Below are 576,716 nucleotides of genomic sequence, written 5' to 3' on the forward strand. Positions count from 1 at the left end.
ACTATACAAGTGAGTCCAAGCCAGTAAATGTTTAAAATGTGCGACACGTCCTGTCACAAGTGGTTTGTCACGCATACATTACACTCGTACCCAAGACTTACATAGCAAATGTCTTTAAAAAAATAACGTTAGATTTTGATTGACACTGTCAGAGATATGACCGTTTTTACATTTATTTTTATATACTGTATGTTTGCATTTTTCCCAGAATTTTGACGGCCTTATTTAGTTACAGTGAAGAGGTGAGTTTAAACTGTCAAGATTTGAGTGCAGGCTGGCTTCACTTATCTTTTAAAATGATCTCCGAAACAAAACTTCTCAAAATTAGGGCAGTTTTTGAGAAGTTGAGACTTAACTGTACATCCAAATTGGCAAAAATTCTAGAAACATCTCTCAACCTCTCTCAACCACCTTAAAATCCGACCACCATCCATCCATTTTCTACCGCTTTTCCGGGTCGGGTCGCAAGGAGAAGTAGCTTCAGCAGGGATACCCAGACTTCCTTTTCCCCAGCCACTTCTTCCAGCTCTTCCGGAGGGATCCCAAGTCGTTCCCTAGCCACCTGAGTGACATAGTCTCTCCAGCGTGTCCTGGGTCGTCCTCGGGGGTCTCTTTCCGGTGGGACGTGCCCGGGACACCTCACCAGGGAGGCGTCCGGGAGGCATCCGGATCAGATGCCCCAGCCACCTCATCTGGCTCCTCTCAATGCGGATTGAGGTGCGGCTTGACACTGAGTCCCTCGTGGATGACCGAGCTTCTCACCCTATCCCTGAGGGAGAGTCCAGACACCCTCATTTCGACCACTTGTTTCCGGGATCTTGTCCTTTCGGTCACGACCCACAACTCGTCCCCGTAGGTGAGGGTAGGAACGTAGATCGACTGGTAAATTGAGAGCTTCACCTTTCGACTTAGCTCCCTCTTTACCTCAACGGACCGATACAAAGTCCGCATCACTGCAGACGCCGCGCCGATCCGTCTGTCGATCTCCCGCTCCGTTCTTCCCTCGCCCGTGAACATCCGACCGCATATTACATTAACCTGCTCCCAGGCATTGGTTTTCATTGACATCTAGTTCGTTAGTGTGGGTACTGATCCAGCGTAGAGCTGCGACAGTTATGAAGGGGCCACGCCTGTGTGGGGATTGTTCGTATTGATGGGCATCACGTTTCCACACCCGCGCTGAGAAAAGACGCCAGCAGGTGTGTCTCATCCCTCGGGGGAGATGGCGTAGAGGTTAACGATGGGAAAGGTTTACTCTGTGCGATCAGATGACGAAAAAAGAACAAACTTTATGGATGCACAGTGGAGAAAGCAGAGTCGGAGTCCAGATGTCTCGTTCCGTTTGGAGCGCCGTGACAGCAGGAGAGCTTTTCTCTTCACTGGTGCGGAATATTTCATTTCAGTCCTCCGGAAATATACCGCGCGGCGTGTACGCGACTCAATTGACCGGTATTGAAGGTGCTTTCCTTCCACCGTCAAGTTGATTTCAAGTTGTGGAGCGTGTGGGAGTGTTTGTCCATCTGTTTGTGGGTAAATCAGGAAGGCCGGTTGCTTGTTTTTCTTTGTTTTGTCCGTCGATGTTCTGTTAAATCATCTGTTAAATACACCGATAATAATAACCTTGACAACTTTGAGCATTTTGCGATTAAAATCAGCAGAGGCCCAATTTTCAGATGACGCAGATTATCCCGATTACCCTGCATTGTGTTAAGAATGAATTTTCCTCCGTGAAATACTCGGGAGACGGTCTGGGGACTGACAACCCTAAACGTTATGCCTGTTAATATTCATAATTGCAAATCCTCGTGGATGTCGTCGGCCAAATTCAGCCAAGCGTTAAACCGCGTGACTGTGACGTGAATCAGAACCACAGCCAATTAGTAAGTGACCTGAATGACGCCGCCAGACACAAATGAAGAGGCAACGACAACAATGACCCACCAGACCCGGCAGCAGGAAATGCTTTGTGCGTGCGTGCGTGGAAGTCGACACTCACTCTCAAACTCTTGCGGCGTTCCCTCGCACTGCAAAAGCGCAGGAATAGATTAGAACTGTGACTGCGGAGGCCTCAAAGATTAGATTGACATTAAAATTTGATATCTTACGGCCTTTCTCACAAAGGAGGCTTGAAAGGTTTGCAAGCTTAAATCGGGATTAGCCATCGCTAACAAGGACTCTGCTGGAAGCTAACCTACTTCTTCTTTGTGAGCATATGCGCGTATCACGATAGCTTTGGAAAGTGGGCCAGCAGCATTTGTTTCATGCTGAAGCGCAAGGCAGTATGTGTGTCATGGACTAGCAAGGAGTCCTCCAGTCCTGCTTCCTGTTGTCTCTTCAGCGCCACCGTCTCTAATCCGTACATCCTGGCCGGCCTCACCGCTGTTTTGTAAACTTTGCCCTTCATCCTAGCGGAGACTCTTCTGTCACATAGAACACCAGACACCTTCCGTCTTGGACCCGTTTCTTCACTTCCTTACATCACCCTCCATTGCTCCGTATTGTTGACCTCAAGAATTTGAAGTCGTCCACCCTCGCCATCTCGTCTCCCTGCTGCTTCACTCTTCCTCATTCACGCACATATATTCTGTTTTACTTCGGCTAATCTTCACTCCTCTCCTTTCCTGTGCATGCCTCCATCTTTCTAATTGTTCCTCCGCCTGCTTCCCTGCTTTCACTGCGGAAGCCTCCAGTCACTTTGTTGGGGGGAAATTTGCCGTTGCAAATATTTAAGTGTGTGAAAATTCCTCCGCCGGGGTCTCAAGTGGGATCGGAATCATATTCATCTCAGCCTTTAGAGATGTTGAGCAAAACAAACTTGTGGAAAAGAGTCAGGCATTTCACTACATTTACGGGGGGGGGGGGGGGGGGAAGAATCCCGTGGTGATTTAATGATCTGGCAGTAATACACTTATTTACTTATACATGCACTCCCCATCTGGCGGGCTTTCGCAGCTTGGTAGCGACTTCTGTTGCTTTATTTGTACTCATTATGATTGCATTATTTACTTGTCTGTACATTCTTTCCTAGAAGAGTTGAGGAGTGGAAATTGGTAGTGGGTGTGGCCTGTGAAGCGAAGGTGAATGGTAAGCCACGCCCCTTGCCATTCAGCAACACTGCAGGAATAAAGAAGATGAAAAAAGGAAAACATTCAAAAACATCACCCAATATGAATTTGACCATAGTTGAAAAATCACAGGCAAAAATTGCATCACTGAAAACATGATTCGGTTTTGTTTCTGACATCACAAAAATGTCTTTGTAATTCATATTAGCTGTTCCTAGTTGGGTGGCACGGTGGTTCAGCTGGTAAAGCGTTGGCCTCACAGCTCTGAGGACCAGGTTCAATCCCGGCCCCGCCTGTGTGGAGTTGGATAGGCTCCGGCACTCCCCACGACCCTCGTGAGGCTAAGCGTCAAAGAAAATAGATGGATGGATGTTCCTCGTTGGATATCCCAAATCATTACCAAGCAAAATTCTTCTCAGACTGTCCAAGGGATATAAATGTATCTTAATTGAGGACCGCGGCGCTATAAATTAAAAAAAAAAAAAAAAGTTGAACTAAATGTTTTCAGGTCCTTAATAGGCACACAGAATTATTACAAATACAACGACATGAAGTATTTATTCATGTGAAATGTAAAAAGTTACAAAATGAACAATCGGGGCCGTATCTCGAAAAATAGATTCAACATAACCTTGTAAACCCTGCATAGAAAGTTTTTTCAAAATCAATTTGCTAAAATCAATTAAATCTTGATGTTGCTTTTTTTCTTTTTAAGGATTTTTACCTTTTTATACCTCGTTTATGACTTATACATAACTATACCCTATCTCGATTGAATTTAGGCAAGAGCGACCCCCTCACATTTTTACTGTACATATGGCCAATATTATCCATCCATCCATTTTCTTAGCCACTTATCCTCACAAGGGTCACGGGGAGTGCTGGAGCCTATACACCCTGAATGGTTGCCAGCCAATCGCAGGGCACGCGGAGACAAACAGCCGCACTCACAATCACACCTAGGGGCAATTTAGTGTGTCCAATTAATGTTGCATGTTTTTTGGGATGTGGGAGGAAACCGGATTACCCGGAGGAAACCCACGTAGGCATGGGGACAACATGCAAACTCCACACAGGCGGGTCCGGGATTGAACCCCGGACCGCAGAACTGTGAGGCCGACGCCTTACCGTCTGACCCACCGCGCCGCCTTGGCCAATATTAATGTTCTTTAATTTCCCATTATTCCCAATTTTTGTGTGCGTGTCATCATCCAAGCATGAAGTGAACACATCAATCAGAGTCGTTCAAACAGGGATTGAAACTCAGATCACGGGCTCAGTCCTAACTTTTTTGCGCCGCGCCGTCGCGACCCTTGTAATGTTTCCAAGCGCTCCCGTCAAAGAAATTCCAGATTCACACCCCAATCAGCTCATTTTCGCACCTCTCTAAAAATAAATCAAATTCACACTCGGTTGCTGTAGTGACCGTGTATCCGCAGCACCTTCCTCAACTGTCCTAGATGACTAATATATTCGGCGAATCGCTCTTCTCACATTTTTTTTCCCCGTCTTCACTGTCTCAGCTGTCAATTTGTTTTAATGTCTAATTCATCACAAAGTTCACAGTCCTTCACAACAAATGTATCCCCGCTCAACCGCATTCATTTATATCAGGGGCATCGTTAGCGCTTCCCGCCGTCGGCGCTTACGTAAACGCCCCTTCAAGTCTCGTCTGCGGCCGTTTGTGCTCCGCCGTTGCGCATCGCTTCGCTTTGAGGCTCCTGCGGCGTGAACAGTTGGCCCTGCCTTACCTTCCACCTCGTAATGTGTCTGGCCTTGAAAGTTGAATGCAGAAATTGCCCAGGCGTACGTCTCTGGAGACAAAGATGTCTGTCACGCTTGCACCTGATGCCCTTGTAGAAGTTTGGGGAAAAATAAGACCGGTAGGAGAATAAAGACGAGGACGGGAGGGGTGAAGCCGGAGGATCGGGCGAGGTGTGCCGGTGAAATGTTTACAAATGCGTCTGCTTCGCGAAGAGCTTTGGAAACAACTCATAGCTGAGTCACTTTGACAAGATAAAGCGCTAAAAATGAGTCACTCGTGTCTTGAGTGGGTTATTTCCGCTGTACGGGTTCTCCAAGTCTTAAGGGTATCAGGTAAAAAATACATAAAAATAAAACGAGTAGTGAATCTGCAGGAGATTCTGGCAAATGTTAACCTTTTTGTCGGCACATTTTGAAAAATGTAACATAAGTAACGAACTGCCAGAGCCAGTACTGCACAAGTACTTAAAAAAAATGTTTTGTTTTTGAAAAGCAACGTTACATGTATGGTTTTTTTAAAAAATGTACTGTACACGGAGTCCTCAGGTTAAGACGTTCTCGAGCTAAGACGTTTCCATTTTACAACGCCCGTCCTCCGTCCGCCATTTTGTTTGGCTAATGCTTGTCTGTGTTTGTGTTTGCCGGGAGTATCTTTGCATTTTTCGCCCTCCTTTTTAGACATTATCGCCCCAAAGAAGAAAGCTGTGTCTTTTAGCAATGCTTCTGCAACCAAAAGAAATCCATTACCATGGAAACGAAGCTCAGGATCATAAAAATATTGGAGAGAAGAGAGACACCAACACCACCAAGGCTTCAATTGGTCAACCGTTGTGACAATTATTAAAGACAAAGCCCGTATTTTAGCGCGTGTTAAGGGTTCCGTTCCTATGTCGGATCCAATGAAAAAGGTTCTTTGAGAGGTTCGTGGACCAGGTTCCTTCGCTATCGCTAAGCACAGCCTCCCCTTCTTCTTCTCCATCCACCTCTCAGCAGTCATGCTAAGTACATCATCTTGTTTATTTCAATGTATTTGTTGTTTATACAAAGTATTTTGATGTAAATTCTGGCTTCAATTGTGGAATCTGACTTAAGTCAAAATTCGAGTTTAGTTGCTACGGTAGGAACGGATCTCAGTCGTAGACCGAGGGCTCCCTGTATTGGATTGGAAAAAAAGCTAAACATGCTGTATGCACACCTAAAAGCTTCATTCTAATGATTGATCGTACCAGTTTTAAGTGCGCTAAATTTTATTTACAGTCGTTTATTTAATTATGTCACTTGCCACTAGAGGGAGCCCAAATACCACGAGCACTACTCGTGCATCACTGCGAATCACTGAGCATATAGCTGTTAGCTTTTATTGGTGCTGAATGAACATTTACACACACTACATAATGAGCAGTATATTCTGTTATCAAACATGGTGTAAGGTTTCATTTCAACTTACAATTTGAAAGCTCGAGTGTGCACACACTCCAGTTCAAACGCGTGAAAGGTGCTGCTCGACATCTCTGCTCTTGAAGTTCTCGTGGACATTCAAAAGTTCCCCGCAGGAATGCAATTGCAATCATTTTCGTCCCAGGTCAGCCAATCGGCTGCCAGAAAAAAAAAATATACAAGATCGACGAATGGCTTCACAGTTTTAAAGACTGTCAGTAATTAAGTGATCAATAAGAGCGGTGGTGAATTTGTGCATACACAGCTCCTGCAGACTGACAATGGCATCCATATTCGTTCAGCCAGATAAAACCACTGCGAAAGTTATGTAAGCGCAAACGGCTCTCGAACAAAGGATGAGTCATTAAGCTCTTTGAACTCGCATAGGGTACATGTAACTCATCTGGAATGACGAATATGTGGCATTTACACAATCTCCATTGAAGTTTGGCCTTGTGCACTGATGCACTCCACTTTGTAGTTTTAAGAAGCACATGAAAATGATTATGCAGCACTCAAGTTCAATACATATCGCCCGTGCCGCGTGTTTCGGCAGTATTGCAAAATGGGACGTCTCGTGAATAATATTTGTGGTTTGCGGATGTGAGGGTGCACCGCACCTCTTGCCCAAAGTCAGCGAAGATGGGATCAATTTTGAAGAATATTGATGGTTTGTAGGGCTGCTGAACTTTTTCAGTTTTAGACCCAACATTTGTTTGTCTTAAGGACCCAAACGTACTAACATGCAAAGTTTATACTATAATACTGACTTTACTACAATACTGAGTAGTGTATAAATGGTGGTCTCTTTCCGTAATGGCCTGGACGCCAATCCACAGAGCGGTCTGAAGGCTGATGCTTAAAGTCCAACTGACACCAAAAGCATGATTTTTTTCGTATGTTTATAATAAATAAATAAAAATAAGCAGCTGGAATGGAACCATCTGTTTTTGTCATCACACAACATGATTTTGACGTATATGGCTTCCTGTAACTGCAGCCATGAGAATCCTCTCGAAGGATTTGTTTTGAAGAAGCAGGAAGTGACGTTATTAGCAGGAGCGCACTCAGGCGGTCTCGTGCGTTTATACCACTTTTACCTGCGGCCAGGTAGCTCTTTGTTCCTTCGTGTTAGCCAAAAGGCCGGCTTGTCGTATTGCTGGATATTGTTCGAACACTCGGGAGGATGGATTCACTCTTCACACTTTTCCAAAAGACCCGGTTCGTCGTGAAAAATGGATCGCAAAGGTGCAAAGGAGAGCTTCCAAATGACAGGGACGTGTGTATAGAGCTATTAAAATAATAATAATTTGGGGGGGACGATGCAATCCTTCTGACAACGTTCGCGGCGCCGGGCCGCTTTACGGTATTGTCGTCGCTCGCAGCTGAGTAAGCCACATACTGTCGGGGAGTCTGTTGTTAGTCAGAAGTGATCCGCATATCATCTAAATATGGCTCGAAACCATGAGGTAATATTTCCCCGGTCACTTCACTCTATTGTGAGATGTTCTCTTCTTCGAAATGAGCTTCCGTGTCAGAAGGGGCGTCAGAAAATTCCGAAAATCTGTTGTTCGTCTCCCATAGCAGGTTGCACTACGCGTTTTCAATGGCGAATGTCCCGGTGTGACGTCTGCTGATGACGTTGCAGCCAATATGGCCGCCACTTGGATGTCAACTGAGACTTCCGCAACTTTGCGCACGGATGACGCCCTCTCCGCTCATATTTATTTTTTCGTATAGACATTGAAGTGAATAATGTTATGTATATTTTTCATTACATTATCTATTTTAGAATTTTTATAGGCATGTCAGTTGGACTTTAAGTAGATTTATAATTTCACCTACCTGTGGATAAAATGTGAAGTCTTTGGCACCAGAATAACCTCTCAAAGATTTTTCATTTTTTTAAATTTGTGTATGCCATTCACACCTCGCCTATTCTTCTTCTTTTTGAAGTTTTTTTGTTGTTGTTGCAGGCACCTCCTCCGCCCGGAGGCAATAATTTTTGTAACTGTACCGCTGTGTACTGCGTACCCAAACCGCTGTGCAACGACGTTCATCTGGTGATTATCTGCATGCTTAGCTCGGCGTTTGTATCAACGTCCCCAGGCAAAAGCGCTCACGAAAAGAGAAGAATGTGAACCACGCATTCATTCTGGAACCTTTGGGCTTCTTCGTTTGTTGTCCGCACCCTTGATGTCGTGTCCACTAGTCGAGCTGCAGCAAGCGTATTATTATTGAAGTGCATATTTACACGCTGCGATGCTGGCGTTTTGCACGAATGTTTGCATCTTCAGATGCACTTTCCCTCCGGCTCCAGTCTATTATTAACACCGTGTTACTTTCTCCTGACTGCTGGCCGACGAGCAAAGGTTTATGGCCCTTTTGTGACAAAGAATAAGAGCAGCAGATTTTAAAAATCTTTCATTCCCACTTGAACGGACGTGCTTATGGTGCAACAACGCGTGACTCACTGGAGACAATTTCATGTAATTCAAGAATAAATAGCTTTAGTGATACATTGCCTCTCACAATTTGACAGTGGATAATTAATTTATAGCTGAATTATACTTTTTTTTTTCATTTTTGACTGCAGGCTGATGGAAAAGGAGTCAAACAAAAGCTATTTTGTGTCATACAAAGATATATATTTGTGGGAAATACAGATTTCATTCCAAATTTTTATCCTATACAGTACATCCTTTCATCTCGTTTCTTTTTAATATTTGCTTTTTAAAGGAATATTGCGGATGTAATTGGGAATCGCAGGTCAATTGCTGATGCAGCAAAGTGCCCGAGGATGCATGACAAGCCTATAAGCCCGCGCCGCTTTGACCACAAGGCAGAAGCAAATTTTTTTTTTTTTTTTTTGTAATTATTTTTCAGATTTTTTTTGACTGCAGCACTAAAAAGCTAAAATCAGAGGAGCCCAAGGTCATTATTCAACTGGCCATCTTGAGCTTGATGCCGCATAAAATGGCACATAAAACTGCACTTTGCCTGGCACGAACAACTTAAAGGAGAGAATGGCAAACTACAAGCAAGACACTGCGATATTTATGTGGTATTTTGCCAAAAATATTGACAACATGGAATGAGAGCACATTCATAGAAATTTATATCCGGTAGAGTTAATTTGGCCTTTTAAACTTTTGAATTCTCGTGTCAATCTGTTCAGTGATTCAGGCTTTTTTTTTTTTTTTTTGCTATTTGTTGTCCAGCAAAGAGCTAAAAAACAAAATTCACGTGTGATCTGTGAATAGTTTCTTTCTTCACGTGGCATCAATACTTGTTAAAGCTCTCAGTACATGGGGAAAATGTTCCGTGAAAACAATCAACCCTCTTTTTTCCCCCAACTTGTACCTCTCATTTGATTTTTGATGAATTCATTTGAGTTTTACATGGCTGCAGTTCAATTTTTGCAACTTTGTTCAAACTACCGTATTTTCCGCACTATAAGGCGCACTGCATTATAAGGCGCACCTTCAATGAATGACCTATTTTAAGACTTTTTTCCATGTATAAGGCTCACCAGATTATAAGGCGCACCGCATTATAAGGCACATAGAATACACGCTACAGTAGAGACTGGTGTTGCACTAAAGGCTCAATATCGATCCATATATAAGGCGCACCGGATTATAAGGCGCACCGTCGGCTTTTGAGAAAATTAAAGGCTTTAAGGTGAGCATAATAGTGCGGAAAATATGGTACATGGATATATTGAGACTATAATGTGGAAGAGATTTTTTTGTTGTCAATCCATAACAGAAATACATCACTAGCTTTGCGATCGACAGCAAATTGCCGTTCTCCCTTTATGAAGCTGCGCGTCAAAACAATCACATACAAAAGGAGCCCTTTCTGAAGCGTTGAACGCGTCCCCCACTGCTTTGCACTTCTCAGCTTCCAAAAGACAAGTAGGCGTCCTTGTATAATTTTCCAGTCTTTATCTCCCTTGTCGAAGTGGCTCATTTTCATTGAGCGCTCCCAGCCACCAAGCGAGGCGACACAATGGAGGGATCGCTACAAATCAACACGTCGCATTTTCCAGCAGTTCTTCCCCTTCGTTCAGAGTTGTGAAAAGAAGTTCTAACAAGTGTCAATGTCTTTGCACCCACCGGCTCCATTCACAGACTTGTTCCACATCGACTGCTTTCCGAAATGAGTCAGATCCACGATCCGGCAGACCAGGTGGCCAATTGGAGTATCTCATCATGAGCGATCGCAAGCAAATCTCGCCCAATAGTTTTGAAGGATGTAGCGAAGTCAACAAAATACAGCACAGTCAGTCAACCTTCGGTATCACAAAAGTTGCTCCATTCTCCCGCAGCGGCTTTAGGTTCAGCCTTGTGTTCCGGGTCCTTCCTTTCAAAAACTTTAGCTGCAATGTGCACGAGAGGGGTGAACACATACGTACATATATACGTACACACATACATACATTACAGATACATACATACATACATACATATGTACATACATGCATCTGTACGTACGTACGTACATACATACATAACAGATACATACAAACATATGTATGTACATACATAGATACATACATTACAGATACATACATACATATGTACATACATACATAGATACATACATAACAGATACATACATACATACTTACATACATAACAGATACATACATGGATATGTACATACATTCATAACAGATACATAGATACGTACGTTCATACATACGTACATGCATACATACTGTACATAACAGATACATACATACATAACAGATACATACATACATACATACTTACATACATAACAGATACATACATGGATATGTACATACATTCATAACAGATACATAGATACGTACGTTCATACATACGTACATGCATACATACTGTACACAACAGATACATACATACATACATAAGAGATAAATACATACATACATACATACATAACAGATAGACACATACATATGTCTGTACATGCATACATTCATAACAGATACATACATACATAAAAGATACATACGTATGTATGTACATACATACATACATGGGTACGTACATACATAACAGATACATACATGTGTACGCACATACATACATAACAGATACATACATACATTCATAACAGATTCATACATGTGTACGTACATACATACATAACAGATACATACATACGTACATACATAACAGATACACACATACATATGTCTGTACATACAAACATTCATAACAGATACATACATACATAATAGATACAGATACATACATTACAGATACATACATACATACATAACAGATACATACTTAGATAGATACAGATACATACATACATACTTACATACATAACAGATACAAACGTACATACATAACAGATACAGATACATACATAAGAGATACATACATAAGAGATGTGCTTGTCCTCTTTCTTGAAGAGGGGCAGCAGAAGAGCTCAAACTGTGCTCAGCAGCCCCAAGCAGAACTTTGTTGAATTCCTTTTGTGGCTTTCACATTCCACCATAAAGACATTCTATTGAGAGCAGCCACTTTCAAATTCTGTTTGTGCAATCCTAACAGCCACTTTTTTTTTTTTTTTTTTTTTTGTGGGAACAAATCACTTAGTCTTTGATGATGATGATGATGATGATAAAACATGGTGAAGCCCCTTCCAGTAATCATATCAGGCATGTGCTAGGTGATTGCAAAAGGTTGACGATTCATTATTAAAATAATTTGCTTCATGAGTGTGTAAGTGAATTGTAGCTTAAGAATCATCACAGCAAAAAAAAAAAAAAAAAAAACCCTCATTATTTTAATTCAAAGGCTTTCTAGTTTAGTCGCGAAAATGTCATAATCAAGCCGACGCTGACTCCTTTGACATAATTCCTCTCGCATGTGACATTTGAATCCCGCCCCGGGGTGCTGGCTACGTTTGTGCGCGCCGCAAAAGTCTTCGGGGAAATCGGCAAAAGCTCCCTGATGCTGATGCCAGAGAGCGAGGGCTTTCGTACCGCCGGGAGGAACTTCGGGAGGGTGTACGCGAACCGCAACAGTCACCCGAGAATAGATTTGCGGAAATGAGCAAGCCTTCAGTCACCTGAAGGTTGGCGCTGGATGAGGAAGGTTAAGAAGCTTATGGTCCGGATTCGTTATGGAAATCTTAATCCCTGCAAAGTCATCACAACCGTATTCAAAATGATATCGGATCAAATTTTTTGCAAGTGTTTCTCGACTGTCACTCAATGGACACTTTATTGGGCACACGATGTCGTAAATTCCAACTCGTTTTAACGTTTTAAATTCTACCTTTCCAAAATCTTCAGGCTTGATTGACACTCCCATCCTAAAATTCATTATCATAGTTGTACTTTGCATAAAACGTATGTCATGCACACCCTCCTTAAACTGAGATGTGACTATGTTCATAATTAACCAATCAATTAAATTCAAACCCATGTTAAAGTTCCGCTGTCATGAAATGCATGATTTTTTAGTATGTTATTAATGAAAAAACGGCAGCCGGTATGGACCCATCCGTTTTTTTCACCACAAAACATGATTTTTACATATATGGCTTTTTGGAACTCCCGTCGTGAAAATCCTCTCAAGGGATTTGTTTTCGACAAGAAGCAGGAAGTGACGTACAGGGCAGTAGCGCACTCAAACCCTTTGTTTATACTAGTTTTACCTGCTGGAAGGTACCTCGTTGTTCCTTCCTGTTAGCCGAAATGCCGGCTCGTTGTATTGCTCGGGATGATGGATTCACTCTTCATACATTTCCAAAAGACCCGGTTCGTCGTGAAAATCGGATCGCACGTGTGCAAAGGACAACATCTTCGTGGGTTCCAAATGACAGGTTGGTGTGTATACAGCTACAACAAAAAATAATTGTTTTGGATGGGGGGGGACATCATCCTTTCAGAATGTAACAAAAGACCCGCCCACGTAAGTCAGGAGTGCTAAATACCCATCGGCTTCGGACAAGGGGCACGGCTTCGACCGGGCTGGCTAATACATACTGTCTGGGAGTCTGTTGTTAGTTAGAAGTGATCCACATATCATCTAAATATGGCTCGAAACGATGGGGTAATATTGCCATGGTCACTTCACTCGATTGTGTCCACTGCGGATGGCTTCGGCCGGGCTGGCTCATACACACTGTCTGGGAGTTTGTTGTTAGTTAGAAGTGATCCACATGTCATCTAAATATGGCTCGAAACGATGGGGTAATATTGCCCCGGTCACTTCACCTGACTGTGAGATGTTCTCTTCTTTGAAAAGCGCTTCCGTGTTGCATAGTAGGTGGCACAGCATGTTTTCAATGCTGAATGTCCTGGTGTGATGTAATAAACATACGTTGCAGCCAATATGGCTACCACTTGGATGTCGAATGAGACTACCGCAACTTTGCACATGGATGACGCGCTCTCCGCTTATATTTGATCGGCGGACGCTCGCGGGCGGCGTTGTTTTTATCACCGCCGCGCAGAGGTGGATCAGGCGGGGAGGTGCATTGCCCGCATGCGGTTTAGCCGCGATCCATATATCATCTAAATATGCCTCGAAATGATAGGGTAATATTGCCCTGGTCACTTCATTCAATTGTGCGATGTTCTTTGAAAAGAGCTTCTGTGTCCCATAGTAGGTGGGCGGACGAGCCGCTGCCGAAACCGTGTTTCACGGACGAGCACGGCTTCGGCCGGGCTGGCTCATGCATACTGTCTGGGAGTCTGTTGTTAGTTCCAAGTGATCCACATATCATCTAAATATGGGTCGAAACAATAGGGCAATATTGGCCCGGTAACTTCACTCGGTTGTGAGATGTTCTCTTCTTCCGTGTCTGAAGGGGCGTGTTTGTCTCCCATAGTAGGTGACACAGCATGTTTCCAATGGCGAACGTCCCGGTGTGACATCACGGGCAGAAGATGCAGCCAATATGGCGACCACTTGGATGTCGAATGAGACTTCCGCAACTTTGCGCATGGATGACGCGGTCTCCGCTCGTATTTATTTTTTCGTATCGACATTGAAGTGAACAATGTTATACGTATTTTGTCATTACAATATCTATTTTAGAATGTTTATAGGCGTGACACTTGACCTTTAAATAGGAGTCGGTCCACACCTTCCAGTATTTAAATTGCCTCTGAATCACCTCAAAGTTCAGCTCTTCTCGAGCTTTTTTTTTCCTGGCAGAAGTTTGGAAGTTTTGTGCTAAGACTGACTTTGTAAAGGTCCGTAATTCCCCCCAGAAAGGCCACAGTTCCATACGAAGAAAAAAAAAAAACATGACGCTGCCAATAACATGCTTCATTGTAGATAAGGTGTTCTTTTGCTGTGTTTCGCACCCAAAATACCTTTAGGAATTAAAGCCCGGAAAAAAAAAAATCACCATTTTTTTTTTCAACTTTGGAATATAGCATATTTTTCGACATGTGAGTTATGTTTTTTTTATTTTTTTCCTCTTCTTAAGACAGTCTTGCCACCTGTCACATGTGCTAAACTGCCAGCATTTGCCAGAAAATTCCTGAAGCTTCTTCTATGTTGCTGTTTCTTTCTTTCTTGGCAGCCTCCTTGATCGGTTTTCTTCTCGTCTTTTCGTCAATTTTGGAGCGATTCCAGTTCTTGGGAATGTTACTGTTGGGACACATTCTCCATTTGATGATGGCCGTCGTCACCGTTTTCCATGCTACAGTATATTTAATGCCTTGACAATTATTTTCAACCCTTCTCCCGACTGACACATTTGAAAAACTAGATTTGTATGATCCATTGGCAGCTCCCTGTGACTATGGAGATGTCAGGAAAAGCCTCATAGAACAGCTGAACTTGTGTTTAGGTTAAATAAGAAGTAAATTAAATGGTGGCAGGTGTGCGCTGACTCACATTTAACATGAGAGGGTAAATTCTGAGCCATCCATGTCCAGAATTATAAAACCATCCGGACAACTGTGGAACCACATCCTCTCTGTTGTCTATTTTTTACTTCTCCTATTTTAAATATTTCATTTTATTTCAATTGAGTTGTACTGTACTGGTTATAGTTTACACTAAATGTGGAAAATATATATCTGCTTTATGGGCAGAGGGGAGGGGCCCCGTTAAAAAGATCACATTGGCCCCCCCACACAACCTCAAACCGTCAAATTTTAAATACAAGTAGTGCAGTACGCCCCCAAAGCATGATGGTACCACCCCCCCGTGCTTCACAGTAGGGATGGTGTTCTTGGGATGGAACTCGTCATTCATCTTTCTCCAAACACGGTTAGTGGAATTATAAGTATTTGAACACCTGTCTATCAGCTAGAATTCTGACCCTCAAAGACCAGTTATCAAAACTTCAATTTATGAACTGTCATATGGACACTTTTTTTTTGCTTTGTGTTGAGCTTAGCGTCTGCCGCGATTTGAGTGAAACGATAAAAATCAGTCATTTATTGAATGAGAGAAACAGTCCAATGCACAAATAAAAACATAAAAAACACACATGAGCAAGATTGTAAACGGTCAGGAAGACCAACTCCAGGCTCCTGTCATCACTCGCCAGGCTGCGTTGCTTAAAAATCCACATTAATACATAAAAACTACAGTGTATGCAAGACATTTGGCTTTACTTTGTCATTGTATTTATATTTTACTTTACAGTGCAGTTTTGGTTGGTTAAAAACATTGAATCCAAAAAATGGGGAAGTTTTTTTTTGGAGAGGCTGGAACGGATTCATCGGGTTTCAATTCATTTCAATGGGGAAAACTGATTTGATATTTGATTGAATTGTGTTATGACCTTTTTAATTGTGTTATGACTTTTTTCTCGGCCCCCCTGTCAGTCACGGGCCCCTCCAATCATCATCACTTTTCTCCCCTCTACGATGTGTGTGTTCACCGTCGCGTTACGCAGCACACCTCTCCACTCCGGCACCCTCCGTTTTATTGAAAAATAGCCGTAAAATAACGGTGCTCTAAATGGATTTTCGCCATATGCCGTATTTCTCGAAGGCACGACAACTTCGGCAGTCACACAGTTGGCCGCTGTCTTTTGATTCGAGTTGACAGCTCTGCAATTCATATCAGCACCTGTCAGCTACGAAAGTCTCCGCAGCGTGAAAAGCTGATTTAAATGCCGTGCTCTCCAAAATATTTTTGAAACTCTGTTACATAAAAGGACAAAACAGGATTCCTAGTAGTGCGTTTCCTTCCGCAGTTATTGGAACAAACTACAATATTATGTACGCAAACGCGCACAGTTCGACAAGATTCAACTTTAGAGCTGAACTAAACGCTTTTCGATAAAATAAAGTATATTTGAATACATGCTGAGTGTGCTGGGCCATTCTATACCATTACAACCAAAATATTTTGTTAAATAAATACCTCTCTGACTGTGTCAATCAATCCAGTCGGTGCGGATATGTCTGTATTCCTACTCATACTCGCAAAATAAAAAACGCTCTGATACTCTATACCAGCCTTTCATGCCGTACGATTCTATCCTGCGTGACTCAGCATGCGGGGTACACTTTCTGAAATTGTTCAGTTCTTCAAAAGGAGTCAGCGTCTACTTGCTTCAAACTATTCATTGACCCCGACCACTTGAGGTGCACAGTAAAACTAACACAAAATGGAAAATTACACGTTCTATATTTCAGCAAAAACAAAGCTTCATCTTGCAAACAGTTACTAGCTTAATGCTAGCATGTAATGCAGAATGCAATAGACGGGCTAACGAACGGCATTGATGTCATAGTATAAACCTTTAACTGATGAATGTTTGAACATAAACAGTGCAGCAGCACATCTGGACAGATAATTTATATATATATATATATATATATATATATATATATCCATTCATTTTCTTTGCAACTTATCTTCACGAGAGTGCTGGAGCCTACCCCAGCTGTCAATGGGCACGAGGCATGGTACACCCTGAACTGGTCGCCAGCCAATTGCAGGGCACATCGAGACAAACAGCCGGGCTCACAATCACACCTAGGGGCAATTTAGAGTGTCCAATTAATGTTGCATATTTTTGGGATGTGGGAGGAAACCCGAGTGCCCGGAAGAAACCCACGTAGGCACGGGGAGAACATGCAAACTCCACACAAGCAGGTCCGGGATTGAACCAGGGACCTCAGAACTGTGAGCTTAACGCTTTACCATCTGGTCCACCTTGCCGCCTTAATGCTAACATGTCATCCAAAATGAAATAGACAGGCTAACGAACGGTATTGATGTCATGGTATAAATCTTTTAAGTAATGTATGTTTGAACACAAACAGTGCAGCAGCACATGTGGACAGATTATATATATATCCATCCATCAATTTTCTTTGCCACTTATCCACACGAGGGTCGCAGGGAGTGCTGGAGCCTATCCCAGCTGTCAACAGTTACGAGGCAGGGTACACCCTGAACTGGTCGCCAGCCAATTGCAGGGCACATCGAGGCAAACAGCCGCGCTCACAATCACACCTAGGGGCAATTTAGAGTGTCCAATTAATGTTGCATGTTTTTGGGATGTGGGAGGAAACCGGAGTGCCCGGAGAAAACCCACGTAGGCACGGGGAGAACATGCAAACGCCACACTGGCGGGTCCGGGATTCAATTAGTGTTTCTCGAAACACGTTTAGTGTACTTCAAGCGCCGCATCTCGAGTGTACTTTGTGTGCAGCCACCGTAGCAGCGAAACGTTCGCGAGCGAAAAGCAAGCGCACAGAAGTTTCCGGTTTTGAGTTAATAATTCAGGAGCGTTAACCGAGTGAAAACTTGGAAAAGACACTTAAGCGCCGTTCACGCCGTCGCAGACACGTGACAAGCCGCCAGAAATGCTCCAGTGCACCGCACAGAGTCTTGGCCGGCTTCTGCCTCTCCTTCCCTCCTTCCTTCCTTCCTTGGTTCCATCCCTTCTTTTGCCCTTGAGAAGGTCGCCCATCCATCCACGCATCTCATCCCTCGCGCACCACAACTTCCTCCCAGTCGAGCCAAAGCGGCATCTGCGAGGCTCCCAGCAAACTCTGCAAAGAATCAGAACAATAATAATGATTGAAGCCTCATTTCTCTGGCTGAGCTCAAATTAATGCATTATATATTGCGAATGGTTCTGGTGTTTTTTTCGTTATTATTATGGCACGCGCTGGAAAGCTGGAAAAGCAGTTGTGCGTACCTGAATTTGATAAAACTGTGAGCGGCAGGGCAAAGTTGTTTCATATGAAAACGCACCGGAGTGTAAAATGGCTGCCTTACTTGCAAACACGCAATCTGTATTATGCTAAGCAGGTATTTTATGCAATTTTATTTTTTAATATGTAAAACAGTACCTAGGTGTCTTAATAAAAAGTGAAAATACACAAAGGATAGAGATTTGCGGGGCCATGGAGCTTTTGTTACCATGACGACCAGTGGCGCAGCAAGGCGAACGACTACTTACTTAACTACTTCTCTCAGATCGCCCAGATTATGGAGAGAAAAAGAGAAAAATTTTCACTTGCGGAGGCAGCACTTCACCAAGAAACTATTAACAGGGAGTCACTTGGAAGTGGAAGCGGAGCTTCACCCGGCGTTGGGAATTATGTAATTTTGCCACACTGTTACATTACAAATAGGAAGGATGAAAACTGGCTGCGAATACATATTTTGAAGGTGAAACTATTGCAAACATAACATTATATTAAATCACATTAGCTTTATGGAATCTATCTGTTCACATTTCATGTGTTTTATTGCAGTGCAAATATTTTATTTTTCACCACATACGCCTCTTTTTCCAAAGGGTCTTTGAAAATTTGACATTTTAGATCATTTTTCATTGTTCCAACAACTGGAAATGATTCCCAGTCCAGAAAACAAGCAAGCAACCTTAAAGGCACGTTTAAAAATGTTTGGGATGAACTGGATTAGAAAAACATTGTAAGCCATCTGGATCGACCCGTGACCTCACCAGTGTACATGAATGAACAAACATTTTCACACCGGCTCTACCAAAATCTTGGAAAACGCCATTTCGCTGAACAGCAGAAACTGTAAACGGGTAACGACTCCGCACATTAGTTTCTGTGATTACTTCTGGTGTCCCGATACTTTTTTCACCGAGAGTAGCCTTGAGTCCTTGTACCACTGTATTTCTGTCTAGAGATAAAATACTATGGCGCGACACGTATAAACTGATAATATAACAATAGGCACAGGCATATACAGTGAAGAAAATAAGTATTTGAACACCCTGCTATATTACAGAAATCGTGGAGGGGGTTGAAATTTTCATCGTAGGTGCATGTCCGCTGTGCGAGAGATCATCTACAAAGAAAAATACAGAAATGACAATCTATGATTTTTTTTAATAATTTATTTGTGTGACACAGCTGCAAATAAGTATTTGAAAACCTGAGAAAACCAATGTTAATATTTGGTACAGTAGCCTTTGTTTACAATTACAGAGGTCAAAGGTTTCCTGTAGTTGTTCACCAGGTTTGGACCCACTGCAGGAGGGATTTTGGCCCACTCCTCCACACAGATCTTCTTTAGATCAGACAGGTTTCTGGGCTGTCGAAGAGAAACACGCAGTTTCAGCTCCCTCCAAAGATTTTCTATTGGGTTTAGGTCTGGAGACTGGCTAGGCCACACCAGAATCTTGATATGCTTCTTACGGAGCCACTTCTTGGTTTTCCTGGCTGTGTGATTCGGGTCATTGTCATGTTGAAAGACCCAACCACGACCCATCTTCAATGCTCTGACTGAGGGAAAAAGGTTGTTCCCCAAAATCTCACAATACATGGGCGCGGTCATCCTCTCCTTAATACAGTGCAGTCGTCCTGTCCCGTGTGCAGAAAAACACCCTCAAAGCACGATGCTACCACCCCCATGCTTCACAGTAGGGATGGTGTTCTTGGGATGGAACTCATCATTCGTCTTTCTCCAAACACGGTTCCTGGAATTATAAGTATTTGAACACCAGAAATCATGGAGGGGGTCTGAAATTGTCATCGTAGGTGCATGTCCACTGTGAGAGAAATAATCTAAAAAGAAAAATCCAGAAATCACAATGTATGATTTTTTAACGATTTGTGTGAGGAAGGAATAGGAATCAGCCTGGGACTACACGACAGGACTTGGTCAATGCCTTGAAAAGTGCTGGGACCACCGTTTCCAGGGTGACTGTTGGTATTACACTAATACGTCATGGTTTGAAATCATGCATGGCACGGAAGGTTCCCAGGCTTAAACCGGCGCATGTCAAGGCCCGTCTTAAGTTTGCCAATGACCATTTGGATGATACAGAGGAGTCATGGGAGAAGGTTTTTGGTCATAATTCCAGTAACCGTGTTTGGGAGAAGATGAATGATGAGCTCCATCTCAAGAACACCATCCCTACTGTGAAGCGTGGGGGTGGTAGCATCGTGCTTTGAGGGTGTTTTTCTGCACACGGGACAGGACGACTGCACTGTATTAAGGACAAATCACACAAGTTTTATTGGGATACTAGAATTGAATAATTGACAAATGTGAATTTTGATTCATTTCAGTGGTGAAAGATGATTTGAGGTCGAGTTTTGCCTTACAAGTGTGGTCAGAGAACAAATTCAACTCTTATCTGAAGTCTGCCTGACTGTTCTGGGCTAGCTTAATGAGAGGGCGGAACGGTGGATCAGCTGGTAAACCAGTGGCCTCACAGTTCTGAGGACCCGGGTTCGATCCCGGCCCCGCCTGTGTGGAGTTTGGATGTTCTCCCCCTCCCTGCGTGGGTTTTCTCGGGGCCCTCCGGTTTCCTCCCAGATCCCCAAAACATGCAACATTAATTGAACACTCTAAATTGCCCGTAGGTGTGATTGTGAGTGTGGCCGTTTGTCTCTATGTGCCCTTTGATTGCCTGGCAACCAGTTCAGGGTGTACCCTGCCTCCTGCCCATTGACAGCCGGGATAGCACTCCGCGCGACCCTCGTGAGGATAAGCGTCAAAGAAAATGGATGGATGGATGTAAATAAGTGTGTATCATTGTTTGTTTATGCGTGCCCTGCAATTGACTGGCGGCTTGGGATCGGCTCCAGTTCACCGGCTACACTGATGAGGACAAGCACTGCAGGAAATGGATACGAGGAAAAATGGAGCACGATATAAAATATTGTGAAGTACTGCGGTTGCTCAAATATTTTCATGCGGAATCCGATCGTGACCGCGCACCGCGCGTAAAAAGCACCTTCCATTGACTGAGCTGAAAATCCCACATGAATTGAAGATACGGAAGTCGGCGCTGTCGTAAATGACGGCCGCAGTATTTCAACATATCACACACGCAGGTCGTTCCTCTCCAACTTTTCTCCGTGGAAGCCGTGAGTGGCTTTTTGTATCTCGGTGCATTACACAGATAGTGATTGGATTTCACAGCGGTGTGTGCGTAGGCCGTCATTATCGCGATAAACACCCAGGGCATGAAAAAGCTTTCTGGAGAACTGGCGTCTTTTTAAAGGCACCCTTCTGCTATCTGTTCTCCATCAGTATTGCGCAAAACCCTGGGAGACTTGCAACTGTAACATGATATTATAAATAATTCAGCGGCGATGGCTACCCCCCCCCCCTCCCCCATCCTATTTGCTCTTTGGAATTTCATCCCATCTTTCCGTATGGATTTGGCGTCCTAGTCAATCTCTTGCTGATACAGTACATAGCAAAAATATTACGCCAACCTTGTTTCTTAAATTGCTTTTCACGTTTAGTTACCTGTTCAAAACAGTTACAAACGTGACAGAAAATGCAAATATATATGTTATAACTATTCTATTTAAGTATCCATGCTTATTTTGAGAAACATATACTTTTAAAACTCTGATATCGATACATAAATCTACCTAAGGAGTGATGTGTGGCTTTATATTCAAGTGGAAAATGACAGAACATCAATCTGTAAAAAAAATCTGTCAGAAAACATCCGTGTAAGTGAGAGTGATGAAAATGATATTTCAGTTATGCTCAGCGTGAGTTAAAAGGTCCCCTTCCATCCAAATCAAAATTCAACCACTGTTTTATGAACGCTTGACCACAGAGATATTGAAGCTGTTTTTTCCATATTTCAATTGAGAAGGTCAGCGATCCGATCAGAGCGAAGCTTATGTACGTATGGAATATTAAAATCACAACTCGGAATGGTCGGGGCGCAAAATACGAAGATAGTTGGGGTAGGCTCCAGCGCTCCGGTGACCCTTGTGAGGATAAGCGGCTCAGATCATGGACGGAAGGATAGCGTGGTAGCGTTAATTTTCATATTTTGTGCGCCATTGGCCATTTGTCACATTACCCAGCTCAAAAAGTGTAATTTTCTCTCAGACATTGATGCAAAATATTTATCCAATCTAATTAATTACTGGAGTTGAAATTGATGTATTAATAAAACAGATCAGATGAGACTGAATATAAAGAAATTTGTGTTACCTGTGAAAGGGATATTATATACTCGTTAAATTTAAACTTTTACTACAATACAAAGGTATGAATATTTCTATTTACCTACTTGTAAACATTGCTCATATCCTTTCCTGGTTTTTAATGATTTAATATTCCAAAGGAGAGATGTCACACAAACGTTGACTGGAAGGTCATGAAAAGTGACTCATGACGCATCGAAATCAATTATTCAAAAGTATCGATATTGACATCGCTGACCTGAGCCATTCAAACGCTCAAATCCGGTGTGTCATTGTACAAGTTACACTTTATAGTGCTTTATTTTTCCCGTCTTGTTTACAGCACATGGCTTGTCTTTTATTGTCTTTTTTTTTTTTTTTACAATTTAATTCCATTTTCACTTTCTCACCTTTGTGTTACTACGAAGAACTCTCATTCTTTAAAAAAATATCCATCAGAATATGGCATCTTCTAACTGTTCGTGCATAAAAGAGATGAAGATTTCCCTTTCTGCTCGAACTAACAGCCGAAGAGGACAAAATAAATCAAGACGCGTCACTATTTTCTCCGCATCTGATCGATACCACACGTCTTGCAAAGTCGCACACGCCTACAACGGAGTCCTTCTTAGACGTTTTATTTTAAGAGCTTGCTTGGCTCTCCAATACTTTTGTCTTATAGTGACCTCTAGCGTTCGAATTGCGTATATGAATATTTGTTTCATGGATACAGTATGCGGGCATTTTCACTAGCGGTAAGCGCGGCCAGTTCGCAGTTCTGAGGTTGGTGGTTCCACTCTGCACGTTGGCCTTCCTCCTTCGTCTTCTTTTCCTTTCGGCTTGTCCCGATTAGGGGTCGCCACAGCGTGTCATCTTTTCCCCATCTAACCCTATCTCGTGCATCTTCCTCTCTCACAACATCCATCAAGCTTTTCTTTGGTCTTCCTCTTGCTCTTTTGCCCGGCATGTACATGTCCTGTACTTCCAATGTGGGCTTAATTCCCGCCGAGACCCTTTTGGATAGCGCCCCCAGCCTCTTCCTCTCCAACACACACCCTATTGCAGTAGTTTTATCTCTTGTTTTGAGGTTGCCAAGCCTCTCGTGAAAATTTACACATTTAGGTGTGATTGTGAGTGCGGCTGTTTGTCTATATGTGGCCTGCAATTGGCTGGCAACCAATTCAGGGTGTAACCCCGCCTCCTCCCCACTGACAGCTCGGTTAGGCTCCAGCACTCCCCACGACCCTTGTGAGGATAAGCGGCTGAGAAAATGGATGGATGGATTTTCTCTGCATGACTCTCAATGACTGAAATGATTCTTTATTTTGTTTTTAATCTACTGTGCCACATTGTATCAATCCAGCCATCCATTTTCTTTGCCACTTATCCTCACAAGGGTCCCGGGGTGTTCTGTAGCCTATCCCAGCTGTCAACGGGCAGGAGGCGGGGCACATCCTAAACTGGTCGCCAGCCAATTGCAGAGCAAATTGAGACAAACAACCGTACTCACGATCACACCTAGGTGCAATTTAGTGTGTCCAATTAATGTTGCATGTTTTAGGGATGTGGGAGGAAACCGGACTGCCCGGAGGAAACGCACACAGGCACGGGGAAAACATGCAAACTCCACACAGCTGGATCTGGGATTGAACCCGGGTCCTCACAACTGTGAGGCCAACGCTTTACCAGCTGATCCACCGTGCCGCCCACATGGTATCTATTTAATTTATTTTTTTATTATAATTATTTTAATACAACTACAACATGGATGTTTGATGGATACATATTACTATATTATATCATATAGTTGACATATTTGGCAGGGTTGATAATACCGCTTCTCTGTAGTATATCAAAATGATAAGGCATTTGTTTTTTTTTTGTGTTGTCCATTACCACATATGTAATGCACAATAGCAATTGTCATGATTTTAGCGACACATTTTTAAGTCCAGCGTCACGGCATTAAAAGTGTAAAGAACTAAAAATAATAAAAACTTGAACTTCGGGCCATTTCTCCGCCGGTCCCCAACGTGCACTTCACCGACGAGATCCTCCCGACTAACCTGACACCAGCACCACCTGTGCCGGGTATCAAAGACTATGTGATGGATTGATGTGCGAGTATTCCCGTAAAACCACTCTGACGAGACTCGCGTGTCTTTGCGAGCCTTTGCAACAGCGGGCATAAAGCCCGATTTTGCGGGCGAAACGGCGGCGATGCAACAAAGACGAAGCCGCACCACCGTTTTGCTGATTTATTGCCGGCCGGATCGTAAACCCGCTGCAAAAGCAGTGACGGGTCATCCGAGAGGTATGCCGCAGATGATGTGTTCTGTGTGTTTGTTTAGTTTCTCGGGCAAAGGTGGGATGATTTCATGTCTAAATATACCCCCTTTTCGTCATATGATATCTCCAAGCGCGGTGACCTCATTTGATGAAAAAACTAGCACCGTAGGCATATAAAGTTCAAGGGAATGCATCGATACTTGCAAAAATTCAACACAGAGGCCCACAACAAGAAGTGTGAAACAAGTACATACAAAAACAATAAAAAGACTTTCCGGGACTATTACATGGAATCAAATTTCAAGTGATGTTGTTGCAATTTGATGCAAATAACCATCAGAAAATCAACTGGGGCTCCAAATCTCCTCCATCATAATCCATTGTGTCATTTATGGCCCCGTCACACCATGATGTTCTGGTCAGCGTTCTATAGCGTTTGAGGAAACGTTGGTCGTCGCCCATGGTCGCCGGGACAGCGCCAGAAGAGCGTTGGTTGAACGCTAGTGAACGTCAATGATCGCTGGGAATCGGCGGACGACGTTTTGAACATGCACAAAAGTTCTCACCGAGACCAGCGTTCATCAACGTTTAATTTTAAACGCTGCAGAACGTTCAAGAACGTTCATGGAACGTTTTAATCACGTACGCTGAGCGTTGCGCGCGTTTGGCTATCGTTAGTCAGTCGTTACTCTTGCGTTACTTGGCTGTTACTTAATCGTTTGCTTTGAACGACTCACTGGCCATCTGTCAACGACGACTGAACAATCCCGTAGCGCACACAACGTGTACCTAAAGTCAAACGAACATCCTTTGGCGTCCATTGACCGTCATTCGTGCCTTTCCCGAACGTCCACGCATATGGGTATATAAACCGATGCTTTGCGTTCTTACCTGGAGTGCTAGTTGCTGAAGTCCGCACCCCACCTTTTTTTCGTCTAGGCGGCATGACGCTGACTGTTCAAACTCACGAGAACAACTGAAGCGAGTATGAAATTTCCAACGTTTTCATTCCCGTTCCTCTGTAAAAGTTGCACGCCAGCAAAACGCTATTCTGTCGTTATTCGCCCGTTTCGTCACGCGCTCAACACGCTCGTCTAACATTGAAAAATCGCTCGTTGCGCGCCAGTGACACGTTAGCGCACGCTAATGGTTTTTAGGGGTATCTTATTTGGTCGCTGTTACACGCTTCTCGTGCGTTAGACACACGTTAGTCATGAGTTAGACACACGTTAATCACACGCCAGATGTGTCATCCTCATTTGTGAACCCTGAAAAATAGAATGAAAAATTGAAATGTTCAGAGAGCGTTAACCAGAACGTCATGGTGTGACGGAGCCTTTAGCAATCACATTTGCCGTTTTTTCTTCTTCTATTTTTCCACCTGTCACTTTCTTAAAGACACGGCGGGCGACCCAAGTTAACGATTTGCGCGCAATTCCTCGCGTCCCTCGCCGTCGATTCCTCCTCCACGCCGGCGGCATGCCATTGCCGACGTGGCTCACATCGTGACCGCGTGAGCGAACCGACAAAGCTCGCTCGGCCGGTTGGACGACGCGTTTTAGAACAAAATGCGGTTTACTCGAAACCAAAGGGTCATCCAGACACGGGCCGGATGGAGATCTTCATGTTTGCAATCGTCCATGAAGGTGCAAATGCTGATTGTTAAAAAAAAGCCAACGAGTTTGTCAAAACTGCAGAAACATTTCTCGTGAAACATTTAGAAAAGGTCTTTGGTGGTTATTTAATCAAAATGAAATCAAATCAAAAGCCTTTCATGTCATTATATGTTTTGCATACAACGAAATGATGAGTGCTGCTCCTCAAGGTGCAATACAATAGAATAGAAATCAAAAAACATCGTAGATAAAAAAAAAAAAACAATAGATAAAACATCAAGCCACAATTATTTCTAAAATATATAAATGCATGCACAAAAGTGGTACTGTACAAGGTTTATTTATCATTCTTATGGCACCGTTGTACAATATTTACATGTGTAGAGTCACGTTTTTCAAAGTCTGTTAATCAAGAGTCATTAAAAGCGTACGCATGGAGTCAAAATGTCGCATTCCTGAGAACGGCACATAAACGCATATGGTGGCGCACAGGGTACAAAATAGGGACGCACATGCCCCCACTAACTCCCCGGTTCCACCGACTCTTGGAATAATGTGACCCAATTATTATAATAACAGCAAATCATCAGCATGGTAAAGCTAACAGCCTCACAATGGTCACACATTCCCTAATGGTGGGTCAACAATGACATTTCTGCATATTTTTGTGTTCTCAAATCCTTTTAATCATGTAAGGCACATTGTGTATGAAATGCGCTATATAAATAAACTTGCTTTGCAGTGACACACAGATAAAATCAACGCCGAAGAACGCTATCAATGCCAACGCTACATTGCCACGTGCTAGCTAGCCATACGATAACTTTTATGACATTCCCTGCTGTTGTCACTTCACTGATACTTTTTTTTTTTATTGTATAGAGTAAGTAGCTTTGAGTATTTGAAATAAAAGTCAGAGAGAGAGAGAGAGAGAGAGTTTCTTTCGGCTTGTCCCGTTAGGGGTCACCACGGCATGTTATCTCATGGCCGAGACACAGTCTCTCCAGCATGTCCTGGGTCGTCCCCAGGGTCTCTTTCCTTTTGGGAAATGCCCGGAACACCTCACCAGGGAGGCATCCGGATCAGATGCCCCAACCACCTCATCTGGGTCCTCTCAATGCGGAGGAGCAGCGGCTCGACACTCAGCCCCCCTCCCGGATGACTGAGATTCTCATCCTATCTTTAAGGGAGAGCCCGGCGGCGAGGTAGGTGACTGTTACAGCAGATAAATAGGGTTTAAAAAAAAAAAAAAAATCTCCAGAGACGCGCTTAAAGGTCAGGTGTCACCCCGATAAACATTCTAAAATAGATGTTGTAATGAAAAATACATATAACATTATTCACTTTAGTGTCTATACGAAAAAATAAATATGAGCGGAGATCGCGTCATCTATGCGCAAAGTCACGGAAGTCTCATTTGACATCCAAGCGGTCGCCATATTGGCTGGGTCTTCTGTCCGTGACATTCGCCATTGAAAACAGGCTGTCCCACCTACTATGGGAGACGAACACGCCCCTTCAGACACGGGAGCTCTTTTCGAAAAAGAGAACATCTCACAACCGAGTGAAGTGACCGGGGCAATATTGCCCTATCGTTTCGAGCCATATTTAGATGATATGTGGATCACGGCCAAACTGCATGCGTCCAAACGACCTCCCCGTCCGATTCACCTTCGCGCAGTGGTAATAAAAACAATGCTGCTTGCGAGCGACGACGACGACGCCGCGGCCAAACCGCCTCCGCGGTGGAGATGAGTCACCGCAGCCTGGCTCGCCCCATGAAGATCCACCCCAGCTCGGCGCCGGAATGAGCCACCCGGGCCAAAGCCGTGATCGTGGCGGACAAGGCACAGCTTCGGAGGTGGCTCATCTGAAGTCGAGCTCGGCGCCGATGGGTACATCGAGACATTTAGCACCCCTGACTTAGGTGCGCGGATCTTTTGTTACGTTCTGAGAGGATTACGTCGCCACCCAAACTATTATGTTATTCGTCGCTGTACACACACTTACCTGTCATTTGGAACCCACAAAGTTCTTGTCCCTTGCACCTGTGCAATTCATTTTTCACAACGAACCGGGTCTTTTTGAAAAGTATGAAGAATGAATACATCCTCCCGAGTGTTCAAACAATATCCGGCAATAGAACGAGCCGGCATTTTGGCTAACACGATGCAACAACAAGCTACCTTCCAGCAGGTAAAACTAGTATAAACAGACGAGACCGCTTGAGTGCGCTACTGCCCTGTACATCACTTCCTGCTTCTTCTGGAAAACAAATCCCTCCAGAGGATTTTCATGGCAGGAGTGACAAAAGCCATTTACGTAGAAATCATGTTTTGTGGTGAAAAAACGGATGGGTCCATTCCAGCTGCAATTTTTTTCCATTAATAACATACTAAAAATCATGCATTTCATGACAGTGGCACTTTAAGAATGCTGACACACAAATACGAAGGGATTCATTGAAATGCACGTTATACATTATTATTTCTTACGTCAGAATACTTTCCAAATACGCAGTTGAAGCCAAAACCTTCCTCACTGTTGTGAAGTGAGTTACTAGTGCAGTAGTACAATCTGCCTGTTCCATCTCCTCACTTCACAACCTTTGCGTGCATACAGTGTGCGGGCGTCAACCATCAAATAAATTGCGTTGACTCATAAATTCAAGTGACAGTCATCGCCATTTCACAGAGTCTACGGTTTCACCGAAGTCCCACAGGATGAGACCACAGGCCTCCCGAGGTATTCCGCTAAGTGTGTGATGCGCTAATGAGCGGGGAATTATTTGAAATGTGGGGTGAAACTGGACCGAGAGCAGAAAGCAGGGGACAGTGCCGGGGGTTGGGGGGCAGGTGTCAAAACTTGAGTCGGTTTCCAGCGGCGGTGTCACGAGGATGAATGCCTGTCCCGTGCCCATCGATGCGTTAGCAAAGTGACATCACCATCGACTGCCAAATTGCTCATCGATGACCAGGGGAGGGCTCGGCCGTGCGGATAAAAGGCCACCGGCCCCCTCCCACCAAAAGACTGACCAAGTTTGACTCCTCTGTCGCGTCCTTGTACCTGTCGTCCTGGCACAACGATAAAACAAAATCAAAGTCATCATTTCCTGGATATAAGGACAAAACTGGTAGGATATTGTTTGACGTGACAGTTTTTTTTTCTGTTTTTAAATTGTTTTGCTTAACAAAAATTATTATTCCCCCCCCCACCCCCCATACAGCTTGTTTCAGAATAAACTACCCGATCACGATATCTCATTTAATTTCAGATCATCATCAGCATGGTTTTGTTACACTGCTTGGAAACGAGCATTTTCATTCTCCTCTTTTCAAGTTTGCTTACGGACGCCAAACCGTTGAGGTAAAAGCCGTTCAAATGGGAAATTTGAAAAATTTGACTTCCTCGCAGTGACGGCGATGTTTTTTGTGCGCAGGAAGAGAACCATCAGCGAAGTACAGTTGATGCACGATGTCCAGGAGCACAAACAAGTCGGGGAGAGGCGGGAATGGCTCCAGGAGAAGTTAAAGGACATTATTCTTTCCAGTGCCGATCCTCAACAGGGGCGATTCTCAAATGAGGTCCTGCGTGGCAAAAAAAATTGACTATTGGAGAAGTACACTCTTTTCCATTATTTATTTATTTATGTATTCATGTATTTATTTATTTAAGAGTTTAATTTAATTTATTATATGTAAACAGCCATGCATGGGGCTTTTTCTTTCAGGTAAAAATTGTTTTCTTTTTTTCACTATTCATAATTGTCAATCTGTCATTTACTGGTTATTTTGGTCACTGGTTACAATTACATCATATCATATGTGATAAAATCATATTGTTAACAATAGAACAATTTGAATACCAGTCATTTATATTACAAATTGTAAAGGGCAGTGGTTTTGACAATGTGAATTGTACATTTAAATATAGAATAATGGACCAATTTATCTGCTTGTCTTTGCCATATTTGTATGTTTTAACTATGTGGGGGGGGAGGGTTCAATCAACTGAGAAATGTTACTGTACTCATACTGTTTGGCTTGATTGATCGTTCTTGATTTTAAAAACAAATTTTTAATGCAATTGGAAGTTTGCTAAATGCCATAGTGCACTGTGCAAAATCACTGTAATATTATGTTTAATCTGAAATCTCATCTCTGTGAAAAAACAAAAACACAACACAATGCTATACTATTGTTAAAATTATTGCAAAGGAGTGAGACTTTCTGGTCACTTGTGAATTTTTCACATTTTTAGGCAGTGAATTGTTTTTATCAGCATAATATCACACGCGTTTTCGACGGTTTACACATTATACATATACAAAATACTGTTCAGCAGGAGTCATCAAAATGTGACATGATTTCTGAGGAATGTTTGCAAAGTAATCTTCCGGAAATGTAAATGGGACTTTTTAAATATGACTGGTAGAAATATTTTTCCGTAGTGATAATTGTATTTTATCTACCCCGTTAATTACTTTTAATAATAATACTAATAATACTTTTAATAATAGTATTGATATCCTCAGTGCCTTCGCACTGATGATTAATATTAATATTAATAGTACCATTTCATTTTAGATAATTTGAGCAAAGGTTTCGTTTCAGAAATATTAATCTGTTTCGAGTAAAATGCTGACCGCAAGTGCTTGAAAAATAAAACGTGATGCCACATATCGCGAGACTTAATCAAACGCACTTCCCCATTTGTCTGGTGAGTATCAATGATCGATATGACGAAGAATGTATATTTTGAAATGTAAACGGATTTGTTTAAGGTAAAATGTAAGAAATACTGTATAACTTATCTCTGAAAAACGAATACTGTATTTGAAAAGTGTAAATGTAACGGTAAAACGGTGACATCGTCTGTAAAATTGTTACAATGCAGTTGTCAATTTCACATTTTGAAACTACTTAATTAGGTATTTTTTTACATGCGTTTCGACTGAAATGGATTGAAACTTCTATTTACAGTATGTGGAATATTTGTTAAAAAAAAAAAAAAAAGAATAAAACTGATACTACATATCGCGAGATTGGCAGGAGCAACTTCTCGAGCCTTTAAAGAAGAAATGATAAAAAGAAAAATACCATAGTTATGAGTACTTTCACAATGTATTTACTTTCCAAATAGATTTTTTTTCATGCGATTATTGTTAAAAAAAAAAAAAGAAAAAAAAAGAATAAGGGTTGCTAAATTTCCGATTTGAATACTGTATGTCTGCGTGAGTTTGTCGCGTGACGTCAGCTGCATGACTGTTTTGAATAGGAGGAGGCTGGCTAACTCGCTAGCTGTTGGGATTACACTCCGCCGCAGAGCTACCCGAATTTGGTAACTATCCTCATATTTTATGGCGCTCTCTCAGGCTTTACATCGCTCTAATGTTAGGAGAGTCATCATTCCATGAAATAATATCAAAATGTATTTGTAAATTAAAGCTAAAAACGCTAGACATGTACGGGCACTAACGTGGGGAACTCGCGAAGCTAATGCTAATGCTAATGCTGAATTGCCTTATATAGTGAAATGACCGACAACTGTTGTTTTTTTTTTTAATTTCCATGATTAAATGTCACACTTTAGGCGAGGAATAGCATTTTATTAAAAACCATGCCGTTGGTTAAATGCTCCCTAAACCATTCTTTGAGTGCTAACAGTGGGTTTGATTTTTTTTGTCTGTATTTTTTTTTTTTTTTTAAATAAGCGGATCCGGTTGCCGACAACTTGATGATGAACGCTGACACTTCCGGAGCGGACTTCCCCATGTACGGGTGATGGCAACGCGTCTGCAGTCATATGACAGCAACTCCAGTGACACCGAAAACTGCGAACGGAAAGCAGCAAGCCGACCTCGCAAATTCTGCAAGCATTCGAGGTGAGCCGATCAAAGAGTCGTTATGATTTATTAGCGAAGCAGCAAACGACGACTGTATGAAATCGTCTGTACAACTATGTAATTTGATTGTACCTCATTGAGATCTGTAATTTATTACAATTTGATCCGCTCTCATTTTATACTTCAGCTACATTTAAGAAAAGTGTCAACATTAAAAACACAAATGTACAATGTAATGGATTTTTTATATAAAAATTCATGTGCCGGGATCATATTTTCCAATGTTGTAGAAATAGATGCTAGTCCACTGAAGTTTGGGTGGTATTTCAAATAATTTGCTTGCCTTATGCTGTTCATATATATTTTTAATGGGTGGTCCAACCATATGTAAATTTGTTTGGACAGATAGAATGGTGGCAATGTAATTGCTCATCCATCCATCCATTTTCTTAGCTTCCTATCCTCACAAGGGTCACGGGGCGTGCTGGAGCCTAGGCCAGCTGTCAACCGGCGGGAGGCGGGGTACACCCTGAACTTGTTGCCAGCCAATCACAGGGCACATCGAGGCAAACAGCCACACTCATAATCACACCTCGGGGTAATTTAGAGTGTCCCAATTAATGTTGCATGTTTTTGGGATGTGGGAGGAAACCGGAGTGCCCAGAGAAAACCCACCCAGGCACGGGGAGAACAAGCAAACTCCAGACAGGCGGGGCCGGGATCGAACCCGAGTCCTCAGAACTGTGAGGTCCAATGCTTTACCAGCTGCTCTACCGTGCCACCTGAAATTGCTCATAATAGTTTAATTTAACTGCTGATATTTAGCCATTTATCGTGGTGTTTGCAATAGTAACCAAAATCAATGAGTATATTAATTTCATTTAAAGTTCAAGATTACATTTCTTGGTAAAATATTTCCACATGGTTGACGCAAACGCCATCCGTACACACTGACGTCAGTGTCGTAAAACGACACAACTTTGGTACTGTAGCATACTGCTTCTATGCTGAAAAAGTTCTCAATGTATTATTATATTATTATTATTGGACATAACAACTGGATGAGGAAGATCGAGCTGCACTTCGTGCTACTTCTCTTTATTCCCTGCTGCCAGTGCTGTGCTCGCTTTGCCGCTGGCATAAATATTTTAAACCCAGAGGCGATCTGAAAAGCCCAACCAGTGTATTTTTGTACTCTAGGACCATCGCGGACAACCGGAGACTGTCGGTTTTTGTTTTTTTTTTTCCGGTCAAGACGTTTCGCTGCTCCGTAGCATTATATTTCGCCGATGGCAACAGACGGGTGAGTCAGCAATCTTCTGTAAATTGGCAGATTGGAAGACGAGATACCAAACAGGAGCTTCAAAACGTTGATGAGGAGTAGTAAAGTCAAGTAATCAATTCAACCTGTCGTATGTACTTGATATTTAATAAAATTTCACAATTGTATTGTTTGGCATTAATTGGACACTCCAAATTGCCCCTAGGTGTGGTTGTGAGTGCGGCTGTTTGTCTGTACGTGCCTTGATTGGCTAGCAACTAGTTCAGGGTGCCCGTTGACCGCTGTGATAGGCTCCAGCACTCCCCACGACCCTTGTCAGGATAAGCGGCTAAGAAAATGGATGGATATTGTTTGACGACCAGCCCATTATGTGGTACCTCATGTACAGTATCTCACCCAGTGAGCTGATCACCAACTAGTCCAGTTTGTATTAGTGTTATAAAAAAATGGATGGATGTTCAAATTGCACTTAGCAGACGGATTAATTTCTATTTTGCTTTACGTTATATTTGCGGTTCAAGTTAGTGGACTGATCTTTTGCTTTCACTGACGACTCCTACCCTACTGTGATGTCGTAAAAAAAGCTAAAGTAAAAGCAAAACGGCTTGTCTTTTAAATAGTGAGCCGACGTCTCACATCACGTTTCAAACTTTTTTGTTGTTGGTTTTAAACTACAGGCAAATTTTCCAGAAAGTCTTGGTCAAACACCGAATTGTACAACTTTCGGGGCATTCCACTCAAATGCAGTCGTCCTTCATTTTAGCTGTTCAGGTCTGTAAAGTAGCAGGGATGGCTCGCGCTTTGCTTATTGATCTAAATGTGGCCCGGCCGCATTCTGGATGTATTAATCACACTTGAATTGCACCCGCGCCAAAACACTAACGGTCCAGGGTTTTTTGTTTTTTTTTTTGCATTCTCTTCAATAAACAGTCTTTCACGTGGTGTGCAAACTAGACGAATACAAACAGAGAGCCCTCCTACTGCGGTTGTAGCGGCTCTCCCGCAACGGAATGAAATGCCCTGTAGCCAACGCGTGCGGACGTTGAGTCATCTTTTGTGCCAAAGCGCAGCAGTCAAGCTCGCGCATCTCGAGTGGAGGCCCAACAGAGGAAGATGAGCCTGCACGGTGCCAGCGGGGGCTGCGACCGCTCATGTGACCGCCGCCGCTCCAGCGATCGCTCCAGGGATTCCTCGCACGAGAGAGAGGGGCAGCTCACGCCCTGCATCCGCAACCTCACCTCGCCCACCCGCCAACACAACAGCGGTGAGTAATGGAGGGAAAGAAGAGAAAAGGCCTCCTGTGGTGGGGAAGTTTGGGGGGACACGACAAATGACCGTGTTGATCAATTTCTTGCTCACGTCGGTCTGCCGATTGGATTGGAGCTGCCCGCGGGACACGATCTCGTTTACTCCGGGCCCCCTGCCGTCATGTATACATTATCGGACATAATAATCTGGTGATGAAGCCGCCATGGAAATGATGATGCATGATTTACAGGAGACGGTCTGCACCGTGTTTAGCCACGCCTGCTCGCGCAATATAATCACAAAACACGAGACAGTTACAGAACATAAACTGGCTTTCAGATTCTTATATACAAGACCGCAGCAAGATTGTCGGAGATATGAAGTCTTAATTTGCGGATCCGACCAATCACGTCATCGATAGAGCAGAAAATGCATCAGAGCTAATTGCAGATTTGCAGTGAAAATTGCTGGCCATTCAGATCAGGTTAATTTGTGGTGTAAAGTTTAATCTAGTCATTGTAAATCAGGCTGGTTAAATGGTTTCAGTGTCGTCCAGGTACGAGTACCAACCTACAATATGGGCACAGATACCGGTATCGACTATCTTAAAATTGCACACAAATGTTTATTGTTTTGACATAAACAATGACGACAATGGCGTTCTATTCTATAAGGTCAATTTGATTGGATGCTGTGAAAGTGACATCATTGACACATCACGGATTTTCCATCACTGACCTCGTGTTTGAAGATCTTTTGTAAAAGAAGTCCTTCCACCGAGCTTGTCCAACCTGCGGCTCCCGAGCTGCATGCGGCCCTTTGCTCCGTGTTATTTAGTTCTTATGTTTACTTTGCGCTCTGTTGCCAAGCAACCAAGGAAAAAAAACCAGGAAAGATTACGCGAGCAACCCGAAAACACAAAAAATGTGTTTCACTTAAGTGACTTAACGAATATCCTGCATAACGAACAGAGCGATAAAACGGGTTACGCTTATAAAGGGAGTTACCCGCTGCATGTGCGTCTCACACACTGACGTAAAGTACGTGAGGGGAAGGTATTGCTACAAGTGGCAACATTTCACTATAAACCAGATTTGAAACATTGTTGAGGGTGAGGATTGCCAGAGGTCCGACTAAGCAACATGCATGGTAAGAGAAATCATAATCTTGTCAAACATTTTTGTTTCTGGACATGAAGTGAACACTGAAGTGAGACAGTACACATTGTGAATTGTTAAAAATGATTGCCCCAACTTCCGTAGATGTAATTTCCGGCCTACAGAGTGCACCGGATTATAAGACTCATCCAGTACATTTGGAAAGGAAATTCCATTTGGTACATACATAAGACGCACCTGTGTAAAAGCCACAATTGCCCACATTGAAACACGAGATATTTACGAAAAAATACGTACACAGAAAGAGTTTTCAAAGTTTTAATACCTTAGCTTAGTTTAACAAAGCAACAACAGGGTACCACAAACTGGGATGGGGTATTAAAAAAAAAACAGCTGTGACTTCTACACAGTAACAACACGGTAGCACAGCACTAACAGAGCTGGTTAAAAAAAAAAAAACATACTGGTAAAAATCACAGACGCCGCGGGAACACAGCAGCAACAAACTAGCACAGCGCTAACAGGGCCGTTTAAAAAAAAAAAAAACATACAAGTAAAAATCACTGAGACACGGCAGTAACACAGCAGCAACACGGTAGCACAGTGCTAACAGGGCTGTTAAAAAAAAAAAAAACATACCAGTAAAAATCACTGAGACATGGCAGCAACACCCCAGCACAGCGCTAGCGCAGCGCTCACAGGGCTGGTTAAAAAAATGATACCGGTAAAAGTCGCTGAGATACGGCAGTACACAGCAGCAACACCCTAGCACAGCGCTAACGCTGGTGCAGCGCTAATAGCCGGTTTAAAAAAAAAAAAAATACCAGTAAAAACTGTTCTCACTCTTACCTTTTTTGCTCTAATGCCCCCTTGTGGCCTTTGGAATAAATGCACAAATTAATCACCGCATAAGCCGCAGGGTTCAAAGCGTGTGGAGAAAAGTCGGGGCTTATAGGGCGGAAATTACGGTATTTGATGTGGCTCTTTCCAGTAACACAGTTCAAATTACACCCTTACATCACACAATAATCGTTAATCATTTCCTCCTTAGTCAGCATTTACGTTCATCTGGAATTTAAGGGAATTGCAACTTTTTTTTTTTTGTCTTAAGTTCCTCTTTGTTACTGCGCCACTCCTTTGGCTATTGTGGCATTTAGATTTTGTCATAGTCTATTTAAAAAATACTTTATTGAAATGCTATCAGCTTCAAGAGATCTGCACCTGTTATGATCAATGCAGGTAGCAGAAAATACTGCATTCATTCATTTAAAAAAAAAAAAAAAACATGTTCCTTGTTTGGGTGTATGCGTAGAGCGGGACCGCGACGGCGGGCCGTCGTCCAGGCCCGGCAGCCCTCGGCCACAGAGGGTCTCTCCCAGCGGCTCGAGCAGCAGCGGCGTGGTGAGCAGCCGCAACAGCAGCCTGTCCAGCACCGAGGGAGCCTTCAAAAGTTTGGGAGTGGGAGAAATGGTTTTTGTGTATGAGAATCCCAAGGACGGCGCGGCCGCTGCCACCGTCTGCAACCGAAACGTGCGCACGTCCGAGAGGGTGACGCTGATTGTTGACAACACGCGATTCGTGGTCGACCCCTCCATCTTCACTGCGCAGCCAAATACGATGCTGGGCAGGTACGGAACACGCCCGGCTCATTGCTGACCGGTGATATTTCTCACAAGTCTCGATGTAACCGAAGCTACTTTTTTTTTCCCCCCCAGAATGTTCGGATCGGGACGAGAGCACAATTTTACACGGCCAATGAGAAGGGAGAGTTCGAGGTGGCCGAAGGAATCAGCTCAACGGTTTTCCGAGCAATCCTGGTAAGTAAATTTGTCAGCTTCATAAAGTCCTCGCGGCGCGAAATCATCAGTTGTGCTGTGGGAAATTTGCCAAATCCACTTCATTGAACCATGAATGATGGATTTACTGTAAATACTGTCTTGCTAGAAGACAAGACAGACAAAAAGTATGTTTATCAAGCCTTTAAATCTTACAGTGCTCGTTAAGAAACTGAGAATGAACATGATAATTGCGTGGACAAAAAAATTACCATAAATTTAAATATCACAAACTTTTGTCACAATACCTTTTTTTTTTTTTTTGTTTGTTTGTTTTTTTTTTTTTTTTAAATACAGTGGTGCCTCGGTTCTCAACCGCAATCCGTTGCAGAAGGCCGGTTGAAAAGTGAAATGTTCGAAAACTGAAGTGCGTTTTCCCATTACAATGAATGGAAAATGAAATAATGCGTTCCAAGCCTATTTTTTTTTTAGCTTTTCCTGATAAACTGCATAGTATAAATACATGTATAGTTTAAATGCTTTATATAATTAAATCGTTTAAGATATATATTTATTTTTTGCTTAAAATGTACGCTTTGGGAGTAATCGTCATGGGTCAGCCGGTCGGGGCGTTTGAATACCGATTTTCGTTCGAAAACCAAAGCAAAAACATCTCAAAATTTTCGTTCGAAAACCCGATTTGTACGAAAACGGAGACGTTCGAAAACCGAGGTTCCACTGTGTCTTATTTTGCTCCGATAGCGGTGACACATTTGTACACAAGTTCACAAGGTGGTCTGTCCCCAACCGACACTAACAGAGTAATAAATTGATAGTTACAGTGGATGCTTATAGGAATAACACATCTAGGTTAGAAATGGGAACCAAACCTGTCCACGACCCGCACATGTATCCGGAACCCGCTTTTAGGATTTGGATTTTCAGTCCAGTCGGTTGTTTTGGAGTTTGTGGTTTGTGTGTGGGTCACGATGAGTTGCAAGCCATCCACGAGTAAATATGTCGCGATACGGCTCGGCCACATCAGAACCAGGAAGTGAGTCGCTAATCATTAGTTTTGGTTAATCCGCGGATGTGCATTTGACTACTTGGGTTTAAAGTCGAGCAAGATTCTTGCTTTGTATTTATTCGGGTGAGGCGGTGCAGGGCTTCTAATTTTCATTGTGTTTAATCCTTGTTGTGGATTCAAGCTCAACCGGAAATGACCTGCTGTTGCACTTTACACTGACTTTTTGTGTCTTAAATAACAGGATTACTACAAATCGGGGCTAATCCGTTGTCCTGATGGAATCTCCATCCCAGAATTGCGGGAGGCGTGTGACTATCTATGCATCTCTTTTGATTACAGCACCATCAAATGCAGAGACCTCAGTGAGTTTTTTTTCTTTTCTTTTTCATCCCAAAAAAAAAAAAATAAGACATGCAAGGGACGTACGTTCACAAAAATCAGGATTGCATTTTTTGGCTCAGAAATACATAACTAAAATTTACTCGTTTGTTTCAGTCTACTCCAACTATTTGTACAAACAAATAGTTTATTATTTTTTTTTTTTTAAGGTGCCCTGATGCACGAGCTGTCCAACGACGGCGCCCGGCGACAGTTTGAGTTCTACCTGGAAGAAATGGTTCTACCTCTGATGGTGGCGAGCGCCCAGAGCGGCGAGCGCGAGTGCCACATCGTGGTCCTCACCGACGACGACGTGGTCGACTGGGACGAAGAGTACCCGCCGCAGATGGGGGAGGAGTACTCCCAAAGTAAAGTGTGCCGACCGCCGATGACACCCGAAACTACGTCGGGATTGAAACTAACTGAAGTCTCGTTGCAGTCATCTACAGCACAAAACTGTACCGATTCTTCAAGTATATCGAAAACAGAGATGTCGCCAAATCTGTTTTAAAGGAGAGAGGATTGAAAAAAATAAGACTGGGCATTGAAGGTAAGTGCTTATTTATGTCATTCATGCACATACATATCGTAAAACCTTCTGCTCGGTGAAATGATGTTTATGAGTAGATGTGTGTATCGAAAGCCATAAATTAGTTTTAAATCTTGTGTTTTATAAGTTTACATGCTATTTCAATTTACAGTGCTATTACCGTAATTTCTGGCCTACAGAGCGCACCTGATTATAAGCCTCAGAAGGAAATACCATTTGTACATCCGTACGCAAGCTGCACCTGTGTAAAAGCCGCAAGTGCCCACATTGAAACTCGCATTGAAACACGAGATATTTACAAAGAAAGACTCTACGCAGAGAGTTTTCACAAGTTTTAATACCTTAGCTTAATTTAGCTTAACATAGCAACAAGCACAGTAGCACGAACAGGGCTGGTTTTAAACAAAAAAAAAACATACTGGTAAAATAAATAACTGCCGTAGCAGCATCACGGTACCACAGCACTAACAGAGCAGAGTTAAAAAAAAAAAAAAACATACCTAAATCAGTGAGACGGGGCAAAAACACGCTAGCGCGGCGCTAATACTAGTGCGGTGCTAACAGGGCTGGTTAAAAAAATATATACTTTTGTTACGTTCTGAAAGCATCACGTCCTAGCTCTATACCAGTGGTTCCCAAAGTCAATCTGGGCCCGGACCCCCAACCTCAACTTTGGCCAATAATGTAGTGCTGGACAAAGAAATGCTGAATTTTAGTGTCTCACGTGCTCTTCCTTTTTTATTTTTGCACAAAAAATCAAAACGTGGTTCAACTCCGGAAAGGGCAATTCTCACATCACTATTAGCTTCCAGACGATTTAGTTTTTTCTTCTTGACATCACAGACCCCCTGGAAAGACGTTTTTCACCCCCCCCCCCCCCCCCCACTTTGGGAACCACTGCTCTATACAGACCTACTTGTCATTTGGAACCCACGAAGCTCTCGTCCTTTGCACCCTTGCAATCCATTTTTTGCGACGAACCGGGTCTTTTGGAAACTTATGAAGGGATAAATCCTCCCTCCCGAGTGTTCGAGCAATATCCAGAAATGCAACTAGCCGGCATTTTGGCTAACACGAAGGAACAACAAAGCTGCCTTCCCGCAGGTAAAACGAATAGAAAACAAACGAGGGCGCTCCTGCCCCGTACGTCACCTCCTGCATCTTCTCGAAAACAAATCCCTCGAGAGGATTTTCATGGCGGGAGTTACAAAAAGCCATACACGTCAAAATCATGTTTTGTGGTGGGGAAAAAACAGATGAGTCCACACCAGCTGCAAGACCCGTTGCCAATTATAGAAAAGATTTTGATTCAGTTATTGCAGCGGAGGATCCCCCAACCGGTGATCAGCTTCAGTGGGCCTTCACTTTTTCGACACAGCGGCCGGTAACTGAATTGTTATTATTTTTTCATTTAGTGAATGAAATCACTGTTTAAAAACACCATTTAAGTGCAAGTCGCAGTAAGCAGCAATCAACCGACGTGACCACGTGACGGTACGCCGGTTGCAGGTTACCCCACGTACAAGGAGAAGGTGAAAAAGCGCCCCGGGGGTCGCCCGGAGGTCATCTACAACTACGTCCAGAGGCCCTTCATCCGCATGTCGTGGGAGAAAGAGGAGGGCAAGAGCCGCCACGTGGACTTCCAGTGCGTCAAATCCAAATCCATCACCAACCTGGCGGCGGCGGCGGCGGACATCCCCCAAGACCAGCTGGTGGTCCTGCACCCGGGCCCCCAGGTGGACGAGCTGGACATCCTCCCCAACCAGCCGCCGGGGGGCAACCCCTACAGCAACAACTACAGCAACGAGCCCGACCCCGAGGGACCGCCGCCTGCCATGTGAGGCGGCCCCCCCGCCCCCCTCCCTCCTGTCCCTCTTGTCCGCCTCCCAGCATGCTGCAGCATGGAGCGCACCACAAGGGGGCCCCATAACCATTATTGCCTTGACACCTCCTTCGCAGCCTTAGAGAGCCAAGAACATGGTGGACTGCTTTGAGTTTCTTTTTGATTTTTTTTTTTTGTTTTGTTTTTTACTTGACCAAAGCAATTTATTTTTGTGTTTGCAATATATCCAACAAATATTATAATTATTATTATTATTTTACAATGCTGTACCCTCATTTGTTGGGTTTGGCTGAGCACTCTCGTAGTTATCGACGTCTCCCCCCCCCCCAAATCATTTTTGTTCGGATTTGACTTGTTCCCGGGTGGCCTAATGACTACAGTGTGTGCTTTTTACAGGGGCGACTTGGTCGTAAGTGGGGGGGGGGTTTAATCATCACTCGTCACCCGACCTCCGCGTGTTAACAGTGTAACTGGATGTGTGTGTTCTGTCTTTTGGCTGGATGTGATATGTCCATGTGACGCTCCCACCACCGCAGACTAAACAGAAAAGCAGCGCACACGGGCTGGCACGCTCTCCGTCTTATAGTGCAAAGCTTGAAATTGTAAAAAAAAAAAAATGTTCAAGTGGTTCAATAAAGAAAATTAAAATGCAACATTTTTTGGTTTGTGACTATCGTCTCCGTTTGTCCATATAAGACCCAAATAAGGCAATTGGGAACGGATTCATAGTGCATGTAATCCGACTGTGGAAAGCTGTTGTAACTTATTTCTTATCATTGATATAGTGAAGCAAATTAATACTTCAAATGGTGATATTGTGGGAAATTTACACCTCTGCAAATCCCGCTTAAAAGAAAAAAAGCAAAATTTAAAGATAATGGTCCTTATGTCAAAAATGACGTTTAATTTTTCCATAATAAATGAAAATGCGTTGATTTTTAGGTCATGCAATTGTGCCGACGTCAAATATAAAGTTGGATGTTGTTTTTATAAGTACACTAAAAATTGTTCTTAACACCATTAAGTACTTTTAAATCCCGAGGAGACAAAAAAAAAAAAATTATATGCTGTAACTGATTTTTTACATATATATATATATACATACATTTTCTTATCCGCTTATCCTCACAAGGTTCGCGGGGAGTGCTGGAGCCAATCCCAGCTGTCATCAGGCAGGAGGCGGAGTACACCCTGAACCGGTTGCCAGCCAATCACAGGGCACATGGAGACAAACAGCCGCACTCACAATCACACCTTGGGGCAATTTAGAGTGTCCAATTAATGTTGCGTGTTTTTTGGGATGTGGGAGGAAACCGGTGTCACCGTGCTGGTAAAGCGTTGGCCTCATAGTTCTAAGGTCCCGGGTTGAATCCCAGACCCGCCTGTGTGGAGTCTGCATGTTCTCCCCGTGCCTGTGTGGGTTTTCTCCGGGCACTCTGGTTTCCTCCCACATCCCCAAAGAAATATGCAACATTAATTGGATACTCTAAATCAGGTGTTTTCTCGCGGGCCACATTTTAGTTCCAGCTTCACTCGGAGGGCCGTTGTGAATATGAAACAAAAGTATTTAATCGTATCGTCATATTTCCACCATCAATTTATGGACTAGTTTTGGAATCAGAAAGCAAGGGCAACGTGTTTTTCAACTGGTAACACAAAAAGGCTTGTAATATCTCAACTTTGTTTACGATATTGACCTTTTGAAATTTTGGTACAGATATTGCAAGAATCATGAAAATTGACACTCGATTTGGCTTCGCGGGCCACATAAAATCATGTGGCGGGCCGAATCTGGCCCCCGGGCCTTGAGTTTGACACCCGTGCTCTAAATTGCCCCTAGGTGTGGTTGTCAGTGCGCCTGTTTTTCTCTATGTGCCCCGCGATTGGCTGGCGACCAGTTCAGGGTGCCTCCTGCCCGTTGACAGCTGGGATAGACTCCAGCGCGTCCCGTGACCCTTGTGAGGATAAGCTGCGAAGACAATGTATGTGTGGATGAATAAATTAATTGCCTCTCTGAAACGTTTTCTCAAGGGGAATTCACTTGGCATGGTACGACCACAAGGGGGAGCTTAAGTTCAGCGTGTGGCTCTGATGTTTCTTTCAGCAATTAAATAATGTACCCATCCATCCATTACCCAAGCTGCTTATCCTCACAAGGGCCACGGGAAAGCTGGAGCGTATCCCAGCTTGCTTCGGACTACACCCTGAACTGGTCACAAGTCAGTCACAGGGCACTGATTAAATAATGTAGCTCCTGTGCTTATGTGGTACAATTTTATGTCCCGTACATCAATTTCCTCCACCTTGTGACCTCATTAAGGTTGCGGGGGGGCTGAAGCCTATCCCAGCTGACTCTGGGAATTGTAATGTTTTTTTTAATTATTCATATATGGTTCTTTATAATAACAGGCACCAATAACATACACAAATAGAATCTGAAGAAATTAAAGTGTTGCTCTTTCTGGTGGGCAGATATTGACCACCCGGGGGAAGTGTAATTCAGGCATAAAATTAGCATCAGCATTAGCATGTTATTAACATGTTATAACTGTTTAAGCAACGGATACTTGAACACAAGTGGTGGAGCCAAACATATAATCATACATAAAGAATTATAAAGAATATAATAATACTCGCAGGCATATAGTCTGTATCCTTTGCGAAGAGAGACTAACATTACTACGGCTTCCTGGGGAGGAACTTGTGACGGTCTCTGTGTGTTTCCGTGTTAGCCCGTCTATGGCGTTTTGCGTTTGCTAGCATTAACCTCAATTGACTCGCCTAAAGTGAAGCAATATGGTTGTTGATAATATGCATGTAATCTTTTTTTTTGGGGGGTAGTATTTGTAAATGTAAGTGATGAAGTGAGAGTTACTGATGGCGTCGCGGTACACACGCCTGCCTTTGTCACGGGCAGCGTGGGGTCGATTCCCGCTCAGCGACGGTGTCGATATCTGCCCTGCGACTGACTGGCGACCAGTTCAGGTTGTAGTCCGCCTTTCGCCTGAAGCTAACTGCGATATGCTACAGCTTTCCCGTGACCCCCGTGAGGATAAGCGGCTTGGATAATGACACGACAGTGATTAAGTGGTCATCTCTGACATTTTGAGAGCACACGGCGACTCTCACTCGTCAGGACGTAAAATCAAAACATCTTTTGACTTTTCTTTGTTTACGTCATGAACGTGCGTTTCACGCTGTTTCTCGCAACAGAGACGCAACGCGATCCGTTATCGCGCCGCTGCAACACAATCCACCGGCGCGATACCCGAAGCCGGCCCTCCCGACTAGGAGACAAAAAAAATGTATTTATCACAATGTCTCTGGGATTTTTTTTTTTTTATTTCCTGGAGCTAGCGTTCTATTTTTTTTTTTCTAAGGGAAACAAGATAATAACTCACCAGACAGCCAAAATAAGACGTCAACATGCCCGCCGTGTAAGTGATACACAACAAGCACACCCACGAAAGACGAAAAGGGCTTTGTTTGGGTTTGCGTGAGCTAGAAAAAAGAAAAAATCATATTACAGCCATATTGTATTTATCATTTTTGTATTTATTTTATTTATTCCACTGACTTTGGCTGTCTGCTTTTGACCTTTGACAACTGCATCCAAACTCCAAACGAACGGTGCTTGCACAAAATATTTGAAAATATTATATTATTAATAATAATAATAATATTATATATAAATAAATATAATATACAATATATATAATTATATATATAAATATAATGTAAAATATAGAATAATAATTAATAATAGTAAAATACACAACATTAGAAAAAATTGCACAAATAAAATAGGGACGGCCAAGTTGAATTATGTATAGGTTTCTTGTCCTGTGACTTTCTGAAATCATATTTCCCTATTGAGATGAGTGGAAAAGCCAGGAATCCGTTCCAGCCCTACAAAAAAATACATTTTTCGTCCACTCTGGGGTATTTTACTGTATGACATTGTTCAGTAATTATGTCATCAAATTTTGATGCAAATAATTAAACAAGGCGGCACGGTGGTTCAGCTGGTAAAGCGTTGGTCTCACAGTTCTGAGGTCCCACGTTCGATCCCGGGCCCGCCTGTGTGGAGTTTGCATGTTCATACCTGTCAACTTACCAAAAAAAAAAAAAAAAATCCTGATAGAGAGCAAAAAATTCCTTATAACATACCGAAGCAAATTATATGTCAAAATAATGATTTTTATTGTTGATCTCCATGATGATAATATCTGAAGTTAATATCTAATGATCAAAGTCTATTTAGTGGCATGACAGTGTTCAGAATTGTATTCATGCGTAACTTTCTTCACCAATTCTAAACGCTGACCCTTCGGCACGAAATTACATCCATATTGACTTTGCATTGAAATAATGAAAAAAAATAACAAAAAAATCTGTATGATTTGTGATATACGGCCGTATACGTAAGATTCACCACGAAATCCGTATGAACTACGGCTGAACCGCTGCATGTTCTCCCCGCGCTTGCGTGGGTTTTCTTTGGGTACTCTGCTTTTCCTCCCACATCCCAAAAACATGCGACATTAATTGGACACTCAAAATTGGCCCAAGGTGTGATTGTCAGTGCGTCCGTTTGTCTCGTTGTGCCCTGCGATTGGCTGGTGACCAATTGAGGGTGTACCCCGCCTCCTGCCCGTTGACAGCTGGGATAGGCTCCTGCACTCCCCGCGAGCCTTGTGAGGATAAGCGGCTAAGAAAATGGATGGATGGATGGATAATTTAACAGTTTGAGCATCATGATTTTATGCTTCAATGCCCATTGATAGTGTGCTTCTTCTGGCCACCAGGGGGCAACATAATACAGACACACTGTGGCCAGCGTAAATTTTTCATCATTGTGGGAATATGTCAATTGGTTTCAAACCGCCAAATATTTCTTTACTTAAAAGACATTTTCCCAAATTATTACGCACAACAAAGTTTTCAATCGTTTTATTTGATTGAATTTGCAGCATCAACGATATAAGAGTCCCCTCTCCCCCCCAAAAAAAGAGTTTCAAAACTAAACAAAATTTTCACAAAAGATGAATATGGGCCTTGCGATTGGCTGGGAACCAGTTCAGGGTGTACTCCGCTTCCTGCCCGTTGCCAGCTGGGATAGGCTCCAGCACTCCCCGCGACACTTGTGAGGATATGCGGCTAAGAAAATGGGTGGATGGATGGATGAATATGGGCCTGTGAGTATTATGTTGCTTGTCTGCATGTATTGCTGTACCATTGTGCCCAAATATATTTATTACTTTAAATCACTCATAATTCCGGCGTAGAGTATTGGTAAGATAACATTTTTATTTGGTTGTTGAGAGTAAAATAAAATAAACCGCACACTTGTGCAGTCTGGCGGATGTGCTGTGCCTTGAGAGACGGTCTAGGGGTCAGGGTGCAAAGGTCAGCAAGCAGCCTTAAAGGATTAACACTCCTGCCAAAGGCACAATGGCCTCGCCCTCTAATGAGGACTCAGCGGGCTAAATTCTGCGAGAGCGCCTCGCACTTCAGCGACGTCGGCTCCGGAGTCAGCGCCTTCGCTAGCGACCTGACGGGGGGAGGCAAAGTGGAGCGTTGCTGGGATTGAGGGGGGGGGTGGGGGGTGGGGGTGTCACCATTACAAGCTGTTGTTCTGACGGGTGAGGAATGTGAACGGCAACGGGAAGAGGAACCCATTAATTTGGATGAAAAGACAAACGTGGAGCTTTTGGGATTTCGAGCAGAAAGTGGAGGAGGGAGTTTGACCTGATTTATGAGAGACGCAATTTAAGAGTTTCCGGGAAACGAGATGTCAACTCGGCAGATTTTGCGGGTTTTTTTTTTTTGTATGTGCATGAGTTGTTTCGGGGGTGGAGTGTGTAAGGTTTTTTTTTTTTTTTTTTTACATGTATGAGTTTTTTCATGCTTTACAGGAAATTTTTTCATTTTAGGTGAGAGTTTTTGGTGAGTTTTGAGGACGTGCGAGATATTTTGTGTTAGTGTGATTTTTTTTTTTTTTTGTAGTTCTATTGGGTGTGAGTTACTGTGGAAAAGTATTGCTGCCACACCCAAAAAAAATATCACATTATAAGATGATATGCTCTACGTTATAATGTAAAGCATATCATGTTATAACGTAGAGTATGTCATGTAACGTGATAGCGGCCTATTTGGGTTTTTTTTTTTTTTTTTTTGAGTTGTATTAGCTGTGAGTTACTACAGACGCGTATTGCTGCCACACCAAAAAAAAAAGTCGCTATCACGTTATAACATGATATGCTCTTTATTATAACGTAGAGGCTATCATGTTACAATGTAGAGTATATCATATACGCTTCAGTAGTAAATCACAGCTAATACAACTAAAAATTAATTTGAAAAAAAACCACTAACACAAAACATCTCACACATCCTGAAACCTCACCCAAAAAAATCCCACATATAATAAAAACTGCCCCACGAAGCATGAAAAAACTCATACATGTAAAAAATAAACCTCACACACACCACCGTTATAATGTAGAGCATATCATGTTATAACGTTATAACGTGATAGTGACCTTTTTTTTTTGTGGCAGCAATACACTTACGTAGTAACTCACACCTAATACAAAGAATCACAATAACACGAAACACATCACACATCCTCAAAACTCACCAAATACTCTCACATATATTAAAAAACTGCCCCATAAAGCATGAAAAAAACTCATACATAAAAAAAACCTCACACACACCATCGTTATAATGTAGAGCATATCATGTTATAACAGAGCATATCATGTCATAATGTAGAGTATATCAGTATGTGATAGCGACCTTTTTTTTATTTTTTGGGTGTGGCAGCAATACGCTTCCGTAGTAACTCACACCTAATACGACTAAAAATAAAAAATAAGAAAAGGAAATCACACTAACACAAAACAACTCATACATCCTTAAAACTCACCCAAAACTCTCACATATAACAAAAAACTGCCCCATGGAACATGAAAAAACTCATACATGTAAAAAAATCAAACAAACTCACAAACACCATCATTATAATGTAAAGCATATCATGTTATAACGTAGAGCATGTCATGTCATAATGTGATAGCGACCTTTTTTTATTTTTTGGGTGTGGCAGCAATATGCTTCTGTTAATAACTCACACCTAATACAAAAAAAAAAAAAAATCACACTAACACGAAACATCTCACACATCCTCAAAACTCACCCCCCCAAAAAAATCCCACATATAATAAAAAATGCCTCATTAAGCATTAAAAAACTCATACGTGTGGAAAAAAAAAACTCACACACACCACCGTTATAACGTAGAGCATATCATGTTGTAACGTTGTTTTGGAGTTGTATTAAGTATGAGTTACTACGGAAGCGTATTGCTGCCAGACCAACAAAAAAAAAGTTGCTATCACGTTATAACATGATATGCTCTATGTTATAATGTAGAGCGTGTCACGTTATAATGTAGAGTATATTATGTTATAACGTGATAGCGACCTTTTTGTTTTTCGGGTGTGGCAGCAATACGCGTCCGTGGTAACTCACCTAATACAACCAAAAAAAAAAAACCCAAAAAAATCACATTAACACAAAACATCTTACACATCCTCAAAACTCACCAAAAAAAAAAATCCACATATTAACAAAAAACCGCCCCATAAAGCATGAAGAAACTCATATGTAAAAAAAAAAACAAAATTCACACACACGAGAGCATATCATGTTATAACATGATAGCGACCATTTTTTTATGTGCGTGTGTAGCAGCAATACGCTTCCGTAGTGACTTACTGTAGTTGTGTGAGTTTTGTTGTTTTGAATACACATTTTAACGTCAAATAAAAGAAGATGCCAAAGTGGGACTCTTTTGAGGCACAATGCAACTTCTCCCACTTGGTCTGGGGTGCAGGACGCGAGTCCGACAAGAGCGGCACTCCAGATTCCTGAATGTGCTTCAAGAGGCTTCAAACTCTTCGTGTCATCAGAACTTGATTTTTGTGCGATTCCTTTCAGTCACGTGGGAAACAGCCGGCACACACAAAAGGTCTGCAATGCTCTCATTTTCTCCCTTTTCATTTCCGCCCGGCCTGTGTGGGTTTTCTCCAGCTGCACCGGTTTCCTCCCACATCCCCAAAACATGCAACATTAATTGGAGACTCTAAATTGCCCATAGCTGTGATTGTGAGCGTGGCTGTTTGTCTCGATGCGCCCTGCGATTGGTGGAAACCAGTTCAGGGTGTTCCCTGCCTCCTGCCCGGTGACAGCTGGGATAGGCTCCAGCACTCCCGTGACCCCCGTGAGGATAAGCGGCAAAGAAAATGGAAGGATGGATGCTCTTAACTTAAGAATTGAAGCCACCCTCTGGCATTCAGCATTCGAGATGGGGTCTGTACGCTACACATTTATACTCTATTTGACTAATACATTTATCCATCCATCCATTTTCTTATCTGCTTATCCTCACAAGGGTCGCGGGGAGTGCTGCAGCCTCCCATTCCTCAATGGGCAGGAGGCGGGGTACACCCTGAACTGGTTTCTGGCAAATCGCAGGGCAAATGGAGACAGACAACAGCCGCACTCACAATCACACCTACGGGCAATTTAGTGTCCAATTTAATGCATGTTTTTGGGATGTAGGAGGAAACCAGAGCGCCCGGAGAAAACCCACGCAGGCACGGGGAGAACACGCAAACTCCACACAGGCGGGGCCGGGATTGAACCCGTGACCTCTGAAGTGTGAGGCCAACTCTTTTCCAGCCGATTCACCGTGAAGCCGGTTTTTGACGTGTTTACATTTTTGGGGTTATTTTTGGTTTGTGTGAGTATTTTTGGTGTGTGTGTTTTTCGTATTAATTAATATTTTTGGGCTTTGCAGATTTTTGAGAAGATTTTTGGTGTGCGTAGAAAGTTTTTGGGCACCTGAGAGATTTTCATTAGATTTTTGCTGGTTTGTTTGTAAAATTGTTTGTTTTTAACAGCGAACACAGCAGGAAACACCATAGACAAGCTAACAAATTGCACTAGTGTCACAGTGTTAGAGGGGATATTTGAACACTAATGATGGGGCAACACATGTAGACAGATAATACGCATAGGCATATGTGATTTTTGCTGGTGAGTATAAGTTTTTATGTAAATGAGGTATTTTTTTGGTTTTTGGGACACTTGAGTTATTTTAGTGATTATATTTTTTTTATTTTTGCTGTATTTGTGTTCTTTTTTTGGTGTGTGCGTGAGATTTTGAAAGCATGTTTGAAAATTTTTGGGGTGAACGTCGGTTTGATGTGTGCAAGGACTGTTTGTTTTGCCCCCCCCCCCCACTACTTGTTAAACGTAAGACTTCCGATTGGTCATGGTGGTAGCCAACTATGAGTATTTTTTATTTTGCCGTAATCTATTTCCTTCTCAATCGAAGGACGAATGTGTAAAGATTACGAGTCAAGTAGATTGCAGAGTGCGTGTCTTTGTTTTGTCTACGTCGCCGTCAAAGACGGGGGTCTCGTTCCGACTCGCCGTAATTGTTTTGTCTGAATCGGGCCGACGTATGTAAAAAGGTGGATCGACGCGGAGCTGACAGTACGTCTAAAAAGTCACGTGAGCAGTCGCTCGACCTGAGGGTGCAAAAAGAAGAAAGAATGTACTCCCAAAAATGTATTTCACTATACTAATTAATATCACTGACAAAGCAGTTCTGTCCAACTGTAAATAGTTCAACAATTATAAAATCGTACAGTAATTGGTCCGGTTCTGCGGTTACAACAGGGACATGGAGCAGTTCTAGAGTCAGCGACATGATCCAGACTGGACAGGTCTAGGTCTAGAGTTAGAGTTAGAGACATCATCCAGTTCTAAATTGGAAAATGTGGCCCAGAGTGGTCACATGCTCAAGGCAAAGACATGGTTCAGGTCTAAAGTCAACAACAAAATCCAGAGCCCCCTAGTCCTAGACTCAGAGACATGATCCAAGTGGTGCCAATCTAGAGTCAAAGACATTCAGGTCAGTTCAAGAGTAATAAACTTGATTCATAGTGTTCTAGTTCTACAGTTAGACAAAGCCTCCAGCCTGGTTCACGTCTTGAATCAGTGGCACGGGACAGGCTGAGCCAGTTCTACAGTCAGGAGCATGGTCCAGACTGGTCAAGTTTCTCAGACATGATCCAAATCTAGAATCATGGACATAATCCAGACTGGTTTAGTCCTAGAGTCAGAGACTCGGGACAGTTTGGTTATAAAACATGCTCCAAGTTGGTCTAGGTCCAGAGTTGGACATATTGTCCAAACTAGTTAACTTCTAGAGTCAGAGACAAAGGCCAGTTTTAGCCACTTCTAGAGTCAGACAGAGTTCATGGTACTGATAGGTCTAAATCTGGAGTCCTAGACAATGTCCAAAGTGGCCCAGGTCTAGAGTCATAGACATCTTTCAAACATGTCCAGTTTTAGAATCCCGGAAATGGCCCAGACTCGTGTTGTTCCAAAGTCATGCAAAAGGGTCCGATTGGTCGAGTTCTACAGTAGGAAATGTGATCCAGACTGGTTATCATTCTAAAATTATACAAATGAACCAAGAGTCCCGACCGGTGCGATGGCACAGTCCGAGACACTGTCCAAGGTAGTGCAGGTCTAGAGCCAGAGATATTTTTTTAAATAGATCCAGTTTGAGACTCAGAGATACGGGCCGGACTGCTCTGGTTTTGAAGTCCGAAACAAGGGCCAGACTGGTCCAGTTCTAGAGTAAGCGATGTGGTTTAGACAGGTCCAGTTTTGAGCAAAGAAATGTGGTCCTGACTGGTGTAGCGCCAGTGTCTGAAAGATCGTTGGGATTGGACCAGTTCTAGAATCAGACACATGGGTCAGTTCTGGGGTCAGAGAGATGGTCCAGGTAAAGACATGGTCCCGGCAGGTCCAGTTCTACACCAGAGACTGGCACACAATGATACTGTCAGACTCCTGGCTGTGCAGGGAGCTTAAACCCGTGTCTGAGTCCTCATCGTTGCCTCGGTGCCATTCGGACCAACCCCTGGCTCGCTCCACCCACTGGCTCTTCCTCCCCTCAGCTCCATCCGCCCCACCCCCGTCGTCGGAACCCAAAGAGTTGATTTTCTCCAGCAAATCCCTCATCTCCTCGTGGCGGCTGCTCCAAATCTGCCGGCTCAGCTCCAAATCGCCCCTAATAGCCTCCAAATCCGAGCGGAGGCGCCGGCCCACGTACGACGTGGCGTCCAGAAATCTCCTCAGCCTCTCCTCCAAAAACATCTGCTCTCCTCCCGGGACCGACGACGCCGGGGGCGGCTCCTCTTCCCTCCACCAATTCCGCATCCAGTGCCGGTCCAGCTCCTCCTCCGTCTGCCCGATCAACATGTCCGCTAGCGCCCCCTGCTCCCACAGTTCCTCCTGACACTGGAAAACAAGTCAAGTACTCATCTGTCAAAAAGTTTTCTTAATGAAATGAAAACTTCTATCCATCCATTCGCCTTCTCTTTCACGTAGACGCACTTCTTTGGGTTTTAACTGTCAAGCAATTATTTGTTGTTTGTTTTTGACAGCGAACGCAACGGGAAACACCATAGACAGGCGAACAAGTTGCGCTCGTGTCACAGCGTTATCGTGGATATTTGAACACTAATGATGGGGTAACACATGTAGACAGATAATACGCATAGGCATATGTGGTTTTTCCTCTGCGAAGAATGACTAATAGTGTTGTGGCTGACTTCGGAGTAGCTTGTGAGCGTCTGCATGTGTATTACACTGCCCCCAGGTGGCGAAGGTGCACTCGCCGCGACGAGCAGCACGTTGTCCATTGAAGTGACGTAAAAAAAAAAAAAATGGCACGACGTACATAACTGTCATAACTATTTGTTCATAAAATACATCATCTGTCCAGCCATCTGTTTTCTGAGCTGCTTATCCTCACAAGGGTCGCATACTGGAGCCTATCCCAGCTGTCAACGCAGTACACCCTGAACTGGTTGCCAGCCGATCGCAGGGCACATGGAGACAGACAACGGTCACACTCACGATCACCTACGGGCAATTTAGCGTCCAATTAATGTTGCGTGTTTTGGGGATAGCGGCACGGTGGATCAGCGGGTTCAATCCCAGACCTGCCTGATGCAAACCCCACGGTTTGCATGTTCTCCCCGTGCCTGGGTGGGTTTTCTCCGGGCACTCCGGTTTCCTCCCACATCCCCAAAACACGCAACATTAATTGGACACTCTAAATTGTCCGTAGGTGTGATTGGAAGTGCGGCTGTTTGTCTCTATGTGCCCTGCGATTGGCTCGCAGTCGGTTCGGGGTGTACCCCGTTTCCTGCCAGTTGACAGCTGGGATCAGCTCCAGCACTCCCGTGACCCTTGTGAGGATAAGTGGCAAAGAAAATGGATGGATGTTATGGGGATGTGGGAGGAAACTGGAGTGCACGGGGAGAACATGCAAACTCCACACAGGATTGAACCCGGGACCTCAGAACTGTGAGGCCAACGCTTTCCAGTTGATCCACCGTGCCGCCCAAAATGCAGCATGATGGAACCATTTTTTTTTTTTTTGTTATGAAAAACAAGAAAATATTTAGATTTTAGCGAGGCTGGAAAAAAAAACTTTCGTGACATTTGCGCGCATTTTAATGGGGAAAGTCGATTTGCGATGCGAGGTCAATTCGTACCTTGTAGCACAGCTGTAATGAGTAAGGAATAAAAAAATTTTTTTTTTTTTTTTTTAATGTAGATTTGTGATTAAAAGAAAAAAAATGGGATCAAATCTACAATTTATGCTTGGAATTGTACGTGAAGTGTTATTACCAGGCCGTCACACGGGTGGGGGAAGCCTGCCGGAGAGCACGAATCCCGGCCGCGAGCCCCCGCCGAATAGGCATCCTGCACGTAACCGTCGCCGTGGCTCCGGGTCCGGGTCCGGTCCAGATGCACTTCGGCCTCGCGCCTCTCGATCTCGGCGTCCAGCTGCCGGAGCCTGAGAGCCTGCAGGCGGATGGTGCGCTCCTGGAAGAGGACCAGCTGCGCCAAAGTCTGCGCCTCGTCGGCGCGAGACGAGGACGCGCGTTTCTTGTGCGCCTTGTGCAGCTTCCGGAAGGCTTTCCTGACCGCCCGACGCTGCTTGTCGAGCGGGACCTCCGCCAAGGAAGAACCCGGCGCGGTTCTGACCAGCGGCACCACGCGCGCCTCCCCGCTCCTCGCAGACTCCTCGCTGCCGCCGCGGCCCACCAGCGCGAACCGCACGCGGTCCCGCTCGGCTCCCCACGCCACCCAGAGACGCCAAATCCTGGTCCGGTCGGGCAGAATCCTCCGGAGGCCCCTCCACGTCTCCGCGATGCAGTAGCGCCGATGCTTGGGGTCCTCGAGGTCCTCCAGGAGCGCTTTGACCACGTCGGCGCAGGTCGTGCGTTTGGACAAGCCCAGGACCAGTTTCTCCTCGGCGCGCACCCACACCGAGATCCTCCTCTCCACGGAATCCATAATTAATATGTTGAGGATGAGGATGACGATGATTATGTTTTCTGTAATGTGCCAATTCTTGTGCAGAAGACTTGCTGATGGGACACAAAAGTGGAAGCAACTTGAGCGAGCGCGATCACGTGACTGCCGCCAGACCGTCAGGGAATGTGGGACAGGCTGGATGACGTCACAAGCTCTCCGGATTTGTTTCGCGCCCCTCAAAGTTTACTGAGCACATTAGTTCTTCGTTAAAAAAAAAAAAAAAGATGTGGCGTCTCTAGACTCGTTATAATACTCTCTGGCCCATGAAGAACGGCTATAAAAAGTCTACACACCCCTGTAGAAATTGTCATAATAAGACAAAACTTTCCCCACCATCAATGTGACCTTTAACCTGTTCGACTCAAGTGAATTAAAAATAATAACCTTTGCGAGAGGATGAGTAAAAATAAACAACGGACATGTGGTTGCAGAAGTGCGCACACTCTTCCAACTCGGGATAGGAAAGCATCCAGAATTACCCAATCGTGTTCAAACTTATATTAAATGGGATTCGGTCCACACCTGCCACCATCGAGCAAGCACAAATAAAGTTCAGCTGTTCTTTTGAGGGAGTTTTACCTATATATATATATATATATATATCCATCCATTTCCTTAGCTGCTTATCCTCACGAGGGTCGCAGGAGTGCTGGGGCCTATCCCAGCTGTCAACGAGCAGGCGGCGGCGTTACACCCTGAACTGGTTGCCAGCCAATCCCAGGGCACATGGAGACAAACAGTCGCACTCACAATCACACCTACGGGCAATTTAGAGTGTCAAATTAATGTTGCATGTTTTTTGGGATGTGGGAGGAAACCGGAGTGTCCGAAGAAAACTCATGCAGGCACGGGGAGAACATGCAAACGCCACACAGGCGGGGATGGGATCAAACCCGGGACCTCAGAAATGAATCTCTCTCTCTCTCTCTCTCCATACATATACAGGGATAGGCTCCAACACTCACGCGACCCTTGTGAGGATAAGCGACTAAGAAAATGGATGGATAGTCCCCACAGAACAGCAGAACTAGTGAAGCAAAACTGAGCACTACTTGAAATGCATGTTATTAGTGACATGCTACTAGTACAACTCACGCTCCTATCATTTACTGTCGCTTTGGCGTTCCTGTGACGACGAGCAGTTTTGTTTCCGTGCCAAAAATTATTTTTGGAGTTACAGCCCAAAAAAATTCAACCTTTTGATCATCGAGGGTCATTTTAAATATTAAATATTTCAAGGTTGTTTCCGTGAAATGTTGCGGAGTATGGATGACTTTTTTTTTTGTATGGTGATGTGAATAATTGTCTGCTGGTCAGACTTTTATATTTTTGCTGCATAGTTTCCCTACTTCAATGTTTAAGTTCATCAAACAAAGGAAAATATCACACAAAGTTGATCTAAGTAAATATAAAAGTTCTTAAACTGTGATTTTATTTACTAATGAAAACAAAAGGTAAAAATTACCTGGCCCATTAAAAAAAAAAGTAATGGCCCCACTTGTTAAATGAATTAACTGACTTTTCTGATGCAGAAAACGCATTTTTAGCTCAAATGCATCAATTTTTTTTCATGAGCTGAATCAAGTTAGTGTATCGTTAAATACCGCCATCTAGTGTTCAATCTTATTACTACACCAATTTCAGTGAATGAGGAAACCGGAGCAGTTGTGCAAGCAATGAGCGACATCTACCGTGAGCACTGATCTTAAAAAAAGGAAAAATAAAGACTGGATAGCGCTTACACATCTAGCGGTGCGTCGATTGGTTGAAGCCAGTTGGCTGCCATCTTGGTACTCCCAAAACGTGTGGAGGACATGGTTTACAGACTGGATTATGGTGGGGTTTTTCCTCAAACTTTGGCATGTAGAATTAAAACTGGTCGTGTGAGCTTGACATTTTTTCAGTTCTGGTAACATGAAGGATTTTTAATTCCACTTGGTAAGCCAAAAAAGGAGAAGTGCAAAGGAAAGACATAGAACATCATGACTATCAGAAACCTTGCATATTACCTAGGGCCCGATTTCCGTGACATGTTAACTTTTCCCAAAATACGCTGTGAAGCACTATCATCATAACATGGCAAAAAAAAAAAAAAACTAAGCATTTTCTTCTTGTCATAAAAACATTACATTTTAAGTCAATCAGTTGGATATATTTTTGGAAATAAGGACTCGCGAGGGTTGAAAATACACGCTAAACGCATTGTTCAATTATTGTCTCTGCGATTGTCTATTTCAGACAGAAAGTTGAAACTTGTTTCCTCGCATTTGAAAATCAAATTCAACTCGCAGAGTTCTGTATTATGAAATTCATAAAAAAAATTCACTGAAAACGTGTTTCCATGCTTATCCACTGATGAAGTTTGGGAAAATATTTGCGAAAAACTGTCGGCCTATAAAGGGGAAGCAGAGAGTGAACAGCGAGCAACAACCGTAAACAAAGCTTTGTTCAAGTGAATTAAGATCATCAGAAAATAATAATAATAATAAAAAAACCCTTTACAAACAAAGTTTAACAGTGTCAAAATAAATCTTTCTAACTTACCTGTGGAATGTTTTCTCACAACTCGCTGTAGCTGCACAGGTCGGTATGGTTGTTTTGGGAGTATCAAGATGGCGGATGGCGACTTCAGTTTTGGTGGCCAACGAGCTATCCAGTGTGTGTTTTTTTTTTTTTTTTTTTTAAGATAGGGTTAGGGTTTGCGGAATAAAACTTTCAAATAAAGCAGAGCAACATTTTTTCCTCAGCCACACAAACAGTTTTACTTTTAGAACAGTTTGGTGACAAAATATGAGAAAAATAAAATTGACTGATCATCTGTTCTCTTAGTTTAGAATCAGAATCATGCCACAAAAGATCACAACAAACTCAAAACATGTCGGGCATGAAAAGGTTGTCATGTCATGGTGATCGCACCAATAATTACAAAAGCGAGGATATATTTACTAAATTGAGTAAAATAAGAAATGAACAAATATAATTATTTTATAGTTATAATTACAATAATTGTCCCGAAACAATTCCAACAATTGTACTGTCATTGCGAGATTATTAGCAACCTTTTATTGCTCGGTGACTGTTTTTCTTCAAATCTATTCGGTCAAATGTCGTATTATTGTGGCTCCAACTACCGGAGACAAACTCCTTGTGAGTTTTTGACATATTTGGCAAAATAATAACGACAAGATTGATGGCACAGATTGGTCCAAATGAAGGAACAGATTGAAATGATCGGAACGCGAGTAACACAACAAAATAAAGTGGTTTTAAGTTTTATTTAGCTCCAATGCTGCATACATAAAAATGATCTAGAAAGCTACAAAATATCTAGTTTATCAAGAAGGCATCATAATGTTACGGCAAAGGACAAGACCATCATCATCATCATAATTATGCAAAACATACAAACATAGTAGAGCCTCTTTTTCTTTTGCCTGCTCCCAACACATTAGTCGTAAATAAGAAAGGATATCACACATTGGTACCAGAAACATTAGGATATCTGTTTTTTTCGTTTGTTTGTTTGTTGTTGTTTTTTTTTTGTACAAAGCACCTTTTTACAATGACAAATCCGCACACAAAACAAAAGTGTGAGCTACGTGACGTCAAATCACTTTAAAGCCACAATTTGAAAATGATCAAAAAAGAGAACAGGTCGGTACCAGGACCTTATTCCTTGACAAAAAAAAAAAGAAATTACAAATAACTGCTCGTTACTCTCGCAACCCCAAGTCGAACGCGTTTGCCGTTTATGTTCTCCGAAGTGTTCCGAAAGGTCGGTTTTGCGCGGGAAACGGGGGGGGGCGGGGGGCGGAGCCGACGTTCGCATGCGTCGTAACAGCAGTAAAACGAGAACCGTCTCGATACACACGTCTACGCAACTGTGCACAAACACCAGAAAACATGTACGGATCGATACGCGAAACGGATACACGTGAAGTCGCCTCAAAGAGAGCGGCGCCTTTCTTTCGGACTGCGGTGGAAAAACACTGATTGAGCTTTTACCTGCGTGCGCGTCCACCGCAGATTTTTTTTTTTTTCATAAAGAAACAATTGAGACGAACGTAGCTCTGCGCCACTCTTTAATATTACCTCGAAAGATACTTAAAAAAAAAAAAAAAGATTTTTTTCTGGGAGGGGGGCGCAAACATTTCAGAGATTTTTTTTATTTATTTTTTTAAAAACACTTGAACCTGCAAGTGTGCGTTAGTGTTTTATTGAAGCCTCAAGCGAATCAAACGTGAATCAAAGAGGAAATAAACGTCGACAATTGAGCAGCTTCCCCAGTTAGCGTCACAAATCCTACGAGACACGGCCCGGGGGGAACCATTTTCAAGTTCAAACCCTGCGTAGGGACATCCTTATTTTGTGACCCAAAATCTCTCTCCGGTCTGTGATTTCTTTTATAGACTGTTTTCGACTGACTGACTTCCGGTTTAGAACGCGGTCGCCATTTTGTTTTGGTGAACTCGAGTAAACAAACAGTAACTAAGCGGGAATCATTTCAGAAATGCGTACGAATGGGGGCCGACTGCTATGTTATCGGTTGCTCAAAGGAAAGTTGTAAAGCGTCTTTCTTGCGACTGTCAGCTGGGATCAAGAACCAGTGCGAGGAAACGGAGCAGCTAGCGACCAAACGGCGACAACGGTGGCTGTCTCGTATCAGCAGAGTTGATCTAGCAGCCAAGTCATTCCCTCATGTCCGAGTTTGCTCAGAGCATTATTGGATACCTTTTTTGAATTTCCCACCTACTCGGCAATAACTAAATTCTGTGAAGGAGAAGAATTCTTTAGGGCCGAGGGCTTACATAATACTCATGTGTGAATGCAATGCATGTCTCCAAAATCTGTATTTTCTGTTTTATTGTATAGTGAAGAAAATAAGTATTTGAACACCCTGCTATATTCCAAGTTCTCCCACTTAGAAATCATGGAGGGGGTCTGAAATTGTCATCGTAGGTGCATGTCCACTGTGAGAGAAATAATCTAAAAAGAAAAATCCAGAAATCACAATGTATGATTTTTTAACGATTTGTGTGAGGAAGGAATAGGAATCAGCCTGGGACTACACGACAGGACTTGGTCAATGCCTTGAAAAGTGCTGGGACCACCGTTTCCAAGGTGATTGTTGGTATTACACTAATACGTCATGGTTTGAAATCATGCATGGCACGGAAGGTTCCCAGGCTTAAACCGGCGCATGTCAAGGCCCGTCTTAAGTTTGCCAATGACCATTTGGATGATACAGAGGAGTCAAGGGAGAAGGTTTTGTGGTCAGATGAGACCAAAATGGAACTTTTTGATCATAATTCCAGTAACCGTGTTTGGAGGAAGACGAATGATGAGCGCCATTCCAAGAACACCATCCCTACTGTGAGGCATGGGGGTGGTAGCATCATGCTTTGGGGGTGTCGTTCTACCCATGGGACAGGACGACTGCACTGTTTTTTCAGGAGAGGAGGACCGCGGCCATGTATTGCGAGATTTTGGGAAACAACCTCTTTCCCTCAGTCGGAGCATTGAAGATGGGTCGTGGCTGCTGGGTCCAGCCCAGAAACCCGTCTGATCTAAAGAAGAGTGAGGCAAAATCCCTCCTGCAGTGGGTGCAAACCTGATGAACAACTACAGGAAATATTTGACCTCTGTAATTGTGAACAAAGGACACTGTACCCAATATTCACATTGGTTTTCTCAGGTGTTCAAATACTTATTTGCGGCTGTATCACACAGATAAATCGTTAAAATAAAAATCAGACATTGTGATTTCTGGATTTTTCTTTTAGGGTTAACTATCTCACAGTGGACATGCACCTAGGATGAAAATTTCAAATCTTTTCAGATTTCGAGGTGGGAGAACTTGGAATACAGCAGGGTGTTCAAATACTTCTTTTCTTCACTGTAATAAGTTTGCAAAAACGAGTTACCGCACTGCTAGCTGTTTCATGAGTTGTGTTAAAAATTGTAACCAAGAAAAAGGTGTGGACTTCACTTGGGACTCGTCCCGATCGAACCTCCCTCTCTCTCCCTCTCGGTAACAAAAATGACAATAATATTCTACACCTCTATCGTTGGTATAATCAACATCATTTAAAACAACGCTGACTGTAATCATGAGTTTACATATTGAAATTGCATTGTGCGGTACACTAACTTTAGCAGTGCGGAGACACAGGTTGTTTACAATGGATACCGCCGGATGACGAACCCAAGGTTAGTTGATTGATGAATCATTTATAATTGATGAATTGCTTGTAGGCCTCCAGACCTTTGTAATTCTTAAGGTGGTCTACGGTATAAGCACTTGTCGAGAAGAGGAGATAGTTGACGATGTCCGGATAGGTTACCGACGCCTACATTTTGTGTGCTCCATTTGTGTTTCTCCGAGGCATGTGGGTCGATGTTGTCGATCAAAGCGCACTTCTTGTCGTCACGGTTTCTTGAAACGACATCTAATGAGCACCGATAACTTTCCAAAGTCTTTTTAGCCATCGTGCGTCACTTTTAACAGTCGTACGAACATTTTTGTAACTCCAAAAGCATTAGAGTGAATGGCGCGTCAGTAGCGTACCCATCCAACATGGCCGCCTGCCCCGGATGTAGTCACGTGGTCAAAAACAGTCCATTATACAGTAAAACAGTGATCAAAAACAATGTTTTTGTTCAGTTTTTTTTTTCCCCACAAGCCTAACTCAAAGAGCAAAAACTTCCCATGTGGACAAATGTTGCAAAGCTCTCTGCACAAGACCGGAAACCAGAACATGTTGCATTTCTTGCGTGGCGCATCGACCCAAATACGTCTCGCTTAGCTCTTTGAGACCAGCTCGCGCAAAAACGGGAGTAAAAATAAACGTCTTGCATTTCTAGTGTATACTTTGAGCGTTACGGCGCAAATGCTGTTGGCGGTTTCTCTGAGCTTGTACACGATTTGTTTTTAGATTTACATGCTGGCTGGATGAAATGCTCGGTTTCCCCTCCCTGCTTTAAGAAAAAAAGGCAAAGCGGTACTTGGTTCAATCTCTTTTTCTTTTCTTTTTTTTTTTAATTTTTGGTTTCGCAACATTGTCGTCTTGTGTCAGTTTTGAATTGTAAACCAAAGGCACTTTTTCTACCACGCACAACACAATAGCGGAGTATGTTTTTTTTTTTGTTTTTTTTTGGTCTTTTACTTTTACCACAGGAAATTTCATCAGACGTCACAGAAAAATGCTGATATTTTGGGAATATATGACTGTTTTTTTTTTTTTTTAGAGAAAAAATACAACTTTCATATCATTTGAGGCATTTAGATGCGGTGAATCTGAAAATAGAGGAGTGTACTGGTGGATGATTTTCGCCCGTATCAGCCTGACTTGACATCAGGGTGCAGGATAAAGTTGGACCACATACGCTAAGGCACTGTACTCGGAACACTTTGGCAGACTGCATCGGGAATCCCTCGCACGACTCCATCTCGGGGAGTCCTTGCGAGGGAACGGATCACAGTTTCGGGAGCGTCTCTTGGAGATCGCACAGCTGTAGCGTGTCGAATTAAGGCTGGGAGGGGGGGGGGGCCTCGGCAACAGGAGGCAGCGGAGCTCGGACTCGGATCGTGCCGGGACGCAAACTTGGCTTGCCGTCTAACGTCATTTTTAGTGTTGGGACGAGTTAAGAGCAGAAGAAAGAAAGTGCTTTTGGTTGAGAGCGTTTACATCTTGTAGTGCTTTAAACTGTAAGAGCGCGGGTGTCAAACTCGAGGCCACATCCGCGTCGTTGGCCTGACGTAGGAAATCGCGAGCGCCTGCTTCAAAATTTGGACCCAAAACTTCAAAATGTCATCACTTTTAATAATGTTGTGAGTTTGTTACCGAACCTCTTTAAAAAAAAAAAAAAAAAAAACATTTGAATAAACAGTTTTATTTGACTTCAGAATTTGAAGCTCGCCTTCAATTTGTTATGTAGATGCAATAATTGCAATAATTCAATATGGGGATTATGAACAGTGGACCCCTGCGTATTCGCCGATTCGCAAATTCAACTCCCCGTATTTTTTTTTCAAATATCCTAGATGTTGACTGTACTGGATCTTTAATGATACGGCAATGTTTTAAGGTTTAAAATATTTTGTGGTATATTTCCTGATTAGGTGGCACGGTGGCGCAGCTGGAAACCGTTGGCCTCACAGTTCTGAGGACCCGGGTTCAATCCCGGCCCCACCTGTGTGGCGTTTGCATGTTCTCCCCGTGCCTGCGTGGGTTTCCTCTGGGCATTCCAGTTTCCTCCCACATCCAAAAAACATGCAACATGAATTGGAGACAATAAATTGCCCCAAGGTGTGATTGTGAGTGCGACTGTTGGCCGTCTCTGTGTGCCCTGCGATTGGTCTGGCAACCAGTTCAGGGTGTACCCCGCCTCCTGCCCGTTGACTGCTGGGATAGGGTCCAGGACCCCCCGCGACCCTTGTGAGCATAAGCGGCGAAGAAAATGGATGGATTTACTGGTTAAACTAGTGATTGTGAAAATATGGCACAAGTACCACTCGTGGTACGTGGGCTCCCTCTGGAGGTATGTGAAATGATAAGGTAAGTACATTACAGTTGTATTTAACTTTTGCCACAATACACTTGGTTTTTTTTTATCTGTAATAAGTGTTTTGTATTTAAACATTTGTGTAGTGGTACACACCCCTGCCTTTGGTGGGGGCAGCGTGGGATCGATTCCCGCTCAGTGATGGTGTCGATATCCGCCCCGCGACTGACTGGCGACCAGTTACGGGTGGAGTCCGCCTTTCGCACGAAGCTAGCTGAGATAGGCTCCAGCTTTCCCACAACCCTTGTGAGGATAAGTGGCTTGGATAATTACACTTTTATTAAGGTACAATTTTTATTTAACTGAGGTGTAATACATTTAATTCAAATTATTATTTAAGCACTGTTTCTTTGTAATAAGTCAGTGATGGTGTAGTGGAACACACACATCTGAATTTTGGTGCATGGGATCGATTTCCGCTCAGTGATGGTGTTGATATCTGCCCTGCAACTGACTGGTGACCAGTTCAGGGTGTAGTCTGCCTTTCACTTTAGAATATGTCCACTTTTTGATCATATTATTTGCATTGTATTTTTTTTTATTATTTTGTTTGTCATTTTTCTTGTTTTATCCCATTTTAAATGTTTTATCTCTTTGTTTTCAAATGCCTTTAATCATGTAAAGCACATTGCGTTACCTTGTGTATGAAATGCGCTGTACAAATAAATTTGCTTTGACCCAAATCTGACTGGCCTGTGTGAGGATAAGCAGCTTGGATGGGTGGATGTTTCATTGTGCAATATCCAAGGTGCTGTATAATTAGTGTAAAAAGTTGAAGAACCATTCGTTTACAGTATTAAAACAAGCAATTCTAATCACTTTAGGGGGTTATTAACTATTGGCGGTAATTCACCATTCGCATTAAGACTGTTCCTGTACTCTTTCAATAACAGGGGTCCACTGTATAATCATATCATAACAATAATGCGGCACAAAAAAAACCCATTATAAAAATACATTAAAAAGAGTTTGACAGCCCTGTTTTACAATCATCTGACAGGAACAGGAACCTTAGCGGTTTGTATTGTTTTCTAAACACATTGAGAAAAGGCAGCAAAGTGAGTGTAGTTTCATGTTTTTGAGTGCAATCAAACTGCTGTGACTGTGTTGGCGTGCTTCAACAGGGTCAATATTTCACTGCTCGGTGATTTAACACCACAAAAACAATTCTAAACAGAAAAATCAGTAATATTGTAGCATATTAATGTCATGCTAGTTTCTTTGGAGGTCTATGGGCTGTTGGTCTTGCACATAAAACAAGCATGATCAACACACTCAAACATTGCACAGACCACATCAGGCCACTGGCACAAAAAACAAAGGCCAATAGCATATATACAAACCCCAAAAAAATAAAATAAAATGGACAACACATAGTTCCATTTACAAAAAGAGAGTAAATTTAGTACGTTGACGCCACAGTTATACCCAGTCTACGTGATCCCTCAAGATTTCCAGCAGTGGAACGAAGAATAAAAAAAAAAAAAAAAAAGAAAAGAAAACACGAGTAGCACGACTCACCGATGCAGTCAAACGACACAAAACCAAACACAGTGATAAGAAAAGACTTCAGCTAATGACCGAGAAACGTTGTCGCCGAGACTTTTAGCGAGAGGCACTGCCACTTGTCTGGAGGTCAGAGAGTCTGCAAGAAAATAGAAGGGCCCGTTCATTCTTTTACCAGTCTGTAGATGTGATGCTGGGCGCCGTGTTCGCTGTTGGACACTTCAAATACGCACGCCATACAGAGCAGCGTCTCCTGCGTGTCCCGGTTGGTCACCACCTGCAAAAACACAAACGCGCACACAAAGTTGAAGACTCAAAACTGTCTGGAGGTGCGGATGTGAATGACAATCCAATGTCGAAACATTGACATTGCCATAGAGATTGTTGGTACCTCCTTTTGTGCCATTTTTGGGTTTCAACTGGGAATGATAACCACTATAGAATTTTAAGGAATACATTCAGGCTACAGAACTAAAAAAAGAGGGGAAAAAAAGGAAGTTATGTGCAAATGTGTTGACAAAATGTTTGGTGAAGAAGGCTCGTTGTTCCTTGAAGTTTCAGTGCTTACAGGGATTTTCTGTACTTTCCCGGAATGCATTTCTTAGTATTTTTAATTTCACATGGTCCCCTCTTTATTTGCCTTGTTTGTGACCCAAATAATTGTTTTTTTTTTTTTTTTTTTTTAAGAAACATTTTGACTCATGGTGTGTGGAAACAGAACACACATGGTTGTATACAAACATGCACAAATAGTCACTGGTGTGATTATTAAATTGGTGATTCTCCACCATTGTGGCGGGGAATAACCCAATTTCACTGAAATGGTCTCAAAATTATTTCTTTACTACAAATGTATCTTTGTTTATCGATATATGCCAGCGGCATATTGTGACAAGCAACGTTCCCTCTAATTTTTTACGTGTCTGAGCAAACACACTAAGCCCGTGAGCGCTCCCTTTGACCACTATGAGCAACATCAGGCGGATGCACTGTGGTCAGATCGGTGCTATCCATTATTGCATGCCTCTTTAAAAGATTCAGAATACAGCATTTAAATTACCATCAGAAAATTTTCAAGAAGAATTTTATTTGTGTTTTTGCAAACTTACACTGAAAATGTCAGCAAACAAACAAACAAAAAAAACATTGCTAACCAAACCAAGCCAACTATGAACTGTAAATTTGAAATGTCACCTCCTACTTTGTTTCATTTATTCATTTTTAACCCACAATGATATCCCCGTCTGCTTTTCTTGGTGTAAAACTGAATTATTGCTTGCAGAATATCTTTAGCAATGCATGTTGAAAGCTGACTGACGCTTCCAAACAGCTTTAAGGTTCATGTTATGAGGTCTCCTATTTTTGAAATACAGAATTTGCTTTTTGTGCACTGTATTGTCTGTGCTTTCATCATCGATCAGGCTGTACCAAGGTGGAATTTTAACATTATACACCATCTCATCCTGCACTTTCTTCTTTGGCTTCAGACCAGACTTTTTTTTGGACTCAAAAAAAAAAGAAAATCTCATCCAGTTTCCCCACTTTTCCTTAATTATTATTATTATCATCATCATCAAATACTCTGACATTAATTAAAGCAACAGAATTTCTCTCTTTATTATTATTAATTTTTTTTTTTACTTTTGCCATTATCAAGAGTAAACAGAAGCAGCATGTCGAACTCGTCTTGGCTCGCCGTTGCCCAGACTGTGTTTCCAACTAAAGCACCGGTGGTGGGTGGTTTTTGTAATTATGAGTGTACCTTTGAGAGTGGGAGGTGGCCAGTGTCAAGTAAACAAGGAAGTAGAGTGTGTGGCATAGTGTGGCTGAGCAGCAGCTTGTTAGAGACTGCGTGCTGCCGTTTCATGTGCGCTACAAGTACGCAATTGCGCCGGTGCGGAGCTTAGAAGGAACATTGCTGACAAGTAGAACAATTAAACGCTCTTCTGCTAAATGTCATAAGGTACAATTGCCCACCTCTTGCCACTCATGCAACAGAATAATAGCTTTGTGTTCAACCAATAACGGCAGATTTATTTAGTCAATTAAAAAAATGTAGCCTACTACCGTGATTTGAAAAACTAATTCCGACACACACATACGATAGAGCCAGCAAGGATGGTCTGGAACGTAAAGCCAATGACAAACGAAGGATGACTGTATAGTTATAAAGCTTTGGTAAGATTTTTGTCAGGTGTTTTTTTTTGTCAAATATAAAATACGTTCCTTGGCTCTGTAAAGGTTGGGGGAAAAAAACCTGTCAGACATTCTGAGCTCCTGCAGAAAAAGACGCCCCTCACACCGCGTTTCATCTCTACTGGAATGAGAAGAATGTATGACCAAGCAGAGGAATTCATCAAAATGACATTTTCTTTTTATGTACGTGGCCTGAAGATGAGCGAGAGGAGGAGGAGGTGGGGTCATCTCTTACCAATAAGATAGTAAAGTTCTCCAACACGCTGTTCATCATGTACTTCTCAGGCAGGTGTTTTAGCTTATGAATGAAGTTGATCATGTATTCGCACATTGGAGATCTGCTTATCCGGTAGACGAAGCGGCCGTTCTCGAACCGTGCATATTCCGTCTGAAAGAAAAACAGAAAAAAGAAACTTCAAGTCCACATTTGACACTGTTGAAATTGAACACGGAAGCTTCTTACCTCGACTTTCTCGACCACCTGCTTTCCAAACGAGCACACTTTCGTGGAGCACGTGATGGTCATGTTCTCTGAGCTCTCGTACTGGCTGGTGACGCCGTAGAAAGATCCGTTCTCGTCTTGAATGTTGCAGTTTAGGTCGGCCTGAAAAGCAGAGCATCTGGTGTAATTTGCTGCAATCATTCGGAATTGGAATGACACCAACGCGCACATACAAAGTCGATACAATAAATTCGCAAAGGGGGTCGCACTACATTTCAGGGCGTGCTCACATGTGACAGGTTTTGGGCCAGTATAATGTGGACTGTATCATCCAAATTGATGAGTAGAAGACAACGCGAAGTATCGGTCCTGGGCTAACTGCAAATAAACTGGTGTGTTCAAATGACAGCAGAAAGAAGTCTGTTCATTAGGGTTGTTGAAGAATACTTGGGGAATCGAATTGTGATTTCAACGAGTGTGGAAATGTGACCTTCAAATGAAAACATTCGGATTCAAATCAGAGCAAAATATAAAATATCATACGAATCACTTTAATCTGGCAAAAGGTGAAATAACTGCACTAACTCTTTTTTTTATGGCCGATGCCATTTTGACTCACTCCACCCAATTTATGCACACATGCGCAGTTGACTGCGGATCAGGGATGCGAATAGCCATAACCCATCAAAGAGACGATGATCTCCGTGGAAGGAAGCGTCCAAAAGCAGTGCCTGACGAGCTGCAAGAATTTTCATGCCAAACAGCGACCGTGGTAGATTGCGTGCGAGATAGTTAGAAAGATCCAACGCAGCTAGGCAGATAATTGATGAGAGCTAGCTCGCTGGCTTGCGGTCTAAAGGAGAGAGCAGGCAGTCCTGGACAGTCTGGATTCACTCATTTTGCGGCATCGAGACCAACCCGGGTTCCACTAATGGCCTCCGGTACCTGGAAGCTCGGTTCGTGGCCTGCCACTGCCTGCCTCGTTCGCCCCAGACGCTGAAGCTAAGCTAAAGCTCAGCTAAAGGCCTCCCCGGACGTCGAAGCTCAGCTCGCGGCCCGCCACTGGAGCTCGTGGCCCACCTTCTGTGGCGGTGGAGGCCTTTAGCCTAGCTTCGCCGTCTTGGGCTAACGGCCTCCGCCACCTGGAAGCTAAGCTCGCGGTCGCCGCAGGAGCTCGCTCGACTCCGCATCATTCCCGTCCGAAGAACCATTCGCGGCTGCTGGCCCGGAGCTCCCGGGGGCCTTAGTTTACGTACTCATGTCGCGCGGAGGCCTCCGAGTAGTCAGACTCCCTGTCATTTGGCCCGAACAACCATTCGAATATTCAACATTAATTACAGCCACAGGTTGAAATCTGTATGGAAGTATTCCTCCGTCTTCACAATGAACCGATTCTGCCATTTCGTCATCGGATGAGGGTAAATCAGAGAAATCATCGCTGGGCATAATGGTGTCCTATGAGTGTTTGGAACGGCACGTAACACGTCACATCCGCCCACATGATAGATCATGTGACTCGCGAAAATTCGTAATTGCCGATAAAAATCTTCTCAAAACACTATTAAATGAGAGAGGATTTAACATCACATTGTCAAAATAGGGTACATATTACATGACTTATTGGATACACTGTTCATGCAAAGCACTGGATTATCCCTTTAAGTCAATATCACCACAGGCTACCTTTAACACTTCCCCATTTCACCCAAAAAAGGTCAAGATATGCCCCTCAACTTTATATGCATTGTATTGAGCGGACGCCATGCTAATAAAAATGCATATTGAATATTGGCCAACACTTTTTCCTATTTTCCTGACGACTGAGTGAGTCTGACGAGGACGCCAAAGGCAGCCTGCTGCTGATGTGGACCCACCTCAATGACTTACAAGGGACAAACCGACATGCAATGCAGACGTACAGTAAAAAGGGTCTCTTTTGTAAAACAAGTGTCGACGCTATGAAACACAGCTCCCACGCCGTCAATATTCCGATTCTTTTGACAATATCTACAATTATGTATACAGGGCAGGGCCATGTGTGTCCAAAGTGGAAATACTGAAGGGGATCAAGCAACATTAAAAGAGTGATTTATAAGATTGATCTTCCGTGTTCCCAGAGGGCCGCCTGTCTCTACGCCCCGCACATCCTGTTAATTACGGCCACAAAAAGCGGAGACGTCCGCCGCCAACATTCTCCTCCTTCATTAAGCAGAGCAGTTATACATTCATTATTGTGCAGATCCTGCCTTTCATTTGAAATTTAGATTGGCCGGTCACTTCAAAAGGAATTTGAGGGGACTTGGTCCAAGTACACGGTCTCTACTTTGTTGGCCGCCGCTAGTTAGCATTTCGCATCGGGGAGGCAATACGTGCAATGTCTAAAGAGCCATTATGCGGCGCAACCAGGTCACGCCATTGTTTGGCGATATTAGACTGAATTAGCGAGAGCTTTGATCAAAAGCTCTCCTGCTATGCCCGTCCAAATATAGCCTAACGCATTCTGTAAACAATAAAAGCACAATCTCTTCGGTGTAGACAACTGACGCTCACTGGCTGCAACCTCCAGTAAAATCTAAAATAAAAATAAAGAAAGACACGTTTCCACAGTTTTGCATGGAGCCATCAAAAGTTCATTATTTAACAAATGTGTTTGTTATTGCAGTTGTTTTGTAAGTGTAGAAAGTCCCTGCATCCACTTGGAGCTGTCTGCTGTGCAATTCTCTGTTATAGAGACAAGGCTATGAAACAAAAAAAAGGAAAATTGTCTTTGGAAAGAGAGATTTGATTGTTCTTTCAATGTTCTTTCCTAGCTAATTCCTCCCCACATATTCACTTGCTCAGAAAAAGTGAGAATTCTACTTTCTACTTTATTGTATGTTATTTAAGTGTATTTTCATGAATGGTTACCGTCAACAGCAAGCATGCAAAAACAAAACAAAATAAAAGGTTGTCCGCTCAGTCAAACATTCACAGCGGAATAGAGAAAGTGGAAGTTCCACCATCACACGTGGTAACTCACACCACTCTCAATCCCTGACACACGCATCAAATCACAAACCCAATGGCAGCCGTGTTGTGTTTGTGATTGACAGTCCAGAAGATTGCAGCGTGTCTGCTGTCGCCGCTTGGCTCCTGGCAGTTTCGGCAAACCGGGACTAAACACGGCATCAAAACCGGTCGAATCTGTAAAAACAACTGAGCGCAACCCTGCTATTTTATATTTTCAACTACCAGTTTGTTCTGTCGCTACACATGTCCAGCAGTTTCGGGTCAGAAAACCCTGCGGCGGCAGCCGTTCTGTGCGACTGCTGCGATTTTCCGCCAGCACAGGCCACCCTGGGAGCTTGGGCACCACATAAGGGGAACTCCTGTCCTTTGCTGTACAGTCAAATGTTCAGTTTTACACCGGACTGCACCTAAACCGAAATTTTTCATCTTGGAGTTATGGTTCTAGTTTACATTGTTTATGTGCGAGTTTGCATGTTCTCAACGTGCCTTTGTGGGCTTCCTCCGGGCTCTCCGGTTTCCTCTCACATCACAAAAAACATACAACATTAATTGGACACTAGAAATTGCCCCTAGGTGTGATTGTGAGTGGGGCTGTTTGTCTCCATGTGCCCTGCGATTGGCTGGCAACCGCTTCAGGGTTTTCCTGCCCGTTGACAGCTGCAATAGGCTCCAGTACTCCCGCAGCCCTTGTGAGGATAAGCGGCTAAGAAAAAGGATGGATGGATGGATGATTATGTGCTTTCCCAGCTATGTCTACTGTGCCTGTACTTTATTTTTACAGCAATAGTCAAACATGTTTTTAAGTATTTCACATTTTTATTAAAGAGTTTTGGTATCAAAATTTGTTGTATATATATATGATTCATATTTTAATGAACGTTTATAGTACGTCACTTTTATGGGGCCGCCAAATCACAGAAATTTGCCTTTCGCACGCGGGCTCCGTCGCTATCCTCAGTGGGGTTCTTCTTTATACACAAAAACAATATAATCGCATTGGCGACGTGGAAAGGCATGCATGTGCAACATGGGTAAGAATGCCGGAATTATAGGAATCTCACTCACCCAGAACTTTATAAGGAAGAAGGAATTCTGGGGCCCCTTTCCGTACAGCTCCTTCAGTCCTCCCTTCTTTTCAGGAAATTTGTCATAAATTTGACGAATATCCACGGACTCGAGCAGGGCGTCGCTGTAGGAATGATTTGTCTGTCCGATATGCACAAAGAGGTGCTTGTTGTACTGGAAGGAGAAAAAGAAAAGATGTACTATAGTCACACACTGCAGCGAAAGAAACTGGTTTTCAACGAGGATCCGTTCAATTTATGCCTGATGAGTGAAGATCAGAGTTTGATTGGTACACAGAAGAGGAGTTGACTGAAAACAATGATTATGATCAAGTTAAACTCAGCATATTAAAAAGAAAAATCAGATTGTAAGATAAGTAGAGCTTTTACAAGAGGAGCAAGTACAAACCCAATTCCAATGAAGTTGGGGAAGTTGTGTTAAATAATACATAAAAATAGAATTAAATGAATTGCAAATTAGGCGGTATGGTGGAGCAGCTGGAAACCGTTGACCTCACAGTTCTGAGGACCCGGGTTCGATCCCAGTGCTCCCTCTGTGGAATTTGCATGTTCTCCGCATGCCTGCGTGGGTTTTCTCCGGTTACTCCGGTTTTCTCCCACATCCCCAAAACATGCAACATTAATTGGAAACTCTAAAAATTGCCTCTAGGTGTAATTATGAGTGCAGCTGTTTGTCTCTATGTGACCTGCGATTGGCTGGCAAGCAGTTCAGGGTGTACCCCGCCTCCTGCCATTTGACAGCTGGGATAGGCTCCAGCACTCCCTGGAACTGTCGTGAGGATAAGCGGCAAGGAAAATGGATGGATGGATGGATAGATTTGCAAATTATGTTCAAAATATATTTAATTGACTATACTATAAAGAGAAGAGATTAATTGGAATTGGGTTTGTAAATTAAAGGCAAATAAGACAAATTAAGAATAGGAAAATCAATTACAACAATGGAAGAAAATCTCATTAGGAGTAGGTAAAGAACTCTAGTTGAGCGGCACGTCTTTTGTTTGAAAATAAATGCATAAATAAATAAGGAGCATTAAGTCTTTATGCTTACAAAGAATGTTTACATTTGCAAGAGTAGTTATTCTTCTTGTCTCCAGAGAACACCAGATTGTGTGGTTGTTGTTTCAGGTTTTTTGTGTGTTTTACCTTTCGGGCAAAGGCAACAACTTAATCTTAAAGTAAATGGAGTGTAAGATGAATGACATCGTGACACGTGGTATCAAATGCATAAAAAAAAAAAAAAAAAACAACAACATGCAAACGGTGCAAAAAAGTGAATAAAAAGTTCTGGCAGACAGTTGATTAATCAAAAATAAAGTCATTCAATGTGGCCTTAGCATGCTCTTCTCTTTCTTGTGACCACCTGACTTCCTGGGAAGAAGTCCCAGTGCATTTACAAAAAAACAGACAACATAAGAGGCGGGAACGAACACCATGCGATCGTGAAACCTTCATGTTTTATATTTAACATTCTTCTTACCGAGTCTGGGTCTCTTTGCTGCTCCAGGAAGGCAGAGAACTCCACCAGCCGCAGTTTGGTTGTTCCGATAGAGCGACCCTGCCATGCCGGTGCCGTCGGCGCAGAAGCGGCTGTGGGTTCGTAGCCTACAGTGACAACACAATAATGACATTGAATTGCATTAACTTCATCCATTTCAAATGCCAAAATGTCTTAATGTGTATGTGTGTGTTTTTTTTAAGTATTAATTAGAGGGCTCTTTCTTCCCACCGCCATAATTGACTTACTAAATTAAGTGCCCCTGCCCAAAACAAACAAACAAAAAAATGTCTGTATCCCGCTGGATGAAATATTTTGATGGGTCTTATAAATTACTACTGTGTGGAAAAGTTGATATGCGACAATAATTTCTCTGCCCCTTAAACAATAAATTATAAAAATTCATCCAAATGGAATCTGCAATTTTTAGTTCATTCCCAGCCACCGAATGTCAATTCAACAAATAAAAAATATGAATTAAAACAACTCACGATCGCAGTCCTAATTGTATAATATGGACACCTAGCCTGGTGTAAATGCACAGTAAAAAAAAAAGTCGTCTAGCGTAGTGACCGTAACATTATATTCTAGTGTCCTGTGTGAGTGATCCTCACTTGAAATTGCCGTTGTGACAGCAGGCTGGATGGGATAAGATTGCTGGGTGAAGGGTTTGATGCTGCAAGAAAAACAAAACAAAAGATGAAAACATAAAGATCGATATACCTGTGGAGCAAAAAAATTGTCTTCTGTTAAGAGAAACCCCCAAAATTCTCAGCAATAAAATTTGACTCTAAATTAAAGGTAGATGTTGCAGTTTAAACAAAATATATTATTATTGTTGTAATTATGTTAAAACTGTCTGTATGACCTGATAGAAGAAAATGAAATTGAGCTTTTGAAACACCCCCCCTCGAGAATTTTGTCCATGTTTACCTGTGGATAACCTTGTTTCAACCTAACATCTTGAGCAAAGTAGCACACTTACTCTTGTGAGGATCCTGGCTGGCTCGTTGATATCATCCCTTGCCAAATCTGAAGAATCAGATACAATCGTGAATAAGATATTAATATACAACAAACAACAAAGAGCAGCCCACTGTAAGCCGATTTTGTGGCAAGATGAAAATGGGGTCTGTGTTCTGGGAAAGAAGTTATCTCCACTAGCACTCTTTCTGATCATGCGCTTATCTGATCGGGGCAGTTGAGCAGAGCCTGGTGTGTAATGTGATTTGGCCCCGGCGCGGGCCCCCACGGCTCGCCGGCGTGAAGCCGAGCAGGACTGATCAATGGCGGCGTGTCTGGGTGCGAGGCCCTCACCCCTGCTCCGGGGAACGCTGGATGCGGGATACCGGGCAGGCCCAGCTTGTTGTGAATAGCCGTGGCAGAGACGATCTGAGCTGACGACATGGAGGCCATGCTCTGGAGGGCTTTGTCCTTCACCGCCTGGTCCTTTAATATCAGACACAAAAGGCTAAGTGCTGGCATAGAAAGAAGGGGGCGGGGGCTGATAGTGCTTGTTGCATAGGTAACAACAACAACCAAAACCCAGTAAACACACTGAAAGCACTACTGACCTCTCAAACAACACAGGCAGGTTAAAAAGAGGATGCAACAGTGCGGTTTTTGAAGTGTGAGCTTTTTTTTTTCTCCCTCATTGGAATGCACTAAACAATGAACGCATGAATTCCTATCCACAATAACTAGTGGTGGTATGCACTGAAGCAAAAGTTTGCTTGTTGACCCAAAAAAGAAGAAAAAAAAAACACATCCAATAGCAGCAGTACTTGTATCAAGGCTACAACAATCTGCATGTTAAATACAAAAAAAAAAATAACTTGAAACACTGTAAACAAGGACGCTGATACTTCACAGACTATTCGTCACTCTTTTTATCCCTGGGCTGGATGTAATTAAAATGCCAAACTGTAGATGTGCATATTGAAACATCAAATCACAGCCGCGGCTTGAACTAGTGCTTCTAGACTATATTTGATGGTAAAGTTCATTCAAGAATATGTTGAAATTTAAGATGTAAAATGCAGGATTTTTACTACGGGAGGGTGCACACCAGAGCTGGAGGAATCGTGCGGACACGGCGACGCTACAGGGGGAAGCATGCTGACAACAGATGTCGGTGAGCCCGACGAAAGCGCGACAACGGCAGCGTGGCACGCAGACGGGCCGATACGTTGGAAAGTCCACTCACAAATGCAGAATCACAGGCGCAAAACTAGCAGCGGAGGAGCAAGGCCAAAAAAAAAAAAAAAAAAAAAAAAAAAAAAAAAAAAAAGCACAAATGGAGCCAAATGTAAGTCATTACTTACCATACTTGTAACCTAAACGCAAGCAAACGAGATTACATTGTAAATTTCATACCATAAGCAGTTTTTATTTTCAATAATAAACATAGGTGGTATAAATATGGATAAACAATTATCACTTCCACTCCTGGTTATATGTTTTCTACAAAGGAGCATTAGGGGTCACACTGAAAACTGGCTGTGTTTTTTTTTGGTGACATCAAATTAGAAATTTTCATTTATAATATTGAAACTTTAGTCAAGTATTTCTGGTTCTATACATAATTCTTTTTTTTTTGCCCTAATACTTCTTTGCAGTTTACTATTGTATGGGTTTGTCTGATACATTTTTTTTGCAAAATTAATGTGGAATCATACACATTTGAAAATGCTGATAAAAATGATTCGTAATGGCAAAACTCTGTTATCAGAGATATATACAGTATATGCCATTCTCATCAATTGCACAAGCAATCCCCATGAGGAAAAATAAAGGACCATATTTTTACAGTTTGTTTCCCTTGGATCCAGAAAAAAATCTGTTCACAGTTCATAGCCATTTATGTTTATTTTACCAGTAGCAAACATTAAATATTTAGTCTTAATACTACACTCTAATACTGTAAGTGCTTTTCTGGTCAATGCAAGCTGAGAAGAACCAATAAAAAAAGAAAAAATAAACAAGAAAATAAAGATTTTGTTTTTAGAAAATGAACAGCAGCTTCTATGGCGAACGTCCTGCTCCCGCTTCTCATTGAGCAGGATTAAAAAAAAAAACAAAAACAAAAGTAGCGTAATGACTAATTTCACTCAGATGCCATAGACATGAGTAGAAACAGCAGTTTTTCATTGATGACCCCCCCCCCCGCCCCCTTCCTCTGCCCACAAAAAAGGAAGGGCACACTTGTAGATCTCTTTGCCACTGGAGTCTAATTTGCTTTAAATGAGAAAAGACAGGGATTCATACAAAAGCCGTCTGTTTTTCCTCACAGGGCTGCCTGCGCCTCTGAAAGACCAGGCATTCATGTGGCTGTCTCACTCTCTGGAGCTCTTTACACATAGATACACTACAGATTAATGAGGTGTCATTACTGGGTATGGAATACTGCGAGTGAAACAACAAAAAGTGTGAAAGTCAAAATGTGCGGACCCCAAAGCAGAAAAGCAATGGACGTTTCGTTCTTCATTAACTTCATTTGTTCTTTACTATGAGTTCATTCAATTTCATATGCTTTCCCTATGAGTCAACTTGGGTGATTTTCCAGTGTTCGTACAAATGAAAGAACATCTGATGGGACCACCCAAGGAAAAAAAAAACAAAAAACGGAAGGAAATCAAGTGCGGGCCACAGGGTACTTTTGAGTTATCAACAGGTTGAAGGGAGGACAGAAAGCAGAGAGCCGTCTCGGCCATTCTGCGCTCTGAATTGCGACTGCCGACCCTTTGACAGCAGACCTACAGTTAGGTGATGCCGTCAAACGAGGGTGTGCTGTAATCGTATTGATTCATTTACACACGCACATCCCCTGTTCGGCCAGGCCTATTTAGAGAGCAACTGCCTCTTCACTGGCGCTCTCAGCCAATCACCACACAGCCGATGCCAGCATGCTTCCCCGCGATCAACTTCATAATCGTGAGTAAGCTAAGTATCAACCGTAGCTGTATCAATTTACAAGGTGTCCCAAAAGGTGCTATAATCTCAAGGGGTTGTTTTCACTGACGTTACATTTTTTGCTGAAGTACCCACACACCACTGCGTGCCGCCATTTAACCCCGCTACCTCACGCGTACCAGTATTGTAGCTTGCGGAATGCTCTCCGTTACTGTTTTGTGTTTTTGTGTTTCACGGGCGTCTCGGGACTCAAGTACACAAGACAGGACTTGCTAACCATCAGAGAGCCTTCCTCTGACCTTTTTTTTTTTTTTTTTTTCGACAACTCGCGCCAATTCGCTGAAGCTTTTTCCAGAGTTGCTAGTCGGCGCGCTCTTCAAAGCCTCGCGATCCGGTACACAAGTCCAGCTGCGTAAGCTGGGACATCATCTAACGCTTCCGACTAAAGACTTTGGACGTTCTGCGGCTCTGTGCTTGACGGAGACTTGGCTTTGTGGACGATTGCCCGACGCCACTGTCACGCTCCCCTCGATTGTCGTGTCACCGAGCTAAGCTAACAAGCTTAATCGATACTCAGGCCAACATTACAGTTAAGATCCTTTCTTGTTAGTCACTTGAAAGATTCAAGAATTTTATGAAATACTGGATTGGTTTATTCTTTTGTCTTTCTGCCATTGTCATCAAATGTTAAACAAATACAAATTTCACTTTGCTTGTGGTGAACTAATATACACGTTTTACTTTTTGAAAAAAAAATTGAATAAATGGAGTTTGCCTTGAAATTAAAAAAAAAAAAAAATTCCACCGGTTTTCGTTTTCCGTGTTAGCATACAGGTAAGTGCTCCTCCTTCGAGATTTCTATCACATAGAGTAAAAGATCGAAGGTACAATACTGCGCCTTTGTCCTGAGTCCCATGATGTGTGTATACCACGTAGCCTAATAGTCAGTCTGGGCTTGATGTGCTGTCGGTCGAGTCTTCAATAAATGCAGTTCAAAACATAACATTGCGTATCTATGAGTAACGGAGCTCAGGGATCGAAAATGGCCGCCGTTCGAGGCAGCACACCGGGTGACGTCGCGTGAAAAAAAACAACCCATTGTTCTATTTTGTTTCAGTTAGGGTTTGACAAATTGGGCGCTGTAGTTAGGAAGTAGGCATATCATTGCTTTGACCATAGCGTGCCAATTGACATCGAAGCAGTGATGCAAAATTGCCCTCCAGCGAGAAGTTGCAGCAGAAAGCCTGTGACACCAACCGCTGATGAAAACAGAAAAGTCTTTGAGCAGGCGTTCGCGCAACACTGGGAAAAGTTTGGAGGATGGCAGTGGACTCAAGTGCACCAGGGGACAGAAAATATCTAGCCGGGGGCCCATTGTTCAACACTGCTCCAATTTCATTTGGTAAGCCAGGGGCAAAGGGAAAAGATATGATTACAAAACTGCAACTGCCCTATGGTGTGAAACTCCAGGCCCAGGAGCCAGATCCAGCCCTACACGTGATTTTATGTGGCCCGCAAAAGTATCTATTCTTGCTAAAATGTACAAAAATTTCAAAATGTCAAAAGAAATGAAAAATCTTGAGATATTGCAGGGATGTTTTTTTTTTGTTACCAGATCCTTTTTACGATAATTTGGCAAGTTATACAAACTATTATTCTTGACTTCTGATTTTAAAACAAGGTATGCCTTGAGTTGTTGTGTACCTGGAATAATATGAGGAGGTGAGTAAACATTTATTTATAATTTATCTCTGAGGGAAACTGCAACTACAATATGGCACATGACAAAAATTTGTTTGACACCAGTCTGGATGAGAAGTAAAATGAAATGTGGTGGGAATGAGTATTTAGTGAATTCCAAGACATGCTTGGTTCTGGAACATATCAGAAATAGTTTCCTTTAAAACAGGTTCCAGTTTGGGTTTTGGCATGAGGTTTGGCGAAATTTGCATTCGCATTTGGCAAAACCGTTAATGCTCCCGCAAGAGTAAACTTAATTTATTTCATACATCGTAAATCTGCTCATTATCCTTATTAGTCTCAGATGCAGAGCCATTATTCATTCCAATATAATTAGCCAATGAAAGTTAAATGGCACCTTATCCAAAATATTTTATGTCTCAATTGGTTTTAGCATTGTGAGCATGTTAGTGGTAATTCAATTTGATTTAACACAATAGTTCCAAAATATTTGATTATGTATAAACTATTATATGTTATTATTTTGGGGGGATGGCATTTTATGGCCCATACAACTGTTATCACATGAATAAAGGAATAGATACGAGATTATGAAGGTGTGATGGACTGAAGTGGTGAAAAGGGGGTTAGAGACATGAAGGACCAAGTCAACAGAAGATTTGGGTTGGGGGTTATCAGGAATTAGCCTGTTCCATGGAAAGAGGGCTGTTAGTTCAGAAACACAGCAACAAACAAGCCCAAAAGCAGAAAAGCGCATACCTTTAGCTTGGAATGAAACTCACGAGATTTTCTTCTGGCTAGAACCTGAATGTGACTAGACACCTGCGGGGTAGGGGAGGGGAGGAAAACAAAAGAAGAGCCTGTAACCATGGCAATGAAAAGCCCCCTGTAACTGGGCAAAGCCAGACGTACCTTAATGGCAGCTTGGATTTCTCGAACTTTCTTTCTTGCTAAGACCTGTATGTGACTAGACACCTCCATTCAAAAGAGAAAAGGGGAAAATAAACAAAACGAGAACACACACGTCTTTGTCAGGGAGACAAGGTGCAGGTCAGTGGCATCTCCACACAGCACACCGTGCTAGCATCCAATAAAGCATTATCCTGTGTGTCGTCGTCACTTAAGTGAGCTGATTAAGGAGGATGCAGGCCCCTTTAGAACACATTAAGAGCACACAGATGTGATCCGCTGTGTACTGAATGTCAATTGGTTAGTCTCATATTCTTATGGGAGCTGGAGGAGGCATTTCACTGGCCAAGTTTACTTCCTGTGTGAAATACGGGGTTATTATTAATACAACCAGACCGAGTGCTAATATTCTCGCAGGTGTGAGTCAAATAAGGTTTCTTATCATCACTGGAAATTATTACCTGTTGAGGTTTACACAACAGGAAGTCTGACAGGTCTTATTAACTGTACACAATAGAGGAATCTGACCAATGTTGATATGAAAATCTTTAATTATAGAAGACTGTGGTATTCTGTAATCAGGCTCCCTTTTAAATCCAGAAATTCTAATTTGAAAATATTTTGGTATGGAGGTGATAACAGCAAAATTGCATGATCCTAGCCGTACTCACATCATTGTCATTGTACAGTGGGACCTTGACTTGAGTTTTTTTAGGTCAAGACACAAACTCTTCATTGGCTGATTTTTTTTAAACTTTGAATTACAAGCAAAAATTTGAGCTACAAGTTGACGCTTTCTAAGCAGTCGCGTCTTCGCTGTGTACAGCCCCCCTGGTGGCCAAGGCTTGTACACCAAGAGAATGAATAATTGGAGGAGATATGATTTAAAATATTGAATTTGATGATTTGAAATCTGAGTGTCATAGAATTAGATTTGTAAGTCAAGGTACCATTGCATACATTGGTAAAATTGTCCAAAGCAAATTAAGCAATTAATCAACTTGTTGCTATGGTGCTTATAATAAGTACAAAGCAACACATTTCATATGAAATATTGACTTTCCTTTCAGAATCAACATTTTCTATGCCATGTTATTCCATGACATATTATCATCTGATGTTCCAAAAATAATCACTAACATATATCCATCTATCCATCCATCCATCCATCCATACATTTTCTTTGCAGCTTATCCTCACAAGGGTTGCGGTTGCTGGAGCCTATCCCAGCTGTCAACAGGGAGGTGGTGGGGTACACCCTGAACTGGTTGCCAGCCAATCGCAGGGCACACAAAGACAGACAACAGTCACACTCACAATCACACCTAGGGGCAATTTAGAATGTAGAATTCAATGTTGCAAGTTTTTGGGATGTGGGAGGAAACCGGAGTGCCCGGAGAAAACCCAAGCGGGCACGGGGGAGAACATGCAAACTCCACACAGGCGGGGCCGGGACTGAACCCCCGGGACCTCAGAACTGTGAGGCCAACACTTTCCAGCTGATTCGCCGCGCCGCCCCACGAACATAAACACATATATTTTAAATACATTCACAACAATTGATCCGCAGGTGAGTCTAATCATGACTAAAATGTTCATGTGTTCACCGAGGAATGGCTAAAAGTATTACTTTTCATGTGAGGTGTATTCATTTTTGTTCACTCTATTTCTCTGCCTACAATCATTGCTACCATGTATAATATAGAAAGCAATCTGAGTAAGAAAAAGTTTATTTTTGTTTGACTAGAATGAGAAACAGCATTATTACAGAGAGGCCATGCATTTGGATGAAATATGAAATCTTTGGGAGTAATATGGAAAATAGTCAGAGTCCTCTTATTCTGAGGCCATATCCACACAGACAAGTACTTTACTCAAAGTGTGTATTCAAACTGGACTTGAAAACACACTAATTGGTCAGTTCCAGCAAGGGTTAACATTACTTTCAAGAATGATAATCAGGACTGAATCCACTTCGATGTCAGACTACCTGCATGATTTCGCTTTTCCATTCTGCATTGTTGTTACTGTACCGTGACTGGAAACTCTGGAGATTCTCCAGCCTTCTGAGCGGCCAATAATTGTTTGGTCAGATTACAGCGCCACTTGTTGCTTTATTGCTTTCTCATGTAATAGGTGATATTTTATCTGTGCATGCAAACGGTGGATTTAAAAGGTATTTGAGGATATTGTTTCTGGTTACAATAACTGTAGAAAACAAATGTGTACAATTGATAATTGCAATTTTTTTTTTACGTCACCCAAATAAAGAAGAAAAACAATTGGCATTTGAACAGGAGTGTGAAGACTTTTGTATTCAACGATGTCTGAATCAAGCCTGAGCAGAGTTACAGAGAAATCTTTCCTCATTTCAGCCTGATCAATAATTACACAATGACAGAAAGTCACTTTGGACAGTTTCTTAGTTGTGGAATTTTCCCATTATGATAATTTTAATGAGACCACATCATCTTTACTAACTAATTCAATCTTTAAACAACTGATTTTACATTCTTTATATACCAACATGTAATGCTCTTTCTAGCCATGAATTCTGTCATTTATAGGAATGCACCGATACTGGTCTCAGATTGTAAAAATTCTCTGATACTACATCACCAAGCTGACACACGTAGTCCATTCTGGGTAGGACTCAGAGGACATACTTCACAAATAGGGATGACACCACTTTTAGGCCACTGTAAATCACGCTCTGGAAAATGGATGATGAACGGCCGCTCAAGTGGCGACAGAGGTCAGAACTACATTTCGAGCCCCATCACCCCCTCAGCTCTGCGCTGCTCAAATCCGGCTGAGCCCGCTCTGTTCCAGTCATGAAGCAACATTGGCTGCTCCTTTCTTTATGCGATGTAGCCAATCACATTTTCAGGTTTGTGTTTTGGATTTTACTGTGTAATATTCTCATAGCATCTTCCATTAATTGTCAACACAAATTGTTATCTTTGCCATCTTAAAATGGCATGCAGTCATAAACAGAGTACAACCTCGGTTCTCGATCACAATCCGTTCCAGGTTCGAGAAGTGTTTTGTTCGAAAACCGAATCGATATTTCCCTCGTCTGTGTACAGAGGCTCCGTTATACACAACAACGCGCGTCGTTGATCGGCTGGTCGGGCCGCGCGCCTTATGTTATTTCCGTGTTTTTTCGCGGCGCGTTCGAATTTACAATAACAAAGTGCGTCGTGGGTCAGCTGGTCAGGCCGCGTGGGTTATGTTACTTCGAGGTTTTGTGGCAGGCGTTCGAGTACAGATATTCGTTGGAAAACAGAAGCAAAAAAAAAAAAAAATCTCGAAATTTTCGTTCAAAGACCGATTTGGAGACGTTTGAGAACCGAGTATTCGCTGCACAGTACTTCTTCTGTGTTGAACTAATTTGCAGTTCTTTGTGTTATGTGCAGGTGAAACTGTCTTGCTCGTGCATCAGTTTTGTTGCATTTGGTTTGTTTCTACGTTGTTAATATTAATTTGTTTGGTTGGGTAATTTATGCTGGCTTGCTGTTCAGTGGAGCCACTGTTCATGTTTACATTAAGAATCACGTTATTACTGCATGTGGTACCTTCAGGGATAACTTATGAATAAAACTGAGTGTGTTAATTAATGTAGTAAGACAGAGCTGTGAGGAATTTAAAGTGATATTACATAGAGCAGTGATTTCCAACCTTTATAGAGCCGAATCGTTTACTTACTGTATGTACTTCCTGCCATCTAATGGAAGAGGATTTTTTTGTTCTGTCTGTCATTGTGCCTCACTGGCATAAATAAATGAATAAAGATACATTATTTCTTAAAATATATATATATATATTTTTTTTTTTTAGCAATTACATAAAATTGGATAACATCCCATGGCACACCTGAAGGGCGCTCACGGCACACTAATGTACCCCGGCACACTGTTTGGGAATCACTGACAGAGCACCATAGTGTTCTGACTGAGACACCACATTATTGAAATGCCTTGTTTTGCAGGGGTGCTCAATGAGTCAACCAGTCGATCGCGAGGCAGTTTTGGTCGATCGCGACGGCGTGCCGCGCAAACAAAAAAACAAAAAAAAAAAAAAAAAAGAAAAAAGAAAAAGACAGCCATTTTTTCTAACCTTTAACTCACCGTGCATGTGCAAACAATGACAGTACGGGGAAACACGCTAGTCGTCGGGTTCCCCCTCTTTTAAGCCCTCGCTTAAAATTTTTTTATCAAACATGAGTATGGATACTGGAGTAAAGAAGACAAAAACGTATCACTTTCTTTTGGAATGGGAGGCGGACTTTTTTTTTCACGACATCATTTTCGAAGTGCCTTTGCCTCATCTGCCAGTGTAGTGAAAGGTGGAGCGGCATTTTCAGACTGTTTATGGAAAATACGACACCGGCATTCCACCGAAAAGTAAGCTGAGAATGAGAAAAGTGAACGAACTAAAATCCCAATCAATAATATTAATAAAAAAAACAGAAGGTTGGATGTTAAAATGTCAGTAAGCACTCTAAAAGCTAGTTATATTTGAGTGAAACAAATGCCAAGTTCAAGAAATGTTTGCATTTCTCTCTCTCTCTCTCTCTCTCTCTCTCTTTTTTTTTTTAGCCAATATGAGATTAAAATGGAACATTTTCATTGCAATTGCAAGAGTTAATGATGTCATCCAGTGTCAGAACTCGGTCTCAGCGAGATGTCAAATGTAAGGACTTGTACTTAAATGCAATTTGCAAATACGTAGTAGCATTGGTGCATCCCTATTATTTGCAGATGTGAGCGTAGTCTGTATTTCATTGCTTTTTTTCAGAAATATGAGGTCATCTGTGGTGAGTGTTGTGCGTACAGCCTGCTGAGGACAGGATGCACTCCCAACACAGATGACAGTTAAAACACTTTTTTGGTTTGAGATGGTACCAAATTATTAAGGCACAGACTTTCCCCATTAATAGAGACTTCTACCACAGCCAAGCGCATGAACTCTGTGATTTAGTTTACAAGGACATAGAATATTTTCAGTAACTGTGGTAACCTTATTTTTTTACATGACATCTCATTGATGATCATAAATGCGTCATGTACAACTGATTTATCGTATTAAATTAAAGGCTACATTCTGAGCGAGGGATGGTCACGAGTTCAAAGAATTGTAAAAGGGGAAACAGACTGATGTTTTCATCTTTAAATTCACTACAGCTAAGGCTCTTATGTGCATTTCAAAGCGGAACTAAGAGTGACAATTTAAGAGATGTCGAAATCCAGGGACAGCTGTTCATGCGACATGGCCGTGACAGGGGATTAGTCCGCCACGCAATGGAGACGGGTCCCTCTCTCCTTACCTGCTTGCGAGTCCTCGTTTTCCCCGTCCGGAGCTTGATATATCTGGCAATCAGTTCATTCCGACCTGCAAGAACGTAGAATGGTAAGAGCTGAAATCATGTGAAGCTATGTTTACTGCTGCACATGGTTAAATTTCGAGTTTGGGCAGAAAATGGATTTTTCTAAGCTGACTCGCACAATATTACACGGTACGATTTGAGATGCATGGCTGGCTAAGTGGTCAAATATATATTTGTAGGCACGCAATATGCTGCTTTTAAATGAAAACACCACATTGTATGAGGATTTAGGTTGGGGCGAAAAAAAAAAAATATCACTCCAGGAGCACAGGCTCTCAAATTAATGCGAATCAATCTCATTCTTCTCAAAACCCATCACTATGAAAGACATAGCACTTCACACTATTGCAGAGTAGCAACTGGATGAAACGGGTTTAAAACAGAGCCGATTTTACTAGATTCTAATTAATGCACAGCTTTGTACAGATTTTCAATTAACGATGGCTCTAAACATTCTTGTCCCCACAGGTCTGCTCTAATTGTCATTGCAATGCACATGACCCCTGCTTAGCCCTTTCATATGTTAATAACATGCCGCCAAACAAAACTATTATACAAATTATAGGTTGGGGGGGTTCTAATTATGTGTCCAGCTGTAGCTAAGCAATGCCAGTGTTCCGATCGACTGCTCTATGAAATGTAAAACCCCCCATTCGCGAAACACCACATTTTTTTGCCCTCACTTCATTAACAAATATCTTACTCTGACCAGGACATCTCAAAAAACTATACAAGAGTTAATGTAAAAATTATGATTCATTTTATTCTCACAATAACAACATAGGAGAATCCAAACGAAAACAGTCTTGTTACAGCAAACTGTAATAGTCACACCCAAACAAGTCCCTTATGCTTTATTTTAGTTTGTGGCGCTAAGAAAATGGCAAAAATACAACTAAAATGAAGTGTAATATTCCAATATTCCAATTTCAACGTGCTATTATGTGGTTGAACAAGATGCAAATGTTTGGGCCAAATTTCCACAGATTCCATCCTATACACATTACTGTAGAGCCTATTTATTATAAAACCACATTACTCTTCTAAAGAATAATATACATGGAAAATTACTTATCGGCAGCAAATACAGTGCATATATAACAATGTAAATATGGTGCAAATGACAATGTATTATTAATGTTGGCGTTTGGTCAGCCAGAATGCACGCAGCCATGTGCCATCTCCCGAGAAATAAACATCAGGGGATTTGGAGCTCTAACCTTCCTGTGCAGTGCGCCTGTAAACTTAAGCAGACGGGTAAAGATTTCAATAATTCACAGACTGTGGAAATGTAACATGACAATACAGGCATTCATGCAACCTCCTGATTCTGAGATCAAAGCACACAAATGGCCAGCTGAAAGCTTGCTTGGTATTGAATAATTCATTCTTTTCACTAGACAGGGGAAAGAACCTCGCTGGGTATTGTGTTTGTACAGCAAAATAACCAACTTAAAAAAGAAAAAAAAAAAGTCTCAAACATAATTCTGCCTTTGCAGCCTAAAATCTACGGGGTCCGAGACTGATCCGCAAACAAATCGAAATATTGATCAAATAAAGCAGGGCAGAGATGTTCCCTTAAAATGTGTGAACGCTGCACAACACACGGCGATGAAAGTCTTTGTTGTTTAGGAGGAGAAAATTCCAGAATCCTTTATACAGCAGGAATCACGAAAATATTCTCAGGATACAGTCAAGTCATAAACAGCATCAGTGTACAGTTAGCGGGGTATTACACTGTATGGTGAGTTGTTCCACTAAGCTATTACATGGATCAATAATAATGACTGCCTGACATCCATGGCCAGGAAAGATAAATACCAAATGGGGCTTGTATATTCACATCCCATTGGGGAAAATTGTTTAAAAACACAAAAAACAAAGAAAAGAGAGGGGGCGGGGGGGAGCAACTGCTAAACAATATCTAATGAAAGCCATCTCATTTTCTATGACAAATAGGACTGTAACGATACACTAATGTCAAGTTTTGCTTTTGCATCTCGATTTTTGACCCACTGTTTATTTTGTAACATAATTATTACATTTGTCAGAGTAGCCTGCGCCTCTGTTTTCCTCCACGGCTACTTTAATTTCATGATAGTGTCTTTTAATGGGTATTAACATGTTGTAGGTGACGTATAAATTTTTTTTACGCAGTTATGTGAAATAGTCTGGGTATTGTTGACTACAATTCCTTCTATGTTCTCAACTGGGTAACTGAAATGTATCCATACTACTGATCTAAAGAATTCGGAGGTCCGCAATTTTAGCCTTATTAGTCTAGCTAGCATTAGCATAAGCCACAGTTTAGCTCGTTTTGTTGTCACCAGAAGAAGTAGTCACATGACATACAGTTGGAGAAGAAAAAGAAATGTATCTTTAATCTAAGACTTATCTTATTAATTAAATATATGATTTTATTATGTTTGGTAGCACCACAAACTCTTATGGCTGAATTCAGGAGTGGGAAGGGGCGTGTCGCAGTTTGTTTCCTGTTGTGTCTCAATTTTCTGTTTTGACACTATATCATTACAGCCTGAACAGGAAATGTACATTTGTATGAATGCTTGGGGGTTGTTTATGACCAATACATAATAAGTAAATTGTGAACTACTTTGTCAGTGGTTACGATGAGACGCCCATATTTTAAGAAATACTTGTTTCGATTTACGGTTGCAATGTCAACAACAATGAACACATTGGCCTACTTCCATTGAGGCAACAAGGAGTTTAACTGTTCTTTTTTTTTTATTAGCATTTACAGTATTATATTACTGTAGAGCCATGACCTAGACATTATTTTCATACAAATGTTTACAGTAATTGTGATTTTATTGCTGTATTAAACATATGTACAGTGCATTCTGACTTGAAAAATAAAAACCGGGTTAAGATGTGTCGTAGGATTGGATTTGCAAATCTTTCATACAGATGATATAAATGGGACTTCTGGCACATCTGTGGGCCAAATGAAAACAAGGCAAGGACACCAGATGCTCTGATGGCTTCACTTGCAGTTCTTGAAAAAGCAATATCAGAGAATACAGAGTACAGTATGTGGGTAGATTATTTTACCAAATGAATTCATGCCTGAATATAATAGCTCTTCTGTGTAGACAGTTTTCGAAAATATAAACATGGACAAATAAAATTATAAAAACAGAAAAAAGATTTAATTCCAAGTACTACTTTTGCCTCTTAGTTAGTTTGTTTTTTTTTTTTTTCAGCGTCCTTGAATTCTATAATCTTGCTACCAAATTTGTAAATGCTTACTCCCTTAGTAGCGTTTTTCAAATAAGCTTTGGCCCTGCTTAGTGGGGGTGTTCCCAGGGTTAAGTATAATCCTCCAGTTGCACCAAACCTTGGCGAGGCCTGAGAAAATTAACTCTTTAAAGGGGGTGTTCTTGTCACTCAAAGCAACAGGAAAGGATTAAATATTTATTGTGAGCGCTCCAAGAAGATGTGTGCCGAAGTGAATTTCCCTGCGAATCTCAATGACTCCGGAGGAGCGAGGAAATATGAATGGCACTCCACCAGCATTTCCACAAAAGGACGGTGGCTCAACTTTCACTAGGCCGTCCCCAAGTAGCCCAGTCCTTATTCAGTCAGAAATCCAATTTGGCGACCAGCATCCTTTCTCTAAGGAAGCTGTGACAGACTCCCTCTTTTGTGAATAACAATGAAGAACATTGTCACGTTTTGCTGTGAACCAACCTCAGTGATGCTACAGCCACAAACAACTTCCCCAATGGAAAATCACAGGTGTCTAAATAAGATTAAAAAAAAAAACAAAAAAAAAACATGTCAAGCCTTTTCCCCTAATCCACACAACTTTCCCTGACATAAAGTGGTAGTGCATCTGGAGTAAAGCAATTGTTTGGTCCCTGTACGAACAAAAAAAAAAGCTTGTCTTTGAATTCAGAAACAAAGCCATTTGTAACCTAACCCGGCTATTTTAGGTCAAGGCATACAAATAAATAAATAAATAAATAAATAAATAAAGTCTTGGCTGTGTCCTCAGAGAAGGAAGAACAATGCTTTACAGCTCTGCTCCAGCTTTTTCTTCCCCCTATTTTAAAACGCATCCATTTCCTGTAATAGCACTTTTTTCTTTTTTCCCCTAATGCAGGCACGACCACAGTCACATCTGGGCCAGCACTCTTCCAGCACAAGGCCTGGCTTGGAATCAGCCTGCAGATAGCCTGCAAGTGCTCTGCAAGTGTGGGGCTTCAAGCACTTTGCTTGACAGACAAACAGCAGTCTTCCACATCACAGGGCACGTGAAACAGTGGCTGGCCTGTAGGGACAGACCTATCAACTGCCCTTTTTTTAAATCTTTAAAAAAAAAGGACGCAGTACACTAACTACAAGCAAATGATTGAAACTGTCGTATTACCGCTTGAATGTTATTTAGAGCTCTTCGAGCATGCCAGCACAACAGCTGATGCCTCTTATCACATGCCACTAAATCTGATGCTTTTTGGGCTTTGCAGAGTTGACCACATAAAGCATATGTGTGACAGATTTACTCAAAATTCTTTTTACTATTTTTCTAATCCATACACTGTAATACAATAGGACAAAACATTACTCTTCTATGTGTAAATTCCCGTTTTCAATTTTTAATTGGTAATTATTAGAAAACTGGATGTCAATCTGAATTCTTTGTATGATGGCAGTTCCTCTTCCAAGGTTTAATAATAGCAAAAACCCAAACAGTGATGACAGCATAAAATCCCTGCAATTTATAAACCAAGACAAACTTCCCTTCAAATTTAGCCAGATATTAATACAATTTTCAATGCCTATGCTGGGACAAAGGCTGTAGACAATGTTTGTCCAGAACTAATCTAGCGCGTACAGTAATTAAAATTTGCCCAATCCACTTATCATTTTAGCATTTATCCATCCATCCATCTTCTATAATGTTTCGGATGCGGGTGACCAGCTGGGAATTTTTTTTCCCCAAATAAAAACAATATTTGCAATTTGATCTTTTACAATTCTACTCAAGCAGGTTGAAATGAATAGTGACCATAAATCCAGAAGAAACGAATCAGGAAAAAAAACCTTCCCTCTCTTTAGTTATGAAATTTGACATAATAGCGGTTTATTCATGTGAGATTTCACAAGTCTTGGCAAGGTCTCTATTTTATGAATGCTCTCAAAAATTCAATTACTTCCTGCAAAGTAATAATTATCGTGCATCTTTATAAACATGTAATTAATTGCTGCACAACGGTGTGCGTGTGTTGGGGTGCCAACAAAAGTCGATATGATGACTAAAAAGTCTCAAGTTGTAATTAACATGACATTAAAGCTAATCAACAGTATCAAGGTGTTTTTCCCATATTTGTTAATAGAGAACAGGAGGAGGGAATATTATGAAAGTATTATCAACAAAACGCCACGGTTTTGCCAAGTGAACGTATTGGTAAGGCTGGCAAAGGCAAGAGCATTTAGTCGTACTAACATTTTATTAAAGAATTAAGTTGGAATAGGACAAACTGCTGACCTATATTCTTGTTTTCTGTATTAAGAACAATTTCAAAGAAAAACTAATGTTTTCTCTTATTCAAGGTAAAGTAATAGCAACGAAACTAGATAGGAAAGGTCTGCCAGGTGTTTCCTAGGGGTTGCGGGGGCCGTGGATTTATTATTCCACATAACAGTCACCTTCATTTAGCCCCCAGGCTGCTGCTGGTGGAAGTCAGAGGACAATATCTACTGATCATGACAACGGGCTTCATCTTAGCAGCTTTCAGGTGAAAGTGGATGGAAAAAAAAAAAAAAAAAAGTCAAGGCCACAAACTGCACGATGCAAATATGTTGAAAAGTTATTCTTTCTCACACAGAGACCAAGATACTTGGTTTCTCCATTTATGCAGAGCATACATTGCGCACAATGCTTAATTCCGTCACCATTTAAGTGAATACAATAACAAGGACATATGCGGACCACATGTTAATAACAACATTGCTGAAGTTATTGATGTTGATGCCATGTAAATAAACTTGAATAGAAATGAAATAACTCATTCTTGTCAGTAAAAGCATAGACAAAAACGAAGTCCTAGCACATACAATGTACTGTGTACCTGCAAAGTCAATAGCTAACATTTCTATGCAATGAATGAAACTATTTCAAGAATGATCCTGAATGAGAGTCTGTAAACAAACATTGTGGGTGTAGACCTTTATGGTAATTGACAAATATTTTGTGACTTTCGCCAACCATTTCGAAATTTAGCCGCCGCAAACAAGTTCTCTTCATAATGCTGTGTTCAACTGTAATTAACAGCTCTTTAAAAATCCATTTGTCCCTCCTCTGGACACCAAAAGAAATCGATACTTAACTTCAAACGACCTTATTGAGCTGGCTAAAAGGCTTTATTGCAGGGGCTGGGCCAGGCATGGTTGAGCTAATGTGTTAGTTGAACAGTGGGGGATTAAAGGTGAGGTGTTCTCTCAAAATCTTACAAGACATCACAAAGCAGCAGGTCACTAACCTGAGCCTTCCTGGAGACACTGAGAGGATTACAGCAGCAACCTCTGCTGAACTCGGCCTGAATTGAGACAAGGCTAAGGAGCAAAGACGGCATCTTTGTCACCCAGGCCGGTCCAACCCATTCCGATTCCTCTCTGGGCGCCGTACGCCTCTCGAATGAGGCTAAGAGCTGAAACCTGCAAGGCTCCACTCTGTGCAATATACTCACAGGGGACCAATTTGCCCAGCCAGCCCTTGTCTGAATCACTCTATCAATTAGGAGCTGCTGTGTTTATCATTACATACCTTATTGCAGAGACCGGCCTGGTCATTGTGTTGAGCTGTGTCTCTCAAGAGAGGAGAGAGAGTGATGAGATAAAGGGACCAGGGAGAGACGCTACAGTCGGACAGGCTTCTGGACTAATCTGAAAAGACGGCTATAATTATGAGTCTCCCGAGGAACTGGCTGAGCCGCAAGTCCAACGTGTGAACATGGCAGTAGCAGTCAGGAAGTTGCGCTGCCCCCTTCTCTACAACAAATTAAGACACAGAGTCAAATCAATATTTTCAATCTCTGGGGATCAATGGCACGCCGGACGGAGCACAAAGGAAGAGAGACTGACTGCAACAAACGGATAAATGAAAAGTCAAACTTTGCGGTCATGGGTATGACTATTGCAAGTCGTATTCATGATCGCAGGCAGAGGGATCCATTGGAGATGGTTTTTAATTATGAGTTGCTTTAGTCTCTGAAAAGTGGAGATACTGTACCTCGGCAGTACCTTAAGGCCTGCACTAAATCTACATTGCAATTTAATAATGCGATGGATTGAGTCAGATATGTTGAAACACAAAAGCACCATTGCATATGCTTATTTAGTGTCTGCAGTTCCTTTGTTGACAGGGATTCTGAGTAATGTTGAGAGACACTTGTCTTTTGTCATCAAACAGCAAAAGAACAGATGACAGGCTCTGTTAGCGGCGGTGTGCTGTCGCCGTGCTCGAGCCGAGAGAATAACACAAGCATTCAGATTTCATTCATATGCTGATTACTCAAAATGGTCCCATCAGCGTGAGATGATCTCATCAGAATAAAAGTGTTTCATCAATGGAATATGATGTAATCAGCGTGAGATGTAATTTCTTGAAAAGATCAGGAAAGTGACACTGCGTCTTTAAGAGGAACCGAGTCTCTGTGTTTTAGTCAAACAAAAGCAGCCAACTGGGAACATGCAACCTGAAACCAAGAAGCCTAGCTCCAAAGGCCTAACACAGACCTCACAGCTGGGACACACCCCACGTACTCCAGATTGAGGCAGGCAGCGGCCTGCTATTCACTGCGCAAAGCAAACAACTTGTCCCCTCACAGACATGGACAAAACTAGAAATAAGATTTCTCAAAAATAACAGTCAGTCAAAATGGTTGGATTGGCAACATCATCAAGAGTCAACTAAGAGCCACTAAGAATGATTAAAACCCGATAATGTGTTTTGAGTTTTATCTGCATTTTTGGTCAACGTTTTGTGTTCTCTGAGTTGATACGTCAAAATGACCAAATTACCATGTGTCAAATGGTGTCACTTGCCATAAAAATTCTACTTAAATAATGCAAATCAAAATATCATTGGCCGCAAGTGCAGTGCGAGCAGTAGAACAGGTCATATATTGTACGTGTAGTGTATGAGAGGGTTTTTTTTTTTTTTCCCCCACGAAAGTACAGTTATTTGTTATGGAGGATTTCATTTGAAGTAGTCATTGTAATATTTTTCAGAAAATGCCACAAAGATGGCAGCTACTTGTCACGTTACAACATTAACTGCCTTAATTGAGATGTAATAATGTAAAATCATTTTGTATCTGATTACCCGAGTAATTGATGGGATAATTGTTAGGATACTCATTCTAAAAATATGAATTAGCTGCAGTCCAAGTCAACGTGAATATTTCATCAATATACCACATTTAAAACTCACCAATAAGTGCTGTCTCATTGCGCCTGCTCAAAAACCTTCAAAGCCTAGTCAGTATCAATTGTCAGAGAGCTTTTTTGTGTCATGATCTGTAGCCACGTGGCCCTTCAGACAGAACTGTGGAAGCTCACATGGGCATGCTTGGTCAACACAAAAATTGAGTTCAAAGTAGAGATCTGCCCTCAAAAGAGACTGAATAAAGTAGTGCTAACTTCAGTCACGTTCACAGCCCAGCTGTCTTATAAGATAACATTTATTTAGCTTATGAGTTTAATTATTGCCTATTCCAAGAGGGGCACAACAAGCTTGCCTTCACCAAGCGGTACGAGACAATTCAGTTGGTTAAGGAACTAATTTTAGTGCATTTCTAGTGTAACATGTCCCAAAATTGTCACACTTTTCCCTTGCTGGAGTGATTGTTGTTTTCAGGAAGCTTGTGCTAGGTGGAACTAGACACACTTGTGTCCCTTGATTGATCAACAAAGAATTGTCCACTTGTCTTCCATGATTCAACAGATTTAACCAAATGGAATGGAAATCCAAGTACTGGAACCACTTAATACCTTTCAAAAAGATCTTTGCCGCTTATCCTCACGAGGGTCACGGGGAGTGGTGAAGCCTATCCCAGCTGTTAACGGGCACGAGGCGGGGACCACCCTGAACTGGTTCCCAGCCAATCGCAGGGCACATAGAGACAGACAAAAAGCCACACTCACAATCCCACCTAGGGGCAATTTAGAGTGTCCAATTAATGTTGCTTGTTTTTAGGATGTGGGAGGAAACCGGAGTGCGCAGAGAAAACCCACGCAAGCACGGGAGAACATGCAAACTCCACACAGGCGGTGCCGGCTTCGTACAATCAGAACTGTGACACCAACACTTTACCAATTGATCCACCATGCCACACCTTTCAAAAACAACTTACTCTTATTTGTGTAATTGAATCCCGAATTAGTATTTCATACATTTTTTTTCCCAAGTCAAGCATTAGAAATATTTCATCTGGTGTCACCCTGTCTCACATCATCTAAATCATGCAGCGTTGCTTTTTGAGTGACGCGGAACCATCGTGGAAAAATTGTTTGAGATGTAACCCACCCAAAAAAATGGAAGCAGCGCCTTCTCAGAAAGAAACAGTCTGGAAAAAAGTGAAGTTAATAAAAATGAGCATTGTTAATAAGCCATATAAAGTCGGTTTAAGGTGTGCGACGCCACTGCCACAATGAAGTCCCTCACACTCCATTCTGAGTGAATGCAGGTGAGTCTGAGCTGGTCCCAGAATTCCTAATTATCTGCCCAGCAGGGAGGATCAGGTCTGCACACTCTGTCTCGGAGCATTCTCGGCCTGCTGATACAAGCCCCACAGGAGCACAGAGCTGGGCCATCGGGGCCAAGCCAGGTCTACTCATTATATTGAACTCATTCTTAGCATCTCTGCAAAGCAAGTGCCACTTAGTTCCCACAGGAAGGGTCTGGGTCGGATCCCTGACCAGATGGCAGAACATAACGACTTGTGATACAAAAACTTTGGAAAAAAAAAAAAAAAAAAAAAAATTCGACAAGTGAGTCCAAAAACATTGCCTGATAGTTACCCTGATATCTGACCAATACATACTGAATTGTCTACAAGCCTTTATTTTCCAGAATCATCATCTTTTTCTTTCATCTTGTCCCAGATTACCAGTATATTTTGCAACGTTTGGTTTGTAAATACTGCACGTGATGTATTGACTGCACACATATTATATCATTAAAGCTGTGGTTCACAATGACTCAATGATACACTAACACTAAGAGATACACTAGCCTCATAGTTCTGAGTACTGGGGTTCAAATCCCACCCCCCCCGTGTGGAGTTTTCTCCGGGCAGTCCGGTTTCCACTCACATCCCTAAAAACACGCATTAATTGGTGACTCTAAATTGCCCATAGGTGTAATTGTGAGTGTGACTGTTGTCTGTCTCTGTGTGCACTGCGATTGGATGGCAACCAGTTCAGGGTGGACCCTCCCTCCTGCCCAAAGACATCCGGGGTTAGCTCCAGCAATCCCATGACCCTTGTGAGGATAAGCGACAAAGAAAATGGATGGATGGCAGCTTTCAAGATTAAAAAAAATATACAGTATATGTGCGTGTTTTTATCTGCCAATGGAAGAAACAGGAATCTTGGATTTTTTTTTTTTCACAAAAATGTTATTGAGCTTGCAAGGCAAGTACAAATATATAACTCGATGAATAAACATACAATTTGAGTGAAGCGTGTTGTTTCACTTATCAACTCCATTTCTGGAATAAATGAATGCCGCCTAGCACAGCGGGTGAACTGCGCAAGTGCTTTGGCTCGGGCCAGAGCCCCTTATTTGCCTTCCCTTTTTTAAATATTCTTCTAAATCAGTCTTTCCAAGCCAAGTGCAATTTGAGGTAACTACGCAGATGTCTGCCATCCCAGTTACAATCAGCCTAACATAAGGAGCACACTGCCGGTCAAGACAAATCGCAGAATATGCGAATCATTTCAGGTAAACACCGCAATAATAAGCTAAGAAGCAGAAATTACAAATTGTGTGTACTGCAACACAGTTGCTATAGAGACTGTTTCTAATTAACTGCACTCTACCCCTGGATGACAAAGGGCTTAATGGCACTCAGGATGACTTCTCTTGAGATCAGCTCTGCATTTGGAACACATCGCCATTCTTAGAATCTCAAATATGAAATTCCAGTCTCCGTGCAGCCAACTTTCATCTCAGATGCCACGAGAGCTTGTGCCTCTCTGTAAACTCCAAACCTAGATTAAAGGACCATCATGCTTAGCAAACCCTACGGCATGAAAAGTGTGTGTGTGTGCGTGTGTGTGTGTGTGGGGGGGGGGGGTCAAAACCCTTCAGTGCCACAAATATTTTAGTCAAACAACCTCTCGTGGCATTCTACACTCGTTTTTTCCAACAGTTATTGATCTTAAGCAAACATTTTACATTTAAAATAATGATCTCATCCCAATTTATTGACAGATTTAATTATTTGCGTGAAACCTGGTCCTGTTTCATTAAACAAAAAGGTGATACTCTCCTCGGAAGCCATGTCTTATTTGGTTGTATGAATGGCAATGGGTTAACTGTACCGTATTTTTCCTACTATAAGGCACACGTAGAAGCCTTTAATTTTCTCAAAAGCCGACGGCGCGCCTTATAATCCAGTGGGCCTTATATATGAACCAATATTGAGCCCTTAGTGCAGCTCCATCTAATGGATGAATAACTTAACCCCTGCCTCTACTTTAGTGTCTATTCTATGTGCCTTATTATCTGGTGCACCTTATATATGGATTTTTTTTTTTTTTTTTTTTAAATAGGCCATTCATTGGAAGTGCGCCTTATAGTGCAGAAAATACAGTACTTTCTGCCGAATTCATTTTTATTTATTTGCATCATTTACAGGATTTATTTGTTGTGGCTATCACTTTATGATGCTGCCATAGATTACTGAAAAAAGATGGGCTTTTACTTTTGGACGAATTAAATGAAATTTGATTAGGTTTTCCAGCTGCATCCCTGATGATCTCTCACAGAGAAGGCACCGTGGTTGGAAATCAGAGGTTAAAAAAAAAAAAAAAAAAAAAAAAAGAGCAAGTCAATGTTAACTGAAAAACAACTATTCATGAATTAAGAATGTTTTGACTGGATACTGTATGTATAATACCAGTTAAAGGTTTAGTTGTGGTTTCTCCTTCAATCTCAATTATAACATTGGACCGTTAATATAGAATATGAAAACAAGTTTAAAAGGGGAGTGACAGAAAAAACAAAAAGGGAGAGACAGTGAAACGATAACTATATAATATAGGAAGAGAAAACAATAAAAGACAAAGAAAAAAGAACATAAATCATTCCATACCTAGTACAATGACAAATTACATTCGATGGTGGTACGGGGCAGTAGTGCTACACCATGTGAAGGAAGGACAGGACACTATAGAACATGACTAGACAGGACAAGGACAGGAGGGGAAGCATGTGTGGTAGCGGACCCAGCTTTACAAACGAAGTGTGGTGGGAGTGGGTATATCAATTAAAATTCATCTTTCGAGATAGAGTGTAAGTGAGGGGGAAACCCAGAAGGTTTGCATGGTTATGAGCTTTTTATCGCAATGAGTGAGTGGCCCCTCCACAATTGAATAACTCCCAGAGGTGAGTATTTGCAGATACATGCAAGTGAATTGACGCCTCACATGGACAGTAACCTGAGGTGACCTATAATTTCTACAGCTGCACGGCGGGGCTGAGGACACCGTGCCACCCTGCGGCGACCCAGTGGACGGGACACCGCCCACATTGAGGAACCCAGCGTGATCCAACGACCCCAACGAGGCACCCCAAAATTCTCCACTTGGAGAAGGCAACAGGGGACCCAATACCGCCCCACCCCGATCTCACACACACACACACACACACACACCACACACACACACACACACACACACCACACACACACACACACCACACACACACACACACACACACACACCCTGCCACAGCCCTCCACCCCCAGGAGAGCATGACACCCACCACCAACCCACAGGGCCAACCAATGTAGCCAGTTCCTGCCCAGACAGAGTGCAAGACCACGTCCCCCACTTGCAAAGGAGGCCAGATAGGAACACACACCAGGGGAAAGATAAGGGGAGCACCAAGCAGAGCAGCCGCCGGGCATGATAGGGGTTGCCTCAACCCCGAGCAACCATCTAGCCAGAGGGGGCCAGCCGCAGGAGCACTGCCGTGAGCCTCCCTTTGTAATTTCAAACACTGACAAACTGAAAACGAGTGTGTACCGGCGCCATAATTGTGCCATCAAATTGACAACCGTTTCTGTATCATCGGTAGATCCTGAGCTGGAATGCAAATAACAGTGCAGAAATAACCATATTTATTTGGGGGAAATTTGTACTGTCTACGTTACTAAAGGGATACTTAACACTAAATCTACTGTAGATGACAGATTTTATTGGATTTGACGACCACGGACCAGTGTCATTAGAAGTAATCTCGAAATTAAATTTTCCATTTCCCAAGCCGCTTATCCAAACAAGGGTCGCGGGAGCGCTGGAGCCTATCGCTTGTTCCTAATGAAATGAAAATACTGCAAAATATATTTCAGACACATAAATTAGATTTCCTGCTCTGCTCACAGTCCAACTATTGTTGGAGAAATTAAAAAAATAACACAAAATACATATTAGTTGGACAAATGTGCACATTTGTATGTGTCGCTGGAAAGGAGCAAAAATGGTACATTTCCTATATTAGCTCCTCAATTCCCCCTCCTATGGGCACATTTAAGACAATTGAGATTGTTCATAATATGGCGACTGGAGATCAACTTCCAGGCCACTGAAGCAACATTGAGAAGGGAGGAAGGCAAATAACATGCAACACATCCAATATGCTCACTCGGTCTTTAAGGAAAATAGCTGTATTGGACCTACAACGGCTTGACTGCGATGCTGTTTTCTTCAATTGATTTGTAAGCGCCCCCCCCAGTAAAATTGGTGTAGCCCTGCAAGTGGTGATCAGGTCCGCAGATTTTATGAGGAAGCCTTCGCCGATGTTAGTCGCAATCAAGTAGGGCGACAGAATTGTTAGGAAAGCACCACCGAGAGGATAATTGACTCTGTGCAACGAGTCAGACTTGTCTGTCCCTTTGAAAGGATAGAATTAAAGCTACGTTTAAATTCTTGTACACTCAGCTGTTATTAATCTTAATTCGCAAAACATAGTATTACACTTCATAATTGTATGTCAACATTTTGGGCTCGTGTGTTTTTTGAAGACTTTTCTTACAAGAGTTGCCTGGTACTCGATAACATCACTACAAAGACTTCCTAGATTTTTTTTATTTTCCAAAATTAGCCTCTGACTTGTTTCGTCTCTATCAATTTAGAATACACCAAATTGAAATTATTATCTTGGACTTCAGGGAACATCTTTCACCACAACTGTCACCCATGACCTCCAACTGCCCCCAAAGACCTTCAAGCTCCTGTTAATTACAGTTTCTCAGGACCTGAAGCGAGAGACCAACATCAACTCCATCTAAAAAGGCCCAGTAGAGGATGCCCTTCCTGCGGTTTCTGAGGAAGCAAAGCCTGCCACAAGAGCTGTTCAGACATTTCTCCACAACAGTCATTGAATCACTTCTGTTCATCCATCACAGTCTGGTTTGGTTTTGCTACAAAGAAGGACAAAATCGGACCGTAACGGAGAGTCAAGACTATCGAAGCCCACCTAACCCACTCTGGAGGACTTGTGCACAAAATCCTCCTTGAGCCTCGACATCCTAGTCAACACCTATTCCAGCTCCTTCCATCAGAAGACATTCCAATAGCTTCTTCCCTCTTAAGATTAACTTCTTAAACAGTTAACTGACAATTTCATTGCAGCATGCTGCCAATATTGTAGATCTCTGTCAGGACACTTCTCCATTATTCATACAATTACTGTTGTTGTTGATTACTACAACCTAATCACGAGATGACAAGGCAAGAAGTGTGCCCCAGACCGTTGCGCAAAATCGTCCGAGATAGAGGCATCGATCGGCCGGCCGTCGATGCAGAGGACTACAGGCGCGGCCTCTCGCCGATCCATCGAACCGCCGTAGCCAACGGGATTGCCGGCTACAAACACATCGTGCTGGGCGGCTACCCGCCTCCAGTAGTCCAATCCGAAAGACAACTCCCGCGGCCCGTGAGATCAACGCTATCGCAACTCCGTTCGGGCTGGTGTCACAAGCTCAACGACTATCAGCATCGACTCGACCACAAGGTCGTCGATAAATGCCCATTTGTGTGACGTCGCCCCCCACGATACGCGTCATCTCTTCAACTGTGCTCAAAAGCCGACCACGCTGACGGTGTAACACCTGCGGAGCACCCTGGCTGATGTGGCTCACTTTCTGGACCTTGATACGGAATAACGACCATCGTGCTTGACTACAACATTACTACAGGCCACTCGTGTTTGAGAATTCCCTGCACCATTTGCTATTAGTCACTTTAAAATTCTCTAAATTGGTTGAGAACTGCATCATTCACACAGTTGCGATTATATCACCACATTTCGTGGTGCACTTTCATTGGTCAATCACTCACCACATGTCCTATATGTACAGGTATATTGCATCATAGAAGCTGTTTGTTGGCTCATAGTGGCTCCAACTATTCCTTACTATGGTATACTAACAAACATTAATTGCTTTGTGGTGTGTAATAATTATTTTGTGATCGTTCATTATGCTTTCTGCTTGGAGCGCTAGTTGTTCTGTGAGAACTTCACTATTGTTTTGCTTTTTTTTTTTTTAAATGAAGCTTGATGACAAACAAAATATGTTATGAGAAGCTGGTCTGATTCATGGCAAGACTTTCACAAATGGGCGTTGGGTATTATAGCATTGATTATTTATTGACTCTCAAGCGGTCAAACATTTTCTTGGTAAAGAAAATACAGAAAATACATTGTTTTCTGTATTCTGTCAATTACCGTAATTCCCGGGCTATAGAGCGCAACTGGTTATAAGCCTCATCCAGTATATTTGGAAAGGAAATACCATTTGGTATATAAATAGGCTGCAGCCGTGTAAAAGCCGCAAGTGCCCACATTGAAACAGACATTGAAACACGAGATATTTACAAAGAAAGAAAGTACACCGAGAGTTTAACGCTAGCGCCGCCATACTAACGCTAATGCTAGCACCGCCAGGGTAACAGGGCCGGTTAAAAAAAAAAAACATACTGGCATAAATCACCGAGAGACTGCAGTAACACCGTAGAACAGTACTAACAGGGCCAGGCCAGTAAAAGTTAGTTCCTCGGCACATATATTCCACTGGTCTCACTTTTACCTATTCCACTCGAGTGCCCCCTTGCGGCTGTTGGAAAAAAATGCACAAATTAGCCCTATCACCGCATAAACCGCAAGGTTGAAAGCATGTGAAAAAAGTCGCGGTTTATAGGCCGGAAATTACGGTACTGTTATTTTTTATATGATACAGTAATATTTCACATTTGGGTTTTGACCTGAAAAGGTTTTGGAAGGCCTGCCTTTGAGCAAGGCACTGAACTGCTTCTTAGGGACACACTACCACTTCCCCATTACCCTTCCTTGTCTTCACCCCATGTGTTCCTTCTAGAACAGAGTGCAAAGAAAATACGCCCTTGTGGGATTATTACATTCACATATAATTTAGTTTCCAAAACATTGCTTCAGATCCCGCAAAACAAAAAAATTGGCATTCCCCAACCCAAAGCAATCAGAAAGTACAAGTCTTTATGTGGGGGAGCAGACAGTAGCCGAGGTCCTGTCTGTGGCCATAGTGGCAGCTGAGGGGTTTTGCTGCAACTCCTAAATTTACATTTCGTCTGGCCGGAGAGGTCACATGACAGCTGCAAGTGAATGCGCTGTGGGGTTTTCTGCCGTTATGTGACATTGACAAGCTGTGCGACTTGAAATCCTCAGAAAGAAAATATTCCTTCTTTCCATGACATCACTGGGGCAGTGATGGGGTAGAGGGCAGGAGGAGAGAGTGCACAGCTGGTGGCAGCCACAGTACCATCTGCCACCAACTAATAGTTCATGCTGTTTTACTTGCACTCAAGCATCTGTACGACTGCCACATTGTTAGTTTGAGATTGACCATCATATATTAAGATTGTGGTTTACATACTGGATTCAATTTTCTAATATTCTCAAATGTCAAAAAGGGAGAGATAATAGAAACATTAACAATATAATAAAAACATTGTTAGTGAAATGAACCTACACAGAGCGCACCCACTATGAATAGCAACCTGACAAATGGCTGCAACTTTTGTGGAATTTTCTAAAACACATGGGATAACCACAATCGCCTCTTAAAATCCTCCATAAATTACAAAAAAAATAAAAATCCAAAAGTACATCACCTATTCTACTACTAACAATGCTCTTCTCACAAAAAATGTTCCTTTTGTGCTATTTATTTGAAACATCACAATTTTTTTGCACGTCTACTTGGAGAACTACGAATTTTGCCCCATGCACGCTTATTGGTGGATAGGCATCCATCCGTCCATTTTCTTTGCCGCTTATCCTCACGAGGGTCGCGAGGAGTGCTGTAGCCTATCCCAGCTGTCAACGGGCAGGAGGTGGGGTACACCCTGAACTGGTCGCTAGCCAATCGCGGGGCACATGGAGACAAACAGCCGCACTCACAATCACACCTAGGGACAATTTAGTGTGTCTAATTAATGTTGCGTGTTTTTGGTATGTGGGAGAAAACTGGAGTGCCCGGAAGAAACCCACGGAGGCACGGGGAGAACATGCAAACTCCACACAGGCGGGTCCGGGATTGAACCCGGTACCTCAGAACTGTGAGCCCAACGCTTTACCAGCTGAGCCTATTGGTGGATATTTGTAGCTGAAACTTGCCAGGCTATTGGAGAAGCATCAGAGGAAACAAAATGGTTGAGGATATACAGTGTGTTGACAAATATTAAAGTTTGACTGTTTTGCTCTGATTTGAAAACATTTTCCATAGGCGATCTCACACAAAAACATTGTCCGGAAAAGGCACATTTTTCGACAGAAAACAATTTTACACATTTTTCATAACCATCATCTAATGTTCTAAATTCTTGGTGTCTTGTAAATCGGGTTGATGGAGTCATTTCAAAAAGACCGTCATTTTTGTCACATTGGTAGTATGATGGGTTTTTTTCTTTTTTATCGTAATGGTTTTGGTCTTTTTCACGGCTGATGAAAGAGAGCAGAAGCACATAATGAAATACTGTGGTGCCATTTTACATTTCTTTCTTTTATTTACACACAAACTGGAAAAGGTAGGTTCTCGTTGCCGTGCATGCGCGAGTTAGGTTTGTTGTCCACTCTTCTGTTTTAACACAGATGTAAATGTGACTGCCAAAGCTCGAGTGACGACAGCAAAAGTTGTTTTTACGAGACTGATCAACCAGTCGGCAGTCGTGAAAATAGAGCTTGAATGGCCTTTAATTCCTCGCACTGGCTGACTAGATGAAAGAAACCTTTATTTATGAATTCAATTAGTTACGTTTTAAGTTTGGTTCTTTGTAGCTCATCATACAAACAGAAATGAGAGTGTGGCAGATTTGTACTCACCATACATCTTCCCCTCATCTGACAGGATGATCTTCCGACGTCCGCAAGGAGGGTAAATGGCCAAGGCCTCCTGGAAGCTCTGCTCGATGTCAGGACTCCACACCCCTTCTGCATCATTGTCCACATGCTTATCCGCCGAATCGCTCATCCTCTCCATGTCTTCGGCAGGGCTCTCGCTGCCGCTCCAGCTGCTGGGATCAATTTTGGCGGTTGCGCTCTCCAAGCTGATGCTTGGACCACACAAGGGCGAGACCTGGGGGGAGGAGGGGGGTGGGTGGGGTGGAATTATACAATGGTGTTGACTTCAAAGTTCAATTTCTTTCATGACCGTGCTCATAATTCAAAACACTCATCGCTCAAAACATCTTTCCCAGTTCAAATGAATGGAAATATTGTTATGCTGCTTCAGCTCCACATTGAGATCCTTTAGCTGTGTACAGTGGCCACCAGGGAACAGTATAATACAGACTTTAAGACAAAAATGAAGAAGGGTTCCATAACTACGGTTAGTGACTCAGTCATCTGTATGAATAGTACAGCGGGTATATTTTTTTTTTTCCCCACAGAGGACACACAATACATGCTGCTGAGCATTATTTATACCATAGTTGTGTTATATATGCATGCTGGAACAGTTTGTGTTCAAATATTTGCCGCTTCTCGCGTTATACCACCCCAACACTGATGCTATTTGTTATCTAATCTATCAATTTTGCATTACCTTAATTTAGCAGACAAAGCAAGGTTGTGGTTGCTTTAAATATACAAGTAATTCTCCTTACCTTATGTCTAGTTTGATATATGTCTAATAAAATTCACTATTGAAGATTTTTCACTGTCAAACTATAGCTTGTTGTGAAGTGAATCAGGTTTTCCGCCACTTTCTTGCGTTCATATCTCAAATATTTGCTTCGAGTCAAAGCAAAATAAAAATAATAATAATAGTAATAAACCACAACCAAAACATATCACTGAGAAGATCAAACATCTGTGGATGGAAGTGAATTCTTAATACACGTTTGAACATACAATATAGTAAGTTTCTTTCGGCTTGTCCCTTTCGGAGTCGCCACAGCGTGTCATCATATATGGCACAATTTTTATGCCGGATGCAGAAGTTAAAATAGACTTCTATTGCAAAAAAAAAAAAACACATGATAGCATGTGGTAATAAAAAGCCGAGGTTCACTCTGACTCTCTTGTTCTCTCAAACACGCTGACAACAAATTCTCCCAAAAACAAAATCACCTCATCACCCTATTTTTTTCGAGCTGCCATACTGCCATCACCACCTACCTGCGCATAATGCAACACAACCACACAACCCTTTCATAATGGAGGTGTATGGACACATTCTAGGCATTGTTGCGCATTGTATGCTCCAGTGGATTCTGTCAACAGCTGATCAAAACATACAATATTGATACAAGTGTAAAAAGTCAAGGCCATAAACATAGCCATAAACCAGTATATTATGCTATGTCACTTGGACATTAATAATCAGTACAACAAAATATCATGGGGGGGGTAACGGTTATGCCGTAAAACTTTGGGAAGCGCGATCTATTTTTACTGTTCACTGAGCGGACTGCTCATCAACTCATCTGAGTGCACTAATGTGGAACAGTCCCACAGTGGATACTGATGGCGGATCGGGTGTGTCGCTGCTTTGAAGTGTGAGGAGAGCTGGGCAATCGAGTCTCCATTTAGCCGCCACAGCATACAATTATACCAACCACTAATGTAACGTAAATCATCGAAAAAACACGACACAAACACTAGACATCCTTTTGATAACAAGCAACAGCTATGTGGAAGCTAAACGATCAGCAGCTAGCTAGTTAGCAACTAGGTTAAGAAGCTAGTGAATGGGGTCTACAGTACAACTTCACTCAATTTTACTTTTGGTCAAACAGCACAAACAAAAACAACTCAAATAAATTAATACTTGTCAGCTAAGCAAAACTTGATTAGACTGTATCCCCACGGATTACAAGTGACTCCAACTAGCATGCGACTGGAACATTAGCAGACAAAAGTACTTTGACACAGCTCCAGTTTTTTTATGCTTAGAATGCAGTTCTGCTTACTTCTGTAACTTTTGGTAAATATTCTTCTCAACTTTTCCCGCATTTTTGTTGGCGTTAAAATCCTTAGTTGTTCCACCCCAAATTTTAGGAGCCTTAAATTGTTAAAGTTTGGAAGTTCAACTGTGGTCCCTTATTGTGACTAACATCCAATTTCCACACCGCTTACCCTGACTATGGTCACGGGGGATTTGATTCTGGATCCTACAGTCCCTCTCAAAATGAAACTTGAGTAAATACGATACTGACCCGTTGCATAAACCAATGTCCTGACCCTTTAAAATGTGTTTCTTCTTCCAACTCCATGTCAAGTTTAAACAAGTCAACAGCCCGACTGTTTTTTCGTTTAATACCGTTCTATACAACCAATTGCTCAGCGTGAAAGCCTATTCACATGGCGCATGCTGCCTCTAAGTGGGGATGGTAGCATGTTTCTTTCAGCATGTCAGTTCATGAAGGGGGGAAGGGTGGAACCTGGGGGGGTTGGAGCGGTGGAGGGCAGTCCCAGTGAGCAGAGAGTGCTTTTACTGAATTCCGTTTTTGTGTGCAAACTGCTGACGCTGCAAAACTACCTCACAACAGATTGGGGGGTGCTCAGGGGAGTCCACATTGAAACCTTCTAAAACGAAGTCTTTCTAGATGTGTTGCTCTTATTCGAACGTGATTTAGAACCAGTGAATATATGGATGTAAACTAAAAACAGCTCGGATACTACCAGGCTTCAGGAAATACAGAATCCGTACCTTAGCTTCTTTTAACACAGGAAGCAAACCGTCACTGCTGCTTTGCTTGCTTGAACTGCTTGCATTTTTATATACATACTGCAACAGTCCGATATTTTATGCTAGTTCATTCTGTTTTTGTGCAGTTTGTACAGAAAGTAAAGCACAACAACAGTATAACATTGCTCTTTTTTTTTTTTTTTTTTTTTTTCTCAATGGCTGGGTAAAAGGAGATATTGATTGGGAAAACGAGGACCCAGGTGTTCTTTGTAATCTGTGAGACATTTGATCGTGTCTCGGGCAATCGCACCAACTTAAATCTACCTACAGTATACTTTTTGGTTTCTTTCATTTCTATCTCAATGGGGCTTTAGCTTTCAGGATTTTGAGCTGTGATACCAACCATTGTATAAAAGTCAAATATTGATCTTTAGAAAAGCCAGACCAGAAGGTAACATTACAGCATGGCTAAGTCTAAAACATTTTAGCACATTTTGAAAGTTTCAGTCCAGGGTAATTTTGGAGGAACATGAAGCTAAGTTCAGTAGAGCCTTGACATATGAGTTTAATTCATTCCATAACCATGAGCTCAACTTAAAACACATATATCAAATCATCATTCCCCCTTGCAATGAATTGAAATGCCATTACTCCAAATCATTCCAGCCTCCCCCTGAAAAAGATGCAAAAATAGAATCTAAATGTTTTTTCGAGAGAATAGCGTTCTATAATGTGATACTTTAGAAAACATTAATTCAGCGAATTAAAAATAATGAAACCATTTTGTCACACTTTCTCCAATGCACATTGTGCTGCTCTTTCTGATGTGCACACTTTGGTCACCGGTGGACAGTATTAGACAGACATGGGAATATAATGAATACTCCTCGCACAGCTTCTCAGTACGACAATAATAATAGTCACGCTTCACAGAGGATAAAGAATATTTGCCTATGAGTTTTGTTATATTATCTCCCAACATGAGTTGCTGCACCATTTGAGTTCAGATATCTGTTTCTTAAAATGATAACAAAACCACGTGAATTTTTTGTTTATTTGACAAATGACCTTCCACTGAGAGTGGCAATAAGAAGCACCTTGTTTGAATAATACTTTTATCTGCAAATCTGCTGCTGGTTGTGAAGTGAGTTGAGTCACCTGCCACCATATTTAAGTCAGAAATCAAATCATCATAGGCTGATTGTCAGCTTGTGTCGTGAAAAACTTGGTCAGGTTGAGTCATTTGTATCTGAAGGTACAGTTGTACAGCAAACGTTTTGACAATTTAGTCGTACTCATGCCATGAGGCTTGTCGGTGCTCTAAATAGTGTTTTTTCAAGTTGATAAGAATTAAAAATAAAGTCTCTGATTAAATATTCTCCTAAATATTATTTTCCCTTTTTTTTTTTATTTCATGTTGAAGATAAAATGTCACCTTTTTTTTACCCATTTAATGTGAAAAGTAGCAGAATTACTAAGTGTGTAGTAGCTGTGGGAATGGAATAGCAAGTGGGGTTAGTCAGGTGCGGACACCAGATGGTGAGTGCATACATTTTCTGATTTAGCACCTGCAACAGGGCCAGGAAGTTACTATGTAGATCTTCGCACAGACCTCTGTCAAGGCCAGACTGTTAAGTTAAATAAATACAGGATGAATGACTCCACAGGCACAGCAACATGGATAACGGTTGTTCTTTAGTTCATTCCTTGCTCTTTTTCCCCCCACATCTTACTGTATCTGACATGTAAATCTCTCAAAATGTGCAACGTCTTCTTATTCTCGTTTTGTTGACTTGGGTCTTAGCTCAAATAAATAGCTTTGAATACAAGTTATTTTCACTTTCAATTGATTTGTTTCTTTGCATCGCTAAATTGGATGCTTTCGCTTGAAGCTATTTGTGAGTCGTCAATGAAGGGGTCTCCTAGTACGCTAGAATCTGGAGCCTAATTGTGTTTTTCAGAGCAAGGTATGAATGTCACCCATAGAAACACTTGTAGCTTACCGATAATTGCATATTTTCCTTCTTTCAGCGTCTACACCATAGAAATGGTCCTGCTTGTCAGATGTGGGGAAGAGCGATAGCCAGCATTGCAACAAGTGACAGTGGTAGCTAAGCAAAGTAGTAGCTGTGACACGACATTATGGGAAATTATCCTTACAGCGTGATTACATAAACCACTCACCGAGCTGGAATCCAGCTCCTTAAATTAAGAGAACCCATTTCAGCCATCAGACAGAGCAAGGTAATGAAATAGCAGATGAGAGGTCTCAGATGTAATTTTCCATGTGGAGTTCTTTTGTACTGTTATCTCAGAAGGTGCAATAATGATTCCATGAATGACTTTTGTGGGCTCCATAATAGCCCACGGTAGTTAAGGCTGCAATGTGTAAAACCATAATTACGGTGCGATTTAAAAACTTAACATTTTCCGGATGTTGTAAAGACATAATTATTACGGCAATGTTGAAAGTATTTCATTTCCAGCAATGTGCAAACAACTGAGAGTATTCATAATCATAGCTACAGCTTCGATCATAATGGGAAATTAAAAAGTTGTGGCGAAAATTGCATTAATTCTTTGAAAGGGTATATTCGAGGACCTTGGGATGTATTTATACGGGAGAATGAATGCAGATAAAATATGCAAAAATAAACCCAGCCAAATATTCCTCTAAAAAGCTCCTAGATTCAATTTATTTAGACATCTTTCCCCACACACGCCAAAGTTAACTACAAATTTAAATCAAATCAAGGTTACACGTTGACCCCAAGCTTGCTGAATCTGAAAATGTTTTCCTGTGGCATGAAACCAAAGTCCTGTACTACTATTGAATTCAAGAGACAAAAGCTGAATGGGAAAATCTTAATTAAACCAGTGATGCTAGAGGCGATGCCAGAAATATGTTGGTATTTTATGAAGATTATCAGATCATAGCTACTGATGGTTAAAAATTCCTGAAAAGCTGAAAAAAAATACAATTAAACTACATTCACAGTGTAGGGCATGATGCCCAAATCAAAATTTTGTGCAAGCCCACCTTTTTATGTGGTCGTTACAAAAATAAAGTTAGTGAAGTGACATGCAGCTGCAAAAAAAAAAAAAAAAAAAAAAAAAAAAAAAACACGCGCCAGAACATGAGTCGCCTTGTTTATGTGAAAGTACATATGTAGGTCTCGTCATGACAGATTTGTGGCAATTTCAAACACTTCATGCAACCGGAGCCAACATTTTCCTTTTCTTTAACAATTCCAAAGCATTTTGTTTTCACTACTGACTGTTCTGTTTTCTGAACCTTCGCTGCATCTGTTTTGTCGAACAATTGTAATGCAGAACCTCCGTTTAATTTTGCACTTCCATTGGATAAATGTCCATTTCATATCCAGGTATGAAAGAGGTTTGGTTTAGAGAAAAATAATCATTTGGTCGACCGCGGGGTGGCGCGCCAAAAAAAAAAAAAAAAAAAAAAAAATGCAGTCTCTTCGCAGATATTCTGTGCTGCACGCAAAAAAAAAATTAAATCCATTGCAAATTGAAAGTATAACATACAGGTATTCAATTTGTGGCATTTTGCAATGTGACTCAATGAGTGAGGGATGACTGGTTGTTACAGCCAATGGAACAATTCACATACGTACTGTAAAAAATGAAAATAAGCCACTGTTTTTTTTTTTTAGGCAGCACTCTGAACTTTCTCTCACAACTGCTGCTCCGCCACACAATTTTTCCTAGTTTACCTTAAGCCTGCCCCTGCTCTTAAAGATCTACACTCATAATTACAAATGTTACAGTACTCACGTAGCCCATCAATGTCTTATAATGACAGCGTCCACCACCGCTGCTTTAGTTAGCAACACAATCGAGGCAACGTAGAGCAAAGACGAGCGAGACATGCTGCTTATGTTTACTTTCCATATTAACGGAGAAAGTAAAAAAAAAAAAAAGCTGTTGTTTTAAGAAGCAATGATTGTCGGAGAATGAGAATAATTGAAGAAAGAGTGGTTAAACTGGACGGGATTTTCTCTTTTCCGAGTCGGAAAGGTCTGGTCTGAAGCCAAAGTAGAAAGTGCAGGATGAGACGGTGTGTACTTTTAAAATTCCACCTTGGCACAGCCTGATCCAAGATGAAAGCACAACAATACAATGCACAAATACTAATTCTGTATTCGAAATATAGGAGGCAACATAACATTAACCTTAAAACGGTTTGGGAGCATCATCATCATCACCCCCCACCCCACCTCGTCGTCGGTAGCTCGCGAGAGGCTGGCTGCTTGAAAAGTAGATATTGGGGTAAAAAAAAGTCTAGGCACGCCTGATCTAGGCCTGTCACAATAACTACTGTTTTTAGTTATTGTTCGATAAATAAAATTGAGACGATAGTTTTTCCAGACTGGATAAATTGTGATTGTTGTGGTAAGCAAACGTTTGGCTCGGGCCGACGGAGAGTTGGACGGCTCTGTTATTAACTATTAGTGGACTTGTGGAACGCCAGGTGACTGGTGCTGACTCCGTCTAATACTCCACAGCCTTGTTCCATGTTCCGTACATAGCACACAGGAGAGACCGTTAACTTGTGAGCTAACGAGATCAACAACTCGTTCCACTGCAGTGACGTCATTTAAATTGTCAATGCCTTGCTCCAAGTTGTGTGTGTTAGTCCACAATTAACACAAACACGGGAAAATTAACTGTTTATTTAGCATAACCTCAGCGGCACACACTCAGTGCATAGTTGACAACAGCAAACTGCTTTTGGCGGGCTAGGCACACAGTCCTGCAGCTCGAAGGCGAGCCTTATTTTTCATGATTTCAGAGGCACTAAAAACAACAATATCACGTATTGAAATGGTTTTGGAGGAAAAAGTGGCTATCGTTCTCAAAGATGTCTTAGCGTGACAGCCCTAGAGACTTGTCACATTGGGCGAACAAAATCATACATTTCCTGTCGTGTGAACACAGCCTTAACTACAAATTTAGGATGGTTGACTAAAGAGGTTTGAAGACTTTCTTAGGCTCCCCCTCTTGGCAGTGGCTTTGTGTTCATTTCATGCCTCTTTGAACCGGTAAGCTTAGTTGCTGTGAATCTGTCTCATGTCATCCCACTCAAACCTGAGGCCTGGACCCCACCACCCGGCAACCATCAGGCCACTGTGGGATCAATCTTTGTTTGTCAGAGAATAGCATTGATTTACAGGTTCTATCACAACAGCCCTCGCTCTATCCGCCTCAGAATGAGAACCACGTAGGAAAAACACGACCAACATCAGAAACATCTGCAGTCCCGGAGAGCGACATACTTTTTAGGATGTCCGCCATTGCACGCGGATAAATTTAACAGTGAAATTTAAGATTCAAAGAAAAGTAGTCTCCATTTTGTGATACCAAAACACCTGAATAAAATGTGCCTCTCAAATATTGTACGGTAGCTCGGATATTTGCCTATCAAAAATATGCGGCGCATTCCAAACAGCGAGCATGCAGCGGTTTGGAGTGCAAGCTGAACACATAAAGCTCAGGAAATTAAAGCTGTAAATAAAGGTCCGTCTGATAAAGGATCTTGTGACAGTTATGAGCGCGGAGCCACAGGCTCATTCAGGACGCGTGCGGACAGGCATGAAAAAACAAATCACAGTGATGAGTGTTAGGGCGACCATTTGCATTTCCTTCTCTATAACAACCATTTGTCCCATACAAGTTTCCCTTTATTTTTGTCACTCCATTGCCATTCCTCCTTTATTTTCCTCAGGTGCTGCAAGAGGTAGATTTGGCAAAACGGAGCAGGCTATGACAATTAAAAAAAAAAAGTTTTAAGTCATTTAGATGTGACAGTTTGACACGTTACTTTCATTTCATCTCATTTTTCTAGTTAGGCTTTCATCAGCTTGGTACGGAAAGGTAAAGCATGCAATTTCAATTATACTTAAATATTTTTGCAACATCACAATTGTCACTTTGCCATCAAAAACAGAATACCGGTAGTACTCCATACGTGGTGAGCCTTGCAGCGACCCAGTCCACAACCAAAACCAAATATTTTACCACAATAAATTTCTTTTGTCATTCACTTGGAGGCTTTGGCTTTTTTTTAAATAAAATCCAACTTTTATTCAAGTCACCATACTGTATGCTCTTTTCCTACAAATTATAAATCGCTTCTTGCACAAGTTTCATTTCTCTAGATTGCTTCTGTAATTACAGAAAAAAATCATATAAAGTGTTCTACCATTAACCCTTTAAGGCCCAGTCCCTTTTTACTGCTAGGCTTAGAGTAGACCAACACACACAAACACCGACACTACTCTAAGAATACTAACTCAATGTCAATTGAACAAAAAAAAAGTACAGGACATCAGAAGTTGCAATCGTCGACTGTCACGCAATCGCAAGACTTCTATGATTAGTTAGCTCACAGGTGTCAAACTCAAGGCCCGGGGGCCAGATGCGGCCCACCACATGATTTTATGAGGCCTGCGAAGGCCAATCATGTGTATCAACTTCCATCATTTTTGTTAAAATTTGAAGAAAAATTTCCAACTGTCATATCATAAATGACGACGTTGATATATTGCAAGCATTTGGGTGTTACCAAACATCAACAATAGTTGAAAAAGCCATTACCTTTGATTTCTGATTCCAGAACAAGTTGATAAATTTAGTGTGTGAATATGATGGGTTAATTAAAGATTTTCATGGTTTCAGTCACAATGGCCCTCTGACAGAAACCAGAACTACTACGTGGCCCATGATAAAAATGAGTTTGACGCCCCTGAGTTAGCTATTATAAGTAATTAACCACCTGACAAAGCCAGAACACACCGGTACGCATACGGCCATGGAACTAAGTAGTCGTGAGAAGATTTAACATAAATGACAGTTTGTGGAAATACTGACTTCTTTTGGAACAGCCAATTCAACCTGAGTGCAACGTGAAAAAATTTGGAAAAATTGGGTTTTTGGTGTCAGAAAAAACATTTCCTTTTTGAAGAACTTCTTGGTGTGACATTGCCCATAGAAAATCTGGTCAAACATGCCATTATTTCTCTACATATCTCCTTCACCCTTTCCCAATCTGCTACTCGGGAACCCCTTCTCCGATAAACCGACGAGTTGCAATTAAATATATCGTCCAATAATCTTGTATGGGCCAAAATTCCAAGTCAAAGCATCCAAATTAGCGTGATTTTTCAAACAGCGTCTCATCCCTAAAACCTCAAACTCGAGCACTGAAAATAGCGCACATGGAACATAATTGGTCAGAAGACCAGAGTGCATACATATTCAGTAAATTACAGATAACGCAACTTTCAATATGTCTCAAAGAAACTAAAAAATAATTCAGCATATGGATTTTACACGCCTCCCAGAATCCAGAGCACCTTCTGGCCAGAGACCTCTTGCTTTGCCAGTCCTGGGTACAATACAGCAACTATTGGGGAGGTGTCGTGTGGAAATTTGTAACCAGCTACAGTTGAAAATGGAGCCAAAAAATGTTAACGCTTGCAGCAAATGAAGTGCCCGCATGCTTTTGTTTCGTATTAATCATCAGAGGCTGAGCAACACCTATCGCCTGCGCGGGGAGAGGAAGTTATTGAAGCCCTGATTTCATTGCGGTTAAGAAGTCTAGTTCTTATAATAGTCTGAGAAAGTGAGTCATATGATGATTCAGAGAAAACTATATGAAGCATAGTATGTTGCTTTCATCAGTGTCTTTCGAGTGATACCAAAAAATTAAGAGTAACACACATTTTAAGAATGAGAATAGCATAGGATTAAATTTGATTTCCATCTGGTAAAGTGATAGGACTTGCATGACTACTGCGGGGAAACAAAACAATACAAAACAAACATTGTGTTGCATTAACTAAGAAGGTCTGACAGGACCAAAGTGCTTCCGGTGGCTTGTGGACCATTTATGGCTGCAATTTGAAGCAGATTTTCTTCGATGACGTCAGTGGCTTTGAGCCAGCTTTTCCTTTTTGGTGGCACTCTCGGCTGGCCTCAGCGGGATCTGCTCAAACTGCTGAGCAGCAGCGCGTGCATGCTCTAAAATTCCCTTTCTAGAACAGAGTTTACCTCGGGGCACAAACAGTCTGGGAGCCTGCGGGAGTGTCCTCTTTTTTTTTTTTTTAAATTTGCCTTAACCGTCAAAAGCTAATAAGTGTACATGATGCTTTTACCCTGCTGCATTTACTATTCCATGGCACACAGATTCACAATCAGTTCTTGGCACATGCCCATGCGTAATATGCAGGATCAGTGATCTTACAATTAACTCTACAATTGCAACATCAGTCCAGTAAAGATGGGATTTATTATAATAATAATTGCCGGTTCAATCGCTCATAATTTGCCAAACTCCAGAAAATGTTGTCTACTTTTAACCTGATGACAGTAACAGAATAAATCAATATTATTATCACAGTGGGATTCAATTACTCCATTCAAAAAAGTCCACATGTGAGCTTCAGGTGATTAAAATATATTTGGAAAATATCCTTTGGATTGCAAATAAAATAGGGAAAACTATCTACGGCGATGAATTGAGAGCAACTCCATATAAATGCAATGCAATTCAAATTCAAATATGAATGCTTGAAAGTATTAACAAAGAAGTTCTTTATTGTAACTTGGATTTTTGTCATAATGCATAAAGGTCGTCAATAAAAGGAGAACTCCTTTGCTGTTTTATCATGATTGGACTCAAATATTTACACTGGCACCCTTATCAAATGTGTAGAAAATAGAAGTAGAGACTAAATCAATCTCTGTCAAATTGTAAAATTACATAACCTCAAGTCAAAACCTGTAAAATTACCCCGCCCTGCAGGAAGTCCAATCTTTTTTTTTTTTTCCTTTGTATATTCATGACCATAAACCCCTTAATCAAGCTTTAAGAAATGCATATCGTTCTATGTCAAAGGTAGAGTTTGGAAGGACCTCGTATGTCCTGGTCTTGAACAAATGTTGAGCAGGCTTTGGTCCACCAGGTTGCCTGATGTGCCTGACGAATCAAATGAAAACAAAGCAGCCATTTCTAGCCTGTACATTTTTTCCTGCCAACAAGAAGATTTAAAAAGTGCAACGTTTGGGGTTATGCCGAGTTCAGAATTATTCCTGGAAATAATAACCCTTTTATCCCCATTTGTTGTGTGTTTAATGTCTCGTTGATCCTCTACCGCGGTAAGAATCGGGCAGTGTTCTGAGTGCAGAAGACGTAAAAATTCCATCAATGAAATTTGAATGAAAACACAAATTACCGAGAGTACATTTGATTCCCTCCGGAGCTTGTGCCCCTCTGTTGCACGTGTCCAGTGGCAACAACCTTTCTAAATTAGTTTATTTAACTTTGACCACAGTGTTGATTTTAAATTGGGGAAAAGTGAATTGTTTTAGGAGGAGGGGAAAAGAAAAAAAACACTTTGGTTGACTCAAACCAGCATGTGTGAGGAGCATAAATGGTGACCTCGTGACCTCAGAGCCCTGTTTTGGTTCAAACTACACGAGAGCTGTCAAATCTTGAAACAGCTACTGATATGCAAAAATGTCTTTGATCAAACAAATGTAACTTATACATGCCTCTGTTACTCATCACATGTCCTGATGTTGTTTTCATTCATCAGCATTCATAATGGGCAAATCTCCTTAAAATGTAGAAGTAAAGATATATCAAAAACTTGTTGTCACTTTGTGAGAGAGCGAGCCTAGTTTTAGCTGAGTGGGGAGTTCCTAAAGTAAAGGAAAACCCCTGGAAGAAAAGACACTGTTGGGGGGTGGGAAGCAAAGAAAGACGCAAAGAATGACTTTTTAAGCAAATATTTACTGTCCACTTCCTGCGAGTTAGGTCCAAACATTGCGGAGTAATCTACGTTTCGAACGAGTGACACGTCAATTTAAGCTAATATTCCTCCGACACGGTAACGACAACTAAACATTTAGCCACGGGACACTTTTACGGTTAAGGTTGTGAAATATGGCGAGTTTACGATGTTTTTAAACCCTCAAAGCCTTTGAAAAAAATACATCTACCTTCGTTATTTGGACATTACCGTGAGCGAACGTAAAGTAAGTAGCGCAAAACAATGACGGACTTTTGACTTATCGTGATTCCCTCGCTTGTCTTGTGAAAGCGGGAGAAAAGAAGCTTGGGAAGAAGAAAGGGGGGAGTAAAAATGTCGATATATACTCACACAGAAGTTGGACGGCAATTTGAAAAAGCAACGTCCAAGGCGGCGAAGCAACAAGTCTTCCCGGTGTTTTTCGTCGAGGTGGTCCGAAAAGCCTCCGGTGAAATCCCCCAAGCGCCGAGCGAAGCAACTAGACACAAGAGAAGAGCAACGCGTACAGTCGTCATGTTGACCCCCACCAAAAAAAAAAACAACTGTTTTCCGAGCCGGATAGTTATGATTATTCTTTTTTTTTTTTTTTTTTGTAGTTGAGGCTTAAATCTCCCGTGGGGTATTTCCGGGGCTCTGACACGGAGCACACGGCGTGTGGCGCTTTTAAAAGGGGCGTTAAGAGCAGCCCTTCTCCTCCAAAAATGTGAAAAATGTAAAAGATTTTCGCCGCTCGAGCGTCCAAAGTGCCTGTTGCAACAGCGAGTCGGCCATCTAACCCCCGAGAGCCACCGCTTCCACACGCCGTGGGTTGGAAACAACAAAACATAAAATAGCTCGGCGGTTTTTTTTTTTTTTTTTATAAACTATTCAGTATTTGCGAAGAAATAAACTAAAGCCAGCAAACAGAAGTCTCCGACCACTTTGAATGGCTGCAACTAGCAATGGAACTTACCTCGTCACTGATAGCTCACATTTAAAAAAATGTCCATTTTTGAGCTCGTGTGATTGTATTTACAATATTATTGTCAAGTTATTCTGGCGTTGCCAGGTCGGCAAGGAAGGTGAATCGCTTCGCTCACTGACAGAGATGCGAAGAATGCTCGGAATGAGAAGAGGAATGAAATGAACGCAAAGAGCGAGTTTGCGTCGGGGGGGCGGAGCGAGAGGTGGCGTCATCCCGGAGCCCCGCAGCCTCCCTCGGCCGTGCCTTGACATCCCGGGAACTGTCACCTTCACGGACGCGCAGAAAGTTCGACTTCCCGGCTTCGCGGTGCTCACGAGCACCTACTTTCAATTGTTGTCCTTCCATTTTAGGCCAACGTTGACCGTACGCACGGCCTGTGGCGGTCATAGCTTTAACTGACCCTTTGTGCTTCACCCCACTCTGGGGTCTCCAGTCCCCACCACCACCGGCACACACCAATGAAAACGCTAACGTGAAACCTAAATATTTTTTTAATACATGGATTATCCGTCCATTTTCTTTTGCCGCTTATCCTCACGAGGGTCGTGGGTAGTGCTGGAGCCTATCCCAGCTGTCAACGGGCAGGAGGCGGGGTTCACCCTGAACTGGTTGCCAGTCAATCGCAGGGCACATCAAGACAAACAATTGCACTCACAATCACACCTATGAGCAATTTAGAGTGTCCAATTAATGTTGCATGTTTTGGGGATGTGGGAGGAAACTGGAGTGCCCGGAGAAAAACCCACGCAGGCACGGGGAGAGCATGCAAACTCCACAGAGGCGGGGCTGGATTCGAACTCGGGTCCTCAGAACTGTGAGGCCAACACTTTACCTGCTGCTCCTCCATGTCGCCCTTATATGGATTGTAAATAAGTTTAAAAAAAAAAACAGCAGCAGTTGAGTTGGATTCATAAAACAAGCTTACAATTTAAAAAAAATATTGTGCTGTATCACTTTTATTTTTTATTACTATTTATTTATGATTATAAAGGAAGAAGTGTGTTGCCACAAAGAGATGAAGTAGGTGTAAATAAAAGAACAAGTGTGGATGTTTTGAGAGGCTGCCATTCACTAACTATGCCTGTCCGTTGCTTGCGTGCATTTTAGCAAAATGCTTTATTATTTCATGCACGGTTACATATGAAATTTTAAGTAGTTAAGTATTGTTGTGAAACATATGTACAGTGTGCTTTTACATCAGCGACATTACACAAAAATTTGAATCACCAGGTAACCTTAAAGCAATCATTTGAGTTTTGTTTCCCAGCGTGATTGGTCTTTTTATGTTAAAAATTGAGTTAGCATTAAAAAAAAAAATAAGTCACATTTGTTACAACGTTCAGTATGACCTGTCAGTAGTAGGCCTACACCAGAATTGTATTTATTGGGTAATTACTGTACATCATAAGAAACATAAGGAATTTCTCTCTGGTAGTTCAAGCCACTTTAGGATAACAACAAACAGTCACGATTGAAAAAAATATGCATTTAGGACACTGGAAAAACATGTGTAGAGAGTCATTGACAAATAAGCATCAGTAAAACGATCTGTGGGGAAAAAAATTATCCCACTCTGGCCCCATCTTCTTCTTACTGGAGTTTAAAGTAACCACCACGCCCAATGAAAAAACAACAAATCAGTGACAGAAGGAAGGCCTGATAAGGGTGTCAATCATGTGTCTCCACTGGGGGGGGGGGGGGGGTAAATTCATAGCTGACACACCCACTCTTACCTTGTCCTTCAGGAGGTTTGCTGAATACTCACCTCTGGAAAATAATTTAAAAAAAATGCCCATCCCTTGTTTGCAAACAACAGGGCATAACAATAGCAAACAGAAGCATTCAAACCTAAATAATAATAATAATAAATGAATGAAGAAGTGGACAGATCGCAGTATGAATGTTGGAGTTGCCTTTCAGAGGTGAAGGGACCTCAGACAGTTGAGCGATTCCGAAGCAACAAGGAATTAGCAAAATTTCTGCTTGACAGTTAAAGGGACATTCCGGTGGTTTGGCTTAACAATGTATCCAATAGGTCATGTCATGCGTACTGCACCTTGACAATGTGATGTCAATCCTCTCCAATTTAATGGTGTTTTGAGAAGATTTTTATCAGAAACTACAAATTTTCATGGGTGCCGCCATTTTGGCGAGTCACATGGCCTACGTGCGCGGATGTGACGTAATAGGCGTGGAGCAAAAAAAATCCTCGTCGGTTTGTAGCGTCTTCAGATGCGGAACCACCATGATCAGACATGGTAAAATGCCTCGTTGTAACGCTAAATGTTGGCGTAATTTGGATAAAAAAATCTGCGAAATTTCATTATATACATTATATTATTATATATACAATACTACATTATTTACAGCCACAGGTTCAAATCTGTATGGAAGTATTCCCCCGTCATCCCGATTAAGCGATACTGCTATTTCTTCATCGGACGAGGATAAATCCGTAAAATCGGCGCTGGCCAGAATTGTTTCCCAACATAAACGAGCCTATTACGTCGCCATGTGACTCACAAAAAATGGCGGCGCCCATGAAAATTCGTAATTGCCGATGAAAATCTAAAAAAAAAAAACATTAAATGAGGGAGGATTAACATCGCATTGTCAAAGTACGGTACATATGATATGACCTATTGGATACATTGTTAATCCAAACTACCGGAATTTTCCTTGAAGTTTATGGCTTCTTTTTGATTGCATTCCCTGGTTTTAAAATATATTCAGTAATATATATATATATATATATATATATATATATAATATTGTAGTGAATGCCTCAAATCACTTTTCCCTCTTCTTGCTTCGCTAGCAGCGAAATTGCACCGTAAGATAAAAGCCGATTGCACAGTTTGCCTCAAACCAACATTTCATATTTACAATATCTTCTGCTTGAGTCTATAAATGAACACAAAGCAATCGAGCGGGTTCACGTGAGTGTGCCCACACAGCCGACGTGGTCCTGTCTGAACAAGTCATCCATTAAAGCCGGCCCGTGTTTTGACACAGGTCTCTCAAAAGAAAAACCATCACGCAAGATGAACGGCTGGCGCTCTGAAGACATCAATCGACACCTCTTAACGCCTGTCTGTGCAAGTTTGGCCCAAAGAGTGGAAGGTAGCGTGTTGAACTGCCCATCATTCTTGTCTGTCAATACATTTTTTTGTTTTGTTTTGTTTCATGTTACCCAACCATCACATTTTTTTACGCTATGATTTGTTAAGCATACGTTGTGTGATCATGTTGATTGGCTGGTGTTTTTTTTTTTTTTTTTTTTTGAAGTCATCAAGCAGAGCTAAAGTATCAGGTCCAGATCCGCCATCAAATGAAATCCAGTAAGGAATCTGGAACAAGAATTCGTCCATTCACTTAATTTTCATATACAAATATAGATAATCACTTAAAATATTATCATAGTGGAAATGGTTTGCAGTGGCAGAACGGTGGAGCAGCTGGGAAAGCGTTCCCCTCACAGTTCTGTGGACCCGGGTTCGATCCCGGCCCCGCCTGTGTGGAGTTTGCATGTTCTCCCCGTGCTTGCGTGGGTTGTCTCCAGGCACTGCGGTTTCCTCCCACATCCCCAAAACATGCAACATTAATTGGACACTCTAAATTGCCCCAAGGTGTGAGCGTGAGTGCGGCTGTGTCTCTCTGTGCCCTGCGATTGGCAGGCAACCAGTTCAGGGTGTGCCCCGCCTCCTGCCCGTTGACAGCTGGGTTAGGCTCCAGCACTCCCCGCGACCCCTCGTGAGGATAAGCGGCAAAGAAAATGGATGACTGGATGATTTGCAGTAGCGTACAACCACTTTCAACACGTCATCTAATCTACCACGAGCATTAAACCATTTTTTGCCCACTCTTGTGGAAACTAGCCAATTAAGGGTTAAATTATTATTCTGTTGGATTGAAGTATTTTTGAATTTGGTGACTTTACTTCATTTACAAGAAAGTAAAGAATTATAAGAAGTTGTTTAGAATTCGTTTAAAACAAAAGTCACCAATTGATTATTATTTTTGTGCATCAATTGGGAAAAAAACCCCGATTTGGATCCTTGATCTTATTGGAGATTTTGAGGAAGTACACATATGTGCTACTACTAATTAATTAATTTATTATGATTATTTATATATTATCTATTAATTTTTTTTAATTATTAATGGTGTAGTCATCCCAAATATAAAGTATATATATATAATATTATTATTATATTATATTATATATATTATATTATGCACAAGTCAGATAAATTGGCAGGTTTGTGTGACTTAAAAAATAAATATTGACTTCCAACCAGTACAAAAAAAATATATATATTTTTTAAAATGTTGATGACGGTGATGTTTGCGCAAAACACGCCTTGTCGAATTATTGCCAAAAAGTTCAGCCTTGTTTTGATTACACATTTATTCGTTAAGTGTTTGGGAGATTTTGTGACGGTTGAATAAAACTCGGTTTGCAGACAAGGTCGAGGGAGTTATTCACACCTCAAAATAGTCAGTGAGCACAAAATCTTCAGATTTCAAACTGGAAAGGGGAAAAAAATGTCAGTAAAAGCCCACTAGAAATACTAAGCTGTAGTTGGTGGAAATCAAAGGGGCCCTGAGTGTGTTGGCTCCCATTTAAACATGAATTTGAACGTTATTTTTTATTTAGAACACCGCCGTGTGGGTGTGTACACTTCATCACATCATCGCAGTTAATTTTATGTCCGTTCTTGAAAAGATTAAAAAACAAAATCAATTGAGTTGTATAAGTTAGTTCGAGGTCATACTCATGGTGGAAAACAAAACAAAATGGAAAACGTTATTTATCTTGCGCTAGTTTTGTTGCCACGACATGGTGGAGCAGCTGGAAAGCGTTGGCCTCACAGTTCTGAGGTCCCGAGTTCGATCCCAGATCCGCCTGTGTGGAGTTTGTACCTTCTCCCCGTGCCTGGGTAGGTTTTCTCCGGGCACTCCGGTTTCCTCCCAAAAACATGCAACATTAATTCTTCTTCTTCTTGTTTTCCTTTCGGTTTATCCAGTTAGGGGTCGCCACAGTGTGTCATATTTTTCCATCTTAGCCTATCTCCTGCATCTTCCTCATTAACCCCAACTGCCCTCATGTCTTCCCTCACCACATCCATAAACCTTCTCTTTGGTCTTCCTCTCGCTCTTTTGCCTGATACCTCCATCCTCAGACTCTCTCGCCCCTGGACATGTCCAAACCATCGTAGTCTGCTCTCTCGAATCTTGTCTCCAAAACATCCAACTTTGGCTGTCCCTCTAATGAGCTCATTTCTAATCCTATCCAACCTGCTCACTCCGAGCGAGAACCTCAACATCTTCATTTCTGCCACCTCCAGTTTTGCTTCCTGTTGTTTCTTTAGTGCCACCGTCTCTTATCCGTACATCATGGCCAGCCTCACCACTGTTTTGTAAACTTTACCCTTCATCCTAGCAGAGACTCTTCTGTCACATAAGACACCAGACACCTTCCGCCAGCTGTTCCAACCTGCTCGGACACGTTTCTTCACTTCCTGACCACACTCACCATTGCTCTGGATTGTTGACCCCTAAATATTTGAAGTCTTTCACCCTCACTATCTCTTCTCCCTGTAGCCTCACTCTTCCCCCTCTACTTTTCTCATTCACGCACATATATTCTGTTTTACTTTGGCTAATCTTCATTCCTCTCCTTTCCAGTGCATGTCTCCATCTTTCTAATTGTTCCTCTGCATGCTTCCTGCTTTCACTGCAGATCACAATATCATCTGCGAACATCATGGTCCAAGGGGATTCCAGTCTAACCTCATCTGTCAGCCTATCCATTACCACTGCAAACTGGAAGGGGCTCAGAGCTGATCCCTGATGCAGTCCCACCTCCACCTTAAATTCTTCTGTCACACCTAAGGCACACCTCACCATTGTTCTGCTGCCATCATACATGTCCTGTACTATTTTAACATACTTCTCTGCCACACCAGACTTACGCATGCAGTACCACAGTTCCTCTCTTGGTACTCTGTCATAGGCTTTCTTTAGATCCACAAAGACACAATGTAGCTCCTTCCGACCTTCTCTGTACTTTTCCACTAGCATCCTCAAGACAAATAATGCATCTGTGGTACTCTTTCTAGGCATGAAACCATACTGTTGCTCGCAGATACTTACTTCTGTTCTGAGTCTAGCCTCCACTACTCTTTCCCATAACTTCATTGTGTGACTCATCAACTTTATTCCTCTATAGTTCCCACAGCTCTGAACATCGCCTTTGTTCTTAAAAATGGGAACTAGAACACTTTTCCTCCATTCTTTAGGCATCTTTTCGCCCGCTAATATTCTGTTGAATAAGTTGGTCCACAGCCATCTCTCCAAATAGCTTCCATACCTCCACTGGTATGTCATCAGGACCAACTGCTTTTCCATTTTTCATCCTTTGTAGTGCCTTTCTGAAGGTTTATGGATGTGGTGAGGGAAGACATGAGGGCAGTTGGGGTTAGAGAGGAAGATGCAGGAGATAGGCTAAGATGGCAAAAGATGACACGCTGTGGCGACCCCTAACGGGACAAGCCAAAAGGAAAAGAAGAAGAAGTAGTGCCTTTCTGACTTCCCCCATAGTAATCATTTCCACTTCCTGGTCCTTCACTCTTGCCTCTTCAACTCTTCCTTCTCTCTCATTTTCTTCATTCATCAAAGTATTCTTTCCATCTATTTAGCACACTACTGGCACCAGTCAACACATTTCCATCTCTATCCATAATCACCCTTACCTGCTGCACATCCTTCCCATCTCTATCCCTCTGTCTGGCCAACCTGTAGAGATCCTTTTCTACTTCTTTCGTGTCCAACCTGGTGTACATGTCTTCATATGCCTCTTGTTTAGCCTTTGCCACCTCTACCTTTGCCCTACGTCGCATCTCGATGTACTCCTTTCGCCTCTCCTCAGTCCTCTCAGTATCCCACTTCTTCTTCGCTAATCTCTTTCCTTGTATGACTCCCTGTATTTTGGGGTTCCACCACCAAGTCTCCTTTTCCCCTTTCCTACCAGATGACACACCAAGTACTCTCCTGCCTGTCTCTCTGATCACCTTGGCTGTCGTCGTCCAGTCTTCCGGGAGCTTCGGTTGTCCATCGAGAGCCTGTCTCACCTCTTTCCGGAAGGCCGCACAACATTCTCCCTTTCTCAGCTTCCACCACATGGTTCTCTGCTCTACCTTTGTCTTCTTAATCTTCCTACCCACCACCAGAGTCATCCTACACACAACCATCCTATGCTGTCGAGCTACACTCTCCCCTACCACTACTTTACAGTCAGTAACCTCCTTCAGAATACATCATCTGCACGAAATATAATCCACCTGCGTGCTTCTACCTCCGCTCTTGTAGGTCACTATATGTTCCTCCTTCTTCTGGAAATAAGTGTTCACTACAGCCATCTCCATCCTTTTTGCAAAGTCCACCACCATCTGTCCCTCAAAGTTCCTTTCCTGGATGCAGTACTTACCCATCACTTCTTCATCGCCCCTCTTTCCTTTACCAATATGTCCATTACAATCTGCACCAATCACAACTCTGTCGCTGTCTGGGATGCTCAGAACTACTTCATCTCGTTCCTTCCAGAATTTCTCTTTCAACTCTCGGTCGCATCCTACCTGTGGGGCATAGCCGCTAACCACATTATACAGAACACCCTCAATTTCAAATTTCAGTCTCATCACTAATTGGACACTCTAAATTGCCCCTAGGTGTGATTGTGAGTGCGACTGTTTGTCTCCATGCGCCCTGCGATTGGCTGGCGACCAGTTCAGGGTGTACCCCGCCTTCTGCCCGTTGACAGCTAGGATAGACTCCAGCACTCAACGCGATTTTCGTGAGGCTAAGCGGCAAAGTAAACGGATGGATGGATACTTTTAGTGCAGCAACTGGAAAGCGTTGGCTTCACAGTTCTGAGGTCCCGGGTTCGTTCCCGGATCCACCTGTGTGGAGTTTGCATGATCTCCCCGTGCCTGTGTGGGTTTTCTCCGCACACTCTGGTGTCCTCCCACATCCCAAAAACATGCAACATTAATTGGACACTCTAAATTGCCCATAGGTGTTATTGTGACTGCGGCTGTGGTCTGTCTCTATGTGCCCTGTGATTGGTTTCCGACCAGTTCAGGGTCTACCCCGCGTCCTGCCCATTGACAGCTGGGATAGACTCCAGCACTCCTCGCAACCCTTGTGAGGATAAGCGGCTAAGAAGATGAATGGATGGTTTTGTTGGCATGCCAAAGATGAGAATTAAATAAAAAAAAATACTAGTAGGGTTATATTCCGAAAGGATGAGCCCATACCATAATCATCGCCAGACATACGCTTCGTCACATCTCCGCAGCACGAGAGCTCATTCATAACACAAGATTTGTTCGGCATTACGACGACTTCAACTTTCTCATGGCGGCTGCAGTACAATAGAATTAGGGTAATTCGGTTCATTCCACCCCCCCAGATATACTCTGCTGCTGCTGCAACTGTCTGGTCTGGTTTAGTCCGGTCGCCAACCTTCTCTAATCAGATCGTCGTCTAAGGCCAAGCGCTGGCTCTCTGCTCTTTTGACTGCTCAGCCGGCTGCACTCTTTTGTTGCAGTCGCACACAATAGGAAGAATATATCAAATCAAGGTTGGCTCGCTGATTTTCAATAATATGACCATAGGGTAAGTTCTGCAGGTTAAAGCAAAATTGAAAAAAAAAATAATAATTAAGTCAGGCTCATAAATAAAGCACAAATGAAATATCCTCGTCAAAATAGCTTCTCAAAGGCACACTGCGGCATGGTAATAACAGAAAAGAATACACACAAAAAAAAAAAACAGTTAAAAATATTCTGTACGAAGTCCTTGGGAACGCCTCTTGAAAGCTGCGCTTTTCCACCCATTTGTTTGTCAGCGTGCGCGACGCAGTTTGAAAACTGTTAGCGCACTTGCAGGTTAATCTCTTTATCTCAGCCGCAGCAATGTTGCCTGTGCAACAGAAGATACTACCGAAAGGATACGGACATTAAAGTCAGATTATTGCGTAAGCGATGTTTGAAATGTGATTACGACCAGATGTGCATGCAGATTTTTTTTTTGTGGAGGCGAGGGATTTTGCGATATCACACAGACACATGTTTTGAGAACAACCGGCTTTAACGTGTGCTTATCAAAACGAATCAGACACAAGGAAATTCTGCCACCTGGCATTAAAATTGTTCTGCTAAAAACAATTTGATGCAAAATATCTAGAATGTGTTCTATGAGCTGTTGACCCAGTTTTTCCAACTACTACCGGTGCAGTACTTTGTTTGGAACAATAGCAGCAAGAGCTACTTTAAATTAATGTGGTTTGACAGGAGAATCACATTGAATGATTGTAAGTTCCTGACTCTCTTAACATACGTTGAAGGAAATAAGTATTTGAACACCCTGCTATATTGCAAGGAGTCTGACATGCTCATCACTGTGAGAGAGATAATCTATAAAGAAAAATCCAGAAATCAGAATCTAAGATTTTTTAATGATTTATTTGTGTGACACAGCTGCAAATAAGTATTTGAACACTTGAGAAAAGCAATGTTATTTGGTACAGTAGCCTTTGTTTGCGATTACTGTAGTTGTTCACCAGGTTTGGACCCACTGCAGGAGGAATTTTGGCCCACTCCTCCACACAGATCTTCTCTAGATCAGACAGGTTTCTGGACAGAGTTTCACAGAGTTTCAGATCCCTGCAAAGATTTTATATAGGGTTTAGTTCTGTAGACTGGCTAGACCACACCAGAACCTTGATATGCTTCTTACAGAGCCACTTCTTGGTTTTCCTGGCTGTGTGCTCTGGGTCATGGTCATGTTGAAAGACCCAGCCACGACCCATCTTCAATGCTCCGATTGAGGGAAAGAGGTTGTTCCCCAAAATCTCACAATACATGGCCGCGGTCATCCTCTCCTTAATACAGTGCAGTCGTCCTGTCCCATGTGCAGAAAAACACCCTCAATGCATGACGCTACCAGCCCCATGCTTCACAGTAGGGATGGTGTTCTTTGGATGGAACTCATTATTCATCTTCCTCCAAACACAGTTACTGGAATTATAACCAAAAAGTTCAATTTTGGTTTCATCTGACCACAAAACCTTCTCCCATGACTCCTCTGTATCATCCAGATGGTCATTGGCAAACTTGACATGTGCTGGTTTAAGCAGGGGAACCTTCCATGCCATGCATGATTTCAAACCATGACGTCTTAGTGTCTTACCAACAGTCACCTTGGAAACGCTGGTACCAGCTCTTCTCAGGTCATTGACCAAGTCCTGTTGTGTAGTCCTAGGCTGATTCCTCACCTTTCTCAGGATCATCAAGACCCCACAAGGTGATATCTTGCATGGGGCTCCACTCCGATTGAGATTGACCGTCAAGTTTACCTTCTTCCATTTTTTTATGATTGCTCCAACAGTGGACCTTTTTTCACCAAGCTGTTTGTTAATTTTTCCGTAGTCCTTTCCATCTGTGTGGAGTTGTATAATTTTGTCTCTGGTGTCTTTGGACAGCTCTTTGTTTTGGCCATGTTAAAAGTTTGAGTCTTGTATGGGTTTGACAGGTGTTTTTATGCAGCAAACGACCTCACATCTGATTCAGGATAATACATGGAGTGGAGGGGGACTTTTAAAGGCGGACTAACAGGTCTTTGAGGGTCAGAATTCTAGCTGATAGGTGTTCAAATACTTATTTGCCACTGTATCACACAAATAAATCTTTAAAAAAAATCATACAGTGTGATTTCTGGATTTTTCTTTTTAGATTATGTCTCTTACAGTGGACATGCACCTATGATGAAAATTTCAGAGCCCTCCATGATTTCTAAGAGGGAGAACTTGCAACATAGCAGGGTGTTCAAATACTTGTTTTCTTCACTGTAAACACGCTAATTGTACTACACCGGGCAGAAAAGATGATAGAATAGAATTGCTTATTTGAAACCAAGGTATATGAAGGCAGCAGAGTAATTCCCCATAATGGCTAGAAATGGCATCTGGATGTATGATGTCTGATTACGGGTGATCATGATTTTCTTTTTGGTGAAAAAAAGCACACCCCAGATGCTGAACGTTACGGATGATGGTTGTTCGGAACAACAGGTAATTGAAAAGCATTGTCCCGCTTTCCATCTTAAATGTCAGCGGCGGGGCAAAAAAAAAAAATAAATCCAGGACTCGTTATTTAGTGTCACACTTATCAAAGCAGCGGCTTTAAATTGCAAAAAAAATAAAAATGAAAAAATCTAATGAATTTCTGATTGGTGCAATTGTTAGGAAAAAGTCGGTATTTTCTTTTAATCAATGTAGTGATTATAAATTGTATTGTACCAGTTCAGGGTGTAGAGTGCTTTTCCTTTTCGCCCGTTGGCTGGGATAGGCTTCAGCACAGCTGCTACCCTTGTGAGGATAACCGGCTGAGAAAATGGGTGTGTATAGATATGTACATCCATCCATCCATTTAGCCACTTATCCTCACGAGGGTCGCAGGAGCGCTGGAGCCTATCCCAACTGTCAACGAGCAGGAAGTGGGGTACACCCTGAACTGGTTGCCATTCAATTGCAGGGCACGTTCAGACAAACAGCCGCACTCACAATCATACCTATGGGCAATTTGGTGTCCAATTAATGATGCATGTTTTTGGGATGTGGGAGGAAACCGGGGTGCCCGGAGAAAACCCTCGCAGGCACGGGGAGGACATGCAAACTCCACGCAGGCAGGGCCGGGATTGAACCCAGGTCCTCAGAACTGTGAGGCCAACACTTTACCAGTTGATCCACTGTTCCACATAGTTTTTGAATTGAGTTCATCTAGGAATAATCTCTAATTGCATGTTTGCATCATTTGCTTGTTATAACTAAATTTAATTTAATAACTGATAATAAACATTGGATTACACACAATGTGTATTGCCCATCATCCTTTTTTTTTTTTTTTCATTATTTATAGTACTGAATCTCATCATTTGAGTAGCAGGACTAAACATAACGGGTGACTTTTTAATCATAAAATTAGCAAAATACAAGAAGTCACATAGCATTTATACTAAAAGCATGTTAATACAATCTTCAGTAAAAAAATAAAAATGAAAAAAAAGTTACTTTGAAACCAGTAAATACCAATAAAATGTGAATTTACCATAGGTACCTGTGCCCAGATTTTTATCTTTCCAGTCATTATTGAAATTTGAAATCTACATAAAAATAACAGGCATGACCTTCGTGTTGGTCTTCTCATGGTCTGGCAAGGACCTGAATGATGCAACTTCCTGTGGACCATGTGACATGTAATATTTTAAGATTTTCAGAGGACGTAACGTAGGAAGGAGTCAAAAGCCAGGGACAGAAAAGAAAGTGAAAATGAGCATGATTAAAATTACTTTTCATGGCAAATTAAGTCACGTTTCTGAAAACGGGAACACACAACAAATGCTTCCCCCCAGTGTTCAAGGTGGCTAATTGTAATCTTTGAAATTGTATTGATTAAATATTCAATCAAATCAATGTGGAAGAAACTCTCCTGAAGGAGAGGCGTTTTACAGTTTTATCACACATTTATACATTTTGTGGGAACTACGACTGACCTTTACCTTGTAGCCTCATAAAAATCTTTAAATCTATTTTAATATAGAAAAAAACATTCATTTTGTCAAATTTGTATTCAGTTAAGTAATAATCACATATGCAATCAATTGATCAAATATTTGTTGAATTAAGTCCAACAAGTAGTTCAAATGTACTAGTTCAATTGTAAAGGATGAAAAGTTCTGGCAATGTTCAATAACTGATTTTAATGTCTAATTTGACATGAAACCATAACTGTGAGAAACCTCATTTATATGGTAATGCAAAAAAATTCTTTATAAAATGAGGACGAGCCCACGTCACAGTCAGAAATAAAAAATAAAAGATGATAATGTCAATGAAGAACATACAGAGGCTTAATTTAGGAAGGCTGGTTGGAATTTTCAATGGACTTTAGTGACAAATATTTGAGAAATTCATATTCCACAAAAGGCAGTGAGTGTGTTCTCCTTGGTTGGCCTTTCAGGGTACAAATGGACGACAAATATTTATAATTTGTGTTTGGCGGCGGGTTAGTTTTGCAGATGCATATTGCAATTTCTCCAAGGATCTTCAACAACATTCCTGCATTCCTGCCAGATTATTCCTGCAATGGAATGTATAAATACATTTTTTCCAGCTGTTTTCACATGCAGACGCACAGGAAGAGGTTCATTTATTATTTATTAAGTATTTCAGAACAGTGATGGTTGGTATGACATGAGAATTATTGTTTTTTTGTTTGTTTGTTTGTTGGATATTTATGATGGAAAGGCGTGAAAAAAGATTGTTTTTGGCATGGTAGAAGGACCAGACATAAGTAAAATGCTTTGGAGGCAGTATGCATTCCTGTCACCTGGATTGCTGCGGAATTCAAGAAGTTCCCCGGAGTAAATGCTGGGATGTAGTTAATGACATCGTTGGGCTGCGTTTGCTGGAACTTCCTTGCATTGTTTGGTTTTCGAAGAGCCCGCCTGGTGCGTTTTATGCGGTTTGAAGTTGAAGGGAAACGCCGGCCATTAGTCAAACGAGTGGAGAAACAGCAACAGGAAGCGCCGGGACGGCTTCTGTACATGCAGTCGACGGTCGCCTCATTAAAAAGCAGTCACAACATTTAGGGTCACCACCTTCTAAATTGAGTTCTCGCAAGAATACAAAATAAGTGCGAGGGACAGATCCATTTCTTTAAAAATAATAATTAAAAAAAAGTGGCTTGTCACAGTATTGGTACCCTCAAAGTTTAAAGGTAGTGCTTTTGTAAATGTACAGCGCCTTGTGAAAGTATTCGTCCCCCTTGAACTTTTCAGTCTTTCAACACATTTCAGGCTTCAAACATCCATCCATTTTCTCCGCCGCTTATCCTCACGAGGGGTGCTAGAGCTTATCCCCGCTGTCAACGGGCAGGAGGCGGGGTACACCCTGAACTGGTCGCCAGCCAATCGCAAGGCACATCGAGACAAACGGCCGCACTCACAATTTAATACAATTTAGAGTGTCCAATTATTGTTGCATGTTTTCGGGATGTGGGAGGAAACCGGAGTGCCCGGCGGAAACCCACGCAGGCACGGGGAGAACATGCAAACTCCACACAGGGGGGTCCAGGATTGAACCCGGGACCTCAGAATTGTGAGGCTAACGCTTTACCAGCTGATGCGCCGTGCCGCCCGGCTTCAAACATAAAGATATAAAATTAAATTTTTTTGCGGTCAAGAATCAACAACAAGTGGGACACAATCGTGAAGTGGAATGAAATTTATTGGATATTTTAAACCAATAAAAACCTGAAAAGTGGGGTGTGGAATATTATTTGGCCCCCTTGCATTAATACTTTATAGCGCCACCTTTTGCTGCAATTCCAGCTGCAAGTCGCTTGGGGTACGTCTCCATCAGTTTTGCACATCGAGAGACTGAAATTCTTGCCCATTCTTCCTTGCAAAAGAAGCTTGAGCTCAGTGAGGTTGGATGGAGAGAGTTTGAGAACAGCAGTCTTCAGCTCTTCCCACAGATTCTCAATTTGGATTCAGGTCTGGACTTTGACTCGGCCATTCTAACACCTGGATACGTTTATTTGTAAACCATTCCATTGTAGATTTGGCTTCATGTTTTGGATCATTGTCCTGTTGGAAGATAAATCTCTGGCCCAGTCTCAGGTCTTTTACAGACTCCCAACAGGTTTTCTTCCAGAATGGTCCTGTATTTGACTCCATTCATCTTCCCATCAGTTTTAACCATCTTCCCTGTCCCCGCTGAAGAAAAGCAGGTCCAAACCATGTGGCTGCCACCACCGTGTTTGACAGTGGGGATGGTGTGTTCAGGATGATGAGCTGCGTTGCTTTTACGCCAAACATTGTTTTGCACTGTGGCCAAAAAGTCCAATTATGGTTTCATCTGACCAGAGCACCTTCTTCCACATGTTTGGTGCGCCTCCGAGGTGGCTTGTGGCAAACTTTAAACGAGACTCTTTACGGATATCTTTGAGAAATGTGCTTCTTTTTGCCACTCTTCCATAAAGGCCAGATTTATGCAGTGTAAGACTGATTGTTGTCCTATGGACAGACTCTCCCACCAGCAGTAGATCTCTGCAGTTCATCCAGAGTGATCATTGGCCTCTTGGCTGCATCTCTTATCAGTCTTCTCCTTGTTCGAGGTGAAAGTTCAGAGGGACGGTCGGGTCTTTGTAGACTTGCAGTGGTCTGATACTCCTTCTATTTCAATATGATTGCTTGCACAGTGCTCCTTGAGACAATTAAAGTTTGGGAAATCTTTTTGTATCAAAATCTGGCTTTAAACCTCTCCAAAACAGTATCTCGGACCTGCCTGGTGTGTTCCTTGGTCTTCGCGAGGCTCTCTCCACTTTTAAACAGAACCCTGAGACTATCACAGAGCAAATGCATTGATACGGAGACTTGTTTGCACACAGGTGGATTCTGTTTATCATCATCAGTTAGCATTGGATCATTCATCCTCAGATCCTCACTGAACGTCTTGAGTGAGTTTGCTGCACTGAAAGTAAAGGGGCCGATGAGGTGGCTGGGGCATCTGATCTGGATGCCTCCCGGACGCCTCCATGGTGAGGTGTTCCGGGCATGTCCCACTGGAAAGAGACCCCGGGGACGACCCAGGAGACGCTGGAGAGACGACGTCTCTCGGCTGGCTTGGGAACCCCTCGGGATCCCTCCGGAAGAGCTGGAAGAAGTGGCTGTGGAAAGGGAAGTCTGGGTATCTCTCCTGAAGCTACTTCCCCACCTACCCAACCCAGAGAAGCAGTAGAAGATGGATGGATGGATATCCAATATATTTCATTCCACTTCATGATTGTGTCCCACTTGTTGTTGATTCTTGAGAAAAAATATAAATCTTATATCTTTATGTTTGAAGCTTCTATTGTGACAAAAGGTTGAAAAGTTCAAGGGGGCCAAATACTTTCAGAAGGCATTGCACCTGTACCTTTTCAAAGTCAAGTTACTGGATTATTGGAATTGACAGTCCACTGATTACCCTGATGTGGGGCATTGATGACCGGTGATTAGTCTCACTCGTATCAAGTGTAATATCACTGTCGTTAAAGTGGATTCATTTTTTTTCCAGTCAGTCAATTGAACAGTATTTAACTTTGTAGTATATTTTCATTTCATCTTTACAAACTGTTTGTTTTTTTTTGTTCCATTTAAATGTACTTTTCAAGAATAAAACCTCAGACTTGTTTTTGATGAACACAACCAAGAAAGGGCCTACAGTACAATGGGCGTCTTTATTCGTAGACTGCAAAACTGTGCACCGCAGCACAAATGACGCACGTCTTGATATCCGTGCCAGCGCAAGGCTTACTGCGCATTTGCCTGTTTTTTTTTCACATCTATAACAACAAATTTGTGGCACGGGGATCTAACGGAATACTGGGGAACTGATTGGTGTAAACGGTCATCATGGCGATAAAGGTTGAAAATGTTTCAGAACCACCGGGCTGGACTGTATATTGACAGACAAATGGGCTTTCTGAAAATGGTGCAAGGGTTTGGTCAGGGTTTGATCCGCATTGGCGTCAATAAGTCGGACTCGTTTCCGGTGAGAGTTGGACTCCGCCAAGGCTGCCCTTTGTCACCGATTTTGTTCACAACTTTTATGGACATAATTTCTAGGCGCAGCCGAGGCGAAGAGGGTGTCCGGTTTGGTGGCCTCAGCATCGTATCTCTGCTCTTTGCAAATGATCTGGTTCTGTTGGCTTCATCAAGCCCGTGATCTCCAACACTCACCTTTAGCGGTTCGCAGCAGTGTGTGAAGCGGCTGGGATGAGAATCAGCACTTCCAAATTTGAGACCATTGTTCTCAGTTGGAAAAGGGTGACGTGCCTTCTCCTGGTCTGGGATGAGATCCTGCCCCAAGTGGAGGAGTTCAAGTATCTTGGGGTCTTGTTCACGAGTGAGGGAAGAATGGAGCGGGAGATCGACGGATGGATCGATGCAGCGTCTGCAGTGATGCAAACTTTGTATCAGTTCGTTGTAGTGAAGAGGGAGCTAAGTGGAAAGGCGAAGCTCTCAATTTACCAGTCGATCTACGTTCCCACCCTCACCTACGGGCACGAGGTGTAGGTCGTGACCAAAAGAACAAGATCCTGGATACACGCGGTCGAAATGAGTTTCCTCCGCAGGTTGTCCGGGGTCTGGCTTCGAGATAGGGTGAGAAACTCGGTCATCCGTGAGGGGCTCAGTGTCAAGCCGCTGCTCCTCCGCATTGAGAGGAGCCAGATGAGGCGGCTGGGGCATCTGATCCGGATGCCTCCCAGACGCCTCCCCGGTGAGGTGTTCCGGGCATGTCCAACTGGAAAGAGACTCCGGGAACGACCCAGGACACGCTGGAGAGACTATGTCTCTCGGGTGGCCTGGGAAAGCCTCGGGATCCCTCCAGAAAAGCTGGAAGAAGTGGCTGGAGAAAGGGAAGTCTGGGTATTCCTGCTGAAGCTACTTCCAAGATGACCCGACCCAGAGAAGTGGTAGAAAATGGAAATGGTGCAAGGGTCAACTCAGATGAACAAAATATAAAAATTTAGTGGCATATACTACATACTGCCTCTAAAGGGACTTAGGTGACATCTTGAGGGTACACGATGGCATGGTAAAGAACCCAAATGTAAGGAGAACTTAAATACGTACAACATGCAGCAAAAAAAATCCAAGATTGGTGTCACAGAAGTATTATTTTGAAGATTTATTTGAAAGTAGCTCAGTACCTCAGTCCAGGAAACCCGTATGACTGACAGCAACCAGAAAACAATAAAGCCTCCTGTCCTTTGTTGTTTTATATTGCATGAGCTTTTGGGTTTGAAGAGTATAATTATTTCTCTCCATAGAGAAAATGTAAATAGATGGAAAGGAAGGAAAAAAAAAACCAATTTATTTCTACCCGGACACTAAAAAGACGATTTATGCCAAAGTGCTGACATTATGTTTTAGATTAATCTCCCAGCAAGTGTATGCGTTTTCATCCTCTTTTAGGACATTTGTAATTTTAGTCCAATCTCAGCCTGATTGCCCTGTTGCTCAAATGCTAATCTCCCTCGCTGTGTAAATTGTTTTCCAGTTCAACACTCAAGGAAAGACCACATTTATAGCAATAAGTACGACTGCAAATATCTCACTTAGTGCGTCAGCAAGTAATCTCCTCCGTCAGCTCTTAAATGAACTCAAGGAGTTTTATTCAGCACGTCTCTCACACCTGGATGATTTTCACCGAACTGGAGCAGGGCAAAGAAGTCAAGACAAACAAATGTGGCAGAAAGTATGTGCACTATTTGAATAAAGGCAACGACAGCAATTGAAATTTGCCAACGCTGAAATTCCATTCACGACAGCACAAGGGAACATTCTGAGGCTAAAAACAAGAAGACACACATGTTGAAAAGAAAGAGAAACAATGAAAGAAAAATGTTTTTCAATGTTCAAACCACATTTTTCAACCTTTTTATTTCATTGTTTCATTTCAATCACTTTTCAGACAAAATGAACAACTAGATCTTTTAATAGGCACTCTTGGTGAGATTCAATTTAACATTCGCTAACTGACAATATAATTGAATTATTGTTTTAAACCAGAGGTGTCCAAACTACGGCTCTGGGGCTATTTGCAGCCCGCCATCCATTTTTTTTTAGCAGCCTGCAGTACATACACACACAAAAACAAAAAAACAAAAAAAAACATTTGACACAGTCCTGCAACGGTGCGACGTATCTGACAAACACTACGACACTATTACTCCTCATAATGAGTTCATTTTACGTAGATGTTTTTTCCCTATATGCAAAGAAACTATTTACAATTCAAATAGTAACAAAAAGATTCCACGCCTTGTGACTGCAGACAGTTCAATTTCATAAGCAAAATATGTAATATGTATCATAAGTTTTTGTACTTGTCATGGTCTTATGTGTGAACATATCACTATTAATTAATCCATCCATCCATCCATCCATTTTCTTTGCCGCTTATCCTCACAAGGGTCGCGGGGAGTGCTGGAGTCTATCCCAGCTGTCAAAGGGCAGGAGGCGGGGTACACCCCGAACTGGTTGCCAGCCAATCGCAGGGCACATCGAGACAAACAGCCGCACTCACAATCACACCTAGGGGCAATTTAGAGTGTCCAATTCATGTTGCATGTTTATGGGATGTGGGAGGAAAGCCACACAGGCACGGGGAGAACATGCAAACTCCGCACGGGGGGGTCCAGGTTTGAACCCGGGACCTCAGAACTGTGAGGCCAGAGTTTTACTAGCTGCTCCACCGTGTTGGCCGCAAAGAAACTATTTAAATTAAAAGTTAAAATAGTAACAAAAAAATTCCATGTCTTGTGAATGGAGACGATTCAATTTCATAAAAACTTTTTTCTCCACTTTCTGCTGTGTCACGATCTTATTTGTGAACATATCACGATTGATTAATCATTCTGCCCAAATAATCAATGCTTGTCTGCGGGGGGGTGGGGGGGCACCTCAAAAACATTAAAAATCCAAAATTATTTGGCATATCCTTTTTAACACAAAGCTGTGACATAGTAATATTTCAAATAAAACATTTTTGCCGTGTTTTCATAAAGTTAAAGAATGTCAAATTGGCCTTCGCATCTCTTGATTTTGTCTGTTGTCCTCAAGAGGAAATTTTTGGAGACTCCTGCTTTAAACTGTTCACACGATTCATTATTCTTTCCATTAGTGGCATAGGTATGTACATTAATTATTATGACAAGCGTGTTACCAGGGACAGTAGTTTGGTGGTACTGTTCCAGTGTAGTATCTGTAAAACGGTCAACTTCAAGTGAGCTGTGTTCTGCCTTCAAAAGTCTCATTTTTCATCAATAACTGTTCTATTGTCCCGTATTGATGTAATTAAATGATGGGGAACTTTGGGTACATGTCAATAAAATAACCCACGCGTTACAATGCCATAATTACATCACAGATAAATCCAACATTCAGAAAAATAAAAGATCCTTGGAATACGGCGTGATCTCATTTGTACTGTTGTCTCTGAAGAGAGAAACACAATCAACCATTGAAGAATGTTAATTAAAGAAATATCTTCAAAGTTCAAGATGGCACAGTGAGATGAAAATATTGAGCATTATTTGGTGTTAAATTTATCGGGCTTTCATCAGATTAATCATAAATCTTCACACAAAGGTCAGTAACTTATTCCATTAGCAATAATGTCCATCTATCAAGCAAATAATCTTATATTTTTGCTGTGCACTAAAAACATTTGGCCTTAACATCAAGGGATGGATGGGGGGGGGCTTTTAGAAGTTTCTTTTTTAAAATCCGTAATGGTGCTGCGTGACTGTGCTGTTTCAGATTTGGTTATTATCTTTGAAGTACATTATTACAGTACATTTCTCCTAGTGTGCAGCGTAACCAATATGAAAACCTAATATCTATGGATTAAAAAAAGAACAATTACGTAAGACTATAGAAAACAGTTAAATAGTCTGTGCATTATGTTTAATTCATTGAAACTCCTTCTGGTTAGTGCAACCTTGCCATCGGGGGACAGTGTATCAATCATGCAAATCCAGAAAAATGAAGCATTTGGTAACTAAGATAACTCATTCGAATGCACCAATGTCAAAAAAAAAAAAATCCAATGCAATTTGAAAGTATAACGTACAGCTATTCAGTTTGTGGCATTTTGCAATGTGATTCAATGAGTGAGGGATGACTGGTTGTTACATCCAATTGCACAATTGACATACGCGCTGTAAAAAAAAAATCAAAAGAAGCTGCCACTGGTTTCTTTTAGGCAGCACACGGAACTTTCTCTCACGACCGCTGCTCCGCCACAGAATTTTTCCTAGTTTACCTTAAGCCTTCCCCCGCTCTTAAAGATATACACTCATAATTACAAATGTTACAGTACTTACGCAGCCTGTCAATGTGTTATATAATGACAGCGCTCACCACGGCTGCCTTAGTTAGCAACACAGCCTGGGCAACGTAGAGCAAAGACGAGCTAGACACGCTGCTTATGTTTACTTTCGATATTATTGCAGAAGGTTGAAAAAGAAATGCTGTTGTTTTAAGACGACTGTCGGAGTATGTGAATAATCGAAGAAAAAGTGGTTGAACTGGATGAGATTTTCTCTTTTCCGAGTGGGAAAGGTCTGGTCTGAAGCCAAAGTAGAAAGTGCAGGATGAGATGGTGCATAATTTTAAAATTCCACAAATTCGGCACAGCCTGATCCAGGATGAAAGCACAAACAATACAGGGCACAAAGAACTAATTATGTAATTTAAATATAGGAGGCAACATAACATCACCATCATTATCCCCTCCGTTGTCAGTCGCTCATGAGAGGCTGGCTGCTTGAAAAGTAGATCTTGGAGTTAAAAAAGTCTGGGCACCTCTGATTTATCTTCATGGATGATGAAACACATGATCGTATAAAAATTAGCACCGAAGCCTACAGAATTATTTTGTCCGTCAATTTAAAGAAATTGAAAGAAACAAAACTGATGGTGAGATCCTTCATCTTGTTAGGTCCATCTTTTCCAATACTTTGCTCAACTCAAAAATATGGCATTTCATTTCAAATCATGCCAAACTGTGTATGAAATGCAGTTGTACAGTAAATACCTGAACTCTTATTTATTTTCTGATGTCTAACCCAAATGTTTGCAGTCTACAGCAAAATTAAAGGAACTTTTGGAGGTTAGTGTCATCGTTTTTTTTTTTTTTTTTTTTTTACAATGTCATATTTTGCAACGTGCCTTTGGGAAACGTCACTTGCATAATTAGTTTGAAGCTTTGCTCGGTGGGTTTATGACGTGCACAATCAATTTAAAAAGCGTCGCAACAAAACCGGGCCTCTCAGTGTTTCAGCATGCCTATTTGATTTCGAGGGGATTTAGCAGAACTACTTAGTAAGTTAAGGTCACGTGTTTTTTTTTTTTCCCGACCTTGTCGACATTGCTCTTAAAAGATTCACAAAGCGAAGATCTCTAAGTCATAAAACCTAAACATGGATATTATTGTAGATGCTGCTGCATGCATGATGTCAAGAAGTACGTTTTGAAAACGTTACATTCAGAACAGTCGATTTAAAAAGTCTACACACCCCTATTCAAATATCATCCTAAAAATATGAGTTTCAAAACATTCTTCTCGAACCTGCCAAACTCAAAAGAACTAAAAATAATAATAATTGGGAGGGGCAACAAAAATAATTGAAGTGTGGTTGGCAAATTATGCATACCCTCTTCTAACATGAATGTGGCTGTTCAGGATTAACAAGCCGCGTTCAAACTCCTGTTAAATGGAAGTCAGCACACGCCTGCCGCCATTTAAAATCCCTCCGATTAACCCTAAATAAATGCCAGATGCTGTAGTAAGCTTTACCTGGCACTTTTTCATGCTGCCTAGCAGAATCCTGTGGTTTTCGTGCAAACACTGACTGCATTTTGTTCTTTGTTCATAATTTGTAATATAATTGGTTAATTCTGAATATAGCAACATCCCATTTATTCACAGGCGTGCATACTTCTGCAACTACCTCATTTCTGTTAGTTTGGAAAAGTTTTTCTTTTTTATAAAGCGCTGTACAGGTTAGGCAATATTCATGATGGAAAAAGTTTTGAAAGGATTTGTCTTTTATCTTTTTATAGCAGAAAAAGGTGTCATTTAAATAGAGCTTATGCACCTACGTCATAAAATCACATCAAGCTAAGCATTGCTCAATGCTAAGTCAGTTGGAGACGACACGGAAATGTCTTGCAGCACGGCGCCCAGTCTTTTCCGATACCATTAGAGACACTTGGCATAGAGGACCCGTATTTAATGCCAAAGTCGATGTTTCGCTGGTAAGAAATTGGGCTGTTAATTCGCTTCCGTTTGTCTTGGACAACTGGATCTACACATGGATCTGTTGTCAAGATTTACACGGAAAAGTTTGAAAGCGTATAAAAGTCTGGACAGGTACGAATACTTCGTTGCTGGATCTGTTCTCATCAGGAAGAAATCCCACATAGTGACGGTTTTGACGGCTCGTGAGCGCGGAAGTGTGTTCGGCCACACGTTAACCCTTTGCCGGAATGGGTTGATCTTTCCCGCTAGTATTCAATAAATACCAATATTTAAATAACTCCTGGTTTTACACAAACTCGCATTCATTAACTATGATTGGGGAGGGGGGAGGACGGAGTTGTCTCCATCTAATGTACACGGAAGCGTATTGCGGCCACATGTTAACCTCCGTAAACCTGTTTTTTTTTTTAATACGAATTGTTCTCAAATGAGCCAACTTGACATTATAAATACTTTTTGGTAATTTGAGATTGAGAATAATAATTCCTACCTGAAATGAAACTATCACTACACAGTCGTGTGCATTTTGGTTGGGCACCATCTATCATGTTTAACCCATTCATGGGCAGGGTGGCAATTTTTTGCCTTATTGAGATAAGTCTCCTAACAAGCCACAATCAAGGAAATAACACTTCTTTTTCGTTTATAGTTAAGTTACATGATAACTTTACTAATTTATAATCTTGTCCCAAAAACAGGACGCTGCCCGCGAGAGGGTACTTGGGTTTTCTTAGATCGTCCCTAAAACCAGAATCAGAATCACATTAAAACACTTAAATAGTTTGATATACTGAAAGATATAATGCATGAAACTCAGGATGTCCCAAAAATGGGACGCTGCCAACGAATGGATTTTAATTGCCGAAATCCATCTATATTTTTTGGTCTTTTCAGATGGTATTGCATAGAATGATCTCTTTGGATATCTGTCTTGTCTGTTGTGTCAACCAACACAACAACAGGTCTCGGGTAATGTAAATATTCTCCTCTGGTTCAACGTCCCCCAAAATGTCGAGCAACTCTGTTTGACGGGCAATATGGCGGCGTGAAAATGGTGACGTCACGTGCACGAGCTCTATAGGGGTGTGTAGACTTTATATAGCCACTCTATCCTATGCTTCAGCACAATTTCTCTCATAAAACCTAGTGATGTTTTACTTTTGGCTAATCGTCAACCTGTCTGTGTTTTACTCCAATTATTGATCTAACCCAGGCCTAAATGTTAGTTCTTGTTCTTTATGAAAAAACACAAGGCCGCACGGAAGCATTTCAAGAGTCGTGGCGAGCAATGTGAAAGCCAGGGCCAACTTTAATTAAAACTCACAATCGTCAATGCAGTCACAGCGGATTGACACTCGAGTTATTTGGAAGTTGGCGCGTGCGGGGGGGAAACAAAACACACAAAACTCACGACCGTGCCGTGCGATCACCTTTGAACAAGATTTGTGAGCATTCGGCCGTCTCAGACAGATCACACTAGGAGAAGAGAAATGTCTAAAACACACACACACAAAAAAAAAACATACACACATGAAGGAAAACAACGCAATTAAGCAGAGTCTTGAATACAAGATACAGTACAATTTAGAAAAAAAAAAAAAGACATTTTGTAATTGGTTTCATAATCGCGGAGCCGTTACGCGGACAAACATTTCCGCAACTTGGCTTTTTTTCGTAACGCGGATTATAAAACTGTTTTTCCACATCTGGTGTAATAAACATCACACGTGCAGCTGAGTTTAAAGTTGTTTCAGCCGTGCGGCATCTTAAAAGTCAATAGCTGAGAGCAAATCCAACGCCATATTGCCGTAAACAAAAACGTTAATTCAAAAAAAAATTGCTAAAGTGCCAGATAAGCCACGATAGATGTTATAGAAGAGGTTACAGCAAGAGCGGCGAGCTCGCCAGCCTCCGTTGTCTACAGTAAATAAAAATTAATAATCAAAAATAAAATAAAATACCGAGTCTCTGTCAGTTCTCGCCAGAACTGAAGGTGTGGGCTTCAAGGCCTCGTTATGCGGAGACTCGACAGTAGATGGCAGCGAAGTACAAACTAAATACTAAGAAGCCGGGCCACAGCATGAGATAATACATATTATGATAAAGAAAATTGCACATATGCAAGATCACGCCAGATTTCAGTCCACTTTTCGCCACTGTTAGATCCTGAAGGCAGTTCTGGGATATAAAGTGCTTGAAGGCAGTCAGTCGTCATGACCTGAGCAACGTGCGAGCGTTAACGGCCGCTCTCAGCGTCACTTACGAAAACACCCGGCAACCATTTGACATTTTAGCAGCCGGAAATTTCAAGTGCGCTCGCTCTTGCGCAAAAAAAAAAAAAAAAAGATATCCATTTCGTTTTTTGATGATGTATATTATTCAATCGGAGTGTGCAAATGACTTGTGTGCTCACAAAATTATTTGATTACATTTAAAAACAAAAGAAAATCCATTTTTATTTGGATGAAAAAAAAATCTGTCTCACCCTGTATTATGTCATAAAGTCTTAATATTCAAATTTTCTCCTGAGCTGATTTGATCCAGCATGATTAAACCACAAAGTATGTTTAGATGCTTTTAGATTTATTGTAATTTGAAATACAGACTTTGTTCTGGATCAAAATGTCAAACATTCACTAATTTTAAGAATTTGTATTCTACTTATCATTAGGATAATAGCATAAGCAGTCACTATATCAATTAAAAAAATGTGTCTGTGGGGGAAAAAAAATGTTTTTTTAATATCTGCATAAATTCTCAATCATCAAGCGCATGGTAATCTGTAAAGGTTGAATCCAGATTTGTAATTTGTTGTCATTTCTTGTTTTATGAAAACATTAAATTACTTTGGTAATTATGATATTAGGTTGTTGACATTGTATTTGATGCAACCTTATTCACCGTGGCTTATTTAAAAAAAAAAAAAAAAAAAAAAAAAAATGGACCGAGCCGCACTGAAACCCACAACCACCACGGTTAGATTATCGCCTACACCCGCAGAACCCAAGGGCCCGGCCCACTGGGCGCGGCCTCCGTTTGCATCTGCAGCAGAACGTCGTATAAAACCAGCAGCAGGGGCAAGCTCAGGCTCAGCAGCTCGTATAGGAAGATATAGTCCTGGACGTTGTCCCTGAGGTGGCAAGCGAAGGCCCGCGCTGCCCCGCGTACCCGGCGGCACACCCGCCTGGGGGCGCCAGTCACGGCGCTCGCCACGCTCAGGGGCCTGCTCAGCTGCTTTCTCACCAAAGAGCTGAAGGTACCTGCGGCGGGCTGGCTCTGCAGAGCCGCCGTGCAGCTGGAGGGGGCGCTCTCTTCCGCAGCGCCACATCGCCCCTCAAACCGCCTCGCCAAATGATTCTAGGGCAGAGGAGGATCATCAGTGCTGGGAAGTTATGAACTACAAATACTTTTTCTGCACATAAATAAATTGTTCAGTTACAGCAGTAGCTTGACAATTTTTTTTTTTTTTAAATCATCTTTCCTCATTCCAAAAATACATTTTTTGCTGTTTTCTTAACTAGAAAACTATTACTAAAACTATCATTTTTTACTTTACAAAAACAAACACAGTAATGGCATAATTAAATGGAATATAAAGAAGTGAATATTTTTTTTTGCTTCAATTCAAGACTAACCTACTCTTCTTCTGAAGCATACATTTTAAGCAAAACATTTCTGAAATTATTTCATGATATAAACTATACATGTATTACTATGCAGTTTATTATTACGAAAAGCTAAAAAAATGCTTTCAAAAGCCAATTTTTTAGGCTTGGAACGCATTATTTCTTTTTCCATTAATTGTAATGGGAAATATCGATTTGGTTTTCAAACAAATCACTTCTCGAACCTCCTCGTCTTCAGGAACGGATTGTGGTTAAGAACAGAGGTTCTATTGTACTTTTTAAAAGGTAAAGATACGTCCCTTTGATGTTTAGTACGACAGGAACTTCAACAGAGAGCGACATCAAGCTGCGTGATGCTTCGTTTTGCATAGAATTGTTCACTGTCGAAATGCTGCTTGGTACCAAGTGACTTCACAGCCGCCAGTATCTGTACTTCTACTTAAGTGCGAGTACCTCAGCCACCACTGACACAGTCAAACCACATGAATCCACATTTGGGATGCTTGGTTCTTCTTACCGTGCGTGGAGACAGCAGGCTTTTCCCATTGTTAAGGCGATCAAAGTGAAGCTTGCAGTACAGTTTACCTGTCAGAGGACATCAACTGTTAATTTGAACCCAACCAAAAATATCAGCTACTCCTGCACAATCAATCAAGATCAAATAAAAGATCAGTATTATTACAGTGAAGAAAATAAGTATCTGAACACCGTGCTATATTCCAAGTTCTCCCACTTAGGAATTATCGAGGGGTCTCAAATTTTCATCGTAGGTGCATGTCCACTGTGACAGAGATAATCTAAAAAGAAAAATGCAAAACTCACAAGTTATGATTTTTTTAACGATTTGTGTGTTACAGCTGCAAATAAGTATTTGAACACCTGAGAAAACCATTGTTAATATTTGGTATACTAGCCTTGTTTGGAACTACAGAGGTAAAATGTTTCCTGTAGTCGTTCACCAGGTTTGGACCCACTGCAGGAGGGATTTTGGCCCACTCCTCCACACAGATCTTCTCCAGACCAGACAAGTTTCAGGGCTGTCGCCAAGAAACACGGAGTTTCACCTACCTCCAAAGATTTTCTATTGGGTTTAGGTCTGGAGACTGGCTAGGCCACACCAGAATCTTGATATGCTTCTTACGGAGCCAATCCTTGGTTTTCCTGGCTGCGTGCTTCGGGTCATTGTCATGTCGAAAGACCCAGCCACGACCGATCTCCAATGCTCTGACTGAGGGAAAGCGGTTGCTCCCCAAAATCTCACAATACATGGCCGCAGTCATCTTCTCCCTAACACAGTGCATTTGTCCTGTACCATGTGCAAAAAAACACCCCCAAGCCATGATGTTACCACCCCCATGCTTCACAGTAGGGATGGTGTTCTTGAGATGGAACTCATCATTGGTCTTCCTCCAAACACGTTGAGTGGATTTCTGACCAAAAAGTTCCATTTTGGTCTCATCTGACCACAAAACCTTCTCCCATGACTCGTCTGTATCATCATCCTTTCTGGATTTGTCTTTTTAGATGATCTCTCTCACAGTGGACATGCACCTACGATGACAATTTCAGACCCCCTCCATGATTTCTAAGCGGGAGAACTTGCAACATAGCAGGGTGTTCAAATACTTATTTTCTTCACTGTATATTCTGCCTTTGCAAGGATAACGCTCCACTCCCCCATTTTACAGCTTGGATTCATTGCATATTAGCTGGGAAATAAATGTCAAGTGGCAGTACCGTGTTGCGAGTCAAAGGCGTGCGATCCCTGGCGCAGGGCCGAGCTGCAGGTGGTGCAGCGAAAGCACTCCCTGTGGAAGTAGAAGCCCTCCGCACAAATCCTCTCCACCAGATAAACGCGCCGCTGGCACGAGTGGCACTTTTCGCCGCACTGGGGGAAGCCTCGTTGGAACGAGCTGCCCTGAGGAACACAACACACCAGGGGGGTCGGGATGGATTCGGAAGACTTCGTTTCAAAGACCTCATGAAAGAAACACAAACCAAAAATATGGATTCCTTTTACAAAATACAGCAGTGTCGTTAATCCACCCAAAAGAATAAAATATGGCTGTATTTTAATAAGGAAGTAGCACAAAATATTTACCTTACCCATCCCTCCATCCATTTTCTTTGCCGCTTATCCTCACGAGAGTCACAGGGCGTGCTGGAGCCTATCCCAGCTGTCAACGGGCAGTAGGCGGGGTATGCCCTGAACTGGTCACCAGCCAATCGCAGGGCACATAGAGACAAACAGCCAGACTCAAAATCACACCTTGGGGCAATTTAGAGTGTCCAATTAATGTTGCATGTTTTTGGGATGTGGGAGAAAACCAGAGTGCCCGGAGGAAACCCACGCAGGCGCGGGGAGAACATGCAAACTCCACACATGTGGGTCTGGGATTGAACCCGGGATCTCAGAACTGTGAGTCCAACGCTTTTCCAGCTGATCCACCATCCAGCCCTTTTTACTTTACCATGAAATGGAATTAAAAAGAGTCCAACAGTTTTTGTCACACTGAATAGTCAATGCTGCTCCTTCCGGAGTGCCTGCCTTGGCCACCTGGGGGCAGTCTATAATAGACAGCGATACGGTACTGTTCATTTAGGCATTATTACGATTCCCCCTTCAAGGCAGCCTTTTTGCAGGAGTTTGTCTTATTACAGTAGGGCGTGTCCTGCCTCGAAGTGGGATTAAGAACACTTAACTCCTCTTTGAGCTCATCAATTTGGCATTCATATTGGTCGTTCTACTCAGAGGACAAGGAATATATGACTGTGAGTACTGTTACATAGCTTACATTGTGTTCAGTCGGTTACATAGAGGCTAAAAGCATTGCAAAATAGATGCTAATTAGTGTTAGCATCAAAGCTAGTGGGGGAGTTTAACTTGTTTGGCTGTTTGAAACACACAAGTGTAATTCTGTATGTAGGTTTTCTTTGCGCTTCAATACAAAAGCTAGACCAAAACATCACCTGGAGAAAAAGCCGTTATTTAACTAAATTTGTTATTTTACTGGACGGCACGGTGGGTCAGCTGGTGAAACGTTGGCCTCACAGTTTCTGAGGTCCCGGGTCCAATCCAAGGCCCGCCTGTGTGGAGTTTGCATGTTCTCCCCGTGCTTGTTAGTTGGACACTCTCAATTGCACCTAGGTGTGATTGTGACTGCAGCTGTTTGTCTCTATGTGCCCTGCGATTGGCTGGCGACCAGTTCAGGGTGTACCCCGCCTCCTGCCCATTGACAGCGGGGATAGGCTCCAGGACTCCCCGTGACCCTCGTGAGGATGAGCGGCAAAGATAATGTATGGATGCATGTTATGTTGCTTGCATTTTATATTACAGTATCGCGGCTATTTACACTCCCACGTTTAACCACATGGCAGGACAAAAATGTTGGATATGCCATATCAGAATGTCCAGATGGGCGCTCATTGTACATGCTCAACAATTCTGTGAAAAATGTTTAAATCAAAAGAGTTATGTTGTTGTTGCACACTTTCACTCAACAATTCAACAATTTCAATCATGAATGTGTGGAAAACCATTGGCACACTGTGCATGCTTAGTCCAAACAGAAGGGGGAAACATATGATAATATCAGAAGGTTCACTCAAAATGGGAGCGGGAAATCACACTTTTGTTATACAGCATCGGTATCAATATTAGGTTTTCCAACAAAAGTAGTCGTGCAAAAGTGAAATATGATGATGACATTATGGGATGGGTGGAGCAGAACCCATTAGGAAACCACCAAGCACCCACATCCAAATAAAACCACATTCTCCTCCTCTGCTGCTGATGGTAAGCGCACGTGCGCAAAAAGCACACGTGTGGAAAGGATGAAGGACATTTTTTTAAGGATGCATTCGTCTTAAGTTTCCTCTGCGTCAGATTGCTTGATTTACTGAACATTTGAAAAACTAACATTTGTAAAATAAAGTTGGGTATACAACATTTTTTAGTAGTAGTTTCATCAAACAACTGATCCATTGAAAAATACATTTGTAAAATAACTTACACAATGTTTTGGTTAATTATATCAAACAAGTGGTCAATTTATTTTTAAAAATGTCGAAAATAAACCTCCATATATATGTATGCATACATATATATACAGTACAGCTAACATTTTAGTAATTCATCAATAAATAAAATCAATGACATTATAATAAATTAATATTCTTAAATTATTTACCTTTTTATTTTTTATTCATTCATAAAAATCAATTTATTGCAAATGACAAAATACTTAAAAAGTGGTTGGATTAAGATATGTATTTTATTAATTGGTCAAATTATTGTGTACCATTAAATTATAGTAAAAATACAAATTTTGATTTTTTTCCAGTGCATTAATTAAATTTAGATATAAGGTAAAGGTAGTAGCAAAATAACCTTTAGATATACAGATAATATTCTGCAAATATTTCAATAAATTTGTTAATGAATTTATTGTAAATAAAGCAAAATTAGTTAATTTAATGATTTCACATTTGACATTCTGTATGAATTGATTCATGAATTAATGTATTATCTTTAACATAAAAAAGATAATTATTTTCGATATTTTAAACTTTTTTTTTTTTTAACTTTTAATTTCAGACTATTTGGTCCGTCTGACTTGGTTTAAAAATCAAATGTGGCCCTTCAGTCCTAAAGTATGCCCAACATTACTTACTGTAGCGTATATTTCATCCCCAATACCATGAAGAACAAATCATTAGTGAGCAAATATACCAGCGGTATGACGATCTTAATCTTTGAACTTTGAACATGAAACTGATTCCATGCCAAGCATGCAAAAGGAACACAAGGATCCAAGTGCAAGCGCGTGATAGTCACCTTGCTAACAACGGAGCTGTCTGCTGAAATCAAGCCGCTGAGGTGAACGGCTTTCTCCTTTATGCTCTTTGACTGAAACTCTCGAGTTTGTCGCGACTGAGCCTTTTTCTAAAACGTGAAATGGGAACAAAAAGTCAGTCTGGCGACTTCTGTCTGATGACACAAAAGGAACTGCGCAGGTTCTGCATATGAACATTTTTTGGAAAACAAAAACAATGTTTAAAGTTCCTACAATTCTATTTGTCTCATATTTTTATCAACTAACCTTTCCTTTTGCTTCACTTTCTATGTTAATGCTAGTCTGATTTTCGAGAGATGCTTCATACGACAACAAATGACAAAAATTGGCAAGTACCGTAATTACCGGCCTAGAAGCCGCGACTTTTTTCCACACGCTTTCAACACTGCGACTTATGGGGTGATGCGGTTAATTTGTGCACGGCCGCAAGGGGGCACTCGAGCAGAAAAGGTAAGAGTGACAGTGGTGGAATATATGTGCCAAGGAAGTGACTTTTACCGGTATGTTTTTCTTGTGTTTTTTTTCCTTTAACCGGCCCTGTTAGCGCTGTACCAGCCTCTTGCTGCTGTATTACTGTCGTGTCTCAGTGATTTTTACCAGTATGTTTTATTTTAACTGGCACCGTTAGTGCCGCGCTAGCGTTAACTCGGCGGTAGCCCGTTGCTGCCGCGTCTCAGTGATTTAGGTATGGGTTTTTTTAAAAAACGGATTTGTTAGTGCTGTGTTGCTACTGTGTAGCTGTTGCGTTTGTTTTTTTTTTTTTACCGGTATGGTTTTTTTTTTTTTAACCAGCCCTGTTCGTGCTACCATGTTGTTGTAATGTTAAGCTAAGGTATTAAAACTTTGTGTACCATCTTTCTTAGTAAATATCTCGTGTTTCAATGTGGGCACTTGCGGCTTTTACACATGTGCGGCTTATGTATGTACCAAATGGTATTTCCTTTACAAATGTACTGGGTGAGGCTTATAACCAGGTGCGCTCTGCAGGCCGGAAATTACGGTATACGCTTCACAACGGCAAACGACATCACCAGAGATCTCATGGGTTCGCCACTAATGCTAAATGGATAAAGCTAACAGTAAGAAGAGCAACAGACGGGCCATCTTGTGAAACTCAACCAAAACTCCAGACGTTCATTTTACTCGCTAACCCTTTTGAAGGTCAAGATGTTGAGTTTTGTTTTTTTACTTTCAGCAAAACTGATTCATTTTAAATAGCCAGATGTTAAGACTGCCTGGCCAAAACTGCACTACACACACACACACACACACAAACAGGTTTTCCGGGCCTGCTCCCGGCGTGCTCCAGCTGGACGGATAATTACGGGTCTGACTACGTTACACATTCATCAGGGTTTCGTCACGTTCCATCACGGCACGCGAGGATCGCAATGAAGGGAAAGAAGTGAAAGAGGGCAACGAGGAAAGGAACCGGAGAAGACTTCACCTCACAGATGAGTTCATCCACCTCCTTGAGGCGCTGCAGAACTCTGGACATGAACGCGACCGCCGAGTGGGCGGAGGGCGCGGTCCACCCTTCGCTCTCTGATTCTGGCGAGATCTCCGCCTGCTCGTGTGTCGGAAGCACACGTCTGAGTTTCACGTCAGCGAAGCAGCACGGAGGCAGAGGCGGGATCTCCCGGGCTTTGGGTCGAAGCACCGCGGGGACTGAGTTTTGCGCCGCGTGTCTGATGCGGGCTTGGAACTGAAAAGCGATGATAAAGACAGACAACGCTGTCGTAAATCTTCAACCGGCGGATTATTGACGTAACTCTTCTGGCGGTTTTACATTGTTGTTATGGTTAGGTCACGGGTGTCAAACTAAAGGCCCGTGGGCCACATACGGCCCAGCGTGTAATTACTAAAGCTTTTACGTAAGCATGTGTTTGTGGGCGATTATTGGGGTTTGCACAAAGGAGATTTAAGGTAGTTTGTGCAGTAACTTCCACACACTCGAGCCACGCGAGTTTGGACAGATTAGTTCAATAAAGCTGGTCAACAAATGCATCGTCTAAGACGGTGATTCCCAACCTTTATTGAGCTAAGGCAAAAAGTCTCTAAATCTCAAGGCACACCACCAAACAAAAATGTCGGGGAAAAAGTACATACGCAAGTCAATTATACACTTTCTGACGTCCAATAGAAGAACATTTATCTGTTCTGTCTTTATAGATTGATGAAGAAAGATACATTATTTGTTGCAAATAAATAATATTTGGACCAATTAAGTCAAATTTGATAATTTCCTGTGGCACATCAGAACAACTTTCGCGGCACAATAATGTTCCACGCCATGGTTGGGAATCACTGGTCCAAGACTACTTAGCTGATCTCGGACGATTTTTCTGTGCTATCTCGAAATATCACATTGGTTTGAAAAATGAGGCGGGGGAGCACGGTTACTTGGAAAATGTGCAACTTCGTGAACGAAAATAAATCCAAGTGAAATGTCTTTTTCTCTCTTACAACACGAGATGAAGCAGGACAAGATGGTTGTAAAAGACTGGCACTCATGAAAGCGACGACAGTTGGCGTAATGGTGAGTTGTATTTGAAATCAATCATCAATTTTTCCTTGCTTCTTTGTTGCGGGCACACTTTAATCTTCGGTTATGAGTCCAATGCATATTTAAAAAAAGAAAATAAATCGCCGGTCACGGTGATGTTTACACAGGTTAAGGTGTGGTTGCAACACGCTTCCGTGTACGGGGGCTGAAACCTATCCCAGCGGTTTATTTTCTTTTTTTAAATACGCATTGGACTCATTTGAGAAGAATGCATATTTAAAAAAAATTTTAAAAAGTCTGTCACGGAGAGGTTTACTGAAGTTCAACGTGTGGCCGCAACACGCTTTGTGTACGTAGGAGCCGACTCACTGTCTTTTTTGTTTTTTTTCCCAATCATACTGTGAGTGTGTGTAAAACCCCTGGTTCATTTATGTAAATATTGGGATTTGTATTGAAAAAAATCTGAGCGGCTCCATCACTATGTGGGATTTATTCTTGATTGAAAACAGATCCAGCAACGGAGTATTTGTACGCGTCCAGACTTTTCTACGCTTTCAAACTTTTCCGTGTAAATCTCGACGACTTACTCACGAGATCCATGTGTAGATCCAGTTGTCCAAGACAACCAGAACAGAGTTAATAGTCCAATTTCTTATCGGTGAAAACATCGACTTCGGCATTAAATATAGGTCCTCTATGCCAAGTGTCTCTCTTTTTTCCATGTACCTTCGTTTATTATCACCTTCTAAATGTTTAACGATATTGGACAAAACTATACGTGCTATAAAATGTATTTTTGCGTCGTCTCCAACCGACTGAGCATTGAAGAATGGTTTGTTTGACCGGCACTTCTGGCCAGTGACGTAAGTGCACAAGCTCTGTTAATACATGTTTCAGTCTTTTTCCACATATTGATGATATCCCAACTGGGATGCTGCATGTATACAATTTTTTATTGAGGAAACAAACGAAGTTCCTCCGCAAAATTCTTGACGTGCGCGCCACCGCCGACGGATGCAGGTAGCTGGCGCTCAAAGGTCACATTAGTGCATGTTTTTTTGTCAACCGTCTGCCCCTCTAACATTAACGTTCAATAATAAGGTTTTTAATTATACCGCATAAACAGTAGAATCCAAAAATGACACATCGCGATCGCAATGCAAACGATTTTTGGCAGTTGTTTCGAAGACACGCGAAGGAATTTGATGAATGCAGAGACGTGAGGGGAGTAAGGGCTGCAGAATGCATTAAAAACAAAACAAAACCTCTAAAACTGAATAGCACACTAAGAAAAATTAGCCGTGTGTCAATTTTCATTCCCTCTCTTAGAGATGTATTCAGTTTGGAGGTTAAACTCTCTCGGCATGCACACAAGTGAATGTGCATATCGTCGGCTGTTTGTTTCCCAGCTGCACGCCGGCTTGACGGCGCTCTACCTGTAACTCAGGTGGAGGCTTGGGCGGGACGGGAGGCGATAATTTTAGGGGCACACACTCAGCAGGGTCGAAGGTTGGAGGAGAAGGAGGTGGGGAGGAACTCCCTGACTGGCATTTGGAAGAAAAGTTGGGAACAAGAGTTAATAAAAAGGCTGAAAAGATCGTAGGCGGCGTCTGAGAGAGCAGAAGAGAAAACGTTTAGCGGGAGGGGGGGGGGGGGGAGCAGAGAAACCACAGAAGGGCCAACTCAGGGCATTTGGAGACTGGAAAGAAGGAGTTTGCACAGAAATGAATGACCAAGTACTGCGTCCCTATATGACTACATTGCCGATAAAATGCCCACATATTTCAAATAATGATAATAATTAAAAACAGCCGACTGTACCAGTTTCCTTTGCGTGTAGCTCGTTGTGTTCTCCATTTTGGCCTGTAACTGAGTAGCCATGGAGCGCACTTTGTTCTCTTTGGGTTCCCTTCCATCCCACATTGAGCTCCCTTTCGCGGACAAGACGCTGGCCTGGAAGGGCGAAAGACGTCGTCAGTCCGGATAACGTGTAAAAACTGTATTTGCTGGCAAGTGTTACGTTTATCATCTTTATGACATCACATGACATCGCTGGCATCACAAAGAGATATTTACCGCCACAGATTCACACATTGTCGCAGTCGGGCGCAATGCTTGCATTTCGTTGTGTGTGTGTACGCACGATACATACGTAGATATTTACACATAGTGACCATCAATAGTCAGATAATAAAACATTTTGCAATACCGTAATTTCCGGCCTATAAGCCGCAACCTTTTTCACACGCGCTCAACCCTGCGGCTAATGCGGTGATGTGGCTAATTTGTGCATTTTTTCCCCAACGGCCGCAAGGGGTCACTATAGCGGAAAAAGTAAGAGTGAGACCAATGGAATATATATGCCGAGGAAGTGACTTTTACCGGTATGTTTTTTTTTTTTTTCTGACCATCAATAGTCAGATAATAAAACATTTTGCAATACCGTAATTTCCGGCCTATAAGCCGCAACCTTTTTCACACGCGCTCAACCCTGCGGCTAATGCGGTGTTGTGGCTAATTTGTGCATTTTTTCCCCAACGGCCGCAAGGGGTCACTATAGCGGAAAAAGTAAGAGTGAGACCAATGGAATATATATGCCGAGGAAGTGACTTTTACCGGTATGTTTTTTTTTAAACCGGCCCTGTTAGCGCTGTGCTAGCGTGTTGCTGCTGTGTTACTGCCGTATTGCAGTGATTTTTACAGGTATGTTTTTTTTTTTTTTAGCGGCCCTGTGAGTGCTGCGCTAGCGTGTTGCGGCCGTATCGCAGTGATTTTTACCGGTTTGTTTTGTTTGTTTTTTTTTTTAACCGGCCCTGTTAGCGCTGTTCTAGCGTGTTTCTGCTGCAAATGTTTTTTTTTTTCACCGGTATGTTTTGTTTTGGTTTTTTTTAACCGGCTCTGTTAGTGGTGTGCTAACGTGTTGCTGCTGTGTTACTGTCGCGTCTCAGTGTTTTTACTGGTATGTTTTTTGTTTTTTTAAGCAGCCCTGATAGCACCGCGCTAGCGTGTTTCTGCTATGTTACTGCCACGTCTCAGCGATTTAAATATGTTTTTGTTTTTTTTTTAACCGGCTCCATTAGTGCTGTGCTACAATGTTGCTACTGTGTAGCTGCGGTGACTGTTTTATTTTTACTGTTTTTTTTTTTTTAAAACCAAACCTGTTCGTGCTACCGTGTTGTTGCTATGTTAAGCTAAGCTAAGGTACTAAAACTTGGAAAACTCTGTGTACCGTCTTTCTTTGTAAATATCTTGTGTTTCAATGTGGGCACTTGCGGCTTATACACATGTGCGGCTTATGTATGTACCAAATGGTATTTCCTTTACAAATGTACCAGGTGAGGCTTATAATCAGGTGCGCTCTGTAGGCCGGAAATTACGGTTATTATTTCAACCCACCTCCTCCAAATAAGTGCAAAATTTCCTCCTCCTTTTGTAACTGGAGTCACTATCATCTGTTTTTTTCTCATCCTACAAAACAAAACAAAGTTCAGTGAGTTTCAAATCAATGATAAATTGAAGTAAAACAAGTTTACAAAAACTAAACATTTTTAAAAAACATTATGCAGTGCAATGTTACCTTTGGAACACGTTTCCTTGGCAGAGCAAGATTAAGAACGTTATTACTACTTCGGACTTCCTTAGATGGATAATCTTCACCGTTTTCGTCCACCCGTCTGCAGCCTGCGGTACAACATGTGACTGAATTAAAGCCCTCGGACTTTCCACATTGCGCAGCCACAAACGTCAAATAATATCAGTGCAACGCGGCCGTAGCAGACTCGAAGACTCGGTAAAGTGAAATTATGTTGGCTGACGTCCCGCTGCCGGCAAATATTCTACTTTAAAAGACGCAACTACCATGTCAGAGTGATGTAAAATGGATGGAGCGAGCGGCAGTCCACAGCCGTTCGCAGGGCTGGTACAAATACACATTCCACACGTCGCAGCATTCTTGACTGCTAGGAATTCATAACACACACAGGAAATCAAGTGAAAAGGGGAATAGAGTCTATGTCTGGAGGTGCACTTCTTTTCTACATAACTTTGTGGCGCAATAAAACTATCAAGATGTCGACAAACCGACGCAGTTAGCAACAGTCGAATCCATTAAAGTATATAGTACAGTGCCATGTTCTTTAAAACAGTACAGAACAGTATATTATGCTATGGGTAGGGTAGAGTATGGTACGGTTCCGTGCAAAATGATCCACAGCGGTGCGCGGGACAGCTTTGGTGTAGTATACAATAGCAGAAGTTGAGTACAATAGAATCGTTTCTATAGAGTCAACGACAATGCTGTGAAAATCATCTTTCCCTTTTGAAATTAATGCAAATTCCATTACGCCGTTGCAGGGCCACATTGGGCTCATTTTGGTCCGTACACCTTAACCAGTCAGGAAGTGTTTCATGACTACACTCAGTAAATTGTAGTATCAATATTTTTTTTTTTTTTGCAGAGGATAAAGAATATATGCCTCTAATAGTCATATTGTCTGTCTACATGTGGTGCCACTGTTTCTGTTCGAATATACATTGCTTACAAGGTTCTAAAACCACAGTACCATAATATTTGTTAGCACGTCGATGGTGTTTTGGAATATGAGTTAGCCTTAAACTTCTTCTTTTCCTTTCGGCTTGCCCCGATTAGGGTTCGCCACAGCGTGTCATCTTTTTCCATCGAGGAAGAGTTTCATGAATACACTGAGTTACTCAGTAAACTGTAGTATCAATGCTTTTTTTTGCAGAGGATAAAAAATATATGCCTCTAATAGTCATATTGTCTGTCTACATGTGGTGCCACTGTTTCTGTTCGAATATACATTGCTTACAAGGTTCTAAAACCACAGTACCATAATATTTGTTAGCACGTCGATGGTGTTTTGGAATATGAGTTAGCCTTAAACTTCTTCTTTTCCTTTCGGCTTGCCCCGATTAGGGTTCGCCACAGCGTGTCATCTTTTTCCATCGAGGAAGAGTTTCATGAATACACTGAGTTACTCAGTAAACTGTAGTATCAATGCTTTTTTTTTGCAGAGGATAAAAAATATATGCCTCTAATAGTCATATTGTCTGTCTACATGTGGTGCCACTGTTTCTGTTCGAATATACATTGCTTACAAGGTTCTAAAACCACTGTACCATAATATTTGTTAGCACGTCTATGGTGTTTTGGAATATGAGTTAGCCTTAAACTTCTTCTTTTCTTTTCGGCTTGTCCCGATTAGGGGTCGCCACAGCGTGTCATCTTTTCCCATTAGAAACCTTTCTACGAAGGCTCTGGGATTTTCCCTATTCGCAACAGGACTTGGGTCATTGGAGAACACTGTAGGTACAGTAGATTTTGAGCTCACTAGTCAAGTTGAATGCATAAAGTACACTCCAGTGTAGTCGAGTACAGTATGGTACGATGCAGCGCAGTATAATTCATCCATCCATCCATTTTCTGAGCCACTTATCCTCGCGAGGGTTGCGGGAGTACTGGAGCCTATCCCAGCTATCTTCAGACAGGAGGCGGGGTCCACCCTGAACTGGTCGCCAGCCAATCGCAGGGCACATCGAGGCAAACGGCCGCACTCACAATCACACCTAGGGGCAATTTAGACTATCCAATTAATGTTGCATGTTTTGGGATGTGGGAGGGAAACCGGAGTGCCTGGAGAAAATCCACGCAGGCACGGGGAGAACGTGCAAAATCTATACAAGTGAGGCCAGGAATTGAACCACAGTCCTCAGAACTGTGAGGCCAAAGCTCTAACCAGTTGTGCCACCATGCCGCCCAGTATGGTACAGTATACTATAATAGCTTATGGTCCAATACAATACACTGTAGTAGTATAGAATACATTGCAAAGTACCTGCATCAGGTAAAGGTGTGCCTCGGAAGAGTTCGTAGAATTTGGATAGGTAGTTGATGACTTTGGTCTTCTCCAGCTCCAGGCCGCCGCTCAGCTCTTTCACAGACGCAAACGGTCTGATCCCAAATTCCCGCTCCCCGATGTCAAAAGCCAACTGGAGGTTCTCAGCCTGGTTTTGCTCACTTAATGACTCAAAGTCTCTGAGAAACAAAAAGGTGATAGCGACCTGAGTGGGAGGCCGCTCATGTACACGTCATGCTATCTCCTTGCTACAGCCTCCATTCAAGATAGTCTGTGCATGTGTTTTTCGTCTTTATTAATGGGGGGGGGGGGGGGTCTCAACAATATCATAGTCAGTCTGAATAAGTCTCGACTCTCAAATGCTGTGGCCATCTCTGAGTGCGGTGATACGTCGCCCCATTCAATTATTGAATCTTAATCGAATACGACCACGACAACTTCATTTCGCCTCTCTTATTTCTACTCATACGCAACGATTAGTTTGACCAGTAAAAAAAAAAAACATCAGCTTCATTGTAGTTATGGTTTCCCCTCAGAGGGCCGTTACGACTGTGAAACCATGAAAATCTTTCGCCTCATCATATTTACACGTGAAATTTATGAGCCAGTTTTGGAGTTCGAGCTCAAGGTTAATGTGTTTTTAAAATATTGCTGATGCTTTGGTACACAATAATGTTTGCAATACCTCAACATTATCATTTATGATATGACAATTTGGATATTTTGGTACAGATTTGAACAAAAATCATGGAAGTTCATACTAGTAATTTGCCTTCGCGGGCCACATAAATTCATGCGGCGGGCTGGATCCAGCCCCCGGGCCGTGAGTTTGACACCTGTGGCTGAAAGCCTCTCATCTTGCAACAATGAGGTGCTTCAAAGCGGCCACAGCAGCCTGTCCACCTGCTTGCTAGCTGTCAAGTTGGAACAAGATTTTTACCCCGCTCTTCTGCCTCCCTCTCACAGTGACAAGCATGCTCTAAAGTGGCCACACGAGTACGAATCCCCCGTCTAAAAACTGGCTGTCAACCCCTCAACCCCACCCAGTTTCCCCCCATTTTCTGCACCGGTTGACAACCCTTCGCTCTGAAACGGCCACTTCAGCTTGAAGACGTATTTTTCAGAGTTTTGTCTCAGCGAGTGAGCAAACTACACTTTGCATTTACAATATCGAAAACTATGGAACACATTTTTTGTTGACTTAGGTCTAACAGCTATTTTATAACAAATATCCAAGTAGTGCGTCACAATTACAGCACGTCCGGCACAGTGTAGTTCTCATTCTTTGTTTTCAAACCATTACCTTCAAACATGTCCTGTATTATGTATTCATAATAAATCTCTCTGTTCACTCTATGGCAGGGGTGTCAAACTCATTTTTGTCGCGGGCCACATTGTAGTTACGGTTTCCCTCAGAGGGCCGTTATGAAAACACATTTACACGTGAAATTTATGAGGTAGTTTTGGAATTAGAGATCAAAGTTAATGTGTTTTTAAAATATTGCTGATGCTTGGGTACACAATAATGCTTGCAATACCTCAACATTATCATTTATGATATGACACTTTTATATTTTGGTTCAGTTTCGAACAAAAATCATGGAAGTTCATACTCATATTTTGCCTTTGCGGGCCACATAAAATCATGCGGCGGGCTGGATCTGGCCCCCGGGCCTTGAGTTTGACACCAGTGCTCTATAGGGTCCTGAAGATTAGCACACAGCAATGCCCGAACCCGGAGAAACATTTTTCCTTCCTTTTTAGGAGAAAATGGCACCAAACAACTTGATGAACAGATGACTACATGCAGGTCTTACATCTCAGCCAACGTTGACAACGGGCAGACCCCCCCCCCCTTTTTTTTTTTTTTTAAGTTTCTGCAAACCGACGCACTTTGCAGAATTCCACTGTGCTGACATGCGTAGATTATAGCGGGAGGAGGGAAAAAGGAGGGAGAATGCCAGCGCGTGCCTGAAAACTTGCAGGACCACATGAAATTGCAGTGCCATGAGAGAAGGTACGAAGGCAATAATTTGGGCAGGGGAGGATATAATTTGTTCCGTAAATGGGCGCATCCAAAGCTGTAATACAGAGTTGCAAAAGACTGCCAAAAACGGGGTGTATTCAACACGGCAGTTAAATTGTTAGTTTGTAAGGTCGCAGTGTGGGAAAATAAGTCTTCGGGGCTGCTTTCTGACAGCTTACGTACATCAGATGGGGTTTGAACCTGTGGATCAAGGCGCACAAGGCCAGGCCGCTACTCCAGGAGAACATCAGGTCCGTGATTGTCACGTTCCTGTAACCTTCCGTCTGTTTCTGGCACCACGTGAGAAGCCTGGCAGGTCTGATCTCGGAATCTGCGGAGGAGCACACGAGTTGCTTTTCACTATAAAAACCCAAGCGAGTAAATGTCGGCACTAACGCGCCACTCCCAGGAAACGCTTTCCTCAAAATCCAAATTTAACTCTGGGTGAGTTTTGCTTTAAAACGGGAAGCGAAAGTTACTCTGAACCTGGCGCGTCAGACGTCTTTGCACGCTAACTCCCATTTTATAGCTTCCTCCTCGCAGAGGACTCGTGAGTAAAAACAAACCACAGAATATGACTTCCTCTCTGCAAGTTCTAGCTTTCATTCAAAGCCATTTCAAAGTAAGAGCCAGCTGGCAGAGCTAAATATTACAGTCCAGACTAGTGCGCCGTCGGGATTCTTCTACCTCGTCTGCAGATATTAACAGGTCGACGGATGGAGGCGGCACGCTCCAGGGAGCACGGATTGAGCTCTCCGCTCAAGTACAGGTGGCGCACCTGAAGAAAGGAAACGTGAAAACAAAACTTTACACGGGCGCAAAAGACCTTAAAATCTCTCTTATTTTGTACCTGGTGAGGCCTGACGCATGAGGAGATGAGGTTGGGGTATCGCGTCGCTGGGTCGATGGTGTACTGTTCCAAATTTTTGGCAATGTTTTCCGGTGTTGTTTGTGGCAGCAACCTGTAAATGCTTTCCCTAAAGATAAACAAGACAGAACGATTACCGGAATTCCCGTCCGACAGAGCGCGCCTGGTTATAAGTCTCACCCAGTACAGTTGTAAAGGAAATACCATTTGGTACATACATACAAAGCCGCAAGTGCCCACATTGAAACACGAGACATTTACAAAGAAAGACAGTACACAGAGAGTTTAACACTAATGCTAGCACTGCGCTAATGCTAATGCTAGCGCTTCACTAACAGGGCCGGTTGAAAAAAAAACATACTGGTAAAAAGATCACTTAGACACAATAGTAACACGATAGCACAGGGCTAACAGGGACGGACCGGTAAAAGTCACTTCCTCGGCAAATATATTCCACCAGTCTCACTCTTGCATTTTCCGCTTGAGTGCCCCTTTGCAGCCGTTAGAAAAAAATGCACAAATTAGCTGCATCACCGCATTAACCGCAGGGTAGAAAGTGTGTGAAAAAAACTCACGGCTTACTGGCCAGAAATTGCGGTATTTATTAAAAAGAAAGAAGCTCTGAGCTCCTGCATAATTCTCAGTCCGGGATATGCAAATCCACCAACTTGTTGACTTTGTAGGGGGAACCTACCGTAGCCTCCCTTATTTGCTGACAAATCACCATAACCGTTATTGCCGCTGTCATCATGGGACTATAATTATAAGTACATATAGTAGTTATACTATGCGTACACGTACGCACATAAGTGTCGTTGACGAGGCTGTTGTTGCCCCCATTGTTCTCTCACCCACCTCTATCCTAATTTCTCTCTATAGCGACCCTCTGTTCCATAACCCGGCCTCTCCATCTCAAACTAAGTTCCCTGGGCAGATGGTTGCCCTACATAGTTCTCTTCGAGGTTTCTTCCTTTGAGGGCAGTTCAGGGTTGCGGCTGGGATGCACAGGCTTTTTCCCTAGGTCAGGTTTTTCTAAAGGTGGCATCAAGGCATCTTTCTTTTAACACAAGTACTTCCGAGTCATCTCACTTGAGGACGCTAATTGAAAAGTACAGAGAAAGTCAGAAGGAGCGACGTTGTGTCTTTGCGGATCTAGAGAACGCCTATGACAGAGTACCAAGAGAGGAACTGTGGTACTGCATGCGGAAGTCCGGTGTGGCGCAGAAATATGTTAGAAGAGTACATGACATGTATGAGGGCAGCGGAACAGTGGTGTGGTGTGCCAAAAGAATTTTGAGGTGAAGGTGGGACTGCATCAGGGATCAGCTCTGAGCCCCTTCCTGTTGGTTACTATATGTTCCTGCCTCTTCTGGAAAAAAGTGGTGACTACTCCCATTTCCATCCTTTTTGCAAAGTCCACTGCCATCTGTTCCTCACAGTTCCTTCTTCATCACCCCTGTTTCCTTCGCAATACCAAGGGAGAAGAACGGAATGAAAAATGGGAAGGCAGTGGGTCCTGATGACATACCAGTGGAGGTATGGAAGCAATTTGGAGAGGTGGCCGTGGAGTTTTTAACCAACTTATTCAACAGAATACCAGCGGGCGAGAAGATGCCTGAAGAACGGAGGAAAAGTGTGCTAGTTCCCATTTTTAAGAACAAAGGGGACTTGCAGAGGTGTGGCAACTATAGAGGTGGTGACCCCTAACAGGACAAGCCGAGTCATCTCACTCAGACAGTAAAGTTCCTGAACGAAAACAAGAAGATGAAGCGGCCCGGAGTCTATGCCAGCTGACTTCATGCCAGAGAAGGCGTAGACCCTGGACTGGTTGCCAGCTAATTAGAGAAAACATACAGAGCAACTAAATCAACTATGGCTAGTTTTGAATCTTCAGTCAACCTCACGTGCATGATTTTGGAATGTGTTAGGAAACCCGGCAACCTCTCAACTGTGGGACAGATATGCAAAACCTTAAAAAATGATTATTCTATGACACTGCTTGATACAACGCTTGTACAGCTGTGGATGGTGAGTGTATTTTAAACGGGATTGTGTGCGCATGTGTCGTGTTTTGAATGCGTACCTCTCTGCCAGCACCTCGAGTACTGTTCGACCCTGAGCCCAGCTCTTCACCATCCAGGCCGTGTCAAAGGCGGCCAGGAAGCCTCTGGCGCAGCCGGTCCCCATGGGCCAAAAAGGCTGCAAACGAAACATATCAGACAAGAGTTTGTCACGAGCACAAAGAGCAACGTCCACAAACGCATGCGTGGATGAGTTTGGCGCTAAGGAAAAAAAAATGATCAATTACGATAGACTTGGCCAGCCAGAGTGAACTCACAAATGTCGTTCCGGATGAATGAACAATCACGATGAAAACGCACCGCCTTCTAGAATGGATTGTGGTCGAGAACCGAACCCACACACCTGGCGATTGACCTCAGACGTGTACCAAATTGCTGCTTATTGGCAAAACTACATTTTGAGGCTCCACATTCACTGTACCCCCTCCTGGAAGCCGTCACCTTATCGCGGTGGAGGGGTTTGTGTGCCCCAATGATCCTGGGAGCGAAGTTCTCTGGGGCTTCACGCCCCTGTTAGGGTCACCCATAACAAACAGGTCCTAGGTGAGGGACCACACAAGGCATGACAAAAAGACCCTTATGATGAAAAATAGCAATAAATTTAAGTCGCCAGGGCAACGCTCTGGAGCCAGGACTGGAGGTGGGTCTCAAAGGTGAGTGGCTAGTGGCCAGGTCTCCACCCATGGGGCCAGGACTGGTACAGCCTGAATGGGTAACCTGGGTCCCCCTTCCAATAGGTTCACCATCAGTTGTGCTGGGGGACTTCTTGGCAACGGGACAACTTAGGTCAGAGTTCAGTTTTCGACTTTGTGGTCGTGTCAACGGACCTGTGGCCACATGTCTTGGACACTTGGGTGAAGTGAGCAGCAGAGCTGTCAACTACCTCGCGCTAAGTTGGCTCCAACGGTTGGAGAAGATACCGGTCGGACGTGGCTGCTGGGAACGTCTGCCAGAATCCCCCATCAGACGGCGCTTAAGCTCCCACCTCCGACAAAACTTTGCTCATGTTCCGGGGAGGCGGGGTCATCGAGCCTGAGTGGACCATGTTCCGCACCTCCATTGGGGAGGCTAACTGAGGAGCAAGCTAACGAGAGAAGAACCTCACCAGAATTCGATTCATTCAAATTTGGCCGGTTTGTTAACTAACACGAGTTCACTTTGACCCTGAATGTGGTCAGCTGCATATAAAATGGTTTCATCTTCGTGTCTAAACCGGAGATTTCACATCAGGTCGTCTTACCTCCAACAGGCTGTCGCCCACTAGTGCGACCAGCAGCTGGTGTCCAAACCTCTCCCTGACCAGAGCGGCGTTCTCGGAGGCGTGCATGCTGGTGAAGTCGAACATGGCCACGTCTGGCTGCCCGCAGTGGTTTGTGGCGAAGTCCAGCGTGGGAAGCTGGTAGTTGGTGCCGAAGTCGGCAGCCTCTCGAGCGTAGCACAAGAGGGCTTCCTGGTTGACGTTATCGCTGCTCAGCAGCCTCTGCGTCTCCGTGTAATCCTGTCAAAGAGCAAGAGCAACAATTTTAGCCTTTGCATCAGTTCGTTTAGTTTAGCTTTGCATTTATTGATTTCTTTATTGAATGTTTTGCGATAAGAAGGAAATATATCGGCATCCTTCCTTCCTTCTTACATACTGCATATAAATCCACTGACAACAAGATCCCTTGGAAATAATAATCTTCAGTTTCACTGACACTGTCGAAAAGATATGAACTTAATAGTTAATAATATAAACAAGGAGTGCAAGAATAACAAAAGTTATCTATTTTCAGAATTTGCACACATATTTATAACCCAACGCACAATACAGTGACCCGCGTCAATGTTGCATAGCATCTGGTAACATGACACAGTGCTGTATAGTTCATTATTTTCTGAATACACCACTGCTGTAGTCCATAAGTTTAATATGCTTTTCATATTCATAAGGATAAGCGGCTCAGAAAATGGATGTATGGATTACTTTCAAATAAATGGAAACTCTAATAATATGTTCCAAGCTATTAAAACAACATTTGTAGCATATTTTTAGAAAGAAAAATGGCACTCCAAAGTATTTTTTTTTATAATAATGTGATTCATGATTCAAGATGAAAGTTGTTGAAAGATTGATTCATTCCAGTATGTTTCATTAACCCATCTATGCTTTTTGTTACTGTGTGTTAGCATTAAGCTAGTGGAATTTCAGCAATGTTACATACTTGGGTTTTAGACAAAGAGTAATTCATATTTATGTTTACTTTTACAGTAAATCTCAATTGGGTGTGGCCCCCCCAAAAAAGTTTGAAACACTTTGTGACTTTTTTTGCGACGATTTGTTCACTATTTGGCAACCTGTGGCTCGTTTTCACTTGAAATACTTAAAGCAAGGGTGTCTAACTCATTTCCGGTTTCCCTCGGAGGACCGTTATGACTGTGAAACAATAAAAATACAACCAAATAAAATTTCTTGAGAGAAAAATCTGATATTTTCAGAAACTGATACTCTGGATTTTCAATTATACTAAACTTGTTGCAAATTTGCAACCCCTGCCCGGAAAGGGTTAACCGTCTCATTCACTCTTTACGTCATCAATTCTTTTTCCAACTATTCGTGTTCGGTAATCCAAAAACGCTTGGAATATCTCGACTTTATCATTTATGAAGCGTGACAATTTGACATTTTTGAACACATTTTTACAAGAATAATCGAAATTGACACGCTAGATTTGGCTTCGCGGGCCACATAAAAATCACGTGGCGGGCCAGATTTGGCCCCCGGGCCTTGAGTTTGACACCAGTAAGCCAACGTACCACCAAATCCAGCCTGAGTGTCGGTCGGTGTGTTGCAAAGAGAGACAAACATTTGTTAACTCACATTAATGACAACTCCTTTGTCCAGCAGGCTCTGTTTCTTTGCAGTCATGACAAAGTAGTGCGTGTTGTCCTTGTAGTACACGATGTTCTCCAAGTCGATGCCTGCGAGAAAAACAGGAGCGTCGGATGCTTGTGAATGCATCTTTTTTTTTTTTTTTTTTTTTTTTTAAATAATCTGCTATGCACTTGAAGGCATGGGAAATGTCCTCTCTCCCACCTGTTTCTTCTTTGAGGTCGAGAAAGAACTTCTGGTTAAAGATGAAGGCCACGCCGCTGATTTCCTCCACCTTGGCCTCCGCCGTCGTGTTCCTGTTGACGAAGTTGGCGGTGATGGCGATGGCCAGCTTGCCGCGAAACTCTTTCCTTTTGAAACCTGCCGAAGAGAGAAAATCCAGGGGAGGGGGTAAGAGGGGGTCGCGCAGACCCGAACAAGAGTTGTGTTCAAATCACAACAGAAACATAGTCTGAAAGGCACAGGGTGGTTATTTCAGGATCACATGTGGCTCACACAAGCTTATAGAAACAAGAACAATAAGTGTGAGCTTCACCACTCATTGGAGTGACAAAACAGGTCTGCTGCTTATCCTCACGAGGGTTGGGGGGAGCCTATCCCAGCTGTCAAGGAGCAGGAGGCGGGGTACACCTTGAACTGGTTGCCAGCCAATCGAGACAAACAGCCACACTCACAATCACACCTCGGGACAATTAATGCTGCATGTTTTTGGGATGCGGGAGGAAACCGGGGTGCCCGGAGAAAACCCACGCAGGCAAGGGGGAGAACATACGAACTCCACACAGGCGGGGCCGAGATCGAACCCGGCACCCCAGAACTGTGAGGCCAACGCTATACCAGCTGAGACACCGTGCGGCCCATTTATAGTATTAAAAAAAAATAAATAAATAAATCAAATTTACACAGGCTCACGACAATGTTTTTAGTTGGCCTCACGGTTCTGAGGACCCGGGTTCGATCCTGACCCCGCCTGTGTGGAGTTTGCGTGTTCTCCCCGTGCCTGCGTGGGTTTCCTCCGGGCACCCCGGTTTCCTCCCACATCCCAAAAACATGCAGCATTAATTGTACACTCTAAATTGCCCATAGGTGTGATTGTGAGTGCAGCTGTTTGTCTCGACGTGCCCTGCTATTGGCTGGCGACCAGTTCAGGGTGCACCCCGCCCTCCTGCCCGTTGACAGCTGGGATAGACTCCCCGCGACCCTCATAAGGATAAGCGGCAAAGAAAATAGATGGATGAATTGAATATCACATTCACGACATAAAAATGTTCCAACCGGTCCACTAAAGCATAAAAGTATCTTTCTGGGGGGGTCTAATAAGAGAATAGTCAAGTTATTACCTTTGCAATGGATCCCATTTCAAAGGATTTTGCACATACCGCCCTTTTAGTCATGCACATGAAGGGGTAATGTTTCTCAAAGTTTAAAAAAAAAGAAAAAAACTCATAACATTTGAAAATTCAATTAACACCCTAGTTTTTATTTGGAACAAAATATGTGAAAATTAGATCTGGATGTATTTTGGGAGGCTTTGCCCACATTTAGCCCACTTAAAAAAGAAAAAAAAAAAAACCAAACAAACAAAGTGGACCTGCCGCAGACTGACTCATTTCCCTCGGGCTGCTTCACGACCAAAGAATGAAGCAAACGTCGTGTTTTTGACCTTTTTAGGAATAAGCCTCGGATACGTATTGCTTGTTGTGCGACCGCAGCGAGCGGCGGGTGGAGTCCAAACACCGTGATGCAAAATTCACGTCGACTCCAGCCCTTCATCAGCTGCCTTCGTTCTATTTATGTATCCTTATCCTCTGTGCTTTGGCGACGTGACCGCTACACTCTTACGCAAGAACATTGGTGCACTTGTAGGTCTCAAAAAAGATGACGGCTCGAGTCGATAGAAAAAAAATTAATAATCTAATGTGCAGCATTAGCGTGAAGAGCACTCTATCAGGGGTGTCCAACTAATTTTTGCTATCAGGTTAACTAGTATTGAAATCAGAAACCAGTAAAAAAAAAAAAAAAAGTTAAACTAAGGGCGGCACGTTGGTAAAGCGTTGGCATCGCAGTTCTGAGGACCCGGGTTCGATCCCGGCCCCGCCTGTGTGAAGTTTGCATGTTTTCCCTGTGCCTGCGTGGGTTTATTCCAGGCACTCCGTATTAAATTGTGAGTGCGGCTGTTTGTCTTGATGTGCCCTGCGATTGGCCAGCGACCAGTTTAGGGTGTAACCCCGCCCTCCTGCCCGTTGACAGCTGGGATAGGCTCCGGCACTCCCCGTGACCCTCGTGAGGATAAACGGCAAAGAAAATGGATGGATGGAAGTTAAACTATTATTCAATGCATTTTAAAAGTGAAACTGTCTACGAAGAAATGCAATCCGCAGGTGTGGTTATTTCACCGAGAGACATGAAATCCCCGTCCATTGTCCGCTTTTGCGGTCCATGATGTGGCGGGCCGGATCTGGCCCCCAGGCTATGAGTTTGACACCTGTGCTTTAAATCAATCAGTAAGATGCAGTGATAGTCATTTTTTCAGGGTAGTTTATATTAATCTAATTGCATGTATATGCGATAATGGGCTCCAGCACTCCCATGACCCTTGTGAGGATAAGCAGCAAAGAAAATGGACGGATGGAAGTTAAACTATTATTCAAATGTATTTTAAAAGTGAAATTGGTTACAAAGAAATGCAATCCGCGGGTGTGGTTATTTTACCGAGAGACATGAAATGGCCGTACATTGTTTGCTTTTGCGGTCCACTTAAAATGATGTGGCGGGCCGGATCTGGCCCCCAGGCTATGAGTTTGACAGCTGTGCTTTTAGTCAATCAAGTAAGATGCAGTAATAGTCTTTTTTTTTTTTTTTTTTTCCAAGATAGTGTATATTAAATCTAAATGCCTGTAGAGTAGAGCCTCGGTTCTCGACCACAATCCGTTCTATAAGGTGGCTCGAAAACGATTTATTCAAAAACCGAATCAGTTAAGCAAGTTATTTCCGGGTTTTTTTTTTTTTTCGGGGGTTCGTTCGAATTGACAATAAAGCACGTTGTGGGGAGGTCAGGTGGTCGGGCCGCACGCGCTCTGTTATTTCCGGGTTTCGTTGGGTGCGTTCAAGTGCCGATTTTCGTTTGAAAAATCTCGAAATTTTCGTTTTAAAACCGGTTTGTTCAAGAACGGGGACGTTCGAGAACCGAGGCTGTACTGTAGATACAATAATAGGCTCCGGCACTCCCACGACCCTCCTGAGGATAAGCAGCTCGGAAGATGGATGGATAAATACAATAATATAATAATATTAATAATACTATTTGTAGGAGTAGATTACATTTATGAACACGACACTGTATTGTTTATGAGTTTGTATAGGAGTATGTTCTTCTGTTTTTAGGGAATCATAATAAGATATCAAAAGGACTACAAAAATGTATTCAGTGATCATCTGGAGCAGGGGTGTCAAACTCGTTTTTGTCGCGGGCCACATTGTCGTTCCGGTTTCCCTCGGAGGGCCGTTATGACTGTGAAACCATAAAAATCTTTTATCGCCTCACCATATTGACACGTGATATTTATGAATTACCTTTGAAATCAGAAATCAAGGGTAACGGATTTTTCAACTATTGCTGATGTTTGCTAACGTAAAAATGCCTCACCATTATGATTGATGATATGACAATTTGAAATCGTGGTCCAAATTCAAACAAGAATCACGGAAGTTGAGATGTGTGATTTTGCCTTGGCCGGCCACATAAAATCATCTGGCCCCCGGGCCTGTAGTTTGACACCAGTGATCTAGAGTTTCATCTCGTCTGAAAACATATTTTGCTTGAACAAAGTATGTGATTCCAGTGCTTGGAGGAAAAGATTTTTTTTTTTTTTTTTTCCCCCCTTTGGACCTCATGTGGTAACATTATAAGAGGCATCGTCTCTTTCAAGTCAAAGTTGGCCCCGGAGGCATGGACACCGTCTTTGGCATCTCCTCACCTTCCAGCGTGTTCCTGCGCCCGTCGGCCCCCACCACCACGTTAAACTCAAAGTCAGCCACGGGATGATCAGCGGGTCGGATCGCGGCTCTCCAGCCCGGCCCTGAAAACGAGAGACCGCAGAGACATCGGGAATTGGGAGCCAGGGAAAAGGCATTACGTAAATATTCTCTTTGTGCCGCATTTATTCCTTAGGCGGGGACAGAAATGCCCACATGGCGTGAGAAGTGTCAGCTGATGGGGCTTCGGGGACGCCGCGCACGGAACCGAGCTCGAATTGGATGCCGTTGATGCATTCAAGTCGTGCCTCCTCCCCGTATGATCACAAAGAAAGAGGCAAACGTCGCTTATGTCCTTTTTCTCCGCCGATATTAAGAAACTACTCGAGTGGTCGCATGAGACTCCGACCCGCGCAGATACAACCTGATATTTTGTTGCGCAATATGATATTGAGGGCACGACTAAGCCGCAGCGGAGGGGAAGGGGGGGGGAGAACGTCTAAATTTAGGCGAGGCTCTTGTTGTTATCGGCGTATTGATATAACAGCTGGAAGCGAGCGTTCGAGTCAAACTTGGGTGCGGCCACTCGAGTTGTTCCTCCTGTTACCATCGCACAAAGAAGCTGTGTGCGATGTCGGCCCCACACTGTATTCATTAAAATCAACATTAAAGCCTCCTGCAGCTTCGTTTTGTTACGCAATACTCAGGCTCAAAAAGTGACTTGTTTTGACATTTTACAGCAATTAAAAAAAAATTAAATAAAAATCATTAACCTACCCTAACATACGCATTATTTTAAAATGTTGATGTAAACTTAGGTTGTCAAGTGAGATGTGACCTCTCTCGACTAAAATGGATTTTAGATTTACCAGCGTAAAACGTTAAACAGGGGGGAATGGTGGTCATCTTAAAATATGCCATAAATGTGTATATTGTACGATACGCCAAGTGGGCCCACGTGTAACTTTTGGCGCAGGTGATCCAACGCAATTGTGGTCAATTTAAAGGTCCACTATCATGAAATGCATGATTTTTAGTATGTTATTAATGAAAAAACAGCAGCCGGTATGGACCCATCCGTTTTTTTTCCCCCCACAACAAAACATGATTTTGACGGATGTTGCTTTTTGTAAGTCCCGCCATGAAAATCTTCGAGGGATTTGTTTTCGAGAAGAAGCAGGAAGTGACGTACAGGGCAGTAGCGTGCGTTTCTATTAGTTTTACCTGGGTTGTTCCTTCATGTTAGCCAAAATATCGGCTCGTTGTGTTGCTGGATATTGCTCGAACACTAGTGAGGATGGATTCGCTCGTCGTACTTTTCCAAAAGGCCCGGTTCGTCGTGAAAAATGGATTGCACGGGTGCAAAAGATGAGAGCTTTATGGGTTCCAAATGACAGGTAGGTGTCTATACAGCTACTTTAAAAAAAAAAAAAAAAAATCGTGGGGAGTTGGGGGGTGTAATCCTTAAGTAAGGGGTGCTAAATGTGTCGATGCGCCACCCTGGCTGAAGCCGTGATTGGCGGATGCGGAGCCGCCGGGGTGGCTCATCTCCGCTGCGGAGGTGGGTCAGACAGGGAGGCGGTTTGGCCACGTCGTAGCTAGTTGGAGGCATTGTTCATCACTGCCGTGGAGGCGGTTTGACCGTGGCGTTGTCGTCGCTTGCGGCCGCGGGCGGCGTTGTTTATCGGAAGTGGATCGGGCGGATGGCGGACCGAAGATGCAGCCAATATGGCTACCACTCAAATGTCGAATGAGATTTCCGCAACTATGCGCTGGGATGACGCCCTCTCTGCTCATATTTATTTTTTCATAGAGACATTGAAGTAAATAATGTAATACGCATTTATCATTACAATACCTATTTTTGAATGTTTATAGGCATGACACTTGACCTTTAATACGGGCAGAAGCAGACAGACATTCGAGCTTCTCGGAGAGTGGTTAACGGACTTCGACAGCGGGGATCCAACACTATGACCGCCATCATTGAACGCATCATCGTCATTATATATATATATATTTTTTTTTAAAATCATTCCAAGTAATGGCTGGCACGCAGCTACGTGGGTCGGGGATCCACACGGACGCGAGATCATGAAGGATTAATCATCCGCATCCGTGCAGTACCTTCATGGTCTTGGTGCTCAGGAGGTTCCACCAGCTTGACAAACTCCACGTTGATGTGAAACTCGACTGCGACGATGAGGGCCACCTTCAACAGCATCAGCTGCAGCTGCCTGATACCTGTTGGACCGAACGGGACACCTCAGCGTATGGAAGGAACACCGCCTACTTTGTTCGTGGATTGTACTAGCATGAAATGATCACGTACTCTCACTGACCCACTAATGAAATCCTAATACCAGAGCTGTATCAAAAATTCTGGTTCAGGAATTTAAAATTTATTGGCCGAGCACCCCATATTTGGTCGTTTATATACACTGCGTACAAGAAAGTGAAAATGTGATCTTGCCCCGCTAATCAGTGACAAATGGCAGCAATCAAATCGTTATCAATGGATACACAGAATTAAACCATTTTTAAACACCTACCGTAATTCCCGGCCTACAGAGCGCACCTGGTTATAAGCCTCACCCAGTACATTTGGAAAGGAAATACCATTTGGTACATGCATAGGCCGCAGCCGTGTAAAAGCCGCAACTGCCCACGTTGAAACACAAGATATTTACAGAATATGACGGTACACGGAGATTTTAACGCTAGTGCCGCCACGCTAACATGGCCAGACCTATAAAAGTCACTTCCTCGGCACAAATATTCCACCGGTGTCACCCATACCTTTTCCGCTCGAGTGCCCCCTTGCGGCCATAGAAAAAAACAAACAAAAAAAACAAAAAAAAAAACGCCCAAATTAGCCGCATCACTGCATAAACCGCAGGGTTGAAAGCGTGTGAAAAAAGTCGGGGCTTGTAGGCCGGAAATTACGGTCTATAACTTTTGCCATAATTCCACTTGGCTTTCAAAAGAATGACTAATGTTACTGAGGCTTACAGAGGAGTTTAAATGGGTTACTGAGTTATGTACTACCCACGGGTTGCTGTGGTACATACATCAGCAAGAGCTGCGCAATAACCTCCCTCGCAACATCTTTTGAGCACGTTTCATGATGTCATCTGAGCGGAGCAGCGCAATGTCCAAAAAACTCAAGATAAATGTGCCAAATGTTTAAGTCCGCCACATTACGTGTAAATATGTTATTACCATGTTTCCATAAAGGTTTTATTTCTTTTAAAATACGCCTTTATGACAAACTGGAACGGATTACTGGCATTTCCATTCATTTCAAATGGGAAAGATGATTTGGAATACTAAACCTTTGGATTATGAATGTGCTCAGGAAACAAATTAAACTCGGGCAGTACAGAAATCTACCTCGGAACCCTAACTATAATTTAAACGGGAAAATTTACTGAAATTGTACTAGAATATCAAAGCTGGAGTAACCTCCCTCGCAACATCTTTTGAGCACGTTTCATGATGTCATCTGAGCGGAGCAGCGCAATGTCCAAAAAACTTAAGATAGATGTGCCAAATGTTTAAGTTCACCACATTACATGTAAATATGTTTTATTTCTTTTAAAATACGTCCTTATGAGAAGCTGAAACGGATTACTGGCATTTCCATTCATTTCAATGGGGAAAGATGATTTGGGATACTAAACTTTTGGGTTATGAATGTGCTCAGGAAACTAATGAAACTCAGGCAGCACAAAAATCTACCTCGGAACCCTAACTATAATTTAAACGGGAAAATTTGCTGAAATAATAGAACAACAAATTGCACTAGAATATCAAAACTGGAGTAACTTCCCTCGCAAAATCTTTTGAGCACGTTTCATGACGTCATCTTCGCGGAGCATCGAAACAGTAGAACAGAGCGCAGCCGTAATAACTCACAACTTTGACTACCAAATGACGAAGCGCTTCACTCACTGATGTGATCTATGGCCCCGGCGCAGAATTTGCCGTAAAACATTTTGGCCCCGAGGCCCCGCAGGTCGTGGATGGTGAAGGGCCAGAGGTGCAGCACGTTGTTCCTGGAGAAGGAGTCCCTCTTTTCCATCACCACCACTTTGGCCCCCGTCAAGGCGAGCTCGATGGCCGTGCGCAGGCCGCAGGGACCTCCGCCGACGATGAGGCACTGGGGAGGACAAGTTGTGATGAAGTGGCTGTCACGTTACTCACGCGAGTGTGTGAATTTTCCTGCCGGGGTGACGTTCTGTTTATTTCCTAACGGGCCGCTGAGTGTTAAAACACATGCGAGGATTATCAATTGCTGTGCCGCGCCGCTAAGAGAAAGGGAAAAAAAAAAAAAAAAAAAAATAGACGGGACCGTCTCGAGATGACATCAGCATTAAACGAGAAAAGGCAGATTAGCAGCGGTTGCCAAAACTAACGAACATCTGCCAAAAATCCTGTATCATCTCGAGCCAGGAATCCGGCCCGCCGTTAGCGGACGTGTTGCGGCGCTCGCGCGTCGGCCGCAGAGCGCATGAAGTCACCTCCGTGCGTCTGCCTTTGTCGAAAAACATGACATCAGCTTCTTGGATGACAGATGAAAGAAGTGACGCAAGTGTGCTGCACTCTTTCGGGAAATCTTTTTTCCTTCGTCTTCTTCTTTTCCCTCTAAACGTTTAAACACAACTCTATATGGTTCAACTGTATGCCTCTTCTTTTTTTTTTTTGTTCTTTTGGAATATCATGCAGAGGGGGGAAAAAAAGAATGTTGATGGTTTCTCTGGCTACTTGAAGGGATCCACAGATTTAAGATGAGCAGAATTCTCGAGAAACCCGAGTAAGTCTCTACGTCGCAGTGCAAAAGACAAACGCGTGCAGAATTAGACCAGAAAATCCTGGACAATTTTAACGAGCATGTCTGTCCAATATCATATTTGTTTTGTCTTTGATTCTTTACTTCTGTAAACGCTGGGGTTGACGGAAGAACTACTATTCTCATTCCAGGACAGTCTACTTTGTAAAGCAGGGGTGTCGAATGCACGGTCCACGGGTAAGAACTGGAGGAACCTGAGAACTGAACATTTTTGTAACAATTTATTTGTGTGATACAGCTGCAGATAAGTATTTGAACATCTAAGAAAACCAATGTTAATATTTGGTAGAGTATCCTTTGTTTGCAATTACAGAGGTCAAACATTTCCTGTAGATGTTCACCAGGTTTGCGTCCACTGCAGGAGGGATTTTGGCCCACTCCTCCGCACAGATCTTCTCTAGATCAGACAGGTTTCTGGGCCGTCACTGAGAAACACAGAGTTTCAGCTCCTTCCAAAGATTTTCTATTGGGTTTAGGGCTGGAGACTGGCTAGGCCACGCCAGAACCCTGATATGCTTCTTATGAAGCCACTCTTGGGTTTTTCTGGTCGTGTGCTTTGGGTCATTGTCATGTTCAAAGACCCAGCCAAGACCCATTTTCAATGCTCCGATTGAGGGAAAGAGGTTGTTCCCCAAAATCTCACAATACATGGCCGCAGTCATCTTCTCCCTAACAAAGTGCATTTGTCCTGTCCCATGTGCACCCCCAAAGCATGATGGTACCACCCCCATGCTTCACAGTAGGGATGGTGTTCTTGGGATGGAACTCATCATTCGTCTTCCTCCAAACACAGTTAGTGGAATTATGACCAAAAAGTTCCATTTTGGTCTCACCTGACCAGAAAACTCTCTCGCATGACTCCTTTGTATCATCCAAATGGCAAACTTAAGACGGGCCTTGCTGGTTTAAGCAGGGGAAAACTTCCGTGCCAAGCATGATTTCAAACCATGACATCTTGGTGTATTACCAACAGTCACTTTGGAAACGGTGGTCCAAGATCTTTTCAGGTCATTGACCAAGTCTTGTCATGTAGTCCTGGCCTGATTCCTTTCTAAGGATCCTTGAGACCGCACGAGGTGATATCTTGCAATGGGGCTCCACTCCGATTGAGATTGACCGTCATGTTTAGCTTCTTCCATTTTCTAATGATTGCTCCAACGGTGGACCTTTTTTCACCCACCAAGCTGCTTGGCAATTTCTCCGTCGCCCTTTCCAGCGGTGTGAAGTTCAACAATTTTGTCTCTGGTGTCTTTGGACAACTCTTTTGGTCTTGGCCAAGTTACAAGTTTGAGTCTTGCAGATTGTATGGGGTGGACAGGTGTTTTTATGCAGCTAACGACCTCACACTGGTGCATCCGATTCAGGACAAAAAAATGGAGTGGAGGTGGACTTTTAAAGGGGGACTAACAGGTCTTTGAGGGTCACAATTCGAGCTAATAGACAGGTGTTCAAATACTTATTTGCAGCTATATCACACAGATAAATCGTTAAAAAAAAAAATCATACATTGTGACTTCTGGATTTGTCTTTTTAGATGATCTCTCTCCCAATGGACATGCACCTACGATGAAATTTTCAGACCCTTCCATGATTTCTAAGTGAGAGAACTTGCAATATAGCAAGGTGTTCAAATACTTATTTTCTTCACTGTACTGTTGGTGGGCACATGGGTTTATCTTCTGCTGCTCCTTGCCGAGATTTAAAAAAAAAACAAAACACAGGCAAAACAATCGCCGGGAAACGTTGGCGTCGCTAACAATTATCTTCGCGCCGGCGGTGATGAGTCGCCCTTAGTCACCCGTGTTTTTCCATCTTGTTCTACGGGAGCATAAGGACGACGACGCAACGTTTGACCGTGCCAGACGGTATCAGCATGACGTATCTTCAGGTGTCAAACGACACAGGTGGCAGGCGCACAAAGCGCTGTCGGTAGGCGCCGGCGGCCAGCGTGACAAAGCATCTGACAATCAATGCAAAAGCGATATGAGGGGGGGGAAAGTCGTGAAAATGCCACTTGTGACTGATACACAGAAGAACACATTCCCCCACACACATAAGAGACTTTTTCCTCCGCATGTGCTGAGTCAGACACACTTCCTGTCCCGACTGGAACCTCACTGACACAGAGGAAACGCTGCCCATAAAGTCCACTCCCCCACCGGCAGACGCCCCTCAGAAACCCCTCAAACAGATCACGACGGATCAACGACCCACTACAAACGTCAGCGGCAGTTTCGAAGAACGCGCCGCATGACTACGGAGGTCCTCGCCAGGCGTTTTCAGCCCACCGGCGAGCTACGGCCGTAAAAAGCCGGATGACATCACATCCTCGGCGGCAATGAAGTCGAAGTGAACTCGGAGTGGTATCACGTGTTGCTGTTAAAAGTTGTCATAAAACGAAGTCACAGATAATTTAGCTGTCATGCACAAGTAGATTATTTCTGTGACTCATTACGCTTGCTCATGTTTCTTTTTTTAAACCTTTTTTTTTTTTTTACTTTTAAGTCTTTTAGCAACTGCAGGGACGTTTGTATTTATGCAGATGTTGTGCTATGTTCTCCTTTGTGCAAATGTGCATTAAAAACTTTAGCCAATCATCAGCATTCTTTGCTTTTAGAAAAAAAAAAGACATCAGCCGTATTTTTTCTGACCTTTAGCTCACCACAAACGACGACACCGAGTACAGGAAACCACGCTAGTCGGCGAGCTCCCCCCTATTTTAAGCCCTCGCTTCAAAAATCTTATCAAACATGAGTACGGATGCTGGAGTAAAGAAGAAGATAAAAACATCACTTTCATACAGAACCTGAGGCGGACTTATTTTTTAAATGAGTTTGCCTCATCTGCCAGTGTACTATTGTAATACCGAAGATGGGAAATGTGTAGCGGCATTTTCGAACCGTTTATGGAAAATACGACGGCGAGCTGAGCAATGAGAAAAGTGAACCAACTAAAATCCCAACCGGCCGCACAGCAGTCACTTTTCACATAATATAGTTCAACGGCAAAAGCCGCCACCGAAGCATCGTTTTCAGGTTTGTCACATCATCGTTAATAACAAGAAGTCCTTCCAAGACGGAGCGATATTAGAAGAGGCACAGCTGACTCGTTGTGCCGATCTTTTAAAAATAAGGTGGGAATATTATCTTCAATAAAACCTCTGCAGCTGCAAAGGCGCTGAGAACTCATATAGTTACAAAAAATGTTTATAGTTAATTATGTTGTGTTGTGGCAATGTTGGCTCATGCGGTTATGCAAGGCACGCAAACAAACATGTACACAAAGAATCCTCAATATACTTCAAAATAAATTAGATTTTTTTGTAGTGGGCAGATCTTTGTTCATTCCATTCATTCCATTTCATCATTGGTCATTCTTTAAAAAAAAAAAAAAAGACCCCCCCCTCCCGGATCGATCGCGAGAGGCTAGCGGCTTGAAAAGTAGATCTTGGGGTAAAAAAAAAAAATGTCTGGGCACCCCTGGTCTAGGTGTGCCCATTCGTTCATCTCAATGTATCACTTCATTCGAGGAGGCTTCGGAAAGTCGAAGCAGTTTGAACTTCAACCGTGCTAAACCCACCTCTTCCCCCACCCTCTCAAACCCCCCCAAAAATTAATAAGTATGTCAAGCAATCAAGAGAGGATTTAAAAAAAAAAAAAAAGAGACATTCCAACACTCTATGCCAGGGGTGTCAAACTCCCTCAAAGTTTCCCTCAAAGGGCCGTTATGGCTGTGAAACGCTAAATATTTTTAACCCCCTCATCATATTTACATATGAAATCAAGGGTAATGGGTTTTTTCCAACTATTGTTTGGTAACACAAAAATGCTTTAATATCTTAACGTTATCATTTACACAATTTGAAATTTTGGTACAGATTTGAAATCGTGGAAGTTGATACACATCATTTGCCTCCGCGGGCCTCATAAAATCATGCGGGCGGGCCAGATGCGGCCCCCGGGCCTCGAGTTTGACACCTGTGCTCTATGCTATTAAATGTTCCGAGACGTGTTCAACAGTCTCAAATTTGGAAGCCCGTTTCTCCTTCTCCTTCTCTTTTTTTTTTTTTTTTTTTTTTAAACAGAGCGACTACACACGGGAGCCCAAATTCCTAATTAAAAAAAAAAAAAAAAAAAAAAACCACTGATGTTATGACGTGAACATAAAATCCATTCACGCAGTATTTTTTATTTTTTGTGTGTGGGTTAAGCGTATTCCACAAACGAAAAACTGCCACTAAAAACTTAAAAGTACAGTATATATTGTCAAATTATCGTATAAAATTCTGATAATGTTCACATGGAATAATCATTTTTGCATTTTGTCGTTGCCCCCCTTGTGAAGTGTAATTTCTTTTTAGGCTTACAAGTGGTAAGCGTGCATTTCATTACCAACTGGGAAAATAATCTCTCTCATATGCGCCTGTGTCAATATTTGACATCGATGCGTAGATAAACAGATGCAACTTGCTCCCGCTCTGCAACCTTTGATGGAATAACACTTTCCAGTTGTTTTATATGGCAACATAATTACAATTTAATTAGTCATGCATGGATTAGCATGAGGTCACATGCCTATTTCAGACCTAAGTATGTGTAAAAACTTGAGTTTTTCCAGATGTGCGTACTTTTTTTTTTGTGTGCCATATTGAGCCTTTGCATGAAACATCTACCAGTGCTGTTTAGGAGGGGGGGGGGTGAAAGAAATATCCATCATAATTGCTTATTAAAAAAAAAATGAAATCCCAACTTTAATAGTCGCAACCTAAAAACGGAATAATCCTACCTTGGTGCCCGCACAGGCGTCCCCTTTCTTGTACTCCTTGTGGGACATCCTCTTGTCCAGCTTGCTCCATAGCGCTTTGGCTTTCCAGGTGGTGACCTTGGCCTTCAGACTTTCGTAGAAGGCGGCGTGGTCGGCGGGGTCGAGGTCCAGCTGCCCGCACAGGATGTTGAAGGCCTGCAGAGTCCCCTTACAGGTGGAGGCCTGGACAAAATCCTCGAAGAGCTTCCCGGCGTCGCTTTCCCTCTCGTCCTCGGTCTCCCCCATCTCCCCGGACGCCGGCGGACGTTTCGGTGCGCCGAGGCTCGTGCTTCTCGCAAGCGCTCCGCCAGATGTGGCTACACCCTCTGCTCGGTCCGCGCCGTCATGCCCGGTCTGAGGGGGGGAAAAGACACACAGTCTGATGTCATCCGGTGGCCCGCGATCCAGAGGCGCCTTCGTTACATGGCTGCAGTGGTGACCATATTTGGTTTTTCCCAAAAGAGAACACTTTGCGATGCCGAAGCAGAAAATGGTTCAGTGAAGAAAAGAAGTATTTGGACACCCTGCTATATTGCAAGTTCTCCCACTTAGAAATCATGGAGGGGTCTGAAATTTTCATCGTAGGCGCATGCCCGCTGTGAGAGAGAAAAAAAGATAATGACTGTTGGTAATACACTAAGACGTCGTGGTTTAATATCACGCATGGCACGGAAGGTACCCCTGCTTAAACCAGCACATGTCAAGGCCCGTCTTAAGTTTGCCAATGACCATTTGGATGATACAGAGGAGTCATGGGAGAAAGTTTTGTGGTCAGATGAGACCAAAATGGAACTTTTTGGTCAGAAATCCACTCAACGTGTTTGGAGGAAGACCAATGATGAGTTCCATTCCAAGAACACCATCCCTACTGTGAAGCATGGGGGTGGTAACATCATGGTTTGGGGGTGTTTTTCCCGCACATGGGACATGACGACTGCACTGTATTAGGGAAAGGATGACCACGCCCATCTATTGTATGATTTTGGGGAACAACCGCTTTCCCTCAGTCAGACCATTGAAGATGGTTCGTGGCCGGGTCTTTCAACAAGACAATGATCCGAAGCACAAAGCCAGGAAAACCAAGGAGTGCCTCCGTAAGAAGCATATCAAGGTTCTGGCGTCGCCTAGCCAGTCTCCAGACCTAAACCCAATAGAAAATCTTCAGAGGGAGCTGAAACTCCGTGTTTCTCAGCGACAGCCCGGAAACCTGTCTGATCTAGAGAAGATCTGTGCGGAGGAGTGGGCCAAAGTCCCTCCTGCAGTGTGTGCAAACCTGGTGAACAACTACAGGAAACCTTTGACCTCTGTAATTCCAAACAAAGGCTACTGTACCAAATATTAACAATGGTTTTCTCAGGTTTTCAAATGCCTATTTGCAGCTGTAACACACAAATCGTGAGTTCTAAGTGGGAGAACTTGCAATATAGCAGGGTGTTCAAATACTTATTTTCTTCACTGTATGCCTCAAACCCATTAAAAAAAGGCAAATTTTCTCGTAATGTTTGAACAAAGACATGACTAACAGTTTAGTCTATCCCACCTAACTTTCGGCGAGAGGCGCGATACATCCTCGACCTTTTGCCAGCTAGCTAGCCGCCTAGCACCCATTCACACTCACGTTCACCTCTGAGCGCAATTTACATGAGACCAACATGAAGGTTTTTGGAATGTGGGAGGAGGCCAGAGATCCCGGAAAAAACCCCACGCAGGAATGCTCGAGGTCCGGATTCGAACCCCCCAAACTGCGAGGCAGATTTCCTAACCACTCAACTGCCGTTCCACCCTAAAATTATAGTAACATGTTTCTTTACTTTTGTAACGCCCGCGGGTGTTCTGAAATAGGGCTGTGGCTCCGTTTTAAACAAAAATTTAAAAAAAATAATCAAAGAGTTGTAAAAACTTGAATTTAGTCCTACTATAGAAGATCTCTTGGGCTAAATGAAACATTCCCAGCAGTCAACCGTCAAGCGTTTTGAAATCTCTCCCCCCCAAAAAAAAAAGTGGAACTTCCAAAAAGGTGGAGACCACAACTTCTGTGACGTGTCAAGCCTTTGATCTTCCAACGTCCCGCGGAGCCGGGACATCGACACCCGGCCCCCCTGCTCCCGGAGTAATCCCCCTCTTACCGTCCCCACCCCGCCCCGGGCCCGAGGTGGCGGCCCGATCAAACTTGTTTACGCAGCGTTTTTGTTTTTTTTTTTTTTTTTAAGCCAGACTGACACCGGCGTACGCATCCAGCAAACCCGAGCCGACGCATTCAAAGGACCAAAAAAAAAAAAAAAATTTTAAAAATGCTTTCGTTGGATGATTCCATTGTCGGCCCTGGACCGCCCCCGCTGCCAAACGCGACCTTTCGCCTCTCGGGGCAGACGTTCAAACGCAGCCAGAGCACATTCCTCCACCGCGTGCCTCGACCGGCTCTCTGATCTGCTCCATCAGCAGTAGCGCGACCCCCTCGCCCCACATCAGTCATGCTCTGCCCAAATGTTAAATGCGATCGTGGTTACACACGGGTGGAAATTTTAATTTCAACACTCCAAACTGGACACTTTCACTGAGAATAAAGTGGGAAGGTATCAAATAATTCAAACAAACATGATTTGTCATATCCTGACATCCATGTAAAATCAATATCGCTCCTTCCCCATATGAGAGGGCATTAAAGTAAAGTTCAAGTGTCCGAATCTCCCCTATACATAAATTTTTTTGGTCGCAACACACACAAAAATGTAGTGTGCACACCTTGGTTACCTGGGTCAGTACAAGGAAATGGGGATCTTAAGCTCCGCCCCCTCAGCCATGTCCCACAAGCTTCGAAAATGGCGGTCGAACAGAACATGTTTGAAGCGGATTCTCTATCGCGTATTCCAGATAATATTGGGGTATGTTTTTTTGCCAAATGCGTCAGACTTGTCCAAGAGAGTTCTACAGAGAGGTCTCAACTATTTCACGTGAGGATATGTCCACGGATTTAAGATTTTGGACGGAGCAGGACGCAATGTCAAGAGTTACAGCGAAACAAACTTCATATTGAAATCCAACAGGATAAAATAGTGGAATCGTACTGCGCAAGTGAAGTAGGGTGAGTACTTTTTACTTGGAAAGATCACGAGTTATACCATTGTAGTCTTTAGAAGTGACTTACCTTGGAACATACAGCCTTGTGTTTGTTATTGTCTACATTTAGTTGTACGTGCGCTCTTCCGCGAGCCTTAATCCATCGTAGACACGTCGTCAACTGCGTTTTAGGGCCCCTTGTAACCTAGTCGGATATCTTGCCTCAGAATTGCACGTTCCCCAAACGCATCCGAGGACCTTTTTCTTCCTAACGTTAACTTTTCCAAGCGCACGCTACTGACCACCGGCATTGCTTGTGGGACAATACGGCGAGAGGGGCGTGGCAAGCCAGGGGTTAAGACACTGCGGCTATCTGATTGGCTATTATTGTAGGAGTGATTGACAAGATGGCCGGAAAGGTCCGTTCAAGCAATCGATGACAACTAAGAGGAGCGTGATGCAGCAATATTAGTTGTTCTTTGCAGAAGATAATGAATATATGCGGGTGAGTATTTTACGTGTTCCTTCACTGTTTCGATTTAAATATGTTTTGCTTAAAGGTTATAACACACATTTGTATTCTTAGTACTTATGATTCTGATTTATTTCCATAAATGACAACGTGTATCCCGCCATCTTGCTTGCAGCTTGCCTACAATATAATATTAGGAAAGGTTCTCATTCGACCGCCGGCCTGTTACGTGACCGCTGTCCAGACGTGGACGAGATCCACGATGATTGAAGCAGGTGCTTTTGCGTTTTGAGGAAAAAGTGCATACGGACACGATGCGGACATAACATCCATCACAGAGACGTCAGACGGTGATTAAGAAAATTACGAGCTCTAAAAAAAAGGAACACTTGTAAGCAAATGTGAACTCTCAACGTACCCTACTAATAACGGATTTATTCCTCAATATTACCAAAGCTCATAAATCTCTCGGCTGTTGTTGAATGTTCATAAAATAAATTTGAAAAAAGTCCTGTCCAGTACTCACATTCTGTTTCTGTTATTCAGTTCAAGAACTAGAAAAAAAAAAAAAAAGCGGTACAAATGAGTGGAACCATATGCACGGAATGCTAATGAAACGCTACCAACTCCGGCGTCGCCTCAGCCAAGTCAAAGCTCTCGTTAACCCGAGGTGGTCTCAAGTCGAGTAGCGTGGAAGCGATCGCCGCGCGCTGACAGAATGGAAAAGCCACTTGCGGGCAGACGCGGCGAGGCCGCAGCGCGGCTGTAAAAATACGACTTAATGACAGACGGAGCGGAGAGAATACACGGGCCGACGCGCGGCGTACATCATGGAGCCGGCGCGTGCGATACCGCCCGCCGTCGGACAAAGTCGTTTATGAACCATCTCGTTGGGTGGCGCGTTTCTGATCTCAATCACAGTAAATCTCGCGACGGTGATTTATTTAGCAAAACCGCTTAAAATTACATTCACAATAATAACCATATGAAATTAAAACTTCCCTGCCAGTCATCATCCAGTAGTCATCGTATTCTTGCATCGGATAACCTTGGAATCAGCACGTGCCTAACGACAGGACAGCGTAAAACCTCCAATTTGTATTGTACATGAATAACACAACACATTACAACAGAAATGAACGCACATACAGTACAAGTACGTAATTGCCGCGTCCACACATAAAAGACACGACACGCGCGAGATGACAACAATCAGTGCGTTGGAATGTGAGCAATGTACCTGTTGCACCTGGACTGTTGTGCAGAAGGAGTGCAGACTAAACATGAAACGTCCATAAAATCTCTGTTATTATGCCACTAGCTATTTTAGCTCCCGCAAAACATACCTAAAAAAATAGAAAACTTGAACGTCACAAGCTCACACAAATACAGTACCATAATTCCTGTCCTACAGAGCACACCTTGTTATAATCCACGGTGCATAGCAAGAGTTTAACGCTAGTGGCGCACTAGCTTTAGCGCGACGCTAGCATTAGCATGGTGCTAGCGTTAGCGCGGTGCTAGCGTTAGCGCGATGCTAGCATTAGCGCGGCGCTAGCGTTAAACTCTCTGTGTACTGAGGCTTATAACCAGGTCCGCTAATACTAGTGCTGCGCTAACGCTAGCGCCGCAATACCGCATAAACCGCGGGGTTGAAAACGTGTGAAAAAAAAAAAGTCGCAAATTATAGGCTGGAAGTTACGGTAGTAACTTCTTGCTTTGTTACTGAAAACAAAAAACTCAGATGGAGGTACAGTATATAGGGTAGATATATTCTTTTTTTAGTAGTAGCAGATATATTTTTAAGGGTTTTAATTTCCTCTCAATACATTTAACTGCTACCCAAACACGTAAAGACGTAACCCTCCTCTTCCTTCAGGTTCACTCCATAGCCGTCAGTAGAAAAAGTTTAGACACCCCTGTAATGTAGTTCAAGAGCTCAATAACAGCAAGATGCAGAGATGGGCTATGGTATCATTTAGTATCAATAATAATTTGTTACATGCATTTTTCTTTTAATATACATTCATCCGGGCGGCATGGAAAGCATTGGCCTCACAGTTCTGAGGTCCCGGGTTCGATCCGAACCAAACTGTACGGAGTTTGCATTTTTTTTTCCTTTGCCCGCGTGGGTTTCCTCCAGGCACTCCAGTTTCCTCCCACATCCCAAAAACATGCAACATTCACTGGACACTCTAAATTGCCCCTAGGTGTGATTGTGCGGCTGTTTGTCTGGGCTGGCGACCAGTTCAGTGTGTACCCCGCCTCCTGCCCATTGACAGCTCGGACAGGCTCCAGGACTCCCTGTGACTCTCATGAGGATAAGTGGCAAAGAAAATGGATGGATGGATACATTCCTCCTCCAAGACCCCATTAGATTCATTTGCATCACCCAACCAAAACAAAATATAAAGTAGGGACTGACATTTTTTCTCGAATCACCTCAAGAATTCACTGCGTTCACATCTTCCTTTTATTAATCTTTCGGATTGCGAGCAATCTAGCAGCCCATCGCTCCACGACTTCTCTGATCAAATACCAAAGTCCCAGTTTAATAACAGCAGCTAAAGCAAATATTTGCGTGGATGTACTGTCCTCTTCTTTAACAGGCTTATTGGGGAAACAAAAAGGTCCGCCCCACAGCAGGAAATAAGACATAGCGCACTCCAGCCCTCAAAAACAGGACTCGGTTACGTAATCCTTATAACTTCTTTTTCCTTCCGGAGAACTTTTGGCAGCATTCAAAACGCTGAAGGAAATCTGAACTGGAACGCCGGGGCCAATAGGATAACGGAAAGTACATTTACAGAATCGAGCAGCGGACGGTAGAAAAGAGGTCATCGAAACTGCCCCAACACGGCCTAAATGAAGACCGTCAACACAAACCTCGACTCCTAGAAACCACAGAAGACCGAGCGAGCCGTGACGCATTCGCCACGAGAATACAATAGGAAGCTGACGGCACAAAGGAAAACATTGGGGAGTGCTGGGAAACGCACACAGACACGAGCGTACACACACACGCACGCGCGGCCCAGCCCGCCGGCCGGCCGGCCGTCCGCCGCGCGTAATTGCAGCCCGGGCGGCCCTTAGAAAACCAGGAAGGAACCATCCGTTCGGGCCGATAAGCGACCGCGGTGCCAACGGGCCGCGTCCGTCAACGTGAAGGTCACAGGAGGTGCCGGCGTTTATCTCAGCGCCGCTTATCGGCCGGCGTGTCTGGGAAAAGCGACGGCGGGTGTTCTCGCAAAATGCTTTCTATCGATGGACGAAACGCTCGTGAGCATAAACAGGCGGACGTTGCTTTGAATCGGTCCTGTGCTGTGCCGTTAATCTGTTACAACCCCCTAAAAAATAAAAATAAAAATGTGATAAAATTTTTCTGCAATGTATTTTTTAAAAGATAATAAAAACAGCACTTCGCAGTACATGCTGTACTTGATAAAAACACAGCAAAACTACTAAAAAAAAACAGAAGGCAAGAAAGAAAAATATGATTTTATACTTGAGTGCCCATTGATATTCCGCTGCTGTGGGCACCCTGGCCACCAGGGGCGCACTTCATATCCATTCATTCATCCATTGTCTTCACCGCTTATCCTCAAGAGGGTCGCGGCCCATGCTGGAGCCTATTCCAGCTGTCAACGGGCAGGAGGCGGGGTACACACTGAACTGGTTGCTGGCCAATCGTAGGGCACATAGAAACAAATAGCCGCACCCACAATCACACCTATGGGCAATTTAGAGTGTCCGATTTGTTTGTAAAAGGTTTTTTTTTTTTCCAGATGAGCCTAATTCACTTGAACTAATTTTTTGTTTACAGTTGCTGTTGTTCACTGTTCACTCTCTGCTTCGCCTTTATATGCTGCTGGTTTTTCGCGAAAAAGCGATGTAAATATTTTCCCAAACTTCATCAGCGGATAAGCGAGAAAACACATTTCCTGTGAAATTTTTGATGAATTTCTTAATACAGAACTCTGCCAATTGAATTTGATTTCCAAATGCGAGGAAACGAGTTTTTAAATTTTCTGTCTGAAATAGGACGTCGCAGAGATAACGAATGAACAACGCGTTTAGCACGTATTTTTCCATTGTGACTCTTTATTTACAAAAATATATTGAACTGATTGACTTGAAATGTAATGCTTTTATAGTTTTTTTGCTATGTTATGATGATATTGCTTCACAGCGTATTTTGGGAAAAGTTAACATGTCACGGAAATCGGGCCCTAGGGAATATACAAGGTTTCTTGGTAGTCACGGTGTTCTCTTTCCTTTGCACTTAGCCTTTTTTTTGGCTTACCAAGTCGCATTAAAAATCCTTAATGTCACCAGAACTGAAAAAATGTCAAGCTCACACGACCAGTTTTAATCCTACATGCCAAACTTTGAGAAAACCCCCGCCATAATCCAACCTGTGAACCAGGGGTGTCAAACTCATTTGTGTTGCGGGCCAGATTGTATTTATGGTTTCTCTCAGTGGGCCGCTACGACTGAGAAACCATAAAATTGTTTAATCCCCTCATCGTATCTACACGTGAAACTAGTTTTGGAATCATAACTCGAAGGTCATGGGTTTTTCAACTACTGTTGATGTTTGGAAACACAAAAATGCATGCAATATCTCTATGTTATCATTCGTGATATAAGAATTTAACATTTTGTACAGATTTTTAGCAAGAATCATGGAAGTTGACACACGTGATTTGCCTTCGCGGGCCACATAAAATCTTGCGGCGGGCCGGATCTGGCCCCCGAGCCTTGAGTTTGACACCTGTGCTGTAAACCATGTCCTCCGCATGTTTTGGGAGTACCAAGATGGCTGCCAACGGCTTCAACCAATCGACATATCGCTCAATGTTCCATCTACCGTAACATCAAGTCTAGTTAGCCTGTTTTGAACTGTGTGTTAGCATAAAGCTAGCCTCTTTTTTTGAAGAATTTCTTACGACCTGCAAAAATATTGCTTGTCAGAAAGTTCGAGGCACGCGTGTAGTTTGCGTGTTGGCGTACCAGAACATGATTCTACCCAAGCAGGCCTGCGCAGTTACTGCCTTGCTCAGTTTCATTCTATTTATAGTTTTCCAGACAAATATACACTCTCCCCCCTTCAACGGAGAGAATCCACAAATAATGGATGCCTCCCCTAAAAAGCTTTCCACAGTAATTGCCTACAGATAACCACAAAATTGCAGCAAATCACTACTTTTCAATTTAGACAGGGCTCTGGCCTTACTAAACGGACCTCTTACGCTCACTCCAGCATAGTTCCTTGACATCAAGATGACACAAAATAGCACAGAGGACCAAAATTAAAAAAAAAAAAAAAACAAAGTTAAGGTCTGTTGGGAATCTTTCATGCGGCGTTCTATGGCAGCAAAGGGGTCAACAGTGTTAGCGTTGGCCAAGAATAGACGATTTTGTCCGTCAACAATGAGTTGAGGCCGGCCGGCTCAGAATAGACGCGCATTATTGGGTGGCAGCACATGACCTGTAAAGGATATCATCAACGAGACGACCTGTAAACAAGACACAAACACTGGACAAAGTCCATCTTGTTGGCAGGAAAGTCTTTGACTGGAGTAAACAATTCCAAATGTCATGTATTATATAGTTGTTGGTTTTATATTGTACATCATTTTAAGAGTATAAAGAAAAAATTAAACCTTAAAATTCTCGTTATCAATTATATGATTTCATTTACAAAAACATGTTAACAGAATATTGATTTTTGCTAGCCTAACTCAGTTGGTCTCTGAAGTACTCTTAAGTCCCGCCTTCCTGATCTGACTGGACTGCGATTGGTCAGCTTCAGTACAGCTCAACGCATTCATTGGATGGTTTCACGTCATTACGCTATTGCAAAAAATTAACACGTTGTCACATTTGGAGAACACATTAGTGGACACATGTTGAAAGAAACGAGACTTTTGTTTAAAAAAAAATATATATATATATATATATATATATATATGTGTGTGTGTATATATTTGCGAATGAAATTTCATTTCAATCTGACAATAAAAACAAATTATTATAAAAGCTATTCAAATTTATTTAAGGTGGGCCTTTCATTTAACTGTTGAATCAACTAATTTTATTTCTTTTATGAATGTGATTTAAAAGTCACATAGGCGTAATATTATACGGTGGATATAAAAATTCTACACACCCCTACTGAAATGACAGGCTTTGATATTTAAAAAAAAAAAAAATGACCATGAACAATCTTGAAACTTTTTTCCCAAATTAATATGACCTATATGCAGTAACTTGTACCTGTATGTTTGTTTTTATTTCGGCCCTGTTAGCGCTGCGCTAGTGTTAGCGCTGCGCTAGTGTTAGCGCTGCGCTAGTGTTAGCGCTGCGCTAGTGTTAGCGCTGCGCTAGCATGTTGCTGCCGTGTCTCAGTGATTTTTACCGGTGTGTTTTTCTTAACCGATCCTGTTAGTGCCGCACTAGCGTGTTGCTGCCGCATCTCAGTGATTAGGTATGTTTTTCTTTTACCTGCCCTGTTGCTACAGTGTAGCAGCCGTGGCTATTTTTTTTTTTTTTAAACCAGCTCTGTTCGTACTACCATGTTGTTGCTATGTTAAGCTAAGCTAAAGGTATTAAAACTTTGAAAACTCTTTCCGTGTACCATCTAAAAGGGTATTTCCGCTGTCCTTATAAACCACCAAAAACAAGTACCGTAATTTCCGACCTATCAACCACGACTTTTTTCACAAAATTTCAACCGAGCGGTTTATCGGGTGATGCGGCTAATTTGTGCATTTTTTTTTCCTAACGGCCGCAAGGGGACACTCGAGCGGAAAAGGCAAGGGTGACACCGGTGGAATATATGTGCCGGGGAAGTGACTTTTACCGGTCCGGCCCTGTGAGCACTGCGCTAGCGTGTTACTGCCGTGTCCCATTGATTTTTACCAGTATGTTTTTTTTTAACCTGCGCTAGTTTTAGCATTAGCGTGGTGGCGCTAGCGTTAAATTCTCTGTGTACCGTCTTTCTTTGTAAATATCTCGTGTTTCAATGCGGGCACTTGCAGCTTTTGCATGTACCAAATGGTATTTCCTTTACAAATGTACTTGGGTGAGGTTTATAATCCAGTGCGCTCTGTACTCCGGAAATTACAGTATCGCAGAGCGGAAGGACAACATTTGCGACACCTCCCCGGCAGTAACGAGCACCGGCTCGACGGGACCGCATGAAACAATCAGCGCGACCTCAGCTGTCCACTTCACCCACAGCACCACGGCGGTGTCTTTAATACTTTTACAATTCGTTGACTTGTCAATCCCGCTGCTTGATGCCTTTTGTAGTTTTCGCTCACCCGCTTGCCGTTTCCATTCACGTGCGGATAGAAGAATAAAAACCCGTGAAGCTGGTACAGTCGGGGTAAAACACGCAAGGCTGGCATTACCTGCACCAGTCGCGGTTTGACTTCCACATTCCGTCAGCACTTTGGGGCGGGGGGGAGGTGGGGGGGGGGGCGCACTACTGTAATGTAAATGTCAGCTGAATTGTGTTGCTACAGCAGCTTCTAGTTCTACGAGATCTCCTCCCTGAAAAGATTTTTGCATACATTTGTTTTTGCTCCAGGCGAGTCGTGTACTGAAAAGAGCAAAAGATGTAAATCAGAGAAGAAGAAGAAACATGTGCACAACACAACCGTCATTTGGCAGAAACAAGCGCCGTTTAAATAACAGCGGAGGGCCGTTATCGTAACACTTGACGGACCCGAGCTTTCTTATGAATGACTGGAGGAAATGCCAGAAATATTGCGGTAGCAGCCGAGTGGTTACGGACCGAGGAAGTGATCATCATCTGCGAGAATAAATTATCCAGTGCCGCTGGACGGGGTTCGGATTCCGGCACTTCTGCTGTGGAATGAATTAAAAAAAAGAAAACAAGAGTCCACTGGAAGGCTGAGCGAGACGGACTTGAGAACGCAATCGATTGCTCAAGACATGATTCCTTATCTTGCGCGACGTGTGAATCATTCCAGACGGTAAATGTGGACGACGGGATTTAGTCATACTGCACGTCTAGTACAGAGTTATGTTCAAAGGGGGGGGGGGGGGGGGGGGGGGGGACAAAACAAAAAGTAATCATTTTGTTCCTGGCCTGATCGGAGATTCAAGCGCGGAGCCCAAGTGGAAACTAGCAGGCCGAATTTAAGGCAGTGCCCCACCAGATGGTTTCCGACGTTCACGCACACTGAGCAGAACTTTTTGTGCTGATCGACTGCAAAAAATTAGCACGTATCAATAAAGTTGGCGTGTCGTTTTAAATTATAACGCGCTACGAGAGCAAAGTGAGCATCTATCCATCCATACATTTTCTTTGCCGCTTATCCTCACGAGGACCGCGGGAAGTGCTGGAGCATATCTCATCTGTCAACGGGTACAACCGCAGGGCACATCGAGACAAACAGCCACACTCACAATCACACCTTGGGGCAATTTAAAGTGTCCGATTAATGTTTGACGTTTTTGGGTTGTGGGGGGAAAACGGAGTGCCCGGAGAAAACCCACGCAGGCACGGGGAGGACATGCAAACTCCACACAGGCGGGGCCAGGATCGAACCTGGGACCTCAGAACTGTGAGGCCAACACTCTACCAGCTGTGCCGCCGTGAGAATCTACAGCAGAGTATTTATCTATGCGTTGATTATTTTGTTAATTTCCTATTCATTATGCTATTAATCGCCTGGGTAAGTAAACATTTCATTTATATAATAAATGTTATATTATTATGATTATTATTATTGGTTTGTCAGGATACGCCAGGAAAAGCCCACTAGAACAGCCGCACTTTATTCTGAGTTAATCATAATGAGTTTAAATAGCGGCAAATGTGTCCAGACTTCCATTTAGCATGAGTTTTAATGCCATATAAACATTTCATTTATTAAATTGGTTTATTAATGCCCCGGGACCCTCATGAGGATAAGCGGCAAAGAAAATGGATGGATGGCTTTATTAATAGTGCACTGCTATTGGCTGGCAACCAGGCTAGCACTCCCCGCGAGCCTTGTGAGGATAAGCAGCTAAGAAAATGGATGGATGGATAGATAGATAGTTTATTAATAGCCAGGAAATGTCGGAAAATTAATCATTGTGTCATTTTACAAGACAACATGATCTTTGGTTTCCACAGGGGAGTTTTTTGCGCACGCTAGCTGGATTTTGACCCGCAGTCTAGCTAGAAAACCTTAGCGAGCCGACACGTCACGTATCGGCATTTTCTGGCCACCTCCATTTGGACACTAGCGTGCGGATGCCACGGGGGACCCAAACACAGCTGTTAAGGTCTTCAAACACTCAGCAAAAGTCACTAGTCCAATTATTTGTAAAAGGGATGCACTAGTTGACAACGCCGTAATAATCGCACGACTAGTAAGTTTCTTTCGGCTTGTCCCGTTATGGGGACGCCACGGCGCGACATCTCAGATGAACGCTCATATTTCTTTGGCACAGGTTTTACGCCGGATGCCCTTCCTGACGGAACAAATTCGACTAGTGTACATCTAACGCTGTACTAGTACACTCTGTGCCATCGGTGTCATATTCTGGCCCGCGGGCCAAATTTGGCCCTCTCTGTCGTAAATATTCTTCAATTTCTCTATTAGTCCGTGAAACCAGATGGACCAAAATAAGACATTTTGCAAACATCTTTACTTGGGAGAAAAATTAACGTTTTGGGAGTTGGCTGAGGGAGCAAAGCTAATTTATTTTCATAGCGCATTTCATACACGAGGTAACTCAATGTGCTTCACACCATTAAAGGCATTTGAAAACAAAGAGATAAAACATTTAAAATGGGATAAAAATAATAGAAATGACGAACAAAATATTAAAAAAAAAAGAGTTAAAACCGCATACAGTGCAAGTAATATGATCAAAAAGTGAATATATTCTAAAAAGCATGAGGAAAAAAAATGGATTTAAAAACATTCACACTTCCATTTGTGTTTAGCATAATAGCTAAATGCTGCTTCGCCACGTTTGCTTTAGACTCTGCGCTCCACTATTTGACCCGAGTCGGTCGATCTCACAGCTCTACTGGGTTTTGTATTCCGTAAGCATTTCTTTCATGTATTCAGGACCTAAATCATTTAGTGATGTATAGACCAGTAGCAGAACTTTAAAATCTATTCTAAAGCTGACGGTAAGCCAGCACAAGGATTTTAGGATTGGAGTTATATGCTCTGACCGCGTTGTTTTGACCAGAACGCGAGCTGCAGCTGTTTAATACTCTTTTTTGGGGGGGGGAGTCCACTCAGAAGACCATTACGATAGTCAAGTCTACTTGTGATAAAAGCATGGATGAGCTTTTCCTAGTCTGCTTGACACATACAAGACTTCACTCGAGATGTGTTCTTCAGATGGTAGAAGGCAGTTTTTGCGGTTGATTTGATATGATTGTTGAAAGTCAGGTCGCAATCAATCAGAACACCAAGGTTTCAGACTTGGTCTTTGGTTTTTAAAGATAGAGAGTCCAGGTGTTTACTAACAGCAATTGTCTTTTCTTTATTACCAAAAACAATTGTCTCAGTTTTGTTGCGATTTAGTTGAAGACAATTTTGGCTCATACAGTTATTTATCTGATTTAGACATTGGCACAATACCGCAATTGAAGTGTAGTCATCCGGAGACACTGCTAAATATAACCGCGTGTGATCCGCATAGCTACGGTAGTCAAAACTAAAGTTTTGAAGAATTTGACCCAAGGGTAGCATAAACAGGCTGAACGGGAGAGGTCCAAGAACTGACCCTTGAGGAACCCCATGGGTCATTGCCATTCGCAGAGACCGAGCACCTCCAAACGGTCACAAAGTAGCTCCTTTCCTCCAGGTAGGACTTAAAACCGTTTGAGGACCGTTCCGTTTAGTCGCCAAAGATGTCCTAGTAGTAAGGTCAAAGAACGTACTAGTACATGGACCTCAAAGTCAAAGAACTGAAGCTAAATGTTTGAGAAAGAGGAGGTGATGACCAAGTTTTGAAAACAAAAAAAATGAAATAAAAGTCACTTAAATGTGAGTCATGGTATATAACACAACTCGGCAGATAAAAACAACAACTTTACATGAATGGAGAAGTAGCAGAGTGCGACGGTTCAACGGTCTTACCTCGCAGCGGATGCAAGCGGGGATGTTTTCATTCCAGCAGGAGCCGAACGACCTGCCGCCTCGGATGAGAAAAGTTCGACAACTCAGAGGAGCCGCTGACGTGAAGAGAAGAAGGAGGAGGGAAAGAATATTTAAAAAAAAAAAAAAAAAAAAAAAAAAAAGCAACTTGCCTCGTCAGCCGGTGTGCGACGAGGGCGGTGCTCGGATGTGGACACATCCCACAGCTGCCATCTCTGGCCCGGATAGCTGTCACTCCGAGGGAAGACCCGGATCTCACAAAACAAAAACAAAAAATATATATAAAATAAACCCGCTTTCCGTTAAATTCAATTGGGCTTCCCTTTTTTTTTTTTTTTTTTGTTTGTTTTTTTTAAACAACAACGTAGACACGTGAGTCGTCCGGTCTTTGAACGCATCTGTACAAGAGCAGAGGGGGGGGGGCAGTATACGAATTCATCCCCACCTGACTGGTCTTTGAACGCACCCCCCGGTCTCGTTCAAATCAGGGCAGGTGGCGAGACGATGATGTGACACGACACGTGGCGCCAGCTCGCTTTTATCGACACGTTCGACGATATGTGACACATTCCTAACGTGTCGGCAGAAGAGTGGCGCCGGCGGCGGAAGACAGCGGCTCAATCACGCGTGGACACTCCGCTCCCACTCAACGGAAGAGCGGCCACGTGCGTGGAACGCCGGCATTTGCTATTTGGGGAAACAGCGACACCTGGTGGAAAATACAAGCAGCACACGAACCAGCTCGACTCCAGTAAACGTTGTTTGTTTGTTTGTTTGTTTGTTTGTTTGTTTTTCTGTGTGTTTGCTTGAGAGAGCGAGAACACAAAAATGAGGGCTCCCACATGTGTTTTCACGGCAGCAAATTAAAAATTAAAAAAAAGTAAGAAATCAGTATATTTAACTTTTGATAAAGTGTGCAGTTTGTACGAGGATTCCTGACGGGGTTTATGTTTATACACGATAGTTAAACTGAAAATAAAGGCAATACTCTGTCTTTTAACATTTTTTTTATAGGTATAAATGTTTAGTTAACTTTGAAATGGAACAAACAGCTATGCACTATCACAAGGTAACTAAGAATAATAAAAAATAGATATATTTTTGGGGATATTTTTAGAGCTATTCCACATGAGTACAACTCGTAACAGTTGGTTTAGAAATTTGAAAATTGATATCATTTTTTCTTTTCAGTATACACGCATTGAATTTGATGTGACTGTTGCCCCGAGTAACATGGCCGCTGGCCGCTACGTAGCACGTCACTGAGTTCACCTCGTCGTCATATCTAGTTCTCAATTTCAATTTGATATGGTTATAATTTTACGACAAACAGATAACCCGTTTCCTAAGCTCATACGGTCCTCATCTATATTATTAAGACAATGTTAATTTTTATGTAGCATCATTAAGGAGTAATGAAAATGACTTTTGTTTTTCATCTTGCCTTTTTTTACGGTTGCTAACGCCGGTTATTTTCATAACAATTAGCCGCAGGTGTTTAAGCATCGGCATCAAATCTGTGAGAAAAGCAAAGCTTGACGTCGATTATTAAATTAATACTTCACGATTTTGATCAAACATTTTCCTGAAAAGTGGCCGTGACTATTCTACCCGTCATGGCGAAAATGAATCCTGAAGAAAACAAATGTTGTATGAAAAACCCATTTTAAAAAAAAAATGTTTCTACATTTAACTGCAGATTAAAGCTGTGACTGCGTGTTGCAGTGGCTAAAAATATTAAATATACTCGAAATAAAACGTATGTTTTACTATGCTATTGTATTTTATAACATGATTACAACTTCAAATTCAGTTTCCCGCTTTGATCTCAGGAATAATGTTGAATTACTACATTACTACAAGACCTTCATCAAATCTGGAGATTACCTTTTTTTTTTTTTAAATCAAATTACTGGTCGGTTTATTAGTTATTGAATATTGCCTTCATTGTCCACTAATTGAAAGTGTCATCCACGAAAGCTGGCAGAAACTGAGTGTCAGATAATATCCACCTGAGTAGCTTGTGATTGTTCCTTAATTTATCCGTCCATCCATTTTCTTAGCCGCTTATCCTCACGAGGGTCGCAGGGAGTGCTGGAGCCTATCCCGGCTGTCGACGGGCAGGAGGCGGGGTACACCCTGAAGTGGTTGCCAGCCAATCACAGGGCACATTGAGACAAACAACCGCACTCATAATCACACCTACGGGCAATTTAAAGTGTCCAATTAATGGCAGGGCACATAGAGACAAACAATCGCACTCACAATCACACCTAGGGGCAATCTAGAGTGCCCAATTAATGGCAGGGCATGTAGAGACAAACAGCCGCACTCACAATCACACCTAGGGGCAATTTAGAGTGTCCAATTAATGGCAGGGCACATAGAGACAAACAGCCGCACTCACAATCACACCTACGGGCAATTTAGAGTGCCCAATTAATGGCAGGGCATGTAGAGACAAACAGCCGCACTCACAATCACACCTACGTGCAATTTAGAGCGTCCAATTAATGTTGCATGTTTTTGGGATGTGGGAGGAAACCGGAGTGCCCGGAGAAAACCTACGCAGGAACGGTGAGAACATGCAAACACCACACAGGCGGGTACGGGATCGAACCCAGGACCTCAGAACTGCGAGGCCAACACTTTCCAGCTGACCCGGCTTCCATTTAAATTGTTTAATACATGAATCCCCAAATCCCACCATGCACGCAGTTACTGGATAAATCCTGTCTTTGGGAATTGGGCTTTGTAAATATTACATTTATCCATACATCCATATAAATATCCATATTCCAATTTGACACTCGTGTATTTAGTCGTGATGCTTGTACTTGGAGAGCTAAGTATTGCTTCCACTGGGTGTAAAAGGTTCAGAAACCATCAGAAAGCGAAATTGCGCAGCGTCATGTGACGCAGTGGGGGCTCTGAGCATCAAACGCCCCCCCCCTCCCTCCCTCCCTCCCTCCCCCATCCTCCTCTCCCTCCTCCTCCTCCTCCTCCTCCTCCTCCTCCGAGTTCAGCATCCTCATCCCGCCGAGTGGCAACATGCAAGCCGTGCTGCTCCTTTTACCCCTGCTGGCCCCCTCCGGCGCCATCCTGCCCGAGCCGACGCACCCGGGAATCCGCCTCATCCAGCACAATTCCCTGCAGGAAGAGGAACGCGCGGCGGCGGCGGTGCAAGCGGAGCAGCAAACCCCTGTGCAGCAAGTAAAGAAAACATGACACGGCAATATTGATATGCGTTTGTTAAAGCATGTTGGAATATGTTTTGTGTGCAATAAATTGACAATATGATTTGCACTCCCCACGCACAGGAGTCAAACCTCACGACAACAACTGCGCAGTCCACCCATGTGGACAACAATATTGACGCTGTGAGTACTTCGTGTGTACCTCAACATGGTTCTCAACATAGAGTATAAACACTCAATATGGCGCAGTGCAGTACACAATGTACAACCATATTTTTGTTATTATTGTCATCCTTCAGCACTTGTTCGATTTGACTACGTTTTATTTTCTCTTTGCTTTAACAGGTTAATTTCATTCCTCTGCGGATCATCTGATTATATTTTATACATGGGTGCATTTTGAAATAATACATTGTTGGTCATTATAATTTAATATTAAATATGGTGGGTAAAAAAAGAAAAAGAAAAGTCAGCTCGGGGGCAGAATTTATCCTTCGAAGCTGATGGAAATGTTCCTGTTTGAGGTTTGCGTCACCGCTGAGGATTGTGGGAAGGAGAGGTACTGTCAACACGACAGCCGCGACTCCAGGTGCAAGCCTTGCAAAGGCGTCGACGTGGTGAGTGACAACTTCATCCATCCATCCATCCATAGAGTTTCTTTGCCGCTTATCCTCACCAGGGTCGCGGGGAACGCCGGAGCCCATCCCAGCTGTCAACGGGGAGGAGGCAGGCGGGGTACACCCTGGACTGGTCGCCAGCCAATCGCAGGGCACATCAACACAAACAGCTGCAGTCACAATCACACCTTGGGGCAATTTACTGTGTCCAATTGATGCGTTGCGTGTTTTTGGGATGTGGGAGGAAACTGAGGTACCCGGGGGAAACCCACGCAGGCACGGGGAGAATATGTGAACTCCACACAGGCGGGGGCCGGGTCAAACCCGGGTCCTCAGAACTGCGAGGCCAACGCTTCACCAGCTGAACTACCGTGCCGAATACACGCACTACTGTACCAATAACATTTCCGCAACCAGGCCCAACTAATCGGGATTGTCATGCACTAGTAACCTTGGGACTCCGCTACTAGCACCAAAATGCCCACTTGTAGCTTTTGCTCACTAGTAAGTTTTCCTATTACGTTAGCATGTCAAATTTTAAGTACTTGTATGCGAAAACAGCATCCAGTATTGGAAAACAAATGGGGGGGGGGGGATTTTAGGTCCATATTTATACTGCAGTGAACAATTATTTTAATAATCAATTAGTGTCTCTATAAAATTTTTGTTCGATTAACCATGGACTTGGATAAAAACATTCATTTATTCAAAAACAGAACATTTTAAATTGACACTGCTGAAAATGCATAAGTTGAATATGGTTTGGTCCGCAACATGTCAAAAAATGTTATTTTTCAAAGTAAAAGCAGATTTTTTTTTTTTTTTTGCAAATGTTTTGATTCAACACACAAGACTACCACAAATCTGAAATAATTTACTGCTGAGCTTGAAATTTCACCACACACGATAAATCGATTATCAAAACAGTCTTCAATAAATTTGTATATTGATTAATCGTGACACCATTAGTTACTAGTAGGTAGAACTGTTCTACTAGTACGCACTAGCCGATACACTCATTCATTACATGTTATTTACTCGTGAGTACAAAGCGTACCAGTACATAAACGCCCAAACAGCTTTCCATAATCGAGTGTAAATGTGCAAACAGACCACAAAGTTATGAAATACTATTTGAATGAGAGGACAAGGTCACCCTCACGCATTCAAATATAATATCGCAGCGATCATTTTAATTATTGTTGTGTTGTTGCAGTCCTGCGCCGAGGACGAGGAGTGCTGCGGTCTGACCTTGTGCATTTGGGGTCAGTGCAGTCCAAACGCCACCAAAGGACAAGCCGGCGGCACGTGTCGGCTTCAGGCGCACTGCGGACCGGACCTCTGCTGTGCCTTCCACGCAGGTGACCCCACGCCGTAGGACTGAAAGGCGCTCGGACAAACCGCTTCGACGCTCTCGTGGCGTACACGCGGTTGGAACTCACTCGTAAAAATGACCCATACCTGTCAACTTTTTCCCCCTTTTTCGATGCCGCTTATCCTCACGAGGGTCGCGGGGAGTGCTGGAGCCTATCCCGGCTGTCGACGGGCAGGAGGCGGGCTGCACCCTGAACTGGTTGCCAGCCAATCGCGGGGCACATAGAGACAAACAGCCGCACTCACAATCACACCTACGGGCAATTTAGAGTGTCCAATTAATGGCAGGCGACATCGAGACAAACAGCCGCACTCACAATCACACCTACGGGCAATTTAGAGTGTCCAATTAATGGCAGGGCAGATAGAGACAAACAGCCGCACTCACAATCACACCTAGGGCCAATTTAGAGTGCCCAATTAATGGCAGGGCACATAGAGACAAACGGTCGCACTCACAATCACACCTACGGGCAATTTAGAGTGTCCAATTAATAGCAGGGCAGATAGAGACATACAGCCGCACTCACAATCACACCTAAGGGCAATTTAAAGTGTCCAATCAATGGCAGGGCACATAGAGACAAACAGCCGCACTCACAATCACACCTAGGGGCAATTTAAAGTGTCCAATAAATGGCAGGGCACATAGAGACAAACAGCCGCACTCACAATTACACCTATGGACAATTCAGAGTGTCCAATTAATGGCAGGGCACATAGAGACAAACAGCCGCACTCACAATCACACCTAGGGCCAATTTAGAGTGTCCAATTAATGGTCGGGAACATGGAGACAAACAGCTGCACTTACAATCACACCTACGGGCAATCTAGAGTGTCCACTTAATGGCAGGGCACATGGAGACAAGCAGCTACCATCACAATCACACCTACGGGCAATTTAGAGTGTCTAATTAATGGCTGGAAACATGGATACAAACAGCCACACTCACAATCACACCTACGGGCAATTTAGAGTGTCTAATTAATGGCTGGAAACATGGATACAAACAGCCACACTCACAATCACACCTACGGGCAATTTAGAGTGTCCAATTAATGGCAGGGGACATCGAGACAAACAGCCGTACTCACAGTCACACCTACGGGCAATTTAGTGTCCAATTTAATGCATGTTTTTGTGATGTGGGAGGAACCCAGAGTGCCCGGAGAAAACCCACACAGGAATGGGGAGAACATGCAAACTTCACACAAGCGAGGCCGGGATCGAACCCGGGTCCTCAGAAGCGTGAGGCCAACGCTTTACCAGCTGAAGCACCGTGCCGTCCCATTTGGCTACAATTACATAATTGTGTACTGTGTGAGCCTTTCACTGGTGCTTATATAACAGCATTTCAATTGTGCGCGCGGTGATAGCGAATTCCGTCTGGAGGTCGCCGTGAACGACGCGTTCGTGTGTTGTGTTTTCAGCTTTGCTCTTCCCCGTCTGCTCCGCTAAACCCATCGAACGCGAGCGCTGTTTTCCTGCCTCCAAGCACCTGAACGAGGAGGACACGCCCAGAAAACATTGCCCTTGTGCTGGGGACCTCCATTGCCAGAACCTGGGGTGCGTATCCATCAATCCATCCATCCATCAATCCATCCATCCATCCATCCATTTTGTTTGCCGCTTATCCTCACGAGGGTCGGGGGTAGTGCTGGAGGCGAAGTACACCCTGAACTGGTTGCCAGCCAATCGCAGGGCACATGGAGACAAACACCCGTACTCACAATCACACCTACGGGCAATTTAGAGTGTCCAATTAATGTTGCATGTTTTTGGGAAGTGGGAGGAAACCAATTATTACTTTATTACCGGACTAGCATAAATTAGTGATTGACAACTGCGCGTTCCGACTTTCATACAAATTTGGATTATGTTGTTGCCATAACAAAGGAATTCTGGTGTAAACTCAGGACACCCTGCGCATGGTTTATGTCGGTGTTCCACAAGGCTCCATGTAAGGTACACAGAAATTTACATTTTCATAAATGGAGAGAGAGAACATTCGCACTCACAATCCCACCGAGGGGCAATTTAGAGTGTCCAATTAATGTTGCATGTTTTTGGGATGTGGCAGGAAACCAATTATTACCGGGCTAGCATAAATTAGTGATAGACTACTGCTCGTTCCGACTTTCAAACAAATTTGGATTATGTTGTGGCCATAAAAAAAGGAATTCTGTTGTAAATTCAGGACCCCATGTACATGGGTTATGTCGGTGTTCCACAAGGCTCCGTGTAAGGTACACAGAATTTTACATGAATATTCACAAATGGAGAAAGAGAACAGTTGTACTCACAATCACACAGAGGGGCAATTTAGAGTGTCCAATTCATGTTGCATGTTTTTGGGATGTGGGACGAAACCAATTATTATTCTACTACTGGAGTAGCATAAATTAGTGATAGACTACTGCACGTTCCAACTTTCATACAAATTTGGATTATGTTCAGGACCCCCTGCACATGGTTTATGTCGGTGTTCCACAAGGCTCCATGTAAGGTACACAGAATTTTACATGAATATTCACAAATGGAGAGAACAGTTGTACTCACAATCACACCGAGGGGCAATTTAGAGTGTCCAATTCATGTTGCATATTTTCGGGATGTGCCCAGGGAAAACCCACGCAGGCACGGGGAGAACATGCAAACTCCACACATGCGGGGGGCGGGATCGAACCCGGGACCTCAGAACTGTCCAGCTGACCCAGCGTGCCGCCATGATCAGACAAGCGAAACGAAAATGCATCTTAAATTTCTGGAACATTCCCATCACAGTTCCGTGGGACGTTGCAATGGGGAATTTGGGCAAAAATTGGAAACATCCTGTGGGAATTTATGGGAATTGATCTGTCTCCCCTCTTCCAGGCGAGGATCGATGTGCCTTCGGGCGGTCGACTCCAGCGAAGAGGCCCTGACAGACAGCCTTTACTCGGCCATCGACTACATCCTCTGAAACGCCGCAATATTTTCCTCCTCCAAATCCTCAGGAACGACGCCGCCTTCCCGTCCGCACGCACCGTAAAGCCGCGCAGCGCGGAACGTGAAATTATATTTGCTTACCGGAGGATTCCGAGTCTTATCAAACAGGAGATGGGTGACCGCACGAGTAGCTCACTTCCCTCGAGGATTAAAGTCATCGCAGGGGCGGGTCATCGGGTTCACAGAGGTTTTTGCTGCCTCGCCGCAACTACTATGCACTAAAGCTTCTCACGCTGTATGAATAAAAATGTATTGCACAGTTTGGAAATCCTGACATTTTTTTCCTCCACCGAATTTAATCATCATACAAAATAGCTCTAAACCTGAGAAACTAGCGAACAAATCTACATTTTGGTACCTTTAAGCAACACTTTATGGTTGTTAGTCAAGGTACGACTGCAATCTTGCTAATCTTACAGATTACAGATGCAGAATTGATTTAACAAGTAATAATTCACCCTCCAAAATGAGGTTTGCTTTAACAGAGGTTTAGAAGTTTTCTATGAGATTTTAAAAATGTATTTTTTTTTTGACTAAAAGGGTATTTACACTGTTATAAATCACTTCCAACAAGTACCGTAATTTCCGGCCTATAAACCGCGACTTCTTTCCCCACAAGATTTCAACCCTGCGGTTTATGCGGTGATGCGGCTAATTTGTGCATTTTTTCTAATGGCCGCAAATGGGCACTCGAGCAAAAAAGTTAAGAGTGAGACCCGTGGACTATACGTGCCGAGGAAGTGACTTTTACCGGTCCGGCTGCTAGCGTGTTCCTGCCGTGTCCAAGTGATTTTTAACCGGCCCTGTTAGCGCAGCGCTAGCATTAGCATTTGCGTGGCCACGCTAGAGTTAAACTGTCTGTGTACCGTCTTTCTTTGTAAATATCTCATGTTTCTATCCGGGCACATGCGGCTTTTACACGGTTGCGGCCTATATATGTACCAAATGGTATTTCCTTTACAAATGTACTGGGTGAGTCTTATAAGCAGGTGCGCTCTGTAGGGCGGGAATTACGGTATTCAGAAGCGGAGCTAAAAGTGACCGTTTGACTTTGTTTATTTGGACCACATGACGCGATCTCAGTTTGAGGGTTCAAATTGTCTTGAGTCCACGGTCGGCTGAACTGGACAAGTCCCCCACCGCACATCAGTTTTTTTTTTTTTTTTTTTTCTCATGAAGTTGGGAGAACTAACTGTAGGGTGGGGGAGGGGCTGCCCCCCTCCCCCTTTTTCCTGCGGTTTTTGAGTCAGTCAGTCCAGGCCCACAGGAGTTCAGCTTCTTCACACACAGCACATTTAGATTACTCATACTGCACAAAAGCCACATCCACATCATATTCAGGGTCTGCAGGGGAACTGGCACGTCGGTGCTGCCTTTGCCCCCCACCCTCCTTTAATTGTTCATGCCGGGACCACTAATAAAGATTCTTTTAACCCATTCATGGGCAGCGTCCCATTTTTGGGACATCATGATTTTCACAGATTATATCCTTCAGTATATCAAAATATTTAGGTGTTTTAATCTGAAGCCATATTTTGGTGTCAGGAAAGGATAACTCACCCTCTCGCGGGCAGCGTACCATTTTTCATATAATTTAACCATAAACAAAAAAAGAAGTATTTCCTTGATTGTGGCCTGTTAGACTTTTATCTCAATAAGGCAAAAAATTGCCAACCTGCCCATGAATGGGTTAAAATATCACCTCACTAAACAAACATTCCATTGCACTACTATTCAGTAGTCCTGCTTAGCACATTTCCCACATTACGTTTTGTACGTCCTCACCGGGTAGCCCACCCGTCACCCCCAAATCTCCCCACTATTGTTCTGCTTTTGTTTGCGCTCCTCCTCCCCTTGTCCCCGAAACAGTTTTTTTTTCTGTCAGGCTGCACTTTCAATACCCAGAATTTTTTTTTTTTCTAATGAATAATAGGGAAAGAGCAAAACTGCTCCAGCACAAAAGGCATTCAGTCACTATTCTGCAAGGCCATGCAGCTGAATACAACAGACAGAAGAATAAAAATTATGAAGGCACGACTGTAGTCGCTTCATACAGAAACATTTCAGGTGCGAAAGCTTCTGTGCATTGGTGATATTCTCCTCGCTTTGATTTTTTTCATCCACATTTACATAGGAACTTATAAATTTGTTTATTATATCCTATTTACATACTGCCTCACAGTTACGAGGACCCAGGTTCAAAACTAGCCTCTCCCGTGCATGCGTAAGTTTCCTCCTACATCCCCAAAACACACAGGGTAGTTCTCCAATTTAGAAATCATAGGTGCATATGCACTGCGAGATAATCCAAAAAGAAAAATCCAGAAATCACAATGTAGAATTTTTTTAACGATGTGTGTGATACAGCTGCAAATAAGTATTTGAACACCTGAGAAAACCAATGTTATTTGGTACAGTAGCCTTGAATTGACAGAGGTCAAATGTTTCCTGTAGTTGTTCAGCAGGTTTGCACACACTGGAGGAGGGATTTTGGCCCACTCCTCCACACAAATCTTCTGTACATCAGACAGGTTTCTGGGCGTTCGCTGAGAAACACGGAGTTTCAGCTCCCTCCAAAGATTTTCTATTGGGGTTAGGTCTGGAGACTGGCTAACCCACGCCAGAACCTTGATATGCTTCTTAAGGAGCCACTCCTTGGTTTTCCAGGCTGTGTGCTTCGGGTCATTGTCATGTTGAACGACCTGGCCACGACCCATCTTCAATGTTCTGACTGAGGGAAAGATGTTCCCCAAAATCTCACAATACAGGGACGCGGTCATCCTCTCCTTAATACAGAGCAGTCGTCCTGTCTCAAGTGCAGAAAAACACCCCCAAAGCGTGATGCTGTTATCTCCAGGTTTCACAGTAGGGATGGTGTTCTTGGGATGGAACTCATCATTCGTCTTCCTCCAAACACGGTTAGTGGAATTATGACCAAAATGTTCCATTTTGATTTCATCTGACCACAAAAATTTCTCCCTTGACTCCTCTGTATCATCCAAATAGTCATTGGCAAACTTAAGACGGGTCTTGACATGTGCTGGTTTAAGCAGGGGAACCTTCTGTGCCATGGATGATTTCAAACCATGACGTCTTAAGTGTATTTCCAACAGTCGCCTTGGAAACGGTGGTCCCAGCTCTTTTCAGGCCATTGACCAAGTGCTGTCGTGTAGTCCTGGCCCGATTCTCACCTTTCTAAGGATCATTAAGACTATTCTAGCTGATAGGTGTTCAAATACTTATTCGCAGCTGTATCACACAAATCGTTTAAAAAAAATAAAAAAAATCATACATTGTGATTTCCGGATTTTTCTTTTTAGATTCTCTCTCACAAGGGACATGCACCTACGATCAAAATTTCAAACCCCTCCATGATTTCTAAGTGGGAGAACGTGCAATATAGCAGGGTGTTCAAACACTTATTTTCTTCACTGTAGCTCTTTAAATGGGCCTGCTATATCTGTCACATTGTGGTGTTCATTTTGAAACTTTGAACAACAGGAAAACCAACGGCCAATTTTTGGCCACTTGTTAAAACCGGGCGCCAAAACAAGCACACTGCCGGACAGCTCAGTGTGTGGCAGACCTGACGGAAAGTAAGCCAAAATTCGTCTTATATTTAAAAAGAAAAACTGAGGTTATGAAATAAAACATTTTAATTCATTTCTAAAATCATCTCAAACTATTTTTCACACAGGATTTGAATCTCAAAAGAAAAACACCAACAGAGGAAAAGGAGACTTTCATCAGACATTGGCATTTCTACGGTGAACAGCTGGTGGGGGCATCAAAAGCCCGGCGGGCCGGCGAGAGACAGGAAGTCTGGCCAACTTTCTCCAACCTCTGTTGTCCGTCTATCAAGCAGCAGTGGGTAAAAGTGCCAACTTCAGCTCACGCTCTCGGATGAAGAGGGAAAAAGAAAAAAAAAAAAAGAGGGAACTCCTTTCCCCTCTCATTATGTTGCATCGGATCAGTGACAAACAGATCCATGAAATCGTAATATAGACAACAGGATGACGTGTATGTGAGTAGCTTCAAAAGAATGATTATAATCCGAGGAAAACAATGTACAGAAAAAAAATAAATGTAAGATTCATCTTTACTTTTGATTTTCTAAAGCGAAGAATTGAAGACCGTAACCGGACAAAATCTATTGGAGGTGGTGATGAGCAAAAAGTTCAGACGTTCCGCAGTAGAACAGAATTAAGTCGTGACGCTTCACATCCAAAAGCTTTTGCGGATCAAGTGAGAAGCGGAAGCTTGGATCTCCAGGATTTCCTTTTTTGGTGGCTACTTAAGCTCGCTTTGATAGAATTCAAAGAAAGGTGAGCGAACGGAAGAAGACGAAACGGGCTGTGAGCACTTTAATGGTCGCTGAGAAATCGGTATCATCGAGGTGACCCGGACAAGCGGAGGGAGGCTGACTGGTGAGACGTGATTGTGTCAGAGTCTTGACCATCTCCAGAGTTTGACGACAATTTGTCTTAAAAGTTAAATTTTCTGTCAGGGATAGCTTCTCGAATTCCCTTTACACTTTACAGTACGATAAAAACTAACAGTGCACAACTGGGTTTCCCAGGGTGAGAGCATTTCAACCTCATGAAGCTGCTTGACGTTCAAGTCTTTTTTTTTTTTTTTTTCCCGAACCGCTCACCCATACCGAATCCCAAAAAGGTCGCCAGATGATCCGAATGACGCGGGATTAGGCTGCAGGACTCAATCCTGCCCCGGATCCTTAGCTGGACCCCCGTCTAGGTAAATCTTGAGGGCCTTCTCTTTCCGCGGCGAGTAGCTAACCCGATGTCCGGTCTTGAGCAGGCGGCTGCTCTCCTTCTTCATGAGTTCATTGCGCTCGTCCTCTGAGAGCTCCATTGGCTCCTCTGTGCTGTCCCTGCACACACATCACAGTAATGATGGCCTCAAATGTGGGGCATGACACAATTTTCTGTCTAAGTCATGACATTTCCACTACAGTGATGCCTCGGTTCTCGACCGCAATCCGTTCCAGAAAACGGTTCGAGAAGTGATTTGTTCGAAAACCGAATTGATGTTTCCCATTACAATGAATGGAAAAAGACATAATGCGTTCCTAGTCTACAAAATTGGGCTTTTTAAAGCTTTTTTTTAGTTTTTAGTGATAAACTGCATAGTAGAAATAAATGTATAGTTTAAACACTTTATATACACCAAAACAATTTAAGAAATATATTTACTTTTTGCTTAAAATGTATGCTTTAGTAATAGAGTACGCTAGGCTGGGAGTGCATTGCTGTATCTAAAGCAACTCGGCCCCCAGCCTTGTAAACTTTTTTTTTTTTTAATGAACAAAAGTGCAGAATAACTAAACAAGGAACTTGCCTTCTTTGGAGTCATGATTGGGGGTTAATACGGTTATCCTCGATAAGAAGAAAAACAACAGGACACGTCTGTGTACGGAGGCTGCGTTATACAGAATAACGAAAGTGCGCTGGTTGCGCCGCGTGCGTTATATCATTTCTAGGTTGTTTTTTTTTGGGGGGGGGGCATTAAAATTGAAAATAAAACGCGTCGTGGGTGGGTGAACTGCTTGCGCCACGCGCAATGTTATTTAAGGGGGCATTCGAATAGACAATAACAAAACGCGTCGTGGGTGGGTCAGCTTCTTGCGCCGCAGACAATATGCTATTTCCGGGTTTTGTCGGCAGCATGGGAATTCACAACAAAGCGCATCATGGGTCAGCTGGTCTGGCCGCGCGCATTATGTTACTTCCAGCCTTTGTCGGGGCGTTCGTGTACCGATTTTTGTTCGAAAAGAGAAGCAAAAAAAAATCTCAATTTTCTTTCGAAAACCGATTTGTTCGAAAACAGGGACATTCGAGGACCGAGGCTTTACTGTAATCCACATACAAAATACAGAAACATGCACTTTGTGTAAATTGGAGATGTCCTCAGACAAATTGTAACTATCAATAATACGAGTGATTTCTAAATAGATTTTTAAGTATCCCCTAAAACAGCTTTTGCTAATTTCTCCTTTCATAATGACCAATTCAAAAGATCTACCTGTAAAAGACCACAGCCCCATCATCACAGATGTACAGGGGCCACATGTTTAACGCTGACACCTTGGGGTTCCAGTCCAAATCCTGATGAATCTCCAGCACAGAAATGTCACAGGGAAATGTTCCTCGACCCTGCAAACAGCACATGCAAAAACCGTCAATGAGCAAAAAAAGAAGGTAAATGGTGATAAGGTCCAGGATTCTGGAGGAATTTCACAAACCTTGGCAAACTCCAGCTTTTCAAGCGGGATATCACTCATTTCACTGAGCTGCCATGATGAAGTAAAAAAAAAAAAAACTATCGTCAACATGAAGTAGGACGTTCGCAACGATCTGACAAAAGCACGTTTCAGTGAACCAACCGACTTTAGCAGCAGGACATACCTTCTCCTTGAGTTCCTCAACATTGCTGCTCTCCAGAATCACTTCTTGGAAGGAACTCAGTTTCATTGTGGATGGACTCCACCTACGGGTCAGAACAGCCAGCTGGGACATTGACTTCATCTTCTCGGGTTCTGAAAAAGCGGTCAAAAGGCAATACGTGCGTCAGAGAACGGCCACACAACACTTTAGGTTCAACTTTAAGACTAATCGCATTAACATTAAATCACAAAAATGTTTATTTTAAGAACAAAACCATCCACTCATTTTTGTTAGCATTTAGAATTAAAATAAACAATAGCGGAGATAGACTCCAGGATAACCGGTACAGAAAATATATATTTTTTTCTTTTTGCCGCTGATCCTCACGAAGGTCGGGGGGAGTGCTGGAGCCAATCCCAGCTGTCAACGGGCAGGGGGCGGGGAACACCCTGAACTGATTGCCAGCCAATCGCAGGGCACATGGAGACAAACAGCCACACTCATAATCACACCAAGGGACAATTTAGTGTCCAAATTATGTTGGATGTTTTTGGGAAGTGGGAGGAAACCAGAGTGCCCGGACAAAAACCCACGCAGGCACGGGGAGAACATGCAAACTCCCCTCAGAAATGTGAGGCCAACTTTTTACCAGCCGATCCACCGTGCCCACCATTTATAATACATAGCTCCACAAATATCTGAATGGATTAAAAAAAAAAATTAAAAACAGACAGACATAGCATTTAAATTATTAAAAGTCCTGCAATATTTTTTGTATTAATTTAGCCGGTTAAGAATGAAGCTGACCACAGATTTCAGAGTTATTCATACTTGGCCTATCCCTGTTATATTTACAGTTTTACAATGTCAAAATATCTGAAGTGGAAAAAAAAATACTTAAAAAAAAATACTAGCAGTGGCCTGAGGCCCACAGCACACAGAGCAATGCGACCAGAATTGAGTGAATTGGACCGTCGCCCAAAAAAATGACAGTAGACAACTCTTTGCCGCCTATCAAACAATTGAGAACCAAATATCTATTGTCGCGCTGCAATCCTGTATCAGATTTGGAGGCTCCACATATACTGCTGTATGTAGTTACATTTTGCACCACAAAACATGGCACAATTGTTAAGGAAGAACCAGATTGCTACAAAGAGACGAAACCAGTGTTACAGCAGTGTGGACATTTTGAGAGGCAGTTACCAACGATAGATTGCCCCCATTCACTTGAGTGCACCTGTGCATTTTGGCGACAGAGTTCAAAGGAGGGTGGCGGAACGATAAATACCGTCGAGGATTTCCATAAAAACTTCCCAGTTGGAGGAGATGCTGATGTCTTCCTCATAAACATTGTAGTCTAGGAATACTGTGCCTGGATTCTTCCATGTTTTTTTCCTGAGACGCACACTGAGTACGAAAACAATAGTATTTGATTGGTATGCGTGACCATTTCCTCCTCAATCCGTTTGACTTTGTGGACTGCGTCCATGTGTGGGCTTACCGGACAACGTTGAGGTCAAGTTTGCACTGCTCTTTCAAGAGAGGAAGCAGCTCCTCTTTCGACTGTCGCACAGTCATGCCCTTTGCAAACACAGCATCAACGAGGAACTTGCAGGGCTACGTAACACGCGAAAGACAATAATTAACTCTACAATTACCTCACTTGCAAAATCAGGTCTTTTTTTTGCTCTCCTTCTCACCTCTTGTTCATTTACAAGCAGTTGATACACTTTCACTCGGTATTCGCCCTTTTTCAAGGCTCTCCCAAGCCGAATGGTTATCTACGGGATGGAAAGCAAGCTCAGCGGGTTACGGAGCCAACCGAGCGGAATCGATTTTTAAAATGGATCCTGACCTTGTTGTCGTCAGAGAACGACGACAGGGTTTCGTTTAGCCGTACGCTCTCAAACTCCTGGTTGTTGGCGTACACCCGAAACACTTTGAACTGGGCCGAGGTGACGCCGACGTAGGGCTCCAGGTTGTGTTTGAATGCTGCCAGCGTTATCCTCTTGTCCACGTGAACCACTAAACCTGTGGAACAGCACAGCAAAAGAACTCAAAACCAGCAGATCTATCCCTCCCAAAACACAGGGTCCATACAAGGTGTCCCACACTTCCTTTTTTTCATTTTAGGTTATCACTCATGCACATAGCTGGACATCGTAGCAGTGGCCAAAACACCGCTCCGTGTAGTATATTTTACACGACCCATTGCACATTTCTCACAAGATGATCTATTCTTAAACCACAGAAGGCCTGCTATAACCAAAACTGACGAAAACATTCAACTCTTCGAACTGGCCTTCAAACCAGAGAAAGTCTACTCTGAAAGCTTGCATTGGAACGGAGTATCAACAAAAGCTTGATAGCGACAAAGCTATAGGTTACAGAAGATTGTTCATGTGAACTACTCCTAAAGGGTAAAGGATCGTTGACACATGGAGAAAAAAAAAAGTGTGATTTAGCAACGAGTTGGTCTATCTTTGGTAAGGAAAATGATAACTTGAATTTGGGAAAATCAACCCGGGCAAAAATTCCTGAGCATCAGACAGACTCTCTGAAACTGACACTTCACTGAGGCAGGTTACTGAGCTGATTGGATAATATTTCCTTCTGTGATGCATGATTTTAAACATTTCTCAAATTGGCGAGAGCTGTCGTCACGGACATCAATAAATGGACCTTTCCGACCTGTCAATCACTCGTACAATAATAGCCAATCAGATTGTCGCATTGTCTTAACCCCTGGCTTGACACGCCCCTCTCGCGGCATTGTCCCACAAGCAATGCTAGTTGTCAGTAGCGTGCGCTTGGAAAAGTTGTTACAAAGAAAATGGTCCTCAGATGCGTGCAATTTTGATGAAAGATATCTTGCGAGGTTACAAGGGGCCCGCTTGATTCGTTTTCCAAAGCATAAAACACAGTTGACGATGGATTAAGGCTCGTGGAAGACCGAATGTACAACTAAATGTGGACAATAACAAACACATGGCCGTACGATCGAATATAAGTGAGGGAGAAGTAACTTCTGAGTTTGATTGAATTATTATCGGTGCTTTATACATTGCTGGAGAACAACTTTCACTTTGTTAGCGTATCACTGACCTGATGAACGAAGTGTGTAATGTTTTATGCCGAAGAGTCGGGTTAGTGATACGTAAATGTGCCATGTCATGCAAGAGAAATGTCGATTTGCCTATTTGTATCACACCAGACTTTTAAGACAGAGCACTGGGTTCGATTACGAGGAAGTCAAAGGAATACACCCACTCACTTATCAAGACTACAACGATATTACTCATGATCTTTCCAAGTAAAAAGTACTCATCCTGCTTTACATGCACAGTACGATTCCACTATTTTATCCTGTTGGATTTCAATGTGAAGTTTGTGAGGCGTCAAACCATTTTGCATCGATCGCTTAAGTTTCGCTGTAACTCTGACATTGCTTCCTGCTCCGTCCAGAATCTTAATTCTGTGTATATATCTTTGCGTGAAATAGTTGAGACCTCTCTGCAGAACTCTCTTGGACAAGTCTGACGCATTTGGCAAAAAACACACTCCAATATGATCTGGAATACGCGATAGAGAATCTACTTCAAACATGTTCTGTTCTCTGAAAGCTTGTGGGACATTGCCAAGGGGGTGGAGCTTAAGCTCGCCATCAGAAAGGTCCATTAGTGTCATGCCGTCAATTGACAAGGGGGTGGGAATAATGTGCTTATAAAAACGCATAGCTAGCCTGTGAAATGCTGGTGACCTCACTGAAACCGCAACTGTGCACTCAGTATTGAAAACCGATACAGGACACTTTTGCCCCCCCCCCCCCCCCCCCCCCCACATTTACAAAAAAAAATAACCTACCAACAAGGCACGCACAGGCTGAATAGGTAACTGGGTATAAAACACAATCAAATCAGGACAACGTTCTTTGATGTATTAATTTCGTACTATCTTAGTGCCCATTTAGGAACTATGTTGAAGTAAATGAAAGTGCTTCATTTAGACAAAAAAAATTGCCTTTGTCACCATCTTGTGGCATCTAAAACCAACAATTATTCTTTATACTTTTTTTGGGGAGGAGGGCGGGAATGGCATCAATTAATAGAAAATCTTATTCGTGAAGAGAAGAAATGAGAAAAATAACTACTTGAACATAATAGGTTCTTTTAACTACATCATGAATAGAAAGTTCATACATTTTTGTGAATTGCTGGCAGAGTCATCCTGGAAACAAGGTTCTGTCCTGAAGTAAAAGTAATGGGCTTCTGATTTAACCTTCCCATTGTCGTCATACTCGCTGTCCGTTCCAGAGTCTTCCTCTGCAGTGTCCCGGGTCTCTTTTTTGCCCTCATGGGCCTTGGAGCGACGGCTACTCGTGATGCTGTGCGAGTCCAAGCCGTTGGCCAGCTGAATGGGACCGCTGTCCGCATTGCACAGCGTGTCACTACTGTGACTCGAGCTCAGAATGTCACTGTCCACTGAGCTGGTGCTTCGGTCGTTGTTGACCTCAGAGTCTGAGCGTTCCTCGCAACCAAAGTGATTCTCTGGGTCGGATGAAGCGCTGCCCCTGCACCCGGTAGTGACCCCGATCCGGTTTTCTAGCTCTCGGTTGTCCGCGGCTGCGCAGGGTGAGTTTGAGTCCGCCTCTTGGCTTGGGGATTCAATGTGTTCGAAGTCGCTGGCGTCAGAGCTTTTCCGGCTATCGCTGTTGCTGGAGCTCTGCTGCTGCTGCTGCTGCTGCAGAGACAGGTTCTTTAACTTTTCTGTGCTCTCCTCAAGGATAGCCTCCACTGATTTCCTGTTGCCTTTTGACCCTTCAAAGGGTAGAGCTGAGTCACTGCCAACCTTTTGGCAAAGAGTTCTGCTGGCCAAAGTGCCGGGGGACTGTTCGGGAAGTAAGACCAGTAGTCGGATCGTATTCCCGTGGCGATCTAAAAGCTTCCACAGCAGCGAGTCCGTGAAAGCCACCTGATGATCAGTTGACTCTGAACTCTCCACAAAAATCTATAAGAACACAATAATGTAACAAGACAAAAAAAGAAGGTAGGAATGAATCATCATCTTTTTATGCCAGAATTAAAATGGATATGCAGACCTTGTTACTCCTGAAAAAACCTTCCGCTTTCAGCGTCTTGTTTGGAACATACAGGAGCCGCAGGTCATTGTAGCAACGTTCCAGAACTACACGCATTGTTTCTGGAGAGAGCCCTGTAGCCTGAATGGAAGCATAAATAATGATATAAAACTTGGAGAAATATATTTGTTTAAGGGAAGATATTACAGGTCTCATTGTGATTAGACAAGGGCTGCAGCTATTGAATTTTTTTACACTCAATTATTCGAATGATGGAAGCACAGTGGAGCAACTGGTGAGAGCATTTGCCTCACACTAGTGAGGACTGTATTTCGAATCCTGGCGCCTTTGTGGAGTGTGCATGTTCTCCCAGTGTCTGCGTGGGTTTTATCCAGGTACTACGCTTTTCCTCCCGCATCCGAAAATCATTGTATTACTTGGAGACTCTGAATTGCCCTTAGGTGTACCCCGCCTCCTACCCGAAGATAGCTGCGATAGGTTCCAGCACTCCTGCGACCCTTGTGAGGATAAGCGGGTGGTATGGACAGTGGATATCTCGATGATTATCTTATCAGTTAATCAGATAAAAATTTATTTTGTATTATTGAAAAACAAAATGTGCATGTGAGTTACAGGTACTATTGCTGTCCACTTGGGGCCACCATCCCCAAATTGGGTATGTTTAGCATTTAAGAGGAGCCAGGCACGGTGAGTGACGCGGGAGGCAGCGAATAAGAGTGTATAGTTGACTTGCGTTAGTGCAGGTTAGCAGCTAGGTATGAACTGGCTAACCAATAACAGTGGTGAGTAAATGATGTAGAAAAACTATGTAGAAAAATGATCAATTTGAGGATTCAAACAAATATTTTACTAGCAATTTTGTTTTTGCTATTGAATTATTCAGATTATTCTTTTCAGACCGTTTGGACACGTTGATTAGCAAAAGGACTAAAGCAATAGAGAGGAAGTGTCAACCTGTGCAATAAGTTGCTTGAATTCAGTGATGGTCTGGTTCAAGTAAGCCCGAACACTAATGGGAGGGGCGATGGTTTCAGTTCTCAGATCCACAACGTGAACCTTCACCATCACCTCTGTGGGAAAAAAAACACCACACCGACACATAAAAACACTTGACAAGGAAAATGCAATTTTGATTACGTACTCCACACCTTGGTCTTATCTTCCCTTACCAAAGATTTGAATGACACTACTGTTCTTAAATACAGGGTCACTAATCTCTACTTTTTAAACAAAAGTTTGAACATTAAGTGAAACATTTTAGGCATAACTCCTAAAAGTATAATTCGTGAAAAGACAACATCACATCACAAAAAGAACACTTGTCCTACTGTGAAACATAATGGATGCAGCAACACACATTGTGGCTATCATCTTTCCCTGGTTGAGGTCATCATGAACAATTCAAAATACTGACAAAAAAAAGAAAAAAAACAGCCTACTCGAGGAAGATATTTTTGGCAGTACATGAAAGTCATCGTAAATGGCATCTCAAACATGAATATCAGTGTAGTTATGGTTAGAAAGGTCACTGTAGATATGTTGACGTGTTGAGAACCACCAGCCTAGACATTGTCAATGTAGCAAAAAAAAACATATAATTCCATTGACAAAATGAAATTGTCTAGGTGACCCCAAGATTTGGAACAATCGGGTATGCAAATGTCTCATTCCTACGTAGTTCCTCACCTCCAGGTTTGTAAGGCAGGAACGTTTGCTCGGGCCGGCGGGTCTCCAGCAGCAGATCAAACATGTAAGAAGACTTGACACCTCCAAGCAGAAGGCCCATGGGTGTGTCCTCTTCACCCTCGTAGGAGCGCTCCAGGTACTCGTGGAACTCGTCATACTTTACCAAGCGGCAACAGTCCAAGGGGACCGTTTCCTCCATCTCCATCAGCTAAAATAAAGTACGTGACGAGGTTGAGCTGAGCTCCTCAATTTTATCCTGTGCAAGGACTTCAAACAAACCTTGTAGGCCATTTCAGTTGCTTCCATAAGAGTTTTGTCCTTATGCACTTCCAACTTGCTCTCTACCATCATCTTCGAAGGATGCATGCAGAAAAGCTTGATCTAAAGTAAAGAATATGAACGATCAATAAAAGACTGCACAGTATATAAGCAATTAATCTCTGGGTTTTTACACAGACAGAAAAGCTGATATTAAATCAAATGGGTGAAACCATTTGTTTACCTTGCAAGTGTTTCGCTCAATCTCTCTCTGTCTCTTCTCCTGCTCTTCAGACTCTTTCTCCTTCTGAACCAAACTCTTTATGTGCTCGGGGAAGTCATCCGCAGCTAAACACTCTTCAAAAGGGAGACGCATTATGTACAGTATTGACTCAAACATGAAGACATGAACATGAAGACAGCTGAAATTACCACCACATATGGCTACAAATCAGGCATTTTAGACAAGTGGCTTGGGATACTGCCTAAAGGCTTCGCTCAAGACTTTAGGAACTAAGCCTTGAAGATCAGAAACAAATGCCAGGGGAAACTGCTTCTTTGCTTTAATGTGAAGGGAAATTTTAATTTTGATTATTTACCTGATATTGTGACTGCTATTTGAAATAGGATTTTAACTGTTCATTTTTAACAACATATATTATATATCGTTATGTTAATATGACCATAGCCACATTTTATATGAACTAGGGAGAGCCTATTTTGATTAAGAGTTGCTTGAATTATCTTTTTTAAACATGGAGTAGATCATGGTTATATTTTAAGCAACTGTACTTAACAGATACAGCATATTTCTGAAATGAATTAATTACAAGCATTTGAGATTGTGATACTTAAAAGCCAAGTCTCTTTTCATACTTCACACCTTCCCTTCCCTTAGTGTTCTTGCGAAAGCGTGAATGTAATCACATCAGTTATTTACTGTTTGCTTTTCGTTTCATATGGACTGACTAACGAGAGCTTTGCTCTGTGGACTTTGTGTACTTTCACTTCGGTAGCCTGTGCGCTCCACAATCAGATATTGCTTGAGTGGTGAAACGAGTTTGCATTCCGCCCTTTAACTGACACGCTGTTCGTTCATGTTTGGGCAAAAAGTGAGTTCGCCTGACAAGCTGATGTGGTCAGACACAGTCAAAATGATTCAAAAGTGGCTTGAGGCTAAAGTCGATGTCTTGGAGTGGCCATAAAAAAAAGCCCTGATCTGAATCCCGTCAAAAATTTGAGGAAGCGACTTTTACCAGTATGTTATATATATATATTTTATTAAACCGGCCTTGTTAGCACCATGCTAGTGTGTTGCTGCTGTGTTACTGCCGCCTCTCAGTGATTTAGGTATGTTTTGTTTTTTTATAACCGGCCCTGTTAGCCCTGGGCTAGCGTGTTGCTGTGTTACAGCCACATCTCAGTGATTTACGTGTGGGTATTTTTTAATCAGCCCTGTTAGTGATGTGCTACTATGTTGCTAGTGTTTATTTTCTGCCGCTATGTTTTTTTTTTTAATTCAGGCCTGTTCATGCTACTCTGTTGTTGCTATGTTAAGCTAAGGTATTAAAACTTTGAAAACTTTGTGTACCATCTTTCTTAGTAAATATTTTGTGTTCCAATGTGAGCACTTGCGGCTTTTACACAGGTGCGGCTTATGTATGCACCAAATGGTATTTCCTTTACAAATGTACTGGGTGAGGCTTATAATCAGGTGCGCTCTGTAGGCCGGAAATTACGGTATGTTGAATGTTTATTGAGTTGAAGCCTTGTTACTGAATCACAAACCAAGAATGTCTATAACAACCTTGGAGAGACCCTTACAAATCAATGATAGATTTCTTTTACATGTAGATGATTAATACTAGGTCAGTAAAAAGTTAAGTCATTCATATTGAAACATGACTCACTGTTTGCAAGCTAATAGGATTCTTACTTGCATTCCTTGAAGGATCTTTCAATCTATAAATCAGCATGTAAGCATTTGTAGAGCTGTTGACAGAGAAAATAGTCAGGTTAAAGTTTTTACTGTGCATGTATTGAAAATGTACAGTAGAAAAAAAAAGCAACCTTGCAAAGGCACTGGAATAATATCCTCTGGTACCTGAGGACCCCCCATAAGTCTTTCTGATGTCCTCCTGAGTGATCTATCCAAAAAAAGAAAACAACTAGGAGTAAAGGGGGACGACTGTGTCAATGACTAGAACCAGAAAAAAAAAAAAAAAAAAAAAAAAACACAAAGCTTTGACACTTGTGACAATGAGGCTCTCGTATCAATCTTGAGGAAAAGATACCTCCCAGCGGGTGATACTTACCTTGCTAACATGCTGGTCATTGAAACTGTACCACTGGCCATCAGTGAAGGATTTGATGCAGGCGTAATAGTGGCCGCCTGCAGCACTTCCCGAGTGGACCATGACGGAGAACAGTTCAAAGCTCGGCAAACACTGACAAAATGATGGAAAATGGTTTTGCTCAGACTAATCAAAAAGAAAAACAAACGAAAAAAAACCCAATAGTGTGATTGATTAATTAGTTAATTGCATTAATAAAGTATGACAAAATATAAGAATTGCATTTACTTTTGTGTAAAAAAATAGCCTGTTTGATTACATAATTAATTCAGGGATAAAAATTACTACATTAAATATAAACTATGGATACACCATTACCTGCCGATAGTTTATGTCTGTACTCAAAGAAACAGGAAAAGAGCAAATACTGCTTTACCAGCCTGTTATACAGGATTCTATTCTGTCGTCCTGTCACCATGTATCGGTACTGGATTCAGAAGTTAACTTAAAAACCAACACAAAATTTTTAAAAATTCAATTTTAAATTAAAGCTAGCAAATTGCTGTCTTGTAAAAGTCTGCTAATGCTAAGCGCTAATGATGGTAGACTTGTAGATCTTCCACACTAATGTCAACTACCTAATTTCTGAACTCTTCTGCAAGAATGTAATAATTTCAGGAGAGATCCAATACTTTTTCACACTGCTGTAAAAACAGTTTGAGTCACTGTAATTATTAGCACCTATTTTTCTTACAACAACACAGATTTCTCAGGCAAATACCTTTGCTTTCAAGACCCGCTCTGTGCTGCCAGTGCTGTCCAGACAAATGCCCTCATCCACGCAATCATCAGTGGAGAAATCATTGCTCATCTGGTCACTGTGGCAACTGCCCTCATTCTCTGCTCCACTGTCAGTGCAGCTTTCCGTCTGAGGTGACTTCTACCAATGCCATTTAAACAGACCACTATTGAAATAGTCCAAAACAAGTAATCGACAGGCACAACTATGAAAAAAATTGAGAGCTATATTGAGGTGGACATTTGGGATTTAAACACATTCAGTAGGCTAAAATCTGTAAATCGCCAATATACAGGTTACTCCACTAAAGCTTTCACCTCATCCTCCACGTCAATGAATGGACTCATGTCAAGTTCCTCAGGAAATGTCATGCTGTCATTGAGCTTGATGCGATGCATAGTGGTGTAGTCAAAATCAAATCGCTTCAGCTGCAGTGTCAACAGGTACGGAAAATGCAGAAACCTTAAACCCTGTAGAGAAATGGGTAAATTCGAGGAATAAGTGACTTTTCAGATGGGTTCCGCATTCTGCATAGAGATTGTGCAGTGTCATTTATATTGAGCTCACCTTCCGGGCATCACATTTCTTTTTGCAGCGTTCGCAGAAGTACTGGTTGGGCCCATCTAGAGTTTCTGGCTGGATGAATGCTTGCAAAGCTTCTTCCTGGAATACCAAAATTATACACGGATTTCAATTTTATTTAAATTAGTACTCTTGTGACACCATTATGTACAACGTGGGTAAAGTGAATATAGATGTGGACGTACCACACTGCCATAGGCCTGGCTGGCCCCGAAGGGTCTTATTACAAGAGGAATATCCAGGTACGTGTCAATCCTCCAGCTCTCGTAGCCGCACTCCAGACAACGGACGTAATCCTTGAGTTTCCCCTGGTACAGCTGGTTGATCAAGTCAGCCTGAAGAGAGGAATGCAGACAGGGCTTCACTGAAATGATTCATGGTGAAAATCCAACAAAGAAATTGAAGACAGGAATGGTTTTAAAAAAATAAAAAAAAGCTATTTAAGCTATTTATTTAAGACCACTACGATCGTGAAAATACGGTAAATTAAAAAAAAATACTTGGGAGAGCAAAATCTGTCAATTTGCATGGTCGCCAAAGGCATACTGTATTCAGTAACACAGAACACACTGAAAAACATTTTTAAAGCCTCTGACTGACATTTGGCCTAATGATTTTACAGGAGTGTTTATTTTTCAAGGAGGCTCAAGACTGAGCTGATAAAAATAATTTTACATAGGATACTTAGCACGTCACATTTGAAAAATGTAATCACAAGCCTATTTGTCTCATGAGTAGCCATGTGGTCTACATAGACACAGGCGTAAGTGTTCACAATTCTTCCTGGCCTGTGAGCTATTAAAAAAATAAAAAATTTAAGTGTCAAACCCTCCTGTTGTCCTAGTCACTATTTTTTTTTTCTCCCACAAAAAGTCTTGTTTTGTTTATGAAGTGGGGGGGATTTTTGGTTGTTTTTCTCCCACCTGTTCTGTCTGCTTCCACTTTTGCTCGAGGGCATCAAACATGACCCTGCAAAGTTCTTGCACATCATGTTGTTGCCAAGCTGGGATAAAAATAAAAAAAGAATAATAAAAGCCACGCCATGTGATGTTTCTCCCTCAAACAACAACTCCTGCCGTGGGAGAGTGCAAAATTCTTACCTTCACTGCTATCCCATCCAAAGCTCCGCGTCACATCCGTGGTCTCGATGGCACGTTTTTTACTGGTCTGGAGAAGAACAAAAAGCCTTTGCAGCTGGTAGGGAATGCTCGTGACTGGGTCCTCTTCAGATTCCTCAAACTCCCAGCTGAAGTTGAGTTGAAGTTATTTTAAAAGGTTACTGAAAAACCGTACTTAAAATGGAACTACTCAAAGCACATTTATACACGGACTCTATAATACGAAATATTTTTGTTTTTTTATATTCAAATATATTCACAATATGTTTAAAACTTAACTTTCAATGTGATTAAATCATGAGGGAGCGGGAAAAGTTTGTGATTGTGACTATTGCCCGTCTAAATGTGCCCTGCGATTGGCTGGCAACCAGTTCAGAGTGTACCCTGACTCCTGCCCGATGACAGCTAGGATAGGCTCTGGCACTCCAGCGTCCCTTGTGAGCATAAGTGGTGCGGAAAATGAATGGATGGATTTTACAAAGGGTCTCTCACGCTACAGTCTGGATTTTCACCTATTGTGGGTCGATCTGGAATGCATCACCTGTGCTAAATAGATGTTTGTTTACTGTCCAGCCTTACTTACTTGTACAGTGCATTTCTGAACTCCGGGGTCATGAACAGTGTTTGCAAGAGACTGTTCAAATAGCAGGTCATTGCTTGGTTGACCAAACCCACGTAACCTAAAGTGGGTGAGAGGGTCAAAACTAAGAAGACAGCTAAATGTGTAAAAACATTAATATTATGACACATTTTAAAGATAGCAATGCCTCACCTGTCTCAGATTTGTTGAGGATCGAAGTGTAAGAATAAGAGGGGCTACTGCAGTCGCCACTGCAACCCACGGTGCCGTCTCTGGGCAGGGGGCCAATGAATCGCTCCTGGGAGCTGTCGTCAAGTCCGCTGCTATCGGCTGCTCCCAACTCATCCTGAATGTGTCAAAACACAGAGAAAGAAACTTAAGGTTTGGAAAAACACAACCTAAATTATTCCATCAACATATAGTAGAGTCAAACTTCCATGACTGCTGAACTTGGACTTGATCCACTGCAACAGGCATTGATCAAAACATTAGCCACAAACATGTGTACAGTAAATACTACACATGATGGCTATATTACGTTGTTCTCCTCTCGGCTTACCTGACCCTAGAACAGAGTCATTCAAGACTCATGTGGCATCATGACAAATTTCCAATACCCCTGAGTCCAAACCTTACGCTCACAAGCAACTGTAGCCTTTTTTTCGTTACACCTGAGTTACAAGCAGCTGTCTAAATAAACAGGTGGTCTGTAAAGCCAATAAATTCTGTACTCATAAATGCTGTTAGCATTGTATGTATGGAAATGCGTGAGATTTTACTAGTAAACATTGTAGTGACATTTACGTTTAAAAATGAGTGCCGTAATTTCCGGCCTATAAGCCGCGACTTTTTTCATACGCTTTCGTATACTGCGGCTTACGTGGTGATGAGGTTAATTTGTGCATTTTTTCCTAACGGCCGCAAGGGAGAACTCGATTGAAAGGGGAAACTCGAATGGGAAACGTAAGAGTTAGACTGAATATATGTGCCGAGGAAGTGACTTTTACTGGTCTGGTCGCGTTAGCTCTGTGCTAGCATGTTACTGCCGTGTCTTAGTGATTCTTCCCAGTATGTTTCTGTTAACGCGGCGGCACGAGTGTTAAACACTCTGTATACCATCTTTCTTTGTAAATATCTTGTTTCAATGTGGGTTTCAATGTGGGCACTTGCGGCTTTTACACGGCTGCGGCCTATGTATGTACCAAATGGTATTTCCTTTACAAATACACTGCGTGAGCCTTATAACCAGGTGCGCTCAGTAGGCCAGGAATTATGGTAAATCCCCACTCGTTATCTTTACAGATTCCAGTACTGCCAATATTCCTCAGTGGTTTTCTTTCATTTACAAAAGCCAAATCTTGACCCCGAAATTACTTCAGGATGGTTCATAGATGTGAAGCAAACAACTTGGTTGGTTGTAATTATTCAATGAAAGACCTTTACATTTTTGCTTGGTTAAAGCCAAGCAATGCCTTCCATTTAATAATCTGTGCACCACTCACCAAAGCAACATGGGGTTGTTCTCCATCTTTGTCTGTTAGCTGGAGGAAATTCCTCTTACCACCAGGTTCAAACCCAGAATCCAGAAGTGACACCTCGCCACTGTGCTCCAGGGGTGTCTGGATGCACAAAAGGAGAAAGCGTCAGACATTTTCCCTTTTTACATTAACTAGCATTTTTCTTTCGACTCCAGGAGCGCCCTTTTGTTAAAGTTGGTATATTCCCTAAAATGCATTATTGTATGTCATTGCCACATGCTGAGTTGAATGACTTAATACTACTTTAAGTGTTAGGGACTCTATGTGTGATGACAGTTTGTGCTAGCCTTTTATTTAGGCAGGTTAGCACGTCAGCTAATACTAGTGAGCCTCATCTGAAGGTGGTTTGCTTGCGCAGCATAATTTCATGACTGAATGCCGTCATTTACGTAAAATGAGTTTGTGTACATTCTAGATGCACGGAGGTGATACTTTCAGGTACACTCAGTTTTGACAAAAAAAAATTAAAGCAAGTAAGCACACCCTCAGTTGTGTGATGACTCCGTTAAGCCAACATGCAAAATAATTATCCGTCTATAAGTATCAGCATTCATCTGTATGAAAAAATGCACGATAGCTTGAAGCAAACGTGCACACTCGACGGCACCTGATGGCCATGCTGAGGATGAGCAAGCAAAAGCTGCAGCGGAAACATACAGCAGCTTAATCCACTGACCTACTCAATAAGGTAACAACAGGCACAACACCTAGGCTTTGAACTGGATCAGCAGTGGGATTAGCTTGGCCTCCTCTAAGAAAAAGGGCCAGTATGTACACAAAAGACATACTGTCTTCCTTCTATATTATTCAGCATCAGTAAATACGAGCAATCACATTCGGCAAAAACTTCCGCTCTATATTTATTTTGTGAACATGTGAATAATAGTATGTCCACATCCACTATTTAATGAAACTGCTAGGCCATGTGTGAGTTTTCAACACTGCATCGAGGAAACTAAGGTTCAGCTACAGGACAGCCTCAAGGGAACAAATGTCATGAGACTATGTTAACGCTAAAAAGAATTGGAAAAATTGGACTGGTACCGCAATTGAATTTATTTTCATCGTGTAAAATTTCCCAACCATGTCTTGTGCGTTTCCCCAGGCAAGTTCAAAGGAGCCGTTGACGTATCCTGCTTTATGGGCAACATCTTCGTAGAGTTTAGAGAGAGAGGTGGACGCAGGTAGGTTGAAGGTCAACCGCTCATTGACAGTCTTGGCACAGGTGATGTCCTGGATTATGCACAGCACTCTGGGCTCCTCTGCGGCTTTTTGGATCTGTAATACAAGACGACGGGAAAACTGTCACCATGACTGGACAGCCCCCATTTTCTTCCCCCATCCTGTGTTTAGTCTGTTCAAAGCTGGGGTGAATTTCAACTCCCATTTATTTCACAATGCTTGTTCAACATGAGTCAGAACACACCTCACGCCATGCTGCGTTATGGCCCAAACCTACTTATACAAGTAGAGTGACATTTTTGACAAATGTACAACAGCAGGTTATCCAGCCATATTCAAATGCGTCCTTGGCACGGAGAGGGCAAGTTTACAGATCGGGCTTTTTATTTGTTCACAATATTATTTTTCTGGCCTTATGGCTGACGAACACAACTTCTTGGTTGATGAAACATGACCAAAAATGGACAGAATGTCTCATTTTGAATCTTGTGACAATGAATGAATCAAATTGCCTGCTGTATACAGTTACTGTTTATCCAGCATTTAAATTGAAACAACAATAACCAACGATCACACAAGGGTGTCAAACTATACAAATGGCACTGGTACAAATGTGTCACCATTTGAACACATCACATCCCATAATTTTGCTCACGCTCTTAATCCACAAACTGGACAAGAGGCAGAGACAATCAGACAGGTACAAACAAAACACAACAAATGGGGTTATGTAAAATACACTCATTGAACAGTAAAGACTAGTGCTAAAAAAGTGAGTGAAATGGTTTGGCCACGAGCCCCATAAATTCGAGACCAGCATGTTTGAGTAAGACTGTGGCGAGGAGGCTACAGGAAGTGATGTTATCATGATGCACTGGGTACAACATTTGTCAACATACTGTTGGTTCACGCTTGAGTAGGAGAAGGCTGGCACCCATGCAGGAAACGTAGAGGCCACAATGTCCCGGTAACTGTTGGAAATACCTTTAAATACTGCAACATTACAAACAACGTGTGAGATGTAAAAGCTCATATCTTAATGGCAATTTGATTAACTGCACTCCTGTGACCCTTGTGAGGATAAGCAGCTTGAAAAATGGATGGATGATGTTAACCGAGGGGATTCAAGAGTAGACTCAGGGAAGCAAGTCCTTCATTCAACAGTATCCTCTCTTTTGGAAGAATGCCTCTAGAGGTGCAACAAATGATGGACAACTAACTAATTATCAAATTAATTGAAAACGATTTCGAATGTCGATTTATCGAGTATGTTGAACAGTGGACAACTGGTGAGCACATCCGCCTCACTTTTCTAAGGACCCAGGCTCCAGTCCCCCGTCGCTTTAGTGGAGTTCGCATGTTCTCCCCGTGCCTGCGTGGGTTTTCTCCGTGTACAGCACAGGTGTCAAACTCAAGGCCCAGGGGCCAGATCCGGCCCGCCACATCATTTTATGTGGCCCCCGAAGGCAAATCATGTGCGCTAACCTCCGTGATCCATGCTAAAATCTGTCCCATAATTTCAAATTTTATTTATAAATATGATGACGAGATTAAAGACTTTTTGGGTTTCACAGTCATAACGGCCCTCTAAGGGAAACCATAACTACAATGTGGCCCGTGACAAAAATGAGTTTGACACCACCGGTGTACATTGTTCCCCCGTTATTCGCAGGGGTTACGTTCGTTACACCCCCGCGAATAATGAAAATCCGCAAATAATGGATGCACTTAAAAGTCTTAAATTTTCTCCAAAATGGATAGCCTACCTTATGTGCACAATTGTGTGACTTGTCCAATGAAGTAAACTCAAAAACACTAGTTACACAGTTTGCATGCATGCCAGCATGTGTTTTAGCGTGTATATAAGCTACCATATGATGACACTCACAAGGCAGTGAGGAACAATTGCCTTTCACACCTGTAAGCAGAAGCAGCTTACATTGCCCCACACACTGCCTGTGTTGGCAGGTCATTACTGACGATGTACACACTCACGGTGTCACCGCGAAAATAAAATCACACAGCAAGCAGAATACCATAGCTAGCAAATGATAAAACAAGTACAAGAATGACTCACAAAATAATTGGCAAAACATGCACCTTGAATGCTATTTACATGCTCCCAGCATGCTTTGCAGCACTAAGGACCTCCATAGGCCCACATAGGACAAACATGGTGCCACAAGAATGTGGCACGCACGTCTCAATTAAGGCCAAGTGATAAAAGATATGTATTGCAAAATAACATGTATTTGATAAACATTTGTGACACAGTCAATAGATTTCAACTTATTGCATTTGTCCATGTTTTGACACAATACATATTTAGCCAATATTAATGCAAGTCGGTTTGCACTTAACTGATCATGCAGAGTCAACAAAAGCGTGCTAAGTTAGGTTGACACGTAGCCAATCATCAGCGAGATACAACAGGTGCTAGCTACTGTATGTACTGTAGTATCTTACAGCTGCAGCTGTGAGAAATTGTTTCTAGAGAGCCTTTACAAAAGCAATATAATTCCAGGCTACTAACTTTTTAGGCCTTTCTTCTAAACAAAGTCATCACATACCCGACCCGAATATGCTCCTCATACGGTCACATGCAGCTAGCTACCAACATGCTGATGGTGACAGTTCAACCCTCACTGCGCATGCAAACACGAGGCACAGCTACCTGAGAATTCCTCTTTATCTCATCAAAAAGACTCTGTCTGCAACTCCAAAACATACCCTAATGAGATGGGACACAGACATGGACCACTTATACAAAGCGAGTGAAAGCGGACTGGTACTAAATCCTTCCTTGCTTGTGAAAACAGTGGCTTCTTCAAGCAGCAATGGGACTACTGACATTCTTTTCATGATTTTGCAACATACGGGTTGTCACCGTGGCAAAATGCGAGAGACGTTCTATAAAGGAGCTGCAGCTGACAACACACAAGTGAAATGAGATTAAAGGTTATTTTTACCATGGATATAATCACCGGGTGCCAACATGGCACGCAGAGCGACGCAGAACAAACACCAACTTTGATTTTTTTTTTTTTTTTTAAACGGTTGTCCCTCAATTAATAGGCAGTAAAGATAGCATTAGCATACATGGCAATAAATACCAGTTGATAAAAATACAGTGAAATGCTTAAACATCAGCAAAGATATAAAATTATACAATGAACGCAAATGACAAATTCTAGTTGACATTTGTTCAAGTTAACAGAAATTTGGATGAAAACAATGTGACTCTACACTTGAATATCAAACAATTGCACTGAAATAACCCCTGGAAAGGTTTTGGGGCGTCCAAAACAAAACAAATATAGGGAGTTACATGGAACACATTGCAAAATCTGAAGTTGGCTGGTCAGGTTCCATTAGTGGTAACAACATGCTACAGCTATTTAAACTGCATCAGACTTCTTAGAGAAAGACCCAGGAAACATGTTTCCAAATTTGGCTGCATTAAAAAAATCGTGAGAAGACCATCAATGTTTTCTAAATCAAGTGATTTTGTGCCTAAACTGTCACATTACTCATATCATGGTGTTATTAAACAATCATCAACAATAACGGGGGAGGGGGGTAGATAAGTGAACTAACAAAGTGGAACACAATAAAATTGGAGCAGGGATAGGCAACTGAAGCAGCCCCAGATTAATTTAGGAAAATTATAAAAATGTTTCAAACATATGCTAACAATTTTAGGTTGTAGTAATAATGTTTACTGCTGGATGGCAGACATCACTTTGTATCACTTTTATAGGTACTTTTCAGTTAGAGAAGAATACAGGATAGAGACTTGGTTGATTTTGTGGCATTGGTGAGTCCTTCAAGGAAGCACCAACTCCTTCAAAATGAAGAAAATATCACGTCCCACTCACTGTCATTTGACGGGCGCGTCTGCACCTGCGCGGCATCGCACTCGCAAATCTGCAGTTGAGCACGAAAAATCTTGTGTGTAAAATTTGTTACGAGAACAAATACATAGATATTGAAAGGCGGCGCTTATTTTGTGTAGTCTTGACCAATGTTCCCTCAAGAGCTGCGCCACTGCGCAATTGTCGCTCAATCTCAGCGCACATGAAAACCGATCCAGTGCAGTGAACCACAGCCTGGCGTTTTTTTTCTTTAACACGGAAGCACGAGCTCCTGCTCAGCCTACTTCTACTTCCTAGTTTACCTGACACCGCCCCCTTCCGCTCTTAAAGGGGTACACTCATAATTACAAACAGAACACACACCCGCAACTTTATATCTGCGGGCATGACGGGTGGACCACACCGGTAACTTTATATCTGCAGGCATGACTGACCACACCCGTAAATTTTTTAAATGTTAGTGACATACGTCCTGAATAGGGCGTGGCACAATGGCACAGCCAGGTGAGATGCTCGCTAATGCTAACTAACCTCTGCTTAACAATCGAAGGAACTGAGCGGGATGCAGCGCGCAGAGTTGAAGGTGTCACGTTAAAGTGCAACATAAATTGAACCTGACAATTAAGACACTCAATCATGTTAATAGAGTGGAGCATACATTTAACCTGACAATTAAGACATTATATGAACTAATAGCATAAACGTATGGAAATTATAGTAATTAACCCGAGCTACCAGTTGATCGCAACCAAAGCACACAATCAACAGGGATTGTTTTCTTCTTCTTCACATAAATCATGACTTTAAAGTGGATAAAGAGTTATGTCCTGTGTGTCTTCCAAAAACATGGACGTCTTAAAACACCTGTTGCAAATGTGTTACGGTTGCTTGAACCAGCGGCAGGACAAGGGGACACACTAGGCTCCTTCAACAATGCAGAGTGAACAGTAAGTCGGCCAAATAATTTGGGGATTTTTGAATGACATGCAGCAACGTAGTAGTCACACTTTAAAATCGTTGAGAGAGTTGACTTTGGTGGGAATTTTTTTTCTCTCAAAACTGGGTTCTTGCAGTTAATATCGCTTTGCTTTTGAGCAGTTATGTGGCATCTTTGAATTATTAATTTTTATGCACGAGTCGTTTGCACGTGGTGGGGGGGTGATAAATCGCAATCTGTGGTTACTTTGAGAGTGGATCTTTGATACAAGCATGTGAAATGAATATTGATTAAAGTGTGAAGTACATTGGTTATATTAAAAAAACATTTGCACATGTGTTGTCCATATTTAAAACGACATTTTTGTTATCCAACTCATTAGGATGTACGCACTCTTGTCTGCCCTCCTGGCAGCGTTGACAAAAAAACTGCGCAACCTCAATTTGGAGTTCAACCATCATTGGGGGCAGGAATACATACCTTACAATTTTTTCACATTTGTTGATTATTTTAGCACTGCTAACATTTTATTTTGGCAGGTTTCTACTTCCTGTGTTTTTTCTCATTAATCGTGGCTTCAAAGACATCTCAGCCAGAGCAGGTATTGATCAGCGTTTGCAGACAAAGGACTTGATTTTTATCGTCTGCACTGTGAATTTGAGTCACATCTGTGGGCTGGGTGATAAGAAGGAGCGCCGACCGAGTAAGGACATAAAACTGCTAGATTAGCTTCTTTACAGCTGTATGACAGTAGTGGTTGCTTTCATTATTTTGCCATGTGACAGTTAAAAGAAATGAGGTGTGAGGTTTATCACCCCTTCTTATTCATTGTTGAAGTATTTTATTATTTCTGTGGTATTAAACAAACTAATATATTATTTTGTTTAATAGCAGAAGTAAATGTGATTTAAAATATTGCTGATACATAAAGTTTTATGTTATAAGTGTCAGTTTGGATACTGGAAATTTTTGTAGGTCAACCAACATCCTGGCACAGATGAATTTTTTTTTTTTTTTTTAAATCAAAATAATGGGGAAACATATTTGCTTTACAAGTGCTTAATGTTGAACAACAGCAGCAGTAAGTGACACGGTAAGTTGTAGTAGTAGTAACAGCCGCTTCAAGCAGGAGGGTGTGGTATGGTTATTATATAAGTGAGCGCAAGTGGTATTTGCAGAACAGAACGTGCAGGCTGCGATTTCTCTCAAGGCCCACTGTCACAAACAAAAAAATACTCTTTGTTCTCCATTTATACACTTGTTGTTTGAAGCGATTATATAGATATTATATATAAAAGAGGTTATTTGAAGTCTTAGTAGATCATAGATATTGCGATCACAGCATTCTCACGCTCGTTGCAAGCCACAAGTATAGCTCTATAGTATAAAGATACATGCCTGAGTGCTACCGGTCTGCATGTCTTGATTCGTAGCGATGATATAAATGACCACATCTATGGGGTTTTGCATATCATTTTACAAATCTTTGCTCGCAAGTAGAAAAATAAATTAAAATCGGGTCATGTCGTCATACAAAATTTATAATCCATTACATTGCTTTAAATCCCGTTCATTAGTTTTATTTGTATTTATCTTGATGTATCAGACAAGAGTTGTGCTTCAGGCAGTCACATGACTCTGTTCCGCCAATCCGACGCAACCGCTAACAACGTTTGACTATACTTCACCAATTAAACGGAGCTAGGAAGTCAAATGATCGCACACAAAGTTGCAGTTAGTGATTTACGTAATGCGTGTCAGAAGCAACAGATGACAACAGCGTGGGCAAAGTGTGCCTGGCCTCACATTCAATCTATGTTGACCATGTATTATGAAAAAAGAAAAAAACAGCTGTGCCACAGTGGAAAAAAAAAAAGGCAAAATCCTGTCCTGTTAATTTATCTCATTTTTATTGAAAACATGCAATTTTATGTATTTTAAGACTTTCCATATCATTCAGCGAGACAGACTTGTTTCAAGATACAAGATTTTTATCAAAGCATTACACGGAAGTTCCACTGGCAGGGTTCATTTCCCTACTTATCTTAGGGACAAAAGGTATTTTTTTTTATGTATTTTTGTCCATGTTTAGAATATATATATATATATATATATATATATATATATATATATTTTTTTTTTTTTTTACAGCCCAACCACTTTCATCTGGCTACCTAAAAATGTCCCCATTTCAGCCTACAAGAACACCGCCTTGAACTTTCTCTTTAGGGTTTTGTTTGACTTTATAATACCTTTTTAGTGGCTGGATTCCTCAGTGTTATTATACAAGGATTTAATTCAGTGTGGTTGTAGTTAGTGATTATTGCACAATATACTAAGTTGCACATTTTTATTTTTAGCTGTCCCTCAGCAAATGTTTTTATTTACTTATTTTCCACGGGGTAGTAGGTACTTACTTACTTGGACTGCTGATATTGTTTCCTTTTTTTCTTGGAAGTTGTAGGCTCTTCTTCTTCGTCTTCTTTTGCTCAAGTAATTATACGAAGGGCTATACTTTACTTTCACTTGAGTCATATTATTATAAAAGTCACAGTAGTCTGACTCGAGTACAAATTATTGGCTACTCTGCCCACCTCTGGCTCAGGGACAGATGATGGTTAATTCGATTGAGTCTGTAAGATGGCCAGAGAGGAACACTTTGAACATGCAAAATTGATAAAGAGAACGTTAGAGTATGTATAAGAGTCAGTCGTGTTGTTAAATTTGCCCAGATGAGCCTCTCCGAGTCTATTTGACACACCTTAGGGAGCATGTAGCTGGAAGCGTCATTTCAAAATCAAAGGGGCAAAATGACAATGCACGGTTATAAAAGTGCAGTTGTAATTCGTACACTTCGATTGAAAACGTCTAATGCGAGATTAGCAGAGGAGAGTCGTTGCCAAAGTTTGGACTTAACAAAACAACACGAGCAAGTCGGCGAGCTGTCGGGTGCTACTTGTCAGTTGATTTAAAAAAAAAAAAAAAAAAAAAGAATCGGGAGCAAAGCTTGTCAACTCCAAACGACGTGGCTATTATAAAGCGGAATTCGCTGTTTCGTCGTTGAATTGACACTAAAGCGCCATCTTTTGACAAAAGCTCACTTTCTTTTGTTTTCATTGTGGTGCGGAGTCGTAGTTAGCCGTGTCACGATAGGCCGTCCAAGTCATGTTCCGAGCTAGCAGCTAAGTTAGCCTACAACAAACAAGCGAGCTTCTTTAAGAGCTAAAAGCGTTGACATCACGTTCGTGTATTTTCGCATTCTCGGCGTCACCATATGAGGAGAGTTAAACGCACCGAGAGGTCGACTGTGCGACGGTACTCGCTCGGCTCGACTCACCTCTTTGGAAACGAACTGGTTCTCCTCGCTGGGCACCATTTCCATTTGTGCGACACTTTTTTAGATAAGCCGAGCCCGGACGAGGATGTCAGCGAAATAACTTTGCGCACGTCGGCGGCAGCATGGTTGGCGTCCCGCGTGTGTTGGTGTTTCCCGATCCTGCGGAGCCGAATGACACTTGTCCAAAAACTTGTAGTCGTATCGAAGTGGTGCGCAGCGTTTTTCCACTTGGCGAAGATGCGGCGGTGTGCTGTTGAGGAAAAAAATGGCCGGTGTGTTTCTGCCTGCGCGAGACTTCATTCGGCTGCCGCTGACGTCACGCGAGAGTGCGTGCGTGCGTGCGTGCGTGATGTGTGCCGTCACATGGACGGAAGCGTGTCAACGTTATTTTCCATCACTTTTATTGGAAATATTAAGAGTGTTTATATTTATTACATTCCTATGTAATCAATGTAAAAACAAAAACAAAAAAAATGATTAATTCAATGACGTTGGTCAAAGGCTTAATTCAGATGTAATTTTCACCTTTTGTCGCTAGGTGGCAAAACAACTTTTCCTGTGGTTCCTCCCAGAAGTGTCATCCAGCCATCCATTTACTGAGCCGCTTATCCTCACGTGGGTCGGACAAGAGGCAGGGTACATCCTGGACTGGCTGACAGCCAATCGCAGGGCAAATGGAGACAGACAACAGCCACACTAACAATCACATCTATCCATCCGTTTTCTTTTGCCGCTTATCCTCAAGAAGGTCGCGGGGAGTGCTGGAGCCTATCCCAGCTGTCATCGGGCAGGAGGCAGGGTACACCCTGGACTGACTGACAGCCAATCGCAGGCCACTTAGAGACAAACAGATGCACTCACAATCACACCTAGGGGCAATTTAGGGTGTCCAATTAATGTTGCATGTTTCTGGGATGTGGGAGGAAACCGGAGAACCCGGAGAAAACCCACGCAGGCAAGGAGAACTCCAGGGAGGCAGGGCCAGGATTAGAACCCCGGTCCTAAGAACTGTGAGGCCAACGCTCTACACCCCACCGTAATGTAAGTAATGTCATGTGTACATGAATATTGATATACACGACAGTACTCCATATGAACCATCTCACACGTTATAAACATTTTTTTTAAAAAACACCTCGAGCCACAAACCCCTGAGTGAGGATTTTATTTTTGTATTTTTTACTTTTACGTATAAAAACTACCCATAGTGTGTAGTGCTTAGTAAATCAGTTAACTCCTAAAGAGAATGCAAAATTTTATGTATTTGTCAAAACAAAAAATTGTTCTAAAAGTAAGCCTCACTCAAACATCTTTTTTTTTCAATGTATACTTGAGTTTGCATGCTTATGAAATTAAAGCTACATAAATACCACCTACAGCTAACGAAAAATGCAAACCAAAACTGGCGTCATCATTTTATTGATATTATTATAGAGCAAGCAGTCAGCTGTCTACATTGCTACATTTTATAGGTAAAATTAAACATCCAATCATTCATTTTCTATACTGCGATTATCCTCATTGGAGAGCCAACAATTAAAAGACAATCATGCCAAAAAAAAAAAAAATTATAGAGTTTTCATCTGAACCTAATCTGCACGTGGTGATACAACACAGTGGTAAATATCAAGTCATTGCTTTGTAAGTCTCAAGTCTCAGGTCAAGTCCCATGTCAAGTCCCTAATCCTACACTTGGAATTTTTATTCCATTTGAGTCATTTCACCAACGAAATAAAAATATATGTTGATAACAATCATGTTTTCCAGTTGGAGGTTAAAATATCTTCTCTTTGGAGTGGATTCAACTGAATATAGCTTTTTATTCACATTTTACACATCATCAAAACTTAATTGGAATCGGGGTTTGTAATTACGGGGAAGAACTGGGTAAACTAGAAAACTTATGAAATAATATATTTTAGTCTGGAGGAACCAAGATGATTTCTTGCGCTGATGTAAATACTGTACAGTGGGAAGGAAACAGTGAAAAGACAGCTGATGTGGTACTCACTTTTATTCTCGCCACGCTGCACTTATTGCGTTACATTTGATGATTTTTAATAACAGTATCTGCCAATTCCACATTTCCCACAAATACTGTTATTAGGAAGCCTTTGTAGCATGTTTCGGTCGAAAAATAGTATACCGTATTACAATTTATGTACATTTAAACTGGCATTTAAAACTAAAGAATAGAGACTTTTATGGCTAAATGTAGGGAAATGCAACACAAATATGAATGTGCACATCATTGCAGAGTGATCAGAGTTCAGAATCTACCGGTGCACTCGTCATCAGGTATCACATAAGATATGCAATCAAGTCTCCATACTTTAAATCATCTGAGAGGCTGGACACGCACTTCGGTGGGTGCTGCTGTTTTGGTTAGCGATATAATTGAGAATAGTAACAAGTGTGAATGTAAAAAATCTATAGAGCATCTACTTACCAAGATAATTATACAGCGGTACCTTGATTTATAAGTGACCCGACTTTTTTCGGGAATGGGAAATCAGCTGAGAGCAAAAATTTGTAATACAAGCAACAAGATGACGGTCAACTTTACTCACTTCAACAAAAAGCAGACAGCAAAGAATTCTTTTATCCATCCATCCACTTTCTTTGCGGCTTATCCTCACAAGTGTCACGGGGAGTGCTGGAACCTATCGCAGCTCTCAACGGGTAGGAGGCGGGGTACACCCTGAACTGCTCGCCAGCCAATCGCAGGGCACATGGATACAAACAGTCCCACTCGCAATCACACCTAGGGGCAATTTAGAGTGTCCAATTAATGTTGCATGTTTTTGGGATGTGGGAGGAAATCAGAGTGCCCAGAGAAAACCCACGCAGGCACGGGCAGAACATGCAAACTCCACACAGGCGGGTCCGGGATTGAACCCGGGACCTCAGAACTGTGAGGCCAACGCTTTACCAGCTGATCCACCGTGACGCCCCTTTTCCTATCATTTACTGCTCGACTCACATGAGCACAACACCTAGTAAGCTATAATCTTCAATCTCAAATTTAATATTCTGAAAAAGCTCCAATTTATTAGTATATGTGTTTTTAATAATGCAGACTTGATTCATAAAACCAGAACTATCGAATAAGAGTTAATGATGCGAACACAGAATACAGAAAGCCATAGATGGGCTAACAAAACTAGCAGCGATTGTTGCAGTGTTGCGACCCATGAAGCATTGACTATTTGAACAGAAACACTGTACCAACGCATGTAGACAACAAAAAATAGCAATGCTCAAAGGAAAATATTACTTATCCATTTATGAAAAATGGGTAATGGAATGCATTAAACTGATAATTCAAGGCACCACTGTACATGGTATCCATTTTTATTTCTGCCGTGTTCTATCTCTCATTTTCATCCATCAACCTTCATAGGTGGAGCATCGACATGTGCGGCCTTTTAGGGAATGACATACTCACAAATGTACTTTTTCAAACTGCGACACACCTCGTCGTACCACTTGCCGTGCGCCGCCACCGAAAGAGCCACGCAGCTCTCTCTCTTGCTTCCCGTGGGTTGCTTCTTGGAGCGGTCCCAGTTCAGGTAGGCGACGGGCTGACTGTTGACGTCGACGTACTGGCCTTCTTTCACGATGTCCGCCACGCCGATCCAGAAGTCCTTTGAGCCCGGGGAACTCCTCTTGGCGTAGTCTCGGAGGTCGCTGTTCTCGGTGGCGTCTCGCGGCGTTGCGAGGGTTCCGCCTTGCGCGATGCAGTCCTCGTTCGCTTCATGATAGTGTTTGGGTTCCTCAACGGTGTGATAGCACTTCCTGTGAACTTTGATGCCACGGAGGCACACTGACAACAAACACAATGTGTTTTAATGCTTCTCTGGGTTGACAGAATATTGTGTACTTTATACTGCATACAGTTGGATTAGACCTTTAAAAAATTGTATGTTAATATTTTCAATAAACAGTTTGTTTTCAGCAACTCTATCCGAATGACGAGAGCATTTCTGTCGATCCTCTGTAGAATCTACGTAAATACATCCCGCGCACCTGACTAATTATTAGAATTTAGGACTGAAAAATAATCAGCTAACTCGGATAAGACGATCACAAAAATTGGTTGACGCAAACATTTCTGCCCCGAGGCAATAAAAAATGTTGGAAAAATCATCTTTGCGTCATCCAGTACCATTTGGCCACTGTTCATGTTTACCGACAGATACAACGCGCTGCTGGGCCTGTGAAAAACATTGCCAAAAACTACAAAAGAGTGTATTTAAGTGATTTTTATTGGATATGTGACATATTGATGAGTGAGCTGAATGGTAGTTTTCTTTTTTAACCTAAAATGGTAATGCTGGTCTTCCTTTTCTTTCGGCTTGTCCCGTTATGGGTCACCACAGCGTGTCATCTTTTTCCATCTAAGCATGTCTCGTCCATCTTCCTCTCTAACACCCGCAGTCTTCATGTCCTCCCTCACCACATCCATCAACCTTTTCTTTGGTCTTCCTCTTGCAGCTCCATCCTCAGCACCCTTCCACCAATATAATCACTCTCTCGCCTCTGAACATGTCCAAAACCATCGAAGTCTGCTCTCTCGAACCTTGTCAGCAAAACATCCAACTTTGTCTGTCCCTCTAAGGAGCTGGTTTCTAATCCTGTCCAACCTGTTCACTCCGAGCGAGAACCTCAACATCTTCATTTCTGCCACCTCCAGTTCTGCTTCCTGTTGTCTCTTCAGTGCCACCATCTCTAATCTGTACATTCTGACCGGCCTCACCACTGTTTTGTAAACTTTGCCTTTCATCCTAGCGGAGACTCTTCTGTCACATAGAACACCAGACACCTTCCGCCAGCTGTTCCATCCCACTTGGACCCGTTTCCTTACCACACTCACCATTGCGCTGTATTGTTGACCCCAAGTATTTGAAGCCGTCCACCCTCGCTATCTCTTCTCCCTGGAGCTTCACGCTTCCCCCTCCGCCCCTCTCATTCATGCACATATACTCTGTTTTACTTACTTTACTAAAATGGTAATGCTCGTGCTCGTGCGCAAATCCTTAAAATCAAAGTACTCTCCGCAGCGATATGCAGTGCAGGAACTGATTCACAATTATTTTGGGAGACTGGTACCTGTCTGCAAGGCCTGCATCTCTTTTAGCAAATTCACCTCCTGCCACAACTTCTCAAGCTGGCTCTTCACGTCATCATCTTCTGCAGCGCAGCAGAGAAGCAGAAAACATTAGCAGAGGTCAAGACGTGCACGGAGACCTTTCGTCCGATGAGCGTGCCCGGTTACCGGTTGCTCGAGGCGACACGGCCTTCCTGATGCGAGGCGGGCGTCCGGAGCCGGAGTGTAGCAAGGAAAAGTACAGGACCAGGAAGACGTGGAAGCCCACGCGTGCCATGTTGAAGGCTGAGCACAGTGCTGCACCTTGTGCTGCCGGGGAAGGAGTCAAAAAGTCTGAGGACGGACGGTCCGGTATATACTAGCTCTCTGTGTTGCTCAGGAGGCTGCCACTGCGTTGGCCCACATGATGTTTTTTTCCCCAAGCCATGAGGAGGAGGTAAGGGAGATATTCGGGTGGAGGGGACAAAATAATGTCGTCCTTGTGTTGGGATTTGTGAGAAATATTGACTTGGGACACGGTGCACTGAGCAGCGTGTCCTTTCATTTGACAAACTGGAAACTGTTTGGCACTTCTCTTCGCCGGGATATTTCGATCCGCAACGCCTGCCGCTCAGCAAGTAAGAAAGGTCGCAGTAAACTTGTTAGTCAACATAAAAATTAAAACTCTCTGGGATGTAAGCGAGCCTGTTCGTTTGTGTACCTGGTCTCCCACTGGGTGCTATTCTAGCTAGGACTGCGACTGGACTTAATGCCTGTTTTTATGTGCTGGACAAAATTCAAGTCTAATTCCATATTAAAACATTCATTCTATGTAGAATATTCTTAGTATGTTTCATTCTATACACTTATTTTACATAACCTGCTGTGGGATGCTGTCACACGTGAATTTACCTTCTGGGATTATTAAAAGAGTTTCATGTTGTATGTTATTTAAACTACACTACATGCAGGGGCATAGTTTGGGGGAAAAAACTGTTTACACCAGTTGTAGTTTTGGATACAGTTCTTGTATTGACTTTCATTGTGTATATGGATCTAATACTATGGAAAATGAGTGTATATTGGACACACATACAGTTCTGGATTGACAATAGTGTCCAATTTATATTTATTCAGCTATTCATTCACTTGTTTTAATTAGTGTTGTCAGGTTTAAACCCAACCGCTGGACTAAATATGCAAATGAAGCAAAGCAAATGTATTTGTATAGCGCATTTCATACATGAGGTAACTCAATGTACTTTACATGATTAAAGGCATTTGAAAACATAGAGATAAAACATTTAAAACAGGATAAAAACAATAAAAATGACAAACAAAATATATTAAAAAAAAGAGTTAAAACCGCATACAGTGCAAGTAATATGATCAAAAAGTGGATGTATTCTAAAAAGCATGAGAAAAAGAAGAATTTTCAACCTGAATTTAAATACATTCATACTTGGGTCTGACGTCACCTCTGCTGCTTTTCCATTTGTGTTTAGCATAATAGCTAAATGCTACTTCACCATGTTTGCTTTAGACTCTGCGCTCCACTATTTGACCCGAGTCAGTCGATCTCACAGCTCTACTGGGTTTTGTATTCCGTAAACATTTCTTTCATGTATTCAGGACCTAAATCATTTAGTGATTTATAGACAAGTACCAGATCTTTAAAATCTATTCTCAAGCTGACTGGAAGCCACTGCAAGGACTTTAGGATTGCAGTTCTATGCTCTGACTGCTTTGTTTTGGTCAGAACGCGAGCTGCAGCATTCTGAATGAGTTGCAGCTGTTTAATACTCCTTTTGGGGAGTCCAGTCAGAAGACCATTACAATGGTCAAGTCTACTAAAAGCATGGATGAGCTTTTCTTGGTCTGCTTGACACATACAAGACTTCCCTCTAGATATGTTTTTCAGATGGTAGAAGGCAGTTTTTGTGATTGATTTGATAGGATTGTTGAAAGTCAGGTCGGAATCGATCAGAACACCAAGGTTTCAGACTTGGTCTTTGGTTTTTAAAGATAGAGAGTCCAGGTGTTTAATAACACCAATTCTCTTTTCTTTATAGCCAAAAACAATTGTCTCAGTTTTGCTGTGATTTAGTTGAAGAAAATTTTGGCTCATCCAGTTATTTATCTGATCTAGAAATGGCACAATACCTCAAATTGAAATGACGGGAGAGAAGAGGTCTTCAATTTGGCCAGTACAGAGAGAAACAGGTTTGGCTGACCAGCTGCAACTCCAACACCCGTTCTGAGTCAGCCTTACCGCTGTCCCTCCTTTTTTAGTTTCTAGATTCTCAGGACAAAAGGTTACAAGGTTACAAATTCAAATGGCGGAATAGATGGTAATACAATACGAAGACGAATACTAAAATAAATATTTATAACGATGGTGTTGAGGAGGATCTGCTCTGAAGTCAGCAAGGGGTTGGATCACTCCTCAGGGTGTCGTTGGGTCATACTCCAGCTCGCACAGCCGCTCGGAAGGAGAACAATAAATACCAAAGGAGAATTTGGAAACAAATACACGATAAAACAATGAATCCAACAAGTGTTATCCCAACTGACTTCCGCAGACCTGAGACTGGTCAACAGCCAGTCGCAGGACACACGGAAACAAAAAACATTCATACTCACATTGACTCATATCAATGGACAATTTGGAATTTTCAATTCAATTAACCTAACATGCATGTTTTGGGAATATGGACTATCTCACGAAAATTTACGCTTTATCTCTCGCCCATGAGGCAAAACCCCCAGACTACCTTCCTGCCAATATATTTATTTCTATTCATTCATCCATCCATAGATTTTCGAGCTGCTTATCCTCACAAGGGTCATGCGAGCTCTGGAGCACCCTGGACCGGTCGCCAGCCAATCGCAGGGCACATAGAGACAAACAACCGCACTCTCAATCACACCTTGGGGCAATTTAGAGTCTCCAATTAATGTACTTAACTTATGTTATTACATTAAAAGCTGCAAAATGACGACTTTCACAGTGGGTTACTTTGCGTATCCATTTATTTTCATGTAAACAAAATCCACAATTGAAGAATGCAAAACGGGACAAAATTACTCAACCACAGATAAGAAAGAACCAAAAATAAACCAAGATACTCGTCTTTTCCTTTTTTCCCCCCATTTGGACGTCACATTAACACATACATATGCAAAAATTACCAAAACATGCGCCTTTTCCTTTTCTCTTACAAGCACACATATCATATATATTTTTACTTGATACTCAGATTTATTTCAAAAGTGATGAGCTACTTTACACAAATTTCTTGGTTAAATCTAGAAAGAATTTCGACCATGTTGGGTATTTCCTAAGTTAGTTTTGATTTTAATGAGCTGATGGTGTGTTTAACAGCTTGTTTTCAATTAGTTGGTACTTCCTGTACACTTGTAACATCTGGCATTGTGAAAGTTTGATTCAAGTTTTCTGTTACATGGCACACACACATTAAAAACATTACATAATACATGGGAATAATCAGGGCCTCTAAATAGTAATCCCTGCATTTGATGACATTTTTGAAACGTTGATGGGTTATGTTTATTCTAAAAATAAGCATTTTCTCAGGCCACGTTTGTATTGAGGCACCAGAAAGTCAATACAGTAACTTTGGTCAGACAGGTAATAAAAGGTTTTCCCAAATGGCAGTCTGACTGAAGAAATCCTCCTCATCCTCTAAGACTTTTTTTTTTTAAAACAGAAAGTCTGATTTATTTTCATTTCTCATATTGTTTTCTCATGATATTCTCAAGATGCCGGTCTGACCTGGCAGACTGAAATATATTTTGAGGGGTTGTTGGATGAGATCCGCCCAAAGTTCCGAATGGCTCTGGATGTTGTGAGCAAGTCCTGGTTGACACGTCTCTGCAACGTCGCTTTGACATTGGGGACAGTGCCTCTGCAATAGCAGATTGGGTGTTTCAACTACAGGGGGATTAGGCTCATCAGTCTCCCTGGTTAGGACTATTCAAGGGTGCTGGAGAGGAGGATCCGTTGGTAAGTCAAATCTCAAAATCAGGAGGCACAGTGTGATTTGTGACCTGGCCGTGGAACGGCGAACCTGCTCTACACCAACGTCAGGGTCCTAAAGTGTGAATGGTAGTCTTGCCAAACAAGTCTACATGTGTTTTGTAGACTTGGAGAAGGTGTATGACTGTGTCCCTCAGGAAGATAACTGGGGATGCTTCGGGAGTATGGGATAACGAACCCACTGATATGGGCTCTTTTGTCTCTGGAGAACTAGTGTCAGAATTCGGTTCGCATTGTTGTATTTCTTTCCATTGACAGTCAGACTATGCTAAGGTGATTCTGATTCTGTTCATAACTTTTGTGGACAGAATTTGTAGGCGCAGCCGAGGGATAGAGGGCATCCGTTTTGGTGGCGTCAATATTGCATCTGTGCTTTTTGCAGATGATGTGGTTCTATTGGCTTCATCAAGCCGTGGTCTCTGACTCTCACTAGAGTGATTTACAGCCGAGTGTGAAGTGTTTAAAATGAGAATCAGCACCTTCAAATTTGAGACCATGGTCCTCAGTTGGAAAAGGGTGGCGTGCCCTCTCTGGGTTGGGGATGAGATCCTGCCTCAAGTGCAGGAGTTCAAGTATATTGGGGTCTTGTTCACGAGTGAGGGAAGAATGGAACGGAAGATCGACTGGCAGTTCGGTGCAGCGTCTACAGTGATACTGACCTTGTATCAGTTCAATGTTGTGAAGAAGGAGCTAAGCTTAATGGCTAAGCTCACAATTTACGAGTCGACCGATGTTCCTACACTCACCTATGGTCATGAGCTGTAGGCTGTGACCGAAAGAATAAGATCCCAGATACAAGCGGCCAAAATGAGTTTCCTCCGCATGGTGTCTGGGCTCTCCCTTAGAGATCGTGTGAGAAGCTCAGTCATCCGGGAGGGGTTCAAAGTAGCACCAAGAAGAGGCAGATGAGTTGGCTTAAGCAACTAATTTGGATGCCTCTTGGACACCTCCCTGGTGAGGTGTTCCGGCCACGTCCCACCAGGAGGAGATCCCAGGACGTCCCAGGACACGCTGGAGAGACTACATGTCACGGCTGGGCTGGGAACGCCTTGGGATCCCCCCGCAAGAGCTGGATGAAGTGACTGTGGAAAGGGAAGTCTGGGTTTCCCTATTAAAGATACTGCCCCAAGGACACAATCTCAGATAAGGGGAAAGAAAATGAATGGATGGAAACTTTGTCTTTTCAAATCATGTCCTGATGGTTCCCAGTGTTTTATAAATATCACCATTTATGTAACCAAGTTATAAATAAAACTTGTGCTGGTAAAGGTTTCATGATAAAACTGAAAGTGGCGGGGATGAGAATCAGCACCTCCAAATCCGAGGCTATGGTCCTCGGTCGGAAAAGCGTGGCATGCCCCCTCCGGGTCGAGGATGAGAACCTGCCCCAAGTAGCGGAGTTCAAGTATCTTTGGGTCTTGTTCATGAGTGAGGGAAGAATGGAGCGGGAGATCAACAGAAAGATCGGTGCAGCGACTGCAGTGATGCAGATTTTGTATCGGTCCGTTGTGGTAAAGAGGGAGCTAAGTCGAAAGGCAAAGCTCTCAATTTACCAGTCGATTTAAGTTCCTAAACTTACCTATGGGCATGAGCTGTGGGTCATGACCGAAAGAACAAGTTCCCGGGTACAAGCGGCCGAAATGAGTTTCCTCCGCAGGGTGTCCGCGCTCTCCCTTCGAGATAGGGTGAGAAGCTCGGTCATCCAGGAGGGGCTCAGTGTCGAGCTCCTGCTCCTCCGCATTGAGAGGAGCCAGATGAGGTGGCTGGGGCATCTGATCCGGATGCCTCCCGGATGCCTCCCTGGTGAGGTGGTACGGACACGTCCCACCGGAAAAAGACCCCGAGGGTGACCCAGGACATTCTAGAGGGACCATGTCTCTCGGTTGGCCTGGGAACGACTCGGGATCTCTTCGGAAGACCCGGAAGAAGTGGCTGGGGAAAAGGAAGTCTGAGTATACCTGCTGAAGCTACTTCCCCTGTGACCGGACCTGGAAAAGCTATAGATAATGGATGGATGGATAAAACTGATTTTCATCAATCCAATTGCTGTGTACAAAGGTCTCACTAAACGTCATTCTCAGTGTACAACATGATTATTTTTGGCGGGTCTTAATTCGCTAGTTAAAGACAGTAAATGTGTTCTCTTGGTAGTCTGACATTAGGGAAAACATTTCAATTATCAAACACAAGGCACGTGTGATCCCATGACACAACAAGGTGCGCACCAATTGGGATGCTTAAAAATAACATTCTCTGGATGTATGAATTTCTGCCCTAACTAATATTTCACTTCATTTGCCATCATCAAGTACAGGGATGATTGTTAGCATATGTTTTGTTAAACATAGATTTTCTACTAAATAGAAAACGGACTACAGTACATGTTAAATCCTTAAAGCAGGTCAGCGGGGTTAGCTGCATTTTAATAACTCACATTATGAATTAAAGTGACTCACTAGATCGTTTAAAAAAATACATCGCATAACAATGCAATTCATACTTTACACATGCGTAACAAAAAACATCCTTTCACCAACACTCTTATCTGCAAGTAGCAACAGGTAACAAATGAGATGAATGCTAAAATGAGTACATTACGTGCACAAACACTGCGCAACTCGCTCAGCGCGACCTCACAAGGTAACCCCGCGAGGGACACCTCACGGCATGTTCGGTTAGCTCTAATGGATAAAAGGCATGCGCTCTTTGCAGTCATTGTCCCCCTCCGCCTCCTCTTCTTCCTCCCCCGCTTCGCTTGTCTCAGTACTGTCACTGGCCATCTGATGGGGGGGGTGAAAAAAATGGATTTACTGGTCCGGCAGTCACTCAACATAAAAGCACAATGACATTCGTTTTACTGTATATACACACAGTTTTACTTTTTCGAAAGACATTGCTTCTACATTTTGAAAATAATTAAGGTTTGACCTGTTATGGTTAAAGTTGTATTTTTTTTTTTTGTCATTCACTATTTATTGTTATTCATACAGCGAAGAAAATAAGTATTTGAACACCCTGCTATATTGCAAGTTCTCCCGCTTGGAAATCATGGAGGGGTCGGAAATTTTCATCGTAGGTGCATGTCCACTGTGAGCGAGAGAATCTAAAAAGAAAAATCCAGAAATCACAATGTATGTTTTTTTTTAACGGTTTATTTGTGTGATACAGCTGCAAATAAGTATTTGAAGACCTGAGGTAAACCAATGTTAATATTTGGTACAGTAGCCTTTATTTGCAATTACAGAGGTCAAAGGTTTCCTGTAGTTGTTCACCCGGTTTGCAATCATACATCGTTAAAAAAATCATGCATTATGATTTCTGGATTTTTCTTTTTCGATTATCTCTCTCACAGTGCACATGCACCTTCAATGAATATGTCAGACCCCTCCATGATTTCTAAGTGGGAGAACTTGCGATGTAGCAGGGTGTTCAAATACTTATTTTCTTCACTGGATTGCATATACAGTGGTACCTCAATTTACAAGTGGTCTGACTGACGATTATTTGGAGACACATGCCGTCAAAAATAAATAAAATCGGCCACCTTGTTGAGGTTTACTGTCAAACTAAACATGTAACAAAAAGAATTATCTGTTGCATATTTTGTAGTCACATAAATTAGATGTAAAGCCTCACAGTTCTGAGGTCCCGGGTTCAATCCTGGACCCGCCTGTGTGGAGTTTGCATGTTCTACCCGTTCCTGCATGGGTTTCCTCCGGGCACTCTGGTTTCCCCCCACATCCCAAAAACATGCAACATTAATTGGACACTCTAAATTGCCCATGTTATTGTGAGTGCGACTGTTTCTCTCTATGTGCCCTGTGATTGGCTGGCAACCAGTTCAGGGTGTACCCCGCCTCCTGCCCATTGACAGCTGCGATAGGCTCCAGCACTCCCTGCGACCCTCATGAGGATAAGCGGCAAAGAAAATGGATGGATGGATATTTGGTTGTCACGTAAATTAGATGATCTTAAAAAAATAGCATTGCTTCATGTATAACCCTTTAAGCAATGAATTGAACCAAATCGAAAATAAATAGTGCAGCAACACATGTAGACAAATTATAACAATACTCACGGGCATCTTCTTTATATTCTGTGAAAAACGATTAATATTACTGGAGCTTACTTCATTTATATCCATATGTACTGTAGTTATTACATTATGGATATTGACATTATCTACTAAAGTCAATCATATTAGTCATGTCATGTCATTATCCAAGCCACTTATCCTCACAAGGGTTGCGGGGAAGCCGGAGCCTATCCCAGCTAGCTTCATGCGAAAGGCGGACTACACCCTGAACTGGTCGTCAGTCAGTCCCAGGGCAGATATCGATACCATCACTGACTAGGAATCGAACCCACGCTGCCCGCATCAAAGGCAAGCGTGTGTACCACTACACCATCAGTGACTCCCCAATATGTATGTTTTTAATAAGGACAAAACTGTGGTGAGCCATTTTTCCTGTTAAAATAAACACATCACATAATGTTTTGTTATGTTTTATCGGGAGGCTGGGTCGGATTAGTGACGTTTTCATTCATTTCAATAGGGAAAGATAATTTGAGATATGTATTTTAAATTACAAGCTTACTTGATATAAGACGCAAATGTGTTTTCCACAATGAGATTTTGGAATTTAATGTTTGTCATGAGATAAATTTCTGTTACCAAAGGAGTCGGCGACTTCTCGACATCCAGAATGAGTTTTCCAATGTTGCCTCTGTCGTGAATTCTCTGCATGGCCTCTTTAACCTGGCAAAGAAGTAAATGTCAGTTTTTGAAAAAATAATAAAACGTAAAAGACAAAGAGCTCTTGCTCGGCATCGCCTGTGATGTAATCAATAAACTGCAATAAAGCTACATACTGTAAGTACATTTGTCAATATGTCAAACCATATAAATGTACGGTAAGTGCAAAACACATGAACATTAGCACTGATGGCCGAGCTGACATTAATCCACTAATAGAGACCAGCAAAGTAGGGTCTTGGGTCACCATGAGAACGGCCTCCCAAGTCCACCATTAGACTGATTTTAAAGCTTTTATCATCGGATAAAACTGACATATTGTTGCACGAGAGGTCTGTTTGTTGCCAACATTACCGAAGGGGGAAAAGATCACAGAAAAATACAACTTTTATCTCATTAGAGGGAGACGAGTGAATCTCCCCCTTTGTCCGGAAGCCAAATCATTTGTCGAGGATAACACCGGCCGAGAGTAAAAATGGGTCAAATGTGTGATCTCGTGCTCTGGTGCGGAATGCATTATTTGGTCTAATGCGTTTTATCGTGAACAAACACCAAATCGCTTTCTATTAATGTTTGCATTTCTAATTTTATCACTGCTATAGCTCGTAATTTCTGACGGGAGCTGACGATTTGCAGCATCCGGCCGCACGCAATGACCCACAGATTTTCATTCCAGCAGCAAGAAAAGGTTACCGTAGTCAACACAGAAACAATCAGGCTCTAAATTCTGCTTACAGGGATCTGAACAAATGAGGCCGAATGTGCCCTGACAATGCATCACACGCACCCCCCCCCCCCCCCCCATCCCCGTGTTCAATGAATGGGCCCCAAATTCTGCCAAGGTTTAATGACCACAACAAAATGGATTCCCAGCACGGAAAACACTAACCTGAAGTCAGCAACGGAAGGTTAGAAAAACACACGCACGCCAGATGAAGCTCAACGGTGACATACCGGAGCAGTGCTTGCTGACGGGTTAGAATAAAAATGTAGGGTGCTGGGGAGATTTCGTACACTTTGGAACGTGGGATCGAGCCGCCGTGAATGTGGAGAACTCCCTGGAAAGAGGCTGCATTCCAGACGTAAGAAAATCAATGAATCGTTGCAAAGAAAACATTGCTTTAACGCATGTGCTGGCCAGGAATCACACCGAGGTCAGAACGTTTGGGAGACGAATCTCAGATTCAGATGGAGCAATGTGGTTTTCGTCCTGGACGTGGAACAGGGGACCAGGTCTACACCCTCAGCTGTGTCCATGTGAGAGCATGAGAGTTGGCTCAACTGGTCTACATGTGTTCTGTGGAGTTGGAGAAGGTGTGAATCAAACCGAGGTCAACTGCTCGGAAGACAAATCTCAGATTCAAGATGGAGCAGTGTGGTTTTTGTCCTGGCCGTGGAACAGTGAACCAGGTCTTACCCTCTGCTGTGTCCTTGTGGGTGCATGAGAGTTGGCCCGACTGCTCTACATGTGTTTTGTGGACTTGGAGAAGGTATGAATCAAACCGAGGTCAAGTGCTTGGAAGACGGATCTCAGATTCAGGAGGAGCAATGTGGTTTTCGTCCTGGCCGTGGAACAGCAGACCAGGTCTATACCCTCAGCTGTGTCGTTGTGGGTGCATGAGAGTTGGTCCAACCGGTCTACATGTGTTTCGTGGACTTGGAAAAGGTGTTCGACTGTGTCCCTCGGGGAATCGTGCGAGGGGTGTTTCGGGAGTATAGGGTACCGGATCCTCAGATATGGGCTGTCTAGTTCCTGTACGACTGGTGTCAGAGTTTGGTCCGTATTGCCAGCAGTAAGTTCCGGTTTCCGGTGAGAGTTGGACTCCGTCAAGGCTGGAGTTTGTTTCAGATTCCGTTGAGAACTTTAATGGACAGAATTCCTTGGCACAGCCAAGGCATAGAGGGGGTCCGGTTTGGTGGCGTCACTATTGCATCTCTGAATTTTGCAGATGATGTGGTCCTGTTGACTTCATCAAGCCGGGATCTCCAACTCTCACTGGTGAGGTTCGCAGCATAGTGTGAAGCAGTTGGGATGAAGAACAGCACCTCCAAATCTAAGACCGTGGTCTCCAGTTGGAAAAGGGTGGTGTGCCCTCTTCAGGTCAGGATCGAGATCCTGCCCCGCTCCTCCTCCAGGAGAAGTTAAAGCATCTTGGGGTCTTGCTGACTAGTGAGGGAAGATTGGAACACGAAATCGACAAGCGGATCGGTCCGGCGTCTGCAGTGATCCAGATATGGGCTGTTCAGTTCCTGTACGACCGGTGTCAGAGTTTGGTCCGTATTGCCGGCAGTAAGTCAGACTTGTTTCCGGTGAGAGTTTGACTCCGTCAAGGCTGCCCTTTGTTACAGATTCCGTTCAGAACTTTAATGGACAGAATTCATTGGCACAGCCCTGGTATAGAGGAGGTCCGGTTTGGTGGCCTCACTATTGCATTCCTGCTTTTTGCAGATGATGTTGTTCTGTTGACTTCATCAAGCCGGGATCTCCAACTCTCATTGGTGACAGCAGAGTGTGAAGCGGCTGGGATGAGGAACACCACCACCAAATCTGAGACAATGGTCTCTTGTTGGACAAGGGTGGTGTGCCCTCTTCAGGTCAGGATTGAGAACCAACCCCGCTCCTCCTTCAAATGAACTTCAATCATCTTGGGGTCTTACATACTAGTCAGGGAAAATTTGAACGTGAGATCGACAAGAGGATCAGTCCAACGTCTGCAATGATCCAGACTTTGTACTGGTCCGTTGTGGTAAAGAAGGAGCCAAGACTTAAGGCAAAGAACTCAATTTATTGGTCGATCTATAGTCTGTTCCTACCCTTACCTATGGTCACGAGCTGTGGGTCATGACCGAAAGAACGAGATCCCGGATACAAGCGGTTGAAATGAGTTTCCTCCGCAGGGTGTCGGGACTCTCCCTTAGAGATAGGGTGAGAAGCTCCGTCATCCGGGAGGGGATCAGTCTTGAGCTGCTGCTCCTCCGCATTGAGAGGAGCCAGATGATCCGGCTGGGCATCTGATCCGGATGCCTCTCGGACGCCTCCTTGGTGAGGTGTTCCGGGCATGTCCCACCGGAAAGAGACCCCGAGGACGACCCAGGACACACCGGAGAGACTATGTCTCTCGACTGGCTTTGGAACGCCTCGGGATCCCTCTGGAAGAGCTGGAAGAAGTGGCCGGGGAAAGGGAAGTCTGGGTATCCCTGCTGAAGGTACTTCCCCCCGACCCGTAAAAGCGATTGATAATGGATGGATGTGTTTAACTTGGATGCGTTCAGAATTAATGTTTTTAGTTAATGGCGTATAGTACTTTTGAGCAACTTGCCGAGGCCCGACTCCGCTCCTGGTCAACGCCGTGTCCGCCATCACCCCGTGATTGACAGGTAATAAGTTCACGGTAAACACAGTCCGTCACCCAAAATCACCTGGGATAGGAGGTATGGAAATTAGACGGTCGGATGGTATTTTATTTATTTTATAGTACCACAGCCACAAGTGAGCATAGGTGATCGCTTGCCCACACAAGCTACAGGATGTGCAGCTAAAAATATGTCTGCGTTAAAGCAGGAATAGATCTCTACTTCACATTTTCAGATTTAATTGCGTTGACATTTGTGAATGACTCATCCTGAGTTTCATAACACTTCAGATAAGACTGGCAATACTGTAGTTGCCTAGACTCAGGGGCGTCCACCCAGCTTTTGTTTAATGGCGTTCCACTTCAAAATCAAAAATTGAGACAGATGTAACATTTCAGAAGATTTTATGACAGACACACGAGTATCACGGTTCATCGTAGTTCCTTCCGAGATGTTGTGGGAGTTGCACGTCATTGGAGTTGTGATTTAAATGGTGCACCAGGTTTTGGTCTGAACAGACAGGACACGAAGTGTGTCTGTAACTGTGTGAAGCCGAAGATTTTTCACGCTAGCAACTTACGACTCGCGTTGAAGTGATTGACGTGCGCTTCGTCGGTTTTTGTGTAGGAGTGAAGTAATTGTGCGGCGGGAAGATGCACAACCTACCCACCATCTGTGGGAGAACATCCACAGCTGACAGCACCCCACACAAATCGAGAGTGACACCGGACTATTTGTTGCCCATGGTCTGTACAGTCAGTCGATATAAAAAGTCGACACACCCTTGTTCTAATGTCACGTTTTTGTAATATAAAATGAGTCCAAGATAAATAATTTTAAGACCATTTGCACCATTGGTGTGACTTATACTCACTTTGATTTTTATCCTTTTGAGAGGGGAATTAAAAATGAACTTCAAGAATATGGTTGCAGAAGTGTGCACACCCTCTAGTACCGGTAATTGTTCTGTGTCTGGAGTCCTGACGGTTTTATGCAAACCTTGACCGCTATTATTCTTGTGCCCACATTCTAGATCACATGAGCGTGAACGCTACTTGTTCACTTTGAACACAGCCAAGTTCGATGAGTATGCAACTACAATATGTCAGTTGTTTATATTTACTGTTTGTTTTTTTTTTTTTAGTTGGGCAGGTTAAAAGCCACATAAAAGATGGAAAGAATTTTGAAATCGTTTACCTTTTTAAAATCACAACATCTTGACATTTGAAAATTGGTGAGAAGACTACTTTTAGAAAATCACTTTGCTCCCTTGGCTTATTACAACTTACTTACTACTGGTGATCACTCTATGACACAGATGTCAAAGTCAAGGCCAGGGGGCCAGATCCGGCCCGCCCCGTGATTTTATGTGGCCCGCGAAGCAAATTATGAGTATCAACGCCATGATTTTTGTTCAAATCTGAACTCAAATTTAAAACTGTCATATCATAAATAACAACGTTGGGATATTGCAAGCAACATTGTGGGCCCAAACATCAACAATAGTTCCAAACCTCCATTACCGTTGATTTCTGATTCCAAAACTAGCTCATAAATTTCATGTGTAAATATGATGAGGCGGTTCAAGATTTTATGATTTCACATGCATCACGGCCCTCTGAGGGAAACCAGAACTACAATGCGGCCCGCGGCCAAAATGACTTCGACGCCCCTGCTCTATGACGTCATCTGCCGGTCCTGCCACTGCAGAAACCCCGAACGTGATTATCGGTATCGAGGATTGATGTTTTCTAACAGAGCTCTTCGATTTGATTATGACTCTTACTTCCTCCAGAGCCCAGAGAGAATCCACCAGCGGCTTGATCTTCTCTTGGTTGTAGAGGCACAGCAGTTTGTCCATCACCGATTTCACCAAATCCGATCGTCCTTGCTTGAAGAGGAGGTTGGGCAACGAGAATCCTGCCATGACTTTGTTCTCCTCATACAGTTTAATGGGGTTCACCTTCTCCACCTGCCACCACTTGGAAGAAAACAACTGCATATGTCGGAAAGATACGATTCAGTTGATAATTCACCGTGTCATTCGCGCGGTGGGCTAACTGCTTCGCTTCAAATGACAATGAGAGACGGAATCGCTGACTCACGGATTTTGCAAAGCTGAAGAAACTCTTTGTCTCCCCAGTAACCATGTTCGATGCGCCTGGAAAAACAAAAATAAAAGGATTGCCGTGTCCCGTGCTGATGGGTGAGCGGAGGTGACTGGACAATAACGAGCGAAGCATGAAGGCTGAGGAGGAGGAGGAGGGGGAGAAGGAGGACCGACCGGCACCTTTTGGACCTCGGGATGTGTGCAAGCACACCTTTGCACATGTAACCGGCAATAAATGCTAATTGGCTGGTAATTGTGTTGCTTAAATCTTGAGGTTTGATGGGAATCAAAGTGATTAGCAGAGGCTCAGCTGTGACTGAGAATATACTGTACAATATTTCATCGTCAGGCTATGTTTTATGTATGGCGCATTAGTTATTAAAGCTTAGCCAGGTGATACTTGACCGACTTTGATTGGCAATTACTCCTTTCACCATCAGCGTCAACTACAGTTGTCCACATTTTTTACTTTTTATGTGCAATACGTTTTTAAGTACAGTTCAGTTGTATTTAACTTTTAAAGACATTTACCCTTAATCTTCAATTGTTTTTATTTGTAAACATTATGGAACTTTTTACGGGCAATACATTATCAATTGCATCCTTACTTTTGTACAGTAGTTTTTTTTTTAGTTTTCCTACAATCAATCTTGTCGACTAACTGGAGCAAAATATTCCAACAGCTACAGATGAGAATTATACTTTTTACAGTATAATTTGTAGTTCTTACCGTAGAGGATGTACGTTCCCAGGGGCTTCAAGAGACTGAGGCCTTTTCCTGTGTTTTCCCCACATAGACAGTCCAGCACAATGTCTATTCCCTCTGAAGATATCCTAAAAAAACAGACGCGACGCAACGTTTCACTCATGGGAAAGTAAATAATAAAATTCTATGTGAATGGAAACATCTAACATTTATGCCGTAATGGTTTGAATAAACATTAAATACAAACTGTACCTAAATTAATGTTTAAGAACAAAGTATTGAACTTGCTAAGTTCAATACGATATAACTGAGCAGATTCTACCAGTTCAAATGTTCAATTTCCATCTTTAGAAAAGATTTTAAAGTTCTGCTTCTGGCATATAAATCACAAAATGCTTGAGGTACTGAATATATGAAACAAATGTGAATTTAACATAAACCCAGTAGTACGGAAGCATATTGCTGCCACACCAAAAAAAAAAGAAAAAAAAAAGGCGCTATCACATTATAACGTGATATGTTTCACATTATAACGCAGATGTTTCATGTTATAACATATGTTTCACATTATAATGTGGTTAATTACAAGTTATAACACTGAATAATTTCAGGTTATAACATAATTGATTTCGTACGGTTACGGATGTTACGCTTCCGTAATTTCTGGCTATAACATAATTCATTTCACATTAGTGCCTACTGCTGCCACACCCAAAAAAAAAAAAAAAGATCACTCATGTTATAACGTGATATGACTCTCATTGAGTGTTGAACAAAACATGGATTTGGGTAGCTTTTTACGGAGTCGTGGTGTACCCGAAGATTGCCTCTTATGCTTGGAGCAAGAACATGTGGTAATGGAGTAGAACATGGAGTGGAACTGGAAGTAATTGCCTTTCGGGGGGGGGGGGGGTGAAGAGGGGTGAAATGTATTTATTTATTATTTTCTACATTAAAACGTTAAACAAATCTACATTATAACATGAAACGAACCACATTATTATGTAGAGCATGTCATGTTATAACATGAAAGTTTCACACTATAACATAAAATGAATTACATTATAATGTGAAACTTTTCACGTTATAACATGAAATGGTTGACATTATAACGTGTAATTAATCACATTATAATGTGAAAAATATCATGATAGCGACGGTTTTTTGTTTTTTTGTTTTTGTTTTTTTGGTGTGGCAGCAATGTGGGCTCTGAGGTCTCCAGACAAATAATCGTGCACCGAGTCCAAAGCAAGCGCTTTGCTGCTATTCTGCTAACAAATGGATGTTGCAGTCAGACGTCCAATCAGCACCAAGTGTCAATGGTTTTAAATCCAGGTTAACGATTTTTCTTTTTTTCTCATGTTTATGATTGAGCGTTTTAGAGAATTCCTACTTTTAAATTATCTTTCTTGCACTGTATGTTTCGTACACACATACAATATTTGCATATTTTGTCCTTTTTATATATTTTTTAAAACTTTTTTAAACATTTAATCATGTAAAGAACAACAAATTAAATTATGTCAGGAATGTGCTTGATGAATAAAATTGCTTTGCTTTGTTTTGGTAGGGGTCTACTAGTGGACTGGATCACTGGATTGATTTCTTGTTATAAAATCCGCATTGCATATTGAATTACATATGTCAATTACACCTCAAGTGATCATTATCCCTGAATTCAAATAATTGAAAGCGCGTCTATTAAAAAATGAAAGGCATGCCATTCTCACGGGGGCCTGAATTCTTCACGTTCTGTTTTGAGGTCTGGACACCTAAACTGCTTGGTGGTCTTGTGATTCCTTTTTTTTTTTCTAAAGCACACTTGTTTGATTGTACCCTAGTCTTGATCCTGCGTGGAATGCGTGCGTGGTTCAGCGGCATGAGAGGCAAATTAATCCACTACCACTCTTGATATGCAGACGGCAAACATGAACCATTAGGTTTATTGCTATTTAAAACTGTCGAGTAATAATACATATATTTATTCATGGGGGGGGCATAAAGTATGGTGGAGAGTTGTATTGACGGAACGTGTGCTATTTTTAAAACTGTAAGAAGCGGAACGAGCCGGGAAGTAAAGTAGCCGATTTGATGTTAAGATTTCCGACTCCAGGCTATGATAAATCAGCACCTGATTGGCTCAATTGCGGACGTCCATTGTTCCGCCGGGTTAAATCCTTTGTTGCCATGGGGACCGTGACGGCGATCCACTAAACAGGTGAACCTGGCTCTGCGAAGCGTACGCTATGGCAACAGGCTGCCATTTCGCGATAGCGGCATTCCAGTTCAATCCCAAAATAGAGGCCCTCGCGGCAACCTGTTGTCACTCAAGCTTACTTTTTGACTTCCTGTATGTAGTCGGCGTTCCTGTCAAAGAGATGAGTCACCGAATCTCTGATGGCGGAGTGTTTGGAACTTGAGGCGACCCCGAAGACGGTGACGTTGGGTAGGGTGGAGCACAGTTGAGCCACAGCCTGACCCTGAAGAGAACAACCACATGTGCAACCGTTTACCAGCAGCTGCCAGAGTGCTCATGCACAACTGAGCAGAATGCATAATTGCATATGAAACCATATTTATCCTCATTACACAGACGTGGTGTATTTCTCAAATGCTTGTAATTTGCAGCATCCCTTGGAACGACCGCTGCGACTGGCTTCGTGATTAACGAACAGATGTTTACGCTAGAATAAAATGGAATGATTGTCTAATGTCCGCTGAGTTGAGAAATTGTCTTTGGCTCACCAACGCAGAAGACAAAGAGCACAAAGAATTTAAACCCGGACATATTATATACTGTGTGTGTGTATATATATATATATATAAGATATATTGACAATAGGCATAAAAGTAAATGTCATTAGCTGGGCTGGAGCACTGCCAGGAGGGGCGTGGCCTGGTCACTGTTCTGGGCAGTGCCGCCTCTGGTACTCGTCGCAGCTGTAGCGCATTCGGCACATTCGTTGACCATGTATTTATGTTGGAATTTTCGTCACTGGCATTTGCCAGTTCATTGAGTTTGCACCGGGACACTGCTTCTGAAATAAAACCCACTGAACATTATGCCTTTGCCTCGGAGTCCTGCATTTGGGTCCTCCAACGCACTGATGGCTTGTGACAGTAAAATAAGATCTGGTAAAATCAAGTAAAACACTATGATGGAGCAGTTCTGGTCATTCATGTGGATTGTTCACTCTGTAGAATTGAAATGTGATGGCATTTGGTATACATATATATATATATAGTCATATTTAACTTTAGCCAGGGGAGCTCGGTAGCGGGAGGACGAGAGCCGTCTCCCAGGATTCACCAAGCTTTCTGTCTCATGTTATCAATGCAAATGTGAGCCAGAGGTTTCTGGGATTTTGCCACATTTACACTTACAATGGACCTTTCCGATGGCGATCTTAAGCTCCGCCCCCTTAGCCACGTCCCACAAGCTTCCAAAATGGCGAGTGAACAGAACATGTTTGAAGTGGATTCTCTTTCGCGTATTCCAGATAATATTGGGGTATGTTTTTTCCCCAAATGCGTCAGACTTGTCCAAGTGAGTTCCACAGAGAGGTCTCAACTATTTCACGCAAAGATATGTACATGGAATTAAGATTTTGGACGGAGCAGGACGCAATGTCAGAGTCACAGCGAAATGTTGGCGATCGATGCAAAAAAATTTGACGCCTCACAAACTTCATTGAAATCCAACAGGATAAAATAGTGGAATCGTACTGCGCATGTAAAGCAGGGTGAGTACTTTTTACTTGGCAAGATCACGAGTAATATTGCAGTCTGTCGAAGTGAGTGGGTGTATTCATTTGACTTGGCTCGTAATCGAATCCAGTGCTCTGTCTTAAAAGTCTGATGTGATACAAGCATATCATGTTATAACCTTTCTTACCTTCGAACATACAGCCTTATGTTTGTTGTTATTTTTCACGTACGTGCGCTCTTAATCCATCATAGACACTTTGTCAAGGATGTCTTTCATCAGAATTGCACGTTCCCCAAGCGCATTTGAGGATCATTTTCTACGTAACATTAACTTTTCCAAGCGCACGCTACTGACAACCAGCATTGCTTGTGGGACAACATGGCGGCAGGGGCGTGTCAAGCCAGGGGTTAAGACAATCCGGCTATCTGATTGGCTATTATTGTACGAGTGATTGACAGGTCGGAAAGGTCCATTTTTAAAGTGATCAAACCAAGCCCAGATAGGAAATGTTAAGATTCTTTCAATATGCGCAAAATACATAAACTCTTAAGATCATAATTAACCAAGAAGAATGAATCACTGCGGGCTAATTTGAAATTTTCCATCCATTTTGATTTTCAGGTGGCAGTCCAGACGTCTTGCTTTAAGGGCCTTAGTATAGCTGAGGTACGAGGAATGACCGAAAGTCTCCGATTTTTGTAGCAGGCCGGCTATGTTGTCCGTGTATTTAACCAAATTCAAACTTTCATCATTAAGCGTGAAGACATTTGTAAAAAGTAAAAATAGCAGCAGTGAAAGGACACTAGCGCGCACTTTTTTGACAGCAGCAAGAAAGAAGAGCATCCGGAGTATCGGGCAATTTTGAACAAATGACAACAATAATAATATTAATACATGTGACAGCTCCCTCAAAAAAGATTTTGGAGATATAAAAGGTGCACTGATGTCAACAAACAGAACCCTTGGATATGTTTCAGCAAACAAGAGCTGCTTTAAGTTTGTGTCTTGCAAAGTCACCAGCATCCTCATTTCCTTTTATTTTTGCTTTTTTTTTTTTTTTCGGCGCACTGCAGAGGATTTAGTTCACCGGCAACTGTGGAGGTCAGGAGATCAATTAGAACTCTCTCCATGCGCAATGGAGGTAATGACGATGGGCTGAAAATCTTCAGCTTTCGCCTGACTTTTTGGGTATTAGTCTAATTAAGGAAAGCGTCCAGGATTTGGGCATGTGCAAGCCGAATGTGCATGGGTTTGTATATTTTATTATTGTTTCTTTTTTGCCACAGCATCCTCAGTGATCGCTTCGGGTGCTTCTGCGGGGAGATTTTTGCAGATCTCGTCACGTTCCTGTTTGTCATCTACTGTATAAAATCTGCAAGTGAAATGTCTAGACGGCATTGACTGATGCGTAAAGGACTATCATATTTATTTTGGTTTTGGAAATAGTAGATTAATATGTTTAAACACACCCAGCTCATCACTAAAATATGAACTTCTTTTCATTTAATATAATTAATGCACATTTAAATTAATTTAAGTATTCGTTAACACATAACATTGTGATTGTTAATGCTTAAAAAATCATGCTATATTTCCCTAAATTATTTTGGCTTAATGTAATTACAGTTAAGTGCATAAATAACCTATTAAATGTCAAGATAAATTAATAGATTATTAATTGAGGTAAATAATACAAAATTAATAATAGATACTCAATATCTTTTAATGAACCAATTTTATGGGGAAAAAAAATTCCATGATATTATTGTAACAGGCAGCACGGTGGATCAGCTGGCCTCACAGTTCTGAGGTCCCGGGTTCAATCCCGGCCCCGCCTGAGTGGAGTTTGCAAGTTCTCCCCGTGCCTGCGTGGGATTTCTCCGGGCACTCCGGTTTCCTCTGACGTCACAAAAACGTGCAATATTAATTGGACACTCTGAATTGCCCCTAGGTGTGATTGTAAGAACAGCTGTTTGTCTCTATGGGCCGTGCGATTGGCTGGCAACCACTTCAGGGTGTACCCCGCCTCCTGCCTGTTGACAGCTGGGATAAGCTCCAGCATTCCCTGTGACCCTTGTGAGAATAAGTAGCCAAGAAAATGGATGGATGGATAAATGTAACAATATAACAGTACTCTTGATCATGTAAATGCTCGCTTGGCCGGACAAAAGAATTGAGCGGGCCGCACATGGCCCACACGCCATAGTTTTCCTAGCCTTTGTCTAAATGAGCTGAGCAATGTCACAGTTCTGAAACGACTCATATTAGAGCAAAATACTTCACATTCTGCAGGTGGAGTTAATAATCCGATCTGGGAACTGACACATCAAGAACTGGAGGAAGTTTGGTGGTCCGTACGAACTGTCAGTTTATCGAGATTGACTTACGACAGCACCACCGGCTGAGTGCACCAGCACCGACATTCCCTCCCGGAGGTTGGCCACCTCGAAGAGCATCATGTAGGCGGCGACGAAGTTCAGCGCGAACGCGGCGGCTTCCGCGAAAGTCATTTCGTCCGGCAGTTTGTAGACAAACTCCTCCGGGGTACAGACAACCTCCGCCCAGGCGTTGTAATTGGAAAAAGCCACCACTCGGTCTCCGATCTGGAAGAAACGTGCCACAGACAAACACAAAAGTACTCATTTTGTGTACTTAAAAACACGGTGAAGTGAATTCACAGATTTGTTTCTGAATACTTGATACGTGTGTGAACAAAATTGTCGAAAACATTTTAACACAGCTAATAGAAAAGTGATGGTAGCGTGAAGGTTTTTCCACTATTTAAATTTTGCCCCCTTCCCTTCCCTATTTCGGAACTTGACCGTCTTCCTTCGCATCTAGCGCAATTGCGACATAAAATTCGAGCTAGCCATCCCTAAAACCCGCCAGTACATCTTCCCTTTAGATACTCCACTAGCATAGAGCGCCTCGTTGTCAGCCATGAGTGCATGCACATTATGCAGCGAAAGTTAAGAGTGACGATTGGAGGTACTTATGTCGTGTCATTATCCAAGCCGCTTATCGTCGTAAGGGTTGCGGGAAAGCCGGAGCCTATCCCAGCTAGCTTCGGGCGAAAGGCGGACTACACCCTGAACTGGTCTCTAGTCAGTCACAGGGCGGATATCGACACCATCACCGAGCGGGAATCGATCCCACGCTGCCCGCACTAAAGGCAGGCGTGTGTACAACCACACCATCAGTGACTCTAGGTACTTATATAGGCATGAATAAGATGCTAGACGTAGTACCATCCATTTTTTCAGGTCGTAGTAATAGAATATGATTGACAATTGATACAATATTTGAGCGTGGAGGCGACATCTTGATTTTTCATGATTTTGAAGTCTCATTTTATGGAATGGAATTTTTTTTTTTTTTAATTTGGGAGGGTTGTTTACACTGTTCTTGGTGCTGTGTCAAATTTAGAAGACATTTTGAAGTGACAGACGTTGAAACAATGGTGTCAAACTCAAGGCCTGGGGGCCAGATGCGGCCCGCCACACGCTTTTATGTGGCCCGCGAAGGCAAATCATCACTGTCAAAATCTGGGATCCTTGTGAAAATATGTCCCAACATTTCAAATTGTCATACATCATAAATGATAATGTTGAGCTATTCTAAGGATTTTTGTGTTACCAAACACAAAAAATGGTTGAAAACCCCATTACGCTTGATTTCTGATTCCATAACTAGCTCATAAATTTCATGTGTAAATATGATGAGGCGATTCAGGATTTCTATGGTTTCAGCATAACGGCCCTCTGAGGGAAATCATAATTACAATGTGGCCCGCGACAAAATACAAGTTTGAGACGGTGGAATATCTTGCTTCTCCGAAAATATTAAATCATTTCTGTTTCATGTTTCTCCATGTGGTTGCTGTTCCTTAAAAAAGGTAGCCCCGAAAAATAATGCTTCATAAAAAAAACTACACATGGCGAAAAGACTTACGTGCAATATTTGTACTTTGTTACTTTCCACCACTCCAGACAGACACTGCATGCGTACTGTGTGTGCAGTAATAAGTAGCACCCAGCGCTTCAATTTGACCTACCTCAAATCTTTGCGTGTTTTCACCCACGGACTCCACGATCCCGCAGCATTCGAAGCCAGGAACAAGCGGAGGTTTAGGAGGATTGTCAATAGTTCCTTGACGAACCATCAAATCCAGGAAGTTTAAACCGCTGAAAAAGTCAATACATGGGATCATTGCGCATGGGAATTCATGTGTTGGGAATTTGGTGAAGATCAAATAATTCTCATGCCTGGTAGCTCAGAGAGATACAGTACTATTAGGGATGCAGCGATTCCACTTTTATTTATTTTTGGGTACCATTTTACTGCAAACAACTTCTTTATAGTGCCATTATGTCTTGCATTTGTGATGAAAATGTGTTTTATTTTAATCAAATATTGTTCAAAGACACAAACCTTTGTTGAGCACGGCCTGCTGTCATACTCAAAGGTAACATCTTGTCATAACTGGCATTTTAACTGCATCTATTTGTAACAGTATTTACACATTAAATATAGCCTGTAACGGCACGATGGAGCAGCTGGTAAAACGTTGGCCTCACAGTTCTTAGGACCCAGGTTTGATCCAGGCCCCGCCTGTGTGGAGTTTGCATGTTCTCCCCGTGCCCGCGTGGCTTTTCTCCGGGTACTCCAGTTTCCTCCCACATCGCTAAAACATGCAACATTAATTGGACACTCTAAATTGCCCCTAGGTGTGATTGTGACTGCAGCTGTTTGTCTCGATGTGCCCTGCGATTGGCTGGCAACCAGTTCGGGGTGTACCCCGGCTCCTGCCCGTTGACAGCTGCAATCCCCGTGACCCTCATGAGGATAAGCGTCAAAGAATATGGATGGATGGATGGATGGATGGATATAGCCTGTAACACAAGGTATTTCAGTTATGTGGAGTCTCAATCCGAACACTAGTGGGCATTGTGTAAAAGGAGCACATGCGATAGATCAGAGATGATGGAAATCAAGATGGATCCATCCCTCCATTTTTTCTCAACCACTTATCCTCACAAGGGTCACGGGAGTGCTGGAGCCTCTCCCAGCTATCATCAGGCAGGAGGCGGGATACACCCTGAACCGGTCGCCAGCCAATCGCAGGGGACATCGAGACAAACAGCCGCACTGACAATCACACCTAGGGGCAATTTAGAGTATCCAATTAATGGTGCATGTTTTGGGATGTGGGAGGGAAACCGGAGTACCCGGAGAAAAGCCACGCAGGCACGGGCAGAACATGCAAACTCCACACAGCCGGGGCTGGGATTGAACCCGGGTCCTCAGCACTGTGAGGCCAACACTTTTCAGCTGCTCCACCGTGCCACCGAATAAGAACAATATATGATCAAAATAACAAAGACATGCTACCAAGGCAATTGCAATACCACAATACCACAATAATTTTCCTTCCAGTTATCGTATCGACAGATTCCTGGTGAGTATGGGAGCATTTTATTTTTTTCTCGTAGGAGGACAGAGGTGTAGCATCAGCATCCCCAGCATTTTTTATGGCTTCGTCATTTGGTGGAAAGAAAAATCTCAAATACAGCCTCAGTATGATCCAGTACCCAATATCAAACATGTTGCTACATGTCATGGAGAAATGGACACTCTCAGTTGACCTAATCATGTGACAGATTAGTGCAGACATACTACATTAGTCACTGCTGTACTGTTGGCAACGTACAGTAAGTAGTACTGCATGTTGAACATGATCACGTTTATTAGAAACTATGAGTGAATGCAAGGGCACGTTCATCCGTCAGTGCGTCTCCCTGAATACAAAACATTACAATTGTATTTTCTTGAACTTTGCCACTATTTGGGGGGGGGGGGGGGAGTCAAATGCAGCAGTTCGGCCGAAACAATGAATGGCTGAATGGGAATAAAACGGGCAATGAAATGACAGTATTTTGGTTGGGTAGGGGGCTTTGGGGGGGAAACCTGTGGCTTTTGGTGCGATACTATTACAGCACCGTATTCGACGTTCGTATGCAGTGTGTGCAAAAATGCATTATCATGAAAATAGCTATTTACCATGCTTTGACGCGGATCTTCACTTCGCCACGCTGCGGCTCGGGCATCAGCTTCTTGGTGACTCGGAGTTTGTTGAGCCCCCCGAAGCCCGACAACACCACCGCCCGCATCTCCTTCGCGTTCCCGGCAGACTCCCCGCTCGCCGGCTTCCTCGCCGCGTCTCTGTCTATCATGCACTCGGTTTCCTCCGTCATGTCTGCTCCGTCCTGAGCCATGTCGGAGCCCCGGGCTGTGCGTGCGTCTCTCGGCGCCTCGTCAACGGCTCACTGACGCGCGCTGCAGCCTGTGCGCGGCAGCCCGGCCTCCCTCAGCCCGTGTTCGTCTGACGCCGCAGCCGCTAACTCGCGCGAGCCCCAAAATGCCGACGATCACATTATCGCCATTATCATCCTGCTATCTTTTCCTAAGGTCCGTTAATTACTCATTTGAACGAACTGGGCGTAATTGCTGGTGCACGCTCGCTTGGGTGTGACTGCGCCATCTGTCGGAGAGGGAAAAAAAAAGCGCCATCTGCAGTTTTAATGGAACTAATAAATCACGGTTGCGGCCGGTCATTCAACAAGTGTGACGCCTTCAGGGACGCTTGGAAATCAAACATCCTGACCGCATCCATCAAAAGAGCATTGATTGTATAAGGGGCAGTCATTGACATATTTCAGAACGACACACACTCACACACGCACTAGCACTGAAATCCTTTTACGCATCATACTGAAATATGTTTTGGTCGTGTATGCGCAAAGAATTTTCAGTATTACAGCATTTCATCAGCTTGTCTGAGCATTTCAATTGTGGATGAGTGGGGAAAAGAAATCACATGTATATGAGAGCATTTGGAAAGTGTCGGCCTCACAGTCTGGGGTCCCGGGTTTGATCCCGACCCCGCCTGTGTGGAGTTTGCATGTTCTCCCCGTGCCTGCGTGGGTTTTCTCCGAGCACTCCGGTTTCCCCCCACATCCCAAAAACATGCAACATTAATCAGACACTCTAAATTGCCCCTAGGTGTGATTGTGAGTGCAATTGTTTGTCTTGATGTGCCCTAAGATTGGCTGGCGACCAGTTCAGGGTGTACCCTGCCTCCTGCCCGTTGACAGCTGGGATAGGCTCCAGTATTCCCCGCGACCCTGATGAGGATAAGCGGTTAAGAAAATGGACGGATGTTCATTTCAAGAGAAAGTTGTGGTAATATCCATCCATCCAACCATCCATTATCTTTGTCACTTATCCTCACGAGGGTCCCGGGGAGTGCTGGAGCCAATCCCTGGATAAGCGGCAAAGAAAATGGATGGATGGATGGATAGAATAAACAGTACAACTTTACATGACATTCTCTCTACTTGTCAAAAGACTCACAATAAACTGATACTATGTGCAACCTTGTTTGTAGTTATGTAATTAAAATTACTTTACATATTCTGAATCTTGTAACACAAAACAGCGATGGCCAGTCAAATATAAAAGGCTTTATTGGACAAAATATATTACCTACATGACCAGTACTGGGTGCAAAAGTACAACAAAGCCATGTGCTGTCTGCTGACACTTATGAAATAAATAAACGATACTTGGACTCGAATGCATACACTTGACTTGCAGCATCAGGCAACATGGAAAAATTATATTACTTCCATTAATATATTTACCACCTATGAGAGAAAAGTGAAAGCAGATATTTTGTGCGTATAAAGCATTTATTCTGATATATTTAACGGAAATTTTCCTACTTAAAGGCCCCATGCCTGCAATTCATTTTTTTTTAATAATCTTTGCCCTGTTATTGGTTTAGCAAGATGATTTGGGTTGAAAATGACTATAATGCCATTTTTTAAACTATTCTAATTGGTCTTTGCTACTTGGAAGTTGAAACGGCTTTGTCATTAATATTCAACATGATGGATCTTTTGATATGGGATCTTGCTATCATAATTTACCCATTAAAAGTGAAATTGAGCTGACATGACAGTCGGCGACTCACAACCCCACAGACGGGGGGGCGTGAGCAAAAATCAAGTGGAGAATATTTTGAGAGGATGCTCACGCGCTCACGGTCAATCGCGTCAACGTAACCGTCGCGCGGCGTTCGTCGCACGCTCACATTTAGCCGACAATTAGCACAAGCTTTGCTAATGGATCTTCAGTTAAAACATAGATTATAAATATAGTTAAGTATTGTTGTAAACCACAACACATGAGTGCTTTTGAATACTATATTTGAAAAGCTAGGTAGGGGCTGCCCGGGTGGTTATCCGCTCATGTTTGTTTACAAATTATTGTCCACGAAACGGGCCTGAATGTGACAATTCTGGTTCCGAAATGCTAAGGAATTTCTCCCCAAAAAGTTGAGATTCATCCCTCAACTCCTGTGAGTCGGCTTTGCAAAAGACGCACCCATGTTGTCGCTCAGCCAGCTTTTCCCGAGACGAAAGGGCGCGTAGCAACCACCGAGCGAGCATGTATTTGACTATCTATTGGCAAAACTACGTCTCATCATGAGCGATTTCAAAATCGTGTTTCCTGATTCCTGCTGTTTTGCGAGGGCTTTGGTCTTCAAAGGCGAAAACATTCAGTTAACAAACCACATAAATGTCGAACACAGTCACGGATTCGTTTTGACCTACATTATGCATTAAACTGTGGATTTGGATGTCATGGGATATGTAAGCCATTTTGTATGAATTTCACATTTATACTTGTATTAAGTGATTGACTAGACCCAGTGGTTCTCAAAGTGTGGTACGCTAAAGAGTTACAGTGTCCTCACTTTTCTTAAATCCATATTCCAGAAAAACATTTAATAAGTACCGCGCCATTGTAGTTGACTTTTAAGTAATACACATCTAATTTGAGAACCACTAAGCCAGACAATAACAACTACAATATTGATTCATAGCATGATTTATGAACACTGAAGTTATTTACTTCAGTGGAATTACTGTTTTGGAATATCTGTGAATATTCTTAGTCCATGCATTCCTTGAATCTCCTCCTTCAATGCCTGTGGAGTACCAAAAAAAAAAAAAAAAAAAAAGATTTCAGGCAGATAGGGGCATTTACCATCATTGGAAAACAAAACATATCTATAAAGTCCACTTCATTATACAAACACTGACCACAACATTAGGTATACATTTTTTGATTTTGGTGGTGTAGCTAACAAAATGTCGAGCAAATATAGATCAACAACATGCTGAGCCAATTGTTACCTGATTGACAAGCTGGTGTTGCTGAACAGTCCTCTTCCCGTTGAACTCAGAGGATTCTATGTGAACTTCGTACATGGCCCCACAGCCACCTGGACATGATATGATACACAAATACGTGCCACTCAGTGAGGGTGTATAAAGTAAGTAAATGTCCGACTGTAAAGTGGTATTGGGTCTCGTACCATCAGAGAATTTTCAAAGAGGGTACTGCACAGACACAGGGTTTCGGTACCAATACAGACCCGTGCATCCCTTTAATATTCAATAATTTAACACTAACATTAATATGTTTTTCTTTTCCTGCTTAAGTCACCATTTTATCTGCATTTCCACTCCCAAGTCTGCATCTCTGGTTAGGTCTTACGTTCTGTTATTTCTTCTTCTCAGTTTACATGGTGCCAACTGTTCCATTCCCGCTTGGACCCGTTTCTTCCCTTCCTTACCACACTCTCTATTGCTTTGTATTGTTGACCCCAAGTATTTGAAGTCGTCCACCCTCGCTATCTCTTCTCCCTGGAGCTCAACTCCTCCTCCTCCGCCACTCCCATTCACGTACATATATTCTGTCTTACTTCGGCTAATCTTCATTCCTCTCTTTTCCAGTGCGTGCCTCCGTCTTTCTAATTCTTCCTCCACCTGCTCCCTGCTCCCACTGCAGATCACAATATCATCTGTAAACATCATAGTCCAAGGGGATTCCAATCTAACCTCATCTGTCAGCCTATCCATTACTACCGCAAACAGGAAGAGGCTCAACGTGGATCCATGATGCAGTCCCGCCTCCACCTTAAATTCTTCTGACACAGCTATGGCACATCTCACCGCTGTTCTGCTGCCTTCATACATGTCCTGTACTATTCTAACATATATCTCCGCCACACCAGACTTGCGCATGCAGTACCACAGTTCCTCTCTCGGTACTCTGGGACAAGCCAAAAGGAAAAGAATACGTTTACATCCATCTGTTGTAAAACCACCCCCCCCCCAAAAAAAAAAAAAAAACAAAACTATTTAAAGACAGATTTCTGAAAAACCAACTTTAGGACAGTAACAAAGTATAGGTATTTTTTAGTAATTATTGGCCGTTGGTAAGCATCAAGATACAAGTTCGCAGGTACACATCTAAAGGAACTAATGTTCAGGATTTGGAATTCTTCTTTACCTATTCACCAGGTCGGAGAGGGTGCAAATAAAATACATTTTCGGCCTCAATGTGTACATGATCATTCATGTCAACTGTCAAGCTTAGTTGAAAACCACCGCATGACTTCACCGTGGATTTCTACGTACCAGATATATCTACAACTTTTAGCGATGACGCTTGTGGAAACTTTTCCCGGAGCACTTTGGCGATGCGAAGCTCTCCCTCAGTTTGGCTGGACAGACACCTCCAGGCTTGCCCAAGGACGCCAGCCTATGGACGCAGTGGGTGAACCTTAGCAAACACTGAGCATCAAGTCATATTTTTATGCGGCGTTTAACCTTTTGAGTTTTGACTTTTTGGTTACCTGATTTCTGAAAAGTATCCGGATTGCAGAAAGGACAGCGCCCGAACCCTTACAAGCTAACATCCTTTGCATGTTACGTTTATTTATTCAGGAGACTAATTTATGAAATACGGCTAACATGTCCTTACACAAGAGCGTCGCATTTTAATGACGTCAAACATCCGGGCATTTCTTTCATTTTCCAGAGCGACTGAGGCAACTGTGTGTAAACAACGCGTAAAATTGCCGAATAAAAAACTTCGAGTTGAGTTCTGTTGCGCCATGGGTTATTTAGAAAATATTTGCTTGTTCACTTGGGCATCATTTTATAGAATAATTAATAGCTAATAATCCTAATAGCATTAGCAAAACTACTGTACCTGTCGTTGATGTGCCCTGTTAATGCTAAAAGCCATTTATCAACTAGCTTACATAAATAAAAATACATCATAGAAAACATTTATCACAAAGTTTATTTTATTTTAAAGAAGGAGACATAAAGGCTAAGCATCTTTTGTGTGAATTCATCTTTTGTTATAAGGGTATTATGTGTTCATGCAGTTTATATTATAAATAGTATACAAAGAAATGTACAACAACTGTGTTTTCCATCAGCAGATTGTTTTTTTCATGGTAAATCAGAATGCAAGGTTATTATCTCCTTGCTTCTTTAGATATGAAAAATTGCCTTGAAAATCTGGACAGTTTTATCATCAGGCATGTCAACTCAAATGTTTTCAAACACTGTTGGTCTCTGCAACAAAACAGCCACAAGATAGATGAATGGCGACTGCTTTTAATGGCGAAATCAACATTTTGTAGGCGGTTGAATGACAACCATATCTCTCCCTGCAGGTTGTGAAGCCATTAGCGGCTGTTGACTGTCGGCTTTTGTCTCCTTTCAGGACAGCCCTCATCTTTTGTTTGTGCACAGGAGTTATATGCACAGCACAAAGCCGGACAGCCGTCACGTAAATTATCCGAATGTCAGAATTATCCCAAAGAGCAAGCCTTTGTTCGAGACGCTGACGTCATTGGCCTTTAAAGTCATGTTGTTACCACATTCAACGCAATCAATGTGGCAGGTGCAGAGACAGAGATGGACCGTATCACTTTTGGTGTCCTGACTTTATTTTTTCTCTTTCTCAGCTTGACCCGTTTCGTTGCAGGAGACCCCGATGCTCTTTCCTGCCCTGAATACCAGGAGGGCTTCGATGGCTCCTGCTACGAGTTTGTGGGTCTGCAGCGGCCCTTCCTCGGCGCCCAGAAGTGGTGTGAGAGAGGAGGAGGACACCTGGCCTTCATCCTGAATGACGAGACACAGAACTTCCTTCAGAGGCACCTCGATCCAAAGAAAAACTGGTGGCTCGGGCTGGCGCCTGCTGCACCGAACCTCACTCTGGAAACTGCTGCCGCCGGGGGTGAGAGGCCACGTCTCGTAAATTTATAATCTTTCATTTATTCCACACTGAGCTTCAAAGATCATTGTGAAATTGTGAAAGCAGCAATTTTCTGTAGTCACTGCAGTTCGAAATACAAAATAATAAGGTCTGCTTCAGAATTTGAAAACTGCCCAAGGGATTCACATTCATTTAAATGTCTACGATGTCTTTCAGGGTATATCTAATATCATAACACAATCCAAAACTCTTAAACACTATTACAACAACTCATATTTATTCCTGCCAACTTCAAAACATTGGAAATGACGGCAATAGGCATGGGCACACATAGTCACTGGGTAATGTTCAAACACCTGTCCTTTTTGGCCTAAACCAAGAAAAGTTCCCCCTTTTTGATACAAACCTTTAAAAACAAAACAAAAAATCAAAATGAGGAAAAAATGACCCTCTCATCAATTTTTGTCAAGTGTTTTGGATTTTGAAAGGTACATAATTATTTGAGTCCTTGGGAGGATTGTACATACGCCCCGTAGCCCAACTCCTTCTTTTTCCAGAAACTGTCATTTGAACAGGGGTGTGTTGACTTTTTTTATCCAATGTCCATCCATAAATAAAAAAGATTAGAAATTTTTTTTATTAATTTTGGAAATAATCTTGCCAATGAGTGGCCCTTTTTTGGGCGAGAGTTTCTGCCCCCTGGAATGTTTGTACACATAACTTGATGCCAAGGAAGGTTTTCTGGTAAAAACATCCCTGTGGAAGTTTATAGTCAAAGCCAAGCATAAAACAAATTTAAATAAAAAAAAAAAATAGATGTGTATTTAAAACAACTGCACAATTTCCTGAGGAATACCTGTTTAGCTTAATGCTGGCAAAAAAAAAATGTAAAACATCACTGACAGGCTCGCGAATAGCATCAGTGTGGCGGTGTCAGAACCATTCTAAGTAACAATTATTGGAATGCAAATGTTAGCGTGACAAATGTAGACAGACAATATTGTTATATTCACAGGCATGTTTTATTGATCATTTGCGGTAAATAACTAACACTACTGCAGCTTATTGACTCAATTGGGAAACTCTTCTTCGTGTGTGTCTCTATTTCAGTTTTACTTTGGGTTAGGGTTATTGGCTAATGTGCACACCGGAAGTAGCTCCACAAAGCCCACTGAAATCGAGCAAAAAATGTGTGTTTTTTACATTCTATGTAATTATGTTATTGTACTGTACATTTTTATGAAGTGCATTATAAAGTGCTATTTTTCTCAAGGTACAATATATTAACGACGCTTCCATTCGTTTCAATGTGGAAAGTTTACAGGATTTGAGCTATAGATTTTTTTTTTAGTTATGTGTACTGTTATCCTTTTTTTTAAGTCTTTTATTCATGACAGTAGTTTTGGGGGGTTCAAAATGTTGAATTTTGAAATATTTCAATAAGTGCCCTTTCAAAATTTAACAATGAAAGTAATTTCCTCACAGCAGGATGACTCACTTGGTTCTATTTTTTGAATAAACAGATTCAAAATGACGATCATTCCTAGAATTTACAATAGCCATTATTTCTTTGAAGAGGTTGATAATTAATTTTATCTGTTGACAGCGCCAGAACGTACTGTGCGCCCTTGAAGGAGCCAGAGGTCATATTTCATTTACTTTGCTTTATTATGAGGCTTACTGTCAGGTCCCCTGATTTACAACTTCCTCTTTATTTCCCTGGACAAAATATGAGTCATCGATAATCTGCACTGCTTCGATTTCATTTTTTTGCGTTGTTGTTTTAAGCCGCCAAGCGTTCTTACCTGGAATTCAGAGGAGCATATTTGAAGCGTTATTATGTCGAATAGAATAATAAATGTGATCCCTACCTCCCACCCCTCTTTTTTTCCTCATCACTAGTTTCTTTGGCCTGGCTGGATGGCTCAGATGTCAGATACGATAATTGGGCGAACAAGCCCGATGCGCAAGCGACCTGCGGATATATTCTAAAAAAGTCAGGCTTCCTGTGGGAAGCGTCAGAAAACTGTACCCAGGAACTTAACTTCATCTGCCAGTTTGGTATGTAAACTCATAGTGGCGTTTTTTTTCATTATCTTTTATCCAATTCAATTAGTATTTTTATTCTTTATTTTTTCGGTTTGCTTTCAGATTCTAGGAGCTCTATTGCCTGTGATGGCCAGAACGCCACGTTGCAGTGCGGCTCAGGTCAAGTCATAGAAATAGACGACGGTTTCTACGGTCGAAAAACTGTTCACTACTGCTCGACCAAACTCACCAGCACGCCCGCGCTTCCTCAGGATGAGTGCACCTGGACAGATGTCGCCGCCTCTGTGAAAGGTATTTGTGTGCACACATCTGGAGAATATCCATCCATCCGTCTATCTTCTTAGCTGCTTATCCTCACAAGGCTTGCGGGAATGCTAGAGCCTAACCCAGCTGTCAACAGGCAGGAGGCGGGGTACACCCTGAACTGGTCGCCAGACAATCGCAGGGCACATGGAGACAAACAGCCGCACTCACAATCACACCTTGGGGCAATTTAGAGTGTCCAATTAATGTTGCGTGTTTTTGGGATATGGGAGGAAACCGGAGTGCCCAGAGAAGTGTCAGGCAGGCACGGGGAGAGCATGCAAACTCCACACAGGCAGGGCCGGGATCAAACCCGGGTCCTCAGAAAAGTCACGGATACTACAGTGTAGTACCGTAATTTCCGGCCGACAGAGTGCATCGGATTATAAACCTCACCCAGTACATTTGCAACATTTGGTACACACTTAAGCCGCACCTGTGCAAAAGCCGCAAGTGCCCACATTGAAACACGAGATATTTACAAAGAAAGACGGTACGCAGAAAAAGTTTTCAAAGTTTTAATACCTGATCTTAGCTTAACATAGCAACAACACGGTAGCACGAACAGGGCTGGTTAAAAAAAAACAAAAACATACTGGTATAACAAAAAAAAAATAGCCGCGGCAGCTACACAGTAGGAACACGGTAGCATATTTTCTATTAGTATTACGCGTGAAGCTGTACAATATACTCTGTGTGGTAAACTTGCTTTTGATTATTTTGATTTACAGCCAGACAAAGACATGTTCATAAGCTAAAGCCATGGGCCTTCCCCCTTGCCCAACAAAGCTACACGTTAGTCTTTATGATGCGACGATGCTGGGCTACTGTTCTAGTCGTGTCCTCAAATGCAAGTAAAGAGAACTGAAACTAATGTATCTATACATTCATGTATCTATACATTTGGATACTTGTCCAAGATGGAACGCGATTGACTATTGTGTGAATACGTAAGCCTGCTCACAAAGAACAATTAGTGTTCAAAACGATAGTTCGAAGCCTCATACTTGGGGCAAATAAATGACTTTTGGGAAAGGTGTCTTGAAATAAAATTGTCTAAATAAAAAAAAAAAAAATGTAGAATTAACATGTCCTGGATGGTCCATCAATATGATGATACTCATCTAAGTCAGTGATTCTCAAAAGTGTGGTACTTTGCCTCCCTCTAGTGGTTTGTAAGAATCACTCAATTGAGTAGAGTTCATTTTTAAGGACAGTGCAATTGTATTTAATCGATTAGAACTGGGCGGCACAGTGGATCAGCTGGTAAAGTGTTGGCCTCACAGTTCTGACGACCTGGGTTCGATTCTGGCCCTACCTGTGTGGAGTTTGGATGTTCTCCCCGTGCCTGCGTGGGTTTCCTCCGGGCACTCCGGTTTCCTCCTACATTCCAAAAACATGCAACATCAATTGGACACTCTAAATTGCCCCTAAGTGTGATTGTGAGTGCAGCTGTTTGTCTCGAAGTGCCCTGCGATTGGCTGGCAACCAGTTCAGGGTGTACCCTGCCTCCTGCCCGTTGACGGCTGGGATAGGCTCCAGCATTCCCCGCGACCCTTGTGAGGATAAACGGCTAAGAAGATGGATGGATGGATGGACGGTTAGAACTGTTTTCATCCATTTCTTTACACAGTGTTGATGCCCAGATGTTGCATAGTTATTGTTACAGTGGCTTACAATGATATTAAGTGTATTTTTTCGGGATTGTTTGTGATTAACCTCATTTTGATGATTATGGTGATACTTAGAGAGCCAAGTAAAGTTTTGAGATGGCGCTTAGTGTAAACATATCGATTAACGTGTTTTCTGTGACGCCACCATAGATGGTTGATAATGGCCAAAAGAAATGTTGTGATAATTGTAACGTGTTTGACTTTGGAGGTTCCGCTGTAATGGACAAAAGGTCTGCTCCTTGACTTTTGAAACATCACCGCGTGCTCTTTCGGGCTTTTGTGTCGTTCCAGGCAGTTGCCATGGACTCCAGGCCTGCCAAGCTCCGGCAGACGCCAAGACCTACGGTGAACCTTGTCCCCTGTTAGGAAGTTACTTGTCTGTGGAATACCGCTGTAAAGACGGTCAGATATACTCCTCGAACTTCTCTGCTCCAATAAAAGTTACATTAGTGATGAAATGCTAGAAATCCATTTGTACGTGTATTTAAATTTTGTGATTTGATTTCTTTTCAGGACTCCACTTGCTGATGAACAAGACGGCGGCGGTGTTGGAGAATGTTACGATCAATATCAAGTGGCTCCTGCAACCTTATGAGGGAAACCTTACCTGTGCTCTGAATGCTGGAGATGGCCACACGGTTGATGCCATCACCCCAGAAGAGTGAGCTCTAATTTGTATTATAGTACGTTACATACTAACTTTATGATCAATTCCACAATAAAATGACAGTCGATAACAGGGCCTCGGTTCTCGACCACAATCCGTTCCAGAAAACGATTCGAGAAGTGATTTGTTCGAAAACCAAATCACTATTTTCTATAACAATGAATGGAAAAAGAAATAATCAGTTCCAAACTCTTAAAAAATGGGCTTTTTAAAGCATTTTTTAGCTTTTCCTGACAATAAACTGCATAGTAGAAATACATGTGTCATTTAAATACTTTATATAACAAAGTAATTTCAGAAATACATTTATTTTTTTTTTCCTTAAAATGTATGCTTTAGTAGTAGAGTGCGCGAGACTGGGAGTGCATTGCTGTATCTGTAGCAACTCAGCACCCAGCCTTGTAAACTTTTGACGTCGGTTGCATATGGACCGATCAAGTGACAGAGGAGCTCCTTTTTTTAACAAGCAATAATAATCATTTCTCTCTCTGTGTCCCAAATAATTATGATCACTCCTTAAACATTGTTTTTCTATATTGTTTGATTTTGACATTTTAATTTGCATCACTCTAAAAAGAAATACTTATTTTTCAATTCTCAGTAATTGTTGCGTTTCACCTTTGCACTCTTCTCTTGTGTGCCTATTCTTTTGTTTTATGATGACAATATCCAATGTTCAGGCTTTGTTCGTGTTTACATACATATCGCATTTTAAAAGATAAAAGATATACAGTGATGCCTCGGTTCTCAACCATAATCCGTTCCAGAAAACGGTTCGAGAAGTGATTTCTTCAAAAACCGAATCAATGTTTCCCATTAAAATGAATGGATAAAGAAATAATGCATTCCAAACCTAAAGAATTAGGCTTTTTAAAGCAGATTTTTTTTTTAGCTTTTCCTGATAATAAAGTGCATAGTAGAAATACATGTATAGTTTAAATACTTTATATCATAAAATAATTTAAGAAATGTATTTATTTTTCGCTTAAAATGTATGCTTTAGTGGGAGAGTACGCGAGACTGGGGGTGCGTCGCCGCATCTGTAGCGCCTCGGCCCTCAGCCTCGTAAACTTTTTTTTATTAACAAAAGTGCAGAATAACTTTAAACAAGCAACTTGCCTTCTTTGGAGTCATGATTGGGGGTTAATACGGTAGTCCTCGATAAGAAGAAAAACAACAGTCACTACCGGGACACGTCTGTGTACAGACGCTGTGTTAAACAGAACATCACAAAAGTGCGCTGGCTTCGCTGCACGTGTTATGTCATTTCTGGGTTTTTTTTTTTTTTTTTTTTTGGGGGGGGGGGGTTGTTCGAATTGACAATAACAAAACGCGTCAAGGGTGGGTCAGCTGGTCTGGCCGCGCCCAATATGTTGTTTCCGTTTTTTTTGGGGGGGGCGTTTTTGTACTGATTTTCGTTCGAAAACAGAAGGGGGAAAAAAATCCCGAAATTTTCGTTGGAAAACTGATTTGTTCGAAAACGAGGACATTCGAAAACGGAGGCTTTACTGTACCAGTTTTCAAGAATCCAAAAAAGATGTCATGTATGTTGAACCCTTAACGTTACACTGTCAAAGAGAGCAAGCCATATTCAACACTGTAGGATGTTAATTTGTGGGGACTGATCATCCATCCATCCATTTTCTTTCCCGCTTATCCTTACGAGGGTCGTGGGGAGTGCTGGAGCCTATCCCAGCTCTCAGCGGGCAGGAGGCGGGGTACACCCTGAACTGGTTGGCAGCCGCTCGCAGGGCACGTTGTGACAAAACAATCGCACTCACAATCACACCTCGGGGCAATTTAGAACGTCCAATTAATGTTGCATGTTTTTGGGATGTGGGAGGAAACTGGAGTGCCCGGAGAAAACCCACGCAGGCACGGGGAGAACATGCAAACTCCACACAGGCAGGGCCGGGATGGAACCCGGGTCCTCAGAACTGTGAGGCCAACGCTTTACCAGCTGATCCACCGTGCCGCCTACAACAAAAATAATAATTTTTAAAAAAGTTTGATTGACAGTCAATCAAAATGGAGCATTATAGCATATGTGGAGGCACCCATCTCTTTTTATCTTGTCTAAACGGTCATAAGGTTATGACGTGTCGGTGCACAACTCCGTAAGATCTCAAACGGCCTCGATGAACTCATTTGACCGTATCTGGCAGGACGGAGAGCTCGGTCACGCACAAATTCGAAAGGCCTGGACTTTTCGTGGTCACGGTGGAGTGTTCCACCAGCGATTGGCACGTGACGGCTCAAAAAGCCGTCAGCATTCTGGAGCCGGTGGGCCAGTTTGGAGACATCAAGTGCCATAGCACCAACGCGTCAGAGGGCGGCGCTAACTGCACCCTGCTTTACAATGGCGGGCCTGTTGAAGTTCAGGTCACAGTGGAAACAGGTGAGTCTATCATACCATGTTCTCACGTTTAATAACATTAAGTAAACCAATATTTTCTGTTCAAAACAGGCACAAATGTTACCTACACCCTTCAATACGAGGACCTTTTACTCGCAAACACATCAGCTGATCAAGGGATCACGCCGCACAACGTTACATTGAACTCAAGTGCCGTGGAGCAGCTTGGGCGCGGTTGTCGCAACGTGACTTTAAACGCCTCCAACGAGGTCACGACCCCAGCGGTGTCCGCCCGGTTCGAGCTGTGCCTTCTGGAGCCTCTTGAGGGCCTGCGAGCCTCTGTGATGGCAGAGGATGGCCGGTGTCCCGACTCCGGCGACCTCACCGTCGGCGTTTGGCTGGAGCGCGGCGCCCCCGTGCGGCTCCTCTTTACCCTGAGTGTCAACAACGTTACTCGCCTCGAGACCAGAGACATGGTCAACGGAAGCTTCCAAACGTACACCTTTGGAAGCCCACTTGAAGGTACTCCAACTTGCGTGAATTAAAGCACACAACATTGCTCAGTACAGCATTGTGCATTCATAAAATTCCCCAAATAACTTTTCTTTTTTTTTATTGCAGATTTGTTTGAATTGAATGTGCAAGCCGTGAATGCTTTCTCAACATCTGACGTCAACGTGAGCCTGGAAAACGTATTCCTGGCATGCAGTAACTACTCCGATACTGAAAACATGGTATGTAATGTGTAATAAACAGCATGAGTAGTACTTTGTTAACACCTATTGTCACACACACTAATGCACAGGTGTCAAACTCAAGCATATCCGGCCCACCGCATGGTTTTATGTGGCCCGTGAAGGCAAATTATTTCAGATTATTTCCATGTTTTTTGTTAAAATCTGTACAAAATATCAAATTTTCATATCATAGCCTATGATATTGTGATATTGCAAGCATTATTGTGTACCCAATCATATTTTAAAAACACATTAACCGGGATTTCTAATTCCAAAACTAGTTCATAAATTTCACATGTAAATATGATGAGACGAAAGATTTTCATGGTTTCAGTCATAACGGCCCTCTGAGGGAAAAAGTAACTACAATGTGGCCCGTGACAAAAACGAGTTTGACACCCCTGCACTAACGCATGACTTGTGAATGCTTCTATTTCATTTCTCAAGTGCAATAGTTGTATCAGATGTTGCCTTTAAAAGATGATAATTCTAAGTTTTGCGTGACATTGTCAAAGCAGATTTTAGGTTGTAGTTCAAATGTCAGTTGTTTGTTATATTAAAAAAATAAAAGGAGTTATTTCAACCCCCCCCCCCCCCCACACACACACACACACCAATTATGTGACCAATCACCTGTCCAACTCAACTGGAAAAAAAATGGTGAGGATAAATACAATAAATCACTGAAATAATATGGTTGCAAAAGTGTACACACCCTCTTCTAACCAAGATGTGGCTATGGTCAGAGTGAATCAGTCACATATACAGTGAAGAAAATACTAAGTATTTGGACACCCTGCTATATTGCAAGTTCTCCCACTTTGAAATCATGGAGGGGTCTGAAATTTTCATCGTAGATGCATCTCCACTATGAGGGAGATAATCTAAAAAGAAAAATCCAGAAATCACAATGTACACATTTTTTTTATGATTTATTGGTTCAAGGCCCATATTAAGTTTGCCAATGACCATTTGGAAAATAGAGAGGAGTCATAGGAGAAAGTTTTGGAGTCAGATAAGACCAAAATTGAACTTTTTGGTCATAATTCCTCTAACCGTGTTTGGAGGAAGACGAATGATGAGTTCCATCCCATGAACACCATCCCTACTATGAAGCATGGGGGTGGTAGCATCATGCTTTGGGGATTATTTCTGCACATGGGACAGGACGACTGGACTGTACTAAGAAGAGGATGACTGTGGCCATGTATTGTGAGATTTTGGGGAGCAACCTCTTTCCCTCAGTCAGAGCATTGAAGATGGGTTGTGACTGGGTCTTTCAACATGACAATGACTAGAAGCACACAGCCAGGAAAACCAAGGACTGGCTCCGTAAGAAGTATATCAAGGTTCTGGCGTGGCCTAAACCCAATAGAAAATCTATGGAGGGAGCTGAAACTCCGTGTTTCTCAGCGACAGCCCAGAAACCTGTCTGATCGAGAGAAGATCTGTGTGGAGGAGTGGGCCAAAATCCCTCTTGCAGTGGGTGCAAACCTGGTGAACAACTACAGGAAATGTTTGACTTGTGTAATTGCAAACAAAGGCTACTGTACCAAATATTAACATTGGTTTTCTCAGGTGTCCAAATACTTATTTGTAGCTGTATCACACAAATAAATCGTTAAAAAAAATCTTACATTGTGATTTCTGTATTTTTCTTTTTATATTTTCTCTCTCACAGTGGACATGCGCCTACGATGAAAATTTCAGACCACTCCATGATTTCTAAGTGGGAGAACTTGCAATATAGCAGGGTGTTCCAATACTTATTTTCTTCACTGTACTGTGAACTGTTCATAATTCCCTTCACACTGTTTCAGGGCCCTGTTCCAGATGAAGAAAAACAGCCCAAAGCGTAATGCCGCCGCCACCATGCTTCACTGTACTCTAGCTATGGTGTTGTTTTGGCGACGAGCATTGTTGTATTTGCCCCAAACATACTGGCACTCTTTGAAATATGGCCAAAAACTTGAAACTTGATTTCACCACACCAAATCACATTTTCCCACATGTCGGAAGATTTTGATTTGGTCCAAAGAAAGGTTTATGTCAGTCTCTCTCTCTCTCTCTCTCTCTCTCTCTCTCTCCTCTCTCTCTCTCTCTCTCTCTCTCTCTCTGTCTCTCTCTCTCTCTCTCTCTCTCTCTCTCTCTTTTTTTTTTTTTAAATACAAAAAAACTGGAATTGAACAAGGACATGTAGACATTTTATATCATGTGTGTTTTGAATATAATTAAATTAGAAAGACCACTCCTGCAAACTACAACCATAAAATAAATATATTATGTTAATGCGAATCTGACAGTGACAATATGGATTAAAAATGGCCATTCGCTCGGCATTTTTCAGAGTTCTTATAGTGGAGGTGCTTGATGTCATCGTGTTTTGGTCATTTGCTGTTTATTCACATAACCTGTGGGTATTGTTGCTTTATTTTCATTTTCAGACTCCCGGTGAATCTTACGACTTGAAAGTCATTTCCACTCCCGAATTTGTGATTGACTACACTCGCAATGTCACCCTCAGCATTCATGGAAATGTGTCATTACCCAGCGAACGACTCAAATATCAATGGAAATGTAGTAAGTCCAATTACTTCCTTTTTTTGATGAGTTTTGTAACATACATCCCATCAACTCGGTGTACAGCATTTTTTTACATTCTAAAAACAAGTAAATACTGTAATATTTGTTGCAATAACATAGCTGTCTTTTCCCTAAAATGAATTTTTAAGTGAAATATTTTTTATTTTGTTTTTTTATCCTTGTATCAGGCGGCACGGTGGCTCAGCTGTAAAGCATTGGCCTCACAGTTCTGAGGTCCCTGGTTCAATCCCGGGCCCGCCTGTGTGGAGTTTGCATGTTCTCCCCGTGCCTGCGTGGCTTTTCTCCGGGCACTCCGGTTTCCTCCCACATCCCAAAAACATGCAACATTAATTGCACACTCCAAATTGCCCCTAGGCGTGATTGTGAGTGCGGCTGTTTGTCTCGGTGTGCCCTGCGATTGGCTGGCGACCAGTTCCGGGTATACCCTGCCTTCTGCCCGTTGACAGCTGGGATATGCTCCAGCACTCCCCGCGACCCTCGTGAGGATAAGCAGCTAAGAAAATGGATGGATCGATAATTATGTTTCACATTAAATAGTTTTTTATTGCAATATTGTGAATAAAAAATTGTTAATTGGATCATTTTGAATACACATTTATCATTTGAAAATTACAAATTAGCACAAACTATGATTATTTTTTTTAAATGAACTTTTACATATTTTACAGTTCATTTTTAATTTTCTAGTAATGGGCTTCAATGTCAATGTAACACATGAAAGTTGTTGCCCGAACTTGATATTTCCTGACATTGTCTATGCAGTGATTTACATTTCTCTTCTTCCAAAGGAGGGGACTGCAAATGCAGCAATCAAACAAATGACGAAACACACGTGATTGACAAAGATTGTCTTCCGAATCCATTCGAGATGGCCGTCTACACTGTGAGTGTGAGGAAAACGGCCTGGTTTAGAAAATGGGTACGGCTAGCGTCCGCTTCTAAATGCGTTGCTGTTGTTCTGGAGGAATTGAAAAATGTCACCATCAGGTAAAATCACGTTATATAGACTTACTACAGTACAGTTATTTTCGGCTGAACTATGTATTTGTATATGTGCTACTGTGGTCATTTACATCAGTCGCAAATGAAGCCGTTTGAATTAATATTTTGCTGTTTGATTACTTACATTCACACATACAGTTGCGATAAATGCACTTCCATTAATGTGAGCAACCCTATAAAGCTGAGACTGAACTGCGTGGCCACCTGCCCAGATGTCGACTGGTACACGGAGGATTCAAAACCACTGAGGGCAAGTCTGAATCAGACACCTTTGGCGATGTTGACCATCACTCTGTCGAATGAACACTGTCAAAAGTGATTTTTCTACTCTTCGCAGGATGATCTTGAAAACTGTTACTCACAAGAAGGAAGAAGGCCGCTGATGAAGAAGCAACAGGGCAACTCGGAGTTTCTTGTAAACGCCCGACAGCTGAAACAGTCAAGGGACAATTTGCGGAACATCACCGTGATTGTTCAAGGTGTGCATCTGAACACATCGTTTGAATACACTGTCAAAAGTAGACTCACAATAAGAGTCACTTTTTATCCTTTAATTAAGGCACAATCTGTACTACACAAGGACAATCATTTGACTTTAAAAAGACTGGTTTGTAGTTTTAAAATTAATTAATTAATTAATTAAATAATTATAAGGCGGCATGGTGGAGCAGCTGATAAAGTGTTGGCCTCAGATTTGTGAGGTCCTGGGTTCAATCCCGGACCCGCTTGTGCGGAGTTTGCATGTTCTCCCCGTGCCTGCGTGGGTTTTCTCTGGGCACTCTGGTTTACCTCCCACATGCCAAAAACTTGGATTAATTGAAGACTCTAAATTGCCCCTAGGTGTGATTGTGAGTGTGACTTGTCACTTTTTCACATGACGTCGTGAGTCAGATGACTTTTGTTTACGACGCCATACTGAATGGCAAAACTACAATACAACTCACGTTTTTTTAGTGATCTTTTCGTGAATATTGGCATGCTTATAAGCATATTACGGCCCTTTCATTATGGTATTTCATTGTGTGGCTTATGGTTGTAAGACCAAACAGAAAAAGGGGTCTGACACTTCAGGCATTGTTTACCTTTTGCTGGGCATTTAGCTAATTTACTGTGGTATCCTCCACATTTGTTACATATCTTTACGGTGGTCTTTGGGCTATCGATATGCCTACTAGAACCCGCTTTGAAACTTTGCTTTCCAGGTTTGCGGTGGATAACGTGAACCTTGTGGCTGTCACTAGCCATAGCCTTTAGCTGGTTAGCACTCACTCTGACACCATGTTATGATTATGCTGTCGTGTTATTGAATAATGTAGACGTGAGTCCAACTGTACTTTTTAATGTGGGTGATATTTATTCCGCTTTTTCCCCCGCCAACCACTTTAGCTCACTTCCTTATCGTCCTGTCTCGTCGCGCCCCGCTGATATCAGCACAATCACACCACAAACTCTCGAGTTTCACATGTGGCTTCTTTCTTTATTCCTCACTCCAGCACAAGTGCCTCAATCGCTTCTGAGGACAGGGTTCGTTTGTCAAAGGACTTTCAAGATAAAAGATCAAACGATAACCGTAGCCAAAACATTACAGTGTACACTTATCACTTTGTAGCTATGATATGTAGACACGATCTTGTCGTCCAAAATGGCGTTGTAAACAAAAAACACATGGTCGGCATGACGTCAATGAAAAGTATCTATTGGCTGGCAACCAGTTCAGGGTGCACCCTGCCTCTTGTCCCATGATAGCCGGGATGGGCTCCAACACTCTCGCGACCCTTGTGAGGATAAGCGGCTCAGAAAACGGATGCATATTAATAACAAAGGAGATTGATGAAACCATTAAAACCTACAGAATATCTTTGCGTGACGTCCTTGTACGCGGTATATAAACGGTGTGACTTTGTCAAACCAGGTAAATCGGAGCTCGGCTATGCCAAGTACACACTCCCCATACCGGATCCGGAGCCAACTGAAGCCCCACCAGACGTCGTTCCCCCAACGTGCAGGATCTTTCCGCTGTCGGGCACTGTGCTTGACTCATTTGATATCAGCTGCCAAGCTAGTTCTTTCTGCTCTTCGGGCTGTCAGTATTGCTTCAAGACAGGCACAGGTGAGTAAATGCAACTTAGAGGTGCGTGCTGTGTGCAATTGCAGATTTAAATGAATGACCAAACTTGTCTTGAAGGCAAACATCTACGTTGCACTAATAAAGAATTGGTGAAATCTATTCTATTGCCCGTTGGAGACGAGAAGAACAATTACAATTTGTCTATCGTGGTGACTGTGAAAAATGAATATACAGAAGTTAGTACAACGGTCCACACTCAGGTGGGTTAAAGAAATCGAAAGAACTAATGGACATTTATCTTGAGTTATTGCAATCTCCTCGTGAAAAAAAAATTGCACATTTGATGTCAATTCATTTTTTTATGATGATTATATTTTTTTAAAGGTTCGTAACAACAACTCCAGCGCTTCCGTGGAGACCCTGCAGTCAGTTTTAGACGATACCGTCTCGCAGTTAGAGGAGGACGGTCTTCTCTCTGGAGAGGCCCTCGGCCAAATCGTCACCTCCGTAGCCGACATTCTCAACACCGAGACTGACGAGGATCAGAAGGATGCAAGGAAGAAGGTATCCAGGAGAGCTTTATTTCCTGCAGTAGTTGAGTGCTGTGATATAAATCCACCCATGCTTGTCTTTCAGCTTAGAGAGCAAATGCTGACAAAAATGACTACAGTGCTGCTGGACTCTCCGTCAAACACCAGTCAGGAGGTACAAGTGACAGCCAGAGCTGTGGCTGGACTCACACAGCGCTCAGATGAGCTCAGTCCCGCTGCCCAGGTACATGCAGGTTGTTCGAGAATGCTTATTGTATGATATTAAAGCCAGATACAGTGAAGAAAATAAGTATTTCAGCACCATGCGATATTGCAAGTCCTCCCACTTAGAAATCATGGAGGGGTCTGAAATTTTCATCGTAGGTGCATGTCTACTGTGAGAGAGGTAATCTAAAAGGAAAAATCCAGAAATCACAATGTATGATATTTTTAACAATTTATTTGTGTGATAGAGCTGCAAATAAGTATTTGAACTCCTGAGAAAACTAATGTTAATATTTGGTACAGTAGCCTTTGTTTGCAATTACAGAGGTCAAACGTTTCCTGTAGTTGTTCATCAGGTTTGCACACACTGCAGGAGGGATTTTGGCCCACTCCTCCGCACAGATCTTCTCGAGATCAGACAGGTTTCTGGGCTGTCGAAGAGAAACACAGAGTTTCAGCTCGCTCCAAAGATTTTCTATTGGGTTTAGGTCTGGAGACTGGCTAGGCCACGCCAGAACCTTGATATGCTTCTTACGGAGCCACTCCTTGGTTTTCCTGGCTGTGTGCTTCGGGTCATTGTCATGTTGAAAGACCCAGCCACGACCAATCTTCAATGCTCTGACTGAGGGAAAGAGGTTGTTCCCCAAAATCTCACAATACATGGCCTCGGTCATCCTCTCCTTAATACAGTGCAGGGGTCCTGTCCCATGTGCAGAAAAACACCCTCAAAGCATGATGCCACCACCCTCATGCTTCACAGTAGGGATGGTGTTCTTGGGTTAGAACTCGTCATTCGTCTTTCTCCAAACACGGTTAGTGGAATTATGATCAAAAAGTTCCATTTTGGCCTCATCTGACCACAAAACCTTCTCCCTTGACTCCTCTGTATCATCCAAATGGTCATTGGCAAACTTAAGACGGGCCTTGACATGTGCTGGTTTAAGCAGGGGAAAACTTCAGTGCCATGCATGATTTCAAACCATGACATCTTGGTGTATTACCAACAGTCACATTGGAAACGGTGGTCCCAGCTCTTTTCAGATCATTATTCAAGTCCTGTTGTGTCGTCCTGGACTGATTCCTCACCTTTCTAGGATCATTGAGACCCCACGAAGTGATATCTTGCATGGGGCTCCACTCCGATTGTTTAGCTTCTTCCATTTTTCTAATGATTCATCCAACAGTGGACCCTTTTTCATCAAGCTCCTTGGCAATTTCTCCGTCGCCCTTTCCAGCTGTGTGGAGTTGTACAATTTTGTCTCTGGTGTCTTTGGGCACCTCTTTGGTCTTGGCCATGTTACAAGTTTGAGTCTTACTGATTGTATGGGGTGGACAGGTGTCTTTATGCAGCTAATGACGTCACACAGGTGCAACTGATTCAGGTTAATACATGGAGTGGAGGTGGACTTTTAAAGGCGGACTAACAGGTCTTTGAGGGTCAGAATTCTAGCTGATAGACGGGTGTTCAAATACTTATTTGCAGCTGTATCACACAAACAAATCGTTAAAAAAAACCTTACATTGTGATTTCTGCATTTTTACTATACTTATTTTCTTCACTGTATATTCCAATTTGCCTTGGTGTTTACATTTTAGGAAGAAGCAAGTTCATTGTTGGTTGACCTAAGCTCGTCCCTCAACACTATAAGTGTTCATCAGGATGGTAGTAGTGACAACGGAGAAGTTGTGGACGGAGCTTCACCGATAGTTGAAGCCGCCAGTAATATATTGAACGCTTCGTCAAATGTACGAGTCACACGACCGTTGCTCAGCTTATCTGTTGTTATTTTTTTAAAGTCGTCACTTGAGTAAAATTTTCTCTTCAGGAAAAAGTTTCCAACTCCCTTCTGACCGGAATAAACAATGTACAGAATGCCTTGTTGAATCATAAAAAGTTGAACGGCGATCCCATCATTATTGACTCTGATCAGATCAGCGTGTATGTCAACAGGTAAGATGGGATAGTTTTGGACATATACACACAGGCCACAACATTTGGATCAAATAATGAAATACAGTTTAAAAAAAAAAGCATCATTAGAAAGTTAATAATGCCCAGAGAAAATTTACAAAGATAATAATAAACATTTTGATATGGCTCATTTACGGGTCCTAATAATTCCCTCATGCAAAGCTTTAAATAAACGTGAGTTTTTTACAGACTATCTCCAGAAAACATGCAAATACAGGATATAAACATCGAAAGGACCAGCGCTTCGAGATTTTCTTTTCCAACTCTGCCTTCTGATATTTTCTTACCAGATGAGCCTGTGGATGTCAGAGTAAGTGCATACCATTTATGTAATAGAGATATAATCTTTTTTTTTTTTTAAATCTGCTTTTAAAAACAGAATAATGCTCAAATAGGCGGCAATAATTTAACGGTGTTTATTTTTGTGTTTGTAGTTTACATTGGTGTAGTCCTGCACTGCATCTTGACAGTGATTCCAAGTGTTTGGTCTGCCTTATTTAGCTGCACACGAGAGAATAATAACGCAATATTTCACAGATGATGAGTTTTGAAAAGAACCCATATTCGTGGAAAGGTGGCAACATTTCGGGAGCTGTGGGATCTGTGTCGCTCACAAGAACAAACGGCACTGTCATCCCTGTTAAGAATTTGCCCGAGGAGATTGAGGTAGTGTGGATAAGCAACATTTTAAATACTGCAAACGTGTATTAGTGTCCGTACCAATCTGTTTTTGTGTCACTGGGGTTTTAAGATTATCCTCCCCAGGCTGGATATTGGACAGGAGAACAGTACCGTTCTGGACCTGGCCAATTTTAGCACGTTAATGATTGATGTTCCTTCACCTGACGTTACACTGGTTCTGAAAATGGATCCGTCTGAAAACATTACATTCGTGGTACTCCTGGGTTACAAGAATTATCCAACAATTGAGGATTACGTGGCCAAAACTCAGATGCCTCTTGAGAATGTGAAAGAAGGTATGTTGAAAAAATACTTTGTTCTCTCTCGTTTTTAATAAAATAGTAATTTTTAATTCAAATTAAAAAAAAATATCTTAGATTACTTAAGATTTCAATAAAATGTTTGTAGGCGAGCTAACATTTTTTATTAAACTGACGAAAATAAAATTAATACAATGGCAATATAAAAGGTGGCACGGTGGAGCAGCTGGTAAGGCGTTGGCCTCACAGTTCTAAGGTCCCGGGTTCGATCCCGGCCGCCCCTCTGTGGAGTTTGCATGTTCTCCCCGTGCCTGAGTGGGTTTTCTCCAGGCACTCCGGTTTCCTCCCACATCCCAAAAACATGCAACATTAAATGGAGACACTAAATTGCCCCGAGGTGTGATTGTGATTGTGAGTGTGGGTGTTTGTTTCCATGTGCCCTGCGATTGGCTGGCAACCAGTGCAGGGTGTACCTCGCCTCCTGCCCATTGGGAGCTGGGATAGGCTCCAGCACTCCCCGCGACCCTCGTGAGGATAAGCAGCTCAGAAGATGGATGGATACTCATTGCCATTCAGAGCTTACGGCCATACTAGTTCTTGGAAGCTTAAGCAGGTTTGGCCCTGGTTAGTACTTGGATGGAAGACTGCTTGGGAATACGAGGTGCTTTAAGCTTCTCTCCCTGACTAAAAAATGCAGAGGGGTTGCGTCAGGAAGGGCATCCGGTGTAAAACTGTGCCAAACAAATGTGTGTTCATCTGAGATGACACCCTGTGGCGACCGCTAACGGGACAAGCCGAAAGGAAAGGAAGAAGATTGATGGGAACCTCGACCTCCCTAACATAGCCGCCACATAGACCATGCTTACCTTTTAACCACACTGCTACAGTGCAGTGTTGTATACAGTTCAGCGGCTCCCAACAGTTTTGTATGTGCCACACACCAAGAAAATTTTAAACATGTTCTTCCAACCTTCTGTGTTAATGAAAAAGTTAAACAAATGGAAATAGTTTTATATAATGTATACTACATTGGAAATTTGGAATTTTTCATACCCCAATGTTATCATCCCCAGTCGGGATCCCCTACGTCGCTATCACGTCAAAAGTATAAAGTAGTAGTGGAAATAGTAGAGATTTTATTCATGTGGAAATCTTCGAGATACATGCTTTCAATGGAAGATTTGCATGTATTCTAATTTTGCCATTAATTTAACATTTTCTCCACATTGTCATATTCATTTTTTTGGTACAGTAGGTTGGCTGCCGCTCACTGGATGTGTGTTGTATCTCATGTCGTTATCCACAGACGAAAAATATACCTGGGTCCTCACTCCTAAAGAAAGAGGAGCAGAAGCTGGCGTTCACTTTCTCGTCCTGAAGCCCAAAGTCGAACCAGGTGTCAAATCTGTTAACGCCACAGTCAGTATTGTAACCATTGCGGCCCAGTGCAAGTACTGGGATGAAGAAGATTCGTCTTGGAGTGAACAGGGCTGCAGGGTAAGCGTGAACGCTTTTGTTGCATCTTCGTAAGGTGACTTTTCAAAAACATCACCCGCGGCTGTTTTTTGTATGTTCTTTCAACAGGTGGGCCCACTCACCACCCCTTTGCTCACTCAGTGTCTGTGCAACCACTTAACTTTCTTTGGCAGCTCTTTCTTTGTCATGCCAAACGTCGTGGATGTGACACGCACCGCAGAGCTTTTTGCCACTTTCTTTAATAATCCCGTGGTTGTGTGCTTCGTGGGGGCCATTTTCTGTGCTTATCTTCTGGTGGTTGTATGGGCGCGCAGAAAAGACATCCAGGACTCAGCTAAGGTAAAACCTCACCCTAAACAATAATCATAAAATGCATATTTTTTCAGACATTCCTCATTTAAAACTCACAATTGCCTTTTGCATTTTTTTTTCAAGTATGCACACATTTTAAAATGTTTGCAACATGTTCCAAAAACGATGGGACAGGGATATGTTTACCACTGTGTTACATCGCCTTTCCTTATAACAACCCGGAATAAGCGTTTGCGAAATGAGAACACAAATTGTTGCACTGCTGTAGGTGGAATTTTTTCCCATTCTTGCTTGATGTACAACTTCCGTTGTTCAACTGTCTGGGGTCTCTGTTGTCATATTTTCCGCTTCTTAATGCACCACACATTTTTAATGGCGACAGGTCTGGACTGCTGGTAGGCCATTCTTGTCAACACACTCTTCTACTACAAAGCCAGGTTGTTGTAACACATGCACAATTTGACTTGGCATTGTCTGACTGAAATAACCAGAAACGTCCCTGAAAAAGACATTCATTTCCGTATTTTCCGCGCTATAAGTCACACGTAAGAGCCTTTAATTTTCTCAAAAGCTGACGGTGCGCCTTATAATCAGCTGCGCCTTATATATGGATCGATATTGAGCCTTTAGTGCAGGCCATCTAATGGATGCATAACTTAACTCCAGCCTCTACTTTACCGTCTATTCTATGCGCTTTATAATGTAGTGGGCCTTATATATGAAAAACTTTTTAAAATAGGCCAGTCACTAGAGGTGCGCCTTATAATGCGGTGCGCCTTATAGTGCGGAAAATACGGTACATGGCACCAAATGTTGCTCCAAAACCTGTATGTGACGTTTAGCATTAATGGTGTCTTCATAGACTAACAGTAACACACCCCAAATACCAATTGTTTTCCTCTTGGCCCAAGGACACGACATCCATCATCCCAAAAAATTTTAAATATGTACTCATCAGACCACAGCACACTTTTCCACTTTGCCTCAGTCAGTCTCAGATGAGCTCGGCGCCAGAGAAGCCAGCAGCCTTTCTGGGTGTTGTTCATATACTGCATAACTTTCGCCTTCCGTCTTTGAGTTTTAACTCGTTTCTGATGTGTAAATTTAGTGATGAACTGTCAACTGACAACGGTTTCCCAAAGTGTAGTGCATATAGCAATACGCTTTACACAGTGATGCCAGTTTTTAATGCAGTACCCCCTGAAGGATCAACCATCATGGGCATTCAGTGTTGGTTCTTGGCCTTGCAATTATTTTTCCAGATTCCCAAAATTGTTTGATGAGCTAATGGACTGAAATGATTAAATCCCTTAAATCCTTGCAATTGTATATTGAGAAATATTTTTCTTAAACTTATAAGACTATTTGATCATGACACATTTGTTAAAAAAATGGTGTACCTTAACCTATCCTTGCTTGTCAAAACTGAGTCTCTCGGGATGCTACTTTTATAACCAATCATGACACTTGCCTGTTTTCATTTAACCTGTTGACCTGTGAAGTTTTCCAACCAGGTGTTTTTAAGCATTGCTCAACTTTCCCTTTTGTCTTTTGTTACCCCAGTTGCTTTTTGGATTATGTTAGGGGCATCAACATTAAATACAGTACCTTGTGTTTGTAGCATATTCCATTTGCATATAGGTTAAAAAGAATTTGCAAATTATTGTATTCTGTTTTTGTTTATATTTTACATAGCGTGACAACTTTATTGGAATTGGGCTTTGTACAATACATACCGTAATTCCGGGCCTACAGAGCGCACCTGGTTATAGGCCTCGGTACACAGAAAGCGTTTAATGCTAATTAGTTTAATGCCGCACTAGCTTAAACTCTTTCTGTGTACTGAGGCTTATAACCAGGTGCGCTAATGCTAACGCCGCGCTAACACTAGCGCCGCATCACCACATAAACCGCAGGGTTGAAACTGTGTGAAAAAAGTCACGGCTTGTTGGCCGGAATTTACGGTACATTTTTTGAGTCCATTATACAGTATTAGATATTTTAATATATGTTTATATCTTTCCAGATCTGTACAGTATATGTTTACTACAAAATTTTGAAATGAGTTCTTCCTTCATCATGTAAAATACATTGTAATATTGTACATATTAATTTGAAGGTCAAAATAACCCTGCTTGAAGATAATGACCCACTGGCAGAGTACTGCTACATGCTGACAATCGGCACCGGGCATCGCCATGGTGCATCCACCTCCTCACAGGTTAGTCACATAATCTTGTCCTTGAAAATTGGTGTGTTGCCAGGATTTGTGTCTCCTAAGAAAAATGTCCAATTCTAGGTGACGCTGACGCTGCTGGGGACAGAAGGAGAAAGTGAACCCCACCACCTGAGTGATCGAGAAAAACCTCTGTTTGAAAGGGGCGGGGAAGATATGTTTCTCTTGACCACACACTTTTCCCTTGGAGAGCTGCGGAGCATTAGGCTGTGGCACGACAACTCGGGCACACACCCTGCATGGTACAGGATTCAAATGAAGACGGTAAAGTCAGTAGTGCGGCGTGCATTTGCTACTCTGACCTTCAGCGGGGACTCACCCGACATAGTCACAGCTCCTAAGATCACCGATGGCACGTCTCAGTCGAAGAAACCGTCAGTACTGTACAAAACTGCAACGACTGTTCTATGTACAGTACGTCATCTGTAGCGGTTCGGAATCGATATCAAATGACATTACAGAATATAAAATATTAAAATACATCATATTATATAGTATAATAACTCTTAATGTGGCAAAGGTAGTCATGCCTGCCCTGCTCTGACTAACGAAACGGAGGATGGAAAAGAACTGACATTATTGAAGGCCTGTTAGCTGGTCCGATAAAATTGATTTAAAATCTGATTGGTTACAGGAATCAACCGATTGCTAACATAGTTTTGGTTAAATTGCTCAGCGGTACATATTCTGAAAGCTCAGGTTTGGTCAAATTAATGATACAACATAGAGGCTGAAATCAGACAAAAGTATTATAACTATCGTTCCGGTCGCCATAGTAACCAAATTTCCAGTCTCTGTGGGCAAAATTCGGGACATAACACCGGAGGTTGATCTTTAAATTGCCAAAACATTTGCGACAACAGTCTTGGTGCAGGTGAATGTGAGGGGTGGAGGAGGAGGAGTGAAGCTCCAGGGAGAAGAGATTGCGAGGGTGGATGACTTCAAATACTTGGGGTCAACAATACAGAGCAATGCAGAGTGTGGTAAGGAAGTGAAGAAACGGCTCCAAAAGGGGTGGAACAGTTGGCGGAAGGTGTCTGGTGTTCTATGCGACAGAAGAGTCTCCGCAAGGATGAAGGGCAAAGTTTACAAAACAGTGGTGAGGCTGGCCATGATGTACAGATTAGAGACGGTGGCAATGAAGAAACAACATGAAGCAGAACTGGAGGTAGCAGAAATGAAGATGCTGAGGTTCTCGCTTGGAGTGAGCAGGTTGGATAGGATTAGAAGTGAGCTCATTAGAGGGACAGCCAAAATTGGATGTTTTGGAGACAAGGTTCGAGAGAGCAGACTTCGATGGTTTGGACATGTTCAGAGGCGAGAGAGTGAGTATACTGGTAGAAGGGTGCTGAGGATGGAGATGGCTGGCAAAAGAGCGAGAGGAAGACCAAAGAAAAGGTTGATGGATGATGTGAGGGAGGACATGAGGACTGTGGGTGTTAGAGAAGAAGATGCACGAGATAAGCTTCGATGGAAAAAGATGACACGCTGCGGCGACCCCTAACGGGACAAGCCGAAAGGAAATGAAGAAGAAGACGAAGTCTTGCAGATGAGAAACCTATTCAGTCAGTAAAACGAGGTGAGCAATAGCTCACAGTACATAATAGAGCATAACATTACTTGGAGGTGGTCTGTAGTTTGACGGGAAGCATATTTATTTCCCATCTCACATTCACTGCTGACTACTCTTCTAAAGTCAAGCCAAGCCATTGTTTAACCATGTGTGTGGCAAAACACACTGCCTTTGAGTCTTCGCCCTACAGCCCATCATGGATACATGATACGCTGTGAGAAAACCCAACAGAACATGAATGCATGGAAAAAAATACCCAAAATCCCATGCTGCTCTACGTTTTGGGCAAATGGGGCTGGCATGGTCCCAAGGAACATAGTTGAAACATAGCCTAGTGTCCAGATACACTACTGGAAGCAATGTACCTAATAGAAATGCAATACAATTAAGAGGATACACTGTTGGGGATAAAGTACACGGAATCTCAGAGAACAAACATTAAAATCTCGGGTTGTAAATGTAGGTCAGGGGTTCTGGTCGTGTCTAAGCCAGCGGAGAAAGATTTGCTGGTTCTGATGGCTGATTTGAAAAGTGATGAACTTAAGAATATGAATCCAACATTCAGGTATGTCAATAAAGTAATGGTGCAAGATCTGGAGACTGGTCAGAAGTGGCATTTTCTCTGCAATTCCTGGCTTGCTGTCGACGTGGGGGAGTGCACTCTCGACAAGGTCTTCCCAGTGGCCACTGAAGAGGATCTGAAGAGATTTAGGTAGGACAAACCTAGAGTCTGATCATCCTACATCATCCACAAAGAAACTGGTTCCAAGTTATTTGCATTATGATGTTTTGCCCTTCTAGCAATCTGTTCTTCATGAAGACAGCTAAGGATTTCCGTGACGGACACATCTGGTTCTCGGTCATCAGTCGACCTCCATGCAGCACCTTCACTCGTGTACAGCGAGTGTCCTGCTGCTTTTCCTTGTTGCTCTGCACTATGTTGACCAGCATCATGTTTTGGGGCATCCCTTCGGATCCCTCAGAACAGACCATGGACCTGGGTATGATCTGATTGCACACGTCATTTAGTAGTTGCGAGGATTTTCATGGCTAATGTTTCAACGGGTTTCTTGCTAATACCGCCGTTGTATATGTTTCTAGGTCACATCGAATTCACCTGGCAACAGGTCATGATTGGTATTCAAAGTTCGATCATCATGTTTCCCATCAATCTCCTCATTGTGAGCATCTTCAGAAACACCCGTCCTCGGGAAAAAGCTCAGAAATCTGAAAAGACCAAGCAGGGGAAGACAGTTCGAGTATCTCCCTCGCAAACCTCTTCCCCCCAGAAGGAGCAGAAGGACATCACGCCAGACACAGTGCTGAAGGTGACAAAACATTTCACATCAATCAACAAGAAAAAAGGTTCTTTTTTTTTTACTTTTTAAAGATAATGTGGTGTTTGGAAATGTATGGTATGAACGTGTAAGAATACTTGGAAGGATGTTCCCTCTATCCTCAGTAGTTATGAAATTTAGACACTGCTCGAATAATTGCCTTTTGGGTCGCATCAGCAGGGCACACAGAATTGTTAAATGTTAAAAAGTAAAAAGGTACTCATCTAAACCACAAAACCAAACAATTCATGACGTCTCTGTCTGACTCAGAGGATTGGGAAAAATCACAGGTGATCATGATGTTCTGTCGATGCTACGTTTTTTTTTTTTTGCCTGTAGCTTTATCTGCTGATCTGATGAGTCACTCCACTTCTTGGTACCAATACAAACAAAGTGTAGCAGTGAAAAGTTTAAAGTTAAATTTGGTATTTAGTTAAACGTGCTGCGTGTTTACAGAGATAAAAATCCATACATGCCCCATATGAGAACTGTTTGTCAAGAATGGTTGCTTTCTCACCTTAATGGTTTCTCCATCAGGACATAAAAAGGATAGCCCAGTCACTATCAAAGGCCATGAAGAGTCCCCTCCCTCATTTGGCCATTCGACCTGGTCAACAGACCGATATCAACACTCTTTTGTCTCTGGTGGAAGACATCATAAGGCAGCAAAACCAAACCTCCTCTGACTTCTACACTGATACTGCCAAAAGAGAACGCTCAATCCTCAGTCTAGGGGCAGTCGATCTTCAAGGTAATCTACAATACTTTATGTGATGATCCATTTGCTATCTTCTGAAAATATAGTCATGATGGTAGTACATGATAACACCCTTCATTACAAAATTCCAAATGTGCAGAAAAGAGTGTTTGGGGCAGTCCAGAGAAGACCTCGGATGGGGTTCAGAAGAAGAGCAGCAACAACAGCAGGTATTTGTACAGGCAGCTGCGTCATGTCGAGAAGAAGCTGGGTTTTCTGGGATCGTCTCGATTTTCAAACCCAGACATCTACAACAAAGCCATGCAGCAAGTTCAGGGGATGAAGAACCTGCTCGAGTTTCACCTGCCGTCACACAGCCTAGACGGAGAACAGTCAGAGCGTAGTCCCAGTCCAGAAGACGGCGTCCACAAGGGCCTTGCCAAGAAATGTTGCCAAACTGGGCTGCCATGGTGGTTTGTCTTCGTTGGCTGGATATTGGTGATAGCAACCAGCGGTGTGTCCGGATACTTTACCATGATGTATGGGCTAACCTACGGGAAAGATCGTTCTATAAGCTGGTTGATCTCCATGGTGGTGTCCTTCTTTGAAAGTTTGTTCATCACACAACCGCTTAAGGTGAGGACAGTACAATGCATTCCCACATCTTTTACTGATTTGTACAGATGAAAGCAAGGTCCTTAAATGTTCGTAAAATTAAATACAATCATAAAACGTTATGATAAATACTGTAGAGAGTTCTTGATTCTCCAAGTAACTCAACACACAACGTCTAAACCGCTGTCAACAAAATTGAGTCCACCTCTAAGTCTTAATGTCCAAATAGGGCCCAACAAGTGTCAATGTTTTATGTGTCTTTTACGGTATACTGTACTCACAAAAGTAGCATCGCCCAGTCTTGAAAAATAATGAGATATATTAGATATTGACACTGGCGGCACGGTAGATCAGCTGGAAAGCGTTGGTCTCACAGTTCTGAGATCCCGGGTTCAATCCCGGACCCGCCTGTGTGGAGTTTGCATGTTCTCCCCAGGCCTGCGTAGGTTTCCTCCGGGCACTCCGGTTTCCTTGCAGATCCCAAAAACACGCGACATTTATTGGACACTCTAAATTGCCCCTAGGTGTGATTGTGAGTGCAGCTGTTTGTCTCGATGTGCTCTGTGATTGGCTGGCAACCAGTTCAGGATGTACCCTGCCTCATGCCCGTTGTCAGCTGGGATAGGCTCCAGCACTCCCGTGACCCTCATGAGGATAAGCAGCTAAGAAAATGGATGCATGGATGGATATTGACACTTCGAGCCAAATATGAACATCTTCACTTGGGAGTGTAATCACTTTTTTGCCACTGGGTTGGACTGTAATGGCAATGTGTTGATTTATTTTGAGGGCCCAGTGAATTGACACTTTTACACGTGTTGTACACTAACTAGAGTGCAGCAAAGTGTCATTTCCTCAGCGTTGTGCCATGAAAAGACATCCTTCAGGATTTCCAAAAATGTCACGGGTATGCTCCCTTTTTTGAGGTAACACAAGCAAATATCTGTCATAGGTTCTTGGCTTCGCTGCTTTCTTCGCCCTTGTTCTGAAAAAGGTAGATCAGGAGGAATACGGAGAGCCTCAGATCGACGAGAGCCTCAAGAATTCTGGTACCTTCTCGTTGCATCCGATTTGTGCTGTACCGTTTTGTGCAAATGCAAAAGACACAGAAGCACATGATTTTAATGTGATGCTCAGATGATCCAGACGGGGTGCGAGCAGCACGGAGAGACAGCACGTGCAGTTTCTACCAGCCACCGCCTCCAACAGACATTGAGAAAATGAGAAGCAACATGATTAAAGAGCAGAAAGTTGTTGCTCTCATTCGGGAGATTCTTGGTAGGACTCCTCACGACTTTGCTTTTTTCATTAATATATAAAAACATTGCTATACAAGATGCCAATATAAGATATTTGCTTGTCATGCAGCCTACATGGGGTTTATGTGGATGCTGCTCCTGGTGGCATATGGTCAGAGGGATCCCAATGCCTATTTCCTGACCCAGCATATCCGACAGAGCTTTAGCAAAGGCATCTCCGACACGATGAGTATTCAAGACGTGTTCACCTGGGCAAACACAACCCTGCTGAGCAACTTGTTTGGAGAACATCCAGGTGAAGTTAGTATGTTCTTACCCATGTGACGAAACTGAGAGTAAGACGTCATCCTTTACATCATTTTTACCGTAAAAAAGTAGTTGATTGTTCTCGTTCTTTTCCTTTCGGCTTGTCCCGTTAGGGGTCGCCACAGCGTGTCATCTTTTTCCATCTTAGCCTATCTCGTGCATCTTCTTCTCTAAAACCCAACTCTCCTCATGTCCTCCCTCACAACATCCATCAATCTTTTCTTTGGTCTCCTTCTAGCTCTTTTGCCTGGCAGCTCCATCCTCAGCACCATTCTACCAATATACTCACTCTATCCCCTCTGAACATGTCCAATGGCGGAAAAGTGTGTGAGTCCCCATTTTTAGGAACAAAGGTGATTTTCACAGCTGTGGAAACTACAGAGGAATAAAGATGCTGTGGCACACAATGAAGTTATGGGAAAGAGTAGTGGAGGCTTGACTCAGGGCTGAAGTAAGTATCTGCGGGCAACAGTATGGTTTCATGACTAGAAGGAGTACCACAGATGCATTGTTTGCCTTGAGGAGGTTCGTGGAAAAGTACAGAGAAGGTCAGGAGGAGCTACATTGTGTCTTTGTGGCTCTAGAGAAAGCCTATGACAGAGTACCAAGAGCGGAACTGTGGTACTGCATGCGTAAGTCTGGTGTGGCGTAGAAATATGTTAGAATAGTACAAGACATGTATGAGGGCAGCAGAACAGCAGTGATGTGTGCCGTTGGTGTGTCAGAAGAATTTAAGGTGGAGGTGGGACTGCATCAGGGATCCGCCCTGAGTCCCCTTGAGTTCATGTTTAACTGTCTCTGAGCTTTTTTGCGCAACTTAATGATTTTCCTAACAAAATTCACAAAGATGTATGACTCGACCAGTACATTTCTAAGGATCTAGTGTGTTGCCTTTTTGTGACTCTTCTGGTCTCCCTATATCTCTTTTGCAATCTACTAATGACTTTCCAAGATCAGTGGTCTTTTTCTTTTAAAAACATCATTTTTGAAGCCTCATAATGGCGATATACTGTCTCGTGACACCAATATGTGTGCAGCATTATGAGAAGAACTTTTTCACTATTAATCAGAAAATTTATTGCCTGATTCATGGATCAAACAACTCTTGGGACTGGCCCATTCAGCTGAATTTGGAGAACAGAAGGCTGTGCAAAAAAAGTAAGATGAACACAAGAAACAGTTCAAATGGTTAGCAAAGGTAAATTTATGTTCACTTGTATAAATGTACTTCATTTAGGTTGATTCTAAAATGGACCCTAATAGTTTGTAAATAGTGTATGCCATTCAAGACTACAAAGGGAAAATTTCTGAAAAAAGAAATGGAAAAAAATATTGGTAACACTAACAGCAACTGTGGGTTTGTCCATGTGGCCGCTCACAGGCTTCATCACAGACGGAAACTCAAAGCTGGTGGGGAACGCTCGTCTGCGCCAGCTGAGGGTACAGAAAAACTCGTGTCACGTGGCACGTCGCATGCAACAAGCCCTGCGTGACTGCCATGCGCTGTACTCATGGGACTCAGAGGACATGGGCTCCTACGGTCCAGGCTGGAATCACTCTGAGGCCCATAATACATCGCAGAACCTTCCCGGTCCCTGGAAGTACCAGTCCCAGGGAAAACTGAGGGCATACCCCGTCTGGGGAAGCATGATGCTCTACAGGGGCGGAGGCTTCGTGGTGGATCTTGGACCAAGTTTAGAAAACTCCAGCAGGTTGTTATGAATGTCTATTTTTTTACATGTCTAAAGTCATTACCAATGATTGCATAATAGTTGTAAATCAACTCTGTTCTCCTTGCAGATCGCTCCAGTACCTTTACGAAAACCGTTGGTTTGATGCCTACACCCAAGCAATATTTGTTGAATTCACCGTGTACAACGCCAACGTCAACCTCTTCTGCATTGTCACACTCATGCTGGAGACCACAGCCATAGGTAAAAGTGTCCACCATCCGTTACGAGAAATGAACACTTCAACCACTCACGTTTTTCACGTCTTTAATATCAGGGGCTTTTCAGTTCCGGAGCGAGCTCCAAAATGTTCGTCTGTACCAATCGACTGGGGGCCTGCACATCTTTGTCATGGCCTCTGAAGCAATCTACTTCCTCTTCATTCTTTATTATATGTGTGTTCAAGTATGTATCGTTTCATCCTTTCTCAATAGCTTTGTGTTCATAATGCAATGGTAACTTGACTCGGTAATTGTGCTAGCTTGAATGGCGACACCCTTAGATTCCGCCGCCCGTTTGCTGCTGAAAAATTTGGCCGATTCCAAAGAGCCATTGCACGATCACAAAAAAACAGGGGTGTACATTTGAATGTGAATAAAGGACCATGGAGCTGATGCTAAATCGGATTTATGCAACTATGTGATAAGGCCAATCCAGTGCTGGAGTCAGACCACCTAACGACCCGCCTGCGTGGGTTTCCTCCGGGCACTTCTGTTTCCTCCCACATCCCACAAACGTGCAACATTAATTGGACACTCTAAATTGCCCCTAGGCGTGGTTGTGAGTGCGTCTGTTTGTCTCCATGTGCCCTGCAATTGCCTGGCAACCAGTACTCCGCCCACCTCCTGCCCGTTGACAGCTGGGATAGGCTCTGGCACTCCAGCGACCCTTGTGAGGATAAGCGGCAAAGAAAATGGATGGATGGATATGTCACCCTGTTAAAAATGTAATAGCAAGCTAACTATTTTACGTTCTCAAAGTAATATAACTAGTTACATTTATTTGCTCATTTGGAGCAGGACTTAAAGCCCTTTCAATATTTGTCATTAAAAAAAAAAAAAAAAAATCAAACAGGCCTACAGAATATTAAATTAAGCTAACAGATGCCACAGTTTGTTTTTTGTGTGGTGTGAGGGGCTTGGAATGTCCATCCATCTGTTTTCTTTTCCGCTTATCCTCACAAGGGTGGCGGGGAGTGCTGGTGCCTATCCCAGCTGTAAATCAGCAGGAGGCGGGGTACTCCCTGAACTGGTTGCCAGCCAATCACAGGGGACATAGAGACAAACAGCCACACTCACAATCACACTTAGGGGCAATTTAAAGTGTCCAATTAATGTCGCATGTTTTGGATTGAACCCGGACCTCAGAACTGTGAGGCCAACGCTTTACCAGTTGATCCACTGTGCCGCAGCTTGGAATGTATCCATGTAATTTCAATTAGTTTCAATCATGAAAATGTATTTGATATTGTAAATTGGGTATTAATAATAATTAACAAGAAGAAGTAAATTGAGCTATGTCAACGTTGCGCTGTATTTCCAATGTCCTGGCAGGCGAAGCTCATAAAGCAACAGAGATGGTCTTATTTCAAGAGTAAATTGAATCTGCTCGAGCTGGCAATCATCCTTCTCAGTTGGAGCGCCCTCTCCATCTTTATCAAGAGGACTCTGCTGGGGAAGCGTGACATGGAGTACTACCAGAACCACAAAGACCAGTAGGTTGAAAACATTGCTGCACGCCGGAGACGTACGAAGCAAAAACAGTTCACATTATGTACTCCTCAAGTGTTTGGATTGCTTGTACAAGTAAATTAAAGTTGGTATTTTTTGAATGTTGAAAGAATAGTCAAGCATATCATTTTTACTCAGTAACTTTCATCGAATGGTAAGATAATGCAATGTCTCCAGGTACGCCAGTTTTCATGAGACGGCCAAGGCTGATGCAGTGCTGGGCTATCTGATCGCCTTCCTGGTGCTGTTGGCCACGGTGAAACTGTGGCACCTGCTGAGACTCAACCCCAAGCTGCACATGATCACAGCAACACTCCAGCGGGCCTGGACTGATATCTCGGGCTTCCTGGTGGTCATGACCATCATGTTTCTGGCCTACTCCATCGCCGTGAGCTCTTTCCCACACTGCTCGAGATGATGTTTGTCTTTGGTGGATTGATGTTCTGTCAACAAAGCCTAAAGAATTATGTCATCATGATTCTTAGGTGCTGTGGAAGTACAGGGTAGCGCCCCCACTGAATGAATCAAACGAAATCATAAAGCAAAATTCGTTTTAAGTCAGAGTTATTAATAAATTACCACTAAGTAGAATCACTTATGTGCCACTTACACATTCCCAAATTCAAATTTCTACATTTGAGCACATTTTGACTCAGAGGTCTTTATTATTGTCCATTTCTTGGCATATTTTCCCCTTGAGTTGACACAAATCATCAGCGATAAAAACCTAGGTACGGTATATCCCTCTAACTTTATACCTACATTTGCGCCCCCTGCAGCTAATGTTTTTATTTTGTTTGTCAGTCTAACCTGATGTACGGGTGGAAGCTGTATTCCTACCACACTCTATTTAACGCTGCCCAGACCATGGTCAGCCTGCAGCTGGGAATCTTTAACTACGACGAGGTAAAAGACGGCCTCTATCAACTTCAAAACCCTCAGATTAGGACGTGATCGCTGCGTCTTGATGAACTATATATTTGTCTTCCTCGTTGTGTCTCCAAGATTCTCAATTACAACCCCGTCCTGGGCGCCTTCCTTATCGGCTCCTGCATCGTGTTTATGACGTTTGTGGTGCTCAATCTCTTCATTTCTGTCATCCTTGTGGCCTTCAGTCAAGAGCAGATACATCACAAGGTAATTCGCTCACAACAATCGAATCCCAAATTACAGTACCAATACGGTTCTCGACATTGTCAATGATTGATAAAAGCAAATTTATATGAGAGTGATTGTTAAAAAAATGGCATTTATTGGGATGATGCTGCAGTTTCTTTTCGATTTTAGTTGTTAATTCCAATAAAATGTTGGCAGAGCAGCTAACATTTTTTGTTAAACTGACAAAAATAAAATTAACACAATGGGAATATACAAGGCGGCACGGTGGATCAGCTGGTAAAGCGTTGGCCTCACAATTCTGAGGACCCCCGTTCGATCCTGGCCCCACCTGTGTGGAGTTTGCATGTTCTCCCCGTGCCTGCGTGGGTTTTCTCCAGGCACTCCGGTTTCCTCCCACATCCCAAAAACATGCAACATTAATTGGACACTCTAAATTGCCCCTAGGTGTGATTGTGAGTGCGGCTGTTTGTCTCGATGTGCTCTGTGATTGGTTGGCAACCAGTTCAGGGTGTACCCCGCCTCCTGCCCGTTGACAGCTGGGATAGGCTCCAGCACTACCCCCGACCCTCGTGAGGATAAGCGGGAAAGAAAATGGATGGATGGGAATATACAGTTGAAGTGATGTCAGGCAATGACACTGTGAACCTTTTTTTTTTTAAATAATAACACAACATAAACTAAGGCAAATTTCCAAAATAAATGATCTTTAATTAGTTGGTTTATTTACAAATGTAAAAAAAAAACAGCACAATTTGTTCACAGGCAGAAATTGTTGATTATATAATTCTAGTGAATTTTGACAGGTAGGTTTTCCCACATTTCATAACTTGAAAACAATGTACGACAACTTTAATACTCATCTTTATATGTAGATTGATTTTTCGTCACCGTGCTGCTTTTGAGTGCCTATAGCTCAATTTGCATTCATTTGCTGCAGTTGACCTACTAGTTTTATTATATTTTATTGTTAATCATCCCAGAGCATAACATTTTGCAAACACAGACCAAATAAAGGTAGTTTCTTAACAAGAAAATACTCAAGTAAAATTGGAAAATATTTCTCATTAAAACTACCGACTCGTACAATGTATCCAAAATGTTCCTTGAGCAAATGTAACTATTGGTCACAGGAGTCAAACTCAAGGCCCGGGGGCCAGATCCGGCCCGCTGCATGATTTTATGTGGCCCCCGAAGGCAAATCATGTGTATCAACTTCCATGATTTTTCTGTTGAAATCTGTACCAAGATTTCAAATTGTCCTATCACAAATGATAACGTTGAGAAATTACAAGCCAAACAGCAATAGTTGGAAAAACCCATTACCCTTGAGTTCTGATTCCAAAAGTAGTTCATAAATTTCATGTGTAAATATGATGAGGCGGTTAAAGATTTTTATGGTTTCACAGCCATAACGGCCCTTTGAGGGAAACCGCAAGTACAATGTGGCCCGCGACAAAAATGAGTTTCACACCCCTGCTATAGGTGGTTGCTGTCCACTTCTGACTTTATTAATATGTATACAAAATGATCCGTCAATACTGTTCCTGACACTGAATGGTTTGTGATTGATGACAGCCATCCGAGGAGGAAGAGATAGTGGACCTGATGATGATGAAACTTTGTAGTCTGTTTGGAATGAAATCTAAGAGCAAGCAAGGGGACGACGGCGCGACCGAGAAGAACGGACTTTCGTCTGCTTCCGATAACGGAATCTCTACAATTACGCCGGGTTGTCTTGATAAGGACTCGTATGTTCAACTTTAGTCCAATTTATCATAATATACTACAGCTAATATTGTTGCTACTGTTGTGGCTTTTCCGCATTTGCTTCTGCATGACAGCTCATGTATGTGCTTTATTAATTATGTTCTTTAGGTGTGTCTCTATTGTAAGAGAAGCTGCATCAGTTACTAATTGTAGGAATTAATATGTATTGTACACATTCAAGCACTCAAGATAAGTTGCTGTGCATTTAAAGCCGGTTATGATTCTATTGAGTAGAATAATATTTGCTCAAAGTGGCATTTTGTATTCATAACAGTGTCGATGCTTAGATCCTGAAAATGTTTTTGTTATTCTGGAAACCGCTCACCACGAAAAAAAAATCAAATGTCGTTAACTGTGCATCATAAACATTAGCTGGTGAAAATAGCTGAAAACATATATTTAAGCAATATATAGTGTTTATATTGGCGGTATTATTAGATAACAACAAAAAAAAAACAACAAAAATGCTTGAAGTGTGCTTTCAAATTAATGTACTGCATTATAATCTGGACAGATTTAAACAACAGTACGGGGTTTATTTGTACATTAATGTATTAGATACAATTAAGAAGACAAAGGAATAAAGCCAGTAAGTGTTGAAACGCTTTACGAGAAAATATTATTTCCTAGTTATTAGTTCTGAATATTTCCAAGTTATTAAATTGGGTATGTAAATATGGTATACGGAGTCTACTTTGGCCACAATGAAATGTTTTGTCCGTTTGGGTCTCTTCAGTGGTACTGAAAGAAAATCACTGCCTGGGTGTGGTTCCATTTTATTTAATTTTTAACTTGAGACATTTTTATTTCATCTTAAATAACTGTTGTGTTTTAAGCATTTATATAGGTACAGTTTTGTGACTTATTCAAGTACAGTTTCTTTATTCTCTTCATTTTCTTATATTTCCTGAAGCACTTGGGAAGAAAATTAAAAAATACAATCAAAAATCAACTGGCAATGGCAACTGACACGCTGTACAATTAACCGGTTTATTCATCTGTTTTGCTGGTGGTTTCTGGAATGTGCATTAAATTGAAATTATTGAACTATGTAATCCTTAAAATAAAAGAAAGGAAGAATGCTGGCAAACAAAAGTCCCCGTAAGTATTTTTACCCATTTGTGCGATTTGTTGACTCAGTTCAAATTATGTAATTATGTGTATTTATATTTCAAAGGAAAATACATGGTCTAGTGTGTTTTCATCTGTGTGTGCATCGCAATGTGTTCCATTCAACCTCCGATCGCCACAGGCTCTACTACCTGTTTAGTCTTGAAATTGCCCCCCCCCCCAAAAAAAATAGAATAAAAAATGAATAGTCCTTTCAAATGTTGGTCTCTAACTCGCCCTTCAATTTGGGAACAATCCATTGTTTTCCAACGTTTGTTTACTTTGTTTTCAACAATATATGTTGGGAAAGGAGTACGATCAGGGGTGTCAAACTTATTTTTTTCATTTTCCCCTCAGGGGGCCATCATGACAATGAAAGCAAACCCCCATTATAATCTTTCATACACACAACAAATTGAGGAAAAGCTAATTTTAAAATCAGAAGAATGATAGCTATTTTTCAAGTTACCTTAAACAAGTTTATTGTAGCAAAAAAAAATCTATCTAAATTTTATTGTTCATTACATGTGATAATTTTGAATTTTTGTTCAGATTTTAGGACGAGTCATGGAAGTTGACATGATTTCTTTTTGTGGTCCACATAAGATAAAGGTGGCGGGCCACATCTGGCCCGCGATCCTTGTTTTTGACACCCATGGAGTACATATTGACGTGTTCGATTTTTTTTTTTTAATTATTTATTATTATTTTTTTTTAATATTGAACAATGAACGTGGTGAAGTGTCGAACTTTTATTCGTGGTGGTGTGACGTTTTGCGTCACCTGTGTGGGCGCGGCCCCGGGCGCCTCTGGCACTGGGGGTCGACGGTGGCTGGGAAGGGCGGACTGAGGGGCGGGGACGACTAGCGTGCGAGCCCGAGCGAGAGTCGCCAGACGGACGGACACTCGTCGGACACGTTTTACGAGCCGGACCGAAGTGGACACATGTTTGGACCCCCTTTTTCCCCCCCTTTTTTTCCACTCGCACAAACGGACAGAGTCGCGGTGACGTCACGCATTGGCCAAGCAGCGCCCGGCTTCCGCCCTCTTGAGGGATTGCGATGCCCTCTGACTTTGTCGCACGTTTCAGCGGGGAGCTCGACCTCGAATTGCCCGGAACCTTTTGCTCTAAAGGTAACAGCATCTCTCTCTTTCTCTGACGCTGAATGTTTTTATTTTCATCGTGAATTGTTGTATTTTTCGCTTGCGCTCTGACACCTGACGTGGAACGCCCCCCTTCCTTAAGAAGAGAAGCCCGGGCTGCTACGCTCGCTCCGGTCGGACCAGTTTCGCCGATTGTGACAACAATGTCGCTTGTTCACAAGTTGACCCGTAAACACGAGCGTGTGCTCGGTATATGGTGGGCTAAACAAGCCCCGGGTAGGTTAGTTTGGAGACAGTTAAATGAGAATGCTAGTAGAACGACTGTTTCGCTGGTCCTGTGTTTCGTCAATACTACAAGACAGTCCTATACAGTATTCTCTCAGGACAAGTTTGACACACGAGTAGAACCAAAAGGTGCACTAGTTGTAGTCTTCAAGCTACTTGTACTACTAGTGAAGCACTAGATGGTAAGAAGTTGGAAGTTTCTAATGTCACTAATTACTAGTAGCACACAGTTTTCAGTGTACTGTTTTGCCTTGACAGTAACATGTTGTGCTAATATGCAAACATGGTCCTAAGAATAAGGATTAAGATTCATGTACTAGTACGCTTTTTGTCCTGGTTAGTGAGACTGTTTTACTAAGGTCAGAAGAAGTGACATTGCGTCTTTGTAGAGCTAGAGAAAGCCTATGACAGAGTACCAAGAGAGGAACTGTGGTACTGCATGCGGAAGTCCGGTGTGGTGGAGAAATATGTTAGAATAGTACAGGACATGCATGAGGGTAGCAGAACAGCGGTGAGATGTGCTGTAGGTGTGTGAGAAGGATTTAAGGTGGAGGTGGGACTGCATCAGGGATCCGCTCTGAGCCCCTTCCTGTTTGCGGTAGTAATGGTTAGGCTGACAGATGAGGTTAGACTGGAATCCCCTTGGACCATGATGTTCGCAGATGATATTGTGATCTGCAGTGAAAAGCAGGGAGCAGGTGGAAGAACAATTAGAAAGATGGAGGCACGCACTGGAAAGGACAGGAATGGAGGTTAGCCGAAGTAAAACAGAGTATATGTGCATGAATGAGAGGGGCAGAGGGGGAACAGTGAAGAGATAGTGAGGGTGGACGCCTTCAAACACTTGGGGTCAACAATGCAGAGTGTGGTAAAGGAGTGAAGAAACGGGTCCAAGCGGGGTGGAACAGTTGGCGGAAGGTGTTTGGTGCTCTATGTGACAGAAGAATCTCCACTAGAATGAAGGGCAAAGTCTATAAAACAGTGGTGAGGCCGACCATGATGTACGGATGAGAGATGGTGGCACTGAAGAAACAACAGGAAGCAGAACTTGAGGTAGCAGAAATGAAGATGTTGAGGTTCTCGCTCGGAGTGAGCAGGTTGGATAGAATTAGAAATGAGCTCATTAGAGGGACAGCCAAAGTTGGATGTTTTGGAGACAATGTTAGAGAAAGCAGACTTCGATGGTTTGGACATGTTCAGAGGCGAGAGAGTGAGTATGTTGGTAGAAGGGTGCTGAGGATGGAGCTGCCAGGAAAAAGAGTGAGCGGAAGACCAAAGAAAAGGTTGAGGGATGTTGTAAGGGAGGACATGAAGATTGTGGGTGTCAGAGAGGAAGATGCACGAGATAGGCTTAGTTGGAAAAAGATGACACGTTGTGGCGAAGAAGTGAGACTGTCTTACTAGTAGTCACCCTCCCCCCCACTACTGTATGACATTTCTCCACAGTAGTAGGACAACTACTCACTACTACCAATGAGGCAAAACAGTCTACTAGTTGACATTTGCACACTACTAGTAATGCTAGTGATATTGTAAAATTCTGCTCGTTCATATCTACCACACAGTCGTCTAATATACAGTTTTACCTCTCTAGTATCAAGTAGTTGTCATACTAGTGAGGACAAAGTAGTTAGTAATCCATGGACCTCGGGCTGGTGTCAGTGCCAGTGTTTACATACATCAATGAAGCCTGTGTCCAGTTTTGAACACATTCACATTCATAAAACACGTTTACAAACTAGCAAATATAAAGTGTGAATGCTGAGCTGAAATGTTGCGGAATCAATTGCATTTTGTCAGACCTGAAGTGTGAATCGGCCAAGAGATGTGGAAGAGGGAGTTGGTTATGTGAACTAGTATGTAAAAGGTTTTTTTTTTTTTTTTTTCCCTGGGTCAGAAAATGTGGAACTGTGAAAACTGGAAAAAATGGTTCCAAAGTTGTCCTGGTCTTTTTAAATTTTCAGTTTTGAATAGTTTGAGTCAGTTGTGAAAAGGTGCTGAAAATGATAAAAATAACGTAGAATCTAATGGAAATAGATCCATTCTGAGGACTTGGGCTTTGGACCAGTAGGGTTAGAGATCAATGTCTCGCTGGGGACAAAATGCAAAAATTGCAACAGGTTGTTGGCAAAATGCTTGTCTGCTTCCTGGCTACTGTTGAGGTATGCTTGAGCAAGGCACCGTCAGGTCAGGAAGTGAAGCTCTGTTTGCATGGAAAGCTGTTTGGACATTCATTATCATGTTTTAAGGTGCACTAGAACTTTGTCTTCACTAGCAAGACAATTCAGAGGCCTGGTTAAATGACAATGGTGCACTCGGGTTATGACTGTCTGACTATTAAAAAATGGAATGCTACCAGTGCCACTTTTGGCCGACTGGTATGCAAATAAACCTCACCAGTAAACAACTGTCCTGCACTAGTAACACTACCAGGCCCAACAAGTAGAGCATTTGTCATGGACTAAAGGGTTGTTTTCACTGTCGTCACATTTTTTGGTGAATTGCGCGCCGCCATTTAATCTCCCTACCTAACACGTACCAGTGTTGTCGCCTGCGGAATGCTCTCCGTTACTGTTTGTGTTTTTGTGTTTCACGGGCGTCTCGGGACTCTAGTACACAAGAGAGGACTTGCTAGAGAGCCACCTTCTGACTTTTTTTCGACAACTCTCGCCAATTCGTCGAAGCTTTTTCCAGAGTTGCTCGTCGGCGCGCGCTTAAAAGCCTCGCGACGAAGAGGCTCGCGATCCGGTACACAAGTCCGACTGGAAAAGCGGGGACATCGTCTAACGCTCCCGCCGAAAGACTTTGGACGTTCTGCGGCTCTGTACCGACGCTGCTATCACGCTGCCCGGGCTTCAACCGCCACCTGTCGTGTGTGATCGCGTCACCGAGCTAACAAGCTTAATCGATACTCTTTTTCAAAAGGCCAACATTGTGGTTAAGATCTTTTTTTTTGTTAGTCGCTTGAAAGATTCGAGAATTTTGTGAAATACTCAATTATTTTATTCTTTTGTCTTACTGACATTGTCATCAAATTTTAAACAAATAATAAACATTTCACTTTCCTTGTGGTGAAGTAATATACAAGTTTTACTTTTTGAAAAAAATTCAAATGGAGTTTGCCTCGATATTAAAAAAATAATATTCCACCGCCTTTCGTTTTCCAGGTTAACATATAGTATGCTAACCTGGAAAACGAATGTCGGTGGAATATGCTTTTATATCAACAAGAAATGGTGCACGGATGTTACAGAGCTCAGCACACACTGCAGCAATTCTTGTTAGCGACAACACCCTAACTATAAAAAATAAGACTGAACTAACCATTTACGAAGTGTCTTGAGCAGACAAGTGTCCGATCCCACTGCTCCTCCTTCGTGATTTCTGTCTCATAGAATAAAAGTCCCATAATGTGTGTATGCCAGGTAGCCTTGTAGTCAGTCTGGGCTTGATGTGCTGTCGGTCGGGTCTTCAATTAATGCATTTATAAACATAATGTCGTCCATCTTTCGTATGTATGAGTAACGGAGCTCAGGGATCAAAAATGGCCGCCGTTCGAGGCAGCACAACGGGTGACGTCACGTGAAAACAACCCATAGACTCCTGGACTGTACTAGTAGCTCTCAAATCCCCACCAGGAGTTTAGCCTCACTAGTAACATATAGTTGTCCAACTAAGGCTGCAACTATTAATCAAATAACTGTAATAATTTGACTCTATTAATAGTACCAAAATGCACACTAGTAGTTTTGTCTCTTTAGTAACATGTTGTCATTCAGACATTTATTCCACAGCAATGTGAATTTCCTCTTGAGGGATTACCATCAGCATCGTAACCACAGTTCGAGTGAACTTTGTAACTTCAAGCGATACAAAAGTGTTAAAGAAAAAAAAAAGTCCCACCTTTGCTTTTTTTCCACACTTGTGGCATAAAGCAAAGGTGACACACCCATTTAATTGAGTTCCTTTTCCCCTGAAGCATAGAAAGGAAGTATTTAGTCATGATTAGTGTGCCACCTGCAATATTCTATCAACTTCATGGACATCAAAAATGCCTTGCTCAGTAAACGCTGAAGCATCCGAGCTTTCCATTTGTTCGGTGAAGTTTTTGATTGCAAAAGCAAATCTCTAAATAGTTCTCTCTTCTTGACACCCAACTAGAGGCTGGTCAATCATTAAAGGTCTGGCCGCGCAGTGCGTGTGTAAACCCTGCCTTAAATTGCTGTATTAATATTGACTCTGCTGTGTTAAGCAAACTGACGGGCATGCGCCCCAAAATACTCGATTTCCTAGAAAAGTTGTTGTTATGTTGGGGTGGGGGGGGTGACAAGTTGCGATCAAACAACATATTTGGTATGGTTTGTTGCAATGATTCTGTAGTTCTGATATAAATCTGAAAAGCTGTTACCTGAATGTAGTTTGCTTAACGTTAGTCCCACGTATTACACTGTGGTCTGCTTCGACAAACATGGCTTCCTGTAATATACGCTCGGCAACCGAGCACGTGAAAGCGATACGGATCTACAGTGAGGAAAATAAGTATTTGAACACCCTGCTATATTGGAAGTTCTCCCACTGAGATATCATGGAGGGGTCTGAAAGTTTCATCGTAGGTGCATGTCCACTGTGAGAGAGATGATCTAAAAAGAAAAATCCAGAAATCACAATGTATGATGTTTTAGCGATTTATTTGTGTGATACAGCTGCAAGTATTTCAACACCTATCAGCTGGAATTCTGGAAGAAGCTAAACATGATGGTCAATCTCAATCAGAGTGGAGCCCCATGCAAGATATCACCTTGTGGGGTCTTAATGATCCTTAGAAAGGTGAGGAATCAGACCGGGACTACACGACAGGACTTGGTCAATGACCTCAAAAGATTTTGGACCACCGTTTCCAAAGTGACTGTTGGTAATACACCAAGATGTCATGGTTTGAAATCATGCATGGCACGGAAGGTACCCCTGCTTAAACCAGCACATGTCAAGGCCTGTCTTAAGTTTGCCAATGACCTTTTGGATGAGACAGAGGAGTCATGGGAGAAGGTTTTGTGGTCAGATGAGACCAAAATGGAACTTTTGGATCATAATTCCACTAACCGTGTTTGGAGAATGACGAATGATGAGTTCCATCCCAAGAACACCATCCCTACTGTGAAGCATGGGGGTGATAGCATCATGCTTTGGGGGTGTTTTTCTCCACTTGGGACAGAACAACTGCACTGTGTTAAGGAGAGGATGACCGCGGCCATGTATTGTGAGATTTTGGGGAACAACCTCTTTCCCTCAGTCAGAGAATTGAAGATGGGTCGTGGCTGGGTCTTTCGACATGACAATGACCCAAAGCACCCATCCAGGAAAACCAAGGAGTGCCTCCATAAGAAGCATATCAAGGTTCTAGTGTGGCCTAGCCAGTCTCTCTTGTGATTTCTGGATTTTTCTTCTTAGATTATCTCTCTCACAGTGGACATGCACCTATGATGAAAATTTCAGACGCCTCCATGATTTCTGAGTGGGAGAACTTGGAATATAGCACAGTGTTCAAATACTTATTTTCTTCACTGTAAATTTACTCAATTTTGTGCTACTTTCTCTCGTTGGGGACATATCATCGTCCCAAGATCTTTATCATTTTTATTAAAACAATTCACAACATCCTTTTGGGTTTTCTCAACAAATCTGACATATTTGGCTTTCAGTGACCGGCAGTGTTTCATGTCAAAGTTTTGTGGATTGTTCACCAACACAATCATCTTTTGAATCTCATTGATTTAATCATTGACTTTGAACAAACCCTAGTAAAAAAGACCAGTCTGGATCAGATGAAAATATCACCTGCTCTCGTGTTTACTGCACACTTGTGACTCTGCTTCAACCGCACAATTTAATATGCGAGTGGTTTGACACCTTTAGGCGCACTTGGACATTGTACACAATACCAAAGAAACTTTAACAATCAAATGGAGTCCCTCTGCGGAATTCTAACGGACCTCGGATACTCCTAAAGAACATCTTTACATCATCGACAGCCACACATATAAAAAGTTGAAGTTACCCTCATAAAAGAGTTGTCCACTCATGCACCTCCTTTTTTTTTTAACATTAAACTAAGGGCATCTGAGATTTAGGGGAACTTTTTTCTGGAATTTTTTGTTGGTTTGCAGATTATACAACATTTTTAACCTCAAGGTTCCATTGTAAAAGTGTATCCAATTTTGTAAAATTGTTTTATGGCATAAATTAGGCTCCCAGAGCCCAATTTGAGCTGGTGGTCAGGCTTTGTGCCTTGAGTGTTGGCCATTTTCTCCAGTCCACCAGCTGCATGATGTTTGTGAGAAATGAAGGCGACTGTTGTTGTATTATTTTCCTTTGAACATAATTCATTTTCACGGAAAGTGTTGCTTTGGAGCAAGCTTTGCTTCAGTGGTTAATGTGTTGGGATGTATTTCAACTCCTCCTCAAAGTTCAAGTTGTGTTGAGGAGTGTTTTATGCCATTTGTATCAAGCCCAAATAGGCATTTGAAATGTTTTTAATATAGATATGGCTTTGGATTTGTCAATCAGCTGCGAAAAACCCAGAGCACCTGTGAGATCTAACATCTCATCCTCAGGTTTCCCTCCACAGCGAGATGCATCTGACGTCATTAAATATTAAGTGGGGGCGAGCTTGGCCATCAAGGCAATTTCCATTGGCAGATGCGAGCCTGCAGTTCAGGTGTGAGGAGGCAGTTCGACCTAATGTTCCCATCTTGATATAAACCCTCGCTGAGAGGTGCTGTTGTGCTGTGAAGACTGCGAGAAAGGTTCAACTCATGCTTTCTTGATATGATCAAGAAATCCAGTAAAAACAATGTCAACAAATCTTTCAGAACCTGACAAGTTTTGAGTCACAAACTGTCAAAGAAAACGATAAACATTGATTGAATTTAACAAGACTGTCATGTTAGACAAGTGCTGGGTGATTAATCGATCGAAGTGATTCATTGTTTTTATTTTTTGTTTTCCTTTTTTTTCCAAACAATTTTACCCCTTAGAGCACAGGTGTCAAACTCAAGGCCCAGGGGCCAAATTCAGCCCTCCAAATCATTTTTCGTGGCCCGCAAATGTAAATCATATGCATGAACCGGCATGATTCTTATTGTCATATGGAATAGATATTTGCAGCCATGGTTTTATTACTAAAACACATTTTTGCAGTACAGTAACTTCAAGAACAGTTGCAATCTACAGTTGTACCACTAATTATTAAATTAATTCGTTCTGGAAGTCATTTCGTAATGTGAATTTTTCAAAAGTAGAAGCACTTTTTATATGTAAATGTATATGTAAATTTAAACTGTGCTGACTGAAGACATTATTTTTTTAAATTTACCTTTATTATGAATGACTGTTTATACAGTATGTTGAATAAACCTACCATAATTGGTCATGTATAATGGACATTTTTTTCCCAAAATATTTTTTAAAATTCAATACAGCACATTATATTTAGGTAGAAATTAAAAATAAAACAAAATCACATTATATAGTCATATACAGTTATATAGGGTGATGAAAAAGTTCTACATTTACATTTCAATATGATATTCAAGGGTGGCACAGTGGTGCATCTGATTAGACTTTTGGCCTCGGAGTTCTGAGGTGCAGGGTTCAAATCCTGGGCCGCCTGTGTAGAGTTTGCATGCTCTCCCCGTGCCTACATGGGTTTTCTCCGGGCACTCCGGTTTCCTTCCACATCCCAAAAACACGCATTCATTAGAGACTCTAAATTGCCCTTCAGTGTGACTGTGTATGTGACTGTTGTCTGTCTCTGTGACCTCTTCAAGTGGCTGGCAACCAGCTGCCCGATGACAGCTAGGTTTGGCTCCAGCACTTCCGCGTCCCTTGTGAGGATAAGTGGCCCAGAAAAAGGATGGATGGATGGATATTCAATGTCTGTTACACATTTACATGTACAATATAACAGTAATGTGCGCCGCCAACCTGAGATTCCTGAGCCGCTCGCGTGAGTTTGCCATCTTACGATCATTAGCATATTTGTTGCTATTAAAGAAGAGTCATCACTGCTGCTGAAGAAGTGGGAAACAGCGAAGCCGCGTGGCAGTTCAAATTGGCTGAATCGAATGTGAGATTTGTTGAGGAAGACGAAGGAGAAAATAATCTGTCAAAAAGCACATGGAGGTGGGAGAGTTGCGCAGTTCCAAGGAATGGAGGAAGAGCTGTTACAGATTGTAGCCGAACGAAGGGCAAGAGGCTGCGGTATTAGCACTGTGGAGCTTTGCCTCAAAGCACTGACAATAATGAGGAATAAAGGGAACCAAGACTCTTTGGATTCAAAAAGTGTTGCCTCAAAAACGCCATGAATTGCACAGAGGATGACATGGTGTGTGACGAAGATGGGATTGCTGTTCATGATGCAATGCAGGAGGCACCAGAACTGGACCAAGTCCTTAATGATGAGTTCAACAGTGATGCACCAAAGGTAGCTCGTTTTTTTTTTTAGATTGGAGATGAGTCAGATGCTTCTATTGAAGACTTGGCCAAGGATGTACTATGTAGTGGATAAGATGCACTATGCACAAGTATTTAATACAAAAAATGGGGGTGCACATTATACTTCAGGATGCATTATACACAATAAAATACAGTAAGATTGATTGTAGCAAATATTGTGATAAACAATATACAATCTGCCCCATACAGCAGGTTACCCAAAAGAAGTTAAACACTTAACCGGGGGCTCTGTTTTCTGGTTCAGTCATCAGGTGATAGCACATCACTTTTTACCTGACTACCTCAGGTGGTGGGACTTCACAATAAGAGCATCTGGAAGTTTGCCCATTATTCCCATGGCAGAATAATAAACCGCGGGCTAGAAATACCTCTATATCCCAAAAACTGAGAAGTTTTTCAGTGTAGTGGTGACATTGTGGGAAGGAGTAGGGGGGAGTCTTACTTCATGGTTTTTCACATTTTGCGGGTCGTTCTGGTTTCCATTAACCGTGAAAAACGAGGGATTACTGTACTCAGTTTACGATGTTATTTTTGGGTTATTTCTGTATAGAAACAGCACCTTTTATCCATTTTATGTTCATGATGTTGTTGCATATTAATACCAAAGGGAATATTTTTATTAATATATTGGTTAAATTGTAAAATATTAAAATATTTTATTGAAATGTATTAAAGACTGTGTTTCAAAGCCCATGTATTCCAAGTTTTTAATAGTGTTTTTTTTTTTTTTTTTAATTGATGCCAGGAGGGAAAAAAACGATTAAAATTGTAAATCTGATTTCGGAGGGATATTGTCCAGCCTTAACAAATACTCATTATTAAAACACAGGAAAAATAGATAATTATCTGATGAAATGCTGAGCCAGAGGACAGACAAGTTAATCGTTTTTATTCCCCTCGACTTTATTTCTACGCAAATTTGGGTCATTAAAAGCTTGGAAGAAAACCACTTGCTTTGCAGTAGTTTCTTTAAAAGGAAACCATTTGGAATGAGATAAAAATAATGTTTGTTCGTCTATGAGAGTCCGCTTTTTGTATAACCAGTTGTGTAACCCTGGCTTGGAATAGTCATAGCTTTTCAAAATCTCAATCTTGTGAACAGTGAATATCGGCCCTTGAGCTTATTCTTTTAGTCGAACACCACTTTTACAAATTGATGTTGATTTATGATGCCTCTTGGGAATTTAAGCCCTTATTTCATTGTATGCCAAGTTATGTGGAAAAATTTTGGATACTTGTCAGTTGTATAGATGGTTGCCATATTTCAATCAATACCCTTATTTTTAACTTCCATCAATCAAATTTGAAATTGTAATATAAACTTCCATGCATCATCTGAGCCGCTTATCCTTACGAGGGTCGCGGGAGTGCTGGAGCCGATCCCAGCAGTCATCGGGCAGGAGTCAGTGTACACCCTGAACTGGTTGCTAGCCAATTGCAGGGCACATAGAGACACACAACAGTCACTCTCACAATCTCACTTGCGGACAATTTAGACTCTACAATTAATGCATGTTTTTGGCATGAAGAAAACCTGGAGAAAAGCCATGCAGGCATGGGGAGAACATGCAAACCCCAGACAGGCGAGGCTGGGATTTGAACCCCAGTCCTTGGAACTGTGAGGCAGACACCCTTCAGCCTAGTTTTTTTTCTGTGTTTGTGTATGTGCGTGTGAGTGTGTGTATACTGGCAGCAAGGTGTGATGCAACAAACCTGTGAGCGTAGCAGTAAAAACTGTAGTAATTGAAAGTGGAGCGTTGTTAGGTATTTTTGCTAACTTGTAAGGCGATACCCATCATCAAAATAATTTTGACACTGTCCTGAAATGAGTAAGAGTAGGAGTGGATTTCTGCACTGGCCCACTTTTTACATGCAAAATAGACAAACTGTCTCAGTGAAGTTCTATGGTAGTAATTAGTCATTATTCTGAGATGATCAAGAACATATGCCTACATATTGTTATATTGTCTGTTTTTATGTTATTCCACCATTTGTGTTCGAATATACATTGTAAAACCATAACTATTGACGCTAACCCTCAGCATGTCATTGGCATTTTCTGGAAGGATTATGCTGTTATTAAGGCAATGTAGTTTTAAATTCACCGTGTAATTATCTTTGCGTTCTATTCAGTTTGAGAGTAAACCTAACTGATAGTGGCATTAAATGGCTTGAAACATCTTTTTTGACAAAATCTCAACTATTTGCCAAACTGCTGCTGATTGTACGCCATTCGACTTGAGCGTACTGCGATTATACAGTTCACGTATCTTAAGTTTGTGCTCGCAAGTTGATGGAAAACTGAGCCAAAGTACGGCTCGTATCTCAAAAAATGTGTGTCAGGTCACTTGTATCTCAAGGTTCCACTATATTTTCATAAAACTATACTTAAAATGATATATAGAAAATACATTGCAAATTCTACAATATATTAGATGGAACTAAAATAGTATTCAAGCAAACTAAGAACCGAAGCAGATTAGGATGATATACTGTATTTCAGATATAATCATATGGAGTTCCTGTGCAGGTTCTGATGAGAAACTGGGAGATATGTTCTTATTGAATTTAAATGATTCAGACCACACAAAAGTTGACCTACATTTTTTTTTTTTTTTATGATTTGATGAGTTAATACATCGTCATGGGTCCGTTCCTTCCGTGGCAAGACCAAACTTGGTTGAGATTGACTTAGATTTTCTGTTCTCTCAGTGTCTGCTAATTTCTTATAGATTTTATCACAACATTTCATCAAAGTCTGCGGTGTTTTCAAGCACCCTCTTTGCTTTTCACGAGTCCACGAACTGGCCTTGTGTACTTAGCAGCTGCTAGCCCGAGGGCTCATAGGATATATGTTAATTGGGAGCTCAGACTCGTGATTCATATTTCAGTGCAAATATTTGAATCATTAACCCGGATTATTCGCTCTTGCCAAGATCAAGAGCATGTCACCACAGTGTAGGTCACGTCTCTAAAAGCATTGTAGTTCAATTTATCAAACAAACAAACAAAAAAAAAAAATCCAATGAAAAATACCTTCACCGTGCATGTGGTATAAAAAAAAAAAAAGCAACTTTGCGGGAGGACATGAAAAAGTGCAGAGCAATCTGGGGTGGATCACGCAAGGCGGCTGCGACAGCTTCAGTTACAAAGCAAATTCCAATTGTGCCACCGGGGCGGGGAACCAACAAATAACGCAATGCATTTTCTTCGCTAATTTGCACACTGCACCCTTTTAAACTTTTTGACCAGCAATAATCCTGAAGCCGTTCACGCATGCCAACTTGGAGTTATGGTAATGCCAAAAAATAATGAATAATGCCCATTTGACTTTTGAAGAAAACGATAAGGATACCAAGTACAGAGAGAACATGAGGTTTTTAGACAAAAAGGTCATAGTGGAATTTGAAATGAACTGCCACGAAATAAGAAAAGTGACAGGTGATGCCAGTGGTTTATTTTTATACGGATTGTAGAAATGACTCTTGTTTTGGATCAACAAACTTCAATTGTTGGATATTTTGGCTTGGAGTCAGTGTAAAAACAAAATGGTCACAAGTATTTTATTTATATATATATATCTGCAGGTGAGTATTTCATATACTGGTGTCAATCATTTTCAGGTGGACCACATTAGGACTGTGACAGTTTTCTCATGAGACATAGAGGAGGTGCTGCAGAAGTTTGTTTTTTAATCAGAAAACCATCCTATATTTATTTGAACATGCATGTACTACATATTATTCCAGGTGGGTTTTTTTTAAGTATCTGTGACTTAATGAGTGCCTTAGGATGGAATATGATCGTCCTACTGTGAGTACATTTCCACTTAGTTTACCAGCTATTTTATTGTTTGTTTCGACTTTTTTGTTGTTGTTGTTGTTAACTGATCGAAACAAATTGATTTTTTGAATCTGTTCACATGTTTTAAAGCATTCATTCGCTGTGCCAAGATTTCTTTTTAAATCCGAATGTGTTATTAAAAATAAAATCAATTTGGAAAGAGTACAGCGTGTCAAATTATTGTGTGCACTAATAGCCGTTGGTCAAATATTCTAAGCTTTAGCTTTTTACTGCTACCATCTAAGGAACAAGTTTGACTCAGTTTGACTTCCTGTTTCCTTCCTATAATTTTCATATATACACAGCAAGCTTGATTATTCATTCGTTATGTATGGCTATTTGCTGAAAGCAATTAGCAGTAAGCCATTTAAATGTGAAACAGGTTATTGCTTGCTAGCTGGACAGATCTTTTGCCCAAAATTTCACAACACTGCCTCCTCAATGTTGACTCAATTAAGCAGTTTACATTGTTGGTTGATGATGTCAGACTGGTGGTGAATGTGTGCTTTTTGTTGCTCAAGGCTTTTCCTGTTGCTTCAGCATCACTTTCCTGTGAATCATACAGAAAAAGCTGGTTTGGCACCAGACTCCCCTTTTGATCAGTTCTGTAGGTGCTTCTTTGACATTTTCTGATGGGACTTTCTTCTACTGTGTAGTCATCCCACCTATTCTAGAGGTGTGAGTGAGTGAGTGAGTGAGTGAGTGAGTGAGTGAGTGAGTGAGTGAGTGAGGGAGGGAGGGAGGGAGGGAGGGAGGGAGGGAGGGAGGGAGGGAGGGTTGCCATTGTCTGGTGATCCTGCATGAGAGAGAGTTTGTGTGTGTGTGTGTGTGTGTGTGTGTGTGTGTGTGTGTGTGTGTGTGTGCGTTGTCCTCTTTAAATAGTTTGAATACCCCTCATAATAATTTCAATACCAGACTTCAAGTATAAAAAGCCCAGGTATAGTGTAGCATATACATCCATCATCACATTTCCAAGAGTTTTATTTTAGCAGTCATTTTACAGTTGAATTCATCATGTGTCATGCAACCTTTCCTGAGTAGTGCAGACTGGTGTAGTAATCACAAAACAATGAATCAATAATGAAATGTATGCATTCGTTCATTTTCCAAGCTGCTTGTCCTCATGAGGGTCGCAGGGAGTGCTGGAACCCACCCCAGCTGGAGCGGGGTACACCCTGAACTGGTGGCCAACCAATCACAGGGCACATGGAGGCAGACAACAGTCGCACTCACAATCACACTTAGGGGCAATTTTAGAGTATATGATGTGGGAGGAAACTGGAGTCCCCGGAGAAAAGCCACGCAGGCACGGGGAGAACATGCAAACTTCACACAGGCAGGGCCGGGATTTGAACCCCAGACCGTAGAACTGTGAGGCCAACACTCTACAGCTGCACTGCCACCTTTTTTTTTTTTTGTGTGTGTGTGTGACCCCAATGTTGTCTTATTTAGCAGTTTCACTCTGTTGTGTGCTAATTGACTGTGGTAAACCGTTTATTTTGAAGGTATAAAATTTGACAATGTTTTATGTTGATGATGCCTGACCGTCACAAAGCAGCCCGGGAGGGTTATTTGCCTTTAGTTGTTCATAAAATCTTGCACTGTGAATTAAGCCTTGCCATCAACTGAACCCGTTATCCAGTAATCCGTCATTTTTTTGCGGTTAATTGGTACCAGAACCACCTGTGAAAAGTGGAGAAACTGCGAAGTCGGGGTAAAGTTATTTAATTTTTCTCCTTGTCGTCTTGCTAGGGAATGCCGCATTATATGCTGTCAATGTGGCTTCCCGCTACAGAACTGCTTTTTTTGGGGAAGGCGGGGGTCAGAAATCCGCGATGCACTGAATACGCGATAGGTGATCCGCGAAATACAGAGGGATTACTGTATACTGTACAACTTGGGAAATGCTTCAGATGAACAAGCATGGATTTTAGGCAATGAATGGCTAACTCGCACGTTTGTTGGTATGAAAACTGAGGGCATGTTTGAAAATTCGGACAAAATTTAGACAACCAAATCATATGCAAAGTAGGGCATACAAAGTGACTTTCTGATCTGCACCTTTATCAACTCTTGCCTTGTGGACGTAGAAAAGCAGCTCTAAAGGTTGGTTTTCGAAACAATGCAAGACATTGGACATCCTGGTGTGTAACTCCAAGAGAACTACAAGAATATTCAACTAAAGTACAATAATAATGATTGCGTAACATGGTTATATGGAAACACAGGAAATCCCTGAAATAATACACAAATCGATGAGAAGTGTGTCAGTATTGTGGTTAAAAGAATGTGAGTGGGGATTTTACAAATTTGATTCTTTTTGTTTGTTCACTTGAACTACATATTTCAATTGGGTTTCCTCAGAGGAATGAATTCAACTTGTCTGTTGATCTGTGTTGCTATAGAGCCCCTGGCAGCCATCATGCAGGCTTGGCTGTAAACATTTCAGGGTTGTTGGGTGCTTTGCCGTAGGCCACCACCAGCCCCAATATATTGACACAGTGATCTTAAGTTTGTGTGTCTAATCACTGAACAAAATAGGCAAAATCCCATAGATGAATCTTGCTAAGTTAAAAAAAAAAAATGCCCATATGGTTCAGTCTATCGGTCTCTTTCTGCTTGACAGAATTCTGCATGCGGTTCATACTAACCTGTTGGGCAAGTTTGAGTAAAAGTATGGTGCCATAATCATAGTAAACAAGTCCTGGAAGTGAGCAAAAGGTAGATGGAGTGGGAGGAGGGGTTTTAATCATCCCCCCCAAAAAAACCTACCACGCCCTTGGTGTCGGGGCTAGTAAGTGCAAGCAGCAGGAATGTGAACGTAATGAATGGGATTGTGGGAGTGTGTCCTGCCAGTCACATGGTGAGTGTATTCAAAAAAAAATTTCAGCTTGTCACACTTACCATAACACAGCATGAGACACGGCACGATGATGAAATAATGACGAGCAATATTTGCCTTATGTGTTAAAGCGACAGTCACCGACGTGTAACACAAACTGAGGTAGTGAAGAGAACGCGTAAAGATGATTTTGCCCACCTGAGCAGTATTCTTATGATCTGTTAATTGAGTATAATACTTTATGATGATACCTGCAGACAGACACAAGAAAGTAGCTGTCTTCATTTAGTTGAAAGATTGCATAACATCACTACGACAAAGCTAAAATCCAAACTTGAAGTGGTGTGGTTTGTTGTTGTTTGCACACTGCAGTTGACGTGAAAGGGTGAGTGTTTTGTCACGTGCGGATGAAGAATTGCACTCTTGTCCGCTTACAAGGAAACAAATATTCAGCACTTTTTGCTCTTTCAAAAACATCTAGGGGCTGTGGAAACACTTTGGAACAGTCCAGCCAGTGATGTGAGCGAAGTGAAGTGTACATATTTTCTGCCTTTGCGGTTCGCAATGTGTTTACAGGAAAGGGGCTGCCCACTTGGAGCACATGTTTCTGCATGTGCTGTCTGCGAGTGAGCCCCAAGAAGACTGGAGCTTTATGCGGAAATAGGCTCAGGGAGAATGTTTTTGTATAGGAGGCGGCAGCCTGGCAGGTATGAGAACTTGGGGGAACGGGCATCGCAGCCGATCCCCGAGTATACTGTATGAAGTTCTGGATTAAGCCCCCTTTCTGGGAATCAGCATTCCCTGCTTATCTGGTCTGAGCTGCAAGAGACTAGAGAGCTTTGGGAATGATGGAGCAAAGCCTGTTTTCAGTGCGTCCCGGGTTTTACTTTTGGACTAGGTAAGAGGTAACAATAAGAGGGTTAAGTTTCAAATATTTACTCTCAACCCCAGGGTGCAGCTGCAAGTAATTAAAGCGAGCGGTTGGAAGGGAAGATAATCGGACGACTTTAATGGCTGCTCCAGGTTCATAACATAACATAACATTCGGAAGATGAATCGGAATACGGGTAAATGTGTTGACCCGAGGCATGAAGCGTGCAGAGATATGTGTAAATGAGAAATGTGCAGCCCCGCTGCCTGTTGTAATAAGATCCTGTTTTTGTTCATGGACCTCGGTTGTTTTGACATTTTGATACGAGTTTGATCGCCTCACTGGGCTCAAGTGGACATCCCTATGGACAATATTATCTTAGCTCTATGACTTATTGTTTCAGAAAGGTTGGCTTATGATAACCAGAACTGAAAACACGCACTCGAGCTCAGACTCGCGCCAAGGCCAAACAATAATAATTTGGATCAGCGCTGCAATTCAGTTTTTTCCCCACTTCAATGTGTTAAAACTTCATTTATTGAGGTTGGTCAAAACTTGTGCGATAATACGGTAATATTCAAAACAAAATTCAATTTTCATTTTAAAAAACCAAACTACTACCTGAAATATGTCTTTTTGACAAAATAGTTTAATAAAACAAGCATGAAAGTTGTTTTGAATCCACAAAAGGGAGATAAGAACAATTTTCTGTTTAAATATAAGCACAAAGGACTATAATAAAGGAAATATTAATTGGGGCTTGAAAAAGATCCCATGCCACACTCATTAACATAACATAACAAGCTCATTCATTTATTTGTACATCATTTATGTACATTTTTTTCGGTTTGCAAGATAATTTCTGTTGTAATTCCCCAGGATTCCCTTTTTCCAAGTTAAGTTGGCCTAAAAAATCAAATCAGAACACTGCACAGTGTAGCTCATTATTATTTCATATGTAAATGAGCTTTCCTTCATTTGTATCTGGAAAACAGCTTTGCTCTCTTTGGTACTAGGCTATATTTTGACATCTATATTTTTTGTAGATCCCATTGAATTTGTGTGTGTTTGTGTGCATGCGTATGTATGAGAGGAGAGTGAGAGTACGTGAGTGTGTATCCTGCGTGGTTAATATTGTTAGCTCATAGTAAATTACAACTGAGAGCTGGAAAAATTGAGTATTTGTCTGATCCACCAACTTTCTCACAGACGAGCCTGCCCCTTTTTGGTACGGTCCCAGTATTGCTCGCAGCAGTTATCAAAAAGTTCCGGGTGCTCACATTGGGTTTTGACGGCATGGGACCTTTAACACTGAGTGAGAGAGTGACCAAATAAAGTAGTGCTAAGTGAACCCAAACATGGGATAAATAACAATAATGAGTTGATTACACTTAACGGTATCAAAACACAGTAAAGTCAGCAACATTTAGTCAACATACCACTTCCTGTATTATGCCTGTACTGTGGACGTAGCTTAAATAGCGAGCGATAAGCATAACTTTGAAGAATAAACATCACGTAAAACACTTTTTAATAGCGTATTCCAATGCCACAAGTAATGGCTCATGCTAACAGTGTACTAACTTTCGTTATTGAGCCACACAGACAAACAAAACTGCCACACACACTACTGAAGACAAATAGTCAATCAATTCATCTTACCTACGGATGGGACCATTTATCCTGGAGAATTTATTAAGTTGGAGAACACTGTTGTTGGTTATTGAGTTTTTTGTTTGTTTTTCTGTTAAATCCAATCTTACCCCTTTTGTATCCCCCAGAATTAGTGTATGACCTCCTACCCAGAGACCTGCAGATTTCTTCCACCATCCAGCCGAAGCCATTAAGCATGAGCCAAACCAGCGGCGGAGAGGCCGGGCCACCTTTAACTGCTTTAGCTGCAGGTAGGATCATGATTTTCTCCTATTTGAGAAAGATAGATTGCGCCCATTGCCCCAAAATAAAAGACATGTAACCGCTATCTGAGTGGTATTTTCTTACCTCATGTGTTAATAAAACAACATTTTTGCCTTTCATTTATATTTCAGGCTGTGTTCGGAGCCATTCAATAATTTCCTACTCCCTAACCAAGATACCATACAGGGAATATTATACAGTGGACTACAGCGAAGCCCCACAAATTTATGGCTCGGCATTATATATAGACCATATATACTAAACCAGACTGTGATGGAGGTTCACAGTACTGATTTGATGACCACTGTGTAGAACTCTGACAGGTCCCGTGGCAGGCCGTGCTTCCTCAGAAGCCGCAGGAAGTACATCCTCTGCTGTTTTTTGTTTTTTTTTTGAGGATGGAGTTGATGTTAGTCCCCCATTTCAGGTCCTGAGAGACTGTAGTTTCCAGGAATTTGAAGTTCTCCGCAGTTGACACGAGGTAGCTGGATAGTGTAAGGGATAGCTGTGGCGAAGAATGCCTCCTGAAGTCCACAATCATCTCTACAGTCTTCAATGCGTTCACGTCCAGGTTGTGTCGGTAGCACCATAGCTCCAATCTCGCCACTTCCTGTCAATACGCACACTCGTCAACTTGTCGACCGGGGTGGCTCGTTGTGGCGCCGGGGCGCGGTGGCTCATCTGCATTGCGGAAGTGGATCAGACGGGGAGGCGGTTTGGCCGCGGTGTCGTCATTGCTCGCGGGCGGTGTTGTTTTTATCACCGCCGCTCGGAGGTGGATCGGGCGGGGACGTGGTTTGGCCGTGATCCGCATATCTAAATATGGCTCAAAACAGGGTAATATTGCCCCGGACACTTCATTTGATTGTGAGATGTTCTCTTCTTCGAAATGACCTTCTGTGTCTGAAGGGGTGTGTTCCATAGTAGGGGCCACAGCGTGTTTTCAATGGCAAATGTCTGGGGTGACGTGACGGACAGTCAATGCAGCCAATATGGCGACCACTAGGATGTCGAAAAACACTTCCGCAACTTTGAGCATGGTTGACACGCTCTTCACTCCACTCATATTTATTTTTTCAAATAGACATTGAAGTGAATAATGTTATATGTATTTTTCATTTCAATATCTATTTTAGAATGTTTATAGTGATGACACTTGACCTTTAATTGGGGAAACTGCAAAAATATAAGCGCTTGAGAAGGGGCCCAATACATTTTTTTTTTCTTCACAACACCGTATCCTAATTACACATTGAACAGCACTCCATAAAGGAAAACTCATGATATGGTTGGTAATGATTCTGAACACAGCCTCAAAGAATTTGTCTAAATTGGAAATATTGCATCCCTGCATGATGTTTTGCAAATGTAAAACGTCAACGGCTGCAGAAAACAACAGCGGTTTTGTGTGCTGCTCTGCTCCCCACATTCTTGTCTTTATTCTGGCACTCATGCATACATGGGTTCCACAAAAACATGTCACATGTGGTCAGAAGTAATTATACAACAGGTTAAGGTTTTACCGGAGAGATTATGGAGCATGCTGGTTTAAACTTGCATAACGCATTTTTTTTTCATTTTTCGTTTCTGTGTTTTGAAATGCATATCAACTTTTTGGGCAGTTTGACAGCTGCTAGCAGTCACAATTGTTTGGACTAAAAAAAAAACAGTTACAAAGGCTAAATTTGCTGCATATGAATGATTATTGTTTGCATTATTGATCACAAAAATAATCACAACAAAGCAGGCCATTTTGCACTGCTTTCACTGCAAGTGCAAAACACAGAGATAGCATTTATCACTGTGTGTTCTTGTTTTCAAAGATTAAAGCACTTGACTGGATCTCCAAAATCACTCAAAACAGAAAGGCCATATCGTAAACAAGCGAGTCTTTTGTTTGAGGAAACAGATAACCCTCAACTCACTACTCACTACTTCAAAACACAATAAGGCCCGGTGCCCTTGAAAACACGACTTGGGTTCTGGGTTTTAAAGGCAGAGTTGCCAAGAAAGACTAATAAAAAGGGAAAGAGAACAATAGAAACACATTCCTCTGTAGCCTAGCCTGATCCAGAGAAGCCAAGCATTTGTCATGTTAAAACGTTATTTCTTACTGAATCATTGTATTCAATGTTCAGTAAAATTGTGCTCTTCTTTCGCAAGTCCCAATTGTCTTTACAAAAGATGTAAGCTATTCTTTTTGTGAATACAGTACAGGGATTCCAGATGAAGTGATAACTGCTAATATGTATTTTACTGTGTGCGTCTTTTTTTTTTTTTTTGCTTTGTTCACAGACTAATGAATCCCAATACATTTGGCAATGCCAGCAGCAGTTTTACTACATTCACAGTCCGCAAATTAATCCCATTCTTCCCACTTCTCATAAAGACCATTGTTTAAAATTTACAGTGTGTAGGCATGCTGGAGCAACTTTTTATTTATTTATTTTTTTTAAACATTATTTTACAGCAAAACATATTGTTTTTATTTCTTCAGAAATCTGACAAAACCATTTTACTGTTCACTTTCAGCCCAGATTGTTCATTCGCTGTCTCATTTTTATTCCAGGAAGTTCTCTCTGAAGCAGGGAGGGTCTGCATATAAAATGGTCTGCAGTTCTCTGCTTCCTAGGTCAGAAGCTTGTTTATTTTCTTTGTGGCTACGTTTCGTCCCCACCAGGCAAAACAATTCTTTTTTTTTTAGCTAAATTCAAGCTCCAATAATTGGCATGCCACATTTTGCTCATTTTGAACCACAATCATATTGTGACAGAAAATAAAGCATTCACACTGATAATTTATTTTTTTATTCACACTACTAGATGACACAATCATTTGAACAAATGCTTCATGCCATATTTTGTTTTTAAGCAATGCTAATGCTTTGTGTGTTTTTCAAATATTATCATCGCTGCTTATACTCGCTAGGGCCGATTGTATACATTTTCAAAAAGATGTCTTTTATGATATGGTCACTGGTGACGCAGTAGGAGTTGGAGGGGATGGGATAGTTTTTGCTGACATTGAGTATTGATTAGAATCAGTTGTAGTAAAGAATTTCTTCTTTGGTATTTTAAGTAAGTATTTTTATAATCGTATAATTCGCAATCCTTTTAGGAATTCTCATTGCAGGTATTTTTTGTAACAACATCGTGTTCCAGTTACTATTTTTTATCTGGATTACTAATATGAAACTAATCAGCTTCATAACATTTACATGTAGGTAGAGATGCACCAATACCAGTTTTGCAAGAGTGAGTACAAGTACTTAAATTTCTGATACAGAGTACAGATGCTTTTCATCCCGCAAATGCAATTAAAATATATTTTATTTGAAACAAATACCTTTTAAAAACACTTGAACATGGTGTAATACAAATATAACATTTCAGGCATGAGCATTTCACGGAAACGATCGTTCCGTTACCGTGTCGTTACCCAGCCTGAGAAAACACGGAACCGAAAGTCCGTTTCCCAGATCTCAGGGCTTACTTTTAACAAAATTCGCCCATGTGTGGAATGTAAAACAAGTTCTCAACGAAATACAACAATCTGTATAAAACGAACCAACATGAACCCCTTTATTTTTCATGATTAAAACGCCCATCTTTGTCAGTGTGGTTTACAAACAGCACCGGTTTCCCCTTCTGCGCTACGTATGCGCAAGGTTGAGTTATTCATATCCGGGTCACTCAAATGCTCGTCAAACATGTCGGTTGCTAAGTGCAAAAGACAAAATGCTCATGCCTGCTAAGGCTGTATTCTGAAGTACATGTAAAAACCGGTTCCCATGAGCATTATCAATGGGAACCGAAAAATCGTTTCCCACCGTTTCCCAGGACAAAAATCAACGGAACCAAAAGATCGGTTACCATACTTGCCGAAATCCTCATGCCTGCATTTATTGAGGAACACCTTGTCATTACTGACTATTTTAAAATCCAACTGCATGTTTTTTAAGTCTTGCCACACTATGCAAGAAGAAACATGTAGTCCGTTGAATATACAAATAGCAATACCTATGCCATGTGGTGTTGACTACAAAATAAAGTGAGTAAAAAGAAATGCAGGACTGCAAAATACCACAAATTACGAAATAGAAACCCGATTCCAATGAAGTTGGTGTTCAACAAAAGCAAGTACAATTACAAAAACAATATTATAATGTCACAAATACAAAACTTTGTTTTTAGCAAAGCATTAATTTGGAAAGAGGAAGAGTGAAGCTCCAGGGAGAAGAAATAGTGAGGGTGGCTGACTTCAAATACTTGGGGTCAACAATACAGAGCAATGGAGAGTGTGGTAAGGGAGTGAAGAAACGGGTCCAAGCGGGGTGGAACAGTTGGCGGAAGGTGTCTGGTGTTCTATGTGACAGAAGAGTTTCCGCTAGGATTAAGGGTAAAGTTTATAAAACAGTGGTAAGACCGGCCATGATGTACGGATTAGAGACGGTGGTACTGAAGAAACAACAGGAAGCAGAATTGGAGGTAGCAGAAATGAAGATGCTGAGGTTCTGGAGTGAACAGATTGGATAGGATTAGAAATGAGCTCATTAGAGGGACAGCCAAAGTTAGATGTTTTGGAGACAAGGTTCGAGAAAGCAGACTCCAATGGTTTGGACATGCCCAGAGGCGAGAGAGTGAGTGGATTGGTAGAAGGATGCTGAGGATGGAGCTGCCACTCTAAAGAGTGACAGGAAAACCAAAAAAAAGGTTGATGGATGTTGTGAGGGAGGACATGAGGACAGTGGGTGTTCGAGAGGAAGATGCACGAGATTGGCTTAGATGGAAAAAGATCACACGCTGTGGCTACCCCTAACGGGACAAGACGAAAGGAAAAGAAGAACATTAATTAAAAATTTTATGACTGCAACATGTTACAAAAAGGTGGGACAGGTAGGAAAAAAGCCTGAGAAAGTTAAGGAATCCTCATCAAACACCTGTTTGGAACATCCCAGAGGTGAAAAGGCTAATTGGGAACAGGCGGGTGCCATGACTGGGTATGAAAGGAGCTTCCCTAAATTGCTCAGTCATTTACAAGCAAAGATGGGGGTGAGAAAATAGTCAAACACTTTAATGAACAATTTTCCTCAATTTACAGTAGCAAGGAATTTAGGGATTTCATCAACTACGGTCCATGATATCACCAAAAGTTTCAGAGAATCTGGAAAAATCACTACATGTAAGCGACAACGCCAAAAACCAACATTGAATGTGCATGACCTACAATCCGCATCAAAAACTGACATCAATGTGTAACAGATTTTACTACATGGGCTCAGGAGCACTTCAGAAAACCAATGTCTGTAAATACAGTTCAGCGCTACATTCCTGGGTGCAACAAGTCTACTATGCAAAGCAAAATCCATTTATCAACTGCACCCAGAAATGCCGCCGACTTTTCTGGGCCTGAGCTGATCTAAGGTGGACTGATGCAAACTGGAAAAGTGTTCTGTGGCCTGATGAGTCCACATTTCAAATTATTTGTGGAAATTGTGGATGTTGTGTACTCCAGGCCAAAGAGGAAAAGAATCATCCAGACTGTTGAGAATTTAAAATGCTAAAGCCAACATCTGTGATGGTATGGGGCTCTGTTAGTGCCAGTGGGATTGGGTAGGTTATACATCTGTGAAGGCACCATACAGGTTTTGCAGAAATAAATGCTGCCATCCAAGAAACACCTTTTTCATGGACGCCCTTGCCTTATTTCAGCAAAATAATGCCAAACCACATTCTGCAATTGTTAAAACAGCATGGCTTCACAGTAAAAGAGTGTGGGTAATAGAGTAGCCTACCTGCAGTCCAGACCTGTCTCCCACTGAAAATGTGTGGTGTATTATGAAGCGGTAAATACAACAATGGAGACCCCGGACTGTTGAACCACTGAAGCTGTACTTAAGGCAAGAATGGGAAAGAATTCCACCTACAAGGCTTCAAAAACAATTGGTGTCCTCGTGTCACAAATGTTTATTGAATGTTGTTAAACAAAAAGGTGATGTAACACAGTGGTAAACATAACCCTGTCCCAGCTTTTTTGGAACAGTGTTGTAGCCAGAAAATTCCAAGTTAATCAAGATTTGATTAAAAACAAGTCTCATTAGTTTAAACATCAGTTTGTCTTTGTAGTGTATTCAGTTAAATATAGGTTGTACATGATTTACAAATCATTGCATTCTGTTTTTTTGAACAGCATCCCAGCTTCATTGGAATTGGGTTTGTAAAACGGTGTCAAGATAATAAACTTTATCACACTATCGTTAACTTTTTTTTTTTTTGTTTGTTTGTTTGTTTGTTTTGTTTTTGTTCTTATACAACATGCCACACTGCAATGACTTCCTGATGGGAGCGCGGTTGGCTCAGCCGGAGCCGAGCGGTGCAGAGCTGTCAACTGGTCTGCAGAAACTTCGGTACTTTCTGGACGGCCTGACACAGTGCAGTTCGTCATGCTTTTTGCAGAGTATAATTTACAGTCTGTTAATAAACTCTTGTCAACCGTGTTTATCTTAAAGCCTCTCCATATGGCTGATGTGGCTCCTTCTCAACATGTCAGGCTGGTAAAGTGGTACTGATGTTTAGTATCACAGCGTACAGAATCAGCACTGATAAAGATACCTAAGGTGGTATCGGTGCATCCCTACTTATATGGAGGTGTAGTTAGTGATTTAAGGTACTTCCTGGTGGACTTGCTTCTCTGTCACATTGGCACTGTAGAATGTGGATTAAATTATAAATAAAGTGGTACCTCGGTTTTCGAACGAAAATTTTGAATTTTTTTTGCTTCAGTTTTCAAACAAAAACCACTACTCGAACGCTCGGAACAAAACCCGGAAATAGCAGAACGCGCGCGGCCAGACCAGCTGACCCACGACGAGCTCTGTTGTGAATTTCCACCTGCTAAAAAAAAAAACCTGGAAATAACAGAACCAGCGTGGCCTGACCAGCTGACCCAGCCACGACATGCTTTGTTATTGACAATTCGAACGAACCCCTGAAAAAACCCGGAAATAACACAACTCGTGCGGCGGTTAATTCAGTTTTCGAACAAATTAGTTCTCGAACCACCTTCTGGAACGAACTGTGGTCGAGAACCGAGGCCCAACTGTATATGTTTGCTAAAAAAAAACACAGTTTTAAGTTATTTAAAAGGGTGGATTATCGGAAATTCTTAAAATTAAACACATCAAGTGAGCAAATGGGACAGAAGTTATTACTTTACACGGATAAGGGCCACCTGAAAGGGGAGACCCTGTAATGCATTGAACAAAAGATAGTGTAGTGGTATAAGAACATACAAACTTCAGGAAATTTAAGTTTCTACAACGGGACAGATGGGTAGCACTACTTGAGACGATATTAACGTTCCAATTATTTGCACTGTAGATGGCATGTCCTCCTCTATGACCATGGATGGCCCCTGCAGTGCTTTTTCCACCTCTTCCAGCTCCACCAAACATTGCAGTTCTTCCGCTGTTGACAGTGGCAATGTTGACCCAGAGGACAGCCGGAGTTGCAGAGCTGTGCCGGAGAGCCTTGGTGCCAAAGGTGGGGGTGGGAATGGCAACGGCGGTGGTCGTTGCCTGGTCAGCAACGAGGTTGGAGGAGGGATAAGTGTGACGTCACAGGAGGACCAGCCGCATCAGCACATGATGCCCCCAAAGCGCCGGACTGAACTGAACATCTCTCCACCTCCGCAAGACCTACTCAGTGATAGTCACATGTCCTGTCAAGCGGAAACATCGTTGGACTCGGAGCACAGCAACAGCATCTGGATGGAGGACTCGCTCTCAAACTTCAGTCTGATGAGCACCACCTCTTACAACGACAACACAGAGGTTCCACGAAAGTCACGCAAACGCACCCCACGGCAAAGGCCAGGGCCCAAGTCTTTGCTTACCAATGAAGCAAGCATGGATGTTTTCGACGCGGACAGCGCCAAAGGGCCACACTTTGTCCTTTCCCAACTTGGCACAGACAAGTCTGGAAAAAAAGGAAGGTTTGTATTACTGTAAATATGGTATCTATGACAACAGCCCCTAGACAGAGGCCAAGATGGCTAGGATCAGGTCACCACACTTATCCACACCTTGAGTCCAGTTACTGCACCGAGTGTCTGGAAAAAGCCATGAACAGTAGGAACTGGCTGCTGCTGCCAGTGAATTTACAGCGGCTCTCACAAAGGCCAAGGATAAGCAGTGTTGATTAAATAAACAGATACAATTTACTTACTTGATTAAGGGCGTCAGCATTGCTCAGCGCCCCATGGCAACCGTGAAGCACTTTAACCACCGATTGTTTTAGGTACGCAAGCAGATACTTTATTGATCCCATCGGAAATTCTGGTGAGAAAACAAAGGGCTGTTGTCGGCTTTGGCCATGGTCCAGATCACAATCAGCTAATCTTTTGAGTAAATAAGTTTGGCGGTCTCACATTTGCAAAGAGGAAAAGTTTGTGCATTGTAAATGTGCAAAGTTTAAAAAGTGGAAATAACCACACGCAAAAATATAACAAGACTCAGCTGCAGCTTCACTGTGTTGCGTTTTTTTTAAACTCACTTGAGTTTAAAAGTTCATGAAGTAAAAAGTAGTAAATACAGTCCCGCCGTACATGAACATATTCCATAACCCATGTGATGATGAAATGAGTGAAAAAGCCGCCAACCTTTCTCTTTGTCTGTTAATTTTTCTTCAGTCTGCAAGAAAACGTTCATACGCCTCATCATAAAGGAGTTCTATCGATGCAGTACCCATCAAAGAGTGAACAGAAGGAGCTGAAGATCCTTGTTCAGCCGGAGCCGCAGCATCGGGCTCGCTACCTGACGGAGGGCAGCAGAGGGTCAGTGAAGGACCGGACTCAGCAGGGCTTCCCTACTATAAAGGTAATTGTTAAAAGAAGATGACATGGGTTCCTAAAAATCAATTCATGATATCAGATGCTTGGCGATTCATTCATCAAGTCTGATGATAAATCACCGTCTGGACATTCAAAAAAACCACCTCAAAATGCAGCTCCCATGTTGAGATGTCAGAGATTGAATGCTTTTTGCCAGAGGGAACCGTGGCTATCGGCTTGTGATTACACGCATGGATGAACCTGAGGTACTGACTGCAGTGAAGATGATCATGTGTTATGTCCCTAAAGCTTTGAGCCATACAAGTTAACAATAGTGAAGGTGCAGGTGAAATTGTTGGAAACGGTAAAAAGCATGATGGCGAAGATAATTCCCAGTTAAAGAACACTGAATGGTGCGTGGAAGAGTACGTTCTGATGGCTGTTTGAAGTGATTTAGTCTCTTTCATTTGATATGATTCAACAAATTATTTAAGAAGTGATTGTGATATACTTAGGTGCTAGGGCTTCCGGCGTAAAAACTGTGCCAAACAAGCGTTCATCTGAGATGGCACGCTGTGGTGACCCTTAACGGGACAAGCTGAAAGAAAGCTCATGTACAAACTGTAAACCAGTGCCACTTGTAGTCAAGTGTCTTTGTTTACTATGAAAACACGTCTGCCACTAGTGTCTGTCAACTAGTTTATAATATAAGCAGCTTACATGTGTACATTGTTGGAATGTACCCTAGAAGAGCGAGAGGAAGACCAAAGAAAAGGTTGATGGATGTTGTGAGGGAGGACATGAGGACAGTGGGTGTTAGAGAGGGGGATGCACGAGATGGGCTTAGATGGAAAAAGATGACACGCTGTGGTGACCCCTAACGGGACAAGCCGAAAGGAAAAGAACAAGAAGAATGTATAAAGGATATCACCATATTGGCTCAGGAACACTTCACTATCAGTAAATGCAGTTCATTGCTATACCCATAAGTGCCTCTTAAAACTCTACTGTGCAAAGCAAAAGCCATTTATCAACAACACCCAGAAACGCCGCCGGCTTCTCTGGGCCCGAGCTCATCTGAGGTGGAGTGATGCAAACTGAGAAAGTGTTTTGTGGTCCGACGGGTCCACATTTAAAATTGTTTTTGGAAATTGTGGATGTCGTGTCCTCTGGGCCGAAGAGGAAAAGAACCATCCGGACTGTTGTGGACATGGACTTCAAAAGTCAACATATGTCATGGTATGGGGTTGTGTTAGTGCCAATGGCATGGGTAACTTCCACATCTGTGAACGGACCATTAAAGCTGAAAGGTACATGCAGGTTTTGCAGAAACATATGCTGCCATCCAAGCGACGTCTTTTTCATGAATTGCCCTGCTTATTTCAGCAAAACAACACCAAACTACAATCTGCACATTACAACAATGTGGCTTCTTAGTAAAAGAATGTGGGTAATAGACTGGCTTGCCTGTTCTCAAGGCGTCATGCATCAAAAACTGGAAAGGGGAACATCATTGTTTAGAGTGGCAAATTTGAAAACGAAAAAGGGACAAACATTTGACCAAGTGAATGTCATTCTATTTGTTGACTATAGTAATTGATCGATCAAAATAAATCACATCTTCTGTTCATGACAGCTGTACAATCTCACCTGATCCTTCTCGTCTTCCCATTGTCATTTCCATTATCTCCAGACAGCCTTGTGAAGAAATGCATGGAAATTGGTTCCCTCTCCATTTTTGTATTGTGGTGTTTGTAGTACCAATATAATTCAAAATCAACAATCGTGTGACCAGTCTACGACATTTCCATACACTATATTTACATTTGCACATTACTGTGTGATTGTGTGTTGTGTTTTACAGCTAGAGGGTGTGAATGAACCCGTTATTTTGCAAGTGTTTGTGGGAAATGATGCTGAGCGCGTGAGGCCCCATGGATTTTACCAAGCTTGCCGAGTGACCGGCCGCAACACCACAGCCTGCAAAGAGGTGGACGTCGGGGGAACGACTGTCATTGAAGTCCCCTTGGACCCAAGCACCAACATGACCTTAGCGTACGTACTTTGTTGTTTGGGTGAGCACACGGAACATTTGTGTACACAAAATATGAGTTTCATTTTTAAACAACAAACAAAGAGGTTTCATGTTGTGCAGGTGTTGACTTTACGTGCTCTTTACTATTTCTGTAATTGTACATGAGCCATCCAGTATTTTTTGGGGGCATCTAATTGTGACATTTTTTCATATCATTCTGTCATTTAAAATCAAATTGCCATATTATTTAATTTTGAGTTATTAAGACTGCATATTCTCCAAAGCTGACTTTGAACTTCTGTGCAGCGTGGACTGCGTTGGAATCTTGAAGCTCCGAAACGCCGATGTGGAGGCTCGAATTGGGGTGGCTGGGTCAAAAAAGAAGAGCACGCGGGCGAGGCTAGTATTTCGGGTCAACATCCCACGTCCAGACGGTTCAGTGCTCACGCTCCAAACGCTGTCGTCTTCCATCCTTTGCAGTAAGTGAAGGTCTTTGTTTTTTGTCCTTGTATGCATAGAACATATGTGAATGTCACACACAAATAGCTGAGCACCTAACCTTTTTTTACTTGAAGATGGCCACTGTCTAAAGGTTAATACACCTTAGGTCAAAAGGCTCTGCATTCTTTTCATGTAAGGTTTTGAAGACATTGGGCTCTCTGTTTTGGTGACTAGCGCACATCTGGCGTAACACTACAAAGAAGCTGGCTGGAGCCAGTTTGGGTAATTTCCTGCACTTGTGTACCCCCAGCACCATTAAAAGTGGGACATGTGTGCTGGTCTGGCCATGTTCGCAGCTTAATCCAGTACTTTCCAGTCGAAACGGTTTCCCTAATTCTCTCAAGTAGCGGAATAGTCTTGCATGGAGACCTCTCTATAGTGCTTGTGCACCTACGTTAACGAAATCACGTGACTGGCCATATTGACGGTCTAGCAAAGCATTCTTCAATGCTAAGTCGGTTCGAGACGGCATGAAAATATGTCTTATAGCATGACGCCCAGAGTTTTGTCCGATACCATTAAACATTTATAAGGTGATAATAAAGGTACTTGGAAAAATGAGACACTTGGCATAGAGGACCCATATTTAATGCCGAAGTCGATGTTTTCACCGATAAGAAAGTGGACTGTTCACCCACTTCGCCTTGTATTGGACAACTGGATCTACACATGGATCTGATAAGTAAGTCGCCGAGATTTAGACCGAAAAATTTTAAAGCGTATAAAAGTTTGGACGCGTACAAATACTTTGTTGCTGGATCTGTTCTCAATTCAACATAAATCCCACATAGTGATGGAGCCACTTGGATTTTTTCAATACCAATACCAATATTAAAATAAATGACCCCTCGTTTTACACAAACTGACATTCATCAAGTATGATTGAAAAAAACAAAAAAAGACAGTGAGTCGGCTCCTCCGTACACGAACCGCGTTGCGGCAACTCGTTAAACTTCGGTAAAACTTTTCATGACAGATGATTTTTTTTTAAATATGCATTGTTCTCAAATAAGTCCAATGCGTCTTTAAAAAAAGAAAATAAACCGTTGGGATAGGCTTCAGCCCCCATACACGGAAGCGTGTTGCAGCCACACGTTAACCTACGTAAACATCACTGTGACTGATGGTTTATTTTCTTTTTTTAAATATCCATTGGACTCATTTGAGAACAATGCATAAAAAAAAGTCTCACGAAAAGGTTTATCGAAGTTCAATATATGGCAATATATTTAATATATACCATATATTCAATATATGGTAGGGGAGAGTGTAGCTCGACAGCATAGGATGGTAGTGTGTAGGATGACTCTGGTGGTGGGTAGGAAGATTAAGAAGACAAAGGTAGAGCAGAGAACCATGTGGTGGAAGCTGAGAAAGGAAGAATGTTGTGCGGCCTTCCGGAAAGAGGTGAGACAGGCTCTCGATGGAGAGCAGAAGCTCCCGGAAGACTGGACTACGACAGCCAAGGTAATCAGAGAGACAGGCAGGAGAGTACTTGGTGTGTCTTTTGGTAGGAAAGGGGTGAAGGAGACTTGGTGGTGGAACCCCAAAATACAGGGAGTCATACAAGGAAAGAGATTAGCGAAGAAGAAGTGGGATACTGAGAGGACTGAGGTGAGGCGAAAGGAGTACATTGAGATGCGACGTAGGGCAAAGGTAGAGGTGGCAAAGGCTAAACAAGAGGCATATGAAGACATGTACACCAGGTTGGACACGAAAGAAGTAGAAAAGGATCTCTACAGGTTGGCCAGACAGAGGGATAGAGATGGGAAGGATGTGCAGCAGGTAAGGGTGATTATGGATAGAGATGGAAATGTGTTGACTGGTGCCAGTAGTGTGCTAAATAGATGGAAAGAATACTTTGAGAAGTTGATGAATGAAGAAAATGAGAGAGAAGGAAGAGTTGAAGAGGCAAGTGTGAAGGACCAGGAAGTGGGAATGATTACCAAGGGGGAAGTCAGAAAGGCACTGCAAAGGATGAAAAATGGAAAGGCAGTTGGTCCTGATGACATACCGGTAGAGGTATGGAAGAAATTTGGAGAGATAGCTGTGGAGTTTTTGACCAACTTATTCAACAGAATACTAGCGGGCGAAAAGATACCTGAAGAATGGAGGAAAAGTGTTCTAGTTCCCATTTTTAAGAACAAATGGGATGTTCAGAGCTGTGGGAACTATAGAGGAATAAAGTTGATGAGCCACACAATGAAGTTATGGGAAAGAGTAGTGGAGGCTAGACTCAGGACAGAAGTAAGTATCTGCGAGCAACAGTATGGTTTCATGCCTAGAAAGAGTACCACAGATGCATTATTTGTCTTGAGGATGCTAGTGGAAAAGTACAGAGAAGGTCTGAAGGAGCTACATTCTGTCTTTGTGGATCTAGAGAAAGCCTACGACAGAGTACCAAGAGAGGAACTGTGGTACTGCATGCGTAAGTCTGGTGTGGCAGAGAAGTATGTTAAAATAGTACAGGATGGCAGCAAAACAAAGGGGAGATGTGCCTTAGGTGTGTCGGACGAATTTAAGGTGGAGGTGGGACTGCGTCAGGGATCCGCTCTGAGCCCCTTCCTGTTTGCTGTAGTAATGGATAGTCTGACAGATGAGGTTAGACTGGAATCCCCTTGGACCATGATGTTCGCAGATGATATTGTGATATGCAGTGAAAGCAGGGAGCATGCAGAGGAACAATTAGAAAGATGGAGACATGCACTAGAAATGAGAGGAATGAAGATTAGCTGAAGTAAAACAAAATATATGTGCGTGAATGAGAAAAGTGGAGGGGGAAGAGTGAGGCTACAGGGAGAAGAGATAGCGAGGGTGGACGACTTCAAATATTTAGGGTCAACAATGGTGAGTGTGGCAAGGAAGTGAAGAAACAGGTCCAAGCAGGTTGGAACGGCTGGCGAAAGGTGTCTGGTGTGTTATGTGACAGAAGAGTCTACGCTAGGATGAAGGGCAAAGTTTACAAAACAGTGGTGAGGCCGGCCATGATGTACGGATTAGAGACGGTGGCACTGAAGAAACAACAGGAAGCAGAACTGGAGGTGGCAGAAATGAAGATGTTGAGGTTCTCGCTCGGAGTGAGCAGGTTGGATAGGATTAGAAATGAGCTCATTAGAGGGACAGCCAAAGTTGGATGTTTTGCTGACAAGGTTCGAGAGAGCAGACTTTGATAGTTTGGACATGTTCAGAGGCGAGAGAGTGAGTATATTGGTGGCAGGGTGCTGAGGATGGAGCTGCCAGGCAAAACGGCGAGAGGAAGACCAAAGAAAAGGTTTATGGATGTGGTGAGGGAAGACATGAGGGCAGTTGGGGTTAGAGAGGAAGATGCAGGAGATAGGCTAAGATGGCAAAAGATGACACGCTGTGGCAACCCCTAACGGGACAAGCCGAAAGAAATTATAAGAAGAAGAAGAAGAATATATGGCCGCAACACGCTTCCGTGTACATTGGAGACAACTCCCTGTCTTATTTTTGTTTTTTAACGCATTGTTCTCAAATGAGCCAACTTGGCATTATACATACTTCTTGAGAATTTAAGATTGAGAGGAATAATTCCTACCTGAAATGAAGTGATCGCTACATAGTTGTGTGTGTTTGGTGGGGCACCATCCATCATGTTCAATTGCTGAAATCCTTTGATCTTTTCTCGTCTTTTCAGCTGGTATTCCACAGAATGATCTCTTTGAATATCTGTCTCGTCTGTTGTAACAACCAATAGCACAACAGGTCTCGGGCATTGTGTATATTCTGCATGGCTTCAATGTCCCCCACACTGTCGAGCAGCTCTTTTTGACCGGCAATAGGGCCCCGTGAAAACGGTGACGTCACATGCATGAGCTCTATATGTGGCAGAGGGCATTGGATCATTAGCAGGTACCCTTACTAAATACAGAATGAGTTTGTGAAAACTTCAGGCAAATTCAATATAATCATTCATTTCCACCACCCCCCACCACAGGCATAAAGCGCTCACATCTCCCTGTATGTGCCACTGATCAAATCCCCCAAAATTACATTCGATCACCTGCACCAAAGGTTAGATGTGGTCCCAGTCGGCGTAAGTTTAAAAATACTTTTAGATACCAAAATCTCACTGCACAAAGGACAAAGAGGGCACACCCTCTTTCCACAGATACGCCCAGTTTGCCACAAACGCCACTGCCAAATTGGCAAACACATAGCGAGTCTTGCGCTTATATGGAAATCAAGATGTGCTAGTTTACACTGCTGCTCCATCTATGAGAATAGAGCCCATTGTGTAAAATCCCTTCGTTCTCATTCTAATGTGTGATAATGCAAACAATATGAGGGTGCAGTGGGCTTTATAAACAGGAAAGACTGCTAAGGCGGTAAGAAAGTTAATTCAGTATATAGAACTGACATGGGAGAAATAAAAGGAAGGACGAAACAATAGAAGTGTGGTTCCATTTACAGTGAGCCGACATGCAACCCAGTAGTATCTTTCCACACAGGAGGACTGCATGCATACAGAGATACACATGTGTTTGGGTAGTGTGTTTTAGTCATAAAATAGTTCATGAAATACCTGAGGAGGAAATGGGATTTTTTTTTTTAAATTGTGTAAACATTTTAACATCACCATAGTTTTAGCTATGCTGTAGGTCAACATGAAACCTCGTCTTTTTGCACTCAACAGGTTAACAATAGTACTAGGTAAACCGATGCATCTATTCAGATTAATTTTGTCATGATTAAAACATGCTGCAAAGCATGTTTTAATCATGACAAAATGACAGCATGTTTTAATGAATAAAAAGCAATTGTGCATGAAAACCTTTTGAAAATATGTAATATGAATATTTGAAATATACACGCATATTCTGAAAAGTTTATCTTAGTGTTTTCCCAACTTTCAGAGATTTAGCAGTCAAATTAAAGGATTTACATGCATTGAATTAGTCTGGATTCAATTGTATGGTTTATTCCTATGCATGTAAACTGACTGGTTGGAAAATTTAATCCTTCAGCAACAGGCTGCCTTTAATTTTCTGAAATTCAGTATTGTACATACTTTCTGTGTCAACAGCCCAGCCGGCAGGGGTGCCTGAGATTCTGAAGAAATCGCTGCACAGTTGCTCAGTGAGGGGCGGAGAAGAACTCTTCATCATTGGCAAGAATTTTCTCAAAGACGCTAAAGTCATATTTCAAGAGAATCTCTCTGGTAAGAAATACACATTTTAAATGAAAAAAAAAATGCACGATAATTGCAGAATGACAACATTTCTAATTTAAGAACCATCTTCTTTTTCAGATGAAACTTCTTGGAAGACAGAGGCTGAAATTGACATGGAGTTGTTTCACCAGGTGAGACTTGATTGTTCTCGTTTTATTCGAACCGAATAACTTGTGGCAACCATTCGTAAGCTAAGTTGAAGCCACTTGAGATTTCTATGGTGCTTTGTAATCATATTATATGGCTGCTAGTTCAAAGGTTTGAGTAGTCTCTTTTTTTTATTGTGACCTAAATACACAGTCTGGGAGGTGTATTTCAACACTGACGGTTTTGACCTTTGTGCTTGCAAACAAAGCGGTCAGTTCCAAAGAACAAAATGTATGAATCTTTAGCTATGTAACGCTAAAAAGCTTTGTTTAACAAGGTAATCCCACTGAGATCAACATGGTTTGTCAAGCTAACAAACATTAACACGAATGATGTAAGAGACAAACATTCATTGCCAGACAAAAGCAAGTGTTGGAGGGATGAATGGATGGGTGGATCCATCCATCCATCCATCCATCCAGAACTTGCTTTTCTCTAAAATGTATCCATTGTTATCGAGAAGATCTTGTGGTACATGAATAGATTGATCTGTTTGGGCAGCGCATCTCCTGTCGGTAGTGCAACAGACACGTTGAAGTCCATCAACTACATCCTGTTAAGCAAAACTCAAACCAGCTTAATTAGAAATTGTGACATTTCTCTTGAATTTGGTCTGTGTAGTCACGTCTCTGAGGAAGGTCGTGACAACCTCACCCGTCAGTTACAGTGCCATGAAAAAAGTACTGGCCCCCTTTTCATTGTTTTTGCATAGTTTCCCCACCACCCTTTCGTGGGCAGCGTCCCATTTTTGGGACATCAACGATTTGACGTGTTATATCCTTCAGTATATCAAAATATTTAAGTGTTTTAATCTGAAGCCATAATTCGGTATCAGGAGAGGATAACTCATCGGTCAAACTTAGCACGGAGTTATTTCCCGTTCTTTCCTGACCCAACATGGCTGCCTCACGTTATCATATAACTTAACCATAAACGTAAAAGTGTTATTTCCTTGATTGTGCCCTCTTAGGAGACTTTTATGTCAATAAGGCAAAAAAATTTCCACCCTGCCCATGAATTGGTTAATGTTTAACAATATCAGACAAATTTTAATACCAGAAAAGATAACCCAAGTGAACATTGTGTAATCGTTAAATTGTGACTGTGTAAAATTAAGGGGAAAAACAACCAACTCTTAGCTACCTGGCCCTTTGTGAAAAAGTAATGCCCCCGCCCAAACTACTTAGTTGGATAATCCTCGGCAGCAACAGCTGAAATCAAGCGCGGTCTATAACTGCCAATCTGTCTTTCACATCTTTATGGAGATCTCTTGGCCCTCTTTCTTGCAGAATTGTTTTAATTCAGCAATAATGCATAGTTTTCTAGCATGAAATGATTTTTTTTTTGTAAGGTCATGCCACAGCACTTTAATCGAATTGGTCTCAACTTTGACTAAACCTCCATTTTTTTTTTCTTTTTTTTTTTAGCCATTAAAAAGCTAATTTGCTAGTGTGTTTTGGACTGTTGTCCTGCTGCAGAACCCAAGTGCACTTCATCTTAAGGTCACAAACGGATGGCCGAACATTCTCCCAATAGGATTTTCTGGTTAAAAAAAAAAAAAAAAAAGCGGAATTCATGGTTCCATAAATCACAGGAAGCCATCCACGCCCTGAAGTTGCAAGTAGCTCGAGGCTGTCGCGCTACTATTGCTGTGTTTGACTTGTTCTTTTTCTGAAATGCTGTATGTATTACCTTTACCCCAGCTGCAACGAGACGTACACTTTCCAAAAATGTTCTCTTTCCATATGGAAGGACAAAATTGTCATAAAATTCTTGGGAATCATGTAAGTCTAAGTCCAGGCTTTTTTTTCATCAAATAAATAGTATATGTTTTAGCTGTGGAAATCTGCCATGGATCTCATTTTTGCCCAGTTTTGCACAATGACCTTAATTGAGGAAAGGGAGGCCTGCAGTTCTTGAGATGTCCTGAATTCTTTTGTGATCTCCGTCACTGTGCTCTTGGGGTTATTTTTGTAGACCGTTCTCTCCAGGGAATGTTCCCCACTGTTCAATGTTTTCTTCACTTCTGGATAATGACTCTCACCGTGGTTCGCTGGATTCCTAAAGCTTTAGAAATGGCTTTGTGACTCCTTCCAGACTAATAGACGTCAGTTAATTTCTGTAATTTACTTTTAACATGCAAGTATGTCTCATTAGAGGGAATTATAAAATAAAATTATAAAAATTATATAATTATATGAAATTTTAAATGATATATATTATAAAAACAAAACATTTTACTGAAAAACATGCAACATTTGAAGATGCATAGTAATGGGTAATGAAATTATAGCGCTCTGAATTGTAATCAAAGTGTTTAAGTGGTGTTAGAGTCCCCCCTCCTTGGATCTCAAACTAGGGGTTAACGGTTAACATGAAACCTTATTTCATTGCATTCCCAATTCATTACATCTTGCCAGTCCTTTGCATCATCCTGTCGATGACTTTTTTTTATTGTAACAGAAAGTGGCTGCTTAATGTAAAATTTACCTGAAGACGGGAAGTTGTTTGGGATGTTAGAAGAGAGGCAGCAATTGCAGGAAACCATGAATGAAGTACAATTGTCGGACTGAGGCTTCAGATAAAACGCAGTGATGAGTAAGTGCTCCTGCATCGGCTGATATCAAGTGGCTTGTTTTGTGGTCTGACAAAGGATATCCTCACAATGTATGACTGACTTTAAAATTATTTCCCGGTTGTTAAGTTAAAAAAAAATCTCTTTATTCTCTTACAGGAAACCTACTGTATTTTATCTTGAGGTGTTGTGCAACTTACTCTAGTCTTGCAATTCAAATACACTGCCAACAAGAAGTTCATAAAACACATCAGTACTGTGTTGTCCAAAGTGTACTGTGAAGAAAATAAGTATTTGAACACCAAATTACAAGTTTTCCCACTTAGAAATCATGGAGGGTTCTGAAATTTTCTTCATAGGTGCATGTCCACTGTGAGAGAGAGAGAATCTAAAAAGAAAAATCTAGTCTGATTATTTTTAACGATTTATTTATGTGATGCAGCTGCAAATAAGTATTTGAACACCTGAGAAAACCAATGTTAATATTTGGTACAGTAGCCTTTGTTTGCAATTACAGAGATCAAACGTTTCCTGTAGTTGTTCACCAAGTTTGCACACACTGCAGGAGGGATTTTGGTCCACTCCTCCACAAATATCTTCTCCAGATCAGACAGGTTTCTGGGCTGTCGCTGAGAAACACGGAGTTTCAGCTCCCTCCAAAGATTTTCTATTGAGTTTAGGTCTGGAGACTGACTAGGTCACGCCAGTACCTTGATATGCTTCTTACGGCGCCACTCCTTGGTTTTCCTGGCTGTGTGCTTCGGGTCATGGTCATGTTGAACGACCCGGCCACGACCCATCTTCAATGCTCTGACTGAGGGAAAGAGGTTGTTCCCCAAAATCTCACAAGACATGGCCGCGGTCATCCTCTCCTTAATACAGTGCAGTAGTCCTTTCCCAAGTGCAGAAAAACACCCCCAAAGCATGATGGTATCAGCTCCATGCTTCACAGTAGGGATGGATGGAACACAGTTAGTGGAATTATGACCAAGAAGTTCCATTTTGGTCTCATCTGACCACAAAATCTCCCATGACTCCTCTATATCATCCAAATGGTCATTGGCAAACTTAAGACGGGCTTTGACATGTGCTGGTTTAAGCAGGGGAACCTTCCGTGCCATGCATGATTTCAAACCATGACGTCTTAGTGTATTACCAACAGTCGCCTTGGAAACGGTGGTCCCAGCTCTTTTCAGGTCATTGACCAAGTCCTGTCGCGTAGTCCTGGGCTGGTTCCTCACCTTTCTAAGGATTATTGAGACCCCACGAGGTGATGGGGCTGCACTGCGATTGAGATTGACCGTCATGTTTAGCTTCTTCCATTTTCCAATGATTGCGCCAACAGTGGACCTTTTTTTTTTTTTTTTTTTTTTTATTACCAAGCTGATTGGTAATTTCTCCATAGTCCTTTTCACCCATCTGGAGTTGTACAATTTTGTCTCTGGTGTCTTTGGACAACTCTTTGGTCTTGGCCATGTTACAAGTTTGAGTCTTACTGATTGTATGGGGTGGACAAGTGTCTTTATGCAGCTAACAACCTCACATGTGATTGAGGATATTACTAGGTAGACTTTTAAAGGTGGACTAACAGGTCTCTGGGGGGCAGAATTCCAGCTGATAGGTGTTGAAATACTTGCAGCTGTATCACACAAATAAATCGCTAAAACATCATACATTGTGATTTCTGGATTTTTCTTTTTAGATTCTCTCTGACAGTGGTCATGCACCTACGATGAAAATTTCAGACCCCTCCATGATTTCTAAGTGGGAGAACTTGCAATATAGCAGGGTGTTGAAATACTTATTTTCTTCACTGTATGTGTATAGAAATATTTTCATGAATGCATTCATTTATTTACCCATGTTTATTCTTCTTCTTGGCTCCATGTGACGCCCCAAGAATCATTTGATAGTGAAGGTTCCACCTTACCAGAACCAAAGCATCACCTCTGCTGTGTCTGTGGGTATCTATGTGGTCACCAATGCTGGCAGGTCCCATGACGTTCAACCGTTTACATACAATCCAGATTCAGGTTTGTTTCAGTCTGCTCCTTCCAGACCACAATAAAGTACATCTTTTCACTTGGGGTGAGCCGTAAAGGTCATCCGGGCTCTTTTGAGCTAACAGTACCCTTTTCTAGTCATGAGTAAATGTGTGATTGCCTTCTCCTCTAGCAAACACTGAAGTTTTTGTGAAGAAAGAGACAACATCCCCAGTGAAGACATGTCCCTTTGATGACCAAAGTAAAGGTTATTTCTTTGTACATTTATTTTATAACAGCTCTCTGTGAACAATACATATTATGTTTTAGGTTAGCATTCTTAAGGGCCAAACAAAACTAAATCAGTCAATCAATGTTGAACTACGGTTAATGAGATTAAAAGTCAAACTGCATTTGATCTAATAAAGTTATATAGTCATGAAATAATATTTGGATTTAGTACACTTGAAATAAAATCAAATCAAATCAATGACATCAAATTGAACTTTGATGGTGTGTGTCATACTGACCAAAATTGACTTTGTGATGTTAAGCAAAATGGCGGTTCAAACCTTTGGAGGTGTCCGTGCCCATTGTCCAAGCCGCTTATCCTCACAAGGGTCGCGGGAGTGCCAGAGCCTATCCCAGCTAACGTTGGGTATTGTCTTCAAATGTTAGGTCTAAATTGTAATGCCTTCAGACCGTTTGAATTCCAATTGTTACTTCAACCTGGATGCGTGTCTGTGTTTTGAGAACAACATACGTTAAATATATAACAGTTGGTAGCTAAACTTCCAATACATCTTGTTACAGTTCTGATGCCTATATTGCCTCAAGTGAAGAAAGAAGAAGTCACTCCCATGGAGGTCACCAACAACCTCCAAACCTCTGCAGTGTTCAAGGTGATGAAGTATAACCTTGTTACCTGACATAACACATGTATGATTATAAAATATAACTCATTATTAATTGTAATGGTACTTGTCATCAAATGTTTAAACTTCTGATTGGTTCTACCTGCAGACACTGGACCTTTGTCCAGCACAGCAGAGCCCAGACATGTCTACAGGACATCTAAATAAAAACAGAGAATTTTCGAACACATTGCCACAGTCCTCTACTGAACCTGACAAAAGCCAGGCCCCAGTTTTTACCAACACAGAGGCTTTGGCCACAGTCCAGCCAAGAGTGGGTCTTGGGCAGGAAAGGCAAGTCAACAGCTGTGGGTCTGTCGTGAGGCCTTGTGCGGATCCTCCACCTCCACCGCAGCAGTTGTCCATGTTCCCTTCAGATGAAGTGGCCCAGTTGGAGGAGGCAGTTCAGCAGCTTAAGCCCGAAACGTTCAGTAATCTCCCACTTCAGACGGACAACTCGATAACCAACCAACAGCACCATATGCAGCACCAACAGATCCAAAGCCAACACATTCAGCAGCAGCAGCAACAGCAACAGATTCAACAGCAACACCAACTGCAGCAACAGCAGCAGGCGATAGGGAATCTACAACATCAGATATTCCAATCCCAGCTTCAGATGCAGTGTGTGAATGTGGAGCAACAGGGCTCCTCACAAGGTGCTCTGCCAAACCAGGGGTCACTTTTCCAACAGGCTCACCAGCAGCAGCAGCAGCAGCAACAACAACAAGCAACTCTCTTTCAGCAGACTAGTGAACTCCTCACCATTCAGACCAACTTCCTCCAGCAGACACCCTCACACCCTTCCCCACCAGCGTTCCACAATGCCAGTCCTATAACAGAAGCACATGATCCCCAGACGCGTCTGTTTCATAGCCAGAGCTCCTCTCACACTCCAGAGCAAGTGCTCTTCCAAAACAACATGACGGTTCTGCAGCCTCCAGACCAGCAACCTTCAAACTCCAGTCTATTCCTCCCTCAGACGTCGCTTTCACCCCAGCTGACCACCAGTAGTAGTCAACAGCAGCAACTGGCCTTCCTCAATGCTTTACAATCACCTGCCCCCGAACAACAATCTGTGTTTCAGGCTCAGGCTCAGCTCTCTCCGATTCAGCAAGGTGGACCAATGGAGCAACAGCAGCCTTCGCAGCCTCAAGCCCTCTCTCAAACAAGTCAGCGGCAATCTTTATTTCAGAACATCATCCAGCATCCACCTGCAAGCACACTATCTTCAGGTCAACAACAGTCAGCTGGACTGCTGTTCTGTAACAACACTCTACCCACCACAGAACAGACATCCAACATGCTCTTCAGCAATCAGAGACAGATTCCTCCTTTGACCACCAGCAGTCTGGTTTCCCCAGAAGCCCAGAACCCTTCACTGCTTTTCTCACAGGCCAGCATGGTGGCGGTAAACCAACAAGTCCGCTCTGAGCCCATGTCCTTAGGCAACTCGAATGATGCGCGTCAGCAAGTGCTGTTTCAGGATCAGCAACCAATGCAACTTGGAAGCACCACAAGCAACGGGCAAGAACGGTCGGTGGGCCTTTACATGCCTACACCGAACATGGCTTCTCTGCAGAGTGGATTGTCTCAGGAGCTCGCACAGTCAACCATGTTTGGCTCACCGAACGGTGTGGCCAACCTCCAGACGACCACCTCGTCTCCTGTTCAGCAACCAGGGAGTCTGTTTCAGTCTGCAGTCGGTGGGACCATCAGTCAGCCCAGTCAGCCTCAACAACCTGAACTCTTCCTTTTTGGAATTCAGAATGGTGAGGAGTTTGAGCTGACGTCTTTAAAACCGTTTTTGGGGGAAAAACATTTCTAGCTACTTAATCATTTGAAGCATAATGAATTTAAGATTAAATTAAGTCATAAGTATGGAACAGTTCGTCCCTACATTTTAAAAGGGTTCAACAACTCCCTGAAATTAAAGCTGTTTTTGTCCACCAAGCAGTTAATTCAGTTTGAGACTTACTGTTTTTACTGTTGTCCTCGTATAAAGTATCTGTACTAGTTTTTGTCATTGGTTGCAAACTTCCTAGTAAAAATGGGAAAGTACTGTTAACCCATGTTGCGGTCCATAAGTCTGTTTTTGGGCCACGGTTCAGTACATTTTTTGGTAGCGAGAAATGTTTTTTGCTGTCTCTCAAAATTAACGTTATTTTGCTTGTCAGCAAAAAACATTTTGTAATCTTATTTATTTGGAATTAGCTGTGAAATCAATCTTTTACCTGATAAACTACCACTTATTCAGTGACTAACTATACACTGACCATGTAGTGTAAGACATTTGGATAAAGCGTGGATCGATTGGTCATGTCTGCACCCCAATCTGTTAATGTGTAATCAGTCGACATTTTGGTTGGGGATTTAAAAGCTTTTGAAATGTTTTTGCGGGAACATTACAAACTCTTTGACCATAGAAAAGGGCTGCAAATCTTTAGTGGTCATTGTTCCTATTAGTCCAATAATTTTAATAATAATTAATTCCATTTTCTTTGCCGCTTATCCTCACAAGGGTCGCGGGGAGTGCTGGAGCCTATCCCAGCTGTCAACAGGCAGGAGGCGGGGTACACTGGTTGCCAGCCATTTGCAGGGCACATCGAGACAAACAGCCGCACTCATAATCACACCTACGGGCAATTTCGAGTGTCCAATTAATGTTGCATGTTTTTGGGATGTGGGAGGAAACCGGAGTGCCTGGAGAAAACCCACGCAGGCACGTGAGAACATGCAAACTCCACACAGGCGGGGCCGGGATTGAACCCGGGTTCTCAGAACTGTGAGGCTGGCCCTTTACCAGCTGATTCACCGTACTGCCTTGATAATAATTAATTTTATTGATTTATTTGTTGAAAATCGGAGTCCATTATTGTCCCGTGGAGAGCGCAACGAACAGAGTACCATCCCATCACTAGTCGCAAGCACGGAGACAAAACGCCATGTTTGTTTGTTGGGTTTCTGTGGAGGAAGCTGGTCTTCCTCTTACATGAAAAAGCTTTGTGCCCCGAACGAAGCCCAAATTGCTGGATGGCTTCCACCGTGATAACGTTTCATCCAGTTTTCATGTTCATATCTGCGATTGGGTTGCAGTCTCAGCGGGAAAAATCATCTTGCCACTGGGCACAATCTCTGGGTCAGCAAAGAAGACAGGTCTAATAAGCAAGACAAATGGACTGCTTCTTGAAAAATAACACATCCTGTTTTCATCAAAATAAGCATTACATAAGCATACTTTGCATACCTTTGACTTAAGTTGAGACAATGAATGGTTACTTTGCTCAGCGATTGCGCAACACGGGGACTTCATTTCAAAAGGGTGTATTGATAGCAGAGTGGGAAGAAGTCTGTTTAAAAACAAAAGAAAAATTGATTAACTTTTGTCTTTCTCCACTTCTGCAGAATGTGGTCAGCTGATGAACGCGCCAGGAAACACGCTGTCTGATCAGATTATAGCCATCAGCCAGTCTGGTCAGGAGCAGAGAGAGAGTGAGGCCCGCATGCAGTCGCTGCTCAGCCAGTCACTGTCACAGTCGGTGACTGCGCAGAACGGCTTGAGCGCCTCCCAAAATATGGAAAAAATTAACGACCTGCTCGTCAGCTGCCTGCAGGAGCCGGGGAGCAGCATCAGTCGTTCGTACTAATTATCAGAGAAGTTTCTTTCGTTTTGTCTGTATGATATTATCACATGTATATGAGGGGTCAAAATAGAATTGAAAGTTTGTACAAGTGACTGAGCAAAAGATTTTATTCAATCCCTTTATCTGCTCAATATTTAGAAAAACGGATGATCTCCTTCAAAGTGAACGAGATCCGAGTGATACAGATTTATCTACGTTACCGGGAACACTTGACGTCTCTTTGTAGACGTGTTGATAAAATTTTAATGTTCTCTTTCATTTTTTTTGCCGGAAGGGCGAATAGAAGCGAAAGGAAAGTTCGATCAGAGTGCGGAATGAATGTAATACGGTGGAAGTTTGGTCGAAAATGGCGTAGAAAGTGTATTGAGGGGTTAAAATGGATTATGAGGCAACAAAATGAACAAGATCGGCTGCGATTATCATATGCAGTAATATAGAATGACGTTATTGTGACACATTTGAACTTGAGATCTCAGCAGGGCCATATACTGGAAATCCTTGCTTTTATCCGTTTATGCCTTGGATTTTGTCACAGGGTTGAAAAAGAGTCAAATGGACTAGAATTGGCCTTTTTACATATTGGAAAACATAAAAGTCTAGTGGGGGTGCACGTGTGATCTAAGAAAATAAAAAAATAAAATTGGAATAAATTATGCACTTTAAGATTGTTAAATTGCTTTGCAAAATAAACTTCATAGGATTCCTTCGTCAGCTATACTACTGTCACATCACAAAATGTATTTTTATTAGCAAAAGGTAGCACCGGCGTTGCGCCAATTGAGGAACATTTGGAGCAAAAGTGTTTCAAATGTAGTAGACAGAATATTTGTATTAGACTGTGTCTACCCTGGAGTACAAATGTAAAATAGTTTCATATTGTCATTTGTCCTTAGGAGTCACGTCAGTGGACTCACTCTGCGTCAGGTACCCAGAACCAAGGATTGTAGCGTCGTCGTGGAATGTTTCCTTAGCGGTGTCTGCCTTTAGGGTTTGGAGAATTCCTCGTCTTTATTTTGTCATCCAACTTTCGGTGCAAATTTTCTTCGCTACAACTTGAGTTACAATCTGTTTGGGACACGCGCAATCTACTGGGTGAAATTCAACACTCCAGCCTGTCCTGTTTTGCAAGCTTACCCTGAGAAAGGTTTTAAAAGAAAAAAAAAAAAAAAAGGAGTAGATAAAACTGTCCTTGTCCCAGTCGACTTATTTTCCGACACCGGCTATTCTAATCATCTAATAACGTAATTATTGCTGTCTTAGCCCGCCCCGAAAATTTGTTGCATATAGTGGATGTAAAACAAAAAAGTGGATATATAAATGCCAGGTTTTGTAATATCGAAAAATTCGACCAAGCAAAATCATTTCAAAATATTTCCACCATGAATGTGGTGCTTGGGCTGTACAACTCAGTTGAATCTTTTCAAGCTGGAAGCAAGAATCAACAATGGAGGTATTTTGCTTGCACACGTGTGGAGAACCTATCATAAATGTGATCTGGTTGTGTTCAGAAATAGATTCAGACTTCTATGAAATGGGAATCAGCACGCAGACTGTTTCAAGCTTGCCTGATTTACCACAAATATCACAATATCTACAAAACTTTTGCTGCCGTTTTTTTTTTTTTTTTAATGTGCTTTCGAGTGAAAGCCTGGAGGTTTTGTGCTCACTGCCGTTTTCAACTATTCATAATTTTCTCCACCTTGTCTAAGGTCCCAAGTTATGTTTGGCTGAAATACAGCAACGATCACCACCAAAAGAACACCGTGCCTCCAGTGAAACGCCCCTGGTGGCGGGGTCATGCTTTGGGGCTTATTTTTCTTTAGCGGGACCCGGAGCCGAAGACAAGGTGGAAGAAGTTATGAACCATTTGAAATAGGAACGAATAAGTGTTCGCGCAATATCTTTTGGCTTCTGCTGGAAATAAAATATAAAGAAAACAGCAGAAATGTGTTGATTGCGGGTAATCAGTACAACTTTAATATGATATATATATATATATATATATATATATATATATTATATATATATATATATATATATATATATATATATATATATGAATATTTGAATATGATCTGTAAATTGTTGTTAACGTGGTTTTCACCTTCCACCCCACTGGCAGTTTAATTAAGTTGTGTAGACTTTTTACATCCACTCTAGGATCCCTTGACTTTTCCTGACATGGGTATTTTACCCATGGCCTTCAAACTTTACAAATGTGACAGATTTATTGAATGATGATTATTCATTCTTGGATAATTACCTTGCTCGTGTTGACTGGATGCTGATGACGGGCCAGTTTTATGGTCTGTTCGCTTGCATGCGCCCCCCCCCCCATCTTTCTCATTCAATATTTGTAAAAATCAAATACTGTAGCAACGCATTTAATCACTTTGTTTTATGTCTGACCTTTTTCATTCTGATGTTTTTGGGGCTGGTCTCTGACAAAATATGAAACAAAAAAAATTTTTTTTTTTTTTTTTGGGGGGGGGGGTGATGTATTCCCAATAGTTGTAATTATCCACCTGCAAAAAAAAAAAAAAAGCTATTTGGATGATGTATACCAAGGGTGTCAAACTCATTTTTCTCGCAGGCCACATTATTGTTCCGGTTTCCCTCAGAGGGCCGTTATGACTGTGAAACAAAAATATTTAGTCATCTCATCATATTTACATCAATTTATGAACTAGTTTTGGAATCAGAAATCAAGGGTAATGTGTTTTTCAACTATTCACGTTTGGTAACACAAGAATGGTTGTGATATCGCAACTTCATCATTGATGATATATGAGCATTTGAAATTTTGGTAGAGATTTTTACAAGAATCATGGAAATTGACACTCTAGATTTAGCTTCGCGGGCCACATAAAATCACGCGGCGGGCCAGATATGGCCCCCAAGCTTCGAGTTTGACATCTGTGATGTATACAGTCGGAGTGGTACAGTGTAACCTACACTAATGTGATTTAATGGCGTGACGATATGCTGATTTGAGCAGTTTTCATTCGGACGTTACTCCAGAAGGACGCTCGACGGCTACGTGTCATCGGTTCCCTTTCAACTTGTGAAACTGAAGCTCTCTTAAATGTTTTAATATTTATGCGTTTGTTTTCGTTGATCTCTCCGGTAAGCCTTTTGTTATCGGATTAGTACAGTAGCTTGGCATATGTATTTATTTGTGTCACCCCCAAGCGTGTAGTTGGGTTTAGATCTTTTCGAACTGTGACCGACGGTAATCGTTGTGGTTTGGATCCCACGTCTGCTGATCCTCAACTGGAACCGTTTGCTGTATATAACTACTTTCTGGTGAATTTTTGGGGACCAAAAAAAAAAAAAAACCTAACACTCCATAATGTTTTGACCTTACTTTCAGGGGCAAATGGCGCCAAACTTCACCAATTATCCTTTTGAAATAGGAACAACTTTCAGTATTAGGACAAACACAGACCAAGAAATAGATGTCGGAGTTGCGTGAATACTTGTTGTGATTGTACAGAATGAATGCAAGCATCTCAATTTTAAAATGTATTGAATGCACACTGGGTAGGTACCGGTACATGTTTTTATATACTGTAGAAATCATTGAAGATCTTTGATACACTTTTTTTCCGTCTCTCTCTCAATAGAACAAGCTCCAAGCTGTTTATTTTACCAGGTTCACTACTTACAATTTGCTCCAAATTGTATATGCTCTCTTTCAAAATGGAACTTCAAATCCACTGGTGCCTTGAAATACGAGTGACTACAGATAAAAGCTGTTGTGTGGAAGTAGATTAGTGCCACTAGGATTTGAATTTGAAATGTCAAGTGAAATAGAATTTGAATTGTAAAGTGATCACACTTTCAATAGGTGTATTTCAGTGTATTTTGTATTTCAATGTTAACAATTCAATTGGCTGCATTTCGCTGTCTGAAATTCACCGTCTGTGCCGGCAAAGCAGGGTGACGGGTCAGAACCGAATACCCAGCCAATCCAGGTACGCTTTCTTAGTATATGATGTCATGTGACTAAGAAAGCGTGACTGCGATTGGCTGGGTGTTCTTCCTGGTGGCACAGACGGTGAATTTTAGACAGCGAATTGTAGCAATTATTGAAAATGTGATCACTTGTACTTTAAGCAACTTAAACAACCTTTTAGATGGCTAGCTTAGTGCTACAACTAAATAGCATCTATACTGCAGTGCTGGCAGCACGGTGGAGCAGCTGGTAAAGCGTTGGCCTCACAGTTCAGAGGTCCCAGGTTCAATCCCGGGCCCCGTCTGTGTGGACTTTGCATGTTCTCCCCGTCCCTGCGTGGATTTCCTCCGGGCTCTCCGGTTTCCTCCCACATCCCAAAAACAAGCAACATTAATTGGACACTCTAAATTGTCCCTAGGTGTGATTGTGAGTGCGGCTGCTAGTCTCGATGTGCCCCGCGATTGGCTGGCGACCAGTTCAGGGTGTACCCCGCCTGCTGCCCATTGACACCTGGGATAGGCTCCAGCACTCCCGTGACCCATGTGAGGATACACGGCAGAGAAAATGGATGGATGGGTGGACTGCTGTGCCATAACCCTTTAAGAAAGGGATCGAATATAAATGGTGCAGCATGACACGTAAACAGTATAAAAGCGCTCACAATTTCTAAACCCTCTCTGAAGAACAATTAATATTAGTGCTGTACTGATAACCTAAAGGAGCTAGGACAGCTCAGTGGAGAGTATATACATCTGCACACCAGAAAAAACAGCACAATGGCTATTTTTCTTCTTTAAAATACGTATGACAACCGTTTTTGAGTTTGGGATTGGATTAATGGCATTTCTGTTTATTTTAGTGGGGAAAATATGAATTGCGATGCAAGTTATTTGAGTTGCAAGCATGGTCACGGAATGAATTAAACTGGTATGTCAAGGCACCCCTCCTAGAAAATGCGTCGCAAAATCGGTGAATTTTGCTCGTTCAACAATCCGCCCGCCTCCCGATGTCGCGACGGTGCGTAGCGAGATGCTTTCAACATGCTCATAAGGCTAGGCAGCAGGGATGGGATGGATGAATTATGTTATGAAATGCATCTCACCCATTTGTACTGAAGTATCCAATGCATTTGTGTGGACACGGATGCACATATTTTCTGAAACTGCTATGCAGCGAAACTGTAAATTTAGATCCGTTAACATTTTTTTGAATATACTGTATATTTTTCTATATAGCCGCTCAGTTTTTAACTAATACAAAGGAACCAGAATAGTTTTTTTTCATCCGATTATTTAAGCTTGTTTAACTTTGTTTTTCTTTGATCCTTTGTTCCATTGCTGTAAGTGATTTGTAAAAAAAAAAAACAATAATAATAAAAATCATTTAAAAATTCCAAACACTTTCTGGGCTCTTTGTTAAGCATGGCGCTAGTGCTTTTGATGTCTGATTGTTTGAGGCACCAGGACCAGGAAAAATCAGCACGTCTGTGACCCTTGTGAGGATAAGCGGCTAAGAAAATGGACGGATATATATAAAAACTGAACTCTAGTGTGGGCTTTTATGTGTGGGTTTCTTCATTAGGAATAGATTATGGCATCACCCAAGATGAAAGAATAAAGGAGCAAAGGAAGGATGATGACATATGGTTGCATTATAGTAGTATTAAAGCATTTATTACAGTGTAGTTACTAGTTAGCAGAGGAGTGTGCCAAATTCATGTACGTCCAATGAAAAAAAAATTATGAAAATTACTCATTGTACTTGTATGTGTCCAAATGCTTGGCTAACAATTAGTCATTTGCTTTCAGTTAACTACATGTTCATGAAATGATCATAATTCTGAACCCGTCCCGACGTCCAGTAATCAATATAAATAATTTTGGCTTTGTTTTTGTGGATGCATGGCTCGTGATTGACATGAAGACAGTCCTTTAACGCGCCACAATGGGATCGCGTTTACTTCCTTACGCGCATGCGCAAATCCTTCCGAGCGCAACCCACCAGACCAGCATGGCTGACGTAACAGCGATGGACGGCGATAAACTGAGCAAAAAGTGAGTTTTATCCATCTTTTGTCGATTTCAACGCGTATTATGGTCGGTGACTCTCGTGAAGACCATTTTGTCTGACGTAAAGATAAATAGTAATGGGAGCAGACGCAACAGCGCTCGAGACGAAAGCGAAATCAATTTGGCATAAGGAGAGGCTTGCTCGTAGAATACATTTCCCAGAGTTCCGTCCTTTGATGTCAGTGGGGAAATGTAGTTTTTAAAAGGACGATTTCTCATAAGTGATGTGTTGTGTTGAGGCCGCTTAAAACTACAAGATCCATAATGTATTAAAAGAAAGGTTGTCCACAAGCCTGGGTAAATGTAGGATTTTTCTTTCGTTAAACATTTTATTCTTTGAGTTATGTAATACTTTTAACACGAAGAGCGCTGTGTAGGACCTAAGAGTTACAGTAGCGAAACATTATATTCGTCTTTGACTAACGTTATTTCTGACCTTTCTTTTGTATGCTAGCAGTACTCACGGACACGTGCTAGCTGTCTAAAAAGAGGTTTGTTTTTTGGGTGGGTACAATAGTGAATAACAGGAAGACATTACAAAAAAAATATTATTTACATTTAATTTTCGTTGTTTGTCAACAGATGTTGATGTCTTCTTTTGGATGTTTTGCTCGGTAATTTCTTTCCAAAGTTAAACAGGGATTCAACCTATTAGCAGCCCTATAAAAATGTGTGCGTTTCCTTAGATTAGTTAATAATCAATAGTTGCTGATTTTGTTTTCATTGTTTTTAATATGAGCCGCTATTATCTGGTTGAGATGTCACTTGATAGTTTAAAAAAAAGTCATAATAAACGAAAAAAAAAAACGTAGAAAAGCTATTTATTTGAAAGACATAACACACCTGAAATTTTGAGGAACATTGGGATGACATTTTTTTTGGCTTGTTTTGCTTTTTTTAATGCACGGAAATATTGCTGGAATTATGAACAGTTATGGTAATTATATTGTAAAAAAAAAAAAACACCTACAATTTTGTGAACGCAAACATTTCTTAAAATGTATGACATAAGTGAAACCCATCTGAGCTGTACTTGACAAATGTACTGTACTGGAGTTATTTATGTATTTATTTTTGTTTTCTTGCATACGCCTACTTTGAGACTCACTAGTGTAGAAGGCTTAAAACAGATAATCCTTGCTCTGTTTACTGTCCGCCTTGTTTGTATTTTCCTGTATATATATCTTCTTTTTCCCAGATTGCTCCTCTGACTGGTGGCTCAGCATGCTGTGCCTGGTCAGGGCAGTCAGGCAGCAGCTGTGCCAAGCCTTTGAGGTCAGGGGACACTGGTTTAAACACGCGCTTCCGTGCGCAGCTGCACCGCCTGCCCAAATTTACGGGAACCGTTGGAGAGGTGGCAAAAGGTTGGTGGCTTTTCCTTTCCCTCGAGAGAGAAAAACGACCAACCTTTTGTCACCGGCGTGAATGCGGGTTCCGTTCTATTGTCTGGAGCGGTCACTTGTGTTTTAACGTACGTTATTTTTGGATATTTGTGTTGTGTTATCATACGCATGATGAATGGTAAGTGGAGCTGCTCGAAAAATAACATTGATGGTATCAATCTGTCTTGTGCAGTTTTTTTTCCATTTTTTTTTTTTTTTTTTTTTTTTTACATGCTGCACTTTGGTGGCAGTGGACTCAACTAAACTCAGTGGTTAAAAAGTGAACAACGAACGCCACTTCCTGTTTAGGTTGCCTCTCAACGCTTTACACGCTTTATTTTAACGAAGCCATTCTATTTAATTATATTCAGTTCTATCCTATTTGATTATGTTATTGCTACCATTTTATAAAAGAAAACATTTTCGAGCGGTGTTTTCCTTATGGCTCAGCTGGTAAAGCGATGGCCTCCCAGTTCTGAGGACCCGGGTTCAATCCCAGCCACGTCTGTGTGAGTTTGCATGTTCTCCCCGTGCCTGCGGGGTTTTCCTCCGGGCACTCCGGTTTCCTCCCACATCCCAAAAACATTAATTGGACACTCTAAATTGCCCCTTGGTGTGATTATGGACACTCTAAATTGCCCGTAGGTGTGATTGTGAGTGTGACTGTTTGTCTGTATGTGCCCTGCAATTGAACAAGTTAAGGGTGGAACACGCCTCCTGCCCGTTGACAGCTGGAATAGGCTCCAGCACGCCCCGCAACCCTCGTGAGAATACGCGGCAAAGAAAATGGATGGATGGATGTTTACCTTATTAAAAAAATGACAATATTAGTTATTTTCTGGTGGCTTGAATGACACCCCTGTGCAGTTAATGCATTTGAATGGCGCCAGGTTAATTGTAACTTATGCCTATTAGTGGCATAACAAAATGAACAAAATTGATTATTTGCAGTAAATTCTCCCAGGCAATCATCGGTCCTACGTCAGCTAACCCATAACACAGCTGGTGTTCTTTGTCTTATCAGTGAGCTGAAGAGGAGACTAAAAGCGGAGAAAAAGGCGGTGGAGAAAGAAGCCAAAGTCAAAGAACAACTGCAGCAGAAGAACGAATCCAATAACTGCGCAGCCTCGGACAGCACCTCCTTGGATGAGGAGACGCTCGACCCGAATGTGAGATGCTTGTTCAAACGCTGGAGTTTTCCCTTCTTTGATGAAACCCTGCTAACATTGGTCGCTTTTGAATGCAGCAATACTACAAGATTCGCACCCAGGCTATTCAGGAACTCAAGGGCACCGCCGAGGACCCGTATCCACACAAGTATCACGTGGACTTGTCGCTCACAGAGTTTATCGAGCGGTACAATCATCTACAGCCGGGGGACCACTTAACGGATGTTGTTCTCAATGTGTCAGGTATTGTAATAGTCCAGTCCTTTAGACAATGTTTGATTGAGTAAAGGTGTAGATCAGGGGTGGCAAGACTTTTTTTTTTTTACCCCAAGATCTACTTTTCAAGCAGCCAGCATCTTGCGGGGGTGGTGGTGATGATGCTCCCAAACCGTTTTAACGTTAATGTTATGTTGACTCCTGTACTTAAAATATAGAATTCGCTTTTTGTGCCCTGTATTGTCTGTGCTTTTATCCCGGATCAGGCTGTGGCATGGTGGAATTTTAAAATTACACAAAATCTCATCCTGCAATTTCTACTTTGACTTTAGACCAGACCTTTCCCACTCGGAAAAGAGAAAATCTTGTCCAGTTTAACCACTTTTTCTTCGATTATTCACATGCTCCGACAGTCATTTTAGCCTTTTTAACTTTCTCCATTAATATCAAAAGTCAACATAAGCAGCATGTCTAGCTCGTCTTTTGCTAAACGTCGCCCAGACTGTGTTGGAAACCAAAGCGGCGGTGGTGTACGCTGTCATTATAAAACACATTGATGGGCTGCGTAAGTATGAGTGTACGTCCTTAAGATGCTTGGGGCGGAGCAGCAGTCGTTGTTGGAGAAAGTTCCGTGTGCTGCCTAAAAGAAACCAGTGGCTTCTTCTTTTCATTTTTTACAGAACGTATGTGAATTAACAACCAGTCATCCCTCACTCATTGAATCACATTGCAAAATGCCACAAACTGAATTGCTGTATGTTGTACTTTTCAATTTGCATTGGATTATTTGGGGTTTTTTGCGTGCAACATAGAATATCTGTGAAGAGACTGCATCAGCGGTGCACAATTGTGTGCGCGCGCAGTTTTGAGGGAACATTAGCTGATGTCTTTTTTTTTTTTTTTTGGCACGCCATCCCGCGATCGACGCAATTAGCACCCCTGGTGTAGCTGATGTTAATCGGGAGCTTTTTTTTTCTTGTCTTGCAATTGTCAGGCCGCGTCCATGCCAAAAGGGCATCTGGTGCCAAGCTGCTCTTTTATGACATGCGAGGCGAAGGCACCAAGTTGCAAGTTATGGCAAACTCCAGGTACTCCAAAATTTAGAAAAAAAACCAAACATTTGTATCATTAATCCTTTCTGCCTGATTATGATCTGTATATACTTTCATTGAACTGACCAATGCTGAAATTCAATTCCAGAACAATAAACCAATGAGATGATTACACTTTCAGTTTTTCCCTTGCCCTGTCAGGAACTACAAGTCTGAGGAAGACTTCGTGGCCATCAACAACAAGCTCAGGCGCGGCGACATCATCGGTGTCCGTGGAAACCCCGGGAAGACTAAAAAGGGGGAGCTGTCCATCATTCCCATCGAAATGACGCTGCTTTCGCCTTGTCTCCACATGCTGCCCCACCTCCACTTTGGGCTCAAAGACAAGGTAATAAAGCCAACTGGAAACACGCTGAGCTATTAAGACATTCTATTGTCTCACAAGGAAGTACTACAGTGGTACCTTGACTTACAAATTAAAGGTCCACTGTCATGAAATGTTAAAGAAGAAACAGCAGCCGGTATGGACCCATCTGTTTTTTCACCACAAAACATGATTTTGACGTATATGGCTTTTTGTAACTCCCGCCATGAAAATCCTCTCAAGGGATTTGTTTTCGAGAAGAAGCAGGGAGTGACGTAAAGGGCAGTAGCAAACTCAGGCCGGCTCGTATGATTCTATTAGTTTTACCTGCTGGAAGGTAGCTTTTTCTTCCTCCGTGTTAGCCAAAATGCCGGCTGGTTGTATTGCTGGATATTGCTCGAACACTCGGGAGGATGGATTCGCTCTTCGTACTTTTCCAAAAGACCCGGTTCGTCGTGAAAAATGGATTGCACAGGTGCAAAGGACGAGAGCTTTGTGGGTTCCAAATGACAGGTGGGTGTGTATACACCTACTTTAAAAAAAAAAAAAAACAATAGTTGGGGGGGGCGTAATCCATAAATCAGAATTTAATAAAAATGTGTAAATAAATTATTTGTATCACTATGCATTCGTTAAAACTTGTATGATCAAACTTTGATATTTGAAGCTGGTTTGCAACACGCACTTACAAAAAGAGGAAAAAAATCGACCAAGCTCATAACTCAATACTTTTAAGTTGGGGTTAAGTAAAATCAGTGGTTTCCCAAACTTTTTTGGGGGCCCATTTTGGAGATGAAATTATTTTCAGACACACACACAGTTTTTCTATAAATATGCACAGGCTTAGCTTGTGATAATCAGTAATCACTCCAGTGGTCATTTTTACAGTTGAATAATTACACGGGCGAGTTTATAAAGCCACCAAGAATAAAAACCTTTTTTTCCCCTGCTGAAATTTAACGCAGTCATTTCAGAGGCTGGTGTGGCCTTGTGTGCACGTTATTAAACTATCTCCATCTGCTGGGTTTAACTTAACAATGAAAAGTGTTCTTGGTAGCCCCGCGCACCTCTTGTCATAAGGGTACCCCCCCCCCCCAAAAAAAAAAAAAAAAAAGTTGGAAAAAACACTGACTTAAGTCAAGGCACTAGTGTAAAGTTGTTAAATTGAAATACATTTTGAAATTTATGGTTTTACAACATGCATCTAGAGACCTTGACCTGTTTGGATTAATCAGTAATGATTATAGTTGAGTAAAGGTGTATTGCTGTTAAGGTTTTGATCAAGAGATGACTTAAATTAAACATAACCGACACCCTAAATGCAAGCCCCCAAAAAAAAGTTTGTGAGGGGATTTTTTATTATTTTTAAAATGCTTCATTTATGTCCATCCATCCATTTTCCATACTGCCTGTCGTCATTAGGCAACCTGCTTCAAAATCACAGCTATTGCCGCTCTCCTATTGTTTATATGTGTGTGTGTATATATATATATATATATATATATGTCTGTTATTTTTATTTTTTTTAACAAATTCTCGAAATTTAAATGAGTGAGACAATTATTGTGTCTCTTTAAATACCTACCTCACAATGTAAATGTTAGCCCTACTTTATTCATTTTTTTCCCCTCTGGTTGGAGTGTAATGAGCCACAGTAAAGTTTTTTTTTTTTTTTTTTTTCCCCCCCTCCCTCTTCACTGATTATTCTCATGGTTCTCTCAAAGGAAACACGATTCCGTCAGCGCTACTTGGATCTCATCCTTAACGACTACGTGAGGCAGAAGTTCATCACGCGAGCCAAAATCATCACATACTTGCGCAGCTTCCTGGACCAACTGGGATTTTTAGAAGTAAGAGGTTGCCACACTCATCACGACTTGGAAAATATGCCTTGTTTTTTTAAAAATTCACTCCTCTGCACTTATTTATTATTCCTCTTAAATGAATGAAATTCCATCCCAAGTCACGCTTATTCTCTTTTGAAGATTGAGACCCCGATGATGAACATCATTCCCGGTGGAGCAGTGGCCCGTCCATTTGTAACTTACCACAATGAGCTGGACATGAACCTGTACATGAGGATTGCCCCTGAGCTTTACCACAAGGTAATGGACACTAGTTTGGTGCATGTTCTAGTCACATTTCACTCTCAAGTCTGCACAGTCAAGCACGAAAAATCACGCGCGTAAAATTTGTTACGAGTAGAAAAAAGTAGATATTGATAGACGTTGCTTATTGTGTGTAGTCTTGACATTTATTTACGTGTTTATTTCATAAACGTTAACAAAACAAGCCTGCTCCTAAACAATCAGTATTCACCCGGAAACAGGAAATGCAAGTTAACCGTACTGAGCCTGTCCGGAAGTGATGCCAAAAGCGCATGTTCCGAGCTGCTTCGCGTACTGCGAGCGCATTTACGTCGAAAGTCATCAACATCATGAGCCGTGTCAAAGGAAATTCAGTTACACCAGGGGTGCTCAATGCGTTGATCGAGAGGCAGTTTTGGTTGATCGTGTGACGGCGTGCCCCCCCCCCCCCCCCCCCAAAAAAAAAAAAAAGACGTTCGACTATCATCCACCTTGTCGCTTGATTCAGGTGTGGCCAACACGTCAAGCGCGCGCACATGAAGGTGCGTTCTAGCAAGTCGGCCTCCTATTTACGGCAGTCGCCGTGATGCGCACGTAACCCCACCCCTCTACATGCTTTAGGTAGATATAGATTTCATTAATGGATTGTAGATAGATACCCCCATAAATTCCGCTAAATTATAACAATATATCACGATTGCCGACAGGAATGTTTGTTACGTATTGCTAGCTTGTTCCCACTAACACCGATTGTGTTGAGCTAAACTTTCAGCATTTTCAAAACATTGCGGGTATAGACGTTCGTATTTATTCCTTGACAGGCCGGTGCATTTAACTTTTCTTCGTATTAAGTTTGTCAGATCAAGAATTTTTATTGATGAAAAATTTTAGATACCTTTTTATGTCATGTGCTATTAATACCAGTTGAAATGAAATGATCATTTCTGAGTTTGTTCTATTTTAGTTATGTATTTATTTATTTTATTTTTAATTTCATTTACAGTTATCTTATATTTATCCCGTAAGTTATTTTAAGGTCTTGAGATCCCATCCCTAATCACAACCGCAACTTTATCTGCGAGCACCTGTACATTTTTCAAGTGTGAGTGACTGATGTTCAACTGGATATGACATCAGTTTGCAATCATATTATTAATTTATGTTGTTTGTACGCTCATAGCTTTCAGCGTTTTTTTTTTTTTGTTTGTTTTTTTTTTTTAGATATTCTTCATTATCCACTATGTGTTCTACTTGTAGATGCTTGTTGTCGGTGGGATAGATCGAGTGTATGAGATCGGCCGTCAGTTCAGGAATGAAGGCATCGATCTCACGCACAACCCGGAGTTCACCACCTGCGAATTCTACATGGCGTACGCCGACTACCACGACTTGATGGACGTGACGGAAAAACTCCTGTCGGGTACGTCCAGCCATGATGGGTCTCCAAATTGTACTACTTGGGAGCCCAAAAAGTTGAAATTGTGTCACTTGCATCATGAAGTGGAAATTTTCCCCAAAGAATGTAGGTGTTAATTATGTTATATTATATTAATTAAGAATATTTATTATTATTAATGGTGTTGCCAGTAAGAGCACACTATAAAAGGAGTAAAAATATTAGATCAGCCACAATTATTCTCATTCAATCATTCAATCAAAATCAATAAAAAAAACAATCAAAACTCATTCAATCTCATTTGAATACATATGCATGGTTATATGTATTTCTTGTAAAATGATTTGTATAATACAGTAGTTATAAATCATACAATGCATTTGTCAAACTGTGGCACACGTTGCAGTCAATTGAAATATTGTAATTATCCTTTTTTTTTTTTTTTGAAATAAATAGAATATCTATTTTTTCACATACATACCCACATTCTACCTAAAAAGAAGACAACGCACTTGTAAAATGTCTCTTCCCCCGAGGATTTTAACATGTAGCTCAGTGGTTCCAGCATTGGTTCGGTAAACCAGGGGTTGTGGGTTCGTATCCCACTGGGGCCTCCACTCCCTGAGAAGGGTTGCGTCAGGAAGAGCATCCGGCGTAAAAATTGTGCCAAACAAATATGTGCGTTCATCTGAGATGAGACGCTCTGGCAACCCTCAAAGAGACAAGCCGAAAGAAACGTACTTACTTTAAACTTGTTTGCGGTTTATGAATAAATTGGAGCTCATTCGATAATAAATGCGTGGAAATATTCTCGGGCAGAACACAAGTTGAACGTACAGTATATGCAAAACTTTCTTCATCTTAATGCTATTTTCAAAAATGTGGTATTGTGGGAAATCATGCTAAACACAAAATGACAGCATGTAATAATCATGTTCATATTTTTTGAGGACAGTGGGTGTTTGAGAGGAAGTTGCACGAGATAGATAGATAGATAGATTATTTTACTTGCCATCTCATCTTATTAACCTGTCTTTGACATCGAGATTGGAGCAGGATTCTGAATCTGTGTTGCGTTTTTCTTCCAGGGATGGTGAAGCACATCACAGGAGGGTACAAGCTAACCTACCACCCTGATGGTCCAGAAGGACAAGCCTACGAGATTGACTTCACGCCGCCGTTTAGAAGAGTGAGCATGACTCACGACCTTGAGAAGCTGATGGGAGTCAAATTTCCTCCCAGCGACAGTTATGACAGTGACGGTAAGATTACGAAAAGGGTCCGGGGAACGGCATTTGTGGTTTTGATATTCGTTATGTTATGTTAAGTTATGCCTTCCTTCGCGTTTTCTCTTCAGAGACCCGTAAATTCTTTGATGACCTGTGCGCCCAGAAGGGAGTTGAATGTCCTCCCCCCAGAACAACTGCTCGTCTCCTTGACAAGGTGCTTTATTAACTTTACTGGATTTACATATTCAGTCGCGGGGCACTTGCTTGACCCACTGTATTTCTCAGCTTGTGGGAGATTTCCTGGAGGTCACATGCATCAGCCCAACATTCATCTGTGATCACCCTCAGATCATGAGCCCCTTAGCCAAATGGTGACGAGAACATCCCACGTCTCAAATCTGTCTGTGATCCGTTTGGCCGTGCCTCTCCCTGACGATTGAAACGCTCCTTTCCAACAGGCATCGAACAGAGAAAGGCCTAACGGAGCGCTTCGAGCTCTTTGTGATGAAGAAAGAAATCTGCAACGCCTACACGGAGTTGAATGACCCCATTCGGCAGAGGGAGCTTTTTGAGCAACAAGCCAAGGTGTGTAATGGACTTTATACTTCTAGATCGCAGTTTGGAACGTTCAAATAAGTGTGACGTCATCGCAGCTCACTACTACCGCCAAAAATGTCTGCAAAGATGAGGTGTACACACTGTAAACAAATGCCGCCGCGTTCCAATTTATTACAATATGCTGTAGTCTTTCTTTCTCAACATGCTTTGGTGCTATATAACACGGTCCAAACCTGTTTGGATCAGTTGAAGAGTTCAAACGTGCAAGCAGGTGCCATTTACTGTCAAACTAAACATCAAATAAATATAATCACATCTTGTGTATTTGAAACAACACGTAATTTTGCCTGTCTGAGAGCTTAATGCTAACACACAAAGCCGGCTGACGAATATCATCAACGTCACGCTTTGAGAATAGCAACACAAACGGTGCAGAAACGCATATTGATAGACAATATAACAATCCTCGCGGGCATATTGTTTATCTTTGACAAACGCAGCCGACTAAGCATTTGTGCCTCTCTCTTTGTATGGTCAGCCATCCATTATCTGAGCCGCTTATCATCATAAGGGTTGCAAGCGTACTGAAGCTTATACCGGCTACTTCCGGGCAGGTACACCCTAAACTGGTTGCCAGACAATCACAGGCACGCACTAATCAGTCGGCCACTGTGCAGCCTTTCGTATACCCATATGTCTGTATTATACTGCCCTCTGGTGGGCAAGGCATCCACACAAGAAACAGACGCACAATGGAACTTTCCGACTGGCGATCTTAAGCTCCGCCCCCCTTGGCTACATTTGCCATGTCCCGCAAGCTTCCAAAATGGCGAATGAACAGAACAGGTTTGAAGTGGACTCTCTATCGCGTATTCCAGATAATATTGCGTTTTTTTTTTTTTTTTGTCAAATGCGTAAGACTTGTCCAAGAGAGTTTTACAGAGAGGTCTCACCTATTTCACGCAAGGATATGTACACGGAAATAAGATTTTGGACGGAGCAGGACGCGATGTCAGTGTTGCAGCGAAACGTTGGCGATGGATGCAAAAAAGTTTGACGCCTAACAAACTTCATATTGAAATACAACAGGATAAAATAGTGGAATCATACTGCGCATGTAAAGCAGGGTGAGTACTTTTTACTTGGAAAGATCACAAGTAACAACACTGTAGTCTTTATAAGTGTGTTAGGTTCGATTTTCTACATTTAAACAATGGCGAATAACTCAGTCAATACCGTAGTCACCAGATGAAAAATAATTCAAACTCAGAGAAGATACTTCTCCCTCACTTACCTTCGAGCATACAGCCTTGCGTTTGTTGATATTGTCCACATTGAATTGTACGTGCGCTCTTCCGCGAGCCTTAATCCATCGTAGACACTTCGTCAACTGTGTTTTCGGCTTTGGAAAATGAATCAACCTAGCAGGATATCTTTCATCAGAATTCCACATTCCCCGACCGCATCTGAGGACCATTTTCTTGGTAACAAACTTTTCCAAGCGCACGCTACTGACAACCAGGATTGCTTGTGGGACAATACGCCGAGAGGGGCGTGTCAAGCCAGGGGTTAAGACAATGCGGTTATCTGATTGGCTATTAATCGTACGAGTGATTGACAGTAAACTCCTGGAAAGGAAGCTCCACTCGTGGTCCGTATCTGACAGGAAATGTTGATATTTTTCAGGCCAAGGCCGAGGGTGACGACGAAGCCATGTTCATCGACGAGACCTTCTGCACGGCGCTGGAATACGGTCTGCCACCAACGGCCGGGTGGGGAATGGGCATCGACCGCCTCACCATGTTCCTCACTGACTCCAATAACATCAAGGTAACGTCTTCGAGGAGGAGGAAAGGGAAAAAATGGAGCCTAAAAACCTCTCCGATCCACATCCTAACAGTTTCTGTGTTTTCTGTCTCAGGAGGTTTTGCTCTTCCCAGCCATGAAGCCCGATGACAACAAAACGAGCGTTCCTCCGGAGGGCACCTCTGTGTAAAGGCACTGGCTGACCTTTGACCCTGCCGTCCCAACAGGAGGCTCTTTGGCGTGGGAGCATTTGCGTCACTTCGGTCATGAGTGGAGTCTGCCAGTTTTGATTTTATAGTGGTGTCAAAGGCTCGGGTTGCTCAAGTACTGATCCGGATTTTGTGTATTTTGCGGGGCTCAATCTTAAATCATAGCAAATACTGTTTCATTTTGATATTTTCTACACTTTGTGGGATTTTTGTTTGTCAACAAGTATACGTTTTAATCTGCATTGTCAATCAGGTACAGATTGGATGGTTGATCAGCCACCCACATTATACGATCGCCATTTTGCAGACCAAAATGTCATATTTAAGAATATGTTTCAAGGTTCAATGACGCCGTCACTTGTCCCCCGAGTTGCCCGTTTATCTGCATTTGGTGCACCGTAAAATTCAATTCAGAAACACAGGCAGTGGTACAATTGAGTGTTCACAAAACTGGGGTCTCTTCTATCATGTCTGCTCCTTGCCTTCGAATGACTCCAAACGTCAGTCCTCTCATACATCTGAATAAAGTTCATATGAATCTGGATTTTCTCATTTTACTTTTTGAAAGCAATAGTGGAGATTTCTTGAAAAGTCCCAGAGGTCGTAATTTCTTTGTGCCTTGGAAAAATATTAGAATTTTGTCTCCTTGTTACAGAAACAATGGGCTTCTAAGATTGAATAGTTTTCCTGTCAGTTTATTTGAATGGGGAAAAAATGAGCAAAAAAGGCCAAATTACAGTTTATAAGGTTATATGAGTGGTTTAAGTTGGAACCCACCCTGAATGAAATAACATGCTGCTCGAGAGTGCAAAAGAGACAGATTTAAACCAAAGCAAAAGATTCTGGGAATTTTCATAAATCCCTACATATTTTACTTAGCTGTACTATGGTAAAATGAGGCCTCACAGTTCTGAAGTCCTGGGTTTGATCCTGGACCCGCCTGTGTGGAGTTTGCATGTTCTCCCCAGGCCTGTGTGGGTTTTCTCTGGGCACTGCGGTTTCCTCCCACATCCCAAAAACATGCAACATAAATTGGACCCTCTAAATTGCCCCTAGGTGTGATTGTGAGTGCAGCTGTCTATGTTCCCTGCCATTAATTGGACCCTCTAAATTGCCCAGAGGTGACATTGTGAGTGCGGCTGTTTGTCTCTATGTGGCCCGCGATTGGATGGCAACCATTTCAGGGTGTACCCCGCCTCCTGCCCGCGGACACCTGGGATAGGCTCCAGCACTCCCCGTGACCCTCGTGAGGATAAGTGGCAAAGAAAGTGGATGGATGGATGGATGGATGGATGAACTGTACTAAAATGTTGACAATCGTAGCATTTTTAACCTATGAAAGAATGTTTGCCCTCCACCCCACGTCTCTGGATGTTGAATATCCTGATGGCTCGCAGGCCGTAGGGTTGACACCCTGTCACGTGATCCCATATTCAAAAGCTTTAAAGTCACTTTATTGACGAACGAAAACGGGGTGTGAGTGTAATCTGCATGCAGGCCGCTAGATGTCACCAAACACGAGCGCCCTTCCTCTCCCACCCCACCTCAGTTGATGATGCGCGCTCCCGAGGTCAAGTGCATGAACGCTGGCTTCCCAGCACGCCCGCGGGCGCGCACTCACTCACACACACACACACACACACTCACTCGGGAGCGAAGATGGCGATGAGAGCGGCGTTGCGGTGCCTCACCGCAAACTTGCCTTCCGGGCTTCCTCAGCGCTCACACGCGGGGGCTCTCCCGGCGACGCGGCTCCTGTGGGCGGCGAGGACGTCGAGCACCGCGGCCGACGCCCGCTCCGAAGGTAAAAAAAATTCCGGGGAACAGCGAGTTGGAAAATTCCAAAAACAAAAGTGAACGTCACGGTCGGCCGGTCCGCCGCGCAGAACTTTTAACGCGACCTGAAGATTAGCAGCAGCCCGTTAGCTCCATTCAAGTTCTTCTTCACTGCGACTCTTTGGACGCTTTTTCATGTTAGCGCACACGTGCGTTTAATATTACTGCAAGTATTTGTGTGGCACTCTCATAATTCATTGTCGAAATATTGTCGTGGTAAATCTCTGTTCGACCTGGCCGTGCACCTGCACTTCTCCACCCATGATTTATTCGCAATTCTATGTTTCAACCGGAACCAACCACCGATAACTTCAATAAAAATAATTAACGACATCACGTAAGTGATCCTCAGCGGTACTTCCTCCACAATCACGTCATTTTCTTGATTGGAAATGTTGATGTGTCACAAGTAAAAGTGATACTGGTGCTGTGTATCAATATCTGGAAAAAATGGCATTGAAAATCCCTTCGACTGATTCAAATTTTTCAACATGTTCAGTCCATAAGTGACTTTCATTTCCGTGAGTACCTTCCAGACTCGCCAAATCTGCAATATTGAGAAACTTTTTTAAAAAAAAAAAAAATGTTTTTAACCCCCTCACATGCTTCAAATTCATTATTAAGCTTTTAAACAAAACTATTCCATTGCTGTGCTCAAGAAATCCATCCATCCAGTTTCTTTGCCGCTTATCCTCACTAGGGGGGCGGGGAGTGCTGGAGCCTATCCCAGCTGTCAACTCGCAGGAGGCATGGGTACACCCTGAACTGGTCGCCAGCCAATCGCGGCGCACATGGAGACAAACAGCCGCACTCACAATTACACCGAGGGGCAATTTTAGAGAGTCCAATTAATGTCGAAAGTCGTATTTGTTTTTTTGGGATGTGGGAGGAAACCGGAGTGCTCGGAGGAAACCCACGCTGGCACGGGGAGGACATGCAAACTCCACTCAGGCGGGGGCGGCATCGAACCTGGGTCCTCAGAACTGTGAGGCCAGCGCTTTACCAGCTGTTCAACCGTGCCTCCCCTTTCAAGGAATGACAAACAATAATATCTCGCAACAAAAGTTTGAGGAGATGAAAAGAAGACTCGCTCGCACGGTTCTCCAAATAAGAGTCAATGCGGACTTGCTTCCAAAAACACGTAAACTCCACACAGCAGGCCCAGATCCTAACCTCCAACGTGAAAACGATGAGGTGGATGTCTTCACCGTGAGCTCACTGTGCCAACTGTACGTTGAACAAAAAAGAATTAAGCATTATATATCCAACACTAGAATGTTGAAATGCTAAAATGTTGTCTTTACGAATGGTCGCCAGGTTGTTGCTTATATATAATGTGAAACGCTATAGAAATAAAGTGACACCTCAGTTCTCGAACACAATCCATTCCAGAAAATGGTTTGAGAAGTGATTTGTTCGAAAACCAAATTGATGTTTCCCATTACAATGAATGGAAAAAGAAATAATGCGTTCCAAGCCTTTAAAAAAAATGGGCTTTTTAAAGTTGTGTTTTTTTTTTTAGCGTTTCCTGATGCTAAACTGGATAGTAGAAATACATGTATAGTTTAAATACTTTATATAATAAACTAATTTTAAGAAATGTATTTATTTTTTGCTTAAAATGTATCCTTTACTGGTAGAGTACGCTATGTTGGGAGTGCATCGCCGTATCTGTAGTGACTCGGCCCCCAGCCTTGTAAACTTTTTTTTAAAATTATTATTAATTAGTGCAGAATAACTTTAAACGCGGAACTTTCCTTCTTTGGAGCCATGACTGGGGGTTAATACGGTAGTCCTCGATAAGAAGAAAAACAACAGTCGCTACCGGGACACAATTGTGTACAGAGGCTGCGTTATACAGAATAACAAAATGCGCCGCGCACGTTATGTCATTTCTGGGGTTTTTTCGGGGGCCGTCCGAATTGACAACAACAAAACGCGTCGTGGGTGGGTCACCTGCTTACGCCGCGTGCATTATGTTATTTCTGGGTTTTTTCGGGTAGCGTGGGAATTCACAACAAAGCGCGTCGTGGGTCAGCCGGTCTGGCCGCCCGCAATATGTCATTTCAGGGATTCGTCGGCGGGCGTTCGAGTACCGATTTTCGTTTGAAAACGGAAGCAAAACAAAAAAAATCTCAAAATTTTCATTCGAAAACGGGGATGTTCGAGAACCGAGGCTTTGCTGTATATTAAAACTGCAACTTTAAACACTTGAACAGAGGAGACAACAATATTCCCATGTGTATTTTCTCTATGATATGATGGAATAATGATTATTACTGGAGATTAGTTTTAAGGGAAAAGTTGCCATTTGCTAAGTGATCCGCTCGTTGATCTTTGTTCTCGTTTTGTTCTCCGCGCAGCTTTAAAGTTCACCGATAAGCACGAGTGGGTGCGAGTCGAAGGTGACATCGGCACGGTCGGTATCAGCAATTATGCTCAGGTAAGCCTTTGTCTTTGCTCGCTCGCTAATCATGCGTTTATGATCGGGTTGTGACACGTTTGGCCCGCAGGTTTGAAGATAATTGGCGCGTTCGGGAGCTGCAGAGGGGAGTTCAACATCTGCACTTTGCCCTCACAGCAACATGCATTTTTTTTTTTTATTTATTTTTTTTAATTTTGCTACATTCCCATGCTCTCATGGGAGATACAAATTTACAAATCATCCATTGCCAGAAAAATTGATTTCCAAAGCTGTCAGAAATTAAAGCCATAAATGTGCGGTAAAGTCAGCGCAGTCTTGAGTTGCAGTTTCACTCCAGCCCGTTCGGTGGTGGTAACAATGAACGAGGGGATTAAAACAGACACTGGCAAAGTTTCCACCTCCGTTGGGGGAACATAATAATTATCAGTGATTATTATTATAATTATTTGATAATGTGCTCACTGCTGAAGCACGTAAAAGAAACAATCCCCAGCTTCTACCCCAAACCAGATATTGGTTGTAATGCCAAATTTGACCTATGAGAGGCAGTATTGTGCCACATGACATTCAGACTGCTTCTATTTGTTTTGTTTAGTTTTTAATTACAAATGCAGCAGGGTCCCACCAGAATAGATTCATGGCCTTTCAAATGTTTCGGATTGGGAATAGTCACTTGAAATATGAGCAAATTAGGTTATGAACTTAGGCATGGAACGGATAAAAGTCGTAAGTCAAGTCGCTGTGCAAGAAGCTAGGCCAACGGTTAGCTTGTCTCGTTACCACGGACACTGGGGTTGGAAATGCTTCTCCTATAATTCTGTTCCATGTCAAAATCAGTCTGTGGCTCATCCGAACTTGTGTTGACCAGACACATCGGAATTTCTCAAGTGGAATATTAAACAGATTTCGATTTATGATAACTGCCCATGACTGTTTTCTGGGCAGCAGGTCAAAAAAATCCCTCTTGGCACACCAAGGACAAGCTTTTTGGGTCAGTGCTCTTTAATTGGGCTTGATTATCGGCATGTTTGTAATTGTACGCTGCCTAAAAGCGAGGTGATGGTAGAGTTGAGCAGTTGCTTAAGGGGTCGTGGGCAGTGGTGGCATCGCAAAGTAGTAAAATGACAGATTCAGAATTTGAAATCATTCAAGGTCAACACACCAAGGCCACGTCATGAGGCTACAGCGAGCTCAGCGTGGCGTCGCGTCGTCATGTGAGTCCAGTTCACGTGGTTAATTGGATTTCTCCATTTCCCGTCATGTGTTAACTACTCTGTGAGGTTGAATATCACGTTTTGCCAGATGACAACAAACATTATAAATCACATTTCAGGCTGTTATTGGAAATCTATTTAGGCATGCCATTGTTTTAAAAAAAGAACAAAAAATAGCAACTTTTGTTTATCTCGCCAAGCTTTTACAGATTTTATTGTATCTAAAACACACCGATAATGTATGACACACACAAATTGCAAGCATAAGATGTAGAGATTGTACAGAGAAGAAAATAAGTATTTGAACACCCTGCTATATTGCAAGTTCTCCCACTTAGAAATCATGGAGGGGTCTGAAATTTTCATCAAAGGTGCATGTCCACCTTGAGAGAGATCATCTAAAAAGAAAAATCCAGAAATCACAATGTCGGATTTTTTTCAAAGATTTATTTGTCTGATACAGTTGCAAATAAGTGTTTGAACACCTGAGAAAACCAATGTTAATGTTTGGTACGGTAGCCTTTGTCTGCAATTGCAGAGGTCAAACGTTTCCTGTAGTTGTTCACCAGGTTTGCACACACTGCAGGAGGGATTTTGGCCCACTCCTCCACACAGATCTTCTCTAGATCAGACAGGTTTCCGGGCTGTCGCTGAGAAACACGAAGTTTCAGCTCCCTCCAAAGATTTTCTATTGGGTTTAGGTCTGGAGACGAGCTAGGCCACGCCAGAACCTTGATATGCTTCTTACGGAGCCACTCCTTGGTTTTCCTGGCTGTGTGCTTCGGGTCATTGTCATGTCGAAAGACCCAGCCACGACCCATCTTCAATGCTCTGACTGAGGGAAAGCGGTTGTTCCCCAAAATCTCACAATACATGGCCGCAGTCATCCTCTCCTCAATACAGTGCAGTCGTCATGTCCCATGTGCGGGAAAAACACCCCCAAACCATGATGTTACCACCCCCATGCTTCACAGTAGGGATGGTGTTCTTGGGATGGAACTCATCATTTGTCTTCCTCCAAACACGGTGAGTGGAATTATCACCAAAAAGTTCGATTTTGGTCTCATCTGACCACAAACCTTTTCTCCCGTGACTCCTATGTATCATCCAAATGGCAAACTTAAGACGGGCCTTGACATGTGCTGCTTTAAGCAGGGGAACAAAGAAATCATTTTTAAAAAATCATACATCGTGATTTCTGGATTTTTCTTTTTAGATGATCTCTCTCACAGTGGACATGCACCTACGATCAAAATTCCAGACCCCTCCATGATTTCTAAGTGGGAGAACTTGCAATATAGCAGGGTGTTCAAATACTTATTTTCTTCACGATACAAGGACTGAAGCTAGGCAATATTTTTGGTGTCAATAATTCTTCTGACGATCCCATCAGTTAACTAGCAAACATTGTCTATGCATGGCCACCAATTGCGCCTGTGGCAACTATCCCGTGAATGTGCTTCTTCCGTGTTTATTTTGGTGCCAAATATACTTGACAAATGTCCCGGGCACGACGAACACATTCTAATTAGCGATGCTTTGCGAAGGTAAATTAGCCAACGTCAATACCCCGTGATGCCAATTGTAGACTTGCTGTTGCGTTTCGTTAGTTGTGCTTCTCAAACTGTGAAGTTGTCTAAAACTTCAGACTTTTTTTTGGGCTTTTATGCACCCTTTCCTCCATAATTTTTTTCCTATATTTTTAAATTGCGCTGACATTATGAGCACAAACCACTAACTGATAAGATGTTCTTGGTTAGGGTACCCAAATAATTACCGGGGAAAATTCTTCTTCCCTCCACTGTGCAAGAAATAAGAACATTTCTTACATGAAGACCACAGCTGGCAGTGGCAGGATTTGTTTCTGAGCGGTCGGAAAAGTCACTTTAAACGGTTCTTCTTCCGTGGTTTTGTCGGCAAACCACGTTCACAGCGCGTTATCATCGCCATTGCCGTGACTTGATGGCGGCCGGATGTCGAGAAATTCGCAGACGCCATCCAGGGGCGGGATCTGAAGCAGCATAGGGGGGGGGGGGGGCAAAGCAAAGGCTAGTATCTTAAAGGTCCACTGTCTTGAAATGCACGATTTTTTTTAGAATGTCATTAATGAGAAAACAGCAGCCGGTATGGACTCATCTGTTTTTTCACCACAAAACATGATTTTGACATTTTGACCGCCATGAAAATCCTCTTGAGGGATTTGTTTTCGAGATGAAGCAGGAAGTGACGTACAGGGCAGGACCGCCCTCAAGTGGACTCGTTTGTTTCTATTAGTTTTACCTCCTGGAAGGTAGCTCTTTGTTCCTTCATGTTAGCCAAAATGCCGGCTTGTTGCATTGCTGGATATTGCTCGAACACTCTGGAGGATGGATTCGCTCTTCGTACTTTTCCAAAAGACCCGTGAAAAATGGATTGCACGGGTGCAGAGAGGACAAGAGCGTCATGGGTTCCAAATGACAGGTAGGTGTGTGTACACCTACTAAAAAAAATAAGGTAGTAAAAAAAAAAATAATAATAGTTTATCCGTAACTCAGGGCTGCTAAATGTAGGTGTGTGTCACCCCAACCGAAGCCGTGAACGACGGACGGGGCGCCACCGGGGTGGCTCGTCGCGGCGCCAGGCCGCAATGGCCCATCTCCGCTGCGGAGGTGGATCGCACGGGGAAGTGGTTTGGTCGCATGCGGTTTGGCCGTGATCCTCATATCATCTAAATGTGGCTCGAAACGATAGGGTAATATGGCCCCGGTCACTTCACTCGGTTGTGAGATGTTCTCTTCTTCGAAAAGAGCTTGCGTGTCAGAAGGAGCGTCGGAAAAATCCGAATATCTCGATTGTTCGTCTCCTATTGCAGGTGGCACAGCGTGTTTTCAATGGCGAATGTCGCGGAGTGACGTCACGGACAGAAGATGCAGGCAATATGGCCAACACTTGGACGTCGAATGAGATTTCCGCAACTTTGCACACGGATGACGCGCTCTCCGCTCATGTTTATTTTTTCGTATGGACATTGAAGTGAATAATGTTATATGTATTTGTCATTACAATATCTATTTTCGAATGTTTATAGGCATGACACTTGACGTTTAAACTCACATCATTGAATGCAGAAGAATCTTCTTACATGATTGATCCCATGTAATGTCTTCTTTGTTTTGTTTTAAAGGAAGCTTTAGGTGACGTGGTGTACTGCGGACTCCCCGAAGTCGGCCAACGTCTCGAACAAATGGGTACGGTAGGCTCCACACACTTTCCGTATCTGGGGGGAAAAAAAGCGTGTTGTGAAATGCGTCACGTTGGCGCCAATTTTGCCTCGCAGAGGACTTCGGCGCCTTGGAGAGCGTGAAGGCCGCCAGCGAGCTTTACTCGCCGCTGACGGGTGAAGTGAAGGAAATCAACACCGAGCTGGCCGACAATCCCGGACTGGTGAATAAAGCTTGCTATACAGACGGTGAGTCCCCCCCCCCCCCCCCCCGCTAAGAAGAAACGAGTATGATATTAAAATATGTTACCACCCTCGAGCTTGAATCTCCATTTTCAGGGTGGCTCATCAAGATGACCATCGAAAGGCCGGATGAGCTGCAAGGCCTCATGGATCAAGCTGCTTATGATCGTTTTATCAAATCACTGGAATAGTGAACCATGACAAATCGCCGTGCTGCTTTTTGTACTTCAATAACACCGATCACCCTCTGTGCTATTTATTCTCATTCCGAAACGGTGCCGTGAGAATAATTCTACGCTGTCAAGAGCTTCTGTTTTCGAAAGTTCTGATTCGGCGGTATAAAACTGTATAAGGGCTCCTGGGAATGTTGGATCTAGCGCCTGATGCTCGCGATCTTCAATGTGCACAAATGAGATGCTGATAAGTGCTGTCAATTTCATGAAATAAACTTGACACTTTCTTGGACTTTATTTTCACGAATGATTTTTTTTTTTTTTCGCCACACGGCTTTGAAAGCAAATGCGTTATTTGGAAAAAACGGGTCATGTGCGTTATTTTTGCTGATGAGGGTGTTGGCGTGTACACCTGACCCGGGTGCCTCATGCCACTTATTGAGTCCACGCACTTTGACCTTTGGCCCTAGGTGCAGATAGGAAGAGGGTGCATCGGCCACTGGATCAATTATTAATGAGGCAGCGCTTTTAAAATCGCTGAATGAATGACAGCACTGGACAGATATGTATTAAGTGATTTACTGCACTTTATCTTTTTGCAGTTTTTTTATGACCTTACATTGTGTCTCCACATGAAAGGGACAACAATTCTCATTCATTGTGTTACAGTGCAGGACCTCTGGCCCTTTGCCCGTTTATGTAATATAATAATGCCTCTTTTATTCCTTGCATTGTTGTCACTAGAAAGAGAGGTCACTCCGCGTGGGTAGAAGCAGTTTTTTGTTTTTTTTGCGTGTGCGTGTAGCTTTAGTTTCTGGATTTTGCACTGATATAAAGTGTGAAAAGGCTACATCTAGTGGCCAAATTGGGCATTGCAATCTCCAAACGTTCTTCGATATGGAAGTTATCAAGTGCCATCGGGATTTGAAATTAAAATGAAATTGAAATGTTACGTGGATTTTAATTTGAAATGTTAAATTCAATAAAATTCAACTACATTTCAATTTCACTTGTCTACTTCCATACTAAGACACTCGTTCCAAACACTGAACGTGTCGTTGTATATTGAATCTATAATTCATATTAATGTGGACTGTACAAACTTTATCTACAGCGATTATTCGTTAGTTATTTTTGTATCACATCAGGAAAAATTTCATTCCAAAACCAACGATGTCCATTTCGGTGACATTCCATTAAAAAAAGGTGCACAAAAAAATCTTCACACTACGGATTATATAACAATTTCGCGCACTAAAATTAATATTAAAAATCGAAATTGTACTTTTAAAATAAAGCAAATCTGATAGTTATTTTTATTAACTTCCCCGAATAATAAAAATAATGTACTATCTGGAGGCTATATGTACTCTTTGATAGAATTCTGCTCGTTGATTGGCTGGTTGGAGGATATCCCACAAACCACTGCCGTTCAACTTCCTTTTTCCTTTCGGCCATTTCCCCCCCAAGTAGGTATGTAAAACAAATCCTCCACGGAGTTCAGTTTAATCTCGTTCAATCCATCACATAGACGAAACGTTTCAAAGTCGAAGTTGTTCCATTTAGCAGCACATTTAGTTGCCTTTGAATTTAGGTGAATATTGTCGGTGATTTTCTTGCAAATGTCTCGGAAACCGTCTGTTTTCGTAGCGATGTCCACTACGAGTAACGTGACTTGTTAGCGTTTGTTGCTAGCATTCCAAATGTTAACGATGTTGTTTTTAAATAAAGAAGCGCGTAGAGTTGTTAAAGCATTTTATGTGGAAATTCCGAGCCCTATTTACTTACGTCAGGGGTCAACTTAATCGTCAACCTCTGGTAGAACCTCTGCTAGCTTGCTATCTGTTAGCAACTGCTCAGTGCAGATGCATGGTGGGTCAGCACCGGCGTGGAAGTCTTCTCATGCCTATACGTGTGCCGTGTTTCAGGGAAGTCGGCAGCCATGGCCCCCAGCCGGAATGGAATGATCCTAAACCCCCACTTCCATAAAGACTGGCAGAAAAGAGTCCGCACTTGGTTCAACCAGCCAGCCAGGAAGCTACGCAGGTGAGTGTGTCTTGACTACAGGAACAGATGCTACGCTAACTTGTCATATTTGTGCATCTGAGTTTGGATGCTTCTAGGCTTTTCTAAAGTAATTTTGATTGCGTGGTGCATATATTGTTGCTGGTGTCGGTTGAGGCGTATACACACACACACACAGGAATTTAAAACTTGTTTGGTGGCGTGACTTTCATTTAAGGTTGTTTATGTTAAGTTGTGTGCCTGCCGACTTTATCTGAAATATCCTCACTGTAGTTCAAATCTCACCACTATGAACTTTGACATTGCTAACTGGTGTCTACCCCATATTATAATTAAAAACAAGGACACCCACTTGTTGTTTATGAACCTATCTCATAATGTAGAAAAAATCATCTACTAGTTTATTTTTGGTGGGCTCATGCCAAAGCAAAGTTTAGACAAGTCTTGGTGCCAAGCAACTGCAGCGGTACCTACTTTTTTTTTTTTTTTTTTTTTTTTATAGAATACCATCTGTTGCTTGGATTATTTTCTTACATTGACTTGCAGATAAACATGCTTGGCAATATTGTTTTGACCAGGCTCATTTGATGTAAGGTTCTTGGAGGAAAATAAGAAAATATTTTTCCTGTAGGCATGACAGAGTTTCTCGTCCACGTGAAGAAAACAACTTCACAAACTTTTGGGTTGGCATTAAAACCCTAAAAGCAATAAAACAATGAATTTTTAAAATTTCTATTCGACCTCGTGCTCCCCCAAAAAGTGAAACATGCAAGGGATTCTGCTTTTATGTAACCCATTAAGTTATGTGCAGCTTTTCCTGAGCTCCTGCTGGTTAGTTAAGCCCACTTCAGTCTCTGCTGCTAGAGCCGTACATGTTGGGGGAAAAGTTAGAGGAAAGCTACGAGGCACTCTAGATAGGCCAAGTCATCGAAAGATCACAGCAAATGTGTGTCAGACTTGACTTTTCCGTTCATTTCAATGGGGAAAGTTGATTTGAGATGTGATTTAAATTGTCATCACAGAACAATTAAAACTTGTCAAAGAGCAACTAGGTTGTTGTGAGTTTAAGAGCTTAACCTGGACAAAATTACAGTTGTGGTTTGCTGCCATTTTGTGGAATTTTTGGTGCCAAGAAATAATGTACAAGATTATGGGGGCGCTAATTACTTGGAGATTTGCGCAACTCCTGCTAGGACTCAGTCGCGTACCAACACCAGGATCTGGGAATTTACGTTATATTCATAATAAATGTAAAGGCAACAATCGGTTTCTTCGTAGCGTATCGTGTTTCTGTGAAGTATTACGGTCTGGGAAAGTAAAACAAAAGGTTTCTTTTGTCAGGCGGAAGGCTCGCCAAGCGAAGGCACGTCGCATCGCACCCCGTCCTGCTGCCGGGTTTCTGAGACCACAGGTCAGGTGTCCCACCATCAGATACCACACTAAGGTCCGGGCGGGACGAGGTTTCACCCTGGAGGAACTCAAGGTAATTTTGGGGTTTTGTCTTGAACAACCTTACCTTCAGTTGCCAGTTTCTCATGAGGCTAAAGTATCTAACCACATTGTCCAAAAGGTATTTACATTAATGCCTAACGGATCTGTTTTTTTATTTATTTTATTTTTTGGGGGGCAAAATGTGCCAACATGTCACGTACACCGGTTGGTGACATCCAGCCCACAGAAGCCAGTCGAGTCGTAGCCTTACTTATTCTGTGTAGTGTGCTTTCAGTAAGACAAGATATGCAATTAAATAGTAATATTTCTGCTTGTCCAGTTCAATAACACAAAGTGTAAGTTAAAGGGGAAATCCCCTGGTTTGCATATCCAATAGATCGTGTAATATGTTCTCTATTTTGACAATGTGATGTTAAATCCTCTCTCATTTAATAGTGTTTTGAGAGGATTTTTATTGACAATTAAGAAATTTCATGGGCGCTGCCATTTTTGCGAGTCACGTGACCTTTGTGGGCGGGTGTAACTTATGTGCCGCTCCAAACGGTTGATTACATGGGACACCATTTATGCCCGGCGCTGATTTCTTGGATTTATCCTCATCTGTTGAAGAAATGGCAGTATCGGTTGATCGGGAAGACGGAGGAATACTTCCATACAGATTTGAACCCGTGGCTGTAAATAATGTTGAATATTCCGATGGTTCCTCGGGCGGGAATGATGCGGACTTCTGACGAGCAAGCTCCGGCAGCGGGTTGCGATCCGAAGCCCGGCTAACGGCCTCCCCGGACGCTGAAGCTCGGCGAACGGCCTCCACTGAAGTTCGCTCGTCAGACTCCGTTTCTTTCCCGTCCGAAGAACCACCCGTGGCTACTGGAACTCCGGCGGCCTTTGTTTACACACTTATTCCCTGCGTGTAGGCCTCCGAGTAGTCAGACTCCGCGTCATTCCGCCCGAAGAACCGTCCGAATATTCAACATTACAGCCACAGGTTCAAATCTGTATGGAAGTATTCCTCCGTCTTCCCGAGCAACCAATACTATTTCTTCATCAGATGAGGATAAATCGTAGAAATCAGTGCTGAGGATAATGGTGTCTCATGTAATCCAGCGTTTGGAGCGGCATGGTACACATCACATATTCCCACATAGGTCATGTGACTCGCGAAAATGAAAGCACCCCTAAAAATTTGTAATTGTCGATTTAAAAAAAAAAAAAAAAATCTTAAAACACTATTAAATGAGAGAGGATTTAACATCACATTGTCAAAACAGAGTACATATTACATGACCTATTGGATACATTGTTCATGCAAACCACTGGATTTCCCCTTTAAAAGTAAATTATTTTGAGTAGCCATCTTATTGACCAGTGAGACAATAAAATGTAGTTGGAACTTCCATTTAATTACAACATTTTAAGTCAAAAGTATAGATTTTTCTGTGGAGAAGGGGTTCATTGAGGACCTCCATTCAGGAATGACAGACCATGTATGTATATGTTACAAAGTGGGTTTATCACCTGAAAAAAGGTTTGCATATGAATTTGCTTTTGCAGTTGAACAGTCAGATGATGACAATCTCCGGAATCTCTGTATTGTCTTGATGAATGCATTGAACCCTTTTTATCTGATGACTGTTCCTAAATCAAGAGAACACCCTCTCCCTCGTAAAAAAATGACTGTCCACTCCGCAATTATTATTATTTTTAACCTTTTAATTCGCCTTGTTCCACCCTGTAGGCCGCAGGCTTCCACAAGAAGACGGCCCGCACCATCGGAATCTCTGTGGATCCCCGTCGCCGTAACAGGTCTACAGAATCTCTTCAGGCCAACGTGCAGCGCCTCAAGGAGTACCGCTCCAAGCTCATCATCTTCCCCTATAAGGCTTCTGCTCCTAAGAAGGGAGACAGCACTGTAAGTTCCTGGTTTGATGGCTCGGATTGGGATTTTTATTTATTTTTTTTTCCCCTGGAACGATAAAAGTACCAAACCAGTATAAAACTGCACCAGTAACGTTAAAAAAAGTGCAATTTTGCCCTGTAATAATACATGGGTGTTTATTCCGAAGCAAAATGACCACTCAGAGTAAAAGATCAAAATGCACTTTTATCTCACAAAACTGCAGTTGGCAATAAATTTGAAGTAAGACCACACTAGAGTACGAACAAGAGACGAACATAGTTATGGGAAAGCATTGTTTATGATGCCAACCTATTGTTCTAATGGAAAAATGAGTTTTGTACATAGAAAATGGGTACACTTGGATGGCTCGAGCAGGCTGTCATTCATAATTACATCTGCCTTTTCAAAATGTCGTCGTAAGCTTCCATTTTTTTTTTTTAAGTTTGATTGAAAGTTGTGTATTGGTAGGGATGTAATTGTGCCGAAGTAGTGAACATTCTTGTCTGTTCAGGAGGAGGAGCGGAAGATGGCCACCCAGCTCAGAGGACCAATCATGCCCATCAAAACTGTGAGTTGCACGCCTCCGTTTGCATTATTCAGATTTGATATGAAATTGCCAGAGCTTCATTTACATTGTTGCAGTCAGATGATGACAATTTCTCCGGAATCTCTGTATTTAATTGATGATAATTATGAACCCTTTTTCTGATGACTGCCCTTCAAAAACTTAATTGACCTTGAGAATTTTGTCCAGGTGTTGATTTTTATTTTCATTTTTTTGTCCTCCCAGGTACACAAGAAGGAGAAGGCCCGAGTTATCACCGAAGAGGAGAAGAAGTTCAAGGCTTTCGCTACCCTGCGCATGGCGCGCGCTCACGCTCGTCTCTTCGGTATCCGTGCCAAGAGAGCTAAAGAGGCTGCTGAGCAGGATGTGGAAAAGAAAAAGTAAATGTAATTACTTTCGAACGCTGCAAAATAAAACGTTTAAAAAAGTTAAAACTTGAGACTTTTGTGATTGAGGTCTTTCCTGATGCCTGATTGTGTTTTCCATCTGCCTGAACAATCACGTAATGGAATGCAGTAAAGTACTGCACTGGCTTCTGCTGCACTTGCTTCCACAGCATCAAGAGTTTGTGGACTGCGCTGTGTTGACACAAGTACGCAGAGACTGGACAATATGGACCTTTCCTATGGTGATCTTAAGCTCCGCCCCCTTAGTCATGTCTTGCAAGCTTCCAAAATGGCGATTGAACAGAACATGTTTGAAGTCGATTCTCCATCGCGTATTCCAGATAATATTGGGGTATTTTTTGCCAAATGCATCAGGATTGTCTAAGAGAGTTCTACACAGAGGTCTCAACTATTTCACGCAAGGATATGAACATGGAATTAAGATTTTGGACGGAACTGGACGCAATGTCAGTCACAGCGAAACGTTGGCGATCGATGGAAAAAGTTTGACGCCTCACAAACTTCATATTGAAATACAACAGGATAAAATTGTGGAATCGTACTGCGCATGTCAAGCAGGGTGAGTACTTTTTACTTGAAAGATTACGAGTAATATCATTGTAGTCTTTGTAAATAAGTAGGTGTATTCATTTGACTTGACTCGTAAAGGAGCGCAGTGCTCTGTCTTAAATGTGATACAAATGGGCAAATAGACATTTCTCTTGCGTGACATGGCGTATTTACGTATCACTAACCCGACTCGTCTGCGTAAAACATTACACATTCAGCAGGTCAGTGATATAACAAAAGTTGTTCTCCTGCAATGTATAAAGCATTGATAATAATTCAAACTCAGATAAGATACTTCTCCCTCACTTACCTTCGAACATACAGCCTTGTTTTATTGTGTACATTTAGTCGTACGTGCGCTCTTCCGAGAGCCTTAATCTATCGTAGACACTTCACCTGGGTTTTAGGCTTTGGAAAGTGAATCAACATGGCAGGGTATCTTTCATCAGAATTGCACGTTCCCCAATCGCATTTGAGGGCCATTTTCTTCGTAACATTAACTTTTCCAAGCGCACGCTACTGACAACCTGCATTGCTTGTGGGACAATACGGCGAGAGGGGCGTGGCAAGCCAGGGTTTAAGACAATGCGGCTACAGGTCGATGAGGGAGGGGGGGTAAAAAAAAGACCAAGGTTGAGTTTCAATTCCCAGAAATAATGTGAATTTATTGCTACACTTGATTGTCAGTAGATGGCGCGAGAGTCCCATTCCACAGAAATGTGGGCCGCATGAAAACCTGTTGAAATGAACTGAAAGTGTCAGGATAACGATCAAGAAAAATACTCATGGAAGAAAATTCATCAAGTCTCGAGTTTGTCCAAATGTTTTCAACACTCTAAAAATCCTGAATTACTATCAGAGTCATTTTAGTGTTGTCCAATAGTTTGGATCTGAAGCGCTGCGCTCCTTTGCATGAAGGTGCTTCCTTTTTCAAATGGAGTTTTGACTCGGGACGTCTGGTACCCCGTTTTTTTTTGTTTTTTTTTTTGTTCCAGAACGATACAAGTACATGCACTTGAGTACTCACCGGTATCACTACCAGCAACAAAGACTTTAGGTACAGCAAATTTGAATTGACGGTGACATATAGTCAACAAAGACCTGGTTCACAATTGTTTATCAATGCTTAAAACTGCTGCAGGGTAGGACAAAGTACTGGCATGGGTGACTTTTTTTTTTTTTTTTTAACCAATTATAGATATTTTTTTGCCTTATGTATCTGTGGCTGGTATTGGCTACTTCCACGAGTTCCCGACACCTTGGCGTAAGGCCTGTATTGAACCGATTGCGAATATCACTCTCATCTGTAGTTTATACCAGTGATTTCCAACCTTTATAGAGCCAAGGCACATATTTTAGAAATGAAAAATCCCACGGCACACCAACAAAAGTAAATGTCACCAAAAATGGATCGATTATTTACTGTATGTACTTCCTGCCATCAAATAGAAGAGGATTTTTTTTGTTCTATCTGTCATTGTGCCTCACTGTCATAAATAGATGAATAAAGACACATTATTTCTTTGGAATAAATGTTTTATTTTTTTTTTAGCAATTACATAAAATTGTATAACTTCCCACGGCACATTGTTTGGGAATCACTGGTTTATCCAACATATGACCTTAATGCCCTCTAAAATGTTAAAATAGGACATTTACAATGTGTTAATGTGTTTAGCTTTAAAGTGATTTACTGGGTATGTTACAAGCTATGATTATGACATTTATTCATCATGACATTCTGCTTTTTCTTCACAGGTTCCCACACCGTATCTCCGGAATCTAATCGAAAGCCCGTGTAAGTTGTCTTAAATGATTTCTTGTTCTGCGAAGGACAAATGAGGATTCTCATCTCTCGGCAGAACCTTTGCTCGTGCAAAGCGCGCATAATGTGATGTTTGAGGGTGCAGCATCGGGTGTCATCTGTTCAAACGTGGAGTCGAGCTAACGCATCTGTGTCAACATATTCGCTCGAGCGTGCGTAATTCTTTGCGTAATGTGCGGCCATGGAGGCTGCCTCAAGTGGGGTTACGTTCGGTTCGATCCCGTCTTGGTGAGGAGGACTATATGATGATGATGATGATGGGAAAAAAGAGGGGGATATTTTATTCCTTATGAGTTTATAGTGATGGGTAACCATTAAATACATCTCATTGGCGGTGAAAATTTTCAGATTTTTTTTTTTTTTTTCAGCTGAAAATGTCATTTTTGTGAAACGTGTAAATCTGTTGAGAATTTTTTTTTGGGGGGGGGTACAATTTGACGCGGGGAAGGCCGCCAGCATCTATCGGCAACACTCGGCGTGAAATTAGTCACAGGTGTGATAGCAGAAAACACCATTGCTATCTGTTAGCATTAAACATGGTGTTTATAACGACAACATACGGAAGCGTATTACTGCCACACACAAAAAAAGTTGCGTTTCACATAATTATGTGAAACTTATCACATAATTATGGGAAACGTGCCTTTTTTTGGGAAACTTTTCACATAACTATGTGAAACTTATCACATAATTATGTGAAATGTGACTTATTTATTATTATTTTTTTGGGATGTGGCAGTAATACGCTTCCGTAACAACATTCTGATTTCCGGCAGTATTTTGTCTGTATTTTCACTCTGATGTTAACATTTCATAGCGAAGCATTCTGTTTACTACGGCATAGTTACAGCTACTACTACTACTTATAGACATACGTACGCATATGTTATCGAGCTGTCTACACGTTTGCCAGTACAGCGAAAGTCTTGGAGCGAAAAGATGACAATCGTGCCAGGGAAATTGATAAAAAACCACGGGGTTAAAAAAAAAAAAAACGTTTCAGATGAGCATGGCTTGAAAAAAGTGTAACCGTGCAGATAGGAACGAAAACTGTATCAACACGTCCAACTGAACACACACAAAATGTGGACGTTCCCTGCAAAGTGCTGTGCACTCTGTGCTCCGATATGATCAATTATGGAAGGCGAGGAGCAAAAAAAATATCGAAAAGGTAAGTTGGATGTAAATTTCTCAAATATTATATAAATGACAACTGTTAATACGATTAGGCCTATCTGTAGCAGCTCACACATTTTATCGCTAAGTTTTATGTTTCATGATCTCTCTCTCTCTCTCTCTCTCTCTCCTCTCTCTCTCTCTCTCTCTCTCCTCTCTCTCTCTCTCTCTCTCTCTCTCTCTCTCTCTCTCTCTCTCTCTCTCTCTCTCTCTCTCTCTCTCTCTCTCTCTCTCTCTCTCTCTCTCTCTCTCTCTCTCTCTCTCTCTCTCTCTATATATATATGTATATATATATATGTAAGTGCAGTAGCTGATTTGATATAAATTTCACTGTCTACATTTTTACGTCTGAAGTTTGGCAAAATTTGTTTTGGTTGTTTGGACTCATATTTTAAGTTTTCAAAATGTTGTGATTGCCCTGTATTTACACGGTTAGAAATAACCAGACGTCACTATTTATCAGTGTGCTTTAAAAAAAAAAAAAATCTGCTAAATATGTGATAGATTGGCATCAATCAAGTCTTATAAAACGCTCATGCATGCTTATAAATACCCCCTGGATCCAGAGGCGGCCATTGTGGAGGGGCGGGCGCCGCTCAAACCCGACATTATTTTTCTTTTCGTGTTGCCATAGTGACAACAAGGACGTCGGCCTGCCGGGGGACGTGAGAGGGTGCGCGTGTGCGTGTGTAAGACCAGAGAACAACCCGTGAAGGGGCCTCAGATGGCTCTCGTTTTTGGCGGAGCTCAGGTGCGCGCCTCCGAGCAGACGCGTCGCTCGACGGCGAGGCGAGGACGGAAGCTTGAGTGTCCACTTTCTCGCACTGAATACGCCCTCCAAAAAAAATGAATGAAAAACCCTCGGCTTTCCAGAGCCACCATAATGACCAATATTACAATGTAGTATGATGCAGATGTTTTTTTTTTTTTTTAAACATTTTTAATATTTTTGTAAGACACAGTTTAAATTTGCACCTACTTTACAAAACATAATGTTCTGAAAGATTAAATTCTAATATACTGCACTTGGAAGTTAAATAATACTAAAGTGTGCTGAAGAAATGATACTGATCATTATTATTATTATTATTATTATTAGCAGGGGTTCTCAAGCTTTTTGGTCCAGGGAGATTTTACAGGGGATAATTTTTCATTTTTTTTCCCAAGAACCCCCATAATTCTAACAACAATTGGAACATAACTACAATGTGGACTCCAAATCCCGGTTTAGGATTTACTACGTGAGCCGGGGCTGTCAAACTCATTTTTTGTCGCGGGACATATTGTAGGGCCGTTATGACTGTGAAACCATGAAAATCTTTCGCCTCATCATATTTGCACGGGAAATTTATGAGCTAGTTTTGGAATTCGAAATCAAGCTTAATGTGTTTTTAAAGGATCGCTGATGCTTGGTTACACAGTAATGCTTGCAATATCTCAACATTATCATTTATGATATGACAATTTTATATTTTGGTACAGGAGAGTCACTGATGGTGTAGTAGTACACATGCCTGCCTCTGGTGCAGGCAGCTTGGGATCAATTCCCGCTCAGTGATGGTGTCAATATCTGCCCTGCGACTAACTAGTGACCAGTTTAGGGTGTAGTTTACCTTTTGGCCGAAGCTAGCTGGGATAGGCTGCAGCTTTCCCGCGACCCTTGTGAGGATAAGCGGCTTGGATAATGACATGAAATTTTGGTATAGATTTGAACAAAAATCATGGAATGTTCATACTCATAATTTGCCTTTGCGGGCCACATAAAATCATGCTGCGGGCCGGATCTGTCCCCCGGGCCTTGAGTTTGACACCCGCGATGTGAGCGTTTCAACTGAAATATTCTCGCCCTTTATAGTAAAAAGGAACTTAACCAAATGCTTTCACCAATATCAACTGTGACTAGAAAAGTGTGGTTTAAAAAAAAGTCCAGTTAGTGTTGACAATTTAGCCATTTCTGATTAATTTCTTGACTATATTAAGAAGAAAAATGTCCGTATGACAAGACAATTGACCAGTCAGTCGGGCTTAAAGACATGGTGCCCATTTATATGTTGCACAAGCAGGAATTTGTTGACATGCCGTAAGCATGTGACCTGAGGTATGTGCTCACAAGCTGGAAATAATTTGCAAAGGTCGCTTTGGCTCACCTTGTCCAAAAAAATGGGAGCGCGAAACATCCTCGCACACGTACAGAAATGTTACCCAACAAGTTCGGCATTTTTAGGACAAAAAAGAGCCTAAAACTAAGCTTGGTCCTATTGGTGAAAATGTAAAACCCAGTGATGCGGCAAATTTGTGCGTTTTTTTTTCTAATGGCCGCAAGGGGGTACTTGAGCGGAAAAGGTAAGAGTGAGACCAGTGGAATGTATGTGCCGAGGAAGGGACTTTTACCGGTATGTTTTTTTTTTTTTTTTTTACCGAACCTCTTAGCACTACGCTAGCGTTAGCGCCGTGCTATCATGTTGCTGCTGTGATATTGCCGTGTCGCAGTGATTTTTACTTGTATGGTTTTTTTTTTTTTTTTAACTGGCCCTCTTGGCACCGCGCTAGCGTTAAGGCGTTGCTGCTTATTGTGGCGTATCAATGATTATTTTTTTTTAACCGGTCCTTTTAGTGCTGTTGTACCGTGTTGCTACTGTTTAGCTGCCACTGATGGTTTTTTTTTTTTTTTTAGTATGTTTTTTTTTCCCCCAGCCCTGATCGGCTAGTGTTAGCACTAGCGTTAGCGCCGCACTAGCGTTAAACTCTGTGTACTGTGTACCGTCTTTCTTTGTAAATATCTCGTGTTTCAATGTGGGTTACAATGTGGGCATTTGCAGCTTTTACACAGGTGCGGCGTGTGTGTGTGTGTGTGTGTGTGTGTGTGTGTGTGTGTGTGTGTGTGTGTGTGTGTGTACCAAAAGGTATTTCCTTTACAAATGTACTCGGTGAGGCTTATAATCAGGTGGGCGCTGTAGTCCGGAAATGATGGTATATCGTTTCCCTAATAGCATAATTCCCAGTCAAGCGAGAACAACACCCCCTCACCCAGAGTCCAGTTACCATGATTCATGACCTGGATAACAAAGACTCTATAGAGATCAAGAAAAAAAACATTTTTAGCAAGCACATAAGTATTATGTTAGGTTTGTTATTACCGTGGACCAGCTGGTAAAGCGTTGGCCTCACAGTTCTGAGGTCCCGGGTTCGATCCCGGCCCCGCCTGTGTGAAGTTTGCATGTTCTCCCCGTGCCTGCGTGGGTTTCCTCCGGGCACTCCGGTTTCCTCCCACATCCCAAAAACATGCAACATTAATTGGATACTCTAAATTGCCCCAAGGTGTGATTGTGAGTGCGGCTGTTTGTCTCAATGTGCCCTGCGATTGTCTAGCAACCAGTTCAGGGTGTACCCCGCCTCCTGCCCGTTGACAGCTGGGATAGGCTCCGGCGTTCCCTGCGACCCTTGTGAGGATAAGCGGCTGAGAAAATGGATGGATGTCATTAAGTTTTACTATTGTGACGGTGAATTAACAATGATTGGAGAAGTACTTGTATTCAAAATTGCATGTTCGTGAGCCTGTGGTGATAGGATTGGGTTTAAAAATAAAAATAAAATAATGTCAAGAAATTAAACAGATTTCACTTCAAACCGATTCAAACGGTCCCCCGGGCCAGAATTTGGACGCCTGTTTTAATTGACCCAAAACTACTTCGGCGTAGGGGTAAGTGGTTTACTAGTTACCGTATTTTCCGCACTATAAGCCGCACCTAAAAGCCTTTCATTTTCCCAAAAGCCGACGGTGCGCCTTATATATGGGTCAATATTGAGCCTTTAGTGCAGCTCCATCTAATGGATGCATAACGTAACCCCAGCCTCTACTGTAGCATCTATTTGATGCGCCTTATATACGGAAAAATTTTCAATATAGGCCATCCATTGAAGGTGCGCCTTATAATGCGGTGCGCCTTATAGTATGGGAAAATCCGGTAATTGTATTGGTCCGCTGGTCCCATTATGTTGGTCCCAGGGTACAGCACAACTTGCAACATATTTTGTATGCTCCCGCAGTTATGCTTCACGATAACAAATTTGTAAACCACAAATGTGAGTGTTCTGTAATTTCATAAGAAAGAAAAAGTCAACATTCATTTTGAAAAGCATCTGAAAGCGGCATGTTTTTATTTGACTAATTGCCGGAATCGAGCCGGCGGCGCCGCCCGCAGCACTCAAGACGAACGCATTCGGAGAGGGAAAAACAAACACGTTCTCGGGACAAGGCCGCCGAAAACGGGAATTTGTTTGAAAGTGCTTTCAATTAAGCCTCCGCCTTCCGTTCCACGCTCGACTTACGCGCTCCAAATTGGGGCTTCATCCCATTTCCGAGCCACTTTCGTGTTTATCTGGGCTCACCTGAGGCCCGACCGTGTGACATCTCTAAAAGCCCCCCCCAACCCCCCCCCCCCTTAACCGTTTGATAAAAACATATTGCACAACGCACGGGAGATAGATTCATGAAAAGAATACATTTGTGGGCGTATGGCGGGCGCCCACATCAACGCCGCGTGGAAACAATACATTGCATAACGTATATCGCTATTGAAGAACAGAAGACGGCATCGAGGCTCTCATGCGCACGATGAACAGGATGAGAAAAAAATTAATATGATCAACTTCGCATCGCGTCGTTTCATGTTAGAGGCTTTAATTGAAAAATGAGCGGTAAAAACAAACATTGATCAATCATCCATTTTATAATGTTGGACTGGATATTAATTCATTTTGATAAATACGTCACACAATTATTATCATATCAGATAAAAAATGTGAATTTATGGGCCACAACATTAGGTACACCTGGTATAATGACATACATTACATTGCAAACATTCCGTGGTCATAGTTTTTTGTAACACTGTCAAAGAGGTGGCGGCACGGTGGCCTCGCAGTTCTGAGGTCCCGGGTTCGATCCCGGACCCACCTGTGTGACTTTTCTCCGGGCACTCCGGTTTCCTCCCACATCCCAAAAGCATACAACATTAATTGGACACTAAATTGCCCCCAGGTGGATTGCGAGTACTCTATGTGCCCTGCGATTGGCTGGCATCCAGTTCAGGGTGTACCCCGCCTCCTGCCCGTGGACAGCTGGGATAGGCTCCAGTCCACCTGCAACCCTCGTGAGGATAAGTGGCAAAGAAAATGAATGGATGGATGGAAATTGCTCATTGGTGTGATTGTAAGTGCATCTGTTTGTCTCTATGTGCCCTACGATTGGCTGGCAACCAGTTCAGGGTGTACACCACCTCCTGCCCTTTGACAGGTAGGATAGGCTCCCCGCGAACCTCGTGAGGATAAGCACCAAAGAAAATGGATGGATGGATGGATGGAAATTGCCCCTAGGTGTGATTGTGAGTGCGGCTGTTTGTCTCTATGTGCCCCGCGATTGACTGGCAACCAATTCTGGGTGCACCCCGCCTCCTACGCGATGACAGCTTGGATATGCTTCAGCACTCCCGTGACCCTGGTGAGGATAAGCGGCAGAGAAAATGTATGTATGGATGGAAATTGCCCCTAGGTGTGATTGTGAGTGCATCTGTTTGTCTCTATCTGCCCTGCGATTGGCTGGAAACGAATTCTGGGTGCAGCCCGCCTCTTGCCTAATGACAGCTGGGATAGGCTCCAGCACTCCCTGTGACCCTCGTGAGGATAAGCGGTTAAAGTGGATGGGTGGATAATACAACTCATGTACTGGATCGCAGTGTGTAGATGGGTGTACCTAATGATTTGCTCTCTCGCATTTGCAGCAGGCTTTTGCTATCCTCCCAATACCATCAGTGTGACTTTGTAAACCTCTTTCAGTCATTTCATATTCATGTCAATATTGTTTGCACAACACAATCCCTCCAACGTACATCAGCATATTTATTCATGGCCTCTGATTGACATGTGAGTTTGAAACAATTCATCAAGTATGGATGTGGAGGGCTTCCGATATGATTTTCTGTGCATTTTTTTTCCCCCCCTGTCACAGCATCAATGCCTCATTGTATTTTATTATTTTGTGTAAATTATTATATTTTCCATTGTTTTAACAAGCACGCGTGGTCGCTTTTGGAGCCCCGACTCATCGAGTGGAAGGTAACAAGCCCATCCTCCTCTCTAGTCCTCTCTCTAGAGCTCGAGAGACTCTCTCATCTCTCTCTCTCTCTCTCTCTCTCTCTCTCTCTATCTCTCTCTCTCTCTCTCTCTCTCTCTCTCTCTATCTCTCTCTCTCTCTCTCTCTCTCTCTCTCTCTCACCCCCCACTTTCTCTCCCCCCTCCCCCTTCTCTGTCTCTCTACATGTCCGCACACCGTGGCGACCAATGAGAGAGGCAAATGAAAGCTGCTGCTTTTACGAGAGGGCACCCAAAAGTGGCGCACCACAGAAGAGTAAATAAAGAGTGAGGAGTGACATGATTGCGTCTCATTGAGGGAATGACGAGCTCGGCTCTTTGAGCTCCCGCACAAATAAGTAAGTGAACCCCCTTCGTCAAATATATTTTCAACATGTGTTGGAGGCAGACGTAATACCGTTGAATGGTTTTTTTTTTTTCAAATTTAATTTTTTATTTTTAATGTGAGTCACTAAGTTGTGGTTGAGGGATTTGCTGTTGCTTGCCAGTTTTGCCGAGGTGTGTTAATTGTGCGCAAATATTTGTGCCAAGCTCCTCTGAGAAGTTTTTGGGTCACAATTTGGTTGCGGGCGCTGTCTCCGGTTCTGAAACGATAGCGGCACAAATATGCAGGCGCACTTTGGGTGGCGGATTGGTCCGGACCTGTTGCTATGTTCGACTCAAGTCTTTACCTTTTGTGGCCGGTGTTGTGTTTTTGAGTTTATTTTACTTTTTTTTTTCCATTTTTTTTTTTTTTTTATTAGTTGTATCAGCGGAGATTTTGCTTTAGATGCAAAAGCGAATGTGCCCGGGCAGATCCGGGAGATGGTACTGTGGTTGGAATAATGATAGTTATTAAAAAAAAAAAGCTATGCTGTATTTAAATGACAGTAGTGCGCAACGAATGACTTGTCAGGCAGCACAGTGCGTCCGGACTGTTGCCTCGGGTTCCAGGTTCGAATCCGTGTGGAATTTTGCATGTTCTCCCCGCAGCTGTGTGTGGCTTTTCTTTGCCTTCCTTCAGTTGCCCCCCAAAACTTCTCTCGACTATTTGTGTCGGTCCAGAGTGGGCACCTTCTCCTAACACAGATTGGCCTAATAGATGTTTTTTTTTTTTTTGGTCATAATCCTTACACAGTGGTGCCTTAAAATGTGTTTTAGGAGGTTGTGATACAAGCGGTTGTTCTGCCGATTTTCTGCTTTGAATTGAGAGCAAAAATTTGAGATATGAGTGCTCTGCCGTGGCGGTGAACTCGGCGCACTTCGTAACAAGTAGCTAGCAGTTCGGCGCTCCGGCTTCAAACATTTTAATTGTCAAACTGAAACCGAGAGAATTACATGGGTACTAAAACAAACACAAATCTTAGCCTTTAGCCTAATAAAACATAACGTTAAATGAAATTCCTTTCAGACATTAATATTTGTACACAAACGGTGCAGCAAGACATTTACACATTAAAGTACTCCTAGACGTGTAGTCTTTTTGTGAAGAATCCAAGTGCTTTTCCAGGCCTTGACTGCTGCCTCTTTCAACTCTTGTTTGTTTTTGCGTATTTCTCCTTTTCAGGAGGTAAAATGCATGCTCTATTGGGTTAGGGTCTAGTGATTGGCTTGGCAAGTCTAAGACATTCCACTTTTTTTCCCCCCACTCTGAATTCCTTTGTTGTGCCGGCAAGTGTTTTTTTTTGTTTTTTTTTTTTTTGAGTTCTTGTCGTGTCGCATGAGGAAACTCTCCCGATTAGTTTGGATGCATTTTTCTGTTCATGGCCAGTTGTAGACTTTGGAATTCATCCTTATGCGACTATCACGAGTTACATTAACATGAAAGACTAGTGAGCCCGTTTCAGAAAGAATAATTAAGAGGAAAATATCCTTTTTTTTTTTCAAAAACAGTTTTGCCTTCAAACGGTTTCTGCGTGGCATCTGAAACGTTGGATAACGTCGTACGAAAACTCCTTTTTGCACAATTTGCACAAACCAATGTTTATCGAGGCTTCCGTCAGGAATTTCGAAAAAGAGAGAGAGAGAGAGAGAGAAATTTGGCTCCCATTAGGCTTAAGAACGCTGTTCCGTTCAATTTCTCCATTTTGAGAGCACGTTTGGGTTTTCAGTTATTAGTTTTTTTTAAAAGAAATGAATCACAATAAATTTGTTAAAGTCCCACCCCTGATATGTGCCGTACAGTAACGTATACAGACTGTAGCTCCAGGACTTGATCCGTCTAGGAATGTCTCTAAAAGGCCACTTCAAACCTCAAACCTCATCAGAGGTAAAATAGTATCCTCTGCAAAAGGGCCTCTCGGGACCAAACGTGAGTTTTCTGCTCGCCGGTCTCCCGTCAGCATCCTCTGCCTGAGCACTTCCCGTCCTCATCCCTCACAGTTACAGAGCACATCATCGCCTACTACTCGTTTGCCGCTCGGCTGCTCCCCTCGTCCGCGGTTCCAGGATGAATGACATTCAGGAGGCCACCTCCCCCGCCACCAGCCTCGGCGGTCCGGCCACCTGCGTCTCCAAAGTCGAGCTGCGGGTCTCTTGTAAAGCGCTGCTGGACCGAGACACTCTCAATAAGTCGGACCCCTGTGTGATCCTCATGGTGCAGACCAATGGACAGTGGACAGAGGTATGAGACTTTAAATCTTTTTCTTTTATTATGGAATTTTTTTTCTTTTTTTTTTTTGCTTTTTCACGGTGCAGTGAGCCTTCCCTCAGAGAACAAAGTCTTTGCACTCTCGAAATGTTACAATATTGCTGTTGTGTTTGTTGCATATTGCTTTGGCCACTTGGGCAGAAAACACTAATTAGAGAATTCCATATTTTCACAGACTATAACAGTCATAACCAGGCAACACGGTGAAAGAGTGGTTTGCAAGTTTGTCTCAAAATCTCAATTCTGGCCTTTCTGTGCCACATGACCGTGCACCAGTGCACAAATCAAGGTTCATAAAGACGTAGATCGCAGTGCTGCCTGCGTTATGGGTGACCTGACTCGTGAAGCCGTTATTCGCTTAGACGTGCGAGCAATAATCTGCAATATGAACGCTTTATTGAGGCAGTCAAATCGATTCACTTCTCAACAAGCACCAGCGCGGCAAATACATTTCTTACGATGCGCATTGTTTCGGATAAAGCGACATGTTAATGTGCAGTGTGCTCGAGTTTGTGCTCCAGCTTGAACATTTATTTTCTTGGACTGTTCCCAGGCTAAATCGGAGCGTAGGCTGCAAGTCTGTCAGTCCTTGTTAAGTCTTGAGCAAATTCCAAAAACAATGAAGTTATTCAATAACAATTTCATCATTCTTGTAATGCGGGATTTAAAAAAAAAATACAATTTAAGGGGAATTGGATGTCATATCTATAACATTCCCTCATAGTACGTGATTGTGGAATGTTTTGATACTATTTTTCGCAGTGATGGGGTGGGGGGCGGGGGGGGGGACTTGGCAGGGAGCATTGAAGACAGTTATGGATTTTTTTTATTTTTTCTGGCTGTAATTTGAGACACGGCTGTCAGATGGAATGACTGACCCGAGTTCATTGTGGTGCAAACACACCAGAATATCTACAGTAGATTTAAAAAGTTGACATACCATTGTTCAAATGCCATGTTTTTTGGTATTGCAAAAGTGTGCACACCCTCTCACAACTGGGATGTGGCTGTGATCAGAATGAATCACGTTCAGACTTGTGTTTTTCATATTCTTTTGGGACAGCATAGTGGGGCAGCTGGTAAAGCGTTGGCCTCACAGTTTTGAGGACCCGAGTTCAATCCCGGCCCCGCCTGTGTAGAGTTTGCATCTTTTCCACGTGCCTGCGTGAATTTTCTCTGGGCACTCCGGTTTCCTCCCACATCCCAAAACATGCAACATTAATTGGACACTCTAAATTGTCCCAAGGTGTGATTGTGAGTACAGCTGTTTGTCTCAATGTGCTCTGCGATTAGCTGGTGACCAGATCAGGGTGTACACCGCGTCTTGCCCGTTGACAGCTGGGATAGGCTCGGCACTCCCCGCGACCCTCGTGAGGATAAGCGGGAAAGAAAATGGATTGATGGATATTCTTTTGGAAATGTGAAATATTGGTTTTGGTATCTTGGTCTATTTGTTTTTCAAATGCCATTTAAACAGGGATGAGTAAACTTTTTGTATCCGCTGAATCCATCGCCACCAGCTTGTATTTATTTATTCTCCAACTCCTGAATTTTCCTTTGATTCCTTTCCAGATGAATAATTTGTCGCCAACCTGTCCATGCATGCATGCAAATAATCTTCCTCATGTGGCCGTGCTAACGAATGTGTTCCAAAAACAGATGTTGATGCATGTCAAAGGCTACAAAAGTGCTCGGTGGCCAAACTAGCAAGATAAAACGGATGAAAAACCGCTTAAAAGGAAGTTTAATTTCCCGTGGCCGAGGATGTACTGTATCTGCCGTGGAGGCTTTCCACCTATAACAACCTCCCATTCTCTGGCACAAGCCATCCTCCGTTGCCTAGATTAACTGTCATCAACAAAGAAACTCATCAAACTCATCCCAAATCTGTCCATCCAGATGGCACAAAGTGAGGAGGAGAATGGTGAGGAAGAAAATGATGAAAAGACGCACGGGTTACGGAGGGTTCCTTGGGTTTGTGGACAAAACACGTTGCTTTAAAAAAAAAAAAAGATTCGTTTTTCCGGAACGGATTGAGGGTCGGAATTCGTGATCCTCACCTGTTTGGGAAAAAACTCACCTGTTTGCTGTTTTTGTGCTCAGGCCAAACCGATGTCTAATAAAGAAATTATATACATACATGGCGGAACTGTGGGGCAGCTGGTAAAGCGTTGGCCTCACAGTTCTGAGGTCCCGAGTTCAATCCCGGACCCACCTGTGTGGAGTTTGCATGTTCTCCCCGTGGCTGTGTGGGTTTTCTCCGGGCACTCCGGTTTCCTCCCACATCCCCAAAACATGCAACATTAATTGGACACTCTAAATTGTCCCTAGATGTGATTGTGAGTGTGTCTGTTTGTCTCCATGTGGCCTGCGATTGGCTGGCAACTACTTCAGGGTGTACCCCGCCTCCTGCCCGTTGACAGCTGCGATAGGCTCCGGCATTCCCCGTGACCCTTGTGAGGATAAGCGGCAAAGTAAATGGATGGATGGATGGATTTAAAAAGACCCAAAAGTACGATTACCGGGTTAACAGGAGGAATCTTAAAAAAAAAAAAAAACAAAGTACAAACAAATCATTGCAATGTGGGAAACTAGTCCAAATTTTGTTTGCACTTGATTTTACTAACATTAAAAGGTTTCTAGCTATGCATGCAATAATTGATTGAATTATACAAGTCAGGGACAGTCGCAAGTATTGATCAAAGAACATTCCGTTGCGGGTAGAAGATTGTATCGGGTCGTGAAAGACAGCGGGGGTCCGACTCTGTCATTGGAAAGGTTGAGCAACGGGTCATTTGTGCCACATTTATACAGGATATGATGACGTCACCAGAAGACACACACACACGAAAGCAGAAAAAAAAAAACAGAATAAAAGAAAAATGCAATCAGTTTCTTAACTCAAACCCCAGGGAAATCATATACAATGCTGGAAAATTTAAATAAAAAGGGCCTCGAGGCACACTATAGTGGAAGCTTTTCATGTGTATTTTAATTTATGAGATGGTTTGCCCTAAATACAAACACAGAGCACATACTGGATTTAAAAAAAAAAAAAAAAAAAAACAACAGTTCACACTCGCTCCTATAGGCAATTTATAGTGTTTTATTCACCTAAAAAGCTGGAACAGTCACAAAATCCTTGGACTTGAATGTGGGTCTGTAGATTTTCCGGCGCACTGTTGGACCATGACAGACAAAACGTTCACACTACCTAAGACACGAGTCGCTTGACTGTTTTTCGGGATATGAGCTGTTATTTGGACGATATTTTTTTTTAGTTGACTTGCCCTGCGATTGGCTGACAAACAGTGCATCAGCTGCTGGAATTGGCTCCAACACTCACGTGACCCTCGTGGGGATGAGCCGCTCAGGAATTGGATGGATGGACTCGCGAGTGCAATCTTGATTATCCCGTAATTCTCGGCCTACAGAGCGCACCTGGCTATAAGCCTCACCGAGTGGATTTGTAAAGTTTAACGCTCAAGCTAGAGCTAACGCTAACAGGGCCGGTTAAAATAAAACTTACCAGTCAATATCACTGAGACACACCAGTAATATAGCAGCAACACACTAGCACAATGCTAGCGCAGCGCTAACAGGGCCGGTAAAAGTCACTTCTTGCCTTTAAACCCACATTCAAACATGAGATATTTACAAAAAACGACGGTATACAGAAAGAGTTTAACGCTAGCGCAGCCAAAGCTAGCACTAACACCGCGCTAGCGCTAACAGGTCCAGTTAAAATAAAATTTACCGGTAAATATCACAGAGAAACGCCAGTAACAAAGCAGTAACAGACTAGCCCAGCACTAACGCTAACGTAGCGCTAACAGGGCCACTAAGAGTCCCTTCCTCGGCACATATATTCCACCGGTTAACAGGGCCAGTAAAAGTCACTTCCTCAGCACATATATTCCACCGGTCTCACTCTTACCTATACCTCTCGAGTGCCCCCTTGCGGCCGTTAAAAAAAAATGCACAAATTAGCCGCATCACCGCATAAACCACAGGGTTGAACGCGTGTGGAAAAAATTTGAGGCTCGTAGGCCGGAAATTACGGTACATGCCTTATATGGTGTCATTAAACTCAATTCACTTCGGAATAAGCTGCACTTTGCCAATCAATTCTTTAAAAGAGTCCTCGAGATCTTTATTGGCACTCCGATTTGAAGTTTATTGTCAAATCAGATAATTACACTTTGTGTATTTAACACAAACACAGCGTAGCCTTTCGTCCACTAGCTTAATGCTAATGCTAACACATCATGGAAAATGCATATATTACCTTAAAGCAAGTGATTTTGGAACACAAATGGTGCAGCAGTACATTTAGACATTAACTATAAGAGTACTCTGAGTCATTTTTTTTTTTATCCATTGCAAGGAGGTGAGACAAACTTGTGAGGATGGCTATCAGAAATGTATCCATCTGATACTTCCCCTTTAATTACACTTTGCGTATTTAACACAAACGGCGTAGCCTTTCGTCCACTATTTTAATGCTAATGCTAACACATCATGGAAAATACATATATTACCTTAAAGCAAGTGATTTTGGAACACAAATGGTGCAGCAGTACATTCAGACATTAACTATAAGAGTACCCGGAGTCATTTTTTTTTATCCTTTGCAAGAAGGTGAGACAAACTTGTGAGGATGGCTATCAGAAATGTATCCATCTGATACTGCCCCAGGTGGCCAATGTGACATAAATGGTCTAATTCTTTTTAGAGTATGTTTTTATGAAGTACAATATTACAGCGTATTCATGGCATTTCCGTTCATTCGACCGAACACTTGACTGACCAGTAAATCAGTGAAATGGTTATATTGCATAATCTTGTACCGCATATTAATGACTTATCATATATTTACTTCCTGTTAATATTATTATTATTATTTTTTTTTTTTGTTTAGCGTTTCTTATGGAGTATGATTTGACCTTCAGCACCCCGGACAGTTTGGAAAAATTAATGCGCGGCTCGGAGAGTGGAAAATGTTCCAGGATGAGCAGATGGGGCCTGAGAGAGCTCAGTCAAAGGCAGACCCGGACGTCATCTGTGCGCTCAGATGAAATGTCACAATCTTCCAATCTTTGCTCATATCTTCCTCTTGACAGAGCGCGATAAGAGAACGGCGCTGCCCGATAATAGCACATTTGTTTGATTACATCTCTCGTTTTTCTTGTCAGAACATAATTGCAAAATTGCGAGCCCTTTTGGTCAACCAAAGGCCGACTCCCCACTCTTGAAATCGATTCCGTCGCGACTGTTGAAAATGAAAATGTCAGGAGTGTGCAAAAAGTTAAATTGGGTTTTCAATCCCCCCCCCCCCCCCCCTCAGTTGGACAGGACCGAAGTGATCAAGAGCAACTTGCACCCCGTCTTCGCCAAGGTTTTCTCGCTGGATTACTACTTCGAAGAGGTCCAGAAGCTGCGATTCGAAGTGTACGACATCCACGGCGCTCACAGCATCGGGACGCGTGACGACGACTTCTTGGGCGGGGTGGAGTGCACGCTCGGTCAGGTAAACGCGGGAATTGCGCACAAATCTTCAGCGAGGTCGTTGGCGAATCACGTGCAGTACGTCACCGGTTTGTCTGATGTGCGGGTGAGCCAATCGCGGTGCTTTTTTTTTTTTGTTTGTTTTTTTTTTTCAGATTGTGGCCCAAAAGAAGATGGTGAAGCCTCTCCTACTCAAGTATGGGAAATACGCCGGGAAATCCACCATCACGGTAAATCCTTTCAATTTGTGACTGCATGACTTTGTCAGCAATGACGCGTATTGCGCAGCCACGCTCGCTTTGGGAGTGATGAAACTCGAGCAAAAAGTGATAAATAATTGTTTTAAAATAATATGGTATGCAATTGCGGTATTCGCTTACAACCTCAAATTAGATCAGTATTCATATTTTTTCATCTACACGTTTGGCGATTTTGAAGAATTTGTTTGAATAGCGTAATTCCCGGCCTACATAGCGCATCTGGTTATAAGCCTTGCCCAGTACATCTGTAAAGGAAATACCGTTTGGTACATACATACGCCGCAGCTGTGTAAAAGCCACAAGTGCCCACATTGAAACGCGAGATATTTACAAGGGAAAACGGTACACGGAGAGTTTAATGTTAGCGCTGTTGAGCTAACAGCTAAAAAAACAAAACAAACATACTGGTAAAAATCACTGAGACACGGCACTAACACGCCAGCGCAGCGCTAACAGGGCCGGACCGTTCTCAGCACATTTGCCAATCGATTCTTTAAAAGAGTCCTCAAGATCTTTAATGGCACTCCCATTTGAAGTTTATTGTCAAATTAGATAATTATTTAACACAAACACACAGTGTAGCCTTTCATCCACTAGCTTAATGCTAATGCTAACACATCATGGGAAATGCATATAGTACCTTAAAGCAAGGGATATTGCAACAGAAATGGTGCAGCAGTACATTTAGACATTAACTATAAGAGTACTCAGAGTCATCTATTTGGTAAGCGCTATCAGGGTCGGACCAGTAAAAATCACGTTCTCAGCACATATATTCCGCAGGTTTCACTCTTACCTTTTCCGCTAGAGTGCCCCCTTGTGTGGAAAAGTTCAAGCATCTTCGGGTCTTGTTCAAGAGTGAGGGAAGAATGGAGCGAGAGATCGACAGACGGATCGGTGTAGCGTCCGCTGTGATGGGGACTTTGTATCGGTCTGTTGTGGTAAAGAGGGATTGATCTATGTTCCTACCCTCACCTATGGGCACGAGCTGTGGGTGGTGACCGAAAAAACAAGATCCTGGACAGGCAGCCGAAAGGAGTTTCCGCCGCAGGGTGTCCGGGCTCTCCCTGCGAGATAGGCTGAGAAGCTCGGTCATCAGGGAGGGGCTCAGTGTCGAGCCATTGCTCCTCCGCATTGAGAGGAGCCAGATGAGGTGGCTGGGGCATCTGATCCGGATGCCTCCTTGGTGAGGTGTTCCGGGCATGTCCCACCTGAAAGAAACCCCGGGGACTATCCAGGACAATCTGGAGAGACTGTCTCTCGGCTGGCTTGGGAATGCCTCGGGATCCCTCCAGAAGAAGTGGCTGTGGAAAAGGCAGTCTGCTGAAGCGACTTCCCTCACGACCCGACCCGGAAAAGCCGTAGATAATGGATGGAGGCCCCCTTGCAGGCGTTAGAAAAAATGCACAAATAGCCACATCACTGCATAAACCGCAGGGTTGAAACCATGTGAAAAAACTCGATATTTATAGACCGGAAATTACGGTCATTAAAACTCTTAGTGAGAACATTTGCCAGTTCGTTGCTTTGTGCTACCGTGTGCGGACACTGCTTCATAGTGCAATAAAGCCACGCCTAATATCATGCCCTCGCCCCGGAGTCCTGCATTTGGGTCCAGCCCCGTGCTTGTGACAGTCTCAGCTGTGTTCTGCTCGCTCATGACTGGTTTTAGGCAAACAAGGATTTTTTTTTTTTTTTAATTTTCCGACAAAGCTCCTAAATCCCGAGGTAACAGATCAGTGCAAGGCCACGGGGGTTTGCTGGCTATGAATAAATGATATGAATATAAATGACCGACACCTCGTCTGTCACACATTTTGTCTCCGATTTTTTTTTTTTTTGTAGTACAAGCTGGGACCCGAGAGGGTAGATTATTCCACAGATCATTTTCCTCATGTAATGACTAGTGTCAGGTCATCCTCACAGTTTTGACCAAAAAAAAAAAAAAAGACAAAAAGCTGCTTATCCTCACGAGGGTCGCGGGGAGTGCTGGAGCCTATCCCAGCCTGAACTGGTCGCCGGCCAATCGCAGGGCACATCGAGACAAACAACCGCACTCACAATCACACCGAGGGGCAATTTAGATGAGAGTCTGAAATATTTTTCTTTTACAACAACAAGAGCGTGTGTGGTATTTAGTGTTTGACGATAATAAAATCGTGTCCCCGTTAATGCGGCCGCTATTAGGCAACGGCCCATTAAACGTGTTTTTCCACGCGTGTACCTTCCACATCCCTCGATAAGACAGAAACACGGAGGCCCTTCGGTGCTCTCGTGTCTCGTTTTAAGTGTCCAGGAAACGGGCTTTAATTAAAAACTTCAATTAAGCGCTTCGCTATCTGCGGTCTTCCGCAAAACAGCTTTTATAGTCGATGTTTTTCAAGGAAACTCGCCCAACTATGGAACGTAAATGCACAGCGATTGTTGTGGCCTGGGCGTGACTGGCGACTGGTCCCGGGTGTACAGGTTACCCGGTGCCTAATATCAATAATAAATCAAACAGAAAACATTTTGTATAAATCTGGCGATTTTTAAAGTGGGTTGTATCCGTGACTCCAATGATGGTTTCATTTTACCCATCCGCCATTTTTTTTTTTTTTGCATCACGTTTACTTTACAAGCAAAGAGCACGTGTATTTATTTTTCCCCTCCCGTGAATGCTGAAGGTCACGATTTTGAAATATCCGACAATAACATCTTATCTCCTTCTCAGGTACATGCGGAGGAAATTTCCGGTAACAACGGCTACGTGGAGCTATCCTTCTGCGCCAAGAAACTCGACGATAAGGTGAGAGGCGTGCGTGTTTTTGGATATTTTCAACATACTTATATATTTATATGACCCTATTAGGTGCACGTGTCATTTAACAATTTTGTGCAGTCCTGGAGAAGATTTTTTTTATACAGAAATGTTTGCCTGTAGAAGTGATAATACGGCGATGCCTTGTGATTAAATTTATTCTGTGAGCTCTTCCGTAACTGCAAAAAAAAAAAAAAGTTTCGAGTTATCTTTTCTTATCCAAATGAATGAATGTACCGTTAATGACTATAAAACCCTTGAACGCTTGAAAATTTTGTTCCATCGCAAAGCAAATGTATTCGTATAGCGTATTTCATACGCGAGGTCACTCAATGTGCTTTTCACAATTTAAAACATTAAAATACAAAGAAATAAAAGAAAATTAAAGTATAATTAAAACATGGAAATACTAAATATACTAATAACCTGGATTTAAAAACATTCACACTTGGGGCTATAAACCTATAAAATAATGACATAATTAAAGTGAAAGTAAATAACTGTTTTTGACACTTTTTAAAATTTAAATGAACTTTGTAAAGCGCTTCCTGGTGTGTGCGCGTTTACTAACTCGAGGCAGTATAATACATGATTTCACAACTGCAGTAAAATGTTGTTTTTGCAAAGGATGAAGAAAATATGCCAGTAAGTGTTATATCGCCTGTCCACATATGTTGCTCCACTCTTTGTGTTCGAATCACTGTATCTTTAAGGGTTTTAACACCACGATAAGATGATATTCGTTAGCCCGTCCGTGGTGTTTTGCATTGTTTGTCAGTATTAAGGTAACATACTCTATTAAGATGGCAGAACGGTGGAGCACCTGGTAAAGCGTTGGCCTCACAGTTCTGAGGTCCCGGGTTCAATCCCGGACTCGCCTGTGTGGAGTTTGCATGTTCTCCCCGTGCCTGGGTGGGTTTTCTTCGGGTACTCCGGTTTCCTCCCACATCCCAAAAACATGCCACATTAATCGGACACTCTAAATTGCCTATAGTTGTGATTGTGAGTGCGGCTGTTTGTCTTTGTCTGCCCTGCGATTGGCTGGCGACCAGTTCAGGGTGTACCCCGCCTCCTGCCCGTTGACAGCTGGGATAGGCTCAAGCACTACCCGGGACCCTCGTGAGGATAAGTGGCAAGAAAAATGGATGGATACTCTATTAAGACAAAGCTATGTTTTTTCTAAACACAGAACTTTTAATTCTCTTATTTAAAAAATGTAATTTGAGACCGAACGTCAACAAGGAGCGGCTTCACATAGCTTGAAGCCTCTTTTTTTTTGAAGAATTTTTCACTTACTGTCGAATGGCTTGAGTTGATTTCACTGCCAACAAAAAAAAAAAAAAGAAAAAAATTGGGCCAAATAATTGCTTGTATCTTGGAAAACTTGTAAATCACGTCACTTGTATGTCAAGGCACCACTGTACTGTCAAGACACTGGATTTCGCACGGGGGATGGTTAATGCTGACCTGAGCTATTCTTCATCACATTGTCAGATTCCCCCCCGCCCCCCATGACTGAGGACATATTTCAATCAAAAAAGGCAGCAGGAGCTTACATCCAATTTTACTGCGATGCTGTGAAAGTGCTTCATGTTCTCCGGAGGAGCCTCAGTGCGTTCGGCTCGGAGCGTCTCACTAGCGGTGGTGGTGGGGGAATCCAGCACGGTGTACATTTCATTTTTGTTTTAAATTGCACAACTCTTGAAAGTGGGCTGACACTTGGATGAGTGCAATGATCGAGGACCTTGATTAGAAATCCTCGTGAAGGCCAACCCTCCTCCTGTATGTGATATTTGCTTCATAAAAATGAATCCTATAGTCCAACTTGGGTTCTGGAGGTACTTCAAAGAAATTGCCAACTTAATTTGCCTGACACAAAAAAAAAAACCCCCAAATATATATATATATATATATATATATATATATATATATATATATACTGTAATTCCCAGCCGACAGAGTGCACCTGGTTACAAGCCTCACCGAGTACATTTGTAAAGGAAATACCATTTGGTACATACATACACCGCAGCTGTGTAAAAGAGTTTAACGCTAGCACCACACTAGCGCTAACGCTAGTGCTCACGCTAGCGCCACGCTAATGCCAACAGGGTTAAAGTAAAACTTACCGGTAAATATCACCGAGACACACCAATAACACAACAGCAACATGCTAGCACAGCGCTAACAGGGCCGGTAAAAGTCATTCCTCGGCACATATATTCCGCCAATCTCATTCTTACCTTTTCTGCTAAATTAGCCGCATCACTGCATAAACCGCAGGGTTCAAAGCGTGTGAAAAATGTCGCGACTTGTACGCCGGAAATTACGGGACGTATGGGGTTTTGAAAACTGTGAGCTTGTCGGCATGGAAACAAATCATAACTAGCTTCCCTGAAATTATGATGCTGAATATCGAGCTCAGACTAAATTACCAAAATGATGTTGTTGGGGACAGACATCCAAAAAGTTCTGTTTCATTAAAATGTCCCAAACTATAAAGATAAAACTGTTCAAAATTCAATGTTCTTTTATGTATTCAAAATTTTAGCAATAAATTGAACCTGTTCAAACTCATAATCGCACCGCAAAATGACGCTTTAAGGTCATATTGGGAAAAATGCCAAAATCTGGCACGTGACCAAGGAAAGCCAATCACAAGTGTCGGCTCATGACGGAGGGGAAGCAAAAAAAAAAATCGATCAAGTGACGGCTCCAAACTTGAAAAATTCATAAGTCGGGGCATGTGAGAGTTGAGGTACTGCTGCACTTTGTAAAATGTAAGTAGAGGAACATAATAGTCAATGATTAATTCAAAACAAAATCAACACAAAAGAAAAACACTTTCTTGACAGGATGGGAAATATCCAGTGCCTGGAAATGATTCGTTGCTCTATCAGTCGAACTAATGCCTTCAGCTGCACTGAGCCAGAATCCATGTAGCGCGTCTGGTAGTCCTTTGCATCAATACGACATTATTACAACTAAATCCTCCTCCAGCATCCGTGATTGAATGGATTTTACCGTATGTGCTGTACAGACACACCTTGAGATGCAAGTGACGCAAACTTTCAAACGGGAAAGTTGACAGAGCGGATTATACATCATAAGGCGCCGTTGTAGTTAAATTAACAAACGCAGTATCTTGATATTTTTGTTACAGTTATGAATTTTATTATTTTAAAGTTTTCCTGAATTAATTCCCTGGTGGATTAGGACTAAACTGACATGCTTCATCGTGCGCATTACAACCAAGCAGAATTCTTTGTAAAAGACAAATAAAACCCACAAGACATTTTAGCTACTGTCCAATTACGTGACGAACCTGAATTGACTTTTGTCAAGAATGAACAATAGTATTCATTTTTTTTTTTTGTGTCAACATTGGCTCCAGTTGATGACGACAGATAATTTCTTGGGGTTTTTTTTTTTTTTTTTGGTCACGTTTGTGTGTGTGTGTACATCAGATCACTGCAACCTGTTGCCAAACATACACACAATTACACTGAACTGCACAGAAAAATTAACAATGAAATATCGTCTTTACACATAATGACTCGTGCCGGCCGATCATTCACCCAGCCCGTTGTAATTAGCCCGAGATTACTTTTGCGCTCATCTGATCGGGCCGCGTTGTCGCCGGCGCCGCTGGCTCCCCGTCGCCATGACAACAAAGAAGGGATGCTCGCAGCTCCTCTCGCTCTCGTCCTTCAGGAGATATGTCGGAGTAATGTGGCGGGAAATGCAGCCTTAACTGTCTCATTTGGAGTACAAGACAACGCGCACGTGCACATGCAGAAAACGGAGGGGAAAAAAATGAAAAGAAATCTCGTCTCGCCACCCTGCCGATGTCACTAAAGTGTTAGCAATTTGGGGGCTATTTTAGAAAGTAATGAAATGTAAATTTTTATCAGCGCGCTTTCCACAGTGACCCAAATGCAAAATGCGCGAGCTTGAAGTTGCAATACGTTGAAGTGTTTTGGCTGGAGCGGGAGGTGGAATCTAACGTGCGTAAACGGCGACACTGACGATCATTTAGCGTCGCTCCTCGTAGATGTTTCTGCCGCTTCCCTCTGACCTTTAATCACAGACGCAATTGCATCTGCCGCCGCAATCGGCGACCGTAAATCAACCTCAACAAGGCTCACTCGTGATATTTGCTTGCAAAATGCCGCCGAGACGATTGTCGAACTAACCCGTCGTTGCTAATGCTGTCGCAGCCCGGTGATGAATTTCCGAAAAGAATGTTTTAGTTTGAAGCAAAACGATGAACACGCAATATTAAAAGGAAGATGCTGTTAAATTGCATTTTCTACACTTGAGTGGCAGAGGGCTAGTCGGTTTAGTAGTCTGCTTTCTCTGCTCCTCCAGGACCTTTTCAGCAAGTCCGACCCCTTTTTGGAAATCTATCGTATCAACGACGACGGAACGGAGCAGCTCGTACACAGAACCGAGGTAAAGATATCGTCTTTATGGTTCAGCCGCAGACGATTCCTTTGCTGAATTTGTTCTCTTCCTCCTCAAACAGGTCATAAAGAACAACCTCAATCCTGTTTGGGAGCCTTTCAAAGTGTCTCTTATATCTCTCTGCAGCTGTGATGAGGAGAGGAAGCTTAAGGTAAAAAAAAAAAACAAAAACAGATATCAAATAGTCAAACGGTCAATGGCCACAACATTTTGTTGACCTATAAACTGGAATGTGAATCAATATGAAACCTGTCGAAAAAATTCTGCATTTAAAATGCAGTGTCTCATGCCATTATTTTAATCAACATCTTATCTGTAAGACATTTTGACGGAAGGCACAGAAACACAAAAACAAATCTTTACAAATACAACCGACCATTATGCTAAGTGTACAGTGAACACCCTCCTCTATAGCAAGTTCTACCACTTAGAAATCATGGCAGGGTCTGAAATTGTCATCGTAGGTGCATGTCCACTGTGTGCGAGATAATCTAAAAAGAAAAAATCCAGAAGTGATGATGATACAGAGGAGTCATGGGAGAAAGTTTTGTGGTCAGATGAAACCAAAATTGAACTTTTTAGTCTTAAATCCGCTAAACGTGTTTGGAGGAAGACGAATGATGAGTTGCATCCCAAGAACACCATCCCTACTGTGAAGCATGGAGGTCGTAGCATCATACTTTGGGGGTGTTTTTCTGCACATGGGACAGGACGAGTGCACTGTATTAAGGAGAGGATGACCGCGGCCATGTATTGTGAGATTCTGGGGAACAACCCCTTTCCCTCAGTCAGAGCATTGAAGATGGGTCGTGGCCGGGTCGTTCGACATGACAATGACCCGAAGCACACAGCCCGGAAAACCAAGGAGTGGCTCCTTAAGAAGCATATCAAGGTTCTGGCGTGGGTTAGCCAGTCTCCAGACCTAACCCCAATAGAAAATCTTTGGAGGGAGCTGAAACTCCGTGTTTCTCAGCGACAGCCCAGAAACTTGTCTGGTCTGAAGAAGATCTGTGCGGAGGAGTGGGCCAAAATCCCTCCTGCAGTGTGTGCAAACCTGGTGAACAACTACAGGAAACATTTGACCTCTGTAATTGCAAACAAAGGTTGCTGTTCCAAATATTAACATTGTTTTTCTCAGGTGTTCAAATACTTATTTGCAGCTCTATCACACAAATAAATCGGTAAAAAAAATCATACATTATGATTTCTGGATTTTTCTTTTTTGATTATCTCTCTCACAGTGGACATGCACTTACGATGAAAATTTCAGACCCCTCCAAGATTTCCAAGTGGAAGAACTTGCAATATAGCAGGGTGTTCAAATACTTATTTACTTCACTGTAGTTGTAAATATCGGATGTCACGTGCATTTTTCTAGTCAACAAACCGACTGGTCTCATCTTGCGTTCAGTGTTTGAGTATTTGTAAGATGGGACAATGTTGGAAGGCTGAGGGGGAAAAACAAAATCAACATATCTCCGTTTCAATTTTACTTGTGCTTTTGTTGTGATTCCGGATAGGATTGCTGCAAATCATTTCTTTCCCTAATGCAGAGTAGTTTTATGTCTATTATTGTGGTTCTAATTACCCCCCCCCCACTTCCTCCGAGCCACTCGATTTGGAGTACATGCTCATATCAAGTCGAGATCTTGTACTTTGGCAAGCACTGAGAAGAAAAAAGAACTCATCCAAAATGTCTCAATTGATTCCCCCATGTCATTAGATTTTGCCAGTGTGACAAATGTTGTGCGAAAGAGAAGATGAGATGATTCCCAAATATTGTTGTAATTGTTGTTATTGTCCCACTAACGCGAAGAAAAGGAGCCAACCGTGATTTGCGTGTGTCTACGTTGCACAGTGCCTAGTGTGGGATTACGACTCCAGGGGGAAGCATGACTTCATTGGAGAGTTCTACGCTACTTTCAGAGAAATGCAGAAAATCTCCAGTGGAAATAAGGTCGGTGAAGCAGAGGCGGAGGGGAAACGGTTATGTCACATCTTCAATATGTCTGCATCTCACGGCCGATAACCCCTCGCGGACCAAACGGCTGCCTCGGAAAGTGGTGAAAGCAGAATGCCCCCGTTTTTCTTTTTTCCATATTTCAGGTGACCTGGGATTGTGTGAATCCCAAGTACAAACAGAAGAAAAGGAACTATAAAAACTCAGGTGTCGTCATCCTAAATGATGTCAAGGTACCATTCCAGCGTCACTTTACAGGCACACCCCCCCCTTCAGCTCTCGTTACACCCATTACAAAAGCAACATTGAGCATCCATCTGAGGTATGGCGGTGCCTTGAGATACAAATGACTTTTGCGAGATATGATTTGTCACGTGAACGATTTTTTTTTGCTTTGACTTGCGATTCAAGAGCTGTATCTTGGCTGTGAATTCACTTCACAACAACCAGCACTTTGCCAACTCGTAAATATCTATCAATTTTCTTCACCGCGTATCCTCACAAGGGTCACGGGAGTGCTGAAGGGTATCTCAGCTATCATTGGGTAGGAGGCGGGGTGCAGACTCTAACTGGTTGCCAGGGCACTTAGAGACAAAAGAGTAAATATTTTTATTTTTTTTTAAATAAGGCTTCAAGCTGTTTGACACTCGCAGTTGGAATTTACTGTCAAATTAAACTGAAAAAAAAGAGAATTACACATTATGTATTTAAAACAACCAAACCTTTGCCCTTCAGTCTGCTAGCTTAGTGCAATTGTGATACACACAAATGTTATTAAGGATCACAAATTGCTATCCTGATTTTAACAATAGTATTGAGCTAACAACATAAACTAGCTAATATCCATCCATTTTCTTTGCCGCTTATCCTCACGGGGGTCGCAGGTGGACTGGAGCCTATCCCAGCTGTCCACGCCCTGAACAGGTCGCCAGCCAATCGCAGGGCACATCGGGACAAACAGCCGCACTCACAATCAAACCTATGGGCAATTTAGAGTGTGCAATTAATGTTGCATGTTTTTTGGGATGCGGGAGGAAATCCGAGTGCCTGGAGAAAACCCACACAGGCGGGGCCGGTATTGAACAGGACTGTGAGGCCAACGCTTTACCATCTGATCCACTGTGCCGCCTGTATGTATATATATATATATATATATATATATATATATATATAAAAGGAAAAAAATGTATTTCACTTTCGTTTTCACAAAGTAATAAATTTAGTGGAGGGGGACGAAAATGGAAGTTCACCGGTATCGTTCCGCTCTAATGCCCCGGGTGGGGGTGGGGGGGCTCCTCCCGTTCACGCAGACCGTGGTTCTGAGGAAGAAACGGTGACTGGCTCTCTCCTAACTGTGCAATTGTGTTTCTGAGGGTTCCCAGTGGAGAGGTCAGCTCAAAGAAAGACGAGTTGGGGGGAGAAAAAAAGAATTTCAACTTTCTGGCGCCGGTCTCAGAACTTGAGGCCCGTAACACAATGGTAAATGTCCTCACGTGTTTCAATCAATGTTGCCATGTTCTAATTTATTATATTTAATATAATATTTGAGACGGCACGGTGGATCAGCTGGTAAAGCGTTGGCCTCACAGTTCTGAGGACCCGGGTCCAATCCCGGACCCTTCTGTGTGGACTGTTCTCCCTGTGCCTGCGTGGGTTTTCCGGTTTATTCTCAGATCCCAAAAAACATGCAACATTAATTGAACACTCTAAATTGCCCCTAGGTGTGATTGTGAGTGCGACCGTAGTCTGTCTCTCTGTGCCCTGCAATTGGCTGGCAACCAGTTCAGGGTGTGCCCCACTTCCTGCCCGTTGACAGATGGGATAGGCTCCAGCACTCCCCGTGACCCGCGTGAGGATAACCGGCAAAAGAAAATGGATAATATTTCAAGACACCGAGGCAGCAAGACGTGACAATAGAACAATACTAATAGTCATATATTCTTTATCCTCTGCTTGACTAGATTATGAATCCGACTTCTGGGGAAGCCAGAATTATTTATATAGGGGGGGTCCGAGATAGGCACAGCAGAAAGAGCGGTACAATGCTCATTCAGTTGATGCAGTGTGACAAAAACACAGCATACATCATTAACATTGCATTTTTTTGTGTAGTTGTTTCGGGTGTGCTGGAACACATGTTGGGCATTTCCATTTATTTCAGTCGGGAAAAGAGGATTTGCGATACAAGTGTCGTGTTGCGGACGTGATCACGGAAACAAACTGAACTTGTGTCTGAAGGCACCGCCGCATTTCTCACTGCACTTCCTATTTCACTAAAACAAACTTTTCATTGAATACGTTAACCAGATGGTGATAACGAGAGGGCGAACACCCACTCAAACATGGCCACCTGATGTTTGTGTTGTTGTTGTTTTTTTTTTTTTTTTTTCCCTTCCTTAAAAGAAATCTTCTTTTCCCGTAGCTCCACAGAGTTTACTCCTTCTTGGATTACATCATGGGAGGATGCCAGATTCACTTTACGGTAAGCAAAGCCGCTTTCTCACCTCTCTGCCACTGAGATTTTAATTGGAGTTCACCGCAAGCTTGCATCATGCGCGGTGCGCTTCCTTTCAGCTTTAAAGTCAGAATCGTTCAACTTTTGCGCTCCACAGTTCCAGTTATTGTAGGCAGCGTTAGGGATTCAGTCGAGCCTCCTTCAACCGGCGCCCTTTGGTGGGCCCCCCGTGTGCGCCTTCTCCATCATCCGTTGGACTCCCGAAGCAATGAATATTAATGTTGACCGCCGCCGCGCTCCATAAAGTTTGTCAGAATCCGAACGGAGGGGGATTTGTGCTCAATCCGCGTGGGCGGATAAAGAGCAACAACTCGCATCGCATAATTCATCCCGCATATTTATGGCTCCCCGACACGACCCGGCATGATCGTTTCTCGAGATAAAGAATGGCGTTGTTCGAGCCCGTGTTTTTCATACGGCGCCGTACTCCTCTCCCTCGCCAGGTCGCCATCGACTTCACGGCCTCCAACGGGGATCCCAGGAACAGCTGCTCTTTGCACTACATCAACCCCTACCAGCCCAACGAGTACCTGAAGGCTCTCATAGCGGTGGGCGAGATCTGCCAGGACTACGACAGGTTGGTCACGCTTTTGGGTCTGGAAGCTCATTTCCCTTTTCTCGTCATATGTTTTTTTTTTTTTTTTTTTCTACAAATAATGTATGTTCGTTCACCTATCTATGCCGGTGACATATTGTGATAGAACCTCCGCCATTTGGAAGACGACAGAATGCAACTGCGTATCCACCTGTTACCGATATCATGACTTTTTTGACATTTTCGTTTGGTGGTGAGGAATCTAAAATATGGGTGGGCTCAAAAAATAGTTGGAGGGTCATTTATAATCAGTAATCGATATATCACTATTAATTTTTTCTTGATATTTGTAATGTGAACAGTTTTATTATTTATTTGCCTCCAAAGGGCAGAATATTAATGGTAATACAGTACATTAAAGGACTTCAAGTGATGCCAATAATTTTTTTCAGTGCAGTACCTGGGTGTGGAAGGCCCATGACCGGGTTTGCTTTCGTCCCCCAAATGCTTACTCCATCTTGATTTTCCAGTGGTGTAAAGCAAAATCTTTGTCTGGACCACATGATGTGCTGATTATTCCGTTAGCTACATAAACCCGTCAATGAACACAATTGAAGTATGGAACGGAGGACATGCAGGACTTTCTGTTCTTTCTTCTTTGCATGTTTTTCTTAATACAAGAAGAAAACAAACTTTAAGGAAAAGTGTGTGTCCCCCCCCCCCATTTTTGCATTCCTTCCATTCAATTGTTACACACAAATGTTGCATCTCAGTCGACCAATGGCTTGTCGGGTGTCTCGTGGTCTCCTTTTGGTACCTGGTACTGATAAGTACCACACAAATCCAGCACGGTGCTCTCATCTAGTCACCGACTCCCTTGTAACATGTTCGTCTTCTTGTTTGAGGCTCACAAAATCTGTTTGGTGCACTGCTGGCAAGGTCGTGTGACGCTAATCTGCCAACTTGCGGACTCGCGAAGGTTGTTATAATATTCTGGACACGCTCCTTGTGGTACCTGATCATGTGTTTCCATTTGGATCGGGAACGTTCCATTTTGAGAAAATATATTACAAATTTGTCATCTTGACCTTTTCGAACAGCAACTGACATTTAGGTCCCGTTTTATTAGTACTTTCTTTGAAAGGATTTCCCTGTAATTTTGTGGTTCATGCTAGCATAAGTAGTTCATTATGGAAACAAGTGTATTTCTTTGGTAAAGTTAATTTTTTATCAGATATTTATTGTCCCGAAAAAGGCATTATGTCTACTATCGAGGCCATACGGGGATCAATAACATGTAACATGTCATTGTCAGATAAAATAAGTGCGTATTTCCCGTAGCGAAGTGGGGCTGATCAGTGCAGCTACCGGTAATCGCAAAGTAAGTGCGCTCATTCCGTTAAAAGTCGTCGAAAATGGAAAATTTTAATTCTTGCCATCCGAATGAAATCACTCGTTTTTTAATAAATAAATGCAGCTTTTAATAAACACTGAATTTACAACAGTATGTTATTGTATTCTGTCATAATTGTAAAATACTGTCAAGCATTTAGGTATCAGGCTTCAGGTAAACTCAATCTAGTTTCATAAAGAAATTAAGACAGTTCTCATGAATCCGTATAATACTTTTAATTTTTGACTCAAACTACTGATTTAATAAAAATCTACTGTAATTTCCGGCCTACAAGCCGCGACTTTTTCCCATACGCTTTCAACCCTGCAGTTTATGCAGTGATGCGGCGCTAGCGTTAGTGCGGGGTTAGGGTTAGCGCGGTGCTAGCGTTAGCGCACCTGATTATAAGCCTCAGTACACAGAAAGACTTTAACGGTAGAGTTAAACCCTTTCTGTGTACCCAGGCTTATAACCAGGTACGCTCTGTAGGCTGGGAATTACGGTGATTGAAATGCACATCAATTTGGAGAGAGGTGAAATCCTTTCTCACATCCCCAAAAAGTGTTGTTGGTTTCTAACATTCATGCTGGGGAAACAGAAAAACGCTTTCATTTCAGAGTTGTTTTGACAATATTGTTCAAAAACGGTACAGTATGTTCCCATCGGCACGCTGCGCTATTTACACGGCGCGTTACTGTTTTGCATGTAGCGCGCCGGAGCGGTTCCTTGTGCTTCTTCCTGCGAGGAGGCTTTTTTTTCCCTCATCTGTTGCAGCTCGCGCTCATCGGCTTTGCCTGCGTAGGCTCATTACCCTGAACCACACACACGCACATGCAGTGCAATATTATGAAGTAGCGCAACCACGCCAGGGAGCGGATTCAGTGTACTTTGGGAGGTTTTTTTTTTGTTTTGACACCTTTGAACTCCGTGTTGAATCGGCAGATGGCGGATGCGTATTCGAGTAAGAGCAAACGTGAACGCACAACCCAGAATTTCAACACCATTTTAGCGCGAGACCCCCCTCATCTGTTAAAACTAAGCCCGATAAGGATTAACACTGGCTCCTGATTTATGCAGATCCTCCTTTTGAATATCAGGGGAGGACTGTCTGGCTAATTATAGCATCCCAGAGATGACGCCGGAGACAAGCGAATATTTGTCGTTTAGTTTCATTTGCACGTGTGTTTACGCAGCGACGCCAGAGCATCTTCCGCGCTGACGGGTCTGGGAGCGAAGAGTGTAGGCAGCCGTCCGCCGCAAAATCGATACAGTGAGGTACAAAACGTGGGCAAGCGAACCTTTTAGCCTTTAGTGAATCGAGGTGATGTGGGCTTTTCGAGTCCTTGCAGAGGAGTGCATGATGGAGCTAGCATGACATGCTTTTGTCTGTGTGGGCAGAGGCTCATTTACCTTCCTGAGTGCTATTATGCTCCACATGCTGACAAAGTGGGAATTAAAAAAAAAAAAAAGAAAGACTGCGCACATAGCTGCAAAACCCTATATTTGTGTGTCTCGTATACAGCGCATACAGATTTTGAAGGTTAATGGCGAGCAACGACATCTCCGTGTGGCGGGGATCATAAATCGTATTTGTTTGCAACAATTGTGCTCACATTTGGATGAGCATATGTTGAAGCGAATAGGAACAGGCTGCACTGCTTGAATCACTTGTTTCCCCGCTTTCAACGGATCCGTTGCGGCAAACAAATCAGCATTCTTTCGGTGGTGTCTGGTAAAATCTGCACGTTGTTGTTATCGGCCGCTTTAGAGGTGCTGTTATGAAACGAGCCTCACATTTGAATCGTTTTGTCCTTTTGGGAGTGACATATTACAGGGGAACTGCTGAAGTAGGGCCGCAGTCTGTTCCAAGATAGTCCAAGTTTCAATTGGACCGCTTTCAAAATGAACATTTCCATTGACATTAATTACATTTGTGATAATTAGCCTGTTACAACATTTCTATTCATTACAATCTTAGAATTTGCATGTTCTCCTCGTGATTGCGATGGTTTTCTCCAGGCACTCTGGCCTCCTCCCACGATCCCCGAATATAAAGAACGCATTTTGAGGCACGTATATTCTCTTATGAACATTTCAGGCACTTTGGAACTGAAGGTTAGTTGTGAAGTCAAGTTTACTCTGGGGAAAAAAAAAAAAACAAGTTACACTCAAATGGTTTGCAAGATAGGAAAAACAGACCAACCAAACCAAAAACAGAAGAGAAGAAAAAAAATCCAAGTCACGAGTCAGGTTCAATGTCATTTAAGACTTTTACAAAAGCCTTTCTTTTCAATCTTGTCAAATTCTGCGGTGGGTACGTGACGGTGACAAATGAAACTGTTCTCCTGAGGACATTACGGCGGGTGTGTGTATTTGTGCAATTCCTTTCCTCCTTTGCCGGTTTAGTTTTAACCTGGACACTGTAGATGTATTATCCATCCATCCATCCATTTTCTTAGCCGCTTATCCTCACCAGGGTCGCGGGAGTGCTGCAGCCAATCCCAGCTGTCATCAGGCAGGAGGCGGGGTACACCCTGAACTGGTCGCCAGCCAATCGCAGGGCACATAGAGACAAACAGTCGCATTCACAATCATACTTATGGGCAATTTAGAGTGTCCAATTAATTTTGCATGTTTTTGGGATGTGGGAGGAAACCGGAGTGGCTGGAGAAAACCCACACAGGCACGGGGAGGAACATGCAAACTCGGCACAGGGAGGGCTGGTATTGAACCTGAGTCTTCAGAACTGCGAGGCCAACGCTATATGTTATATTTAACCTGCATCACAAATCACTCCTCGAAAGATTGTATAGTAACAGCTTGGAAACAGGTAATTACTGAAAATAACAATAATAATTACAATTTCTTTCCAAGTCACATTCAACACGTATTATTAGTAGTACAAGTCAGGGAAAAAAATAAACGATCTTTTGCAACAAAAGGAGCCTTAAAAATTGGCAACTAGTATTCAGAAAAGTGCTGCTATGTTTTCTGACTACTAATCGAGGTCCTCTTGAGCAAGGCATTGATCAGGAAGCATATCATTGTTTGCAAATCGTGAAAAAACAAAAGTCGGCATCTTAGACCGTTACAGTAAGCAATTTGCTCTTGCGCATAAACCAAACAATGGAAAAACTGCGGTCCTTATCGGACAATGTTTTGAGATGCTACATAATCTTATTGTATTATTATCATTATTTTATTGTTTTTGAACCACAAACAACATGGCCCCATTGTCAAGGAAGAAGTGGGTTGCCCTGCCCGCCATGGCTCTTCTAATACAATTAGAGGAACGAATGAGAAATAAAAGTGTGGCTCGTTAGGAGGCTCTTGGCTCCATTCATTAAGGGGACTGGTGCATTGTTTTGTGGCAGAGGCTCTCCATGCTTTGCTTTTTAGCCACAAGTTCATGTGAAACTCTAAATATACTTAAGTATTAATGTAAAACACAATAGTGTGTATAGAGCTCGTGCACCTACGTCACGGAAATCACGTGACTGGCCATATTGCTGGTTTAGCAAAGCATTCTTCAATGCTAAGTCGGTTGGGCACGACATGAAAATGCCTTATAGCACGACGTCCAGAGTTTTGTCCTATACCGTTAAACATTTAGAAGGTGACAATAAACGAAGGTATGTGGAAAAATGAGAGACACTTGGCATAGAGGACCCATATTTAACGCCGAAGTTGATGTTTTCGCCGATAAGAAATTGGACTGTTAACCCGCTTCCGCTTGTCTTGGACAACTGGATCTCCACATGGATCTGGTGTGTAAGTCTTCGAGATTTACACAGAAGAGTTTGAAAGCGTATAAAAGTCTGGACGCATACAAATACTTTGTTGTTCTCAATCAAGAATAAATCCCACATGGCGGTGGAGCCACTCAGATTTTTTTCAATCCAAATACCAATATTTCAATAAATGACCCCTGTTTTTGCACAAACTCGCATTCATTAACTATGATTGGGGGGGGGGGTAGACAGCAAGTCGGCTCCTCTTCCACCGAAGCGTGTTGCGGCCACATGTTAAACTTCGGAAAACCTCTCCGTGTCAGACCTTTTTTTTTTTTTTTTTTTTTTTTAAATATGCATTGTTCTCAAATGGGTCCAATGCATATTTAAAAAAAGAAAATAACCCGCTGGGATAGGCTTCAGCCCCCGTACACAGAAGCGTGTTGCGGCCAGATGTTAACCTACGTAAAGCTCTCCGCGACAGACGCTTTATTTTCTTTTTTTAAATACACATTGGACTCATTTGAGAACAATACATATTAAAAAAAAAAAACAAAAAAAAAAACATCTGTCGGGGCGAGGTTTACCAAAGTTTAATGAGTGGCCACAATACGCTTCCGTGTACGTTGGCGACGACTCCCTGTTGTTTTTTTCTTTTTTTTAAACGCATTGTTCTCAAATGAGCCAACTTGGCATTAGAAATACTTCTTGGTATTTTGAGATTGTGAAGAATTAATTCCTACCTGAAATGAAGCGATCGCTACACAGTCGTGTGTATTTGGTCGGGCACCATCCATCAGGATCGTTTAATTGCCAAAATCCATCGATCTTTTCTGGTCTTTTCAGCTGGTATTCCATAGAATGATCTCTTTCAATATCTGTCTTGTCTGTTGTGACAACCAACAGCACAACAAGTCTTGGGCATTGTGTATTTTCTCCTCCGGTTCAATGTTTGTCCCCCAGACTGTCAAGCAGCTCTTTTTGATGGGCAATATGGTGCTGTAAAAATGGTGACGTCACGTGCAGGAGCTCTATACTGTATTGCTAGATATCGTTCTGTCAGGATCTCGCTTCATTCCTGGAAATTTTTTAATGGAGTAATTTAAATTTACCCTCGAGAGATTATTAGTATCATAATACAGTAAATTACAAATGAAAACCTTACTACCTCGCTTTTATGATTTCTAACCATGCCCTGTTAACTTTCCTCATTGATTAATGCGGCCTTTGTGTCAAAGAAGCCTGACTGGTCACATATATGAAAAATATGTATTTGTGAAAGTCCTCCAGAGGTCAGTTCATACTCTGGAAGTCCTGCGATGGCCGCATAAAGCCAATGACGACTTATAACACACGGCACATCCTTTGAGAACGGACCTCGACCCGTCACATCAGTTCACGCGGCGAGACTCAAGTCTTCATCTCGCCATTCATACCCGGCGGCGTGACCATGAGCTCCCAGTGTTGCATTATTATCAAGATCATCTAAAGCGCGCACGCGAGGGAAAGTGGAGAGGATAAAGACTGTGAGCTGGTCTCCGAGCAGACGAGGTGCAGCTGCTGCCTGCGGGGGAACGTGGGAGAAAATTTCAAATTGTAATTCGGGCTCTTAACATTTATGAAATGCAAACAAGCACAAGGGTTTGACCTTGGAGATGTGAACAGATGGATAAACGATGAATATGCTTGTGATTACTGTCAAAAGTTTGCACATATTGCCCGAAACACTATATGTGCCCGATAGATTTTCTCCCTTTTTTTTTTTCATCTTTTTTATTTTCCAGTGACAAAAGATTTTCAGCCTTGGGGTTTGGTGCCAGAATCCCTCCAAATTATGAGGTGAGTCTTTGTCCACCTGCATTCCATTGACCTTCATTTCTGAAGACATTATGGACACTTTATATTCAGGTGCCTTTTCAAATAACCTGGAAATGCGCATGCACGTGATGATTTCCATTTAAAAAAAAAAAAAAAAATATATATATATATATATATTATATATATATATAATTGACAACACAATTCTCATCATGCGGTCCCAATCTCGCATTTAAAACTGATTGTGTTGTTGTTTATATTCATTAAGCCCTTACCTTGGACCATCAACCGGTTCTGAGAAAATAATGCGTCGGGCTCAAATAATAGACCCCTTGGTGGTGATGTTCAATTTACATTCATTACATTCAAGAACTCATAATTGGACTTTGGCGACCGCAGGCTCCCAGTGGTGATGGTTTGCATTTTTGGGGCGGAGCATCAAATGAGAGACACGCATGCACGCACACAAACTGATTTTTGATATTCTAGGGGGTTCCCGGGGCCACCCAAGGTGATTCATAGTTTTTGATTTAAAGAATTAATTACGCTTTTAATTTGAAATCACTTGCTTAAAAATTGAAAAAAAAAATTGTTTCAAATGTTTTTTTTTGTCATCCTCCTTTGTTGAAATTCACCGCAAGACATTTCTTCCCCCCATCACTGAGTGCTAAATAAATCAAATGTATTATTAGTGTTATTATTTACTTGAGGAAATAATTACGATTGAGTTTGCGCTGTTGAATAATTCATTTCTGATTGGGGGGGGAAAAGCTCAAGCGAGGTAATTACATTAACGATACTGCGGCGGATGATCGGATGGTGCCGGCGCACAAAAAATTGTCAGCGTGGAGCACCTGAACAAGTGGCCGTCGCTGACGTCGTTAGTCACGCTCGTGCATTGCCGACGCCATTCGGCACGCCTCTTTATTACTGGCGGTATTAGTCACGCCTATCCAGCGTGCGGCGTGAGACGACCACGGCGGCGAAAGGAAGTCATGCATGATTCATTGCAATAGGAGCCCCCTCCTATATCTATACATGTGAATTTTTCATTCATGCGTTGAGTCATTTAAACACCAAATGTGTAGCCAGCCAGATAGGAGTTACGTGGTTTGGCTGACGACGACGACGACAACAACAAAAATCGTCTTAGATGAGAAGAAGGAGCTATCGGTATTTTTAAAATGCACGTAGATCATGCAGTTAGACTGGTAACAAGAGTTGTCATCTCCGCAGATGAACCTACGACACTTTTGTAATTCAGAATCCAGAACACAGCATGCAAAGTAAATGGAGAAACTTCTTCTTCTTTTCCTTTCGGCTTGTCCCGTTAGGGGTCGCCACAGCGTGTCATCCTTTTCCATCTAAGACTAACTCGTGCATCTTCCTCTCTAACCCCAACTCCCCTCATGTGCTCCCTCACAACATCCATCAACCTTTTCTTCCTCATCCTTTCATCCTCAGCACCCTTCCACCAACATACTCACTCTCTCGCCTCTGAACATGTCCAAACTATCAAAGTCTGCTCTCTCAAATCTTGTCTCCAACACATCCAACTTTGGCTGTCCCTCTAATGAGCTCACTTCTAATCCTATCCAACCTGCTCACTCCGAGCGAGAACCTCAACATCTTCATTTCTGCTACCTCCAGTTCTGCTTCCTGTTGTCTCTTCAGTGCCACCGTCTCTAATCCGTACATCCTGGCTGGCCTCACCACTGTTTTATAAACTTTGCCCTTCATCCTAGCGGAGACTCTTCTGTCACATAGAACACCATCCGCCTTCTGCCAACTTTTCCACTCCGCTTGGATCCGTAAAGTAAATCGCGGAACTTAAATTTAGTAAATTCCCGTTTGATTGTATAATAAGCAGCGTAATATGTAAGATTCCACTTTTTGTCTTCCTGTGCGTTGGCAGTTTTAATTGGCTTCTTTCCGATGAGTGACACGAGGGCTCCATTCTGCGGTGTGCACAAAAAAAGTCGCATCAAGCCTATGAATTTAATCAACTGTAAGGGTGACCATTTTTATTAAGTTCCCAGTACCCAAATCAGGAAGGTCGCAAGACAATGCAGGGCCATGGGATGGGCTAACGTGACAAGCCATGATTGCAATAAATGGATAACATGATAGTCCACGGGTTCGAGCCCGGCCCCACCTGTGTGGAGTTTGCATGTTCTCCCCGTGCCTGCGTGGGTTTCCTCCGGGAACTCATGTTTCCTCCCACATCCCAAAAACATGCAACATAAATAGGACACTCTGAATTGCCCCAAGGTGTGATTCTCAGCGCAATCTTGTCTGTCTCCATGTGCCCCGCGATTGGCTGGCAACCAGTTCAGGTAGTGCCCGGCCTCCTCCATTAACAGCTGTGATAGGCTCACTCCCTGCGACCCTTGTGAGGATAAGCAGCCAAGATAATGGATGGATGGAATCTTGATGTATGTTGGGACTTGAAAGAGAATTGTAATTATTTTTCTTTTTTATTCACTAAATACCCCTTTCCAAACTGAAGCATTGGGCTCACAGTTCTGAGGACCCAGGTTCAATCCCAGCCCTCCGTGCGTGTAGTTTGCATGTTCTCCCCGTGCCTGCGTGGGTTTTCTCCAGCCACTCTGATTTCCTCCGACATCCCAAAAACATGCGGCATTAATTGGACACTCTAAATTGCCCGTAGGTGTGATTGTGAGTGTGACTTGTCTGTCTCTATGTGCCCTGCGATTGGCTGGGGACCAGTGGAGGGTGTACCCCGCCTCCTGCCCGTTGACACCTGGCAGAGTCTCCAGCACTCCCGTGACCCTTTTGAGGATAAGCTGCTAAAAAAATGGATGGATGATAGTCCATTTGAAAACTTAGCAAGACTTGAATACAGGAGGGGGGGCGGGGGTCCAAAATCCCAAGCAACACTTTTTGGGATAGCTGCTAATTGTTCTAGCAAGCTGCCCAGTAGGTGGATTCAAGTCAAACATATGCTTTTAATCGCTGAGCAATTGCTATTAAATGGACAAGATTGTGATATTGTTGATGAAATATGCAATCCATTTCAATTTACTGTATCTCCGTGCAGGTATCTCATGACTTTGCGATCAATTTCAACCCAGAAGATGATGAATGCGAAGGTAAAGTTGAATAGGTTACGGAAATAATGCTCCATCCTTTGCTATCCGTGCATTGATTATACGTGTCCCTTGTCAAGATGAATCAATAGAAAACATTTTCCATGACAACGACATGATAATTAACAGAAGTTATCTGAAAATGCCGCTTATACGTACATATACTACTCAAAAAAAAAAAAAAGAAGTTGGGGATTCACAGCTATTGGGTGAAATTTTAAGATGAACCTGGAGGGCACACAAATTTAGTCCGCTTTCTCTAAACTTTTTTTTTTTTTGCACAACTTGCTGTTCTCACAGTTTCTCGCCATTTGTGCGGCTTCAAACACAAAATTCTCAGAGGGAAGTGGCCACTGAGCTTAGAGTGTCACAGAATGTTATCAGTTGGAAACAACAGAGGTACAGAGAGACCGAAAGAGTCACAGAAAGGCGTTGAAGTGGATGTCATTAAAAAAAAAAAAGTGTTGTATTTTGCCATTCATCTAATAGAAAGCATCCACTTTGCAGTCTTTTGGAAAGTACATCTTTCTTTTTCTATTTCTCCTTTTTGCTGGCTGACGGTTGTGATGTCGCTTTGTTTGATCAGAGATCCAAGGAGTGGTTGAGGCGTACCAGAACTGCCTCCCTAAAATCCAGCTGTACGGCCCCACCAATGTTTCTCCCATCATTAACAGGATAGCCAAGCTGTCGGCCGGCGACGGCAACATTAAAGACGCCTCTGTGAGTGTCTCGCTACGCATGCATATGGATGTAATGCATCCTTTGTTATATTGCCTCCCATCGAGTACCCCGGCACGCAGGCTGCGGTTTAACTCACTCTTTACAGTAATGACGCCAGAAGTGGACAGGAGAAGAAAACCTTTATACACGAACAAGTATTGTTCTCTCATCATGGACTGCACTCACATACTAATGAGATATAGTGAAGAAAATAAGTATTTGAACACCTGTCTATCAGCTACAATTCTGACCTTCAAAGACCTGTTAGTCCGCCTTTAAAAGTTCACCTCCACTCCATGTATTATCCTGAATCAGATGGACCTGTGTGAGGTCGTTACCTGCATGAAGACACTGTCCACCCCATACAATCAGTAAGACTCAAACTTTGGCCAAGACCAAAGAGCTGCCCAAAGACACCAGAGACAAAATTGTACAACTCCACACGGCTGGAAAGGGCTACGGAGAAATTCCCAGGAAGCTTGGTGAAAAAAGGTCCACTGTTGGAGCAATCATTAGAAAATGGAAGAAGCTAAACATGACGGTCAAGATATCACCTCGTGGGGTCTCAATGATCCTTAGAAAGGTGATGAATCACCCCAGGACTACACGACTTGGTCAATGACTGAATGAATGTCTGAAAAGACCTGGGACCGCCGTTTCCAAGGTGACTGCTGGTAATACACTAAGACCTCATGGTTTGAAATCATGTGTGGCACGGAAGGTTCCCCTGCTTACCCCGGCACATATTAAGCCCTGTCTTAAGTTTGCCGGTGACCATTTCGATGATACAGAGGGGTCATGGGAGAAAGTTTTGTGGTCAGATGAGACCAAAATGTAACTTTTTGGTCATAATTCCAATAACCGTGTTTGGAGGAAGATGAATGATGAGTTCCATCTCAAGAACACCATCACTACTGTGAAGCATGGGGGTGGAAGCATCATGCTTTTGGGGGGGGTTTCTGCACACGGGACTGCACTGTATTGAGGAGAGGATGACCGCGACCATGTATTGTGAGATTTTGGGGAACAACCTCTTTCCCTCAGTCAGACCATTGAAGATGGGTCGTGGCCAGGTCGTTCAACGTGACAATGACCCGCAGCACACAGCCAGGAAAACCAAGGAGTGGCTCCGTAAGAAGCATATCAAGGTTCTGGCGTGGCCTAGCTCGTCTCCAGACCTAAACCCAATAGAAAATCTTTGGAGGGAGCTGAAACTTCGTGTTTCTCAGCGACAGCCCGGAAACCTGTCTGATCTAGAGAAGATCTGTGTGGAGGAGTGGGCCAAAATCCCTCCTGCAGTGTGTGCAAACCTGGTGAACAACTACAGGAAACGTTTGACCTTTGCAATTGCAAACAAAGCCTACTGGACCAAACATTAACATTGGTTTTCTCAGGTGTTCAAATACTTATTTGCAGCTCTATCACACAAATAAATCGGTAAAAAAATCATACATTATGATTTCTGGATTTTTCTTTTTTGATTATCTCTCTCACAGTGGACATGCACCTACGATGAAAATTTCAGACCCCTCCATGATTTCTAAGTGGAAGAACTTGCAATATAGCAGGGTGTTCAAATACTTATTTTCTTCACTGCATGTGTCTCACATATAAATAGCATTGACATTTTTTGATGTGCCACAAATAGTCAATCATATTATTCTGTTTGGTAATCTCATTTTGTATAATCCGGGTCACAAATCGTTCTGGAGACAACAAATCGGGAATTGTTGATGATTTTGTTCTCTTTGCTTTTGCTGTTCTTCAAATAATTTTATGATAGCACTTCGTTAAAAGTGCTCTCAACCAACATTAAACACTCTCCATCTCCCACCAGCGATACCACATCCTGCTCATCCTCACCGACGGCGTGGTGACAGATATGGCGGACACGCGCGAAGCCATCGTGCGGGCCTCCTACCAGCCGCTCTCCATCATAATTGTCGGCGTGGGCAATGCAGACTTCACAGACATGCAGATTTTAGACGGCGATGACGGCGTCCTGCGCTCGCCGAAGGGCGAGCCGGTCCTCAGGGACATCGTGCAATTCGTGCCCTTCCGGGATTTCAAGACGGTGAGTTACCGCTGTCAAGGACGACGCGTTTTCGTCAACAGATGTTCATCTGTAAATTTATGTTCGCCTGAAACTTGCTCTAAATCGTTTTTAGACATAATTTGATGCTGGATGGATCAATATTTAATCTCAGTTGTGTATTTAGAAGCAATCACATTGAAAAATTCTAGTTGTGGATAATACTTTACCACCCTTTAGTTTTAGTATTTTTTGATATGTTACGGACCAAAACACTAACTGTGTCACGAACCTCCGGTATGAAGGCGGACCCAAATGCAGGACTTCGATGCAGAGGCATAATGTTCAATGTAGTTTATTCCGGAAACTGGGTCATACATGGTACAGCAGTCCGACAAGGTAGAGGCACAGAAACGCTAGGCTAGGCGGGATCCCAAAGACATGCAGCAAGGTCCGATGACTATGGGGCAAACTAACAACTCAACAGGACAGGATCAAACAAAAGGGCACAGAATCGCTGTGACTTGGGTTACTCTAACTTACGCGTTGAGTGGAGAGTCCCCCAGGCAGTGAATGCAACTCACTAACCCAAGGCACCGAACTGGCAAATGCCACTGACAAAAACTCCAACTTAAATGCCCATCTAATTACAGTCGCAATGTGAAACAGTTGTGAGCATTGACAGGTGTCACCACCCAGAGCAGTGGCCTGGCCACGCCCCTCTCATGACAAACCGAAACGTAATGGTAGTCAGTTTCATTTATTATGACAAAAACAAATCATTATTTCTTACCACAGTATGAATAACTTACTATTGACATGTAGTTGAACCTGAAGCACCTTCAGAAGTATGTATTAAGTATTAAACTAGTAGCCTTTCGCGTTAGTGAGTAGCCAAGAAGTAGCTCTCACTTTCAAAAAGTTTGGTGAGTACGTCACTCCCTTTTGTGTCATACATATTATTGTTTGATCATTAAGCAATACCAAAAAGAACAAGAGAGTTATCTGTTAATAACCAGTAATGAGAAAAAAAAACTTTTTGTAAAAAAAAAAAAAAACGTTAATGCAATATATTTTTTCTGATTACTTGTTCAATGAACAGAATTATCTAAGAATATTTGATAGTGATGCCCCCACTTTAGTTATGACCTAGTATTGGATGAACCGCATTGACTTTACTCTGGAAGCAAATACGTGCCACCGGGATTTGAATTTGAAATGTAAAGCGATCACATTTTCAATAGTTGTATTTCAGTGTAACTTTTCAATGTTAACAATTGAACTGACTACAATTCGCTTTCTGAAATCCGCTGTCTGAAATTCAACTGGCTACAATTCGCTGTCTAAAATTCAGCGTCTGTGCCCCCAGGCAGGGTTACTTCAGGTCAGAACCAAACACCCACCCAATCACAATTCCGCTTTCTTAGTCACGTGACGTCACATACAAAGAAAACGTAACTGGATTGGCTGGCTGTTCGGTTCTGACCTGAAGTAACCCTGCCTGGGGGCACAGACGCTGAATTTTAGACAGCGAATTGTAGCCAGTTGAATTCTTAACATTGAAAAGTTACACTGAAATACAACTATTGAAAATGTGATCACTTTACATTTCAAATTAAAATCCTGTTTTCTGTGGCATTTCAAATTCAAATCCCGGTGGCACATATTTCCTTCCATACTTACCTATTGTAACAGGAATAGCTCGAAGTAGCCAAATCATGTTTGGGACGGTGGCCATTCCATATAGCAAGCGAGCTCTGGCGCTCCACGCGTGTATATTTTGCAATATTTGAGTCACTTTCAAAATAGGTCTTTCATCAAATATGATAAACGCACAAGTACTGTACTGCGCAATCCCATCTCGGAAATGCTCGGCTGCCGAACAGCATAAATCCCCGCATCAGCTGTCTCCTTGGCCAATTCGCCAATTCCTCCTATAGAAAACAAAAGACAGAGAATGCACAATCGCATCTGTTTCCAGGATGAAACGAAGATAAATGGCGGTGGATCCGCGAGCGGGCCAAATAACAACACAAATCACATCCCGCTGGTGTTTCGCTCAACCTTTCTTCCCACAGACACACGGGCCTTTTCCTCCCCCCCAGACACCTTCACTAACCCAAAGGCACTCGGAACTTGCAGAACTCCAGGAAGAATCCACAACTGCGGGCTGGCTGCAGCCATTATTGGAAGACATTTTTAAATTATAGAGTACTCTATATAGAGAGTGGCCACCCTGCAGTTTTGCGACGTCAATTGGTACTACAGTTGCAGTACACGTGTTTTGACTGTCTACAAGGCGGTTTTGAATGTTATTGAAAAGACGTGCGAGCAAGGCGGTCTACAAACGTGGCTCACTTACGCCACTTCTGCCAGGAAGAACGGGTCTAAAGTTCCTGCCAACTATTGTGAGAAGCTTACGGAAGGATATCCTAAAGCTTTGAGGCAAGTCGTACGGTTTAATGGCGATGGTACAAAATATGAATGGATTGTGTGTAAATTTCCCACTCTGAGGAAAGTGGTGGAAGAATATCCCGCTTATTATTCCGGTATTTAACAAAAGGAAAGAATTCATCTGAGTCAATGTGCTTCTCTGGAATATATATCCATGAAAATATCAATGACGTAAACGATTAGTTACTGTCATGAGCACTGCCATGAGGGGCGTGGCCTGGTCGCCGCTCTGGGCGGTGACACCTCCGGCACGCGTCACAGCTGTTGCGCATTCGGCACGTTAATCGACCATTGATTTATGTTGGAGTTTTCGTCACGTTCATTGAGTTAGCACCGGGTCACCGGGTGCGGACACTGCTTCTGAAATAAATAAAACCCACTGGACATTATGCCTTTGCCTCGGAGTCGTGCATTTGGGTCCTCCCCTGCACCGATGGCTCGTGACAGTTACTCTCATCGCATTTACGTCGGTGACAAAAGATGTGAAGTCGTTCACCATCTAATTACCTGCTCGATCCCGGCTCTTTGACTTCAGGACGAGACTCAAGTTTTTAATCCTCGGTGGAGGCCGGCAGTCTCTCACTGGTCTATTCATCTTGTTTTTGTGAGTTTCCATTTTGATAAAATGACAAAAATATACATTGAAAACATTCTCATTTGCATACCAGGCGAGTACCGCGAGGATGTGCACCAACTGCTTTATTCACTCTCCCGCAGCCTTATCAACAAGCACATTTTTAATATTCTATGCAATGTTTATTTGGGTTGTGCGGGGATAATGCGTTGCCAATGGTCACAGGAAATGCGCCATTCACTGGCAAAGTCATTATCTTGAGTGACACACGCAATAAAAGCTGAATGAATGTAACGTACTGGCTTATGGCCTACGTTTTTTCCAAAGAAATGTTTTTCAGTTTCTTACACCAGAAGAGCAACACAACTGTTTTCGGGAACATCCGCTGTGAGACTGCTCTCCAAAGAGTTTACGATATTCTCTAATCTGCGGTTGCTGCATAAAAATGAAGGCCAAGACGCTTTGTTTTTGTTGGTTTTGCCATTTTACGGTTAAAAACAGCCCTGTTTGTAAATTGGCCTTAAGCGGGCATGTAAATGGTAAAATGTATGTATCTAAATCCGCAATATGTGGAATGCCAGGTGACAAATTCCAACTTCTAGCGTATGCTGCGATAATTAGCTTAGCTACCGATTGATCACCTGTTGGCTTGCTAAAACTCACTTTTCTTTACGGGTAGTTTTGTGGAACGAAAGTTGAATAGATGTACAGTAAACCCTCGGTTCTCGAACGTGGCCGTTTTCGAAGAAATCGGTTTTCGAAAGGTAATTTAGAGATTGTTCTGCTTCTGTTTTTGAACGAAAATCTGTACTCGAACGCCCCCGACAAAATACGGAAATAACATATTGCGCGCGGCCAGACCAGCTGACCCACGACGCGTTTTGTTGCAAATTCCCACACCGCCGAAAAAACCCGGAAATAACATAATCCGCACGATGCAAACTGCTGACCCACCCACGTCGTGCTTTATCGTCAATTTTAACGCCCTCCGAAAATACCCGGAAATAACATAATGCGCACTGTGCAAACTGCTGATGCACCCACAACGCATTTTGTCTATTCCAACGCCCGGAAATAACATAACGCGTGCAGCGAAGCCAGCGCACTTTTGTTATGTTCTGTTTAACACAGCCTCTGTACACAGACGTGTCCAGGTAGTGACCGTTGTTTTTCTTCTTATCGAGGACTACCGTATTAACCCCCAATCATGGCTCCAAAGAAGGCAAGATGTTTGTTTAAAGTTAGTCTGCACTTTTATCAGTAAAAAAAAGTTTGCAAGGTTGGGGGCCGAGTCGCCACAGATAAGGCAATGCACTACCAGCCTAACGAACTCGACTACTAAAGCATACATTTTAAGCTAAAAACAAATGTATTTTTAAAATTATTTTACTGTATAAAGTATTAAAGCTATACATGTATTTCAACTATACATGTATTTCTACTATTCAGTTTATTATCAGGAAAAGCTAAAAAAAAACATGCTTTAAAAAGCCTAATCTTTTTGGCTTGGAACGCATTATTTCTTTTTCCATTCATTGTAATGGGAAACATCGATTCGGTTTTTGAACAAATCAGTTCTTGAACCGTTTTCTTGAACAGATTGTGGTTGAGAACCGAGGCATCACTGTGTATCTTTTATCTTTTAAAATACGATGTGTATGTAAACATGAACATTGGACATTGTCATCATAAAACAAAAGAATACGCACACAAGAGTGCAAAGGTTAAACGCAACAATTACTAAGAATTGAAAAACAACTTTTTTTTTTTTTTTTTAGAGTAATGAAAATTAAAATGTAAAATTCAAAGAATATAGAAAAACAATGTTTAAGTAGTGATCATAATTATTCGGGACTCAGAGAGAGAAATTATTATTATTGCTTGGTTAAAAAAAAAAAAAAAAGGAGCTCCTCTGTCAGGTGATCAGTCCATTTGCGGCCGACGACAACTGGAATGCGCTGCAGTTTCCGTGTCCTTGAACAGGATGGAGAGGAAGGAAAACGAACAGATGAATGCAGGGTGGCGGGAGAAGGAAAACAATGAAGAAATGTATATGGCAAAAGTGAAAAGACCTACACGGGAAATGGAGATTGCTTTTTAAATCACTCCATCCATAGCTACACTCACAGCGAGTACTTGTCAGTCTTATCAACGTCGATGCCGTGATTGACGGGCGATGCCTTCGGGGCATAAAAGCGTCAGAGTTGCCAGCTTCGCCAGAGTGGCATAATGAACGCGCTTCCAGTGGTCTCAGGAATGTTCAACGAATGTGTTGCAGGCTTCACCGGCGGCCTTGGCCAAGTGCGTCCTGGCAGAGGTGCCCAAGCAGGTCGTGGAGTACTACAGCCATAAGGCCATCCCGCCCATGTGTCCGGCGAGGGACTTGCCCACGCCCATCCTCACCCCGGTCGCCACCAGCCCCACAGAGTAACCCTCCCTTCCCCGGAACAAACCGAACTGCGAAAACGGCGCCTGTCCCTCAAACTGAGACGGGGGGAGGGGAGGATCCGCCTCCTGGGCTGAGATGAAATGAGAAAAGAAAAAAAATCCTCAACATCTTGTTAGTCATTTATTCCACTCCTACAGTAGATTTTTTTTCCAGACCGCGAGTTACGTTTTTCCGCTCGGTGCGGATTCGACACGTCACCCACCCCCCCGGCTTTGCAACGGAACCATCCGGGCTGAATCGGCATCTAAATGAAGGATTAGATTTCTTTGCCTTGGCTTTGTGCATGCCGGCCAATCTGTCGTCCATTAATCGCAGACGGAGGGCTGCTGTAATACAGCTTCTTGGTTTTTGTCTCATTCCTGCCAGCGTCATCGCGGAACGATCAATTGCAAAGAGTACCACGAGCAATCAAGCTATCGTACATTCATCAGAAAGAAAGTTCTCATCACATGTACTGGAGTGTGTTTAGCTTTATTTGTTGAGTACGACAAATTTCCACTCCTTCACAAAGGTCATGCATACCAGGTCCAGAAATTGACATTTGGTGGATAACTAAACTCTTGATATTTCTGCGTGGATTATTAATCATCGAACAAGGCAAGGTCCTGTTTGTCTCCCGGGAGAATATGCTGAATATGTAACAAAATAAGAAATATGGTAGCTACAGTGAAGAAAACAAGTATTTGAACACCCTGCTATATCGCAAGTTATCCCACTTGGAAATCTTGGAAGGGGTCTGAAATTTTCATCGCAGGTGCATGTCCACTGTGAGAGAGATAATGTAAAGTGAAAATTCCAGAAATCACACTGTATGATTTTTTTTTTTTTTTAACAATTTGTGTGATACAGCTGCAAATAAGTATCTGAACACCTGAGAAAACCAATGTTATTTGGTAAAGTAGCCTTTGTTTGCAATTACAGAGTTCAAACGTTTCTTGTAGTTGTTCACCAGGTGTGCACACACAGCAGGAGGGACTTTGGCCCACTCCTCCACACAGATGTTCTCTAGATCAGACAGATTTTCTATTGGGTTTAGGCCACGCCAGAACCTTGATATACTTCTTACCGAGCCAGTCCTTGGTTTTCCTGGCTGCGTGCTTGGGGTCATTGTCCTGTTGAACGACCCGGCCACGACCCATCTTCAATGCTCTGACCGAGTGAAAGAGGTTGTTCCCCAAAATCTCGCAAGACATGGCCGCGGTCATCCTCTCCTTAATACAGTGCAGTCATCTTGTCCCGTGTGCAGAAAAACACCCCCAAAGCATGATGCTACCACCTCCATGCTTCAGAGTAGGGATGGTGTTCTTGTGATGGAAATCATCATTTAAACACGATTAGTGGAAGTGTTACCAAAAAGTTCCATTTTGGTCTCATATGACCACAAAACTTTCTCCCAGAACTCCTCTGTATCATCCAAATGGTCATTGGCAAACTTAAGACGGGCCTTGACATGCGCTGGTTTAAGCTGGGGAACCTTCCATGCCATGCATGATTTCAAACCATGACGTCTTCGTGTATTACCAACAGTCACCTTGGAAACGGTGGTCCCAGCTCTTTCCATGTCATTGACCAAGTGTTGTCGTGTAGTCCTGGGCTGATTCCTCAGCTTTCTAAGGATCATTAAGACCCCACGAGGTGATATCTTGACCCTCATGTTTAGCTTTTTCCATTTTCTGACGATTGCTCCAACAGTGGACCTTTTTTCACCAAGCTTCTTGGGAATTTCTCCGTAGCCCTTTCCAGCTGTGTGGAGTTGTACAATTTTGTCCATGATTTCTAAGTAGGAGAACTTGGAATAGAGCAAGGTGGTCAAATACTTATTTTCCCAACTGTATTTAAGTCACGATAAATGATTTCCCTCAAACTGATCAATGTCTCGCAAAGATGAAGAAATACAACAGCAACACAAAAACAAATTGATTAACTAATTAATTCATTATGAGGTATATCCAGAAGAACAACACCAGTCATGACCTTTTGTGGTCATCAATATTAATGATCGACTTCCCTGTTCATGAGCCCATCAACCACCACGAACAATATCAGCATAATCACAGATTTGTCACATGTCACGATTCTCTTCATCTGCCCGTGAAACTGCCCTCTTGGCCTGTTGACATAAAGACGTGACATATACCAGCTTTTGTGACGTTGTGGCTGAAATATTATCAGTATTGTTTACACGCTTTCATCCTGTACGGTAAGAGATCTCTTTATGCACTTTTGTCATTTCACTCATCAGATTTCTTGAAAGCACAAAACTGAAATTTGAATATATCATATTTGGTAGTCTGTATATAAGAAGGGCATATGTGTGTTACAGTGGATATAAAAAGTCTACGCCACCCTGTTGAAATGAATAATTTCAAAACCTTTTCCCACCATGAATGTGACCTATAACCCATCCATCCATCCATCCATCCATTTTCTTTGCCGCGTATCCTCACAAGAGTCGCGGGGAGTGCTGGAGCCTATCTCAGCTGTCAACGGGCAGGAGGCGGGGCACACCCTGAACTGGTTGCCCGCCGCTCGCAGGGCACGTTGTGACAAAACAATCGCACTCACAATCACACCTAGGGGCAATTTAGAGTGTCCAATTAACGTTGCATGTTTTTGGGATGTGGGAGGAAACTGGAGTACCCGGAGAAAACACACGCGGGCACGGGGAAAACATGCAAACTCCACACAGGTGGGGCCGGGATGACCTATGACCTGTACAACATTTTTTTTCCCCTATTGTCTTTGCCAGAGTGGAAGTAAAAATAAACAACTGCAATAATGTGATTGCAGAAGTGAGCACAATTTCTCACAACTGGGATGTGACTTTGTTCAGAATTCACAAATCTTATTCAAACTCATGTTAAACTGGAATCAGCACACAACTGCCAAGATTTAAAGTGGCTGTTATTTATTGAATATTTTTCGGCTGGTCTCGTAAGCTTTCTTTTTTTTTTTTCTTTTCTGTCAGGAGACTTTTTGTGAGACGTTTTGTGCTGACACTGACTCAAATTTTAACATTAGTTTAAATGCAATTGGTTAATTCTTCACACAGCCACATCTCAGTTATAAGACTTGTTGAACAACATGATCTCAGTTGTTTATTTTCATATATCCTCTCTCGAAAAGATAAATTGAGTTGTGCAGGTTCCAGAATGCCTTAATGCGCTAAGAGGAATAATTTATCTTGCTCTCATTTTCTTTTCAGGCATTTGAACGGGGGTGTGTTGACTTGTCAAATCCACTGTATATGGGTCATGTTCTTTGATTATCATATTAAATATCATGTAGTGATAGCGCAGGCCACCAAGCGGGGTGCTACACTGCTCGGCAGGATAGCGAACCTGTTCGATATCTGGGATTGAACCGTAAACTCTGATTTACAAAATGACATGTATACCTCCTCAACCGTGGCTTGGAAAAAAAGTCAATCACAAGAAAAAAAAAAAATCAATTTCCCAAAAGGTTCATCATGGGTTTCAAATGTTTTGTCCGATGTGAAATGAACTTATTGAAAATCCCCAGTGTGCATTACAGTTTTAAATCTAATCTCCTTGATATCAGCTAACATTGTTTCCAGTACACATTTTTCCCCCAAAAGGATTTTGTAATATTTAAAAAAAAAAATGATTACTGGAATTAATGGAAACCTGACACAATATTTGTTGTATGGTTGGCTTAACCCATGACACACAAAACCCTTTTCTTTTTGCTCCCATTTTTCATCAGCTGAACTTCGAGATCGAAGACTTTTTACTTTTTCTACTGTACATACACAAAAAAAAAACTACTTCACTCAAATATTCATAAATCTGCTCGGTACTGATAAATACCACTCCTACTTTGTCGAGATAATCCATCAGTTCATATCGAGATGCCGATTAGACAACATGAATATTGGACTTGAAGACACGGCCTGTTTTTTTTTGTGCTAATTTTGCCCATTCCTGATCAAGAATCTCAAATGCCAGACAATATTTTATGAGCGTATCCTTTAAGAGTACCATTGGGGCATGGTGGACTACTGGTTAGCACCTCTGCCTCACAGTTCTGAAGAGCCGGGTTTCCTCCCACATCCCAGAAACATGTTTGAAGACTCTAAAATTGCCCGTAGGTGTGACATTAAATGTAAATGGGTGTTTGTCGCTATGTGCCCGGCGATTGGCTGGCAACCAGTTCAGGGGCGTAACCTGCCTCTGGCGGGGAGTCGGCTGGGATGGGCTCCAGTATATCGGCCAACATCATGAGGATAAGCGGAGTGAAAAATGTATGGATGCATTATCCTTGGGAGTTTGTTTGTCCCAATTTTAGGGTCTGAAACAGATCGGTTCAATATTTCTGAGGCAAAATCTTCCTGTAGGCAGCACGGTGGATCAGATGGGAAGCGTTGGCCTCACAGTTCTCGGGTCCCGGGTTCAATCCCGGCTCCGCCTGTGTGGAGTTTGCATGTTCTCCCCCGTGCCTGCGTGGCTTTTCTCCGGGCACTGCGGTTTCCTCCGACAACCTTAAAACATGCAACAATAATTGGACACTCTAAATTGCCCCTAGGTGTGATTGTGAGTGTGACTTGTCTGTCTCCATGTGCCCTGCGATTGGCTGGCGACCACTTCAGGGTGTACCCCGCCTCCTGCCCGTTGACAGCTGGGATCAGCTCACTCCCCGCGACCCTTGTGAGGATAAGCGGCTAAGATAATGGATGGAATCTTCATGTATGTTGGGAATGCCGACGTTTCCCTGGGTCGTAACGCCGTGAATTGTGACGTGAGGTGGAGTCTTAGATCATACATGATTCTTTTTGTTTTTTAATCAACAACAACATTTTAAACATTGGCACGAATCCAAAAGTCTTTGGTTATGTGGGACCGTGTAAGAGTTCAAAATCTCAGAATCTTTGTGTGCGGTGTTCTGTTTTTACTTTAGAGCAGAACTTCACACACAATAAGCCAAAAGCTGTCAAATACCAGATTTTTTTTTCATTATTAAGTATCATTTAAAAAAAAAAAAAAAAAATTAAAGATTGGGAAATCCCCATGTGTGTGCCAGGCATCAGGCCGCCCACAATAAAAGGCCACTCTAAAATGTGCAGTTTTACAAATATGTTACGTTTACGTTTTTGTTCAGCGCATTTTTTTTGCTTAAATAGTGCATGTTTGCTCAAAAAAGTCAACTTGAAAACAACACTCTCACTGTGTTTACATCTCCTCCTCTCACACATGCACACACCTCGGAGGCACAAATATTACAGCGACTTTGGTTTGTCCTCTGGAGCTCGACCCGGCTCTCCCTTGATGCACTCGATCGACTGTTGCGCACACGATCACGCAGTGTTATCGGACCGCTTTAAAGAAGCCAACCTGTCACATTGGAGCACGCGGGAAAACTATTGATCCAGTGGGCCTCGATATGGACCTATACAAATAAATCATCCGAAAGCAAGCATAGCAACAATAAAAACTGCTTCACGCGATTGCCGTGCAGTAGTGCGGGAAGGGATGGGGGGTGGGGGGGAATAAAGGGACAATGAAAAACAACACCCCTGGAGTAAACCGCAATCACAATTCACGGAACGCGCTCGTCTTGACTTATCTCCGCGCGTCAGCACAATGCTGCCCTTGTGTAAAAAAAAAAAAAAAAAAAAGTTTCATTCTGTGCTTTACAATTTCCACGAGCGAGCGTCACCTCCCAATGTTAATCAGAGAGTTGAAGAATATTGTAAAAAAAAAAAAAAAAATACATTTTATCGCAGTTACCAGCTTGCTGCTCGTTCGTAAACGTCTTGTGTCGAGTCACTGGTGAAAGATTGTAAAGGCGAACAAATGTTCAACGGTTGTTTTTGGGTAAATCAGTGGAAACACAATGGGAGGCTCGGAGATGTATCATTGTCCATAGGTGTGAGTGTCAATTGTTTGTCTGACTGTGCCCTGAAGTTGGCTGGCAGGCAGTGTTGTACAAAAGAAGAAGGAAAACAGGCGTAATGTCATTTGAATTAGTGTCACAGTGAAGAAAATAAGTATTTGAACACCCCGTTCTCCCACTTAGAAATCCTGGAAGCGTCTGAAATTTTTATCATAGGTGCATGTCCACTGTGAGAGAGATGATGTAAAAAGAAAAATGTATGATTTTTTTAACGATTTATTTGTGTGATACAGCTGCATATGAGTATTTGAACACCTGAAAAAAACAATGTTAATATTTGGTACAGTAGCCTTTGTTTGCAATTACAGAGGTCAAACATTTCCTGTAGTTGTTCACCAGGTTTGCACACACTGCAGGAGGGATTTTTGCCCACTCCTCCGCACAGATCTTCTCTCGATCAGACAGGTTTCCGGGCTGTCGAAGAGAAACACGGAGTTTCAGCTCCCTCGAAAGATTTTCTATTGGGTTAAGGCCACGCCAGAACCTTGATAAACTTCTTACGGAGCCAGTCCTTGGTTTTCCTGGCTGGCCGCAGTCATCTTCTCCCTAACACAGTGCATTTGTCCTGTCCCATGTGCAAAAAAACACCCCCAAAGCATGATGCTACCACCCCAGTGCTTCACAGTAGGGATGGTGTTCTTGGGATGGAACTCATCATTCGTCTTCCTCCAAACGTGGTTAGTGGAATTATGACCAAAAAGTTCCATTTTGGTCTAATCTGACCACAAAACCTTCTCCCACGACTCCTCTGTATCATCCAAATGGTCATTTGCAAACTTAAGACGGGCCTTGACATGTGCTGGTTTAAGCGGGGGAACCTTCCGTGCCATGCATGATTTCAAACCATGACGTCTTAGTGCATTACCGACAATCACCTTGGAAACTGTGGTCCCAGCTCTTTTCAGGTCATTGACCAAGTCTTGTGGTGTAATCCTGGACTGAGTCCTCACCTTTATAAGTATCATTGAGACCCCATGAGGTGATATCTTGCTTGGGGCTCCACTCCCATTGAGATTGACCATCATGTTTAGCTTCTTCCATTTTCTAATGATTGCTCCGACGGTGGACCTTTTTTTTCCCCACCAAGCTGCTTGGCAATTTCTCCGTGGCCCTTTTCGAGCCGTGTGGAGTTGTACAATTTTGTCTGTGGTGTTTTTGGACAGCTCTTTGGTTTTGGCCGTTACAAGTTTGAGTCTTACTGATTGTATGGGGTGGACAGGTGTCTTTATGCAGCTAACGAAGTCACATAGGTGCAACTGATTCAGGTTCATACATGGAGTGGAGATGGACTTCAAGGCGGACTAACAGGTCTTTGAGGGTCAGAATTCTAGCCGATAGACAGGTGTTTGAATACTTATTTGCAGCTGTATCACACTAATAAATCATTAGAAAATCATACATTGTAATTTCTGGATTTTTCTTTTTAGATACTCTCTCTCACAGTGCACATGCACCAACAATGACAATTTCAGACCCCTCCATGATGTCTAAGTGGGAGAACTTGCAATATCGCAACGTATTCATATACTTATTTTCTTCACTGTAAGTCACGGCTGATTGCAGACTGGATGAGCGAGTTTGTGGCGGGGCCAGCGCGACCCGCTAAAGTCGCACCGAGTTTGTGGCAGCGATGCAGCAAGCTGAATTGTAATACATGTACATTGAGGGCATACACCCTCAATGTAGTTGAATTCCAAATGACCACAGAATCGCTTGACTTTACGGGTTCTACTGTAACGACACTGATTAAAATCCTCTTTCTCCGTTTATAGCCAGTTCTTTCGCGTTGTTGTTTTGAATACACGTTTGTCGGTCCAAACATCACCAAGGGCTGAAACCGGTGAGCATTTTATGAATTACGAGCTATATTAGATGTTGTAAATGTGTTTCACGAAGCTTTACTGCCGCAGCGCAACGGCCCTTCATTTTGCTTTCTGGATGAGCAGTCGCCTCAAAGATTAGAATATTAAATTGAGTTTCAGTGAGTTCTCTGCAATTTAAAATCCATCCCGAGTATGGAGAGTCGTGTAACTTCTTACCACGGTGGTTCAAAACGGTGCTGGGGGGACACGGCGGAGGCAATAAAAGCAGAAAGTGGATTAAAAGAAGCTGCATGGATTCCACTGAGCTGCTTAGTTGCGCTTATCTAACCTTGCGCACGAGTCCGAGCAAATGAGCGAGTTGGAACATTTCGAGGATGCGGACTTTGCATCTGCTACTGTCCAGAGCAAGGTTCGTAGTTCATAACGCCGATATGCAACATTCCACATGGTTAAGAAACAATCCAGGCCTCATGAGTAAATATTTTTTTTTTTTAAATAAGAAAGGAAATAAAGGGACTTTGTGCATGCTTCCACTTGATTGTGAACCTGTGCTGTTGTCGTTTCTTTTGACTTGATGTGTGTGTGTGATTTGCAAGCCTGCATTTGGACAAATGATGTCCGTTGTAGTCGACGCTCTTTGTCTTGCAGTTCTGTAAATAAACCTGAGTATGAAAAAAGCAAAGTCTCATCATTCAGACAGATCTGTACCTAAGTACGAACGCATACGCATTGTGTATACCGTGAAGAAAAGTATTTGAACCCCCTGGTATATTGCAAGTTCTCCCACTTAGAAATCGTGGAGGGGTCGGAAATGTTCACTATGAGAGAAATAATCGAAAAAGAAAAATCCAGAAATGATGATGGTACAGAGGAGTCATGGAAGAAAGTTTTGTGGTCAAATGACACCAAAATTGAACTTTTTTGTCATAATTCCACTAACCATGTTTGGACGAAGACGAATGATGAGTTCCATCCCAAGAACACCATCCCTACTGTGAAGCATGGGGGTGGTAACATCATGGTTTGGGGGTGTTTTTTTGCACATGGGACAGGACAAATGCACTGTGTTAGGGAGAAGATGACTGCGGCCATGTATTGTGGCTGGGTCTTTCAACATGACAATGACCCAAAGCACACAGCCAGGAAAACCAAGGAGTGGCTTCATAAGAAGCATATCAAGGTTCTGGCGTGGCCTCGCCAGTCTCCAGACCTAAACCCAATAGAAAATCTTTCGAGGGAGCTGAAACTCCGTGTTTCTCAGCGAACGCCCAGAAACCTGTCTGATGTACAGAAGATTTGTGTGGAGGAGTGGGCCAAAGTCCCTCCTGCAGTGTGTCCAAACCTGGTGAACAACGACAGGAAATGTTTAACCGCTGTAATTGCAAACAAAACCTATTGGACCAATCATCAACATTGGTTTTCCTCGGGTGTTCAAATACTTATTTGCAGCTGTATCACACAAATAAATCATAAATTGTGACTTCTGGATTTGTCTTTTTAGATGATCTCTCTCACAGTGGACATGCACCTACGATGAAATTTTCAGACCCCTCCATGATTTCTAAGTGGGAGAACCAGCAATATAGCAGGGTGTTCAAATACTTATTTTCTTCACTGTACTGTATGTTCCTTTTGCTGAGGAGAAATAAGAGCCAATTTGGTGATGCGCTCACAAACGACCGCTCAGGAGTGCCGATGTGCTTGATGACACTTTCTGCCATCAGGTGCACATTGGCGTCATGCGCTCTGGCTGGCGATGACGACGCCAGCTCTTCGTGGACAACATGACGCGCCGAGCCTCGTCTTTAATTCCATCGCAGGTCCTTTCATTTAACAGCTATTGTCGAAGGCGCTGAAAAACGGTTGTTTCCATGGCGACACCTATTTGTGGGGAGGCCTTCATTTTTTTTTTTTTTTTTTTTTTTTTGGTCAGATTGCACCACAGACTGCAGGGAATTTGAAAAAAAGAAGAAGAAGCAGACTGCGTTAATGCGATGGCTGCAGGGGGTCGGCGAGGTCACGGACCTTCCTTCAAACCCGCAGTGACGCAGTTGAAGGCCACGAGCAATTGAGACGACCTCGCCCCTCGGGTCATTCGCCGCTGCGTTGTTTCCTGCCTGCTTGAGCTGATTAATGGACACCATTAATAGCAGCTTCATTACAGGTTAAAAGCAATATAACCGAAAGCAGGCGTCCCCTCCGGCACCAGGGCTTGTTTTGGAAATGCTGCAACAAACACTCATGCCAACGCTTCGGGACTCAAAACAGAATTCAGACAGAATTGCGTTAAAGGATTTTAAACAGGGTGGCTCAGCTGGTAAAGCGTTGGCCTCACGGTTCTGAGGACCCGGGTTCGATCCCTGACCCGCCTGTGTGGAGTTTGCATGTTGTCCCCGTGCCTGCGTGAGTTTCCTCCAGGCACCTCGGTTTCCTCCGACATCCCAAATACATGCAACATTAATTGGACGCTCTCAATTGCCCATAGGTGTGACCGTGAGTGCGGCTGTTTTGTCTCAATCTGCCCTGCAATTGGCTGGCAACCAGTTCAGGGTGTGCCCCGCCTCCTGCCCGTTGATAGCCGGGATAGGCTCCAGCACTCCATGCGACCCTTGTGAGGATAAGCAGCAAAGAAAACGGATGGATGGATTTTAAACATTACCACTAAAAGGAAGCGTTACAGAAATGGTGACGTTTCTTTCCGTTGTCTGGCAGTTGCCAAACTCGTTGCAATTTGGATTACCGCCACCTACTGGAATGGAGAGGAATTTCCTGCAGCTGTTTTCGCGGGAAGAAAAAACACTTTCAACGAAGTTATCGTTAACTTCTTTTATAGGAGTACCTTGAACTACAAGTCGAACAACTTGTGAGTTTTTTTTAATTTTTAACTTATGAGTCAAGGTTTCTTAACGTTGGGAGCCAAAATGTGAGTAGTGAAGTGGGGGTGGGGGAAGAAACAGGCAACCGGCTCAGATGTACTTTCGGCCATCAATTCAATGGTACAGTCAACACACAACAGCAACAACATCCATTCATCCGTTTTCTTTGCCACTTATCCTCATAAGGGTCATGGGGTGCACCGGAGCCTATCCCAGCTGTCAACGGGCAGTAGCCAGAGTACACCCAGAACTAATCGCAGGGCACATGGAGACAAACAGCCGCACTCACACTCACACCTAGGGGCAATTTAGAGTGTCCAATTAATGTTGCATGTTTTTGGGATGTGGGAGGAAACCGGAGTGCCCGGAGAGAAGCCACGCAGGCACGGGGAGAACATGCGAACTCCTCACAGGCGGGGCCAGGTTCAAACCCGGGTCCTCAGAACTGTGAGGCCGACACTTTACCAGCTGATCCACCGTGCCACCCAACAACAACAACAACAACAACAGTTCACACAAAAATGAAAACGGGAACACTTGCTAGGAGCTCAACTACAGGCCAAAACTCACATTGTGACTCTCACACAAAAACTAACCGGCAAGCTTCATCTTTATATATCAAGAGGCCTCACACATACTATTAATTTTAAAAGAACCAATTTCCTTTTTGTTTTTTTCAAACCGTACATTTTTTTTCCCCATGATCTCATCTTTTATTTGACCTTTTCAAAGCAGTTTCCACTGCAATTTCCACCCATTTGAAACCACTTTTACTCATCTTTCAAGGCAACCCGCATAACGACAATTTAAGCATCGAACCCACAAAAACGATAGCCTCGACTCTCTTCTTTGTTTCTGGCTTTTTCCGTTCTTTAAGCAATCCGCGGTAGAACTCGTTTGCGTTCCTGACTGTAACGAGGAGATGACTAATGGGAAGGCGGAGAGTGGAATATCTCGGCGGTAATTAGCAGTCTCCCCCCGCACGAGGGAACTTCGCACACCTTTGAAATGCTTCCGACGAGCGCCGCTGATCTCTCTCACGTGATTCTTTGCGCACACAATAACACGCAAACACTCTGTTATGAGTTGGGCGCATACGCAGGACATCACACAACCTGAAATGTATGAAAATGCTTGACGGGATATATTCATATCAGTAGCGAGAAGACGCACTCGCAGGACCTTTTTTGTCCAAGTCCGCACCTGCCATCGAGCTCTCTCTGCTGATCCGTCAAAGACTCGAATGACTTCCTCCTACACAAAAGCTTGTAAATTTTCCCAAGGTCAAATGTCAACACGGTCCTTGATTCTTTTCATGATGTACCATTCACAATTTATATATACCGTGTCCCACAAGTCGTCTGATTATGATTTTCTTTCTCCCGGAGAAGAACCCTGTTGATATCGATCCTAATGTCTTTCTGCGACCTGTCACGCCGAAGCACTTCGACATGTTCAAAATGCGTTCTTGGCGTTGAAAGCCGAGAAATATTATTAAATATAGTCTATAGTATTAAAACAGGTACTTAGCTGATTTCAGATGAAAAACGATGACCTCGGACAGGGATCGGGAACCTTTTCGACTGAGAGAGCCATAAAGGCCAAATATTTTTTAAATGTAATTTCAAAAGAACCATACAGTATTTTAAAAACCAAGTCCAGGTGTATTTGCGCATTGATGTTAGACCAACACTAAGTCTCAGAATTATTATAATAACATTTTTACGCTCTTGCTCACCAATGATGACAAAAGTACTTCTTACCGTTAATGCGACAGTTAGTGCTGCAGGGTTTTCCCGATGGGTGTACCCCCCCCCCCCCCGCCTCCTGCCCGTTGACAGCTGGGATAGGCTCCCGCACTCCCCGCGACCCTCGTGAGGATAAGCGACTAGGAAAATGGACGGACAGGTTGAAAAGTATTTGTCAATCACTGTTTTTATTTTGCACTTTCCCCAACGCGGCAGCTCCAATGTAATTTGTTTGTTTTCTGTAATCATTTAATGTTGATGATGATTATATCTTGAGCTCTTTTTTTTTTTTTTTTTTTTTTTTTTTTGCTTTATGCAGTCTCTGGTGTATTCTCACTCAAACTGCTGAAAGTAAAATAGAACCGTGTGCATGCATTTTGTGTGTGCATCTGTTTGTGGCTATCGTTGTTGTTGTTGTGCTTGTTTAAAAAGCCGTTTGGGTTAAACTTGCGCTTCTGATGTAAAAATGCTACATAAATAAAATCTAATTATCTGATTTATCAGGTTCAAAATAACCAAGAAAATTCCTCCCGAAGATTAAATCTACCTTTTCAATTCTCTTCTTTTTAGAGACTTTTAAAGTCGGAACAAGAACACTACTGCTGCAACGGCCAATCAGGACTGCGGGAAAAATTGCGGGTGGCCCTCTCCTCACCCCTGAGGACTCCCATGGTGCCAGAACTAAGACAAGAATGTGCAAAATCATCTCGGAGGTTCCAAATCCGGGTTACCACCTCTTCCGGCTCCTTCCCTTGGGTAGGCGCTATCAACCAATGCAAACTAAAACAAAGCAGACGTTCCAATGGCTTCTTTCCTTAGTGACTCTCTGTTTGCAAAAATTATGATTCCAATTCTGATGCAATTTAAGGATGATACGTTTGTAAATCTAAACGTAGTCATTTGGTGAATGTCAAAATGGGGCCGACACGTACGACATTTTTGATGGAGCGAGCCCCCGTTAAAAAGCAGCAGCTTTATAATCGTCACTTTATGAAAGACCTAATGAAACATTGCTATTCGGATTCAGCATGAATTTGCTCACAACGCAACCGTTTTCTTGTCCAATATCGAACAGTCGCTGTGCGGTATGCTAAACGCTGGATTTGTTGAGTCATCTTTTTTTTTTTTCCATAAAAATAAGATGTGGACCCTCTGTGGGATACGCACAAGGCCACTAAAACGCTGGAAATAAAATCAATTATGGGTGAATTCCATTTAGTTTGATGTCCCGATATTGAGTGTGCTGGCTAACTTGGAAAATTGCATTTAGAGGATTTTGTGTCCCAACATTTGGTCATTTGAAGCGTTTTCTTTTTGACTATGATTTAGAAGCTGGAAGGCGCAAGCCACAGCATAAAGGTCTCTTGGTAATCGATCAAAAATTTTAACATACCTGAGACAAGTCTTTCAGCCAATGGACTCCAATGGCTACATTGAAAAGTTACAAGTTTGGACTACGTTTGTCATTCATTTTCTGCACGTGGTTTTAATTGATTTGAAGAAATATGACAAATAATTATTATCATGTTGACTGATTTTAGTTCGGCAAAGGCTTCATCGTCACGATGATTCTCAAAACATTTTTTCTTTTACTTCGCTTTAGCAGTAGCAAGTATTTTTGCACGCTCCCAATTTCGGTACCTAGCTATTTTAAGCTTTAGCGGTGAGCAGTTAGCATGTATTTCTGTGCTTCCCCAACTTCCTTTTCTTGGTGTTTCCGTGAACTCTCGTTGTGATAATGAATCTTTAACACTTATAATGATAATGAAATTATTTGTGGCATACACATACGTGTACAATTAATAGTACAGTAGTTACAAATCGGTTTTCTTCATTTTTCTAGCATTTTATGCATTGGTTGCGCGTAATTTTTTAGTATATTGCACATTGTTTTGCTAATTAAGTGGGTGTAATTAGGGCTTATATAATACCAAATAAAACTTACATTGATATGATTCTATTGTCGACAAAAGGATATTTGATAGGAGTTAACAGGTCATTTTTGAGTATGTACATTCATTCTATTTTCAGGACCAAATTGAACATGATGCATATCCTCCTGAACGTGCGGTCCATGTTATTATGGTGTGGGCAGCACTTTTAAGAAACTTTCGGTTTTCAATCACATTATGATCAGCATTTTGTCATCTTTTGAAACAAGGCTGATAAATATTTACACTTAAGAGTATTCGCCAGAATTTTCAGCATATTATGGTTGCCGTTGGATGTTGTCAAGCTTAACGAGTCCACTTTATCGTAGTGAAATATGAAAAATTGAAAATTGAAATGTATTTGTTAAAGCGTAAACAGTCACATTGCTAAAATTGTCTCAAAATGTCCACCCTGTTTTTGTCTACCCTGTTAGCAAGCTCACCTATTTTGCTGTTTTGCTTGGAGTTCACAGCATAAAATCTACTCGTTACAAAGAACATTTTTTATGATGACGTGGTAAACTCTTGTGATATTGACTCAAACATGTGGGGGGGGACAGCGGATGATGTCATCATCGTAGGCAGCAACGTGAATCAGTGAAAGTATTCAAATCGTACAAGCAGCAGATAAGGATCGTCTCCTCCTCTGACTCCCCACATTTATGTAACCCTCCCTCAACTTGCACTTATTGCTAAATTACACGGCAGTGCGCAACAAAGGCCTTTCGTTCTTACACCTCATAAAGGAAATGACAATTTTGTGTCAAAGCCGTTTACGATTGTTTGTGTTGGTTAGACGGTACCGCGATTGCCATTCTCCATAGGGTGCTGCGTTGTGGTGATACGCGAATGATGTGTTCAGGGGCTCCACCGGCCAATCACGGCAATCTCTTGTGTACGTTGTTTACGGAATGGATCGGAAAGTGTCAACGTTTAGCTTTCATCGGTCGAATGATGGATTATCGCATTTGTCGCTTTGGTGGATGGATTGCTATTGATTTAACTAAATAATTTCTGACTGTTGTTGATTTGAAAAAATACACTATACAGTATACTCTTTTTTTTTTTTTAAACTCCTGTTTTTTATCAATACTGATTTCAGGACTTGGCTGTGTAACCTGATGTCAATGACTCAATTCAATTCTGGCAACTTTGTATAATAGTAACGTAACAGAATTAAAAGTATATTCTTTATTATTTTTATAATCACACAAAATTTGTACTTTAATTTCTGGCCTACAGAGCGCACCTGGTTATAAGCCTCACCCAGTACATTTGAAAGGGAAATACCATTTGGTACATACATACGCCGCAGCTGTGTAAAAGCCGCAAGTGTCTACATTGAAACCCACATTGAAACACGAGCTACTTACAAAGAAAGATGGTACAGTTTGATGCTAGCGCCGTTGTGCTAATGCTAGCGCCGCGTTAACGCTAACGCTAGCCATGCTAATGCTAACGCTAACGATAGCATCGCGCTAACAGAGTCGGTTAAAAAAAACATACTGGTAAAAATCACTGAGACACGGCAGTAATACGGTAGCGCAGCGCCAACAGGGACCGTGACTTTCACTTCCTCGGTACATATATTCCACCGGTCTCACTCTTACCTTTCCCGCTTGAGTGCCCCCCCCCCTTGCGGCCGCTAGAAAAAAATGCACAAATTAGCCGCATCACCGCATAAACCGCAGCGTGTGGAAAAAAAGTCATGGCTTATGAAGGAAATTACGGTAAATAGTCGCCCGACATATTAACCTTGAGTGGAACGCTGCAATCAAGTCCTTGCACCCCCACGTACACTTAGAGGGGACACACCCTCCCATATTAAGTACCGCGATCGTCTTCGCCCCTTCCCTTTTCACCGTTGTACTTTCTGGTAAGCTACATCGTGGTTGAGGAGTATTCGCACTTTGTAGTATGTGTGGAAGATATTTTTTTTTTTCACTTGTCTAGGTCCTAGCTTGATGCTACAAATATTACGTTCGTTAATATGTCGGGTATGCTGATTTTTGCCGATGTGTGTTCTGGTCCTAGCTTGATGCTACAAATGTTAAAAAGTGTTTGTCTCGCCTTTTTCACGGCCCGTATGTTCGTTAATATGTCGGGCATGCTCATTTTTGCCGATGTACGTTGTGGTCCTAGTTTGATGCGACAAATATTACAAAATGTATGTTTTGCCTTGTTCACGGCCGGTATGTTCGTTCATATGTCGAGTATGCCCCTTTTCACCGATGTACGATGTGGTCCGAGCTTGGTGCTACAAATATTACAAAGTGTTTGTCTTGCCTTGTTCACGGCCGATATGTTCGTTAATATGTCGGGTATGCTAATTTTCGCCGATGTACGTTGTGGTCCTTTCTTGGTGCTATAAATATTACAATGTTTGTTTCGCCTTGTCTACGGCAGCTGTGTCAAATAAACGGAGATTGCCTCCGAGAAGAATCCCGGTGGTCTTTAAAACTACACAACACAAAAGTCCACCGGTCAAAGTAGGATAAAATCAAAATAAAGTGTCATTCGTGTTTTGAGTAAAACTGTTAATGCTTTGTCACAGGTCTGCGTTAGCGGCACCGTAGAGCTTAGCTAGTACGTAAAACCGACACACAGTAAGTCAAAGCAAATCAGAAGAAATCAATATCAGCTCCCCAAAAAGATGATGATAATAATAGGCGACAGCTCACAAACACAAGCGCGGTGGAGCTTTTTTTGCACTCCCGCGTATGCGTTACAATGTCAGTCGTGCTGTGTGAGTCAGCGCCACAGTACAGAGGTCAGAACCGTGTGTTTGCCGTCTTATCAGAAAATGACATCTGTTATGGACTAAAATGCGAAATGGGATGTGCCGCCCAAGATAAAGGCCGGCGTGCGTCAACTCTGTTATTTGAAAAATATGTCACACTGCCAGGAGAAAAATATTTTGTCCTTCAGCTAAATTGAAGATACAATTTTTTGGGGGGAACATTTGATGCAAACTGTTGTGTAACATTACAGCTGCAGAATCGGTCATAAGGAGTGTTTATTAAACATTATCTGTTAAACAGAAATGCCATAGCGCCATTCAACCATTTTGAAACCATTATTAACTTTTAGGCAGTGTTTGAAGTGTCATTTTAATATTGTTCGTGTCATATCTAAATATTAAAATCATTGTAAATGTTGCAATCAGAATCAATCATGTGAAGGTGAGTCACGGCTCCGATATGCCTCGCAAGCCGTAGCTCAACATTTTACTTGAAAGATGGCGTTATTTTATTTGCGGGTGTCATGGGCATGGCCTGGCCACTGCCGTGGGCATACCAATGGACCAATTACTTAAGTGGTGAATGTGGCATTTGCCAGTTCGTTGCATATTCTTTACATCATCCTGGGATACTTGGTGACTGTGCAAGTTTAGTATAGCGGATTCCTTTGTCACAGTGAGCCTGTGCCTTTTATTTTGACCACGTCCTGTCCAAGTTCTAAGTTGTAGTCATCGGACCTTGTGCATGTTTTTGGATCTCGCCCATTGCCTAGCGTTTTTATACCTCCACTTGTTTTGCCTTTATCGTGTTTGACCTCCTTCTGGAATAAAACCACTGCTAAAGGGAATGGAAGGACCGCAATCCACATTTTTGCTAATATACAGTTCTTATCCCGAATACGAATCTTAAATCCGTTATGAAGGAAACATTTTTATGTTTCGATTATCTGCAACAAATGATCACACATTGCTGGATCCGCCAAAAATGGACGGAAACTTTGTGGAAAAACCCAATCAGGGGCGTGACGTAGAACGTTGTGATAATACACTGGAAGAATGCCGATAAGTTTTCCAATAATTCGAGCGATGAACATTATTCTGATGGGTCCCACGAAGACGGTGAGGAATACGAGCTTTATGAAGGCGTTAAAGGTTATCAACTTAAGCCGGTATGACAGCACGCACGTTCGAATTCAGACGAAGTCGCTGGCCGCGAGAAACTCGACATAGCAGTCAGACCCATCGTGGAGTAAATGCCTCGTGTTGGAAATATTGACTGGTAAGCGTTTGTGAAGTTCTTGTTGGTTTAGTGACTCATAAAATGCTAAATAGTAAAGACTTTGATATCCTGAATGTATATACAAAGTTTTTGGTCTTCTTTTGAAATTATGCCAACACAGTGTATTTGGTGAATTGGTATGCGACAACTACTTTGCGTGTAAAATGCTCATTATTGCACCAAAACACACAGAAGCTGATAAAGTTGTCTAAGTTGGTATATTTTCACAAATAAGTAACAATATAATATTAATAAATCATTTTTATGGATTGGTTTTAGCTCACAATCACTGAGAAATTCTTGAAACTATTTTTCTTCGGCGTGAATACAAAAGACTCCCAGCTTATCGTCGTTCCAAAACAGCCCATCCCAGAATTTTTGACGTCATAAGTCCACCCACGAAATGAGTTGTTTTGCAGGTAAGAGAAATTAGGTCAAAGTTTGCGGACTTTCATTCATAAACACTTATATTTTGGGGTAAAAACATCGAACTGGATATGCACTTTACGGAACAGTTGAACATATATTTTCGTCTAGATAAGATAATTTGCGATAGAAATTAGACATTCCATACACTTTAAGATCATGCCCTTGCCTCGGCTTCCTGCGTTTGGGTCCGCCCCCGTGCCGCTGGCAATATGACAATGGGTCAATGAAAAAATATGGCACCTCAAAAGGCTATCAATGCAGTTTTTTCAACGGGTTGGTTCATGTCTGCAAGGGTCAGTCGTCTGGAGTGTGCTGTAGGTTGCAAACTGTTATTTTTCTTTTTGTTCACAATTGTTCAGTCGCGTTTGGGTGCAGATTTCTTTCTTTCTTGAAATCGATCAGTTCATCAGCCAAATCCATAACTATCAATAACCAAAAAAGAGAGAAAATGATGGATGCTTGAGTGACTTTAATTCTTGAGACAGATTGAAAACCCTCATGTATCATCACCCATCGTTTTGCTTTGTGGATGTAAATGGAATAAAGAGATGGACTTGTTTACGACCTCCGCTAACTCGCTGCTTCTGTCCAAGATAAATGGGCTTCATTTTCTTTGGCGCTTAGCGTTTAACTGGCCTAAGATGCCCACTAACGCCACACACTGATGCGATGTGTGTGTGTCATCTACAATTAGGAGGATCCCAACCTCACATTATCCAAGTGTTTATACACAATCGCTTTTGTAGTAGTTTAGCATGTAAAGCGAATGAATTATTTATTGATTCACTTCTCGCCGGTTTGCTGACGTTCAGAACACGGACCGAAACACAACAGCAGCTTCGTAATTGTCCCCTTACCGCAAAAGAAAAGAATAAAACCTAAAATTGATCGATGGTTCAAACCAGGGGAGCGCCGACGTGGACCAAGATCGATTGGGCGGTCGTTAAAACCGTTTTAAACAGACAAGTCATCCCCGAATGATTAAAGATGGCCTCAACTGTCGTCGGCGCGAGAGACGCAAGACAAGCGTGCAAACAAAACGACGGCGTTGTAATCCGACCGCGAGCTTGGTGGAAAATCAAAGAAAGCAAAGTTGTCGTTTCAGCGCATGTAAAGCAGTCTGATAAAGAGACGTTTTTATCCTCGTCTTGACATTAAAAACATAATTAAAGATTATGAGCTCCTCTGACCGTTATGTGGTTAAAATGAGAACTCCCGAGTTCTCTCGACATTTTTCCAAATAGGCATGATTATGTTTCTCTTGCATTTCAGGATGCCAAAGGTGCGCTATTGACTTCATTTCACATTCGGCATCAAATATTTCATGTATACATTGTATAAAAGAAAAAAAAAATGGCTCCATATATTTACAATAGAAAAAGTTTTCCACCTCAGCCTGTCAGTTCTGTAACTGCGCCTTTTCTTTCACTTGCTATCCCGTTACGTGTATTGATTCACTACTGAGCTGTTTGCGAGTTTTTGTGCCTTTGTCCGCCCCCCCACCCTCACCCCACCACACACACACCACACACACACACACCACACACACACACACACACACACACACACACACACCTCCCGCACCCCACACCTATACAGGGCTCATTTTTCTAGTTAGAAAATAAAACACGCTTCACTCTACAGAGGATTGCAGTCAGCAATGCAGGAAGCATAAAAGCATAAAAGCATTATATTATGGACATGTGCAATATATCCACGTCAGCCCTTAGGTCGCACAGTAGGAGGAGCAGCACAATGGCCATTGAATTATAAATCTATATATTTATGTATTTGTTTGTTATTTGTGTATTTAAAAAAGTACGATATGGGCGGCACAGTGGGTCGGCTGGTAAAGCGTTGGCCTCACAGTTCTGACGACCCAAGGTTTGAACCCGGCCCCGCCTGTGTGGAGTTTGCATCTTTTCTCCGGGCACTCCGGTTTCCTCCCACATTCCAAAAACACGCAACATTAATTGGACACCCTAAATTGCCCCTAGGTGTGATTGCGAGTGGGACTGTTTGTCTCCATGTGCCCTGCGATTGGCTGGCGACCAGTTCAGGGTGTACCCTGCCTCCTGCCAGTTGCCGGCTGTGATAGGCTCCGGCACTCCCTGCGACCTTTTTGAGGATAAGCGGCTAAGAAGATGGGTGGATATATATTTTTTTATCTATCTATCTATCTGTCTGTCTGTCTGTCTGTCTGTCTGTCTGTCTCACTTTTATAAATTACGATATTATTTAGGGCTATTTTTCCTTTTTTTTTTCAAATCACAAAATACTTGTAGTTATTTAGGGGGTTCCGGAATGGATGAATAGAATTCATATTCGTTTGAATGGGGAAAGATGATTTAAGATGTGTATTAAGTAACAAGCGAGGTCACGGAACGAATACAACGCATATCTCAAGGCACTGCCGTATTTCCTCTCTTCTTCTCTCATTTGTCACCCCATCGATGGCAACAGAACTCGCTTCTCTCTGATTTGCCCGCTTCAACGTCAAGCAATGTCACTGACTGAAACTGAGGAGGCAATATTTCAGCCAACGCGGTGGCGCATAGAGCTTGTTTCATTTCATTTTTGTTTCCCACAAAATAGCAGAATTGCCTCTCCCGTATTCGTTTACCCTGCAGAAAATATACGCGGGCAATAGTACCGGTAAAATAGTGTCCTTTGCAAAGTGAGAACTAAATGAGGACGCTAGCTAATGTGTTTATGCTCCCATTCGTCTCACTTTTGAGGTGAGAATCTCTACTGCTTCATGTTTGATGCCCGTTTAATTAACCTCTTTGAATTGACTTCCATACGGACGGGTCATTTTCTAACTCGAGCCTAAGCCGTCTTTCCCGTGCGCGCACAAATAATGGCTAATCACCTCAAATTACCTGAGGATAAGAAGTGATTAACACAGAAATGCCCATTAGGATTTTCATCATGCGTTTGCTGCCATATAAAATTTTTCCCCACGTGTACCTGATATAAAAATATAATGCGTCCTTTGGGCACGATAGGCTAAACTGATGCTTTGTCCCCTGTTGCATCCCGGATTAGCAGTCAATGCCAGGTTTGTGCTCTTAATTGCTCGACAGCTTTGCAACTGCAAACCAACCCAAAGGTAGAGGCGAGGTCGCGGTCGCCATTTGTACTAAATATTCATCTTGGGGCTTGAGGTAGAATGTAATATGATTTACAACAACAAAAGACTTAGTTAGCCGTGCTGTAGCGTACTCTGCAGACGCTAACGTGCAATTATTGCCTCTTGCTAAACTGCGCAGCATGTTCAATAAACAACATCGAAGGTTTCGTGTTGTTAGCGTAAAGCAGGCCTAGTTTGGAGGGCGAGTTTAATCCCTCCATATCAGTTTTTGAACAGCTGTCGATGGCCGATATTGATGCTCACCATCATCATCACGTACAGTTTATTTGATCTGGTGTTAAGCTCACAATTAAACTAAAGCTTTCAGTCAGTCCACAGCATGGAAAAACCGTGCGAGGTTTCTTTTTTTTTTTGGTGGTGTTCAGTAGGCTAGAATAACGCACAGTTACGCACAGGATATATGGAACGATCCAAACAACTTGGGAAATTGTTGAATCCCACTGAGGTCACTTGTTTTTCTTTTATATCGATTGAACAAAAATGTATCTTCGACATGTACCTCGTCGCTTATCTGACGTGTGTAGAAAGACAGACAGCCGTGCACAGTGGCCCTCACACCACCACTGAGAACGGAGCACACGCCAAGCGAGTCACTTGACATTTCGACGACTTCTCCACGTCTCCGCGGCAGTCAGCTGAGCCGGTTCTGTGTTTATCCTTCACAGCCGTGACAGCCGCTAGGATGAAGGGTAAAGTTTATGAAACAGTGGTGACGCCGGCCATGATGTACGGATTAGTGACGGTGGCGCTGAAGAAACAACATGGAGCAGAACTGGAGGTGGCAGAAATGACAATGTTGAGGTTCTCGCTCGGAGTGAGCAGGTTGGATAAGAAATGAGCTCATTCGAGGGAGAGCCAAAGTTGGATGTTTTGGAGACAAGGTTCGAGAGAGCAGACTTGGATGGTTTGGGCATGTCCTGAGGCGAGAGAGTTAATATATTGGTAAAAGGGTGCAGAGGATGGATCTGCCAGGCAAAAGAGCGAGAGGAAGACCAAAGAAAAGGTTGATGGATGTTGTGAGGGAGGACATGAAGATGTGAGTCTTGGCGAGGTAGATGCACGAGGTAGGCTAACTTAGATGGAAAAAAATGACACGGTGTGGCGACCCCTAATCGGGACAAGCCAAAAGGAAAAGAAGAAGCCTGTTCTGGAGGGACACAATCGGACTGCGGCGAACAGGCTGCGAGAACGAAAAACCCGCAAAAACTGGCAGACGTTTCACCCTCTTCCTTTCACCTCGTCGTGAACTTTTGGACAGTTCATTTCATTGTGACACTTCTACAATTTTCACACACTTGTCACTGCCACATTTGCACTGCTCAGTTCAGTCCTGCACTAGTGCATGCTCATTATTGCTAATGACTCACTGTACATTGGTTTAGAAGTCCTAAATGTGTATTTTTGTTGTTGTTACTGCCGTACTAGCGTGATTCCAACAATTGGACACATATTCCTTGTCTGTGTGTGTGTTTTTTTGAGTACTTGGCTGGTTGACTTCATTTGTGATGGACATTGGATGAGAAACCAGCTCAAGACACCTTGGCCAGTCCTTCTCAGCGATCCCAATTCCATCGTTTTCCTCACCGTGAGCCAGATGGAGAGGTAACTCGTTCTGCCTGATAGCAAACTACTGTATATGCGTTTTGTTGGTTTTATGTAGCGTTTGCAAGATGCTGAAACTCAGGCAGGATTCAGTTTCATCCCCGGTGTGCAGTGTAACGCCATTAGCGGCTACCCTCCCTAAATTAAACAACCAAGTTGAACATCAAGGAACCTGAATTAACATAATATTTCAAACAACCATGGGACAATTACTGCAATGAATTCACTTTTTAATAACTTGAATCAAATGGCGCTCAGTAGAGAGCAAAATGCCACCAAGGCCCAAAAAGTTCTGGGTAGGGTTTATATGGTATTCATTGTTTGGCCATTAAGAGTCATGCAATTTTTACTCACAAACTGGAAAATTGTCCAATAAATCCACCGCGATGAATATTAAAGGGCTAAATCGTGGACCCATGCTAAAATTATTTTTCAACTCACATACGTCCCTTGCTGGCTTGCACTCATCAATTTTCATATGCCATCTCTTCATAATACAAGACTGCATTACTGCAACTTTCCAGGTGGAATTTTATTTATTTATTTATTATCACAATATTTATTGTATCATTATTTATTATTTTTCATTTATTTGTTTTTTTTCTCAAGCGAAACAATTCTATCAATTACACGACATGTCCTCTTTGTGTGGCATACACCAGGCCCCCTCGCCTCATTTTTTTCAGCTGGGGCCGTGATCACACCAGCTCGGCTAATGGTTCCGGAAGATTTTCTTCGGTGATGCACCCTGTAATCCATTTAGGTCGGAGGCCAACATTTGAGCAAATATCATCTACAGAGGTGGTTCTCAAGCTTTTTACATCAACAACTACCTGGAAAAAAATACTAAGCTTTCCAAGTACGTTTTTCATGACCAACATAAAAATACAATGGCACAGAAATTCACCAAAATTTGCATTTCAACTAGGATTTCATTAAAATGTATCGCATAAAAAATGTAAATAAAAATTGTACCTAAACCGAAGTTCTCGACCACAATCCGTTCCAGACGGTGGTTTGGGAAGTGATTTGTTTGAAAACCAAATCTTTTTTTCCCCATTGCAATTAATGGGAAAAGAAAGAATGCGTTCTGAGCCCAAAAAAAATTAAGCTTTTTAAAGCAATTTTTTTTAGCTTTTCCTGAAAATATACTGCATAGTAGAAATACATGTATAGTTTAGATACTTTGTATAGTTAAATAATCTAAGATATATATTTATTTTTTGCTTAAAATGTATGCTTTAGTAGTAGAGTAGGCTAGGCTTTGAGTGCATTGCCGTATCAGTAGCAACTTGGCCTTGTAAACTTTTTTTGTTAACAAAAGTCCATATTTATTTCTGGCTTATATCAGGGGCGTTCGAGTACCAGATTTTCGTTTGAAAACAGAAGCAGAAAAAAAAAAATCTAAAAAATTTCGTTCGAAAACCGATTTGTTCAAGAACAGGGACATTCGAGAACCGAGTATTCATTGCACAACTGAAGTGTACTTGGACAATGATTTTTTTACATACCCCTAGAGGGAGCCCCCTGACTACCTGTGGTCCCCCTTTGTCCACAGTGGCTTATATTGTGCTTGTCGCTTGCTGGATTTCTTGTTCAAATTGAGTCGTTCCACTCAACTTGCGGACCAAGGATGTGACTGCTCCCTCATCATAACCGACCTCATAAAGCTAATTTGGTCATTTAGCTAACAGGTGTTTTGAAATTCAGACACTGGGACATCGTTCACGAGCACCCCTTTTCACGAACAAACCGGTTTACCAATAAGATTTTCAAACAAGTATTGCTTCAGTACCTGAATACGCTTCAGTTTGCTGACAGTCGTCGCATCCGCGCGGAATGTTAAGTTATGTTTTCTCTCACACCGTGTAAACATTGTTCGCTGTCAGGCATTTGTTTTTCTACTCTTAAATTTGACTTTCATATCAGTATCAGTGTGACTCCCAAGAAAGTAGAACGTATAAGTCTTATCTGGAATCTGGATAGTCTTATCTGGAAGCCAAATTGTATTACTATTTAAAAAAAAAAAAAGAGAGAGAAGGAAATAGCTTGTATAAACATGATCGTGTTTCTAATCTTGCTGCACAGTTGGGTGAAATCTGTCATCTCGGCAGGAGGGAGGAACGGCATTCATCCGGTCTGGGAATTCAGTTTTTAACTATCCATCCATCCATCCATCCATCCATCCATTTTCTTAACGACTTATCCTGACAAGTGTCGTGGGGAGTGCTGGAGCCTATCCCATCTGTGGGCCAGGGTACACCCTGAATTGGTTGCCAGCCAATCGCAGGGCACATAGAGAACACACTTAGGGGAAATTTAGTGTGTCCAATGAATGGATGTTTTATGGGATGTGGGAGGAAACCGGAGTGCCTGGAGAAAACCCACGCAGGCATGAGGAGAACATGCAAACTCCACACACAGGCGGGATTGAACCCGGGACCTCAGAACTGTGAGGCCAACGCTTTCCATCTGATCCAGCGTGCCGCCAGTTTTTAACTATTACTTAGAAAAAAGACAACAATTAATTCATTTATTTGACCAAACCCATAAAAAAAACAAGATAAATTGGTTCTGGGGATGGCACAGAATACTTCTGTTTCCGTTCATTTGAATGGGAAACATACGTAGCTTCGGTTGTCAAATATTTTGGTTTGCAGAGTCTCTGAATGAATTAAGTTTGTAAATTGAGTTTCCAAGTGATTGCTATCCACATAATGTGATGTGCGCTAAATGAAAGCCAACTTCTGCATTTTCTTTGTAAGTATCGATGAAAACACACAGCGTACAGGCGCTGATTTAATTAAAAAGATATGCAGGAATAATGACCGCTGTCATACTAATGATGCGCCGTATCTCTTCTTCTATTTGCTATTCAACAGCGCATGTTTCCCCAACCATGGTCTGATGTATTTATTATTTTATTTTTCTGACAAGCAGCTTGTTGGAGGCCACGTAGAAGTGACAAAACAGAAACCAAGATTGGAAGGTGGACGTAAGGTCACAAAGTTCCGCAGCATGAACGCGCAACAACCCGTTCTGAATAATAAAACCGGAAAAGTTTTCCTTGAGAGCTGCAATTTGTATGATTTGCATTGCTTCCGTTAGCATCAGGTTCATTGTTGCGTTTATTTGGAAATACACGAGCCGCAGAGGTTATACGCGATGCGGTGCATCACAATGACTCGCGTTTAGCGGAGAGAGCTGAAGTATACTGAAAGTTTTTCTCAATACATATTTTTATCATCTGTGTTTCAGTACATTCATTTCTCGTTTTCAGTAGACTTTTTTTTTTTTTGCCATCTTTTATCCGTGATATATATATATAAAAAAGGCAGGGTGAGGAATCCAAACTCAAACAAAACGTCGTTGAACTCTCAGTGGTGGGGACAGTTGACATTTGGAGAATTTTGTTTCATGAAATTTCTATAACCTTTTTAACTCCCATCTTTCAGCTTACTCCCAAATCCATTAAAATGTCATCAGTCAATATTTCGATAAGTATTATTGGTGAGCCCTTTTGCCTCAGAGTTCTTAACACCTGAGTTCAAATCTGACCTTGCCTTTCTGGAGTTTGCATGTTCTCCCCACGCCTGCATGGCTTCTGTCTTGGGTAATCAAATTTTCTCCCACATGTCCAAAAACTTACACGGTAGGTTAGGTCAGGAGGAGTCGAGTGGTTTTCGAAGACCAGCTCTAGACCTTCAGCAAATTCCTCGAGGGTGTGTGGCCATTCGCCCAACCAGTCAACTTGTGTTTTGTGCATTTGGAGAAGGCTAATCCCTCAGGTATTCCTGTGGGGGAGCCGGGGGGGTTCTTCGGGATTATGGAGTGCCAAGTCCCCTGATATGGGCTGTTTGGTCCCTGTAAGACCGATGTCAGCTTTCGGTCGGCATTACTGACAGTAAGCCGCACGTTTCTGGTGAGGGTTGGACTGCACCACGGCTGCCATTTCTCAGCGATTCTCTTCATAACTTTAATGGATTGAATTTCTAGGCGCAGCCGAGGTGTAGAACGGTCTGACTTTGGTGGCCCCAGTATTGGATCTTTCCTGGATGATGTGCTTCTTTTGGCTTCATCAGGCCGGGCACTCCAACTCTCCCTGGAATGAGGATTAGCACCTCCACATCTGAGACCATTGTCCTCAGTTGTACAAGGGTGGTATTCCCTCTCCAGGTCGGGGATGGAGGAAATCCATCCATCTGTCCATTTTCTGAGACTCCTATCCTCACAAGGGTCACGGGAGTGCTGGAGCCTATCCCAGCTATCATCAGGCAAGAGCCGGGGTACACCCTGAACTGGTTGCCAGCTAATCGCAGGGCACACCGAGACAAACAATAGTCCCACTCACAATCACACCAAACGGCAATTTAGAGTCTTCAATGAATGCATGTTATGGGATGTGGAAGGAAACCGGAGTGCCCGGAGAAAACCCACACAGGCATGGGGAGAACATATGCAAACCCCGCACCTTTGAACGCTGGTCCTCAGAACTGTGAGGCAGATGCTCTAACCATTCGTCCACCATGCCACCTGGATGGAGGAAGTGCTCAAAATAAATTTGCTTTGCTTTGCTAGGATTGTCCTGGAGATACTTAGTGCCCTTCTAGTGTGATATTTTTTTTTCCTAAAGAACTAAATAAAACTGAAAAAAATGAGCTCACCTGTCAAAATGACATGAGTTTTAGTGACTCATTCAACATAGTGGGAGATGAGTAACAGGAAACAGTACCAATCAGGCCATCTTAAAGGTTCTAAAATCTTATTAAAGTTCCTTAGCTTTTTCCTTCTGTTCATCTGCTTTCTGTTCTTCAATATCTGGGCTGAGTTTCAGTGATGTGTTGCGGTGACATGAAAAATACATCCCTTGGATTCTGTCAATCTGACCCCCCCCCCCCCCTGGGCACAAGCAAACTTCCCCTGACATCTCACCTGATTTCTGCGTCTGACATTTACAAACGTTTGATGCAGATATCATGTGAAAAGATGGTGTCAAGATGATGCCAATTTCCAATCTTTGCTGAGGACACTGAGACGTGAAATATATCTCATGATTGACGGGCTAAAAAAAAAAAAAATGGAAAGGTTTAGTGAAAGGAGGCACAAAGTCAGCATTCATCAAGTCTAGTATAATGCCAGGAAGAAGCTGCACAATGGCCCCTGGAGAAACTACGTGACCCTGGTTTACAAGTTTGTCGAGGTATGAGCCGCCGTTCTAGTTTTCAAGATGCCACTTAATGGTGGCAGTGAACTCAACTCAAAACACTTTAAGCAGTCGTTTGGAAGTAGTGAAAACAAAGTCAAGTAAAAAAAAAAAAAAGCCTACACTCTGTTTAACTTCACTCCTAATTCCAGTTTACTATAAAACTACAGTAAATATAAAACGGGGAACTATACTTGTCACAGCTAAACAATTCTCCGAAGAAAGACCCACTCTGGCACAATGCTAACACTAATTAGCATGTATGTGGTATTTTGAACACAAATGATTTGGCAGGAACATGTAGAGAAACAATATAGGATTTTTTTGAATGCAGGAGGAAACTGTACCACCCTCTAGGCAGACAGAAAGGATATCCAAACTCCAGACAGGCAGGGCTGGATTTGAACCTAGATCCTCAGAACTGTCCGACAGATGTGCTAACCAGTTATCCACTGTTCCACCAGTATGCTTATATAAAATGTAATATTATGAACTGCTACCGTTATTTTGTTTTGTCACAATTTGATCTTTTCTGCTTTTAGGGGGTGAGTAGTGGAATGTCATTTTTCATTGATTTCAATGCGAAAAGATGATTTTGGTGTTTTGAGTTCCGAGTGTGGTCACAGACTGAATTCAGTTTGTATCTTGAGGCATTCCTATATTTTAGAAACTAAAGGCCTGACTAAGATTTCAACAATTCAGCAAGTACAATCTTGTGTGTTGCTTCTGCCATGTTGTCTGTCTTTTTGGTGGACGTGTTGCCATTTGCAAATTATTTACCAAGATTTTGATCTTTCACCATAATCCAAAATAGTGGGCGCTGAATTGCATATTCACTCAGTCGAACAGATTGAGCACTGTTGGCAAAAGGTGGAAAAAAGCCACATACTGTTGTACTCAAATGAGTTGTGGCTCTGATTGTTTTCCCTGTTGAACAGTTGGGAGAGGACCGCAACTGCAAAATAAAGGTTCAAGTGATGGAATGGGAAGTGTCATTGGAAGAGCCTAACAAATGCTGCTGGGTTGCCCAAAAAAAAACTAATCGATCCCAGTGATGATTTGGGGGATCCCAACAACTAGATAAAAACCATGTTTTTTTTATTTTTATTGAACGCTTACATAATAATGGTTCACCAGTCTAAGTACATCTCATTTTGTGTTAATGAGAGTGTGAGATGGATGTTAAAGTTACAGTTATGAGACTAGTGAGAGTTTTTCTCGGAAATTGTTGCAGTATATCGGCATTATATAAAATAGGGGTATGATTTGAAATACATGTCGCTTTGGGGAAACATGGAATTTAGTTCTAGTCGAAAAGTGCAGCTCATCGGCAATGCCATCGTTCTCATACTGACGCTATTGACGTCCAAACTCGTGTTAGTGCGCCAGCTGTGTTTGCCCGATCTAATGACTCATTGAGGCAACCTTTTCTGTCAAAATTGCAGCCTGTACCATTATGTTATCAATACATTGCCAAGATACAGCATTGTTATTCTTTATGTACAGGGTTTTCCCCCAAAAATGTATTCACACTTTCAACGATGATATTTGTAAATTCTTTTACATGTTAAAAATTATTCAAATGATAATAAACATCAAGTTTACAATTATTCAAAGTGTGTATAAATGCACAAATCCACACTATAAGGCGCTCCGCATTATAAGGCACATCTTCAATGACTGGCCTATTTCAAAACATTTTTTCATATATAAGGCACATAGAATAGACGCTGCAGTGGAAGCTGGGGTTACGTTATGCATCCATTAGATGGGCTGCGCTAAAGGCTCAATATTAATCCATATATAAGCCGCACCTGATTATAAGGCACACTGTCATCTTTTGAGAAATTTAAAGGCTATTAGGTGCGCCTTATAGTGCGGAAAATATGGTAGATATGTGTGCTGTACATCTCCATGGACTACAACTACACGTTTACTCCACATTGCAACTGTATGCGCTACAGAAATGCCCATCTCTGTCGTCCACGTCTTTGGGAGCACTAAAAGTATGAATTATTTAAGACGTCTCAAACCGCATTTCCTATTGCGTGGTCACTTTAAGTGGACACAGTGCAAATTGTTCTTTGACGCATCTTCTACAGTTAAGGGAACTTTATAATGAACTCACAATATACTTCCTGTAGCAGTGGTCCTCACTTGATGTACTGCGAGCGAATCTTCCGTCCTTTGACTCACATTGTAGAACAATCTGTTTTTAACCACACGTCGCTATCTGATTTCTTTTGTGCGTCAAGAAAATAAAACACAGTTGAAATGGAAGAATGTTGGCAGGCACGACTTTAAATCCAGCAGCTAAATGAAACCGTAATTAGAGAAACAAGTTAGGTAATGTAAAAAAACTATCAACAATAGAACAACACCTCCATGTGTGCAGTATAAAACAACCAGCACAATGGACCGGTTTCTGTTTTTACAGATAGATGGAAAGACTGCAAGTGTTCTTTATGCTTTCCAGAAATCCATATTTTCTCTTTTGCGCCGACGCATTGGGGATGCAGCTGCATGCTGCGTGAACAGGGCACCAATATGAATGGTGGACAAAAGGCTCGGATGAAGTTGCTGAATCCTGGGAGATTGCCGGCCGAGCACCTGCTCCACCAGATAAACGCCAGCGAAGCCAGGACAGGTGGCGTACGTTGACGTGTTGGGATGGCGGCCGGGAAAAATGTTTTTATTGTTTGCGAGTCGAGCGCTGTTTCTGTCAGCTAAATCACTTTGCAGGATATCTCATCAGAAATGAACCGTGAAATAATTACAGCTAATAATCTTGGCTGAAACCAAAACTCAATTGCCTCTTTTTTTTTTTTTTAAGCGATGACACTAATGTTAGTAAACACAAAAATTAACATATTGCGGATATTGTTTCTGGCATGCTCTCACATGAATGAGTCACTTTGAAAACTTTGGGGTTTTTTTTGGGCCGGGAAGACTGGCTTTGTCCCCATGTGACTGCACGGCTCTGTTAGTTTGGTGAAATGGAGTCACGTGTCAGTGCCTGAATTTTGAAAAGCAGAATTTTCTATGATGGAGACACTGATCTTAAAAAAAAAAAAAAAAAAAGACAGGATAGCGCATACACATCGAGCGGTATGTCGATTGGGTGAAGCCACTTGGCCCCCATCTTGGTTCTCCCAAAACGTGTGGAGGACATGATTTACGGGTTGGATTATGGTGGGGTTTTTCCTCAAACTTTGGCATGTAGAATTAAAACAGGTCGTGTGAGCTTCACATTTTTTCAGTTCTGGTAATATGAAGGATTTTTAATTCAACTTGGTTAGCCAAAAAAGGCTAAGCGCAAAGGAAAGATATAGAACGGTGTGACTACCAAGAAACCTTGCATATTACCCATGGGCCGATTACGTGAAATGTTAATTTTTCCAAAAATACGTTGTGAAGCACTATCATCATAACATAGCAAAAAACCAAGCATTTTTTTTTGTCATAAAAACATGAAATTTTAAGTCAATCAGTTGGATATATTTTTGGAAATAAGGACTCGCGATGGGAAAATACATGCTAAACGCATTTTTCATGACTTGTCTCTGTGACGTCCTATTTCGGACAGAAATTTTTAACTTGTTTACTCGCATTTTAAAATCAAATTCAATTTGCACAGTTCTGTATTATAAAATTCATCAAAAATTTCACAGAGAATGTGTTTTCTTGCTTATCCACTGATGAAGTTTGGGAATGTCTTTACATCGCTTTTTCGCGAAAAACCGTCGCCCTATAAAGGTGAAGCAGAGAGTGAATAGTGAACAACAACCGTAAACAAAACTTTGTTCAAGTGAATTTTAACTCATTAGAAATGAAAAAAAACCTTACAGACAAACTAACAATGTCAAAGTAAATCTTTCCAACTTACCTGTGGAATGTTTTCTCAGCCACGAAACTGGCGATTAACACAGTTAATCGCTGTCGCTGCACAGGTCGGCATGCTTGTTTTGGGAGTATCAAGATGGCGGATGGCGACTTCAGTTTTGGTGGCCAATGAGCCATCCAGTCTTTTTTTTTTTTTAGATCAGTGAAGGGAGATAGATGCGAATCGAACTTAGAAACAAAAACTACTGCAGACGATTTACTAATGAAATCATCATGTAGAATGTAGCAGCAGTACTCCATTGGAGCAAAAGTGCCGTTTTTTTTTTTTTGTTTTTAAAGAAAAATATTCAAATAAAAGTGAAAAGTACGTTACTTTAAAAAGGCTCTGACAATCGTAATTCATCCAAAAAGTACCTTTGGTTGATGTAATGGAGTAAATGTAGCACGTTGAAGCATATTTTTCATTTTTTTTTTTTTTACTCTGTGTAGGTCGTGGAGGTTTCCATTGATGGCAGAGCAAAGATATTTCTCTATTTGTGCTTTTTTTTTCATGAGTATTTTCCTCCCATGACCCTCGTGAGGATAAGCGATGAAGAAAATGGATGGATGGAGTATTTTCCAGTAAAATTATGTCGCTTTGAAGACACCTTATCCTTGTTTTGCTGTCAGGCTTGAAAGAAGTCAGACGGGTCCAGCCACCCTCGCTTCTTTCGGCTTCTCCAATTATTCTGGACTGAGACCTTCGTGGCCTCTCCTTGGACCCGCGAGACCCTCGGTGTCTGTTTGCCTGCACAGGACCAAGCGCAAGCGTTTCAATTGTTACACCCCGGCTGGTTGGATTCTGCGTTTGGCCGGTCCCAAAACATATTGTGCATTTGAATTTAACTTCATTTGTTGACATCGATATTTAGTGTACGATCTGTTGTTCATTCTGTGAAATTCACATCAGATTATAGCAAATTGATACACCTAAATTCCTCCGTCGGGTGCTATTTTATTGACAGTAAAAGCTGCTCTATCTGACAAGGCATTTACCATCCTCTCGGGTATCGTAGAAAATGACATTTTCCCCAAGAATAAAAATGACTTTGCATCGTGAGCCTCACATGGACTTTTTTTCATCAGGATGAGAACTGTGGCGTGGACATGATATCAGCTTGTTGAGCGGATACTTGACAGGGTGACATGCTTGGATATTTTACGTTTTAAGGACAATCAAAGTGTCATCGGCCGCACGGCTCCGCCGGGCCGAAGATTCCGCCGCTGACGAATTTCGCCTTTTCAAAAGGAGAGCGGGGCGGCGGCGGAGATTGTTTTTGTGCTCAGATTTTTTACACGGCGACTCATTTTTAGTCACGGCGTGTTACTCGGCATCCGGGATTTGACGCACGCCGGCGTGACGTCAACAGATAAACAATTCTCGGCGTGGTCGTTAGGAACTGACAAAAGAAGAAGACCCTGGCTGTGAAAGAGGCGCAGTCACAAAGGAGACAAGGTTGCCAGGCTCGTTGCGGGCTTTGCAGGTTGGGACCGCTAGTCCTCTCCTTTATTCCTTTATGGCTTGTTGAAACTCAATCTAAATCTTTTGACAATAAAAGTCCTGCAAAACGTTGTTTTTCCCGTCCGGTCTGAGGATAAAACCACGCATGAAACAGACGACACACCAACCAGTCACAACTTGCATAGTCTAATGCAGTGATTTACAACCTTAATCGGGCCAATGCACATATTTTTTTTATTTGTTAAGTAAAGAAACTAAAATCCATCCATTTTCTTTGCCGCTTATCCTCACCAGGGTCGCTGGGAGTGCTGGAGCCTATCCCAGCTGTCAATGGGCAGGAGGTGGGGTACACCCAGAACTGGTCACCAGCCAATCGCAGGGCACATGGCGACAGACAATAATCGCACTCACAATCACACCTTGGGGCAATTTAGAGTGTCCAATTAATGTCGCATGTTTTTCGGATATGGGAGGAAACCGGAGTGCCCGGAGAAAAGCCACGCAGGCACGGGGAGAGCATGCAAACTCCACACAGGCGTGGCCGGGATTGAACCCGAGACCTCAGAACTGTGAGGCCAACGCAGTACCAGCTGAGCCCACCGTGCCGCCAAATGTGAACAATCCATCCTCTTTTCTTTTCCCTCCACCTTTTTGGTTTTCAAATGCAATTAGAAAAACAAAAATGGAGATTGTACCAATTATTTTCGTTTATTTCGCTCTTGCGTAGATAATTGAAGCAGAAAAAAATACTAGCAGCTACAACTACAATGGACAATAACTGAGCTGTACAAACCAAATTACAACGAAGACCAAAAAGATTTTGGTAAATAAATACCCGTCTGACACCGATAAAATCTCATACATAAGGTATACGCTACTTTTATATTGTAAAGCAATTTTTTTTCCCAACCGGTGTCCAGTGATAACTTTTCAGGTGTGCTGCAGGTAATTATCAAAATTCACTGAATTGGTCAGAAAATGAATATTTATGAAACATAATGGATCTTTGTTCATCTATCCATGCCAGCAAAACAGATAAATGCTCATCTCTTAGATGATTGAAGGCGACACAGTGGCTCAGCTGGGAAAGCGTTGGCCTCACAGTTCTGAGGACCAGGGTCCAATCCCGGCTCCGCCCGTGTGGAGTTTGCATGTTCTCCCCGTGCCTGGGTGGGTTTTCTCCGGGAACTCCGGTTTACTCCCACACCCCAAAAACATGCAAAAATAATTGGACACTCTAAATTGCCCCTAGGTGTGATTGTGAGTGGGACTGTTTGTCTCGATGTGCCTTGCGATCAACTGGCGACCAGTTCAGGGTGTACCCCGCCTCCTGCTTGTTGACAGCTGGGATAGGCTCCAGCCCTCCCAGCGACCCTCGTCAGGATAAGTGGCAAAGAAAATGGATGGATTTTGGTTTCTTGGTGTCCCGTGCCTGTGATAGGCTCCATCACTCGCCGTGACCCTTGTGAGGATAAGTGGCTAAGAAAATGCATGAATGGATGTTCACATTTCAAATTTAGGGTCAAATCAAAAATATGGAAAAGAAAGTACCTCACAGAACTGAGTTCGATTGTGATATTAAATGCGTTGTTGTGCTTACGTTTCCCCCGAAGTTTGCTTACAAGCATTATTAAAGCGATGTGGTGTTGTTAACTGCCCACTGAGACGCAAACACGAAGTTCCTCTTGTATCATTGCACAGCAGGTGAAAGAAGAATGAAAATATAAAGTTGTTGCTAGAAAGGATTTGGTAATTATTGCGCACGTGGTGTTCCACGCGGTCTTGGATGAGCTGAAAATCCTTGCGGTAGAAGACGTTGTCACGTTTTCCTTCTCAAGAGTCACACATTTCATCGCTACAAACGATACAGAATTCTTAATTTGATATGATGGCGCTGAGGATTGTAGCGGAAACGAACTTATCTCTATTGATGCCCGAAAATACAAAACTTCAAGGTCACAAAAGACCGTTTAAATATTGAAATAAAACTCAGTCCTGTCTTGTGCAAGTCGGACATTGTACACTCATTATTAGCATTTCTGGACTCGGGAGGGAAGCAGAGGCATTATGACATGCGTGTGTTGTGTAACACTGTGAATAATAGTCTCTTTTTTTTTTTTTCTTTCCTTTTAACATTTTAAAGCACCAGATTTCTATCTCTGGGTTCATGCGGTGTTTAGGAACACAGCACGTTCCTGTGCAAAATCCTACCAGTGAGCGGCTGGAAATGGACTGAAACTGGAATCAATAAACTCCCACAGTGACGTTGTTACTTCTGTCTATCTCGAGGATATCTTATACATTTTTTTCCAGACAATACCTAAACATTGTGTTTTTATGTCAGTCATCAGATTATAGAGGATTTTGGATATTATTTTGATTGTGATTCATCCAATTGAAACATGAATTTCTTCTGTTTCTGTCTCAGCCCCTGTTTTGGAGGGTTTTGGACTGCCGCTAGTGTCTCCCCCGTCCATCCATTTTTAAACACGTATCCTGTTCAAGGTCGCGGAGAAACCGGAGCTGATCCCAACTGATTTTGGGCTAAAGGCTGACTACAACTTGGACTGGTCAGCAGCCAATTGGAGGCTGGAATGAATCAGATAACCGTTCACAGCTACGTACCTGCAAGGGGTAGAACTCGACCTCGCTGCAAACAAGAGTAGAACGTCTGGAACGTTCCTCTCTCAGTAAAACTTGGAAGGCATTTGCGTATTTAGTGAGGTTTCTATTCAATTTTGGTCTGTTTTGTTTGTGGTAGTATGTTTTTGTCACAATTTCATTTTATTTCTGTCATACATTTCTGTCTAACCAGTTTTTGTGCACCTGTCATGTTAGGTACTGGAGAAGGCACCAAGGTAAACCAGATCATCATCGTCATTTAAGAACGTCCGTGGCAGTAGGCTGAGCTCCTGATTCAAGTTGCAACTTGATTTGTTCTTCATTTGGAGTAACATTAAGGTCCATCTCAGACCAAGTCTCTGTTCCCATCAGTTCTTAGGTCCTATCCCGGTGGAGTACTTTGGGGGCGTTGGCCCTCTGTTCCTGTTCCAATAGAACGTCTGGTGGACCCACTGCCCTCCAACGGAGCAAGAAAGGCAAGGACCTTATCAGAATCAGCTATATTGGCCAGGTATATAAGCAACGCTCAAGGAATTTTTCTATGGTAGTTGGAGCCTCCCTAGTACGACATACATGGTGAGTATGAAAAACAGTAGACAATCAGTCAATGGACCTTTCCGATGGCGATCTTAAGCTCCGCCCCCTAAGCCATGTCCCACAAGCTTACAAAATGCCGACCGTACAGAACATGTTTGAAGTGGATTCTCTATCGCGTATTCCAGATAATATTGGGGTATGTTTTTTTGCCAAATGCGTCAGACTTGTCCAAGAGAGTTCCGCAGAAAGGTCTCAACTATTTCACCCAAGGATGTGTACACGGAATTAAGATTTTGGACGGAGCAGGACGCAATGTCAGAGTTACAGTGAAACGTTGGCGGTCGATGGAAAAAAAAAAAAAAATTGACGCCTCAAAAACTTCGGATTGAAATCCAACAGGATAAAGTAGTGGAATCGTACTATGCATGTAAAGCAGGGGGAGTACTTTTTACTTGGAAAGATCACGAGTAATATCATTGTGGTCTTTAGAAGTGACTTACCTTCAAACATACAGCCTTGTGTTTGTTACTACAGTCCACATTTAGTTGTACGCGGGCTCTTCCGCGAGCCTTTATCCATCGTAGACACTTCGTCAACTGTGTTTTAAACTTTGGAAAATGAATCAAGCGGGCCCCTTGTAACCTAGCAGGATATCGTTCATCAGAATTGCACGTTCCCCCAGTGCATCTGAGGACCATTGTCTTCATAACATTAACTTTTCCAAGCGCACGCTACTGACAACCAGCATTGCTTGTGGGACAACACGGCGAGAGGGGTGAGTGGCAAGCCAAGGGTTAAGACGATGCGGCTATCTGATTGGCTATTATTGTACGAGTGCTTGACAGGTCGGAAAGGTCCATTGAGAGTGAACATTTTGTTTCTAAGTTATGCAAAAGATGCAATCTTCTACCATTTAGAGCAGTTAGCATGGCCATTAGAGTGATGTGTTTACAACATTCCTCTTGGCCTTGCATTAAAACTGGCTGATCTACTGTACTATCCTGAAATGTTTTGTCTGTCTGAAGGAAGCACAGATAGCAAGAATTGTAAATGAAAAAGTGCACAGGTTTTCATGGTATTTAGCCTATTTTAGTAGTTGGCGTCTCACCAACTTTGGTCAGGATGCTCTGACTTAAAATTCCAAGCCGAGTACCGATGGGTGTAAAGACGCACGAGATGTTGAAGGTTTTTGTTTGTTGCCTGAGTTGGCGGCGTCCTGTTATCAGTGAGACAACCTGTCAGCTTTTCATCAATCGGCCATCAAAAACTCGCCGCCTCACAATCCCTCCAAAACATCATCCATCAAGCGGCGCTGGCCGAATTAGATACCGCTGCTGCTGCCCACACAAACACTCCCTCTCTCACGAGTGTGCGCACACACAGACAAATCAAATCAATGGCTACCGTCCTCCACACCGGAAAGCTCTGCACGCAGTGAGTGGGTGGCCTGCGGAGGAGTCCACCCACCCACAGGATATTCAATTGCAAGCATGTACCAATACATCAGCTCCGTCTCTCGATTGTGTCCGCGCTCGCCTTGGGATCGCTATATTTGCAGGCAAGACCTGCTTGCGCGCACGCCCACATGTGCTGCCGACACAAAAAACATACAGTAGGCGATCTCTTTCGGTCCTGGAAGAACAAAAAAAGGCAGAGAGAAAGATTTTTATCCCAGGAAAAAAAAAAGGCTACAAGTAAACAGATACATTCATGAATGAATGAATGAATGAATGAGTCACTGCACTTGGACGTTTTTGGATCTGGTTGCCAAGCGACCAACAGGAAGTAGCCTGATGCCTTTTCCCGCAGCTTTGGACAAAGCCGCCCGCAGCTCTGCAATATATAGTTAGCACTCTTTCAACAAAAGGCTCTGGCTTTTCTAATAAGAAGGGCGGGTGGGGGGGACAAGCCCTTCCATATTTTAACAGCACAGCAGCATCTGGAAGAGCTTTAGGATTGTCGGTAGTTGTTCACTGTGGAACCACTGCACTACCATCTCACCAATTGGATGTGCCAAAATGTCATCACCTAGCACTGCACACAGTCCACGTCCCGGCAACCTCAACAACTCGACTTTGGACCCTTGCGCTGTGGATGCTCATCCAACAAGAATGGATTGGCACTGTGCTCAGTTCTTTGTGAAAGGGTCTTAGTCGTTCACTGCCAACTGTTTTCCAAGCAGAGTTCTCCACATTGCTAGCTGTTTTAGAGCATTTTGAACGATATTTGATATTTTGAGGTATTACATAGCCACACCTACCACACACCAATTGCACTTCCAGTTTCACTCCCCTGTCCCTTTTCTATTCTTATCCTTTTCCTGTGCTATCCTTTCTTGTTCTGTACGGTCTGGTTCCCTCGATTACAGGGTGTAGCACCACTGCTCTTCAGTATAAAACCAGACTTCAGTGTAACATAACATCTTTATTTGTGTTGGTGTCCTTTCTTTTACCTTTTGTCTCCCCAATCAATTTCTCAATAAATCTCCATTGTAAAAACAAAAAAATAACGCACACGGACATGTTAATATAGTTGACAGCAGATTACCAAACTTCTTTGTTGTTTTCCAAGCTAAATATTAGCCATAATGGATTTACTCCATGCTTATTTATGCCACTCTTGGTAGGTTTTGATTTTGTGATATTTGGGGCTTTTGCCTTTGGAGGTTTCTGTTTGTTTATTTTTGTCATTCAAATTGAAAAAGTCCTTCCAAATCTGTGTGTGTGAGATGTTGTGTGTTGTAGTAGTTAGCAACTAATGGCATTTCTTTTCAGGGGGCCAAAGGATATTGACAACAAGGTGTCTAAGGCAGATATTTTAAATAATTAACATTAAAATATACAATATATACAGTAAAAGTTTAAAAAAAAAAGCATCTATCAACTGTTAATTAAATTAGTGAACATGGGAGGTTTACAAGCAGCACGTTGGAACAACTCGTTGGAGTGTTGGCCTCACCCTTCTGAGGACCAGGATTCAAATCCCGGCCCTGCCTGTGTGGAGTTTGCATGTTCTCTCCGTGCCTGTGTGGGTTTTCGTCAGCTACTCCAGTTTACCTCCCACATCTCAAAAACATGCATTAATTGGAGACTCTAAATTGCCCCTAGGTGTGATTGTGAGTGCGACAGTTGTCTGTCTCCATGTGCCCATGTGCTGGGATCTGTTTCAGCACTCCCGCAACCCTCGTGAGGATAAGTGGCTCAGAGAATGGATGGATAGATGGATGGATGGAATGTTTACAAATGTGTTCAGCAGCATGAATTTTACGAGTCACAAGGAATATACTGTAGCATCAGATAATTGATGCTTCTTCAGCCTTTCATAACATGAAAAAAGGAAACAGAATCCAGTCGGGGATGTGAGATAAGAAAATGAATCCCAAGGCAAGAGTCTAACAGGCCAACTCCTTGAAAACTTCTCTTCGTCTACGCCTCATGTTGGACACTGGGCAAACAGCGCTCATTAGAACCGTGAGAAAGTAATATGTCAAAAAGCACGTAGCTGTCAGGTATCCCCAAGGGATCCTGATTGTAAAGCAGTGCCTAAGGGCACTATGCAGTACAATACGCTGTATGCATAGCAATGCGGCATACACTTTTGTATTTCCCTATGTGGCCTTAAATCCCACGCGCTCTGCAGTTCGGTGCTACCTACTAGACGAGGGGCCCGACTTAGTCCAGACACAAGCAATTCATTTGCCCCTCTTCTCTTTTTCTTTCTTTCTGTTTTGGCTTTGACAAGTGAGCAAAACTCAACTCAACTCAACTCATTTCACAACAAGCGGCAGTTTGGCAGATGAAGAATTCTTTAAAAGGGAGGCTTTAACGCAAGGGTGCCCAGACTTTTTTTTTTTTTTACCCCAAGATCTACTTTTCAACCAGCCAGCCTCTCGCGATCAACGGGATGGAGTGACCAAGTTACAAAGATCTACCCACTACAAAAAATGCAAAACATATTTATTTAAGCGGCAGCACAGTGGAGCAGCTGGTAAAGAGTTGGCCTCGCAGTTCTGTGAAACCGGGTTCGATCCCGGCCTCACCTGTGTGGAGTTTGCATGTCCTCCCCGTGCCTGCGTGGGTTTACTCCGGCCACTCCGGTTTCCTCCCACATCCCAAAAACATGCAACATTAATTGGACAGTCCAAATTTCCCCGAGGTGTGATTGTGAGTGTGGCTGTTTGTGTCTATGTGCCCTGCGATTGACTGGCGACCACTTCAGGGTGTACCCCGCCTCCTGCCCGTTTACAGCTGGGATTGGCTCCGGCACTCCCCGTGACCCTCGTGAGGATAAGCGGCAAAGAAAATGGATGGATATTTATTTCAGCGAGGGCTTAAAATAGGGGGGAACTCGCCGAGTAGTGTGTTTTCCTGTACTAAGTGTCGTCGTTTGCACATGCGTGGTGAGGTAAAGGTCAGAAAAATACGGCTGTCTTTTTTTTTTTTCTCGGCCCGCTGTTGCGATCGACCCAAACTGCCTATTGAGCACCCCTGCTTTAAGGGGTTTTATGCAACCGCTAGTTGAAGTTTACTGCAAAACTAAACATCAAATGACTCAAATATGACATATTTACATATAATTAAATGAAAAAGAGATTATCCAGCAAATACATCTTAGCTAGACATTGCTCTTTACTTAGAATTGCTTCAAACTTTAGATTTGCTACTGCTTGTATTAACGTGTCAGTCAAGGTTAGTAGAGTGGATTTTATTTCACAAAGTTACCACTGTGGATTGTATGACGAACAATACATTGTCGGCCATGTTCACTGTAATGCAAGGTTCGCCTGGCAGTTACATTATAACAGCAACAGCTTCTATACTGCCCCCAAGTGGACAGGCTGCGGACACAAGAAGGAGCGGCACAATGTCCACTGTATCGTAGCAAAAATCTGGGCAAAAACTTCTTAATGCTTTTCATTCTATTCCTGTCATGACTGGATTTTTTCATGAAGTGCAATATGCATTTAACATCAACTCACTTTCAAAATATCCCTTCAATATACATCACAGCAATTTCCAGGGGTGTCGCGCACCCAGCAAGATAAACAGGATTTTTCACATTAAATTGCCACATTGACACGCGTGGCGCTGCACGGTTTGTATCTGAGGACGTGATCAATTCTGGCTTACATTACCCTTACCACGCCTGCCTGCGGGCGCAGGGATTTGGCCGACAGTGTTCAGAGAAAGCCCGCATATATCCTCTTTAATCACCTGGCTGTCACAAATTGGGAAGTCGGGATCATTCTTCGTGCTCCGTCTCGCGCCGTGGTTTGTGGGAGGTGAGCGGCTGGCGGCCATCATTTACAGTGAACCCAAGAAGTTGACACACCTCTGTTTGAATGTCAGGTTTGTGAAATAAAAGTTTCGCAACGTTTTCCACCACTAGTGTGACCTATAACCAGTCCGACAAATTACATTTTTAAGAAATCTGTTGGAGACAGGAAAATAAAAAAAAAATAATGTGGCTGCAAAAGCGTGGGCGGTCTCTTATAGCACATTTTCCGACATGTTTGGGAGATTTTATATAATCCGATTAAAGCAAGGTTGAACTTTTTGGCCATAATTCCAAAAGATATGTTTGTCGTGAACCACAACACTGCTCATCACCCAAAAATGCCGTACCTGTAATGAAGCGTGGTATTCCTGGCATCATGCTTTGTGGCAATTTTTCACCAGGTTGAATAGGGACCTTAGTCAATTTGGAGAGGATTATGAAGAATTTTAACAAGCACAAAACCTTCAGACTTCAAAAGCAAATAAAAAGTCAGGAAAAGCTGAAATTTGTTTAGGTAAATCAAAACTAATGCAAATATTAGCAGATTTGTACCATTTAACATGACTTTAAATGTGATGAATTGTGAACACAACCAGAGGCCCAATTATTAGAGGGTGTGTCCACTTATGCAACCACATTCTTTCTTTTTATATTTTACTTCCCCTAGAGTTCTACTGGTTGTCGGTCAGTTTAACGGTGCAAAACATTTTTAAATTATTTCAATTTTTTTTATATCCCCAAAAAAATCTGGCATTTGAACCGGGGTGTGTAGACTTTGAATAGCCACTGTAGTAGTGCAGCATCAAAGACTTTTTTGTTGGTAATCTGGAAATTGGCACAGGCTGTTTATGTCACGATTTTGTCCTTTTCCTTACACAAATGCTTGATTATCCAATCAGGTTACTCGGTGGTCCCAATAATAGTTTTCGAAATATAATATATATATATATATAATATAATTATATATGCATATGATCAGAATTGATAATGTTAAGTATTATGTATTGTATACAAACAAAAAAAGTCCCCAAACCGCCATTACTCCCTCCTCTCATGTGTCCTCGTCCGTGTTGCATCTTGTGATGTTTTTTTCTTTATTATTACTATTTTTTTGGGGATCATGCTTAGTTTGTGTTGTAGGACTGGATTCTAGATCGTGGTGGAACAGAATCAGTCTGTCTTTGGTCGTGTTAAAAGCGCACCACACACATACAATTGGTTATATACAACTTATGAAGATTTTAATAAGAAAAATCCTCACAAGTGTTTATTGGGGCTAATCAAGGGAAATTCTGAAAGTTTACGCGCCAGTACAAAATCCTGAACTCGACGAGCATAGGTTTCCAAACCAGTGTGCCTTTGCATAATATTGCACTTATTTTGTGTGTGTGTGGGGGGGAAGTGTTATTTACTAATTGTATTAATATCTTTGTTAATGGCGGCGTGGTGTTTCAGCTGGTAAAGTGTTAGCCTCACAGTTCTGAAGTCCCAGGTTCAATCCCGGCCCCGCCTGTGTGGAGTTTGCATGTTCTCCCGGTGCCTGTGTGGGTTTTCTCCCACCTCCAAAAAACATGCAACATTAATTGGACACCCTAAATTGCCGCTAGGTGTGATTGTGAGTGCGACTGTTTGTCTCGATGTGCACTGCGATTGGCTGGCAACCAGTTCAAGGTGTACCCGCCTCCTGCCCGTTGACAGCTGGGATAGCCTCCAGCACCCCACGGCGATCCTTATGAGGATAAGCGGCTAAGAAAATGGATGGATGGATCTTTGTTCGTGCATTAATGTCAGCATTGTATAGTGACACAGAACAATTCAATGGTTTTGGGACGTGCAATGAAGGTGTGTTGCTGTTCCTGAAACAGAATCCTGCACAGATCCGTTTTGGGTTGAATAAAACGGGCTCTTTTTTGTCGAAGATCAGATTTTAGGTCAAAGCGGTGCTTTGGCAAAGATTGGTTCGATGGGAATGTTTTTGTGTTCATCCTGTCTTTTAGGACACTCACCAAAAATGATTTGTGGTGCCAAATTGAAGATAATGTGGAAATGTGAAGTTCGCTGCTTGTGATTTTGGGAGGCAGGTTGACGCAGCCCTGCACTAATTGGCTCAGGTGTGCAGCTGATTGTGCAAATAGTTGCATGGAAGCTGCAGGGCTCCCTCCTGCTCTTGAACGCAGCACCTTTTTTTTTTCCTCTCCTGTTTTCCTGGGTGGTGGTGGTGGTGGGGGGGGGGACGCTTCGCCTGCAAAATGTCTCCGTGAGGAAACCATGAACGCGTCCCTGAACCTGTCCGGCGCTGACCTCGACCCCCAAAGGGTGGCGCAGCTGCAGCACCGCTCCGTCAAGGTGAGCGTCATCATCGTCCTGGGGGTGATGATCACCTTGGGCAACATCGCGGTCCTCCTGGTGATCACGTCGTCCGTGGCCGGCTGGTCGAGGAGCTCCCGGTACTTCCTGCTGTCCCTGACGGCGGCGGACTCCGCCTTCGGGCTGCTGGTCATGCCCTTGAACTTGTGGGTGAGTCTCCTCAAGGACTACACCGACGGGCCCGACCAGCTGTGTCACGTGGTGGCCTTTTGCAACGCCACCGTGTACTCCACGTGCATGTACACGCTGGCCGCCATCAGCCTGGAGAGGTACGTGGCGGTGCTGTACCCGCTCAAGTACTCGTCCATGATGACCAGAAGACGGACCCTGCTCCTGATCGCCTTTTCCTGGTGCTTCCCGCCGTGTCTCCTGGCCCCCATCTGCTTCCCGGACGGCATCATCCAGGTGCACTTCTCCACCGCCTCGCTGGTCTGCAACCCGTCCTACTCCACCAACGTGGGCTACTCGCTGAGCTTGGCCTGCGTCATCTTCTTCCCGTGCTCGGCGGTCATGACCTACGCCAACTTGCGCGTGTGGTGCGCCGCCCGGAGGCAGAGCCGCAAACTGCGCCGGCTCGAGCGCGCGCATCGCAGGAGGCACAACGTGGCCTCCAGGGTTCTGGTGCCCGTCATGGCCGCCTACTTTACTTGCTGGACGCCGTGCATGGCGGCAATGATCTACAACGGTAAGCACCATTTATCTATGACCATGAGCGTATCTAGGCTTTTTTTGGGGGGGGGGGGTATAATGAACCCAGCACTCCTATAAAGCTAGTGCACCGACGTTATAAAATCACGTGACTTTTGTTTACCTCGCCATATTGCCAGTCAAGCTAAGCATTGCTCAATGTTGGAGACGACACGAAAATATGTTTTATAGCACGACGCCCAGAATCTCGTCTGTTTTGGTAAGACATTTAGACGGTGAAAATAAACGGGGAAAAATTAGATAAACTTGGCATAGAGGACCAGTTTTTTAATTCCGAAGTCGATGTTTTCGCCAATAAGAAATTGGACTGCCGCTTGTCTTGAACAACTGGATCTACTCACGGATCTGGTGAGTAAGCCACCAAGATTTCCACGGAAAACTTAAGCGTATAAAAGTCTGGATGCATACAAATACTTAGTTGCTGGATCTGTTCCCAATCGGGAATAAATCCCACATACAGATGGGTTTTCGGCTCAGTGTGTTCGGCGGCACGTTAACCTTTGCCGGAATCTATCCATCTTTTCATCTCGTATTCAATACAAATACCAATGTTTGAATAAATGACCCATGGTTTCACACAAACTCACATTCATTAACTATGATGGGGTGGGGGGAACGGTGTCGTCGCCACGGAACGTACACGGAAGCGATTGCGGTCACACTTAACCTCTGTAAACCTCTCTGCGACAGTTTTTTTTTTTTTTTTTTAATAATACGCCTTGTTCTCAAATGAGCCAACTTTGCATTATAAATACTTCTCGGTAATTTGAGTAATATTAATAATTCCTACCTGAAATGAAGTGATCGCTACACAGGCGTGTGTGTATTTTGGTTGGGCACCATCCGTCACGTTTAATTGCCAAAATCCATCGATCTTTTCTGGTCTTTTCAGCTGGTATTCCATAGAATGATCTATTTTGAACATGTCACGTCTGTTGTGACAAGCGACCGCACAACAGGTCTCGGGTATTGTAAATATTCTCCTCCGTTTCAATGTCTCCCACATTGTCGAGCGGCTCTGTTTGCCCGGCAATATGGCGCCGTGAAAATGGTGACGTCACGACCTCTATACCTGCCATCCTAGAATTACCCCGGGTTAACGGGCAAACTTTGTTTTACTACTGCACAATCTAGTTAGATCCAGTTTAAAGGCAATGTCAAATATTCTTCAGAGTCATCTTTGAGTCAAGTATATGATTAAAAAAAACAACACAAGGAGTGTCTCCACTAGTTGTAGCTTATCTATCTATCTATCTATCTATCTATCTATCTATCTATCTATATCTATCTATCTATCTATCTATATCTATCTATCTATCTATCTATCTATCTATCTATCTATCTATCTATCCTGAACTACTTCAGATGTCGAGGCGATCTAAAGTATACAATTTGTATTTATTCTTGCTTGGGGGGGTTGAGGAAAAATGTACTACAATAAAAAATAGAACTTAGTCGCAGTTACAGGAAAAAAAATTGGGAGTGTCACAATTTGCTTAGTTGAGGTAAAAACAAAAAAAAGTCAACACGATATTGTAATTGTTGTTCACTTACTGTATTTACGGTTGTGTATCACTCAAATGTTTGATCAGACCGAATCGTCATTTTTCATGATCTTGCTTTTTATACTATGAAATATATTAGCGGATTGAATTATTTTGTCTTCAGGCAAAATGTTACGTCTGCCTGATGTCGGTGGCTGTGAATAAGCTTCAGGTCAATTAAGTAATACAGTAACGGGTTTCCGCAGGAAGAAAAAACGGGCACGTGCAAAAAAAAAATCCCCAAAAATTACTTTGCAACAAGGTCAGTCTGAATCTCATCTGATCACGTGACGCTTTACCAAGTCGTGCTCCTTACTGAACTCACGCCACTTATTCCCGTAAGCTTCTCGGTTATTTGCAGATGCTGATATTTTGGGCACTATTTTAACTTCTTGCTCTTGTGACTGTTGGATCATAGTTTATCTTCAAGTGCTTTTAGGTATTGACGAGTGTATGACTCATGTGGGTTCTCCTGCAGCCTGAGAAGACAAAACTTTCTTTTAACTTTAATTTCATGGTTTTACCACGGACATAGTATTTCATTCGAGCCGGTGGAATTTTTTTTACGAGTAAATGTGGCGAGTGGAAGTGACATTCACTTTTAAAGAGGGGGAAAAAAGGTCTTTTCTAAAATTTCTCACCTTACGCTGGTTTTGGATTACTTGATTTGTAAGTCGTAATTTTCACATTTATATCTCCAGTTGCGTCACTTGCTTGAACGATTCATTTTGCCTGGGCATGAATAAATACACTGATTTTAAGGCCAATTCTTATGAGTTGTGGATTTTTGGAAATGTTTTCACCAACTTCGGCCATTTCGCTCTCATGCTGTAATCAAGACTGAATGTGGTCTTACTGCAGAGTATTTTTAGAAATTAAAAGCCTTTTCCAAATATGCTTGCCGTCCATCTGATATCCAGGAAAATCCCTGCAAAGCTCAGTCTTTAATGTATGCCTGCCGTTTGAATGATTACCTTTTTAAAGTTTTTTTTTTCTTTTCTTTCTTCCACCTTATTTGAGACTTTGGACTGATTGTTTGTGCCGTTGAAGGCGATTTACGGTGTCTTTTCCTCAACAATGTTTTTACCTTTGTCCACTCCCACAGTGGATTTGAAATAAAACAAAGGGAACAACAGAGTGTGAAGTGGCTGGGATGAGTACCAGGACCTCCAAATCTGAGACCATGGGCCTCGGTCGGAAACGGGTTGTGTGGCCTCTCCAGGTTGGGGATGAGATCCTGCCCAAGTGGAGGAGTTCAAGTATCTTGGGGTCTTGTTCACAAGTGAGGGAAGAATGGAGCGGGAGATCGACAGACTGATCGGTGCAGCGTCTGCAGTGATGCGGACTTTGTATCGGTCCGTTGTAGTGAAGAGGGAGCTAGAGGCCTTGTAGCTCAGTGGTTGGAGCACTGGTTTGGTAAACCAGGGGTTGTGGGCTCGTATCCCACTGGGGCCTCCACTCCCTGAGAAGGGTTGCGTCAGGAAGGGCATCCGGCGTAAAAATTGTGCCAAACATATATATGCGTTCATCTGAGATGACACGCTGTGGCGACAAGCCGAAAGAAACACAGTAGTAAAGAGGGAGCTAAGTCGAAAGGCGAAGCTCTCTATTTACCAGTCGACCTACGTTCCTACCCTCACCTATGGGCACGAGGTGTGGGTCATGACCGAAAGAAAAAGGTCCCAGATACAAGCGGCCGGAATGAGTTTCCTCCGCAGGGTGTCCGGGCTCTCCCTTAAAGAGAGGGTAAGAATCTCGGTCATCTGGGAAAGTGTCAAGCCGCTGCTCCTCCGCATTCATAGGAGCCAGATGAGGTGGCTGGGGCATCTGATTCAGATGCCTCCCGGATGCCTCCTTGGTGAGGTGTTCCGGACATGTCCCACCAGAACAAGACCCCGAGGACGACTCGGGACACGCTGGAGAGACAATATCTCTCGGCTGGCTTGGGAACGTCTCTGGATCCCTCCGGAAGAGCTGGAAGAAGTGGCTGGGGAAAGGGAAGTCTGGGTATCCCTGCTGAAGCTACTTACCCTGCGACCTGACCCGGAAAAGTGGTAGAAAAGGGATGGATGGATGGATGGATGGATAGATGGATAACAACTCTTTATTTTTAGTTGCCCTTGAAGTAGAATGGCAATGTACCATACCTGGCAAATTACGTCTCGAGTCAGTGAACCAAATACTGTAGTTTTGAGCCTTTAAATATTTCATGAATCATGAAAATTCCACTTTTGCAAAACTTGATCTCATTTCAAATCTTTTTTTCGCCAACAAACTTTTTAAAATGTCATTCTGTACGAAACAAATCCAATACAAGTTAATCGGAATACACTCGACCCCTGCGGTTCCTTGGAGTAGGGACAAGGCCAGACCACAAATACTAAAAATGTGTGGATAATTGATACAGCATGTTTGAAGCTAAAAAGCTCCTCGCATCTGAAATAATCACTTGGTGCCGATTTCCTAGTATATCAAAGCAAAAAGAATCGGCTGAGCGATGGCTTGTCTCCTGAAAAATGTGAAAATTAGGACATTTTTTCATTTAAGTCACCACTGAACTTCTGGACCTTTTTATATTGTCACTACACTACTGGTCAAAGTGATTTGAGAAAGCAACATTAAAAAAAAAAACAACATAAAATATATAACTATACTGCGTGGGTAGGATTTGGTAATCCTTTCAACTGACCTATGTAGTTGATTTTTAGAATCATGAAGTGGTTGAAGCAAACTATAATAAATTTTGTCCCAAAATGACTTGGGGCATTATATCTGGACGGCGTCGATATTTATAGAGCATATTTTGTGCGTTTGCTCATTGGTGTTGTTTTCTACCCTAGCGCTGTCGGGTAGCTCGGTGCCAGAGTGGCTTGAATTTGTTGTGGTTTGGCTGCCAACGTCCAACGGCTTCCTCAACTGCATCTTCTACTTCTGGATCAACAAAAGCTTCCGTCAGAAATTCCACCTCATCATGCACAGACTTGCCTTGACGCTCTGCCCGGCGCTCGTCGACACTCTGGGATGCTGCAGGCCCTCGGAGGTTCCGTTCGGCTCGGGATTTCTGTATTACGACAACGGCGTCCACGAGCGCTCTTCCAGCGTTTCCTCCACCTGCACGCTGACGACCTTGGCCTAGAAGCTCTTTCACGAAGAGCAGCGCGTGGAAGAGGTGGAAGAGCGCCTTTTTATGTGACTGAAGCTACTTCACCGGTTAATTAATTTGGAGGGGGAATCGAGTCGATGTGCAAACGCTCGGACGCTGGCGCCGGGCTACGACGGCGTGTATTTAATAATTGCAGATATGCACTGTAAAATAGAATTGAATGTATTTTTTTATTTTGTTTTATGAACATGCAGTCGAAAGACTGTCTTGTTTAAATCCTGTGGATTATTATTATTTTTTTTTTTTTGGGTCTTTTTTTTTTTTTTGCCACCCCACACTGTTGCAAGGATTCGAACGCACTGTCAGTGAACACCTCTTAAAGCACCTTTTTAGTAATTTTAGAGTAACGCTCCAGCCTAGTCCGCTCACCTCATATCCCAACTGTCTTTATTATACATTGCTAAATGAGTATTTTAAAGTCATATTCCGCAGACGTCGATCCATTGACATATTTGGATGTGCGTGTGACTGCAAGCGCTTTTGAAGGATCTTTGCCATCCACCTGTTCATCATTTATTTTTTTTTTTTTTAAACATGAGAATGGAAGACGTTGGCACATAACAGCTGGGCGAGGTTAACCTTTCAGTCGCGCCGTTTGAGTGTATGCAAGGAGAAAAGTAATTAAGCGGCAACACCGCGGAAAGGTCACCGGCGGGTGTGCTGCCGGAAGATAACTTTGATAACTTGTGGGGTTGTTTGTTCTTCCTGTGAGGTTCCTCATCTGTCCATCAGATGTGCGCCGCCGGCGCCGGCGAGGTGTCGCGTCTGGTCTGAACGTTGCTTGTTGCAAGGAAACGTGGTTTTTTTTTTTTTTTTTTTTTTTACAAAGGTGTAATATGTTGTGCGTTCCAGAATATGTCGGTTACACGTGAGATTTTTGTTTAAATTATTTTTTGTTTGTAAAATAAGGGATGAACTTGTTTGTGAATGATTAAATGAAATAAAGCATTATGCCTTTTGAACTGTGTGAACTGCAAAGTTTGTGTCTTACAAAATAGTGCCGTGTTTGCAGGTTCTTTTTATAGCGACAACATAAGCAAAAAAAAAAAAGAATTATTAGCTTGGGGCAAAGTGCCACACGCAGACCCAACTGTTAAAAAAGAAAAAAAAAATTGGCTCTAAACCAACATTGAAATGTTTCATCCGTGGCCTGTGCGCCATCCTAACACAGAGTTTGAAGGAAATTAGCATTATCCTGAATGCAACATAAACAATAAACATATTTGCTAACAGTTTGGCCTTGGCAGAGTTCCGAGCTAACTGATTGCTGTTATTCTGTTTTTGTTGCTTTTGTTATTGCAGGGAAGTTAAGTGTGCATTTTTTCTTTATCCTGTAAATATTTTCCCTTCCTTCTATAGCACGGTTGTCAAAGTCATTTTCCTCGTGGGCCAGATTATACTTGCAGTTTCCCTCAAAGGCCATTATGGCTGTGAAATAATAAAAATCTTTAACTGCCTCATTATATTTACATGTGAAATTTATGAAATTTATCAATTATTGTTTTCCAACTATTTGTTGTTTGGTAACAAAAATGCTTGTAATAGCTCAACGTTATCATTTATGGAATGACAATTTGAAATTTTGGTACAGATTTGAACAAAAAAATCATGGAAGTTTATACACATGATTTGCCTCCGCGGGCCACATAATATCATGCAGTGGCCCAGAAATTGCCCCGGGGCCTTGAGTTTGACAACTGTGATTCATAGCAAAAAGATTAATTCAGGATTTTTTTTTTCTTAAATTACAGTTCAGTAAAGTTCTGAGAGTTTAATCAAACTGCATTGAAAGTTTCCTGTTAAGCCACCGTATTAATAATCTATGAAGAATGTACATTGTTTTAATGAGCACCAAAGGTGGAGGAATATTAGAAAGTCAATTGTGGAGTGATATGAAGTGGGACCATCTTATCACTCACTCGGTTTAATCTGGCTGGTGTGTGGGCTCCACTATCCTCAAAATGTTGAATCCTTAAACCCTGGTCGCAACATTAAATACACCCGCCCCCTTCAAATGAGATAAGCCGTTTCCAAAATTCCGCCTTTACAAAAGCCCCCCTCGAAAAAGGACTGCAAATAAAAATGGCTGGATAGGTCACGGATGCCAATTTGCAAGTGGATGAGTGCGCAATTAGATTGAAGTTGCTCTTTAAAGCGGTGAAACACTGTTTCAGCCTCATTTTTACAGGAATGTTTTTTAATAATGTCAATATTGAGAAAAAAAAAATTTGGCCCATTTTGAGAGGTCAAGTCTGTGTGATGCGATGCCATACTGAACATTTTCTACATGAGCATACAGGATTATCTCTTTTGGTTGTTTGGTAGCCAATTTTAAAATGGACGTTATGGTCACCGATGTGAATTTAGAGGGTATGGAACAGTACTTAAAATTTTTGATCATTTAAAAATGTTTGGCGCCGGTTAAAGCGTTGGCCTCACAGTTCTGAGGACCCGGGTTCAATCCCAGCCCCACCTGTTGGAGTTTGCATGTTCTCCCCGCGCCTGTGTGGGTTTCCTCCGGGCACTCCGGTTTCCTCCCACATCCCCAAAACGTGCAACATTAATTGGACACTCTAAATTGTCCCTAGGTGTGATTGTGAGTGTGACTGTTGTCTGTCTCCATGTGCCCTGCGATCGGCTGACAACCAGTTCAGGGTGTCCCCCGCCTCCTGCCCGTCGACAGCTAGGATGGGCTCCAGCAGTCCCCGTGACCCTCGTGAGGATAAGCGGCAAAGAAAATGGATGGATTAAAAATGTTTTACTGTACAGCAGAACAAGATGCATCTCAACGGTCTCCTGTGAGTTGGACGTTTCCCGCATCATTTGCCTTCTGCTCCACTAGCTAGGAGAGGAATGTCAACTTTTATCCGGCATTAGTATTGGGCTGAGCGCTCTTAGTCTCGTTTTTAATCCCGTTTCCTCACGCTGGAGCTCAGTAGAGGCAACGGTGAACAGTCTCTTTACAGCCATGTCGCATCAGATTGGACTAATGATGGCTTTCAGTTTAATAAATCCGCACAAACTTTTTTTTTTTTTTTACCTGTTTGAATCTTGTTCAATATTTACTATATTCTGTCTTTAAAGTTAAAATATTGTGGTCATTTATGCAAATATTAGATCATACATTGATATGAGCGTGTGCACCTATTTGACTACTCCCAATAGATACTTTTCAGTGATGTCACGTTTTGGCTATGGTTATTGTTTGATCTTTTATCTTAAGAGAGGTGATTGAGGCACTTGTGCCGGAGTGAGGAATAAAGAAAGAAGCCACATGTGAAACTCGAGAGCAAGTATCATCTCGTTATTATTAGATTGAGCTACAGTATCGTACTTCCCATATATAGCAAGTGTGGTGTAATTGTGATTGTGTCGAGACACAGATGAGAATTTTCCGCGGATTCCCGCAATTCCGAGTTTTTTCAGCTGAAAATGTAATTTTTGTGAAACGTGTAAATCGGTTGAGAAAATTTGGAGCGGGGGGGGTTGACGCAGGGCGAGGCTGTGATCAAGACCGGCCGCCAGCATCTCGAACGTTTTACTAAGGTTCGCCGAGCGTTGCACGCGTTTGGCTATCGTTAGTCAGTCGTAATTCGAGCTTTACTTGAAGAGTTTGTTTTCAAAACGAGACATAGGCATTTTTTTCAGATTTACGAAACTCGTGCCAAAATTATCCAGCTCCGAATGGATAATTTTGACGCGAGTTTCGTAAATCTGAAAAAAATGCCCATGTCTCGTTTTGAAAACAAACTCTTCACTTGGTTGTTACTTAGTCATTTGCTTTGCAGTGAACGACTCACTGGCGTCCTGTCAACGACCACTGAACAATCCCGTAGCGCACACAGCGTGTAAGTAAAGTCAAACGAACGTCCTTTGGCGTCCATTGAGCGTCATTCGTGCCTTTCCCGAACGTCCACGCATATTGGTATATAAACCGTTGCTTTGCATTCTTACTTGCAGCGCTAGTTGCTGAAGTCCGCACCCCAACTTTTTGTCGTCTAGGTGGCATGATGCTGACTTCAAACTCACGAGAACAACTGAAGTGAGTATGAAATTTCCAACGTTTTCATTCCCGTTCCACTAAAAATTACACGCCACCAAAACGCTATTCTGTCATTATTCACCCGTTTAGTCACACGCTCAACACGCTCGTCTAACGTTGACAAATCGCTCATCGCGTGCCAGTGACACATTAGCACACGCTAATGGTTTTTAGGGGTATCTTAGTTGGTCGCTGTTACACGCTTCTTGTGCTTTAGACACACGTTATTCATGCGTTAGACACACGTTAATCACACGCCAGATGTGTCATCCTCATTTGAGAACGCTGAAAAATAGAATGAAAAATTGAAATGTTCAGAGAACGTTAACCAGAACGTCATGGTGTGATGCGGCCATTACGGAGAAAAAAAAAACAAAACGAACGAAGATGACAACGAATTGACAGCGAAGGAGGCGTACGTGCGGTGTTCCACGCCCGAGGATGTGCAGCTAAAGGCTACGGCTAGCAACAGCCACGAGGTTCACGTTATCGGCCGCAAAGATGGAAAGCAAAGTTTCACTGCGGGTGGTAGGAGGCATATTGCTAGACCAAACTGTAAAAATATGTAAAAATGCGATGGTGGAAAATGACATTTGTTGCATGCACTGTGCGTTTACGACAACACTTTTCATCTTGTTGCAGTGTTTGCCAAATTGCAGTTTAAGTTACACTGAAGGTGACTCTGCAGGAAAGCATGTGAATTTTCCTAAACGACCTTCCAGTCCTTCGGGGGGGACGGGCCTTGTTTTAGTGAAGCTTTTAGGCAGTTGTCAAAGCTTTTATAATACTCCTGGGATATTTCTCAGAGGACAGAAAACCTGTCATGCTCCTCTCGACATGGCCGTGCGTCTTGATCTGCGGAGTCCCCGAGTGCCAAATGTGAACTAACGTCCTAACACTTGTCTGTGTAAAAAAAAAAAAAAAAACCTAATCATGGCAAGCATGGTTGCTGTAAAGCTGACCTTTCAAGAAATCATGTTTTTTGTCCAGCGTCACTAAGTGTTTTTGCCGTCATTTGCCATCTTTGCTGCGACTGGTCTCGCAGGACTGATGTGCATTAGCAGCCTCGCCTCTCGTGGAAATAATTGACGGGCTCTCATGTTATGTTGAGCGCTGCGTCGTCTCCCGCAGGTGCTTTCTGACAGGGACGCGTCATTCCGGACGGCCGTCCCTGCTGACTTTGATGCAAGTAATGAGCACAAATGCGGTACGAGAGGGGGAACAAAAAAACTGTACGGCGAAGGCCCGGTATCTCCATGTTCATTATGTTGTCTTTCAATAGCGCATTTAGCTATTTGGACAAGGGGTGGTACCGTCTCACTGTAACATAATTTCAACCATGTGTGACAGGCTTGCATTCAGCGCGCCCACCTGCTGTCTCTATTTGCGTTTCATGCATGGAATATGCTCAAGAATTTCTTTCCAGCAGCACAATGAGTTCATAGTGTCCCCTTTTGTTCAGTCTGAGTATGGCAGTGCAACCTGAACGGTTGATATGAACACTACCGCACTGCGCTGAGGTCACGAAGTTACACATTGACTCCGGTTCAAAGTTTGACATTTGTTCTAGTGCTTCTGGGGTGTGCTAGAACGGATTGTGAGCCAACATGAACTTCTGATCCCAGGAATGTTGTTCTGGATAAAAAATACCCACAGACACTAGCACTATACAAAGTGAAAGAGCGGCCGTTAAGACAACTGCAAAGTGGGAAATCCATATTGTAGTTGGAGCAATATTGTTGTCTATTCAGCAATTTGCCTTGCTTAAGTGATCGAATATCCCAATCCATTCATTTTGAATTTTGTCATTAATATTGTGATATGCAGTGAAAGCAGGGCGCAGGCGGAGGAACAATTAGAAAGATGGAGGCATGCACTGGAAAAGTGCAAAAGTAAAACAGAATATATGTGCGTGAATGAGAGGGGCGGTGGGGGAAGAGTAAAGCTCCAGGGAGAAGAGATGCCGAGGGTGGACGGCTTCAAATACTTGGGGTCAACAATACAGAGCAATGGAGAGTCTGGTAAGGAAGTGAGGAAACGGGTCCAAGTAGGTTGGAACAGCTGGAGGAAAGGTGTCTGGTGTTCTATGTGACAGAAGACTATCTGCTTGGATGAACGGCAAAGTTCGTAAAGAGTGGTAATGCATGCGCAAGTCTGGTGTGGCGGAGAAATATAAGGTGGAGGTGGGACTGCGTCAGGGATCCGCCCCTTCCTCTTTGCTGTAGTAATGGATAGGCTGACAGATGAGGTTAGACTGGAATCCCCTTGGACCATGATGTTCGCAGATGATATTGTGATCTGCAGTGAAAGCAGGGAGCATGCAGAGGAACAATTAGAAAGGTGGAGACATGCACTGGAAAGGAGAGGAATAAAGATTAGCCGAAGTAAAACAGAATATATGTGCGTGAATGAGAGGGGTGGAGGGGGAAGAGTGAAGCTCCAGGGAGAAGAGATGGCGAAGGTGGACGACTTCAAATACAGTACTTGGGGTCAACAATACAGAGAGCAATGGTGAGTGTGGTAAGGAAGTGAAAAAAATGCTCCAAGTAGGATGGAACAGTTGTCGGAAGGTGTCTGGTGTTCTATGTGACAAAAGAGTCTCCGCTAGGATGAAGGGCAAAGTCTATAAAACAGTGGTGAGGCCTGCCATGATGTACGGATTAGAGACGGTGGCACTGAAGAAACAACGGGAAGCAGAACTGGAGGTAGCAGAAATGAAGATGTTGAGGTTCTCGCTCGGAGTGAGCAGATTGAATTGGATTAGATATGAGCTCATTAGAGGGACAGCCAAAGTTGGATGTTTTGGAGACAAGGTTCGAGGGAGGGGACTTCGATGGTTTGGACATGTCCAGATGCGAGAGAGAGAGACTATATTGTTAGAAGAGTGCTGAGGATGGAGGTACCAGGCAAAAGAGCGAGAGGTAGACCAAAGAGAAGGCTCACGGATGTTGTGAGGGAAGACATGAAGACTGTAGTTGGTAGAGAGGAAGATGCAGGAGATGGGCTAAGATGGAAAAAGATGACATGCTGTGGCGACCCCTAACGGGACAAGGTGAAAAGAAAAGAAGATACATTTTGTCATAGCCCGTTGCATAAAAAAAATGAACGGGTTAAAGTCAATAATCATCACCGTGCAGTCATTGACATCTTTTAAATTAAAGACTAGTGAAAAGAAACAGCACCCATAATAAGAACATAAGAGAATATGAATCATTGCGCGTGCCCCGTGGCTGTAATGATTAGAGATGCCATTTACACGGCCGCTCGGGGATGGGAAACAAATTGTGCGATTAATTAACAGTTGGGAGTGACAATGTGGAGCCGCACTGATTACTTGTCAATGGATAAAAAAAGAATGCGGAAGAATTCGGACATCTTTTGCAATAATTGGGGTCATTTCGGCCTTTGGGACTCGCAGGTGTGCCGAGCTCGTTTCTGTCACGGGAAACATTGCAGTTAGGGTTTATGACCGCAAACTCATACAAGGTACTGTAAAAGTTTAATTGCATCATCGTGTTATTACATATACACAAGAAATTGAGCGATAACTAGTTTTGAAATCAGAATTCAAAGATATTGATTTGTTCAGTTACCTTAACTTTTCAAGCCCCCGAGTTTGAAAACAACTGAGTTAGTATGTATAAATGGGTTTGGTTACCAAAAAAAAAAAATGCTTGCAATATTTTAACATTATTCTTTATTACCCTTAACAATTAGAATTTTTAGATTTTACTGAGAAGTATGGAAGTTGATGCATGTGATTTACTTCTCTGAGCCACATAAAATACTGGAAGGGGAGCCGTGTGTTGCCCCTGAGCCTTGTGTTTGACACCCGTGTTTTATACAGTGTACTCAGGTGTCGTAGAATTGTATCTATAAAAGCTTTTAAATTCGTTACACAAGCTATCTTGTCCACAGTTTTAAGTACATCGTTTCAATTTGCGTAAGATGAGATGGGCGGAATCTATCCCAGCTGACTTTGGGTGAGGGGCCCAGTACACCCTGGCGGGGTCACCGGCCAATCGTAGGGCTCGCACAGACAAACAACCAATCAAACACTCATTCCTGCCTACGGACATTTTCGAATCCGTGGCTCTCAGAATCAAAACAAAGCTCAATACTTTTTTTTTTTTCTTCCTCCCAATATTTTTAGCAGGCATTTAATGACATGAGACGGCAGATAAAAGAGTAAATGTAGACTCCTGCTTGTGGTATGATTATGCGTAAACTGCAAATAATACCCATTTATGAAATGGTGCCAGATTAAGGATTTCCAATTGGACAGGTGGTCCATGCAAATCACATGGAATCATGAAATGAAATGTCACCAATGTACAGGATCAAAAATGTTGCTGTGGGTTTTTGCTAATCGGATTATAGACAAGGGGCGCCGCTGTGCCTCAGCTGGTAAAAAGCGTTGGCCTCACAGTTCTGAGCACCCGGGTTTGATCCCGGACCCGCCTGTGTGGAGTTTGTGTGTTCTCCCCGTGCCTGCGCTGGTTTCTTCCAGGCACCCCGGTTTCCTCCCACATCCCAAAAACATGCAACATTAATTGGACACTTTAAATTGCCCATAGGTTTTGCTTGTGAGTGCGGCTGTTTGTCTCGATGTGCCCTGCAATTCACTGGCAACCAGTTCAAGGTGTACGCGGGGTACTGTTCGATGACAGTTGGAATAGGCTCCAGCACTCCAAGCGACCCTCGTGAGGATAAACGGCTCAGAAAATGGATGGATCATTGGAAACGGGTTTCCTTACAAATTTTCAACATGCAAGGTAAGAATGAGTTCTCTGTCAAAGTATATATATATATATTTTTTTTTACAAGGTACTGTAATTCATCCAGAAAAAAAATTGCCTTTATTTTGGAGACAGACGCCATCCGAATCGATGCAATAGATATAACTTAAACAGTTGCCGGAACAAATCACCGGAAACATTGAGGACTGGTAATAAGATCGAGCTCAATAAGAAACAAGGCAATGAGCCCCCTTTTGCCCATATTGTTTTATTGGAGCATACGCATTTCAGCCATAAATACATGACAAGTAGGTCTAATCCTACTTCCATATTATATTCTTCCTTGAAAAGTAGATTTGCATTTTATTGGACTATTTTCAGGGAACTAGGTAAAAAAAAAAAAAAAACTATAATGCCAATGATTCAGTTATGCATAAACATGATCTTGATGAAGGCAACAAATTGCACAAAACAGTTGGACTGTTGCAGTGATGAAAGTGATATTTTTTTCCTCTCGGTTTAATGCAAAGAAGAGCAAGAAAAAAAGTGGTCAGTCTGATGAAAAGATGATAAGATTAAAAAGCTTCACGCTGTTTCCTCCTGTGTGAAATTCCCAATTTTTTACTTTACGCATGAACAAATGAATCAACACAGATCAAACTGAGTGAAACGGATGCATAGTTAAATACAACAATTACAAAGACAAGCAAAAAAGAAAGATAATGAGGAAAAGAATCTGGAGGCAGCGAGTTTAATCAAGTCTCTCCTCGACTGCCCGTTTCCTGGAATTGGTGGATTTCGACGTGACGGGAGACGAACAACTGCCGCCTTCTTTCTCCGGTTGCCAAGAATACAAACGGTTCGAGGGATAAACTGTGCGAGGTGGTTTTGGTCAAACATTTCAAGGCCTCCAGATGAAAAGCACGAGAGGGGGTTTGGGGGGGGGGGGGGACCTTGGCACTCAAGAGGAGATGTAGAAGCGATACAAGACGGCAATGACGGTCGCAACAATGGCTGGTATCATCCATGTGGTCCAAGAGTTGCTGTTGTGGAGATAAAAAAAAATACAAAAAATACATTACAAACACACTACCGTAATTTCCGGCCTACAAGCCGCGGCTTTTTTACATGCTTTCAACCCTGAAATTTATGCGGCGCTGTGGCTAATTTGTGCATTTTTTCCCTAACTGCCGTAGGGGGGTATGAAAAAAGTGGAAGGAAAGGAAAAGGAAATGAAGAAGAAGAAGAATATATGTGCCCAGGAAGTGACTTTTACCGGCTTGTTAGTGCTGCGCTAGCGTGTTTGCTGCTGTGTTACTGGCGTGTCTCAGTGATATGTACCGTTAAGTCTTATTTTAACCGGCCCTGTTACCACTAGCGTTGGTGCAGCGTTAGCAATAGCGTTAGCGCGGCGCTAACGTTAGCACTAGCGTTTGCGCACCACTAGCACTGTGCTAGCGTCTTTTTTTGTTAATATCTCATATTTCGATGCGGGTTTCAATGTGGGCACTTGCGGCTTTTACACAGCTCCGGCGTATGTATGTACCAAATGGTATTTCCTTTACATATGTACTCTGTGAGGCTTGTAAACCAGGTGCACTCTGTAGGCCGGGGTAGGTTTCCAATGCTGTCGCCACAGTCCTTCGACCAATCAGATAAATTAACGATAGAAAAAAAAATTCAGGCTTCAGCTATCACATGTGTTCTCTGACCTCTACGAGACACAACAATGGCGTAATTGGAAACCTATCCATTACGGTACTTTAAGCACTTATTTTCCTTTTCCAGAATTATGTACGTTATTGGTGCAAACTAAAAGAAAGCTAAATTATTTGCAAAATCACAGGGAAAGAACATAAAAGTATTCAAATTCACGGCAGAAAGTTGAATGACTCACCTCACGTCTCCTGAATTGCCGTTCTCATCCTGCGGCGGCAACAACAGAAAAATAAAAGCAATTTCATTTGCAGATGATGTTTCATTCTTCAAAGTTAGGGTACGAGAATATCGTCCTTACCTTTGGCTTTTCTTTTCTTCTGTCGTCCTGCACAAACAATCGGTGCATTAATATGACAAAATGTGCACACAACACACACTGGCTACAAGATTAGGCACAGCAGCATAACTCAATGTGATCAATACACAACCTGCATTTTAAAAATAATTATTTTGACTATCAGCACGATGAGGCATCTGGGAAAGCGTTGGCCTTGCAGTTCTGAGGTCCCGGGTTAAATCCCGGACCCGCCTGTGTGGAGTTTGCATGTTCTCCCCGTGCCTGCGTGGGTTTTCTCCGGGCACTCCTGTTTCCTCCCACATCCCAGAAACATCCAACATTAATTGGACACTCGAAATTGCCTGTAGGTGTGATTGTGAGTACGGCTGTTTGTCTCAATGTGCCCTGCGATTGGCTGGCAACCGGTTCAGGGTGTACCCCTCCTCCTGTCCGTTGACAGCTGGGATAGGTTCCAGCACTCCTGTGACCCTCGTGAGGATAAGCGGCTAAGAAAATGGATGGATATTTTGAGAAGTGTTTAACATGATTACTTTTTTTTGGTAGTGATATACAAATATCTCACAAAATGACAAATGACTGCAAAACTAAAGTCAGAGTTTTGATATAATTTGATCTCATTAGATTGTGCAGGTGTACCTAACATTGTGGCCGAGAAGTAACGAGCGCCATGAAAGTAATTGACCCCTCTAAATAGCAGATAGGAAAGCATCATGTAAATATGATGATAAAATCAGCATCGGCTGAGAAAAATAATATTTGTAGTAGTAAATTTAACATTAATGGCACAGTCCAATTGCCTCAAAGTTCCGAGCTTCAGGATTCGAAACAAGGCTGCGGTCTTCTTGCGTGGAGTTTTTGCACACCTCCTCCCTCGCGTTTCAAACCCACCAATGGGAGCCTTGCTTACCATGTGAAGCTCCCCGATGCAGAACTGCTGCAGCATCTCTCTGGCGTCTGTGGAGTGACCCACATCCTCAAAGCTCTCCGTTGCATCCGCACCAGCCTGCTCCAGCAGCACCTCCTCACCTCCCGGGTGCTAAGAGGACAGGAAAAAAACAAACAACAACAAAAAAACAAAAATAATAAAATGGGCCATGATTTGGGAATTTGTCTCAGCTATTGAAGATTTTTTCTGCCTAGTTACCACAAGGAATTAATTTAATTGGCTGTTATTGTATTGCAAATCAGGTGACTGGAGTCTGCTTTTTATAATAATGACCCTCACACGACATGAAAAACTAAAGGAGGCAGACGTTTCCAGTCCATCAATTTTCTTTGCCGCTTATCCTCACAAGGGTCGCTGGGAGTGCTGGAGCCTATCCCAGCTGTCAACGGGCAGGAGGCGGTGTACACCCGGAACTAGTCGGCAGCCAATCGCAGGGCACATCGAGACAAACAGCCGCACTTACAATCACACCTAGGGGCAATTTAGACTGTCCAATTAATGCTTTTCAGTCCTTTGCTCCTGAAGTGTCCAATTAAATTCCTTTGAGGTCCCGCTTCAGGAGAGATTAAAAAAATAAAAAAAGTTAAAATCATGTTGTTACAAGGTCATTCATGAAACCGAGATTTCAATTTTGAAAGTATTAACTGGAGAATGTAATTTGTGATCATGGGATCGGCTCCAGCCCCTTGTGAGGACAAGCAGCTCAAATAATATGGACATGTATGAGTGTATTATACTATTTGAGTCTTCTGTCAAAGTATGTAATTTTTTTTACAAGGCACTTTAATTCATCCAGAAAAAAAACCCTACCATAATCATCTGGCTTGATGATATTTCCGTTATTAAAACTCAGTTCAAATCAATACACTAACACTTATGTCTTGTAAATAATGAATCAAGTTCTAAACGATAATTAACTGCGTCGCTTAGGCAACGGGACGTCCACTACCAACGTTGCACTTTTACCTGCACAGTTTGACCGACAGTAACCTCGCCTAGACGCGCATGCGCAGTGGAAATAGCCAATGGACGTCAAACGTCACTTTACGACCCTGCGAATCCTCGGCGAATTCCAGGAAGTAGCCTTAGCCGAAATGAAGATGCTCGAGGCGAAACACGGTTAAGTAACAATGCAGTTACAAAAAATAAATAAATAAATAAAAAAATACCAATGTCCACTTTTAAAGCGGTGACTTACCTCTTCGAGGAACCTCGTGACGTCATAGACTTTATCGTGAACGATGAGCCATGTGTCGTTGCACATGTTGTGCACTCGTATGTCTTCTAATGTGTAATACTGGACATCATCTGTTTGGGTTTTGCAGTTGTCTTCACCATCAACACGTCGGTCGTCTTCCTCTCCCATTTCTTTCTTTCTTTTTTAGTGTTTCTGCAAAGGAAACCGGCTCGTCAATGTTTGCTTCTGTGAACCGGGGATCGCCTCAAAGCCAGTAGCTCCGGTTGATAACGCGCTGAAGGTGCGGTCACGAATAACAGCGATAAAAGGCGTCGTAAGAAGGACAACAAACCTAAACTTAAGCATACAAAGCTACGCTTAAAACTAAGCAACGCTCCCACCCCCCGTACATCAGCAGATAAGAGCCAAGACCAATGGCCTCTGTGCTATTTGGCAACCGTGCGCAACCTCGATAGCGAGCCAATCAAAAGGGGGCTTCTCGAGTGACAACCAATCACATTCGACAACTTGATGATCACATGACCGAAACATCATCAAACTTGCGCAACTGTTACGCATATGTGATAGTGGATATTTGCATCAAATTGTCGTTATTGTTACTTATTAGCCAATAATTATTTTTTTAATCTAATTCCTCAAAACAAAATGAAGACTTTGGTTGGGCCTAGTCGAACGCTTGACCTGAATCTTTTTGAAATGGTGTGGCATGACCTTAAAAATGCAAATGACAAACATTTGGGGCCAAAATGCGCTGCAAGAAACTCATTGCAAGTGACATTTTTTAAACCCTTAATGGTTAAAACATTGTTGTGTTGTCTTTGGCTAATATTTTCATTTGTTTGGAAAAAAAAGAAACCAAGACTTTTTGACACAAGTGGAGACCATCACGATTTAACCAGTAGGTGGCAGCAGTGGATTTAGCATGTCCAGGTGGCCGACATTCAGGAAACGAAGAGGACGGAATAGCAATGGCGGCCCCCTTGTCTGTAAACATTTGCGTTCGGTTGACAAATATACTTCCAAAGTAGTTATTCCTACGACAGCCACGTGTTTTTTTTAACAACCCCGATTGTTTCAACTGTTTTTGCGCGTTAAATACATCCAGCCACAAAGAAACACGAGTTAGGCTTCTCTCGGGCTGGTAGGTAAACAAGCTAGCGGCCTATTGCTCCTCTGTCCCATTTTTCGTTCTTTTATTTTTTTCCCACTGTCATGATAGAATGTCATATATAATTGAATGTCGATTACAGAGTACGTACTACCTGTTAGATTCATTTGTAATATACTTAAAGATGTATGTATTTCTGTATACCCCCTCGCAGATAATGGATGACGATGACTCCATGCATAGACTGGAGGGGACTGACCCCAAAGTCCAAGTTGGAGGACTGATAGTTAAGAAGAAGATCGCCCCTGCAGAACATCACGTTTTTCGGGCTCCTACCCCGCGCACCTCTCTCCTGGGCTTGGATCTGCTGGCGGCTCAGAAAAGGAAAGAACGAGAGAGTAAAGAACAGAATGAAGTCGGTGGCGAGGACGAAGGCAGAAAGAAATCCAGGGTTTCGTCGTACAAGGACTGGGAGGAAAGCAAAAGTGATTCTGGTTCTGACGATGATGATGATGATGAAAAGAATGGGCAGGATAAAAAGGAGAAGTAAGTACTTTACGCTGCACATATACCAGCATAATACAACTCTTTTTGTCATGTGATAACGTAAATGTCCCGTATTTTAGCTATTCGAACCCCGGTCTTCAGAACTGTGAGGCCAGCGCTCTACAACTCTGCCACCGTGCCCCCCTTTTTTACTCCATTACAATTTTTTTAAGTACTGTTAAGTTGTATTTAACTTTCAACTCCAGTACTAAAGATTAGCATTTAATTTCATTGTAATTTTTCTTGCAAAAGGTTTGAGAACTACGGCTGTAGATGATGTATCTGTCCTGTTTTCCTTTTCACCTCGCCAGCCGGAAGTACCGTACGAGTGGCTCAGAGACACCTTCCAGTCCCGGAGGGGTCAGCGAAGAGTTCCGTCGCCGACACGAGCAGAGAGAAAAAGACAGACGGGAGCAGGGCGTCTACGTCTCCTCCAAAGATGACAGGAACAGAGAGAAAGACAAGGGGAGAGATCGGCGGAGTGAAAGAGGTGATTCTGAAAAGATCTTATTTTGGTTGGGGGCACCTAAAATTTGCTCCCTGGAATTTTTCAACTGAGAAATTTTGGGCATTTTTTTTTTCTGTCGTCGGAATTCATTGTAAATACTTAATCAGTGTTTTTAATTTGGTAAATGATTTATTTGAAGGATTAACATTTTGATTTTGAGTTTTAGTCAGGTTAGTACAAAGTCATAGTCATAAGTGCAATTTAACTAAAAATTGGCAGAATAATTTTTTTCCGTGTTTCATTTTTTGGCCTTGGTTTCCTCATTTTCAGTTTTTCATTTCGGTGCATCCCTCGATTTTGTAGCTAATTCTTGGCATCCCTTTTTCTTGTGAGATACCCGAGAGGGCAGCTCCAGCAGCCGCTCGGATCGTTCGCACCGCAGCGAGAGGAGTGAGCGCTCACAGAAAGATGGCTGGTCGGATCGCATCAGCCGAGGCAGCAGGCGGGATGAACCGCAAACGCCACAGCAGCGCCCCAGGGGTATTTCATTTTATTTATTCATTTTTCACACCATAAGGGCTGGACAGTTCTAAAAGTCCATAAAGCATTTGTACTCCCCGTGACTCTTGTGAGGATAAGTGGCTAAGAAAATGGATGGATGGTTGAAAATAAAAACATTATTATTTCAAACAGATGGTTCTACACCTTCGCGCTCCAACTGGGAGGAAGACGACAGCGGTTACGCTACTTCACGGCATTCTCAGTGGGAGTCTCCCTCCCCGACTCCTTCCGCAAGGGAGTCGGAGCGGAGTCGCCACTCGGGTCGAGAGAGCGAGAGAAGAGACAGGTGAACATATTATTTTTGAAAGATACAATGATTTTAAAAAAAAAAGTACCAGTTTAAAAAGCCAGTGATAATACATCACGTCACATTAGCATCTAGTGGAGTTATACATAATACGTAGCCTCTATTACATTACATCTACATTCAATAGGTGTGATTCTTTTGTTATATCTATTTAGTTTTATACTAAACTTCAACTGGCGTGTCAATAAATTACGTTAAGCAAGCAACATTCTCGGTTACTTCTGTCCTGGCACTACTGGGTAGAATTGCTGGTGCGGAGCATAGAGTACTGCTTGTCTAAGTGTGGTAAAATCATAGATTTTAGAATCACTCCGATCAGATTTTTAAAATTTTCTAACATCAGGCTAAGTTCTGATCTCAAAGATTGGATTGGACAGCCCTAAATTTTTTCACTCCCAGGTAAGGATTATTTCCGCGATGTGTCAGTCCGTTACATGAATAAGGTCCTCTTTGCTTCGACTGCAGGTCAGTGAGAGGGCGCTACACCGACGACACACCCCTGCCCACCCCATCCTACAAGTACAACGAGTGGGCCAATGACAGAAAGCATTTAGGTTCCACACCTCGTTTGTCCCAAGGAAAAGGTAATAACAAATGTCCACCGCTTCAAACCCTCAACGTACCGTAATTTCCGGCCTACAGAGCACATCTGGTTATAAGCCTCACCTAGTACATTTGCAAAGGAAGTACCATTTGGTACATACATAGGCCACAGCCGTGTAAGAGCCGCAAGTGCCCACATTGAAACCGACATTGATACACGAGATATTTACAAAGAAAGACACAGAGTTTAACGCAAGTGCCACCGCGCGAACGCTAGTGCCACCGCATACTGGTAAAAATCACAGAGACACGGCAGTAACTCGCTATCGCAGTGCTAGCAGGGCCGGACCGGTAAAAGTGACTTCCTCGGCACATGTAGTCTGTCTCACTCTTACCTTTTCCGGTCGAGTGCCCGGCCGCAGCAACACGCTAGCGCGGCATAACAGGGCCGTTTTTAAAAAAAAAAAAAAAAAAAAAAAAACATACCGGTAAAAGTCACTGAGACACGCCAGTAACCCAGAAGCAACATGCTTGCAAAGCTCTTACGCTAGTGCAGCGCTAACAGGAATGGTTAAAAAAAAACATATCAGTAAAAGTTACTTCCTCGGCACATGTATTCCACTGGTGTCACTCTCACCTTTTCCGCTCGAGTGCCCCCATGTGGCCGTTAGAAAAAAACGCACAAATTAGCCGCATTACTGCAGGGTTGAAAGCAGGTGAAAAAAGTCACGGCTTATAGGCCGGAAATTACGGTAAGTAGAAAAAGAAGCCATTCTTGACAAGAGATTCCATACTTGAGTCCTTACTTTTTTTTTCTTTGTAGGTAAAAAAGACGGTGGGACTGGAATCTCATTTGACAATGAGGATGAGAAAGAGCAGTGGGAAGAAGATCAGAAGGTTGGCTGAGTGACAATGTTATTGTGTCAACCCATTGATGGGCAGGGTGGGAATTTTTTCCCTTATTGAGATAAAAGTCTCCTAACAGGCCACAATCAAGGAAATATTTCTTTTTTTTTTGTTTCTGGTTAAGTTATATGATAACTTTACTAATTTCTAATCTAGTTATATGATAACTTTACTAATTTATAATCTCGTCCCAAAAATGTGACGCTGCCCGCGAGAGGGTACTTGGGTTTTCTTAGATACCAAATTATGGCTTCAGATTAATACGTTTAAATATTTTCATATACTGAAGGATATAATGCGTGAAAATCATGATGTCCAAAAAATGGGACGCTGCCCACAAATGTGTTACGGATGGACTGAAATACATTTGAGAACTGGTTGATACCATGTCTCAAGACAACATGATACTGAAAAAAAAAAAAAAAAAAACAATATACATCGCAATAAATAAAAAAAAAAAAAATACAAGCTATCTTACCCATGATGTGAAAACCAGCACGCATTTCTCTTTTTTTTTCCTTTGTGTGTTGTTGGAGAATTTATAATATCCTAAAAATAACGTTATTTGTTTGAAGTCTGCCCTTATTAAAATGGACTGTAGTAACTGAGCAAGTAGGAGTCCACCCAGACATAAATTTAAGATCATTTCTTTTCATGTCCAATATATGTATATGTACCCTAAATTTTGGGCTATAATGTATATTTTGCCATGTATACAATATAAGCTGGCGCTTAGTCACCATTGAGGAATTCTAATCGATCCGCTGTTTTCAGCAAGCCGACAGAGACTGGTACATGATGGACGAAGGATACGATGAGTTCCACAACCCCTTCACATCCACGTCTGATGAATACGTCAAGAAGAGAGAGCAAATCCTGCAGAAGCAGACCCAGAAACGAATCTCCGCCCAGAAACGACAAATCAACGAGGTCACTTAACTCTGTCGCGTGCTGTGCTTGTGTTTACGTTGCCGACTGACTGTTTCTGTGTTCACAGGACAATGAGCGTTGGGAGACCAACCGTATGCTGACCAGCGGTGTGGTGCAGAGGTTGGAGGTGGATGAAGACTTTGAGGAGGACAATGCTACAAAGGTTCACCTGCTGGTTCACAATTTGGTCCCTCCCTTCCTGGATGGAAGAATAGTGTTCACTAAACAGGTAAAGCAAGACTGGGTCATCTTCACAGAATGCAAATGAGATATCTTTGAAAAACGTTTTGGCTTAAAGGTCAAGTGTCATGCCTATAAGCATTCAATGTCCATACGAAAAAATAAATCAGTTATCCATGCGCAAAGTTGCGGAAGTCTCATTCGACATCCAAGTGGTCGCCATATTGCCTGCATCCTCTGTTCGCGTCGTCACACCATGACATTTGCCATTGAAAACACGCTGTGCCACCTACTATGGGACACGGAAGCTCTTTTCAAAGAAGAGAACATCTCACAATCGAATGAAGTGACCAGGGCAATATTATCCTATCGTTTCGACCCATATTTAGATGATATGCGGATCACTTCTAACCAACAACAGACTCCTAGACAGTATGTATGAGCCAGCCCGGCCAAAGCTGTCCGCTATGGACACGATCAAGTGAAGTGACCGGGGCAATATTATCCTTTCATTTCATTTCGAGCCATATTTAGATGATATGTGGATCACTTCTAACTAACAACAGACTCCCAGACAGTATGTATGAGCCAGCCCGGCTGAAGCTGTCCACTGTGGACACAATTGAGTGAAGTGACCAGGGCAATATTACCCTTTCGTTTCCTTTCGAACCATATTTAGATGATATGTGGATCACGTCTAATTCACAATAGACTCCCAGACAGTATGTATGAGCCAGCCCAGCTGAAGCCGTGCCCCTCGTCTGAAGCCTTGCTCGGCGCCAACGGATACATCAACACATTTAACACCCCTGACTCACGTGCGCAGATCTTTTGCTACATTCTGAGAGAATTACACCCCGACGCCCCAATCTTATTGTTTTTTAGTAGACACACCGACCTGTCATTTGGAACCCACGAAGTTCTCGTCCTTTCCCATTTTTCACGACGAACCGGGCCTTTTTGAAAACTATGAAGAATGAATCCATCCTCCCGAGTGTTCGACCAATATCCAACAATACAACGAGCCGGCATTTTGGCTAACACGAAGGAACAACGAGCTACCTTCCCGCAGGTAAAACTAGTATAAACAGACGAGACCGCTTGAGTGGGCGTCTGCTACTCATACCACTTCCTGCTTCTTCTTGAAAACAAATCCCTTGAGAGACGAAAAAACGGATGGGTCTGTTCCAGCTGTCATTTAATCATGAATAACAAACTAGAGATCATGCATTTCACAATAGCTGCAATTTAAATGTGTGCGTTTTGCCTTGTGACCGTAGCCAGAGCCCATCATCCCCGTGAAAGACGCAACCTCTGACATGGCCATCATCTCACGCAAGGGCAGCCAGCTTGTTCGTAAACACCGCGAGCAGAAAGAGCGCAAGAAGGTAGGCCGCTGATCCGGATTTTAAAGCAAAAACGGGCGTATGATTGAATTGGTTACACATTTCTCATAATGAGGGTTACCAAGGTGCTTTTCATACTACTGCTACACTGTGTCTGTGAACTAATTCTAATGCACATAATATAATAATGCAATGTTTTCAGGCACAGCACAAACATTGGGAACTGGCAGGCACTAAGCTGGGAGACATCATGGGCATCAAGAAGAAAGAAGACGACGCTTGTGGAGGCCAAGAGGTCGGCGAGGACGGCAAGGTAGACTACAGGTTGGTCTGTCCGGCTCTTTTTTTTTTTTTTTTTTTTTTTGGCGGGCTGTGTCTTACTCACAGGTCCCTGGTGTTCAGTTTTGTGACCGTTTGTCTTCGTTTTAAACGAGATTTCCTTCCCTCTTGACTTCATAGAGCAGAGCAGAAGTTCGCAGATCACATGAAAGAGAAGAGCCAGGCCAGCAGTGAATTTGCCAAGAAAAAAAGCATTCTGGAGCAGCGACAGTACTTGCCTATTTTTGCTGTGAGGCAGCAGCTTCTTAACATCATAAGGTACATAGTCTAAACCCGCTTCACGCCACCTCAAAGATGATCTTCCTTTACACACTAACAGTTTTATGATCAAACCACGCCCATCAGGGACAACAGCATCGTGATCGTCGTTGGCGAAACGGGCAGCGGGAAAACCACCCAGCTGACCCAGTACCTGCACGAGGACGGCTACACCAGCTACGGCATGGTGGGGTGCACTCAGCCCCGCAGAGTGGCCGCCATGAGTGTTGCCAAGAGAGTGAGTGAGGAGATTGGCACCAACCTAGGAGAGGAGGTACAAGGCAAACTCGCCTAACTGTGTGATCGTTGCACCCTTTTGAATTGGCGAATGTGGATAGGAGGCCCACGTTTGACACGTGAAACTTTTTTTTAACCAGATTAAGCAAAATCAATATTGATCAATAGTGTGAATGCAAAAGATGACGAGCACGATTTAGAAGTGGAACCACACACACTCGCAGACTGCCTGCCACCTCAGTGTTCTATGTTCCATTTCTTAACCCCGCAAAACCGTATACGTGACTCCTATGTCAAATTCTAAAGATAAAGATTTTCTTTCAGAAACAGAAAAGTGCTGGATGCATTTTACTGCAAGTGGAGTCATCTCCGTTAGAACCTTACACGAGCCCATGCGTTTTTACGTTGTCCTTCGTTTGCCTCGTCATCCATCCATCCATCCATCCATCTTCTTAGCCGCTTATCCTCACAAGGGTCGCGAGGAGTGCCGGAGCCTATCCCATCTGTCAACGGGCAGGAGGCAGGGTACAATCGCAAGGCACATCGAGACAAACAGCCGCACTCACAATCACACAATTTAGAGTGTCCAATTAATGTTGCATGTTTTTGGGATGTGGGAGGAAACCGGACTGCCCGGAGAAAACCCACGCAGGCACAGGGGAGAACATGCAAACTCCACACAGGCGGGGCCGGGATTGAACCCATGACCTCTCGCCTCGTCATTCGTTGTCTTATTTTTTATTTCACGGTAATTTTCTGCTAGTACAGCTTCCTCCCACAATCCCACAAATGCACGTTGGGTTCATCGAAGACTCTAAAATCCCCTTTAGTGTAAAGACTTCAATCTATACAGTTGGTCGCTGGCGTCCAGTTTTGTGTGAAACCCACTCAGCTGTGAAGGGGATCAGCAAGTAAACACTGCCATCTAGTGGAAAAACGTAGAAATGTTCCACTTTATTCTTCATTGGCTTTGTGGATTCAACATAGATTTATCTTTTTTAAAATGTATTATTATTGGGATTATATTAACACTAAGAGCGTTAAACCCACACTATTGTGTGTGTGTGTGTACAGTACAACCTCGGTTCTTGAACATCCCCTGTCTTGAATAAATCGGTTTTTAACAAAAATTTCAATTTTCAAATTTTTGCTTCTGTTTTCGAGCAAAAATCTGTACTGGCACGCCCCCAACAAAACCCGGAAATAACAGAACGAATGCGATCCAACCAGCTGACCCACCCACTTCTCGAACCGCCTTCTAGAATGGATTGTGTTCGAGAACTGAGGCTCTACCGCAGGGCTCAGCAACCTTTTTGAGGCTGAGGGCTACTTCGTAAGCACCGATCGTATGAAGGGCTACGTGACCTGTTTGCGGCAAATTTCAGACTCAGTTCATGACACGTACTTAAAATATATTTGTTTTAATTTATTGTCGTAAATGACATTACAGGTATTTTAACCTTTTAATTCACGTAAGGAAGTCAGATTCAGAATTTAAAGCACAAAAATAGGAACAGTTTGTGGCCTATGGTATTTTTAGAACATACCTCACGGGCGCTTTATATGGTCCTCGCGGGCTACCATTTGCCCACGGGCACCACGTTGGTGACCCCTGCTCTACTGTGTATATAAAAAAAACTGATTACAACTGGAAGCAGGCAAAGAGAGTTATGATTGAAAGGGGTGTGAAAACGGTCCTTCAACTTGTAAACTGAGGGAAGGGGCTAATGCCTTGCTCAAAGAGCAATTTAGCTGTTTCTTTGGAAGCAGACTGTCTTTTTTTCAGTCATCCAGATTACGGTAATCCATTAAATTTGAATCACGGCAAATAGACTTTTGCCGGTTGTTTGAAGAAGTTGACGTTTAATCCAAAAGGCTAAGATTTATCGAGAAGATCAGCTACTGCTGCCTCAATAATTAACTGTTTATACATGTTACATATTAATTATAATAAAAAAATATCCTATTCATTGTTAACTCCAGTAGAAAGACAAAGTCTTTGTGTTTTAGCAGATTTAACTAATGGAAAGGGTTGTCATGTATGGCGCAGGTCGGCTACGCAATCCGTTTCGAAGACTGCACGTGCGAGAAGACGATGATCAAGTACATGACGGACGGCATCCTGCTCAGAGAGTCCCTGAGGGAGTCGGACCTGGACCACTACAGCGCCGTCATCATGGATGAGGCTCACGAGCGTTCGTTGAACACCGACGTGCTGTTCGGTCTGCTGCGCGAGGTCGGTCCACCTGTTCCACGCCTGCCCCGTTTTGAAACACATGCACGTGGTGATTGATTTTCTCGTTCTTTTGTGTTTTCTACCAGGTTGTATCTCGACGCACAGACTTGAAACTCATTGTTACTTCGGCGACAATGGACTCGGACAAATTTGCCGCATTTTTCGGCAATGTGCCCATATTCCACATTCCGGGCAGAACATTTCCAGTGGACGTCTTGTTTAGCAAGGTTTTACACTGGTCCTAATTGGCTTTTTTTCTGTCAACACTACATTGATTTGACATTTATTGGTTTTATTTTGTGGTTTTAAGACTCCTCAGGAGGACTACGTGGAGGCAGCAGTGAAACAGGCCTTGCAGATCCACCTCAGTGGATTGGTCGGCGACATTCTCATCTTCATGCCGGGGCAGGAGGATATTGAGGTGAGGATTCAGGCATCTAAAAAAAAAATGTAATGTATTTCAGTCATTCGAGTCAAATGTGAATATTACATAGACTTGTGACACAAAGGGTAGAATAGCTTGAGCTCTGAATTTAGCTCACAAAAAATAATAGCGTTTACCGTAATTTCCGGCCTATAAACCGCAACTTTTTTCACACGTTTTCAACCCTGCGGTTTATGCGGTGATGCGGCTAATTTGTGCATTTTTTTCTGATGGCTACATGGGGACATTCGAGTGGAAAAGGTAAGCGTGAGAACGGTGGAATATATGTGCCAAGGAAGTGACTTTTACCGGAATGTTTTTCTTTTTAACCGGCCCTATTAGTGCTGTGCTAGCGTGTTGCTGCTGTGTTACTGCCATGTCTCAGGGATTTTTACCAGTATGTTTTTTTATCCAGCCCTGTTAGCACCGCACTAGTGTGTTGTTGCTGTGTTACTGCCGTTTCTCAGTGATTTTTACGGGTATGTTTTTTTATCCAGCCCTGTTAGCACCGCACTAGCGTGTTGCTACTGTGTTACTGCCGTGGCAGTTTTTTTTTGTTTTTTTTTTTACCAGCCCGGTTCGTGCTAACGTGTTGTTGCTATGTTAAGCTAAGCTAAAGTATTAAATCTTTGAAAACTCTTTCTGTGTTCCGTCTTTCTTTGTAAATATGCCCTGTTTCATTGCGGGCACTTGCGGCTTTTACACAGGTACGGCTTTTGTATGTACCAAATGGTATTTCCTTTACAAATGTACTGGATGAGGCTTCTAATCAAGTGTGCTCTGTAGGCCGGAAATTACGATAGTATATATATATTTTTTTGTTTAGTATAGAAATTGGGTAATAAATGCATTTAATAAAACTATCATGTACCATACACTTTATTAAATTCAACTCCTTGTTCATGTAGGTGACATCAGATCAGATTGTGGAACGACTGGAGGATTTGGATAACGCTCCTGCTCTGGCTGTGCTGCCCATTTACTCTCAGCTGCCCTCTGATTTACAGGCCAAAATCTTCCAGAAGGTTTCTTCTATTTTTCCTCCTATTTAGTGCACATATGTTTTAATGTTGATTGGGTTTCCTATAAATTACCCAACGTGAGTGGAATTACCGTATTTTCCGCACTATAAGGTGTACCTAAAAGCCTTTAATTTTCTCAAAAACTGACTGTGCGCCTTATAATCCAGTGCGCCTTATATATGGATCAATCTTGAGCCTGTAGTGCAGCTCCATCTAATTGATGCATAACGTCCTCTCCCCATAACTCCTCTACTGTAGTGGCTATTCTATGCACCTTATAATGCGGTGCGCCTTATAGTGCGGAAAATACGGTAAAAAAAACCACAGACATACTTTTTCACCCTCTCAGGCCCCAGACGGTGTTCGTAAATGTATTGTTGCAACAAACATCGCAGAGACTTCCCTCACTGTGGACGGTATCATGTTTGTTGTGGACGCTGGATACTGCAAACTTAAGGTACTCTAGCACTGCAAATCCCTTGTAATTACAGTCATCTTCTCGTGTAATAACATATGACATTATCCTCCACACTTTTGAACAGGTTTTCAACCCTCGCATTGGAATGGATGCGCTCCAAGTGTATCCCATCAGCCAAGCCAACGCGAACCAGCGTGCTGGGAGAGCAGGTCGAACAGGACCAGGGCAGTGTTACAGGTACTGATTCATATATTTAATTTTTTGGTGTAACTGCAGTGAGTGCAGAGTTATAACTAAGCTCTTTTTAACGATATCTTCCCACCCAGGCTCTACACTCAGAGCGCCTATAAGAACGAGATGCTGACCACCACCATACCGGAAATTCAGAGGACCAACCTGGCCAACGTGGTCCTGCTACTGAAGTCGTTGGGCGTTCAGGATTTGCTCCTCTTCCACTTCATGGACCCGCCGCCCGAAGACAACATGCTCAACTCCATGTACCAGCTTTGGATCCTGGGAGCTCTCGACAACACCGGTATCTAAAAAAAGGGCTCGTTATATTAGCGTGGATGACATTGTATCAGGTATGCGGCGCGATCTCATACCATCCACTATAAGAACATTTTCAAAAAGTGCGCCTTGCCGACAGTTACGCGCCGTCATTTTTTACACCACAAACAATATGACCTCATTGTTACATTCATGACTCTCAAAGTGCCCATCAAAACTTTGCATTGTTATTTTTGTAGAGCAGGGGTCGGGAACCTTTTCGATTGAAGGACCCATAAAGGGGAAATATTTAAAAATGTAATTTCAAAACAGCCATACAGTATTTTAAAAACTAAGTAGAGGTGTATTTTCAACACTTTCAGAGTACAATAAGTCTCTGAGTTATTTTAAATAACATTGTTATGATGTTGCTAAACAATGATGACAAAAGTACTTACTTCCTGGTTTTGCTAATGTCTTGATAAATCTGTTTAATACATCGGCAGATTAAGCTTCACACAGGCGTTGAGACTTCCATCCATTCACCGTGAGCGTAATTCAATTTGATTTGCCATCATGATGGTACGATGGTGAACGGTTCTTGTCGACAATGGCATGTCTGTTATTCATTTGATTATCTTTATGCGAAGTTGGCAAAATGTTTATTGGCTAACTCCCCAATTGTGAATTTAAAAACAAAGCATAACCGTCTCTCTCCACAAAGGCTGTCCATTCTTGTTCTTAAGTTCTCCACATCTTTTTTATTTTCTTTGAGCGACCTTTGTCAAAGACATTTCGATGATTAGTTGTTCCGATCGGCGTGAGACCCTTCTGCGCCTGTAGACGACGACGACTAGTATGTAAAACTACGGCAACCCCACGAGGCCAAACTGTCTCTGCGTCATTTAGGTTGCCTCCCACACCGGATTACGGCGACCCCACGAGGACAAACCTTTTTTTTTTTGCATGTCAGCAAACACCAAAAGAGCCAGGTATGGCTCGCGAGCCATAGGTTCCCCACCCCTGGGGTAGAGGATGATTTTGTTTTCTTCTCTCTCTAAAATATGAGTACATTTTGCATGAGCGACATGATTTCTCACTTAGCCATCAATTGTTCAGTTCCTACTGCGCTTTGAGTTAAAAAAAAAAAATTCAAAGAGAAGAATTGTTGCAGTATGCATAAACATTGTAGCTATTTGTATTTCAATATTTTATTTAAATCTTCCATCCATCCGTTTTCTTTTGCCGCTTATCCTCACGAGGGTCGAGGTGAGTGCTGGAGCCTATCCTAGCTATTAATGGGCAGGAGCCAGGATACACCCTGAACTGGTTGCCAGCTAATCCGCACAGGGAGACAGACAACCACAACAAGGGGCAATTTAGAGTGTCCAATTCATGTTTGCATGTTTTTTGGTTGTGGGAGGAAACTGGAGTGCCTGGAGAAAACCCACCAAGGCACGGGGAGAACCTGCAAACTCCACGCAGGCGGGGCTGGGATCGAACCCGGTTCCTCAGAACTGTGAGGCCAACGTTTTACCAGTTGATCCACCGTGCCGCCTATGTAAATCTAATTTCTGTGGTATTTTTTCTTTATTTCAATATTTTTGCTACATCTTGGAACAATTAATCTCTGATGAGTTTTGGAATGTTTAAAGGTGTTGACTGGGTTTATGTATTCTTAAATGCTAAAACAAAATTTGAAATGAGATTTAGCGACATCTAGTGGTGCCATTTTATATTAGCCCCAATTTATTACGCCTCAAATTGTGGGAATTTTTGAGATTTTCAACAGACAATGACTATAATGTGACTTATATTCTATATCGTGATTTATTTTTTTTTCAACACCACCAATCAGTTCTGAGATCAAAATAAAATATAGTACTGTGCATTTCATCCTCTCTCCACGATAGCTCCCCTTTTAATTCACGTCACCAATGATAAATGCGGCCTCTCCAAACGGGTCCGGATCAGCTAGTTGCGGGCTTGGCCAGCGAAGTAATCGCCAGGTAACCGATCCAATATTTGATTGAACCGGTCCAGCCTCATCCTCTGCCATATTCCAAGGATTTTAGGGATTTGGGGATAAGGAGGGACTTTTGATGATTCCCCTGTATGGTGTGTTAACAGCAGATTCTCTCAGATTAAGGTTTACCTGCCCTCAACGTGGCTGCGCTGCTGCTTTGCTTCTCCCTCAGAGTCAGCGTCTTAGACTGTCATCGCATCAGTCAAATCAGAACTGGCAAAGTTTCTTGATCTCACTCCTTTTCCCTCGCCTTGAGTATTCGCAACCGTCAGTAGTTCATCCTTCTCTCGTACGCTGTCAGAAAAATAAGGCTTCTCCTCGTGCTAGCAGGCGTTTGATGGCAAAGGAGCTTCGAACTCATCTGCTACATGCCCGCTTGTCAGACAAATAATCTGTATGATTCAATCACCGTCCTCCCAGGTTCTTTGACGCCGACGGGCCGCATGATGGTGGAGTTCCCCCTGGACCCGGCGCTGTCCAAGATGCTGATCGTGTCGTGCGACATGGGCTGCAGCGCCGACATCCTCATCATCGTTTCCATGTTGTCCGTGCCGGCCATCTTTTACAGACCTAAGGTGCTCGTCATTTTTCAAGATTGTTTTGTGTCAAGATAAAACCTCATTTGTCCAAATATGAGTATGTTTTCACAAATCAAAATTGTCAGTGTCCCCTCGTTGTCCATTTTTACACATTATTAAACAGTTGAAAGTATTGAAAATGGTTTCAAACAAACCAAATCATCTTACATTTTTTTACAGTTCTGTGTTAATTAGACAGTTCTGTAACATTTTTATTGTATCATAATTTCTCGTGTATAATACGAACCCCCAAAAGGTGACCTCAAAACTTTGGAAAACCCTTCTACCTATGTATAATGCATTTATAAAATGCATGATTTTGATGCTACCCATATGATCAGCACATCTGTATTTTTAGTTTGTCAAAGAATCAAATAATTATTCTGAAGCTAAGCACTTTATTTGAACATTCAATACTTATTTTAAAGTTAACAGCCATACTTTTATTTGGTAAATGAGAATAGACACAGATGTGCTCATTCATCATATCTACCCTGGGAGAATTTGTAAGATATGTACAATTCTTTAAAGAAAACATGCAGGGCCAGGTGAAACACATTTCATTTCATTTTAATAGGATTCAAATTAAACTGCCAAGTATTTCAGAAATGCATTATCATTAAACAAAACATCACCATATAGCTGTTGTTCAGTCATTAGTCATGTTTAAAAAAAAAAAAACATTTCACAGGGTATGTGTAAACCTTTGAGCACAACTATACATATATGCAGTCATATTTCATATTGTAAAGAAAGTGTAGGCTACACCTTTTCAATAACCTCTTGGTGACGGTGGCATATTAGAATGAAAGTGTACAGATTTTTCCTAACCGCGACGTGGCAGCATACATTCATAAAAATGTGAAAGTTTTCCTTTGTATCTTTTGTGTAATGCGCACAATTGACTTTTGACAATTTTTGGTGGGGAAAAAAAGTGCATTATTACGAAATTACGGTAATTGTTTAAAATACAGACTATCCTGGACATTTTTTGATCGAATGAATTTTAAAGAAATACAGGAGACGGGACACTACTATATAAATACAACGGAGGGACGTGTCTGTGTGCAGGGCCGTGAGGAAGAGAGCGACCAGGTCAGGGAGAAGTTCTCCGTGCCAGAGAGTGACCACCTGACGTACCTGAACGTCTACACGCAGTGGAAAAACAACAATTATTCCAGCATCTGGTGCAACGACCACTTCATTCACACCAAGGCCATGCGCAAGGTTGCACTGCCACTCGCTCTGAGCACAATGGATGAACACTCGCCAGCATGAATTTCAATTCCTTCACTTTAGCAGATTACATTTCTCATGATCAAGGATCGCTGTAGCAGCTGTGCTATCGGGTTCCGCTTGTTGTTATTACCAGATATCGTATCGGTATGGCGAGTTTAATCATTCGTTGCTTTTAATTTTGTGGTTTTGGACTTGGAAAGAGGTGGCACTATAACCTCTAAATTTAAGACTAGCAGACATGATTTTTCCGGTTATCGGCAGAATTCTGTCTTATTAAATTGCGTAGTCTCCGTTTTTCTGAAATATTCCGACCGTAACCCGTGCCAGAATCCACACTCGTTCAAATTCTGGTCCGACTTTTGCAAGTTAGGTCTAAGATTAGATACGCGTCTGTTGATTGGTCGAACGTGTTCCTCCCGACCGATGAAAACGCTTCTTGTGTATGGGGGGGGGGGGCCATTTTGAAGTCAACACGATGGCGGTGCTCGAGAGGAAAGACGAAAATTGATAGATATGTCAAAAATAAGTTCTGATGGGATTGGATGGAACGAGAAATCGTCGATACAGTTGGAAAGAAGGAAGTTCTCACTCTGTTAAGCGACTTCATTCGCAAACTCGATCGACCTGGTAGAGCATTTTCCACGTGGGGTCAGGATACTATTGACTATGGATCAAGCGGTTTCAAGGCATTGCAAGTTCACGCAAAATGACAAAAACACGTCAAAAACAAAAGAGCAGCCAAAACAAACTTTTCCATAGCTGCTACATTAAGAAGTCAACCCAAGGTCAACAACCAACCCCAGTTGCAGACGGTGAGAGTTCAGAAGCAATTACTTGTAAAAATGTCTATATTATTTACTGATGACAACAAGCGACGTTAATAATTGTCAAATTCATGCGTTTCAATCATTTACTAAAACAAGAAATCAAAACGTTTTTGATTACGCAGTTCTGTAACATTTTTATCGTTTCGTAAATTCTCGTGTATAATGCGCACTCCCACAAAGTGACCTAAAAACTCTGGAAAACCCTTCTACCTACCCACCTACCTACATGAGTTCAATTTAGTAGTTTACGTAGTTAAATTTGTATTTGAATTTTTAATTTTTTGGGGTAAAAGGTGTGCACCTAAATAATGAACCATCATATTGTGTACATTTTGAAAACAGAATAGCATTTATTTAGAGTTCTCTAACATTTTTATCGTATCGTAAATTCTCGTGTATAATACGCACCCCCACAAGGTGACCTAGAAACCGGAAAACCCTTCTACCTACCCACCTACCTATCTGAATTCAATTTAGTAGTTTACTCAGTTAAATTTGTATTTGAATTTGTAATTTTTGGGGGAAAAGGTATGCACCTAAATAATGAACCATCATATTGTGTATATTTTGAAAACAGAATAGCATTTATTTAGACATGGACTAGATATATTTCATTCATAATACAATTTGTAAAACTTGCACGTTCCTTTGATCATGCTGGCAGCCCCCAGACCCCCCCCCCCCCCCCCCGGCTAGTTTTATGTCTTTTTTTCATTCTGCCAAATCACACGTCTGGGCTAGTTTTTGAGCATCTGAAAAACCCTGTTTTGGTCCACAAGTGTTGACGGTTTGCTAAAGTCCAAGTCCGGCGTTGTGCGGCAGGTGCGGGAGGTGCGCTCCCAGTTAAAAGACATCATGGTGCAGCAAAGGATGAACTTGATGTCGTCCGGCTCGGACTGGGACATCATCAGGAAGTGCATCTGTGCCGCTTACTTCCACCAGGCCGCCAAGCTGAAGGTATTTGGCTTTTGTGTTTCTTCCGCGGAATCTTTCGCGTATGAGTTTTCGTGGAAAAGGTTGCGGCTTTTGAATTTTTTTTTTTTTGCCGCACGCTCGCTCTCAGGGCATTGGCGAATACGTGAACGTGAGGACGGGCATGCCGTGTCACCTCCACCCGACCAGCTCCCTGTTCGGTATGGGCTACACCCCCGACTACATCATCTACCACGAGCTCGTCATGACGACCAAGGTGAAACGTCTGAACGGCGGAACGTCGGTGAAACGGTTTCGATCGTGAACTCGTCGCTCTGTCTCGTAGGAGTACATGCAGTGTGTCACGGCGGCGGACGGCGAGTGGCTGGCGGAACTGGGGCCCATGTTTTATAGCATCAAACACGCGGGGAGAAGCAGACAGGTAAAGGCTCGTTGAAACAGGTCCGTTTTGTCTTGCAAGGAATTGAATTTCAGAACATCATTTTTAGCCAATGAAGAGCTCCAATACATATCGGACGTCTATCTTTTTTGACTAACTTGAGTCAAATGAGTTTTATATTTTTGGTGTTCAGGTTCAGACCAGTAATTTTTATTGAGGGCGTTTAAAGTTAAATTAAGAAATCATCTAAAAAAAACGGTTATGGAGGAAAAAAAAAAAAAATCACAGCAGTCTTTGATGTCATTTGATCATAAAACCAGACAATTTTCAAAACAGACAAGTACAAAATGTTCACACAGCTGTAAATTTACACTCAATATATTATGCCTTGGAGTCGCTGATGGTGTAGTGGTACACACGCCTGCCTTTGGTGCAGGCAGCAAGGGATCGATTCCCGCTCAGTGACGGTGTCGATGTCTGCCCCGCGACTGACTGGCGACCAGTTCGGGATGTAGTCCGCTTTTCGCCCAAAGGTAGCTGCGACAGGCTCCAGCTTTCTCGCAACCCTAGTGAGGATAAGCAGCTTGGATAATGACGTGGCATATTATGCTTTGTAGCGGCACGGTGGCTCAGCTGGTAAAGCGTTAGCTTCACAGTTCTGAGCACCCGGGTTTAATCCCAGCCCCGCCTGTGTGGAATTTGGGTGTTCTTATTATATTATGCCTCGTGAATTATAATTAACGTGAGTGTAATAGAGCTACAATCTCTTCAAATAATAACCTAAAACTGGTAATCCTAAACCTTAAAAGTGAAAGAAAAGTCAACATTGTTTTCATGTGGTCAGTTGTCGTCTTTGAAAATTTGATTGCGACCAACATCCTCGGAGAATCTGCGGACGCGATCGCTAACGCCGATCTCGCAGAATTTCTGAGCGGAATTGCCTTAAAAACACTTGAGGAATTTGTCTTGGTGATAGGTCAAGGCGCTGTAGTACGACCCCAGACAGCCATTTGACAGAAAATATTTTGTCACTGAGCATTGCAAAATTACAGCTAATGTTGTAATGCTGATTATGATTATCGTAATTTCCAGCCTACAGAGCGCACTGGATTATAAACCTCACCTAGTACATTTGAAGAGGAAATACCATTTGGTACATCCATAAACCGCACCTGTGTATAAGCCGCAAGTCCCTCATTGAAACACAAGATATATATACAAAGAAAGACAGTACACAGAAAGCGTTTTCTACGTTTTTAATAGCTTATCTTATCTTAACATAGCAACGATATGGTAGCATGAACAGGGCTGATTAAAAAAAAAAAAAATACAGGAAAAAAAAAACAGGTGTGGCAGCTACACAGTAGTAACATTGGAGCACAGCAGTAACAGAGCCGGTTAAAAAAAAAAAACAACATACCTAAATCATCGAGACGCGGCAGAAACACACTAGCGTGGCACTAACGCTCGCGCAGCACTAACAGTGCCGGTTAAAAAAAAACATATTGGTAAAAATTACCGAGACGCGGCAGTAGCACAGCAGCAACACGCTAGCACAGCGCTAACAGAGCCAGTAAAAAAAAACAAAAAACAAAAAAAAACATACAGGTAAAAGTCACTTCCTTGGTACATATATTCCACTGGTCTCACTCTTACCTTTTCCGCTCCAGTTCCCCATTGCGGCCGTTATAAAAAATGCACAAATTAGCTGCATCACCACATAAGTCACAGGGTTGAAAGTGTGTGAAAAAAGTCGCAGCTTATAGGCCGGAAATTACAATATTAATTTTTTGACAATCGTGCAATTGATGGGAGAGTCCTCCGGCAATTTGGATCAGTTTAAAATGACTAATAGAGCGATAGTCTGGTAAAGTGACCATTGCGCAAATGGCGCAGAGACTTCAAGAAATGAAAGCGGTTTCAAATGACAAGTAGTGCGATGATCTGGAACAGTGTCAATTGTGCAAATGGTGCAGATACCTCTCCATCACACGTGTGGCCAGTATTGTTGCAATTAGTGCAGGATGCCAAGACTACTATCGTGGACAGGTGTCAAACTCAAGGCCCGGGGGGCCAGATCCGGCCCGCCACATGATTTTTGTCTGGCCCGCGGAGGCAAATCACGTCTATCAACTTTCATGATTTTTTTTTTTTTTTTTTTTGGTCCAAATGTGTACCAAAATTTCAAATTGTCATATCATAAATAACGTTGAGCTATTACAAGCATTTTTGTGTTACCAAACAACAATGGTTGGAAAAACCCATTTCCCTTGATTTGATTTTGACTTGATTCCAAAACTAGTTCCTAAATTTCACGTGTAAATATGATGAGGCGGTTAAAGATTTTTTATCGTTTCACAGCCATAACGGACCTTTGAGGGGAATCTGCACGTACAATGTGGCAAAAAATATGTTTGACATCCCCGCTATAATGAGTACACCAATAACGTATAATCAGCCTGGCAGATGTGACAACCATCTCAAGGACAAAAATGGCAGCATGAATGAAATTGAATTGTAAGTTCAATGTTTTAAGAATTTTTTTCGGCTTTTGGCCGAAATCCTTGCAAAGGGAGGCCTTTTTCGGTTCCTTCGATTGATTTGTTAGCAAGGGTGAGGGGCGTACCGCATGGCCCGGTACTGCTTTTCTAGATGAATGAACAAAAAAAACTTTCGACACTTTCCGAAAGTCTTCCTAGAAGACCGGAAGATGTTTTGACTTTGGTTCCGTTCCTCTCATCGGCGTCACCCCCAGGAAAACCGTCGCCGCGCCAAGGAGGAAATAAACAACATGGAGGAGGAGATGGCCTTGGCCGAGGAGCAGCTCCGAAGCCGTCGCGAGGAGCACGAGAGGAAGAACACGGGCAACGTCAAGTAAGTCGCGCGGACGCTTCCTCGGCGACAATGGTTCCGGACGTCCCCCCCCCCCCACCCCCCTCCTCTTTCCCGTTCTTTATGCACAGCACAGATAGAACCGTTCCATTTAGCCACCTCCCCGCCTCCCTCCCTCCCTCCCTCCCTCCCGTCCCGACTCGCTCGCTCTTCGTGATGAGCTTTTCTCACCTCTGGTCCCCCGCAGACGAGACAAAAAGAAATAATATTGACTCCTGGCTGACCCCCATTACTACAGCAATTTAAATTGGGCCACGGCAGAGCGCAGAAAGCGGGGGGTGGGGTGGAACCTTCATTTTCAAATGACACCCCCCAAAAATTAATTTCACAGCCGTTCCCGGGCTTTACAGATTGAAATGGGCTTTTAAAGGCAGATTTAAAAACGAACTTTATTGTTAATTAATACGCCGCTTTATCTACATTTGTGCGACCGACGCCGGTGTGAAATCTGCGGAAAATAATCACACTTGCAGGAGGAAAAAGGGATTAGAATGAGATTTGGGCGGCAAGCGGGATTTGTGCTAATGACGGTGGTGGGATCTCGGGGGGGGGGGGGGGGGGGGTTCTCGGGAAACCTTCACTGTGGCCCTCGTGATGACACTTTGCAACGCTCTCGTTCGTTTTGCGTGTTCGTGCCGACTCCCGGAAGGAAGTGCAAATCATTGCTTGAGTGGAGGTTTAAGTTCCTTAAATCGGTGCGTTAACGAGGTCAAGCAAAATGACAATGGAAAAAAAAAAAAAAAAAAAAAAAGATAGGGGTGGAACGGTGGATCAGATGCGAAAGCGTTGGCCTCACAGTTCTGAGGACCCGGGATCGATCCCAGACTCTCCTGTGTGGAGTTTGGATGTTCTCCCCGTGCCTGCGTGGGTTTCCTCCGGGCACTCCGGGTTCGCTCCCACGTCCCAAAAAACATGCAACATTAATTGGACACTAAATTGCCCGTAGGTGTGACTGTGAGTGCGATTATTGTCTGTCGCCCTGCGATTGGCTGGCGACCAGTTCAGAGTGTACCCCTCTTCCTGCCTGTTGACAGCTGGGATAGGCTCCAGCACTCTCCTTGACCCTCATGAGGATAAGCAGCAAAGAAGATGGATGGATGGCACTGAATTTCTTGCCTGACCCCTGTGTTTTTATCCCTCCTGAAGTCAAAACTTCAAACCAGATAAATAGTTTCAGGCATAATTGGCTGGTAATAAACTTGGAAATGTATTTAAACATCTTTTCACGCCACTGCAACCCAATGCACAAAATCATTTAGCCACAAATTAATCTTTTCCACTCATAGTTTATATTTTTCTACCTGATGGCCATCTTGACCGTAGCCCAAAGCCTCACCCGTGCTATCCGCAGTAAAATATCACCTCCGACTTACAGCTACCGCAATGTTTGGTCAGTTATGCCACATTACATTTAAAATACATTTAATTCTAAAATTGTCCAGTTTTTTCTTGTCCCGTTCGAGGTTGTCACATTTGTGTGGCACCCCGGGGGAGGGGAGTGGAGCCCCCAGTGAGGTACGAACTCACAACCCCTGATTTACCAAACCAGTGCTCTAACCACTGAGCTAAGTCTAACTTAATGCGTCTTTGTTTCCTTTCGGTTTGTCCCGTTAGAGCAAGAAAGCGGGAGGTGGGACAGCAAGTGTCATCTTTTTCCATCTTGGCCTCATTGCACATTATTAATGCAATTCATTTAAAAAAAAAAAATGATTTGGCGCCCTCTGGTGGCATGTTGGTGCAACGTATTTGTTACAACTGTAGGAAGGAGCTCCATTTCGTAAGGCCAAATCCTTGTCTAATGTAGAAAATAAAGCTTTGCTGTCATCTTTTAACATCGATAAGCAACTGCAAAATTTTAGTGGCTATGGATTTTTTCTATTTTGCTGTAAGAGTTTAGATTTACATGCCAAGAGTTTATTGGCTGGCGGCGACCAGTCCAAGTTGCTCAGTCACCTGGGAATGGGCTGCTGCTTGCTCGTGACCCTAAAAATGAATCAGGGGTATAAATTGATTTACTTATCCATCCATCCATCCATCCATTTTCCTAGCCGCTTATCCTCACAAGGGTCGCGGGGAGCGCCGGAGCTGTCGGGCAGGAGGTGGGGCACACCCTGAACTGGTTGCCAGCCAATCGCAGGGCACATAGAAACAAACAGCCGCACTCACAATCACACCTCGGGGCAATTTAGTGTGTCCAATTAATGTTGCATGTTTTTGGGATGTGGGAGGAAATCGGAGTGCCCACCCCGGGGAAAACCCACCCAGGCACGGTGAGAACACGCAAACTCCACACGAGCGGATCCGGGATCGAACCCGGGTCCTCAGAACTGTGAGGCCAACGCTTTACCAGCTGATCCACCGTGCCGCCTCATTTATTTATTGAGTGGAAAATATGAGTTGAATATTAGACCCCCAAAAACAAATATATTCCTAATGCTCGCTTTTGTTCTACGGAATCCCTTTAAAGTCACGAGTGAGGTTGTCACGCGTGTGAGATTAAAGAAGATGGATGAAGGCTCTCAGGGCGAGGCCTCATCCATTCCCTCTCATGGCTCCCTGAACTTTGCCCCCCCCCCCCCCTCCTCTTTAGGTCGTTGAGAATCTGCACACCAGGAAGACGGGAAGAGGCCCCCATGACACCTCGACGTACCCCTTCCCGATTTGGACTGTAAAATCTCCTTGGAGGAGGGCGGTGGGTCATCTGGACCTCCGTCACCAGAAAGCAGCACAAGGCAGCCATATGTGGACGCAGCTGCAGTTCCTGTGTAGGCCACTAGGGAGAGAACTTGCATCAGACAAGTCCAATCAAAATGACCTTTTTTTTTTTTCTTTTTCTAAATGAGCTCCTCCAGTGATGAATCCAATATGGCTCCAGTGTGATGTTACTAAAATAATTGACTCAAGAAGAAAATCTCACGGCCTTGCGGCCATTAGCGAGCCGCAACCATCTAAACGTGGGATGATCCGATGTCGTTTTCCGTGCCGTCCTCGTATTGTGCGCATTGTGCGGTCGTTGTCGTCATAAAGAGGCTCCTCCACGCGCTCCAGCACTGTTCACATTGTACTTGTGCCGCGTGTGTGGTCGCACTTGTATTGTCAGGCGACCCGCGCGCAAAACACCTTTGCCTACTCTTATTTTTTTTTTAACCTTGTTTTTGCAATGCGAAATAGCTTTGCACCCACATCAGATTAAATGTCAACAATGTTATTTTCGCACTCAAAAGATTTTCCACATTCTTCTTGGCGCGTCTTTGAATAACGTGACGCACGTAAACGCGACTCGCGGTGCGACAGATGAACTGGTCAGGGCCGGTGAAAGTTTTTTTTTTTTTTTTTTAAACATGGAGATTAATGGGCTGAATGCTCAGTCGTTTGTGTAAAGATAAATAAATGTTAGCTATTTTTTATATTCCAAGGTGGTTTGAATTTTTATCCCATTTTTTTTTTGTCTCTTCATTCCATGCGTCTGCTAATGTCAAAATTAGGAAAAACCCTCGGCGACCAATCACTCTCACGTTCACAAGTGGACATTTAAGTAGCATTGTTGACTCCGGACGACAAACTGATTGAAATTAAACGTGACTTTTTTTTTTAACCTAATTGATTAGAATGCTGGTGGCACGGTGGATCAGCTGGTAAAGCGTTGGCCCAACAGTTCTGAGGACCCGGGTTCGATCCCGGATCCTCCCTGTCTGGAGTTTGCTTGTGTGGGTTTTCTCCAGGCACTCAGTTTTCCTCCCACATCCCAAAAACATGCAACATTAATTGGACACGAAATTCCCCAGAGGTGTGATTGTGAGTGCGACTGTTGTTTGTCTCCATGTGCGATTGGCTGGCAACCAGTTCAGGGTGTACCCCGCCTCTTGCCCGTTGACCGTTGGGATAGGCTCCAGCACTCCCCGCGACCCTCATGAGGATAAGCGGCAAAGAAAATGGATGGATGAATGAATGGACTGATGATTAAAATGCCCATCCCAAGTATGTTTAGTTTTTTTGGCATGATAATTTTAAATAATAGCATGGATTTATCTGTAAATTGCCATTTGGGTGGAATTATGGACAACTGCCTCACAGTTCTGAGGACCGGCGTTCAAATCCCAGCCTCGCCTGTGTGGCGTACGCATGTTCTCCCTGTGGCAGGATGTTTTTAATTTTTTTTTTTGACAGGAATTCCGATTTCCTCTCATTTCCTAAAAATGTGGATGGTAGGGTAAATGAAGACTAAATGGCACTTGTGAGTCCGAATTGTTGCTTATATCGATTGGCTGGCTACGAGTTCAGGCCCGGTACGCTTGTGACGCTAGTGAGGATAAGCGGCACGGGAAACGAAAATATGTAAAAACAGCAGACCGCATTTGATCCGAGCCACAGTTCGGAGCCCAATATATCCTGTGTGGGAGTTATCTGGAATTATGTCGCCTCAAAATTGAAAGTCTGGATGTTTTAGACAAAGTGAAATGTTTTTGGTCATATAAAACAGATGCCAGGGATGGTTTGGTGCAAAGTGAAGAGGTCAGCCACAAAGGTAAATGTGTGCAGATTTGTGTCCACTTATTGGAGTATTTAGTGAGCTCATCGCTTTACTGCATGAAACACCTCTGAGGGTTTGGGAAGGTGCAGTCGTTTCTTTTAGGATGTGTAAGAGGCTTTTTGAGGGGTTAGTATGCACCAAAACGTAGCATTTTAATCCCATTTAAAAAAAAAAAAAAGATTTTTTTGGGGGGTTGTGGAAAAAGGTTAGGGTTATAAATTAGAAATTAATTAGAAAAAATAATTTTGACACATATGGTAAAACTTTTTGTTGGTACGACCTCAGTTCAATATTTTAAAAATGATCTTTGAAAAAAAGCATTCCTCTCTGGCCCCATTTTATGCCTCTGATTTAATACTAATTATTCTTTAACAATTGGCACGGAGTGGAAAAAAAGTGTATCAATCGTTTACTCACGCACATCGCCACACGCGAAGCCTTGTGAGGACACGCTGCGGCCTTTCGCAAAGGAGACCACGACTGCTATTGAACTCCGGTCAGCAACAAAAGTGCAAAAGATGTCGCGACAGCTGTTGAGACAAATCGTGGGGGAACGCATGAAAGTACAGTATGTGGACTACGGCGTATGGCGAAAATTGGGAAAACACTGATGAGTCGTCATGTTGTCACCTTACCCATTGTTTTAAATTCATTGTCATGTCATTATCCAAGCCGCTTATCCTCACAAGGGTTGCGGGAAAGCCGGAGCCTATCCCAGCTAGCTTCGGGCGAAAGGCGGACGACGTCCCGAACTGGCCGCCAGTCACTCACCATCACTGAGCGGGAATCGATCCCACGCTGCCCGCACCAAAGTCAGGCGTGGGTACCACTACACCATCAGTGACTCCACTAAATTCATTGCACAATTTAAAAAAAAAAACTGACAATAATGAATAACTCTGCTAGCAACGTAGCTGCTCGTGCGGGTCGGGGATTGAAGTGAAGCTACATTCAAATCTTGCTCGCACATTTTACATTTAATGAGGAAGATGATTATGTGGCTGGGGGTTGTGATGTTGAAATTGATGTGCAAATATATCCATCCATTCATTTTCTGAGCCACTTATCCTCAAAAGAGTCGCGGGGAGTACTGGAGCCTATCCCAGCTGTCAGCAGAACTGGTCGCCAGCCAATCGCAGGGCTCATAGAGACAATCACTCGCACTCACAATCCCACCTATGGGCAATTCAGAGTTTCCAATTAATGTTGCATGTTTTTGGGATGTGCGAGGAAACCGGAGTGCCCGGAGGAAACCCACCCAGGCACGGGGAGAACATGTAAACGCCACATAAGCGGATTGAACCCGGGACCTCAGAACTGTGAGGCCAATGCTTTACAAGCTGACCCACCGTGCCGCACGAATGATAATTATTATTATCATGACAGCACTGGAAAAACAAACGGATCTTGTAAGGTTGATGGAATGGAAATGACTGATTGATTAAATATGAATTGATCCTGCAGTGGTCACCATAACATGAAATGGTTCTTCCCGTTGTTGCCTTGCGATGGCGAAGCGGATCAGAGAGAAAACAAAAACTCCTCGGTCGGTCACGCCGCACCTCATCCGAGCGACGCGAGCCTTCGAAGGCCGTCAGCGGCAAAAGACGTCGCCGCGCTTTTCGCTGGGGGCCTGGCCTGCACGCGGGCGGATCGCGTGCATGCCTCCGTGTAAATCTTCAGAACAAAAACTGAACAAGGCGGACGCTTCTGAACTGACATGCATCTATTTGGACCAAAACAAACAAAATCGGTGAGCTCCTTCAAGTTGTCTTTGTCTCTCACCGGGCCTTTCTTCTTGTCCCGTGATTGGCTGTCCCTCGCTTGCGCTCGTGCAAATAAGCGTGATTACGAGGGCCCCGCCTCCCCGCCTCCAGCGGACTTGATTGAGAATGGCAGGCGCGGATAAAGCGGACCGCGTCAACTTTAATGAGACCGACGGCGTCTTACGAGCTGACATTTGGAAATCGTCCGCGTGAATGACATCGTCAGCGGTCACCTTTTCCCCAAAGCTCTCCGCGAGGAGCCTCCTGTAATGATGGGAGGGAATTGCGATGGCCTGTTGGGGGGGGGCCAGGCGTGATCGAAAGCCGAGGATCGGGGCAGGAGGCCGCCCCTCTTCAATTGGCTCATCTGCAGGGATAAGAAATGGAGGGACGGATGGATGATGAACAAATGTGGACAGAGAATTAAATATTGTCGCTCTCTTTATAAATCGTCCCAGTTAGTCGTAAATCCATCTAAATCTCATCGGCGTGATCGGTACTGACCGATTAATTTGCATTTTATGCTGATCGACTTTAATAAGATTATCTTAACTCCCCGCTGCCATCGCGTACTGTACCTTTGAATCCAAAAGCTAGTTTATCCTAGCCTTGTCGCGTGTATTTTGACGTCGTACTGTAAATATCTGAGGCCCAATAAAGTTATGTAGAAAAAAACCCGTCAGCGGCGTGGATCAGACAACACGTAACGCGCAGATTACACAACAAGGCAAATCGGATTTTTCACAATGGCACCGTCAAACTCGTTTTATTATATCACCGCATCACGAGGCTTTATCTTGTCAATTTAAACGTGACTGGATGCACTTGTTACCATGGTGATGCCATTGTCACACATGCATGATAACAAAATTGGGGGGGGGGGGTGTACGGGTCCTCACTGGTGCTCGGGAGATTACGTTCATTTAAAGCTTGCTTGAGGTACGTTCACGTACTTTTAATACGAAATGGCAGGCAAACACGCAACAAAATGTTATGTGGCCACACAAGCTATTGGTAGCGCTAGCAGTTGTAGGTAAACATTCCGCCGTTATGTCGAATTAAGTTCTAAAGAGTGGTTATATGTTAAGTAATTTAAGTTATTATTTCCTTCATGTTGTAACGATGGTTTGACCAGACTGATTAGAATACCGTAACTTCCGGCCTGTTAGCGCTGCGGTAGTGTGTTACTGCCGTGATTTTTACCGGTATCTTTTTTTTTTTTCAAGTGGCCTTGTCACCATGAGTGCAGCGGCGTTAGCATTGGTGCGGCGGCACTAGCGTCACCGCTTTGGCGCTAGTGCAAGCTGCTACAGTAGAGGCTTGGGTTACGTTAGACATCCATTAAATGGAGCAGCACGAAAGGCTCAATATTGATCCATACATAATAAGGCGCACCAGATTATAAGGCGCACCGTCAGCATTTGAGAAAATTAAAGGCTTTTCGGTGCGCCTTATAGTGCAGAAAATACGGTACATACGCCGCAGCTGTGTAAAAGCCGCAAGTGCCCACATTGAAACATGAGATATTTACAAAGACGGTACACAGAGTTTAATGGTAACGCTGGTGGTGTGCTAATGCTAGTGCTGCGCTAAGGTTAGCACCGCAATTGCGCTAGTGCTGCGCTAATGCTAGCGCTGCGCTAACATTAACACTAGTGCTGCGCTAACGCTAGCGCCACGCTAACATTAAATTCACGCTAACAGTAACGGCGTGCTAACAGGGCCAGTTAAAAAAAAAACATACAGGTAAAAATCACAGAGACACGGCAGTAACACGCTAGCGCAGCGCTAACAGGGCCGGACCGGTAAAAGTCACTTCCTCGCCACATATATTCCACCGGTCTCACTTTTACCTTTTCTGCCCGATTGCCCCCTTACGGCCGTTAGAAAAAAATACACAAATTAGCCGCATCACCGCATAAACTGCAGGTTTGAAAGCGTGTGAAAAAAGTTGCGGCTTATAGGCCGGAAATTACGGTATGTAGAATAAACGGACAAGTATTTTCAATAGACACATTGCTTCATCTAGAGATCCGATCGGTGATCGCTTGTCGTTTTTTTTTTTAAACTCGCTGATCGATGAGCCGCCCAACAGCGCCGATACAAACGACATGACGAGAGACAGCAAGAGCGCTTTTTAATTAAACGCCGCGGTTGCGGATCCCGAGACGTTTCCTTGTCGCTTTGCTCCTGCGTGGGGTTTTGTTGGCCGTAAATGAAGAAAGAGCCTTCTGGGACGCAATTACAAGCCAAGGTTGCATTAGGGGCACAGCGGGCCGCGTGGAAACTTCAGCGCCCTGTCAACCAGCATGAGACGGCCTTCACTTGATTGAATTTTCAATGTTGCGCGTGCCCGACCCCCCCCCCCCCCCCCCCCCCCCGGGAAAAAAAAAAACTCTCCTATCCCTCACTGTAGCGTTGAGGCCCACACGGAGACCGAAACAAGGCAGTGATGTACTGGTTTTGTGTACAGTGTGTACAGCACGGGTGGGCAAAGTACTTCTGACGGTACTGTGACGGTCTGAGCGCTCCCGGTGCTGAAAAATCTTCCTGACAACTTCGGGAAGAAAAGCCTGGGCACCCCCATTGTTGCATAAATGAGATGACATTCATCAACACCCCCCACCACCCCCACCCCGTTACACTTTTACACGCAGAAAAACGTGTTTGACGATTAACTCGAGTTGACATCGTGACAGAAATGTCAATCATGTGCCGCGCGTCAAGCAAGCAGCCAGTTGGAAAGTCTCACAGCCAGTGACACGTTGCCATGGGAACAGATTGCTCATATTCTATGGCGTAGTTACACTATACGCAAGTTTCCATTCTTCTGGTTTTGGTTCACAACACATATTTAACAACATATTGCCAAAATGGATCATGAAATTCTTTTATACGCTCCAATCACAAAGTTATTACATACTGTTTGTATTTTATTTACAGCGGATCGTTTTAGAGTCAAACTCCCGATAGATGCATTGCTGGAGAACATCTCAAGAATTATTGGTATTCTTTAGATTGTCGTGACGTCTCAAGTGTTGGATATCGACTAAAATGTTAGAAGTATTCCCGCTTATTGATTCCGAGTAGAAACCAATGATGTCCGCCTCTCGTAGCGTCGCAATTAATCCCTCCGTGTTAGCGGTGAGTGAATGGGATGCCTCGCTTCCTCCCTTGGAGGTTCGTACGACGTCGCACAGAATAACGACGATAACAAATAGCCGCTTTTTCTGTCGCTAAAACGTAAGCCATGACCTTAATGCCAACATCTATCCCCGACGTCGAAAGCAGGGACAAAAATGTGATAAATGTGACGAATCCCATCAGAATGCGACGACGTGATGGACCATAAAAAAACTTAACACAGACAACTGGCAACGTTTACTAAGAACTTCCATCCATCCATTTTCTTAGCCATTATCCTCACAAGGGTCCCGGGGAGTGCTGGAGCCTATCCCAGCTGTCAACGGGCAGGAGGCGGGGGTACAGCCTGAACTGGTTGCCAGCCAATAGCAGGGAGACAAAAACAGCTGCAGTCACAATCACACCTAGGGGCAATTTAGAGTGTCCAATAAATGTTGCATGTTTTTTGGGATGTGGGAGGAAACCGCAGGATCGAACCCCGGACCTCAGAACTGTGAGGCCAACGCTTTGCAGCTGGCCCACCGTGCTGCCTACTTAGAACTCTCCAAATAAAAAGTGAAACGTCTTCAACGACCACAAAGAGTCCAATTAAGTCAATTCAACTTTTTGCTGATGAATGTCAGTTTTTCCATCATTTCCAACTTTCATGAAATTTGCATCAGATTGCCAAAAACAATCGCGATAACGTGCTGCTGTCAAAGTAAGAATATACAAGTGTTGCAGCATCATGTTTTCTTTTCCTGCTCCGCCATTTCTTCCCGAAGCAACACTTGTGTACGGCGAGCGCGGGCGCTTAGCCCACTAACAGCCCATTCCGCCATTGCCGAGGGGTCTTATTTTGTTCTCGAAGAAAGACTTTCTACCGTCATCCCTGGTGATCGAAGGCCGACGGGCACGGAACTCTCCGAGCTGCCCTCAGCGCTGCCCGCTTTCACTCAGCCAAATTCCGGTGGGCGGAGTGGAAGAACAAAGGCAAAACTTGTTAAGCTTTAGACGCCTTTATCATTCTTTTATTTGGCTGCCGTCCTTGTGTTCATTAAGAGTTTGGCCGCGTTGGGTCGTCAGGCGTTTGTGGCCCGAGGAGCTTCATCAACTGCGCGCCTCTCGTTTCGAGCAACTGGACGCGGATCAGAAAAGAATACTACATGAAATGTTGATTCTCAGACTTCTCGCACTTCCCAACAACAAAGGGATCGAAACACTGAGGTGATTGAGGACAGATCAACAATTGTTTTTTTTTGATACATTTTCAGTAGAGTGTGGACTCAATAGGCACAACTTTATGAGCAAAGCCGCACAAACGGTTGCGTCATGCTGAGCGGCGCTTCAAATATCTTTCACGACAAACTGCAATGCAAATCCCCCCGGATAATAACATTTGTAAATAGAACACGTTGACATGTTTTGTCAAGCCTGCCCATTGTTTCTACTTTTTTTTTTTAAATGATGTGTAGGATTAACAAATAAATCAAACGTACAAGTTGTTTTGGAGCTGTTTTCTGTGTTTGGGGAGGTCAGCAGCCAAGGTTCTTCTTCTCTCCTTTCACTGTCCGATAATAGCAAAAGCACAAAAACAACATTGTTACACACTTAATTGTGACGCATTCATGCAGATTCCAAGATTTAACAATTGTGAAAAGCAAAGACAAAATTATTTTGCATGTCGCAAACCGTCGCAGGACAAAAACATTCAGACAACGTGAAAATAGAATCCTTTGCGGCCCAAAGAGCTTCCACTCTTGCGGGAAGACTTTGCAGTCTGTCTGTGTTCTCCGTTGCTCCATAAGAAGATTTGTGAGGTCAGTGATGTTTGATGGGGTTGAGGTCAGGGGCTCTCTAGTTCTGCTTTTGAATCCTTTGGCAACTGAGTTATTGAGGTAAACAATTTAACACACCTTGATGGTAAAAAAAAAAAAATATCCCCCTTCCCATTCCCTGAAAGCTTTGGAATCACCACCAACCAAAACGTTAGGTGCATTTTATTTTATTCGTCACCATCTTCAAAAGTTGTGTGGGAATCAAGTCCATTTTATCTATATACCATAAATTCATAACAAAGGCACTTTACTCATTCAGCAGGTGAAGAACCACACTCCTCACACTTTATATTTATGTGCAGTATATAAGAAGACCAACTGAACCTCAGCACTTTGTAATAATTAGTGAACTTTCTAAAAACATTTAGTACGAATGAGACAAATAAAATGTCAACAATTTAAGCAATTTCATCAATTCAATGCTCATTATGGGGCACCTGGAAGCAGTATAAGGCAGAATGTAGATGGAGATAGAGGGCACATCCGCAATTCCTCAACAGTAATATTAGTTGTTCCTCTCAGAGGATAGTGAATATATGCTTGTGAGCATCGTTACTTCTGTCTACATGTGTTGCTTCAACATTTGTGTTCGATCTTCCACACAGGTGCCATGTTTACAAGTCTAAGAATAAACCATGTGGGTTTTCTTTTTAATACATAATGTAATTTTCTTTTTTATGTTTGGTTTGGGCGGCACAGTGACTCAGCTGGAAAGCGTTGGCCTCACAGATCTGAGGTCCCGGGTTCAATCCGGGACTCACCTGTGTGGAGTTTGCATGTTCTCTGCGTCCCTGCGTGGGTTTTCTCCGGGCACTCCGGTTTCCTCCCACATTCCAAAAACATGGGACATTAATTGGACGCTCTAAATTGCCCCTAGGTGTGATTGCGAGTGCGGCTGTTGTGTGTCTCCATGTGCCCTGCGGTTGGCTGGCAACCAGTTCAGGGTGTACCCCCGCCTCCTGCCCGTTGACAGCTGGGATAGGCTCCAGCACGCCCCCGCGACCCTTGTGAGGATAAGCGGATAAGAAAATGGATAGACGGATGGATGGAGGTTTGGTTTGACAGTAAACTTCAAGTGGGAATGTCAAACTGCTGCTTTTTGTAAACCAAGTTGAGTTCACTACCGCCACACTGTGTTTCTACCTCAAGATTGCACTCGCAAGGCAAAGCATAAAAATTGGCCTCCCGACAGCTCGTTTCTCGAAAAAGCTAACCCGTGTCTCTCATATGTCGAGGCATTGCTGTTATTTAATAGCTTTAGAACCGCAACATCCACGTGAATAAGTGTGGGTGAAATGAAAAATGATTCAAAATCAGCAATTGCATAATGCCAGCAGGCCTGCGCCATATAGGCTGACTGCAGAGAGAGAAGACAGACTGTCAAGCTTGAACAAGGCTCATGTAACACTGTTAACCAAATTCCCAATCAGCCAAGTCTTGTTATCCTCTTTTCTGTGCCTCAGCACTCCCTTATTACAGCACTGGAACAAAAGCTTTAATGGCTTTATTTGTGAAACAGGCCTCTAACTAGATGTCAAATCAGAACAGAATGCAAATTTGGTCCGCTAATTCGGACAGAGCCTCGGCGGTGTCCAAATCCCTCTTAAGCTTCTTGTTGAGCACGTCTGCCAGCTTTGTGTACACAATTGCCTCCTCAAATATTCACACTGCATCATTAACGTCGGCCCCCTTTTGTGCTGCTCAATTCGACCAGAATAAACAGGATCACACGTGCAAAAAGTTCCTCTGTATCGCCGATAATTAGCGCACGACACAATCTGAGCAATGATGTGCCCGGGTGAAATTAAAAGTTTGCAAAGCACGGGTAAATGAAGGGATTTGAATGCCAGGGGGGGAAACTCGCTTATCAAATAAAGCTCAAAAAGATGTGCAGTGAATGAAATGAGCCAATCATTTTTTTTTCTGCGAGATGGGAGCCCTGAGGAGAATAAATAAGCAATCGTCACGTCATGCAGGGAGAACAGATGAGCGTGGTACACAATTAGGCAGGGTCACATTCTGCCGGAGCTGCGAGCGTAGGATGGGCTAATGAGCTGTCCCAGCATCTGTGTGTGTACAGGTATTGTGTGTGTGATAAATGCATAAGGGAAGTCACAGAAACGCCCCCCCCAAAAAGAAAAACATCCCCGAAAGCACTAAACATGATGTTACAAAGGCCATGTCCAAAATGAACACGAACATAGAACCATCTTTTTTGGGGGGAGGTGGGGGGGGTGATTTTGGATATGGGTGGATTCATTTGCAGGTTGGAATGTGCAACTAAGGTAGTTGCTTCTGTGGGCTTCTCTTCATCTAGTATGTGCTTGACAGCCATTAAATGTGGTAACTGGTGAGAAAGTGAGTTTTTTTTTTTTTTTTAGAAATTGGCGCAGGTAGAAAAATTTTCCATTGTTATCTGCCATCACAGTTTGGTCGTTTTAGAGCTTGTGGTGCAGAACAGTTCGGTACCTGTGAAAAGTATAAAATGTATCTTAAAACGTACACAGTAGAGCTCAAAAAGCTTCTATGATGATGACTTTGTTATTGCCTGAAAAAATGTGCCAATTAACTTTCTGTAGGTTCAGGCCAAAGCAGTAAAACAATTACATCAACAACATTTGGTGACATGTTGGTATTTTTACCTTTGATTATTAATGTTTTTTTTCCCCCAGTTGTCATGTTTTGTTGGCATTTTTTAAATGAATTTTTTTTTGCTTCTTTCCCAATGCAGCTGATTATAGCACGTGTTGTCTACTTTGACATAATTTCCCTAAACGGTAATCCCTAACGTCAATTATTGTGTGTAAATGCCAAAGTGTGTGTATGATGACAGTTTTTGCTAGAATTATATTCAGGCTAATACTATCATTTACCTCATGCAAAGATGACTCTGTTGACTAACTGAACTACAGAAGACAGGGAATCCTCGGTCTACGACTGAGATCCGTTCCCACAGCAGCGACTTAACTTGATTTTTGACTCAAGTAGGATTCCACCAATAAAAGCAGAATTTACATCAAAATGCCAACAAATAATCAACACGATGATGTACTTAGCATTACTGCTGAGAGGTGGAAGGAGAAGAAGAAGGGGAGGCTGTGCTTAACTATTGTGAAGGAACCTGGTCCTCAATCCTCTCTATCCAGACAAGTATCAGAAAACCTTGTTTTGTGATCACTGTATCCAACATAGGAACGGAAAACTTCACAAGCGCTGAAATATGGGCTTTGTCTTTAATAATTGTCACCACGGTCGACCGACTGAAGCCTTGGTTGTGTCGGTGTCTCTCCTTTCTCCAATCTTTTTATGATCTTGAGGTTCGTTTCCATGGTAATGGATTTTGCTAAAAGACACACCTTTCTTCTTTGGAGCCATAATGTCTGAAAAGGAGGGCAAAAAAATGCTAAGATACTCCTGGTGTAGAAACATTACCCAGACAAAATGGCGGACAGGGGACGGGTGATGTAAAGTCAAACCGTCTTAGGTTGAGGCTGTCTTAACCCGAGGACTCCCCTGTAGTCCTTTTTATTGTATGGAGAAATGGATGGTCAAACAGCATCACAAACTAGGGTGTGTTAGATTGTTGTTTGTACCTATGTATAATGTCATCAAGTCGCTCTACTCCTTGATTTGATTGGCCGGTTGCTATTGCCATCCCGCCTTCGCAATTAGCCATGGAAATCCAAGCTCGCCGAGTGGGAAAAATGCTTTGATGAAAAGTAACCGCAGAGACACTTGTCAGGGAAGAAGTGAAAGGAAAAAAGAGGTGCAGGAGAAGCTGGCCCATCAGTTGACTTAACGTTTGTGCCACATGCACAGGAATCCAGACATGCCCTGGACAGGTGCAGTGGCCAAAGAGACTAAAAGAAGAGCAGGCTTTTAGACATGACTCGTAGTTATTAACTATTCAATCACAAAAAGGAGAGTCAAAGGCGTGAAAGGTTGCGGGCCAAAGCTCTTTTGCTTCAGTGCATTAAGAGCCGTGGACCAGCACTCTGGCAGCCGGAGAGATTGGCTCCGCTAAAAGAAGACTGCTGAAAGGAGTCCCCCCCCCCAAGCCTTTAATAATAGGAATCTGCTGTGAAAATCTAATCCCAAGTACCATTTCACTGAATCTAGCAAACGTCTGCTCAAAAAAGCGTGCAACATGAATATTACATTGTCTGATATACAAATAAACAACAACACTCCTAACCCTCCATCAATCACACGCCACAGTCAAGGTAAGTGATGTGGAAGAGTAAACTGCTAATGAATACCGCGGAGTGAGAAATGCACATTTTAATCTGCCGTGATGGGTACACATTGTATTACCGCCCGGAATTAAAACACAGTTCTTCAGGGGAGCGTCTAATCTATTTTCACACACGGACGTGAATGAGCACGACTCGGAGAGGTCATCGAACGTGACTCTCTTGCTGTGTTGATCACCTGTGCGACACCACAAGAGACAAACAACCAGCCGAGCGTGAACGCCGTCCCTTAGTGGGAGTAATGGCTCCATCGTTGCCATTAAAGTCAGATATGGATGCTCCCTTTAAGCCCCCCACTCTCCTCCTCCTCCTCCTCACTGGCCTATTTATTTCCCTTGTCCTTGGCAATGGATGAGAGGGATCAGAAATCCATCCATATGCATGACTAAATATCCGAGGAGGGGCTGTCAGGTCTCAGTCTGGCCGGCTTCTCTGAAAATACTGCTAATGACACATAATGGAGACACGGGGGTCAAAGCTCAGAGCAGAAGTACTGCAAGACCGACCAACCCCCACGCGGCATTCCGACTGGATTTCTTGGACCAAACAAACAAGCAGAATAGAAGTTGGGGGAGGACAATTTACCTGCAATTTTGCTGACTTCAATCTTAAAATGAATATCTGACTTCCTGTTTTTTTTTCCCAGTTCAGTTTAGTCTGATGAATTCTGCTTGGAAACAAGAAGCCATGTAAATAAATCAGGTGACCATGTAAAATAATCAAAACTAATTTGGTTAATTTACAGGGTGGTGTTTGCTAGCTCATTAAAATCCCATTTTACTTGGGATTTTTTTTTTTTTAAAGAAGCAGAGAACAACCGCAATCACACAAATATTTGTCTGTGGAGTACAACAATAAAACCGTACTTAATATTACTTCAATGCAACCTAACCATAAAAAAAGTATTTTCTACACAATAAGGCGCACCTCCAATGAATGGCATATTCTAAAACTTTTTTCCATATATAAGGCGCACCGGATTATAAGGCGCACAGAATAGACACTACAGTAGAGGTTGGGGTTACGTAGACGTACATCCACTAGATGGAGCTGCACTAAAGGCTCAATATTGATCCATAATTAAGGCGCACCGGATTATAAGGCGCACCGTGGGCTTTTGAGAAAATTTAAGGCTTTTAGGTGCGCCTTATGGTGCGGAAAATATGGTACTTCCATTATTGTCCTCACTGCATGTAAGAACAGACTCCTCTTTGGTTTGCTTACTTTTATTAAACCCAACCTATGCAGTGTCAGCCCTGCTCTTTTTCATTTGGGCCACTGCATCGTCCTAATGGTTTGCGCCTTTCTTCTTGATGCACGTTAACTCCAAGAGGAGACGAGCAGGAAGGTCGCCGCATGTCGGCAGTTCCCGCTCAAAGTAAACAGAGGGGATGATGGGATCGAGAAGCTGGTCTCGGCACAAGCCCCTCATCAGTACAGTCAACACAGAGTAGATTGGGTTCACATCTCTCCACCTCCAAATTCCCCCCGTCCACCATAGAAGCGTCGCCTCAATCAGCCCGTATTTCCCTCGTTTTCCATTATATTGGTTGTCAGGTAGAAGTGTAATGCAAGCAAATACCGGGTAGCAGATAGCCGGCTTACATTTGAGTCCTGCTGGCTCGCAGAGATCGTTTTATAACTGTGATACTTCCAGCCATCAACAAATGACATGTGACAATTCATATTTTATTGAGTAGGTTCAGCTCTATGTTAAATACACTTCACGTTTCTGTAGGGATGTGTGAGTGGCATATTTGTTGCAATGTGTGTGGCCAAGGAGAGACTATCACCAGGTGGGTAAGGTGCAAAGTTAGTGAAATACACTACGCTTCGGCCATCAAAGGGGTCCGCACAACGTGGGCGACATGGCACAGTGGCTTCCGTGCTGGGCGCACGGGTATGCTCACCACTGCTGCGTGGGAAGAAATGAAGATGTGATCTATCAAGAAGAGATCGACTGGACTTCAAACAACCTGATGACAAGACTGCTCAGCGTAAGTATTGCTCACATAGACACACGGAGGCTCGTTGCAAATTCCCACATGTGACAAACCTAAAAACATGAAAATGAATGCATCGCCAGTGCAGTCTGTAATGGAGTATGTTAAGGACTGGTTATAATAAGCTACATCGATGGAAATGTGTTCCGTTTATTTTCTATCCAACTGAAGGTCCTTGTAGCAGTACATATTTTCCCCTTTTTCCATGCACTTCTCATAAACATTTGATCTTCTGTCCAGACATCTTCACAGGTAGTGGACATTACCTGGGAATAAGGGCGTAAACACCAAAAAGGAATAATTCATTGAATTCTGAGACTGGCTGTAAAACATGGAGTGGGGAAACCATCCTTCCATCCATTTTCTTTGCCACGTATCCTCACAAGGGTCGCAGGGAGTGTTGGAGCCTATCCCAGCTGTCAATGGGCAGAAGGGGGGGGTACACCCTTAACTGGTTGCCAGCCAATCGAAGGGCACATCGAGACAAACAGCCGCACTCACAATCACACCGAGGAGCAATTTAGAGTGTCCAATTAATGTTGCGTGTTTTTGGGATGAAACCGGAGTGCCCAGAGGAAACCCACGAAAGGCACGGGAGAACATGCAAACTCCACACAGGCAGGTCCGGGATCAAACCCGGGACCTCAGAACTGTGAAATGTTTTAGATATTTATGAATGTCATTGAAATCAATGAGAAAAAAACTGGACATTTTAAATTTGAAAATAAGGTAAGAAGAGTATATGTTGTTACCATACTGCTAACATACTAATACTTTGAAGGAGGGTATAATTTTCCTCTTCTGTATGAAATAAATCAAGTAATTCAATTTGTATACCGTGCAATACAAAACATCTGTACATTTGGGCTGTAAAATGCATAGAAATGTATACATAGACAGTGTCTTGAGCGCAGTGGCCCTTTCCGTGTGATATGTTGTCGTGGCCACCATGGAATTAACCATAAAGTCTGAAAATTGTGTTGTGTTACAACTGCCAAATTCAACAAAAAGCAATGTTTCAGTCTAAATCACATGCGTTCTGGCTTTGAATGTAAAATTGTTGATACATCTCCAAGTAGCAAATCTTTACAGGTCACTTCACTTTGTCGCACTCTTTAAGGTTGCCATGTTGCCGTACGAGTTAGCGCTCAAGGCAGCGTCTATGTACAGTGTTTATACTGTAAATGCTATGGTAATACTTGCTGAGGGTATTGCACATGGTGTCATCCAAGATCAGTGATAGAAAATAAGAGTACAGTATCGGGTCATCAAAAAATATGCAGCAAAGTGCTAATAATGACAATAACTGCACCCCCCCTCCACCTTCCCATGTAAGTCATTTATCCCATTTAAGACTGAGGTCTGGACACGGGTGTGGTTCCACCCAGAGTGCGAATCCCGCATGAAGGTCTATCAATAAGAGACTTCGATGGATGTGAAAATCTGCGCGGCAAGTAAAATGCGCATTTGTTTGCTTTATCCCCTTTTATGCAAACAGGAGCATTTGGCTCAAGTCTTCACTAATAGAATTTACTTGTACTACTTTATTTATACCACTATATGACAATTCTGTATACTGGTCTGGCATAGTAGAAGGACAACTAGTTGTTGCTAGAGACCAATCTGTGTACTAGTTAACAGTGTAGACTACTCGTATGTACTACTGTATAGTAATATCCCGAGAACAACGTGCCATGCCGCCTTTGTGGTGATTAAATATTTCACCAAAAGGTTATATTTATTTTATAATACTCATAGAGACGCTGTAATCTTCACCCCTGCCACTAAAGCGGCGTCCAAAAATAACCTCAAGTCACTTGCGTGTGAGATGCACCTTCTTTGGATGACATTCATAACTATAATTCTAGTCTCCTTACCGCCTTGGCAGTATGATGTAGTGAATTATAGATGTGATTAAAATCTGCTCAGTACGTTAGCGGCCACCCCATTGTGTCACTGGTTTCTCCGTATTTAGCGCCTCAGCCAATTTCTGCTTGTCAGGGAGTGTGCGTATGTGTGTGTGTGTGTGCGCACGCACGACCGCCATCACAATGACCTTTCCACAAGCCCGGGGAGCACGCAATGCAGAGGAGAGGCAATAAAAGTAATGAAAGAAGCAAAGGCAATTAAAGTGGTGTGTGTGAGGAGAGCGTGGCAGAGATGAGCCTCACTGGAGGCAGCCCTGCAATGCACTACAGCACCATATCCCCCATAATCCCTCTGTGATCGCACAGCAACCCTGGTGTGCTCCCAGTCTGATCATCCTCTTGCAGCATTCACCGCCCTAATCCAAGCAAAAGGACAGACGTCCGCAAACGCTGCTTGTGCGCACGCACACATGTGCGCGAGTCCTTCAGAAAGACAAGAATAACCACACAAAAATATAGGCAGGCACAAGTGAATGAGGAAAAATACAAAATGAATTAGCAGATTACATTCAAGCCCATGCAAATTTTTCACACATGCATCGAAGCCACTGAGACACAAAACATATCCAAATTTAGCATGCAATCTTCCGGACAGATAAGAAAAAATATTTAAAAAAAAGAGCAAAAAAAAAAAATCTATCGCACATAATTCTGGATTACCTGTCACACACACCATTGAAGCATTCAAGTTTGAGAGAATTTTCAATGGCATGTGTGAGGTAGCGATAATCAGTAGGGTGTGTGAGTGTATTTTGTTAGGATGAGTGGAAAAAAATCCAGTAGCGTGTGATGTTTTACTAGCGTGTATGAGACTGTTAAAGTGGTGAGAGAAAGAAAATTTCAAAAGACAATGTTAGAGTTCAGTTGTGTGTACGAGAACATTTCAGTAATGTGCGAGTTTGTCTGTTGTGTACTTGTTCGAGAAAAATTCCAGTAGCGCGTGTTTCTCTTGTAGCTGTGAAATAAAACAATTACCACAATTTTTGGAAAATAATGCACACCCTTGTATAATTCGCACTCCCAAAATTGACCTCAAAATTATGGAAAAACCTTTCTACCCATGTATAACGCATTTTTACAATGCACGATTTTGCTTCTACCCATACGATAAAGACATGAAGTATGATCTGTATTTTACTATTTTTTTTCCAAGAATGATTTTGAAGTTCAAGTAACTTTGTCAGATGTGTGTGTCAAAAACAGTTGAAAAAATTAAAAATAAAATAAAAATGGAGATCCATCGATCTATATATCGTCAGAAGGCTCGGGGGGAGTGCTGGGGCCTATACCAGCTATTTTTGGGGATGAGTCGGGGAACACCCTCAACTGGTTTCAAGGCCAATCGCAGGGCACATGGAGACAGACGACAGACACGCTCACTGGGTGGTGGTAGGTGCCAGGGAGGGATAACGGGGCAAAGCAGAGAAGGGAGTTGGGCATCCTGAAAGCCTGGTGGTAGTTTAGCACCTTTGGATGCGGAATACTTTGTTTTTATTTACTTGTGCTCATATGTTTGTTTACCCAAGCACAATTTGCTAAATGTGTACAATTTTTTCAAGAAAACATGAAGGGCCAAGAGAAATTTTATTTTAATAGGATTGAAATTAAATTGTCAAGTACTTCAGAAAAGCATTATTAATAAAACATAACCATGAAGAAGTTATTGATGGTTGTTGTTCAGTCATCAGTCGTACTTAAAAAAATGTCAAATTCTGCCAGGGTATGTCAACTTAGGAGAACAACTGGAAAAATATGCTTATTATATTGGAATGAAAGTGCAGGCTACACCTTTTTCATAACCTCTAGATGGAGGTGGCATATTAGAATGTAAGTGTACATCTATCTCATAACCTGTAGATGGCAGCATACAGTTATACCCCCCCATACCTATGTATAATGCGCACTATTAACATTTGACATTCTTTTTGGGGGGGGTGATGCACATTATACATGAGAAATTACAGTAATAATCTGAATGTGTTTCAGTCGCATTTGTGAGCGTGTATCAGTAGGGTGTTTGAGAGCATGTAACCAAAGTGTGAGCATTTCAGTGGCGTTCATAAGCGCAATCCAGTTGTGTGTATGAAAGGGGATGTGTGAAAGAGTGTTTGAGAGCGTTTCAGTAGTGTGTGCGAGGTAACACTAAATTATCCCATTAGTACACACACGCACACATACAAACTGTGAAGCAATTTAAAACACCTACAATATCAGTGGAACAGCCAACGTCTACCAACGTGTTATCACTTAATGTCGAGATACTTGTTAATTCAAATTTAATTCTAGCGTCACATTCATTTCACTAGTACCTATAAAACACCACTTGGTGACACTATTGCGCAAAGAACACCTTCCTCTTTCCTTTTAGCCATCTTCCAAAGGTAAGCGGTTCTAATTTATCTTAGTTTTACTTTACAGTGGTTAACCTCTCTTTAAACATATTCTTAAGAATGATAAAAGTTACTTAAAGACATTGCCTGTACAGTCAAAAGACGTCATGTTGGTGAAAGTTGGAATTTTGAATGGATTCAATGATTTAAGATTATAAGAACAATTTAGAAGTCAAGCAGCACCTAAAAACAGACTATTGAAGTTCCACTGTATTTTCAGCAAGAACGTTCAGCGCAATGAGAAAACATTCCACCCAGGCAGAAAATGACTTGCTGCCTTCCTGACCTCTGCAGCACACTTGTTTCCTCGCAGCCAGTGAGTATCATTAATCCCGTTCCTCTCACATATTAGCAACACAACCAACAGCAATTATTTGTAAAAGTAAAACGTGAAACCAGACTGCGACCGTGCAAATACGCAACCTTTTTTCCTTCCCCCTTTGTGTCAGCTGGCCATATACAGCCGTTTTTTTTTTGGCACTGTCAGGGATCTACGTTTTGTCACGCTGGTGCAAAATGACAAGGACTTCTTTCCCGAACCAATTAATAGGCTGCAGTGGCCACAATGTGACACTGACAGCATGTAAGAATACAGAGTTCAATGATTTTTGTCTCAGATGACAGGGCAATACATACAGCTGACTTGAAAAAAATAATCTAGACATCCCTGTTCAAAAGCGAGGTTTTTGTTATATATACGAAGCAACTAAATTTGAAACTTTTTTCCACCATGAAAGTGAGGAAATACTGAAGGACTAAACTGATTTAAAAAAAAAAAAAAAGAATCTTTCTGAGAAGGGAATTTAACATAAGTGTACAACCCCAACGGAGTGGATGTCACTGTTAAAAATTATCCAATCACATTCAAATTCATGTTAAACGGGATGTTGCACACAACTGCTATCATTTAATTAACCGCAGTTGAAATGTTCTAGTATGGTTCTCCTGACTTTTGTGCTTTCCATCAAATGGCTAAAATTTTCGTGTTAATATTACTCTGTAGAACTTTTTATAATTCCATCTACCTTGTCGAAGGCCCCGGTTCAACTCATGAAAAACAACATTATTATTACAGCAACATTATTTTTGTCCAATTAGGCTTCCCATCATCACATTCTACACTGTAGTGTATGTGACTAAGTGTGTGTGGCTTTAAGCACAGCATGGCCTTTAAAAATAACAATGACCTTGCCCAATGCGCTTGAATATAATCGACCTGCACTAAAATGAAGGTGAACTGAAGAAGCCATTTGGATTAAAGAGGAAATAATGTCAAACAAGAACAGTCCAGTTGCCATTTTGGAACCATTGCAGACTACAATGGTGTCAAGTCATCCATCCATCCATCCAGCCACCTTCTTAGCTGCTTATCCTCACAAGGGTCATAGAGCCTATCGCAGCTGTCAATAGGCAGGAGACAGGGTACACCCTGAACTGGTTCCCAGCCAATCGCAGGGCACATCGAGACAAACAGGCACACTCAAAATCACACCTCGGGGCAATTTAGAGTGTCCAATTAATTTTGCATGCTTTTGGGACGTGGGAGGAAACCGGAATGCCTGCAGAAAACCCACACAGACACAGCGAGAACACGCAAACTACACACAGGGAGCGCTGGGATTGAACCCGGGTCCTCAGAACTGTGAAGCCAAGGCTTTCCAGCTGCGGCAGGTCAAGACATACTTAAACAATAATCAATTTAAAAAGTCTTGCACATTAAAAGTCCGATAAAAACACATTTCACTCATTCTTCATGTGTCATTGGCTGCTCGGCAGCACAATCATAACACACAGGAACACGCATTGGTCAGTTTGTTCACATACCAGTGCAAGTTATAGGCAAAGCAGGGCAAGGAGAGTTTATTTATACAGCACATTTCCTACATATGGTAATAAAAATAGTAATAATCAGCAGGTGTTAAATAAATTCATATCTGACCGTGTCAATCAAAAATGGAACGCTATTATCTTTGTAAAGGCATTAGATTAATCAGATTCTCTCCTCATCAGTTCCCCATCTTACTGAGCTGTTTGACAGTCAACTGTGACACAAATTTAAAACACACGTGGGCAGATGACAGATACCCCTTAACACGCATGAAAAAGATCAAATTGGGATTAAGGAGATTAATTTCAGATAGTAATTAAGAGAGTAACTTTCTATCTGATTGATCAAACTTTAAAAAAAAAAAAAAAAAAAAAAAAAAAGAAAAAAAAAAGATGCCAAGTGTGGTGTGATTTAATTTGCCAACAGATGAAGGGCTGCTAAATTGCAGCGCTTCTAACTTGTCTCCCTTCGGTAGCCGTATAATCATAGATCACTGCCGTTTCACCACTTTTGAAGATATGACTCATTTTGCTTGTTTCCTCTGGGGTTCAAACATAATTACTAGTTTTGAAGCCTAAATTCACACTGAAACTAATTCAATTTGCGAACGTGGCTGGAGGGTGACACTTGGTGGTGTGTGCATGCTGAAAGCTTGCTTCAATCACGAGACAAGTGCATGCAATGAAACTCTTTTAGGTAGGAGAAAAAAAACATTTTCAATCAACTGCAAAAATCTTGTGTGATTAAAAAGGAGAAATTAAAAATATATATGTACAGTATATTCAAATCGGCAAATGTTGATAATTTGGTGCTATCATAGATCGTAAAAGAATCCCGTTCACTACATGCATGCAAAGGGAGGGGTTTGATGCGGTCGATTTTGATCAACGAAAATTGGCCGTTTGCCGCGAGGTTGACATGGGAAATACTCGCATCGCCACACGCCATTTCAAATCGGCATTCGGCGAGGTAGCGAGTGGACAGCGTGAACACGGGTAACAACGGCGTGTCTGCAATGTTGGCACCTTGTCAAAAGTATAGCAATTATATAGAAGTAATTAAGTACCACCAGGATTTGAATTTGAAATGTAAAGTGATCACATTTTCAATAGTTGCTACAATTCGCTGTCTAAAATTCACCATCTGTGCCACCCAGCAGGGTTACTACAGGTCAGACCAAACAGCCAGTCAATCCAGTTACGCTTTCTTAGTATGTGACGTCATGTGACTAAGAAAGCGTAATTGCGATTGGCTGGCTGTTCGGTTCTGACCTGAAGTAACCCTGCCTGGTGTCAGAGACGGTGAAATTTAGACGGCGAATTGTAGCCAGTTGAATTGTTAACATTGAAACGTTACACTGAAATACAACTATTGAAAATGTGATCACTTTACATTTCAAATTCAAATCCTGTTTTCTGTGGCATTTCGAATTCAAATCCTGGTGGCACTTTTTACTTCTGTACAATTCTCTTCTTTTTTGTTTATTTTCAACCTGTTTGAGCAATTTTACCTGTTATTTTTTTTCAATCTCTGGAACAATCAGTGTGACAGGCGTAACAAGCTAGCATTCGGTGATTTCCATAACAAAATACAGATGATCAGTAATGATTGAGAGCTCAATATCAAATGTCAAATCATTGAACATTTTTTCCCATTAATCTGGCGAAGTGAAACAAGGTCAGGTTTTATTATCATGACATAATATTTGTAACATGAACTAAACAGAGCAATTTCTGCAGAAATCCTGTGTGAACGCGAACAAACTGAAGCTGAATTGAAGTGCTGGGGAATCAATTGAGAAATAATGTTAAATATCTCTGAACTGGACGGCACGGCGGAGCAGCTGTAAAGCGTTGATCTCCCAGTTCTGAGTCCCAGGGTTCGATCCCGGCCACACCTGTGTGGAGTTTGCATGTTCTCCTCGTGCCTGCATGGGTTTTCTCCGGGCACTGCGGTTTTCTCCCACAGCCCAAAAACATGCAACATTAACTGGAGACTCTAAATTGCCCTGATGTGGGATTGTGAGTGGGACTCTTGTCTGTCTTTGTGTGCCCTGCGATTGGCTGGCTGGCAGCCAGTTCAGGGTGTACCCTGCCTCGTGCCTGATGACAGCTGGGATTGGCTCCTGCACTCCCACAACCCTTATGAGGATAAGCGGCTAAGACAATGGATGGATAGATGTCTTAACTGGTATCGATTTAAAGAAATAAAATTGGAATGGATATAGTTCTGTTCTGAATGTTTTGAACGTTATCTAAGAAATGGGGAAGACGGAAGCAAAAAAGTGAACCGTCAAGAGGGCTGCATCAGGAAGGCCATCCGGCATAAAACTGTGGCAAACAAAAATGCGTTCATCTGAGATGACACACTGTGGCGACCCCTAACAAGACAAACCGAAAGAAAAAGAAGAAGAAGAAAATTTTGAGAATTGCGGGAATGAAAAGACTTCCACAGATGACTTAAATGAGTTGAACAACAACAACTAATATAAAACATGCCTTGATGTGGGTTTGTTACAGTGGGAAATTTGGAAATTTTACCATTTGTGTATAGAAGACTTCTTTGAATGTGGAAAATTGTTCCTGACGTGATTAGAATCATCTGAAAATTTGGATTCAGAAGGATGAAAGTCTCATTGGGATTAAAAGGGGATTTTTTTGGATTTGTCAATTAACTCAGAATTTGGGAAATGTAAAAAGCAATCGAAGACAAGTTCGGAATATATGGAGTCTTTGGAATGCTGAATGATTAGAATCGGATGGGAAATATGGAAGTGGTTGAACGTCACAGCATTCACCACAAACTAAAAACAAATTTGTCCAAAAAAGGCAAACTTTTATTCTTACCAACAATCCCTCCATAAACTAAACGTCTACTCATTCAAATGTTGAGCTTCAAGCGTGTAGTACTGTAATGTAGTGAATTGAAGAGGAAAAGATGTGAATCCAGATAAGATTCAAGCAGATAAAAGCAGTGCTGGTGTGTTTACAGAGCAGTACACCGAGCCACTTGTTTCAATCAATATATTGATGCTTTGTAATAGGCTCTAAATGACTCGGGTCAGAGAGAGCTGTGTGGCAAACCTTCACACTCCTCTGAAATCCCTTTTGGACAAAATGCAGTAGCCCAGTTTTTATGAAGGAGCGTCTCGTAGATGATCATGTATTTCATGACGTATTACATTATTGACCCAACTTTAAGCATTATGTCAAAGAACTAAATTGTGTATTCACTCACTCTAACAGATTGCAAATGGTGTTGGCTACTGGTGTTTAAAGGGATTATTAGTTTTTAGTTGAAATATTCCCAGCAAACTACATTAGCACAATATTCTCTGTTTTGTTTTCCTTCCTTTCATGATGAGTTGAAGTATACATAGCACTTCAGAATGTGGGATCTCCTTGGATAGCCAAGGTGTTTGAATTCGTATGGCCACTTTACGAAAGAATTGTAGGCGAGGAGGACCACAGCCCAACTTGCCTTCGCAACAATGGTTTTGCATGCGAAACAACCTGACAGGGTATCCTAAATTTAGAAGAAGGGTTTTAGTTTCCATTGACCATGTAGAATAAATAAAGTGATAATAAAGATGAAAGTGATGGAATTGGAAGTGTTAATGGAAAAGGCAAACATACGAAATTGACTCAACTGTATTTAAGAGATGTTTTTTTTTTAAACTTGCTCCGAATGCCTGGTAGTCGGATGTGCCTATCTGCGTAGCACTACATTTAAAACTTTTAAACTACAGCGGATGCACGAAAATGCAGAGTTCAGAAGCGGTTTGTCAATGTGGCATGACTTCTTCTTGTGATTGGCTTCAAGTTAGTCATTCAGAAGATCCTTTGCAAAATTCCACTGTTGGATAGCTAATAATAAGCTTACGATATCTGTAAGATGTACTTGATTTTACACATGGCCCTAGACGCAGCAAATGTTCACACAGGGAAACTACTGTACCGTATTGCCATGTGGATGTAGCCACTTGACTGCGGCCGCAAGAGCTGCGGGGAAAGGATACTCCTCTATTGACAAGTGTGAAGGAGTAACAGCTAATCGATAGCTCATGAATTCACTGTGCACACCCCTCACAAGGCCAATCAATATTCCGGGCAATTAGAATTGCTATCTGCATGGCTGCGGGGACCTCAAACACCCAATTTAGTCCTTAGCCTATCACTTAATTATGAAATCCTCCCTAATGTCTATTGGCAGATGGTGGGTAGTCATCCATGGATCCCAGTGGATGAAAGAACATGAGACCTTTGCCAAGGTGCTGGTTCAGACGCTCCCGTCCCATTTTGGCTGGTAAGTTAACACCAGATTGTGAATTGGAAATGATTCCCCTATTGATCAGCTGGGCCACACACATATGCCTAAAGGAGAGGAAGTCACAGGATTTTCTTGGGTTTGTCTTTTAGGTATGGGATGCAATGAAATTCTTCGTCACCCTGAAGAGTTTGGAATAACATGTTCTGAAGTCATGTGAAATGTCAGAACCTTAAATGCCAATTTGTTATCTGGTAGTTATCTATTAAAGAGTGTTTGCGTTTGACTTTTTCTGCAATACATCAACGTAAACCCGTATAACTGGATCATCCTGCCCCCAAAGATGCAAACAACGGAACGAGCAGCACAATGTACGTTGAAATGAACCCCCCCCCCAAAAAAAAAAAAAAAAATGGCAAAATCAGTCTTCGGTTTATATTTAATTACCAGTATGTCATCATTGTATGTTTCTATATAGGACATTATGACTGAGTGTTATTTTTCTTATTAAAACTACATTAGAAACATTTTTGTTTTTTTTGGGGGTGTTTGGAATGCATTCATCCCGTTCATTTTGATGGGTAAAGTTTGAGTTACGAGCTGTTTGAGTTACGAGCATTATCACATAAACTAAACTCATCTGAGTGCACAACTGGACTCAATTGGTATCAGTACTTCATGTCAAAAGAACAGAAATTATGTTATATCCTTTGTCACATAACACCAAATATCAAAACAAAGCAAAACATACAGTATGTGGCAATGTACTGCAATGAGTTTTAAGTGACCACACATTTTTTCCATTCTTTTTATTATTATTGTTTTTATTTTTTTACTGTTTTTTTGTGTCAAACAAAGATGGCACTATACCTGCATGTACCATTCAGCCATGTTGAGATTCTTAAGGACCTCTGTGATCTTTGGCATCTGTCGCAGTTGCTACACAGACAATGGGTGCCCACCTGGTGACAATGAAGTATGAACATTAATATTCTGTCCAAAGAAAGTAAACATTGCAGAAACATTTAGAAAAAAAGGGTTTATAAAGCATTTATGAAGACTTTTTAGCAAAAAATCTACACCGTATTGTGTTTGAGCTGCCGAGTACACTTTCTTGATGCTGAACTTTTTGCCCTTGCATGCATGATTTTAAGATGCCTGATGCAATCATTTCAAACATTTACGAGAGAATTTTATGTGGGTTCATATTGTGTAGATGAAATACAGCTATGCACTGATGGCCGCACGTCCACTACATAAGCAGAGTCATATCCACCAATGAAAAATTAAAGACATCACTGAATGATTGACAAAACGGATTGAGTCATCACAACACTCACTTTTCTTTATTTTATACTGCAATCATTCCACATTTGTCTGTTTTTTATTTCATCATCCACTCCACAGAGAGATGTGTTCATCCAGACTCCAACTGACAGTGAGTATACAGTTGATATAAGTCTACACATCCCTCTTAAAATGCCAGTTTTTTTATATAATATAAAAAACTGAGACCAGGTTAAATCTTGCAAAACAATTTTTCTCCACAAATAATTTGACCAATAACTAGTACGACACAAGTTAATAAATAAATAAACAAACAAATAAATCTGAGGCACTCAACAGGGTGGCAAAAGTATGCTGAGTTCCATTTAACATAAGATAAAATGTAATTGGTACATTCTTTACATAGCTACATCCCGGTCATAAGAGGTGCACACTTACCCACTTGTGCAACCACATTTCTTTATTTTTACGTACACTCTAGATTCCCCCCAATTGAGTTGTCCGTTACAAGTCACCATGGTGTGGAAAGTTTTGAAACGATATATTTGTTGTATTTTTGCCCACAAAAACCTGGCAATCGAATAGGGGTGAGTAGACTTTTTCTATCCTTTGTAGAACTGAGTGGTAGTAGAATTGATGCCGGGCTCTGAACTGACTACAGATGAGCAAATGATCAAATCCCCAAACTGATCGGGTCTTCATCCTGACTTGCTGATCTGTGCACCTCCCAAATCAAATCAAAAACCTTTTTTGTCATTATGTGACTGTGCACTTGACAAAATAACAAGCGCTTCTCCGCAAGGTTCTTGCACGAATAAAATAGAACATCTTAAACATGAGATAAACTAACTCAGACAAAAATATTTACAATCAAGGCACAGTCATTGCTAAAAAAAAAACTTAAAAATGCATAAAGTGTATTCTTCAGTCTCGTTCCCCATCTCCAGACATTGGTCAGATTATTACCTGTTCATACTCTTCTGTTGTTCAGAAAACTAAGATAAGCAAACAAGAAAGTGCAGTTGCACAATTTTAGATAACAGTACTCTTATATTTAGTGGTCTTAAGTTGAAGATGTTGAAGCTGTTTTTGAGTCTGCTTGTCTGTGTTTTGTGGGACCTGTAACGCATGCCAGAGGGCAGCAGGCGAAGCAGGTGGTGAAAAGGAAGGGAAGTGTCCTTAATGATGTATTAGTATCTCTGCTTAGATGGCGAAAGCTTTGCCTGCTGCAGTTTAAAGTGAAAGATTTCCGACTGTATGATAAATAAATAGCCACCCAAAAATGTATTGATCTTGGTCTTTAGTTTGAAACAATGGAGAAAAAATAAAAGCACCACTTCAAAACTTCATCTGCGCCTCTTTCCCATGCTTGCCTCTGTCGCCGTTTTGAGAAATGAGCCCGCAAATGAAACCTGCGAGCTAAAATGACTAAGATCTCAATGACCCGATAGAAACAAAGCAAAGGACTTCAATACTGTGCTGCCAAAAAAAAGAAAGTCCATTTCCAAGAAAATGTCAGGGTTTCTGCTGAAACTAACTACATTACAAAGGATAATTCACAAGTTCAGACCTGGCTCCGCATAATGCAGAGTGCCAGTATGTGGCCGCTATCAAGTCAATGAGGCCTTTAAAAGTGAGTCACAATATGGAAATCAAATTGCGGGCTCCCACCGATTCTCAGTCATTCATTATATGGTTAATGTTTTACTTCAATCTGTGTTAACTTTCTTTCCTGTCCATTTTTGTCGAGGAAAAAAAAAAGTTTGAGAGCGCTGGTTTATTATGGTTTTATTCATCCATATTGTTTGAAGAGACTTCTTCCAAAAGTAAAGGAGGTGCCCTGCTGTGTGGTGTGGCTTTGAGGAGCATGCAGGTCTGGTATCCTCTTCTCTCAAGTGCCAACCTCCTGCTGACTAAACCGTCCTGCGACGGACGAGCACCTGGTGCAACCATCCGCCCGGACATATACATATGTTTATTTTATGCGGAAGCAAAAAGACTCCTTTGATAGAATTGACAGTCTGTCATTGGGGTGGACACTCTTGTGTCACTTTATATTCAAGCCCTGAGGGAGGAGGGACGACCACCCATTACGTATCCGCTCACGCACGCACACACCTATGTGCATACACACACAGTCAGTCAGTTTCCTGTCAAATGGCTGTGAAAATGGCCTGGGGTGGGGGATTTGTGGAGGGGCTCCTGGAGCTTCGTGGAAGGACAGAGTGGGCACCTGCCTCCCTTCGCCCTCCAGCTATCTCCCCACCTGCTGCACACCGCTCACCCAGCTCTGCCTGCCCCTAATTTGGCTTTGCACCAGCGTTGACAATTCCGTACCAAGCAGAGAAGGAAAATGTGCAGGGCTGCGAGAGAACAGCTCGGTGACAGGTGCCACCTCCAATGTGCGCAGGCCTTCCGTCCTCTGAGTTGTTAACTATTCAATTAAGCCGCGCATCACATTGAGCGGGTGCCAGCGCCTAATTACCTGCGAGACTTCGCCTGCGAATAGCACGTGTGCGGATGACAGCTTTCACAGCAGGTTACAGTTCTCCGTAACGACAACTTTAACATCCACATAGAATATATCAGTCTGTTTGTGTGGACGTGTCTGCATGTGTGCGTGTGCGTGCTTTCACCAGTTTCCCCTCGCCATTTCCATCTCCCGACACCAATAAACACTTCGTGAACAGAAGCTGCCTTATTGCTCCCAGTAAAATATGAGTGTGGGCATTAGATGGAAAATAAAAACACTACCATTTAGGCATGTTGGAAAATGACTCCCGACATGTGGCCTCTTCATCTCACACCATTAAAATAACGAGGTGCCAGCGAGAGCTCAGTTGCCGCAGTGCCGCCGCTGACACCCATCAAGACAAATGTGTATTTCATGGCCACCTACAGATGTATAAATAGCCAAATGAGGTGTGCTAAACATCTATAAATTGGCACTAAAAGGTTGCTGGAAAATGGCGAGTGTCATAAGCCAACCGCACCAGTAATCAATCTGCTTGGGGATTGAAGCTGAGAAAGGTAGAGAAGAGGAGTGAGCAGCATGGCGTGGCTGAGAGGCGAGGAGCAAGCGCCACGACGTGTAGCCAGTAAATCACACGTGTGACACGCAACCACTTCAGGTGACACCGGACCTGATGGATCGCCACGGTACACTCCATTAAGGCAAACGGGGACGACAGGCATTGATATAACAAACAATTAGTCAGTGCTGGGGGTACGGACTTAACATGCCTGAGGCCTGGCAGGCAAGGGGCAGTTGAACGGGTACACGGGAACATGATGCACGGATACAGTGGGTAAGTAAATGGAATAAGAAAATGTGATCCAATACAAGAGATGGATTGGATATTCTTCCTTTATAAAGTTGATAATGCTGAGGTTTGAATCACAGGGAGATTATTATTTATATATAGTGTACACAAAAAGTCTATATTCAAGCGCGGGGTTTTGGTGATATAAAAAAATGAGACCAAGGTTAAATCATTTCAAAACCTTTTTTTTTTTTACCATTAATAATTGAACTATAAACAGTACAACACAACTGAAAAATAACTTTTTAAAAGAGGCAGTAAAAGTAAATTACTACTAATTCTTTTGCTTTCGGCTTGTCCCGTTAGGGGTCGCCACAGTGAGTGATCTTTTTCCATCTAAGCCCATCTCGTGCATCCTCCTCTCTAACACCCACTGTCCTCCCTCACAACATCCATCAACCTTTTCTTTGGTCTTCCGCTCACTCTTTTTCCTGGCAGCTCCATCCTCAGCACCCTTCTAAGTCTGCTCTCTCGAACCTTGTCAGCAAAACATCCAACTTTGGCTGTCCCTCTAATGAGCTCATTTCTAATTCTATCCAACCTGTTCACTCTGAGCAAAAACCTCATCTTCATTTCTGCTACCTCCAGTTCTGCTTCCTGTTGTCTCTTCAGTGCCACCGTCTCTAATCCGTACACCATGGTCGGCCTCACCACTGTTTTATAAACGTTGCCCTTCATCCTAGCGGAGACTCTTCTGTCACATGGAACACCAGACACTTTCCACCAACTGTTCCACTCCGCAGGAAAAGTAAACTACTGAGATAATATTGTTGCACATGTGTGCACACCCTCTTATAACTGGGGATGTGGCTGTGGTGAGACTTAATCATCAACAACACAAAGTTATGCTAAATCTGAATTAGCACATGCTGCCCATGATTAACCCATTAATAAAGTTCAAATGTTCTAGTGGCCCTTTATTGGCATGTTTTTCTTTTCGTCAGAAGCCTGAAGATTTTCTCCCAAGACTAAAATCTATTTGGAATGCTTCTCATTCCCTCCACCTCGACGAAGGCCTTGGTTCCAGTTGGCAGCCGTTTTTTTTGTTGCTCTTTGAATCAATTTTGGAGGGCATCCAGGTTTTTTTTTGTTGTGTCACTGTTGTGCCAATTTCCTCCACCACTTGATGATGATCGCTATGTTCTTGAGTGTATTCAAGCCTTGACTGATACCTTTGAAGAATGCAATCACTCCAATGCTGTGAAAGATCTCGGTGTGGACCACAGCTTTTGCTGTATATTGTGACTTGTGAAAAATGAAATCATGAAAAACCCTCTCGAACAGGGGTGCCCACACTGTTTTAATCAAAGATATACTTTTCAAGGAGCCAGTCTCTCATGAGCTACCAACGAGATGGGGGGCAGGGGAATGATGATGATGCTCCCAAACCGTTTTAAGGTTAATGTTATGTTGCCTCCTATATTTCAAATCCAGAATTAGCTTTTTGTGCACTGTATTGTCTGTGCTTTCAACCTGGATCAGGCTGTGCTAAGGTGGAATTTTAACATTACACACCATCTCATCCTGCACTTTCTACTTTGGCTTCAGACCAGACCTTTCCCACTCGGAAAAGAGAAAATCTCGTCCAGTTTAACCACTTTCTCTTTGATTACTCACATATTTCGACAGTCATTGCATCTTAAAACAACAGCATTTCTTTTTTAACTTTCTCCATTAATATCAAAAGTAAACATAAGCAACATGTCTGGCTCGTCTTTGCTCTACATTGCCCAGACTGTGTGGCTAACTAAAGAAGGGGTGGTGGACGCTGTCATTATAAAACACATTGATGGGCTGTAAGTACTGTAACATTTGTAATTATGAGTGTGCGTCTTTAAGAGCAGGGAGAGGGAGGGTATAAGGTAAACTAGGAAAAAGAGAGTGCGGTGGAGCAGCGGTCGTTGTTCGAGAAAGTTCTGTGTGCTCCCTAGAAGAAACCAGTGGCTTCTTCTTTTCATTTTTTACAGTACGTATGTGAATTGGATGTAACAAGCAGTCATCCCTAACTCATTGAATCACATTGCAAAATGCCACAAACTGAATAGCTGTATGTTATACTTTCAATTTGCATTGGATTTTTTTTTTTGCACGCAACGCAAAATGTCTGCGAAGAGACTGCATCAGCGGTCCACAATTGCGCACGCGCGCAGTTTCGAGGGAACACATTGGCAGACATCTTTTTTTTTTTTTTTGGCATGCCATCCCGCGATCGACCAAGACTGCCTCACGATCGACCGACGCATTGAGCACCCCTGCTCTAGAATATCGATCTGAATATTATCCATTTCTTTTCATCTTATTTTTTATGTCCAAAAAATAAAAAAAAACACATTTGCAAAGGGTTGTCCAGACTCTTTATATGAACTGTATATTGAACCGTGCATTTTCTTTTTCACTTATCCTGTTTCGTCCTTATCTTTATCCTGTTCAGTGCTACAAGGTGGACCTTATTTCAGCTGACTTTGGGCAAAAGGTCATCAGATTTTGTATATAATCAAGCTCTTGCAGGTCTTCAAGACGCACTGGTTGTACTGTAATAGTGGAATTTTATTGCGTAATGTAATTCATCATAAGATAATAAAGAAATGTGGTTATTGGCCATATCCTATACAGTATGGATGAGTAAGTATGGCAGCTAACATTAGCATAGTAGGTAATGGTTGTTAGCTGCTAAATTGTTATTAACTGTGGTTTTGTGTTTCAAATATGTTACTAGCATAAGTTTTCAAAAGATACTTTCTAGCACATCACCATCATATTGTACATGATGGATGATGACACTTCCTTAAGATGATCAAAAATTAAATCTTGCATATTGTCGCGGAATCTGCTCAGTGTGACATGAAAAAAAAAAGGGTGGGAGGGAATTAGGTGTCACACAAAACAAATTAGTTGAGAAAATGCCCCTATTTTGTAACTTCTGCCATTCTTGTTACCTTAGCAAAGACAAACCTATCACAAGTATTGAATTGTGCAGGTATTCCCGATACTGAGCCTGGTGCAAGTATGCCAGAATTGCACATGAGCTTATTTCAGCATTTCGCTTCTGCTTTTGTGTGTCTCTGGTTTAGAAAATGTAGCAAAAGATATTCAATGCAACTTTGTGATTGTAAACTGGCCAGATGTGCACCTCCCTTCTCCCAGAGCACCAATGGACCTTTAATGACACAGACTCTGGTGTACATGAGATTATTAGACTCCAGAGTACAATATCACAGACTGGATAATATTGTTTTTCCCTCTCGCTGATGATTCATTATAAAAATAAGAGATGGTTTACCAGATGTCTCCTGGGGTGAAAATAAATCACCCAGACCTGCAACATGGTGGAAAAACAAAGTAAAACAAACACTGCTTCCTTTTATTTGGTCTCTCAATTCCATAGTAGACAAGATCATTACACTCACTTTCATTCAATTTGTAAGCTCATTAAGTGTTCTGGCTAATTACACTGCACAAAATGAGCAAAATCTGATGAGTTCATTTGTGACTTTGGAACGACGGGTCCCGACCTCAAAAGAGGTGCTATACGCACACAAAAAGAAAGAACATGCATTCAAAACTACGACAGAAGAAAGTGGTCAGTACTTTTCTGCTAAATCATTTTTTAAAAGATAAATACTGCAGACAGACAAACGGATGGAGAGATGGTGATACCTGTTGCACTGTAATTTTGTTTTTTTTAAATAAAAATGATAGAATGGGTACAATTTGTTTTTGCTTTGTTTTTTTTCTAGCAATAGTACCCCCCGCCCACCAAAAAAAGAGTTTTTGAAGGTCAAAGTTCTTCCCTCCAATTCCATTCCGAATCTCGTCTCCTGATTAATTTCCAGCTAAACTGCTTGGCTTGTGGTCTCATTAGCATAACATTTCCATGCATCAAGACCAACTATGAAACCATTTAATCATGCTCCTTGTCAAACCCAAAATTTCTCATTTTGTTTGTAATATCACTTTCATACTGGGCTTCGGTGGCTGCAAGGCAGTAAAGGGGTATTAGAGAATTGTTATTCCAAAGATAAATGGAGTCATCAATCAAAATTAATAAGCCTACTGGGGCGGGAATGATGCAAGCACACAGTCACCCATGCATGCTTACACAGGCACGCGCAGCCAAGGTCAGCGGTGGGCAATGGGGGCAGGGGGGGGGGGCAGGTGGAGAAGGGGTGACTGTTGGCTGATGGCTTGGTATGAACTGACCATAACATCAGCAGCTTCACCGTCATGTACGGGTATTCAATCAACGCACAAGGCAAAACAAACTCAGCAAAAACTTCTCACTTTGTCTTCATAAATAATTTAAACCGCTTCTTTGATTACAAATTGTCACCGGTTCCTTACCCTCCAAACTGCCGCGCTCTACAATTAATTGTGAAAAATAAGGACGAAAAGTGCTGCAAGGGGTGAATGTAAATAAGGTGACGGAATCGATGCATTTGAATCAATCTGAGCTAATTAAAAAGAATTACAGTATGATGGAACACCATCAAGGAGGTTAAAGATTAGAATAAATATAATAGGCGCAGAGAAGCGTGCTGTAAGTAAACAAGACAAATTGTCATTCAGTGCTGCTTGCAGATTGCAGTGTTTATTGACACCTTGAAAGAGGAGACCTGGCACCTTTGACTAGCTGTCACAAGACTCAAAACAATAATGCAATTGATTAGACACCGACAAGTTGCAATACTAAACTTAATAACTACCAACTACAGAGTAGTTTGCATACGCCTAGGCTAATAAAATTTCACTGGCAGGGTTTTGGGTGACTCACCTCAATTCGTTCGTTGCAAGCAGTGGAGGTTCACTTCCTTCTGTCTCTATGCATCTGTGCCCTGTGATTGCCAGCGACCAGTCCAGGGTGTCTCCTACCTTTCATTTTACCGTCAGGTGGGATAAATCCCGCTCACATGCGACTCTAAAAAGGATAAACGGTACAGACAATGGACGGATTAAATAATTTCCAAATGCGACAGATACAGAAGGAAATTTACTTGTTTCCTCAGAACTGTGATGTATGATTGTGCAACCTTTTCTAGATCATCCACAGTGTTTGGACTTGAACAAGACCAAAGTGTTAAAGCACAAATCAAACACAATCAACCGAACAGCGCAGACAAGAGCAGATTGTCTCCATTTAACTCTTTCCTTCTTCAGCGAGCCATCATCTACTGAGTTTAAGTTTACACTACATAAAGCAATTACCAAAGAGCCTACACCCCAATTGTTTCGTGTCGGGCGGGACAGAGTGGGGCCAAGCGCCCTTCAGCAAAAACGAATTTTCCAATCTCAGATTTCAGTTAGTTCTTCCATGAATAAATAAATACATGAATAATTGAAAAGAGCAACATAAATAAATAACATCACAAACATTTTCGCTGGTACTCATAAGTATTCTGGAGATAACTCCAGCGGCATATTAATGGTAAAAACAGTACATGTAGCACTTTGAGATGCATTATTCACCCTTCAACTCCAAAACAAGTTCAATATAAACATTTCTCTCAAGAAAGTCACAAATATTTTCAGCAATGATGTTTCAGGATGCTGCAAATTATGACACGCAAGACCACTGGAAAACAAATGAGTGACCAACCAAGTTCAAGGGGAAACAAATAAACATGCAAACCATGCCGTCCAGCCATGAGGATGATTTCTACAGCACGCAAAGTAAAATACACTTTGGAGGACATTTGGAGAGACATTTGGAACAGAACAGCAGCAATCATATTTTTCTGCAGTATTACAATAACATTCAACAACTGCTGTAATGTAAAGACTGGTTTCCAAATAATGTAATAAAGAGAAAATCCTAGCACTCTTCACCTTGGTTTTCATTGGACAGCATCAAGAATGTGTATGCATACGATGGTATAAGAAATATCACAATATCGAGATTGTCTCATCTCCATGAATTTGTAGCAAATTGTTCTCAAAAGGCCCTTTTCAAAGCATGTTTAATCTGTATATCCATTTAACTCTAACAGCTCTAACATTTCCCCATGCTTCAATTATGTCAAAAGTATTGATAGTGGAAAACTAGTTAAAGTAATCAACAAACGAAAAATACTTAGTCAAACATATTTGCACTGATTAATACATCTCAATTTGAGCTAATATGTTAAAAACTGTAGTCAGAAAGAGTATGGGATCTGTTTGACAAGTCGCCAAGAGTTCTGGGTACCGTAGCCTGAACTTGCACATGCTGTTGCTATGGCGATTATGGGTGTCACTCCCGAATACCCACCAGGATTTAACTTGGATTATAAATCTAATGAATAAAGTTTTGTCTTCGCTCGTGCAACATGCAAAATACGACAACAAGGATTTAAAACAATTTCACACTAATATGAAGATAATACGACCTCATCAAAGAACGATCTCATTACCACTTGTGATAATGAAGAAAGAATTGCCTGCATAATGTGCTTGTCTCCCAATTGGGAAGGAGGTGGTGGAGGTGACGTTCCTACTAAATGAGGAGCTAAACACTGATTACGAATGGAATGATATTAGAATAAGAAAAAAAAGTGTGCATCAACAAACAGATGGAGAAGTTGCCCTTTGTCCTCTGTTGGGCACCTTTTCCACAAAGCTCATTAAGGAATACTGTTAACATCCCTTCTAACCACAGAATGTTAATTAAAAACAAAAGGCTAGTATACATTTTAACGCCTTGCTTATGAATGCCACAGACACACATACACACACTCACAAAACCTAATTTCCTCTGTGGTTTTGCTGATTGCAGTCTGATACGGTGCTGAAGTTAATTAGAGTCCTTTCATGTGATGTGATGAGGGGGCTGCCTGCATGGCATGCTGTCACCAGCTCCCCTACCTCGCCACCACGACTGCAATCACCCTGGGCCTACTCATAATTGCCGCGCAATAGTTTGAAGATCTTGTCCAGATTCAAGGTCCCAGTCTTGTTTTAAGTCAACAGCTTTTCCTGCCATTCCAGACTCTGAGAATCTGGTTCTGTTTCGCCCAATAACCGTCTTCACTAAACATTCTAGGCCAACTAGACCGGGTAGTTCATCTGTCAGGTTTCACAGGAGTAGTACATTTGGGTTTTGTAAAATGTTCATTTTTAATCAAATACCAAATTGATAACTGATACCTACCTTCTAGTAGGAAAGCAAGAAGGAGACTTGGTGATGAGACTCCAAAATAAAAGAAGTCTTACAAGGAAAGAGGTTAGCGAAGAAGAAGTGGGACACTGAGAGGTGAAAGGAATTGAGATGCTACGTAGGGAAAAGGTAGTGGTGGCGAAGGTTAAACGAGAGGCATGTGATGACATATACACCAGGTTGGATACTAAAGAAGGAGAAAAGGATCTCTACAGGTTGGACAAACAGAGGGATCAAGGTGGGAAGTATGCACGAAAGGATGATTAAGGATAGAGATGGAAATATATGTTGACGGGTGCCAGTAGTGTGCTAAATAGATGGAAAGAATACTTTGAGAAGTTGATTGAACAAAACAGAGAGAAGGAAGAGTAGAAGAGGCAAATGTAAAGGACCAGGAAGTAACAATGATCACGAACGGGGAGGTTAGTCAGCCACGAAAGAGGATGAAAAATGGAAAGACAGTTGGTCCTGATGACAAACTTGTGGAGGTATGGAAGCAATTTGGAGCGGTGGCTGTGGAGTTTTTAGCCAACTTTTTCAACAGAATACTAGCTGGTGAGAGGATCCCCGATAAAAAAAAAATTAGAAAAAGTATGCTAGTTTCCATTTTTAAGAACAAAGCAGAGCTGTGGGGACTATTAAGCAATAAAGTTGAAGATCCGCCCAATAAAGTTGGGTTTTGGGGGTTCAAGTGGAAGATCATCACGCTCGGAAACCTCCATAGCGAAATTGTACTTGTACTAAGCGTTGGTGCAGTCTCACGGCCAAAAAGCTTCTCAAACTGGTGTGAACTGCAATTGGAGAAATAAAAACAATTTGGTAATGCCATCTTCAACATCAACTGGTGAGGCTTAGGAAAGGGAATTTTGAGCATAATTTATTAAAAAGCCCATTGTACCCCAATACCACCAAAAAATAAACATGTAAGCTCCAAGCAGCACCATAATGAACAATGTTAAAATACAGTAACGTCATCGACCCAAGTGTTAATCAAAAATATTCTTAAAAGTTGTAGGGATTTGCGAGTTTGGACCCTACGGGTGTTCACGAATCGAGGAAGATTTGACCAATGATTAGAAAAAGTTAATAGCAAATGGATTTATTACAAAGGAATGTGCAGTACAGATGTGCGGGTCTGATCTAGGAATCTGCCGCGCACGAGACGTGTGTCTTCCTGCAGGATAGCCAAAGAAGAAGACAAAAGCTGCCCGGTAACAAGGTTTTTATATGTATGGGTCCATGGTAAAAGTGGCTGCCCCCCCGCAGTCAGATCCTGGGCCGGGATGGTAACTTTCGGCTCCTTATCGTGTGTCGTTCGTCTCCACGGCAACGCCTGGGAGAGGAGGATGGCCCCAGCCTGTTTTCTGCATACAAAGATCAAGGACAACCACCGGCTCCACAACACATCCTTGTCTGATTAGCAAATGGGCAACACTTTATCCGTTGATTAAATGTATAAGTCATATTTAAGCAAATAATGAAAGTGCAATAAAAGTAAAATAGTCTTCAAAGTGTATTTAATATCATGCACAGTTGGAACATTAACTTCTTCTTCTTCTTCTTTTACTTTCAGCTTGTCCCGTTAGGGGTCGCTTCAGCGTATGTAACATTAACGCTGCTTGAATTTCCATCCATTCATTTTCTTAGCCACTTATCCTCACAAGGGCCGCGGGGAGTGTTGGAGCTTACCCCAGCTGTAAACGGGCAGGAGGCAGGTTACACCCTGAACTGGTTGCCAGTCAATTGCAGGGCACATGGAAACACACAACAGCTGCACTCGCAATCACACCTAGGGGCAATTTAGAGTTTCCAATTAATGTTGCATGTTTTTGGGATGTGGGAGGAAACCGGAGTGCCCGGAGAAAAGTCACGCAGGCACGGGGGAGAACATACACACTCCACACAGGCAGGTCCGGGATTGAACCCGGGAGCTCAGAACTATAAGGGAAACGCTTTACCGGCTGAGCCACCATGCAGTGTTTAAATTTAAAAATTTAAAAATTGATTCAAGACAAATGTATTGGACAAAGTTAAACAAAACGTGTACCAAAATAAATGTTTGAAAAACCATTCCTAAATGTTGAAAGACAAATCCATGACACTTAAAGGTTAAACACAAGAATTATTGTTAACAAAAGTGCTAAACTGTATATAAAATATACCAAATCATGAAAACATTTAATTTGGATTGTTTCAGGTAACACTAGAGGGAGCCCGCACCATACATCACTTTGAGAAGCACCGCTCTATGCTGTTTTATACATAATTGTTGCCCATATGTGACCATCACAGTACAGTAATTGTTGCATCTAAAACATTGGAAAGTGTATGGGAGGCTCACCATCCTAAGTTGAAAACCGTTCAGTGTTCAGTTGAAATGAATCACGTGTTGGAAATGTTACTTATGCCGTGACCTTCAATCATCTGCGCAATGTGTTGACAAGGGGCTGCCGAGACGTCATTAAAACAGAGCGTCTGTCAGAGCGCTGATAAGGTTTTGCAAATCCAACACCCAAAAAGAAGGTGGCATCCCTTTTATGAAGTGACAAACTCCTACAGTGGCAGAATCAGCCCATAAAAGTCCGCCGCGGATGAAATGAGCGAGTGTTCGCTGGCCTGATAATATACTGTGGTGTGCACCTCTGCGGACCTTTCAATTAATCAACCTGTCCGCACTTTGTTTTGAGAGTAATCTCGGCCAACCACCCCAGAGGCACTCAGCAATAAGTGCTGTGCTTTGAAGGCCGTTGGTTTACCGCGTGCGCCGTAAAAACAGCTCAACCCAAATGCCTTACTTGCCTCGCACAAATGTGAACCACCGGTGAACTTGGCCGTCCCATGCAGATTAAAGTGATGTCTGTGTAAGGCCTTTGTAGTCCTCCACCTCGCTTTGCAGAAGAGGCTCTTCTAATAATGCAAGGACTTGAAATTAGGAGTTTATGGCTTTATTTAACAGTCTTCGTAGGTGAGTTTCGTAAGTGTATTTTTTTTTAACAAAAATTTTCTGATCTTTCAGAGGGAAAGAGTTGACCTCAGTTTAATCAATCTAACCAATTTACATTCTGGGATAACAAAAAGTAGAGTGATTTAATAGCTGACGCTTAGTATAACTGCAGTTCATTTTATCATTATTATTATGAGTTTTAAATGCTCGTGGGAAGAAATTACTCCACACTGGAGTTTAGAGGGTGAAGTTTTGGACTTAAGGAGGTAGACGCAAATTTGATTTAAATTGTCTTCTATTTCTGAATCCCCAACTTTAGCACGGAAGAACCACAGAGAGGGGAAAAAGGCAGGCTCCAGCAAGATTTTCAACAGGTTTTCGACCACCACAATCACAGTGGAAGGGGAGCCGGGAATTACTCCATCTAACACGAATAGCCTGAATATCATTTGCGAACACTGCAAACTCACACCATGTAGCATGGATCAAATTGTGCTAACGTTGCCTGGCTCACCCAGTGGCAAGTATACAGAGTGAGAAGATGATTTCACTGGATGAAATATATCTTGCGATTGGCTGGTCACCAGTCCAGTGTGTATCTCGACTCTCGCCCAAAGATAGCTGGGATAAGTTCCAGCATGCCCGCAAGGCCAGTCAGGATAAGCGGTACAGAAAATGGATGGATGGAAATATCACGCCAAAGCGGGAGACCTTCACAAAGCCCACGTCCATATCGTCTTCTATTCTAATGTGTATTTTCTGCATTAACTCGCTGTCCATTAGTGGTGCACATGGATCATTGCAAAGCATTACCTCCTGGGACAATCCTTTATATTATTATACAGGTTTAAAAATATATGTACCGATCAGTGGCTAGTAGATGTGAACTTGACTTTGATCACATAGGTGCCAAAAACTCTGTTCATGCAACCCCTAATGACACAACAAGGAGAAGATCTCTTGGTCCCACGTTTTAACCGTCCACATCCATTGACTAATGCTTTCGCTGATAACCAAAACAAGACCGGTTTCCAGTAATATCAATCAAAGATGTTGCGCTAGACATTTTTTTTCTTCCTCTCAGCAATCTAATGGCCACATTTCTAATTCCACAGTCTACAGCAGCCACAAGAGTAATGTTCATTAGATATTTTGGTCTTTCCTTGACATTTCAGGAGCCACTGTGTTAAGAAATTCTACTGAGGTGACTGCAGGCTTGAATGGGCAATAGAGAACACAATTTGCTATTGCAAAGGAAATTAAATTTCAAGCTGGAATGAGTGTGGGAAGCAGGCCCGAGAAAGTGATTGCTCTTAAAATGGATGACCTCCTGCCTCTCGTGACCATGAAGGATTACTGTGGACCTTTTTCCTAAATATTTGACCAGCATATGTGAATACAACATTCATTCTTTGAGGCCATAGAGAATGAATAGCTTGTTCCTGCACTTGCTTCAAAAAGAGCTTCCGACCTCCATCCTGAAGACAACATACATGACGTACAGTATGTGAAATCTCCTCTTAAAGTGAGGATTTAATTTTTCTTTAAAAAGAGAAGTCGTTAGTTCAACATATTAAGGACCTGAACATTTCCAGTCACTGAAATATATGAAAAAAAATCATGTAACAAAGGCAAAAGGCCAAGAGGACCACTGTAAAGTACTCAAAAACCTTGAGGATATTTTCAGTTTCAAATTTTTAAGGGCAGCTGTATCTGAGTGGCATGGAGGGAACCCAATTAACACCACAAGACATTTACTAGGCAACAAAATACGCTCACAAATGTGGATATTGTAATTTTCCTCATAAATTCATTAATTGTTACAGCATTGAAAAAAAATCAGTACACACACATCAATTTTAGATGAAAAAGATTCAAACAAGAGTTAGTATGAACCTCATCAAAATCAGGAAAATTGTGGATGTTCACTGAAAAATCAAAACAATGGTGCCTTGAGATATGACTTACATTTTTTCTGTGTACAGGCTCACAACTTGCAGTAAGTCACTCGTATCTAAAATTATCTTTCCCCATTGAAACGAATGGAATTGCCAGTATTCCATTCGGTTTCCCCCAAAACAACAAAACTTGTAATATGTTTCTTTAATGAGGGGGGGATGGGGGGGTGGAAGCATACTATAATATTGTACTTTATTCAAAAACACACACAGTAATGACAATTGCGTCAATTGAATGGCCATTGTACCGCTGCCCGCCTTGGCCATCTAACAGTATAAGACTAATAGAGAATGTACGTGAATGTCTCCACAGTAAAGACGTCTGAGAATCTTTGAGCTCATCTCTGCTCCTCGGACAGGATAAAGAATATATGACTGTGAGTGCTGTAATATCAAATCTCTGAACGTGTTTCTATACAGTGCAAATAGTTAAGCAAAGGCTTACATCTGTTTTTTGATAAATATATGTTATGTGATATGTGTTAAATACACGTTTTATGTTTAGTTTGACAATAAACGTCAACTGAGACTGGTACTAAACAGCTCGAAGCACTGTTTTTGAAAAAATGTTCACTATTTGCCAAAGCAAACATCTATAGTGGATATCTCAAGTAAAAAAAAAAAAAAGGCCAAATCTGGGATAAAAAAACAAAACTCTTATGTCAATTACTGAATTTCAAAGGAGGTCTAGTCATTTCGGCTGAGTACTATATTTGGAAAACAAACATGCATATACTGATGCAAAATTGTGTGCAAAACCATTTGTAATTTGTCTCCACCAGAAAAATACAGCAGAGGTGTGTAGGGGATTGAAGCAGTCTGTCTTTTTTTTTTTTAATGGTGTAAGCACACCTCATGTTTGCATAATGCATATCACACCTCTGAGATGAGATGACCCAAGCAATAAGTGGACAACACATAGTGTAGTGGCACCACACACAAACACACACACACACTGGGTGGGATTGTCTCTGTGGGGCAAACTTAGGTGTTGGTGCATTTAAAACCACTTTTCTCAGTCTCTGACATTACTTTGCCTCCAGAGAAAGACAGTGTGCGAGATAAAAAAAAAGAGAAATAAAGCGGAAGACGAAAAACTACTACGAAAAACAGAAGTCGCAACTCCTGCACACCATATTCTTCTCTCCACTGCAGAAACTGATTTATAATTTTAATATCTCTAATTTCCACAGCCGCGGCCATTTTCCAAATGTCATTTTCCAATTTGTGTCAAGCCGTGTGATCATTTTTCTTAATACAGCTTATGACAACCTTGGCGGCAAGGCCGATATGCAATTCAGATGGAGTGTTTTACAGGCGGAGCAGCAGACACACTGGGGTGTTTGTGTGTTTGTCTTTATCAGTGTCAGCTCGCAATGTTGATCGGAAAACGACTGAGCCAAATATGTTCCTTCGGGGAACACAACCATAATATCGTCATGAATAGTATAATCATCTTTATCATAATAAGGGAGACAATGGCAGCAATGAGAATTAATTACAATATGCATTTACATTACAGTCCTGAAATGGAATGTGGGGTGATTTACAACGTTAATTAAAACAATACCTCAATTTTTAAGTAAATCTTGCTGATAAGACATATGACGCATTGCACAAAGAGTAATGAGTCTTCTAAGAAATATGCTCATTAACGACGTGACTTTACAGTGTCACCTTTGTCGTCCAAATTGGATGATCCAGAAATACTCAATTGTGGCTTTAGATCTTCACTTTTATCATTGCCATATCGATACTTTTCAAAAATTGTGAATTGCTGTTTTATTTTTTTTTTTTTTTATTTTGCTGCAGATACCCCGTCCATATATCAGTTTGTTCTGTGGAGTTCTACATAGGCATGCGTTAATGGTTAGCAACGTTAGAAAAAGTTTTACATCCTGTACATTTTCAGTGTTTACCTTAGCTTAGTACTCCTAAAGAACAGATTTGTAAAATATATATCCTATGTTCGTTATTGGTCGATTGTTACCGTGGTACTATATGTAGCGTACATACATGTCAGAAATGTTGGACAATTTGATTACCGGAATGGGAGCTGACTCCCACGTTGATGTTAGGCAAAGTCACGACAGTTTTACCTAAACTAAGCCAAGCTGTTGACTATCTCAGTACAGGAAGTGAAACGGTGGTTTTATGTCCCTCTGTTATTGTACAAAGTTAGGCGGTGACACATCTTGGAACTGTTTACAGATCTAATTTGTTTCTCATCAAGTTGTGTCTTTGTTACTACACCCAAAGTTTCTCTATGCTCTTGTCAACTGTTTAGCACAAAGTAACAGACCTGATATTAAATGATAATATTGGTAATATAGGAGGGGGGGACAAACAAAAATTAACAGGAGTTGGTCTACTAGTCTTTCCATTTGAAGCTTATCCTGCTGATCCGGACCGATCAGTTGAACAAAGGCTAGCAAAACCTAGTGATGCTGGATTGGCTCTCTATGGGTCTAGAACAGCCATCACAAGATCCCTACGCTAGAACGGGAGGGAAAGGAAGGGGTCAAAATAATGAGAACAAGTTGCTGGAAATGAAATTTCAATTCATCCAGTCCCTTTTCTACAAGGGTGCGAGAGGCTGTCGTTGAGAGTGGGTGATCAATAGAGCTTAGACAGCAGGGCAGATTTTCAAAGCGCCAGATCAATAGCAAGGGGTGAGAAAAAAAAAAAAAAGACCCTGGCTTTTCTTTGCCTGTTGTAGTAAATACGGACAAATCAGTGGCCTAAGGCTAAATGGATTGATCAGCTGTTTCCCAGTTCTGTGTTGTAACTAAAGATCCATTCTGAAGTCTGTAACTGAGGCCTAGCGGCGACCGTGCGACTATTCAGGGCAGGTTTTGCAAGCGGTCTCCGACAACACAGGCGTCCTAGTTGGCTGATGGCCAAAGATTATACAATATGTATTTGTCTTCTATTAATTCGATTGTCTATTCTCTACTCCAATTCCATCCCCAAAAAGGTTCAATGTGACTTATTAAAAATGTTCACTTGCATTAAAAAAAAAAAAATCTAATCCCATTTTCTGCCTGATACACATTTTCAACAGGCATGAAATGTGACCTTTTCTCCAACTTGTCTACTGGGCCGTGACATAGGCGGCTGTGGCAGATTAAAGCCTCCACCAATATGTTGGGTGATAATCAGAGGCTAAGATCCTGACAGGATGACTGATCACATTTCTGCTTTGCCTCACCTCTGGACATATTAAAGAACAACACCACCAAGGCCACACTCGCACAGAATGTATTGGTCAAGCAAAGTGGAACGGGGGTGGTGAAATTCATCACGGAAAGCGCAATCAAAATCCTTTGATCATCCTCGTACCCCAGTAAGATGTGTTTGTCCGTCATGTGAAGGGAAACCATTGCTGCTGGGTTGACAAAAGTAAATAGAAATAAGATACAAATGTGGGCTTTTGCTCTTAGAAAATATGTCTGAATTCCTTTCTCGGCAGCTTTGTTTCCTTATATAAATGTCATGGTTTAATCGTGACATATACAAGCGGGCTTGTATATACTGTAGCTAGAAGGTCTTCATTTGAAAATTACCTATAAGTACCGTAACATTCTGCATGTATTACTGGCTTCTCTTGAAATGACAGGGGATATTAAAAAATAATAAAAAAAAGAAATCAATACTTGTTCAAATTATATGGAAAAAAAGGGGGGAAATGAAATATTTTACAGAGAGGGAAGGAAAAATAAACTGACTGTGGGAATAGAGGCATGCATATCCTCAGAACTGTGGATGGCTGTGCACAATTAATTAACCACATTAATTAATCACTTTCAAACTCATTTTAAATGGGAGTGAACACACACCAGATACCGTTTAAAGTCTTGCTGATTAAGCCTTAATACAGTTTATCTGTCATAATCTTTCTTTATCTGTTATAATCTGCTTTTCCTCACATTTTTGTGTGCACAACTTAGAGCACAATCTTTCACAGTATCAACCGGATCTCAAGGTCTCAGTCAGGAGAACGCTACAAAACAATTTCTAAAGCGTTAAATACAACCAAGGAACTCAGTCAAGATAGTCATCATCAAGTGGAGAAAATATCGAACAACAGTGACATGACCAAGAACTGGACATTGTTCCCGAATTCATGTAAAGATGAGAGGGAAACTAGTCAAGAGGTCAATCGCAACACTGAAGGAGCTGCAGTGATTTCTATGTTGACTCTTTAATCCTACAGTTCAAGACTAACCCTCTCCCATCTTTCTCCATTTCTCTAATTTGTTGAGTTGACAAAAAAGTAATAATAATAAAAAAAAATTCTCCCAAATGCTTGTGAGAAAATGTGTAAAGGTCCCATTGAAATCAAGTTTGATCATTTTGGCCATAATTCCTAGGCGGATGTTTGATATAAACACAAGACTGTTCTTTACCAAAAGAACCCCAAACCTACAATGAAGCATGATGGCGGCAGCATCATGCTTTGGGGATGTTTTTATTCAGCTTGACTCCAGTCTTCAGGGCCTATCTTACTAGCGGAGACGTCGATTAATTTATTGACGAATAGCTTACCGAGACATCAGTTCATTATTTATTAAGACAGACACACAGGATTAATAACAGATCGCAATTCAAATGAAACTGTTTACACTTTTAGCGTACAGGCTGGGATATGTAATTTTATTTGTGATTTCTATTCCTGCTTCTCACAATTATAAAAACATTGTAAGCAACAAACGAGTAATGTGCTGCACGTGCGGTGCTTTTTGGGTAACGGTGCAGCTGTAGCTTGGTGCCTGTAGCATTTCAGAGTTGGATAGCAAAAAAAAAAAAAAAAGAATAAAATAAAATATATAAATAATCTTTCAGTATTTAACAATGCATAAGTGAGAGGAGCAAGCTCACAGTACACATTTTACTTTGTTCGAAAGTTCTTCCAGACCAAGATGTAATAGGAGCTGAAGCTAATATTTCTCATTATAGTGTTAATGTATGACTTATTTGAAGGGTATACATTTATACTTTTGTACATACTAGACATATCTCACATATTAACATAGTATGTTAAATCTCCAGAGATTTGACAAACATAAGGCACCGACTTCGTGAATGTATTAACTTAAGAATGCCAGTCCTTTGTGCATCATACGTATATTGAGAGGCAGCAGCAACAATATCTATAAGACGCTGACATGTCTCCTGGAGTTATTTACAGAAGTAAGAGCGATTATTTTTTTTCCTTAAGGGGGGGTAGCCTGACGTAAGAGTGACAGCCCTGGCTCGCTTCCTTCACCAAACACAAAGACCAAGTTGTCACGCGGCTGCGGTCATTAAAAATTCAGATTACATCTTTCTCCCCTTGCCATTGCAGTGTTGGTTAATAGCATTGTTTTTCTTTCAATATTAACATGTTGGTGGTGACAGATTGTGAAAGAGCTTCCCGCTTTGGTATCTGATCAAACCTCATTTACTTGACTGCGAGATTGAATGAAGCTTGTGATCATTAACAACATGTCTGCCTATAAAAGGAGGACTTGTTTGCTACCAACACATTTCATCTCCATCCTCTTTTTTTATGATGTCTTTTCATAAGCAAAATACACCCTTGAGAAATTTAAAGCAAGAATATGATGCAAATTTTTTTTTTTTCAAAGACTTGACGCTGTTTTGTGTTAGCACGAGAATCTGTTAGCATTTGTTCCATGCAAAAAAAATAAATAATCACAATATGAAATCAATGTAGAGTAAATCACTCATAAACAGTTATAAATGAACGATTAGTTTAACAATCAGGGTTGGCTTACGACTTGCCAAAGAAATACCCTGTGATTTTGCCATTTTATTAACTAATAGCATAAGCATAATGATTTTTAATTCCTGCACCATTAATAAATGTGCTTTTTGTCCAGGTCACTGTAATCTATGAAAGTTTATTGAAGGCAACTTGATTCTCCTTGCTTGTTAAATTTGTTGTGTTCTTTTGTTTTTTTTCACCGGAAACGTTCTAAACCCACAGATCTGCCACCTGTGTCACCCTAATTTAGTTGAAAATTACCGTAATTTCTGGCCTACAAGATGCTACTTTTTTTCCCCACACGCTTTCAACCCTGCGGTGTATGCGGTGATGCGGCTAATTTGTGCATTTTTTTGTAACGGCCACAAGGGGCACTCGATCGGAAAAAGTAAGCATGAGATCGGTGGAATATATGTCCCAAGGAAGTGACTTTTACCGCACCTGTTAGCACTGCATTAGCGCTGTGCCAGCGTGTTGCTGCTATGTTACTGGCGTGTCTCAGTGATATTTACTGGTAAGTTTTATTTTAACCGGCCCTGTTAGCGGTAGCGCTATCTTTAGAGTGGCGCTAGCGTTAGCGCTAGCTTTAGGGGGCGCTAGCATTAAACTCTCTGTGTACAGTCTTTCTTTGTAAATATCTCGTGTTTCAATGTGGGTTTCAATGTGAGCACTTGCGGCTTTTACACAGCTGCGGTGTATGTATGTACCAAATGGCATTTCCTTTACAAATGTACTCGGTGAGGCTGGTAACCAGGTGCGCTTGGTAGGCCATTAATTACAGTACTGTAACTGTACAGTATCTTAGTTTGTTAGTTTATTTTAAAGTAATTCAAAAGTGAAAGATTATGGTGATCTTATAACAAAATAAAATGTTGACAAATATTTCACCCAAAAAATGTGCACTGAAGTATCACGAACATTGACTCTATGCAATGTTATTTTTATTTTAGTTGTCAAAGGGGTTTTAGGCTCACAAAGTTTTGTTTTTTTCTGCAAAACGGGTCCAAGTGCCTCCTTTAGTGTTTTTGGTTGCCGACTTCTGTCTCGGGCAATCAAGCTGTTGGGCCAAATATTTTACAGCAAGCAGAAGGAAGCCATGTTTTACAATGCTTATAACAGAGCACGTCGTTAGGATGAAATGTGGGTTAACTATTTGCCCAGCAAAAGGTGTACGCTTGTTAAAACTGTCCCAAACAAATCGTACGACGGACTCGCTGTTGACGATCGCAGCCAAAAATCACACCAGCACTATTCTCTCTATAATACAAATGTATACATTACTTAAAACTCAAATAACTTTGCATGCCACCTTTATCACAACTTTTCTGTTGTATAATGGTTAAACAGTGTACTTAAAATAATAATTCACTATAAAACTACTTCCAAAATTGGGTAATCCTGGAATATTCTCTGAAATTTTCGTGATAAAATATTAAAACAACCTCTACTCTGATACTGTCGCAGTCTGATGATGGACACATCTCAACGAGATCCTCTTAATGTGGTCAAGTCCCCACAGACTATCCGGTCCATATCGCCTCGCTCCCCGCTGTTTCGAGGTATTTGGGCTATTCTTGGGAGGAGACGTGAGATATTGAGAGTGTTTATGTTCCTGACTTGTCGAAAGCCTTCTAATGTGTAGTGCGGCGCACTTTGGTATTCAGATGCCTGGGGCTATTCTCTAAGTGGTCTTTACTTTGAAAACACAGGAGCCCTCCAGGGTGCAACGAGCAGTGGTTGTGTGATTGTGAGTGTACATATGAGGCGATGGTAATCTGGGAGGGGAGATAAAGAAGATGAGGAGTCAGAAGAATACATCCATAAACTATCAGTCTGTGCTGGACCTGGATAGAGATTGGCCGTTTTATGAAATCCACCGGGGCTTTATCTGTAACAACACATTCTTCTGATGCATATGGTGGAATTGACATGGACTCATTTGGGAAAATGATTCAACATTCAATATTGTCCCTTCCTCACACCACATCGGATTTGAACTAAAGGCATGGCAGACAAGGATCAGAGATCAGATGTCCTGCTACTTCTATTTGTTTTGAAGAAGATTCAAAGTGTAGTTACAGTAAATGGTTGACTTCACCAATTTTTAGCCTAATCCCTGTTTCGGTAAAAGAATGATAAGATCCTGACGTACTCGGCAGTTCCGATCCCTAATTGTGTGAACAGTAATGTCGTGATAATGACTAGTACAGGTCTCAAACAGTCCTGACGGTGATCTTGGCAAGGTGGAGCACCAAACGTACATATCATTTGGCCTGACTAGCTTTAGCTCCTTAATCTTTTACCTCTATAAAAGTTGTACCCATGTCTTGAAACAAAGATACTGTCATGGGCATGGTCTGGCTACTGCCGTGGGTGGCTCTTCCTGTGAGGGGTCTGGCCAGGCCACTGCTCTGGGCAGTGCCATCTCAGACAGCTGTTACAGCTGTGTCACAATTGGGACATTAATGAACTAAGTACTTAAATGGTAAATATGTCATCGGCATTTGCCAGTTAGTTGCGCATACTTCACTACAGTCAGTGATACTCCGCTACTGTGTGTAAATTAGTGTAGAGCAGTCCTTTGTCACAGTGAGTCTGTGCCATTTTAGTTTGATCATGTCTTGTTAGGCTTTCTGGTTTGCCTCATAGTCATCGGACCTTATTTCACATTTTTTTGGATCTTGCCTAGCCTAGCATTGTGGAGCCTCTGCCTTGTTTTGGACTGCCTTTTGGTATTGACCTGTTTTTAGAATAAAACCACTTTGAACATTATGCCTTTGCCTGGAAGTCCTGGATTTGGGTCCGCCCCCGTGCTGCTGGTCGATGACAGCTACACAGTTACAACAGAGGGGGGGACAGAAGCAGTACTAAAATTCCCTGATATTGCTTATTTATTTCAATACTTGTAAAAAAAAAAAACAAAGGAAATAAAGAAACAGCAGATACAAAATACTTCTAGTCACGTCACAATTGTTGATCTAATTAATCAAGCGTTCAAGAGACAACCCCAGCACAAAGAACAGATGGTGACCCAATTAAAACCAACTTGAAACCCTGACTCACTCATCAAAGTAGCTTTTCCACAGATTAAGGAAGAAGAATACAAAAGCGTTTTTGTTACCTGAAAAGGCTCGCCCTATCGGCATTAAGTGTACACCTTAATGAAAGCAGTCCCTTCCTCCTAATTCCCTTAAACTTAGCTGCTAGTGTTTGGTTCATAAACATTGTGTCTCATCCTATTTTTTCCCCTAGATATGCAGATGAAATCAGAGAAGATTATTGGGATGAGAGGTTGCATTGGAGCTCCCCCCCCCCCCCCCCCCCCCCAAAAAAGGGAAAACTTGCCATGGTGAGCCATCTCAAGACTTAGATTGAATGCTTGTGGGCGATGTGACCAGATTATTAAGATTTTACCATTTGCTCATCCAGAAGTGGATGCTTAACCCTAAACTCAAGTTAACTGAAAACACTAAACCAAGTTGGAACTATAGTACATTACTAGTCAGTCAACTCAGTCCAAACATGGTCATTGAAGAATTACAACAATATCAAGACAACCAAAGGAGTGTAATGACCCAAAAAACACAGCAAAAAATACTCAAAAAATGCAAGACTATGCTACAGAGTACTGATATAAATCCGAGTGGTGACAAAAAAGAAATAAAAATAAATGCAGCATGGAGAAGGCACCGTTTAAACCGTTTGTGTGTAAGAAATGACCAGAATAATTGTAGACGAGTCGAGAAATTGTTTGATTGCGATTAAAATTAAAAAAGAAAAATATGTTGGAGTGCAAAAATAAAGTTTTAAATAGTAGAAAAATGGTATGATGTCTCCTCTGATGTAAGGGAACAGGATTTAACATTCCACAACAGTCTCATTTAGAATGACTTCATTGTTGAATTTTTAAATACAACTTATTAAAAGACATTTAGAAGTGAAATACAACAATAGCACTGTATTTCCACTTCACAATAGCGTGAGAGTGAAGCTTGTTGACAGAGCTGCAAATATACTGCAGGTATGTGCCAATCTGAAGGTACAGCTTTCCTATCTCGCCGCTATTTGCATCATAACACAGTGTGCAATATTAATTCCGGAGTTATGCTTATTGAAAATGCAATGTATGAAAAGCCACTACAGCTCCAAATAAGAAAGCCCATTCGCCGTCATGTGGATTCGGCTCTATTAAAAAGAAAAATCTTGTTAACCATTTGGAATTAGAGTCATTTGCCAAAAAGCATTCCGCTGCACTCTGGTAAAATAAGTAATTATGCTTGTCTACCTTCTATCTGGGTTTTTTTTTTTCCCTCATGCACAAGCAAAGTGGGAAATGGCGGAATGCAAGAGCTCATGAATGCAAAAGTAATTAAAGTGCTCGCTATCGGTTTGTTTAATATAGGCTTCAGGCCAGCTGGAGGCGAAGCCAGATGAGAAACACGCTCGTTGTTCTGTCTCTGTCAACAAGCCACAAGCTAACCCTGTGCTGGCCCATACATCACCTTTTCCAGTCCTACAATTTGAAAACTAAATGGGGAACTACCCGCGTGACAAACTTAATCTGGCGATTACTCTGGGTTTATCTGGCTTTCATTTACATGCCAACTGAGTAAAACTGCATTATCATTTTTCTAGTCTTGATCATTGAAAACATCTGACTGGCCCAGGGGTTAACTTTTTCTTCAGAACTCCACTAGGTAGTAAAAATATCCATGCAAATGTGACCCCACCTTCCCAAGGTTCAGATTGATGATTTTGTGGCAGTCCAAAAAAGCAAATTTTTCTTGCTTGAGAAAAACTAAGGCCGTAGCTATTAGAGATCGCAAAACTCAAATCTCGAGGGAGCAGCAATTTTTTTTAGAAAAACTAGTATACAACTAGTATAAACCTACCGTAATTTCTGGCCCACAAGACGTGACTTTTTTCACACGCTTTCAACCCTGCGGCTTATGTGGTGATGGGGATAATTTGTGCATTTTTTCTAACGGCCACAAGGGGGCACTTGAGCAGAAAAGGTAAGAGTGAGATTAGCGGAATATATGTGCAGAGGAAGTAACTTTTACTGGTATGTTTTTTTTTTAACCGGCCCTGTTAGCACTGCGCTAGCGTTAGCGGTGTGCTAGCGTGTTGCTGCCGTGTCTCAGTGATTTAGGTATGTTTTTTTTAACTGACTCAGTGCTGTGCTATCGTGTTGCTACTGTGTAGCTGCCGCGGCCGTTTTTTTGTTTTTTTTTTTAAACCAGCCTTATTCATGCTACTGTGTTGTTGCTATGTTAAGCTAAGCTAAGGTATTAAAACTTTGAAAACTCTTTCTGTGTACTGTCTTTCTTTGTAAATATCTCATGTTTCAATGTGGGTTTCAATATGGGCACTTGCGGCTTTTGCACAGGTGCGGCATATGTATGAACCAAATGGTATTTCCTTTACAAATGTAGTGGGTGAAGCTTATAACTCGATGCGCTCTGTGGGCCGGGAAAAACGGTAAATAGGCACATTTTACAGGTTAATCAATCAGCATGTTCCGTGGCACTCAATATTGCAATTTATAAACACACCAAAATAATCCAATGAAATGTTGAGAATTAAACCGAGTCATTAGGCTGCAATAATATTGGTCATTTATCACAAAGGATCAAACATATATGCCTGTGAGTATTATGTTAAGTTGTCTGACTACATGTATTTGAATGTGCACCATTCAGCTCGCCTGTGACCTTAATGACAAGAATTTGAGGATTGATGTTTGGATGGTATTCTTTCCCTCTTTTGTGTCTTGTCAAGAAACTACAATAGCCTTCATGGGAGAAAGGCTTTTTTGCTGAAAAACTCCATTGCGAAAGTTGTCTAAGTAAAAAAAAAAAAATATTGCAGCTCAGAACTCTTAAAGTTCACTTCTCTGAATTGCCCGAAGGATAATATTTCTTAATTTAAAGTAATAATAAACTACAACACTGAAGCCTGAAGGTAATGGGGAATGGATGTGTCAGAAAGGATTCTTCCCATCTTCTTCCAAGTGGGTGCCATTTTCCAGCACTTTTTGTTGTGGTTATCAAAGAACAATTTGCGGAATAATCTATCTGGCTTGTGAGAATGAATAGTACAGCATGTCTCAAAACAAGATGTATGACAAAATAGTGGATTATTGTTGAGTATTAGGGTGTATTATGTACATCAGGCAAGCGTTGTGTCCTTGAGCAAGATATTCGTACTTTGAACTGCTCCCCGGGCACTTCAGTGTGTTCCACTAAGAACTGTGTGTGTTCACTGTGTTAGGTAAAATGCAGGGAATAAATTTCATCTGCATGTATGCAAGTTCATGATAAAGTTGATTCGTCTTCTCCTTCAAGGAACAAAAGAGTTTAAAAACATTTCCAAACTAATTGAGACACCAAGAGCAATGTTCCCTCTAAGCTGCGCAACTGCGCATTTGTGCACTTGTCACACACTCTCAGCGCAGCGCAGAGGAAAACAGATCCAGAGCAGTGAATTCAGGACCACACTTCCTCTCATAAAGGTGCTGCTCAGCCACACCGGGCCACACACTCTACTCCCTAGTTCACCTGACACCTGTACCTTGTCAGGGGTACACTCATAATTAAAAATACCGGGGTATGTGAATAATTGAAGAAAAAGTGGTGAAACTGGATGACATTTTCTCTTTTTTGAGTAAAAAAGTTCTGGTCTGAAGCCAAAGTAGAAAGCACAGGATGAGATGGTGTATGATGTTAAAATTCCACCTTCGCACAGCCTGATCGAGGATGAAAGCACAGACGATACATAGTCCAAAAGGTTAATTCTGTATTTTAAATATAGGAGGCAACATAACATTAACCCTAAAACTCATTCATTTTAACATGGATTGCAAAAGATATTCTGCAAGCAATAATTCAGTTTTACACCAAGAAAAACAGATATCATTGTGAGTTGAAAAAAATGAAACAAAATTGAAAGCGACTTCAAATTTATAGTTAATAGTTGGCTTGATGTGTATTTGTATATTAATGGGTTTTTTTTGGGTTTGACATTTTCAGTGTGAGTTTGCAAAAACACAAAATTGTTCTTAAAAATGTTCTGATGGGAATGTAATCTCAACCTTTTAATGAGCTATGTCACTTCAATGGATGACGCTGATCTGACCACAGTGGATACATCTGATGTTGCTCACAGTGGTAAAAAGGAACGTTCACGGCCTTAGTGTGTTTGCTCAAACACGTAAAAAATTAGAGGGAACATTGACCAAGAGTCTTTTTGAGTGAATGCTCGTTCTCAAGTTTAAATTAGGAGGAATTTCTGTATTGTGTGTATTGTGCCCCATTAATCATCGTCTTTTTGGCTCAGTGAGGGTCCTGTCCGGTATATTTTCATCCCAGCTCCCTCTGTCATGAAAGACAGTCAAAGGGTGACTTATGGTGTAGAATGTATGGCCTCTAAGGTGTTTTATGACTGGACCTTCAAGGCCTATTTAGGAAGCCCTGCGTGCTCCGTCCTGACTACAGGTATTGATTGTCAGCAATGGCTGTGGCGTAGTGACTACTTAAAGGTCTGCATGTGCCCTCACAGGGAGATGAAAATGAGACCTTGGTGTGTAATTATGTGTGCATGAGCAGGGAGAGGAGACCACAGAGACGGAGAAGGAGGAGGAATTAAATCATTGCTTTGCTCCTTCAGGAGAGACACATTACAGCCAGCTATGCTTGGCTGCTTAATGCCGGATCTGTTTTTGAGAGGAAAATTAAAAAGAGAGCAAGGCAAGAGTGAAAGGAGGAAAGGGAGATAAATGGCTGTATGTGGAGGCGGTAAATGAGAGCATCTGATGCAAAGAGCAGTGAGCGGATGTCCCTAATGGGGAAAGGCTGATGTGAGCTGACCACCATGTTTACGCGCAGCCTTGGTTCCTATAGCCCACACCAGGTCCTCACAGCAGTGAGATAACCACACTTCAAGCTAATTGGCAAAAAAAAAAAAAAAAAAACGATGGTGCATAACAAACACAGAGATATAGGTCTAATTTGAAAGGGGGGGAAACGATGGATGAAATGCTTCTAATCATACGAGGTATTTTCTAGTCTGTGAGCCAGAGGCCTCTCTGTGCCTCTAGAGAGTAACAAACCTCCACTGCAGTTAATCTAAGTTACACACACATATTCTGCTTTAAGTTATCATTAGTAAGAGTTGTAATTTTGGTTCCTATAAATCTCATTTTCACTTCCACTGTTTCCAGTAAAAAAAAAGGGCGGAAATATGCACCAAAGAGGCTTGTAAAGTAACAACACTGTTTTTATGGCTACTTTAACTATAAGGACATTAGTCACAAATGTAACAAAACAATAGCTAATTCAGCCTTGCTGTGACTATGAATGTGAGTTATGGGCCTAATTTGTGAGTGGTGTGATGTGTGTAAATTAGACATACCGAGTCACACCTCCTTGTATAAAAGCTCAGCAAAGCAGATTAAATGGAAGCAATGGTGGGTGTGAGGATGCCAATTAGTGACCTTGCGATGGGTGAGCCAGAGCACATCAACACCCTCTGTTCAAACTGGTGAAAATGCAGTAACGGAGAATTAGCACAGCTTGTCACTGCCCAAATACACTCAATGTTATATTTTTTCACGAACGCAAAATGATTAGTCTTTGCCCACTCGACTTGGTATTTGTAAACATCATGAACCAATTTAAAATGTTCAAAATAGCTTGGGAACAAATGTATTAATTCTTCTGGACACGTCAACTATCTGAGAAGTATCACCCCTTCCTCAAACCGCTGGGAGCCTTGCAGCTTTTTGTCATTGTGCTATTATTTCGCCTCAAGATTCAAAGTCTTAATGTTTTTTACACTGTGAGAATGATTGATATATATGAACCAGATTTTTTTCCCTTAAAAATCGATGTAATGTAACATTGCTTAAGGAAACAAGCCAGCCAGGAAGGTAAATTTGCGTGCAAATTACTATGCATCAATTACCCTGCTTAGTCTGCTCTTTTTTTTTTTTTTTTCATTAAAAAAAATGTGTTTGGATTTTGGGATGGTGTTGTTTTGATGTTGAACCGCAACAGTATATGATAGCAGTACCGTATAAGGTATAACACCATTTGGACGGTGTTTGGTGACTCAAGCAAGAGTTTTCTATATAATTGAGCAGTAATAGTTTGGGGAAATGCGAGGAGTCCGCCTGAAAATGACAATACAGTCAATTACGGTCCAATCTCACATTTCCATTGTCCAAAAGAACAATGTGCATGCAATTTTTTGGGAAGATGGGAGACAAGAAACGATTAACTGTGAACTATGAAACCAGCGTGTTGAGCAAATCTCCCAATAATTTCTTATGTTTGAGGATACCAGCTAAAAAATGAAATAAGGAATGGTGTACAAAGTTCCCTAACTATTTTGAGGGGACTGAGTCCTGCTGCAAATAACGGACATCTGTGAGTGATTGACCCCCCTCTCTCCCAAAACCCACACATAAAAAAACAAATAAATAAAGTTTGTAGTATGGATGGAAGCAAGCTCTTCATGAAGCTCCTGAACATGTTAAAAGTATTTTCCTCAACACCAGACACAACACGAAGCTCTTAAACATACTTTCATTTTAGTTTATATTGTTTTAGTATACAGTTTCTTGCATTATGTATTTAAGTATATTACTTAAAACACTGCCTGTAGTTAATACATTTTTTATGATGGCATGCTATGAATTCAATTTCCATTGTGTCCTATGAAAATCTGAGTTTGACCCATGTCTCATCAACTTATGCTATATTAGATGACGAGACGTGATTGGGCTAGAACCGGGAAAAGACCCTGCACTGGTTTTTCGTTTCCCCGCAGTGGCCTCATTAACTAAGCCCTCTCTCACTTCATTAAGACGTTTGTGGGAAAATTAATTGAAGGACAGATTTGAAACACATTAAGAAAAATGCATTGCAGAAGGCGTACATACACTTCATAAATCAACAGGGCAAAGCCAGAGCTGGCTTTCCATAATTAACTGCAGACTATTTATTTTATCCTGACGGCGAGTCTACAGTGCAGAACTATGCTGAGGGGTGTGTGGAATATTTTAAGAACACAGAGAAACAGCGTGCTAACGATAATACAGCATGTAGAAAGGCAGACATTTCGTAAATGCATACAAAGCAGAAAGATAAGACTTCTGTTGCATTGTCAAAAAGTATTTAGTCAAGCAGTGCAAGAAGAAACAATAGACAAGAACAGTAAAGTGAATAAATAAAGGGAACAGTAGACAGCTGATAGTTTAAATAGAATAATTGCACTAATGCACATGCACATCAATGTTGCATGTTTTAGAAAAATATGATTCTATAATATTATAATTTATGAAAACATACAATAATTACAAATACAATGTAAAGAATTCAATGATTTTTTTATATATTTTTGAGTCAATTCAATGGACATTGTGCTGCTCCTCATGGTGTGGGTGCCACGGCTCTCCAGAGCAGTATAATACAGAGACCAACATACTGTACGTGGCGGTGGTCACAACCGAGCTTAAGTCGCAGTAATATTTGTCATTGTTTGCAAAGGAGAGAACTATATACTTGGGAGACTGTTATACTATTTGTCTACATGTGTCATGCCATAATTTCCGTTTTAATATCCAATACGGAAAGGGTTATAAGAGTGTGGCACTTGATGCTATTTGCTAGTCTGTCTTTGGCTTTTTGATTCATTTGTAACCTTTTATTAGCGTCCCTAAGACAAAGATGTGTGGTGACTAACTCCACAATGTGTAATTCTCTTTTTCTGTTGAGTTTGGCAGTAACATTTAATTGGGGTAGCAATAAAGAATTATTCTGCTAAACTGCTGCTGGTTGTGAAGTGAGTTGACTCAAGTTCACTCGAACTGTACAAAGCACGTATGCCCATTTTTTTTACTGGCACGTCAAAGCAAAATCAGCCAAAGGATGGCATGTTTTGTTATAAACTTTCAAGTTGGATCGCACGTATCTCAAAGCAGCACTTTTTTGTTTTTAGGTGCCTGATTTTAACGGGCTTGCGGCAAATACAGCAAAAAAAAAAAAAAAAAAAAAAAAAAAAAAAACATCATAAAAATGATGGGTGAGCTGGATTAATCAGATTGTATGGTATTTTACAACCTATTTCCCTTGAAAATATTTCATTGATTTTTTTTTTTTTTTTTTCAAAAACACCTAAACATTTTTCAAAAGTGTTGGTACCTAAATCGTCCTCCAATTTTGTCATGACTCAAAGTATAGCCAGTGACCGAAGTCATAAAACTGTACCCAACAGGGTGTGTCATATACTAATTTGCATGCAAATGCCCACTTGATCACTCCTGCCAGTCAGCCTCGACTCTCTCCTGACAAATTTGGGATTTTCTGGGCCTGTGACTGTCCGTGCATCTCTTTGCTACAGTCGGTGCTGCCTCCTCGTGGGCACAGTGCCCAGCCTGGCAGCGAGCCACATCAGTAACACCATCCTCTCTCTCGTTACATCCTTACATCAGACTGCCTGTGGCCCTTTCCTCTGTCTTTATTCTGCACCACAGCTGAGATCAACACTTTGAAAGCATGCCCTCCAACCACTCAGGGAAAAATAACACAATCTCTGCTATTGGGAACAAATAGAGCACTCACACATTTGATTTGCTCGATTATTATGCAATCACACTGAAGGCAAGTTATTCATAAACAATGACATCAAGGCAGGATACCAGGTGTAGTAGGTGCAAATGCTGGGGTACGAGCCCACACTGTGTGCGCGGTGATGAATTTAGTTTTGGCCATTTTCTGAATCAACACAAAAGGATGGAAATTGAGTTTCGTGTTGTTGTTCAGCAGTATTTACACAGACATGAGAGGAACTCTGCCGGTGGCACATTTAAACTTGCTAGGAGACACAGACTTACGAGGAGATACAGTATTATTGGATCTATGTTACAGCCTACAGCTCCAGCATATGCACTTTATTGAAGCTGAAATCATCTATCCATCCATTTTCTTTGCTGCTTATCCTCACAATGGTCGCGGGAGTGCTGGAGCCTATCCCAGCTGTCAATGGGTAGGAGGCAGGGTGCACCCTGTACTGGTTGCTAACCAATAGCAGGCCACATGGAGACAGACAACAGTCACAATCACAATAACACTGAGGGGCAATTTAGAGTGTCCAATTAATGCATGTTTTTGGGATGTGAGAAGAAACTGGAGTGCCCGGAGAAAGGCACGGGGAGAACATGCAGACTCTTCAGCCCTGGACTTCAGAACTGTGAGGCCAACACTTTACAGCTGTTCCACCATACTGCCAAAGCTAAAATCAAGTATCTCAAAACTTCCAATGAGTACAAAGCTACTCAAAAAGTAATTGACTACTTATTTATTTATTTTATCACTAGGATAGTTTTATTTCATGCAGCTTTTCAAGGTTTTTCTCCCTTGGCAAGCAAGGAACTTAAGGAGTAAACTTTCCCCCATTTTGGATTCAGTAATTGTGCACCTTACAAAATTCTGCTTTAAGCACTAATTTAATTGAAATCTTGTTGCTCTATTCTACAGGGTTGCTGGGTCTCTCCATAACATCTTTCACTCTTCCACAATCGAATGAAATCGGATTCAAGTGCAACATCATTCACAGTATTGATCTACAAATAATGTTCAGTTTGGAGTTCCATTGTCATAGGAGAGGTGTTTCGAAAATATTGCCCTGCTTAATTTAACCAAAATAATATTGTGCAGTCACCATATTTCAACACATTATTGGATTCATTAATGCATCCCTGGTGTTGTAGTCTATTCACCTAAATTCTGTGCAGCCGGTGTGGGTATACTCCTAAATCAGTGATGGGTGTGAATATCCTCTCTCTATAGTGTATGTGCCATGTGATTAATTGGCGAAAAGTCCTGGGTGTAGTTCACCTGTCAACCAAAGTTAGCAAGGATATGCTCAATCTCGCCGTGACAGGATAAGCATGTATTATAATAATAATAATAAACTCAACATTAGGATCAGTGGCGGTCCTTGCTTGAATCCCATCCTGTCCCCGACTCTCCGCCCCATGGCCACCCCCAACCAAGACTGCTGAGCTAATTTTAGCTTTTCTCCCAAATACAAAGATCTTCGTAAAAGAAAAAGTTCATACTTAACAATAACTTCTGACTAGCATTTGTTTATCAAATCCTTGAAGAACCTTCATAATGTCTCCACACGGGGGTGTACATCCCCCACACAAATAGCAATGACTTTTGTGTCACGATCCCAATAGAAAACCATTTCACATTGGATTTCTTTGGAGGTGGGTACATTGACGACGCCCCCACCCCCCCCCGGAATGATGCCCTACAAGGCTGTACATATCGCCCATACTGGAAACCACCACTGATATTGATTTCTGTACATTTTTCAAGCACTGAATCTCATTTGTGTGTTTAGCTGTACCAAATATGGCAGTGAGTGCAGAATACAATGTGCTATTGTTGTGTGTTATTGCGAAGCATTGTGATTTACTTTAGGACTGCGATATACTGGTGACCAGCCCAAGGT

General features: G+C 42.4%; 18 protein-coding genes, 2 long non-coding RNA genes and 2 other non-coding genes across 39 annotated transcripts; 14 read left to right on the forward strand and 8 right to left on the reverse strand.

The window, feature by feature from the left end:
- The first annotated feature begins 31,722 nt into the window (after positions 1–31,722).
- btbd10b (BTB (POZ) domain containing 10b) lies at positions 31,723–42,256 on the forward strand. The gene is given in 10 exon segments (XM_061814561.1): positions 31,723–31,883; positions 32,257–32,427; positions 34,741–34,934; positions 37,349–37,664; positions 37,752–37,789; positions 37,792–37,853; positions 39,080–39,200; positions 39,387–39,584; positions 39,656–39,766; positions 41,276–42,256. Coding segments are annotated over 9 exon segments (1,473 nt in total). The 5' UTR covers positions 31,723–31,883; positions 32,257–32,326; the 3' UTR covers positions 41,608–42,256.
- Positions 42,257–52,511: 10,255 nt separating this feature from the next.
- rassf10b (Ras association domain family member 10b) lies at positions 52,512–55,274 on the reverse strand. Its single transcript, XM_061814672.1, has 2 exons — positions 54,402–55,274; positions 52,512–53,000 (listed from the first exon to the last, which is right to left on the reverse strand). The coding sequence occupies exons 1-2, from the start codon at positions 55,071–55,073 to the stop codon at positions 52,512–52,514; spliced, it is 1,161 nt and encodes a 386-aa protein (XP_061670656.1). The 5' UTR covers positions 55,074–55,274.
- A 3,086-nt stretch (positions 55,275–58,360) lies between these two features.
- tead1b (TEA domain family member 1b) lies at positions 58,361–118,448 on the reverse strand. 3 transcript variants are annotated; one of them, XM_061813959.1, is made up of 14 exons: positions 117,526–118,448; positions 116,925–117,051; positions 103,926–104,178; positions 85,247–85,311; positions 79,921–79,983; positions 79,768–79,830; positions 74,713–74,844; positions 74,381–74,427; positions 74,010–74,071; positions 73,378–73,502; positions 71,878–72,051; positions 67,825–67,965; positions 67,597–67,749; positions 58,361–65,442 (listed from the first exon to the last, which is right to left on the reverse strand). In XM_061813959.1, exons 3-14 carry the CDS (start codon positions 104,080–104,082, stop codon positions 65,329–65,331), a joined length of 1,296 nt encoding a protein of 431 aa, XP_061669943.1. In that variant the 5' UTR covers positions 104,083–104,178; positions 116,925–117,051; positions 117,526–118,448; the 3' UTR covers positions 58,361–65,328. The 3 variants fall into 3 exon arrangements, with proteins under 3 accessions (XP_061669943.1, XP_061669944.1, XP_061669945.1); XM_061813960.1 differs by lacking the exon at positions 79,921–79,983 and having other exon boundaries at positions 117,526–118,446; XM_061813961.1 differs by lacking the exon at positions 117,526–118,448 and having other exon boundaries at positions 116,925–117,174.
- On the forward strand, positions 116,638–163,663 carry LOC133497789 (uncharacterized). 2 transcript variants are annotated; one of them, XR_009794104.1, is made up of 4 exons: positions 116,638–116,799; positions 120,553–120,660; positions 151,439–151,503; positions 163,571–163,663. It is a non-coding gene; the product is annotated as an uncharacterized LOC133497789 (long non-coding RNA). The 2 variants fall into 2 exon arrangements; XR_009794105.1 differs by lacking the exon at positions 163,571–163,663 and adding an exon at positions 158,313–158,803.
- Positions 141,769–193,568, reverse strand: mical2a (microtubule associated monooxygenase, calponin and LIM domain containing 2a). Of its 4 annotated transcripts, XM_061813958.1 has the most exons (22): positions 193,479–193,568; positions 178,803–179,174; positions 173,120–173,327; positions 171,293–171,409; positions 169,168–169,269; positions 165,395–165,550; positions 165,179–165,279; positions 163,562–163,819; positions 162,324–162,439; positions 160,223–160,349; positions 160,060–160,150; positions 159,556–159,703; positions 157,326–157,525; positions 155,048–155,151; positions 154,867–154,938; positions 153,292–153,423; positions 152,907–153,014; positions 150,412–150,669; positions 148,946–149,053; positions 145,846–146,026; positions 144,626–144,693; positions 141,769–143,839 (listed from the first exon to the last, which is right to left on the reverse strand). In XM_061813958.1, the coding sequence occupies exons 2-22, from the start codon at positions 179,064–179,066 to the stop codon at positions 143,471–143,473; spliced, it is 3,288 nt and encodes a 1,095-aa protein (XP_061669942.1). In that variant the 5' UTR covers positions 179,067–179,174; positions 193,479–193,568; the 3' UTR covers positions 141,769–143,470. The 4 variants fall into 4 exon arrangements, with proteins under 4 accessions (XP_061669942.1, XP_061669938.1, XP_061669939.1 ...); XM_061813954.1 differs by lacking the exon at positions 152,907–153,014; XM_061813955.1 differs by lacking the exons at positions 148,946–149,053; positions 152,907–153,014.
- Positions 193,569–196,547: 2,979 nt separating this feature from the next.
- On the forward strand, positions 196,548–201,901 carry dkk3a (dickkopf WNT signaling pathway inhibitor 3a). The gene is made up of 6 exons (XM_061813387.1): positions 196,548–196,709; positions 196,817–196,876; positions 197,218–197,310; positions 198,527–198,671; positions 200,119–200,254; positions 201,563–201,901. Exons 1-6 carry the CDS (start codon positions 196,548–196,550, stop codon positions 201,648–201,650), a joined length of 684 nt encoding a protein of 227 aa, XP_061669371.1. The 3' UTR covers positions 201,651–201,901.
- A 3,413-nt stretch (positions 201,902–205,314) lies between these two features.
- Positions 205,315–231,694, reverse strand: usp47 (ubiquitin specific peptidase 47). 2 transcript variants are annotated; one of them, XM_061813963.1, is made up of 28 exons: positions 231,368–231,693; positions 223,120–223,314; positions 222,001–222,117; positions 220,691–220,844; positions 220,502–220,598; positions 219,901–220,046; positions 219,724–219,803; positions 218,986–219,135; positions 218,786–218,881; positions 218,536–218,688; positions 218,201–218,359; positions 217,441–217,572; positions 217,196–217,272; positions 217,062–217,117; positions 215,370–215,482; positions 215,147–215,248; positions 214,868–215,075; positions 214,136–214,251; positions 213,182–213,301; positions 212,283–213,090; positions 209,939–210,114; positions 209,784–209,864; positions 209,585–209,700; positions 209,372–209,490; positions 208,102–208,232; positions 207,939–207,986; positions 207,719–207,849; positions 205,315–206,567 (listed from the first exon to the last, which is right to left on the reverse strand). In XM_061813963.1, exons 1-28 carry the CDS (start codon positions 231,410–231,412, stop codon positions 206,393–206,395), a joined length of 4,101 nt encoding a protein of 1,366 aa, XP_061669947.1. In that variant the 5' UTR covers positions 231,413–231,693; the 3' UTR covers positions 205,315–206,392. The 2 variants fall into 2 exon arrangements, with proteins under 2 accessions (XP_061669947.1, XP_061669949.1); XM_061813965.1 differs by lacking the exon at positions 223,120–223,314 and having other exon boundaries at positions 231,368–231,694.
- LOC133497793 (uncharacterized) lies at positions 227,751–234,882 on the forward strand. The gene is made up of 3 exons (XR_009794106.1): positions 227,751–228,733; positions 231,906–232,408; positions 234,771–234,882. It is a non-coding gene; the product is annotated as an uncharacterized LOC133497793 (long non-coding RNA).
- Positions 234,796–236,754, reverse strand: clec3a (C-type lectin domain family 3, member A). The gene is made up of 3 exons (XM_061813966.1): positions 236,646–236,754; positions 236,480–236,560; positions 234,796–235,193 (listed from the first exon to the last, which is right to left on the reverse strand). Exons 1-3 carry the CDS (start codon positions 236,752–236,754, stop codon positions 234,796–234,798), a joined length of 588 nt encoding a protein of 195 aa, XP_061669950.1.
- Positions 236,755–239,540: 2,786 nt separating this feature from the next.
- Positions 239,541–261,666, reverse strand: vat1l (vesicle amine transport 1-like). The gene is made up of 9 exons (XM_061815338.1): positions 261,212–261,666; positions 259,206–259,335; positions 257,539–257,754; positions 253,780–253,922; positions 251,467–251,570; positions 250,732–250,787; positions 250,413–250,607; positions 245,192–245,275; positions 239,541–243,296 (listed from the first exon to the last, which is right to left on the reverse strand). Exons 1-9 carry the CDS (start codon positions 261,424–261,426, stop codon positions 243,198–243,200), a joined length of 1,242 nt encoding a protein of 413 aa, XP_061671322.1. The 5' UTR covers positions 261,427–261,666; the 3' UTR covers positions 239,541–243,197.
- A 993-nt stretch (positions 261,667–262,659) lies between these two features.
- Positions 262,660–266,084, reverse strand: bola3 (bolA family member 3). Its single transcript, XM_061813973.1, has 4 exons — positions 265,923–266,084; positions 265,705–265,828; positions 264,415–264,503; positions 262,660–264,206 (listed from the first exon to the last, which is right to left on the reverse strand). The coding sequence occupies exons 1-4, from the start codon at positions 265,992–265,994 to the stop codon at positions 264,141–264,143; spliced, it is 351 nt and encodes a 116-aa protein (XP_061669957.1). The 5' UTR covers positions 265,995–266,084; the 3' UTR covers positions 262,660–264,140.
- A 26-nt stretch (positions 266,085–266,110) lies between these two features.
- On the forward strand, positions 266,111–323,702 carry LOC133497795 (polycystin-1-like protein 2). 6 transcript variants are annotated; one of them, XR_009794107.1, is made up of 43 exons: positions 266,111–266,165; positions 266,807–267,322; positions 269,204–269,362; positions 269,453–269,641; positions 271,618–271,728; positions 271,840–271,987; positions 274,159–274,391; positions 274,461–274,871; positions 274,971–275,083; positions 277,531–277,666; positions 278,479–278,677; positions 278,831–278,942; positions 279,030–279,171; positions 280,605–280,802; positions 280,878–281,020; positions 281,145–281,324; positions 281,397–281,534; positions 283,112–283,261; positions 283,342–283,466; positions 283,677–283,797; positions 284,025–284,153; positions 284,239–284,464; positions 285,735–285,925; positions 286,013–286,243; positions 288,336–288,437; positions 288,516–288,694; positions 290,591–290,737; positions 290,827–291,026; positions 291,127–291,353; positions 291,900–292,113; positions 292,220–292,695; positions 293,627–293,723; positions 293,812–293,952; positions 294,043–294,228; positions 295,621–295,951; positions 296,040–296,173; positions 296,247–296,374; positions 297,523–297,683; positions 297,877–298,087; positions 298,504–298,605; positions 298,705–298,836; positions 320,936–321,058; positions 323,641–323,702. XR_009794107.1 is itself a non-coding variant. In XM_061813968.1 (42 exons), exons 2-42 carry the CDS (start codon positions 267,001–267,003, stop codon positions 300,580–300,582), a joined length of 7,464 nt encoding a protein of 2,487 aa, XP_061669952.1. In that variant the 5' UTR covers positions 266,111–266,165; positions 266,807–267,000; the 3' UTR covers positions 300,583–301,194. The 6 variants fall into 6 exon arrangements, 3 of the variants coding, with proteins under 3 accessions (XP_061669952.1, XP_061669953.1, XP_061669954.1); XM_061813968.1 differs by lacking the exons at positions 320,936–321,058; positions 323,641–323,702 and adding an exon at positions 300,394–301,194; XR_009794108.1 differs by lacking the exons at positions 296,247–296,374; positions 297,523–297,683; positions 297,877–298,087; ... (2 more) ...; positions 320,936–321,058; positions 323,641–323,702 and having other exon boundaries at positions 295,621–295,679; positions 295,762–295,951; positions 296,040–296,172.
- A 31-nt stretch (positions 323,703–323,733) lies between these two features.
- Positions 323,734–348,894, forward strand: nfat5b (nuclear factor of activated T cells 5b). The gene is made up of 12 exons (XM_061813972.1): positions 323,734–327,477; positions 328,451–329,063; positions 329,760–329,946; positions 331,765–331,955; positions 332,242–332,414; positions 337,484–337,618; positions 337,709–337,761; positions 342,253–342,385; positions 342,528–342,602; positions 343,148–343,236; positions 343,358–345,020; positions 346,654–348,894. Exons 2-12 carry the CDS (start codon positions 328,456–328,458, stop codon positions 346,893–346,895), a joined length of 3,549 nt encoding a protein of 1,182 aa, XP_061669956.1. The 5' UTR covers positions 323,734–327,477; positions 328,451–328,455; the 3' UTR covers positions 346,896–348,894.
- A 3,860-nt stretch (positions 348,895–352,754) lies between these two features.
- On the forward strand, positions 352,755–364,931 carry kars1 (lysyl-tRNA synthetase 1). 4 transcript variants are annotated; one of them, XM_061814821.1, is made up of 15 exons: positions 352,758–352,904; positions 354,118–354,283; positions 355,326–355,470; positions 355,548–355,713; positions 356,681–356,774; positions 356,940–357,126; positions 358,827–358,952; positions 359,088–359,207; positions 360,447–360,609; positions 361,674–361,847; positions 361,943–362,028; positions 362,100–362,185; positions 362,273–362,399; positions 364,059–364,202; positions 364,294–364,931. In XM_061814821.1, the coding sequence occupies exons 2-15, from the start codon at positions 354,144–354,146 to the stop codon at positions 364,366–364,368; spliced, it is 1,833 nt and encodes a 610-aa protein (XP_061670805.1). In that variant the 5' UTR covers positions 352,758–352,904; positions 354,118–354,143; the 3' UTR covers positions 364,369–364,931. The 4 variants fall into 4 exon arrangements, with proteins under 4 accessions (XP_061670808.1, XP_061670805.1, XP_061670806.1 ...); XM_061814822.1 differs by lacking the exon at positions 352,758–352,904 and adding an exon at positions 353,064–353,216; XM_061814823.1 differs by lacking the exon at positions 352,758–352,904 and adding an exon at positions 353,273–353,423.
- A 954-nt stretch (positions 364,932–365,885) lies between these two features.
- Positions 365,886–373,769, forward strand: gcshb (glycine cleavage system protein H (aminomethyl carrier), b). The gene is made up of 5 exons (XM_061814894.1): positions 365,886–366,191; positions 368,587–368,666; positions 373,026–373,089; positions 373,179–373,310; positions 373,401–373,769. Exons 1-5 carry the CDS (start codon positions 366,047–366,049, stop codon positions 373,493–373,495), a joined length of 516 nt encoding a protein of 171 aa, XP_061670878.1. The 5' UTR covers positions 365,886–366,046; the 3' UTR covers positions 373,496–373,769.
- A 1,139-nt stretch (positions 373,770–374,908) lies between these two features.
- On the forward strand, positions 374,909–379,858 carry rpl13 (ribosomal protein L13). Of its 2 annotated transcripts, none has more exons than XM_061814895.1 (6): positions 374,909–374,950; positions 375,406–375,523; positions 376,844–376,985; positions 378,693–378,866; positions 379,366–379,422; positions 379,645–379,858. In XM_061814895.1, the coding sequence occupies exons 2-6, from the start codon at positions 375,420–375,422 to the stop codon at positions 379,801–379,803; spliced, it is 636 nt and encodes a 211-aa protein (XP_061670879.1). In that variant the 5' UTR covers positions 374,909–374,950; positions 375,406–375,419; the 3' UTR covers positions 379,804–379,858. The 2 variants fall into 2 exon arrangements, with proteins under 2 accessions (XP_061670879.1, XP_061670880.1); XM_061814896.1 differs by having other exon boundaries at positions 374,931–375,071.
- LOC133498697 (small nucleolar RNA MBII-202) lies at positions 378,522–378,599 on the forward strand. The gene has a single exon (XR_009794444.1). It is a non-coding gene; the product is annotated as a small nucleolar RNA MBII-202 (small nucleolar RNA).
- LOC133498698 (small nucleolar RNA MBII-202) lies at positions 379,502–379,586 on the forward strand. Its single transcript, XR_009794445.1, has one exon. It is a non-coding gene; the product is annotated as a small nucleolar RNA MBII-202 (small nucleolar RNA).
- Positions 379,859–389,689: 9,831 nt separating the features above from the next.
- cpne7 (copine VII) lies at positions 389,690–437,039 on the forward strand. 2 transcript variants are annotated; one of them, XM_061813982.1, is made up of 16 exons: positions 389,690–389,864; positions 391,888–392,128; positions 397,503–397,685; positions 397,819–397,893; positions 400,637–400,711; positions 405,095–405,178; positions 405,252–405,341; positions 407,049–407,147; positions 407,297–407,383; positions 409,573–409,632; positions 410,109–410,242; positions 417,109–417,163; positions 420,204–420,255; positions 420,839–420,972; positions 422,810–423,046; positions 428,311–437,039. In XM_061813982.1, the coding sequence occupies exons 2-16, from the start codon at positions 391,955–391,957 to the stop codon at positions 428,461–428,463; spliced, it is 1,692 nt and encodes a 563-aa protein (XP_061669966.1). In that variant the 5' UTR covers positions 389,690–389,864; positions 391,888–391,954; the 3' UTR covers positions 428,464–437,039. The 2 variants fall into 2 exon arrangements, with proteins under 2 accessions (XP_061669966.1, XP_061669967.1); XM_061813983.1 differs by lacking the exon at positions 389,690–389,864 and adding an exon at positions 391,513–391,816.
- Positions 437,040–471,923: 34,884 nt separating this feature from the next.
- zgc:162592 (uncharacterized protein LOC561993 homolog) lies at positions 471,924–479,938 on the forward strand. Its single transcript, XM_061813976.1, has 2 exons — positions 471,924–474,011; positions 478,419–479,938. Exons 1-2 carry the CDS (start codon positions 473,099–473,101, stop codon positions 478,712–478,714), a joined length of 1,209 nt encoding a protein of 402 aa, XP_061669960.1. The 5' UTR covers positions 471,924–473,098; the 3' UTR covers positions 478,715–479,938.
- Positions 479,939–488,125: 8,187 nt separating this feature from the next.
- On the reverse strand, positions 488,126–492,135 carry LOC133498413 (cytochrome b5). The gene is made up of 5 exons (XM_061815186.1): positions 491,684–492,135; positions 490,447–490,575; positions 489,540–489,566; positions 489,420–489,448; positions 488,126–488,565 (listed from the first exon to the last, which is right to left on the reverse strand). Exons 1-5 carry the CDS (start codon positions 491,849–491,851, stop codon positions 488,484–488,486), a joined length of 435 nt encoding a protein of 144 aa, XP_061671170.1. The 5' UTR covers positions 491,852–492,135; the 3' UTR covers positions 488,126–488,483.
- Positions 492,136–492,622: 487 nt separating this feature from the next.
- dhx38 (DEAH (Asp-Glu-Ala-His) box polypeptide 38) lies at positions 492,623–519,513 on the forward strand. Its single transcript, XM_061813984.1, has 27 exons — positions 492,623–492,824; positions 493,006–493,337; positions 493,649–493,827; positions 494,179–494,325; positions 494,479–494,632; positions 495,119–495,237; positions 496,020–496,093; positions 496,877–497,032; positions 497,100–497,261; positions 498,493–498,600; positions 498,761–498,882; positions 499,018–499,155; positions 499,243–499,429; positions 501,443–501,628; positions 501,715–501,855; positions 501,939–502,049; positions 502,961–503,077; positions 503,424–503,531; positions 503,617–503,729; positions 503,819–504,027; positions 506,428–506,582; positions 507,657–507,812; positions 509,474–509,608; positions 509,715–509,840; positions 509,910–510,005; positions 512,719–512,837; positions 515,446–519,513. The coding sequence occupies exons 2-27, from the start codon at positions 493,009–493,011 to the stop codon at positions 515,525–515,527; spliced, it is 3,729 nt and encodes a 1,242-aa protein (XP_061669968.1). The 5' UTR covers positions 492,623–492,824; positions 493,006–493,008; the 3' UTR covers positions 515,528–519,513.
- The last annotated feature ends 57,203 nt before the right edge of the window (positions 519,514–576,716 follow it).

Source organism: Syngnathoides biaculeatus, chromosome 3, assembly GCF_019802595.1.
Source record: "Syngnathoides biaculeatus isolate LvHL_M chromosome 3, ASM1980259v1, whole genome shotgun sequence".
Classification (NCBI taxonomy): Eukaryota; Metazoa; Chordata; class Actinopteri; order Syngnathiformes; family Syngnathidae; genus Syngnathoides; species Syngnathoides biaculeatus.

What these genes read in the sequence shown, in the direction of transcription:
- rassf10b (XM_061814672.1), bottom strand. Translation starts at nt 55,073, where the DNA reads ATGGATTCCGTGGAGAGGAGGATCTCGGTGTGGGTGCGCGCCGAGGAG. An exon ending in CCCACCCGTGTGACGGCCTG is followed by an intron (nt 53,001 to 54,401) that starts GTAATAACACTT and finishes CTTGTTTTCCAG; the next exon opens with TGTCAGGAGGAACTGTGGGA.
- tead1b (XM_061813959.1), bottom strand. Translation starts at nt 104,082, where the DNA reads ATGGAGAGGATGAGCGATTCGGCGGATAAGCATGTGGACAATGATGCA. An exon ending in AGATGAGGGGAAGATGTATG is followed by an intron (nt 85,312 to 103,925) that starts GTGAGTACAAAT and finishes ACGTTCTTGCAG; the next exon opens with GTCGGAATGAACTGATTGCC. An exon ending in AGTTTCATTCCAAGCTAAAG is followed by an intron (nt 74,845 to 79,767) that starts GTATGCGCTTTT and finishes CTGATATTAAAG; the next exon opens with GACCAGGCGGTGAAGGACAA.
- mical2a (XM_061813958.1), bottom strand. Translation starts at nt 179,066, where the DNA reads ATGGGGGAGACCGAGGACGAGAGGGAAAGCGACGCCGGGAAGCTCTTC. An exon ending in CGGGGCCATAGATCACATCA is followed by an intron (nt 171,410 to 173,119) that starts GTGAGTGAAGCG and finishes TCGGTCCAACAG; the next exon opens with GTATCAGGCAGCTGCAGCTG. An exon ending in ACAAAGGAGTTGTCATTAAT is followed by an intron (nt 163,820 to 165,178) that starts GTGAGTTAACAA and finishes GCTCTTTGACAG; the next exon opens with GATTACACGGAGACGCAGAG.
- dkk3a (XM_061813387.1), top strand. Translation starts at nt 196,548, where the DNA reads ATGCAAGCCGTGCTGCTCCTTTTACCCCTGCTGGCCCCCTCCGGCGCC. An exon ending in CTGCTGTGCCTTCCACGCAG is followed by an intron (nt 198,672 to 200,118) that starts GTGACCCCACGC and finishes TTGTGTTTTCAG; the next exon opens with CTTTGCTCTTCCCCGTCTGC. An exon ending in CTCCATTGCCAGAACCTGGG is followed by an intron (nt 200,255 to 201,562) that starts GTGCGTATCCAT and finishes CCCCTCTTCCAG; the next exon opens with GCGAGGATCGATGTGCCTTC.
- usp47 (XM_061813963.1), bottom strand. Translation starts at nt 231,412, where the DNA reads ATGGAAATGGTGCCCAGCGAGGAGAACCAGTTCGTTTCCAAAGAG. An exon ending in TCAAGCAACTTATTGCACAG is followed by an intron (nt 213,302 to 214,135) that starts GTTGACACTTCC and finishes GCTTCCATTCAG; the next exon opens with GCTACAGGGCTCTCTCCAGA. An exon ending in GGGGCTGTGGTCTTTTACAG is followed by an intron (nt 206,568 to 207,718) that starts GTAGATCTTTTG and finishes ATGTGTGTGCAG; the next exon opens with GGACAGCACAGAGGAGCCAA.
- clec3a (XM_061813966.1), bottom strand. Translation starts at nt 236,754, where the DNA reads ATGGCACGCGTGGGCTTCCACGTCTTCCTGGTCCTGTACTTTTCCTTG. An exon ending in CGTGTCGCCTCGAGCAACCG is followed by an intron (nt 236,561 to 236,645) that starts GTAACCGGGCAC and finishes GCTGCGCTGCAG; the next exon opens with AAGATGATGACGTGAAGAGC. An exon ending in GATGCAGGCCTTGCAGACAG is followed by an intron (nt 235,194 to 236,479) that starts GTACCAGTCTCC and finishes GTTTGTTGTCAG; the next exon opens with TGTGCCTCCGTGGCATCAAA.
- vat1l (XM_061815338.1), bottom strand. Translation starts at nt 261,426, where the DNA reads ATGGCTCAGGACGGAGCAGACATGACGGAGGAAACCGAGTGCATGATA. An exon ending in GGGAACGTACATCCTCTACG is followed by an intron (nt 250,788 to 251,466) that starts GTAAGAACTACA and finishes TTGTTTTTCCAG; the next exon opens with GCGCATCGAACATGGTTACT. An exon ending in CTCTCTGGGCTCTGGAGGAA is followed by an intron (nt 245,276 to 250,412) that starts GTAAGAGTCATA and finishes CTTCTTTGCCAG; the next exon opens with GTTAAAGAGGCCATGCAGAG.
- bola3 (XM_061813973.1), bottom strand. Translation starts at nt 265,994, where the DNA reads ATGCAAAGGATGTTAGCTTGTAAGGGTTCGGGCGCTGTCCTTTCTGCA. An exon ending in AAAAGTTGTAGATATATCTG is followed by an intron (nt 264,504 to 265,704) that starts GTACGTAGAAAT and finishes TATCATGTCCAG; the next exon opens with GTGGCTGTGGGGCCATGTAC. An exon ending in AACACCAGCTTGTCAATCAG is followed by an intron (nt 264,207 to 264,414) that starts GTAACAATTGGC and finishes GGTACTCCACAG; the next exon opens with GCATTGAAGGAGGAGATTCA.
- LOC133497795 (XM_061813968.1), top strand. Translation starts at nt 267,001, where the DNA reads ATGGACCGTATCACTTTTGGTGTCCTGACTTTATTTTTTCTCTTTCTC. An exon ending in TTGCTTCAAGACAGGCACAG is followed by an intron (nt 280,803 to 280,877) that starts GTGAGTAAATGC and finishes CTTGTCTTGAAG; the next exon opens with GCAAACATCTACGTTGCACT. An exon ending in AGGGGCAGTCGATCTTCAAG is followed by an intron (nt 292,114 to 292,219) that starts GTAATCTACAAT and finishes CCAAATGTGCAG; the next exon opens with AAAAGAGTGTTTGGGGCAGT.
- nfat5b (XM_061813972.1), top strand. Translation starts at nt 328,456, where the DNA reads ATGTCCTCCTCTATGACCATGGATGGCCCCTGCAGTGCTTTTTCCACC. An exon ending in AAGTCTGGAAAAAAAGGAAG is followed by an intron (nt 329,064 to 329,759) that starts GTTTGTATTACT and finishes ATTTTTCTTCAG; the next exon opens with TCTGCAAGAAAACGTTCATA. An exon ending in AGGGCTTCCCTACTATAAAG is followed by an intron (nt 329,947 to 331,764) that starts GTAATTGTTAAA and finishes TGTGTTTTACAG; the next exon opens with CTAGAGGGTGTGAATGAACC.
- kars1 (XM_061814821.1), top strand. Translation starts at nt 354,144, where the DNA reads ATGCTGTGCCTGGTCAGGGCAGTCAGGCAGCAGCTGTGCCAAGCCTTT. An exon ending in TGTTGTTCTCAATGTGTCAG is followed by an intron (nt 355,714 to 356,680) that starts GTATTGTAATAG and finishes TGCAATTGTCAG; the next exon opens with GCCGCGTCCATGCCAAAAGG. An exon ending in ATGAGCCCCTTAGCCAAATG is followed by an intron (nt 362,186 to 362,272) that starts GTGACGAGAACA and finishes CCTTTCCAACAG; the next exon opens with GCATCGAACAGAGAAAGGCC.
- gcshb (XM_061814894.1), top strand. Translation starts at nt 366,047, where the DNA reads ATGGCGATGAGAGCGGCGTTGCGGTGCCTCACCGCAAACTTGCCTTCC. An exon ending in GGCCGACGCCCGCTCCGAAG is followed by an intron (nt 366,192 to 368,586) that starts GTAAAAAAAATT and finishes TTCTCCGCGCAG; the next exon opens with CTTTAAAGTTCACCGATAAG. An exon ending in GTATCAGCAATTATGCTCAG is followed by an intron (nt 368,667 to 373,025) that starts GTAAGCCTTTGT and finishes TTTGTTTTAAAG; the next exon opens with GAAGCTTTAGGTGACGTGGT.
- rpl13 (XM_061814895.1), top strand. Translation starts at nt 375,420, where the DNA reads ATGGCCCCCAGCCGGAATGGAATGATCCTAAACCCCCACTTCCATAAA. An exon ending in CCAGCCAGGAAGCTACGCAG is followed by an intron (nt 375,524 to 376,843) that starts GTGAGTGTGTCT and finishes TTCTTTTGTCAG; the next exon opens with GCGGAAGGCTCGCCAAGCGA. An exon ending in CAATCATGCCCATCAAAACT is followed by an intron (nt 379,423 to 379,644) that starts GTGAGTTGCACG and finishes TTGTCCTCCCAG; the next exon opens with GTACACAAGAAGGAGAAGGC.
- cpne7 (XM_061813982.1), top strand. Translation starts at nt 391,955, where the DNA reads ATGAATGACATTCAGGAGGCCACCTCCCCCGCCACCAGCCTCGGCGGT. An exon ending in CCAATGGACAGTGGACAGAG is followed by an intron (nt 392,129 to 397,502) that starts GTATGAGACTTT and finishes CCCCCCCCTCAG; the next exon opens with TTGGACAGGACCGAAGTGAT. An exon ending in TCATCCTAAATGATGTCAAG is followed by an intron (nt 407,384 to 409,572) that starts GTACCATTCCAG and finishes CTTTTCCCGTAG; the next exon opens with CTCCACAGAGTTTACTCCTT.
- zgc:162592 (XM_061813976.1), top strand. Translation starts at nt 473,099, where the DNA reads ATGGAAGCTGCAGGGCTCCCTCCTGCTCTTGAACGCAGCACCTTTTTT. An exon ending in GGCGGCAATGATCTACAACG is followed by an intron (nt 474,012 to 478,418) that starts GTAAGCACCATT and finishes TTTCTACCCTAG; the next exon opens with CGCTGTCGGGTAGCTCGGTG.
- LOC133498413 (XM_061815186.1), bottom strand. Translation starts at nt 491,851, where the DNA reads ATGGGAGAGGAAGACGACCGACGTGTTGATGGTGAAGACAACTGCAAA. An exon ending in GCATCGGGGAGCTTCACATG is followed by an intron (nt 489,567 to 490,446) that starts GTAAGCAAGGCT and finishes TTGTTTGTGCAG; the next exon opens with GACGACAGAAGAAAAGAAAA. An exon ending in GGCAATTCAGGAGACGTGAG is followed by an intron (nt 488,566 to 489,419) that starts GTGAGTCATTCA and finishes TCTCCACAACAG; the next exon opens with CAACTCTTGGACCACATGGA.
- dhx38 (XM_061813984.1), top strand. Translation starts at nt 493,009, where the DNA reads ATGGATGACGATGACTCCATGCATAGACTGGAGGGGACTGACCCCAAA. An exon ending in AGGCCAAAATCTTCCAGAAG is followed by an intron (nt 503,078 to 503,423) that starts GTTTCTTCTATT and finishes TCACCCTCTCAG; the next exon opens with GCCCCAGACGGTGTTCGTAA. An exon ending in AGCTCGTCATGACGACCAAG is followed by an intron (nt 509,841 to 509,909) that starts GTGAAACGTCTG and finishes TCTGTCTCGTAG; the next exon opens with GAGTACATGCAGTGTGTCAC.